This window comes from Halteromyces radiatus, assembly GCF_025201355.1.
Source record: "Halteromyces radiatus strain CBS 162.75 chromosome Unknown BX664scaffold_1, whole genome shotgun sequence".
Taxonomy (NCBI): Eukaryota; Fungi; Mucoromycota; class Mucoromycetes; order Mucorales; family Cunninghamellaceae; genus Halteromyces; species Halteromyces radiatus.
In genome coordinates, this window is record NW_026251687.1 from 1 (window position 1) to 492,458 (window position 492,458).

Consider the following 492,458-nt stretch of genomic DNA (forward strand, 5'->3'; position numbering starts at 1 on the left):
GGAAAAAAAAAGTAGATAGAGAACCAAAATGAAATTTTTATTTCCCAGATAGGCGATCATCAAAAAAAAAAAAAAATTGCTACACTATCAATTTCCTATTATGATGATATTTTAATCGTCAGTGAGAACACGAAGCACAGTTCCTTTCCCTTTTGTTCTTCCTTCACGGAATATCTATAGATATAAAAAGGTTAGGAATTCAAAAAAAAAAGATACGTTTTCTTTATTATAATTCATCTTTACCAGTTTTGAACCTTCACATAAATATTCAGGATGGCGAACAAATTCGAATTGCTAAGAGTAAATAAAAAAAGGTTAAAAGAATGATACCCCTTTTTTTTTATTAATTTTATATTGTTTATTACCACAACTGCTTTATCACCGGTTCGAAGTACTCTGTTTTCCAAATTGATAATACTTGCTGTTTGTCGTACAGAACCACAATGGACCATGGCTTGATATTTTTGCTTAATAGTTGTTGAATGATATAATATACGTATTTCCGCTTCAAATCGTCTAGACACTTTGGGTATGGGTTTATCCTTGTCGTACGCCAATAAGACCATACCTTTTCGAATCATTTTCCTTCGTACATTTTTTAATGCAAATGTCACACTTTGTCCTGCCTTGGCCACTGGTACTGCTACTCGTTTTCGATGTATTCCTTTGATCGTTGTCACCATAAATTGTCCAGAATGATCCGGCCCAAATAATACCTTATCCCCAACATGAATGATGCCAGTCTTGATAATACCACTGACCACTGTTCCAACAAAAGGGACTGAATATGTTTCGTTGACTTCATAATGAAATGATTCTGTAGTATCGTATTTCGTCATGGATGGTAGAATGTTAAGGTAATTTCGTAATAAATCCAAACCTTCACCTGTCACATTACTGATTTGAAATATAGGACATAAACGAGCACTAACAAAATGTTGCTATATATAAATGAAAATAAATAAAAACGATCAATTCTATTTAATCTATCTTTTTTTTTTTTTTTTGATCTTACCGCACTATTGACCACATCATCATTTGTTTTCACCAGTAAAGGGAATTTTTGACAAGATTTTGATTTCAATATAGATCGTAGATTCTTGATAGTATCAGCCAATATATTAGGAGGAGTGCGATCAATTTTGGTGACTACGACAAATAAAGGTATACCAAGAGACAAAGCCAATCCCAAATGTTCTTTTGCCATTCCGATCACACCTGCATTACCACCAACCATCAACATGACAAAATCTGGAAAATTGCCTGTCATACCAAACACCGTTGTCTTTATCACCCAAAGTAAAAAAAAAAGTCTATTAGTATTCAATCTCTTTAGTATGATCTTTTTTTTTATTACCTTCAAATATTTTTCATGTCCTGCAAGATCAACAAAACTAAGTAATTTTGAGGCTTTTGTGCAAACTTCTTCCCAAGTCAATTTCCGTCCAGTATTTCCAGGATGTACAATTGTATTTGATTTCGAATCGAATCCCAAGATCTCACCACCAACACTTGATGTTCGCCCTGATTCTATTTCATGTGGATGTCTATTTTTCCAGAAATAAGAAAAAAAAAAAAAGAAAAAAAAAAGTCATCATCACACTGTCATGACAAGCTCTATCTTCTTCTTTTTTTTTTTTTTTTTTTTTTTTTTTTTTTTTTTTTTTTTTACCTAAACAAATTCACACGTGCCTTCCCTCGTCCATCATCCAAGATTCCTTTGGTCAAAACACCTAATAAAGTTGATTTACCAGCATCCTAAACAAATAAATAAATAAAAAAAAAGGGATCATTTTAATATCATGGTCTAATCAAACCCGTCTTTTTTTTTTTTAATTTATTTACCACATTCCCAACCACAGCAACACGAATTTCAAGGAGATCTTCCACTGATGTTGGCTTTTTTCGAATCATCAGGTGGCCACATTTATTATCTTTCTTTTTATCGTTTTGCTTGTCATCCGTGGTCACCAAAGTGTCGATATCTATATAATCAGCCTGTAATTCTTTCGCTATACTATCCATTGTCCGTAAACATGTATCATATTCTTCTTTCGTCAACTGCATAGGAGTACCATCGTCTGTCAATAATATATTTATATATAAGTATAGATAAAAGAAATCCATTTTCAATTTTATTTACCTTCGTGACCTAGTTCAAATAGAGTTTCTCCACCACCATCAGTGATTCGTTTTGCCAAAGTCTGTCGCAAGAATGCAAAGTCATCTGCTGTACTCTCCAGTAAACGAGTCTTCAAAAAAAAAAATCAATGTATATAATATTATAATGTAAACTTATATTAATCTTTTTTTTTTTTATGGATCTTACTTTAAGAGAACGTTGTTTAACAAAGTCAAAATCTTCATCGTCAGAAATGTCGTTTTGGTCGGGACTATTTTGTGTTGGCGATAAGGAAACAGAGGCAAGACGATCTTCAAGTTTGCTAGTAACTTCCAAGTTTTGTTCGTCTTTTACCGTCATTTATTTAATGTATTTAAGTATAAGAAGAAGAAAAAGAAGAATATGAAATAGATTAAAAAGTGAGTTGAAAAAAAAAAAAGAGGAAAAAGTGGGATAAAGAGAGAAAAAAAAAACGATTTCTTATGTCTTATGCCATTTGCTGAGATTGAAAATAGAAGCTCACGTTGATAGATTATTACTGCGAAATATGATCCAATGGTGAGTCATCCATGATGACTTTTATTGACATTCAAGAGGTAGTATTAGGGGTAATATAAAGGGGTTGGGGTAATATATACAGATATGAATACTGCGGTAGTTTAAGAAATTGAATTAAAAAAAAAAAAGACAGGGTCCAGTTGAACATTCAATCATGCGAAATAGAATGTAAGCATAAAACTCTTTCTTTTTTTTTTTTGTAGGTGTAGAATCGATTTCTTTTTATTTTTATTTTTTTATTTTTTTATTTTTTTACAGAAATCTTGATTCTGTATTAGATTTCTATTTTTAAAAAATGCTGCATGTAAGAAAGTATCTTTTACAAAAGAGAGTAGTATTATCGTGGGAAAGACGATGTTCTTTTGTGTAACTAGTAGTTAGAAGAGCCTCTTTAATGAATAATAATAATAGAAATTTAGTATAGAAAAACACTGAATTTTAACTGTATCTGGTAAAAATAAATGATCAAGATGATTTCTATCAGCGACAGGGTCCATATAAGAAAAATAAAAGCACCGATGTACACAAAAATGAATGAATTGTTAGTATGTTGATATATACAAGTATACATATAATCTTGTTTATATATTCAATTAAACCAAGATGAATCATTATTAAGAATGAATGAATCTTTCTTTATATGATTGATATAACATAATAACTCTTTGATTCTTTAGAATATTAAACTATGTAAAGGAAATTTTTATATAGTCACAGACATCTCCGAAAAAGTTTAAAAAAGAAAAGTTTTTTCCTTTTTCTATTCTTTCTTTCCTTTTTCTTATTCTTTTTTTTTTTTTTTGTAACATGGTCCTTCCTCAATTGAATATTATTGATACCAAGAATAACTTGACTGAAGTGTTGAATATCAATACAACCAACTATGATAGTTTAGTCATTCTCTTTTCCGAAAAGTCTAAGCTCCCCAAAGTGATACCTAGTCTTCAACATTATTTAGAACTTGATCAATCCTTTGGTAAAACTATTCAAGTCATTTGTCCTCAAGATCAAAAACCATTCTCTCGTTTACTTCTTGTTCCTACTGGTTCTATTTCTTCTGATATTGATGATGCTCGTCGTTTCAAAGGTAAAAACCAAATATATATATATATTATATTTATTCATCGCCTTTTTTTTTTTTTTTTTTTTTTTTTTTTTTTTTTTTTTATACATAAAACTAATAGATGCTGCCTTTGAAGGTGGTAAACGTGCATTGGAAGCTGGTTTTGTCAAGCCTTTAATCTGTTTTGCTGATCCTCCTACACCAGAATCTCAACCTTCTTTAAATTGGACTTTTGATGAACAAACCAATGATTATCAACATTATTTAGAAGTCACTATGCTTGGTTTCTTGGAAGCCGCTTATGAACCTATCGATGTCCGTGATTATCATGCAAAGAAAAACACGTCTATCAAGAACTTTGAACAATTAGGTTTTGTTGTCGATTCTTTACAACAAGATACCATTACTTTGATTCAAAAGGTAGAAGCTATTGAACAAGGTCGCCGTGTTGCCAAAGGTAAAGTACCAATCATCTACATACATAGATATAGATATATATATAGATATAATGGGACTCATAATATGATGATGTATTAGATATTGGTTCTCCTGATCCTGAACAAATGTCACCCATTCAAATTGTCAAGTACTTGGAATCTACTTTCAAAAATGCCAATAATATCAAGATGACTGTGATTGATGATATCGATACTATTAAAAAGGAATATCCTTTGGCACATGCTGTCTCTCGTGCCAGTTTAGTAGGTAATCATTAAATTATACAAGAAGTTGAACATTATATACAAATGTGAACTAATTCTTTTCTTTTAATAGTACCAAGACACCATCCTCGCTTTGTACACTTTGAATACAAGTCCTCTGATCAATCAAATGTCAAGGAAAAGTAAGTCTTTATAAAAATATATATTTTTTAGAAAAAAAAAAAAAGCCAATCATTTTTTTTATGACTTTCATAGTCTTTACTTTGTGGGAAAGGGAGTGACTTATGATACCGGAGGCGCTGATATCAAGTGCAGTGGACATATGAGAGGTAAATCATGAAGAAAGAATCAGGTGTATGACAACGTATTCAATGATAATGATGATATTTTTATTCTTAAATAGGCATGTCCCGTGACAAATGTGGTGCTGCTGCTGTGGCTGGTTTATTCAAGACGATTGAACTCTTGCAACCTAAAGGAGTAAATGTTACTGCTGGTTTAGCTCTCGTTCGTAATTCCATTGGCCCTGATGCTTATGTGAGTGATGAAATCATTTGCTCCCGAAATGGAAACCGAGGTATTAAAAATAAAAAAAAAAAAAAGAGAGAGAGGAAGGGACAATGTTCATTTTTTTTCTTATTTTTATTTTTATTTTATTTTATATTTCTTTACTAGTTTTGGTTGGCAACACTGATGCTGAAGGTCGTATGGTGATGACGGATTTATTATGTGAATTCAAAGAAAAGGCTATTGCTCATGCTAAATCTCAAGAACCTTCTGGCAATAAACCATCTCTTTTATTCACTGTGGCGACATTGACTGGTCATGCTTTGCGCGCTTATGGTGGTTATGGTATTACTATGGATAATGGTTATGCACGAAAGAATCGAGTCAGTCGACGTATCTATGATGCTGGACATATTTTGGCAGATCCTTTTGAAATCTCTACTTTACGACGTGAGGACGTGGATGTAGTACAACCTGGACGATCAAGTGAAGATGTTGTGCAAGCCAATGACAAAGCAAGTACTATGACAGATCGTGGCCATCAGTACCCTGCCGGTTTCATGCTTATTGCTTCTGGACTTGAAGATCATGGCCTTCGTTCTGATTTACCTATTGGATATTCTCACTTGGATGTAGCTGGTTCTGCAGAAACTATGTCATCTGTTGGTTGGAGTTTGACACGTGTTACTGGTTCTCCTGTTGCTGCTCTGACGGGTGCTTTCCTTTTGTAAACCTTTTTTCCTTCACTTTGTAGCTAGTATGTATATCTCTCTCTCTCTCTCTATCTTGTGATCAATAAATTTGTCAATTTTTTATGCTCGCACTGTATGGATGTGATGAATGCGATGGATGAGATGAATGGATGAATGGATGATATGTGATGGATGGATAGTTTGTTTATTGTGATAAGATGTGTCTTTTTTTTTATATATATTTCATGAACATTCAATATAGGGCTGTCATTAACATTACATCTTATTCAATCATGGTCTTAAAATATCTAACATAGTAATACTTTTTCGCACGTGCTACTGAATAGTTGTACATTTATTCATAAAATCACACCATCTATGAACCTCGTGCACGTACTACTCCGTAAAAAAAAAAAAAAAAAAAAAAAAAAATAGATGATTTTCTTGTACGATGGCCGATCTTTTAAATGGAGGAAAATCCCGAAAGCTGTTTCCCTTTTGTAGTATCCCCTTTTATAAGACATTCATCTCCGCTTTCCCACGCCTTTTTTTTTCACTTTCCTTGGTTACAAAGGTTAGTAAAAAGACATCCTTTGTTTTTAGACTTGAATAGAGATGATAATGAATGAAATGAAAACCAATTGATATTCACCATAGTAAACTAAAAAATAGGATTGATTATCTGTATATTATAGTTCTTCTTGCATTCTCTTTTAATAGTAAATAAATAAAAAAAAGAAAGGTTTCTGGAAAATTCTTGTTTTCGTATTAGTTATTTTTATAGAAAAAGGGGAGGGGAGACATCCTGATTAATTTTGAATCGCCGATTGCATTGGCCAATGTGAAGCTTTCAAAAGGGTGAATGCCAAAATTTTTTTCTTCTTTTTTTTTTTTTTTTTTTTTTTTTTTTTTCTCTTTCGATTTTTTTTTTCTTTTTCTTTTTAAAAGTTCATTGAATTCAATGCCTGTCCCTTTTTTCTCTGGTGGTCGTCAACTATCCATTGAACTTGCAGAACCAGTGGTTATTTTGCGTGGTCATGCAACCGATCCTACTACTGCTGTTGTACGAGGTGAAGTGGAATTGTTGTTATCAAAACCTATATTGGCATCTTCTGTAGTGGTGAAACTAGTTGGTAAATCTCACATGTTATGGCCTGAAGGTACTATTCATATATGATAATAAAAAAAAAATAAAAATAAAAAAATAAAAATAGAAAAATAAAATGGAACTAAATTTTCATTTTATTTATTTATTCAGGACTTGGACCTCGTAACAACAAACTATATCATGAAAAGACTATTCATGAACAAAACATTATATTACAATCCTTCCCTGAAGATAGTGATCGTACATTACCAGCAGGTTTACATCGTTGGCCTTTTGAATTCCTTTTACCTAATCGACTTGTTGAAACTATTGAAGATGAACTTGCCAAAGTATATTATTATGTATCTAGTACTGTTACTCGTATTGGTATGGGTACAGTCAATCTTCGATGTAGGAGACAAATCCTGTTACTACGTGCTCTTTCTTGGTCAGATCAAGCATTGACTTCTCATTCTTTATCCAATCCTTCCATCTTGGTAGAAAGGCGTTTCCCTCAATATGATGCTACTATTTTTATTGAAAAATCAATGGCTTCTTCTGGTACACAGTTTCCTATCACACTTATTTTATCTCCTCACCGAAAACATGTCCACTTGGAAAGTGTTTCTGTCCTCTTGACTGAAAGAAGAGTGTATCAACTTCCTGAATTCGATGCTAGACGTGGTGAAATGCATGATTACAAGCTTCCTCTCAACAGTGCTCAAAACATGGCTGATACCTCTATATCATCTTTTGCTCCTCCCAATGATATTGATTCTGTTAACCTTCGACGTGCTCTTACTACCAAAAACGCCCATATCCCTTTGACTGCCACTCCATTCCAGTATCGATTTGTCTTCACTTTACCCAACTGTATCAATCTCAATCATACAACTACTTACAACGAAATGCATTTTTCTCATTTTTTGAAAATCAACATTGAACTTACTTTTCCTCAAGAACGTGAACAAGATCAAGATAATGACAACACTACGATAACTGTGGAAGATAGTTCTAAAGGTATTTTGCGTACATCGGTTCATCTGGATACACCCATCACCATATTAGATTGTCGACTTAAGGATGATCATGCTACTTTACCTTCCTATGAAGCTGCAAGACATGATTCGACTGTGGATAGTGATGATTTGGATGATCCTACCAAAAGACCTACTGGATTCTTTTTATGCCCCTGCTATTTGGAATACAAAAAGGAATGCAAGCAACTCCCTCGACCTGAATGGATGATGGTTCGACAAAATATCACTACTCCTCCTCCTCCCTATTCAAGTAAATGTTAGTTCCCATTGGTTATATACGTATTTACTTTATACCGTTTATCATTCTTGTTTTATTTGCATACAATTCATTTCATTTTTTTTTCATTACCTTTCCTTCATTATCATCCCAACTTTGTTTTTTTTTTTCCTTTTTTACATTCTCATTATCTTCAATTCATACATCTTTACACTCCTACATACATATTATATTTACTTGATAATAAACACTCTGGCACTGTACTGGAACTTTTTTTAATCAAATATTTGTATCGATGTTATCACTGCCCTATCTTTTATATATATATATATATATATCTTGATAGTTATTGACTGAAGAATAAGGAAGAAAAATGCCACCACTGAAAATTTTGCCATCATCGATGGATGTAAAAAAAAAAAAAGAAACCCTCCAAGCATAAGAGCGATACTGTGGATCAGCGACGGCTTTATGATATATATTCTGCACATCATTTGAGTCATTTATTTTAAGTCATCATTATCATCGTTCACAAAATACTCTTTCATCCGACAACCAAGCATCTACGTCAACACAAAAGGAAAACGCAACATAGATGAATGAATGGTCTTTGGAAAAATCACTTCTCAGTAATATGAATCTCACCAAGAGATCATCAGGATTACCATCAAAGGAAAGATATCGCCATATTATGGTGTTGGTACATGTGACAATCCTGATTGTAAATACATACTCTTTATATATATTATAGTGATCACTCGTCAATTCTTTTTTAAAACGCCGTCCAGTCATATTCATTTTTCATGACGTCCCACATACACGCACATTCAAAATCATTCACTTTTTTTTTTTTTTTTTTTTTGTTATTTGGTAGCCAGTTCAAAGTGGCGGGGGGTCCCTTACGCTTTTTTGTTTTTCCCTCCATTCAAAGTGGGGTCAATTTTTCTTTTTTTCTTTTCTTTTTAACTCTTTCATTTTTAAACTACACTCTCCCCACTCTTCCTTCTTTTTTTTTTAATCATGTTGGCAACTCGTTCCATTCTCAAGACTGTAGCTCAAAGTAAAATATCATCCATTATCAAGATCAAATATTATTTTTTATAATTGTGAATAGTAACATTATTCTTTTCTCTTTGAAATAGATCACACTGCTTCCAAGGTTGTTTTCAAGAACATTGCTGCTGCTCCTATGGGTGTGAGGTTAGAATTAAATAAAGTAGTATGAAAAGATAAGGGAAAAAGAAAAAACTAATTCTTCATTTCTATATAATAGACACTTCAACGTTTCACCTATCAGCAAAGCTCAATCACCTGATGCCGAATCTGAACTCTTACGCCAACAACGTAAAGTACGACCTGTTTCTCCTCACTTGACGATCTATCAACCCCAACTTACCTGGTATATGTCTGGTTTACACAGAGTCACTGGTGCCGCTGTGGGTGGTGGTAAGTTTTTAATAAGAATGAATAGAACAAATGGATAACAATCTTTTTTTTTTATTTCTAATGTTCTTTAATATATATGGGATAGCTTTCTACTTGGCTGCTATGGGTTACCTTGCCGCTCCTTCTCTTGGTATTACTGTTGATACTGCTAGTATGGTCTCTGCTGCTGCCGCTGCCCCTGTTGCTGCTAAGGTCCTCGCTAAGGTTACCGTTGCCACTCCTTTTGTTTTCCACTGCTTGAATGGCATTAGACATTTGGTAAGAAATAATAATAATCATAATAATAATAAACGCTAATACATTTTATGTAATAATAAAATAGGCATGGGATGCCACCAAGTTTCTCAATATCAAGGATGTATACAAGACTGGTTACGCTGTTATCGGTGGAACTGTTGTTGGTACTTTGTATTTAGCTAGTTTATAATCATAGCTTTATGATTCTTTTTATTTTATGTTTGTTACTGAAGAATAAATAAATATATATATATATATATATATATCTATGTTTTTGGAAATATAGATAATCTTTTTTGCGTGTGGTTGTACAAGAACATTGTTTTGAGTGATAAGATGATAAGAAGTGGGGTGATCAATATACAATCAGTTATTAGAAAAAGCAAGTAAGAAAAAGAGAATACTTCCTTACTATAGTGTCTTTTTAGATGATGATGATGATCAATACGACTTCATTAGTATAGATGACCCTGATCACACTGCAGAGAATCGCAATATAATAGCGGAGATTTCATAATGCCTAAAAACAAATATGGACAGAACTGTTTTTTTTCTTTTTTTCTTTTCTTTTTTTTTTTTTTTTTTTGTTGTTGTTGCTCTTTCTCCTTTACTTTTTATTTTATATATACATATAATAATATAGAACAAAAATGTCTTCTTCCTTTCTTCAAATATACCAAACTGCCGATGACCAAGCTCATGATGCAGCAGCTCAAGATCCCTTTCCAGCATATGTTGAAGGTATCGAAGACAACAATTTGGCACCGTTTTGCCCAACATCAGCCACGCGAGTCCTTAAAGCATTATCCATGGGAAAGGTATCAAGTCAAGATCGGTTAGTAGATCTTGGATCAGGTGATGGACGATTTGTAACAGCAGCCGCTTCAGAGTATAGGTGTCAAGCTTTAGGAATAGAAACGGATGAAGAACTGATTTCACAATCAAGACGTTTAGCTGATCAAGTATTTGGTGGAGATCATACTCAACATGGAGTCAAGTTTGAACATGGCGATCTATTGACAACGCTCAAAAAAGCAACTAGTGACACCAAAGAAAAAGAACTACCATGGACAGTGATTGTCCTGTTTTTATTACCTGATCATTCAGATCGATTTGCAGATGATCTCGTGGCTCTTCATAATCGTGGCGCAAGAATTATTAGTTTAGTATTCAATTTGAATGAAATCAAAGGTCTTACTCTTCAACAGGCGGATGATCAAGATGGTATTTACGTATATGGAAAGAACTCATTGTTATAGAATAGATTGATATTATTTTTTTTTCTCTTTTTATTTATTTCTTTACTTAGTTATAAACATTTGTATATTATTCATCATCAATAAATATCTTTTTATATATATATATATATTATATATTCGATATCATAGTAATACTGTAGTATGATTATTATTATTATTTTTTTATTTTTATTTTTATTTTTTGATCTTTGATTGTATGCATCAACGTTATTCTCATATGTTCTACTCGTGGTACACTATCTCAAGAAGGAAAAAAAATAAGCACTTTTATTAAGGCACGCACTCTGAGTTGGGATTTCTTTTTTCTCACTCTTTTTTATCTTTTTCCTTTTTCTTTCCCTTTTTTTTCATTTTTTTTTTTCCTTTTTTTTTTATTATTGTTAACTCTTTTGACTTCTATATACCTGTTTTTATACATAAACTATAAAATATGGTGCATAAAGCTTCAGTAAAAAAGCTTGTAAAACCTTTACGAAAACTCTCCTTTCTATCCACCAATTCGAAAGTGTATGTCAGTAAAGGGTTACCTTTTAAACTCGACTCGGTTATTTACCTTTTCTTTTTTTAATAGGAATCTATCACTAGTCCCGGAAGAAGACGAAGAACAACAACAATATGAATATCAAGAACAAAATGATATTCTTACAAGGTTGCCTTATGAACTTGCGCTTTATATATTTTCTCTTCTTTGCTTTGAAGATCTTGTACGAGTTCAACTGGTAAGAACGAAGAAAAGAAAAAAGAAAAAAAAAAAGGATAGAATAGGAGGCGATTGAATAGATATGGTAGTACAAAGGGAAAAAAAAAAAGGGTAATCAACACTAACTAAACCTCTTCTTCTTATTATTTCTTTTTAGACTTGTAGACTATGGTGTAGAATAGCTCATGATTCTTCTCTCTGGAAAGCACGCTGTTTGGCTATTACTCAACAACATACTGATCTTTCATTTGACGACTTTCAATGTAATGATGAACAAAATGATATTCAACAACGAATACGACAAAGACGAACACGTCTATCTTGGCCAACTAGATATTGTCAACTACAGACTAAACTGAATTGGAAACTGGGCGCTGTACAACAAGTACACTTGATCAACCAACATTGTGGTAGAATATTATCTGTGAAACTCAAAGAAAATATGCTGGCGGCATTATCGGAGGTAAGTACATATATATATTCTATAATAATAATCATCATCGTAATGAATAAAAATTCTAATCTTTATTATGTTTGATAGGATAATATGGTACGACTTTATGAAAATAAACAACATGGTTTCAAATTACGACATACATGGCAATTTGGTGATCCACAACAACAACAGACAAAAGTAGAATGTATTGATCTTTTACCGGAAATCAATATTATGGCGGTGGCGTTGCACGGATCGTAAGTCAATTTTATCTATTATTTGATGATCGTCAAGTGACTGACTATCAATTTATTAAAATGATAGAAAATGCATGTTCTACGATATCTCCAAGAATTCTACCGAACCAATTCAAGTTCTCAAAGGTGGTACACATGCATGGTTTGTACCAGATTCTATCTCCCTTAGTCGTGATTATTTTGCAGTCTCGGGACGAAAACCTTCTGCCGTTTTTGTGTGGAAATGGAGAAAAGGAGTACGATTATCTAATAAGGTATGATAATAAAATTACAGATAAAAAAAAAAATGATTGATCTTTTTTTTTCTATTTATTTATTTAATAGGCATTCGACAATCAACCTCATAGTGTACACATATCTGGCGATCATTTGATTACAGCAAGTGTTGATGGTACTATTCAAGTATTTGATATTTTGGATGAAAAGAACGTCAGAACATTCCGAATTCCTCCTTGTAGTATCCCAAGTCTCGATTACGATGGTGGACTGTGTCTTTCAGTGGCTCCTTTTACAGCAAGAAGTTTATATCAATATGCATGGCAACCTCATCACAAACAAAAAATCACTACTGAGACAATTGATGAACAAACAACAACACCATCACCTTCTTCCTCATCATCCAACTCTTCTTCCTATAACAACAGATTAGAGGAAACAGATGAAGGCAATCCTACACCACAACCATCAACATCAGCACCTCATCCATCACAACAACAACAACAACAACAACAGCATGGTATTAAAAGACGTCTTTCATCACCCTTTGGATTTTTGTCATCAACGAAAAACAAAAGATATAATACTGCTGTTACCATAGCGACAAACGGTGGTATGTTCCAAGAAACGTCTTCATCTCTACCGAGGTTAACAAGAATACGGCGTCATTCTTCTTATAATGATTATGGTTATGCATGTCAAGCGCGGACGGAACAATATATAAAACAAAAAATGGAACAAGGTCTTTTATCGAAAACGCCACCAACACAGCAACCTGATTTCAACCAACCATTGATATTGCAACGGACCATTCGGACAACGCCTTTAGGTTTCACATCCTTGGAAATTGTGAATGTGGCTAGTTACCAAGATCGCATCGGTACAGTGAATCGACACGGAGATATTGCCATTTACAAAAAGGATGGGACAATGGCAGCGAGAGTTCAATATCATGGTGATCACGCATGGATGGAAGATGTTCAATCGGAATTCACAAGGGATGATGATGATTACAGTGATGGATATAATTTTATGAAGTCAAGATTGGCCATTGGTTCTACAGGATTGGTCTATGGTGGACGGAATGGTTCTTTATGGTGGTTGGATTTTGCTGTCAAGCCCAATGTGTAATTTTTTTTTTTTTTTTTACCATTTCATTAGTTAGTTACCCCTTCCTTTTAGAATAGTATTCTTCATTCATTTAATATATCATTTAGTTATACCAATGCTCTTTATCTCACATTATGATACAATAAAGCGTAACATTTTGGAAATCATTTTGGAACACTACTTGAAAAATGTGATACCTTTTTTTTTTGCCGGGAACGATGATAAAAAAAAAAAAAAAAAGAACCAAGTCAATATAGGAAAGTAAATATTGAATGACAGATGATGAGGATGATCTTCTTATCATATAATATTATCGTCTTTGCAAAGATTGTCGTGAATGATGAAGGTGATCATGTGAAGGGTGATAAAGATATCATCCATGCTGAACCAAAATATGGACCTGCCAAAAAAGGAAAGACATTATAAGCAGGAAAAAAAAAAAAAGCAAACTGATAGTGTAGTACATATGTTAACAGGTCCATCTTGAATGATTATTTGTACATGGAACCTTTGCTAGCTGCTGTTTCCGACTTCAAAAAAAAAGGGGTTAAAACCTTATTGGAGTTATGACGCTGTATCAATTGCTGGTGTCAGTACTGTATCATAATCCATCAAAAGAGCAAATCTGACGTTTGATGCAGTAATCTTTCTCTTACTGTATGATGATATTCAAATGTTTTACTGGAGAGGTCTTTTTTTTTTCCTTTGATCAGAATATGATGTTCCATAAGTTTTGTTTATTTGGGTATCCAATAAAGTTCAAAAAAAAAAGTGTAAACTTGGAGCATATAAAATAGATGTAAAAAAGATATGAAGGGCAGACAAAATGAAGAGGGGGGACCTATGACTATTGATGTATACATAAAAAATATTTTTGTTTTGTAAGAATAATGATAATATGTGAGGAATAATAATAATAAAAACAAAGAACAATAACTAAAAAAAAAAAAAAATGTAATTGACGACAACAAGATGAAGGTATCTGACTTCTTGACTGATTCATTCAAATTCTTGAAGATCGGGCATATTACAAGTCAGTACTTCCAAAGCTTTCCAATTATCCACAATGCGTCGAGAGTATTGAAGTTTTTCATGGACATAGTTTTGATAAAGAACAGATACAAAGGCTTGTTGTTTATGTACAAACGTTAGTTCACTAGCCAGACAGAATCGAAGGAATAAAGCTCGGCGTTGTTGGAACGTCAATCGTTCTTGATCCTATAAAAAAAAGGATTATATATATTTTACTTGGATTGTATGTCAACTTACAGTATGGATTGCTTCATCTAATCTTGCAACATCCGCTTCCAGTCCAGGTACTCCACGATGTTGATTGACTTTGGCCTTGTTAGATGCAATTCGATCGGAAAGAGTATCAATTTGGTTCACAGCTAATTTGTTTCGTCTCTCCAGTACATCCTATCAAAAAAAAAAAAAAAAAAAAAAAAGAGAGAGAGAGAAAATAATGAGAAATGAGTGTCCACTCATTCCAACTCACTTGTTTTTTTTTTTTTTTTTTTTTTTTCACCTTGAAAGCCAATAAAGTGTCATGATGTCGTTTCAAATGAACCATGATCCCAGATATAATATCATCAGCTTCTTGATTCAAAATAGATCCAGCTTGTCGCATATACTTGGCCACAGCATCATATCCTCTAGTCATATGTCCACACGCTTGACAACCGGGTATATAACATTGTTTTTCCACCAAACCCATGGCACTAGTAATCAATAATAATAATAATTATTGATCAGAAAATAAACAATAATAATAATAATAATTATTGATCAGAAATGTATACAAATGTTTTATACTTACTTTAAAGTAGAACTATAACGTTCTAATTCCATTGTTTGAGATTGACCAAGTTGAGCCATCTTATTCATCCCATCATATAAACATTGATAATAATCCAGTAATTGAGGAAGGGTTTTTTCAATTTGCTCCAATCGATTGTCCAAATCACGAGGAATGCATGTAGAAATTTCATCAGGATTCAATTGATCGTTAATACGAATAAATTCTTCATCCACCACAGGAGGATTACCACGACGCCACGCAAGGAATTCCTTATTCATCATAAAAAAATGAGTAACAATAACGCATTTATAATAGTTTTACTTACAGATGGTTCGGCGATGAAAGTATTGAAAATAATATCTTTTTTTAAAACAGGATGTCTTGCAATAGAATTGATAAAAATCGAGAGACCTTGTCGTCTTGCTTCCAAAAAGACATCGTCACCTAGATAAGCATAAAATAATAATAGTTATAATCAGTAAATTTCTCTTTTTTTTTTTTTTTTTGTTTTATTCTTGATATTGTTTTTTTCTTTTTTCACTGTACGTCCACTGATTTTCTTGGGTGGCAAATGAGGTACCAATCGACAAGGATATCGCTTCAATAACACTTCCCATAACCAAAAAAAATCACTGTATCGTCGAAGTACCAAGCTTGATCGTTGTTGACTTTCCACAATATAATTCACATGCTTGAAAATAAATCCTTCTTTTTCAGGGGCTACCATGATTTTGATATTATCGAGATTATTAAACCAGTCCGAAGTATCCATCTTGGTAATTGTTTTGGATTCCGTGAATGAATTGGGTGATGTTTCTATGCCTGTGTTGATATTGTTTGTGGTAGTGTTTGTTACTAAGGATTCGAGTGTATCCGCCTTTGATGAAGGATGTATATTGGATGAATCAATGGTAGTAGAGCCGTTGACTTGTATCATTGGTTTGCCATTGGTAGCTGTAGATGGATTTGTTGATTGTATAACAGTTGAGGAAATGCGCCATGGATCATCCACCACAGCATTATTGGTATTGTTGCTGTTGTTGGTGTTTTTATTATTATTTTTGTTATTGTTATTGGTATTGATGTTGTGAATACTGTTTTTTGTTGGTATATCGCCAGAAGATGATCTGTTTCTTTGAATAGTCAATACATCGAGATTTGTTAGTGTAGGAATCGGTAAATCTATTGACATGTGCAAAAACAACAGTAAATCAATATGATGTCATAGTAGTCAAAATATTTTTTTTTTCTTACCATTTCTATGCTGGTAAACGTTCAATAAGGAGAGTTCTAGAATAAAAGTATATGAATAAAATGTAATTTTCTAATTAACCAAAGTACTTACCCATATTCTTCTGAGCACAAGCAGTTAAAGCCAAAGCTGTATTGAATTCGTTACGTGTAACATACAAAGCGTTTGAAGGCACTACCAATGATATGATCTAAAATCGGACAAGTAAGCTATTTTGTAACATGTCTATTTTTTCATTCTACGCCTTGTCACTTACTTCTTCAATGGTCCGGGGGGTCAAACTAGACAAACGTATGATTTTCTCCAAAGAATCCAAAGTAACTCGATCTCCTATAGGATTTGCTCGAATATAAGCTGTATCAAAGATTTCTGCCAAGTCTACACCCACTATTAAAAAAAAAAAAAAATTAAACCAATTCATATCCTTAATTCTTTTCTTTTTTTTTTTTTCTTACCTAAAACACTAGCAGCAGTGATACCTTCTTCGAGAATATCTTCATCCACCGCAGCTGTCGATTGGTTTACTTGAAGATGTTGTCGAATATCGGCCACAGGGTCAAATGTTGCAATACTCCCCCAAGGGTCTTCTTCTTCTTCTACTCCATATTGTGTAGCATAAAGTGGTGATGAAAACTGCATTGAAGTATCCATGAGATATCTTGAAGACGAAGAACTAGGATCTAAGAAACCACTAGAATTCAATACTTCATCTTCGTTTATCATTGTCAAAAGTAGGATATATATGTATGTATATATAAAGGAAGGAATGATATAAAAAAAAGAAAGGAAAAAGGAAAAGAAAAGAAAAGAAAAGGGGAAATGCGGAATCTCGACTTTTTTTTTTTTTTTTTTTTGGTTTCTTGGTCCTTTCGAGCGGAGGTGTTTCTTTTTTGTTATATCTATATGTGTGTGTGTGACGCGGAGACTGCTTCAATGTTCTTAAGCCCAATAAAGTAGACTGTCATCATCATCAATATCTTTATATACAATTACATTCAATAATAGACCCTGATCTTCCATCTATTCGAATCCTCGAAGAATCATCTCCGGTCCCTGATTTTATATGTTCATATCAGGTGTCGGCTAGTGAAATTGCATAACAATCTATGCTAAATACAACAATAGAATGTAATAATAATAATAATAATAAAAAGGAATACTAATAAATCATTGGACTTTTATTTTGATTATATAAAAAAAAAAGAATCATCTACAAAAGATTGACTATCTAATCAAAAAGACCAAAGCCCATGTCCTATAACAAAATATATTATTAGTGATTATAAACAAATTTATATTTTTCATTATTATGACTTACATCATCAGATTCTTCCTTTTCTTCTTCCTTGACTTCTTCAGCAGCTTCAGCGGAAGCACCAGCACCAGCAGCACCAGAAGAGGCAACAGCACCAGCACCACCAGTAGGAACAGAAGCAAGCTTTTCCTTTCCTTCTTCGATGAGTTGAGCAACATCCTTTTCAGAAAGAGCAGCAATCAAGCTGGTAATACGTTCTTCATCGTTTTCAATACCGACAGTGTTCAAAAGGTTTTTGATATCGTCAGCAGAAGGAGAGGTCTTTCCACCAGCATTCAAAAGGAGGTAAGCAGCGAGGAATTTCATGTTGGGTGATCTAAAATAATAATAAATAAGAGTCAGTTTTTTTTTCATCCATCCATCCATCCATCCATCCATCCGTTTCATCATCCATTCATTTTATATATAATTCTAACCTTTGTTTTTTATCGCTTTGCGCAAGTGACGATTTAACTCTTCAAGAGAACAAGACGCTTTTAGCGAAAGAAAAGAAGGTAAAGAAAAAAAAAAAGAAAGAAAAATCCCAAAAACGCCCTCAATGTATAGTTTGCCTTTTTTTTTTGCGGTGGTTGAATGTTGATCGTTGAGATATCAGCCAATGAAAATATCTGCCACGCAAGATAGAAATGATATGGTTCATATTTTTTTCTTCTTCTTTTTCAATACTTTGTATTCTTTCTGTAACTTTCAATAAGGGCTGATGACAGATATACTTGATAATTTGGAACCTAATCAAAAGAATGTATTGGATAAATTTCAAGTAAGAAAGAATATTGAACTTGAAGAACATTTTTTTTTTTTATTAAGTTTCTTTTTTTCTTCCAAAAAAAAAAAAAATGAAATATGGTAGGTGATTACTCAATCCAATGACTTGACGACATCTATTGCTCTACTTGAAAAACAACAGTGGGATCTGGAAGTAAGTTAATCCTTATCATATTCATCTTTTTTTTTTTTTTTTTTTGAGATGTTATGCTCATATTCTTTCCATTCTTCTTCTTTTTTTTTTTTTTTTTTTTTTTAAAAAAAAAAAAATGGTAGAAATCGATACAAATGTTTTATGAATCCACACCAACAAGTGATACCTCACAAGAAGAATCTAAAAGATCATCTTCGACACCTCCTCCTCGACCAAACCAACCATCTATTACTACTTCAGCTACCAGTTCTACTACTGCTTCTATTCCCAATTCTACAAATGCAGCATCATCCTATAGAGGTATTTCTACGACTTCAAGAAGAACCACTCGATCTAGTCTATTGGCTTTATTGATGTGGCCATTTGGTCTTGCTTGGAATCTCACTTGGACAGTATTATCCTTTGCAAGTAAGTAAAAAAAAAAAAAAAAAATAAAAAAAAAATATTTTTTATATATCTTTATAGTTGAACTAACTCTCTCTCTCTCTCCTTAGACAAATTACTATCTAGACGTTCAATCACAGCTAATCAACAATCATCCAACAACACTTCGCGACAGCGCCAAGACCCTCGGTCATTAGCTCATCGATTTTTACGAGAATTTGAAAAGAACTATGGGGAAACTCATGTGGAATTCAGTCAAGAAGGTTATACTCAAACATTGGAACAGGCTCGACGAGAATTGAAATTTTTTTTAGTCATATTACAAAGTGATGAACATGATGATACTGATCATTTTTGTCGGAATACATTGACCAATCAAGATCTCATTCATTTTTTACAATCTAAAGATATTCTTGTATGGGGTGGAAATGTAGGTCAAGTGGAAGGATATCAAGGTAAACTTAATTAAATAGAAAGAAATAATTCTTATCTTTTTTTTTTTTTTTTTAATCTATAGTCAGTTGCACATTACAAGCTACTACCTTCCCATTTATGGCGGTCATTGCATTACATTCTGGTTCCTCTAGCTCAACTCCAAAAATGTCAGTAGTTGATCGTATGGAAGGTCCCATGCCTCCTGCTACTCTTATTCAACGTCTTGAAGCAACCATCCGGCGTCATGGTTCTATTCTAAATCGAATGAAAATGGAACGTGATCAAAGAGATATGGAACGTCGACTACGAGAAGAACAAGATCAAGCTTATCTGGAAAGTTTGAAGGCGGATCAAGAAAAGGTAAAAAAAAAAAAAAAAAAAAAAAAAAAAAAAAAAAAAAAAAAAAAAAAAAATGAAGAAAGATGAAGAAAAAAAAAAGAAAAAAAGAAATTATAATAATGGTAAATAAATGTCATTGAATTAATTTTTTTTTTTTAAAAAAAAAAAAAAAAACTAATAGGAACGTAAAGCACAAGAAGAACGTCAAGCTCAAGCACTTGAAGAAGAAAAACGAAATCAAGCACGTCAAGAACATGAACTATATATCAAGAAGCGTGAACAATATATCCAATCTCTCTGCCATACCATCTCTGAAGAGCCTGGACCAGATTATCAAGGAAAAGTCACCAAATTGAATTTTCGACTTGCTAATGGTGACCGTGTGATACGTCAATTCAAGGAAACAGACACCATCGAGGTAAAAAATCATAAATTGTATATTCACTCCTTTTATTCTCATACTTTTTTTTTCTTCTTCTTTTATTTTTTTTTTTAGACATTATATCAATTCGTAGAAGCCTATCCATTCATTAAAAGCGGTCAAACGAGTCCTGTATCTCCACCTACGGAATATCAACATAAGTATCGTTTTACTATTCATTCACCCTTCCCACGTACTGTATATGATATGGAAAAGGATCGAACTTTATTGAATGTGCCTAGTTTGTGGCCTAGTGCGACCTTGATTGTGGATGCATACGAAGAAGATGATGATGAAGAATAGACCTTTTTATTTTTTTTTAGTATAGTTGGATGGTTTATTTATAGGATAGTTCTTCTTCATCTCATTCTTTCCATTCATTTGGATACTTTTTATTGAATAAAGGAACTATATATATTTTTACAGTGATATCTAAATATGAATGGTTATGAAATTACAAAAGAGATCATGCGCACATGAGATAATGAAAGAAAAAAAAAGTGTTCGACATATATATATATATATCAGCAAAATGTTTTGTTTTCAAAAATATATTTTAGGATTATTTAAAAGTCATATGTATATTTACATTCGAATGAATCATAAAAAGTAAATAAACATGTTTATTGTGATAATATTCAATCAAAAAAATGGATGATACATATAAAACATACGACATAATATATATTAAAACTATACTAAAACAAATCAAATCTACGATATCAACGGGGAATTCACATGAGAATGTTCATCATAATAAGATGATGCACTAAGGATACGATTTTCTATGATTTCAGCAGCATAATCTAACGAAGATGAGGATGGCGGTGGTGGTGATGGACAATGATATTGTTGAGCATTAATAGGATGATGATAATATTGGTGTGGTTGATGAGTAAAGAAGGACGAGGTTGAATAATACGATTGTGAAGGAGACATGAGAGAAAAAGAAGTCTGATGATCAGGAATTCCTGCGATGGAAGAAGAAGAAAATGAGGTCGAAAGAGAAGTCCGAGTAGATGAGCATGAGATACAATTTCCAGCCGCAGTAGTAGAAGCAGTAGTATTGTAAATAGAGTCCATAGCCATGTTATGTCTTGGTAGGAAAGGGAAGTAATCAGCAGCAAACCAATAATTTCCAGAGGTCGATTGAACCACTTTAGTGATATATTGAGCAAGTCGATAGAATTTTGCAAAGTTGATCAGTTTGTCTTCGTCGTCTTCATTTTTGTCAGATTCATCAATAGAAGGATGACATTGGCCATAAGTAGTCGGGTTTCCATCCATCAAGAAAGTCAAATCCTTTAGTACCATGGGAAAGAATAACAAAGTTGGTAAGGAGGTATTGGAGGCAATTGATAAAGGCGAAGATCCAGTAAAGAGATGATGATCTTTTATTGATGATGATGATGATGATGAAAGTCCGCCTGTATCGGTTTGATTAGAAGCTGCTGTATTTCGTCGTTTGTTGTTGAATAAACCAGGATGTAGACCTTCTTTCAAAGCCTGACGATATTGAGCCATGTTATGACTAACATCCATTAACTTTTCTAACGTATTGAATGTAGCTTGATCCCGACTAGGAAGAGATTGCCAAGTTTCTTCCATCTTTTGAACCGGTTGCGATAAAAGACCCATTGTTAATACCATGGATGTATGAAAGTTGTTCCATTCGAGACAAAGCTAATGAAAAAGGAGAGATATATTAAAATCTATTAAATATCATTATTTGTATTCATTACCTTGGAAGTTTCTATCAGTTTTCGTAATATGATTCGTCTTTGTTTGGATGATTTTGCTGATGTCAATTCATGAATAACCCAATGATTCATCTAAAAGAGAAATGAAAAATATATATTTATAGATCAGTCGGATGAAAAAAGAGAATAAAAGATCTTTTTTTTTTTTTTTTTTTTTTACCATATTTGTCCTTTTGGTGGAGATACCAATATAATCGCCTCTGGCCTCCAAAGTAGCAAAAGATAAATCGTCATATTGAGTATCACGCCAGTGTTTGTCTAAATATTGGTGTGGTTTGATCTGTTTCATAATGTGATGATCAGCCAAGGTCAAATATTTTGCAATATCCTTTGCATCTAGTGATAAGAATGGGCTGATGGTAGTATGTTGAAGTTGTCGATAACGAGAAGGATAAGCCAGAATAACAGGTGATCCAGGAGGAGTTGTTCCACCCACATTCGAAAATAAGTTTGTCATGGATGATCCGGCAAGGTTCTGACCTGATGGTACATGGACTGAACAATGAGGACCACGTTCATCACTAAAGCTTGAATTACGATTTGCACAAGCCTTTTTTTTTTTTTTAAAAAAAAAATAATAATAACAATCAATATAGTGCCCTTTCTGTTGACATATAGAATGATTTTTTTTCTTTTTTTTCTTTTTTTTTTTTTTTTTTTTTTTTTTTTTTTTACCTGCGTATACAGAGTTTCCTTGATCATAGCTGATTCGGTCACAAAGTTCGCTTCATGCAGATCGTTATCACAAAAATCTTCAAGCTGTAAAAGTAAGGATTCATCTTGGAGAAAATCGGAATACTGTAACTTGATCCAGCGAAATAATATGTTCAGTGTCCTAATTATCAAAAGAAGAACAAGAATAGATGATTTAGAACGCAAAAGATTCTTTTTTTTTTTTAATACATACTTGATTTGAATTCGACGTTGCCATTGGTCAAAGTAATCCTCGTTACCAGGACTAGGTTCCAAATGAAAGCGTGCCATAATATTATCAAAGAATTCTTTCGAAGTAGAGAAACTCTTATAATTCAATAAATATGCATCCACATAATCAAAGTCTAAAATAAAATAAATAAAAAGAAAAAAAAAGATTAACAATCCATTTTTTTTTATAATATATTTTTACCTTGAGGAGATTCATCTGCTAGTTTCAAAAAGAGTTGTTCTTTGGTTGCTGCTACAACTTGGGGTTTCCCAGCGAATATCTGTAATACCATGATTTTACGTCCCGAGGCATCAAATACGTGATATAGAAGGGATCCATCCTTTTCACGCGATTTTTTGGGCTGGCCGGGTTGATGTAAAGGAGGAGGACCTGACAATTGTTGTATTGCCTTATTCTTCTTATTCGTTGTTATCTTTGAAGTTGCTGTTGTCGTAATGATTGGTGAAGGCGGTGGTTTGTTGTCTTCTACATGATCATTATTATCTAAACTCATTAGTGCTAGAGCTTCCAGTTGGTCATCTTCGAAATCAGAATGTAGTTGTTCTTGTATAGTAGAAGAATTGTCAGAAGAGTATGCAAGATCCAATACAGAGTGAATAGAAGATGATTTTGCTGAAAAATAAGAAGAGTCTGTTGAACAGATAGTAGCCGGTTTGCTGCAAGCTGTTGTACAAGTTGGAACTGATTCTTGTTCTTCTGTTGTAGTGGTATCGCTAAAAAAGTAAGGATCGTCATAGTAATGTTGACAAGGAAACGAAGAAGGAGGAAGAGGAGGAGAAAACGAGGAAGGAGTGGAAGGAGGAGGAGGCGAATCTGTCCTGGTTGCAAAGGGTAAAAAGAGGGACGACTTTTCCCGCTGAATCATGTTGGCTGGCGGTGAAGATATCGCTGAAGTGGAGTGTCGACCTTTTATTTCTCTTTTCTCGTGAGAATCATTTTGTGAGGAGTTTTTATAAAAGGAGTCATTCAAGTTGTCAGGCAGTAATGTCTATAAGGAGAAAAAAAAAAAAAAGAAAAAAAGAATTTATCGCATTCATTAACTTTTGTATGAGTTTGAAATGTTATATCTCCCTGATGATGGGTGGCGATATTTTTTTTTTTTTCTGTATCCTACCTCAGAACCATTATTACGACCAATCATAACAGGGGTATCACGTTTCTTTTGAGAATTGAATAGATCACGTAAACTTGATCTACTAGATTTTTTGGAAATGAAAAGGTTCTTGAGACCAGATTTATTTGTTCGTCCTGAATTAGAGTTGTCATTGTTGGTGAAACCATGCCAAGCATTGAATTGCCGTCGATCTTTACTGCTATTATAATAGGATGATTGATTTCGAAAGGGTGATAATGTCCTTTTAAGTCTTCGTCCCACTAATATTGTGAACGAAAAAAAAAAAAAAGATTTAGATAGATTATCATAATATATTGAGAAACTATGATGATCCTTTTTTTTTCTTTACTTGTATCAAATTGGCTACTAAATGAAAAGTCTTCTTGATTACCCCTAAATAAGAAATCATCATTCATCGTAAGGTTAATCAATAATATATCCATGATCTTTAATGTCTCATCATATATTGATATACTTGAGTGAATGGTTTTGTGTGGGAATATTACCTTTTCATATTTTGATATCCATCCAATTGCCATGCGATATCTACATACATCATCCATAAAAGTTCTATTAAATACGATACGATGTATTTAATATATTTATACTGTTTTACCTCCAACATCATATGCCATTAATGCATCGACCAATCTATCAGCATGATTAGTCAAGGTTATCTAATGTAAAAAAAAAAAAAAAAAAAAAGAGAAACAAAATAAGAAAGAGAAAAAGAAAAAGAAAAAAATAACGAGTTAAAGGGGTGATACAAAAGGGGAAGGGGGACAAAAAAAAAAAAAAAAGAAAAGAGAAAAGAATAGATATTGGGTAGGAGCCAAAAAGGAGCGGTTAACAGAGAAATATATATATATATATAAAAGGAGTAATACTAACCAATTGAGTTTGATAAGCTGGATGATGATGTAGAGCCAATTTTTGAACATGATGAACAGATTCGAGTAAAACATCCATTTCACGATGAATCAAATAACTTGTCTGTTTTTTTATATTCATAGATTGTAATCGAGTATCAATCATTGTTCTAAGTGTCAATGAAACTGTTTCAAGAGTAGTATGTTGATCTGGATTTATCATTAAATTAGATGCCACCGACAATATTGTAGTTAACGTAGATAATAATGTATCCCACCACTATATGGTTACACACCATCAAAAAAAAAAAAAAAAAAACGATGATTAGAATTTATTTCTTCTAATTTTTTAAAACAGTTATGAACTTACCGTATCATCATCAAGTGATTTTTTGGTTTGAACAGCTTTATATAAATTCATCATCTAATCTTTTTTTTTAAAAAAAAAATCGCGATCTAATGAGTTCAATAAATACAAACTAATTTAGAAAGAGAGAAAGAAAAAAAAAAAAGAAAAGGAAAAAAAAAAAAAAGACAAGTAGTAATTTTTTTGTTCATTACTATCAGCAACTCCATTGAGGTTTGGAGGGGGTGGATGAAAATAGTACTGCTATCTTATAGTCCCTGAGATAAATCTTGCTTTTTTTTTTGATCTATAATTTTCTCAAGGAGTAAAAAGAAAAGGGGGTTTTCTAACCCATGAGATGATGTGTTGAGATCTTTTTTTTTTTTTTTTTTGTAACTCTATTTATTTTCATACCCCTGAAACACGCAAATCTATTCAAAAAATAATCATTCAATGGAATTATTACTATTATTGTTTTTTATTATTATTATATTTTGATGGATGATCGTTCTGATGATGGAAGTTCTTGTTGATCATCATCATAAAATTATAATAATGTAAATTCTCTTTAATACTGTTAGCCAATAAGAACCCGTCTTTTTTGAATGGGTTATAGCAAAAGAGAAAAAAATTGGCTGGCTGGCTGAGTGTGAATTGGAAAAAAAGTTGAATAAACTGTACAATGCAACCTTTTTTTTTTTTTTTTTTTTTCTCTCTCTCTTTTCCACTGCAACAACGCCAAGACACACTCATTATGGCATTAAGAGTAAATTATCTTTCATTTTTTAAGAATAAAATAATGATACATTATTCTAACTATCTAATTTGTTTTTTTCTCATTTTATTAAATAGTTTTTATCCCAAAAGGTGGCTCAAGCTGTCGATGAAGAGCTCATGTCAGTACAAGGTGGTTTCTCTATTGATCAACTCATGGAACTAGGCAAGTCTATTTTTTAATAGTTGATACCTTTCCACAAACTCGACTACATCAATATTCTCATCTCTTCTTCTTCTTTTTTTTTTTTTTTTTTTTTTTTTTTTTTTTAGCTGGTCTCAGTGTAGCTCAAGCTGTTCAAAAATCTTTTGACGTGTCAAGTCACCAACGGATTCTTGTATGTGTTGGTCCAGGTGAGACAATAAATCATAAAAGAATAGGAAAAAGAACATGTATGAGATATATGCTCACCTGTTTTTATTATTATTATTATTATTATTATTATTATTGATGTCAGGAAACAATGGTGGTGATGGTAAGAGTGAATTAAAGCAAAAAAAAAAAAAAAAAAAAAAAAAAAAAAAAAAAAAAAAAAAAAAAAAAAAAAAAAAAAAAAAAAAAACGAAAGACTAGAGAAATATAAGTTTTTGGATGTTAATAAATAAATAAATAATAATAACAATAAAAAGAAGCTTATATCTCTCATATGTATAGGACTGGTGGCTGCTCGACATCTTTCACATTTTGGATATAAGCCAGCATTATATTATCCCAAGCAACCTAACAAGGATTTATATCGACGACTGTTACGGCAATGTGAAAACCTTGGCACAACCATGGTGGAGAACGACCAATTGGAGCAACACATGGATCAAACAGATGTGATTGTGGATGCGATCTTTGGGTTTAGTTTCCATGGTGATGTGCGTGATCCCTTCAAACAAGTGATTCGCGCCTTTCAATATACAAAAAAACCTATTGTCTCGGTGGATATTCCTTCTGGATGGGATGTGATGATGGGACCTACAGAACAAGCCGCTTTTCAACCTCATGTCTTGGTGTCTCTAACTGCTCCCAAGGAATGTGCTTCTCATTTCAGAGGTCAACATCATTTTCTCGGTGGTCGTTTTGTATCTCCTGCTTTGGCTGAAAAATTCCAATTTGATATTCCAAACTATCATCAAGCTGATCAAGTCGTAGAAATCTAGTCTAGATTTTTTTTTTTGGTGTTTTATTTTAGTATATTCTTTTCTTTTCATTTGTTATTAATAAATAAACAATCTAGCGCTTCACTATTATTATTATTATTATTTGAAGTCGATGATGATATGTGAATGGTTAATTTTGTTTTGTGATAATGGAAAATTTGGTTTTTGTTTGTCATGGGTAAAAGGAGAGGGATGATTACTTAGAATTTTTTTTTTTTATTCTATATAGATCTGAAAACTGAATATAAATGATAGATGAGGGATAATATGGATGATAATGGATGACGGGATGATTGGAGGATGGCGAATAATGATAATGAAAACGACAGGTTATAACAATGATGATGGAATTATTGTAGATACATGATTTTATTAAAGAAGAACAGAATGGCAGGTATAATATAACTAATAAGTGATCTATGAACGAATCAGCGGAAGGAAAGGTAGATATGAGTGAGTGAGAGAAGCTAGGAAGATTGATTGATTTGGCGAGCATTCAATCATCCATCATCCATAGCAATCCATTCATCCCTCGTTGCACTAAAATCCCAATGACAAGTTTATAGCATGACAAGAAAAGTAAAGAGGGGGGAAGATTCTAATTTTTATTATTATTATTATTATTATTTTCTGGTCATACATATATATATATATATATATATCTAATAGGAATGTGAAGAAGGGGGGTGTCTACTGTTGTTCCAAATATTCCTTGACACTAGGAGCCACACTCTTGGTTTTTAATAAAGTTTCTTTCCATTCTTGTTCAGGATCTGATAAAAAGGTAATAGCACCACCACCACCTACTGATAATTCAACTAGCATAAAAAAAAAAAAAGATGGTTAAATAGGATGAATGGATATACCTCTTTTTTTTTTCTTTTTTTTCTTTACCTTGACCAGATGATGTTGATGTTGCCACAGCTGTTCGAATCACTACACTGAAATCAGCGCTTCCATTTAAAGACAAATAACCTAGACATCCAGAATAAACACCTCGACGTTTATAATGTTCCAATTCATCTAAAAGCTGAACAGATCGTAGTTTGGGTGCGCCAGTCATTGAACCTAACAAAAGTAAATAATCCTATTAATCCTAACATCATCTCATTATTATTTATTTATTTTACCTGGTGGGAAACATTTTTTCAATGCATCCACACAATTAACATTAGGTTGCAAAGTACCACGGACTGTAGATACTAAATGATGTACTTTTTCATAAGTTTCTACATGCATCAATTTAGGGACTTGGACAGTATTGGGATCACATACTTGAGCAAGATCATTTCGAATCAAATCCACAATCTAAAAAAAAAAAAAAAAAAAAAAAAAAAAGATAATCATTCGTCATTAGAAACATCAAGATATCATATACTTTTTATTATTATTATTATTATTATTATTGTACCATCAGATTTTCGGCTCTCTCTTTGACATCTTCCCATAACTTTTGTTTCCGTCGATGATCTTCTTCTAATTTGACTTGTTCACATCTGGGACCAAAATCACATTCATGAGGATCACACACACAATGAAGAGCGCGTGCCATGGTACCTTTGATAGGTTTCATTTCTGCCACACCGTTTTCCACCTTTAAGAAACGTTCGGGACTTGATCCAAGTAGACCAAATGCCGGAAGAACTTGATCACCAGGGAAATGGATGAGTGCTGAGAAAGGTGCAGGATTGTTTTTTCGTAAATGATGTGTATATAATTTCCATAACTTGTGAATCTTTGTGTTAGCATCTATCATATCATTATCATCATCATCATCATCCAAGTCGTTGGGAAGAGTCAATCGAAACCTGGTTGTCAAACATATTTCATAAGATTCACCTTCCTTGATTTGTTGAACACATTGTTGAATAGACTGTAAATAGGCATCATGCTGGACGTTGGCGGTAAAAAGATCAGATCCCATAGGAGCTGCTTGATCCAATATCATGGATTTGGGAATAGGTGTCGTACATGTTGAAGATGAAGGTGTTAAATTGGTAAAGTCATTTGTCATTTGTCGACGTCGAATATTTTCCATAGTATGAAGTATCATGCGTTCAGTTGTTTGTATCCATCCCATCAAATCATCCATTCCTGCAAATCCAGGCACCCATTTCTGATCATTCGTAAATATGTTATATTGCTGATTTTTCACTAGACCACATGCATATAGTTGTCGTTGTTCGTGATCAAATAGCCAAAAGCGATCGATAAAATGAAACGCGGCGTCTGGTTCTTCCATACAATTACAACAGTTCATATTTTTCGAGATAGGTTGTTCATCATGATGAGTACAATGACATTGTTGCTCCAAGGGTGTTTCGTATCCATCCAAGCTTTCTCTTTTCATCTCATAGCCAAAATATCCTGTCAATCCACCAAGAAAAGTTTGTAAAGGTGCTTGAGATAGATCATCATCGTCATTGATATCTTGAAGTTTATCAGAAATCTGTCGAGCAGACACTTTTCCAATACTTTCCAACCATCTTGATATATAATCGAAAAAGGTATCCTTGTTGTGCAAGAATTCCACAGTATGTTTATCATGGCGATCTTGAATATTGATTTGTCGATGTAATGTTGAATAACGAACTGTCAATGCTGGATCCACAGAAAGAATGGATATTTGCGAATATGGTGACGATTTCTATGATGACAATAATAAACAAAAAAAAACAAAACAAACATAAATATACATATTCTTTGACAATCTAATTTTTTTTTTTTTGACTTACTCTACTACTGTCAAGCCAACTAATCGATTTCACTTTTAAGCCTTCCACAGTATCTCCATTCAATAAATCTTCTACCAAATACTCTGGGTCCACCCAATGAGGAAAACAGCGCTTGGTATGAAGTGTAAAGGCAGATGTTGCATCAGCAGTATTTGTTGGTGGGCAAGGAAGAATTTTTGATGTTGATGTTACGGAACAGGATTGAATTGTCGAATCCAAGGGCTTTGTCATGAGAGGTCGTCCAGTCTATCAATAAGAAAGTCAACAAGTGAGTGGAAAATGGTTTTATAAGTATTTTGACCACTATTTTTACCTTTTTCATCCATTCATAAGTTTGCATAATAAAATTGTCCATCATTATTTGACCATGTTCAGTAGAAACAGATTCAGGATGAAATTGTACACCCCATAATGGCAAGGTTTTATGTTGAAATCCCATCACAGTGAGAGCATGGTGTTTTAATTGTGTTGATGGTGATGATGGTAGATGATCTAAAAAATGATTTCGATGGTTCATTGATTTGTCGTCATGTTTGTCATCGGATAAAAACACTGAGTTTTTCAATGCATTCATATCAGCGTCATTTTCTTGGCAATAAGCTGTAAGTATCAAACAAGAAGGTAAACCTATTAAAAAAAAAGTAGATAAAATTAATAACTATATATATATATATATTTTATATATTATCTTACTTGATGGATCGATCACAAGAGAATGATATCGTACAGCCCAAAAAGGTATAGAACAATGATGAAATATATTCCCATACACCATATCATCATTATGTTTTATGGCATGAATTTCTGACATTCGTCCATGCATAATCCTTGGAGCATAATCTACCTAACGAAAATAAGAAATAAAAGGAATCAGTGATACATTAAAAAAAGACCTTCCAAATTTATATATATATATATATATATTACCTTTCCCCCTAGTAAATAACCAATCCCTTGATGTCCTAAACAGATACCAAATATAGGTCGATGATGTTGAGATTGTTCTTGATCTAACTGTGCTTTCAAAAGTGGAGTACAAATACCAAAATCCTAGATAAATGATATGTATGAATTTTTTGTTTGTTATTAATTTCTAAAAAAAGAAAAAAGAAAAAAATTGGGACTTACTGCTTCCCTTTCAGGTCTACCAGGTCCTGGAGATATAATAACACTATCAAAGTGAGGTAAAATATTGGTAGAAAACTCTTGCCTAATATAAAAAAAAAAAGAGTCAATAAACCAATTCAAAAAGAAAAAAAGTCAAAAGTTATACCAGGTATATTGGTCGTTTCGAATAACTACTACTTCACATTGAATAAGTTGTAGCATATTGAAGGTATATGAATCATAATTGTCAATAATTAAGATCTTGACATGTTTAAGGTCTTTTGTAAGTGAACTATACATCCTCCAAGACTATATATATAAAAAACAAAAAAATGAAGTAAAAAAAAAAAAAAAAATGAAAGGAAAAAGAAATTTAAAAAAAAATTCCATTTCCGGAGACCAATCAAGCTTAAAGTAGATCCAAAGTCACATCTGATTTGTCTATTCTGATCCAACTTTTTTTTTTTTTTAAAAAAAAAAAAAGTGTTGCATGAATTTTTGGATGATAACTCAGGGGTTAAGATGATGATGATGATGGTAACTATCTTTTAGATATGATATCCCATTCTTTTAACATATGAAATAATGAGGATAACATGATACATAGTCAGAAATGAATGTACAGTTTCACTTGATAGAACTGGTCTCACTTCTCTGATAGTGATCCTTGTTAACTCCCAGATCCGGGTTCAAGTTAAGACTAGTGCCAAACAATGGTATATATTCAAATGGATTGGGAAAAAAAAAGTATAAAGAGAAATAATAGACTTATTTGCTCATCTATACAAAATCATCATATAGCATAATTTCAAAATTGTAATATGGTAGATAATCATATATCAAATAAGAAACTAGGAATAAGATGGAGAATGGTCAAATTTTTATTAACAAAAAAAAAAAAAAAAATAGAAGTGTACACAAGATGTTCCCAAAAGAATAAAGAGAGTATTCTTATAAATTTAAAAGAAATCATAGATAATAAAAAAAAAAAATATCATAACTAAAGTAAGAAGATAAGGAATAATGGAATAATATATGGAGAGAGATAATAACTAAACTAATTAATCATAACACCGTACAACGTAAAAAGATATAAAAAAGAAAAAATTTCTTTTTTTTATGCATTAACAGGTTCAAAGCTCCAGATTCTTGCACGATTATCGCCAGATCCAGTAGCAAACAAAGGTCTTCGTCCAGGACTAGCAGCTACAGAAATGACTAATAATCAAAAAATAGTTAGTATATCAAATCAATAAAGGACTTTTAAAAGCTTTTACCTGAATTTTTATGACCTTGAAGCATGAATTGAGTTTGCCCAGTACGAGGATCCCAGAATTGAACACCACGATCTTTTGAACCAGAAACAATCCAATTACCATCAGGAGTAGTAGCCACAGATAATACAAAATCTTTGTGACCAGTAAAAACTTGACGGAAAGCATTGTTGTTTGTACCTAATTGCCATAAACGTAAGGTTTTATCCAAACTACCACTGACCAAAGTCTTTCCATCTGGCATGAAAGCAACTGAATAAACGCTATCCTTGTGTCCTTCCAACCGTTCCAATTGTTGTCCAGTAGTTGCATCCCATACACGTACAATTTTATCCAAACTACCAGCTGCTACAAATCTTCCATCAGGAGATATGGCCACACTAGTCACACCAGGATCTCTTTGATCTTGTTCCTTGATACGTAAAGTATGTAAACATCGACCATCTGCCCAATCCCAAATCTTGACTGTACGATCTCCAGAACCTGAGACAAGAATACTACCATCTCGACTAAATTCCAAAGAATAAATATCCTGTTCATGTCCTTGTAAGATACGTCGAATACGTTTCTTTCCAATATCCCAAATCTATTCAAATATATAATTGTTAGATGATATCACTCTTCTTCTTTTTATATATATTTTTTTTGTAATTTATTTTACCCTGATTTGTTTATCTTCGGCACCTGTAGCTAAATGTTTTCCATCAGGACTAAAGCTAACTGATCGAATATATAAATCTGTATCACGTCCTGTACTTTCATCTTGAAGAACACTAAATCATAAATATATACATATATATAGATAATTTGTTAATGTTGATGACCTTTTTTTTTTGAAAAAAAAAAAAAAAAAAACTTACGCCACACGAGCAGCATTTGTAGTATCGTAGATATAAGTAGCTTGATTACAACCAGCAGCAAGATATCGACCATCAGCACTAAATTTGACACAACATACCACACTACCATGATCAAAAGTATGTAAAAGATCGACCTTTAAATAACGTTGAACTTTTGGATTGAATCTAACCAAAAAAAAAAAAAAAAAAATAGTGAGTTTAGTTTTGATTCCAAGAGAATGGATAAATTTTCCTTACAAAGCAAACCAATCAGGACCTTCTACTTTCATATTAGCAGGAATTGTTTCAGGATCCATTTCTGAAAAACCAGTAGTAGTAGTGGTAGTAGTAGTAGAAGTAGTAGAAGTAGAAGGAAGGTCACCATGTTGCATTGGAGGACCAGCTCCTGTCTTGACAACAGCATTGGAAGGTGTTCCTATATATATATATATAATCAAAGAATGAATAATTCAATAAATATATAAATAAATAAATAAAAAAACTTACTTTGTACTGGAGTAGGAGGAGCAACAACAGTTTGAGGAGATGTATTTGAAGGACTACCATTAGCATAAGGAGAACCAGTCAAAGGATGAGGAGGAGGACCGTGCGAGGCAGATGGTGGTGGAGGAGGAGGACCATTTGAATACATAGTATGAGGAGGAGGATTTGAATCTAACATTGGTGGAGGTGGTTGTACATATCCATTTGTAGCTATCATAAATAAATATTAAAAAAATCAATTTTTTTTTATTTTTTTTTCTTTTTTTTTTTTTATATGATTTTATTTTTATTTTACCTCCAGTATTGTTGTAACTAGGACTACCAGTTGATATATGTTGACCATGCTAAAAGAATAATAATAATAATAATGATTTAGATTTATTAAAATTACTTTTATTAAATTACCTGTTCCAATTGTTGACGTAATCGAGTAATTTCTTCTTCATATCTATAATAAAAAGAATTGATGATGATTTATATAATAATAAAAAATAAATAAATAAATTTAACTTACTGTTTTTTCATAAGTTGTTGTGCATGTTCCAAATCCAATAAACTTTGTTGAATATGACCCATTTCTTGTATTTGACTATTCACTATAATAAATATATAATAAATATTTTTTTATTTTTTTTTTATTTTATTTTTATTTTTTTATTTCTTACTTTTCATTTCAAATTCGTCACGTTGACTTTTACATACAATAGCATCTTGAGTTAATTGTTCAAATTCTGTCCGAACATTATCAAGGAGTTCTAATAGTCTGTTTTGAGTAGTCGGTACCATAGGTCGATGATTATAAACTGACATGATCTATTTTATATATTATATATTAATATAATAATAACATCATTATTTACATATTGCTTACCAAAGCAAAGGGTCCTTTTTACTTTATGGATGAAAGTAAAAAAAAAAAAAAAAAAAAAAAAAAAAAAAAGAGTGAGAAAAAAAAAAAAGGAGAAAAGTAGAAAAGATAAAAAAAAAAAAAAAAATAAAAAAATAAAAAAAGAAAAAAAAAGAGAGAGAGAAAAGACTGGAAATGAAAAAAAAAAAAAAGGTTGTTTTCTTTTTGGTCTTAGTACTTTTTTCTTTTGGGGGGTGAAAACTGTAAATAAAAAAAAAAGGGGGGAGAGACAGAAAAGTCAACAAGGGGTGGAAAAACCATAAGAGAGAGAGAGAGACACACATACAAAATATATAAAATAATAGTTTTTTTTTTTATTATTATTATTTATTTATTTACAAAAAGGTATCTATATATATATAATCTATTCTAATTTATCTAAATGATCTAATCTTGTCAAAACTATATTTTTACTTGTTTCTTCTACTTCTCCAGCTAAAAAGACTTCATCCAATATAGCATATACCTTATTAATATATATAAAATAAGTTGAGTGAGTTTTAATATATATTATTATTATTATTATTATTATTTTTACCTTATAAAAATTGAAAACTAAATCTAATTCACATACATTTCCAAAGAAAGCATCCAATACTTCTACAAAAAAATGAATAGCTTCCAAATAGGATAATTCATTATCATTGGCATCCACACATACACAAAAGAATAACCCAGCATATCGACGATAAACTATCTTGTAATTACGAAACTATTATAATAATAATAATATTATTATTATTATTTCATCTCTTTTTTATTTTATTTTTTTATTTCTTACCTCCACAAAATTACTTTGATGTTTTTGATCTCTTGGTGCGATCAATCGATGGACTTCACCTTTAAGTTTCACTTTTTCTTCATCTTCATATGGAACGTACCATTTCGCCAATCGTGTCTTTCCTTGTCGATTTTGTACCAAAATAAACCTAAGCTAAAATAAATAAATATAATGATAATATTGTCAATATATAATCCTTTGTAATAAAAAAAATAAATAAATCATTGTTCAATACAATTACCATTGTAATATATATATAGATGGTATTAAAAAAAAAAGAGAGAGAGAAAGAGAAATAGTGGAAAAAAACCGAATTCATCTCCAAAAATCATTTCAGCTGGGCTTGAAATAAAGTCGTGCAACGAAAAGAAATCATCCAACCAGAGTAGGTCTTTTTCTTGTTCATATTGATGTTGATATCACTCTTATCATAAATTTTTATATATTATAACTATTTTAAATGGAATAATTGTATCGATGATGATGATAAAGGGAATAAATGTATTATGGTATAAATGATGATGGATACATAGTATAATGACTATTGGATCAACTGTAATAACGATCATAGTAGTGATCCAGCCAATCAACTACCATTTTGCTTCTTATCCTAAAATCAAGTATGTCATATAAAGAAAGTTTTGATATCAAAAAAAAAAAAAAAAAAAAAAAAAAAAAAAAAATTCAAACATCAAAACCCGTTTTATTAATATATGAAAAAAAAAAATAAATACTAATCTAAATAACATTAATCTATGGGATAAAATTTGCATTTCCTTGACTTTCCATAAACATATTTTCCCATGATCCTATCATATAAAAAGACAAGATCAATCTATTGTTCTCTATCATAAAAAAAAAAAAAATTCCTTACCTTGAAAATCAGATCCACCGGTTGCATTGTTACTAAAAGGTGTGCCAGCAGATGAGAATAAATATTGCCAAGTAGCTTGAGTCATCATTGGGTTGGATTCATTGCCTAAAAGTGAATCTTGAGTCAATGCCAAAGTAATTAAATCCACAGGATTAGAACCAGAAGTTTGATTTGCTCCATTATTATTCACTGGTGCTGATTGTGTTGATGGTGGTCTTCCCGTTGTTGTATTGGACGTTTGTTCTATACCGGATACAATTTGATGCACACTCATTGGGGATGTCGAAGTATTATAAGTTGTATCATTGGTCATTCCACCAAAATTAGAAGAAGATGTTGAATAAGACGTTGATGATGTAGGATGTTGCATTGAAGGTACTTGTTGCTGACTATAACCCGTTGTTGCCGATGTTGTTGGTATTGTTGAAGAAGAAAAAGTTGGTTGCGTAGATGATGATCCATCACCATTGGAAGATGAACGATAAACAGATGGATCCGCTTTCATCAAATATAACAAATTTTCTAAAAATTGTACCACTGGAGGTCCATAGGGAATATCATTTGTCATTGGCACTATACATTCATCAATACTGATCCGAATATAATCACGAGACATTTGAGCAACAACAGGATCATTACTTGTACAATTGTAAACATGAATCAAAGCTGCTTGAAATATAGAATAAGCTAAAAAAAAAAAAAAAAATCATTGAATCAGTTTAGTTTTTCTTTCGCTGTTCCATCTTTTTATTTATTTATTTTATTTTATTTTATTTTATTTTTTTTACCTGCAAAATTCCATCCGTATCGTACAATTTCTATACCAGGAGTATGTCGAGCCACATCAATAGAATTTTTAGCAGCATCCATACATCGTTTAGGAGCTTCATTGAAAAGTCTACTGCCATGATGATTGTTGCATTCAAAGACAATAAAAGGTCGGAATAAAAGCACTACCACAGCATAATAACATACTGTCAAAGGTCCACCAGATCTAAATTTGTCACGTTGTGTATGTTCCATTCCTTTCATTTCCCGTAATTGATCTTGTGTAATACGACATTCAGCAGGCACTTGATCAAACCATTCCTTTAGCATTTTATCAAGACTCCATACTGTTTGTTCCATAATTGATGTACCGTATCCCATGGCCTTTCCTTTAGGTGAATAGATCCGTCGTAGCACCTCACCCAAAATACCAGACAGCTTGACCAAATTGACAAACATGGTATACCGTCCAGGTTCATCCGCACAATCTGCTTGAGGTAAATCTACATCACAATCTGAATCCGCAATAGCCAGAGGTCGTCCCATCACTGAACAACACCATCTGTCTGTCAAATACACAGAATACCAAAGTCGTCGTCGTTTTTCAATCAATTCAGTAGCCGCGTTCGTGTTTGATACTGATCGATGTAGCCCGAGATCTTGAGCCATACGAACCGCCATACCTGCTAGAATCCAATTACGATAAGACCCAGATGAATAGGTTGGATGAGCACATAGAAGAATCAGAGCTTGAATGGTTTGTATCCGAGGTGTCAAGTATTCCGTACGAATCAAAAGTCCAGCACGATCCACTAAAGTATGAAAGATTTGATTTCTTTCCAAACCAGACCGAGTAAAAATAGGATGATTGGAAGGCACCAAGAAACAAGAATAGGAACAAATAGCATAGGTCAATAGAGGTGAGGGAGGTGGACTTGTTTTGCCTTCGAATGCATTGACAAATTCTTCTTCATCCAAGATGGGTAAAGTGGGACAATGAGCTTCAAAATAAACCTTGATCAGACTAGCAAGCATACTACGGGGTATAATTGAGTCCATCGTTTCTTGTTCGTCTGCTGCTGCTGCCTGTATTCTACTTTCATCTTCTGTTTCATCTCGTACCATCACCAAATCATCATCATATCTGTTCATCCGCCGTAAACGATAAGTACCTTGTTTTGTTTCTAGTGATGTAAAATTGTCATCTTCCTTTGTTGTTGATGGTGATGTGGTGTTGTTATTGTTCGCTTGGAGTGATGTAGTCGAATGAAGATGAGATTGTTGTTGTTGTTGTTGTCGTTGTTGTTGTTGTTGATACCATGATGTTAAATCAGTTCCATTTGTTTTTCCAATAGATGTGCCATTACTATTCGTTGTTTCACTGTTTCTGTTGTCCTTGTTTTTCAAAATGTCATTCACAAGATATAAACCAGAAGAACTTCCTAAGAACCTTACAACCTTACCTTTGGGTGGTAAGTTTGAATTAGTTACTGGTTCACTTTCTACTGATGCATGAGGAGACTGAGGACTATTTGCACCTGAAGGACTTTGTGATGATGTTGAAGAAGTGGGTAATGATTCAATTGTAGAAGTTGTTGTCATATTAGTGTCATAGCCATGATGTGTTGTACTTTTGTCATCGTCATTCTGTATTTGACCTAATAACTGTTCCATTCGAAGTAATCTCGCTTCCAAACTTTCAATATATCTAATACAAATTAAAAAAAAAAAAAAAGCAAGTTATAATATATATATTGTATATATAGTATTATATTCACTTATATTTTCCTTACCCTTTTGGAGGTCCTCGTTTTCGAGCTGTCTACAAGTGATAAAAATAGATATATATCAATTACCAAAAATATATCACAAATATATATATATTTATATATAAAAAGAAGAACTTACATCATTAAAAGTACATTCCCAATCATATTGTTTACAAGTTGTACATGGGTGACAATTATCGACATCACATCTATAACATAAAAAGAATAATAAACCAATAAGTACGTTTATAGTAAAAATAAATAAAATAAACTTACTTTATTTTCTTTTTTCGACAAGTATCACCTATAAAAGAATGTTGTTGTAAGTATACTATTTAATATTAAAAAAGAATGACTTACATGCTCTTGAGATTCGAGTTCGTTTAGATGGATGCGCTGGAGGAATAACAGAAGTTTCAGGAGAAGGATAAAGTTGTGTAGATGGTAACCGTTGTTGTTGTTGAGGTTGTTGTTGTTGTTGTTGCTGTTGTTGTTGAGATTGATGTGATGACTGTGAATTTCCTGCTGCTGAAGCTGATGAAGTTTGGGGTATCCATGCCATATTGTTAGACTTGTATTTTGATATGGGATCCATTCTTCAAAAAAAATAAAATAAAATAAAATAAAATAAAATAAAATAAAAAATGTGAGAGAGAAAATAAAAACTAACAAAAAAAAAAAAAAAGAGAAACGAAAGGTATGGAAAAATAAAAACACCGAGATTAATATCCAGCTACACACAATGCACTCCCTTGAGATATTCCGAAAAGTTTTAAAGTTTAACTATAAAAACTATATTTTGTTTATTGTTTGTTAGATCGACAAACACCCTTTTTTTTTACATGTCAAATAGATGATAATAATGATGATGATGATGATTTTTTTTTAAACGGATGAAACACCTATACCAGCAACAGTGTCTCCCCACGTATTGGAACCATTGATAGGTACACCAGGCCTATTCGCGGTAGATGAAGCGGATGAAGTATCAGCAGATGTATTACTTGAAAGTAATCCAAATGTCGTAGGTTGAAATATCATCAAAATGGCAGCAACTACAATGCAGGTAGTTAAGAATAGTGTAGCAGCTATTCGACATCGTTTTCTCCATTGATCAGCTGCTATGATTTGTTTTTGAATAATAATGAATCCATCATCATTATCCTTATTGGCATTATCTTTATTTTGATTTGTCCATTTTGAATCATCATTATCATCATAATATCGAGTAATATAACAACAACAACAACACGATCGTTCAGTACTTCCTATGAACCACGCTAATGGAAATATAAATCCAATAAAAAAAAGATATTGTTCAATCGTTCCTTTCATACTAAGTGCGGATATTCAAATATTAAAAAAATTTCTAATGACAAATGTTAAATTTTTTTTTTTTTTCGTAGCTTATATATTTGATTCCCATGCAAAGTGATGAATGATTGATTTGATGGATGATCAGAATATCAAATATGGGTATCTCCTTTTTAGATATTATTATCATCATCATTATCATCATCATCAATATGTTTGATCAAAAGAACTATTATTCTCTATCAACTCTTTTTTTTTTTTTGTTTTTCTTTGATTAGTAAAAAGAATCATAACAAGAAGCATGTATTACTAATCGAAGGGTTTAACTAGTCAAATGGTTTGGTGATTTATTCATATTATTCATAATTATCATCAAAGATTTAGTATAAATATATATTTAGTTAGATGAATAGATTAGTAGAATGAAGAGATATGATGATCTTATCATAAAATAAAATAAAATAAAAATAAACAAGACGGCAATGATCTAGTTCAATAAGCAAAAGACGGCATTAAATGTGTTACTTTTATCATCAGCTTCCCGGGGTTTGAATCTTCAATATAACTATAAAAGAAACACGACCTTTCCAATTTTTTTTTTTTTTTTTTTTTGCATTTCTTCTTTGTATTATTAATATTTTTTCTCTTTATAAATCAAAATGGTTACCAATACTCAAGTTATTTTTTCCAAGGTTCCTACTACCTATCCTGTTGTAGGTGAACATGTCACTGTCAAAAAATCTGAATTCGATCTTGATGCTCCTCTTGCCGAAGGTGAATTCATTTTGAAAACTTTGGTTCTCAGGTAACCCATTATGACATGAAAACTGATGATTTTTTATTCATTTCTTTTTTTTTTTTTTTTATTTCTCAGTGTTGACCCTTATATGCGTGGTCGTATGCGTGATGCTTCTACCAAGAGCTACTCTCCTCCTTTCCTTATTGATCAACCTATGAATGGTCATACCATGAAACAAGTGGTTAAATCCAACAATGCTGACTTTAAAGTGGGTGATCTTGTCTATGGCATGGGTAACTTTGAAGAGTATTCAAAGGTCAATGCTGCTATTGCCAAGGCTCTTGGATTAAAAGTGCGTAACGATCCCAAGACAAATGGTATTCCCATCTCAAATTATATTGGTATTCTTGGCATGCCTGGTATGACTGCGTAAGTAAACAGAATCTCTTTTTGATGCATATGGAAAAAAAAAAAGAAGGATGATCAACGATCGATTTGTGTAAGTAAATCATTGACATATTTCTTTTTTTTTTTTTTTTGATTTACTAGTTACGTTGGTTTGTACAAGATCGGTGAAATCAAGAAAGGTGAAACTATTTACATTTCTGCTGGTAATAATAATAATAAAATAATAATAATAATAATAAAAAAGGAAATATTCATCATCTTAGAATATAAATTGATCTTTTATACTTATTACTATTATTATTATTTCAAATAGCCTCCGGTGCTGTTGGTCAGGTGGCAGGTCAAATTGCCAAGGCTCAAGGTTTGCGTGTGGTTGGATCTGCAGGTTCTGACGAAAAAGTTGCCTATCTCAAGGAAATTGGTTTTGATGCTGCATTCAACTACAAGACTGAAGATATTGATGCCAAGCTCTCTGAATACTGTCCTAATGGTATTGATGTGTACTTTGAAGTAAGGGAGATTCACATCTGCATATACATACAAAGCAAACAAACTCATATTGATTCTTTTTTTTTTTTTTTTTTTTTTTTTTTTTTACAGAACGTTGGTGGCAAGATGTTGGAAATTGTATTGACCAAGTTGAATCCTTTCTCAAGGTAAGAATGATAAAACAATAATGGGATGATGACAAGGAACTAATCAATATATATGTATATAAATATCATAGAATCATCGCTTGTGGTATGATTAGTCAATATAACTTGGAAAAGCCTGAACCTGTACATAATCTGGTGAACATTGTCGCTAAGCGTATCAAGTTCCAGGGTTTCATTGTCTCTGATTATCCCGAAGTTGAACCTGAATTCTTCAAGACTGTCACTCAATTAATTCTCGACAATAAGATCAGATATCAAGAATCTTTTGCTGAAGGTATTGAAAAAACTCCTGAAGCTTTATTGGATGTGTTGAAAGGCAATAACTTTGGTAAGCAAGTCGTCAATGTTGCCTCATTATAAGTAAAAAAAAATATGTTTGTATGTTAGTTTAGTCTTTTTTTATATTTATCTTTGAAATAAAAAAATGAATTTTGTATATTTTTTTTTTATGTTGGTGATATTTTGTTTGAAATGAAAACCTGATTTATTTATTGTTTATGATGGATGATATATGCCAACGAGCAAAAAGTCAAGCTGTGAAAAGATTACAATACAACTTCAATTCAGTACGCCCTCGACATAGGAAAATAGATAAAGATAATATCAATCACAAAAATATTAAAGAAAAGGAATAAAACCATGTATTTTTTTTTATTTACAACAATAGACTTCATATAAAAAGAAGGAAAAGCAACAAAAAAAGAGGGAGTATAAGATAAATCATCTAACTAACTATACAAACTAACTAGCACAAAAAAAAAAGGGGGACCAAAAAAGCATAATGTTGTTTGATGTATTCATTGAGTTCCCATCTTTTGTCTATATTGTCGTAATTCCTCCACTTCGCTTTCCAAGGCAGCACATCCAATTTCCACTTGAAGATTTTGACTAATCAGATCCGACCATTTGTTTTCCAATGCTTGTAACGTTTCTGCAGCTTTCATCTAAAAAAAAAAAAAGAAAGAAAGAAAAAGAATAACAAAATATTTAGATGATCATCCATACCAAACAAGAAGTATAAATAAGTTATAGTTGATTTTTTTTTCTTTTCTTTTTTTTTTTACCTGGTCAGCTTTTCGTTCTCTATTGATTTGATTGATTTGATTACGATAGTCTTCGGTTTCTTGTTGAATTTGTTTTAAATCAGCTTCCAATTGGTAGTTATGTACACGCCAGGCATTGGCACCATATTTTTGAAGTAATTCCAAATTAAACATACTATATTTAAAAAGAAAAGTCAATATAAATACCATTGTTTTTTTGTTTTTCTAGTTTTACCTTCCAGCTTGAGATTCTAATTGTGCTTTAGTGTTATCAACTGCTTTTTTCCATGCTTCTACATCATCCGAATCAGGTCCTTGGAGCTCATATCGTGTTTCGTCTAATGCTACCAAATTTTCCTTCTTCCCAACACGATGCCATTCCTGTGATAATATATCATTATTTTGGAAAAGATCAACGGATAATGGTAGTTCGGATCGTTCTTTTCGTTTCATACGTCGCATTTCTTGTTCAATAAGTCGATCTACTGAAGCCTTCATATCTATATTAAGAGTATATGATCAGAAGGAGCCTAACTTGAAATAATATGTATATAAATATATTACCTGCATCATCGATTTCACGGTCAACATCTAAAAAAAAAATAATCCAAAATAAATATAAACTCTGTTAGTTATTATACAGAGTTTTTTTTTTTTAAAAAAAAAAAAAAAAAAAAAAAGACTTGATATGGTATAGAACTTACAAGGAAGTGCGTCAATATCGATATCCGATCGTCCGAGAGCCTTTGTTGAAGAAGATTCTATCAAGGTATCTGACATGGTTTTTATATATTCGTCAGCAATGGGGAGTAAGACAAAAAGAGACAAAAAAAAAAAAAAAAAAAAAAAAAACAAGAACACTTTATTTTGCGAGCGGAGGATGAAACTAAGTCACCCACCACAAAGGTTTAATACAAAAGGTCTATCACTGCTTCAAATCTATAACTACATTAGTCTACTCGTTTGTCTTGAGCTTTTTGTTGCGATCGTCATCATCGTCGCCATCTTGGTTTGCTGTATTATGAGATCTTTTGTCTCCTGCCACTGGTATATTTGTCGTAGCTGCTTCTGTTTCTGTCAAAGTCATTGCTGCTTCTTGACGTGATTTTTGTTTTTCCATTGCTTGTTGATAGTAGGGTAATAAATCAAAGAGTTCACTAGATAATCATCATCATTATCAAACATTAATCAGTCATACAATGATTCCTTTTCTCTCTTTTTTTTTTTTTTAATACTTACCACATGGCCTCAGTTGATTTAGTACGCTGCATTTTCTGATAGAATTCAGACTTTGTATGTTTCGGATTAGTATTCATGCACAACAGTACATACTTGGTGTTGACAAATACGTTGTTTACATCCACACACTATTAAAAGAAGATATCATTTTTAGTAACATAAAGATCGTTTCGAATAATAATAATAATAATTACTGTTTTCAAATATTCTTTGGCTACTTCATCAAAAGGTACCAGACCCTCTTTTCTAAAAGCTGATGGATTATCTTGAGCACCTCTTGCAATCATCACCGAACTTGCACCTAAATATATATATATATTCTCTTCAGTATACCAAACTACATATCCTTTTTTTTTCTCTTTTTCTTTTTCTTTACCTGTCACTTCTTTTGCTTTTGCAATATCATTCCAACACATCACATCCCCATTCACTACAACAGGAATCTTGGTCAAAGTCTTGGTTACTTGTTTCATGGCTTCCCAACGAGCTGGTGTAGTTGATCGTTGATTTCTTGTTCTAACAATATACATATATATAGTCAATGACTGATGCAAAAAATTTAGAAAGAAGAAATATAACCTTACCTGCAATGTATAGTAAGAGCCTTGACACCTGTAGATTCAATCATTTTTGCCAATTTCAAAGTTTCTTCTTCACTCTCCAGAATCCTATATATATATAATTGTGGTAAGAAAAACCATATTTTATAATTCATTAACATTATCTTCCTCACTTGCCTTATTTTACATGTAACAGGTATATCCAAATTTTCCACCAGTTTTGTAAGAATTGCCTTTAATCGATCAGGATTCGTCAATAATGCAGCACCCATTCCACCTTGTACTGAGAACTTTTTGGGACATCCACAGTTGAGATCTACACCAGCAATTTCATCCTTTCTATTATATATATACATATATATATAAAGTATTAGAATGTTTGAACAAAAGAAAAAAAAAAGTTATTACTCACAAGGTAAGTGCAGCTTGAAGAGCCAAATCAGGATCAGCAGTTCCGAGTTGTAAAATGACCTTGCCCTTTTCGTCCGGATGAGTAGCAAAACACATGGCCTGACCTTTCCAATATTCAGTCACACCAGTAGCAACTATCATGAGATCAATATCATTAATATATTCGATCCTTTTTCCAATCGTTATGTGTTTTACCATTGTATTTCCGTACTGAACCTATAATGCGTTTATCAACAAGTTCTTCTGTCCATACAAGATCTATAAAAATAAAAGGAATGAATAAACAGTAAAAAAAGAAAAAAAAAACCAAATTGAATCAAGGGATCTATTTTTTTTTTTTTTTTGCCTTACCAGCTCCATATCTGAGAGCTAACAATCGCATAGGAAGAGTACCTACTCTTACCTAACCAGTTCAACATTGGTTAATTCATTGTTATTTCTCCAACTTTTTGTATATCTTACCATAGGAGCTAGAAATGTTTTATTAGCATAGTCAATGGCCATATCCAAACAAATAAAATAGAATACTAAAGAGAGAAAAAAAAAAAGGTAATAATAAAAATGAGGACAGTCGTCTTTTTTTTTTTTTTTTTTTTACCCAATCAAAACATCATCATTTTCACTTACCGACTTTTCCAAATAAGTCAATCTTTACATCAATGTAATATTATTTCATCCATCTCTTTGTTGCATGCATGACATAGATTCGATCAATTTTGTTAAAAAGGTGAAAATAATTTATTTTTAACCAAAGAAATTGAAAATAGGATGTTTCATTCCCTTGGTAAGATATATTTTTAATACGTCACTCTATCTCACAATTATGTATGAAGGAGGGGAAGAACTGTACAATCATCTCCCGTAATCATCCATCTCTCCCTCACATATAAAATCATCATCATTGTTTGAAGAGAAGATTCGGAAAAGTTTACGAAATAAATAAACTTCAAAAGAGAAGGAGGTTGACAGACGAGAAAAATAAAAAGGAGCCTGAGAAGTACAGTAATTTAAGCATGTTGTCGTTATAAGGGGAATCGACATAAAATAATTAGGTTCAAAATGATCCTGCAAAATAAAACCTACCTTGCATGATGATTTGCAAAATAGGAAGTGATTTTGTTGACATATAATGAAAAAATCATTCATCATAAGAAAAAAAAAAGAGATTTTTTATTGTTCTAGGTAGACAATCACTTTTACAAATAAAACAAGTAATGGCGAATAAGAAACTAAGAGAGAAATAATAGTATATAAAAGAAGTAAAACTATATAATATGATGACAAGAAGAAGAAGAAAAAAAAAGTATAGTACTAATAAAAATAAGAAATGATAGGGGAGGAAAGGAGGATGAGAGAAAGAAAAAAAAAAAAAAGAGAGAAAAAAAAAGGAGGGATCATATTCAAAGAATAAAGGTACCAACCAACATCATGATGATGGAGCCAAGGAACAAGGATGATGAACTAGTCAAGGAGATAGCACCACTGGTAGAACCATTGCCACCGTTGCCATTGCCAGAAGAGCCACCAGGAGACACACTGCTACCATCATTGGGAACCACGTTACCCTTGCTATCTAAACGAGATCCTTCTTTGTAAGGACCAAGAGCAGGAAGATCATCAGCATCGGTGAATTGAAGTTGTTGAGTCAAAGACTTGGAACGGTTGGTGACCCATTCATTGATGCCTTCCATACCGCTATCAGTGGTCTTGAGATTGTTCAAAAAGTTTTGAACTGTAAAAGTAACTTTAGTACCAGGAGAATGACCAGGAATAGAATAATCCCATTCAATATCTTCCTTCAAAAGAGTGGCCCAGGCATCAAGACGAGGTTGAATCACACGAGGATTGAAGAATCGCTTGACAAGAGTCTTGAGAATGGTTTCGAATTGAGATTTATAGTAAGGAGAACTAAGGAAGAGATCTACCAAAGGACGAGTAGATCCAGGACGACTATAATTTCCATAAGGGACACTGTCACGACCTTGTTGAGCACCGTTACCAAAAGTTTCATCAAAATCATAAGAAATAATAACCCATTGGTTGGTCTTCAAATCCTGATTCAAATAATAATTACTAGCTTGGTACCATACTAAATAAATAAAAAAAATAAATAATAAAAAAAAATGAGTGGATTCGTTATTATTATCAACCAATTCTATACATACACCCATCCCATGAATCAGTCAAATAATTCATAGCCAAAGCAACCATAGTATTTTGAGGATCAAGTAAAGCAGGTACATCTTTGTTGTTACCATCAGTAATTTGAGAAGGGTTGATTTGAGAAAGACGTTTGGTAAAATCAATCAAAGGAGCAAAAGTATTATTCTTCTTGGTAACTGTATTTTGTTCACCACCATCGACTAACTTGTACAGATCAGCAGAGTATTTGGTTTGATCATCACCAAGATATGCAAGGTTGCCTTCTTCAGTAGGAGAGAGAGCGTTACCCTTATAAGTAACACCTAATTGACAACAACAACAACAACAACAACAAAAAAAATCAAATGAGTTTTCATGATAGAGATTTCTAACAGACAATTTTTTTTTTTTTTTACCAGTAGATTCATATTTCCAGTTTCCACTATGAACAGTATTGTCGATCAAATGAGTAGAAGCATCATCCATCAAAGTATAAAGACCATAGGGTTCGTTGTTAACAAAAACACGGACAAAACTACCAGATAAAGTAGTGGCACCAGCAGCAGCAAGACAATCCAAGTATAACTTTTCACGACTATCATTTTTTTTTTTAAAAAAAAAAAGAAAAGGTGAGTACATGAATGATCAATATAGAATGAAAAGTAAATAACTTACACTTGAGTAGGGTCAGTAGCTTCAGCTCGTAACTTGACCTCAGTACGACCCAAAAACAAAGACTTTTGAGAACCCTTGGGAGCAAAGTCATTAAAGTCAATTGAATAAGATTGTTTGGCAAAGTCCTTTGTAGATTGACCAGAAGTTTGGATACTAGGAGTATTGGCAAAGGTGTAAACTTCTTGGTTGCTGATATATGCGAAAGAGTTAACTTGAGCTTTAAGTTTTTGTTGAGGAGCCTTGATTAAAGCATCAAACGCACTAGAATTAACTTGAAGAATAATGGTGGCAACTTCATTGGATTTGTTAAAAGTAGTGAAAAGAGCTGAGGTAAAATATAAATATAGAATGTAAAAAAAAAAAAAAGGAAAAAAAAAAAAGAGAAAACGCCAAATTAGTACACTGAAACATTCGGAGATGATTTTATATGAGGTTGGATCTTACGAGGATAAACAGGATTAAAAGCTTGAGGTAAAGCAGGGACATCAACAATAGTATGGGTACGATTGAAAAATTCATTACCAGTAGAAGTAGCACCTTGAGCCAAAGTACGTTTGGGCACTTCAGGACTATTGTTTTGACCATTGGTGATAACATATTGATAACTATCGCCACTGGGAGCTGAACCCTTGAAAAGATTGGGTACTTGAGAATCGGCAGTAAGAGCGTGATTTTGTCCACCGACAGATACAGCAACACCTGCACCATTAGGAGGGAAAGCAACAACAGCATACTGAACATCAGCTTGTACAGCAGCTGTTGCCATAGCGACCAAGGAGCTAATGGTCAACCACTTCATATTGAAATTAAAGTAAAAAAAAAAAAAAAAAGAAGTAAAAGTAAAAGTAAAAAAAAAAAAAAAAAAAAGGAAAGAAAGAAAAAGAAAAGAAAAAAAAAAGATTTAAATAATTGGAAATGGAAAATGTGTTATTATATTTTTGGAGTGTCAAGATATCAAATGAGGCGTAATAAAAGGGGAGATTTCATCGGGGGCCGAATGATGAGGTGATCAATACCTTTTGGCCCTGAGAGAATGCAAAAGAGGGGAAAAAAAAAACTTTTTCAATTCGGGGTGGAGACATTGGGGAGTACTCTTTTTTTTTTTTTTTTTTTAAGCAAGACATCGTGTGATGTCTGGTGTTGCCTTTTTCGTTGATCAAAAGAGTAACTCACAAGGGTTGATAATTACAAAGCTAATCCATTTACATTACATTATTAGAAGAAGGATTGCTCCTTTTTTTTTATTTTTATTTTTATTATTATTCGATATATAATAGTCAATTGATGGTTGACCTGTTTTATCCTGCGTTATTATATCTGGTTATTTCCGATATAGTATCACCATCATCATTGTCATTGCTTATCAATCATTATCGTTGTCATCAATCATCAATGCATTTAATATTCATGATTAATTTATCATATAATGATTATCAATTCATTCTTGAGCATTATTTATTATCATTCTTCTTCATCATCATGTTACAATGAAACAGGATTTGTTTTACCGGGTGATAATTAACCTGAGCTTAAACTTAAAAAGGAAGGAGACACAAGAAAGTCAAATATATACAAAAAGATACAGTCCCTGGTTCACACCCCAAAATATTTACCTTATTTTTGGATATGCTTATTGATGATTGGAGGGGAAATTCATTTCAATGTTCTACATAATCCCATCCGAAAATCAATAAACTTTTGTGTATCAATTCATAGAGATTCGGCGATGGAATGCTTGGCTTAGCAAAACTTTCACTTCCTCCTTTTTTTTTTTTAACATGGATTGAGTCAGCGTTATTAAAAAATACATATGAATGACAATTATTTTTTATATAAAATCAATCAATCATGTAAATCATAATAAACTCTTTTTTTTTTGTATGATGAATTTGATTATTTTGATAAACAATAAAGGAAAGAAAAACATCTAAACATGGTAATTTTTTTTCCTTTTGCTTACATTACTATCTATGTTTAGAGTCTTTTTTTTTGCTTTTCTTTTTTTTTTTCTATTTGGAATTAGTTAGTTTTAATGATAAAACTAATTTGTTAATATTTATATATATATAATAAGGATGTTAAAATAATAAGCAGACATCTTTTGAATACTTCTTTGAAATGAATGGAAAGAATGGAAAAATCATCGTTTATCCATATACAGCATTCTCCAGTCGATAAAAATAAAAATAAAAAATAAAAAAAAAAAAAGTGTACGTGCGTGGTATATAAATAGTTACTAAAGGATCATCCAAATTTAAACTTTTTGGTTGAGAGACAACTTTGAGTATTAAATAACCGCTGATCTATTATTTACGTTTTGTAAAGAATACCTAAATCAGTAACTTGATCAACCGTTTATCATTGATCGAAAGGTTTCACTTTTTTTTTTTTATTTCTTCTTTTCCCATGTTTCTTTTATAATGATGTTGATTGTCCGATGTTGATGATTTCCTTAACAAATATGAACGCCAAAAACGCGTCAAACGTCGTGGTCTCATCACTGCGAGCGGTAAATGAAACCGATTTTTTTTTTTTTTTTGTAATCATCTCCCCCTTTTCTCATTGTCTTTATTCTTCCTCTTTCTTTCTTTTTTTTTTACATAAACTTCCATTATATATCCAAAATGCCATCTATTCAACTTCCAAAAGGAAAATCACTTTATGATATTCTTGAACTTGAAAAAAGTGTAGTAGATAAGGACGACAGCGTGATTAAAAAAGCATATCGAAAACTGGCATTACAATATCATCCTGATAAACAATCTCCCAAAGCAAAAGCGGAAGATTTGGAACACGCGACTCAACAATTTCAATTGATTGGTTATGCTTATTCTATTCTTAACGATAAATCAAAACGCTCACATTATGACCTTACTGGAAGTCTTGATGGGGAAGATTCTTTTTTGACTGGTGATAAGGATTGGACTGATTATTTTAAGGAACTCTGGCAAGGTGTCGTCAGTGCTGAAACTATTGAAGCTCATGCTTTGAAATACAAACGTAAGATTTAATATTTTTTTTTTTTATTTGTTGATTGATTATTTCTTTTTTTTATATTAGATTCAAAAGAAGAAGAAGAAGATGTATTGAAATACTATACGAAATTTAATGGAGATATGGATAAAATATTAGCACATGTGGAACATAGTATGGCTGCAGATGTACCTAGGTTTATGGATCTAATTCAACAAGGAATTCAAGACAAAAAAGTGGAAAAGTATTCTTTGTATGAAAAGACAACCACCCGATCAGCTCAAACAAGACGTATCAAGCAAGAACAAAAGGAAGCGCGTAACAGTGAAAAGGAACAGCAAAAAAAGAAAAAATCGGATACAAAGACAGATGAACCCAATGTGGATGATATACAATCACTTGAAGCAATCATCAAAAATAGGCAAAAAGATCGGCGGTCTCAACTGGACTCGATGTTGGACTCTATTATGGAAAACACAACAAAGAAACAGCAACCTAAGAAAAAGGAACCTTCAACAAAAACAACGACAAAAAAGACGACTACCAAACGCAAATCAAACACAAAAGATGACGATAATGAAGTGGCGACACCAGATAACAACGATGAAAGTGTAAAGAAAAGAAAAACGGTAGCCACCAAAGCATCGACAAGTACGCCATCGAAAAAGACAAACAAGAACAAAACAAAATCTACCAAATAGGTCCCGTTTTTTTTTCTCTTCTTCTTCTTTACCAAATTAGTGTCTAGGTGTTTCCCTTCTCCTTTTTCTTTTTAGGTTATACCTTTATTTTTTTTTTTTTAATTTCATCACTTTTAGTTGTTACTATTGTCTTCATTTATCTTCTTCATTTGTAAATAAACAAAATCCAAAAAATATTTTTTTTTATTATCTATTCCATTCATGATGAATGAAAAGAATCGAAATGAAAATTCTTTGTACACACTTTTTTAATAAAATATGAACATTGTCTTTGTTTTTTCGTAATAAAATATGAATATTGTCTTACACTTTTTTTTTTAATAAAATATCAATGGTGTCACACAGTGGAAAACGTGGTAGATCGAGCATGATGATCTACATTGTATCAACTCCTATTAAAATGAGATCTGGGCTATCTAGATACATTGGTTTAGCAAGTCAAATTAGGATATATCAAGATGTGATCAATGAAAGGAGTATCTAACGATTACTTTTTAATAAATACAGATGGAACTACACAAGCTTACATATATATATATATCAAGGGAGTGAAAAAAAAGTGTCATCATTTATTTATAAGGAAGAAGGAGTCAAACTATTCTAAAAAAAAAAAAAAAAAAAAAAAATAGGTACCGAAATGTTTACTATCTATCTATAACTTAAGTTGTCGTTTCAATTCTAAATACCATCCAACAGCTTCTACCCGGCGCATATCGGAAATACCAGACCCGCTGACGGTTTCATACACTATCTTTAGAGTAGATTGTTGCATTCCCTTTGTTTCTTGTTGTTTGATCAATTTTTCCACCAAAAAAAGTGCTTTACCAAAAAAGGGGCCCAATGACAAGGGTTTCAATAGATCAATCAAAAGTACAACATATTCAGATCGTAATGATGCATCTTTTTCATTTGAAAGTTGATTGATCTTCTCCAATACATGTTGCACAGTCAACCACGCTACTGCATCGTCCAATTCACATAATGATTGTACCATAGTCACATATGCAAGTCGAATTTGATGATGAGTTAATGGTGTAGGGAAGCTCTAGATAAATAAATAAACAAATAAATAAATATGAATATTGTTTATATATATATTGAAATAAAGATAAACTTACATTGATCAAAATCGTAGCATAACCACCAGCAAGTTCACGAGACACTGCCTTTTGAGAGGAAAAGATACCAAGAGTAGCAGCATGAGCACTTTCAAATAGATCCTTGTCAATGATGGTTTTCCATCTCAGAATAGGGTAGATGACAGGTAATATATCTTTTTCAATTACTTCATCCTCCAGTTCAGTCATGACTTGTTCTGCCAAATTCATAAAGAACAACAATCGAGTTCGTTGTACAGGTGATAATATAGAAGTGGATGGTGTTTGATCACTTGTATACAATGATGACCCTATGTATAAAAAAAATATCTATTAAAAAAAAAACAAACAATAACATCATTACAATTCTTTGCTGATGTACTTGCCATATTCTCGAAATGCTAAAGAAACAAGTTTGTTCAATTGACATTTATTTTCATCATGTTTCAAATAGGCCACAGAGTTTGTCATGGTTTCTTGATAGGCTTGGAATCCATTGGCAGAACCAAGTTTGTCATTGATAAAATGAAGATTTCCGTAAATAGATAATATGCCTTGTGCTATAGATTAGAGAAAGATTTATAAAATGACCAATGAAATATTTCAATTTTGTTCGACTACTTACCAGCATGTGGAACATCAATGAGTCCTTGTCCATCCAATACATCTACTGCCACAGCCTTCAATATGGCGGTGTAAGCAAATACCATGGTCTTGAAAATAGTCCATAAATTTGATTCTATCTTCTTGTATCGTTTACTTTCATCTAAAAGATTAAATGTTAGTCCTACTTGTTTTTTCCACTAATCATCCTAATTTACCAATCGTCATCATAGATTCATCATTTTGACTTGTATATCGATCCCAATCAATGAATATGTTGTATGATAAAGCTTCCAATCTGCAATAATAAAAAAAAAAAGGAAAAAAAAAAGATAGAGAGTCATAATCAATAAAACATGATCTAGTTCATTCTTTTTCTTCTTCTTCTTTTTTTTCTTTTCTTTCTACCTGTCAATGGCTAGTTGAATTGTTTCTGTTCCACCTTCCACGCGTTGTTCTAATAAAACTTGAATTGTCTTGCCAATAGATCGAGATATTCTTCCAATTTCTTTGAATAAAGGATCTTTTTGTAAATCCACCAAAATAGTTTCATCTTTCATTGGTCGTATGATTTGTCCATTCTTCCACAAATGATCACTTGTCGAATAACTTGATATTAACACTTGTAATAATGTCTAAAAAAAAAAGGAGGGGGATGAGTTATCTTAATATCAGAATCGTTTTCTTTGATATATCATCTTGTTCTTGATTACCTTTAAATTCAATGTTTTCATTGTATCTGATGTCAGATTGGGAAGACATTGGCCGCTAAAGTATGCAATAATATCTTGATTCACTGAGAATGACATACTTTCTTCAGGTGTCATGATTCTTGATAGTAATCGATCGAAATGTTGAATAAATAGCACTTGTGCTTTCTGAAGTATTCCTTGGACTTTTTTGGTTTTTTCCCCTTGGTTGAATTGCAACATCCGCCTATGAAAACAGTGATCGTAAAAAAAAAAAGGGAAGAAAAATAAAAAAGTTGTGAATAAATCAGGCTCAATTTCAATTCATATCCTATTTTTTTTTTTTTTTTTTTTTTTTTTTTACTTACACAATGCCAACAAGAATTGCCATAGTAGCGAAATAAACAGGTAAGGAAGATGAATCATTTTGCTCTTCTAACAAAGTTTCAGCCAGAGTATAGAGGGTATCAAGATCAGCGTCAGCACGACTAGTAGGCTTCAACTGAGAACGAATATCAACGGCATGTTCCAATAATGTGACAATAGACCATACACCATGAGGACGATGAGTTTCCAAAGATATCAAGGCTTCTAGTAAATCTTGACAGTATTCCATTTCAAATACATTCAATGTTGTCGATTTGGCCAAAGCATGAGCTACACCTGCTTCTAAAACTTCCACCATGGATGCTTCTTCCTCAGAAAGTTGTTGTTCAGAATAATATCGAATCACTTTGGTCATTGTAGTCAAAAGTTGCTCTTCATTAAAAGAAATTGGTGTACATCCTACTAAAGCGACAAGTCCCATCCATGCTTGCTTTCGAACGTTTAAAGTGGTTGTATCGTTAGGACCATAGGTCAACAGGGTATTAGAATAAAGAGAAAGTACATTGACCAATAAAGGTTCCTTATTGATCACGTCAGAAGTGGTACCAGATAATCGTCGAGTCCAAACTGATAAGAGACTATAGATAGCATTCCAACCTTTTGGTTCGTTGATAAGTTGAGTCTCCAACTGTAATAATGTACGAATAAGAGCTTGAGTGAACCAACTAAGAGGAAGGTGATTGCTATAGGTAGAGAGTAAATCAAGGTGATGCAGTATCTAAAAACCAAAAAAAAAAAAAGAAAAAAAAGTTGGTAAATAATATATTTGAATAAATAAACGTTTTTTTTTTTATTATTATTACCTGGTTATTATCAAGAGACTCATACTGTAAAAGTGTAGAATAACTATTGGATAGTGTATTACTAAGAGCCTTCAAGTCAACCTCTTCTGTGGACATATGAAAAAGAAAAAAGTAAGGGAAAGAGAAAAGAGAAAAATTAGAATTTGTGGGGCAGATTTTCTTTTTTGTCATCCAAATCCATACCCATTCGAATGTTCATACTCCGAATTCTTCTTTTTTTTTTTTTTTCTTTTTTCTAGGATTTGACAAGTAAGAATAACAAGCAAAAAGGGCTCTGATTTATTTTATATAGAATCATCTATTATTATTATTATTATTATTATTATTATTATTTAATATTAATATTGATAATATTTACCTATTTGATATTATTTGTATGAATAGAATTGGGCTTGGCTAAGAAAAGACTACCCAATTTTTTCTTTTTTTATTTTATTTCAGTTCCCGGGAATTTGGCGTTGATGAACCTTTTTTTTTTTTTCTCCTTTTTTAATTCTTTTTTTCTCTCTTTCTCTCTTTCTTTCTTTTTTTCTTTTTTTTTCTTTCTTTCTTTTTTATTCTTTATTCGTGTCTGTGTATTTGTCACTCTTTTACATAGACATACAAAGAATGAAACCATCTTTGATAACCTTGAACGATGCTATTACAGATTCCCCTGTTTACCGAGCTGACGTCCATCACTTTGACGAACAACTAGAACTTCTTGAAAAATGGTTGGATGCTTTGTCGAAACACTTGAAACTTTATTGTGACAAACTGAACAGTAAGTATATAAAGTCATTAATATGTACCTGACTTTTTCTTTTTATAATAGAATTCAATTTGGAAACTAACCTTGTGTGCAAGAAAGCTATGCCTATTGGTATTGACAATGCTCTAATTGGTAATATATATATTATGATACTTTTAAGAGAACCAATATTAATGATATGAATTTATTTTTATTGTTTTTTTTCTTTTTAGACCCTCACTTTACTGGTGCTGTTATAAAAAGTTTCTCGGATGCTTTACAGACAAGTCTTGCTTTCAAAACCAAACTCGTACGTTTTTTTTTTTTTTAAGGAGAGAGGAAGACAGGAATGGAAAAGAAGAATGAAACTCATAAATGACATATTCTTTTTATTTAGGTATCAGATTTGGAAGATAATTTTATTCAACCACTTCAACAATTTGTCAAAGTACAATTGAAGGAATTCAAGGTAAATAAAATAAATAGATAATATTAAAAAAAAAGATCATAGATGGAAATGTCAAAAAAAAAACTAACTTATTTTAATTTATTAGGATTTTCGAAAACAACATGAAAAGGCACTTGAACGATATGAAACTCAACTTTCCAAATATTCAGCACAAAGTAAATCCAAAGAAGTATCAGCATTACGTGAAGAAGCATTTCGATTACATGAAGCTCGTAAATATTACGTACATATGTCTGGTCAACACGTTGTACGTATTCTTCAATTTCGATCAAGTCTTGAACATACTCTTGTTGAACAATTCTCAGCTGCAACTCTGGCTCATTTGAATGATTTTGATGGTGGTATGCATGTTTGGCAGAAATTGGATACTCATTTGGCATCTTGGAAACAATGGCTAGTAGATGTAAAAAAAAATCATTTTTTTTATTATTAGTAGTGATTCTTTTACTCATTTTTAGTTTTATTTTATTTATAGGACAAAAGTACTTGCAATTATCAGTTACACAAACTTCAAAACACGCGAAAAGAACTTGAAAATGAATATATTAACCAAACCCAACCACCTCGTGATCTTGAAAAGTACGCTCCATCAGCTTTCAATACTGTCCTTCAATCACCAATGACCAATCGATTTTCAATGGATTTATTAGAAACTACTCCTGATCAAAAAGCACATCACAAATGGGGTTACTTATTTACTCGTGGTTCTCGTGGTTATTGGACTCGTCGATGGTTCTTTTTGTATGATGGTTATTTTGGTTCTTGTTTGGTGAATGCTTCTTTAAAATTGAAAGGTGCTATTAGTTTGGATGAACGTGTATCAGTACTCTTATCTGAAATCAAGCCTATTTTGGACATCGATCGACGTTATTGTTTTGAAGTAGTTTGTGTTCAAAAGTAATTTATCATCATCATGATATTGGTTTATACTCATCTTTTCCTTTCTCTCGTTTTAGATCTCCTATTGTTGTACAAGCAGAAACTGAAGATGAAATGAAGGATTGGATAACAGCATTCGATAAAGCAAAACGATTAGCCATTCAAAATGAACAACTACCTTCTCATCCAATTCAAACAGATGAAAACAACAATAACGATCATATGGACTCACATGATATCAACAACAACAACAATAATAATAATAATAAACGATCCGTCGGTCACGCAGATGTCTCAAAATCTTTTATTACTGACCTTTCTCATACCACATCTTTATCATCCACGCCAACTAATGGAGATACAACAAATGAAAATAAAAGCAACAGTAATCAACCTACTATTGTCCTTTTATCAACTTCTGCTGATAATGATCGTGTCTCTCTCGCCAATTCAACTTCATTGACACCATTATTAGTTTGGGAGGCTGCCCGTGCTCAAACATCATCTCAAGCAAGCTCTTCACCTTTCTCACCTACTCTGGATCATTATTCAAAAGACAATATTACATCTAGTATTGATAATGGTGGTACGAAATCTCATGAAGTCACTAATGGGCATCGCAACAATGGAGATAATGTCAGCAAAACTACTGTCACCACTACAACTGCTGATGTTACTGCCTCAGCTACTACTACAACGACAACAACAACGACAACTACGACAACATCATCATCTACCAAACGACCTCCTCACCTTAATCTACACTCTGAAAAGTCAAATACATCTTCTGCTAATACCAGTTGGGGTATTCCATGGACTTTGGTACCAAGTATGTTCCAATCCTCTGGTGATAGCAATGATCCTCCTCCAACACCTGCCAATGCCCCACCTAGTCCCATGTTTAGTGATCTTGATGGTCATCAGGTAATTTGGCCTGCCAATCTTGATGATGGAAATGTGCCCAAAGTAGAATTGACGGATTATTCTGCCGAACTGGAACAAAGGAACAAGGAATTAAGAAATTTATTCGGTGGCGTATCAAAACATGAAGTGGTTTTAGATGGTAAGCAAAAAAAAAAAAAAAAAATTGGCAGATAGATGTATACATTGACTCCTTGTTTTTTTATTTATTTATTTTACTCTTAGCTTTTATATGCTCACTGAAAAAACCACCCAATGCAGCTAGTAATGATATGGACAATACAAAAAACGATGATGATCTCGATTGGCCAACTTCACCCATTGGATCTGGTAGTCCCTTGGAACAAATGGAACAAGATTTACAAATGCAATTAACTCAAAATGTCAAGCCTCCCACTTCCGAATTTGGATATTCTTATACTGGTCGTGCCTTTGTAACTCAGGAGACATTCTGGTTATACAGTTGTGTGGTCATGACATGTGTCCATACTGTGGCAGTACGACTACGAGATATTACTAATATTCGACTTGTACGTGATCCATCCATTACCAATGTTGGCAAGCAATCTAATATCGCTCTCGCAATTGATCTCAAGCAAGATGATGTTTCTCCTCGTCGTGAACCCTTGATCTTAGCAACCTTGATGGATGATATTGAAGTAGTGGCTGAAAAATTAAGAATCGCAGTAGATAATGCAAAAAGCAATGATGTAAGTCTCAAAAGTAAATTGAAAAGAAAAAAAGAAAAGAAAAAGATATTGAACTACTATTTTTTTTTTTTTTTAGCCTAGCCCATTACAAACAATGTACGATATTTTACATCACATGTCTGCAGCCATGTCGAAAAAGAAGAATGCACCTATCACTACCATTATTCGATCAGAACCAGTCAAAGCACAATCTTCACCTGATCTTCTTCGTCGTCCAAGGTCAAACAGTAGTAACGACATACATGGTTTGGAACCAGCAGCATCACCTATCCCATCATCATCCACTTCTTCAAGACTGGAACGTATTCGAAAAAAGAAAGGTGGAAAAACATCTAATAGCAATAATGACAATCATAGCAACAAACATCAACCCAAATCAGGTGCTTTAGCTGCGGCAATGATGGCTGCTACAGTGGCTGGTGGTGGAAGTTTCTTTGATGTTAGTAAGATGGGCAAAATGGATGATGATTTGGATTTGAATACAAAGAACAGTACTCGCAAATTAGAGGATACTTCTGGCAAAATGAACAAAGATGATACTACAGCATCAACAAAAACAACAGATGAGGAGCAACTCAAAAAAGGTGATCCAGGTAAGCAACAGAAAACAAAAGATAAACATACAAATTTTTTAATATTTTTTTGTTTTTTTTTTTTATTTTTACTTTATTGAAGATGCACTTCCCGCTCATATATCCGCTCCTCAGGGTCCTATTACATGTGGTTGTAATGATCATCTTGAAAAAATGGAATACCAAGTCGATGTTCCACTTTCAGCAAAACGATTGTACGATCTATTATTTTCCGAAGAGAAAACTGGTGCAGTGGCTAAAGGTGGTATTTGGGAACAGAAAACAGCAGCCAGTGGAAGTCGAGGTAAGCAAGGGGAAATTCAAAAGAAATTCAAAAAAAAAAAAAAATTCAATGATAACATTTACCGTCCTTTAATAACTAGACCTCAACGTTGGTGCCTGGTCTGATGTGGATGGAAAACAACAACGTCTTTTGAAATATGTAATGCCTGTTAGCAATCCAATGGGTAAGTCCTTTTTTCTTTTTTCTATCAATATATATATATCTTGACCATACTAACCGACAATTATCTTTTATATCTCTATCAGTTAAAGTCAAAGAAGCTGATGTAGTTGAAACACAAGTACTGTTGAACAAGGATGATTACTTGTAAGTAATGATTTAATCGTGATGACACCCAAGAATGATGAATGACGATGATCTTACTAATATATATATATATATTAATTTATTTCTCTTAATGATAGACGATACGTTATACAGATCTCAACCAAAAGTGCTCAATTACCTTATGCTGATGCATTTATTCCATCTATTCGATATTGTATAAGTTGGATTGATGCCTCACATTCGCATCTCTCTATTTGTATAGGGGTCAAATTTGTCAAGAATATCCTCGTCAAAAGTAATATATATATATATATATATATGTAAAAGGAACTGTGGAAAACTAATCATTGAACTTTGAATTTAGGTATGGTGATGAAAGCTGCTTTGAAGGGAATGAGTGAAAGCATTGTTCAATTTGCACCGATGATTATGGAACATGCCAACAAATTGAATGGAGGAGAATCAAGAAAAGAAGGAACTGACAACAAATCTGGTCAAAATAACAATGACAACAACCTCAACAATGCAAACAACGGTAATAACACAAACAATACCAATTCAACACTCGGAACACAACCATCGAGCACTGGAAAACAACAAGTGAGTGGATGGTATGGACAATTGATTGAAATCTGGGAAATGATTCAAGATATAGTACCTTTCCCGGTTGGAAGTGTGATCATTGGATTATTGATACTCTGGGTGATATGGGCTTGGGTCCGATCTGGTCGACAACAACAAGGATTACACCATTCGCATTATGCAGGTCATCAAGTCACTTCAAGAGCTATTTATCTACGTGATGTTGAAGAAGGTCTGCTCAACAATACCCTTCCATCTTCTTATACGGACCACAATTGGTAAAGAAATTAGTAAAAAAAGAAAGATATAAAGATACTCATTTTTTTTTTTTTTACCATAGTTATCAATTCTACTTGCAATCCAAGATTAATCATGTAGGCAATAATAATTCAACAAGTACTTTGGATCAATGGTTTAGCGACAAACATTATGCATTTTCGATAGATCTCCTCTTTAGCCGTGAAAGACTTGCTATCTTACGACATGATACCCTGGTGATTTTCCGACTTTTGAATCAACTGGATGCACAACTTTCGGAAAATGAATATGTCAATTGGTTGTTGGATGCAAGACTCGAATGCCATGCTGGTGTCACCATGAACAATGCAGTCAAATGTGAAGCCGTCCATCGACAGTTACAATCCCTTATTACATCCCAGTAGACTCTATATTGTTATTATTAGTAGTAGCTGCGAGGTAATAATTAGTGCTATTGTTAGTATTAGGTTACAGTTGTTTTAGTGTACAATCAAATAAATCTTTTTCCAAGTATAGTGCAAATTTGTCAGAAAAAAAAAAAAGAAAAAAAAACTTTTATAGTCCATTATCATATAAACCATTGTTATCGAGCCATCATCAGACGAATCATTGTGCCTGGAATATCAAAAAAAAAGAGTTCCTTATAAAATAATATTATAATCAACTTCATTGGGTTCCATTGTCATAGTCATTAACTGTAGAGCTCAATCATGTTAAGCTCTTGGATATTATCAAATCATCATCTCAGTCTCGTTACAAGAATCAATCCATCTTTGTTCCAGTTGATCCGGGTGAAAAAAATTATATAACATCCTTTGATTTCAAAATAAAATAAAATGAAATGAAATAAAATGTTTATTCAGTAAAATAATAATAATAATAAAAAAAATACTACATGAACAGTATCTATATGTTTGTCTGATAGTCCATCATTGATAGTTGTTGTTAGTTCCTTATACAGGTCCAGTGCCTCCAGGAATAAGCTATCAAAAAAAAAAAAAAAAAAAAAAAAAAAAAAAAAAAAAAAAAAAAAAAAAAAAAACTGTCAGTACCATGATTCTCGATCTTCCTCAGATTACAAAGTAATAACGTACCGCACAAATGTTATTGCCATTCAATAGAATTTGATCCAGTTTGTGAATCTTATATCCATCTTGAGTATTTTCACTATTATCATTTAGAAAGAAAAGAGAAAAAAAAAAACGCGTTGAGTCGCATACTCTTTTTTTTTTTCATTTGGTTGACAAATTACTTACTATTCTGTTACATCTTCTAATACCATATCTAAAACACAAAAAAATAAATAAATAAATAAATAAATAACGAATCAATTAAAAAAACAAGATCTTTTGTTATGGACTTACTAACATAATCGTCAAAACCTAATAATTTGCCTGTGAATTCCTTTTCATTTTTCATAACCACCCAGATTTTGGATCCAATACATTTATCGATAAGTTCTATTTCAAAAAAAAAAACATAATAAGTATATGGTTCTAATCATTACAAAAGTATAAAAAGAAACTTACCTAAAGGTAAGAGTTGTGAAGTGGCCATTGAAGATGTGTATGAAATATTTATTCAAAAGAAAAAAAAAGAAAAAAAAAAAAAGAGGACAAAAAAATCAAAAAAGTGGAAGGCGGAGAGTCAAAAACATACTGTCAAGAAACCTTGACTTACAATGGGTCTTGATCAACTAGATGACCTAATTGACCCATTTGATCCATAACAGATCCTAATATAAGTAAATTAGACTTGGTATCAAGAGGATAGTTATTTTGACTAGTTTCACTAGTATCCACCATTGGATTTTCTACTACCATCGTTTTAGTATCGAACATGACATCTGAATTATTATCAACAGGTGGGACGCTAGATATCCGATCGTCATCCGTCTGTAAAGGATAATCAACTGGGAAATAGGATAACAAATTCATAAACTTCTGATAATCATCATCATCATCACTAATATAATCTGTATTATCAAGGTCAAGCTCGTTGTAGATATAGTCGTCATTTGGAATAGATGCTGTATAGATAGCCATTATTTTATTGAAAGTCATCAACATAAAAAAGAATAAACATTTGTTCTGCATGATGATGGAAAAAAAATAATAATCTATGATTGATTCGTAATTCTTCTTTTTTTTTTTTTTTTTTTGCTTTATTTATAGTTTCCAGGAGATTTGACAGAAGTTTGCAAAAAAAAAAAAAAAAAGAGCATACCATCCTATTTGTATTTATGCATATTATCATTCAAACATCCTCAATGAAAAGAATTGAGAAAAAAAAAGTGATCATCCTGGATACATAATCATTTGTCGCAAAAATTAAATTATTTAATAATATAACGAGGATTGATTAAAATCCCAATATCTGATGATTCTTTCTCCCTTGTTTGCCTTATCATCAAGAGGATGATTTCAAAATAGGTCTTAGTTTTCTTTTATTTTGTTAAGGATACCTCCTTTTTTTTTAAAAATTCTCTATATACTATGTTTAAACAGCCTTTCGCTGGTGGATTGTTCAATAATAATAATAGTAATGATAATAGTAATAAAGATGTTGATGTCATAGCTTATAGACCCCTCGGATATTCTATATTCCTTAAATTTTCTCTTATTTCTTCATTCTTAATATCTGGTATATGAAAAAAAAAAAAAATAGATGATGCCACGTTGCTTATGATCCCCTCAATACATGCATCTTTTTTTTTTTTTGTTTTGCTTTTAATATCATCCGCCAAAAGCTTATTATACAAAGCTCATTAATTCTAACCAATTTAAAGTTGGTAAGGGCGGTGAATGAAACAGGCCTAGTCAAAAAGAGCTGTTTTATTTGACCCTTCCCATTTTTTTTTTTTTGTTATAAAAAAGTGTAACTCATCTTCTCTTTACTCCTTCTCTCCTTATCTGTTTGCATTCATTGTTAAGGATGGTTTTTATTTTTTTTATCTTTTTATTATCTTGTTGGATATCATTATGTTTGGCTAAAATCAATAACATTGTGGTCTTTGGTGACTCTTATTCCGGTATAGTTAAAAAAGAAAAAAAATTTAGGTGATATTGCTTAACTCTTTTTTCTCTCTCTTTTTTTTTTTTTTTTTTGTCCTGTTTCTCTTTTAGACTTGGGCAATCGACAATTATCGAGTAATGGTCCTTTATGGAGTCAACATTTAGCTATAGGATGGAATGCATCATTATATAGTTTTGCATTTAGTGGAGCCACTTGTGATCAGTCATTATACCAACAAAGTAATAATACCACTGCACCATCCTCACCAAGTATAGTAGATCAATTGGAAATTTATTATCAACAGCAATTAAATTTGAAGCCTGAAGATACCATCTATGCATTCTGGGTTGGATATAACGATATTTATAATATGCTACAAACAAACGATCAAAGTATGTCAAACATTCTTTCATCAATGACTCAACTAACTCATTTTTGTTTTCTCTTCTCTATCCTTCGCTACTTTATATAGATTATGACCAACTCACCGATTGTATTATTCAACAAATGGTAAGTGATATAAGTAAAAAAAAAAAGAAAAAAAAAGAAAAAAAAAGGAATATTGCCATTCTAACGAATATACTATAATAGCATAATGTTCGCAAAGTATTTGGAACGAATAGATTTCTTATGTTTACTTTGGTTCCCATGGACAAGATGCCTTACTTTAATAAGGATAATGATAAGATTGCATTACAACGACAGAAACAGGCCATCGATAATTTCAACCAACTTCTTCATGAAAAAGTATCCAACTTGGTCAAGCATCATCAATCTCTTGAATTGGATCTAGTAGATGCTCATGATTTACTGAAAGATATGGTGAACAATCCTGATGAATTTGGATTCAAGGATGGACAACACTCATTTTGGGATACTTGTCAAGGTCAATGTCATGAATCGGTGGATGATTATATCTGGTGGGACAAGACTCATTTGACAGGTGGTGCACATCGAATCATAGCGAACAGCATCTTGGTCTCAGGCTCTATGGAACCTTCCGTCACCTTACCTTCTCCAGAGGTTGTAGATGATATGATACAAACACCTGGATCACGGTTCCAATCTCCTCATTACAAAGCAAAGTTTAATACCGGCATTATCGACAAACTTGTCAAAGAAATCAATACGGCAAAGCAAGACGATAAAAACCCATTAACACAAGATGATGATGATCTTGATGAATTGGATGAAGATGATTGGATGCTTCGACCTTTATATATTGGCGCTTTATGTACCGTGATGTTATGTATTGGGTTTGTGCTTTACAATAAACAACAATCAAAACGACGAACTAGTGATGGTGGAAGCTTGGCAGCATTATCTGGTTTAGTCAATAGAAATCGAGATAATGGTCGTGGTCGATTTACTCCTTTACGCAATATGGAATCTTCTTCAACCGTAGTATAGTACTTCCCTTTGATTATATATATATATATATATATTTATCGTATTATTTATTGTCATTCATTTCATTTGTAAATAAACCATCTTGTGTTATAAGTAAATATTATGATTGTTGTCAGTGTCAATTGGAACTTTTTTTTTTTTTTTTTTGATATTCAGATGAGGGGGGAAATGTGGTCAAGTTTTGACTGAGAGTGTGATATAAAAAGAGAATAAGATGATTCAGTGCGCATATGATAAAAATTAAAAAAAAAGGACAATTGTGCTGCTTTTGTATATCTCTGTGTGTGTTAACGTGGATTTACTTCTTTTTTTTTTTTTTTTTTTTTTTTTGTCTGTAACAGATATGAATAAAAAAAAGAACAACACACAGCAATCAACGGTTTTAAAGAAACAATCACTTTTACCATTCCCTGTGACTGGACCAGTCGATTATACTCTCTGTGGATTTGCCTTTGAAAATGAAACATCATCTACAGTCTGGCCATTATATCGACTTTCCCATCCAACCAAGGACATATCTTCGTCCTATCTTATAGATAAAAGTGCTCAATGGTATCAACGGCCATCCTTCTATATGTTGAAATCATCATCATCATCATCATCATTACGTGTACGTAAACCATATTGCTCTAAACATCGATCTATTTTCACTCCCAAAGTGAATAGGTATCTCCAAGAAATGTTTTTCTCCACTATAGGCCGCAATCAAAAACTCACCAAGGCACTTCGACAAAAAATCATGCGTGAAACAGGCATCAGTTCTCGAAGTTTGACCTATTGGATGTCCAATCACAAACGACGATCACCTTTATTGTTACAACAATTTCAACAGGCCGTCGATCAAAGTGGTGGTCAAGTCCAAACTTTGGAAGATTTTGAATTATGGATGACTCTATCAAAACAAAACATGACCGAGTAGTTATATCTTTTTTTTTTTTTCTTTATGATCAATAAAACAATTGTTGATTAACCCCTCCCCTTTTTTTCTATCATTTTCTTTTTAAATATAATAAAATAAAAATCGAGAGATTTGTGATGATGATAATGATGATCAAAACGCCACAGAAAAAATATACATATACATGTATGATGATTGCATAAGATAATTTGTTGAGGAGGGATGAACATTTTTTTTTTTTTAACAGTGATCATTTATTTCATCCTCCGCGTTAAGAACTCCATTTGGAAATGTGTCACGCTTATCTGTGCTTTCCATGGAAAAAGTAATGTAAAAAAAAAAAGTATAAACATATAGGCATATATATAAATTATAAATAATTGAAATTGTATATATATATCTTCTCTCTCTCTGATTTTAATAGTGAAAATATAATAAAAAAAAAATCCAAATGCAGAAAAATGAAAAAAAAAAAATTCAAAAAGTATAATCTCAACTCGGCGGTGTCAAAATAGTAAAAAGGGGAGGTTTTTTCTTTTTTTTTTTTTTTTTTTTTTTTTCTTTTGTCTCTCTCTCTTTTTTTTTTTACATTCTCTCACTTTCTTACTCTCTTTTTACACGCTAGTGTGTGTGTGTGTATGTGTGTTTACTTCACCCTTTTACACCCTGACTTCTTTCTTTCTTCTATCATCTTCTAAGCCTTTGTCTCTCCTTTTTTTTATTTTATTTTATTTTTATTTTACAACCATTATTTCGTGACCATCATCCAGTTTTATTCACTTTTTTATTAGTCTATTTTTTTTTTATTTTATTTTATTTTACCCTTCGTTTTAATTCTTCTTCTTCTGAATTCAGTATCTTTTTATTAGTTTACATCATGAACGGTAGTCCTATTCCTTCATCTGTTACTAGTTCTCCAAAACCCAATGATATTATTACCGTGGAGGGTAAACGCATTTTATGTACAGCTGATATCAAAGGTAAAAACTTAATTTATTATTCTTTAATAACTACACTTTTAACATTGACTCATTTTTTTTAATATTAGGTTGCATCTCTCAACTTAACCAATTAGCACGCGACGCCAATGCCCATTGTATTATTCATACTGGTGATTTTGGTTTTTATGGTAAATACGGTATTCAACATCATGATGTTATTAATTCTTTTTTTTTTTATTCCAAACTCTTTTTTTTTTTATTATAGAACGCTCAAGTTTAGAACGTATCGATGACAGGTATTTAGAAAATGAAATAATAAAAAAATCATCATATGACTGATATTTTTTTTTAATATATATTCTTCATGAAGAACATTAAAACACTTGATCCAATACAGTACTTTGATCCCTCCATATATGCGTGGTCGATTCAATAATTCACCTATTGATCAAGTCCGACGTACGATTGAAACCGCTCCTCAACAAGCTTACTTATCTGAATTCCCTGATTTCCTTTCTGGTGAGAAACAATTGGATGTACCTGTTTATACTGTATGGGGTGTTTGCGAAGATGTGGCTATTCTGGAAAAGTTACGATCTGGTGAATATTCAGTGCATAATCTTCATATCTTGGATGAAGCTACTACTTATTTATTGGATATTGGTGGTGTCAAATTACGTTTATTTGGTTTGGGAGGTGCCGTTATTCAACATAAATTATTTGATAATGGAGAAGGTAACAATAATAATAATAATAATATTTTTTTTATCAATATGACTAAAATGACAAACAAAATATTTTTTTTTGATAGGCACGGATACTATTGCTGGTGGATCTGGAATGATGTGGACTACTGCCTTACAAATTGGTGAATTGGTGGAAACTGCACAAAAAGTAAGATAAAAAAAAATTAAACAATAAGAGATTAATTCTAGAAATGAATTTATTAGGTATATGATTCTTCTGAAACAAGAATCTTGGTTACTCATGCAAGTCCGGGACGTGAAGGTTTATTGGCTCAGCTGTCACTTTATTTAAAGGTATAAAAAATTTTAAGGGATGAAGGAATTGTTAAATTGACATTTTCTTTTTTTTTTTTTTTCTTTTTAGGCTGATTTCACTATCTCTGCTGGTCTTCATTTTCGATATGGTATTGCTTATAATGAATTCGCTTGTCAATCTCATCAAGATCATTATAGAGAACGATTACTTCAATCTCAACAAAACTTTTTACAACTTTGGGAAACTATCAAGGATCAAGTGGAAAGTTATGTTGAGTAAGTGAAATAGGTATAAATAAAAGGATTATTTATTGATCTTTGTTTTTTTTTATATATAGTAATCATCAAGCTCTATTACTTCAAAATACATTGGAAGTAGTGAATCGATTACCTCCTTCCTTACATGATTCTGGTGATGAAGGATCTGAACATAGTCAAAACAATCGAGATGAAATAGCATTCAAGAATCTATGGAATTTCAATTTACCCGATGCCGCTTTAGGATGGATTGTACTTGATGTCAACAATGGTCATGTTGGTGCTGAAATGAAATCTCAAGGATTCAACTTTGCTTATCGTCGTACAAATTCATCATCCAATAGTCTCAACCATACCCCTTATGCTGGTTCTTCTCCTGCTTTATCTACTGCCACTTTCCCACCAAGACCTTATGCCTCTTCTGATAAATACAAACCTGATTATCAACAAGGAATATCTCGCAATAATAGTATCAATAGTGGAAATGATAATATCAGTAGTAACAATTCTGAAATGAATGATTCTTCCAGTAATAATAAGGATGATCAAAATTCTTATCGTCAATCGAAACGACAAAGTAGTATGGTAAGATGATGATGATTGATCTTTTTTTTTTTTCATTCTTTCATTTTTTTTTTTTTTTTTTTTTTTTTTTTTTTTTTTTTTAGCAACGAAGCCCTTATGCTATCTTTGTTGGTGGTCTTAATAATGGACAAGTAACAGAAAATGATATTCGAGAATTCTTTGATCCCAAATCGGTATGATTAAAAAAAAAAAAAAATAAACAAAACAAAAAAAAAAGATGATGATCTGATATAATTTTTGAATTAGGTGACTGATGTACGAATCCCTATTGATCAAGAAACCAAATTACACAAATCACATTGTTATGTTGACTTGGTGGATCCTATTTCATTGGAAGCTGCTTTAGCAAAGAATGGACAAATCTTGAAAGATAACAAACTTATCATCAATCGTTCAGCACCACCACAATATGGGGATAATCGTCGTGGACGTAATGGAAGAGGTCGTAGTTTTCGACCACCTCCAAAATAATCATGATTACACTCTTTGATATTTTTTTTTTAGTTTCAGTTTTTTTTATTCCCCCATCTTTTTTTTTTTTTATTTTATTTTTATATTTTTATATATTCGTATATATATATATATTTTACATATACACAACTCTTTCTTTATATATCTTCTTTTATTGTAAATGCTGTGTCTACCTTTTTTGAAATTAAATAAAAGAAAGCTTATTGTTTATTCTTCTTTATGAAGTTACTTTGAGAAACCGCATGAAAAAAAAAAAAAAGAAATTTCAGGAGTAGTTCCCGATTTATTTTGGTCAACTGACATTCTTATTTTATATATAAAATGAACTAATTTTCATCATTTTTTTTCTTTTTTTTCTTTTTTTTCTTTTTTTTTTTCTCTTTTATTCTTTTTTTTTTTTTTTTTTAACAAACATGAAACTTTTTAGTTTAACGACAATAGTGGCTACATTTATTACTATAGAAGCTGCTTTTACAAGGTAAAACTCATATGAAACACTTATCTCCGCATTCGTTTGATATATTTTTTGTTGTTAGGATTCCTATCAAAAAAGCAGATGAAACTCCTTTTGAAAAAATGCAGCGTTATGCTCATACAAGTGAATACTTGAGTCAAAAGTATTTTGGTAGTCGATTGCCTCAAACTAACATGATGGATGCTTACAAGATGCATTGTCAAGGTAATGTTAATCATGGTGTTCCATTGTCAAACTATATGAATGCTCAGGTAAGAAAATTATATAAAAAAAAAAAAAAAAAGAGGAACAAAAATTTTTTTTTATATTTTTATTATTCACTTAGCTTTATGGGGGAAGTATTGTTCTCACGTTTTTTTTCTTTTTTTCTTTTTTTTTTTTTTATATATATATCTAATTATAGTACTATGGTACCATTGAAATTGGCACACCACCTCAACCATTTACAGTGGTATTTGATACAGGATCATCCAATCTCTGGGTGCCTTCCAAACATTGTACTTCTATTGCTTGTTTCTTACATAAACGATACGATTCTAGCAGTTCGAACAGCTTTGTGGAAAATGGGACAGAATTCTCTATTCAATATGGGTCAGGCTCTCTTGAAGGGTTTATCAGTCAAGATACGGTCCGTGTGGGTGGTATTGCTTTACCTCATCAAGGATTTGCAGAATCGACCAAGGAACCAGGTTTCACGTTTGCTATGGCACGATTTGATGGTATTTTGGGATTGGGGTATGATACCATTGCTGTACAACATGTCGTACCTCCGTTTTTCAACATGGTGCATCGTGATTTGTTGGATAGTCCTGTCTTCTCCTTTTGGCTCAACAACAATGGCGGTGAAGACGATGGTGGTGAATTGGTGTTTGGTGGTATGGATCCTGCTCATTATCAAGGCGACATCACTTGGGTACCTGTCACCCGTCGAGGCTACTGGGAAATTGAATTGCAAAACATAAAGTTCAATGGTGATTACGTTGATCTCGATCCTATTGGTGCTGCTATCGATACTGGCTCTTCTCTTTTGATTGCGCCTAATACCCTAGCCGAGTTGATCAACAGCGAACTTGGGGCCGAGAAGAATTGGGCTGGTCAATATACGATTGATTGTGATAAAATCCCTGATTTGCCGGAATTCTGCTTTGTGTTTGGTGGAAAGGACTTTTGTTTGGATGGTACTGATTATATCTTACAAGTTCAAAATCAATGTATCTCTGGTTTCATGGGGTAAAAAAAAAAAATGATAAATTAAGATCAAATGATTGATTCTTTTTTTTTTTTTTTCTCATAGAATGGATATCCCTAGCCCTGCTGGTCCTCTTTGGATTGGTAAATAGATATATAATAATAAAAAAAAAAGATAACCATGTGATTAATTTTTTTTTTTCATAATAGTGGGTGATGTCTTCCTTCGAAAATACTACAGTGTTTATGATCTTGGAACGAATCAAGTTGGTTTTGCAAAGGCAACTTAGTCTTTATTTGTCTATATTTTTGTTAGTTTAGCTTACTTTAGTGTGTCATATCTCTGTTTTATATCTTTTTTTTTTTTTTGTCAATAAAGCTGGTTTTGTATTACCTTTCTTTTGGATGCTGCGGTCAAGATAAAGGTACTTTTTTTTTTTTTTTTTTTTTTTTTACATTCATGAACTGGCTTATCGACGAGAATAATGATAAAAAAAAAGAGAACGGTTATCTTGGGAAATAAGTCATTGAAACTCCAGATCCAAAAGTAAAAGGAAGTTGCAGATTTTTTTTTTTTTATTATTCAGAATCTAAACAAAAAATATCCCATGATTTATCTCAGAGTGATAGCATATGTAGACAAATGTAAATAAATGTAAAGTATATAATAGTGACAGCCGATACACTTTATTCAATAAAAAATGACGGAATTCAAAGAAGAAGATGTCGCAAAAATAGGAAATAAAATATCGTAAGGATAGAAAATAAATGACGGTGTAGAAAAGAGAGAGTTGTCGCATAATCAAATAGAGAATATAAGAAGATAAAGAACATAAAGAAAAGGAGTGATAGTAGTTCCATTGAGTATTTTGAATAACAGAAAATAAAATATTATTTAGTCAACATATCCATTTTTTTATATTTATTTCAAATTACCTGTAGAAAAGCATTAAATGCGTCCTCCGAAGAGGCGATAACATATTTTTATATGTTGCTGTTACAGTTAGATATTCACTTTGAACACCAAGAGAGATTTCAAAAAGAAAAAGAAAAAAAAAAAAAAGAGAAAAAAGAAACAGAAAAAAAAATAAAATAAAATAAAATATCACTTTTTTATATCTCTCACTTGATCAAGGAATAAAATAAACCTGGCAAAAATATCTCAGAAAAAAAAAATAAAAGAACTATTATGCAAATTTACATTTGTCATCGATCGATCGAATGTCTCAGTTAATGAAAATAAACAAAGAAGACCCCAGTAAATGATTTTTTTTTTTTTAAAAAAAAAGAAAGGAACTATTATGCAAATTCACATCAACATCACAAGATATGAATATTACATTAGTATATCCCTGTCTTATATGATACAATATAAAAAATATAGTTCTTTTTTTTCCAAATATGTCCTGTTGAAAAGAATCAGCTAACAATCAGTCATCAATCATCAATCATCAATCAATGACATACTCTACCCACATCTCTGGAGCGATATCTGAAAAAGTGGTAATGCGACATCCATTTTGGGAAAGTACGATTTTTTATTTTATAACATCAGCATTTTCTTGTGACCCGACAAAAAACTTTGAAAACACTGTATTTATTAATTTCTCCAATAATAACAATAATAAAATAGATAAGGTCAATGATGTTATGAAAAATACAAAAGAAGAGAAAATGATATACTAAAATAGTAATCGATCTATCACACAGGGGTTGATTGTGCTTTGGCAACTTCCATCTGTAGAGAGGTGGTATATTCGGTAAGCATGTCCAGCTGTTCTTGGTATTTGGATTCGGTAGTAGACAGTGATTCCTAAAATAGGAGAATGATTGAATGAATAAAGTAACTTATATATCATCTATCGTACCTTTCCTTTGATAACTTCATCTTTCAATCTTTGGATTTCATTGTGTAATGATCGTTTTTCTTCATCTTGTTTGGTCAGTTTATCTTTCAAAGATTCCACAAGGTTTGCAAATCGACATGCTTTGCTATCGGCAGTTTGCAACTAAATAAAATAAAAAAAAAAAAAAACAAAAATCTATCAAGTTCATCCAAATACTTTTAATTTTTTTTTTTTTTACCTTTTCAGTTAATTGATTCAACTTTGATTCATAATATTGCTTCATCTTGTCCTCCCGTTCTTGGATCATAGCCGCTACTTTTGATTCATCCTAAGAAATAATAATAATAATCAGCAATAAGAAAAAAAATAAAAATGGATAATAGTAATTCATTTATCCCTTGATTTGAACTCACATAATTGTTGTCATTGTTGTCATCACGGTCACCATTGTTATCTTCATTGGAAGATATGCCAATCTGAGACGCTTGTTGTTTGGATTCGTCGCTAATGTTGCTTGTTGGATCAACAGAACGTTCATCATTATTGTTGGATTGAGTACCATCTTTTTCTGCTGCTCCTATGTCTTTTGGTACTGGGTAAACAAATGGTTGATCATCGTCTTCTTCTTCTTCTTCTTCTTCCTCATCTTCTTCAACGATATTGTTGTGGATATCACTTTGTCGTTGGTTGATACGATCATTCGCTTTTTCTTTTAATTGCTGTTGTTCTTCAAGAGATTTTTCGTAAGACACCACTTGTACACGAAGATCCGATAATTGTTGTTGCTAATAAATAATAATATTAATAATTAAATATGGTAATCATCATCATCATAATACCTTTTTTTTTCCTTTTTTTTTTTATTACCTGTTCTTCCAATTGAGTTTCCAAATGGGCAATTTTTTCTTCCATCGTATTCAAAACTTGTTCCTTTTGTTGCACTTCTCCAGTAAGTTTCTCCACTGTAGCTGAAGTATCTATCCGTAATGTAGCATTATCCTTAACAAGAGCATTCTTTTGAAATTCCAAATCAGTGTTTGCTTGCTTCAAAAGAGAATTCGCTTGTTGTAAATCTTTTATTTCGTTCTCCAGTTTCTGAATTTGTTGTTCTGTAGACGTCGATTGATCAGTGTGTTGTGTTCTAAGCTGATTGGCAGTAGATTCAGCTGCCTCGATATCATGTTCCAATTGTTTAATGCGTTGTTCTGCTGCTGATTCTTTATCGGCTTGACTAGATTTAAGTTGTGTTATGGTGTCTTGCAAATCTTTGATTCTTATTTCCAGTTTTTCGATTTGATCATTCGTGCTTGATGAGAGATCTGCGAGCTGTGTCCTCAAGTCTGTAATAGTCTGTTCATATTCCAAGTTCTTGTCTTCTTGATTATCTTGTTGTTGATACTCATCCAATAACTTTGTTTTCCTATAATCGATCACATAAAAAAAAAAAAAAAAAAAAAAAGAATATATGAGATATCTTACCTTTTTAACCCATTCTCAGAGATCAGTAACAAATATACTTACGTTGATAATTCTTCTTGCAAGCGTACGATTTCACTTTCCAAGTTTGCCCTTTCCTTAACCAACGAGGATGATTGACTAGATGTTTCAGACTGCAATAAAGCGCGTTCATCTTGTAATTCTTCAATTCGTTTCTGTAGATTGTCGATTTGAGCGCAAAGTCTATTGAGATTGTCAGTATAAATATGATGGATGTCGGATAATTCGGATCGTAGTTCCTCTATATAGAAAAATGTTGACAATTATTATGCAAATGATGAGTGCCAATCCTTATGTTTTGATTTCTTACCGTTTTCTTCGATTTTCTTCGCAAGGTCCAAATTGGCAGCCTCTAAAGCCTGAGTACTTTTTTCTAGTTCTTTCTTGATGGCACCACCTAATAATGAAAAGTGTGATCCTTTCTAAGCAGTCGATAAAACAGTTAAAAGGAAATATATGAGTCAAAAGAGAGAAGATAATATATAGTGATTTTTCTTTCGTCCTACTTACGGTATCAAGTTCTTGTACAGCTTCTATTCGTTTTGAAAGTCGTTCATTGTGAAATGCCAAAAGATCTAATTGTCCTTGTAACTAATATATACATATATACAAAAGGGGGGGACGTGGAATAAGTTTTTTTATTTCTTTAAAAAAAACACTAGAATAAGAATACATTTACCTTTCGTAATTCCTTTTCCTTTTCCTTGGCATCTCCTTGTAAAGAGGCGTTTTCAGTTCTTTCCTATTCAATATAAAAGCAAAGTTGTTGTTGTTGTTTTAATCAGGTTATTGATGACAAATAAGCACAATGAATCTTGTACCTTTTTGACAGCCCTTTTGAGTACTGTATGCTGAGCCTTGAGTCTTTTATGTTAAAAAAAAAAGGAGATATCAGTATGCAGGTGAAAGGGAGGATCCAAATAAGAAGACTTTACCGAGAATATTCCTGAAAAAGAGTTTGATGTTTTTGTGCAAGTTCTTCGGCAGATGCTGGCATGACACCTATTATGAAATAGATGAATGGTTAATGGTTAGTTCAATAAATAGAATAATAGTTTCCATCTATATCATTTGGTCTCAACACCTTTTTTTTTTTTTAAAAAAAAAAAAAAATAATATTCAATTTATAGATCATCAATTTTTAACTTGCCTGCATTGAGTTGGGCATGTTTGGTCAAGATATTATCAGTCATGGCCTCTAAAAAAAAAAAAAAAAGAAAAGAAAAGAAAAGAAAAAGAAAAGGAAAAAGAAAAGGTAAAAAGGAAAGGAGAAAATAAAATAGATACAATGGAGTGAGTCCAAAAAGTCCATTCCGGAGTTTAAACTAAACAATTGTATGTACTCCATATAGAAGAGCATGATCATAGAATCAAACAAAAAATAATAATAATAATAATAAGATATGTTTATTAATATATATATATATATATATATTTGACAATAGGTGATATGTTAGAGATAGGGTATGAGAAGAAAAGAATGTAAATATATATAAAAAAAGGGAAATTCTAATAAAAGGTAACAAAAAAAAAAAAAGAGAGAGAATAAACTAATGTATAAAAGTATTACGATTTCTGAGCATCCAACAATTGTCGACGAATCACTTCATATTCACTTTCCCTTTCAGCAAAATTCATTTTCAGTCCAATCAATACACTTTCCATATCTGCAATTTGGTCCTGCAAGGAGGCATTGTGTTTGATCAATTGAGCATTACTTTTGTAAATATCTTCCAGTCGAGCTTGATGTTCCATTTCCTTTTGTCGTTCTGAATGTTCAAATTGAGCCTTGAGTTGTTTTAATTGATGTGTTAATTGTTCATTATCTGCATCCATTTTTGCCATGGCCATCTTCGTTTCCACTGCCTGTCGTGTCATTTCTTGATGTTCCATTTCTAATACTCGATATTTTTCTTGAAGTGCATGGATATGTGCTGTTAATTGTTCGTTCGCCAGTCGTATTTCATCATCCTCTGTTCTTCGTTTGATTTTTCTTGCTATTTCATTATTATATTGTTTTGCAAGTCGTGTATAAAGTTTTGGTGAGATTTCTATTTGATACATATCTACTACAAATTCATTTCGTCGACCCTATTTTTTTTTTTAAAAAAAAAAAAAAAGGTATTGTTAAATGTGCATGAATAAAATCAATATCTTATTTATTTTTTTTTTTTTTACCTTGTAAACTTCAAATATATCTACTTGGAAAAACTTCATTAAAGCTTCAAAACCAAGATCCATGATGACTGATTGATTTTTCTTCAAAAGAGCCAAAATAAAACGTTGCATAACATAAGCACCTTCCACGAGAATGATATCCAATACACGTACCACCAAAGAAGGAGAACAATCATAAGCAAAACAAGTAGCAAACCATCGAGAAGCATACATTTCTGGTCTAATTCCTAATGCGTCTATGTGTCGATAAAGTTCAGGTAAAACCAATTGTAGCAAATGGTCAAATTGATAAAGATGTAATTGCAATGTATCCATAGATTCTGTCAAGTATCCTCGTATACCAAAAGGTCCCATCAATTGAATCAATAAACAAAATACAGATAATTCATTAGGTATCTATACAAAAAAAAAAAAAAAAAAAAAAAAAAAAAAGAGTAAATCAAAGAGTTGTGTCACTTAATTTCATTATTACCTGCTTGAGTAATACTGCCACAATAAAAGATAAACTTTGAGAATAGCCAATGTCTTGATCAAAAAGACTATATGCCTTCAATACATTAAACAATGATTGATATTGTTGTGAATGCTCGTTGCTTGTGTCCACCATCTCTGTTGGAAAAGGGAAAAACTTGGCCATAGGAAATGAAGTATCCAAATCATGATGAATTAGTTTTTCATGAGGACTTGTTCGTTTCAATAGTTCTCCAAAGACAGCTTCCATATCACCAGGTTGATTTCTTGATTTTGCTAACAATTGCCAAAGCGATCCACGTAATCTATCTGGTATTCCCATTGATAAATGATGTCTGAGTGCCAATCCTTGTGTTGTGATTACTTTGTCGACATCCAAAACCATTTCCTTCCAGAAATCTATAATCATTACCATAGATAAAAAGTTCAGTGAATAATTTATTATTATTATTATTATTATTATCATTCATTCCTTTTTTTTCTTACCCCAGTCGTATTCTCCAGGTTGAGCTTTCCGTTCCTGTTCTAGTAATTTCAAAGTATCTTGTAAAAGTTTTATTTGATTTGGTGTTTCACGTTCATTGTCGTCTGATTCCTGGGAAGACCGTTTAAATTTCGCTTTGAGCATTCCATAATAACTGTTACTAGTTGTACCTACAGTGACTGTTGAAGCTGAAGAAAGTCGTTTTGAGGTAGTGGAAGTTCTTGGTGGTGAGCTTACATTTGGAATAGAACGAATAGGAGACATGGTATAGTTGAGTTCTGACATACGTTTGCTTTGTCGTTCTCGGAATGCTTGTGAAGGACGTTGAACTGGTGTAGTAGATATAATAGAAGGTGCAGTATGTTTGGTTCGAGAGGTTGTTGTGGTATTTGGATAATGTTGTGTAAACTGACCCATGCTTGACTGAGAAAAGTTGCTGTTTTGGCTTGTTCGAGGTATTGAACTATGATCTGTGGTATCTTGACAATATTTTGAATCCCATTTATCGGTGTCGATATGTGTTGTTGTAAAAGATGAACCTTGATTGAAACCATTGTTGAGTTTAGAATGTGATTCCATAGAAGACGTAGATATTCGTTGAGGTTTATGCGTTGTAGGAGTGGTCAAAGCGGTATCGATAGAGTATTCATCTTCGTCACTTGCTGCTACTGAAGAAGACGAAGAAGTAGAAGAAGTGGATTTTGGATTGAGAGACGTTGGGTTGGAATAACGGCGCTGTTGTTGTTGTTGTTGTGTATTTTTACTATTTTCGTTATCGTCGTCGTTTGTATCTTCGTCGTCGCTTGTATCTTCAGAGTCTTCATCATCAGTCTTGACTTCAATCTTAAAACCAAAGTGATCATAATACTCGTTTTGGTGAGGATTATTGAGAACTGAGTCAACTACGTCCAAATCATATTCGTGAAGATCAAATTCATGGTTATCGTGTTCTTTTTCACTATCTTGTGAATGTTCAGTTGATTGAGAAGGAGTTGGTTTATTGTCCATTCAAGCAATATAAGATTTTTTTATTCAAAGAAAAAGGAGACAAAGAAAAGTGAGAGAAAAAAAAAATAATTAAAAAATGAAAAAAATAAAAAGAAAAGAATGAACAAGCGGAAGTGAAATTGAATATCACCCAAATTGGTGTTACACCACTGTCCACTGCAGGAAACGTAAATGACATATATATAAACCTGATTTACTAACAAATTACTATATTGGAGGAGTGGTTTTTTTTATTTATTGCTAATTAACAAAACAAAAACAAATTAAAACTACACTATAAAGTAAAACTAAATATCTATATAAATACACACTATATGTTACAACTATTACTAGATTTATTTCTATATATCCCAGGAGAATCACGATCATCAATAAAGTCCCATAAACCACAATCGACACAGTCTCGTTCAGGAAGACATCTTGGTAATGGAAATTCTTCAGGTTTGTTCAGAATTTTTTCAATGACATCACCAATCCTGTGAGATCTAATATCTACTTTCCATCCATGTTCATTAACTGTATCCCAAACACATGCCTTTCATTTAGAATAAAAAAAAAATTGTTAGTATAACAGTTAATATCTTATCTGTTTTTTTTTTTTTACCTTTCCTGTATGACATCGTGTTTCCATTGCAAACCCACCATACCTATATATATATAAAAAAAATAAAGTAAAACACCAACAAAAATTCCTAATTTTCCTTCTCTTACCAACAAGAACTTGAAATACCGGTACATAAACCAATAAATATAGGATCAGCAGTATGACCAAAATGAAAAATAGGTGTACGAGAACCAGGAGCTTGAGGTAAATGTAATCGTCTTGCAGCTAAACGATCTCCAGGAGATTCAAATGATACAGCAGGAACTCCATATGTTTGACCCACTAATGCAGCCAAAGCACCACCAAGAGAATGACCTGTCATAAATATAGTAGCTTCCGGATATTGATCACTAATATCTCTGTACACTGCCTATGTGTATATATTTCAAAAAAAAAAAAAAAAAAAAAAGGGATGAGATATATATATATATATATATATATATTTACTGTCATCCACTTACTAGAGCATGATCATAATATAATTCTTCATTCAAAATGGCTTTTTCAATACAAGAATTTTCACAACGATATTCATTTCCTTGGTAACAATCACAAACAGGAGTCCATAAACGACTAATTCTTGCACAACAGCAAGAGAAGAGCATATTATCCTATATGAAGTTAAAAAAAGAAATCAATCCAGTCCTGATTTAAAAATGAGAAACAAAAAAATTTTTTTTTCATTGATTACTTACATTCAGTTTATCTTTTTCACCAGTAGGATCATTCGTAAATAAACCAGCCGTTGTTCCCTTGATAACGATCACCATCAAAGAATTATCCGTATTTCCAAAGACGTGACCCTTCAATCCATCTTCATTCCATCCAAAGGTATCATTCTAACGAATAAAAAATAAACAAAATAAATAAATAGAAATAATTCTTGGCAGAGTAAGCAGTTTTTTTTTTTATATATGTTGAATATCTTAAAAAAAAAAGAAATTCTTACCACTACCCATTGGTTATCCAAGTCATACCAGTCTGACCCACCTACTACCGAATAAGCATCATAAGACATTTTTGCCATGGAAAGTACTGTAGCATGATCGGTCACGTCAGGTACAAATCCCCAAGTAGATTCCATTGTTATATGAGTTGAAGGAACAACCTGCCACCGAGAGATACGACGTTGTAAAAAGTAGTTCAATGATTCTTTCGAGGGTTTTGAATAATAGTCCAAGGTTTGTTTCATTGTATAAAAAGTGTCGTTGATATTTTGTTGCAGTACTTTTGAAGGTCGACGTCGGTATCGATGAAGAGAATTGGAATGATAGTGGTATAATCTTTTCAAAGATAGAGTTTGAATAAATGAAGTGGTAACGACTGTCTGGTCAGCTAATATCAACTTGTCATATATTGAAATTAATGATAATAATAATAAGAAAATGAACGGTAGTAGAGGAAGATAGAAAAAAGAGGAGAAGGACATGAGGGAATGATATAATGAGAAATACCAAGAAGAAAAGAAGAAGAAGAAAGAAAAAAAGTGCAGAAATTGGAAAATTTCCCTTTTGAATGAAAAAGAAAAAAAAAACCGGAGGATCGGGCTGAGCATGAAAATGATTAAAGCTTAAACTTCACTCTTATTACTACCTAATCCAGGAACATGATTCCTTTTCCTGTTCTCTCTCTCTCTCTCTCTCTCTTTTTTTTTTTTTTTTTGATTACAATGATTCTATATAATACTTTCTTTCTTTCTTGAAAACATCAATATGTCTATAAACCTGCTATTATAAAGAGTCAAAGGCATGAAAATATCATTAACTATATCTGGTAAATGATACAAACAACGTTCAGTCGTCACGTAAATAGAAAGGACCAAGCATCTGGTGTTTTATAGTATTTGGATAGAAACAAACAAACCCAAAAAAAAAAAGATAGTAACAAATCATTCATTAGACACAAATGGCGAATGATGATGAGAAGAAGGGTTTTTCCGATTTGTTGCGTTCAAAAGTGGGGTAGCATTTGATTGATTTAGGAAAAAATCCAAAAGTAGCAAACCTGTTGTAATAGTACTTTAAATTTTATTTGTGTATGTATTCAACCTTTCAATTCATTTTCGATTTCCTGGTTTTATCTTTTTTTTTCTCTCTCTCTCTCTTTCTTTTTTTTTCTCGTGACATCTCTTTCTTTTTCTCTATTTCTTAAAGTCACTCATCATCATCATTATTATTATTATTTTTATCATCATCAATATCGATCAATGTACGAATCACAACATCCTTCGGAACATACAATGACCAATCATCCATTGACAGAATTAGATTATCAATTGATGTTAGATCCCAATGTGTTTACCAAATGTGAACCTGGTCTAGTTGAATTTAATCATGCAGATTATTTGAATTTAATGCAAACACACGCTTCTTTGGATTCTCAAATACATCATCAAGATGAACAACCCATTGGATCTGATACAAGTAGTAGTAATGAACAACTTTATTATCAACAACAACAACAACAACAACAACAACAACAACAACAACGAATCATGCCATCATCATCCTCTTCCACTGTGCCATCACTTCAAATGACCTATTCCAATTCATCCCTTTCTATATCTTCACCACAACAACATCCTATGTACGTGGCTACTTCTGCTCCTGTGACATCTATGTCTAACAATCCTCATCTTTATCAACAGGAAGATCATATGCAAATGCCATCTTCATCATCAACATCATCATCATCATCATCAGCACCTATTAGTTACTACTATCATCAACAACAACAAAAACAACAACAACAACAACAGCAAATAAATCATCATCATCCATATGCTCCACAATATGGAAATGGCTCTGATCCATCAATGTATTCATCCTCTTTGGATGATTACGTGCCCAACCATCCTTCATTTTATAATAATCATACATTGGATGAGATGGAAGCCACACAATTCCATCATTTGGAGCAATTTTATGGTCAAACATTGGATGAACAACAACAATTTTTCCTTATGCAACAACAACAACAACAGTTATGGGCCCAACAACAACATATGCGCCATCATAGTAATCATTATGCTCATCCTATCTCATCATCACCCACAACATATACAACTGATACAGATTCTCGACCTCAGATCTATGTGAGAAAGGCATGTGTGGCTTGCAAACAATCCCATGTAGCTTGTGATGTCCAACGACCCTGTTCTAGATGTGTACGACTCAATAAGGCCGAAAGTTGTGTGGATGCTGAGCGGAAAAAGAGAGGTCGTCCATGTGGATCTGGAAAAAAGAAAAAGGATGATGAAAAGGAATTGAGGAGAAGAGAACAACAACAATTGAATCATTTACTAAGATAGTTTTTTTTTTTTTTTTAATTTACTTTTTTTTATTATTATTATAATGTTCATTTCTTATCTATTTTTTTTTCTATAATAAACTAATACGCCATGTTTTTTTCTTTTACATTTTTGTCTATTACATTCAAACATGTCTTGACATCATCACATATCATATCTTAACATCATATCATCAAAGACATCACATATCATCCCATTATCCATCGGAATAAATCAATCAAGTCCATAAACCAAGAAAAGAAAGGAAAATCAAATAAAAAAAAAAGATGTATCTGTTTATTAGAATGCATTGAGTGAGAAAAAAAAATAAAAAAAAAATAAAAAAAGAGGAGATCAAATAAATAAGAGAAGGGTATTTTATATAATATATATATATATATATAACTAGAAGAAAGAAAGAAAAAAACATAAAAAAAAAAAAGTGATATGAGAATAAAAAAAAAAGCCATGGTTTGAATCATGACTAGGGCCCAAAAAAGAAAAAAAAAGGAGATCATGATGGAGTAAGGATGAAGATGCATGAAGAGAAAATATATAACTATACATAAACCAGAAAAAAAGAAACCAAATGGAAGAATTCATAAATCACTACGTCATAGATGTCAAATAAAGAAGTAAATAAATAAACAAAGATGTCATAAGGCGCAAGAAGGAAAGAATGGAGGTAAACTAGTCAAATAATAAAATAAAAAAAAAAGGAATGTACACAAGAAATCGACTATGAGTAACCAAAAGAAGGAATGAATGTTGAGTTTGAGATTGATGCATAGATATCCATGGCATTTATCGAATCAGAAGGAGAATAATAAAAAAGAGAATCCGAAGAAGGTGGTTGGAAGTAGTCTTTATTGTTGTTGTCGCCATCAGCACCAGGCATGATGTGAAAGGATGATGATGATGATGATAACTGAGTTGTTACGTCCATATTATTGGAATCGGATGATAATGTAGGTGATTGTGTTGGTGAGATCGAAGAAGAAGGTGAATGGAGCGTTTCAGTACTTGATGGTGTCATGATATACGATTGTTGTGATTGTATAGATAATGAACATGGTGGTGATAATGGCCAACTTGCAAAGTATTGTGATGATGGGGATGATAATGTCGTTGGAGGCGTCATCAAGGTGGTCGATGAAGATTCGGGGAATAAATCGAGAATAGAGCTTGTTTCATCTAGCCATGTTGGATCTAGACCATGATGATGTGATAGCGATGTTGGTGGAGACTGTTGATGATTAGTATAACTCGTGTCGTCTGTTGTTGTTGTTGAATAAGATGAATGATTGTTTGTATTCAGTAAACTGTGTAATCGTGTATCCAATAAATCATCTTTATCATTACTATCCCATGTCATGATAGGTGAAGTTGATAAAGAAGAAGGTGAAGACAAAAGCGCTGATGGGGAGCTTAAAGGTGTCGTATCGGTTGAAGTAGTCGCTGCTTTTGCCAAAAGACGTGGTGTATTTCTATTTTTCCTTTGAACGCGCCGTTTTCGTTGAGCATCTGTCGTTTCGTCTTCATAACTAGTAGATCCATCGTTTGTTGAATCATCATCCATTGTTCTTTTCATGTTGGAAGTGAACCGACGTGGCGATCCTTGTTGTTGAATTTGTTGTTTCTTATCATTCAAACGAATACCGTAATGATCCAATAAAAATCGGTCCAATAGTTTCCCAAGATCAGAGGATGCCAAAATACTACTATTACAGCTCTTCAGCATAAAGAAGCTTTTGTCGAGATTGAGAAGTGATGACACTTGGTGTTTTCGATCCAGATTCAAAGCAGTGTCCAAATGTATAGATGCTGCCAAGGTCAAGGATGACATGAATGTGTTGTGTAAATACGTTTGCTGCTTGTGCTTGATCATTTGCTCTGCGATATGAATGATTGTATTTGCTGCATTAGTACATATTGTCTGCGCCATATTTACATGGCTACTGTTAGGTATTTTGGATACATTGTCGAGGTTGGATGAGAAGCTTGCTGAAGATATTGAAGATGCTGTAGATGATAAAGATGATAATGATAATGATATTGACGATGCTGTTGCACCTTGTTCTTGTTGCTGTTGTTGTACAAATGGTTGATGAAGCATAATCTGGACCGTGTAATAGAGCATGTGATACATCCGAGCAATAGGAGATGGTGGAGAATCATCTTTTGGTTTGTCATATTCCAGATAAGGAGGAAGTCGAAGTAACCAATCAGTAAGACGGGAAACAATGATCGGCTGATGGCAATCGCGCGTTGTTGAGGAAAATGATGAAGATGTTGACGATGAATAAAGACTATGCATATCACCAACAATGCAAGCTAGTTTGATCATTTCGGAGAAAGCAGTGATTTGTAGAGCGTATTCGGCAGAGAGATCCGGCATAAAGCAAGAAGAAGAAGAAGAAGAAGAAGAAGAGTCTGTCGTCGGTTGTTGATTCTGATGATGACCATTTTGTTGATAAATTTGATCGTGATTGTTATCGGTACAATGATGATGAGTAGTTGATAGTTTCCAAATCTTACTATCGATCACCATAAGTTGACTATCTTCTAATTGGGGCCATTGACATGTCCATCCATCTTGTATCACCCAAAGTCTTTCACCAGTACAACAAGAAAGCCATTGATCGGTAACAAAAATGACCCAGAACGCACGCCGACGCATTTCGATATCTACAATGCCCAATGATGATCCGGGGTCTCGGCAGAGTTGAAGGTCATTAGCAGATTGAAGTAGACGGTGGCGTAAGTCACAGCAAGTTTGCATATTGCCCAATAGATAGGAATACCAACATAATATCACCAATGCCTAAGTACCAACAATAATAATAATAATAATAATAATAATAATAATAATAAAAAGATGATGATGATGATGTTAATAAACAAACAAGGGTTATTTTAATTAAATTTCTTGATTTGGAACAATCTTTTTTTTTTTTTTTTTTTTTTTACCTGCACAGTGGACAGTGTAATAGGATCACGAGACATATTCAAAATGCACTGGCAACGTTCATAATAAAAAGTACTTGTTTCTTGATCATTTTCAGAATATTTTGCACCAATAGCACAAACAGCATAAAGTAATAAGGGATCAACTGTTTGTTCAGAGAGTTGACGCATAAAATGAGGTTGAGACAAGACTGGGAAAAATATATTGAAATAACCAAAATAACAAGTAGCCCATTTTTGATATTGATTGACCATTGGGTCATCTTTCATAAAAAAATCGTTCTTGAGGTAGTGGCTGCCCTAGAGAGATATCAAAAGAAATGGAACTTATCAGTGGACTGAATTCATCAAAATAAATCAATAAATAATAATAAAAGAATACGAATAACGTACAGGCGAGTCTTGATGAGTAAGAGACCATTTATTGTTTGATTGAATAGCATCCACAGCACCAGATATAAGATGTAAAATTGTATTATTTTCCAATGAAAATAATTTTTTGTTGATATTTTCATCCTTGTTGTCAAGAGAACCAGATAAATCATTATTCTCACTAACCATATCCATCATCACAAGAGGAGATACTAAAAACACCAAAAACAAAATATATTAATAAAAATAAAAAAAGGTTGTACGATTTTTCTTTTTTTTTTTTTTTGTTTTACCTGAGGGAGATATCTTGTGATCATGCTCAGTGTTATTATTATTATTCTGAGAAATACCAGTACCAGCCACCCGTAAAGATTCAATTCGATGAGCACGACTTTCAATAATTTCTACTTGACCTTTAGGAGGACCACGTTTCTTGGGAGGATCAGAATAATGACAAGAAAAACCCATGAGATTACACCTAGAGCATGTAGGTTGAATACCATCACATTTTACTTTTTTTTTACGACAAACAACACAAGCTAAAGTGACCTTGACTCTTTTATTGTTAGGAGAAGTGGTTATAGGTAACACTACTGTTTGCTGAGTTTGTTGAGACATGAGGGTTCGACAAGATAAAACTGAGTTCGACATAATGACGAGTTCATATAGTATAATATATTGTAAATAAAAAAGTTATATAATAAAAATAATAGAGTATAAAGAAAATAAGTAATAGAAAAAGATAAAAAAAAAAAAGAAAAAGAAAGAAAGAAAAAGTTGGGGTAAAAAAAGAAAAAAAAAGAGAGAAAGAGGGAAAAAAAAGGGTAAAAGTCCGACTTATATATCATCTCGTAAAAATTAGGGGGGAAGCTTCATTCTCATTGGTTTATTCTGCTTGGCCCATGAAAAAAGTTAATGCAGCCTTTTCCCATTCTTTTTTTTTTTTCATGGTATACCAACTTTTATAAAATAAATTCATATTATTCACTATAATATACAGTAAGGAGTGAAAAAAAAATACTTGGTCAAAGACAAAATATCATTTGACTTTTTATCAGAACGGATACCTATACCGCCTGTTCCGAGGTTAAAAAAAAATCAAAAAAAGAAATACCAGGGGGTTCCACACAACTGTCTATATAAAATAAAGCGGGTCATCCCCCCACTCTTCCTTCTCCTCTTTTTTTTTTTTTTTTTATACTATATGTAATCAACTTTTCATGCATAACCATCATTCCAAAAAAAAAAAAAAAATTAGATAAGACCAAAATCTTTATTGAAGAATAATTATATATATATTTATCATATTACTATTCTAAATATACTCTATATATCTTTCTTACAGAATTAAAACATACAATAATATCATTATTCTAATAATAATAAAATAAAAGATGTAAGTTATATATATAGGAGATGGGATAGGGGCAAGATAAAAATAAAAATAAAAATAAAATAAAAAAATTATATAATAAATAATGATAGTTAAAAAAAAAGGGGGGGGAAGATTGTTTACCTGTTGTGCCTTGATAAGATCATCAATTGTTATCTTTCCCTCTACCATTTCATCTTGATCTAATAAATGTTGCCTGAAAACCCCAGATAACAAACCTATAAAGAAAAAAAAAGGGTAGCCAATCATCATCATGTATTCTTCCCATCTAATTTATCTTTTTTACCACAATCTAATATTGGTGTTTTCCATGCATACCCATGCTGGTCCTTCATCTTTGTACCCACAGCAATGTTTGCAATACTTGTTTCGGTAATTTGCTTGTCTATATTCCATAATATCACATCAAATATATCATTCGAACCTACATGTACTCTTTCTCGAGCCGCTGTATATATTGATCGTTCTGTCGTCTTATTTCGAATGAATTGTTGATGGATGTTTGTATCTGTAGGTTGTATATCCAAAGTTACCTTGAGTGTTGGTAATTCATTCAAAATTTTTGTATCCTCTAGCATTTTCAAACTATCCACTGTCTTATTGACACTTTCCCATGATAGTGGTGTATGTTCCAAAGTAGTATGACCTTGTTTATCATAGAGTAATCGTACCTATTACAAGAGACAATAGAAAAAAGAAAAAGGTTATTAAATAATATATATATATATATATATATATATATATATATGTGTGTGTGTGTGTGTGTAAGAACGTACACGTTGTGGACCATTAGAAGGTATATTTGATAATAATAAATTAGATATGTGTTGTTTATTGGGTTTAACAAAGTCAAGTTCTTTTGCTGATTGTATAAGTCGTTTCAAATGTAAATCTAACAAGTAAAACCCTATTTAAAAAAAAAATAATTATAATGAATAATACTTTTTTTTTCTTTTTTTGTATTATATTATACCTTCTTTTGGAGTAAAAAGAATGGTTTCTAATAGATTAAAAGGTTGTTCCATTCTAATAAAAGAAAAAGAAAGACAACAGAAGAAGTCTTACGGAGAATGAAATGAATGGCGAAAATTGTCTTTTCATTTCATCATCTTAACTGACTTTAATTTGTCAGCTTTCTGCGCCTTTTTTTTCCCCCATTGCCTTTTTTTAGTTATTCTTTCCTTTCTTTTTTTTTTTTTTTTTTATCTTTTCCTTTGTATAATATATCCAACTTGATTGTAATATATAGAATATGAATTCTTTAACAATATATTCCGGAAATACCTGGCCTGTTATTTCGAACATTATAGGTTGGGTAAGTGATCGTTTTTATATATTATATATTATATATATATGCAAAACTATGCGTCAAAACAGGGCCCTTACTAAATAGTTTTGACCTATTCTATATAGGGTTATTTTTTATCTTGGTCTGCTAGTTTTTATCCTCAAGCTATATTGAACTTTAGAAGAAAAAGGTAAAAAAGACAATTCACATTGACTATTAAACTCATGTATTTTTTTTTTCTTATTGTTCTTTAATAAGTGTACAAGGTCTTTCTTTAGACTTTTTGTACTACAATCTCTTTGGTTTTATATGTTATTCGGTAAGATTATTACTTAACAAATTTTTATATATTTACTAATATTTCAAAAAAAAAAAGGTCTTCAATTTGGCCTTTTTCTTTAGTGATGAAATTCAGGATGAATGTAAGTAGTTTTTATTCACTGGTCAGGTCGACATCATGATTCAAATAACTCTTTTTTTTTATATATTAGATCGACGACGGCATCAAAATAGTGATAATCTTGTTAGGGCAAACGATGTATTATTTGCTGTTCATGCTCTTTTAATATCCTCCATCACTTTAGCTCAAACTTTTATATACAAAGTAAGTTGTTTTTTAACTTTTAAATGAAAGTAATCTAAAAAACTTTCTATTATCCAGTCAAATCAAAAGTTATCCATTACTGCAAGTTACCTGTTACTAGCATTCTTGGTCTCTTCTTTGGTGGCTGTTGGGTGTGCCCTGTTGAACTCTATACTCTGGATTGATGTACTTTACTATTTAAGTTATATCAAGCTTTTTATTACTTTCATCAAATATCTTCCTCAGGTAAATCAAAACAAAGCAAAAACAAATAATTTTCTAATATATATATATACTTTCCTTAGGTATGGTTAAATTATTCAAGAAGATCAACAGTGGGATGGAGCATTTACAATATATTGTTGGTAAGATTTAATAATAATAAAAAAAAAGGACCTGATGATCAATTCGGGTGGGATGATTTAACCAGATGATAATATCTTTTTTATTTATTTAAAAAAGGATTTGAATGGTGGTATACTCTCTGTAGCTCAATTGGTTTTGGATGCTGCCATCTCTGGTGACTGGTCTGGTATCACTGGTGTAAGTTACAAAAAAAAAAAAAAAAAAAAAAAAAAAAGGAAGAGAAATGATAATGTTAGACTTATTTTTTATTTATTTTTACACATCATTATAAATTCTGTCTACTTTATATATATATATATATATATATATATATAGGATCCTGTCAAATTGTAAGTAGTTTTTATTTGCATATCCTATCAATATATCTTTTGAGCTAATTCTTTTTTTTAATATATTGGATGATAGTGGACTTGGATTTGTTGCGATTGCCTTTGACTTGATATTCATTGTTCAGCATTACGTACTATATCGCGAAAGATATGATATCTATTTGGATGCATATGATGAAGAGCGCCAACAATTGATCCCAGCTACAAGTATCTAAGATGAAACTCTCTATAGAACAATCATTAGAATCATCAGTACAAAACAGTTGTAGAATATATCATATTTTTATTATTATTATTGTTGTTATTGATGTGATACGAAAATCTATACTAAAACCACAATAAAGAAAAAAAAAAAAGAAACAGTGGACTGACCCTATGATGATCACAATGTTTTTTTTTTTTTGTTCTTTTTGATTCGGATATCAGTTGGGATTATGTAAGTCACCTGTCCTTTTATTATTATTATTGTCAATCACGTTAGTGTCGGTTCCGATTTTCTGTCATAATGTTCAATGGCATGATGGGCTATGTCATTTACCCCTTTCCTTTATCAAAACAATGAACATGTGACCCTTGCAAATCACCAAAACAGCTGTTGTTTTCTTAAGATAATGAATAATTATAGGAAGAAAGAAAAACAAACAAGAATGATCTTTCTTTTATACTTGTCCTTCATATCGTTAACTATCTATGTTATAAATCATAAAAGAAAGATGACAACATTAGCTTCTTTTAACATGGGTACATGAATCCCTTTTTTTTTTTTTTAAAAAAAAAAAAAAAAAAGCTACATGCATCATGATTGGTACCCTTCCTATTCTGATTAGCCAAATGAGATATGATTGGATGAAAAATAAAGAACATCGAGCATACTGTTGTCATGCTTCATGTTCGGATAAATCTGACATTGGTTCATTTCAATTCATCAACCAACAGAGGGGTTACCTTCTCAAAACTGTAATATGCTCAATAGCTCCCCCTCCACCTGGCCCCTAAAAGGAAACATAATGACACTAAGTTTTTTTTTTTTTTTTTTTTTTTTTTTTTTTTTTTTTTTAAAATATTGCCCTGTCAGTATAACGATGATTTGTAATCTAGAACATTCCCATTCTCATTATTCAACTATAACATCATCAATATGTATAATAAACTTTATTCTGGAACATCTATGTATATATATATATAAAATAAACAATATAACTAAGTTTATCTATAACTTTCTAAATTTGCCTTGAAGCCAAACCCGATACATCTTGAGTTTTCTACTTCGATTGACTAATAATCGACGATCCACAGCATTTTGTTCAGTTTTAAATAAAGGAGATTGACCATCTAGTTGAGGTTGAGAGAATAAGGTATCTAATTCTTGAGGAGTAAAAAAGTAAACACGAGTACCATCACCTCTAATATAGAAGTTTTCTTTCAACAATCGCTTTTCTTTGAATCGTAATTGAGCCAAATCATGCCGTCCATAATCACGGAATAAAACTAATCCACCAGGTTTGAGCATACGATGGATATTGTTGATAGCTTGTTTCCATTGTTCCGGTGCCAGAGCTGAAAATACAAAAATCATCACAATGATATCCAAAGATCCTTCTTCAATTGTTTCTGGTAAATCTTCACTAGCCAAATCCCAAACAAAAGCCTTGGATCGTGATGTATCGTAATCAGGATTGCTTTGCACCACCTGCACTGCTGTTGATGAAAAATCCGCCGCATAGACAAACAGATCAGGATTTTGACTCTGCTCCAATAATGGAAACATGGTGTTGCCAGCGCCACATCCTACTTCGAATACCCGTTTCTTGCCTGCCTATATATTGAAAGAAAGAAAAAAAAAATAAACATTTCCCCAATACAAAAAAAAAAAAAAAAAAAAAAAAAGAAAGGAAATCAGTTTCGTCATTATGAATGATCATCATAAGATCAATATATTAATTTACCTCAGCAGTAGCAGCTTCGAAGAGTTCTGGAAACTCTAATTTCAACCAATGACGATCCTTAAAAAATCTATTTTCATTCTTGGTATAAAATGTATTCCAATATTCAGCAGGATTTGCATAATATTTCTCTAGTTAAAAATAAATAAATAAATAAATATAAAACAGTTAAAGAAATAGAATGGTTACTTACCTTGTTCTTCTTCAGGTACAGGGCTATTCAAGTGTTTTTGGATTTGTCCTTGAGCGTATTCTTCTTGTTCTTTATCCCATTCAACATGATCCCTATGACAATATATATAATGTAATCTGACGATCTTGAGTATAAAGTTTTCCCAGTTTTTGAGATTGGTTTTTGGTAGCTATGGAAACTAACAATAACCTCTTTTTTTTTTTTTTTTTCTTACCAAGCATTGTGATTAAATACAGAGTCTTCACTTTCTAATAGTCGAGATCCAAAAGTTGTGCTATTTTCGACATCTTTGACATCAATCGCTGATGAAGTGGTTTTCTTATCCATAATATTGAATATTGGACTGATCTAGCAAAATGAATGAAATAAGAAAAAACAACAAAAATGGGAACTCAAGCGAACGAATGGAAAAAAAAAAAAAAAAAAAATTGAAAGCCAGCGATTTTTTTTTTTCTATGTATCAAAAGGGGAAAACATGGTTTTAAGTATGCAGCGATAAGTTATTATCAGTGAAATGACAAAGATATAGAAGAATATATTGATTATTTATTGTAGCATATTTAAAACAGCAATAAAGAATTCTATATGGAAAGCCAATGATATTAGATGTCATATGGCTTGACAGGACAGCTTGACATCTTTGATTAGCCTTGGCATTGCTGGGGGCCAAATATTCTATGTTTTTTTTTTGGTCAGTGCCTTGTGAATCCATAATTTATTTCTCTTTCTATTTTTTTTCTTCCTTTTTATTGACTCTTACTTATTTTGGTACCAACTCTTTTTTCTTTTTTTCTTTTTTTTATTTTCATTCCCTTTTTCTTATATATATATATATCATATATTTTCTATAATATCATTTATTATTAAACAACTACAATGACAAGTAGGTATGCCAAACCTACTGTGAAAAAGGACCTTCCATATGAAAGTCCATCATCTGTAGCTGCTAGTTCACCACCTGCCTCTATTCCAAGTCCATCCATACAACATATGAGTTCGACTTCTTCAATTAATTCGCATTCGCCCTCACTTCCTCCTCCTCCTTATACGGACCACATTCTCTCCATACCAGCATCGGATACTTCTTCTCCTTATTCGTCTTTTGCCTCAGCCACGGCAGGCCGATCTGATACGCATCGTCGACGACAAAAAAAATGGAATGGCCAACAATATGATTATGATGACGACTCGATGTTTTTACCTCATGACAAATTATACAAGGCTGAACAACAAAAAGTACAAGCTAAACAATATTCAAGAAAACGCGATTGGCGAATATCCATTGCACTTTTCATCTGGGCTCTATATATTCGTTGTTGGCATATTTGGGAACCAAGTTCTGTAGTGTAAGCAAAGAAAAAAAAAGAGACCAAAGGGTGTTCTATATATATATATATATATATATGCCCTATTGTTGGCCTCAAAAAAAAAAAAAAATCAATACTGACATTTGATTTCTTTCCTTTGATTGTTTATTCTTTATATTAAGGTTTGATGAAGTACACTTCGGTGGATTTGCAAGTAAATATATCAAGACACGATTCTTTATGGATGTTCATCCTCCTGTAAGTTTTTTTTTTTTTTATCGATTATATATGTGTTTGGACAGAACCTCTAAATTAACCTATATTTCCCTTTTTAGTTGGCTAAAATGATGATTGCTCTGGTGGCAAAACTAGCTGGTTTTGATGGTAGTTTCGGCTTTAAACAAATTGGAGAGTAAGTAGGATCAATATATCACAATCAATGATCATACTTAACGATTATTTATTATCCTGTAGTGAATATATAGAAGCTGGTGTCCCTTATATCACCATGCGTGTATTTTGTGCTTTGAATGGAGTGTTGGTAGTTCCTATTGCTTATTGGACTATGCGTGGATGTGGTCATTCAATCTCTGCTGCTGTAGTTGCCTCATTGATGGTGTGCTATGGTAAGAATCACATAAATATGTATATAAACTACTAATCAAATATTTCATTAGAAAATGGATTAATTGCCAACAATCGACTTATTCTTTTGGATCCTCCGTTATTATTCTTTACCGCTGCTACTACTCTGATGTGGGTCAATTTTCATAATCAAGATCAAAGGTAATAATAATAATAATAATAATAATAATAATGAGAAAAAAAAAAGAAAGTGAACAATGCATGAATATCTAACCGTTATCCATATTTTATCATATTGACCATGTTGATGATAGGCCATTTCAATTTTGGTGGTGGACTTGGTTGGCTATGACAGGATTGGGATTAGGTCTTACTGTTAGTTGTAAATGGGTGGGATTATTTACAATTGCTACTATTGGTGTCTCTACAGTGAATAGTCTATGGCAGATTTGGGGTGATACCCGTGTTCCTATGGTAAATTATGATTCTTTCGTATCAAACCTTCAAAATCTAATTTTTTTTCTCTTTTTTTTTTTTTTTTTTTTTTCTCCATAGCATCGATTCCTTCGTCATTTTGGTGCTCGTGCTCTTTGTTTGATTATCATCCCAATTACTATCTACATGTTAATGTTTGGTATTCATTTTGTGTCATTGCCAAATACTGGTGAAGGTGATGGATTTATGTCCCCTGAATTTCAACAAACATTGGATGGACGAACAATGGAAGATTCTCCCATTGGTAAGAATATATATATATATATATGACAATACGAATTCAACTTGCCTTGTTTTTTTGGTCTATAGATGTCGCCTATGGTTCAAAAGTTTATATTCGTCATGAAGCAACTCATGGTGGTTATTTACATTCTCATCCTCATGATTATCCTTCTGGAAGCAAACGTAAATGAAACAGAAAAATAGAGATATACCTTATATACTAATGATCTTTTTTTTTTTTTAAAAAAAATATACATAGAGCAACAGGTTACTTTATACCCTCATCGAGATGATAATAATTGGTGGGTGATTCACAAACAAAACTCTGAACAAGTAGAAGGTGTTGAATATGTCAAGAATGGTGATATTATTCGATTGAAACATAATGATTCTGCCAAGCGACTTCATAGTCATAATCATCGACCACCAATGACAGATGTTGATTATCATAATGAAGTTAGGTAATAATGACCGGATATATATATATATATATGAATTTCTTTGTGATTGATATCATTTTCATGTAAATTATAGTGTATATGGGTTCCCTGATTTTGATGGTGATGCAAATGATCTCTGGCGAGTAGAAATTATAGGTCATGATAAGAAGGATCCAATTTCCAAAGAACGACTTCGTACAATCCATACAAGATTCCGGTTAATCCATGTTATGGAAAGATGTGCTTTGTTCTCTCATAATGTAAAATTGCCTGATTGGGGTTGGGGTCAACAAGAAGTAACATGTATCAAGAATGGCAAGATTCCAAAATCTGTTTGGTATATTGAATCTAATACAAATCAACTTTGTGAGTATATCTGGGAAGGATAATGAAGATGTACTGACTTTTTTTTTTTTTTACAGTACCACCTGACACAAAAAGGGTTAGCTATCGAACACCTGGATTTATTGGCAAGTTTTTGGAATTGAACAAAGTGATGTGGGAAACCAATAAAGGATTGGTTCAGTCTCATCCTTTCGATTCACGCCCTCAGGTGAGTTTATATAAAATGGTTACAGAAAATATAGCAAGAATTGGAAATTAAAAAAAGGAGTGAAGGATCATCCAATGTGTAACATCGGATAATGAAAAAAAGATTATTAACCAAACGAATTTTAATTTCATTAGGACTGGCCATTCCTTCGACGAGGTATTAACTTTTGGGGCAAGAACTTCAAACATATCTATCTACTTGGAAATCCATTTGTTTATTGGGCATCAACTGGAGCTGTGATTAGTTATATTGTGTTGAAATTGATTATTTTATTATTGGATAAAAGAGGATTCAAAACTGACTTTAGAGGTACAAAAGAAAAAGGAAAGATGAAGATAAGATCCAGATTTTTTGATTTAATTTTATTTCACTATAGGGTTGCGACAATTTTATGAAAATTCAGCAGGATTCTTTGTGATTGGTTGGTTTTTCCATTACTTTCCTTTCTTTTTGATGGGAAGACAATTATTTCTACATCATTATATGCCTGCATTGTATTTTTCAATTTTAACATTTTCAGTTGGATTTGATCTTTTGACAATACGATTGATTCAACGCAAACGATTGATGGCTGCTTGTGGATGGTTATTAGTGGTGATTTACGTTTATAGATGTTTTGTTCCATTGACATATGGTGAACCTTGGACTAAAACATTATGTGAGAAAGCAAAATGGCGAACCACGTGGGACTTTGATTGCGGAGCGTAAGTAAAAAAAAAAAAAAAAAAAAAAATGAATGAATGAATGAATGAAACAAAATGGGGCTTTCTTTTTAAAAAAATAGGAGTTAGGAATTTTAGTTAGTATAATTAACCTGTTTTTTTTTTTTCTGTATAGTTTTCATGACAAGATATCTGATTATGCTGATCATACACCTATTGAAATAGCTGGAGCTTTTAATAAAATTCAAAATGCCTTCAAAAGTTATATGGCAAAAGATGAAAACCGGGAATTAGCTCCTGAAGTAGCGGATATGGTAAACAAGATATCAGACGCAATGATTGAAATGAAACAAGAAACCTCCACATTACCCACTGGTATAGATGATTTGAATTAGTATTTTTTTTTTTTTTATGTTTAGTTAGTTACTGAAATTAGAATTATTGTGTGGAAAAATCAAGTGTGAAACTATTACTTCAACCTTTTAGAAATCGAAAATAAACTTTTTGTATGACCATACTTTTTTTGAACCTTAAACCATGGATTTCTAGTCCCGAACAAATCACTTTTTTTTTCTCTTTTTGTCTTTTCACAATCTTGACTCTTTTTTCTCACTCTCTTTCTTTCTTTCTCTTTTTCCCCACTTTTCCTTTTTTTTTTCTTGTTCTTATTTTTTTTTTCCCTTTTATTATTATTATTATTATTATTATTTAATACTCCCTTACCTTTCCTTTTTCTTCTTATTTCTTTATTTTGAATGTTGAATAAATTTACAAAGGGTTTAGCTTTATTCTCTAGTTTTGCCCTTGTCGCTTCTCGTACGTGATGAAAAAAAAAATAAGATCGACAATATAAACAACAAACAAACAAAAAAAAAACTCGCACAGACGAATGTACCTTCATCAATTTACTCATGTGACCTCTTTATTTATATTGTCTGATTAGAAAATACTTCTCAATGTCTTCAATATCCTAGTTCTGGTATTTGTGCTGTAAGTCCTTTACCTAAAAATAAAAATAAAGAAATTCCGCCAAATGAGCATACTAATTGATTATCTTCATTATTATTATTATTATTATCATATTAAACATTTATCATCGTTCGACCCCATCAACATTATATATATATAGCAATACATCGACTATCCAGTTTATACGAAAATTGGTATCAATGCTACTGAACAACAAGCATTAGCTACTTTACCAGTATTGAAACAACAAATGGGAGCTATTGATCCAGGATGTGTTGATACTTATTATCGTTATGCTTGCTCTGCAGCCTATCCCAAATGTACAGCCACCGCAAGTATGTTCAAAAGTATATATATTATTTAATTATCAAAATAAATTAATCTTATTTTTCAATAGATCAAACAACAATTCTTGCAGGTTGTTTATCAACTTGTAATGAAATACAACGAAGCTGTGGTTTAATCTTTGAACTCACTAATCAAACAAGTCTTCTTCCCAACTGTAATCAACAACCAGGCATTCCACTTCAATCTGATGATAGTTGTAATTTGATCAAACCTCAAGGTAATTTATTTTTTTTTATTTATTTTTTTTTGGTAACCTCCTACTCAATTATTATTATTATTATTTTATAGTGGATAATCAACATAGTGGACTCAATTTATCTGCTATTCCAGCTGATTTCAAACTTTCAACATGCCCAGCCCCATTCCTTATCGATCCTATTGCTCAACAAGATCCAACCAAATCCTCTAATCCTATTAGTTGTCGATTTGGTTGTTGTATTCCTTGTCCATATCAAAACTATGTAAGTAATAAAATAAATATAAAAAAAATGACTAATACATGCTATGTTTCATATAGTTATATAATGAAGGTTGGATTGAACATGCCTTTTTTGCTACTGATATTGTTCGGTCCGTTTCAGCCGTTGGTGCGTTCTTTATTATGGTTAGTTACTTTGTCTTACCTGACAAACGAAGGTAAAAAAAATTATCTATTCTTGAAACTCTTTAATATGAGAGGAAGGGGGATCAACCCGGTCCTCTTTTTTTTTTTTTTTCTCTCACTGTATATAAGGAACTCCGCGTGCTCATCTTAATTCTCCTTTTTTTTAGACATCCTTCTCTTTTGATTTTGAACTTCTCCGTTGCAGTTTTCCTTTTCAGTTTTGTGGCATTCTTTTCAGTGGGCAATCCAAAGAAACTACAATGTGCAGATGCTATCACTGCAAGTACACAAGGAAACAATAGTTTATGTGCTGCTCAAGGTGCTATATTAATGTTTTCATCCCTTGCTACTGTTCTTTGGTGTTGTGCTTTGATTGTTAATGTAAAGTGAAAAACTTCATATTTCTATTTTTTTTACTCATATTATTATTTAATAGTTACACCTTCACACTGTATGGTCCTCCAACTTCTTTACCAACCGATACTTCTTGTTACATTTGATATGTTGGGGTATTCCTGCTGCTTTTATGGCAGCTGCTCTTGGTTTGAAACAAATCCAATATGAATTTGCTAATCTTTGTCTTGTATCTTTGGATGAAATATTCAACTTATTCTTCTATCCAATGGCAGCCATTGTTATTCCAAGTTTTGTACTTCATATGGGAACATTTTTATATATTGCCAGAGTAAGACATACATATATATATATATATATATATGTATCTTGAATAATGGACTCATCTTTTTTTTTCGTATATATAGATTGCTGTGAGGGAAGGTATTGACTCAGATCTATCACAATCGGCCTCCAATGGATCTATAGGACGTGCTCATCGTGCTGTTCGACATAAACATGTCATTCAAGCTGTTCATATTCAATGGCGTGCTCTTCTTTTGGCAGTGATTGCATGCACCACTGTATTATTTTACTGGGTACGTTATAAAAAAATAGTGATATACACAAACTCACTTTACCTCTTATTTTTTTTTTTTATTATAGATCTTCTATTTCACTCAACTTCGACATGCTTCTGATTTCTCATCCGATTCTTCCATCATTGATAGTTGGCTCCAATGTATGATTACACCTGGAAATACTCAAGATTCTTGTGTTAGTATTGTAAGTTCACATTTACCTCCCTTTGGTCTAATGGTGGCTGCTGAAGCTTTAGTGAGTGTCATTGGTATTTGGATCTTGTAAGTAGTAATAATATTTACTACTTTTGGGATTTATATTCATTTTTTTTTCTTTTATTATTTAGCCTCATCTTTGCCAAACGATCTATATTCATTGAATGGAATGATTTGATTTATAATGTACGAGTCTATCTTGGTGGTCGTGGAAGAGCTGAAAAACATGGTGAACAATTCTTCCAACTTTGATGATGATTCATTATTCCCCCTTCACCTTCCTTCTATGCTCCATTCACACACACGTATACATTTCTATCTATCACAACTATTGTATCTTTTATTTCTCATGATAATTTTCCTGTTAGTTTAGTGATATGCACAAAGGTACCACTTGTTTTTATTTTATTTTTTTATTACTCTTTATTATTTAGTCTTTGATCTATCACTCTAGTTTATTTTAGTTATTCCTTTTACATTTTTTTTTTTTGCATACTATTTCTATCTCTTATTTCTATCCATCTATTTATTTATTCGTTTTTTTTTTTTTTTTGTTACCCTCTGGCCATTGAATAAAGTTTCAAAAAATTGTTTTTCAACTGTCTTCGTGCATCATTCCACTTTTATTGGTTCTTTATGCGTCAACTGTAACACACGAAAATCCGTTCTTATTATCATGTATACTTACAAGCATGGACAAGCCTTGTGTCTCTTTCTATACCCGTTTCGAACGGATGACAAGATGTGGCTATTTTGATGATCATTCTTTCTTATTATTCATACTATTATTATCATTTTTTTTTTTTTCGTTGGGGTTGCAAATACTGCGGATTTTTGCACCAACAACAGGATTTTTTTTAAGAGCAAATAACAGATTCAAAAATGATATAAATTAAAAGCTTCGAACAAAAAAAAAAAAAAGAAAGAAAGACAAGGTAAACAGGTTATTCTATTCTCTATAAAGTTGTTTATTTCTACAGGTAGTAACATATAGATTTCTAGGATGAAGATAAATAATAATAAGACTTTGGAAGGGGGGATGGTATAATCATATCATAAAAAACTATATATACACGTTACACTAATGCTGATCACTAAAAAAAAAAAAGTTCACTAGATCATGATGAATGTTGATGGGAGGCAGTAGGTACCGAAAGCTTTAGTTTCAACGAATGGCCAATCAAAACACAGGAGATCAGAAGAATAATGAGTTCCATTACTACAGCATAGACACATCCATAGGCTATAGTAGTTGAAGTGTTCATCAATGTCTAAATAAGTTAAAAAAAAGAAGATATATAAATGAATAACAAAATCGCTTTTTGAACACGATAGATATTTACAGCATATGAAGCACCAAAATGGGAAAGAATCACCCAAGCAACTTTGCCATAACCTGACCAAGATCTTTTTGAATATCCATCAAAAGCCACTGTCATCCAAGCCATATGTAGTAATGAAAATAATGTGGTTGTAACAGCTATATATATATAAAAGAGGATAGATGAATGTTCTATTCATTTCCTTTTTTTTTTTGGATTACCAGAAATCAAGAACAAACTTGCATTTGGACAAGAAGGACACATTATTACACCAGGACCAATGGATTCTACCAAAATTGATATATAACTTATTAAACTTGTTGCCAATGCATATCCATACCCCGCCACTGAATCAAAAAAAAAAAAAAATGTAAGTTATTCCTATTTATTATCATTATTATTATTATTATTCTTTGGATTTTTTTTTTAATTACCAAAACCAAATTCAAGTTTGTTATAAGGTGAAGTTGGATGTCGAGTAATCATATTCAAACCAGCTTCTGACCGTTGTAGTAATAAAAAATAACACCATCGAAAGATTTCTTGAATGGCAACACTATAAACAATACTAATTGTCAATGTGGACTGTACTGTTTTGGCCAAATACCATATCACACTAGAAAATAATAAAGCAATCAAACAAAAAAACGCACTATCTCGATACCGTAAGTATATATATATATATATAAAACTGATTTATTTATATTTTTTTTTTCTATTTACCTAGCTACAGTCACTAGGACATGTTGAGCTGACTGTGCAATGTAAAGAAAAAAGATGGATAAAATGGGACCATAAGCTATAAGAAGACATCCAAAAAAAGTATAAAGTGACATTGAGAAAGAAAGAGAAAAAAAGGCCAAAAAAAAAAAAAAAAAAAAGAATGGGATAGAAAAAATATATATATATATATAGATCAACCTGAGTGTTCAAACCCCGTTCTCATTCCCAAAAAATGGTTGATATCTTTTTTTTTCTTTTTATCGTCCTAAAAAGAGAAACCAGTATTGATATAACATACCTTTTGAAGAAATCTATCCTATAATCTAGCATTCAGGCTTTTGAGTTTCCAATTTTTTTTTTCATTTAAAAATTCATCATCATCGCATCAAATTCGTATTGATCATTCCCTTGATAACACATTGTATCTTATCTCCCACTTTATAGAGTAAATTAAAAAAAAAAAAAAAGAAAACAAAAACAGTATCTATTCTCTTCTTGGTATTTGGTTAGATTTATCTGTTTATCGATCAGGGATAACATTTCTGACACTGCATATGTGGTAGTTCATCCTCTTTTTTTTTTTTTTCTTGAAGATCACGCATGTTGCCTTTTTAGGAAAGGCCTTTGAGTGTAATCAGACAAGTTCCCATTAGTTTTTCTACATACATCGGAAAAATTTACTATGACGTCTAGGGGACTCCTATACAATTTCTAGCCTAGATATGCATTCTAGGACCTCTAGGACCCCCCCCCCCCTAAATAGATAGGATAGAAATTATAAAAATATTTTGACTTCAATAAATCTATGACAAAAATATACTAAATCTAGGTAGGACATATTAAGGCTGAAATATAGGTTTGGTCGACCTCCAGAACAAGGAATTTCATTTGATCAGTACAAATATACTATTGAAATCATAATTTTATTTCATCACTACAAATATTCTATACTACATAACTATACTACATAACTATAATAATAAGTAACTACACTATAATCGACAATATCCATGAACACACGACCAGAATCACAACTAATGCCATCACCAGGACAACGATCATGACTTGCACTTTGGGTAGGACTATTTTATTTGATACAGACACTTCAATTGGATGTCTAACAGGGTCATTCCAACTAGAAGGCATTCGATCTTGGCTTGATTGTATAGTTTGCAACCTACAGATAAAATTAACAACAGTAATCCATCATAATCCATCAGCATCACTCTCTTTTCTTTTTTTTTTTTCTACATAAATGTTACCTTGGCTATATCATTGAATGTTTGCATCACCTTTATTGTATAGACGATAATCTAGCAAGCTACAAATAAAATCAATAAAATGAGTAGTAATCCATCAATGTTTATTTCTTTTTCTTTTCTTTTTTCTATATAAATGTTACCTTGGCTATATCATTGGATGCTTGTATCACCATTATTATATAGACGATAATCTAGCAAGCTACAAATAAAATCACCAAAATGAGTACTAATCCATCAATGTTTATTTCTTTTTCTTTTTCTTTTTTCTATGTACAAGTTACCTTGGCTGCACCATCGAATGTTTTGTACCACCAGTAAACCCAATGTCATCATAACAGTTGGCTCGGAGAGAAATAAAGGCTTGCCAAATGCAGATATCAGACAATTTCAGATCATCAAGAAAGATAGTTGTATCGTCTTACGTATAGCGCTCCACTATCAGTCATTGATATGATCCTCAATAATCTTTCCAAACCAAATACCGCAAATGTCAGGACTTAACAAGGACTCCAGCATGAAACAACACGATCAACAGACAATAACTGAATTTCCTACGTGTTGCATTTTGCCCTCCACCTACTTGAGCACAAAATTCAGTCACTAGATTCATAAACGACTCTAGAGACTGGTCATCCTCGACCAAGTCCATTGCCCGTAAACAAACAAAGATCAATACACCATGATCTTCGTCTGACCAAAAGCTAAGTATAAAGTAATGATGACCATCCGACATTTGACTGTATAGACCACTATTCTGATACCTAACAGATAACAAAGAATCAACAAAATGAGTAGTAATCCATCGATGTTATTCATTTTTTCTTCTTCTTTTACATATACACATTACCTTGGATCATGCGCTAGTGTCAATGTATCAATCACAATACAATAAAAAGAAGGATCTAAAAAAAAAAAAAAAGAAAGAAACAAGTGATTGTATGTAATATCGATTGTTCCTTTTTCTTCTTTTTGTACAACTTACTAGTTCGGCTCTACAGACGGCAATCTTAATATCTACAGATACAAAAAACAACAGAGAGAAAGAGTTCAACCAAATAGCAAATGTATATTGAAGAGAACATCACCACAATGAGCGACAGATGGGAGACAAAGAGTCCAAACAAGTAGAAAAGAAATTTTGAAATATCATAAGGAAGACTAACCAAGCAGTAAAGAGGACTTTCAAAAGTACTTGTGCATAAATGAATTGCATTGGCTGTGCAATGGAATCCGAAGAAAGAGAGAGTCCAACCAAAAAGAGGTCTTGAAATTGTAGACACTAGAATGAATTAACTATAAAACAAGTAACTAATTGTATTTTATACTATTTTTTATTTTATTATTATTATTTTATTTATTTTTTTAAATTGACAATAATAAAATAAGAATCCATTACTTGTCATTGTATTTTATATGTTACCTATCATGAGCCAATATGGAGACACGAACAAAGTGCGCAGGAGTAAAAAAAAAAAAAAAAAAAAAAAAAGTGTAGAGAAAAGGAAAGAGAAGGTAGAAAAAGAAAATTGTTAGGAAACGAAATAAATAAAAATGCAACGAAAAGTCCGACTAAGTAAAGGCAATGTGCCAAAGTAATATATAATAGAGAGAAAGAATATGTTGTAATGTACTAATGAGAATAAAGTATTTACAAAGAAGTAAGCTTAGTTTTTAATATTAAAGAAAAAGTGATAAAAAATATATGAAAAAGAGAACGACTTTATAATATATTTCTTTTTTTCATATCATTTAATTTATTTAAGGAACACAGGCACACAAACAGTTGTTTGAAAGGAAATGATAGATAACATTAAAAAAAAAGTGATGATTGTAAATAGTGACAATAAATATAATTTTATTAAACAAAAAGAATGTAAATGTGTATAATTGTATACTAAGTGTGATAGTAAAAAGAATCACTAACGCTTTAAGCCAGAATAAGATAAAAAGACCAAGAAGATATCTCTAATTGATTGTAAGTCGAATCCAATTGAATCCTATAATACATCCTGTTCATCCATTTCGCTGATCCAGACGGATAGCCACTTCTCGTAGTATCCTATTGACATGAAACGGTAATGATCAATCTTCGTGTATCTAGATTTCTTTCTTTCTGTCAGACGTATATTCAGTAATAGTCATTATCCAGGATACCAAGTAAGAAGGATGAGAAGAAGAAAGAACGATAATCCTATATGGACAGATGTTGTAGTAAAAACATCAAGGTCGAAAGAACGCGTATAAAAGAAAAAAAGAAGAAAAGTAAAGTTAGAAATAAGAAGAGGAAAAGAACTTGTTTTTGAAACTTACAATTAATAAGAGTGAGTGTCTGTAAAAGCACATAGAGAAAAGGATATAGCAAAGAGGTTGGAATGATTCATGTATAAAAAGAAGAAAAGGTTATAAAACAACAGTATCATTATCTTTTTTTTGTTTGTCTTACTTTAATCGTCATATTTGTATTTAGAGTATAGATTCAAATAAAAAAAAAAAAAGAGATCAGTGTCATATAACGTTGGTGGCATAATGAAATGGATTTACCTTATTAAACATGAGTAATACAGCATATAACAGGTTAAAAGTACTTGTGTTCACTTGTTTTAACTAAAAGGTATAAACACACACAGCAAACAAGAATGATTCAGTCAGTTCATGAATACAATGAATATAAGTATAAACAATCTTTTATTATTATTATTTCCATACCTTACTTTGATTTGTCTTAAAAGGTAAACGTATAACAGAAAGAAAAAAAAAAGAACAATAATGTGATAAAAATAAAAATAAGAAGAAGAAGAAGAAGAAGAAGAAGAAGAAGAAGAAGAAGAGTAAAAATAAACAAACGTCCTTTTTTTTTATTTAGCAATGCATAATTTTCGCTCAGCGAGCCTGTGGGCAAAATATGCTCCTTCCAAATTAGGACTGGAATATCCAATTTCTATTCAACTCTACATAGAAACCCTAAATTCTACCTAGAAAACCAATTTTTATTCAACTCTATATAGAAGTCCTAAATTCTACCTATTTGACCTGATAACTATGTTTATTACAAAAAAAAAGGTAAATCTACCTATTATATGCTTTCTAGCCTAGATACGAAAAAAGCGATTTCCGATGTACATTCATTAAGAAAGTCTAATTATAAATATGTAATGTGAATGAAGCTTTATTCATATTTTTTTTTAAGGATATAATACAAAGCTAAACTATTGAAAAGCAAGTGAAGAGAGGTGTAATGTGAATGAGAATAAATAAAAAAAAAAAGACTACCCAATAATAATAATAAAAATAATAATAATAAAATACAAATAACAGATAAAAAAAAAAAAAAAAAGATAAAAATAAAATGAGAACCAGTCTCATTCTATCAGTTTGTTTCTAAAACTAAAAAGTATACGTTATAAGTATTCACTATAAACTAAATCCTTCTTGAGGGAGAATGGGTTGACCATATTGTTGTTGTTGTTGATGAACAGTCATCATAGGTTGATTGATCATATTAGGAGCCACCATAGGAAGAGTATTATTTGTGACAGGAGGTTGTGGTTGAGAAGAAGTTGGTTGTATTTGAGCCACATTTTGGAAAGCCAATGGATCAAACAACAAGTGGGATGGATCAAGTAAAGCTGCATCCACAGAAGAAGTAGCGGCATTGGATTGTAATAATGCCATTTGATCTTGAAATGGATATTGTGGAGGTATAGGTGGTTGATTTGATGATGGTGAAACATTAAATTGTGGTGGTAGGTTGACAGCCATGTTTGTATTCATTTCCCTGGTAGATCCTTCTTGTGTGTTGTTGGTTTTTTCATCCTCGTGTAACTTGAGATGTTTCTTCAATGATCGCGCGTGATAATAAGCTTTTTCGCATCCAGGAATATGACACACAAAGGATCTGACCGTGCAATGGGTTTTGACATGACTACAGGAAAGTATAAAAAAAAGAAGTTAGCTTCCTCAAAGAATAATTTGATATATCTTTTTAATTCAACTTACGTTGTAAGAGAATCCAATCGAGAAAATCGTTTTTCACATCCTTTTGATAAAAACAAAAAAAAAAATAATCAATATAAAAAGATAGATCCTTTTAAATAATAATAATAATAGTATCTTACCTGGTTTGTCACATACAAAAGGTCGTTCACCAGTATGAGTTCGAAGGTGATTACAAAATTTGTGTCGTTTGGTAAATGGTTTATGACTTCGTCGACAACTTTCCCATTCGCATCTATAAGTAGGCTATATAGAAAATAAAACCAAGCCAAAGTATGAATCATCTATTTTTTTTTTCTTTCTGAATTCCTTACCTTTCCACTTCCAACATGTTCATTGACCATATGATCAGTAAGATTCCGTATACCAATATAGATTTCACCACAGCCTTTCCATAAGCATTGTAATTCAGATTTGTCGCTACTGGTATTGTCATTACCACTTGCAACGCTCGAAATTTCTTCGTCATCATCATCATCGTCGTCATTATTGCTGTTCTCCTTGTTATGAGATTCATGGTCCCCAGTAAGATGATTGTTTGTTGATTTGTTTTGGTTTCTGTCATTTGATGATTTTTGTTCGTCTTGTTGTTGTTGTTGTAATAAACGTTCGTTTTCCAGAAATATTAATCGTTCTATCAGTTGTTCTCTTGTCATTCCTTCAAAAGATTTTTCTGTAAAAAGAGGACGACTGGGTGTCTCCTTTTCACCAGAATGAGATTGCTGTTGAGATGTCGTACTATGATTGGCCTTTTTTATTGATCGATCCTTTTCCAAGTCTTGATCTGAATTTGCACGTTTTGTACTCTGTTGACTTTCATGAGTAATGGGAGATATTGATCGATTTGTGTCATGATCAGCAGGTTGAATAGTTTTTTCTTGTTGTTGCTGTGGAGATGACAGATCTAGATGTTGAGGTTCACTTTGATGAGATGCCACAATCCCAGTTCCTTCCACGTTCATTGGTTGACCATCTTGTTTCCATTCAGAAGTATTAGATTCACGTTGTTGAAATGACTGTTGAAGTTGATGAAATTGTTGTTGATTGTGATTGTTGTCAAGCGGTGAGCCCACGATGCCCAGGCCAGTTGATAAATAGATTGTGTCATGCTTATGATTGTTGTTTGCAATGGCTTCTACAAGGGTGGACGATGCCATCTTCATTTTTTTTTTTTTAAAAAAAAAGAAGAAAACCAAGTTAGCATACATATAAGAAACCATGATTATTTTATTTCAACTTACATTTTGATCCTTATGGCGTATATCCGTAGATGAATGTATCCTAGTATCCGATAATTGCTGAGCTGAACTTGGTGATCCTTGAGGACTGATGGCTCCTTGAGATAATACTGGCGTTGAATTGGCTGAAGTCGCTGCTGTAGGAGTTGCCCCTAAAGAAAGAGGTGAATGCTGTCGAACGCTATTGGAAGTTAATGGTGAAGACGATGATGGAGAACCCATGGATGCAGCAATGGCCATATCATAATGATGCTGAATCATGTTCAAAGTATGTTGTGCATGGCTATTTGCTTGACCAGTTGATTGATTGATTCCATTTGATTGTTGTTGTTGTTGTTGTTGTTGTTGCTGCTGCTGCTGCTGCTGCTGCTGCTGTTGTTGTTGTTGTGGTTGTGGTTGTTGCTGTTTCGGTGGTTGATACCAACTTTGACCATTGGTAGGTGAGATAAAATTAGAGTTGATGTGTGTCATATAGTCAGTTGAGGGAGTTGTGAGGAATTGAAAGGTATCTTCAGGAGCTAAGGAAAACGTAGAAGACAAAGTATCATTGCTGCGGGTGTCATTGTTGGAAGGATGATGTTGTATGACACCAGGTTGAGAATGTGCATTCATGTTGGTTCCAAAAAAAAAAAAAGAGCTTCTATACAAGATGAGATAAAAGTATGAGGCAAATCCCTATAGCCAGCACACTTTATCTTCCTTTTATTTTCTTTTTCTTTTTTTTTTCTTTTTTAAAAAAATGAAGGAAAAAAAGAAAAAAAAGGGAAAAAAAAAGGTACGATATCAGTCAATAAAAAAAACACACAGAGCCAAAAAAAAAAAAAAAAAAGATCGGCATTTCAAAACAATATCATCCATTTGTACTAGATCATTGGCTGATTCCTTTCAAATTATCCATCATTGATCAAGTTTCGAGTTTTCCTTTAACCAATAATAATTATTTGTTCAAACTATTTTTTTTTTTTATTTGACTTGTATAATAAAATCACAAAGATAACCAACTAACTAACTAACAAAAAATAATCTAACACTTTTCCTAAAATTTCCAATCATCAGGAATGTTTTGTGCCCATCTAAATTTTTCCACTAATGTCTTGCTATAAACCTTTTCCATAGGAACATCATACTTTCGACACCATGCCACAATAATACGAGGATCAATATAATTCATCTTGGAAGTACCTAATGAGATTTCCTTATTTTCTTCCTTGTCAGTTGCTTGAATCTTGGTGGCATTGATACGTTCATCCAATTTTTCAATCTTGGCCAATAATTTTTCCACTGTCATGCTTGGTGCTACATCCACTTTCCCAGACTTGCGTTCCTTGGTTAATTGAGCTTCTAATTCATCTACCTTTTTCAATTTCGCTTCCAGTTCAGATTTGGGTTGTGGTGCTTGATTTTCCGCCTTGAGTTTTTCATTTTGCTTTTCGAATCGATTCTTGACCTTTTCTCGTTCCTTTTTGATAAATTCAACTTCATATTCCTTGATCCAGTCCTCTTCAAGGTCAGATTCATCCATGGCCAGTTCGGGTTTCTTCTTTTTAAGTGACTTGTCCAATGCAAATAATTGTTTTCGACATTTCATACGTTGGTATTTAATAGCACGAATCTATTTATTTATATATAAAAAAAATTAGTTATCCAATGGATATTTTTCATCATTTTTATATTTACCTTGTCCCCAATTTTCATCATTTGTTGAGCATGTGATTTGGATGCTGCCCTTTGATGGTTACAAAGAACGGCTACTTCCCGATTTGCTCGATTGAAAGAAAGAATCTTGTCATGTATAATATCATCAGGATTGGTGAGTTTGTCCAATTGTTGTTGACATGTAAATGAAGCATTATATGTACGGAACACTTTGGCTGATAGTCCTGGCATATGACTGTTCAAATGCTTATTCAATCCACTCGTCTAATCAATATAAAGAATATAAATTATCAGTTCCAAAAAAAAGCATTCTTTTTCTAAACTTACTGTCAATCGATCAAAAATAGAAAAACCAGTTCCCACTTGTTTCTTGAAAAGTTTGAGATTTTTGAAAACCTGAGGATCCACCTGAACAGAGTTTTCATATCGAATTGAATCTTTACCAAGGAAATCAAAATGGACAGTATTTGGAGGTTCTAGTGTAATATGTTCATACCGCAAAGAACAACAACCAACAGTATCAGCTTCTTCATCACCTTTTTCATTACCAGCTCTAAGAGCCAATCGATCGATCAAATACATAGCTGTTGCCCTTTGTCTAGTTTCCGTAAGTTTATCCTTCAAATCAGCTGTATAACTTGCACGAATACGATCAACATGATGCTATAAAAGGAATTTATAAGTTTCTTGATTCATTTCTTTGTCTTTTTTTATTATTATTTATCTATTTACCTTGAGTTCCCGAGCTTTATCGAATTTCTTCATATCACTTTGTCCTTTCCAAGAAGAGTTGGCGGCCAAAAACACATATTTTGAAGTATCATTGATGTTTTCCTTCCAAGTAGCTAACCAAGTTGCTTGTTGATCATGTACAATCTTTCCCCACTTGTGACCAGGAAGAGTAGGTGGAATAGGACTATCTTTGGAAAGATTGAGAGTCACTTGTTCAGGATAGACACGTAACTATTAATATGATTATCAACAATAATAAAATGAGATCAATATTCTCTATTTTTTTTTTTTGAAATATATATATATATATATATACCTTTAAACGACCAGTTTTGGGATGATCACCACGACCACGGAATAAACCTGGAGGTTCAATACGGAAATTACCAATCTTCTCCTTTCGTCCATCGATAGTTGCGTACAAATAAGGTTCTTCCATCTTGGTACGTTCATCCTTGATTTTCTACAAATCAAAAAAAAAAAAAAAGTTAATAAAATAATCCAATATATATACATAGTGCATATATACTTACCAATTTTTCTTCCTTTGTCATTTGTTTCTTTCTTTCCTTGTCCAATTCAAACTTTTGCCAGATGGGTCGGAAATCACATTTTTCAAAGCTTTCTATTTTGGGATTCTATCAAAAAAGGAGAAGATAAGTATTGATATAATGAATTTATATTTTTTTTTTTTTTCATTACCTTGGGACTTTTAGCCAATACTTTTTTGAAGTCGCTAAAAAAGTTTTTCTGGAAAGTTGGATTTTTCCCATGATCGGATTCTAATAAGGCAGCAAAGAAACTAGCCACTTCTTCAGCCTCGGGAGTCAAACTAACAGGTTTACCATCATATTTCATTTGGATACCATGAGGGACATATTCAGGGGGAAATAGTACACCATAATGACTAAGGGTCGTCCATCGAATACCACCTTCATCTTCTTCATTATCAATACTTCGATCAGGAGTTTCTTCTTCCCACCATTTATAGACTTCTACTTCTTCTTTGATTTCCTTTTTGATCTTTTTGTTGGCTACATTGGATTCAATTTTGACGGATGATGATCGTTTCAAAGTTTTGGACTGGGAGACCTAAATCAAAAACAAAAAAAGAAAAGGAAAAAGTATGCAATCAGTCTTCATATATATATATATATATATATAATATGGCGATCATAACATATTTGAATGATCGGGAGTTTTTTTTTCTATTTTCTGTACCTTGGTTGGTTTAGATACTTTCTTTTGTTTCTTGGACTAGGAGAAAGGGAGTATTCAAATTATATAAGTTAGTCCTTTGTGACACATCTATAATCTTGAGAATGTAAAAAAAGTTTCTCATCACTTACCAAAGGAATATCATCGTCACTACTTTCTTCCTTTACAACGCGCTTGGTAGTAGATGTTGTTCTTTTGGCCAAAGGAATATCATCGTCACTATCTGATTCTTGCATCTTTCCATTGTTCTTGGTAAGATTCTTGCGTTGGGTCAAAGGAATATCATCGTCGCTGTCCTCATCTTCGATAGTAGCTGCTGTTCGAGCTTGAGAAGGATCCGGTGTACTATCGTCAATAGGAGCTGGTACAGAAAGGTGAGGAGGTACCGCTATAGAAATGATTAAAAAAAAATAAATAAATTAAAATTTCATAATTGTCACTACATGGATCAAAATTATCAAACACTAAACTTGAATCAACTTACTTTGTTGTTTCACACGAGATTCGGTTCGTCGTGAAAGGGGAATGTCATCTTCTGAATCGGACATGGTGAAAATAATATTTTGACAAAGAAAAAAAAAAAAAAAAAAGAAAAAAAAGAAAAAGGAGAGAAATAAACAAAACAAAACAATATATACGCAGAAAAAATGTTAGCTCTTTGGTGGGAGACGTGTGACGGAGTTGGAATTGGCCACGTTGACCCACTTCTTCCGAAAAGAGCTACCACTTCTTCGGCTTCCAAATGGAGTAGATAGTCGATCAAAACAATGTTCATTGTTGTATGTCAACACTTCATTAAGTTTATACCATTTAAAATAAAAACAAACAAACATAAAAGATGATACTATATAATAATCCAGCTTACTGTGATATTGAGTGCCTTTTACTTTCATGTTTGACAAATGAAATAATGTGATCAGTTTATATGTTTAATGTGTTGAACACATATGATGATGGTTGTTTTTGATTTGATTTCTAATTTAATGATGATTGATTCATGATGATATCATATATAAACATTCAAATGATGTGATTAATGATACCTGATTCATAATGACTTCCACAATGAAAAATGCTGGAGTGGTACAAATACAATGAAAATCAGGTATGGTAGAATGTAGACAAAGAAACTTTATGGATTAATTAAATGATTGGTTCTATGCCATCCTATCGATAGAATTCTCCCATTTTAATTTCTTTTTTTTTTTTTTTAAAAAAAAAAAAAAAATGAAATAGTATGTAAGTGGGAACTAGAAAAAGATATAAAAATGTTCGACTATTTTATTAAAAATTGGTATTTGTACAACTTGACGAATCATATCACATGAGATAACAAAAAAAAAAAAAAAAAACCAATAAAAATATAACTTTATACAAAAAAAGGAAAAAAGACGGTAAGTATCAATAAAATCAAATATGTACTAATCTACATCCAACCAGACGGCCATGTTTGTTGTTGTTGTTCTTGTTGCTGTATTTGTATATTGTCAGTACCAAGATTATTTCCATTTACACTTTGATTTGGAAGTAAATAGGCAGTCCAATCATCCAGTTCTATACTACTAGGAACAGACCAGAAAGGATTGTCGGGACGGTTTCTAAAGAGTGAGTGATCTACCATTGGTACTTGGTTTGATATTGTTTCATTGTTAGTCGTTGATGATGATTGAAATGACATATCTATTGGGATCATGTAATTGTTGCAAACTGTAGCATTGGTTCCAGATTGTTGTTGTTGCGATGATTCTGGATAGAGACTCGATGGGTTTTGTTGTAAATTGGAATGAACGGATGGTTGTTGTTGCATAGAACCAGCAGTGAATCCAATGTTTGATAATCCAAAAAGAAAATTTTGTGATAATCCATTAGTCGAGTAGTTGTTACCTTGTTGTGAATTTTCCATTGACAGGGCATTTGGGGAGTTGTTTGTGATACTCATTTGATCGATAGGTGTAAACATTTGTTCCATATTCAACCCAAATCGTCGTAATGAATGAGGATCAGATTCTTGTTGCATATTTCCATTACCGATGGATGCTACAAAGAAAATGTTAAAAGATACAATACTATAGTTTTAATTTTTTTTTTTTTTTTGTTTTTTGTTTACCTTGATTTTCACCTTGTTGTATTGATGAGTAAAGACCATTAATCCAATCACCATTGATAAGTGATGTTGGTGTCGAGCTTGCACTGTTGATACGTTCTTCATTTGGTTGGAGAGTATTTGCCATAAATTGAGGATCAGTACTTGGACTACTTGATGCTCTGGTTGGAAGTTGACCACGACCTACATCTGACACACGAGGTGACATACCGGCTTTGAGATGATCAACACCTGTACATTCTTCGTATTCAACGTTACTGTTTTTGTTGAGACTATTCTGCAAAGAGGTGGTCACTGGTGATGAAAGTGATGATGATGATGCTGATGTTGATGATGCTGATGATGTTGATGCTACTGTTGCCACTGATGTTGTAGTTTTCTTCTTTTTTGTTGATTCCTTACTGATCCTTTGTACTTTTTGGTCTTGCATTTCATCATCGGAAGAAGGATCATCATAAGAGATATTTCCCATTTTCATTAAACGTAAAAGTACTTGATGGATTTGACAAGCTGCTGCAGACATGTTTGATAAGCGTTTTACCACACGAACTGACTTGATAAGATCACTTTTTGCTACATCAGAGACTACACTACCAGCATGAGAAGCTGTATGAATATGAATCAACGAGGCAGTAAACACGTGATAAATGGCGAAGTTCCATGACACAAGTAAGAAATCCCGGAAATGCATAGAATCTGCCACATCTACACATCGAGTTGCTGCAGAGATGCAAATGGAGAGAGAGGACACGGATGATTTGGTTTTTTCACCACCTTCTTTTTCGATAAATGGTCGATGTAACAAAATAAGTAAAGTACAGTAAGAAAGATACATCAAGCCTATGATAACAAAAAAAAAAAATTTGGTGATAAATATTATTAAAAGAGATAAAAAAAAAAAAGAGAGAGAATCATTCTTTACCAGACATGGAAAGTAAAGGAGTTCTTCCTCGAGAATCCAGTTTTCGTAAGTTTGTTCCAGAAATTTGTAATGTTGGTGGTAAAGCCGCACGCCAATCAGATAATGCTTTATCAAGATAAGATACAATAGCATCACTTCCATGTTCAGCACTATATTTCTTGGCCCTTGGAGTATAAAGACCTTGTAAAACATGACCCAAAATTTCGGAGAGCTTGATCAATTGTACAAAGGGTTGATAAATTGGAATTCGTTCGCCTTTTGCTTTTTGAGCCACTGATTTTTCCAAAGAAGGGAATCGGGGTTGATGATCATCCACATTTGAAGCCGTATCCATCACTTCTTCCCAAGAAGCACTTTCGTTAGGATAACTTTCATCACAATCCTAAACATGGTAATAAAAGTAAGAAGAAGAAAAAAGTTAGAAATGCTTTAAGAAAAAAAAATCATGTACTTACTTCATCAAAAATCGTCTGTGGTCTACCAGTAGATGCTGCTGACCATTTGTCCATAATATATACAGCCCACCAAACACGTCGTCGAGTTTCTTTTTCACCTTCAGTAATTTGCCAAGTTTCAGTTGATCTATGTAATCCTAGATCTTGAGCCTTCATTTTTTTTTTTTAAAAAAAAAAGAGTAATTATAAGCTTGTTTGTTATTATTATTTTTTTTTAAAAAAAAGAAAGAAACTTACCATTCGAATCGCAGCACCGTTAATGAGCCAACTTCCAGTCATCTTCGCATCTAAACTTGCACGATGGTTTTGAGCAATGATCAAAGCTTGAATGACAGCAATACTTGGAGAATATCGACCTCGAACATATGTGATCAAATTGTCAAAGAATCTTTCAGAACCACCTTCAGGGATTTGCCAATCCGATACGTCTTCATCAAATGCATCAGTAACGGCTTTTAGGTCTCCAAAAAGTTGACATGTTTCAATATAACGAGTTGCAGCACCATACATAGCATTCAATAAAGGTGCAGAAGGAAAATCATCAGCCAGATCACGGTATTGATTCAAAAATAAGGTTTTGTTGACAACAGGTAAACCAGGATGAATATAGGCAAAATATCTATCAAATGGATCAAAAGTCAGTTATAATATTAATAAATTAAATATAAAATAAATACTTACACTTTCATAAGTCGATCGCTTGTTGTTTTTGTAATATTAGCTACTTTAAAAATCCATTCATCTACATCACGTACAGGTTCACCAGGTTTCAATATACCCAACTTTTCCACGACTATTTGATTTGGTGTCCGACCATTCAGATTATCACCTTGTTCGTATATAACTAAACTTTGACCAAATCGTCGAATCTTAATCCCATCTGGTAAAGCAAATCGACTATCTTCAAAATTGAATTTCTGAGCAAGGAATGGAAGTGTACTCATATCTCCAATATATCTAGGATGAAGTTCAGTTTGTTCTGTCGATCGATGTCTATTTTGGATGATTGTTTCGGACGAGGTGCCGTACGGAGTAGTTGATTTTACCATTGCCGATGAATCGGGATTCTTAATAGATGTTATATCATTGGATTGCGTTGGAGAAGTATTTATTGATGTTGTAGGTTGTTCATTATCGTCATGATCATCATTATCCAATGTCAAAGTTCTATTTTTGTTTTCTGCCATTCCGCCAAGAAGTTTTTCCATTCGTTTTAATCGGTTTTCCAAGATTTCAATATACCTGTGTAACAAAAGTCAAAAGACAAAAAGAATTAGATAAAAATGGTATATATAATATATATATATCAAATATTTACTTACCCTTTTGGAGGTCCACGTTTCTTTGCACTAGATTTTTTTTTTTTTTTTGTATAATAAAAGATTATTTATTCGTATTTTGATATTTATGTATTTTTTTTTTTTTTTTTTTTACCTGTCTTTGAAGGTACAAACTGTGTTGGCCAATCTACAACTTTTGCATGTACTTCCCAATCCGTCATTATCACATTTAATTTTTTTCCGTCTACAACCATCACTAAAAAAAAAAAAAAAAAAAAGAGTAATAATAATATAAATAAATAAGTAAATAAATAATCAAATCAAATCAAATCAGTATAATAAAAATCTTCTTTTTTTTTTTATCTTATTATTTATATCATTTGCTTACCATGCTCTACTAACTCGTATTCGCTTACTGTCATGCTCAATATCAGATACGTTTACTTCACTAGATTGTTGAAATGGATGAGGTTGTATAGGTTGTGGAAATGTGGATCGAGGATATATATAAGAATCATGTATTCGATGATTAGAAGATAGTGGGGTATATGGTTGTGGTTGTAAAGGTCGTAATGAAGGTTGTGTATCCTGCGGTATTGTTGTTCGTTGTTGTATAGGTTGTGTTTGATATCCATTGTGTTGATCTGAAGATAAAGAAGGAGAGGTAGAAGATAGATTAGATGAAGGAGGCCATTGTAAAGGTGAAGACATATCAACGATATATTTCAAATGCTGAGTAAAATTATCAATGATATGAAAATAAGTGGAGAAAAATGGAAACCCGGGAAGAAAAAGCGAAACGTAAAAAAATCTTTTTTTTTTTTTTTGAGACTAGGTACCAAAAGCGTTCAATTCCCCCTACACCATTTGGAATACCGCGTAGAATCTTATTGGTCGCGACGCATTTTTACATTGGAACAATGAAAACATCTTTTTTTTTTAAAAAAAGTTCTTCGTTCATAGTATGACGATATTATATGAACCTGAACATCAACAACCTCTCTCTTTTTTTTTTATTAGCTTTTACTTTTATTTTCTATATATATATAATAAAATCGATATGAATGATCATTCTAAGTAGAAAAATGACAAGCTTGGCGGTAATTAAAACATCGTTGTTGTTGCTACTGGATGAATTTTTCTCATTTTTTTTTTCTTCTTCTTTAGTTCTTTTTGCTTTACTCGTTTGTTTTTTTACTTTTTTGTCGAATTTTGTCATGTCGGCTGAAGAGATTGTTTTACAACTCAAACGGAAAGGAACTTTTGATGAATTACGAAAACGGTTATTAGCAGATTTTCAAACTGAGGTAGTGTATATCTATTTAATATTTATTTATTTTGTTTGACTAACTGTATTATAGCCTGCTGGTCAACAATTTATGAAAAAGATACAAGACTTTATGGAAGATATGATAACTAAGGATCCCTCATTATTAGATAAGGACAAATCAGCTTTTCATTCTTTAATGTTGAATGAAATAGAAAAGTAAATTTTATTTTAAAATAATAATAATAATATAATTAAGTCTTTTATTTATCTTATATTATTAGAACTGGAATGTATCAAACTATTCAAAAAGAAATTGTGACAACTCTTATGCAAGCGGACGATTTTCAAAAACGTGTAGAAGACGAAATGAATACTGTTTTGAACAATTTGTGATACCCCCCCTCCTTCTTTCCTTCTCTTAGTCATATCTTTTATTATGTTTATATATATATATTATATTTTAGACTATTATTCGTATTATTTTTATTTATATTAGTATTTTTTTTTTTTACTTTTCATTTTGTATACATCAATAAAATAGTGTTTCTTCTATGTTGATTTGACTACAAATGGGATAGTTACAAAAAGACTGGTGGCTGTAGGATTGAAAACTCCGCGTATTATTTTTTTTTTATCTCTTTTGTTTTCGTGTATATATACTCATTCATCCATCATAAAAACTTTTATGGATTATAATACTGTTGTCCTTGATATAGAAGGTACTATTACACCTATTACCTTTGTAAAGGACGTATTGGTAAATATATATATATATATAAAATATCATGTCTTTTTTTTTTTTATTCTCTCCTTTCTTTTCTCTTTTTTGATTTTTACTTTTTTTTCTTTTTCTAGTTCCCTTACGTTACCAATGGTCTTGATGCTTTTTTGGATAGATCTTGGGGAACTTCAGATTTAGATCAATACATTCAATTATTACGTGAACAGGTAAAATAAAACTTAAAATACAATACTAGATAACAGAACGTCTTTTTTTATTTTTTTTTATTATAGGCTGAAAAAGATGTCAAAGCTGGTATACCCGAAGCTGTTGTGATTCCTCCTACTGGGTAATTGATTATACTACAATTATATAATCTAGTTACTTATAGAATATTTTTTTTTCTTTGTCTTCTTTATATATGTATATGATCAAGATCATCCTCCGTTGAAGATATTAAAGCCGCAATCAAACAAAATATTCATTGGCAAATGGCATCAGATAGAAAAATTGGTGCATTGAAAGCATTTCAAGGATATATGTGGAAAGAAGGTTATGCATCAGGTGAAATTGTTGGCATGTAAGTGAAAAAAAAAACTAATTTGAAATGTTATATGATCATTCAACACTGTTCTTTTTTTTTAAAAAAAAAATCAAATGGGATAGTGTATATGATGATGTTGTACCTGCACTTGATCGATGGAAAAAGGAAGGCAAGAATATTTATATTTATTCTTCTGGTAGTGTTCCAGCTCAAAAACTATTAGTTGGACATACAAAACAAGGTGATTTATCCAAGGTAAAAAAAAAAAAAAAAAAAAGAAAGAAATCTTTAGTATTTTGAAGCTTATATTTATATTGATAACATGTAGTATTTTTCTGGTTATTTTGATACATCCATTGGTCTCAAAGTGGAAGAACAATCTTATTTGAATATCTCCAAAGAATTAAAGATTGATAATAAAAATACCATACTCTTTGTAACGGATAATATCAATGAAGTTTATGCAGCAGAAAAGGCAGGAATTCAAGTAGTAATAGCTAATCGACCTGGAAATGCTCCTCTTCCTTCTTTAGATTCATCTTATAGAATAGTAACTACATTTGATTCTCTTTAATAATAATGATAAACAATTCTATTTAATTAACTATTTAATCTCTTGTCTTTTTTTTTTTTTTTTTTTTTATCTATTTTTATCAATTGGATACTTTGGTAGAGTATTTTGTGTGACGATAAAATTGGGGATGAGGTAGGGTGGATGCAACTCAAAAAAGTAAAAATTTCCAGTGAGCTGTGCCTTAAATCCTTTTTGTCACTTTTTTTTTTTTTTTTTTTTTGGCATGCGACATTGATTTCTCTCTTTTTCTTTTCTTTCTTTTTTTTTCACCATCTAACCCAGTTTTATATACATCTATAAATAATATATTTTTCCTTTATTTCATACCATGTTCTCATCATCAGGGCTTGACCTCCCTACTCATGCAGACTCAGCAGAGATGGGATACGGAAAAAGTCTTGCTTTTGATGCTGCAACTACATCTACCATTGGTTTTTTAAAACATTCACTTAGTATCATCCTCGATAATCAAGACTCCAAACAAATATTTTATTTTTTACTACTCAATCTTACATATATGTTTGTTCAATTGGCTTATGGTGTTTGGACAAATTCTCTAGGACTTATATCTGATGGTAAGAAGAAAATAGATATATTTATAAGCTTGAAACTAATTCACATTTTTGTTTTATAATAGCTATTCATATGTTTTTTGATTGTTTGGCATTGGGAATTGGTTTATTTGCTTCTGTTATGAGTAAATGGCCTTCAAATACAAAATATTCTTATGGGTAAGTATAATAATAATAATAATAATAAAATTTTATCAAAAAAAAAAAAACAAATGAAAATGAATAATTAATATTGTTATTTTTCATAGATACAATCGAATCGAAACTATTTCAGCTTATTTCAATGGTATCTTTTTGGTGTTGATATCAATTTCTATTGTTATGGAAGCTATTCAACGATTACTTGATCCTCCAGAAATGAACACTAAACGATTATTACTTGTCAGTTTTGTTGGACTTGTCGTTAATTTGGTGGGAATATTTGCTTTCAATCACGGACACGCGCATGGGCATGGTGGACATGATCATGGTCATCATCATCATCATCATGGACACGATCATGGTCATAGTGCAAATATGGAAGGTAAATACAACATATATATTTATCTTATATATCTGTTCTATATTCGTATATAACTAATATGATACTTTTTTTTTAAATATATATGTATATATATATAATCAGGTGTCTTTTTACATATCATGGCAGATACATTAGGTTCAGTTGGTGTGATTGTCTCAACATTATTAATTAAATGGTTTGGATGGACTGGATTTGATCCTATTGCTTCGCTCTTTATTGCTATATTGATTGTCATGTCAGTGATACCATTGATCAAGCATTCCTCAAGTGTACTGATGCTCGAATTGGATGATAATGTAGTTAGTCAAGTGGAAGGAACTTTGGAAGAAATCAAAGCGATGGATCAAGTATCTTCGATAGCTATGCCTAGGTTTTGGCCAAATGAAGCAAGTTCTTTAGTTGGATCTCTTCATGTTTATGCAAAAGATAATGTTTCCACTCAAGAATTAAGACAACGTGTAACAGAAATCCTGGTTAGTCATATTGATGGTCTCAAAGAAGTCTGTGTTCAAGTTGAATTACAAAACTCTCCTCGCCTACAAAGACAACAAACACCTACATCGAAAGGATTTTTCCATACTCCTCCTCCATTCAATTATATTCAACAAGAACAACAACAACAACAACCTATGTCATCACCTTATGGTATTGCCTCTTCAGCCGTCAATGCACCTCTCAATTATCGATCATCTGCTGTTCCATTACCCGCGTTCCCTACTGATACCACCAATAGCAGCACTCTTCATTCAAGCAACAATAATATGGTTCCACCCATTCTTGGTCAACATCCTGCTTCTACTTTGGCTTCTCCTTCACCACTTGCTCGTCAAACGCCACCACCTACTATAGTTCCAAGTGTTATTTCAGGTGCAATGAAAAAGCAAACAAAGAAAGAATAGATTAGATAGATATGTTATATTATATTCGCAGTATATCGGTCACATTTGTTTTTATATTTTTTTATTTTATTATTATTATAATAAATATTGGAAATTCAAAAAAAAAATACTCTTTTTTTTTTTTTTTTTTTTTGTATGACATCTTTGACAGATCTATACAATTTTTATTCCGCCCAACAAAAAACTTGCGGAGATTGATTAATAAAGTAAGAGGGATTCAAGGACCATAGTTGAAATCTTCCTTTCACTTTTACATATCCAATATGGTAATACTATACTTTATATAAATAAAGGAAGAGAGAGAGATCTGAAGGGACAGAGATGAACGGAACGAATATCAACTACTCGATGATTATAAAGATTGAAAATTGAATGAATGGAATAAACGGATGGATAGACGGATGGATGGATGGATGGATGGATGATATATAAAGATGGAGAGGACTGAAAATGACATTGAATTGAATTTGGTTCACTAACTATATTCTTTTTTTTTTTTTTTAATTATGAATTTATTCTTTTATATATATTATTGTTTACTGTCACCGTTATTATCGTTGTCGACATTATAGACTAAGGGTACCTCTTCGTTTGGTAAACGCCACACCAAGTCTCACACCTTGTGCCGTCGTTGTGGAAACCGTTCTTTCCACAAGCAAAAGAAGACTTGTGCTCAATGTGGTTACCCCGCTGCCAAGATTCGATCCTGTAAGAAAACGATATATTATATGTCCATTTTTTTAAAAAAAAAAATAGTTTATTCATTTCCTTTTTTTTTTTTTTTTTTTAATAGTCAACTGGTCCGAAAAGGGCAAGAGAAGAAAGACTACCGGTACCGGTCGTATGCGATACTTGAAGGTTGTCCACCGTCGTTTCAAGAATGGTTTCCGTGAAGGTAAAAAAAAGATTATAATTATTTTTTTTTTTGAAATATCATTAACAATATTTATGTGGAATCTTTTTAGGTACTCAAGCCAAGGCTGCCACTGCTTAAACGGTCAAACACCAAAAATCAAGAACGATATTATATTCTATTTAGTTTTTTATACTGTGTTCTTATTTCATGTTATTCTGAAAAACAAAATAAAACAGTAGTTACAGAAATCACGTCTTCCTTTTTTTTTTTTTTTTTTTTGATTTACTGATGGATACATCTGCATGTGACATTTACCATATATAAATGCATTATTTTTGCTTTATTTTATTTTGTTTTTTTTTTTTTTTTTTTTTTTTTTACGTTTTTATCTATTCTATCTTTATACATATATAATATCTTTTTTTTTATCTATTCTTATGGTGATTGATTTGATTTTATAACTAACTATTAATTTTTATGTTGATCAGTATATATGACTAGCAACTATTTTTTTTTTTTTTTTTTTTTTTTTTTTTGGAGAGCGGAATGTCCGCACTTTAACGGATATGCTCGATGCTCCTTTCCCTTTTCTATCCTTTTTCTTTTTCTTTTTCTTTTTTTTTTTTTTTTTTTTTTTTTCTATTTCCTTCAAAAATATTATTATTATTGACGCCTTGATTATACTTACAATATTGTCTAGTTCTCAATTGATATTGTATATAGGTAAGCAACAAAACAAGTTAGAATCTATTCTCCATTGTCGTTTAGATGACAGTGGACTTTTTTTACAGCGCGTCTTTTTAAGCCACTTCCGTGTTTCTCCCACTTTTTTTTTTCCTAACTTGATTACTTATTCTTTTCTTTCTTGTTTATCTCATTTGGTTCCATTTCTTCTTTTATAGATGCCTCTCTTGAAAAGAAAACAATTTCATTTATTAGATCCACCACCACTTGATCTAAAAGTCAAAGCATCTAAATCTCTTCCTGTCTGGTATTCGAATCTTACGAACGAAATCTTTGATGACTATCCGTATCCTTTTTTTTTTTTTTATCATTATCATTATTGTTATTAATATTACTTATTATATAATATTGTATTTTCCTTGACTTGATCTTTTTTAATCATCTTTCTTTTGAAAATAGAACTTATTTAGAGCGAACCACCCTTTACAAACGTCCCGTTTGGCAATGTGAATCTACTGGACGGTCTAATCTTACTTACGCAGAAGCCTTAGAAAGTGAACGTATCGAAAAGGAAAAAGTACAAAACAAACTATCAGTAGAACTTCAAAAGGCTGTATTGGAACGCGCTCAGTTTCGTAAGTAACAACTCTTGTTTGCATAAATACTTGTATATTAACTAATCTTTTGTTGAGTAGAAACGACTCGCTTAGATGCTGTAGTGGATTATGTTTACAATTACTTTGTTGATCGATATGTGGCTGGTGAACAATTAGAATGCTTGTGGGACGATGGGATTTTGTAAGTTTACATTACTACTACTATTGTTCTATGGCTAAATTCCTTTCTTATAGATATACTGCCAAAGTTCTTGAAGCTCCTCCTCTAGATGAACAAATAAATGATGAAGTGGAATATAAAATGCAACTGTTAGATGAAGACTTTGAAGGGATTGATGATTATATACAATCTGTACCTCGAAAAGATATCAAGTAAGTAGATCAATGGATGATTTACAATTAAATCATTGATCTTTAGTAGACGATATCTCATCCTTACTTTTTTCTTTTTTCTTTTTTTTTTCCTCGTACTCCTTCTACTTTCTAGGCGAGATCGACTAGCATTTTCCAAAAACTTGCTCAAGAAATTCTTACGTGAAGCGACTACTAAGGAAACATATATGGGTGCTCCATGGATAGTCAATGTAAGGAAGACATTAATATTACATTCTAGAGAAAGAAAGAAAATAAATACTTACATTTTTTCTTTTTTTTGATTTACACAGGATCAATTCGCAAAACGCTTCGACATTGATACAACATTACCGTCAGATCTAGATGCTGCAAAAACGTTAGCCTATAGCAAGTCACGGAAGATGCGATCATTATTAGCAGCTGAAAAACAAAAGGAAATCGATCAAGCGAAATTGGCAAGCAAGACAAAAGGCGTGCCAACATCTATAATAAAACTGACAACTGTACTTACAGAAAAAGATCGACTGGAAGAAGCAAGAAAATTAGAATCACTATTGAAATTTCCTATGGAAGATCTAGACTTGCCAGTTTACCGAAGAAATCCTCACACTATCATTACACCTGTTTTCCTTGACATGTCTCTTGGTAAATGTAGTGAATCTGAACCTGTTCCAAACCCAACTGGTGATTTCCCTCTTCGACCTCATCCTACCTATGAAACCGTAGCATCTGATTGTTTTGGATCCTTCTTGATGGTATGGAGTTTCCTCAATGTATTTTCTCGTCCTCTCTGTCTTTCACCTTTCAACTTGGACGATTTTGAATCTTCTTTACGCTACACGTCAACAGATTACAAATGCGAAATGGTATATGAAGTGATTGTGGCGTTATTGAATTGTATTATCCGACATCGACAGAAGACTCGTTATCGACCATCTATCTCTTCAATAACTATTGGTGATTCGACTGGATATCCTCGTACTCCTCTATTAGCATCCTGCAGCTTTCGACCAGGACAACTTCAACAAAGTGAAGTGAACGATCAAGAACAACGTACAAACGGTATAACTGCCAGCGATGATGACGGTGATAGTCATGATGATGAAAATGATGATAATAATGAAGGACGGTCACAAAATGGACAAAAGAAAAATGGGCTTCTAAATAACAACAATATCAAGACGATCAAGGAAGAAACAACAAAACTCAAATCAGAAAGCAATCATGAATGTTTAGAACGGGGTTGTGGAAGCACAGAAGTGGTGACCATTGGTAAAGATTGGGATATCCGACCCATTGCTATTGGAAATGATCGCGAAGGATGGGAAGATGTAATGATTGGATGCATCAATGACGTAAGTATTATATGATATTTAATCAAGAAAAAGATGAATTTAACTTTTTACTTTTCTCGTCGATATACTTTATAGTTGGCGATTGAATTGGATGAAGATTTGGCTTCATTTGACAGTATTCTTTGTAGTTTGGTACCTCGAATGAATTCTACAAACAGAGAAAGAGAAAAAGCATATATAAATCTTTCTTTAAAGGATAAATTGAAGATATTACAACTGTTGGTACATGCTGTCAATGAAACTGTGGATATCAAGTAAGTTGGAATAAAAAAAAAAAAAAAAAAAAAAACGAAAGTAGAGTGACAGGAATAAATCTGATCGTCTTCCCTTTTTTTTTTTTTTTTTGTTGATCGTTAGGGAATACATGGAAGAATGTCAAGAACAACTTACTGAACTACGAAGACAGAAAATTGATATCAATCGTGAAAAGAAACGAATGTAAGTTACTGTATATAAAAGGGAAAAAAATATTAATAGATATGTACAATTTTAATTTAAATCATAGCCAAGTCGAACGAAACGAATTGGAAAAACAATCTGAAGATACTACCAATGTGGAAGCTAGTGCTGAAGAGAGTGACTCTGGTGATTCTGATAATGAAAGCAATGTTGAAGAAAACATGTAAGCAAACTATTTTATCTTAAGTATAATATATTGAACTTTTGTTATGATGGAATAGTGATCGTGTACAAAAAGAAGCTGCTCATATATCAAGGCATGAATCTCGTCAAGCAATATTGAAACGGAAACAAATGGAACGAGAAGAATATGAAGCCAAGCGTAGAAAACTTTATCATCAACAACGACAAGAAGCACGTGAAAGAAATCAAGAATTGAAAGCCAAAGCCATCATTCGCAAAAAATTGGAAAACGATGAACGTCAAGTACAGAGAAAGGTAAAAGAAAAAAAAAATCAACTGTGACTGATATGATGAAATTTTTTTATTAGCGCGAACAAGTGGAACGGGATATGCGCAAATATAGTACATTACGATTCAAACCATTGGGAAGGGATAAATTCTACAATCGATACTATTATTTGGATAATATTGGTAGTGGATTCACTCATGGATCAGGAAAACTATTTGTACAAAGCCCAAGCGTAACCGATTTACTGATGATGCAAGAAAGAGGCAAGGAAAACATGATCAAAGATGAAGACAACAAGGACTCAACATCAACTAGCTCTTTATCATGCGGGCATGGAGGAGGATTACCATTTATCTGTCAGTTGATGGATCATCAAGGTTTATCAGACAAGGCATCCATGTTGAAACTAGACTTTGATAAAATGGTGGGTCCTGATCATTTGGAATGGTGGGAATCTTTTGATGATCCTGACAAGGTAAATTTATTTTATTATATTTTGCTAAAAGAATGAACTCATTTTTATTTATATTTTATTTTATATATATATATATTTATTTTTATTATTATTATTATTATTATTAGCTGAATGCTCTTCTAGATTGGCTGAATCCAAAAGGTGTACGGGAATACTTGTTGAAGAGAGAATTACAGAAACATTTACCTGGATTATTGGCTGGTATGAAGAAACACTCATTTGTAAGTAATACCGAAATGGAAAAAAAAAAAGAGACAGAGAGAAATAAAGCATGTGACATTGATGATCGCTTTCACTTTCTCTATTAAGGAACGACCGGTAGTGGAAGTGATCCGACGCAGCACAAGAAATAAACCTGGCTCACAGCATCAACCTCCTGCAGGATCTTGGCAATCATACACCAACAAATTAGCAAAGTAGCAGTATAGAAAATAATCCCTCTCCTTTTAGTATAGCTTTTATTAGTTGAAGTCATGTGTATTTTGACTCATTCTACTTGTTTATCATAATAAATACATTATATATATATAAGAAAGGACTTTTGTTACTAAAAGACATGGAATCTTGTATTATAAATTTGTGTAATGAGAATGGGACTAGTGATGGTATGGAGTATCCTATAAGAGTGAATATTGATCCATTAGTTATTGTCCGTCTCCAGTTTATTCTCAATCATCATATAATCATCGCTTACCTTTCATCATCGACCTTCAATAAAAACAAATCTTCCTCAGTATCGCTAACCAACAAAATCCAATTTTCCATCTTAACTAAGAAAAATCTTTCACAATGGAAAAAAAAAAACAATACTAAACTTTCATCGGAGCGCTAGAAGGTTTAGTATTTGTGATCTTCCTAAAACAATTGCCGGATGAACCTGATTCAAAGCGTAAATGTACCTAAAAAGGGGTCTGGATTTGAAATAAGTAACCAATGTTTAGGTAAAAAGGACCCTTGATCGTGAACGACTTTAGTAAGATGTAAATGATTTTCTTTTATTAGTATATTGTGTATTGGTTCGAAAAATATCTAATTGGATAACCATAAATAATAAGAGACTGGGTGTTAATAAAAGCAAAAAGAAAAAAAAAATGGATGTCATAGAATTCCCACGGGTAGAAAAACGTTCGTTTTTAAGTTGCGGGGGAGAAACAAGTGTGGGGTGATACAGCGCTTGAGGGAAAAAAAAAAAAGAGGTAAAGCTTGCTTTTTTTTTTTCTTCTTTTTTTTTTTCTTTTTCTCTTTTATTCTTTTCCTTCTTTTATTAGTTGTTTTTTTTTTTCTTTTCTTTGCACCCCTCTCTTTATATCATTCAATTACTATAGAATGGCAGCAGCAGCTTCTCGATCCAAAGTTGTTAATCTTTTGGGACTTTTACAAGCAGGTGCCAATAGTTGTCCCTGTCATTCACACGCTCATTCTCACTTTACTCCTACTGCCGCTTCTTTTGGCAATATGTTGAAATATGGTCGTAACTATGCTAGTGCTCAAGATAATAATACTGACTATGCTTTTGAAATGGCTGCTAGTAATATTCGTTTTGGTCCTGGTGTTACTGGGTAAAAAAAAGAAGTCTTCACTTATATATACATTATATATATCATCTCACCTTCTTTTTTTTTCAATAGTGAAATTGGTCAAGATCTCAATAACATCAAAGCAAAGAAAGTGGCTGTTTATACTGATGCAAATGTAAGTTGTTATATATATGATGGGTTATAATAAAAAAAAAAAAACTTGATGAAAGAAAGGAATAATAACATTTCTTTTATATAGATTGCCAAGTTACATCCTCTCAAGGCCGTGATTCAATCTTTGGAAAAGAACAATGTCAATTATGTTTTGTACGATACTGTCCGAGTGGAACCTACTGATACTAGTTTCAAGAGTGCCATTGATTTTGCTCGTACTCATAGTCCTGATGCTTTTGTTGCTGTGGGTGGTGGTTCAGTGATGGATACAGCTAAGGCAGCTAGTTTGTATAGTTCTCATCCTGAAGCTGACTTTTTGGATTTTGTCAATGCTCCTATTGGTAAAGGTTTACCCATTCGTCGTTCTCTCAAGCCTTTGATTGCTGTTCCCACTACTGCTGGTACTGGTTCAGAAACAACTGGTACTGCCATCTTTGATTATGAACCTTTGAAAACCAAGACTGGTATTGCCCATCGTGCTTTGAAACCCTTGTTAGGTATAGTTGATCCTTTGAATACCCGTTCCATGCCTTCTCAAGTTCATGCTTCTTCTGGTTTGGACGTACTGTGTCACTCTTTGGAATCATATACCGCTTTACCTTTCAATCAACGCTCTCCTCGTCCTAAGGATCCCATTGAACGTCCTGCTTATCAAGGTTCTAACCCCATCAGTGATGTCTGGTCTCTTCATGCCTTGCGTATGGTTGTCAAGTATCTTCCTCGTGCTGTCAAGGATCCTAGTGATTTTGAAGCTCAAAGTCAAATGTTGTTAGCTGCTACTTTTGCTGGTATTGGTTTTGGTAACGCCGGTAAGTTTCTTTTTTTTTTTAATATATATATATATATATATATATATATATTATTACGGAGAGCAATGAAGTACTCAATTTATCAAAATATATGTAGGTGTCCATCTTTGTCATGGATTGAGTTATCCTATTTCTGGTTTGAACAAGACTTATAAGCACCCTGGTTACAATGTTGATCATGCCATCGTGGTAAGTATAAAATAAATAATAAATATAGAAGGTTATATATTGGGCGATTAATTTTTTTTCTTTTTTTGGTGCATACATCATTAGCCTCATGGTGTCTCAGTTGCATTGACTGCTCCTTCAGTCTTCCGATTCACAGCTGCAGCTTGTCCTGATCGTCATATCGATGCTGCAGCCGCATTTGGTGCTGATCCTGCCCACGTCAAGGAATCCATGGCTGGTGAAGTATTGGCTGAAAAGTTGACTCGATTCTTGGAAGATTTGGGCGTTCCTAATGGTTTGGGTGCTCTTGGTTATGACTCTTCTTATATTCCTGCTTTGGTGGAAGGTGCTTTACCTCAACATCGTGTGACCAAGTTAGCTCCTGCTGGTGAACCTGCTAGTGAACAATTGGCTTCTATCTTTGAAAACTCAATGTCCAATTATTAGTTATAGGATGAATCAATTTAGTGGTATGGGGGGATTGATTTTTTTTTTATGCATTCATTGAATAAAAGGTTCTATCTTTTATTTTTATTGTTTTATTATATTCTGTATATCAAAGATGATCTTTTTTTTTTGTGACAAAGAAGGAAATAATTTTTTTTTATTGACATGGTATCCTGGAAAAGGCAATAGACCAGATAATTCATGGGTTTTATCATTGAGAAATGTTGCATGATTCTTCGAGAAAGATTAATGACAGATATACTGTATGTAAAAAAGTGGGAAGCATGCTGTGTGTTAATTTGGAAAACAAAAACAAAAAGATATCGGTATTGACATTTTTATGTGTGAGAGCAGAACTAGAACCCAAATAAACAAATAAAAAAAAAGGGGGGCATGATTCTTATCGTAAAGGCTGATTATGATGATGATTATTATTATTTTTCCAGACTCACTAGGTTGATTAGGTTTCTTCTCCTTACTTACCATAAAGTGAAGATTTCTTTTTGTTGTCAGACCTGATTAAGGTACATAGGAAACCATTCAACTCCGGTTACGAAAGAGATGGCGGATTCATGCATTTAGTTCCCAACATTCCACATTATTATCATCATTGATTGATTTTATTTTCTTTTTTTTTTTAATGCATCTCCTTATTACCTCAAAAGGAGGGTCAATCATATAAAAATTCAATCTATAAGAAACTATAATATGAATAAGCATGACTGGGTTTATTATAAAGTTAGTTCGGATTAGTGATTGATAAAGCAATTCACCTACATTAAAAGATGACATCGACAAAACACAGACAGAGATCAAAATCGCATATATAACAACCTCTTTTTTTTTGTTTTTTTTTTTTTTGTTCTCCCCTTTTTCTTTTGATCATCTTTTATTCTTTTATTTTTATTATATTAGTTTTTTTTTTTTTAAAAAAAAAAGATGAAGATTGTTCTTGATTATCATTATCCTACCTTTCAAGATCAATTAGAAGCGTTTAGATCCACTTGGTTACAATCAACCATTTCTTATCTTATTAACTTTTTTCCCATATTACGTTGGATTCATCGATATAATTTATCAGTAAGTAATAATATTCATCTTTTGGATATTGTAGAGTACTTATTCCTTCTTTTTTTTTTAAAAAAAAAAAAAAAAAGTGGTTATTTCAAGATGTAATTGCAGGAATCACGGTAGGTTTATTACTTGTACCTCAAGGTATTGCTTATGCTAAAGTTGCAAACTTGGATCCTCAATATGGTTTATAGTAAGTGATGTTGTCTTCCCCTCTCCTCTCTTCGTTTGGCTCCTTTTTAACATGGAGCATCGTTACTTTTAGCAGAAAAACTTATATATTCTACTCCTATTGGATTTTTTTTTAATAGTACTTCCTTTGTGGGTGTCACCATCTATTGTCTATTTGGTACAAGTAAAGATATTAGCATTGGGCCAATCAGTAAGTTTCATCTTTTTCGCATTCCGCATGTATGTCCAAAATGGCCCAAATTAAAACTAATTTTCTTTTTTCCTCTTTCTCTTCCTTTTTTTCTTTATCTAGCTGTTGTTTCATTACTTGTGGGTGAAGCTATTACCAAAGTTACAGAAGCCCATCCTGATATTACTGGTCCAGAAGTAGCAGTATGTTTGTCCCTTGTTTGTGGTGTGATCACTTTATTAATGGGTATGATCCGATTAGGTATCCTTGTTGACTTTATTTCTGGTAAACTCTTCACATAATCTATGCTTTCTAAATATATCGATATTTTATCTTACCTTCTTTTTTTTTTAATTACCATTATTATCCTTTAGGTCCTGCCATTGCTGGTTATATGAGTGGATCTGCTATTACTATTGGATTAGGACAATGGCCAAAGGTATTCGGCATCACTGGAGTGGATACACGTCAACCTCCTTACATTGTCTTTATACAATTTTTCAAACAATTTGCAACGACACATATTGATGCTGCTTTCGGTATTACCTCACTTATTATCCTTTACGTTATCAAATTCGGTACTGGACGTTTAGCAGCACGATTACCTCGACTCAAGAAACCTCTTTTTTTCATGGGTATCATGCGAAATGGTTTGATAGTGATCGCTGGCACTCTTCTTTCTTTTCTTATCAATCTGGGCAGAAGCTCTAGTCCTTTCAAGATCATCAAGGAAGTACCAGCTGGATTCGATGCTATGGGTGTTCCTCATATACGGTTAGAGATCATCACTGAATCTATGAGTGTCTTACCATCTATTATCCTGATCCTTGTTTTGGAACATGTATCTGTGGCTAAATCTTTTGGTCGTCTTAGTGATTATGAAATTCAACCGAATCAAGAAATATTAGCTATTGGTGCAAGTAATATCATTGGTGCTTTCTTCGGGTAAGAAATGAACAAAAACTTACAATTGTTCATTCTAATATATATACATATATTTTTATTTATTAATAGGGCCTATCCAGCTACTGGTGCGTTTAGTCGAACTGCTGTTATGGCAAGATCTGGAGCAAAAACACCGTTGGCAGGATTATTTACTGGATGTATCGTTGTGCTTGCCTTATATGTATTGACACCTGCTTTTTACTTTATTCCTGAAGCTGTTCTTGCCGCTGTCGTAATACATTCTGTCATTGATCTGGTATCTGGTCCCGCTTATGTATTGGAACTCTATCGCACTAGCTATTTGGAACTCGTTGTCTTTTTACTTGGTGTAGGAATCACCTGTTTTGTGGATGTGGAAACTGGAATTTATGCATCTGTGGGTCTTTCACTGGTGATTATGCTTCTTCGATTAGCACGTCCTCCTGTCCAAGCTCTTGGTCGATGCCCTTTACGGTCACAACATTATCCAACAATGCAAACCGATACCTTTGCAAATGATCAACACTATATCTATGTGGATGAAACTGATCCTCACTTTGCCAATGTTTTGGAGCCTTTACCACCTGGTATACTTGTGATTCGACTGACTGATTCAATTCTCTATCCAAATGCCGGTTACGTGGCTGAGAAACTCACTCATTTTGGAAAAACAAGAACGCGGAATGGAAATCGGAACATGGATATCAAATCATTACCTTGGAATGAATCCACAGATACAAGTCAAAATCATCATCGTCAACCTTTACTTGGAGCAATTGTATTAGACATGACGGCAGTACGCTCAATGGATACGACAGGATTACAAGCTTTGGGATGTGTAAGAACAACTTTGGAACGTCATGCTGGACAAACTGTGGAATGGCATTTTGCTGGATTACAAGATGCTAGGATTCGACAAGATTTACTTACATTTGGATTTGGTACTTTGGGTGATGAACAAGACCTGATGAAAATCACGTCTCCTTCCAATATCTCTCCACAACAACAACAACAATATCCGACAACGTATGGATTGACTTTAACGCAATCATCACCTTTACCTTGTAACAACAACGGCATGTTAGTCCCACCACGAGCACCTTTCCATCGTGCTTCTATAATGCAAAGACGAGGAAAAGATGAAAAGGCAATTGTGGAATCATGGAAATCAGCATCATTTACGGAATTGGACATTAATCGGTTCTCAATACGCAACAGTCTTTTTGATCCTATGGAAATGGATATTGATCCTTATTACGCCAGCATCAATATGTCAACCGATCCTCATGATCAATTACCAGAAGAACGTTACCCTTGTTTCCATTGGGATGTAGATATGGCTGTACGAACAATCAGTGAAAGATGGCACAGCAAGAAGTCGATTCAACCTTATTTTTCTTCTTCAGATTCTTTAGCATAGATTTGTGTGTGTGTGTATGAATATTCCTTTTTTTTTTTTTTTTTTGTATTTAGTGCTGTGCATCATCAAACCGTTTATATAAACTCAATAAAAGCGTTTCTTTGTGTATTTCTTTTGAATGGATAAGAATTGTGTGTGGCTGGTTTTATTCTAATTTTATTCTAAAAAAGGAATCGTCTAAATAAATTTAATTTGAGAAAGAACGCTAGTGTCCATTTTCAATTTTTTGGTGCAACATTACTGGTCGATCTCAAAAAAAAAGTCCTTTCTATGGTCGTTGCTATGGAAATTGGATTCAATGTGATGACAGTTTCTTTTTAAACAAAGTAAACAAAAAATAAAAATTGAATCATGATGATAATGATGATGATGATGAGGATAAGAGTTTCATTTGTTCAGAAAATGGAGGAGGTCATCCTTTTTTTTTTTTTTTTGTTCCAGATCAATTTTTTTTTTTTGGTAGAATTGGGTGATTCACCTTTTCAATTACCTTTTATATTCATTGATGAAGGTTGATTTGTACATGCTAACCCACAAATAGGGCTACACAGCCATTATTTATATAAAGTAGCCAACTTGTGTCACCTCTGTATTTAAACAACCCCTCTTGATTTGATTTTATTTTTTCTTCTTTCTTTCTTGATTTTCATCTTTTTTTATTTTTTTATTTTTATTTTATTTTACTTCATCATCATGGTCAAATCAACTGCTGCTATTGTTGCCCTTGTTGCTATGTCTGCTCATAATGTGATGGGTCAAGGTACTAATGAATAAAATAGAAAAACAATTGAATTGACTTTATTTTTTTTTTTTTTATTGATTGATTGAATAGCCATCCCAAGTGGTATTCCTACTGATCCTGCCGTTTATAGCTCCATCCTTAGTCAAGTAAATAAAAGTTTGAAAAATAAATACTTGTTTTTTTTAAAAAAAAAAAAATATACTAACGATATAATCGTTTCATTTTTTTTTTTTAATAGGCTGAAGCTTCTTTGTCTGCTTTGGCCACTAATCCTTCCTTTTCTAGTTTGTTGGCTAACCCTACTCTCTCTAGCATTTTGAATCAAGCTTCTAGTGCTGGTAATGCTGCTACTGGTACTGGTGGTGCCTCTGCTGCTCCTACTTCTGGTACTAAGAGTGGTGCATCCACCTTGAAACCTATTGGTGCTGCTGCTCTTGCCATCTCTGCTGCGGTCGCTGTGGGCATGTTATAGATCACTTTTTTTTTTTTTTACCTCTTATAATATATATATTTTTATTTTCACTTGTCTATTATATAATAAAGATTTCTTAATCATCAAATGATAGATTGATTATCTGCTTGGTTCAATCGTTGACGACACAAAAAAAAAAAAAAAAAAAAAACTTCACCAATCATATGCATTGATAAGGTTTCATCAATGTGCCAAGCAACTTTGTGCGTGTGTGTCTTTTTAAGATCTCTTTGTCTTTATTTTTTTTTTGTTTTCTTTCCTAGCACAAATTCCGATTTCCTCCTCAGCTTTGAGGCTTTCGTATTTGAGCCTCATTTTTTTTTTTTATACTTCCCCTTTTTCTTTTCTTCTTTGTTTCCATTTCTTTCTTACTTTTTTTTTTTTTTTTTTAAAAAAAAAAAGGAAAACTTGATTCAAAAATATGGATAACAAAGGTCAACATTCGTATCCTCCTCCACCTTCTTATCAACCTCCACCTCAAAACCAAAGTTATCAACCTCCTCAAAACCAGAGTTATTATCAACAACAATCATACTCACAGCAACCTCAACAATATCAAACATATCAACAACCTTATCAACAACCTTATCAACAACAACAGTATTATTCTCCTCAAGCACCTCCACAAACTATCTATGCTCCTAATCAACAACAAAAAGGAAATAGTGATGCATTATGTTTGGGTTGGTAAGTTTTATTATTCTCCTTCCTTTTTAGATTCTCCTCCTGAGAAACTGACTCTTTCTTTTCTTTTTTATATAGTCTTGCTGCTCTATGTTTCTGTTGTGCCATGGATGCTTTATTCTAAATGAATATATAGTAATAGCTTAGTATTTTGATGTCTCGATTTATACTTTATTCTTATGCCATTACTTCTTTTTTTTTTTTACTCCGTTTGTAAATGATCCGTTTCCCTACAAGTTATTTTCTAGTCTTCATTATTAAAAAATAAAGAACACTCATGATGGATGAAGTGGGGGGATTTTTTTTTTATTATTTCATATTGATTTTATACAATCTTTCTTTACTTTATGTCGACTTTTGTTACAGCATCGTATCTTAGGGTAATTGAGTTTCCGAATAGTTTCTTCTTCTTGCCTAAGAATAAAAAAAAATAAGTCCCGTCCGAAATTTCTTTCTTTGTCTCCTTTCCTTTTTTTTTTTTTTGAAACGCGCAGATACTTTTCTTTATTTTATATATATATATATATATTGTTTATAGATTATTATTAATAGTTTTTCTTCTTTTTTAAACAAATATGGATACACAACACATTGGACAGAAAAGAGGTTATCAAGATGATGATCAACCAACATTCAACAAAGCTCCAAAGTATAAAAAAGATAGTGTCATCAGTGCACAATTGGTGGCTCAACATTATAATCAACGACCAGAAGTAGGTGTGGCTCGAAGAAAGGAATCAAGGATTATACGAATGCGTAGTTTCAACAATTGGGTGAAAAGTGTCTTGATCCAACGACATACACGGCCTCGACAATGTGTCCTTGATATGGGTTGTGGTAAAGGTGGCGACTTGCTTAAATGGGCCAAAGCAAAGATTGGTTATTTGATTGCTGCTGGTAATATATATATATATATATATATATATATATATATATATATATATCTAGTTATATTCACTCTTTTTTTTCTTTATCTTATTTCATTAGATATTGCGGCGGTATCTTTAACACAAATGCAAGATCGTTATAATGGATTACGAAATCGATCATTTGGTGCGGAATTCCATGCCTTGGATTGTTATAGTGAATCTATTGAACCTCATCTGGAAACACAACGACCGGTGGATGTAGTGTCTATGCAATTCTGTCTCCATTATGCGTTTGAATCCGAAGAAAAGGCACGAATGATGCTTCACAATGTCAGTCGTCATTTACGGTCTGGTGGTCAGTTCATTGGTACGATTCCTGATGCTAATTTGATTGTCAAACGAGTACGTCAAGAACCTCCCGATGTTCTTGGTTTTGGTAATGAATTCTATTGGATTGAATTTGATCCCCTACCGTATCCAAAATCATCTGGTGCTGCTTTTACTCCTTTTGGGTGCAAATATATGTTTCATTTAGAAGATGCTGTAGATTGTCCGGAATATTTGGTACATTGGGGAACTTTTGAACGGTAAAAATAATCATTTTTATTCGATGAAACTTTTTAATATATAACCTTTTTTTTTTTTTTGATTAGTTTGGCTAATGAATATGGATTAGAATTGAACTATAAAGAAAACTTTCATCCTTTTTATCAAAGAGCCAAAACTGATAAAGATCATGCAAGATTACTTCAACGAATAGGTGTAGTGGGTGGACAAGAACCTGAAATGTCAGTGGAAGAATGGGAAGCAGCTGGGATTTATTTAGCTTTTGCTTTTACCAAACGATAGAATAGTATATTAGTTTATTTATTTATTTTTAGTTATAAAGAAGATGTTTGATCGATCCAACGTGTTCATGTAGGGAAATGGAATGATTTGCTCCGATAGAAATAGGAAGATGTTTATTATAAAAATAGGACCCTTTTTTCCTAAATCAGATTCACTATCGGATGTTCTTTATGCACCTGATGATTTTCTTTATTTGTGAATGGGCATTGGCCATAAAGTGTAATAATTTGAAAACACTTTGTAAAAAACTGATTATCTTCGGGGATTAAAACACTCCTTTATTTTTTTTTTTATATAGTGTTCTTCGGCTTTGAACTCTTTTCTTTTTTCGTTCTCTCTCTCTTTTATTTTTTCTTTTCTTTTATATATATATATATATCTACTTCTTTTCTTTCTTTAATTTTTTATTTATTTATTTATTTATATTAGCAGATAAATATGGCAAGTCGTTTAAAGAATCGTCCTGGGCTCCGTCTTGACTTGAATATGAAACCCAACTTACCACCTGTGGATTTATTGAAACCATCGTCTTCTACAGGCACTTCCTCATCTACAACCAACTGGCGCGCCGATCTAGCAAGAATTGTCAGCAAGAACAAAAGTATGACGGATATCAGTGATACTCCTTTGGATCCATCCTTTGCCAATAACAATACAAAACACGATGTCTCTGAAGAGGAAGACTTGAAACCTGAAGATTTTGAAAATATTCATAAACTTGGTGAAGGTGCTGCTGGTACTGTATGGAAAGTCAAACATAAACCTACTGGAAAGATTATGGCAAAAAAGGTATAGATTAAAAAAAAAAAAAAAAGTACATTAACTTATCTATTCATTAATGTATAGACAATCACAGTTGACCCTGATCCACAACTTCAACGACAAATTTTACGAGAACTTTCTTTTCTTCGTACTTGTGGTTCTCCTCATATTGTTGCTTTTTATGGTGCATTTTTGGATGACGGTGATACTACTATTGCTATTTGTATGGAATATTGTGAAGGTGGAAGTTTGGAAGATATCTATAAAAGGGCAAAAGCGATGCAAGCCGTCATTGGTGAAACGATCCTGGCAAAATTAGCTGAAGCGGTAAGATAAAAAAAAAAAAAAAAAGGATGATGATTTTTTTTTGTTTTTTGTGTTTTGGAACTAATATATTATTATATCATGATTTCCAAGGTATGTTTGGGTTTGATTCATTTACATTCTCATAACGTCATCCATAGAGGTAATTTTTTTTTCTTAAAAAAAAAGAGAGATTTTCAAGAAAAAACTTATTTGTTCTATTATGTAGATATTAAACCTTCAAATATTTTGATGACAAGACAAGGTGAATTTAAGTTATGTGATTTGGGTGTTTCTGGAGAATTGATCAATTCAATGGCAGTAACATTTACTGGTACTCAATATTATATGGCTGTAAGTGGGTTTGAAAGGAAATTTAAACAAGTCAAATTAAAAAAATAATATTATTCATTTCAATAGCCTGAACGTATCAAAGGTGGAACTTACTCTGTACGATCTGATATTTGGTCTTTGGGATTATCCATCATTGAAGTGGCTCAAAATCAACCAGCATTACCTCCTCCTGATAATCCACACCTTTCCATCTTTGAACTTTTGGACTTTATTGTACATCAACCCATGCCTAACCTTGGTCCTGATCGATCAGCTGAATGTCGAGATTTCATTGCCCAATGGTAATATACTTATATAGATAAATATGTCAATGATTTATATTTTTTTTTTTTTTTTTTTTTTTTTTTAGTTTGATCAAGGAACCTTCGGATCGACCAGGACCAGATATCATGTTACAACATCCTTTTATCAAGAATTGGGCTCATTTGACAGATGATATTACTCCTTGGCTCAACCAGGTATGGGGATGGTCGTAGATTTATACAACATATACCTAGTTTATTCCAATCTCTCGATTCTTTCTTATATATTTACATACCCTTTGTGTTTATACTATATAAACTGATCTTTTTTTTTTTTATCTTGGATTCATCAATAAACTCATATCAAAAAAGTGATTCTTACAAAAGATAAGAGTCAGGTTTTGGATAAAATTTTCTATTTGCAGAACACAGCGAAAATACTGGGAATCTATCTTAATGAGGAGTATTGGCAATAATACCTATCGGGACAGTTTAAGAGCCCTAGAAAATACTATTGATATTTTTTTTTTAAAAAAAAAAAAAAAAAAAAAGGTGTATATTTCATAGAGTTCATGATAATGATCCATGACTTTTATTATTATTATATAATTATTATTATTATTATTATTATTATTAAATTCGGATGATATGTACGAGAAAATCTTTATTTAAAAGTTGTTCAAAAAAATATGGATGCGATTCTAACTAAGTATTCACAATGTTGGATCTAAGAATAATGTAAATCATAGAATAAAATAAGGTCAAATGATGGGATATCATTTACAAAAAAAAACAAGGAGGATACGCCTATTGCATTGATTTGTAATATCTTTATGTCTTCTTATTTTTTTTTTTTTCAGTGTTCTTTTCGTCGTCGCTTTGTCTCCTTCGTATCACCTAATCACAAAAAAAAAAAAAAAAAAAAAAAAAAAAAAAGAGGAGGGGTCAATTTTTTGTTTATTTGAAACGTTTTTTATAACCTACGGTTGTCATAAGATGGATGTCGTAAATCAACGGGATTCATCAGCGGCGATTCTTTTCCAAGGCCCATGTACGGAGATAATCTTGTTTCTAGTAAAATAAAGGAATGAGACAATGCGAGAGAAGACTTTTGTTTTTGGTATTTACCAGTGATTGATTCTGTGGATGGACCAATAGGACGTAATTCAGTAGCTTCCAATAAAGATCGAATGGGTTGTAATGATTGAAAAGGTTGTAAACTATGGCCAGCCCTCATCGGTGGGGATGTTGTTGTTGGATATTGCGGATAATGATGTGAAGATGCTGAAGAAAAAGGACCTGTATGTGAGAGATCGATAGAGGGTAATCGATTGTCATTGCTGCTGGTACCTTCCATAGATGTCTGTATGTGTTCTGGAGAAGGAGATAGATTCGATGATAGAATGGATGAGATCGGCATAGGTAAGAAGGGTTCGCTCTTTCGATATACGATGCTACTATTACTACTGTTGTTGTTGTTGTCAGTATCATGATCATCACTCTTCATGAATGTCGTTGTCATTCCGTCATTTCGATAAGTACTAGTGACATTGATGTAATTGTTGTAGGTATTGAGATTTGGATTGTCATTATTGCCAACCCGAGCGGATGATAGTGGAGGTGGCGCGTTGGTACTGTCTTCCGTGAACGAAAAAGTCGATGTTGTTGTTGCCGTTTGAGGAGATTTTCGTTTCAAGGATGAATCTAGTTGGCATTCCGATTCCGAGAGATTTCGCTTACCATCGTCCATTGCTTCGCGTAACGTCTTGATGTGTTGCCTGATCTTTTCAACTAAAAATAAATATGTGATCATAAACAAAAGAAACTTCTAATTATCTTTTTTTTTTTTTTTTTTTTTACCTTTTTCATAATGCACATTATTACTGTCATATTTTGATATATTCAACAACACATCAGCAATATCTTGCATAGCCTATGAATGATTACATAAATCAATAAATAAAATATAAGCACGACTATAAATGTTTCACTTACATCTTGTTGTCTTAATAGAATAGATTTCAAACGTTCAGTTTCATTCTTAAGCGAAGTATGTGAATGAGAAACAAGTCGAACACGATCTTCCAGGCGTAAAATATGATGATATATTGGATTGGATTGGTCTACCCTGTTGATAGGATCTAGACTATATTTGTCGTCATATAGATTATGTTCACCATGGTTTCCTCCAAACTGTTGATTTGATTGCTGTTGTTGCTGATCTTGTGTCGATTGTTGATGACTACTGGTATTGAGAAGGAGACGACCAACAGAGGAGGTAGATACTGGTGAACTAGTCGGTGACAAGTATTGATGATGGGATTTGGCACTTTTTCTTTTAATATTTTGTAATTCGTTTATGGCTCCTCGTCGAAAATGTTGATGTCGGAATTCCCACTTTTGGCTTTCGCTAGTCAAGTTGGAGTGAATCATATCGTTGACTTTGTGGAATCCGTACACTAAAAAGGGAAAAGAGATAAGCCTTAAATAAAAAGTAATACTAATATTATTATATCAATATTAATATTGATAACTTACTGTTGAGTTGTCGAACGAAACTTTGCCAGTTATTATGTTTAAAGTATTGAGGTAAAACCAACTTTGAGAATGCAGTAGGACTAGATACGCTGAATAGATCACCATTAGGAGACCAGTTGATCAAATGTTGTATCGAATCATCTTCCAACATTCTATGTCAAAAAAAAAAAAATTCTGGAACATCGTATTTAATTCAATTCTTATTCAATCTTACTTGTATAATTTGTTGATAAAGGCGGCTTGAGGTCTATTGGTTGAGGATTCATTGCTGTCATTCGCTTTTGCTTTGCCTTTGTTGTTGCTAAAAAAAGACATTTTTTTAATTCCTTTTATATATTTCCTTCATTTTTTTTTTTTTTTTGTTTACCTGGTATTTGGGGTTTCTGATTTCCAATGAGAAGTGGGGAGAATAATTGAGGATGATGCACCTTGATTAGTATTGGATGATGTTGGAGAGAGTGGTGGTTCTTCTTTTGACGAGTCGATGGTATGATTGATTGTGGAAAAGGAGGATTCATTGGTGATACTATCATTATTATTACTGTTGTTTTGGATAATGTTGGCTTGAGCGCTGTGTAAATTGTTTCCATTGTCGTCGCTAATTGTAATATTGCCTTGGGTCATGATTTTAGCAAACCGGCCATACTTGAGTGTCTTGATACACTAAAATTATATATAGAGAGAGATAAGAGAGAGTGAATTAAACTATAATTATGCAAAATAACTGTACCTTTGTTGATTGCAAAATGGTTATTGGTTTGTTTGTTTGTTGTTGTTTTTTGACAGTGAGAAAATAATTGAACGGGATAATAGAGATAAACAGTAAGTATGAGTATAGAGATCAGAAGAATGTAAATAGGAAGAATAAAAGAATGACAAAAGAGAAATTGACCCAACAAACAAAACACACTCGCACACAAGAACACACACACGTACACACACGCACGCACTAACAAGATACCAAAAGAGATGAAATGATAATGTGTTTTGTAATGTGTATTAAGTGAATAATGGTTGAAGAGTATAGTTCAACTATAAAAATAAATGTAATGAGAAAATATAATATAACGCGTCGTAGTTATCTAATCAATTTTTTTTTTTTTTTACCTTTAGTAAAGCCAGTACGGAGTATGTATATATATATATGTATGTATGTATGTGAGTATATACAAAAAAAGAACAAAGGTATACCAAGTATGGTTACTGGAAGGGGAAACAAAACAAAAAAAAAAAGAATTTAAGAAGGGAGAGAAGAAACAAATAGAAAAAGTAAAGAAGAAAAAAAAAATTCTAATGGAGGACTTTCAAAATGTTTTTTTTTTTTTTTTTTAGGAAAAAGTAACAAAAACTTTTGAAAAAGATTTCAATAGTGACGCATGTTATGATAGAAATATTACTAAGTTCTTGCAAATCTTTAATGAAATGACATCACTTATTTTTTTTTATAATAATATGTCGGAAGATACTAACTCTATTTGATATGAATTCCATTCGATTCCATTCCGATTGATCTGTGTGGATCCATTTTCCTGACATAAGAAAATATTGGTCCCTGATTTGGTTACCACTTTTGGCAAACAAGTAAGATAAACTAGTTTTTTTTTTTTTTTCCTTTTAATTTCAAGATATTATACAATGTTTTTTCTTGGATGAGATACTATGACTAACATGGGTATTTGTACTACTAACACTAGGACTTGTTCGATTAATATTATCTTGTTGATGCTGTTGTAAAGAAAGGGCAATGGCATAACTAAAATATATAGAATGAATAAATATATACATTCTCCTCCTTTTTTTTTTTTTAAGAAAAACTTACTCCAAATCAGCTGTTTCACGATTTTCTTGTTCTTGTCGGGCACTTGATGAAGGTCTTGTTGACAAAGGTTGGATAAATTGACTATTCACAAATTCAGATGTTCCTTGATCTACATCACCTAGAGTTTCCCATATCACTTGAGATTCAGATACTAAACCAGAATCAGTCACTAAAGTATATAATCGATTGGTAATGGGATGTTTATATAAAGTTGAAAACTATATTAGAGATTAAAAAAAAAAAAAATTGTCAGTTAGGAGTAAATGAGCTATTTATAATATATATGATTACGTGGTTATTCCTAAATAGGACACATAAAGTATTCTGAGGTAGTGTATCCATCAACAATTCAATTCCATAATATGTAAGTTGTGTTGCAGTATCTTGTAAATAAGTAGATGCCACTAGTCCTAAAAGGAAAAAAAAAACAGGATAGTTTCAATTTATAGTGTTACACAATTTCGTTCTTTTACCATCATGTATTCTGGTTTCTGCTTGATCCTTTTTCTTTCGTTGTTCAACATTATCTAACAAAGAACTAGTTTCCAAATTTACTTCATTCCCCCGTACTACGCATTCCACTAATCCATTGTATGATTTGCATTCATGTACTACGCGATATGTTTCTTCATCCTATGAAAGGGTTAGTTATTCTCCTATTTTTTTTATTATTATTATTATTCCTCTTCCTTTACCTGAGGATCGGGAATCCATCCATGTACCAAATTCACATCAAATAAATCAAAAAGTGCCAATTCTGCAGTAGCTTCAAAATCATATATAGAGGAGAATTGAACATTGATATCTATAATAATAATAATAGTTAAAAAAATGAATCAATCCTTCATAAAATAAATATCGATGTGTATTACCTAATCCTGCTTGAAGTCTTGGAAGAATAGTTAGAGCTGATTCCAAATTATGGCGATAGGTAAGGACATATTCCATAGTAGATTGCCGACTAGAAGTTGATTTCATTGGTATTTCATGAGATTCATCAATAGGAGAAGATGATAGTGGCTCTTGTATTGTTGATGATTCTACAGTCTTTATATATAAAAAGTAGTACATGAATGATATGTTGTCTCGAATATATATATATATTTACCTTTTCATCGGAAGGAGCATGATTTAAAAGATAATCACCAAGACATTCCATCAAATATTCAAATGTCACAGTTTCCCTCTCAAAAGGTCGAACACTGATATCACCACGAATAAAGAGAACATTACAAATAGACACCAAAGGACATGGACCATTTTCTATCGATATTGCATAAAAAAAAAAGATAAATAAATAAATGCTGTCGTTTTTTTTTTTTTCTCATGTTATCTTCCTTACTATTTTGAGTAATGATTCTAACTGGTCGTTCGGTCTTTGTTTTCGGATCGGTCCAGGCAATAGTCTTCACAAGGTATTCCTGATCTAATGTCTGTTGATGTTCTTGAGAACGTTGATCATCTGTGTTTTCAAAGTCGTTGTCATGACAAGTTAATGATTGTACTGTTTGTTTCGAAGAGTTTTCCTTGTTGTCTGTTGATACCATTGTTGGTTGTTCTTGAGAGCTCTTCTTATTATCATCGTCAGTAATTGTAGTATTCGGGATTACATCACTATCATGTTGTTGTGGTGTTGATGACAAACTGGTCTCTTCCAAATGTATTTGTATTTCATCAGTTGTTCTATCAGTGTTTGCCGTTGTTACTTTGTTGTCCACTTGTATAGTTGAGGTTTCATTATGTTCCCCGGTGATGTCATCCAGGTCTATTTTTTATTTGCGTAGACAAAGAAAAAAAAATCAGTTTAATCGACGCTTAAATAATTCCTTTTTTTTCTTTTCTTTATTTATTACCTTGTTTTATGGAAGAGGAACTATTTAACATATTCTAGTTTTTGCTACGACCTTGTATGAGAAAAAAAAAAAAGAAAAGAAGAAAAGAAGGTTGTAAGAGAGACCTTCGTCAAAAGTCTATTTTCGGAGAACGAATCATTTCAAGAAGCATAAGCCCAATTGAAATGATCATATCGTGCTAACATAGTATAATACAATATCCATAGATCAGTTCTTTATCGAAAACCTATAGAAGGAATAATATACAAGGATTAACTTCATGATTTCATCATTATTAATCATTCCATCCATTCTCTGACCTTATCTATATAATGGAACCAATACATTGGACTACTTGAAAGCAATCTACTCGAATGCTTGCCTTCACAAAATGAAAAAAAAAAAATTATCCTAAGAACCCATTTATAACCATATTAAAAAAAGAAGAGTCATTGAAGAGTGTATTTTATTGAGTGTATATATATAAAAAAGATTCAATCTAGAAATGAGGGAAAGTTGTTGACTGCGTGTAAGATGGATAAAGAGTTTTCGTCGATTACATGGATGAATAACTTAAAGATGACAGAGGAGTGACAGTTGTAAAGAGTAAGTAAGTAAGTAATAATATCAATGTCTCTCTCTAAATTAAGAGGATTTCGATTTGGTGTCGTTAACAGAAACATAATGGTAGACAACAATAAGAATCATAGTCATCACTCCAAGGGAGTTTGCAATAAAGGAAAGTTGAGTATCGTTAATCATGGTATATAAAACTAATATTAACCAAAAAAAAAAAAAAAAAAAAAAAAAAAGTCAATATATAATATATATTTTTAGAAAAAAAAAAGTGGCAATCTTACTTTCAATGCGTGCAGAGTCTTTTGGAAAGAAAAGAAAAGTGGAAGAAAAAAAAAGCAGCTAGACAACGAACCCAAAGATGACACGGTCATATTTTAGCTCCGATTTTTTTTTTTTCTTTCTTTCTCTTCCCAACATCAAAACTAAATAGATTTCTGTTTAGATTAGTTTAGTTATTTATATATAGAATTCTTTTTTTTTAATAAAATCATATTCATGGCATCATTACTGTTACTTATCATTATCATATTTATCAATAATTTCAATCATCATCAACTATTATGAAAATACAGCAATATGGATTAAAATACACGGCTTGTAGTATATAAAGTGAAACATCAATGTCAAAAAGGGTTTTATTTATTTACAATCAAAGTACAGGAAATGGTATTGAAGGAAACATAGAAGGTACTGGAGAAGAGGATGAAGAGAAAGAAGGTCTTCGATGTTTAAAATGACCATGTTGAATATGATATTTCAAACCATTGAGATTTTTATATCGTTTTCTACAACGACCTAAGGAACATAGATAAGGTTTTTGTAATGTTTCTTCTATATTTTCATTTTGTTTATCATGACCATGTGCTTTGTGATATTTTAATCCATTTGCATTTTTATATGCTTTATCACATCCTGGTACTCGACAACGATAAGGTCGATGAGATTCATCCTCTATAAATGGAAATTAAAAAAAAAGTCAGCGTTTTTTTTTTTTTTTTTTTTTTTTTTTTTTTTGAAATACCTTGTTCTTCTACCCCAGGTAATGATTGAGCTTGTTGCATCCATTCTTTGATTTTTTCATACCCATATTCTTCTTGTGTTTCACAAGGTCGCATCAATGATGATTGGTGTTGAGAATTTTCTAATGCACTTAGGTTGGTGAGATGTTGTGATAATAATGGTGAATCTGAAACAACAGGTGAGAGTGGTGTCAAAAGTTCATCATCATCATCTTCATCTTCATCATCATCATCATCATCATCATCATGTTCGGGTACATCATATAAAGTAGTACGATCATCATAATTATTCATCATCATCATAATATCTCGATTAGCATGACAATCTTCACAATGTTGTAATAAACTATGTAAATCAGTCCAATATTGATTACAACAAATGAAATCATTACAAAACACTTGTTCTAATTGTTGACGATGAATCAATGTGGACATCAAATCTGTATCATCTTTACATGATCTACTATATAGATTAATAAACTTGATGATTTTGTTCTTCTTTTTAAACTTACAATCGCGTACCAAAATCGGAACAAGTAGACCAAGTGTTTTTATCAAGCATAATTTATAAAAAGAAATGATAGAAGAAAAAAAGGGAAACAATGAATACCAAAAAAGTGTACATTTTTATCCAAGTAATAAATCCCGTTTGAATCCAAAAGCAACATCATTGGCTCATTAATCGTTTCCCGAGATAAAACCCAAAGCCTTTTGGTTTCAATCATCATCCATGGAAGTGGGTTTCAAATCAAAAATCCCTTTTTTTTTATTTTTTTTTTCCCTTTTTGGGTTCCCACGGGAAAAAAAAAAATGCTTGTATGCTTACATCGGTCACTGAATTTTTTTTTTTTTATCTTCTTCTCTCTATCTTTTTTTTTTTTTTTTTGTATTGATAATATAGTGACATTAATGAATCGTTTGACGGTGACTAGTCTTCAAAGGGCATTTCTTCGTTCACAACGATCGGGTATCACTCGACTTTATTCTACACATAAAGAAATCAAGTTTGGTATCGATGGACGCGCTGCTTTACTTCGAGGTGTGGATTTGTTGGCCAAGTCTGTCGCTGTGACATTAGGTCCCAAAGGTCGTAATGTATTGATTGACCAACCTTATGGTTCTCCCAAAATGACAAAGGATGGTGTTACTGTAGCAAAATCTATTACTTTGGAAGATAAATTTGAAAACTTGGGTGCAAGGTAATAAGAATAAATAAAAAAAAACATTGAATCTTATGTATATTTTTTTTTTTTAAAAAAAAAAATAGACTTGTTCAAGATGTTGCTAACAAGACAAATGAAACGGCAGGAGATGGTACTACTACTGCTACTGTTTTGGCTCGTTGGATTTTTGCTGAAGGAGTGAAGAATGTGGCAGCTGGATGTAATCCTATGGATCTTCGTCGTGGAGTGACTTTAGCTGTAGATGCAGTCATTGATTATCTTATGGCCAATACAAAAATGATCACGACTTCTGCCGAAATAGCTCAGGTAAAAAAAAAAAAAAAAAAAAAAATGTTTCCTCGTTTTTCACACTTTTTTTTTTTTTTTTTTAAAAAAAAAGGTAGCGACCATTTCAGCCAATGGAGATCAACATGTGGGTAATATGATTGCTCAAGCTATGGAACGTGTTGGCAAGGAAGGAGTGATTACAATCAAAGCCGGCAAAACAATGGATGACACATTGGAAGTGACAGAAGGCATGCGATTTGATCGTGGATTCACATCACCTTATTTTATTACGGATACCAAGACACAAAAAGTGGAATTCGAAAAACCATTGGTGTTACTCTCGGAAAAGAAAATCTCTCTCTTATCAGACGTGATGCCAGCCATGGAAGCAGCAGCGACACAACGACGACCTCTCTTGGTGATTGCTGAAGATGTGGATGGTGAAGCGCTTGCGGCATGTATTCTGAATAAGCTCCGTGGGCAACTACAAGTAGCATGTGTCAAGGCCCCTGGGTTTGGCGACAACCGTAAATCGATCTTGGGAGATATTGGTGTGCTAACAAACAGTGTGGTCTTCAGTGATGATCTAGATATCAAGTTGGAAAAGGCGACCCCGGATTTGTTTGGTACGACTGGATCTGTCACTATCACCAAGGAAGATACCGTGATGCTCAATGGAGCTGGGTCCAAGGAAGATATTGCTCAACGCTGTGAACAAATTCGAAGTGCTATGGCAGGTGCAACAGACTATGAAACTGACAAATTGAAAGAACGATTAGCCAAGTTATCTGGTGGCGTTGCTGTGATCAAGGTTGGTGGAGGATCCGAAGTGGAAGTAGGTGAAAAGAAGGATCGATTTGATGATGCACTCTGTGCTACGAGGGCGGCGGTGGAAATGGGCTTTACATGTGGTGGTGGATCTACTTTGGTCAAGGCGGCTAAGGCATTGGATGGATTGAAAGGTGTTAACTTTGATCAACAATTGGGTATCAACATCATCCGTGAAGCGATTCAACGTCCATGTCGTATTATTGTTGACAATGCTGGTGGTGAAGGTTCCGTGGTTGCTGGCAAATTGATGGATGAATATTACGATAAACCAAATTGGGGTTACGATGCTGCTACAAATGAATATGCTGATATGATTGAACGGGGCATCATTGATCCTACTAAAGTTGTCCGTACTGCGCTTGTCGATGCTGCTGGTGTGGCTAGTCTTCTCAGTACATCTGAAGCTTTTATTGTCGATGCCAAAGAACCAGAAACGTCTCCTCCAATGACTGGTGGTGGTATGGGAATGATGTAGATCTCATCACTATTTTTTTTATTTATTTATTATTTTATTATTATTTATCTGTAGTATTTTTTTTTTTTTGTCATTATTACCTCCCCTCTCTTTTTCCTTTTTCCTTTTTTATATATCTATTTATCTCACTATCTTGTCTTATCGAAGTACCAATAAAAATCATCTTATTGTTTATACTCCCTAGAAAAAAAAAGCACATGTTGGATTATTTAATTAAAAGTAAAAAGTCTTCTCTCCTAGTAGTAGCATGTGACATTTTTTAAGGGTGTCTCAATCAATGCAGAATGAATCCACCTGTTCTCATTCAAAAAAAAAAAAAAAAGGAATCCTTATTCTTAATTCAAATTTTGACACTTTATGACAATGGTATTAAAAGAAAAACAGATTTTATGTTGAAGGATGTTTAAACTGCCTGTTGGCTTCATGACAGTTTACAGCCAAAAAATTTGGCGGAGGCATTAGAAACTTTTGGCCGTAAAATTTTCAAAAGAAAAATGGTAGGTTATTCTAAATGATCAAGTGCATGTAGAAAAATACTGGTCTTATATAATCAACTGTTTTATTCCATTCAAAAAAAAAAAAAATCAATCAAGTGTTAACTGTAAAATTTATATATACAAGAATAGAAAACTGTATTGTACAAATAAACAAACAAAAATAACATTTAGAAAGAGAGTAAAAAAAATAAATAAATAAATATATGCAGGGAATAAATAAATAAATGCATACATAAAGACTAATAATAATATATATATATATATAAAACAAAGACAGATACAGGTATCAATACTAAGAAAAAAAAACAGGGATGGAGGAAATAAAATAGAAACTAATATACAATAACTACTATGGAGGATAAAGGATGTCGTAATAATAATGATAATAATTATAGAAAGAAGAGCTTGTTCACTGGCGATCTTCCACTTGAATGGAAATGGCATCACTGGGTGTTGATTTGCATTGTTGATTTCGATGATCCAAGGCAGCATAGGCGGCTTCATGCAAGGAAAGATAAAAGTAAGGATATCTATCACGGATAACACGAATGTTGGTACCAACGGGTTGTTGATCATTGTATCGATTAGAAGCATCATCCCTTTCATCATCATCATCATCATCATCGTCGTCGTCTTCATCATCGCTTTGACAGTGACACCAGGAAGGAAGAACATCTAATGCATCGGAGGAGACAGTCGAAAAAGATACGTTGTTTTGATTGTAGATAGATAAATAATCCCCATCAGCTGTTATAGATGGTGCTGTAGTTATTGGTGAACCAGGTTGTACTTCTTTATCGATTTGGTGATGACGATGATGATGTCGCCCGGTCACATCTTCAATGGTCATAGTTGCTACTTGATCTTCTTTCTTTTCTTCATCAAGTACCAGACCCGATTCCTGTTGTCTTCGACAGTTCGGCTTTCCACAAGGCAAAGATGATGATTTTGTCATTTGATCCTTATTTTTCTCCTTCTTATTGTTGTTATGATTACTGTTGTTGTGTTTCTTCTTGATATCGTTGTGGAACGTAAAAATACCATTGACAATCTTTTTCCTTTGTTGACGTCCAAAACCAGCATACAATAATGAATGTCGTACACTATCCGAGCTACCCACTACAATGAACCACGGAATGGGTCGGTTACTGTAATGATCCACCATACGAGAGAGTTCCACCAAGCTTTCCATGGCTGTATAATCCATCGTATGTACACCAGAGACATCAAAGATAATAGAGGATAAAACAGGTCGTTCTTCAGTTTGATCGGCATCAACAGGATCATTCCAAGGCCGAGCACCCGCTGCATTTGAAAGTAGTTTACCACGTCGAGTTTGTAATTTGATCTGATCCAATAGTTTTCCAAACAAGTAATTCGTATTTTCAAACACTAGATTTTCACGAGGTTGAAAACACACAATACTAGGATCAATGGGACGGATCCATCCACGGAAGTTAGTGTCAGAGAAAGAGAAGAACATGGATTTATCAAGATCATTTTCATTGGTATCACTTTTGTTGTCATTTAGATAATCTTGATCGGCCAAGTCCACACGACCAAGGAAGGCATATTTAGGTCGAGCCACACGATAAAGTTGAACAACAATGGAAATAGCAACTGGTACATAGACACTGATATCAATGGTTGTAAATAGTGAGATCACATAGGCAGAAGCGAAGATCAGTAGTTCGGATGGATGAGTATTCCAGAATTTGACCCAGACCTTAGGACCAGTAATCAGATCAGTAACAGCATGACAGACAATAGCACCAACAGCAGCATCAGGTATATATTGAAGAGCAGGAGTAAAAAAGTAAATAGTAAGCACGACAATAGTACCCACAAAAACATTGGTCAATGGAGTTCTACAACCGGATTTTGACATGACAGCCGTGCGTGAAAAAGCACCAGTCATTGGATAAGCGCTAAAAAAGGAGCCAAAAACATTTGCTATTCCGATGGATGTAATTTCTTGATTCACTTGAACTAAACCAAAAAAAAAAAAAAAAAAAAAAAAAATTGAATAAAAAAAAATATATAATGAATCATTTAACTTACTTTTGTAATCCGTGATTTTGCCGAGACTTGTAGCAATAGAACAATGTTCCATAATTTGCAAAACAACCACACCGACCAAATTTGGTAGAACTTTAGATAACAGTGATGAATCGACAGTTGGTACGCCCATGTTTTGAAAACCAGCTGGTACAACACCAAGGATTTTGAAAGGACTTGAAGTAAAATGACCAAAATGGTTGATCAAGAAAGATAATAAAGTACTGAAGACAACAACGATGATATTTCGAGAGATGTTCAAGAAAAAGAAATATTTCGAATATTTTGGGTATTGATGAATGAATTTTGTTGTAAAATAGCGTACACCATAGAGAAAGACCAAAGCCGGTAAACCCAAAGCGACATCCCAATGAGAATGAGGAAGATTCTTCAATGTATTGCCAAAAATAAGATAAGTTGGTTGAGTTGTATTGATATTTGGAATGCCAAAAATTTTATTGAGCTAAAAAAGATTTGACAGAATTAAAAAATAATGATTAATCCAAAACGTCAAAAAAAAAAAAAAAGTGGCTGATATTATTTTACCTGATTAATGACAATCGTAAGTCCAGAGCCAGCCATGAATCCAGCAATAGCAGGTTGACAAATGAAATCAAATAAGATTCCTAACCGTAAAATACCCACTACCAAACATATTAGACCGGATACCAGTGTCAAATTGGAAGTAATATGGGAGATAGTCCAAGCACCAGATTGAAATTCAGGTGAAGATGTAAGAATCAATGTGATTTGTCCAACAAGTAAAGAGTTGATAGCACTGGTACCTATGAGCAAAAAAAGAACGAATCAATATGTAACCACCTAATCACGTTCTAATATGTTACTTACCTATACTAATATCCTTTGATGTACCAATCCAAGGGTATATAAAAACACCAATAACACTTGAATATAAACCAAATTGAGGAGGAAGTCCAGCCATTTTTGCTATAGTGATAAAAAGAATAAAAGAAGAGGTTAAATCATAAATAAGTAACCAAAGATCTGTCATTACCATAAGCCATTGATTGAGGAATGACAATAATACCAACAGTGATAGCACAAATGAGATCACCATAAAACCATTGTCGATTATATTTTGGTAACCATCGTAAAACAGGAAAGGTATCTTTTAACCAAGTTGCAGAAGGTGAAAGCGTGGCTTTGACTTGATCACGAATACTTGATTTCGGAGGACCATCTAAATATAGTGTAGTAGACATTTGGTTGACAGTAATAAATATATATATCTATATCTATATATAAAAAAAAAGAAAGAGAGAGAGAGAGAAAACCAATACTGTCTAGATATATATATATATATATATGTATGTATGTGTACGTATGTATAAAAACAAACAGTCAAAAAAAAATAAAAGGAGAAGATAAGAAAGAAAAAAAAAAGAAGAAAAACAGACAATAAGCATTAGACCGTTTTTATGGTCGCGCATCCAAAAAAGAGAAAAAAGTTTTGATTAACCGCCCAATAGCAGTTTATAGTAATCTAATTGATTATTAAAGCAGAAAATCAAAGCAAAGCAAAAAAGAGATTATACCTTTAAAACCCCGTTTCATTTTAGGCATTTATGATTCGTCTCTCCTTTGAAAGAAGTTCCATTGTATATAGTCATTTGATGAATCTAAAAAAAAAAAAAAAAATTCCCAGGTCAATTTGAAAATATATTATATTCATCTTAAGGATAAGACTTTGTTTTGATTCTTTCCTTACTATTTCTTGTTTTAAATAGATTATCTCTTTAGTTTATTAAATGATACTACTCGGAAATCACTTTATTTGGTCTATTTTTTAATATAATAATCATCATTATCGTCTTCTACTCTATTTTGCTTTTTGAAACTCGTGTGTAACTTGATCTAAATATCTTTCAGAAGTAGTCAGGTAAAGTTTTCAATGATATCATCGATTTCCTGTTCTGAATTTTACCTACTTTGCCTCTTCTCTCTCTCTCTCTTTTTTTTTAATTACCATTATAGATGAAACTAGGATCAAACGTGATCGGTGACAACATGATCATGAAAAGAGAATCAAAGTTACCGGATAAATACCCAAAGTAATCATTATTATATACTATATATTTTAAAACATCAGTGTTTTTTTTTTATTTTATAACAAAGTGATGGAAAAGACAACTAATGACTAAAACTAAAATGGCTATAATGGAATATAATCTACTCTTGAGTTTCTTCAGGTTTCTTGTCAGACTTGTCATTTTCTAATATTGATAAATAAATAAATAAAAAGATATTGAATAATCAATTTTCAAGATGTAATATATACATATATATATATATATATATATATTTAATCTATCGCTTCCTTTTTTTTTTTTTTTTTTTTTTTTTTTTTTACCTTCTTGAAGATCAGAGGTCCAAAGAGTCAAATTATCTCTCAACAATTGCATGATGAGAGTAGAATCCTTGTAAGATTCTTCACTAAGAGTATCCAATTCAGCAATGGCGTCATCGAAGGCTTGTTTGGCCAAATGGCAAGCACGGTCAGGTGAGTTCAAGATTTCATAATAGAACACAGAGAAGTTCAAAGCAAGACCCAAACGAATGGGGTGAGTGGTAGCCAATTCAATTTGAGCAACATCAGTAGCAGCCTTGTAAGCTTCATGAGCAGCAGTAGCAGCGTCCTTGCGAGCTTCACCAGTAGCATATTCAGCAACATAACGATGATAATCACCCTTCCTATAAATATCAAATGAATGAAAAATAAATAAATAAATTAATATATTATATTTTATTTTATTTTTTTCTTTTCTTACATCTTATGATAGAAGACCTTAGCTTCACCATCATTGGCTTGAGGAATCAAATGGTCAGTCAAAAGACCCAAAATATCTTCACAAACTTCATAAAGTTCTTTTTCAATCTTGTTTCGGTATTCCTTAATCTTAGTGACTTGAGCTTCATGACCTTTGCTTTCTTCTTTTTGTTCAATAGAAGACACAATACGCCAAGAAGCGCGACGAGCACCAATCACGTTCTTGTAGGCCACAGACAAAAGATTACGTTCTTCCACAGTCAAATCTACACCCAACTAGATAGAAAAAAAAAAAAGTAAAAAGTAATATATATATATTTATCAGTATCTATTTTTCTCTTTTCTATTTGTATTATCAAAGTTATCTTTTTTTTTTCTTTTTTTTATTTTTTTTTTTTTTTTTTTTTTACCTTGGCAACATCCTTCATATACTTCACCATTTCTAAAAGATAATAAAATAAATGAGTAAGTAATATCTTTTCCAAAAATATAAAGAAAAAAAAATAATACTTACCATCATAGCGTTCAGCTTGTTCGGCAATCTTAGCCATAAAAACCTAACATTAAAAAAAAAAAGTTGGTAAATACGTTTCAGCAATGAACTTTTTAAATGTTTGATTCGTGTTTTTCGTAGGTTTCTATTTCTTTTTTTTCTTGTATTACTTTATCTTCGCGTTCCTATAAAAAAGTAACCATTCATCAGATAAGAAAAGAAAAAGTAAAAAAAAAAAAAAAAAAAAAAAAGATGAGTATCAAGAAATTTTTTTTCATCATCTTTTATACTAAAATGATGACAAAAAGTAATATAATTCATCTTTTCCTTTTTTTATTATTATTATTATTTTTACTTACAGTGGACATGACGTTTAGTTGCGGTTAATTGCTTTAATGTATATAAAAAAAATAGAGAGGTAAAAAAAGAAAAGAGAAAAAAAAGGAATAAAAGAAAAAAAAAAAGAGGGAGTAAGAAAAAGGAAAAAGGCAAAAAAAAAAAAAAGGTGATGGAAACATCACACACACACGGACGGAGCCTGAAAAATAGGGGGGCTGTTGATGAGAAAAAAAAATCACGCCCTAAGCATTATCAACCAATCAGAACAAAGTCTACGGTAACTCCTTTTTTTGACGATAGACCCATACACATATACCCACATACATTCAATTGTCAAACAAACAATGACAAAACAAAAAGAGAGACAAAAAAAAAAAAAGAAAAGTGATACAAGGAAAAAAAAAATATAACATATAATGTTTATTGTATAAAAGAAATCAGTCAATACACTACACTAAATAGAATAAAAAGAATGATAATAATAATAAAAAAAAAAAAATAAAAGAATAATAATAATAATAATAATAATAATAATAATAATGGTAATAATAATAAAAATGGTAAAACCAAAGTACAAGAGAAAACTAAACCTATTTGCATATCATATCAACCTTGGTGCATTTACTGTTGATATAGGAGCTGGTCTATTTCCATAAAAGATAGGTTGATCCATAGAATCCATTTTCACTTGAACATCATCATGAGGTCGAGATATACCATTCTGAGATAAAGATGATAAGGTATTGTTGTTACTATTGGTGGAGTTGAGAGGATGAACTGGATTTAGAAGATGACCTATTTGAGGATTGGAAGCAGATGAATAAGGTTGTTGTTCATGTTGTTGTGGATAATGATGTTGTTGACGATCATAGGCATGATGATTTGAAGGTATACTATCATACCTAGGATTATTATTTGGTGAAGGAGTAGAAGCTGGCATGGTTGAATAAACGGATGTTAGGGTGTGTGATGTAGGAGATATCTGTTGTTGTTGTTGTTGTTGTTGTTGTTGTTGTTGAGGTTGTTGTTGAGGTTGGATATAAAGAGAATACATTCGAGTTGATTTTGTGTCATCAGTATTATAATCTCCTGATGGTACCTCTTGATATTGACGATAGGATGACATATGTTGAAGAGAATGATTGTTGCCATATAGTAATGATTCTTGTCGTAAAGAATTTAATGATCCAACAGACATACTTCGTAATGAACCAATAGGTGGAGGAGTTGCTGTCGATGTCAATCCATTATCAAGGTCATTGTTTCCTGCCAATGCAATATGATGTTGTTGTTGTTGTTCTTGTTGTTCTCTTTGAGTAAGAAGATGTTTCACTAAACCAGAAGTAGCACTTGCTTCAGAAGCTTCAATAAATGGAGGAATACGAAAATTTTGTTTGACCAATAATTCAGGAGAAATTTCCAAACTTGCTAATTCAGGAACAGAAGAAGGTCTTCGTAATCTGTTTTCAATAATATCTTGTGGATGATAATAAGAGATCAAATGTTGCGTACTACCATTCACCACAATAGACATTGTTTTCTTGATAAGTCCATCAGGTCGAAAATTGTAAACATCCGATAAACTACCAACAAGTTTCTTTTCTTTGGCCCGATCTGACAAAAACCCACCACCAGCTGCTTGTACAGTAGATGAAGCATCCATACTATAACTCCGTAGACGAGGATCCACATTAGGTATACGTTTTTCTCCATTTCTTTTTTCCAATTCACGATAAATCAAAAAATTGCCAAGGATACGAGAAGGACTCCATACTAAACCATCAGTCCATCGTTTCACCCCTATTGATTGATAATAATAATAATAATAAAAAAAAAAGTTCAAGATGGTTAGTTCATATAGATATGGAGGGAAAAAAAAAATCCACACACTCGGAATCTCCTCTTGTCCAACCTCCTCTTTTCCCGTCCCTCCCTCCTTTGACACTGCCACCTTTTTTTCTAACTATATCCAATTGTTTTACTCCTTCTCTTTGTTCACATCCCCTGAAATGATCAAAACAATAAAAATAATTATACCTGATTCCCTTTCACAAAAGACAAATACAGAGCCTGATTGAATCAATTTTCTTTCTTTTTCTTGTAGCCTACGACTGACTCTTGGAAGAAGACCTCGACGACAACCTTCGAATACCAATAGTACATCTTGTGTAGTATCAATATAGCCATGGAATGTTTCGGTCATGTTCTTAAATATGGTAACGTCTGCCTAAGAAAACAAATAATAAACATATATATATATGTTTGTGTGTGTGTGTGTGTGTGTGTGTGTGAGTGCCAGTATAAAAAAAAAAGTTGAAAGAGAGAATGTTAATGGAATACCTGTATTGTTTAAATATGTTGAATGGCTCTGTCGTGAGAGAGAGAGAGAGAGAGAGAGAGAGAGACAAAGAGAAGAAAAAGAAAAAAAAGAGAGAGAGTATATATGTCTGTATGTATGTGTTGATATTTATATATATATATCTATATATATATTATTTCCGGGTGAATAATATGCGTATGTAGATATTGTGTGTGTGTGTGTGTTTTTGCGTTTGTAAGTATATTGTGATATTTTCCTCTAGAATGAATAAAAAAAATAAAAATATATATAAAACGAGAGGGTAGGGGATTTAATAATAAGATAGATAAAATGATCAAATATATATATATATATATAAAATGATTTTAGTTGAAAGAAAGAAAGAGAAGAAGAAAAAAGGGGGGGAAAGAACAAAGAGAAGGAAATAAAAATGAGGTTCCGCCATTGAATCCAGTGTAACATACTTCCTTTTTTAGATAAAAATTGGGCAAAAAGAACCTCCAATTTGACGCGAATTAGTATAATAAAAGAAAAAAAAAATAAACAAAAACAAAAACAAACCACAACAAAACAAAACGTTCTATAAACATTATATTATAATTTCCCCTGTCATTAGCATATATGATGAAATCCTATTTTTCCCAAAGAGATTCATATTCCGATCACTTTTCAACTTTTTATTTGTTTTTCTCTTTTTTTTTTTTTTTTTTTTTTTTTTTTTTCTTGTTCCAAATTGATTCATGACACTTCTAACTCATTTTACCCTTCTTTCTTTTCGATCTATACCGAAGGTAAATATTAAGAAAGAAAGAATACATAAAATTAATTCCTTCTTATGATAACTAGTTTACTTGTACTCGTTATTATTCTTCTACAACAACACGACCTCTACGTATTTTATTTTTTGGTACCGATGATTTTGCCTCTACTCACTTGAAAGCTTTGATCAAAGAAAAAAGTAATTAAAAAAAGAAAAAAGAAAAAAGAAAAAAAGAATGATATATATATATATATATATATATTAACTCTCTCTCTCTTTTTTTTAATTTAGATCATAAGAATAGTTGTATTGCTTCTTTAGATCTTGTTTGTCCTCCTGATAGTCGAACTGGTAGAAAATTAAATACATTGACTCCAAGTAAAGTGATTAAATATATATATATATATAGAACTTCAACTCAATTCTCACCTTTTTTTTTTTTTTTTGTTATTGTTAGGTGCCACTAAAGGTTTAGCAGAACTTTATAATATTCCTGTACAGCATACACCTGCCAAAGCAGAATCACTTGACAATTGGAATATAGAAAACAAGAATAATATTCCTTATGATTTAGGTGTAGTCGTTTCTTTTGGTTATTTTATTCCTCCTCATATCATTGACTCATTTCGTTATGGTGCTATCAATGTACATCCTTCATTATTACCTAAATTTAGAGGTGCTGCTCCTATTCAACATACCATTTTACAAGGTGAAAATGAAACTGGTGTTACAGTACAAGAATTAGATGACAAGGAATTTGATGCTGGTCGTATTTTGGCTCAAACCAAAGTTGATCTTTCTACTGATCATGCTCCAACTTATAAGGATCTTTCCCTATTTTTGGCCAATGTGGGTAGTGATTTGTTATTGGATACTCTTCGGAATTTTGAAGATCGAAAGGTAATATATTTTTCTATGTTATTCAATTTATCTTTTTCTCATTCTTTTACTTTTATATTTATATATATATATTTAGAAAAATGCAAAAACTCAAGATATCTCTCAAGCAACCAAGGCACCCAAAATAAAGAAAGAATGGGCAAATATTGATTTTGATTTAATGGCTTCATGGCAAATTGAACAATTACATCGTGCTATTGGTGAACAGGTATATATATAAATTATTAATCTCATTTCTATGATACTCATCCTTTTTTTTTTTGTTTTCTTTTTCTATTTAGTATCCTCTTCGTGTTACATTTACATTCTCAAGAATTAAACGATCACTTAAAGTCAAGCAAAATATTACTACATTACAATTATCTCATATTCATCTTCCATTAGATTCTCCCTTCTACGATGATCATCATTCCACTTTTCCCCCAGGTACGTTCATGCTGGACAAACGAACAAAGACACTTCATATTATGTGTGCTGATGGACAGGTCATTGGTGTCACTCATCTCAAAGCTGAAAACAAAAATGCTATTACTGCCAAAGATTTTATCAATGGATATGAAATTCGACATACAGGACAATTCAACATCAATGTCGATCCATCCACTGTGAAACCAGGTCAAAGTGGGGTTAGAATCACCAAGAGACGCGAATTTTACGAAAAGACTATTCGAAAACGATTGGGTATACGTAAGGAAGTCTACAACAAAATTTACAAGGCATAGGGATTATCGTTGGTTACATATACATATATTGTACATAAATACATAGATAGATAGATCGTATAGTTTAGTATATTTGATCATGATGGTATCAATAAAAATCGGCATTTTTTTTTTTTTTTGGTTGGTAGGCGTTCTCCTATGTTTATGTCTAAAGATGATCCCCTGATTTTCTAAACAATAGATGACGCCCGGCATGTGGTATCCTTGCTTTTTTTTTTGGGTACAAATCTAGGTTGCCGAAATTCAAATATTGGTTTTGTTTTGTTTTGTTTTTTTTGTTTTTTTTGACATCTTCCTTGATCCGAAGTTCTACTACAAATAAAGTTTGGACAAATCCAGAAAAAAAAAAGATATCAAATTCCTTAGATGAAAGATGAAATGTGATGGATTTTTTTTTTTGTAAATATTATTTTATTTTCATAAAGAATATATCATATCATATAAAAAAAAAAAAAAATAGAAAATAAACATAATCTAGGTATAATAAAATATCATGAGTAAGATAACACTAATCAAATAACTAATCAAAGGGGTTACTAAAAATAAAACATATAATATATACAAAATAATTATCAGTAATATAACACATTAATGAACCACACATCGAACAGACACTTTGGATAGTTGAGTCCATTGAGACAGGGCATTCATGAGATCATCTTGTGTTCCAATAATAGCTCTTGCATCCAGATCTGCATAGGTCGAATACGCCGCCGACAAAGATAGTAATGAGTCCTTTCTACCCCCAATCGAATTAAATACAAGTTTGAAATCTACTGGTAAATCCATCGCAATGTCTTCAAATTTGTGAAGGATCCTTGCACGTAGTTCTGGAAGTCTGATATTCCGTGGTACCTGAAGCATAATAATATTATCCAAATCATATACTACTTTGAGTTTTAGAGGTGATGATGAGGTTGCTGTCGATGCTAAGGTCATACTGGAGAAAAAAGAATGTTCTGTTGGTATACTTGTTGTTGTTGTTGTTGTAAAGTTACTATTCATCAATTCAATATCACTGTTGTTGTTGTTGTTGTTGTCATTTTTATCATTATGATCATCATCATCATCATTTGTACCTGTCTTGTCGGATGATTGTAACGAGTCCCCAGATCGGTTGTTGAATCCATAGTATGGTTGGAATGCTTCGTACACTGTTTCACCGGTGTTACCAAAGGTTGATGAGCCATGTGTCGGGGCACCAGGGGAAACAATTTTGTTGTTGTTGTTGATGGGACCCAATGGTGATGGTGGAGGTGTATTTTCAGGCGAGAGAGGAGTAAGCCATATTGTTGATGATGATGAATAAAATGGATATGGAGATGATCTGCAGTTGATATCATCATATGCTACTAAGAGTGATGGCAATGTTGGTGGTGAAGGTGGAAGTAAAGATGATGGACGAAAGTTGGGTTGAGACTTTGCCTTTTTGACTGATCGGTGTAAGGCATCGTCGTCCTGAACAATAGATCGTGCACGTCGTGATACAATAAGAGTCGGGGATGAAGGGTTCGATGATTCTGTTGAATGATTTTGTATTGGCGTTGTTGGACGGGTGAATGATGATGATGATACATGTGATAATCTAGATGCTGATAGACATGCCATAGAAGAATACACAATCCTTTCTGTGTCCGCCTTGTGAAGCCCAAAGAATTCCAACATCAATAAGGAATGAGTTATATATGGAGGAAGTTTCAATAATTCTTGACAATATCGATGTAATTCACATTGCCGTTCGCTATGAATACTTTTGTTGGGAAGAATTTTTCTTTGTAATTTGAGTTTGGGTATATCGTAAGTATCCACACTATTTGATGTAGATGATTTTGATACATGAGTAGAAGTTGGATGAGTCAATCGTCGTAAACGGATGGAAGAGAAAATGGATGTTGAGAAACAAGAGTGAAGCTGCTGATCCAATGTACAAAATTGATCGAAACGGCGAGCAATAAGGTAAGATTTTCGTTTCAAAGAATGCCTTCTGGTGTCATTATTTGATGGTTGTGATGATTGTAATAAGCTATCAGTTTGTTGCGGTGTCACCTTAATAATATACCATAGTTTTTGATCAGCATGCTTTTCATAAGATAGTACAGATAATTGTCTGATGGGTGGTGCGAGCTTGATACCATCCTTTTGAAGGTTTTTGGTAAGCAGTGGCATTGGTATAAATAAAAAGTGATAATAATAATAATAAGAATAAGGAATTAATCGTAAATATATATATATAAAATAAAAAAAAATAAAGAAAGAAATAAAATAAAAAAATAAAAGAATATAATAAAGAAATAAAGAAAAAGAAAAAGTAAAGAAAGAAAGAGAAAGAAAGAAAGAAAGAAAGAAAGAAAGAAAGAAATAAAAAGAGTGGACATCTACCTTTTTCAGCTTACCCGTTACTGGATTTGAAAATCCGCCCAAGCTACAAAATGGTTATTGATCATACTTTCAAGCATACGTTTGTGATCAATCATGCTTTATCTCTCTCCTTTTTTTTTCTCATCGTTTTTAATGTTAAATGATTGTGTGAAAGAAAGATCAAAAACTGTGTAGTAAATGAACTTGGAAAATAAGATAAAGTTTTTCATCATTCATACCATGCGACCTTGCATATGGTGAATATTGCTAGTAAGTAGGACGAGCCAATGATTTTTGTTTTCGGAATACTAAAAAAGGGATATTTAAATGGGTTTTCTTTGAGAATATCACTCCATGAATGTCATCATGCACTTTTTTTGATTTTTTTTTTTTGGATAGATCTAATTGTAATTCTATGATGATGAGTTTTATAAAATGATACTTATGGCTAAAAGGTGATCATCTTTTTTTATTAGTAAATGCAACTTTTGGATTTGTCTAATCATCGTGTGCCATACTGCAGTGGATGGACGGGATTTGAAACATTTTCTTTTCTTTTTCGAGTGAAGGGTCTGACAACAACTGGTCCTTTTCTTTTCTACTTTTTTAAATAATCTTCTATCAGATCATCATCATGCTTGATAAAGAAATGCTAGGTGGTATCCATCTAGAAGAAGATATTTGGGCTAATTGTATAGCTATTATACTGGGTCTTATTGGTAATAAAATAGAAACACGTATATTATTAAAAAAAAAAGATATATATTGATTCTTTTTTTATTGATACTAGAGGACAGCTTAATTGACGACGAAACCAACTATTCAAAAAAGACAAAGCATTCACGCAAGAAAAATGACAAGGGAAAGATGGGATCTTCTGCATGTAAGTTTAAAAATAAATAAAATAAAGAAATAAATAAAAAAAGTTCTTTATGTCTAGGATACTTACTTTTATTTTTTTTTCTCGAATAGTACAACCTATGCTCACTCCTCAACCATCCTTAGATTCATTGAAAAGGAAACGAAGCTTCACAGAAGATATAAGGGATAGGAAACTCATGCGAATGTCAGAAAACTTAGCTAACGATATGGCTCGTAGTCTTTCGGTAATAGACTCTTCTATGGACTATATGGATTCTTCAGCTTCAGCATCCACTCCAGTATCAATCTCAACATCAACACCAGGACCGGCAACATCTTCTATAAAACCTCCCATACATTTAAAACCAACCACTTTGGGTAACTCATATCAACATACGCCTTCAAGTTCATCGCTGCTGTCTACATATCAGGACGCGACCACTAGCAGGGATAATCATCAACTTGATCATGTACTTTTTACTTCAACTACTAAAGTGGCTCCAGTACCATCAACTATAGCAAAATTCGATCAATGGATCCAACAACAAGCGCAACTACGGGGAATGACGGAAAATGATTACAGGCTATACTTTGACAAACAACGATACGAATTTCAGTATTATATGACTCAACTTCAAACGATGATACACCATCAGACTGTAACTTTTGAACAGATCAAGACATGTCTACAAACTATATTGGGATTGGCAGAAGAAATGATAGGCAATCAATCTGACGTTTTGATGGTAAGAATTAAGCGAGAGGCAAGATAACTTTAATATCAAATTTCTTACTGGAAATTTTGCTCTTTGTTTTTCTTATTATCATACTTTTAGAATATGTTTCCAGAATGGCGTTCTTGGGAAGGTCTTGTACAAAAGTTGACGACTTATGTGAAGGTAAGAAATAGTAACAATAATAATGATAACAAAAAGGAAAAGTTGGTGATATACAGCAAAAGGAAAGAAATTTGATCTGATGAAGTTTTTTTTTTCTTATATTAATGTTATTATATGTCACATAGTGTGTTGATGATATGAATCAACTGATAAAACAAGAAATACTACCAGCAAGTGATTTGAGAGAATACATCAAGGATCTTCATCAATTGATAGAGACGCGAACAACACTTTATGGTGATTTCCTTATTCATAATGGATTGGAATGGAAAGCAATGGGTTTGCCAGTGAAAAGGGAGCTACTAGATACGACCAAACATTGGTTTCTTAATGTGTGCTCATGTTTATTGCTTGATCTGGAAAATGCATGTTCAGATCTTCAAGAAGTGACTATGGATGAAGAAGAATGGAACCCTCAATCCGAACATACAGAGCAAGTAAGTGACAAGTTGAATACAAAAGATATGATGATTTATCATTGATTGTTTTTTTTTATTAGGTAATGGACTGTTTATTACAAGGTTTGGAAGTGATTGGAAGTATTCTATCTTTTATTGGTACAACAGACAGAGATATTAATGCACGATGTCATATACTCGCAACAGTGTATGGACAATGGATATCTGAAAGTTTGGAACACTTGAATCAAGAACAAACTGGCAGTCGGATTAGTATTGGCAAGAAATCACGAAACAATCACAATAGTAATACAAAGACATCTTCAGGAAGGACTGATTTACGATTGATGCAAAGAATGGAATCCATGATACGACTTCTTTCTACTTTACAATTGATGCAAGATTTTGATGACAACCGTGGTAAACATACTCATCAACAACCTGATAGCGAAAAGGAAGAAAAAGAAGAAGAAGAAGAGGACGAAATCGGTGATGCTGGGACAATTTTGGAAACAGTTACAGATACGTTAGTTGAGGTAAAGTAGTTTATATAAATTAGTTGGGTAGATAGAAACGGAATGGATGATTATTTTATATATATATATATCATCTAGGTTACTGTACGTGCAATTGCTGTGATTGAAACACATCGAAGTCTTGGTAAAGAAATCAAACAAGGTGTTACTAATATTATGACACGACCTCTCCAATCTGGATTTATCTATATGGAAGAATCTTTACTGTCTTTTGCTGACAAGGTGGTAGAATTATCTGGCCGAGAATGGATAGATGGAACTAAACTACAGGTAATCCATTTTGAAATATGTGTTTTTTATTTTTATCTACTTATACTGAACTCATTGGATTATGATGATTTGTTTATTTTTTTAGCGTCTACATCTATACTTGGAAGAATTGGAATTATCGATAGCTGAGGACAGTTAGATGATACAAGATCGGAACCCTTGTTCCGGAATTTGAAATGGCCTCAAATCCAAACCCAAGTAGTTACAATGTAAATATTTTTTTTTGTGGTTGCAGACAAAAATAGACTATTTTTTTTTTCTTACTAATTCTCTATTTTTTTTTCTCTCTCTACTTGTTTTATAGCTAGACTTTATCAAATATGTCGACTGATCCCTCAAAATATATCTTCAACCACACAATGATCCGTATTAAGGATCCCAAGGCTTCTCTTGACTTTTATGAAAAAGTGCTAGGCATGAAGTAAGAAGATATACATATTCTAAAGTTAGTTGCTTGATTACTTACGCGTTTTTTTTTTATTTCCAATAGACAAATCAACCGAATGGATATGGAAAGTGGCAAGTTTACTTTATATTTCTTAGCCTACGTAGATTCTGTCCCTGAATCTCAAGAAGAAAAAAAGAAATTGGCCTTTACCACTCCTGGTGTTCTTGAATTGACTCAGTAAGTAGATGAATATCAAAAGTAGAAAAATCAAAATTTAACCGTCTTTTTTTTTTTATATATACACACACGTGTAGTAATTGGGGAACTGAAAATGAAGCCGATTTTAGTTATGCAAATGGAAATAAAGAACCTGGTCGTGGTTTTGGTCATATTGCCATTGTAGTGGATGATATTCAAGCTGCATGTGAACGATTTGAAAAACTCAATGTCAATTTTGTCAAGCGTTTGACGGATGGAAATATGAAGAATATTGCATTTATCACTGATCCTGATGGTTATTGGGTAGAGGTATGTATACAATATATATATAATAAAAAAAAAGAGGATCATATGGTTAATGTTACAAATGAACATTTACTTTTTATAGATCATCCAAAATGCTACTCTCTCTGGTCAAGTTCCAGTTTAGTTTTAGTTTCTTGGATTCTTCTTTATTTATTGTTATGATCATTTGTATAATTAAAAAAAAAAATTCTTCCCCATCAAATTGCCTTGAGTATTATTTATTTGACTTTTTTATATTGTATCCAAGCATCCTATGTGTAACTGTGTGTACGCGTGAGAGAGAGAGAGAGAGAAAGAGATAAACAGAAGTTCTCATCAACTGTTTCAAGCTCCACTTGCTACCTGTAACTAGAACCATTTTTGAGTTTCACCCTGCACCTTCTTGGCATTTTGAATTTCTGGGAAAACATTTTCGAATTTACAACAAACAAATATATGTAGCACATATATTAGGTATAGCTAAATCCGGAATATGAAGCGAAAAGAATGATAAACTTCTAATAATATGCAGATGAACCTTACTTATTTTATAATCATCATCCTATTACTGATGAAATTGATTTCTTATTGGCTCACACGCTAATAAAAAAAAAATAAAAAAAAAAAAGCAAAATGATTTCATTTAGGGAAACAACACCGAAGGTATCAGTTACACAAAACTATACAATTGTTGGCAATAAATTTACAGCCACTCCCCATTCTTTTATTTTTGAGCCACACAACTGTTACAATAACTATAAACAAGTTCAACAAAATGACGGAAAAAGGTTTTTTTTTTATATATTTATAATTGAAACAAACTATCGGAATAGAATATGTTAGTCGTTTTATTATATATATATATATATATATTTATATCAATGATATCAACCTTTTTTTTTTTTTTTTTTGATTCTAGACGTCAAAAAAAAATCTTCCATCTAAGGTAAATTTATTCACCTCCTTTAAAAGCTGGGACCGAACCCGTATACATTCGTGAAGCTAACGTTATTTGGCTTACCTTCCTAATTAGGAACAGTGCGACCCTTTTCTTCTTTTCAGTATAAAAATCTATTCTTTTTCTTTTTTGTCATTTCTTTTTTTCATTTCCTTTTTTTTTTTTATATAAAGAAACAAAGAAAAACTTCAAACTTTATTTGCTACTACTATGGTCTTTTTATCAAACGCTGTCTCTGAAGGTAAACTAAATATTATACCTACTCATTCTTATATAACACGTCATTTTTTTTTATTATTATCTTATAGCTCGTATTAAAGAAACTAACAGCAATGGTGTTCATCATGCTGACACTGTTACTACCTCTGTTTATGGTTCTCGTTGGGCTGCTGAAGACATTCCTCGGTAAGTATCTTTTTATTATTAATATTATTATTATCGGCTCATTCTTCTTTTTTTTTATGTTTTCTCTCTTTCGCTTAGTTACCAAATGCCTGAAGTAAGTCATGGGATGAATAGATTCTTAAAACATAAACTTATCGAATTTATCTTCTTTCTTCTTTCCTTACCCATGTTCTAGGATGAAATGCCCTCTAGTAAGTATCATGTTATCTATAAAACGTAGGAAATCATTCTAATCAACCTTATCTTCTTTAGATACTGCTTATCGTTTGGTGAGAGATGAACTTCAATTGGATGGTAACCCTGCTTTAAATTTGGCTACCTTTGTTACTACCTATATGGAAGACGAAGCAGAAAAGTTGATGGCTGGTAAGGAAAAAAAAAAAAAAAGAAGACAAGAAAAACTCTTGTGCCTAAACCTTTTCCTACTGATTATCTATAGAAAACATTGCCAAGAATTTTATTGATCATGATGAATATGCAAGCAGTGCCGAACTTTGTGTAAGAAAGATAAAATAAAATAATAAAATGATGTTTAGTAATGGATGATATCTTTTTTTTTTAGAACCGTTGTGTCAATATGATTGCTCGCCTCTACCACGCTCCTATGCATGATTCTACTACCGAAGCTTTGGGTTGTAGTACTGTTGGTTCCAGTGAAGCTATTATTCTTTCTACTTTGGCTATGAAGCGTCGATGGCAACTTGCTCGCAAAGCAAAGGGTTTACCTACTGATAATCCAAATTTGATCTTGGGTAGCAACCAACAAGTCGCATGGCATAAGGCTACTAGGTAAAAGATGCATGTATTCACGTGATATAATGAATGATGAAAAACCTGATCCATATTTTCTTTTTTTATTATTAGATATCTTGAAGTGGAATCTCGTGAAGTTGATTGTTCTGAAGGTTTCTTATGCTTGGATCCTGTGAAGGCTGTTGAATTAGCTGATGAAAACACTATTGGTGTAAGTTGTTCATGGTTATTTTTTTTTTTTTGATCGAAAATACTTACTTTCTTTTATTCTATACCATATTAGATTGTTGTCATTCTGGGTTCTACAGTAAGTATATTGATTTTTATTTCTCTCCTATTTTATTTTTTTTTTTTTTTGTCTCATGTTCTTCCAATTTATTTTTATAGTATACTGGTCACTATGAAGATGCTAAGAAGGTGAATGAACTCCTTGAAAAGAAGTGTGCTGAAACTGGATGGGATATTGGTATTCATGTTGATGCTGCTAGGTAATTAATAGAGAAGAAGGTTATATTTTGATCGTATGATTAATTTCACTTTTTATTTTGTAGCGGTGGTTTCGTTGCTCCTTTTGTCAACCCTGATCTCGAATGGTAAGAATATAGATATTAATATGTTAATAACAAAATGATTGAGATACTAATCTCTTTTTATTTTACTTTAGGGATTTCCGTCTTCCTCGTGTTGTTTCCATCAATGTGTCTGGTCACAAATATGGATTGACGTACCCTGGTGTAGGTTGGAATGTATGGAGATCTAGTGAATACCTTCCCAAGGATCTCATCTTCAACATCAACTATTTGGGTAGTGATCAGGTAAACCATCTTTAAAGATATATATATATATATATATTATTATTATTATTATTACAGTTGTACTTGTAACATTTACTTTACTTTCACTTAGGCCTCTTTTACTCTCAACTTTAGTAAAGGTGCAGCACATGTTATTGCACAATACTATGTTCTGATTCGTTTAGGCAAAGCTGGTTTCACCAAGATTATGACCAACCTGACCCAAACTGCTGATCATCTCTCTGACTGTCTTCGTGCTACTGGACGCTTTGAAATTCTTAGTGAAGGAAATGGAAATGGTTTGCCTTTGGTGGCTTTCAGTCTTAAGGGTGATCAACACTTTGATGAAGTAAGTCTTTTTTTTAAGAAGAAAAAAAAAAATAGGGGAGGATACGAATATTTAAAACAAACAATCCTAACATTATCTTTTATTCACTTTTCTATTTTATAGTTTGACCTTTCTGCCAAATTACGTGAACGTGGATGGATTGTACCTGCTTATACCATGGCACCCAAATTGGAACACAAGAAACTCTTACGTGTTGTTGTACGTGAAGACTTCTCACGATCTCGTTGTGAAATCTTGATTCGTGACATTGTTGCCGCTATGAAATCTCTGGATCTTATTGATCAAAAGACTATCGAAGCTTATCGGTAATATCAAAAAAAAAAAATCAAGTGATGATCCTTCATTTTGCCTTTGACATATAATTTTCTTTCTTTCTTTTTTTTTTTTTTTTAATATATAGCGCTATCAAGGACGAACATTCGCATTTTGCTTTGCAAAAGAACATTGCTCAATTCAAGATCAAGGACGATGAACCTGTTCAAGATGCCAATGGCGAAGTGCATAGTTTAGAAATCAAGCAAGCTCCTGGTATCTGTTAGTTTTATTTTTATATTGTTGTACTATTTAAATAAAAACTTTTTGTTTGTATCAATATAAATCTAATATTATGAGGATGTATTTATAGAATGATGTTGTCTGACAGCGCTAAAAAGAATGACTTTAATTGAATTGAAAGTTCGCATGAAGGATGATCATATAAGACGAATGAATGAATGAATGAATGAATGAATGAATGGTGATGACATACATTTTTATTGAATCAAATAAACATCTACACAAAATAATCCTATCTAATCATTAACTACTATAAATTGGCCATAGTATTGGTATTATCTATACATCACTGGAGCAAGTCGGCAAAATAATCTTCAAATTCCTCTTCTTTCGTTTTTTCATCCTTGGTATCCACAGTCGAGCTCCAAATCGATGATGTTTTGTGATCTATCGCATAAACATGATAAAGAAAAAAAAAATCAAATAGAATGAGGTTATTTTCTTTCTTTTTTTTTTTTTATATCCTTTTTTTTTTTAATTTTTTCTAAACTTACCGTCATTTTCAGGAGACCCATCATCCTTTGTCTTTTTCCTCTTGATCAAACCTTTGTGATTTCCAATGTCTTGATCAGAATTATCAGAGGTATGTTCATCAAGTTTCCGTTTCTTTTTATTCTTTTCCTTCTGTTTCACTTTTCGTTTTTGTGTCTTGTAGTTAAGTTTGTAAGAGCAATCTTCACATAGACGTACCTTGACCAATTCGTTCTTCTTGATACCATCTTCCATATACCCAAAGTTGACTTCCCAGCTTGTGAGATGAGTAGTCTGATCACAACGAGTCGATGCACATATGAATTGCCCTTTCCCCATCACCACCTCACTTTCAGTTCGCCATCTTAGTGCAATCTTGCCTTGTTTGTAATAACTGAGTTCACATAATGCATATTCTTTGAATAATTGTTCATAATACTTTTGTGCCAATCGTTGTTCCCATGTCATTTCCTTATCATCTATCTGTGGTTGAACAAACCTAATCCCCACATAAAAACAAAAAAAAAATGAATTTCAGTATCTTTATCTATCTATCTATCTATCTATTCAAATGGTGCACTACTTCTATATGTTTTACCGGTGGTGCTTCCGAAGAATATCATATTCAGGATTATGAGTTTCTTTGTTGCTGGATTCTTTTGGTCGTTTCTTGTTATAATAAGTAGCGTAACTTTGGATCAGCTTCTTGTGTCTAGTATACTGTGTTTAACAAAAAGAAGTCAACAATAAATCTTTTATGCATATGTGTGTAACAAAATACTATATCGTCAACTTACAGCATCAATACCTTTAAGTTCTTTACGGAATACAAACTGGCTCATTATATTGTATTTCAAGCAAAAAAAAAAAAAAAAGAAAAGTAAGAGCAAGAAAAAAAAAAAACTGCTGGACTCCAAAAAAAATCTTTGATTCGCTTTGTATCCAAACGCGGCTTTCACTCTCTCAGTCTTTTTTCTTTTTTTTTTTTTTTCTCTTTTTTAGTTTTTTTTTTATTATTGCGCATGTCAATTTAACGTATATCAATTACTTATATATAATGACATCTTCTTTACGAGATCAAGTCAATGACCTATTAACAGAATATACACAAGTGACACAAAAATACTTTCAATCATTAATATCAGTAGCAGAAAACAATGATCACAACCTTGGACCAGAAACATATATTCAAGAAATGATCAATGTGGATGAACGATTACAAAAGGCATTGGATCAAAGTAAAAACTTGGATTATTCAAGATTTATGATATTAATAACTGTTTTTCTTTTGGTAATAGTTGGGGAACATCAGGCACGACAACAACAAATCAAACAAGTTCAAGATGAAATTCAACAACATCAAACAGTACTTCTTTCGATGGTAGAAAAACTCAACACAGCAAGCCAGGAATTGGATAATTGCCTTAGTATGGCAAAGAAAGAACTTAAGGCTACTGAGTATGCACAAAAAGGTAAAAAAAAAAAAAAAAAAAAAAAAAAAAAAAGAGAGAGAGAGAAATAAAGAAAATAGTAGAAATTTCTTATATTTCATTTGAATGATTCTTATTATTATTATTATTCTTTCTATTCTTAGCAAACATTCAATTTACTGATGTCTTATCTTATGCATCTAAACTCTCAAAATATACCTCTGCACCACCTAATTTTGATCTTATGAATCGTGATATCAAGGTGGATTTCGAAAAACCATACCCAGATGAAGAACGAATGAGACGTGGATTACTTTATTGGCAACATTCTACACAACCTATTCCTGAAGATAAGTGTAAGTAAAAAAAAAAAAAAAAAAAAAATCAATTGGAGTATAGAACTAAAAATATTATTATTACTTTTATTGACAACAATAGTTGAAAGCTCGGATAATGAAAGTGCATCAGACGAAGATGATGGGAAAAAGGAAGAACCAACCAAGAAACCGGAAGAAGATGGACCTGCACCTTTTTGGATTTTGGATTTGAATCCAAATATGTCAACGTGAAATAGATGATAAAGTAGTGATAGATGATTAGTGTAGATAGTTAATTATTATATCAAATAATAAATAAAAAAAAACAGATGATAAAAGATGCGAAATGATTAAATACTAGTGTTTATTTTTTATTTTTTATTTTTTATTTTTTTTTGGGATGTTGTATTTGTAAATGAAATAGGAGAAAGGAAATCATCAAGATTTGTCGATAATAGGGGATGTATAATTAAGATGATAATGCCATTTTTAGATATCAAGTATTTTAGAGAACAAGGGCAACAGCAGCCATAGTGATGAAACCAAAAGCACCAACCTTCAAATGATCACCAGCGTTGGAAGATTTGGCAGCAGATCCAGAGCCAGAAGAGCTAGCACCGTTGGAAGAAGCAGAACCTGATGCACCAGTGCTGGTAGGAAGATGATTGAAATCAATGGAAGTAGCGTTAAGACCACCTTGACCAGGAGCAACACCAACAATAGTGAAGTAAGGGGAATAGCTGGATCCCAATTTGGTTTTGAAGACGAGGGCATCTATTTTAAAAAAAAAAAAATTTATGATGAGTTAAAAGCCAGATGATCAAAAAATTATTTATATTACAAGAAGGTAAGGTTTGAACGTTCTTGGGGATATTCCATGTATATTGACCACCATTCACAGGAACATTAGTATCAACAAGAAGATAAGTTTGCAAGTTACTTTGATCACCACCCATCAAGACAATAGCATCAATAGTAGTAATGGAAGCATCAGTCACAGTGAATTTAACATTTTCAGTGGTACCAGCGTTCAATACATCCTAATCAAAAAAAAAAAAATTTTTTTTTAGGGATCAATTGACATTTTATCATGATCATCCACTTACACCTCTAGCAGGGATATTGATAGCAACACCAGTGTTAGTGACATTTTGAGCGAAAACGGTGGAGATAGCAAGAGCAAAAAGTGTAGTAATAGCAGTGAACTTCATATTGAAATAGAGAAATAAAAAAAAAAAATGGGAAGAAAAGCAAAAAAAAAGTTGATATAAAAAAAAAAAAAAATAGAAACACGTTTTGTACCTATTTATGTCCCCGGGGTAGGTGTAGGAGAAGGGCCCATATTCGAAAAAGGAAAAGAATGTGTGTAGTGTAACACTGATTTCTCAATTGACAATCAACTCAGCTAGCTACCTGTTTCTATGGAAAAGTAGGTCTTGTAACCTCTTTTATTATTATTATTATTATTACTATTATCCTTTTTTTTCTTTTTGTCATATTATATCATCATCATCATTATCATCATCATCACCATCATCATCATCATCATCATCATCATTATCATCATCATCATCATTATCATCATCATCATCATTATCATCCACCATTACCATCATCATTATCAACATCATTCATAATACAAGATGACGATAATAAATGATGATTATTATATTGGTATCTATCATGGATCCATATGTGTAACGATTTGCACGTTTTTTTTTCTCATTATGATGATGTACCGACATGCACAGATTTTTTAGAATTGATGTTCCGAACAAAGGTTTTTTGTTCGATTTGATTTGTTAGTAGAACTTGCAGACTAATACTAAAAAAGAGTCAATAAATGAATCAAAAGGATCATACAAAAAAGTTTAATAATTGAGGAATTAAAATCATGTTTTTTTTTTTTTGTTGTTGTATTCATATGATGATGGTTGTTTGTATCAGTTGAACCCCCCCCCCGATATACTGACGGTTACAAAAAAAAAAAAAAAAAAACAGGGGAAGAGGAAATTTATCCTTTTATGCATTCTTCGATTTGGACGATAATGAAGAATGTTGATCCAATTTTGATAGTTGATACTAAACGATTCATCATCATCAAAAGATTGTATCTCTTTTCATGATACAAGAAAGAAAGAAAAAAAAAACGAGAATGTAATATCATGAAATCTCACCAACAATAGAAATAGAAAAAAACGCGAAAAAAAAGTCAACTATTGGAGAATGTCTTGTTTATATGAATGGTATTGATTTTTCCCCCTTGCATTTATAAAGATAGATGAAATTCTTTTTCTGTTTATCTTCTTTTTTTTTTTCTCGCTCTCTCACTTGTTGTTCTTTTTCTTTTTCTTTCTTTTATTTATATATCTTTTTTTTTTGTATATAAAGATTGAATAAGAAAAGGAGAGAGGGAGGTAAATCTCGATCTATTCCTGCATTTTTATATTTCACCAGAGACCAAATATAGCAATGAATAACCATCCTTCATCCTTCCTAGAAAATTCGTAAGTTATATTTTCATAATAATATCATAAACAAACCTGTTTTTTTTTTTCTTATTTTATTTTATCAATATAGTTTTGAGGATTTGCCTTTTGAATTGAATCATCCAGATATATTATCTAATCACTCTGTATTAGGTATTTAAAAAAAAAAGGTCATTTTCATGCTTCCAGCGGAATTTTGATTTATTTATTGTTCTCATTCTTTTTTTTTCCTCTTTTCCCTTTTCCTTTATTCTTTTTTTTTTTTTTTTTTTTCGTTCACATCATCTCTACTAACCACAATGTTATCATTATTTAAAAGGTAAATGAAATAATATAAATAAAGATGTAATGACTCATTCTTTATTTTATAATTAGCAACCAAGTCACCAACTTCTCGTCGAACAAAAGCCTCTTCAAACTCTTCAAATTCTTTTCAACAATATCCCTATTGGAACATTCATGATGCACCTTTATCAATATCTGAAATTGAACGAATATTTATCAAGTTTGAACATTATTTTGGATTTCAACATGATAGTGTTCTCAACATGTACGATCATCTTTTGACTTTATTGGATTCACGTGCGGCTCGTATGACTCCTCAACAAGCTCTTTTATCTTTACACGCTGATTATATTGGTGGGGAACACGCTAACTATCGTATTTGGTACTTTGCAGCTCAACTGGATTTGGATATGCCATCACAACAAAAAACAAAACAACCTCCATTATCATCAGCTTCTGGACAATACCTTCAACAAATGAAACGCGAATGGCACGATGCTATGGTGACTATGACTGATCACGATCGCATGTCGCAATTGGTCTTATATTTATTGATCTGGGGGGAAGCAAGTACTCTTCGTTATATGCCTGAATTACTCTGTTTTCTTTTCAAACTAGCTGAGGATCATCGAAAACAAATGGATAACAATTCAACTTCAACAGAATCTTCTCATCACTTTTTGAACGATATCGTCGCTCCTCTTTATCGTTTTCTTCGGGATCAATCTTATATTATTGTCAATGGTCAATGCTTACGACGGGAAAAGGATCACAATGATATTATTGGATATGACGATGTAAATCAATTTTTTTGGGATCGACGTGCTATGGCCAGGTTATTACTGAAGGATGGTGTCACTTTACTCAAGGATATACCTCAAGCCCAACGATATGAAGCTCTTCCTTTTATTGATTGGTCCTCTGCATTTAGGAAAACGTTTTATGAATCAAGATCATGGTTGCACCTCTTCACCAATTTTTCTCGCTTTTGGGTTCTACATATTGCCACTTTCTGGTATTACATGACAGCCAATATGGGATTCCTTCTCTCTGATTACAAGCATTATACTCTACCTGTCAAGTTATCTGTGGTCGGTCTTGGTGGTTTAGTAGCTGTCGCATTGGTCATGGCAGCAACAATCAGTGAATTCCATTATCTACCGGCTTATTCACATATTACAAAGATCTTAATAACGAGACTGTTATGTCTGATTCTCCTTGCTGCTGGTCATACGGGTGCTTTTTTTTATGTATATTATATGGACAGTAATAGTATGATTGCTCTTATTGTATCCTCCTGTCAATTGGGTCTTGGTGTCATTGTCACTATTATTCTCGCTATTGTACCGTCCTCCAGGCTCTTCCGATTACGAAATCAACTCCATCTTGCTACTCAGGCTTTTACCGCACATTTTCCTACCATGTCAAGTGACGATAGGTTTCTCTCTATTCTGATGTGGTTATGTATCTTTACCTGCAAATTTCTGGAAACTTATTTTTTTCAAGCCTTGTCTTTCCGGGATGCTATTACTGCCATGGCGACTTTGAAATTCGATATCTGTCGTCGTGATCCTCTGCTTGGAAATTGGATTTGTACTTTGATACATGTGGTTGCAAGTATACTCATGTTTGCCGTTGAATTGATTCTCTTCTTTTTGGATACTTATCTATGGTACGTTATTTGGAACACAGTGTTTTCGGTATCACAGGCAATGCGGTTGGGGATTTCCATCATGACGTCTTGGAGAACTATGTTTGCAAGGTTACCAGGAAATATGTATTCGAAAATCACAGCTACTCGGGAATTCTCTGCTTCTCATTTACGAAAAATGGCTTGCTCTCAAATGTGGAATGCTATTGTGATATCTATGTATCGGGAACATTTATTGTCTATCAATAATCTGCATTGGCTCATGTACAAAATATACAACAAAACTACAAATGATGATGACGATGATGGTGATGATGCAATGGGTACTCGTGGACTTGCTCTGCCAGCTATATTTGATCTCGATAATAATGTGAACAAAGATGATTGCTTTCCGGCTTACTCTGAAGCTGAACGACGACTCTCCTTTTTTGCTCAAAGTCTATCAGCTGATATCCCGCCTCCATGTTCGGTACAACAAATGCCTATCTTCACTGTCTTTACACCACACTATGCAGAAAAAATATTACTCTCTTTACGCGAAATCATCCGGGAAGAAGATACGACAACTCGTGTGACCTTATTGGAATATTTGAAGAGATTACATCGTGCTGAATGGCATCATTTTGTGAAGGATACCAAATTCATTGCAGAAGAGGATGATGTTGACATATCTGGAACACATTCAGTCAAGGATAAGGATGATTTACCATTTTACTGTATTGGATTCAAATCATCAGCACCTGAATATACTTTACGCACTCGTGTATGGGCATCTCTTCGTGCACAGACTCTCTATCGAACTGTCTCTGGTTTTATGAATTATGCAAGAGCTCTCAAGATTTTACATCGGATAGAACGTCCTGAATTATCTGATATCAACAACAACAAGAATACATCTAATAATCTGGCTGATACGGAAACACATCTGGATCAACTTGCGCAACACAAATTCAGGTTTCTAGTGGCGATGCAACGGTACGACAAATTCAATGATGAAGAAAATGAAAACTGTGAATATTTGCTGACGGAATTCCCACACCTGCAAATAGCATATATTGAAGAACAAATGCCAACACCTTCAAATACTGATGATCATGACAATGATGATGACTACAAGGATAGACAACCGAACGAACCAACTTATTACTCTTGTTTGATTGATGGATTTTGTCCGAAGTTACCCAATAACAGACGAAAACCACGATGCCGAATTCAACTTCCTGGAAATCCTATTCTTGGTGATGGAAAATCAGATAATCAGAACCATGCTATTATTTTCTCAAGAGGTGAATATCTTCAACTGGTGGATGCCAATCAGGATAATTATTTAGAAGAATGTCTCAAGATCCGAAGTATCTTTCGTGAATTTGAACAAGATGGAACTCCAACACAAGATGTTTATGCCTATGATGATGATGATGATGATGACAACAAGAATACAAGTACCACTTCTTCTTCTTCTTCCTCAACATTATCTACAACAACAACGACAACAACGACAACAGCAGCAGCAGCAACAACAACAACAACAACAACAACAACGAAAAAAAGAAAGCCACCTGTTGCTATTGTTGGTGCTAGGGAATATATCTTTAGTGAAAATGTGGGTGTATTAGGGGATATTGCTGCAGGAAAGGAACAAACATTTGGAACATTGACTCAACGGATTATGGCCAAGACAGGAGGTCGACTTCATTATGGACATCCTGACTTTTTGAATGCTGTATTTATGACAACACGTGGTGGGGTTAGCAAGGCACAACGTGGATTACATTTGAATGAAGATATTTATGCTGGAATGAATGCGTTATCACGAGGTGGTCGAATTAAACATACTGAATATCTCCAATGTGGCAAAGGACGTGATCTTGGATTCTGCTCTATTCTCAACTTTACTACCAAAATTGGCACTGGAATGGGTGAACAACTTTTATCAAGAGAATATTATTATTTGGGCACACAACTACCTCTGGATCGGTTTCTTACATTCTATTATGCACATCCTGGATTTCATATGAACAACATTATGATCATCTTTGCTATTCAAATCTTCTTATTCTGTATGATGGTGATCGGTACCATGGCGGTTTCATTACCTCATTGTCCCTCTCAACAAGTAACTAGGTTTACAGGATGTTTGGATGCAACCCCTATTTATGATTGGCTACGACGTTGTATTTTATCGATTTTTATGGTGTTCTTTATTGCCTTTTTACCTTTGTTTCTTCAAGAATTGACGGAAAAGGGAACTTCAAGAAGTCTGGCTCGTCTATTGAAGCAATTAGTCTCTTTATCACCCTTCTTTGAAGTATTCGTGACGCAAATTTACGCCAATGCTGTTTTGTCCAATCTTAGTTTTGGTGGAGCACGGTATATAGCCACGGGTCGAGGATTTGCAACATCACGTCTTCCATTCTCGGTTCTTTATTCTCGGTTTGCCAATCCTAGTATTTATTTTGGAGCAAGAACCATGTTTATGCTTCTATTTATCTCTTTGGCAGTATGGATTCCTCACTTGATCTATTTTTGGGCAACAGTTTCAGCTTTGATCTTTTCACCATTTATCTTCAATCCTCATCAATTTGTATGGACGGAATTCATCAATGATTATCGGCACTTTTTGTCATGGTTTATTCGGGGGAATGCAAGACATTATCATGGAGATGCTTGGATCACTTATTGTCGTCAATCTCGAACACGTGTTATTGGCACACGACATCATCGCAAACAACACAAGAAAAAAAAGAAGAAGAAAATGCAAGAAAAGGAATTGGCTGAACATACAACAACAACATCTGTACCCATGTCTCCAAAAGCACGTCTTGCAAGTATATTTGTATCTGAAATATTTATGCCAATGGTACAAGCTGGTTTATGTCTTGTCATGTATTCTTTTTGTAAAAGTCGTGATGGATTACCTATGGGACCTGGTGGTGGAATTGCGCGTATTGGATTGATTACTCTATCGCCTATGATTGGACATGCCATTCTACTTGCTTGTGTTCAAATCATTACTTTAGTGCTTGCTTGTCTTGGTTGTGGTATGGGACGTTGGATGGCGGCAATCACTCATAGTTTAGGTATTCTCTTGTCAATTGGTGCGTTAGAATTCTTTTGGTGGATGGAAAACTATGCGACACAACCTACTTTACTTGGTCTCCTTGCAGTTTTTGCCATGCAACGGTTTATCTTCAAGACAATTGTGGCCATCTTTCTAACTCGAGAATTACCCGATGATGCAACGAATCGTGCCTGGTGGAATGGTAATTGGCGTCGAACAAAGGTAATTTTTTTTATTACAAAAAAAAAAAAAAAAAAAAAAAGGAAAACTAACAAATTTGATTTTGATGATAGCTTGGCAAATATGCATTACGTGAATACATATGCAAGATTGTGGAAATGTCTGTGTTTACAACTGATTTCATCCTTGGCCATTTGATCTTGTTTGTCTTGTTTCCAGTGTGCTGTATTCCTTACATCGATCGATTACATTCCTTAATGCTCTTTTGGTTACGTCCTTCACATCAGATTCGACCCTCTGTCCTTTCTACTAAGCAACGACAACGGCGGAATCAAGTCATCCTGTGGTATGGACCTTTGTTTATCTTGATATTTATTCTCTTTGTTTCTCTTCTGGTCGTTCCTCTCTTGTTTTGGCAGCCAAGGCTACCTAGAGCCACATCCACTATTGTTACCTTGATCTTTTAGTTTACCTAGTCATCTTTATTTATATTTTTTGTATGGTACAATAAACATTTTGATTTAATAGAAAGAAAATCATACACATAGTTGAATAGAATCACAAGCATGAAATAGAATAAATATCCTAACGACCTTTGTTTTGTTCTATTCATGACTTTTTTTTCTTTTGTTATTTCCTTTAATGAAAGGAACAACTCATATCTTCCTTCATCCATCTCTTAAGTACATCATCATCATCACTATTATTATTATTAAATGGAATACGTTGGATGGGAAGAATCCTGTTTTATGGAAGGGTATCCAATCACTGATCGTTTTGACATTCAAAGTCCTCTACAAATCCATCCATGCATATCAAAAAAAAAAGAAAAAAAAATACCATTTCAATCAATAAGAGTATTATAAAAGACAACATAAAGAATAACATTTTTATTTCTATAATGCATAACTAGCAGTACTAAAGGAATAATCTTCATCATCCTGATACAAACTACTTTGTGTGGAAGGAGACGGTGAAGTGCCATCAGCAGGTATCAAGGTCCATAATTGATTTTCATTATCAGAAAGTTTTCGTTCATATAATAATACTACTGTACCAGGTTTAGACCAATTCCCCTTTTTAAAATAAAAATAAATCAGTCATGATATCTGACATAAACGTGATTTGTACAACTTACACGAATATCTAATACAAGGTTGGGTTCAATTTGTGGGTAAATGAATCCATCTTCTCTATAAAACCATCGTTGATTATGTGCGTCTTCTGTCATTTTCCTTTTGTATTGAATGATAGGTTTATCACTTTCCAAAATACCTAAATAAAAAAAAAAATTAAATGTATATTTCTACTTCTTTTTTCAAATAGATAATCTCTTACCTCCTTGTACATCCAATACTATTTTAAAGAAAATACAAAAAAAAAAAAAGATCAAGTTCCATGTTTAATCTTTCTTTCTTTTTTTTTTTAATCTAGTTATTACCTAACCCTGAATTCTTGTTAATAATATAACCATGATCATATGTCCATAACTGATTATCCGAACCTTTTCCATTCTTTTTTGGCCAAACCACAATTTTGGCAGCTTGCTATAGAATATCATCTAAAGTGAATAATGACGAGAATAAACTTTGTTATTTATTATTTTTACCTTGAGTGAATCCCAAGAAACATCTAAAACCATACCATGTTTAGCTTTGGATTGAATATAAAACCATCCTGAAGGGAAATTCATTTTTGTAAAGGAAAAAAAAAGAGTACCAAAATAAACAAAAAAAAAAAAGAGAGAGAAAGGGAATAGAAGTTTTTTCTTTTTTCTCTCTTTTTGGCTTCATTCCCAATTTGGAAGTACAGGCAATTCAGTATCCGAATGTCATATTTACAAAAAAAAAAAAAAAATCATCATATCTTATATAATTTGCCCCATTGATTATATAGATGAGTGATATTTTCTTCAATTAACTAGTTATTTGAATTAAAAGAAATAATACTTCTTTTTGTAAGTATGTAAAAGTGACCCTTGTATCACCACAACTGTGGCGCTCTTTTTTACGTAGTATGGAAACTTCTTTTTGGTAAACTAAGAAATAAAATTTAGAAAGAATATGCTTAGCCAAACTTATCCTTTTCATCCGTAGCTTATAGTAGTAATGTATTCATTCTTTTTACTTAACAAACTATCCCCCAGCCACTATTCATATCAAAACTTTGATTTCTCTCTAGGCACATTATTTCTAATCCCGCAGTAAAAAGGAGGGTGGTATAAAAGATTTCTTTTCTCTTTCCTTCTTTTCTATCAATTCTTTTTTTTTTTCTTTTTTATTGGTACACATGCGCATTTATTTAATATCCTTTCTACTTTTACTATTATATACTCTCAACGTTTTAGCCAAAGGCGGAGGAGGTGGTGGTGGAGGTGGAAGAGGTGGTGGTGGTGGTGGAGGCAGTAGTAGTGGTGGAAGTCGTGGAGGAGGTAGTAGTAGTGGTGGAAGTCGTGGAGGAGGTACTAGTGGTAGTGGTGGTGGTAGTAGTGGTAGTGGGACTGGTAGAGGTTCTACTCCTGCTGGTGCTCGTTCACCTGGTGGTGGCATTACTGCTGGTGGTGGCTCTGGTTCCTTCTCTTCCAAACCTAGTTACAGTTCTTCCACTTCAAGACGTAAGATGCCCAAAAACAAAAAAAAAAAAATCTAAAGCTAATCTCTTTTTTTTTTTTTTTTTATGAAATAATTAGAAACCTACAATAGTTACAGTCCCACTTATTCTGGAACTTATGGTAATGGATATCATTCTGGTTATGTTGGTCGATACACTCCTGGTTTTCCTTACTTTTTCATTGTTCCTTCGTTTATGTTTATGGGTTACTATGGAGCTTATCATCGATTCAACAGTCAAGGCGCTTACTATGCACCGGAAATCAACTCTCAAGGTACTGGCAGTACAAATTTATTGATCAATGGAACAGCTTATCCTGATGACAACGACAATTATCATTACACTATTAATGCTACAGCTCGCAGTGACCAATTCCCAACCATTGATATGGGATTTTTTGATTCATCCGATTTGAACGCACATCCTGCTGACTTTATTTACCGTTTGACTATGGCTCATGTATTGGAATACGATGATGTTAATAATAATGGATTTTATGATGCTCAAGAACCTATACTAGCCATCAGCTCCTTACAGAAAATCAATTGGCAACCTATGATATTGAATAACCGAACAGTACCTACGAATACGCAACAAACCTATTTGGAAACAGTGACAGCTGCCAATATTACTTACAATAATACGAATACTTCACCAACAACAGCAACTCAACCAACCTTTGGTATCAGTATGACTCTTCGGTTCAGTAATCTTCAATTAAATGGTACAGCATCCATTCCTATCCAACCCAACTCTGTACAATACGATGTCCAACTTCAAAATTATCCTGCTGTGGCAACTGGAACCAATGGCGCTGTTCATCCTCGTGTGGCTCTTGCTCAAGTAGTGACAACCAAACCTTTTACTAATGTAGTAATGGATGTAAATACAACTACACCTGTGAATGTAGCTCAACAAATCAAGACAAATGTGACATATGGTGCATCTATCGGTAATTATTCGGAAGGACGTTTGGAATATCAACCATCGGTAACCATTACAAACATGGCCGGTATCAGTACATCCACATGGACAAACCTCATGGATCCTGCTCAAGTCAACCGTTTGAATGATCCTGGTTCCTGGGCTTGGGGTGATAATTTGGGTGTTGATCAACGCAACAGTATTATGTCTCTAGTTACTTTCAACAATCAGTCATCACAATCTTATCAACTCTCTGGATTAGCTTATTTGGATACCGATATTATCAGTTCTGCTATCAATGGTGGATCATCTTCTACGTTTATTTCTTCAAGTTCAAGATTATTGGTACAAGGAACAAGTATTTGTACTCTATTAGTACTTTTATTCTTTTCCTTTTAGATTGATTTAGTTTATATAATTATTATGTATTTTTATTATTAAAAAAAAACTTTTTATTACTTTTTTTGATTTACCGGGGATTGGCTGGGGGGATATGAAATCGTTTGGCTGAGCTGCAATAACATAAAGCTTAAATTTCTTTTTTGATTGTAATCTTTTTTTTCTTTTTTCATTTTTCATTTCTTCTTTTTTTCTTTCTCATCTTTCTTTTTATATACAGATAAATATATTTAGATATTTAGTATATCCTTAGTTATTATCACGTCAACACCATTTATCAGTGATCAATAGTCTTATCTGTCATGTTCCCTCAAGGTCTTTTTTATATACTCTCACGAAAAAATGGGTTTGCCCTGGATGTATACGATGGTCAAACAAAGGTAAGAGAAATAAGCATATTACTGAAATAAACTTCATTGACTCATGAAAACTCGTATCCTTGTTTTTTTTTTATAGGAAGACGCTAATATCATTGTATGGCCTCAAAAGTTTGAAGATAGTGACAACCAGTAAGCTTGAAACAGTATAAATGTTACTGGTAGGCCATTGCTCAACTTCTTTTTTTTTTCTTCTTTCTTTTAGGCTTTGGACTTATGAAGAAGGTCGTTTAGTCAACAAAAAGTCTGGTCATGGTAAGTGAAGAAAATAGGTGAAGAAAAATAGTATACTAATGTTCTCTGTTTTTTTATTATTATTAATATCAGTTTTGGATATTAGATCAAGTAAGTATTTATAGACGGAAAATGCAGGGACGGCAAAAAGAAATTTTTGTTGTAATGAATGTATATCCATATTTTATTTTATCTTTTTAGGTGCATTCAAGAAGGATAAGGCGATTGTACAAAACAAGCGCAAGGACAAGAATCAATCACAATTTGTAAATCAATTAAAAGAATGGAAAATGAATTATGTGAAATCTAATATGTTTATCTTTACTTTTATGATGAAATAGTGGATCTTTGACCAAGGTTTTCTTTGTTCCCAAGAATATCCTAGTATGGTATTTGATATCAAGGTATAATTCAAATAATATAGATAAAAGAAAAAGATTAATACCAACTTTTCTTTTTTATTTTATTTTATGTTAGGGGGATAGTGACAAGGGTGGTGCGCAAGTGTTACTTTATAAGCGTAAAGATACTGACAACTTGAATCAGCAATGGTACCTGGAACCCTATCACAATATTGAATCATCATTGAATATGGCTACAAAGAGTATTCCTCTACATAAGAAGGAAGGTTTTGGTCAACCTCGTCTTGGTTATGGCGCTGAAATAGGTGTTCCTCCTGAATTGAAACATCTTCCTGCTAATATCAAGGTAGCTGGTGTTAGCAACAACGGTCCTACTGCATCCAAACCTTTACCCAATCCTGCTGACCAACATTCACCTCATCCTGAAGCGTTGAATATGAATCATCAAGCTCCCATTTCGACACACTCTGCACCACAAGCTGAACCGGGTTATATTGCTCCTCCTCCTAGGACATCTGCTTATCCTCCTCCTCCTCAAGCACATTATCAACAAGAATCTTCATCATCATCTAACCGCCATCAGGATCAACCTCATTATCAACAACAAGGCTCAAATTACCCTCATCCTCCTCCTCCTTCTTCTTCAGGTTATCCTGGTCCTCCATCTTCAGGTTATCCTGCATCTTCCACTCCTCAAGGTATGTCCTCTCCTGGTGTCGGCGGATTTTATGTACCTCAACCCAATAGCCCTCCACCCCCTTCTCAAATGAATATGCCCTCTTATCCTTCTCCTCCTCCTCCATCTAGTAATGATTATACTTACCCATCTCAATAAAATATTTGGTTGTCTTTTTTTTTGTATCTTTATTTGAATATACCTTTCTCATTTATTTTATACTGTTGTACGGGACTGATAGTTGTACTCCAACATAATCTTTATAGTCATCGTCATTCATATTCATCATCACCATTTTCAAAGTTAACCCATCCTTTTTTTTTTTTTTTGTTTCAAGGAATAAAATTGGTCAAAAACTTTTATTTCAAATCAATGGAATCAAGCTAAACTATACTACTAGAGGAATATCGATCCATGGATATCATCAGTCGCTAGAAGGTCGTATATATATAAAAAAAAAAAAAAGAGAGAGAGAATTGATTTATGTCATCATAGTGAGGTGATGTTGCTGAAGATAGGACGAACAAGTCGATTTGGTCCAACTTCCCTTACTGGTCTGAGTGTGCATTTTCATCCAGATCATCATTATCACCGTTGAGACAGAAGGAGCTGGACGGAGATACCGAGTATTTGTCATCATCATATGTAAAAGGTGCTTGACATGGTGACGCAGGAACTTGTAAAAATATAGGCAAATTATTGGTGGATACGGCATGCTGCAGTTGGGTGGTATGTTGACCAGTGGATGGAGGTATAGGCACTTTTTCCTTTTCACGTAGGATTGTTTTTGGACGAGGCGCAGTGATAATAGTGATGGGTATAAAAAGTGGCGTGGCTGACGTTGGGATGGAAGATGAAGCATGATTGTCGCCCTTGTTATAGAATGATGTCAAAGATGAGAGAAGACGAGTTGTTGTAAAGGAAGAGAAGGACGGTTGATCAGATATTGTATGTTTGTGGCGTTGCTGCAATGGTGACAAACTGATGATGATAGTGTGTTCCAGATGAAATTTAATCCCATGGCAATCGTAACGGAAAGATGGAAGACAATGTCGTGCAATTGGAAGAGATATCATTTCCATATGATCGGTTGCGTGCCTTGGGATTGAAACTGAAACGGATTGATGATAGAGAACTTGTTCGAGCTGTTGGCGATCAGTAATGAGTTGGGTGACAAATGTAACATATACTTGACTAATGTTTTGATCCGTCTTGTTGGTGATTTTCAATTGGATGGTACATTCATCACCTAGTTTCTCAGTCCCCCACAAAAAAAAAAAAAAAAAAAAAAAAGAATCAGTATCTGCTGTATCTATTTACCTCTCTTTATCCATTTCTACGCAAGACTCTTCCTTGTTTATGTCTATTTACCTGGGCAATAAGTAGGTTGCATCGTATAAGCTTCCATTTCAACAATAGAAGAATCGTTGGTTGTTGATGCAGATTGGTGTTCGATATTATTTGTTAAAACAGCTGTCTCACTAGTAGTAGCTTCCACAAGAGGTAAATACATGATAGGTGTAACGGGAGAGAAGATAGTAGGTTCACCTGGTCTTTCTAATAGAGCCTGAATTGTATAGTTGATAGTGTAGTGATCACCATGAAAGGAAGTATCAGTAATAGTAGGAGGGTAATTCACCAAAGGAAGTTGGATGGCAAACAAGTTCATATGGCTTCCTGCTGGTAACATTATTGTCGTATTGTCATGAACTAAAATAAAAAGAAAACACATTGAATATTATTCATTCTTTCCACGGCTTTCTTTATTTTACTTGTATCAGTATTGTCGAATGAGACATATTCCTTGACAGAGAAAAGTGTAGTTGTAGTAGGCATTTGGTGGTGTTGTTGCTGATGTTCTTTTCGAATGACTTGACATTGAAATAAAATCACTAGTTGTTGTATTTGAATTGGTCCCTCTGTTTTCAAATAAACAGATCCTATAAGAATGTTCGAATTGTAAGATACTGTTATCTCAGTTGACTCTATATATGCCTTTTTTTTTTTTTTTGGTTCTTACCATTGATAATAGATCCAGGACCAAAAGCTACCGAGTTATCTTGTCCAAGAGAACTAATGGAAAGACGAAGACTGATGTCGTTGGGGTTTGAGTTGAAAAAAAGCATTGAAGAGAAAGAGAAAAGCGTATAAAAATGCAAAAATACATTTTAAGCTTAAGCGGAATATAAAAAAAAGAAAGAGTACGAGAGCGCATCCATTACCAAAAAAAAAAAAAAAAAAAAAAAAAAAGAGTTTGGTATTATCAATCATTTGTCCAAACCACCAAAAATCTAGCTCTTTTAGCATATTTATGCATTACATTCAAAGGAAGCGTTGAATATACATCATCAGGTATAGAATTGCTCGAGAATACGAATAAAAACGAACTGCTTGGCACGTTCTTTCATACGTGATAGTACATAAGGCTCACCCATTCATAGGCAATATCTTCCAATTCTTTCAATCAACTTATAATCGATCATCATCATATCTTATACATGAGTAAATCACTTTCTTATGTCATCATCATCCTTACGAAAGTGACTGATTTTGAATCAGCTAGCGACGATCACTTGTTTTCTCTTCTTTTCCTTTTTAAATGGTGGTACGAAGAAAAGACCCTGTTTTCCTTTTTGTTAGCTCTCCGTCTTAAAAGTGCGGGAAGACGTGGAAAAGTGGATAACACGAAACATTACTTTTAAATAATTATTATTTTATTATCAAAGGCGATTACACCATTTAAAGTGATGATGAATGAATGAAGAAAGATAAAAGGAAACAATTGTCCAACAACTTAAAAATAATTAGGTTACTTTGCTCTATTAGTCATAGAGTAATTCCGAGGAACGATGAAGCAGGTAGGATAAAAAAAAAAAAAAAAAAAGGGACACAACCAATCGTATGGTAGCACTGAGTGTTCCTGACTCATCTTTCATTTCCCGAAGAACAAGAGTAAATTTTTTTTTCCTGTTTGAAACCACGTTTTCCCATTTCGTATAAATAGTTGACGAAGTCTTCTTTTTTTTTTTTTTCTACATCATTCATTCTAATACAATTATATCAATCATCATGCTCCCTCGTATCATCACTCGTTTGTCAAATATTTCTTCTGTTCCTGGTAAAAAGTTGGCTATGGCCTCTGCTGGTGCCTCTATTGCTTATATCTATGCACAACAATGCAAGAATGATGTTTTCTATATCACCATGGCTTAAACGTGTCTTTCCACTTCATATTGAATTATAATTTCATACTATCTTTTTTTTTTTATTTATTTATTTTGCATACTATCATTCTTTTTCTATAGAATCATTTCATCTTACTTAATAAAATACTTATAATACGTATTGATGATCATATCATCAATGATTACCCTCCATCAAATTGTTTATTTTTATTTTATTATTATTTTTTTATTTTTTGTTTTGTTATCAATTAACTACCTAATCAAGATTTTCCCGAGAAATCTTTTATTTCCCTTTTTTAGATTTCTGACTTTTTTTTTTTTTTGTTGGGGATGAAACAATTATTCCACTCTTATTGGCATTTCTATTTTCATTTCTTAGTCACACATTTTCACTCAGATTAGAAAATCTATATATATTTCTTTTAATATTAATCACCAATCACTTGTTACCAATCTTTCAAAACATGCTTAAAAAAAAATGAAATCTGCAAGGTCGCACGCACATGGCACTAAGTTTGAATTCAACGAGGTCATCATGGCAACCCACGGGAAATCAGCTGAAAAAGAGCATGAAAAAGAAAAAAAAAAAAGTAGGCAGGAGTATATAAAAAAAAAGGAGAATATAGTAAAGGAGATCTTATCCATTTTATTTTTTTTTTATATGATACAGGGTTACTTTATTTATTTGTTATCATGTAAGATTAAAAAAAAAAAAAGAGAGAAAGAGGGTCGGATACATCATCGGGAATCTTACTATATCATATTATCAAAAACGATCATCTGAAAAAAAAAAAAAAGATGATTACGGCAATAATGGACGGCCTTCCTTTTCCCAAATAAAGAAGAAGATTCCTTTCTATATTTTATACTATTTTTTTTTAATACAAAAAGGAGAGAGATAAAAAAAAAAAAGAAAAGGAGGAATGGAAAGGTGATCGGTATTCTATGGATGTTAATTCTTATGATTTTTATGATGATATTCTATAATGATGACCGGTTTGAAAAAGACGATTATAAAAGTCTTATGATGATGAATTTCTATGATGACTGATGATGATGGTAATATAGGATCGACATTGACTAGAAATGCAAATGAAATGAAAGATCCTGTAATACTGTCAAAATAAAGCGTATTCCTTGTTACACGACATAGAGCTCCTATCCATCAAGCATGTAGTATGTCCATTTTCCCCCACTCTTGCCACTGTAATGCAACCATATTATGATTAATTTGAGAACCTGATTCAATACTAGCCGATTGTTCATAAATGATGATGATCCCTATGATGAATCACGTGGATGATCCCGAACAAAAAGAAGAAGAGAAAGTATTTTCTTTTTACTGACTTGCTATTTGAAAGACAAAAAAAAAAAAGATTCAGATTGTAAACCGGACTATTTCCTTAGAAACCATAAAAAGAATACATTTTGTTTAGTTAGCTTATAGGATTAAAAAAAAAAAGATAGAAAGATAGTCAAGGGACAGGGATGATGAATATAATGCTGATCGATATTTAGTATCCAATCTCACCTTAAGATTTGACAGATAATTTAAGGTTAAAAGCCATGCTGTGGATCAAAAGAAAGCGGCATGAGAGTGGCTGAGATTGAAAACAATATATATGCAAGGAAGCAGGGGGATGAAAAGAAGAAAAAAGATCCTTTTTAAAAAAAGAATGGAGAATATCTAACCCGAGAGAAAAAGATCATTCCATTTTTATGAAATCAAGAAAAAAGAAAAACAAACTTATTTTAATATCGACTTGAATCAAGAGACATTAGACAAAAAAAAAAAGTTCATTTTTAATCATCATCATCATCTTTCGTCATAACAATGATTGTTAAGAAAAAAAAAAAAAAAAGAAGACACGCGCCTTTATCCCTTGAGTAGTCTATCAATATACGGATCAATTGAAGGAGAGATATTATTGTATATGAGAGTTTGTGTTTATTGTATTATCTATAGACCTTCTAAACTATTTATCCTTTCTGTTTATGAAAAAAAAAAGGAGAAACTCAAAATTTACCTAGTGTGTTCCTCTCTTTTTTTTTTTCTTATATAATATCTATTTCCCTCTATTCTTATCATCCAATTTCTTTTTTTCCCTTTAACCCCTTTATCCTTTTTTTTTTTTTGTGTGTGTGTGTTAGGAGTTTATAAAAGTGTGCTATAAAAGTTGCGTTACAGCTGACCTTGCATTTACGACGACGCTTTACACATTACATGTTGAATCCCTTTTATTTGATTTGCATTTGAAAGGTAGGAACTTTTATTGACAATATATCATCTTTACTAATGAAAATAATATTGGGTATTGATACAAAGAAAAAAATAAAATAAAATAAGAAAGGTTAGGATCTAGATGATTGGCAAAAAAAAAAAAGGGTGAAATAGAGGATAGAATAGGAAAAAAAAAAAAAAAAAAGGAAAGAGTCCCTTAGTACAAAAAAAAAGTGTCGTTCATCCCTTTTTTTTTTTTTATTCCTTTGATCTTCATTGGTTGTTGTTTATATAATATTTATGTTTATATATAAATATATTATATATATATATATATGTGTGTGTGTGTGTCTGTCTATGTGATGTTTGCGTGTATATATGTGTGTGTGAGAGTATGTGTAAATAGATTGAATGGATTATGTTAAAAAAGAAAAAAAATAGGGTTCTTTCCTTTTTTTTTTTAATCCTATTTTCTTACTTTCTTTCCTTTTTACTTTAGTTCCTTTTTCTTTCGCTTATTGAACACTTTTTCTTTCAAGGTAAGGCTCACATTTTGAATCTCCCCAGTCTTCTTTTATCTCTATACTTATTTCTTTTTTTTTTCTCTTTTCTTTCTTTCTTTATTTTTTTATTATTTATGAATATATGTTTCAAACATGATATTTTATAGTTACTGGACTTTCCCTTTTGACTTTATTGACGTACAAACTTTTTGGTAAATTCACCATAATAAAACTACAAAAAAAGAAAAGAAAACTTATTAAAAAAAAAGGTACTTTTGTTTTCACTCTTATTTAGTCCTTAATGTATTCGTCATCGCCACAATCGTGTCAATATTATAGCAACACTAGCGACAACAATAATACCAATGTCAAACACGAACATCACGGAAAATACAATAGCGATAATAACAATGTTGTGAATTCAGATACTGGATCTACTCCATCTTGGCACCAATATGATAATGACTATAGTCTTGGTTCACCTACTCCTTCAACCTCACCTTCTTTTCCTTTACAACACTATTCTTCCATGTTGACACCTACCTCTACTCCCTATGTCTTGTCTCATTCGACTAGTGCTTTACCTCCTACTCATCACTTTGAATCAACACCAAACAACAACAACAACATTAATAGTACTGGTTTAGGAACTCCGTTAAATTCACATTTACCTTCTTATGGTTATGGATTATCTCATCGAGGCTTTTTTCCAAGACCAAAACTTACTACGACTTTATGGGAAGATGAAAGGACAATATGTTTTCAAGTAGATGCCAATGGTATTTGTGTAGCAAGACGCGAAGGTAATCAGTATTGATGAAAGCCAATAGCCATTATTTATTTATTTATTTATTTTCTTGTAGACAATGATATGATTAATGGAACCAAGTTATTAAATGTAGCTGGTATGTCAAGAGGTAAACGTGATGGAATACTCAAGAATGAAAAAGGTCGTGTTGTGGTTAAAGTAGGAGCTATGCATTTAAAAGGTGTTTGGTAAGTAAAAGAATAATAAAACTGTAACACAATCGAAAACCTAATCAAGATTACTCTTTTTTGTGTAGGATCACATTTGATCGTGCAAAAATACTTTCAGCTCAATTCAAAATTCAAGATATCCTTTATCCTCTTTTTGTCGACAATCCTCAAACTTTCTTATATAGTCATCCTATCACAAGTCCAATCTCTCGCCTTGGTCCTTTCCGTCCTTATTTTTCTTCTTCTTGGGATCGTACATTGTCTTCTCCAACTACTCCAACTACTCCAACAAATTCCAATGCTTCTAGTACTACTACTACTACTACTTCATCTTTATTACAACCACAACACGGTCTTGATTCTTCAGATACGAATATAGCTGCACCTCTAGGTAAATATTTGATATGAATTTTGATTGAATTCAACTTTTTAATTTTTTTTTTTTTTTTTTTTTTTTTTTTTTTTTTTTTTTTTTTTTTTTTTTTTTTTTTTTTTTACATGGAACTCACCTCCTTCTCCTCTTCTCCTCACCCCTCACTCCTACTCTTCTTTTTTATTCTTCTTTTTTTCCCCCTCCTCACTCCTATTCATTATTATTATTATCATGATCATCATTATCATCGTCATTGTTATTATTATATCATCATGATATCATTTACTTTTTTATTGTAGGTTACCGAACGTCTGGAAGTCTTCCACCTCATTCTTCTGCTTCTTCATTTGGTAGTAGTGGCAATCATGATCTTCTACCCATGGATTATCGTTCGGGTGGATCTACCTCGGATGGACTAACGGACCAACTCAATTCTACTTCCTCTACGTCACATGGTTCAGCTTCTTCCTATTACAATGATTTATTGGATACAAACCATCGTGCAAATGATTTGGCTATTTATGATACATCCAACAACAATAGTGGTCGTGGTAATTTTTTTTTTTTACTATTATACAATCCATACTCCTACATACATAAATAATAGGTATTTATTCTATTTATAGAACCTAACAAGATGATGACATGCACAAGTTCTTCACCGAGACCGACTAGTCACTCTTTGTTAGCCAATAGTGAATCTTCTATATTGTTAGACACGTCAAAACGATCGAATTCTGGATTACAATCTCCTTCTGCCTTTCAAGCATTGGACACTACCAACACTACCACGACTTTTCATCATCCTCAACCTATTTATATGGATCCTGCTAACACTTCTTCTTCTTCCAGAGATCATTATCATCAACAGTTCCATTTATCAAGTTCACATATCAATCCCAATAATAACAATAGTAACAGTATTTTAAATGACCTATCATCACCCAATATCACATCATCGTCAACAAATGAACTTGGAACACGACGGGATAATTTAGTAATGAATCATCATTTAAGGAATGGTACTCAAAGACATCATCCCTATGCCAATTGTACGACATCACCACCGCCACTCCCGAAATTGTCAAGTACACAAGAACATTCAGGATCTCTTCAACTCAAGAAACCTTCCATCTCAAGGCATCATCATCCTCCTCCTCCACTTAATTTCACATCATCAACAAGAAATTTAGCAAAGGATACTACAGAAGACATATCACTCAAGACAAATTCGGATCATACTACTCGACCTTGGTAATTGATAACTAAATGATTGAATATTTATGTTAGTACTAGGATAGTATAGTAAAATAGTTTTCCCTCCTTTTTTTTTTTTTTCTTTATCATTATTCTAGTTGATTTCAACTTTTTTTTTTCTTCTCATTATCATCATTTCTTTTTATTATCATTCTTATTATTATATCATTTATTATTACCGTCATTCTATTTTTTTTTTTTTTTTGTTTATTATTTGTTTTATTTTTGGTTTGTTTGTTTATATTGATTGGACAATCGTTCATGATGACGGGTGATAATAATAAAAAAAAATATGTTCTTATTATTACCAATGTGGTTAGGGAAACCTTAAAAGAGGGGGATGTGCATTCAGATGGTTGTTAGGAAATGCTAGGTACTTTTTTTCTGCATATAGACGGGATATGAAAATGTGAGATGAACCTCACCTTTTTTTTTTTTTTTTTTTTTTTTTTTTTTGTTTGTTTCATTTGTGTGGGAATCTCTTTTCTCTTTCTTCTCTCTTTTTTTTTTTTTTTTCCTCCTTCTTTTGTTTATCTCAGTATATATATATCACTGTTATTACTACTACAACAACGATTAAAAATTCAATCTCATTATATTCACTTGTGTATAACTTTTCACCATGACAACTTCACATCATTATAGGCCTGGCTCTCCTGCTGGTCGACCTGGTTCAAGACCTGGTTCTCCACGTCCCTACACACCACATACCAAGGTAGAAGAAGATCTTCACAATATGGCTGGTATTGATTATGACAAGGTATATACATTTATTATCTCCCTCCGTTCTTCTTCTTATTAGTTTAATCTGTCCATAGGTGACCATCAAACATAATCCATCGGTTCCTGTCTTATATGAGGAAGCCTTGACTCATGAAATAGGTACTGTTATCTCATCTACTGGAGCACTATGTTCTTATTCTGGCAAGAAAACTGGTCGTAGTCCTCAAGACAAACGTATTGTAGAAGAAGAAACTTCCAAAAATGATATTTGGGTAAAAATAAATAAAATAAAAGGTCAATGTGCTCAACTAATTTGTCTTCTTTATATATATATAATAGTGGGGTCCAGTGAATACTCAAATGAGTGAACGCGTCTTCTTAATCAACAGGGAACGAGCCATTGACTATTTGAACACACATCCTCGTCTTTACGTGTTTGATGGATTTGCAGGTTGGGATCCTAAACATCGTATCAAGGTACGTGTGATTGCATCTCGTGCATACCATATTCTTTTTATGAGGAATATGTTGATTCGACCTACGGATGAAGAATTGGAAAACTTTGGTACACCAGATTTCACCATCTTTAACGCTGGCGAATTTCCTGCTAATCGATATACCACAGGTATGACTTCTACTACTTCAGTTTCTATCAACTTCAAACGTCGCGAATTTGTTATTTTGGGAACAGAATATGCTGGTGAAATGAAAAAAGGAGTAAGTCCATTCTTGAAATGATTTTTTTTTTTTTGGAAACTCATTTTTTTTTTTTTTTTGATAAGATCTTTACAGTGATGCATTACTTGATGCCCAAGGCAGGAGTCTTGTCCCTTCATAGTTCTGCCAATGAGGGTGAAGATGGTGATGTATCATTATTCTTTGGTCTCTCTGGTACTGGTAAAACGACTCTTTCTGCTGATCCTAAACGTCATTTGATTGGTGATGATGAACACTGTTGGTCTGATAATGGTATCTTCAATATTGAAGGTGGTTGTTATGCCAAATGTATCGATTTGTCTAGTGAAAAGGAACCCGAAATATTCAATGCTATTCGATTTGGCTCTGTTTTGGAAAACGTCGTACTCAATGAAGAATCACGCGAAGTGGATTATGCTGATGACTTTTTGACTGAAAATACACGATGTGCTTATCCTATTGGTACTATTCTTCTTTTTCTTTCTTCTTCATCTTTGATATTGACCCCTCTTTTATTTTCTTTATAGATTTTATTCCAAATGCCAAAATTCCTTGTATGGGTGGTCATCCCAAGAACTTGATTTTATTGACATGTGATGCTTTCGGTGTCATTCCTCCTGTATCCAAGTTGACGCCCAATCAAGTCATGTATCATTTCATTTCTGGTTATACAACAAAGGTAGCTGGTACAGAAGATGGTATTGTTGAGGTAAGGAAAAAAAAATTTTTTTTATTGTATATTTCCTTTTTAGTATTATTCATCAACTGAATATTTTTATTATTATGTAGCCTACCCCGACATTCAGTGCATGTTTTGGTTCACCATTCCTTGTACTTCATCCTCAAAAGTATGCATCCATGTTGGCGGAAAAGATGGCACACCACGCGGCGGATGCATGGTTGATCAATACAGGCTGGGTAGGCGGAAGTGCATCTTCAGGTGCAAAACGATGTCCTTTGAAGTACACACGGACCATTTTGGATGCTATTCACGATGGATCGTTAGCCAAGGGTACATTTGAAACTTATGAAGTGTTTGGACTAAAGATTCCTACTCAAGTGGCTGGTGTTCCTGATTCTTTACTTCATCCTCGTAAGGCTTGGCAAGGATCTGATGATTCTTTCACCACTTCGCTTCAACAAGTAGCTGGTATGTTCAAGGAAAACTTTGAAAAATTCAAGGATCAAGCTGCTCCCGAAACTTTGGCCGCTGGTCCTTTACTTATTGATTAGTACCTATTCACACTTTTTCCTTTTCGTTTTTTTTTTTTTTTTATCAATAAAATAAATGTCTTCTCTTTATATGTATATATCGGTGATGATGATAACAATGCAACGTATCTGCTTGTTTAATATGATATCTTCTTGATGTGATACTATATTGATATGATGGGAAAAAGGATGACGTGAGTTGTATTGAATTCTTCAATATCCTCAATGTCTCTACTTTTGAATACATGAAATATATCATATAATTAAACATCACACATTTTATTTCTTTATACTAAACATTGTCATAGTAATCAAGCTACAGTAACTAATCATTCGTGATGATGCCTTTGTAAAACCTATTTAAGTCTTTCCTTTTTTTTTTTTTTCCAACCGCCTTGTGAGATGATAATGAAAGATAGAGCGGATATTTAGGAATTTGTCCTCATCTATCTATTGTCAAGATGATTGTTTGAATTTACCCGAAATTTGTAATAAACGTAGAAAAGGGCAAATTCCCCGTATTCAAAGGGTACCCTTTTTTTTTTGGAAAACTTACTTTTACAGTTTCCCTCCCTTCCTGGGTTAACTGTATCAGACAAAAGGCACAATCATCTATCAATGTTATAACAGTATCATAAAAAAATATATATTGATCTATAGATTGGAGATGAAAAGAAAAAAAGGAAAAGGGGATACCGCATTTGAAAACTGACACCTGCATTCAACCAAAAAAAAAAAAAAAAAAAAAAAAAAAAAAAAAAAAAAGCTCCTTTCTTCTCTTTACTATAGTAGATCTATGTGATGTACTCCTTTAACGTTGTTGTATTGATATTCAACGACTGATAAAATATAATATGGACGATCATATTGGTTTACGATGACAAAAGAGAAATAGTAACATGATATTAAAAAAAAAAAAAAAAGAGAGAGAGAGAACAAAACAATAATAGTCTTTATTAAAAAGGAATATGGGAAAGTGAGTATAAGACGATCAATAAAGTAATAAGGATATATTTATGCATATACATGTATATAATAAGGAGGAGAACGGATTAAACCAGACCTTGTCCATTTACCTTGGAAGGCGTCTAAAGTGCATAAGAATATATTCATGGTGAATTCATACTGTTGATCATCTCCCTTTTTTTTTTTTTTTTTTTACCATGACTTTGAGGAATTCTTCATAGTTGATCATACCATCACCGTCAACATCAGCTGATAAAATCATTTCTTTTAATTCATCTGGGGTTACAGTTTCACCTATAACAAATATATTGAATAAAATAGATAATTATTTTTTTTTTGTTCAACTTACCAAATTCCACTATGGCACGTTCCAAATCTTGAGAAGTAATCAAACCATCATTATCAGTATCCAACATGTGGAACACTTTAGAAGCACCTTCTTCAGCATTAGTTTCATATTGCTAAAATCAAAACAATCAGTGTAAAAACAAATCACTTTTTTTTTTGTATACTTACACGACTCATTACAGTCAAGAAATCATCAAAATCTAATTTTCCATTTCCCTTTGAACTTGAAGCGGCAATCTATATATAAAAAGGAATAAATAATTTAATAATAATAAAAAGAAAAGGATGATTCTTTACCTGACGATCCAATTCTTCTTGAGTTACAGGTACTTTGGCTTTACGATAAATTTCAGCCAATGTAGAAGCATTCATCCCATGACCGTGAGTATAAGAATCATAACACTCACGGAGTTGTTCAATTTCCACATCAGTCATAGTACCAGTCTATCATATATATAAAAAAAAAAGAAAAAGAATTTAATATCATCAATATTATCTTTTGTTTTATTTACCATTTTGAAATAATACTAACAAAAAGAAGAAGAAAAAAGAAAAAAAAAAGAAGAGTGGGAAAAAAAGAAAGAAAAAGGAATAAAAAGAAAGAGAAAATTGGGGGAACACCGATTCTTTATTTCTTTCCCGCGTTGAGTTTCCAACTTTACCCTTTCTCCTTTTTTTTTTTTTTTTAAGTGGCCAAATATGAATAAAAAGTCGTGATCTTCCTCTTTTTCCATAAACTCCTAAATATAGTCAAGCCTAAAGGTTCCCCCTTTTTTTTTTATTCTTCTTCATCTTCTTCTTCATATATAAGTAAACGGAAAAAGTAATATCAACTAACTAACAAAATTTTTATTAATGTATTGGATTCAAGTAAGACGATTCCCACACACACATACACACATAATACACACGCACAAATATATATATATATATATATATATATATAACGAGAAGGACCCATAATCAATAATGGACACAAAGATCAGTATTAAAAAAAAAGTGGTTGCATTGTTTATTTTGAAACGCCGTCTGTACCACCAATCCAATCATCTAAAACAACTAGTCATCCATATTAAACCTAATAATCATACTTGACATATTGATCCTTCACTTGTGTCAACCATACTAGAGAAGTGACTATATATATATATATGTTAGTTTATTCATCATTTTATCGTTTCCAATCATTATTACCAGCAACACATAAAGGTGATAAGTAAGGTCCATTGAATTTACAACCTCGAAAAACGAGTAATTCCCCAGCATAATGTGTCAAAGCAATAACATAAGTCCAAATCCCAAGTTCATACATACTAAAAGATAAGAAAAGAGTTTATATGTCATAGTAAGAAATTTTTTTATCACTTACAAACGATGTTGAAGGTGGAAAGCAGCATAGATTCGAATCATACTAACAGACCAGGTCCAGGTGGCAAATAAACGTGCACTTAATGGTGTCACTATTTAAAAAAAAAAAAAAAAAAGAGTAACACATATCAACATCAATTTCTAACCAGTCTAATAATATATATATTTGTACTTACCTTGTTCAGGTTTACCAGCGTAAAGGCGTTTGGTAAGGGAATCAGTACAAAAGTTTTGAATAGTGTTGAAAATACCCAAAGCAGAAGTAAACAATAACCATTTAGGAAGATAACCTTCAGGTAATGTAGAAAAATATCCGTGACGCGTTCAATCATAGAATCCATCTCTACTATAATTAATTGTTCAGATGAAAGAACAAGAGAGAAAGAAAAAAAAAAGTTTTTGTTTGTGCCTTTGGGGCTATGACTACATTTGATTTCCGATCATTGCTCTTAGCCAATCATACTTTTTTTTCTTTTTTTTTTTTTTTTCCTTTTCCTTTTGTTTTCTTTTTCTTTTTCTTTTTTTTTTTTTTTTATCTCTCATGGCATCATTCGGTTTATTAAAGACTAGACTAAGGTCTATACCATCAAAACAACAATGTCAGTTTTCAACCTTACTTGCACAAACAACACCTACGACTTTGTTTATGAAAAAAATTCCTCACCAACGAGTCATGACCATACCTTCTTCTTTCCACTTGTCACCACGACCCAAACTCTCTTCTTATACAAGACCAACAATGATACCTTGGATACAACAACATTGGATAACCAGCCATTCACAACAAGATCAAGTATTGGACGATAAAAATACAACCACCACTCGTATACGATACAATAATTTTATTGATCACCTACCAGCTTCTTGGGCTCCTTATGCTTTTCTCACTAGGATAGATAAACCCATTGGTACCTGGCTTCTCTATTGGCCTTGTGGTAAAACTATTTAAAAAATTAATACAAGTGAACTAGAACCTAATCGTTTTTTTTTTTTTTATATTTGTCAAGCTTGGAGTATTAGTATGGCAGCTACACAACAACATGCTCCTTTATCAACAACTATTGCCATGTTGACATTATTTGGTGTAGGTGCTATTACCATGCGAGGTGCTGGATGTACTATTAATGATTTGTGGGATCGCGATATTGATGATAAGGTGGAACGAACAAAGGTTAGACCTATTGCTGCTGGTCAAGTCACTCCTCGTCAAGCCATTACTTTTCTTGGTGCTCAATTAACCGTTGGTCTTGCTATTTTGACCCAATTGAACAATTACAGGTATCATGATTATTTTCTTGTTTTTTTTTTTTTTAAAAAAAAAAAAAAGAGATCGTGCAATGATTTCATACTAACATTCCTTTTTTTTTATTAGTATTTTACTTGGAGCATCATCATTATCACTTGTTGTCACATATCCTTTGATGAAACGAATCACATATTGGCCTCAAGTGGTGTTAGGACTTGCTTTCAATTTTGGTGCTTTATTAGGATGGTCGGCTATGACAGGTGGATTGGATCTCAGTGTTGCAGGACCTTTATATGCTGGTGGTGTGGCATGGACTCTAGTATATGATACTATTTATGCTCATCAAGATAAGAAGGACGATATCAAGATTGGTGTCAAGTCCACAGCATTAAGATTTGGTGAAAATACTCCTCAATGGTTGACTGGATTTGCCACTACGTTTGTTTCCATGACTGCTTTGGCGGGTTATATGAATGATCAAGGTGCTCCTTTCTATTTGATCAGTGTACTTGGTAGTGCAGCTCATTTGGCATGGCAATTACGTACAGTCGATTATGATTCTCCTGTGGATTGTTGGGCAAAATTCAAGAGTAATACTTGGACAGGTGGTATTTTTTGGTCTGGTATTGTTGCTGATGCTCTGGTCAAGGCTTCTCCTTTTATGAATTAATATTGTAGTATATGTAGATTAATATTATTATTATTATTATGTTTATAGATGATTACTTTTAGAAGAATGAAAAATAAAGTTACTGATATATTAGATTCAAATTTTTTTTGATGTGGCACGTGATGGTCAATTTACTTGTCATCATTTTGATAGGATTACTTTCAACAACAGAATATATATAGAATGCCAAGTATTTGATGAAACAGATAATAGATGGATAAGAACATAGATATGCATAAAAAGAAACATTCTCTATTTTCGGAAAAACAGGCTCAAAAGGAAAAAGAAGTATGTTAGACTTTATCTTTTTTTAGAGAAAGAGGGCATCAACAAGAACTGAACCTATCAAAAAATAAACTGTTTTTTTTTTTTTATTTATTTCTATTTATATTTTCTTGTTTCCTTTCTTTTTTTAATCGAACAAACTTTCTCTTTTTCATTTCCCTTTTCGTTTTTTTAAAAGTAAACAAGAAATATATCATTGATGATTTCATTTCCGCCACAAAGGGAGAACTTTTTTCATTCCCACTCTTTTTTGTAAGCACGTCCTTTTTGTTGGATAAGTGATACAAAAAAAAAAAAAAAGAGTAAAGGGAACACAAGTAACAATTTTGTATTTGACTTTGTTCTACTTTGTTATTTTATATGCAGCTAACATCATCCTATTTCTTCCATTATATCAAAAAGGCGTAACCTTGGATTGAAACCTCTTCCCATTGGTTTATACTTGAATAAAAAAAAAAAAAAAAGAAATAAGGAACATGACGGACATTCAAAAGTTAAAAGGTCTTTAGTTTAAAAGAGGTATTAAAAAAAACAAACTTTTTTTTCCATTTCTTTCCTTTTCTTTCTTTTCTTTTCTTTTTCTTTTTTTTCTTATCTTCACATAATCATCATGAAATCCATTCTTTTAGCTATTGCTACTTTGGGTGTCTCCATCATTTCTGCTCAACAAAATATTGTTAGTGTCACTTCACCTCTTCAAGGAACTACTTATACTGCTGGCCAATCTGCCATCATTGCTTGGTAAAAAAAAAAATAAAGTTAAATAAATATTGCAAAGAAAAAGACTTAACGTCTTTTTTTTTTATAGGACAAATCCTCAAGTAGATACTATCTCTCAAATTGTTTTGGCTCACGGTAATCCTTCTGCTCTTCAACCTCTTTCTACTATTGCTACCAATGTTGATGCCTCTGCCATGAAATACACTTGGAATATCCCTGCCGATCTTGCTGCTGGAGTGGATTGTAAGTATCATATGATAAGGATGAAATAATAGGATGAAATAATAATAAAAAAAATCAATATACTGATTTCCCTTTTTGTTTTTTTTCGGGGATTGTGTGTGACATTAGATGCTCTTGAATTTGGTACTTCTCCCAACCTTTCTTACGCTGGACCTTTTACTATCAAAGCTGCTGATGGTTCTCTTCCTTCATCTAGTGGTAAATTTATCATATATATATATATGGAATATAATACTGATCTCTTTTTTAATATATATATATAGCATCATCATCCAGTGTTGTTGCCACTTCAAGTGCTTTGCCTAGTTCCTCTGTAGTAGCTAGCAGCAGCATCAGCAGTGCCGCTCCCTCCTCTTCTTCTTCTTCTTCCTCCTCCGTAGTTTCCTCCGCTTCTGCCAGTTCCTCCACATCTCCTTCTGCTTCTCCTTCTCACAACGCTGCCAATAAGAAAACATCTACCTTGGCCGGTGTTATGATGGGTGCTGGTGTTGCTGCTTTGTTATTGGTCTGATCTGATCTGGGATGATAGTTACTGCTTTTTTTTTTTCTCCTCCCACCAGCGGCAAATTTTTTACCCCCTCTTCCTTTAATGTACTATTTAGTTATTATTATTTTACTTTTTCTTTTTTATTGATTATTTTAATAAAAAGTCTTACTTTTTTTTCAAAAAAAAAAAAAGGAACAGTGTTGCATAAATCTGAATAAACAGGGAGTTGAGATTCTTTTCATTTAACCTACTCCCCCCTAGACGATGGATGACATGTGATAATGGGATGATAGGATGATGGATGATGAATGATGGATGATAATGAACAATCTGTGATATGATGGATGTTGAATGATAAGATGATAGGATTACATGGGATGATAGGAGATCTTTGCGATTCGTTTGAATTGATTTTTTTTTTTTTTTTTTTTTGGTAAAAGTAGTGATCAATGCTGTTTATTTTGTACTATTTATATAAAAGGTTGGTTTCAATTGAGCCTGCATGAATTTTGAACTAGTCATATAAGACGTTCACCCGGGACTATTTCACCATTAAAAAAAAAAAAAAAAAGAAAGCCGGTGTTTTGGAAAAAAAGAATTGATGATAGTTAGTCATTTACAGTAATATATGTAATACATCAAAGTATATGTACTTACAATATAAGTTTCCATCTAGCTCAAGGATACTGATAACCAAATCAACCAATTCAGGATATACGATGCCGTAGTACTAGTGGCTCATGACAAGACAGAACTGACCACAAATGGAAAATATACGGATGGATCAAGCAAAGAGAAAAACGCCAATAAAAAGTAGCAGTCAGAAATGGCGCTATATGATTTTTTTTTCTTTTTGTGGAAGGAAGAAAAACAAAGCAAAGACTTTTATAAAAATAGTTTCTCCGGTTACATTCATACCCTCAAACCTCGTGATCATTGTATCAGATCAAGTATTTCAGGTTTATTGATCAAATCAGTCCTTCATCATCCAATCATTATATGCCATAAAATAGGATATAGAATGCATTTCTCATAAAATAAAACATAACTTCGAAAGAGATTACGTATAGTGTTTATTAAGAGCATAAGGATCACGGCTAAATTATCAAGGGGTAGTCGGTGACTTAAAAAAAAAAAAACTGTTCTTGGGACTTTGACTTTTTCCTCCTTTTTCTTTTCTCTTTGTCTTTCTTTGTCCTGTGAATGCTATACAAACTACCTCGATGAATGAAAAAAATGCTGACGCTATCGAAGTGAAATGTAGAAACTTTCTTTTGGAACATAATATCATTGAAAATCATGCTGATATAAAAAAACGGTAAGTATCATGAACAGCGTTCTTTTTTTTTTTTTTTTTTTTTTTTTAACATTTGACTCCTTTTTATATTATATTAGAGAAAATGTCCTGAACTTATTACGATCATTACTCTCTTCCTTTGTACGTCTGACTGCTAAAGAAAATGGCATCAAACGCGATGACTTTGAATGTCAACTTTTACCCTTTGGTTCATATGGGTTAGGTGGTTATTTAAAAGACGCGGATATTGACGTTGTTTTATTAGCACCTATTTCCATTCGTCGGCGCAACTTTTCCAATCACTTTTCAAAACTATTAAAAGGCCATCCAAGTATCCGTGAAATCGAGGTAAATTCTATTTTTTTTTTTTATAGAAACTAAAATAATGAAACTTATGATTATTTGATTTGTAGGTTATTGAACGAACCAATGTTCCAATTATAAAATGTGTCATAGATTCAATTAGTGTAAGTTCATCTATATCCATTCATTATGTATATGTACTAATCAATTTACGTTATTGATGATAGATTGATATATCTTTTGTCCGATTACGATTAGCCACTGTTTCTCCTGATATCAACCTATTGGATGATTCTTTGTTAAATGGATTGGAACAAACATGTTTACTTAGTACTGATGGTAAAAAAAAAAAAAAAAAAAAAAAAAAAAATCATATAAAAAGAAATATTTTTATTATATGTATCATTCAATCGAATAATTTATTCTACAGGACCACGTGTGAGCCAATTTATCCTCAAACATATCTATCCAAACGATTTACCGACGTTCCGTTTAGCTTTACAATGCATCAAATATTGGGCAAATCAACGTTATATCTACAACAAACCAATTGGCTATTTGAACGGAGGCTCTTGGACATTATTACTCCTTCAAGTCTATTTTACAAAAAGAGCTCAATTCGATTCATCATCACCAAATATGACTATGGAATTTCCACCACAACAGCAACGTCAGTCACCATTTCATTATTCATCGCCTCCATCTTCTCCAACTTCCATCTTGTCATCATCATCTCTATCAGCATCATCATCATCATCTCAAGAAACAAGTTCTATTATCTCTCCTTCTCGAACTGTCTCCTTTATATCACTATTGGAAAGTTTCTTTGAGATTTGGTCGACTTGGCCCTGGCCTGCTCCTGTTATTCTTACAAAATCCATACCCAATGTTCCGGGACAACCAACTACTGAAATAAGTTCGATTACCACTATGGTTAGTATCCAAAAAAAAAAAAAAAAAATAGGATTCCTATTAATTCTTCTTCTTTTTTTTTCATATGTATATATAGTCAGAATTCAAAGAATCTTTGTTACCCATTGTCACTCCATGTTACCCTGTCAGTAGTGCAGCTCCATGTGTTACAAAATCAACCTTACGTATCTTGACAAGAGAACTCCAACGAGCCAACCAGATTATCCATCATCCCTTTCATTCTTTAGAAGACATGTTGATCAAGTTATTCAAGCCTTACAATTTTATCAAGGAGTATAGGCATTTCCTCAAGGTTACTGTCAGTTCTGACGTTATGAAAAGTCATGAAATTTGGTAAACGAAAATTTGTACCATCTGAAAGTATGGATGGTTGACTTTTTATTTATTTATTTATTTAGGGGTAGAAGAATGACACATTATCTCTATCGATTGGTGAAACTTGTCGAACAAGCACCTGAAATCAAGACTGTTCATCCTTTGACCAAGGTATATAATGAATCCGTTTCCTATCGTACAAAATATGAGGAGGACTTATTGAGACAAGGTTATACCGTGTATGATACCGATACTACTCTACCGTTATTCCCTGGGATCTTACATATGCAATACTTTTTGATTGGTTTGGAAATTGATGAAAGTGAGTAAAAAAAAAAAAAAAAAAAGTTTAAACTTGTTTGATACTAATTTTTATTATCCTATAGATTACGATTTAGAAGATGCAACAATAGATTTGACAAATGAAATATATATGTTTGGTCGAGAAGTAGAATCCAAGAAGAATAGTAAGGATTCAGATGTGAGTGTTGCCGTATCTGCCATTAAAAGGTAAAATGTAGTTTTATACTTAATGAAATCAATATTGTTTCTAATTTTTATTATTATTATTATTATATGATATAGACGTGACCTAGCAAATTTGATCCAACGCTGTGAAACCATTTAGTTTAATGTAATCTAACATAGTATGTTTTAGTATAGTCTTTATTTTTTAGTATAATAACGTATTTAACTGGTGTGTATATATGAGGTCCAAATAAAAAAAAAAGGTAATTGTCCGTGCGCACTGCTTCCAACTCATGATAATGAAAAAAAAAAAAATATGGAAATATCTCCGACTCTATCTCTCTCTCTCTCTTTCTTTTAAACTTCATTTTCTTTTCTTTTTTCATTTTTTATTTGTGTTTTAGTACCATGCGATTGAGAAGTTCAGGATCGTTTTCTTCTTTTGAACGACCTGTTGATCTCACTAGCACTGGAAACAACAACAACAACAACAACAACAACTTACATTTTAATTCTACCTATCGGTTTGATCGACTTTTTTTACAACGGTTTTATCGTCTTCTTCGTCTTTTATTCCAGTCATCACCAGGAACACCATGGTTTGCAATGGGCAAAGATGCACGACAACATAGTGTATTTTGGCTTTACATGACCTTTTTATTTCTAGCCTGTGGTTCAGAATGGCTTGTTTATTATGTTGGCTTGATCCCTAGTCGGTTTTATACTATTTTGACGGCCAAAGATCGTACTGGTTTTCTTACTTTTATATTTCCTTGTCTTTTACTTATCTTGGGTATTGCTGCTGTAATTCAAAATGAAATAGTATACTTTTTTTTTTATTATTATATTGACTAGTGTTTTTTTTTTCTTCTTTTTATCATTGTTCTTATTAGGGCAAAGCATTGATGAATTATACAGGAGGCTTATTGGCACTCAAGATTCGAAGACTTCTGACCAATCACCTGCACGACCGTTACATTCAATCCAAAATTATGTACACATTGATACTAGATCACAATCACGTGGTGGATAACCCGGACCAACGTATCACTCAAGATATTGATAAACTTGCTGAAACAATGCATCTCATCTTGGAAAAATTGGTGCTCTCTCCTATGTTGGTGGTACTTTATACTTGGCAATGTTGGTCAGTCGCTGGTCTTTTAGGTCCCATGTTGATCTATTCTTACTTTATTCTGGGTTCTTTGATTAGTCGACGCTTTATTCAACCTATTGTTACCACCGTATTTTACAAGGAACTTCAAGAAGGCAATTTTCGGTAAAGATTAATAGGGAACGGGCAAATAGGACTTCTTTTAATTTTTTTTTTTTATTTATTTAGGTTTTTACATGTCCGTTTACGTCAGTTTGCTGAGTCTATTGCTTTTTCCAAAGGTGAATGGGAAGAAAAACAAAGGGCAAATGCTAGTCTGGATACTTTATTGACATATCAACGCTCTATTGTCAACAAACAACTACCATTACAATGTAAGTGAACAAAGAATAGATGAACGACAAATGGATCTAAGGTTTTTCTTCTTCTTCTTTTTTTGGGTAGTGGCAAATCAAACTTTTTCGTATTTTGGCTCGATTCTCAGTTATTTAATTGTGGCCATCCCTATCTTTTCTGGTGCATTTGATGACAAGGACTCTGGAGAACTCAGTGGCATCATCAGCAAGAATTCATTTGTGTCCATGTACTTGATCTATCTTTTCAGCACAATCATTGATCAATCTGACAAGATCTCAGTATTGGCAGGTTATGTCGCTCGTATTGGGGAACTATTAGAAGTGGTGGATGACATTGACAATACATTGGATTCAGTGCAACTAGATTCTGTGTCGCAAGATTCAAGGTAAATTTTATACTAGTGAAAGGAATGTTGATCAAGATGCGAAAAGTATTCATATTGTCTTATTTATATAGTGATGTTATTCTTTTTGACAAAGTGACTCTTGTATCACCTCGTGGAAAACCTATTGTGACAGACTTGAGTTTGGAAATTACTGATGGGCAACATCTTGTACTTATGGGACCTAATGGTAAGAGTATAAAGATGGATTAGATTTGGAAGATATCACCCCGTCGCTTTTTCTTATATGATCATATCAATGATGATGGTTTGATTTTTTTTATAGGATCAGGGAAATCATCGATCTTGCGTGCCTTAGCTGGTCTTTGGTCATGTTCAAAAGGTAACAAAAATGGCTATTATTGAAACGATTCCTTACCTTTTTTTTTTTTTTTTTTTTTTTTTTTGTGATCCAAGGTCGTATACATGTTCCTCATTTGAAACATGGAAAAGATCTCATTTTTCTTCCTCAAGCACCATATTTGATTCAAGGCTCTTTACGTGATCAACTCACTTACCCAAGTCTCTCCTCAAGTACGACAGGTAATATATATATATATATATATATATATATATAAACTGACCTATGCGACTCTTTCTTTTTTTTTAGTGACGGATGCAGATGTTCGAATGTTATTATCTCAAGTACGATTGACACATCTAGAACACATGATTGATTCATTTGATACCTCCTATGGTATTGAATGGGATAAAATGCTTTCACCTGGGGAACAACAACGTTTAGTTTTTGCTCGATTACTTTATTGGAAGCCTAGATTCGCAGGTAAAAAAAAAAATAGCATCATTTTTATTTCGACATTTGACTCCTTTTTTTATTATTAGTTTTGGATGAAGCTACGAGTGCCATGGATATCGATACCGAATCACGACTATACCAATTGGCCAAGGACGCAAACATCACTTTAATCAGTGTTAGTCATCATCCCGGCATTGTTCATTATCATCATCGAAAACTCGTACTGGATGGAGATGGTCATTTCACCCTACAAGACATATAGTATTCCTATTTTTGTACTTTTAGTTTACAGTTTAGACTTTTTTTTGGATGGATTTACTAGCATGATGATGGCAATTTTGTTTGATCTATTTATATAGGCAATAAACTTTGAAGGATTTATTTATTTATTTATTTTTTTTTTGGTTGTGGAAGTGATGACGGATGATTGTAAATCTGTGGATATCATTGAATGCTTTCTATATAAAATAGTTTTTAATGTACACCTATCCGGCGAGAAGCTTGGAGGAATAAAAAAAAAAGTGAGATCTACTTTTTGTTTTTACAGCCAAAATTTCAAACTCCTCAGCCAAATTTTAGCTGTGAAAATCGATCGTCGAGGGGTTATCAGGGCAATTTTTCAAAAAATGGATGAAATGTTGTAGTGATCATTGCAGATTAGGTGGAAGGGTAAGCGATAAAATGGGATTAGATGATATTAAACTACTTTTTTGAAAGGAATCTAATGGTGGTAGTTTTATCGGATGATGACCATTATTGGATGAGGGATGGTGATATTGACACTTCATCTTTAATTTTACTCTATAAATCGGGAGGCAAAGTATAAATTATTATTAAGGCAAGTCAAAGAGAATGACTTTGTACATGTTCAATCCAAATTTGGTACGATGATGATGATTTTTGATTCAGTTGCAATAGTATAAAGAGGTACAAGCCCTCTACATTTGATGTTACAGTGCACAGACAATGGAGTGCATTGGAATAAATACCAACACAATATCATCCATCACATACCATCCATCACATATCATCATCCATCACATATCATCATCCATCACATATCATCATCCATCACATATCATCATCCATCACATATCATCATCCATCACATATCATCATCCGTCACATATCATCCAATTCATGACCCAAAAAAAAAAAAAATAGAATCCTGCATTTGACGGTGCTTTATTTTGTTCAAAGTAAAAAAAAAAAAAGAAAGCGAATATAATATAAAACTAATGTAACCATAACTATACTAAAGAGTCTTGCTATAACGTAAAACGCAAATTGTCGAATATTCAAAAAGAAAAAAAAAACAAAATAAATATTACATATATATACTTTGATGTATTTCCATCTTCTTATTTTTTATGCTTTCCAGACTTTTAGGTGAAATTGAAATCATTAATTTTGTACCTGAAAAAAAAAAAGGCAACGGAATATTAAACTTTTCTGTCAAATTTTTAGCTCAGCCAAATTTAACATATAATTATTGGATGGATTTAGACTTTTGAGTTTGTCAGTCAGCGTGGATGCATAAAATATATATGCACTTCCGACATTGAAACATAAATATAATTTTGAAAAAGTATCAAAAAGTATTACTATTATAACTTGTCCATCTTGATAGTAAAAAGAATATAAAATAAACATAAGGATGATTTTACTATAGAGTTTGAAGAAACCAGCCAATGAAAATGTCCTTAAAAGGTGACTAGAAAAAAAAAAGTAAACAAAAAAAATTTTTTTTTTGTCCTTTTGTTTACTTTCTTTCTTTCTTTCTTTGTTTCTAATGTAAAACATTTATTACTACCATATTATGTTTTTTTCTTTATTACTTTTATTTGGAAATGTTAAACCTGTCTCTTTTCCAGGTGATACTTTTATTCTCCCACCTTTCTACCATCATGAAATCTCATTGATCGAAACTCAAGCCATTGACTACACTCCCTCCTATATTGATACTACCTTGGATATTCCTGTTTTGAATGATGTTGCCTTGGATACACCTATTTCAAATGCTATTGCCTTTCACCCATACCAAGTCTTTGCACTCCACGTTTACCTGATCGTTTTCCTTGTCGGGATGTTGTCTGGTGTATATCTCCTCCTTGCTTTACCTGTCCTGTCACGTCTACTGCGTAAACCCTCTGTCTCTACCTTCCGAAAAAATATCGCGTCATACAACAACATGGTAGTTCACCCGATATTAATGTTGATCTCTACCTGGTTACGTTACTTCTGTTCCTTCTGTCTTCGGGTACTTTGGCCTTTGAACTGTCTTCTTGTTTCTCGTTGCCTTCGGGCTTTATGGTCTTTCCTTTGTTACGTGGATTCATTCATAGTACGTAACTTGTTTGCTCTCCTCCATCGTAAGTAATAATAATAAAAAAAAAAAAAAAGAGAGAGAGTAAAAGATGTTCACGTATCTTCCTGTTCTATATAGGTCCCCCTGTTTCTCCTATGTCCGCAGATCAACTTGTAAGAGCTATCTCTCAACTTGGTATGCCATAATAACAAATAAAAAAGATGAAACAACACATATTAAAATAGTTTGTTTTGATCTTTTCTTTTTGACTGACTCATTTTTATGTATATATAGATGACATCTCTGGTTTAGCTCTTCTATATTGGGTATACTTCTTTTATCACCATGCTGATAAAAAACCTCTAGTATCACGACCTCAACCCAATATAGAAGCTCTCTCATTTCCACCCGTCCCTACCACCGGTAAGATAAAAAAAAAAAAAAAAAAAGAAAAGAGCTACTTGTACTCACCTCTTGCTACTTAGAAACCATTGATGATGACGATGAAGATGTTGCTTGCTTGCCCTCTTTCCCTGCAGCTGCTTCAGTCCCTACAGCTCTCATCGGTAAGAAAGAAAAGAAAAAAAAAAGCTACTTCTCTTACTCACTGCTTATTATTCAGAAACCATTGATGATGACGATGAAGATGTTGCTTGTTTGCCCTCTTTCCCTGCAGCTGGTCCTGTCCCCTCCAATACCCTTAGTAAGAAATGAAAAATGAAAAATCATACAACCCGATTTCTTATCCACTGATCTTTTTTTGATGTTTTAGATGATGATCAAGACAATATGATCCATCATTCTTCTTCATCCATCGCTGTTGTCTCCCTCTCATGTCCCGGTAAGAAATAACGGAATCAATAACATTACTTTCTTGCGCTCACCTTTTTATATTTTAGTCGAACCCGAAGATGATGGCCCATCTCATCTTTCTCCTTCATCCGTCATCCCTTCATCCTCCACAGTCCTTCGTTCACCATCACCCACCGGTATGAGTAAGAAAAGAAAAGAAAGATTTAACAGAATTGACTTTTTTTTTTGTGCTCACCGTTTTGTATTTTAGTTACAAAGGATGAAGATGTCTCCTCTCCACGGCTTCCTCCTACTCCTGTCCCTCAATCTGGTATTGGTAAGAAACATCAAAATCAAAATAAAAGTACGCTACTTTTTTTGTACTTACCTCTTTTTTTTTTTTATGTTTTACGTTTTAGATGGTGTACAAGATGATGTCTCTTCTCCTTCTTCTCCTTTGGTGGCTCCTCCCACTCTATCTCCTCCTCTCACTGTCGCCATCCTGACAGATGCCTTGTCAGAAGGTAAGTACTACAGACACAAAAAAAAAAAAAAAAGAAAGAGGAGAAGGATGACTATTTGATCGTTTTATTAACTATTTTACTCTTTATACATTATATAGATGAAGACATGGCTTCATCCGATAGATTCGATTTTGTCATCGAATCAGAAGGTAAATAATAAAAAAAAAAACAAAAGGATGCTTATGAGACGATTTTATTAACTCTTACGCTCTTTATAGATGAAGTCATGGCCTCTCCTCCTGCTACCTCCCCATCACCTGAGCCTCTCAATGTCCCGTCCTTTGATGTATCAGTTCGTGAGTAGATACAAAATTAGATGATTTGATGAGTATTTTATTAACTATTATTCTGTGATATAGTCGAAAGTGTTGTCCCTCCTCCTTCATTTTCCTTCCTTCCTCCTGTCCCATTGGCTGCTCCGACTCCATTGGTTATTCCTACCTTTGCCGCTTCTCCCTTTACCTTCTTATTCGACAACAGTAAGTAATAGCAAAAAGATGTCGAAACAGGAAATAGTTTATTTGACTTTGACTCTCTTTTTTTTTTTTTTTTTTTTTTTGCTTCTTAGCATCCCATCAAGCTGCTCCTTCTCCCTCTTCATCTGTCCCTACTGTTAGTTCTCGTAAGTTGAAACAAATATACGATAGCATATAAAATAGCATATACTCATTTACTTCTAATTTATGAAGATACAACTACAGTAGATCCTCAACTTCTTTGTCCTCTCCCTGCTGCTCCTCTTCCTTTTGCTCCTCTTCCTTTTGCTCCTCTTCCTTTTGCTCCTCTTCCTTTTGCTCCTCTTCCTTGTAAGTAGTAAAATACATCCTATAGTCCATATATTTAAGATTTACTCAATTTTACTATACTATTATTTAGCATCACTCCCAGTCATCAGTCAGGATTTACCCTACATGCCTGACTGTTCCGATCAAAACACCCCCAAGGAGGAGCGCAAAATAATCCAGCCTCGTCGCTTGCGTAAGTACATGGAACTCATAGACGTTTACCAAAGGTTATTTGCTAACTTTTACTTTAACATTTAGGCCCTGTGGAAGAAGCCTCCTCTTCATCACCCGCTCCTCCTCTTCTTTCACCCACCCCATCATCAGTCCCTCGTCTTCGCATCATCCCCCCAAGAAGACCTCCAACCCCAACACCATCCGTCATCCCACCAACAAGACCTCCAACCCCAAGACCGTCATCATCCATTCCCGCCATCCCACAACCATCATCAAGGTTCAAACCTGACATGCCGCCTCCTCCACCAAGACCTCGACGGTCTAAAAATCCTCCTTCAACGTAAAAAAAAAAAAAAAAAAAAAAAAAAAAAAATACCTATATTATATATTTTTTTATTTCAGTTTTTATATTCTTTTTTTTTCTCAATAAACGTATTTTTATTTACTTCATTACATTATATTACCGGATGATGATTGTGATATTGGTATGGATAGTGATAAAATAATAAATAAAAAATAATGAAGACGAGAGCAAGTCTGTGAGATTTCTTTTTATTGAAAAAAAAAAAAAAGATCGGGTTGAGACTCATAGGCATACTTGTGTCCTACTATGGATGTAGATAGATATTTAAAATAAAATAGACAGTGAGATTCCCTTTATAGTCCTATTTTGGAATAAAAAATTAAAAAGATCTACACTTGAACAGACATGGACTTTTTGGCTGGGACAAGAAAAAGCAAAAAAAAAAAAAAAAAAAAAAATCGATGTTCAAATTGTTATCAGTGGACGGGCTTCAAAAACTAATCACCCCTTTACGCGCATTTTGCTCTTTTTTCATTTTTTTTCTTTCTTTTTCTTTTCTCCATCCACTTTTTTTTCCACATTAGGTGTCCTCTTTGTCTGTGCGATCTTGTCAAGGTAGATTTTATTGGATTTGGAGCGTTTTGATAAAGGGATTTACAAAATACATGGGGAAACCCTTTCATTTTGGATGTAGGATTTAGTACAGGTAAAAATATTTTATATAGTCTTGTTTTTTTCATATGAATTGCTTGATCTAGATTTATTTCATTGGTGATGGGAACGAAAAACTGACTGGATAGGAAACTTCGTTTGGTTAGGACGAACGTTTCTGGTGTAATCGATACAGTAGAATGGATAGTAGTGATATGTACTAGTTAGTATATGGATTATATTTTTTTTTTTGTTTGAAATAAAAATTATATTGCTTTTTATGGTAGATGTTGATTTTTAGTCAATACCAGTATGATTTTTTCTTAATGTTGGAATGCCGATGATATTGACTTATCGTACTGAAAGGTTGACAGTAGGGTTGATTTTTCAATATATTATTTTTACAAAGTTTTGTAATCGATACTGGAGGTCAGGGGATTATTTTTTTTTATGGCTTTTGATCAGCTATACCCAGATTTATTGGGTCAGTAGATCTTGGTTACTGTCGTCGCCATCTCCAAAGTGACTAATAATCATTATCCTTCAATCACCACACATTATCCATCACCACGCATTATCCATCATTCAGTCATCATCTTTCACCACGAATCACAAATCACATATCATCATTTCATCCATTCATCTAACTAACCCAAGTACTTTAAAAAAATGGAATTACTCATGGTGTTTTATTTATTCAAAGTAGTAAAAAAAAAAAAAAAAGGAACAGCAGGTACAATTTATCATCCATGTTCCCCTTAATTAAAATCACTATTGTAATCCTATATCCTTTCCATAAAAATAGAAAACGTCCTCTTTAATTTCGAAAAAAGAAAAGATGCCAGATTGTTTATTATACATTAAATATGATGATGAATAAAAAAAATGGAATGAAACTAAATAAATAAATAAATAAAAATGGTATAAACTAAACTAAATCCATCTATAGAAATAGAATATAAATAATATATATATATATACAACAGCTAAATAAAACTAAAATAAATAAATTAAAAAGGAGGAGAAGATAGTAAACTAAGAGTAAACATCGACACCAGCCCAATTTGCTGTTGCCAAAGGACATTGATCAATTGAATCCGGATTGTTGCCCCACCAAGTAGGAAAGTTGATGTTTGAATAATGGAAGGCAAAGAAGATAACAATAGCAGATACAGCGACACCTGAATCTAAAGCGGCAGAGAGGACATAATTGTACTTGCGCCACCAACCATTGTAACGACGCTTGATAAAGAAGTTGAAGACAAATCCGACAGCAGCCCAAGTAGTAGCAGCATTCGTAGGAGCTGGAGGATAAGGCAATGGTCCAAGGCACACCATAGGGATAGAAATATGACGTACCCAAGACTTGGGATAACGACGAGCCAACAACCAAAAAGGTACAGGTAAAAGGAAACCAATCAATAAAAAGTAAGGCAGGAAGGCATATAATGAATTGGAAGCAAAGAATTTGCCAGGACCAATCAAACCCCAGATGACAGATGAAGCACCAAATAAGTTCATGTTGGGACATGTCCAAGGATACGCAGATTTTGTACAAATACCTTTGATGGAGTTCATCAAGTAATTGGTAGTTCCAAGAGATACAAAGGAGGCAATGATGGTACCAACCACTTGGAAACTAAACATTTCACGAGGAGGGATTTTCATATAATGACCTAGTTTTAAATCTTGAGCAAATAAAAGTGCTTGACGAACTGTGATATAACCATAAGTCTTGAAGATCATATTACCAATAGGATGACCAGGAGCGATGGCACCATATACCCATTCAGTAATCATAGAAATAGTAGGAGCTTGAGATGTGATGGCTGTAATAATACCAACGGGTAATAACCAGATAAATGCCAAGATGACAGCAATAATCAAAGACCACCAGGGCATATCAGATGGGTAAACAACAATAGTAGCAAAACCAGCACCAAGAGAACACACAAAGAGAACAGCATACCACCAATCTGGCACTTCCTTATAGTTATCCATCAATCGAGCATGAATATCATCTGAATCCTGACGAGCACTCTTGAATCGATTCCAAATATCTTTTCCGTTGTACAAGATAGTATGTGTAACGATAGCTCCCAATGCCACTAATCCTTGACCATAACAAATAGCGAAGAATGATGTAATACGAATAGGTGAATAGTCTTCATAAGCAGTGTCATTTAAAAGTTGATTAGGAGTCAAAACACGTTGTCGATCGAATTTGTTGCCCCAGATATCGTATTGATTTGTGTTGTAAAAAGGGAATTTCTTTGCTTCCCAAGTATTGGTGTAATAAACAATAGGAACCAAGATATAGATAAAGAAGATGAATCCCGCCAACATATTTGCTTCTACTACCCAAGGAATAGCCAAAGCACTAGGATACCATGCAGATAAAGTAGACCAATCCAAAGTAAAACTACCTAAACCAAGGCCATTGATACCACTACCAAGTTGAGATACAAGTACAGAATCTTTTTTAATCCAACAAATCCAAGAAATCGAAGTCAATACAGGGATAATATAACCAGGGAAGAAATACCATACAAACGAAGCGATAAAGGCAATTAAGAAGAATTTGTTTCTTGACATGGATAATCCAGAAACAGTAGCTTCAGCATCTTTCACATCCTTGGGAACTTGTTGATGAAGAGTATGGAAAAGAGTTGCATTCACTAAATTGATAGGCCATACCATAGAAGCAGGTCGCACAAGATAACGTCGTAAAATACCAGCAAAACCAAAACCAATCAAACTAGTTGTAAGCACCAAAAGAATACCACCACCAAAACCCCAGTCTTGATTATAATAGATTTTTTGAACTACAATAATATCAATAGCATCAAAAGAAGTGGCAGCAGCATTTGCCATGACAGTAATGAGGACATGTTCTTTGACACCAAATGGACCAGGATTCAAGTTGAAACCAAATCTACCTAACTTGAATTCATAATTAGGAAGGATTTTTTCCGTCAATTTGCCAGCAGGAAAAGCGAGTAGTTGTACAACAATCACTTTTATAGTCAAAGGATTAGCACGAAACCAAAAGAACTATAAAGAGAAAGAATGAGAAAATTTTAATTCTATTAGAGTTTTTTTTTTTTTTTCCCAGAAGTCATTCTTTTTTTTTTTTTTTTTTTTTACCTGATTTGTAAAAGAGATAGCACAAGAAAAGATAATTCCCCATAACCAAGCACGAAGAGTAGCTGTAGGTAAATCAGTATTGTCAGTAGGTGGAACAGCAGCTCTCACTTCTTCAATAGGTGAGTCTTCAATAGATTCCACAAAAGAAGGTGAAACTGCTTTTTCATTAATGGACGATTCAGAGAATGTTTCCTTCAAACGCGGTACTTGTTCAGTTTCCAGTTTTTCGGACATATTTTGTTGAATATATGAATGTATATATTACAATGGTTGAAGTGGTATACTTTTGAAAGTGTATTATATTTATAAATAAAAATAAAAATAAAAAAAATGAATGAAAATAAAGTATAATATACAAAATAATATATCTATAAAGAAAGGAAAGAAAAGGAAAAGAAGGAGTGTAGAAAAAAAAAAAAGAATTGCCTTTTAAATAAAAAAATATTTCTCTCCCAGCCTCTTGATCTGACAAATACATAAGAGAGACAGCGGGATTATAATACCTTAAAGCATTTAGCATGTTCCCTCCAATCACCCATCATAAAAGGTTCAAGCACGCGATTTGTAGCAAATGAAATTGTACCTTTTTTTATCAACAGTATTTAAAACTCATTGTCAAATTTTTTTTTTCTTCTTTTTGTTGAACAATGATCATTGTAAAACTTAATCTGATTGATGGATTATTGCATCATTTCCCTACCAATGATGTTTGTCCCTTCCCCTTTTTCTTCCATATGAATAAACCGTACACGTCCAACGATAAATCACACCATACCCTGGCCGAGATGACTAACTAACCTTATTTTTTTTTAAAAGGGTTCTCTTCATTTAAAATATGATGCCATCATCTTCTATCATTAGTTGAATAATCCTTCACATTAATTAATAGTATAATCTTAATCACTTTCTCATCATGATGAAATACACTCGTACAATAAAAAAAAAATAAAAATAAAAATAAAAAAAAAAAATATTTTCAAATGAAATTAAGAGGAGCAAAAGATTTTTCTTTATTCATTGATCTGCCGTTGAGAATAATAAATTAACATACGAGAAACACAAAGCACCTAACAGATTACTTATTCGCATTCATTTTTTTTCTCATTTCATTTGAAAAGCATAAAATACAGTATATAAATGATATTACCTTCTATAATAATAGATTGATGGATGACTGGATGATGATTCTCATCCAATGATGATCATGATGACGATGATCGAGTGATGATGTTTAGGGAATGACGATTGATGGCTGGCGTTTAATTGATGATACTTTGATTGGAAGATGAAAGATAAAGGATGATACCGCAGTACTCCTGGTACAGTATTGCTTACCTGTTGTAGATCTTCTAAGATCAGGTAGCTCTTATGTTTCAATCGACAAAAAAAGAAAAAAAAAATCCCAATGTTGACCTGAAGTATTCAAATGTCCAATTCAGAAGATACTGTACATAAACTGCATCTGTCTACATGATTAATGATACTACGATAATATAACGTCAATCCCATTATCACTGTTATTTCCCATTAGTTATCTTTTGGTGATGTGTTGCCAGGGTACCGTTGGACCAAATAAAAATAGTACCCTTGGTAGAAATAGACGTAGATCGCCTTTAATATACGCAGTGATGCTTTCCTAAAAAGGCAACAACTGATCTTCTTTTTTTTCCTTTAGGTGGATTGAACATTGTAGTTTTAGTGTAATCGTGCCTCAGAAGAGATGTTTGTCCTGTATGTTTAAAAAAAAAAAAAGAAAACAAGAATGCTGCAGATGTTATGTACGTTTTGATCATCCTTTCCAACTTTGTGTATATTACAATATAAATTCATTTCTAGATATATTAATGACTGATAAATGCGTTATGAAATACATCAGACAGGATAGTTTCTTCATATGCTATTAGCTTTTAAGTGATAATAATTCATTTCCCTCAATAATAATAAAAAGAAATTTTTCATATATTCATCGGAAGAATTTTCCGCGAACCATGCAGTTTCTTTCATCCACGCCTTTTGATTTTCAATATCAGTTTTGGTTTGGTAAGCGGAATTCCTTTTTTCTTTTTTTCTTTTTCTTTTTTTTCTTTTTTCTTTTTTTGTTTTTTCTTTTCTTTCTATCTTCTTTTTATATACTAACAACATTTTATACCTCAAATAATGACCAATGTACAATTGATTCATCACCAAGAAACAGTCAAGGTACCACTAGATAAATCAACCTCTGTGTCTCTTTTAGATTTCATCCAAAGGAATTGTCCTCACTTATATGGTCCTGAAGCTACTTATCACCCAACACCTTATCTCTTCAATGGTCACTTACAAACGGCATATGCTGCTTATTACAAAGGTACACTTAGTATGGATGATATCAAATATGAACGAGACTATCTTCCTATGAGTGATGGTGGTCAGATCGCTTTGGATTGGTTCCCTGCTTTACCTAAAACAAATGATCAACCTCTTTTGGTGGATACACCTACATTGGTTTGTTTACATGGTCTTACTGGAGGAAGTCATGAATCTTATATTCGAGGTTTATTAGAAGTGGTAAGTCGAAAAAAAAAATAAAGGGTAGAAATGTGTCTAATCTCAATTCTCTTTCTTTTTTTTTTTTTTTTTTTTTTTTTTTTTTTTTTTGTTTATCAACATGATAGGTTACAGCTGCTCCCTTCAATTATCAAAGCGTAGTGATTAACAATCGTGGTTGTGGCAAAAGTGAATTGAAAACTCCTCATTTATTTTGTGGTGCGTATACTGAAGATATACGGGTGGCAATGAAACGAATTCGATCACAATTGAAACCTGGCACTCCTATGATAGCTATTGGCTTTTCTTTAGGTGCAAATATTTTAGTCAAGTATCTTGGTGAAGAAGGTGATAAGGTTCCTTTGACAGCTGCTATTTCAGTTGCTAATCCTTTTGATTTTGTCAAGTAAGATCATATATATATATAATATTCTTTCTTTAATTTATGTCATCTAACTGAATAACTTTCTTTTTTTTTTTCTGTTAGTTCCGGTGATCTTTTGGATAAAACTGCTTTTAGTCGACGTGTATACTCAGGAAGCATGGCTGGCAATTTACAAAGACTTGTTAGATTGTAAGTTTTACCCAAGAAAAAGAAAATGTCAAGGTGATGGATAATGATGATTTATCTGTCTTTTTTTTTTTTTTCTTCTTCTTCTTAGACATGAAACTGTTTTGGAGAAACATGACAAATACGACAGGGAAAAGGTGATGAATGCAACTACTTTACGGGAATTTGATGAACATTTCACCAGCAAATTCTTTGGTTATTCTTCAGCAAGTGCTTACTATCATGATGCCAGCTCTTATCGAAAAATTGAAAATGTGCAGATCCCACTATTATGTCTCAATGCTCTGGATGACCCAATTGCTAATGGTGCATGCTTACCCATCGAACAAGTGAAAGCTAATCCAAATGTTATTCTTGCTGTCACCGCTCAAGGAGGTATGTATATGAATTCAATATTAGAAATACTCCCTTTTAATGATCACTTTATTTATATTTATTTTTCTCTTGATAGGTCATATTGGATGGTTCGAACATATCAGACAACCTTCACGCTGGATGAATAAACCTTTGGCTGAATTCATCACTGCTATGTTCCAAGTTCATGATCAACGATCCTCACATCATATCGATCCCGCTGATGTAGCTACGGAGGTGGAAGCCATTGAACACGAAAAAGGATTAGCTTAATATAGGAATCATTTATTTACTTAGTCATAGAATAGAAATTAGCATAGTAGAACTTTATATTAAAATAAATCTTTTTTTTTTATTGTTTTTGCATTTTGATGAATATCTAGATTGGACAATAGTGCTTGATGCTTGATGATGGATGGATGATTGGATCAATCCGATGGATATAATAGATGATGATAATTGAATATGACAATAAAAAATACGAATAAAAATTTTATTAAAGAAGATGGCGAAAGAATTGATATAATAAGACGAAACTATCAATAATAACAAAAAGATCCAGATGGGAGGGAGATTCAAAATTCACATCACCAATGAAATAAATCTAGGTCAAGCAATTCATATGAAAAAAAACAAGACTATATGAAATATTTTTTGTTATTACCTGTATTAAATCCTACATCCAAAATGAAAGGGTTTCCCCATGTATTTTGTAAATCCCTTTTTCAAAACGCTCCAAATCCAATAAAATCTACCTTGACAAGATCGCACAGACAAAGAGGACACCTAATGTGGAAAAAAAAAGTGGATGGAGAAAAGAAAAAGAAAGAAAAAAAAATGAAAAAAGAGCAAAATGCGCGTAAAGGGGTGATTAGTTTTTGAAGCCCGTCCACTGATAACAATTTGAACATTGATTTTTTTTTTTTTTTTTTTTTTTTGCTTTTTCTTGTCCCAGCCAAAAAGTCCATGTCTGTTCAAGTGTAGATCTTTTTAATTTTTTATTCCAAAATAGGACTATAAAGGGAATCTCACTGTCTATTTTATTTTAAATACCTATCTACATCCATAGTAGGACACAAGTATGCCTATGAGTCTCGACCCGATCCTTTTTTTTTTTTCAATAAAAAGAAATCTCACAGACTTGCTCTCGTCTTCATTATTTTTTATTTATTATTTTATCACTATCCATACCAATATCACAATCATCATCCGGTAATATAATGTAATGAAGTAAATAAAAAATACGTTTATTGAGAAAAAAAAGAATATAAAAACTGAAATAAAAGAAAGAAATAAAAAAATATATAATATAGGTAATTTTTTTTTTTTTTTATGATGAAGGAGGATTTTTAGACCGTCGAGGTCTTGGTGGAGGAGGCGGCATGTCAGGTTTGAACCTTGATGATGGTTGTGGGATGGCGGGAATGGATGATGACGGTCTTGGGGTTGGGGGTCTTGTTGGTGGAATGACGGATGGGGTTGGGGTTGGAGGTCTTCTTGGGGGGATGATGCGAAGACGAGGGACAGATGATGGGGTGGGTGAAAGAAGAGGAGGAGCAGGTGATGAAGAGGAAGCTTCTTTCACAGGGCCTAAATATTAAAGTAAAGGTTAGCAATTAACCTTTGGTAAACATCTATGAGTTCCATGTACTTACGCAAGCGACGAGGCTGGATTATTTTGCGCTCTTCCTTGGGGGTGTTTTGATCGGAACAGTCAGGCATGTAGGGTAAATCCTGACTGATGACTGGGAGTGATGCTAAATAACAGTATAGTAAAATTGAGTAAATCTTAAATATATGGACTATAGGATGTATTTTACTACTTACAAGGAAGAGGAGCAAAAGGAAGAGGAGCAGCAGGGAGAGGACAAGGAAGTCGAGGATCTACTGTAGCTGTATCTTCATAAATTAGAAGTAAATGAGTATATGCTATTTTATATGCTGTCGTATATTTGTTTCAACTTACGAGAACTAACAGTAGGGACAGATGAAGAGGGAGAAGGAGCAGCTTGATGGGATGATAAGAAGAAAAAAAAAAAAAAGAGAGAGTCAAAGTCAAATAAACTATTTCCTGTTTCGACATCTTTTTTTGCTACTACTTACTGTTGTCGAATAAAAAGGTAAAGGGAGAAGCGGAGAAGGTAGGAATAACCAATGGAGTCGGAGCAGCCAATGGGACAGGAGGAAGGAAGGAAAATGAAGGAGGAGGGACAACACTTTCGGCTATATCACAGAGTAATAGTTAATAAAATACTCATCAAATCATCTAATTTTGTATCTACTCACGAACTGATGCATCAAAGGACGGGACATTGAGAGGCTCAGGTGATGGGGAGCTAGCAGGAGGAGGAGAGGCCATGACTTCATCTATAAAGAGCGTAAGAGTTAATAAAATCGTCTCATAAGCATCGTTGTGTTTTTTTTCTATTATTTACCTTCTGATTCGATGACAAAATCGAACCTATCGGATGAAGCCATTTCTTCATCTATATAATGTATAAAAAGTAAAATAGTTAATAAAACGATCAAATAGTCATCCTTCTCCTCTTTCTTTTTTTTTTTTTTTTTTGTGTCTGTAGTACTTACCTTCTGACAAGGCATCTGTCAGGATGGCGACAGTGAGAGGAGGAGATAGAGTGGGAGGAGCCACCAAAGGAGAAGAAGGAGAAGAGACATCATCTTGTACACCATCTAAAACGTAAAACATAAAAAAAAAAAGAGGTAAGTACAAAAAAGTAGCGTATTTTTATTTTGATTTTGACGTTTCTTACCAATACCAGATTGAGGGACAGGAGTAGGAGGAAGCTGTGGAGAGGAGACATCTTCATCCTTTGTAACTAAAATACAAAACGATGAGCACAGAAAAAAAAAAAAACAGTCAATTCTGTTAAATCTTTCTTTTCTTTTCTTACTCATACCGGTGGGTGATGGTGAACGAAGGACTGTGGAGGATGAAGGGATGACGGATGAAGGAGAAAGATGAGATGGGCCATCATCTTTGGGTTCGACTAAAATATAAAAAGGTGAGCGCAAGAAAGTAATGTTATTGATTCCGTTATTTCTTACCGGGACATGAGAGGGAGACAACAGCGATGGATGAAGAAGAATGATGGATCATATTGTCTTGATCATCATCTAAAACATCAAAAAAAGATCAGTGGATAAGAAATCGGGTTATATGATTTTTCATTTTTCATTTCTTACTAAGGGTATTCGAGGGGACAGGACCAGCTGCAGGGAAAGAGGGCAAACAAGCAACATCTTCATCGTCATCATCAATGGTTTCTGAATAATAAGCAGTGAGTAAGAGAAGTACCTTTTTTATTTCTTTTCTTTCTTACCGATGAGAGCTGTAGGGACTGAAGTAGCTGCAGGGAAAGAGGGCAAACAAGCAACATCTTCATCTTCATCATCAATGGTTTCTAAGTACCAAGAGGTGAGTACAAGTAGCTCTTTTCTTTTCTTTTTTTTTTTTTTTATCTTACCGGTAGTAGGGACAGGTGGAAATGAGACAGCTTCTATATTGGGTTGAGGTCGTGATACTAGAGGTTTTTTATCAGCATGGTGATAAAAGAAGTATACCCAATATAGAAGAGCTAAACCAGAGATGTCATCTATATATACATAAAAATGAGTCAGTCAAAAAGAAAAGATCAAAACAAACTATTTTAATATGTGTTGTTTCATCTTTTTTATTTGTTATTATGACATACCAAGTTGAGAGATAGCTCTTACAAGATGATCTGCGGACATAGGAGAAACAGCGGGACCTATATAGAACAGGAAGATACGTGAACATCTTTTACTCTCTCTCTTTTTTTTTTTTTTTTATTATTATTACTTACGATGAAGGAGAGCAAACAAGTTACGTACTATGAATGAATCCACGTAACAAAGGAAAGACCATAAAGCCCGAAGGCAACGAGAAACAAGAAGACAGTTCAAAGGCCAAAGTACCCGAAGACAGAAGGAACAGAAGTAACGTAACCAGGTAGAGATCAACATTAATATCGGGTGAACTACCATGTTGTTGTATGACGCGATATTTTTTCGGAAGGTAGAGACAGAGGGTTTACGCAGTAGACGTGACAGGACAGGTAAAGCAAGGAGGAGATATACACCAGACAACATCCCGACAAGGAAAACGATCAGGTAAACGTGGAGAGCAAAGACTTGGTATGGATGAAAGGCAATAGCATTTGAAATAGGTGTATCCAAGGCAACATCATTCAAAACAGGAATATCCAAGGTAATATCAATATAGGAGGGAGTGTAGTCAATGGCTTGAGTTTCGATCAATGAGATTTCATGGTGGTAGAAAGGTGGGAGAATAAAAGTATCACCTGGAAAAGAGACAGGTTTAACATTTCCAAATAAAAGTAATAAAGAAAAAAACATAATATGGTAGTAATAAATGTTTTACATTAGAAACAAAGAAAGAAAGAAAGAAAGTAAACAAAAGGACAAAAAAAATTTTTTTTTGTTTACTTTTTTTTTCTAGTCACCTTTTAAGGACATTTTCATTGGCTGGTTTCTTCAAACTCTATAGTAAAATCATCCTTATGTTTATTTTATATTCTTTTTACTATCAAGACGAACAAGTTATAATAGTAATACTTTTTGATACTTTTTCAAAATTATATTTATGTTTCAATGTCGGAAGTGCATATATATTTTATGCATCCACGCTGACTGACAAACTCAAAAGTCTAAATCCATCCAATAATTATATGCTAAATTTGGCTGAGCTAAAAATTTGACAGAAAAGTTTAATATTCCGTTGCCCTTTTTTTTTTCAGGTACAAAAAACGTAGATATTAATGATTTCAATTTCACCCAAAAGTCTGGAAAGCATAAAAAATAAGAATGATGGAAATACATCAAAGTATATATATATATGTAATATTTATTTTGTTTTTTTTTTTTGAATATCTACATGTAAAGAAAGAATTTTTTTTTGAAAAAAAAAGACAAGACAAAATAATAATAAAAGGAAACGGAAAAAAAATTATATTGAATGAATATATGATGAAAAATAAAATGATGAATGATAAAATTATATAAAAAAGGAAAGAGGGGTAAGAAAAAAAAAAGGATAACATATCAAGTATAAATGAATACTAATAAAGTGAAGGGGGGAAGGTCATTATTCTCTAACGATCAGTAATCTTGTTTCATTATCAATCTTTTGCCATACGTTGAGATCACAGTAAATCCGAAGAGTTTCATTTAATTGATATTCGCTAAAACCTCTGGCAATGATACTATCCTTGATTGTATTCATATCCAAAGTATCACCATGAGCCATTCGTAATTCGTTCACCGTGTTGTAAATCATTGTCAAAAATGTATAGTCACGTCCACGTTGGTTTCGACCACTGTCATCCATCAAGGATGCTTTGGAAACATCAATTAGTCGTAAAGCTTCATCCACATCAGAAGTCTTGACCACATCAGACATTCGAATACGTGCCACTGCTTGAGCTAGACGAATAATTCCCAATAATGTACGTGCAGATGCATAGGAGTATTGTTGTTCTCTTTCTTCTTGTTCCTTATATTGTCGTCGAAGTCTTACATATGCACTGGTCACATAACCAGATACTTCAGCACTTAGTACCGGTCGTTTGGCACGAGCTTGAGCAACATAATGTCTAATAATAAAAATATAAAAAAAAAGTATTAATAATATCATTTCCATTTTCTATTTTTTTTTTTTTTTTTACAACATTACCGAATGACTTCAGGTTCCAAAACATCAAAGTCCAAAGTAGGATGTTGGTTGTGTGTATGTACATAAGTAACATGTTCAGCTAACATTCGATCCATTTCATCCGAAGGTTTATCCAAGATCAAATAAAGAATATCAAACCGAGATAACAATGCAGCTGGTAAGTTGATGTTTTGTGTAGGTGAGATGCGAGTATTATAACGACCATACAAAGGATTGGCGGCAGCTAGAATAGATGTACGTGCGTTTAAAGTCGTATTGATCCCTGCCTTGGAAATACTAATTGTTTGTTGTTCCATTACTTCATGAATGGCTGTTCGATCCGATTCGTCCATTTTGTCAAATTCATCAATACAGCAAATCCCATTGTCTGCAAGTACAAGTGCACCACCCTCTACAAAATAATAATAATAATAAGTATAAAGTATTCCATTTGACTAAAAAACTTACCAAGCATCATTTCATCAGTCACTGGATCACGCATCACAGCAGCAGTAAGACCCACGCCTGAACTACCACGACCAGTAGTATAAACACCACGAGGAGCTACTTTGCCAACAAACTTGAGTAATTGAGATTTAGCCACACCAGGATCACCCATCAAACAAACATTGATATCCCCACGAATCTTCATACCATCACCCACTGTTTTGGATACACCACCAACAAGAAGCAACAAAAGGACTTTTTTGACATCATCATGACCATAGATTTCAGGAGCAATACTACGAGCCAAATTAGAGTAGATATTAGGATCTTGTTGTAATTGTTCCACCTTTTGAGAATCTTCTTCTGAAAGTTCAATTTGATCGTATTGTTTCTTGAGACGATAGACATGTTGAGCTTCCAAATAAGTATCAGTTAATAAACCTGCTTTCAAAGCACGGAAACCGGTATATGGCATGGGTAAGAAGATACCAGACACATTACAAACATCACCAGGAGTCAATTGACGACACATTGCACCATACATATGTACAGTCATGGTACGAGGAATATGACCTACAGGGACTTGATCCGTCTATATTAATAATAAAAAAGAAACAGATCAGTGTTATTTCATACAAGTCTTTTCTATTCTAATACTTTACCAATTCTTGAACTTTGACTTCTTGGAATGCCAAAAACTTGGATGCACGTGTTTGCATGTAAAGTTTGCCACGGATATTGTTGCTTGCACATTCTTCAGAGGGACATTCAGTTAAAGGCGTAAATTGACGAGATTTGATTTCTTGAAAGATTTCATGACCACAAGCATCACAACTGTAAGTATTGACTTGTAAAAATGGTTTGACATCAGTCACACGAGTAACAATACCACGTAAAACCACCAAATGACCCAATTGACCACCATTGATATGACGTACTGCCAAGGCTTTATCTGATGACATAGGTTTGATGAAAACTTCACTATAAACAGAGATAAAAAAAAATTTTTTTTTAGTCAATTTTCGATTAAAAAAAAAAAAAAAGAGATAGACTTACTATCGTCGAGTCAAAGAGGGAGGGAAGAGTTCTTCAGCATCATCACCAGCACGGTTTTCATCACGAATACGACGTTGACTGATAATAACATCTAAAACACTGTCCTTATAGCTAAGTTCAGGATTAGAAGGTGTCATTGTTTTGAAGAGTTCGTCAATAACTTCACAAAGTAGTTGAATATAGTGTTTCGTGTTCTTTTTGATATGTTGCACAGTACGATATCGAGAATCTTCAAACTGTGGATATAACGAAAAAGAGAAAAAAAAAAACATTGATCAGTATCGATGAAAAAAGAATAAAGTAAATATGAATTACCTGAGCAAGATCATCTAATTCTACTGTAATCACAGTTTCCTCCCTGTCCAAAACTTTTTGCTAAAAGAATATATGTTAGTTTTACCAAGATATTGTTAATGTGAAATTATAGTCAAGTTACCAGAATATCCATATACTTGGGCCTTTCAACATCTATTTCCATATCATCAAGACTTGACGTAGTAGACTTGAAGTTTGTAAAGAAAGTGGTCAAGGCATCTATATATAAAAAAAGAAAGTTCAAACAAAGAATCAATACCGTGACCTTACACTCTTCTTATATTGCCGTTTTTTTTTTTCTTTCTTTCTTTTTACTCTTGTCTTCTTCATAGTTGACACCAATGGTGATGGGTAAAAGAGCAGCCATGATGAATACAGAATAAGTAAGAGAACAAAGAGTGAAATAAAGACAAACACGTCCATTTAAGAAAAAAAAAAATAATTATCGTGTTTTTTTCCACTGTCACAAGGAACTCCGCCCTCCAAATGTGGTATGAAAGGGAAAATCTACTTTTTATTATCATAGGGGTATAAAAGTTATATATATATATCAAAATAAAGTGTAATACTAGTCTACCAAATACGATGCCCAAATTGCATTTGAAGGAGGTGAAGGAGATACCATAGAAGGGGGTATTTTCAAGCCATTATTTGATCCAAGAGAACCATCATCCACTTCAGATACTACATATTGATCCCATTGTTGTCGTATATACCGTAATTTCTCGACATCTTGCCAACCTTGAAGCCAATAATTATATGCATCCATATCTAATGGTTGATCTTTCCATGTATCCTCTGGATGTGGTTTTATTGTCTGTTGTTCATTCATGTTGTGTTCAATCCAATCTTGTTCTTCTTTTTCTTTTTCTTCTTCTTCTTCTGCTGCTGCTTTGATTGTATTATAAAAAGTATCGCCAGTTTCTGGAAAAAAGTGACCTTTAGTTTCCAATTTCTTTCGTCGAAGATCCCGTAATCGTAGTAATTTATCCACCACAATAGTTAATTGTTGAACGCGTTGTTGTTGATCCGATACATTCTTTGGTCGCGTTAATTTTGGTGGCTGTTGACCTATTTCCTAATAATCAACAAATATTAGTTGTTACAATAATGAATTTATTTTCCTCTATTACCTTTGTCTTTGATGATTGTTCTATCTCCTTCTTCTTTTCTTCCATCGTATCTCTTGTCATATTCAATACGGGCTCCTGACTCTTATTTTCCGATTGTTGAGATTTTAATCGTTCTTTTCGTCGTTTTCGCCAGGCCTATCGTCAAATGTATATATATAGGTCAGTTCACTCATATATTATATGTAAACAATTTGTCTTGCCTTGTGTTTGTTGATTTTAAGTTGTTTTCTTCGAGCACGTTGAAGGTAGTCATTCGTAATACCATCCAAATTATTATTCAAGGTAGTCTAAAGAAAAAAAATGAAAAAAGAACCGAGTTACTATTTTGACAAAAAGACGTCAGTGACATTGCTTTTTTTTTTTTTTTTTTCCTCTTTACCAAAGCATGTTGTATAGCTTCACATTGGTTTTGATTGGACTCATCAAGAGTATTTAGTTCATGTTGTAAACGATCTTGTTCCAATACAGCTTGAGCAATTTGTAATTTCAATCGGGACAATGAGACATTAAGTGAATTCATAAAGAAGAAAGCAAAAAAAAAAAAAAAAAAAAAAAAAAAAAAAATGAAATGCAAAGCTTATACATTTTTTTTTTTTTTTTTTGGTGTGTGACTGAAATCCATATTCCGATTGAGAGGATCAAATTTTTGAGTTCCACTGTTCTTTGTTTTGTTTTTTTTTGTTTTTTTCATCCACTCTTACTTTTTTTTTTTTTTTTCATTAAAATCATACCAATATGGCCACATCAACAACAGTCCCTTCAGCGGCACGATTAGCTCAATTAGCACAACTTTCCAGCAAAATATTCCAAACTGTTTATAATCCAACAGCAGCAAGAACTGGCAACAAAATCTTACGACAACGATTATTGGGTCCTACCATGACTCAATATCACCCTACCCCCTTGATCCATTTCCGTGATATCAAAGCTGCTTATCCTGAACTTGGTTTAGTGAATATGGATGAACAAGCTCGTTTAGATGAAATTGCTCGACGAAAGAGACGTGGAAAGGGTGCTCCAAAGAAAGGTAAGAAGAATATATATATATATATATAATTACAACAAGACCCCTAACTCTAATTTTTTTATTTTATAGGTCAAGGCAAACGTGCTTCCAACAAGAAGAAATAGATTATTCAACATTAGATTTTTGTACAGTTTTAGTTATTATTATTATTATCATTATATATATATGGAAAAGAATAAAACAATACAACACATGCTTTATCATCATTTTGAATTAAAAAAAAAAAAAGAAAAAGACAATGGTTTAAATATGGAAATCGATTCTATTTTTTATTGTATTGATACAATCAAATAATAATAATAATAATAGTAGTAATAATAATAATAATAATAGTAATAGTAGTATAGGAACTAACTAGTTAATCGTCAAAGACAATGAGAAAGATATATATATGTTTATTTAAGAAGAATAAAAAAAAGTAAAAAGTAGTGACTAAAATGCTATGTGTGTGTATAAAAATATATACATTGAAAAATTGTATGTGTGTATATATATAGGTAATCGATTGACTATACTACCTATCTAGTAACTACGGCCAAACAACATATAATGCTTAGCATCTTGACCACAAGCAACACACTTGGTGATACCAGGAACGATAGGTTTGTCAGTAGGTTGTTCGAAAGGATTGCATAGAGATTTGGCACCCATAGAAGGAGCTCTTTCATCTTCTTCTTCACCTTCATTGGCACTAACCAAAAAAAAAAAAAAAAGGATAGATATTTAATGATTCTGTTTTCCTTTTTTATTTTTATAAAACTTACGTTCTTGCAGATCTTTCCTTGATATCATCTTCACAAGCCATACGATCACACCAAGGCATCAAGATCAATTTCTTGTCATTCAAAGCAGGAACAAATTCTTCCCATTTTTCAACACGGATAATAGATTCATCACGCTTGGCCTTGGCACGGTTGAACATATCATGATGCATAGTTTCCAAAGTTTCCTTTACACCATTTTCCACATCATCCAAAGGAATGGTAAATCGAACACCGTTATCACGGCGAACACAAGTGACTTGATTCATTTGAATATCCTTGGGACCTAATTCCACACGGAGAGGAGTACCACGGATTTCCCAATGATTGAACTTGAAACCAGGAGTATAATTTTCACGGAGATCACTCTTTACCTTGATACCACACTTCTTCAAACGTTTGGTTAAATCGGCACAGGCATCATAGATCTTGTTAGCATCGGCTTTGGATGTCTTGACAGTTAAACCACAAGGAATCACCACTACTTGAGTAAGAGCAACACGAGGAGGAAGCACAAGACCCTTATCATCACCATGGACCATTACCATCACACCAATAGTACGGGTTGAGAGACCCCAAGAGTTTTGCCAAACATGAATCTTTTTAGCTTCTTCATTATCAATAGTAGCAGGGTCTTCCACCACAATGTCGAACATTTTACTGAAGTTTTGACCCAAGCAATGAGAAGTACCACCTTGAATAGCACGACCAGTAGTAGGGATATAGCCTTCCACAGTGGTAGTAAAGTAACCACCAGCAAATCGTTCCTTTTCAGACTTGACACCTTTGACTACAGGCAAAGCCAATAAATCAGTGTAAACCTTTTCATATAAATCCAAGATTTGATAAACTTCATCGGTAGCATCCTTCAAAGTTAAATGAGCAGTATGGCCTTCTTGCCATAAGAATTCACGAGTACGAAGGAAAGGCTCTATTATATAATAATATAGGTCAGTAAAAAAAATAATTGATGATCATTCTTTTTTTAGCTTACGAGGATTCTTAAATTCCCAGCGGACAACAGAACACCATTGATTAATACGGAAAGGAAGATCACGATGAGAACGAATCCATTTGGCAAAGTAAGGATACATAACAGTTTCAGAGGTAGGACGAATAGCAATAGGTTCTTCAAGATCACTAGAACCAGCTTTGGTAACCCAGGCAACTTCAGGAGCAAACCCTTCAATATGATCCTTTTCACGTTCAAGTACACGATTAGATACAAACATAGGGAAATAAGTATCTTCAACACCCATTTCAGTGATAGCAGCATCAAAGAAATCTAAAAAAAAAAAAAAATTAATTCCTATTATTATTATTATTCTTATTTTATATATATTACTACTTACTAGTAATTTCTTTCCAAACATTGTAAGCAAGAGGACGGAGAATGTAACAACCAGACACATCATAGTAATCTAACATTTCACTTTTGGTCAAGACTTGTTGATACCATTTAGGGAAATCGACATCCTTTTTGTATTCAATACCCATTTGATGAGCATCTTCCACAATAGCAGCTATTTTTGTTCCATAAATATATAAATAAATCATAATGAGTCATTACCTCTTTTTTTTTTTTTTTATTTTCAAATAGACTTTACCTTCTTTCTTTGTTTCCTTTTTGGGTTTGGGTTTAGAAGTAGCAGCAGCAGGAGGTTTCGCAGCAGCCAAAGCCTTGAAGTCAATATCGATATATTCCTTATTAATGGAGGTAAAGTATTGTTTCAATTCGTCTACAGTAATAAAGATAGTCTTTTCGGAGGTAGCAGGATGGAAAGCCAACTTGTCAGAAGCAGGAAGAGACAAAATAGAAGCATCCACAACCAAGTGTACCAAAGTAAGATCAGTAACATTAGACAAAGCAAAAGGAGATACTAATACAATAAAGTTAATAAGTTGAAGTTTATCCTTTTCTTTTCTTGGCATTTACCAGCATCTTTGGTAGTAGCAAAAGTATCCTTCAAAAGATCTTCGTTTGCAAATCGACAATCCTTCAAACTGAGTTTCTTGCCCAAAGCGGTAGCATTAGTTTCAGTGGTATCCAAAGCAATGACAACAACAGGAGTAGGGGCAGCTGACTTGGCAGTCTTTGGCTTGAGAATCAATGTTTTGGTGACATGGTAAGGTTGATCGAAAGAAAGGTTGTCTAAGGTCGCGATCCAAGCTTTATTATCAGCCACAGGTTCATGTGACAGACTAGTAGGCTTGATAGAGAGTTTTTCAAGAGAAGCAAGAACAGAGTCAAAAGTGGTCATCCTACAAAAGAAAAAAAACACTACTTTATTTGATACAATGGAAGAGGTCCAAGAAGAAAAAAAAAAACAAGAGGAGAGGAGAAAAAAAAAAAAGTAGAGAGAGCGGCCAACAAACAAAAGAGAAAAAAAAAAAAAAAACAAAAAAAAAAAAAGGGGATCTGAGGCAAAAAAAAAAAAAAAAAAAAAAAAAAAAATTCGACGGCATTTCAAAAAAAAAGTCCCAATATGGATATGTCAAAATCTTGAACGTTTGGTTGGTTCCCATAGATTAACGCCTTGATTCAACTTTATTGTTTCCCATTCTTGAAGCTTGACGTAGTTGTTGTTTTGACATGAGTCTAGAATACCGCAGTCCACAAGCATTGCATAATCTATAATAAAGAAATATATCGCTATAGTTAATTTTTTTATTATACTTATTCAATTTTACGTTTTATGTCCAGTTGGTCCTCGACGCCATTCAGGACTATTGATTGTTCCACATCGTACACATCTTTTCTTTTGTTTTTCTTGTCGTTGAGTTGAAGATGATGAATTTTGAGTAGGATGACATTGGATGGTCATTGCTGATGAGACCAAATTGTTTCTATGAGTAGAGGGTATAGGTGTTTTTTGAAGAGATGAACTTGGTACTACCGCTTGTCTATCCCTTCTCTCCCAAAAAAGGTATATGCATTTCATTAGTAAATTGATGAAGGTAACTAAATGATCTTTTTTTTTTTTTTTTTTACTTGTCTTTTTTATACAAATGATACTGGTTCAATTGTTTTTCTACAATCATTCCTGTTGCCACAGTTGTAGATATAGATGATGTTGATGCTGCTGTTATTGTTGACGATGATGATGGTTCTGAAAAGTCGATTTGAAAGGAACAAAAAAGAATAGATCCATACGAAATGACAATACGTTCTAGTCGACAATCAGAAGAAGTATGCGAGTTGAATGATGAAGTTGAATGAAGTAAACGAGAATGACTATGGGTAAGTTGCATACATGATGAAGTATTGATATGTTCTTTTTCTTGTTGTAGTTGTGATGGTTTTGTAGTAGTTAGTGTTGTTGATTCTGATGCTGCCGATAAATAAGGATCATCCACGTTGAAATGCACATCAGAAGGAGGCCAGGATAATAAACGTTGTTTAGTTGCTTGATCATAAATTTGAAAGACCCTTTCCTTTGTTACATCTACACTGGATCCGTTGTTCAAATCATTTGTTGATATTGTAATAGTAGACAATGTACTTTGAGGTTGATGATTTTCTAAAGTAGACAATAAGAGAGCAATATCCTAAAGAAAGAATAAAATAAGATAATGTTCTTGCATTAACCTTATTTTTCAATTACCTTTGAATAATAAAAAGATTCACCACATGTGACACGTTTTTGATAATTTACTAATGCATTTGCAGGAGAAGGATCTACAAAGAAGAAAAAAAAAGATGTAGGGTAATGATAAAGAAGGGTAAAAGTTTAATAGTCTATTGAAATTAATATTTTGTTATTATTATTTTTTTTTTTTTTTTTTACCTTGATGAAAAAAGGTTAATACCATGTGTTCAGTCACAATATACATCACAACATCCACAATATTCCAAGTAGTTGCTTGATCAACCTAATTCAACATAAAGAAAAAAGAATTTTTTTTTTAATTTCAGGTACCATTCATGCAGTTTTCATTTATCTATGTTACTTACATTTTCATCTTCAAATTCATAAGGATATAGATTTTTAGCAATAGAAGGAAAAGATCTTAACTGACATCTATTAAATAAAAAAAAAAAAGGAGAAAACAACAAATAAAGTGAGTTAAAAATCAAACTCGAATATAAACATTTGTTTACCTTGTAATCGCACCAGCCAATGGTTTTCTCCTTAAAAATGCAGATAAGTCATGTTTAGCCATAGTGAATTCTTCGGGATGAATAAAGTCATAAAAAGAACGATGAAGAATAAGATCTTTAATAGTTGTATCATGATTATCAAATACCACAAGTGAACCAACCGAGGGAGGAACATATACCACTTCCAGTTGTTGTATTGATAGTAAGAACCAAAAGCAATTAACCATTGCCATTCATACCCAATACTGAATTTGGGAGATTATATAATAAGAAGTTATATAATAAAAGAAAGGAAGAAAAAAAGAAGAAAAAAAAAAAAAAGAAAGAAAGAAAAAAAAAAAAAAGAAAAGATAAATAACAAACAAAAAGAAAACCTTTTTTTTTTCCTGCAATTTGTTGAATCCCCGACCGCGTGTGTGTGAGAGAGAGAGAGAGAGAGAGAAAAAGAGGGGAAAGGGAGTGCGCACAACAAAGTTAAAAAGGAAGTTAGAGTGAGACAAAAGGAGAAAAATAGAAAGGGTTTTTATTGTGTATCGGAAAAGAGAGAAGAGAAGGGGATCAGTGCACAAATATCTTTTTAGTTTAATTTTACATTTTTATCATAAAAACTAACTAAGGGTTTTTGACATATAATAATATAGTTTATTTATCAATTCTAAAATACAAAACATAAAAATGAGGAGTAAAATAAAGATAAAATAAGAATAGACTACAATTCTAAGAACAATAATAATAAATAATAATAATAATAATAATAATGATCAGGATAAAATCATCTATTTCAATAACCAAAAATCATCCAATCGTCTTTCTTGTATCACCATGTTTTTTCCCCGCTTGTCAGCTCCCGTTCGTTGAGGTAATCTTGAATGTCTTGATTGTCCAAATGTATCGACCAAAAATTCAAGAGAACATCCATTAGACCGATTCTGATCTTCTTCTTCTTCTTCATCATCATCATCTTCATCTTCATCTTGATTCACTTGTTGTTCATTATCTTCATCATATGATTGAGTCACATAATCTGGAAGTCGTTCACCATCACGAGCTACACTTCGATAGGATGGAAGAACATCTGGTAATTCATTGGACATATCAATTCTTTCTGTAATATAAATAGGTAACCCAAGACAAATAGGTGGTGATTTTCTATCCTGATTATCATGATGATTGGTATATCGGGTATAAATCATGATACGTATGAAATGTCGTACGTTGAGAAAAGGTGAATCCAAAGAGTAATTGAGAACATCGCGTTTGACTAAAGTGTTATTTTTGTCTTGTACACTTGATCGTAGAGTACCTTTATCGATTATCGATAACGGGAATTGGAATTCAATAGTACAACTTAATGGTGGATGAAGGTAAGTTGAAGGTATATTGGGACAAATAGTAAGATGTCTACGTCCTTGATCACTAGTATTAAAAAAAAAAAGAACGATTAGTTAAAAAAAAAAAAGGAACGATTAGTTAAAAAAAAAAAAAAGGAAAAAAAAAAAAAAAAAACTTGATGTTTTTAATTATTATTATTTTTTACCTTCCATCATCATGGTATAATTCTTCTTGTACTACATCCACTTGAATCATATCCACCAAAAGTTGATCATGTAAAGATTTCAAAACGCCTTCAAATTCAATATCATTACCCATACACACCCATTTTGGTACTTTGAATTCCCAAGAGAGACAACCATTACGTTTTCCATGCATACTAGTTCGAGGAACTTTATAACCAGTGACCATTCCATAAGCAATATCTTTTGGCATCAATGTTTTGCGTATATCAATCGTTTTTTCTACTTCAATATCTTTAGCAAATTTGGCTACAGGTATGATTTTGGCAGATATAATATAATTCACATTCATATAATCAGCTTGATAAGTTGGACATACATAACCAGGTATAGTAATTTCGAAACCTATTCAAAAAAAAAAAGAATTATTATTATATATATATATATCAATAATATTCACCTCCCTATCTTATCCTTTTTTTTTTTTAATACCTAAATCAGTCACACCAGTTGGAATAGTTCCGTCTTGTAATAGAATATGTTTTGATTTTCGAATAGTTTTCCAAGCATGCATTCTATTAGCTAATAAAGAATGAGTAAGAGGATCTCGCCAATATAATTGACTTGAACCTTTAAAACGAACTTCAATAATAGAAAGTCGAGTAGGTTGAGAAGTAACAAGTCGTAATTTTCCTCGTAATTTTTGTCTTTTTGGAAAAGTAGAATGTTTATCATTGGGTCTAGGTCCATAAAATTCTACTTGTTTTGGAAAATCAAGATCAACTGCAATAATCTTTTTGGTCATAGATATAAAAAAGGGTATCGTTAATTACTCCAGGTATGAAAAAAAAAAGAAAAGAAAAAGAAAAAGAAAAAGAGAAAATCAGAAAATGAAGAAAAAAAAAAAAGGGTCATTTTTTCACTTGGTCTGTTTGCTTCATATTCCGACAGGTAGTACGATATAAAAGACATTTTTTTTTTATTTTCTCCTTTCTTTTGTTTTTTCTTTCTTCTACAAAACACACAAAAAAAAAAAAAATCAAAAACCAAAAAATCAAAAAAAAATTATTTGCTTCTTTTTGGCAACTTCCTTGTTGGTATCTTCTTCTTTCCGTTCGCCTGGTTAACGCAACAGAACACTCTCATTCTTGTTTGTGATTCTTTTTTCCCCCGTTTTCCTTGTCGTTCTTTTGGTTTTGTCGTGCCTTTGATTTTCTGTCTTTTGCGTCTCTCTGTCTTTCTTCCTTGCTGTTTGGATCTTTTTTTTTTTGTTGGTAAGTGGACATAGACAAATAATATTTAGTTGATCATCACACTAACCATTTTTCCATTTCTTCTTTTCAACCACCGAAATGGGGGGAGGGCAAATACGTAGATCCTATAGCACAATGTCAAATCCTTTGAGTATCGTTTCCTTTTCTTTTCCTTCATAAGATTAAGTTCAACGCTATGATCACCTTATTCTCTCTCCCTTCTTCTTTTCTATTAATAATATAATATGAATAAAAACAATAGAATGAATAATAAAATTAAAAAAAGCACTTTTTAATTTTCAGGCACCAAAGCAGTGATTAGAGATTTACAATTTTGATAGCATAATCATTTATGCTCCGCCTTTTATCTTGTTTTTTTTTAATTTCTCTTTTTATAATTTTTCTTTTTTCTTTTTTCTTTTTCTTTCTTTTTTCTTTCTTTTTTTTTTATTCTTACATTGCCATACAATTATATGTATATACATATATAAACATTTTCTTTTTTCTTTTTTTTCTTATCATGGATATGGGAACTGATGAACATGAACAACAAACAACAACGGAAACTACTGGACATGGTCATAGTCATAATCTAGATCCTACTTTGTTTGAAGAGTTTGCTGCTACTTCTGAACCTCTAGGTACCATTATGATTTTACATATATTTAGTATGGTTTTGGGTAATAAAAACAATCTTTTTTTTTTTAATAAAACAAAGAAATATACTAATTTATATATAAATAGCTTTTGGTATTCTTTATCCTTTAGGTATGGTTTTGGGATTGGCCAAAAACAGGTGGCATGTTCCAGTACAAATATTAGCCACTTCGATATTTATCGTCGGTTATTTTTTGGCTCATGCTCATGATGGACGAAACTATGTAAGACAAATAAAGGAATGAAAGTATATAACTCATTATGATAATATATATATATTTTAGGAACCACATATCGCTCATAGGTGGTTTGCAGATATTGTTATATGGGTAGTTTGTCTTCAATTTGGTGCTGGTGTTTACCTAAAATTACATCTGGAACGTGGTATTCATGGTCGAATTAGGAAATGGTTTGTTCAACTTCATAAAACATTGGGTGCTTCTATACCTGTGGTTGGTTATGTACAAATTGTTTTAGGTGTTATTGCTACACTTGGGTTTTGTTATGCAGGTAAATACTATTACGATCATTAATAAATTCAATATTTATGTTTATATGTTGATAGATCATACTGGGCAATGTTTAGCACATTTTATTATGGGATCTTCTTTCGTTGCTTATGGTATTTTATTATTACTCTCATTACGTGTTGGTGGACCATGGTTGTTACGACAAGGTAAAAGTCCTGAATGGTATGATAGTTGGGTTATCATGTTATGGGGAATTGTCAACACTTTTACGGAACATAGGTAAAAAAAAAAAAAAAAAAAAAAAAAGGAAAAAGGAAATATCAAATATTATTTATTTATATATTTGATGGATAATGATTTTGAATTTTCTTTTTCTTTTTTTTTGTTGTAGATGGGGAACTTCTTGGACTCATGGTGATTATCAACATACATCGATGGGAATCATTTGGTGGGTAGCCGGTTTACTTGGTATCCTTCTAAGTCGAAAAGGTAAGCGCACAGTCATTCCTTCTATCCTTATCATCTTGACTGCAGTGGCTTTCCAAGGTCATGCTCAACATGTACCAAACAGTGGACAAATTCATTCTTATTTTGGTTATATGCTTATGGCTGGTGGCCTTTCTCGTATTATTGAAATCTGTTTTGTTTGGAAAGAAGGTGATTTTTCCATCAATCCTTGGCAATATATTCCACCATTGGTAAGATACAATTTTTTCTTTGCAAATATATATATGTATATATTAAAAGAAATAAAACACTCATATAACTTTCATTTTTGGGGATAATAGACATTGACATTGGCTGGTTTCTTATTCATGGGAGCCACAGAAGAACAACTACAACTTTTATCTACCATGATGATTGATATTAGCTCTTACAGCAATGTTTTACTTTCATTTGGATTTGTGATGTTTATGTTTGCCTTTTTACTAATCACGCTCTGGGAACACCTGACTGGTTATGATGAAACACGCAATCAATATTCTGAAGTACCGACGGAAAATCAACGTACCAACAGCAGTAGTCATGATGATGATGAAGATGATGATGATAGTGATGACAGACATTTATTGGAAAATGATTTTTTACATGATCAAGATGCCGAAATTTTGGAACTCAAGCCAACACATAGAGTGGAAAATGTATAGATAGAATTTATCTTATTTTTCATTTGACTATGTCTCTTTCTATTTTTATTTATTCATTTATTATTATCATTATTATCATTATTTTAGTATAGTTACCCAAAAAAAAAAATAATAATCATTCATGAAATAAAACAAAAATCAAATACAAACAAAAGTTTCTACTAAATGAAATAGAATGGATTTACAAAAGAAATGTCTAAGAACGGTTTTATCTTCCCTTGCTGTTACCCCAAATGGCAGTTGCTATCAGGCTAAACGATGATAATAGCAAGTGATGTTTTCTTTTTAAAACAAAAGAAAGTGTATTTAAAACAGCCCAACAGCCAGCATGACTTGCATGAAAAGAAGAGACGCATATGATTGGCTGAATAGTGGCAGCATCATCCATGATTCCATAATTTATAATGAAACGACCATCATTCATCATATCAATTATAATCATTCCACAAATGAATCCTATACAATAAAATTTTGACTTCAGGAAAAGCACGAGCATCAGAAAATCAATATTTTTTTTTTCTTTTATTAATAACAAATAACTAACAACAAAATAGGGTAACTACACTAAATAAAATAAAATAAAATAAAAAAAACATCATACATCCTCATCTAAACCTAGATTTCTATCGGTGAATACAAAGACCATATCTTCACTTGTACGACTTCCAATGACAGTGGATATAGGAGAAGATGATGATGACACCATGCCGTCTCTTGAGTCCAAACCACGATCACCATGTTGTTGTTGTTGTTGTTGTTGTTGTTGTTGCTGCGACGATAAGAATCCATCAGCATGTTCCAATATGACTTGAGTGCCTGATGCCAATCTTGCGCTAAGTTTGATCAATTCCATTGCTGTGGTTCTTGCAAAAGATTGAGTACCCTTTTGAATCCCTTTAATGACTCGTCCATCCTTTCGATATTGTTGTATGGGTAAAAGAACCAAATCAGCGATGCCACTACCTAGACTCACCATCGATCGGATAGGTGAAACACCAGATACCATGTGAGGAACTTGTGTATTTTTGATATGGGGTAGCCATTCTTGCCCTAATCGTTCCATTAATTTCGGGATCCCTTTTATACCAGTCAATTTGACAGCACTGAGATTCAGCTTGGCACCTTCGAGTTGGAATAAATTCACCAGTTCAGCAAATTGTCCTTCTTTGATATTGTCATAGTTGATGTATTTTGGTTTATAATCAATCTTCAAATCAATGGGATATATTTCCACATGTTCTACCAAAAAAAAAAAAAAATAAATTAGTTCATCCAACTTTTTTTTTTTTTTTTTTTTTTTTACTTACGGAAGAAAATAGCATTCTCTTTGGAATCATCACGTTGCTGTTGATCATTCTGGTATTGGAATTGATTACCATGTTGGAAGGGAAGAGAAGAAGAAGAAGGGATGGATCCAGGGTCATGTGAGATGCCATTAGTAGTTGAAGAAGAAGGAATCATCGCAGCTTGTGATCCAGGAGTTGACCGGAGTATCGATGGATTGAAGGCAAAGAATTGGACCAGGAAATTCAATGCATCTTGATCAATAAACAGTCGAAGAGGTAATGTTTGAATACCAAGTCGATATTCCACAGTCATATCTTGCACTACCGGTCGAACACCTATGATATCCACCACTACCATGTAAGAACCAGTCTCACGAGGGAGAGAAGAAGGAGATTCAGGTCGCATACATCCAAAGAAAGTATCCCATGAAGACGTCTTGATATTATCCACTATTTCCACATCACGAATTTCTAGATGACCATGTAGACGCGTTTGTTCTTCAGGTACCATCATATCTAATTCAAAAATAATACCTTCAATTCGTAGTTCCATATCTGCTGACCCGGTAGCACGCCCATTGTTCCGTTGAGATCGTCGTCGGCGACTACTGCTATTACTTGTTTGCGGAGACTGTGATGTTGATTTTCGACTATCCACACTTCCAATAGGAGAACATCGACTGTCTTCATAACTGCTACTAATATCTACAGGATGGTATGCTGTGCTTCTGTCGAATGAAGTAGCATAAGGCGGTGATTGTCCACTCATCATTGATCGATCCGAAAGTGGAGGAGACCTATTACTGATGTTCCGTAATTCTGATGTGCTAGTATTTCGAGAAATAGTTTCATTGCCTATGGTGTTGGAGGATGGTAGATTGGAATAAGTTGCAGAATAACGATGACTTGACATACTAGAAGAAGGTCGACTGCCAGATCGTCTTGATGCTGATGTGCTTGCATTTCCCATTGTTGTTGTCGAGGTTGCTATAGAGGATGTTGATGTTGATGCCGATGTATTGCCACCACCTTGAGATCCCATAGATGAGCGTATATAATCCCAATCATTCCCACTATAAAGTTTCCATATAATGTCCACATCACGTACACGAACAGATAAGGCCGACCTTCGAGTGTCCACCAACTTTTGTTTGCGTGGTGCCTTGTTTGTGTTGTCAATACTGTAAAAATTTTCCACAATGTCAAATTCTTGCAATTCAGTGGATAGGATTCGGATGATGTCTTCTGGTGATTTTTGAATTCGATTATGCTTTCGTCTGGGTTTTCTGGGCCGTAGTGAGGATTGAGTCATGATCGATGATGATTCCGCTTTCGAGTAATATTCTTCAATCAGCATCAGATTGTCTTCTATTGGCGTTTGGTGACGAGAAGGTGTTGTCGACGGTGGTACGTGTCGATGTTTGAAAGCTTCTTCATCCAGACTAGATAGCATATCTTCCTTTGTCTTCACTAGAGTTGTATGGGATCGCTTTACAGGTTTCTTTGTTGATTTATATGGAGTTTTGGTTGTAGTATATTGTTGCTGTTGTTGTGAAGTGAAAATCCGATCGCCATCGTTTGTTGCATAGGTAATAAAGTTGACAAGTGATTGGAAGGAATCCGCACAGCTTTCGAGAGTGAGTATATCGTTCATAATAGTAACTTCAATATCGGGAATAGGAAGAATATCATCTAGCTTGAGTTTGACTTGAGATTCTAAATTTCTAGAGTGAAGTACATTAGCCATTCCAATCATTGACCAAAATCGTCTTGCGTCCCAGTTTCTTGTTGTTTGTTGTGCATGTGTTTCGTCCAAATCATTGACATCATCCACAAGAAACATATCAACATTTTGAATATATGTTTTGACATCTATCAAGGGTTGGCCAGCGAGAATATCAGTTACTACCTATATTCAGAAAAAAAAATAAAATAAAAATTGTTAGATTAAAAGAAAGAAGATGAGGATTCTATCAACGAGAACAATGACGATTACCTGAAGATTATCAACTACAACAACGGCACGAGAAGGGATAGATTTGGGTTTGTAATCCACTGAAGTATCGAGGACATGTGCATAAACCTTGATATATTGAGTAGGTGGATCAATGAATACCATCTAAAACAAGTGAAAAAAAAAATAGTAAGTATCCAGAGAAAATCAGTGTTTGATATATTCATTTACATCATCAGGTGTTTTCTGAAAGTCAATCAAGTTGTCTATAAAGTCAATATTCGGACTAAAACGCCAACATATATTGCATACGACGATACTGGTAATCTTATTCTGCTTGTTCAATTCAGGTATTGTTGTCAATCGAGAAAACAGGGATACCATTGATGTATTCCTTCTTGGCTATAAAATAGAATACCAATCCATCAGTGTTGATTTACAAAATAATTATGGTTTGATAACACAATCTTACCGTCAATGATTTTGGTAGCGTTCGATAAAAGAGAGGGACCTTTCTAGCATCGTCACTAATATCATCTAATGTCAGATCTTCAATGTCGAGCGTTGTAATATTCTCGTTCTATTCCAATTTTTTTTTTTAAAAAAAAAATAGAAGTTACTAAACCATACATATCTCAATATCAATATATTCTGTCTTTATGTCTTACCAGTCCCAAGTGTTTGATAACAGCAAAATATCGAAAATCGGTGAACTGTAGACGGTAGGCCGATGACGATTGATTCTTATTTGTGTGCAAATCCCATACACCTAAAAAGAAAAAAAAAAGAATAAATCCATTAGTTCAATTATAGATATAATTATTGCACTTTTCCCCACTTTTTTTTTCTCTTATTATTATTTTTATTCTTGCTGCCAATGAACTAAACTTACCTTCACCCATGACGGCAACCACAGAGAATAGACTTGAATTTTGAGTATCAGAAAGGCGACCTAATCGTTCGTGACTTTGACTAAGAACACTTGTATGACTTGATTCCATATCAGAGTGTCGTCTATAAGATGCCGTTCTAAACATTTCACTACTACTTGATACTGTTGTGCTTGAATCTGTTCGGTTTTGATCTTTTCCCAAATAGGTCATGATTCTTGGTTGCCATAAGATAAGATCATTTTGAAGAATTTGGATCTTGGCCCATGTTTGATTGGACAATGTCAAATAAGTGATAGGAAAATGACAGTTGAGAACAATCATCTATAAAAAGTAAAAATCAATGGTGATAATCAGAATGGAGCTAGAGAATAAAATGTTTTCTTTTTCTTTCTTTCTTTCTTTTCTTTTTCTTTCTTTCTTTTTCCTTACAGAGGTTTCTACAGTTCGCTGCTTGAACATCATGGATGATTCCGCTTGGTCTTCAACTGGTACATACATCTTTTGTTCAGAATGAAGGGTTTCATTTCGACTAAGATGTTCAAACAAATTGTTTGGAATATCTGATCCTGTTCCGAAATAACCTGATCTTGCTGATGGTGGAGGATGGAAAGTTTCAGAAGATGAAGAGCGTATAGTGATTTCCATACTTGGCGAAAGGGAAACCGAGGATAATGAACCTTGTTTTCCTTGACTTTTTGCAGTAAACCAGCATCGTGCCAATGGATCTAAATGTAATAAATAAATATGTAAATAAAACTGTAACTCTAATATGTATACAGATAAGACTAATCAAAAGATATTCCTTACCTTGACTTTGTTTTAAAAACACATTGATTGAATCCAAGTCCACTGTAATCCTTTGAGGTTGATGTTTTGATAAATCTGAAGATGTATATAAATAAAGTAATAAAATGGTGCATTAGTTTATTTTGGAACAGTTCTTATCCATTTATTACTATTACTATTCTTATTACCTGTCATCCAACCAGCATTGATTTTGTGGACATCCACGCTAAGAGTATCATCATGTAAATGGTCATTGAATTCATCCCTTGTACTACATTGGCTCATATCTGGTATAGATAATTGGGTCCGTATAAAGGCAATACGCACTTTTGCTTGGATACCTTGTTGATATTCTTTTGCTGCATTATCCAAATCTTCATAAATTTTTTGACCAAAAGATTGTTCAGACGTACTAGAGAGATAAAATAATAAAATATAAAAGGTAAATAACTACCAAAAAAAAAAAATTGATAAGGTAATTTCTTTTTCTTTCTACTTGCCCCATATTTTCACTTGTATCAGATCTTGTTCGACTGTCTTTTGTATGTTTTAAAATAGCGTAAGCGTAATTTTCCAGCCTATCAGCTATTCTGACATCCACGTTCAATTTCAAAGCTTGAATGTCAGTATTAAGGTCTTGCTCATATGAAGTGGCTTCTAAAAGGAAAAAATAAAGTTCCAGTTCAATAAGAAATGCTTATACAATCTTTTTTTTTTTTTTTTTTTTTTTTTTGGATTACCATCATAAATTGAATTGACTTTTGAAGTGTTTCGCTTTTCCAATCGAATTCGAATTACATCTTTCTTCGGCCTGCTTTGCTGATTATCGCTAGTCTGACCTTGATTCAAAGTCGTCAATGGTTGAGGAATATAACTGGGAAATTTCTGGTTACTATCATAGTCGGAGCAGATAGCGTCATTGAATTCCAAAATTGGCAAATAACAATAATATTTCATCTTTGTTCCTGATGTTGCTGCTGAAGTTGGTGGTTTCAGTGTCGTAGTAGAATCAAATACAGACAAACCAGTTGACATGTATTCGGTAGGAGGTACCACCCATTCTTCAATGCCCATACGCTGTATTCGTGTATCCAATATTGACGATAAATACGTTGTTTTAGCTGATGTTTCTGATGATTGTGTTGAATCTGTATCACTTCGTGATAATAATGACTCTCGCATTCCACTCATTGATTTGATCCTATTATTAACTGTAGACTTGTTGAGATGATGAGATGGGAATTTTTGTAATCGTATGATAAGCTGGCGAATCCAGACCTTTAAATGACTCGTGTTGCGTGTAGGAGGACTTGCTGATGATGTCCAAGTAGATGATGATTCCAATGATTCGTCGTTGTACAAGAAGAAGTGTTCCATCAATGGGACCTGTAGCTTGATTTTAATCTCGGGAGATGATGATTGTTGTTTCGAGGAAGAAGTTTGATGATTTTTACGCCGAGAAAGATCTTGATAAGGATCCAATTGGTTCATGGTAGGTTTTGAGTGCTGATCAGAATGAGACATATGCCGCTGATTATAAATAATATTTTCCAAATTCGAAGATCGTCTAGTTTGTGAAAAAGGTCCGGTTGATGCTGAAGGAGACGTTGATGTACTTGTTACTGGAGGAGAATCTGTCAAAGGAGTCGTTGTTGCTGCTGATAATAAATCCAATAAAAATCCCAATTGATTTGGCGTAATCATAGTTCGAATATGGCTGATATAAAAATCGATGTTTTTCGCTGCACCTGTTGACGGAGGAGGAGATGTCGCTTCTGCATTGAAAGGAGAGAGGTATCGAGCTTTGAATCGTATCCAATTTTCCTTATCCATTGTGGTAAACAAGAGAGCTTCATATGGTTTATCGATGGACTCGTTATGTACCGATGGAAATGCTCGAGGTGTAATAGAGCCACTCATCATTGATGAAAATGATTGTTCATGTTGAAATAAATCAGAGTCAAGACCTTCACTTGCTTCATAGAATTCGGTGTCAGTCAAATCGTTTGCGTCGTCAGAGGAAGTACTTGCATCCAAAGTAGTTTCGCTTTTTGATGGTTGTGAATATATTGGAGAGCCACATGATCGTATCCATATCTTTGGTGATGCAATGGTGACAATTTTGATCAATTCATCGCCGGAGTTGGGTATTAGGATACTTGATTCTATCATATTGGATGTTGGCACGGTTGTGGGATTATTAATATTTCCAGAGAATCCAGGAGTTTCATCAAAATAAGAAATCTTGGGTATTTCAATGTCCAATGAATATTCTTTGTTATAACCAGCAGATCTTGAAGAATCACCTGCCAAAGAAACAGCTGATGGGTGTACAATATGAATAGCAGTATCAATAATATCTACTTTGAGCATTGCCGCCAACTTTTCAATAACAAGAGTTAAAGCTTGTAAGCCTGCATCACCTATGTCAGTACTAGGTTGTTCTTGTAGTTGTTGAATAGATTCATAAAGTTCTTGACTTTGATCAGTTTCCATTTCCGTTTTTAAAAAGTCATCCGCAAAATGTAGAGACGAGGACATGACAGGTGAGTCATCTTCTTCCTTTTCATTTTCTATATAAATACAAGACTTATCAGTAAACAAAAAGTTATTCCTTTCACATTTCTTTCTTTTTTTTTTTTTTTTTTTTAAAATTACGTTTTCGTGTTCGTTTTTCCTTCGATGGTTTCAGTATTAAATCTAGTCCCTGGATCTTGAAAGAGATTTCACCAGACCAATTTGACCATGGCATTTTTCCTTTGATAATAGAAGCTCGTCCTTGAGTCAATACAAATGGGGTATCAATAAGTTTATCGTTAAGAGTCTATTGAAAGAAAGAAATACACACACACACAAAAAAAAAAAAAAGGTTAATTATTGTTGGATGATATTATTATTACTATTATTATTAAACAGTTACTTACGTCAAGATTCAAGTCAACATCACGTAGTTCAAAAGAACCATTTACAAGTTCAAAGTCAAAGTTATCTTGATTCAATTCAGTGGCAAGATATGAACCAATTGTTTTCCATAGTAAGTATTTGTGTAATCGTTTTTGAATATTGAATGGTATTGAGAAGTTCGTAAATCCCGAAGATAGATAATCCCAAGCAAGTTTCATGATGCTGACTTGCTATAGTAATAGGGTATACTGGGATGGTCAATAATAAATAATAAACAATATATAAAAGAAGAAGAATAAGGAAAAAAGAATGAGCTGCGAAAAAAAAGGTAAAAGAGGATTTTTTTTTTTTATGTGGGTCAGCTGAACTTATTAAGTAAAAAATATGAGTTATGCGTATTTGTGAATTTGGATTATTTCAAACACCGTTGAAGCCAATGGCTTCTTAATAATTTAACCGTGATCATTACACTTTTAATGAAAACTATACACTTATGATCTCTTCCAAGTAGCCTTTTATTTTATTAGATATGAATTCTATATACTATTTTATGACATATGATGATTGGAAGATGATTATTTGATTTGATTTAATAGAATAACCATGATTATTTAATAACTTCGATGTGATTGGTGGAAAAGAAAAACAATATAAAAGACATTTTTTTTTATTTTCGCCCTTTCTTTTGTTTTTCTTTCTTCTAAAAAACACAAAAAAAAAAAAAAATTCAAAAACCAAAAAATCAAAAAAAAAAATTATTTGCTTCTTTTTGGCAACTTCCTTGTTGGTGTCTTCTTCTTTCTGTTCGCCCGGTTTGTCTCCCCGTTTTCCTTGTCGTTTTTTTGGTTTTGTCGTGCCTCTGGTTTTCTGTCTTTTGCGTCTTCTGTCTTTCTTCCTTGTTGTTTGGATCTTTTTTTTTTTCGGTAAGTGCACATATATAGATAATATTTAGTTGATCATAACACTAACCGTTTTTCCATTTCTTCTTTTCAACCACCGTAGATCCCCAGTGGCGTGCATCAGTCTGTCATCATTAATAATAGGAGATCATTTTTCATTACAGTTTATTCATTAATAAATTATCAATGCTTTATATTGGTCTTATACCTGTATGCGAGAAAAATCATCCAATACGTTAACGTCATGAAAAGAGCTTTCTTGATATGAAAGAATGACTTTTAGATTACCTTTTTTTTTAAAAAAAAACATCATACTTACATTTTATCTACACACATATATATATATATATATAATTTACTCATCAATGAAACCACTTTTTTATTATTTTTATTATTACAAATGATTTTCTGCATGAACTGGGTCGATGATCTTCAGTGTGACTGGATTGATAAACAGTAAGGCGGGACCTTAATTGTTTTTTTTTTCCCTTCTAGTTCCAGATTCTGCTTTTCCTTTTTTTTTTTTTTTTCTCTAATGTCTCTTTTCATTATTTAAACATATGCAACTTTCGACAGATCACTCTTCACCATCAAGTCCATCTTCTACCACCAAAAGTCATGAAAACCTTGATCCTAATTCAACGGATAGCAACAAAAGATCTGTGGAAACCCCTGATACATCAGTAGCTTCTAAACGCGCAAAGATAATAGATCAACGACCAGTTATCCCAATTATTCCTAGTACTATGAAGCTTGCACCAAGGCCAATCGCTTTACCACAACTCAAATCAACGGCAGAAATAGATACGGAACCAAAATCTAATGTTTCTACTATCAACACAGAAAGAAAACCTTTAACGACTGTCTCCTGTAGAAGTGATACCTTCACTGTACTTCCAACCTTACTACCAGCATCTCAACAACCTCTTACACCTTCACCAGCAAAAGAAACTTTGGATAATGTCAATAGCAAGCGAGAGGCAACACCAATCAACATGAACAATATTCCACTAGCAACAGTGTCTGCATTATCAGAGTTTGATCTTACACAAGCGCAGCAAGCATTGACACAAGCTGCTTTAACCTCCTCGACAATACACACTCCTCCTCAAAAACAATCTACTACAGAGAACTCCAACGTACATACGGACACTCAAAATATACTGAAAGACATGGCTCAGAAATATGCATCCGGAGGAACGACGTTGGAACAATTGCAACAACACTCTTTTTTGACGGCTGATCTCCTTCGACGTGAATTGATGAATCAAAAGGTAAAAGATTAAAAAAAAAAGAAAGTTTATTATTTTCAATAGTTGATTGAATTTACTTGTATTTCTTTTATAGGTTAGAGCTGATAACCGGGAAAGAAAGAAAAGATGGCGAGAACAAAATGAAGAAAGAAGTAAGTAGAAAGAAAGAGAAATGATGTACAAGAACTTATATTTAATATGATCATCTTCTTCTTTAACTAGACAAGGATAATGATTTACGATGTAGAGTGAACAAACGGGCACATAAACTATATGGCAAGGAAGACAGCGAACAAAAACGCCAATGGATAGAAGAGGAATTTGCGAAAAGACAACATAGACGTAAAGAAAAAGAACAACGTAGGATAGCAACTGACAGCAGTATGAAATCAGCATCAAATTCATCAAGTGTGACATCCCATCCTGTGACGAACAATGGTTCTTTTGGCTTAAACATAGAATCTCCTGGTGTCAATCTACCACTTTTGCAAGAAGCGTATTTATCCATGATGTACAACAAGGATGAATCATCCACTCAATCGGCAGTACAAAAACTTGCTGAGGGACTACGACTCATGGGAACAGCTATCAAGGCAGACGGGCGCAGCGAAGATCCAACTCTACCTCAGCAACTGGCGTCATCACTTCAACAACTTTATCAATTATTGCATCAGTCTTCAACAGAATCATCACCAAAGAAATCACAAGATTCAGTATCTGTAAAATCATCCACTGCTACATCTTCAGCAGCAAAAGTGACAGTAGGAGCGTCCACTGTGAAATCGCCTATGAATATATCATCAACAGAGGACTCAGCAAAAGAAACATCATTAGAAAAAACCAACACGCTTGGAACGACAGTAGTATCATCAACTGTGTCATTACCTTATACATCTCCTTCCGTCAATACTGCATCGACAATTAAACCAGTAATATCAACAGAGTGTCATGAAATGGATACAATGATAACCAATGGAGCCGAAATATTAATCAAAGAAGAAGACATATCGACAACAATGACAGCAGGATGCGAATTGAAAACAAAGAAACCATCATCGCCTTTATTATCGTCATCATCATCAACAACAACGACACCAGCACCAACACCAACAGGATGCCAGCAAGAGACTCAGGTTACAAATGATGAATTGTCTGCTCTATTGATACAAACTCTTCAACAGACCGCTTTTGTATCTCAAGAAAAACAAGATAACATGACAACACCCTCCTCTCCAGCAACGGCAGATCTCCTTTTGAATGATATTCCACAAGATCCAAGCCAATTATACCCCATGGAAGCTATTAGAACTCTCTTGAAATTGAACACAGGTACAGATATTTTGTATCATTATCCAACGAAAGATTTGTTTTCTAACAACATTTTTATATATATTTATATTTTTTTTTTGTTTTAGAATGGATAAAACAGTAGTTGAAACCGGTGATTAGATAGATAGATGATACGTTATTTTGTCTTGTTGACAAATCATTTGTATTCTATTATGATAATAATAAAAGATGAATAATTAAAAAAAAAAAAAAGAAAAAAAGAAAAAAAAAAAAAAAAACTCCTAGGTCTATTCCAACATTCTTAATCTTGTTTTTTTTATTCCGTACAATCTTTTTTTTTGTCCATATCTTCCCGTTGCGTATATTATATATATATATATATATATAAATATATATATATGTGTGTGTGTGTATTTACAATAATAGTGTACGATGTCCATCCACTTGTGTAGTTTGGAAATTCTGATCTGTATCACGGAGTATTTGGATGTGAAAGACGTGCTAGCTTTGTCCAGTTGCAATCGAGCACTGAGCCAATTGAAAAACATTGATAGTCTTTGGAAACAGTGGTGTCATACTCATTTTAGATTATTATATAATCATCCAGATCAGTTATATAAAACTCTTTATCAAAACTCATATCGACGTGTTTTTGCAGGAAGACGTCCTTGTTGTCATCTTTCTTCCTTATTTATCATGCCGCATGTCACTGAATGGAAATGTTGTCGCACCGACGGACATTCAAACCGGTATATCTGTCTCCATTGTCATAAAACAGGTATATTATTATAGGGGGGAGACAATGTTTTAATTTTCTTTTCTTTTCTTTTCTTCTTCTTCTTTTTTTTTTTTTTTTTTTCTCTCTCTACTATTGGTGAATAACAATCGATCCAGTATGTGACCGACATGCTCGTTCCCATGCAAAACAACATGAACACAACATCTTTTTTAATCCTGTCCTGATGGAACTCTTTTGTCAATCGTGTGTTGACTGGGTAATGAACTCAATAAAACAAAATTTCAAAGGAGCCCTCTAACTTTTTTTTTTTTTTGGTTTAGCTTGGTGGTACGGAAAGTGATCCTGCTGAACAATATCAAACACACTTGATTATAAATCAGTGGTTGCCAATGATACATGAAACGTCTGGTCAACAACAGCAAGCATTGATTTTACAACAACAACGACGGTATGAAAGGTATCTCCGCTGGCGAGATACACCTCAACAGATCATGAAGGATCCTCTTGGATATGTATTCATCACAGCATCATGGGTGGCTCAATGGGAACGCTTTGTAGAAGGCTGGAGCATCCACCCACCTTCCATCACTATCGACAATCATCTCTGGCGACGCTTGATCAAGGACTGTGATAAACCATCTATCAGCTTCAGTCCGCCTTCTTCCTTCTCACCTACTGATCTAGTCATCCTCTCTCATCATACTTGGTCCTATCTAGCTCACACTTATTCGATCATTGGCCCATGTATTACAGAAAACGACTTGCAAGGTCTCGATCTGGACAAGAAATGGCAGTATTACAAGTCTCGTTTATGTAATTAGGCAATTCTATCATTTATTATCATTTTTAGTTTAGTTAGTATAGGTTTTTTTTTCTTTCTCTCTATTCAATATGAATTGATGTATCAAATAAAAAAAAAAAATGAAATAACAATTGTTGGTTTTTGTTGTCAAAATAAAGTATTTATTTTACATTGTTGGTTCAAAAAGGATTCCGTCTAAATCAAGTAAAATGTGATTATGCTTACAAAAAAAAATGCAAAGGACAAACTATGTTTCTATCATTTTGTCTAAAGATCAATGCATAGAACTCGCGCGCTTCTTATCAGGACGAACTGTACCAACAAATATAGGAGCCTTTTCAATGTTCATAGCTTTCATCCGAAGAATGGCTAAAAAAAAAGTAATCGTAAGTATATATGAGTATTCTTTTGCTCGTTTTGTTTAGTATACTATACCTTCATCAAGTGCAAGTTCAATCATACATCGAGTCCGAATCAATGATAACAATGGCCATGTAGATCGTTCACCATGTAGTATCCTAACATCAAAACTCATCAGTGCCTTCGATTATCTTTTTTTTTTTTGTCTTACCAATATGCGAGGGATTCATGTGTTGGATTTGAAAATAACATATTGAAATCCTAAAAAAAAATATCAAAAGTATCAGTCAGTAACACATCATATCATCGTTTTTTTCTTTCTTTCTGACTTCCTACCGATAATGCCAATTCTGGTACAATGTTGACATTTCCTGACATTTTTTGTACAATAAGACCACGTAAGGAATATGGAAGCAACTGAAGTTGATCAAGCTATATAATATATTACATTAGTCTTAAAAAAAAAGATGATCATGTCTAACGATAACTCATCTTTTTCTTACCTGATAGAGTCTATGTCTGAATTCTGATGCCATCATATAAACCAACTTATTCCAAAGAGAATCGCGTTGCATCTTGTGACCTGGAGCAATAAATGGAATGGCATAAGAGCTAGCTTGAGATACAATAAAGTGATTCACGTTGAATAATTCGGACAAACGTTGCAATGGTGCTTCACTATTTGAATGAATAACAAAAGAGACTGATTAGTATAATTATCCAAATTCATTTGCTTTTTTTTTTTATTTTCTTCTGTTTTACCTATCCGAAGATGTTGTTTCCGTCCAAGGATTCCATTTCACATCTACTCAAAAAAAAAAAAAAAAAGTCATTAAAACATTCCCAAATCATCAACCCATATATATATTCTTTCTTTCTCTTATTACCTGAAGGATTCCATTTCACAATATCACCATTTTTATCTTTGGCTAATAGGTCACATCCTGAAAACAATCCGGCAGAAGCAGTTGAACAGCAAGCAGCACTCCAAATCAACTATAGAATAAAGGACCATAAATTGAGATACTTTCAAACAGAATCAAATCAAAGGATAGATCACTTACCACATTCGGAGCTGTCATATAATTCAAATGTTGAGGTACTTCTTGTGTTCTCCTTGATGATACTGAAATATTCAAAACACGATTACTTCGAGCATATGCTTCCTACAAAAAAAAAAAAAATGTTAATCATATCACATGAAAATCATAAAAAAAAAACACCTTTGTTTATTGTTTAAAGTTTTACCTCAAACGTCAAATCACCAACATTTTCCCGTACACATCGTTGTAGTACCTTCATGTCCATCAAATAACCTATAGAGTGCAAATATTATAACGATTTAAATGAATATATATAATACATAGTTTCCATCTTTTTACTTACCATATTTAAGTAAACGAGTAACCCGACGTTTGAAGTGGCTAAAAGAAAAAGACGATCAATCAACAAAAAAAAAAATGCGTGTGCGCCGCAGATTGATGATAAAACAAATAAACAAGTAATAAAAAGTTAATCTTACCCCTTATCTGTCTTTTTGTAAAACGCTGACAAGTTGATTCCATCAGGTTGAAGAACACGCTGCAAAAAAAAAAAGAAGAAGAAGATTGTATAAGTACATTGATCATATTCATTCAGAAAAAGACAAAAATGTCATTACTGGTAATTCTTCATCGGTATGAATACATATCAAAGCAGCTACCATAGAACTGATCGCCGTACTACTAATAATTCTTGGTAAGAGTCCTTGTTCGTTCAACGCCTTGACAACGCCTATATGATATAAAGCTTTTTTTTTTTTTTTTTTTTGAAAAAAAAGTTGAGTTTTTTTTTTTTTCCTTTCAATTCATGTGAAAAAGTTTGAAACTTTACCAAAAGTCGAAGCACCTTGTAATACCAAAGCAGAACGACCAAATCCTTGACGTGTATCTGTGAAAAATTTCATTTTGAATTGAGGCTCCAAAGCTGGAGTAGATTCAATATATTCAATTTGAGTAACGACTTCATCCATATAATCTTCAATGGTTTGTTTTGTTCTATGGAATAAAAAAAAAAGTTAATAATAAATGGTTACGGAATCAAACTTTTTCTAAAAACGTACCCAAGATAAGAATGAGTAAAAAGTTTTCGATCACTGATACCTCCAAAGTTTCGTAAAAGACTGCCTCGTAATAAATAGATCATAGAATCAGCATCATTGGCTTGTCTAGCTTTGCATAAATGATCCAATCTTGAAGTGATGACTTTGTAATCATATAGTTTAGATTTGGGTTGTTGTTTCCACCGATCATTATCTATTCAAATAATAAATAAATAAAAATCAGTATCATTATATTTAAATATATATATATATATATAATATTTAACTTACGCAAAAGTCTATCAACCAAAGAAAGAAGAAGAAGAAGTGTTACTTTCGTTCGTTCAAAATAAGTATTGATAAATTTTTTTTTTACCTATCTAATTCATATGCTTTGTCACACCAATCATCATAATTGGTAGCATTGGACAACTGTCGCGAGAGTTTACTTTCTGGAATATTGTCATTAATTTTATGCCAAGTTCTCTATAAAAAAAAAAGAAAGAACAGTAAGATAAAAATAAATAATTTTTTTTTTTTTTTTTTACCATCCATGGTAGCAAAAGGTATGTAGCCAATATGCTTATAAATCGATATATATAGTCAAGAAGTGGTACAATAATATAATGAACAGGATCTTTTGTCATGTTGACCAAGTAAGAACCCATGTTATTCTAATAATGGTGAGAATGGTTGAATTCCGTAACCAAGTCTTAAAAACCAAAAAAAAAAAAGAAGGTTTGACAAGAAAGAAAGAAAAGAAAAGAAACAAAAAAAAATAGGATTTTATATATAAGTATAAAAAAAAATTGAAAATTTCACATGGCTTGCCCGGTTTGTTATTGGTGCATTTTATCCGTCGGTGTCCTAATGCATAGAGAAATCAACTATGGAGCACGCATAATCCCATCATCAACCCCCCCTTTGTTTGTGGTCAGTCATCATAGGATTTACATTGAATTATATATATAAAACAATCATTTTTAAACTGTATCAATTACCTTTGTAATAAGAATCACAACAAAATATAATATGATTTCATGTTCTATTTTATTTGAAGAAAATAGAAAAAAAAAGAGAGAGAAAGAGAATATGAAAGTAATGCAGGAATAATAATAATAATAAATGAGTGTAATAAAAAAAAATAATGAAATAAAAGAGTGGAATGATATATAAATATATGTAAAATTAACTAAATAACAAACTAATCTAATGACCAAAAGTTTCCAAATCATAAGATTGAGCAGTATCCGTTGCAAGGGGTTGATAAGATGCTTGTATACGTTGTCCAATAAAAGGTACAGGAGAAAGAAGTCGAGACCATAAAGAAGAAGAAGAAGATTTACTTGTTGTTTGTTGATTCAATAAAGAAGGTCGGCGCCAGAACCATTTCAACATCAGACTACTAACCACCACACTTGTAGAACTTGCTGCCATGGCCAAACCTGCCATCATAGGATGAAGATGATATCCCCAAGGCATAAAGATACCCATTGCCAATGGAATGCCAATAAGATTGTATATACATGCCCATCCAAGATTGATCTTGATTCTTCGAAAGATGGACCTTGATAGATCTAAAGCTGTCACCACGTCCGCCAAGTCATTTCGCATCAATACAACATCTGCCGCTTCCATAGCAATATCTGTTCCACTACACAAAGCAATTCCAAAATCTGATTGTACCAATGCAGGAGAGTCATTGATTCCATCTCCAACCATTGCCACCACTGTTGATATATCCGATTTCCTTATTTGATGAATACCCCTAAGAATCATTGTACATAAAGAACAAATCCGCCATGATTGTTGTTGCCATTTCGATTCTTGTTGTAAAGGCATCCAAGCTTCTCGTTGCATCCGTTGTACCAATTGAGTTTTTCCATTGGGTGACACACCAGCATGTACTTCCTCTATTCCTAGTTGTCTAGCGATCGTCTTTGCTGCCAATTCATTGTCACCAGTCACCATTGCAGTATGAATCCCCATACGATGAAGTGTCGCAATCACATGTTTAGCTTCCGGTTTGACCACATCAGAAATCGAAATATAACCAGTCGCCATACCATTCATTCCAATCAAAATACATGTATAACCTTGACGTTCTTGATCTTGTAAGGATTGTACTTGTTGTTCCGAGAGATGAATATCATGATGTTGTTCTAGCCATCGTTGATTACCCACCACCACAATATATTGTTGCATCTGTTGTGAAATAGCATCCATCACCTTTTGATTGAAATCGTTCCCTGTTAAAGCAGTATTGGCCAAATCAATATGACATTCAACACCAAATCCCGTTTCACTCTTGAAGTGAGATACAGAAGCTAGATCATCCGTCACCTGTACATTAGCCAAAGCCTTGAACTTGTTGACTACAGCACGACCTAATAAATGTTCACTATGAGCTTCCGCCATGGCAGCCAAAAAAAACATCAATGCACGTGTAGTTTCGATATTGTCCCAAGAGTTGTATTCTACCACTTCCATCTTGCCAATCGTCAATGTACCAGTCTTGTCAAATGCTACCTTGTTCACTTTTTGTCCCTTTTCCAATACCAAACCACCTTTAAAGAGAACACCATTTTCAGCACCAAGTCCAGTTCCTACCATCACGGCTGTTGGCGTCGCCAATCCCAAAGCACAAGGACAAGCTACGATAATCACACTGATACACATCTTGAGACATACAAAGAACCAATCACCATTGCCTTCTTGAGTGATTTCCATACGTAACATTGGAGGCATACGATCCACACCAAGAAAGGTTACCAAGAGTGTCCAAACCATCAGAGTACCAAACCCAAGAGCAATCACACAAGGAACAAAATAACCAGCAACCACATCAGTAAAACCTTGAATTGGAGCCTTGCTAACTTGAGCATCTTCTACAAGTCTTACGATTTGACTCAATGCCGTATCTGATCCCACACGAGTTGCTTCCATTGTAAAGGTTCCTAATCCATTGACAGTACCACCAATCACAGTATCACCAGGTTTCTTGTTGACAGCATCCACTTCACCCGTCACCATACTTTCATCCACAGAAGACATCCCGTTGATCACCAAGCCATCCGTAGGAATCTTGTCACCAGGCACAATTTTGAGTAGATCACCTTGTTGAATCAATTCAGAAGGAATTCTTTTTTCACCCACTACAACTTTGGTCACTGGATCTAGTTTGAGCATGCAGGCAGTAGATGGAGTGAGAGACATCAGTTTGGATAATGCAGTTGAAGATTGTCCTTTTGCTTTGTTTTCGAGATAACGACCCATCAAAATAAAAGAAATCAACATACTGGAAGTATCAAAGAATACAGAAGGTCTTGATGATGCTTGAGTAAGAATAGCACGTAACATAGAGATGATTGAAAAAGTAAAAGCAGCCAGAGTAGACAAAGAGACAAGTACATCCATAGTTGGAGATTTGTGACACAACGAGCGGTAAGCAGATATCAAAAATCGACGACCAATGATGAATTGAGCTGGGATGGTGAGGATCAGTTGTACAATATCCATAAGGTATAAACCTGGAGCCAGGGTAACACCAACCAGAGAACGACCCCATGCAAATTGTGGCAGTATCATGGCAATGAAGAATACTGGTATTGAGAAGAAGAGACTATGGATAAGAGCTTTTCGCCATTCCTTGATTTCACGCACCTTGGATAAACTTTCAAGTTGAGCATTCTTGGTTGAATTGGCTACAAGTGCATTGAATCCTAAATTTTCGATAGTTTCCACAATAGTTCGAAGTCCAATTTGTTTTTCGTTGTATTCCACCTTTGCAGTTTCCGTCATCAGATTCACAGAGATTGAAAGTATACCATCCAACTTTGATACCGCCCGTTCGATGCTATGTACACATGATGCGCACGTCATACCAAATACTTGAAGCTGCACCATATCGTTTTGAGAAGATTCCAATGCCATAGCTTCAAAACCACATTCTTCAATCGCATGAGCTATTTGAGCAGCAGTGATCGTCAATGCATCATGTTCCACAGTTGCACGTTCCGCCAATAAGGATACTTTGATTGTTTTCACACCTTTGAGGCCTTGAATACTTTTTTCTATACTATTGACACAAGAAGCACACGTCATACCTCGTACTTCAAACTGACTTGTATCATATTGATCATTGTTTTCTTTGAGCATTGCCGTTGTTTCGATATCATCAGGATCGTCCATAGGAAGAATGGCTATAGGTTCTGTTGACTGGGTTGTTGAAGAAGTTTTGGTATAAGGTACATCGAATCCACAATCTTCAATGGTGTTGATCAAGAGTGATACTATATCAGATTGAGAATTGTCGTATACAATGGTGGCGTTTTCTTTTTCCAAACTAACAATAACAGACTTGACTTGGGATAATGTTGATATAGCACCAGTAATAGATTTCACACATGATTGACAAGTCATACCAAGTACAGGTAAAACAATAGTAGCGTTTGTATTGGTAGATAAAGGAACATCAAAACCACAATCTTCAATAGTATTGATAATAACAGAAGCTTCCAATAGTCCATCAGTTATCACAGTTGCTTGATTATCTTCTAGACTGACCACAACAGAAACAATACCAGGAAGTTCTTGTAAAGCATTTGTAATAGACTTGACACAAGATTGACAAGTCATACCAATCACAGGTAATGTGAACTGAGAAGGAGCTTCCGTCATCGGTAATGAAACATAAATAATAATAATAATAATAAAAAAAAAAAAAAAAAAAAAAAAAAGGAAAGAAAGAGAAAGAGGAAAAAAAAAAGGGGGTATGTGTATATGTAAGAGAACAAAAAAAAAAAATAACAAAGATGGAAAAAAAAGAAGCCGCGCTGAGTCAGAAAAAAAAAAAAAACTGAATATCAATTGAATGTGTGTTACCCTTCAAGATCTGATAACAGTTTAAATACAATCATATAATTGATATATTCATGTTGGAATGATCAAATATGAAAGAAGTATAAGATCAAGCTTAAAAAAAAAAAAAAAAACGTCATTCATAAGTTTAAAACAAAAAAAAAAAAGTGAACGAGGAATTAAAAACAGAACTACGCGAGAAATAAAAAGAACCCTGGAACTCCCCGGAAAAAAAATTCTTTTTTTTTTCTACACAACAACATGGTTAAATTTCAATTAGTCACTTGTAGTCTCCTTTGTCTTTGATATATATTTTTCACTTAAAAATACTAAACGGGAATTAGGGTTTGATTCGATCATCTAAATGATATCTCTCCTACACTCATAAATATATCATAAATATATATCATCATTATATTCTTTCCTCCCGAGAAAAATATATAAATATATATATGGGCGTAGCGAAAATAACTCAACCAATGAAAATCTTTCTTTTTTTTTCGTGAACATAAAAAAAAAATTCACTTTTTTCGGTCTATTGTTATTGTTGTTACTCTTTCTTTTTAAAGAAACTTTACTTTTTTTTTTTTTTCTGACAATATGTTCCCGGTAGAAAAAGGTAAACCAAAAAGACATATATTTTTGACTATTTCCGTTTTATTTTTTTTTTTATTCTTTTCTTTCTCTCCTTTTTACTTAAATTTTTTCTTTTTTTTTTTTTTTTTTTTACTTTTTTTTTTTTCCTTCTTTGCTATGACTATATATAACGATAGACAAACTCCCAAAGTGACTTTGGACTATATTGACTGGATAATAGAACAACGACAACAAGGATTACAAGATCATAAATGGCAACAACAAAGGTTACGAGATATATATAGGTTGGTCAAACGACGACAAAAAGAACTTCGTATCTTCTTCTTAACAGTGGACGCATTACAATCACAATATAGACGATATCATCATAGTCAATATCAACTTTTGGACCGACTGACGGAAGAAATCAATCAACATGATTGGAAACAACACAATGACCGACGACAGCAAAAACAAGACGAAGCACAGTGGACCCATTTGGAAAAGCAATTGCAGCACCTACGTACGTATGCAGCACAACGACGAGATAAGAAGGCAAAACGAGAACGACAATATCATGATGTTTATTTCGTACCGGTGGTTAATAAGCAATACAAAAAGAAATATATGCGTGCGCGTGACAAGAACAATGCTGTAGAACAACAATTGTCAGATTTACATAGAGACATGGATGTGATCAAGGATCGACTCAAGCAACAACGTAATGCATGGTCATCAGGATTGGCATTTCGACAACAACTCATGGAACAACAAGATCAAATACAAAAAGAACTCGATCATCAGCAAGCTCTTTTGGTGAAAATGAAACAAGCTCAATCATTTTGGTGTCAATTTGATACTCATCATGTACAACCTTACCTTGACTGGCTCCAACGCAGTGATGATGACGATGATGATGATGATGATGACAATGATTGGACTCGATTACGATTGATGACTGTGGATTATGAAGAAGCTGAACAACATGGTCGACATACTTGGGATCATGAATCTTGGGAGGTGACTTTTGAATGCTCACATTGTCATATGACGACTGATGGTTGGCCCTATTTGAACAAGGTACGTACAACTCAATTGATGTGTGTTTCCTGTTATCAAGATAATCGGACATCTATGATTATGGAGAAGAAACTATCGTCCATCTTTTCTGGATCTCAACAACATGCTTACAAACAACCTGATGTACTTTTATTCTCTCGTTCATCATCTATTCCATCCTTGATCTCCTCAACCTCCAAATCAACACAATCTATCATCAATGACTGCAAGCCTTTTGTCAAGAAAATGAAATCCGCTCTTTCTCTCAATCACAAGGTCGATGCTTTGATCCATAATCCATTATTGATCTCAAAACAAACCCAACGAGCTTTATTAGCATAGAAAAAATTATATAGTTTTTTTATTTATTTATTTATTTTTACTTCTTGAATAATTCTAAATTGAAAAATAAAATAAAAAAAATGTAATAATTATATAATATATGGTATGATGATGAAAACTTTCTTATGATAATACTTTGTGATGATGATTCATATAATGATCCCTATAAAAATGATGATATTTCCTATAAAGATTGTAATGATTCGTTCATACAATAGTTGATGATGATGATGATGATAATTGATTCTTTTTGATTTGTTTATTGTTCGAATATTGAATATGAAGAAAAAAAAAATGTATTTTGGGGGGATTCTAAAAATATGTATGAATACAAAAAAAGAAGAAAGGAGAAAAAAAAAGGCGATATATAACTTTGAAAACAGGCAAACAAGGAGATCAAATGAAAATGTTTTTCTTTTTTCAAAGAGGGTTGTGAGGAGGATGCGGGAGGAGAGAGGGGAAAGCATCTAATCTACGTCTATCTACAAATCACCTAAACTATCCTTGATAGCCTTATAATAATCTGGCGAAAGATAATTGACTAATTCATCCTTGGTTAACCATGCAAAATCTGACACATCCTTGGTAGGTTTGACTTGACCAGCATATACACGTGCCTTCATAAAGAAAATCTAATAATAAATAAATAAAAGGTTAAATATCCATTCATTTCTTATTTACTTTTGATTTTTTACCTTCAATCCTTCAGTATCTTCCTTTCTAGAGGGACTTTGCTTGTAATGACTAACAGGTTGTCGCCCCACAAACCAAACATCCATATCCTTACCACAAGATTCTTTTAAATAACGTTCAGCAGCCTACACAAAAAAAAAATATATATAAATAAGATAATTGATCACTTGTTTATAATATAAACTTACTTCATGAAGATATTCATTTGCTTGTAAGTCAGTTTGAGGGAATTGCCATTGGTTTTGTTGTTTAACAATCAAATAAAGGTTACGAGTCAAAGCTCGATCGAGTTTCTTGATATCGTTGGTCTTGTCAGCTTGAGTGATTCTATCGTTGATTTGAATGGGTGGTGTTGAAGAAGATTGGTCAATATGTTGTTGTTGTATAGCTTCAGTTAATGAGAGGGCTTGGTCCTTCATAGCAGCGTCTCTTGCTTGAACATCTTCCTTCCATCGTCGTTCAGCCACCGATCCCTTTTTAAAATAAAAATCTTGAGGAAACACAGCGGATGCCTGTCGTTCTTGTTTTTCCTTATAATCGAAATAAGCTCGTTCAAAAGGAGTAGCGTCCCGGGTGATTTGAGGTCCACGAGTCAAGATTACTGATGCTGCAATACGACTGTTTTTGATCATTAACGGTTGTTGTTGTTGTTGTGCAACTCGGCTACTTGCAGAGAAGAATCGTTGACTGATCTTCAACATGGCAATGGATAATATTTACTAGTAGTGGTGATAGTGATAGAGATAGAACGAAGAATGAAGGACACTAAAAGAGATTTACAAGGAAAAACAAGTAAAACTGTCAAAAAAAAAAAAAAAAAAAAAAAAAAAAAAAAAAAGAGGGGATTTGGTGAAGGCGCAAGAAAAAAAAATCTACAGGTGGAAAAGAAAAAAAAAAGTGTGACGTTCGTGAGTTGGGAAGCCAGGATATGGCGTTGAAATACCGATCTCACTTCCAAAGGCGGGATTGCCAACTACTACTACTTTCCTCGTCTTTTTTTTTTTTTCTCTTTCTCTTTTTCTTTATCAACTTTGTCATGAAACACCTTTCATTAACTCTCGCCTTGGGTGTATTATCTTCCTCTATGAGTGTCATGGGTAACAATGAACAAAATAACACGTTAAATAAATATGATTTTTATACTGAACAACTTCTTCCTTTTATTATTTTAATACATAGCACGCTCATCTGTTTATTTTACACCAATGATACAACCAATGGATTCCATTCCTGAAGTATCATTGAATACTTTCTCTACTTGGATGGCACATATGACGGGGTCTAGTGAAATACATTCTGTCTTTCATTGGAAAGATAAACATCGACAAGAAGCTTTGGAAGGTATACAAACTTTATGGTCTCATCCTACTTTTAGAGAAATGGTTTCTGGTGATATTTTCGAACCTTTGACAAACTCAAAAAAGTCCATGGTTATTATTGATGGAGTCGCTCATTCTAAAGGTATAGTAAAAAAAAAAAAAAAAAAAAAAAAATAGGTTAGTTATTGTTTGTGACAAAAGAAACGTGGATAGAGAAGGGCTGAAACAATACATCTAACTCCTTGATTCTCGGAAACCGAAATAGTAATATATTAATTGTGTTTTTTTTTTTTTTTTTTTTTTTTTTTTATTCTGGTAATAGATATTTTACCTAATCGGCAACCTTCTCTTTATGTTGATGATAATGATGCCCAAGATTTTATGGATGTGGCTCTGGATACCATGGCTTTATACGCTGACAAAAATGCTGAAACTCAAAAGGTATCCAAAAAAAAAAAAGATGGAATCGAGTGTACATTTGCTAACCTCCTTTTTTTTTTCATTTCAATAAAATAGATTGAAAATGTGGACGACACTGTGGATACCAATCTTAACGAAATTATCGATTCTTTCAAAACTCATTATGAATCTTTGGTAGATACCACTGTATTTGATTCTAACAACAAGGTAAAATAGAAGATAATAAATCGTGATGATTTCTTTACTGACATTGCACAATGTATAGGCAGATCGAACATTTATGATCGAAATGGAAAAGATCCGAGGGATGACGAACAAGGATTTTAACGTGGTTCGATTGACAGGATTGAAACAACTTGGACAAGAACATGGTATTAATTCAAACGTATACAGAGAGGCACAACAAGTGGTACAACAATTGATCAACAACGATATTGAACAACAACAAAAAGAAACAATGACATTGATTATGACACCTTGGACGAATACAATGGAAAAACGTGCAGTACCTGAAAAGATCAACGCTGTCAGTGATTTTCAACTACTCTTCTGGACTGGTGTTTTCTTGGTATTAGTGACTTCAGGTGTATTGACGTTTGTCTATAGATTGGGTAGTGTGGATACTGGTAATGTGGTCATGACTTCTACTCTCCCCAAACAAGATTAGTTTTAGTTTTAGTTTAGCCTTTTTTTTTTATTATTATTATTATTATTACTGTTATCTTTGTGATGAATAAATGGAAACTTGTTGTCAATGATTTATTTCAATTACATATGTGTTATTTTATATCGTATTCAATGAAAGGAATGGATGGAATGATCAAATGAATATGTGAAACAGTAATGCTTTTTTCTTTGTTTTATTGATGAGTAAGGAGTGAAAATAAAAATGCTGTTTTTTTTAAAAAAAAAAAAATATCAATATATATATATATATAAAAAGGAATAAGAAAAGAGATTTGTGCTTGGTATGGCATAGAAGGTATAATAAATAAATAAAAAAAAATGTTAAGATACAAGAGACATGATCATAAGGAGGGAAATAGAAAGAAACCAGATTGATTGATATGCGAAAAAAGTAAAAGGGGGAAAATAAGAACATTGAAATAAATAAATAAAAAAAAGAGAAAACTATATATAAGCTATATACAACATATTGATTTTGGATCTACCATAATCAATATAACACACCAGTATGAGTAATAAAAGAGCGGTGGGAGCAAATGAAAAAAAAAAAAAGAATGTGTTGAAGCATGATTGAACTTGATGATAAAGAAAGAAAGTGGACCAAAAAAGGCAATGACGGTCTTCATAACAAGTAATGATGATGATGAGAAGAAGAAGAAGAAGTAGAAGAAGAAGTAGAAGAAGAGGAAGTAGAAGTAGAGGAAGAGGAAGAAATAGATCGATCATGATGATGATATCGATGATGAGTTTGTTGTTGAGGATAGTAAATGGGAGGTAATGTACGATCTTTAGAAGGAATGGAAAGACGACGGACTAAAGGATCATCATTAGCATAGATTGGGTAAGGTGATAAATACAAATCAGAAGGAGGAGTGGTTGGTATCCAAGAGGGTGACATGACAGGAGTGACCACTGTAGGTGAATGAGGTGAACAGGGAGAAAAAGAAGAAGATACCGATGATGATGATGATGTAGAATATTTCTTTTCCATCGTATGAACTGAATTGTTCCTATTATTGTTGGATGGAACACGTTTTCTAGATTTACGAATGCCTTGAAGAGTACGATATCGATTGAAGCAAGTGGCTCGTTTGCGATGAGGTAATTGGCTGGAAATTTGACCCCAAGTCAAACCATTGGCAACACCATCACAAATAATAGCATCCTCCAAGTTGGAAAATCGACTACGAGGTTTACCATGAGATGATGTATCCAAATGATTATCTGATGATGATTGTTTGGGTGGCAACATATCAATACCAGAGGTAGGGTTAAGCAGATCAGAGACTATAAAAGGAAAATAAAAGAGTTTAGATGATGATGGAAAATAATAAAATCAATCACCATTATTAACTTACTGTTCATCATGTTTATAAAAGACTACGGTAGAATAATATATATAAAAAAAAAGAAAAGTAGAGGAAGATGGAAAATAATAATGTAAAAATAAAAAAAAAAGATTTTCGATCAAAGTTGCTCTCTTTTATAGGTTTTTCTGGTTCTTTTTTGGGGGTAAAAGGAAAAAGTGTGGTCGAGAAAAAAAAAAAAAAAGGGTGAGAGATAAAAAAAAAAAAAAAAAAAAGGATCCTCGTTCCCCCCAAAAAATTTAATAAGAGAGGATTTGTTATCTATTTGAAAAAAAAAATCTTACTATCCATCCCATAGATATGCACAATAAATCAATTTCTCGAAGAATATGTTGATTGACAACTCTTTATTGTTTTTCAATTCTAAAACAACAATAACAACAACAGCTATAACAACAATAACAACAATAATAACAACAACGTAACAACAACTTGAGAATAAAATATATATTGACATATCCTTTCCTTTTTTAGATGATCTGTACCCTTCGATCATACAAGCTCCTAAATCATGCTACGTACCATCATCAATTAGAGGATCATGATTAGGTAACCAAGGTAACAATCAACTTTTTTTTTTCCGTAATGAACACGGACAATGACCCTCTGCTTTTTTTTTTTTTTTTGGAGGTTTTAGAAATGCGGTTATTTCTCCTTGTTTCTCTCTTTTTTTTTTTTTTTTTTTTTTTTTTTTTTAGTAAATCGGTTGATGATTATATTGGAAAGGGGATGAAGGGATAGAGGAGTTAGGGTGATGATCCGATTGAAAGGCTGGCCTCGGAAAGGGGGGGGGGAAGTTTACCTGCCACATCTGTTTGTCATCATCATCATCCACCATCCATTATTATTACCATCATCGTCATAACAACCACCGCAAGAATAACGAAAAAGGAGAAGGGTCTTTAAAAAGAACGAGCCAAGAGAGTTTAAAAAAAAAAAAAAAGAGGTAGACAGAAAAAGCTCATCACGATCTTTTATAAAATGAATAGGGGCTATAAGCTTATGAAAAGAATGGCAAATTCATTACTCTTATTAAATAGATAACTATGATTGAAACGGTTGATTAAGTCGAGATGATTATAGTTGTTACAATGATCTTTTTTTTTTTTATTTTGATTAAGACAAATAATGATGATTTTTTTTTCTTTCTTACTATTGGCCTATTCTGCCCTCCCTGCACGGACTTTACTCTTTTCGTTGGAAAATGAGAATGACTTCAAAAAAAAAGGAGGATGTAGTTGTAACAAATAAGATCAAGGCTCCGTTTCTTTCTATGTTTTGTTACATCCAGGGTCTCTGTGTACCTGATTCCACTTTCTTTTTTTGGTATTCACCCGTCAAAACACCCCATCTCGAGATTTTTTTTTTTCATGAGGTTCATATGATGATTCGTATGCTGATTCATACGATGATTCCTATGCTTGCTTCGTATGACGATGGATGATGATGGATATTTCGCATAATGGATGGTTTGTATAATGAATAATTTATATGAAGTATGAATTGTATGATCCATGGTGAATGATCTATGACTGGTGAATGAATAGTAATCGTAGTGATGATGATGATGACGATGATGATTACTGTAACGATAAGGATTATGCTCATAATAATGATCATTAGTGCCCTTCCTATGCTAATTCCTATATGATGACGCAGGGTGATTTTCTTTAAGAAACAATCGCTATAAGACCTCCACCTCCTTTTTTTCGTTCCCTTTGTACCTTTTTTTTATATCTCTCTCTCCCGATCGATCATCAGCATCATTCTGTTAGCATTGATAATCTATGGATGATGTAATCATAGTAATAGCAGTAGTACGAATAAAGATGAGGTTAAATAGAAGACAACATCCGTCAAAGCAACATCATAGTAATCAAATAGATGTTCATGGATCATTGCATTTTTTTTTTTTTTTTTGAACAATCATCCCCGTCAAATAGACTCGGACTTTTCCCGAATAAATAGAATATGAATCCGTACTATCATCTATCCGATTTTTGGGCGGGCTATGATAATATGGAAAGGTGCAAGTATTTGCACACGGACGTGGCACATGCCTTGATTCCCTTTCTTGAACCCAATACCGCCTTAAATGATAAAAAAAAAAAAAAAAAAAAAAAAACTTTATGTTACCTCACTTTTCCTAAATGAGTAATCCATTTGTGCTCGTGCTCAAACATCTTATAAACCCTTTTTGCTATTAAGACTATAATTCATAAACTTGAAAGAATTATGATGCAAGAAGGTTCATCCGCTTGTTTAAACCGGTTTTTTTTTTTTTTTTTTTGGTGTTGGTTTTGCGTGGAAAATTTTTTTCCTATTTCATTTCAAAATATTAATCCACGTTATTATTAAAAAAAAAAAAGGGAAAAGGGAACAGTGCTCAAGTTGGAAGGATGACTAAAAAGAAAGAAATAAGTTAATGCAGAAAAAAATATCCGATTTGGCTGTAAGGATGACAAGTTGTTGTTTATTGTTTTCTTTGTCAAGTGAATAGAATTTAACAACGATCAAACTTTGTCAATATAGTTTTTATTGTTTTAGAGTAAAAATAGATGTTTCAAATTAGAAAATATTTAGATGATATACATTTATACATAAATTTTTTATTAGTTTATGTGATTTAGATCTACATTGAGAATCATTTGGGTAAAGGCCAACAAAGAGATCTCAGGGGTAAAAAAAAAAAAAAAGTGGGGATGGGAAGAAAGGGAGATTGAACTTTGACCCCCCGCCTTGCATGAATAGATTGTCTTTTTTTTTCCCTCTGTGTCTTTCTCACTTACTCCCATTATATTACTAGTTGCACTAGTTAGTGAGTATAATACAGTAATCATCTTGTTAGTTATCTTTAACCTTCCGATCATATTAATAAGAATTTTTTCAAAAAAAAAAAAGAAAAAAGATGAAACGAAGGAGATCATCCCAATGACCTGTGTGTCACTTGGCATTGATGCCTGTTAAACTCTCCCTGAAACGCTCGGATATCATCCACAGAGTACACGTCCTTTTGAGCACATACATTTTGTGGAATAAACAGGTTGTATGCCTCATCACCCTCTTTTGCTTCTTCCCTCTTTTTTTTTTTTTTTTTTTTTTTTTTTTGTGAATCTGCATGTCATCATAATACTATCCTCATTATCCAACCACCACCATTATTATTATTATTATTATTATTATTATTCAGTTAACACCGCCATTCAATCATCATCATCATCATCATCATCATCTTCATCATCATCATCATCACCATAATAATAATAATAATAATAATAATAATAAATATCATCATCATAACCATCATAATTATGATCATCGTTACTCAATTAGAATCGCTCAATGATATCGTCATTAAAAAATCAACATCGCTTACAGAGTTAGGAGCTCGCTTCTTAGAATAAATGGGCGGTTAAAAAGCACGGTCCAGCATTATAAAAAAGCTTGTGCCATCCTTGTGCTCCTAAGCATCCATCTCTAAATTACCTTTTCAATATGATATGATCCTTTTTTTCTTCTTATGAATGAAGGTACCATTATTATTTTTTTTTTGGACTCCATTACCAAAAGAAGAATTAGGGGAAGATATCAATATTATAAGTTAAAAAGCAGATCCATACTTAGAAAAAGGAGAACATCACTATAAATAAAAAAAATCAAGGGATTTACTTTTTTTTTTTTTTTAGCACTTTAACGTATCTGATTCATTCTCCCCCAGTTTCTATGTCTCTCTTTCTTTTTTTTTTTTCTCTTACCTCGTTCAAGCCCCTATTATTTTCTTTTATCCTTTCTACAGACCTTTTTTTTTTTTCTCATTATCACACATTTATTCCATTCGACTCACGCCTACGTACATACGTACGCACACACGAACAATCCACACATCCATACATACAGTTCACACGTCCAGACACAAGTTCCGTTCATACGAATAACACATACATATAGCACGCACAATTCACACATATATTCGATCACATTCTTTTTTCCATTTTTTCCCCTTTCTATCTATTATGCATCATCCATCATATAAACATAAACCAGTATACCACTTTGATGGTTTGTCTTTATTATTACTTTTTACATATGCATAAATCAAAAAAAAAAAAAAAACTAAATTACATGACAATGACACCAAGCTAATCTAATAAGCTTATACAAATGGAGGAGAAAAAGGGTATAATATGATAACTTTGTTCAATCTTTTAAGGAATGTTGTTGCCATACTATTTTCTTTGGTTTCTTCTTGATTTCAAGTTCGAGATCTTCAGCACTAGTATCCTTCCATGCTTCTGGAACTATCACAGGTTCTTCAGGAAGTTTGTTGGCGACCCAATCAATGGCTACCACCGGTAAATCTGATTTTTCCCAATGAATATAATTGTAAGTACTGTCCATGTTGTTTGAGTAAAGAAAAAAGTGTTCATGTATGAAGAAATAAAAAAAAAAAGAAAGAGGAAAAGAAAAAAGAAAAAAATAGGAGGAAAAAGGAGGGAAACCTAAGGTTTCCGGACGAAGCGGTATTTCAAACTCACAAAATCCGGTCCAGTGTGATACCTTAAATTTTTGGTGGAGAATAAAGCTCATTGTTCACAAAGCAACCTCTTGCTACGTTCTCTTTTTTTCTGTCTTTGCTAAAGGTGTGTATACTATTACAATATCTTTGTAAGAACAATCAACATTATATAGTTACAAATAGTTCAGTGGATAATCATATGGATGGATGGATGAATGAATGGATGGATGGATACGTATACACATACATAAACATATATATAGATGCGGACTGATGGATAGATACTTATATCACTCAAACGGCTGAATGACCAATCAACTACAACAGATCGATCATTACATATATATATGCACCTTATATCTACTTTATCTTGTATCTCGACCACATCAAATAGTAGATACATCACCTACGACAATGGATGGATGAATGAATGAACATATAGATAGATGGATGGATGGATAAAGAAATCTGATAGAAGAATGACAATTACTCTTTTTTTTTTTTTACGCCAATTCACTTTATACAATGAAACACAACATGAATCTTAAATAACCATCACTATTCGACGATCGACATGTCTTACCCAGCAACATCGTATAATTATTTCTACAACTGTATTATGTATCTTTTTTTTTTCTGTACATATGTTATCTATGTGTGTGTGTATATGTATGGTGGATAGAATTCATATTCCTCATATGTATTATTCGCTGGACAAACTGCAACTTGGATTGTATTTAAAGGTAGAAACGGCTTACTGATTCTTTTTTTTTTTTTTTTTTGATATAGCAACAATGGCTAACGCACCCAGAAACTCCATCCTTGTTCCCGGCGTCTCTCGTTACAGCCGTTCGGTCATCTACTCCAAGAAGGCTTTGTACAAGCGCAACAAGTACAACACTCCCGCTGCTGTGAAGGAAGTTGCTGCTGATAAGACTGTTGAAGTCAAGGGTGCCAAGAATGGTGGTAAGCGTACCATCCCTGCCAACAAGGCCAGCAAGTTCTATCCTGCTGAAGATGTTCCTCAACCCAAGAAGTCTCGCAAGACTGTCAAGGTCGCTGGTCTCCGTCAATCCATCACCCCTGGTACTGTTGTCATTCTTTTGGCTGGTCGTCACCGTGGAAAGCGTGTTGTTGTCTTGAAGCAATTGGACTCTGGTCTTCTTCTTGTCACTGGTCCTTTCCGTGTCAATGGTGTCCCCTTACGTCGTGTTGATCAAGCTTACGTTATTGCCACCTCCACCAAGATCGATATTGGTGCTGTCGATGCCAAGTTCAACGATGCTTACTTCAAGAAGTCTTCTGCTACCAAGTCTCAAGAATTCCTTGCTTCTCAACAAGAAGGTGCCAAGGCTGTTCCTGCTTCCAAGGCTGCTGACCAAAAGGCCGTCGACAAGGCTATCCTCGAAGCTGTTGTCAAGACTCCTTTCCTCCGTCAATACTTGTCTGCCAAGTTTGGTTTGTCCAAGGGTCAATTCCCCCACAACATGAAGTTCTAGATTAGATACAGTTAGTTATTAGAGCTTTTTTTGGTGATTTTGTTGTGTGTATGTTTTTTTTTATGACATCTTTTTATTCAAATAAAAAATAAAAAAGGGTTGATTTATTACTATTATTGATGAATGCATGGATGATGGCATTGTTGAATTACATTTTTGATTTTAGTAGTTTGAATTGTGGCGCTTTAAAAATCCATTCTTTTTTTTTTCTTTTTCTTTTTCTTTTTCTTTTTTTTTTTTTTTTCTTTTTCTTTTTTTTTTTTTTTTTTTTTGTCTTCATTGTATTTTATACCCCTTGTTCTTCCTCCTTTATGATTCAAATACATTATGCTCCTTTCCTCATTTTGTCGATATCCCCCCTCTAGACGTTTGATGGCCACCTTCAGCTCAAAATCTAAATATGTGAAATGGGAACCTTGGGAAGATACCTTATTGAAAGATTATGTCGCCAATAATGGAAAAAGATGGTCAGATCTAGTTCGACATTGCCTACCTCACCGAACGGGAAATAGCTGCTTATATCGTTACAAACATATATCTGATTCAACATTAAAAAAGGGTCCGTTAACACCTTCTGAAAGGGATAAATTACGACAGGGTGTTAATGAACTTGGTCTTGGAAACTGGACAATGATCTCTAAACTGTATTTACCGCACCGTACACCAGCACAACTTTACAATGTATGGACTAGTACCTGTGATCCTCAACTGGTTAAACAACAACGATGGAGTACTGAAGAGGACAATTTACTTTTGGATGGGATTAAGCAACATGGAATGAATCAATGGACCAAGATCAAGAATTCGCATTTGCCTCACCGAAGCCGCCAGCAGATTCAATACCGTTACAACAATCACTTGGATCCTCGTATTCGACATACTCCTTGGACAACTGAAGAAGCAGATATCTTACTACGGCGCACCATTCTATTTGGTACTGATGATTGGAATAAGGTATCCGAAGGTTTGGAAGGTCGAACACCAGAACAATGCAGATTATACTATATCAGGCACGTCGACCCATCACGCACCAAACGTAATACTCCGTGGACAGAAAACGATACTCTTTTGTTTTGGGAACTGGTAGAAATCTATGATGGCAAATGGAAAATCATCAGCAAGCAATTAGGCCGCACCGAAGAAGAATGCATTGCTTTATTTAAGGCTGCTCAACAACGGGAACTCAAACTTCTTCACTCGAAACATGACACGGAACAGCATCCAGAAGAAACAAGATCTCAGTGGAAACGACGTATAGGTGCTTTGATGTCCCAGTATTACCAACAATATTATTATACCGCTCAGCCGTCCATGGATGTCAACAGGATGAATAACAGCAATAACGATAGTAACAACATGGATAAACTTTTGGATAAAAACTCTGATGCACAAACAAAACAACACAACACAACTGAAAAAGCCAGCAATAAAAAAACCAACAATGGTAGCAAAGGAAGAACATGGACGAAGGAAGAGTCGAATTTACTGGATCAATTGGTGGAAAAATATGGAATGGATTGGACTACGATCGCACAACATCATCCAACAAAATCGACCTCTCAATGTAGATCACGATATTACAATGTACTACGCTATCGACAGGATCCGACCTACTTGCATGATCAACCTCTGTCAAAAATCGAAAAAGAACTTGTCTTGCATGGTGTTGATTTGTTTGGACATGACTGGGTGGCAATTACCAAGACGTTTCTTCCTAGACGAAAACCTCACCAATGCATGCGATGGTATTTCGCCAACTTTGAAGGAACCAATACTGGTGGTGATGATGATAAAGGAACAACACCTATGGATTCAACACTGATGGATCACAGACCAATCAGGAAAGGGAGATGGACAGATGAGGAAAACAAACAGCTTGAATTTATCATGGAACACTATTACAACAACAACGACGATAAAAACAACATCAGATACGACTGGCGCAAAATAGCAAGATTCATCAATACTGGACGAACGCCAAGTCAATGCAAGTTACACTGGTTTTCAGTTCTACGATATGATGATAGCAAGAAAGGTTCTTGGACATGGGATGAGAGGCTACGCTTGGTGGAATTGGTTCAAAAACATCAAATGGCTGACTACTCGAAGGAAGAGATGTGGAAAAGGGTGGCAACCGATTTGAAAACTGGACGATCACCTTTCTCTTGTCGCTCGAAATACAATTACATGGAAAAAACAAATAGTCTCTTCAGGTCATAGTTGATTTTTTTTTTTTTTTTTTTTTGTATATCTAATAGTCAAATAGAACTGCTATATTTTACCAATAAAATATTTATCTCTTTTTTTTTTTTTTTTTTTTTTTTTTTTTTCCTGGAAAAATCTTTGTTATGATATCATTCATGTTCTTTTTTTTATGATGATTACTTTACTGATCTCAACTTTGTCTTATTGATCAAAATTTTGAATCATTCTCTTTTTTAACATCACTTGGAATGGACAGTAATTCATTCATTGCACCATATTTGAACACAATATACATAAAGATATTCTCGTTGGTATTAATAATAATTTATATCTTGCTTCCCAATTTATAGAGTAAAAGGAAATGTCCATATCGTCATTCTTCATCCAATAATGATCATCATTCAATAAGGATTTCGTCAAAAAAAAAAAAAAAAATAGTTCTAATATCATCTAATACCATTTCATCAGTCATTTTTGCCAAGATGACCAATGAAATGCATCGATTTCTCTAAAAATTGCCTGATGATCCCCTGACGATTTGATTTTTAGAGCCAAAAGTTGGCTGAGGAATATGAAAATCTTAGCTGTAAAATTCAAAAGCTCATCCCTTTTTTTCCACCCTACATACAAGATGATGAAAACACTCTCTTTGAAGAGGTTAACCATTCGACAAAAAAAAAAAAAAAAAAATGGGTGATTAGTTATAAAAAGAAGGGTTTCTATATAGATTACATTTCATTTCATTTCCGGTTTTCATTCAATCATTTGGTATCTGCTTTATTTCTATTATTGGCTTTTAAATTAAATAAAAAAAAAAAAAGTGGAGACTAGGCTAAAAAGTGCATAAATAAATAAATATATATTCATCTATCTATATAAATCAGGATATCGTCAAAAATCGTCAGTTCGTAATAGTCACCGTAGGTATACTGTTCCTTTCTGCTGTTTGATCTTTAGCATGATCTTCCTGATTGTTGTCTTCGTCCTGGTATGCTGTGCCGCAGATTTCTTGTATTGGTGGTAATTCTGCAGATGGATCCAACGGAGTCATCATTGCCAATGTTTGAGTATATGTATGTATTGCTGCTTCCAATTCTTCTTTTCTGACGGGTTTGCTGACGTACGCATTCATACCTAAATTCACAGTAATCATCATATAACCTGTTATCAGCTTTTTTTTTTTTTTCTTTTTTTTTTTTTTTTTTTTTTTTTTTTTGTAACAAACTTACCGGCTTTCATACACTTTTCACGATCACCAGGCATCACACAGGCAGTCATGGCAATGATATAAGGATGCAACTGTGAGTGAGCTAAATCCTTGCGAATTGCCGTTGATGCCTCCAAACCATTCATTTTGGGCATCCAGATATCCATAAACACCAAATCGATCGGTTTGTCAATTCCATCACTATCATTTGCTTCCTTGATCGCATCATATGCTTCTTGTCCATTCTGTGCCGTCTTGAAAGTCAGTCCCATTCGTTTCAGCATGCGAGATAGTACCTTCAGATTCACCGGATTGTCATCCACAAGTAAAGCTTTGATCCTTCCCGATGTATCATCTATAGTGCTTCCATGTTTGTTTTCGGTGCCGCTATTTGCAGATGAAGGTGTGCTGATGCCTGAAGTCGTCATTGTTGTTGAATTTGATGCCAGAGATGCGTTGGAGGACGAGATGGAAGGATGTCGCTGAGATTCGTCCCTAGTCGTTTCTTCGTTGTCAAGTGAAAGACTCCTGGAGTGGCTGATGTTTTTATTGCCATTTGTCAAAGAATGCTGGGGACTGGATTCTCTATTTACAAAGGACTGGAGATGGTGCTGATGTTGTTGCTGATAGTGATGATCATCATTCGGTGGGGAAACGGCTAAAGGTATACTATCGAGTTGTCCGTCCGTAGTAGCTGTGTCAATAGCAGTAGGTGTGATAATGCTGAGTGGAGATATCAATTGATGTAATGTTGAGAAGAGGACAGAGTTTTTGAATGGTTTGAGAATAGTCATCGTTGGTGTTTGGTCCAAAGGAAGTAGTTTCGTTTCATTTGAGCTGGGTGATGCATTCATACCTGCAGTTAATTCTTTATAACTGGCCATCAATGCCTTTTCCGATGTATCTAGTAATAGCTGATTTTCGTCGACTGATTTCATCGATTGTCGCTTGGATTTAATGTCGCCAACGCACAGAGTAGGAATATGATTGAGTTGAGGATAGTGATCTCGGAAATATGAGATTGTGTTTTCACTTGAAACTGGTTTTGGTTCTGATTGTTCCATGTCCAAAGAATCCATATCCACTATCAACAAAGGAGGTAACGAATCAACAAGTTGGTGAGAAAAATACCGTTCAGCTTGATCAAAAGTAAGAGTTTGGACAAACTTGATTCCAGCATTCCCAAGAAGGTTTTTCCATGCTTCATGATCTTGAGGTTTTCCACAGATCACAACCGTGCCACTAACAGTTTTGGTGAGCTCTGCCAATTTGTGATATTCACCATAGGTACATGTATTTGACTGTTTCTTGAGTGATACCTGGAAAGTGAAGGTAGTTCCTTTGCCATACTCTGAAGAGAGCCACTAAAAAAAAGAAAAAAAATAAATAAATAAAACAGTTAACATCACCGTATGTTCATATACACGAGTAATAACAAATATAGAATATATTTTTCTTACCATATCACCGTCCATCATACGACAAAGTTGACGTGAAATAGCCAGACCAAGTCCCGTGCCACCATATGTTCTTGTTGTTGACGCATCCACTTGTGAGAAAGATTGAAAAAGAGTATTGACTTTGTTTGCAGGAATACCAATACCAGTGTCGCTGACAGATACTTGAATAGGTACATAATCTGTTTCCATATATGGGGAGACAGTAGATTCATCGATTTCTTCAGATAATAAAGGTCGTATTTCCAATGGTTGATCTTGTTTGTCTTTTTGGGAATCCATTGTATAATGTCTATCCTTTGCAATTTCGACATGTACATGTACACAACCACCTGAAGGTGTAAACTTGAATGCATTGGAAAGCCTTTTGAATAAATTAAAAAAAAAAAAAAAAGATAAAGAAGGAAAATTAGTTATAAGGACCTGGTTTAATGATGGACTGACTGATGATCAAAAACTAAAATAAAGTAAAATAAAATAAAATAAAATAGAAAGATGAACTTACAAATTCAATATAATTTGACGTAAACGGACCAAATCACCCATAATTTTAACAGGTACTTTTGGATCAACTTCACACCACAAAGCAATGTTCTTTTGCAAAAAGTTGGGAGCCACCAGTTTGATAGCGCTTTCAATCACGTAGGTCTATAAAAAGAAAATAATAGAAATTAGCATATATGGCATACTCATTATTTTTTTCTTCTTCTTTTGAGTTTACCAGGTTCAAAGCTTTTTGTTCCAATAAAAGTTTGCCGGATTCAATCTTCGAATAATCCAATATATCATCAATGATGGCCATCAAGTGGTTTCCAGAAGTTTCAATAGTTTCAGCACAGTCGTATAATTCAGGAGGTAGATCGCTTTCCATCAAAATACGAGACATTCCAATAACAGCATTCATGGGTGTACGAATTTCTAGCATATATATATATAAAAATTATTATTCCAGTTGTATGATTACCGTTTATTCTTACCATGTGACATATTGGCTAAAAAGTTCTGTTTGGTTGCTGCTGCTGCTTCAGCTACTTCCTTTGCGGCCTTGAGATCTAATTATTGTACATGAGTTAGAAATTGACAATATAACTATATCATTCTCTTTACCTTTCAATAAAGTTTGTGTCCTGCCTCGTTCTTCTTCCAACTCCAAAGTACGTTGCTGAAGATTTGCAGTTCTATTGTATACCAAGTTTTCCATATCATTTGCATACTTTTCAAGCTTGAAATTCAAAAAGAAAAAAAAAAAGAATAGAAATCAGTATAACGCATCCTTTTCCATAAAAGTTATCAAAACTTACAAGAGCAGCAAGTATATCCACTACATTTTCCGAGCTGGCTAATGAAGGATCTATTGTTTTCATATGATTCTACAAAGAAGAATACTAAGTCTCATCTATTTTCTAACTTTATATATGTCAACTTACTTTCAGATCATAAATCAAAGGTCGATCATCAGGATCAGTAGCCCAACACTTGATAATAAGCTGATTGACTTGATTCACTTTGTGATAGTTTTCATCTTGTGTGTTGTTGGAAAGAGTAGGTGTAATATGGTCGCGAGTAATTTGTTGAAAGATATCCCTTGAAACAGTGCGTTCTATTTTTCGATCACTGTATGGAAGAGTTCGAGTCAAGATTTCATTCATAACAATACCAACGCTAAGGGAAAAGAGAAAGAAAAAAAAAAAGAGATCATAAGTAAATTTTAACAAAAAGTAAGTATATAGATACCTGTAAACATCCGCTGCTTTTGTAGGAAAAGTGATGTATAAATCCGGTGAGACTTCAATAATAGATTCAGGTGCTAACCATAACAAATTATTTGCAGAAGGAACCACCATAGGGCAGCCTGGATATCGTTTATGAATAGAGGAGATGATATTTCGATCATATTGAGTTTGGCGCATTTTGTATAATCCATAATCCGTGATTTTCAGTTCCCATCGACCAGTGATAATACAAGAAGCTGAAGTGAGTAATCCATGAATTTCAATATTTGATCTATGTATAAAGCGCATTCCTTGCAATAAATCATTGATAAGAGAGAATCGAAATATCCAAGTTAAATCAATATCGGGATTAGCCAAGATCTTATCTAATGGTCCTTTGCTACAGTATTCTAAATGAAAGTATTGTATTAGTTTATACACAGAGGTGACATGTCAATTTGATTCAATAAAAAAAAAGTTACCTTCTACTATATATGTTCCATGAGATTCGATGCAAACCCCAATAAATTCCACCAGATTTTGATATCGTCCATGTTTCAAAAGTCCAATTTCTTTTTTCATGTCATCATCAATACGTAGCTGCTTGAAACCAATTTGTTTGATGTATACCCGGAGATTTCGACTACATTGGAATAAATGATATGTCATGTTAGATGATCCCGATATCATATCCATTCATTTTCACTTACTGTCGACCAATCGAGTTGTGTAAAACGTTATGCTGTGGTTGCCTAGGTAGATATGGGAGATCCAGTAAAAAAAAAAAAAAAAAAAAAAAAAAAAAAAAAAAAAAATTGGATTAGCCGTCTAGCCTTTCCCGACTATTCTTTGTCTCAGTTCAATCGCTTGATGATTTACCTTTTTGACTTTTTCGGTTCATGACCATCGTAGTGTTTTCCTTCTAATCCTCTTGGTGACATTGAGTCTCTGGTACCAGCTGATTTTTCTTTGGTGGGCTGTACTACGTAACCTGGTGCAAGTTGATTCATTTCATCATAGTTGCTGGTACTACTGCTACTACTACCACTGCTATTGGTAGCATCCGTATGAGATAAAAGCGCCATTGCAGAATGAGGAGTAACTGCTGTATCTGGAGAAGACACGTTGGGAAAATCTGAACGTAATTCTTTGTCATTTGACATATCATTTGTTGTAGATAAGTGTCGTAAGCATGGTGTCATCAGAGCCTTGTACGATAAAAGCCAAGAATCATCATCAGCCAACTCTATTGATTTCCGTTCTCTTCGTCGCTTCAGACAATAGTAAAGCCACCAACCAAGTAGTGCAAGAAGGATGACCAGGACAATAGGTAGAATAATGGCCAAGATCAGTCGAATCTTTCTTTGTTTTTCTTGGTAAATATATGTTGAACAGTAACTGTCGTTTGATGCAGTAGAGTCGTGACAAGAAATGCACATTGTCGAATTGCCATTTGGAACGGTACCTTCTGGACATTTTGTACACTCGCTCTGATCTGGATGAGGATTGTAATAATATGCTGGACATGGACTGCATTGAATGGAAGACTTTGCATTGTTTGATTCGTCTAGACAGAAGGGATCACGAGCCAAAACAATATAGAATGTACCAGGTGGACAGATGTAAGGGACATGAGAAGGATGTATCATTGTATTTTTCCAGGGAAGGTTAGTCAATTTTTGAGAAATCAAGAGATCAAGTGCAGCCAAATATCCAATAGAGTAAGTCTTCAAGGCCCTATAATACGCAAAAAAAAAAAAAAAAAAAAAAAAAAAAAAAAAAGGTAAGAAAATAAAGAGATATTGATATCTATCTACTTACCAAGATGTATTCAAACGCAAGTCCAGCAAAGCATTCAATTCATCAAAACGATCTGCTCCACTATACAACATAACGTCGCCAGGTGTATAGTTTTGTAAAAAGCGCTACAATAAAAAAAAATGATAATAAGGATTAGTAAATTGTATGAGATCCAACATCAATAATATATATTCTTTCTTTCTTTTTTTTTTTTTTCTTTTTTTCTTCATTTTTTTTTTTTTTTACCATGTTGAATGTGTTGAAGATGCTTTCCGAGAAAGTAATAATGGCGTCCTCAATGTAGTTTTCCCTGTGTAGTTTGTCCAAAATTATTGATACTTGACTATCCACGTTGCTTTGACTACCAATATTCAATAAATACACCACTTGATCTTCGGAAGGCGGAACGAAGTTTGCAATGGATTTGAATTGGTAGTAAAATGCTGAACAAAAGTAACTATATTCGGCAAGCTGTCGTTCAGAGAAGCAGAGAGGTCTTTCGATTCCATGTTCCACTGCGTCGGCAGCCACCCATTGAGCTAATAATTCTGCATCAAGTGATATATTGGAAACAGATCTATATAGATAGTTTTAGTTTGTTTGTTTTTTTTTTTTTTAAAAAAAAAAATCAATCGATAAGATAATGCATAGAAAGAATATTATGTGATTTGACTTACGGAGGAAGCTTGAGTTTATCATTCTCCAGAAATGATCCAACCACAGTCAATGGAACATTATTGGTAGCGCTTGCATTCACGACATATTTCATAATAGCATCATTGCTAGTCATCATCACCAATCCAGTAATATTTTCACGGAGTAAATTATCTACTTTTGGTAGTAGCACTTCAGGTAATCCTATCAAGAAAGTAATCAAGATAAAAGTAAATACATGTATCTTGTTTTAGAAAGATATCTTATGATGTACCAATAGCTTCATTCTATTCAAATAATAAAAATGGAACAAGTTAGTCAATGAATTTTTCAACAATTATTTCCATTGGATTAACTAGATTTTAAACTATAGATGATTATCCCCCTTTTTTTTTTTTACATATATACCTTAACAGCATCATCAATGGACCAACCCACTTTGTGTGCTAACTGAGACATTCCTGCAACCATATTTCTTCCATAAGTATCACCTTGAGCATTTGGAATAAGTGCCCCAATAGTAGATTTCTTAGTCTGTACGGCAAAAGGTTTATTATCCAAATCATCCAAGTAAGAGTTAACGGTGTCATTTGTAAGAAGTGTTGGTCCAGTAGGTACAGTTTGATTGCCAAAGACAGTATATCCTGTTTGAAACTATGAATAACAATGTGAGAAAGAAAATAAAAAAAGAATTGTCATTATATACCTCCAAATATAAATAAAATACAGGCAAAGCAGTTTGATAATATGGTAATTGACTAATAACGTAGGTTGTATTGGGTCGTCGTTCAAGAAGATTTGTCAAATTTTTATCAGCAAGATCCATCAAGATAGTTTCAAATTGTCGCTGTGGTTGAATATCCAAGATTTCCAAAGCTGTTTGCACAACAAGATTAGCAGAATCCTACGTATTAAAAGAAAAAAAAAGTTTTAGATGAAATCAGTATTGAATACATATATATATATATATATTATATCAACATACCATATCACCCAAGGAGATAATTGAATCAAATTGACCAGCCAAAAAGTAATCGCGTAGCTGTTGTATAGTCTCATTTGAAGAATTACTACGACGAAAGAGGACGGGGTATGAAGGATTGTTCAAATTGGTAGCAATAGCATTGAGTCGAGCGTCTGTATCTATCAGGTCATTTTCTATTCGAGACACAGCCAGAGGTTTATTGAATCCATCTTTCCGTAATTGTCTAGCAACCATCTTGCCAGCTTCGTCATTGGGTTGAAGAACGCGTGTCAGTCCAAGTAATGCAGCATAGGATTCACCAGTATTGAAAACAACGACAGGAATCCCAGAGTCACGAGCATATTTGACAGCTTGATAGACATTATCATCAGGAATAGGTGTAATGATCCCATCAACACCCTAAAAATAATCAAAAAAAAAAAAAAAAAAAAAAGAGAGAAAAGAAAAAGAAGGTTAATGCGAAAGTTTATACCAAAAGTCAATCGGGATTTGAATATATATGTACGTCCTTTACCTCTTTTATCGCTTCATAGATTTCGTTAGTCATATTCCTTTGACCAGCATCAGTAGTTCGTAAATTCCATTTCACATTAACATCCTAAAGAAAAAATAAAATAAACAAATAAATTGAATATATATATATATATATTGCTTACGAGAAGAGCAGCAGCATCCATGGCACCAACAGCAGAATTTTCATAAAATTTGTTGGTAGTTGGATCATGAGTAATCATAGCAAAAGTCGGTTTTGAAAAGTTGTAATGAGAGGAATCACATTTCGGTAAATAATTAGTAGGATCTTCTGCTGATACTGTGATGATCATCCATAATAAGATATAGAACCATATATCTTTTATGATGATCATTATACGATTACCAAGGTTGTATTGTTGTTGTTGTTATTATTATTATTTGTTTGATGGAAAAGAAAGTAAACATGAATATTATTAAGAGTAAAATATATTCTAACGATGATGTACAAAATAGAAAAATAGAAAAAATAAAAAAAAAAAGGAAAAAAAATTAAGATGAAAACCCGGAATATGAATTAATGTGAAACCACTTATGCAAGGGACACCGACGGAGAAGTTCAAATTGAAAGAAATCAAAATCAAAAGGTATTTATTAATTGGAGGAAGGAAAAGAAGAACAGTAATTGATGAAGCATAGTAAATGTGTTTGTACATGATGATAACGGTAACATAAAACAACATAAAAATAAATAAATAAAAAGAAGTGAAGAAAAGGGGGATATCATAAAATTAAGGGAAAAAGAAAAGGTGGAATTAAATAATGTGAGGTGAAAGAAGGATGCTAACTAAATAATCAAATGCTTATAAAGATGTAAAATAAATAATAAAAAGTAATAAAATAAAAATTAGATAAAAAAGGGTATGATGATGATGATGATGATGATGAAAATAATAACCAAGTGAATATGTAAATAAATAAATAAAAAGGTAAAAAAAAAAAAAAAAAAATGGGATATCCGTTCAACAGTTTCACCATTTTGATAATAGTAATATCTTGGTTTCAAATGGAAGAAGTATGTTGATGATGACGAAGATGTTGAAGATGTTGAGGATGTTGTCGTTTTCGAACCATATTACCCAATTTGAAAGATCGGATTTCACATTCACGCCAAGTTCGTTGACCCATATCATCTGCTACTGATTTCCAAGCATGTTTGAATAACTTTGCATGTTTCTTGACCGCCAATAACAGTAATCGATCTTCAGGATCTGACCATTCACGTTGTTCCAAGGCCTTAGCCTGCAAGGTCTTGAATCGTCCCCAACAACAACCACGAGATCGATGAGGTAAATAGGTAGATGAAATCATAGCCCATGATAATCCTTGACTATATCCTTTCTGTAGTAAAAAATCTTCTTCTGATGACCATGGTGTCCGAGTCTGAGTAGTAACGCGACGTTGTTGTCTTTGTTGTTTCATAGAAGGTGAATTGGGAGGTGAAGCTAGTATGGGTAATGGTGATGCATAACTTGATGATGGACTTGAAGATAAGGATGACGGTGAAGAATAACACGAGTTATAAAGGTAATTATTTTTTTCAAGCATTACTTGATCAGTGACATGAGGACAAAGTAAGTTTTTGATATCCATTGTAAGTAATTGTAGTAGTAACTAGTAATAATAACAGTAGTAATAGTATAAAGGCAGTAATAGTATGGTATCAACAGTAATAATAAAAAGATATGATAAAACAACAGTAGAAAAAAGAAAAGAGAAAAGAAAAAAGGAAAAAGTAAAGAAATAGAAATAGAAAAAAAAAGTTAAGGCTTTAAATACGTTTTGACTTTTCAACCCAGACTGAGCCTAAACTCCCTTGAAGAAGAAAAAGAAAAAAGCGTGTTTTGGTTATTCGTAAGAAAAAAAAAAAAAAAAAGGGGGCGAGGAATAGTATGAGGAGATAAAATAACAAATCATCAATGAAGGAGGAAGAAACAAATAGAGAATCTATCTTAAATAAATGACAACAATGTTCATTTCAATATATCATCATTATAACATTTCAATAAGGTGACATATAGATAAACTATTCTATTAAATGGTGATGATAATCAATATATAAAGTTATATTACCTTTAATAATCCATTGTCCGTTCCTCCACTTTTTTTTTCTTAAATGCATGAGTGAAAAAAAAAGGGGGGAGGTCTATAGATGATCTAAGAAAAAAAATAATATATATATGTATATATATTTATATATAAAGGAGGACAAAGGAGAAAGTTCAAAAGGGAGGACCTCTTTGGTCTTTTTATCATTGGGAGGGTTTTCTTTTTTTTTTTTAAATGTACTTGTTATTTGCCGATGATTAACTATTTTGAGCGACATTTGTAGTTTGGATTGCTGATCGTTAATCCTCCAACTAAAATAGGTAAATCAGATTAACAGATACTTTTTTTTTATTATTTGACAAGATAATAAACCTTATACTATTTTTTTTTTTTTTTGACACAAAAATAAACTAACACTCTATAACATTTTTTTTTTCAATCATCCTTTTCTTTTTTTTTTTTTTTTTTTTTTTTTTTTTTGTGCGCCTTTCAGGATTCAATCCCTTTTTTTTTCATATAGTCATTATGAAAACGTGGTATAAAAGGATGCAGGTGATGACTTTTTATTTTTTCATAACGTGTCGAGCTCAGGGAATAGGGATTTCACACGTTACGTGGCTAAATTAATGGGAAAACTGGACTATAACTATACTAGATTTTCCCAATCATCATCAGTATAAAAAAAAAAAGGAGGAGTAAGAGAAACTGAAAATGATATAATATAAAAGGAGTTATATCTTCGGCAGTCTATATATGACAAAAAAAGGATATCTGATTGACATGACAGATCTAACTGATTTCCCTTGTTTTCCTTTTTTGGATGATGCAAAGTAGTTATAGTAGTAGTAGTATGACCATTTACTGTTTTTATCTCCGTATCTTAAATTCATTTTCCTTACTTTTTTTTTTTTTTAAATCTTTGATACTATCCAAAGAAAGGAGTGCTAACGTGCTTTTCATTATGTCAACTTGTTTCAAAAGAAAAAAAAAAAAGGAAAACGTGGCTTCTATTTGTTCGTCTTGATCATGGGAAAGGAGACATGATTGTGAAAAAAATAAAATGATAAAAACAAAAGGAGTGAATCCATTGTTCTCTCCCTTCCCCTTTCTCCTTTACTTTTTTTTTTATCAACACGTTTTATTCAGGGACTCTTCCCAGAAACAAAAACCAAGTTTCATTGTTTTGTTCGCACAGACAAAAAAAAAATCTTTCAACAGAAAGTATGATATCTATATATTACGTACTTGATTACATGTTATATTAATGAACAATTAAAAACTATCAATAGCCAATTACCTCATATATGTGATTTATTCATCAAATATAATATAAAAGAGATTGTTATGTTTATTGTTTGATTTCAAAAAAAAAAAAAAAATAAAAGTATAATAATAATGATAATGTCTATCGAAAATAATAAAAAGAAATGAAATGATGCTTTGATAAGAATGTAAAGAAAAAAAAATATACAATAAAATGAATAAATAAATAAAATAAACTAATCTAATTGAATCGTACACGTTTGTTTGCTGATTTCCTCATGTTCCGGGCCATCTTGCGTTTGGCAGCAAGTTCAGGATTGGTCACAGCTTCAATCGCTCGCTTGGCTTTTCGTTCTTCCTTGCGTTCAGTAGAATGTTGTCGAATGTTTTGATAGATAGCAAAGTATGCTGTTGGTCCTGCCTTTTTTTGTATCATATTCAATACTTCATTTCCAAGGGTTTTCAAATCATCTAAAATATATATATATATATATATATAACCAAAAGTTATAATCTTTTTTTTCCTTTCTTTTGATCATTCTTTTGATTACTTACCAAAACCAGGTTCCCGACTGAATTGACCATTTACAGTATGATAGATGGGAGCAATCATAGAAAAGAGGTAAGGTGGTAGTTCCTTAGAATCAATCACATTACACATAGCAGCAAACCATTTGAAGATCGATGATCGCTATAAAAAAAAAAGTCAATTACCTCTATCCTTCATACCCATCATTACTTACCAATAAAAGATTTTTGCCTTGATTTCGACCAGCGCCTCTAGCAGTATAAGAAGCCTTGTGAAGTAACCATAATAATGAAGGATGTACTAATTCTTGATTCACAGAAATATTTTGTTCCGCTAATAATATTGTTGAAGTAGCGTCATCTTCTGCACTATCTTTCTTATCTTCATCATTATCTTCATTGTCACCAATAGTTTCAATATCTTCTGATACAGGCAAATAGTATAAACATCGTCCAATAAAGAATAAATTTTTCACCAATTGATTCGCCTGTTCTTCTGAAAGATATGTACTTTTGAGTTGTTCCACAAATGAATAAGCCAACCCACGAAGTTCTTGCCGAGTAAGATAGTCATTTCTTGTAACAGGATCTACACCAGCAAAATAAACACCAAATAGACGTGCTGATGATGATCGAATCCAAGCATGAGGATGTAAAAGAAGTGATGCTACACCACGCCAAATAGATATTGTGTTGTCCGTATATACTAATTTTGGGAAAGTTGCTGTAATCTTGGTGAAAGTATTTAAACTATAATATCCTACTTCCCAAGGTACATCCACATCCATGCCTTCATTTTCGTCACTGTCTTCCAGGGTATCTTCATCACCATGTTCTTCTAAAGCTTCTTTCCATTGTTCATGACTCTTTTGAATCATAATTGCCAATCGATTGATTAATTGTGGTGCCAACTATAATAATAATAACAATAAAAAAAAAAAAAAAGAAAGAGGTTAACATAACTATTCCCTTAGTTTTTTTTCATTTATATATATGTTAACCTACCTTGAATTCCTTGCCATAGGCATCAATCACTAATCCATACATTTGACAACCTGCACGTTGTAATGTCACTTGCTTGCTTTCCATCCATTTGTCCAAAAGTCGATATACTGTGTCCATATCATCTTCCATCCGTAAGAGCAATGCTTTGCAGAGTTCAGCAGTCATTTCACGACATTTGGCGGATTCATCATTGATCAAACGCATCACCAAGGCTAACAAGATAGATTGAGAAAATTCAGCCAAGATTTCGTCACCAAATTTGTTGATGATATGGTGAAGCAGTTCCATCACAGATTCTCGACCACTTTCATGTACATATTCCAAGTTCTTGATAAGGAATGCCATTTGCTTCTTTAATCTTCCACGACCTTGAGGATAATCCATCATAAACATAAAGTAAATCGAACGTGCTTGTTCCCGTAATTCAGGCGTTTGATTCGTCACTGCAATATTGGCCACTGTGTCCATCAAATCGTACATTTCAGGTGCTAAGAATTTGCGAGAGATAATACTACGTACCAAGCCAAAAGCAGTACCTTGTCGTGTCGGTTCTTCAAGATCAGGTCGGATGATGTTGATGAGATATGTCAATTGATGTTCGGTTAAATTGGATTTCTTGAAAGAGATACAGACAGTCAGTAACTTGAATGATGATTGGATCATTGAGCTATTGGTGTTCGGTGATTTTTTCAGAATTTGGAAAATACGTTTGATTGCAACAGGTACTGCATCGTTTGTTGAAGGAAGTGGTAATCGGAATAAAATACAGAGATCCTTGGCTGCTAAGGTGATATTTGCTGATTGTGTCGAGAATAAAATATTACCCACCGTCATTAACAATTTATCTAATCGTGTAGAATAGGCATCATCATTGAGATCGAATTTGTTGCGTTTCAAAGCTGTATGAAGTATAGATAATCCAAAGTACACAAATCGATGAGAGTTGACATGAAGATAATCCACTGGTTCCGTCACCACACGTTTTGTTTGCACTTCAAAGTTCAATTCTTGTTGAGTCTTCACTTTCTTGACCTTCTTTTCAGCCTTGTATACATCCACATTTTCAGAGATCAAATCATTAGCAAAATCCAGTAATTCAGTCGATTCAAATCCAGGGTTATGTACCAATCCATTTGCAGTTCGTTTAAGTACATCATCTACTTTTTGTAAGATCTTCAAACTTTGGGTGTTTGTCATCACTTCCTTCAATGGCATTAACATGATACCAACGTTGGAGAACTTGATCAATTTGGCAAGGAGTTCAAATGCAGCGGGACTTCTTCGACTTTTTCCTTCTTTGGTCTTGGCAACCATTTCTTCAGTATCTTTTTCTTGTCCAGTCTTCCCAAAGATATCACTAATCAATACCTGTATAATGTCTTCCAAACAGTAATCCAAATCACCAATATTCATACGAGGTGCCATATCGTGCAAAAGAGAATTGACTGTGTAACCAAGTACATGGAGTTCATAACCACGAACCAAAGCACCTTGGAGTTCTTTGATGATAAATTTGAAGTAATCTGTACCCAAGAATTCATTAATCTTCAACAATGTATCCCCAGTAACATCACGCACATCTTGAGCACGACTACGAATAGTTTGACATACAATTGTCAAAAGACCAGGAAGATTGAGACGTAGAGATTTTTCCGGAAGTTGGCGTAGTAATTTGACAATTCCAAGAGCAACAGGCATACGAGAGATCACAGATTTACGGCTTTTGTTTTTCGAAATGAATGAATTCAATTCTGGTAGTACCTTGGTAATTAAAATGTCGTGAATCTTTTGAGCTTGTTCTGATGATAATGTATCACTTGATGTTGTTGTTTCTTCTGCAGTAGTAATTTCGTCTGTTTCGTCTTTCTCATCATCATCATCATCTTCTTCTTCTTCATTGTTGTCGTCCAGATTGTCGGTATTCACTTGTTGTTCACTAACTTCTTGAGAAGTATCATCGATGTCCATTTCATTAGCATTATCACCGGTAGCTTCCTTATCAAGATCAGCCGCAATATCCTTCTGTGTTTCATCATCCTTCTTTTCATTGTTTTGAGCTTGTTGATCCTTGGCGTTGCTGACAATTTCTCGATGGCTGAGATAATCGATCCTCACTTTTTGTTTTCCCATGATCTTCGCTGCTGTCTCATCACTGATTTCAACATGAGAAATGTCGAAATGGAAGGCTTCTAATACATTGGTCGTCAATCGTATGTAGATCTTTTCCATATCTTCTTGTCGTGAAACCATAGTCAAATAACGTGAAAGAAGTTGATAATAATGTCTCCAAGGAAGGCATTTTGCAAGAGCACCAATCGTTGTAGAAGCTTGATGAATCAAATTGTGGTCCACTTTTCGATCACTTTCATAAATAAAACCAGACACCAAAGGAATGAATACATTGACAATAGCAGGGACAGTTAGTTGACCTTGATTTGCAAATTCAGATAAACGTGCCATAGATCGCATACGTCGATGAAGTTGAATATGATAAATATTATCGAAAAAGTTGGTTTCATCATTTTCACTACCAAGTAAGGGTACCAAAGGAGCAAATATAGGTAATTCAGGGAAGATCTTGATACCAGTATTCAATAATCCAACAAATTCCATACGAATGATTTCAATACGATTCAATAAACCACGTTTGATATTGGGATAAATCAAATGAGTTACATACTCCATAAGCTTTTCTTTTTCGACAGCATCCTCTTGTTCCTTGGCAGCTTTCAGGAAGCGAGATACACAATGAGTAGCCGTTCCACGAACAGCAATTTCTTCTACATCTTGCATACTGTAAAACATTTGATTGAGGATAGGAAGCCATTGATGATGATCCAAAGTTGAATACAAGTCTTCACCAATAGTGCCAAGAGCATCCAATATACGATCATAATCAGGTTCATCGATTCGCTTTCTTGAGACAGAATTGAGATCTTGAAGTAAGCTGCCAACTTGAGTCAATTCAGGGTTGACATCAACAAATCGTTGGAAAAGAGAAATCAAGACGGATCTACTTTCACGAGGTTTGATCACCGAGAACATATCAGAGGCCAACTTGTAATAATTGTAATAAGTTTGAGATCCACGTTCAAATCCAGGAACAACAGGCATAAAGTTGGACCAAATGGTGAGAATATTGCGCTTGGTCATTTCAGGAATCAATCTAGTCGGTTTCTTCAAATTAGGGATCAATATTTCCAAAATTCTTTCAGTATGAGTTCCATCCTTGGTATATGGTGCAATACGAGCAACAATGGCAATTTCCCGTACAGAATATCGTCCACTACCAAATCGTTTGTCATCCTTGGATTGAGTCAATCGGTATTTCATATGGTTCAATAAAATATCCACGTGTTTCACAATAAGATTTTCCTTGAAGTAATCCAAATCGATTTCCATACCATTTTTGTTGGTCATCTTATCGTCTTCACAATAATCCAATAAACATTCTAAAATATCCAACGTTGTGCTGAGAACTTTTTCATTGATCTTGCGTTCTGACAAAAGGGCGTAAAGTTGAGGTAAAAGGGAAGAATCATAATCTATCAAGAAAGGTACATAGGATGGGTTTTCGGACCAAACGGCAAACATCTTCAAAAGACTTGACACTTGTTGAGAATTTTCGCTAGCGAAGTTGATCAATCGAGGCGAGATGAAAGAGGAAAACATGGCAGTCATATATGGTATAAAGTCGAATCCACCTTTAATCATGAAGATTTCTGTGAGACGTCGTAAGGTTGTCGTTCGTACTTGTTTTGATCGATTGCTAATACGAGTTAATCCTTCTTCTTCGTCTTCATTTTCATCGTCTTCTTCTTCGTCTTCAATGGCATCATTATGACCTTCTTCTTGAGTAATATCCAAGTCCATTTTGTCATTGTTCTGGGCAGAATGTAAAATATATAATACAACCTTAAGAATATTTGGCATAAATGGTAACAAGTCGGATCCAAGTTGTTTTATCATATCTTCCAATACATTGACCAAACCTAATTGTTGACGCCAACGAATACGTCGGATGATTTCAGAGCCTTGAGCAACAAATTCAAATGAAGTAATATGTCCTTCTTCATCATAAGTTTCTCCAGGAACATCCAAAAGAGCTTGTGTCGATTCCAAAGCCAAATCAATAAATGTTTTCATTTCCTTCTGTTCACAACAAGATACAGCACTGAGAATAGCCTTGCGTCGCAATTTCTTCAAATGTCTACTACCTTTGGATTGACGTTCCACTAATCGACCATAAAGTATACGCATCACAATCGGCATGAGTTCTTCACGATGAACAGGATCAATCAAATTTTGTTCACTGTTTTGAATGAAAGTTGATAATTCGTCCCGGAATTTGATATCATCCAGCAAGTTGCGAAGATTGTCTTGATAAGGCTTGATATTCTTGTCTTTCCATGCAAACAAGGCTTCCAAAGCTGAGGTTTGTAAACGATTATCACCTTTGGCAATCAAACGAAGAATGACAACATAGAGATCCTGAGACTTGTATGCACCACGAATATTTGTAAAACAGGAGAATAACTTTAGCCAAGAACTCATCTTGTTTTTGATGTTACGAGAAGATCGAGGAATCAAACCAATCTTGCGTTGTTGCGTTTCATCATCTACAGTAGTATCATTATCTATCATATCATCATCAGCTACAGTATCGAATTCGTCTTGTAAAAACTTGAAGAACAGTGGAATCAAGTGACGAGCGCGCTGCTCAACAATTGCAGGAGTTTCCATCAACGTTTTGAGAATCATATTGTAATAATGCCAGAAGTCCATATGAGGGTTTTCCAATCCACAAGTCTAAGAATGAAAAGAAGAAAAAAAAAAAGAAGTAAGTATAACGAAATAGCATAAGATCATAAAAGGTTATGGATCATCATCATACTTTGACAAAGAGTAATGCTCCGTTGACTGAGAATTGATCACCCAATATCGTCATTGCGTGATCTTGAATAGCCGTATACTTTGTAAAGGAAGGACATTCAAAAGAGATATTTCCAGTCTTCGTTGCTTGACCAGTTTGAATAGTGATTGGAGACATAGCTTTCTCAACAACAGCAGAAGCAAAAGTATCACATACAAGGAGTCGTTCATCTTCAAATTTGGCAATTTCATTAAAGCATAATGTCCAATAAAGTTCTCGGTTGGTAGTAGCAAAAGTTTTGAGAGCCTTGCATGCATCTTCCCATAATGGCTTGAAGTTGATTGTTAATATACCTACAATATAAAAATGAATCAATAGATGAGTAAACACTTTACTATCTCTTGATCATCATTACTTACCGAGAGCTACCAAGGGAACAAAGTCAGTGTATAAATCCGGAACACGATTTGTTGAGGAAATCAGATTGAGTTTTTGAATAAGGATCAATTTATCACGGAAATCGTTCATAGTTGGAGCAATTTCTTCCATATTTAAAGCCACTTCCACAAGTTCACATCTTTCATCCCTTCGATGATCCAAATCCTTCTTCATCAATGGTTGATCGAAAAGAGCCAATATCTTCATGGTGTAAAGACGACAGTTAGGTAGATAAGATCGTAGATTGGATTTCAAAAGTGGATAAAGTTGTTCTAAATGTTGTAAATCAAAATGATCGTTCTTGAAGGCACTAATATTTTGAAGTGATTGAATATATATATATATATGTTAGTATCAAGGTCATCACATTAGATTACAAACTGTGTATTATTAAAAGTATTACCTTGAATGTAAAAGATTTAAGTACCCATATACACCTTTGAGAATAGATTCATTTTGTCCATGCTTTTCAAGTAATCCAGTCAAAATGTTGTGATTATTGTATAGTTTTTTCAAGTATGTTGATTGTTTCTTCTTCACAAGGGCCACTAGGGTTTGAACAGTGATACCAAGTAAAGATTCCAAAACAAAAGTTTCATGACCCATAATGAAGCTGGTTGTCACCACATCAGATTTGTCAGAATTTGATAAATAATTCGATAATGAGTCAAAGAAAGAGGAAACAGATTCAAAAGGTAGATCATCCGATATGTCCAAGATAGGTAAAATCGTCAAAATAGAAGAAGAAATAGCAATACTCGAGACTGGAGTAATATGGATCTATCATCAAAAATATATATATATATATATAAGTAACCAAGAAAAAAAAATCATATGGAATGAATAAATGATATTCTTACCGTTTCAATTTCAGTGTTATTCAATATATCTTGTTCTTTCTTCCAATCATATGGAGTATTCAATATCTTAAGGAGTTCTTGTACCAAAGATGTATTATTTCTCGTTTGTGGGAATCGAAGAAGACCATCAGCATTAACAGCAGACGTCAGAGTACCAGGAGGGACAGAAAGAGAACCAGTAGACATAAGTTCAGAGAGGAATAGTATAGATTGTTCAGGATAACGAATAAACTGTTGTGATACATATTTGGTGATATATGGTAAAGTGACTTGAGTATAATTTGGCCATTCTAATTGTGACAATCCAACAAAGAATCCATAAACAACATTAGGGTCTTGGAAAGAGGTAACAGATTCCAGAATAAGACGACCACCACCCACAACTACATCCAAGTTGCCAAAGCATAAGATTCCAGTTACTGTACGTAGTGTCTCTTTGTACAAGTCGTATGTGAATACTCGTCGAGTGGAAGTAAATACTAGTTTGGCGACTTGCTGTACACGACTAAGAATGGGTTTGAAGTCTATAATGAATAAATAAATAATTATAAGTATCATTCCAACAAAGTATTTCTTTTTTTTTAATCATACCATCAATACGACTAGCTTTTCTAACTGTAACCATTATGGCTAAGGTTGACATATCGATGAGTAAGTGCTTTTCGTCAGATTTCTTTTCTTGTAATTGTAAATCAATATCTTTGAGGATGATATCAATAATGGGAGTAAAATGTTGTCGATAAGTATGATGGAGTAATAGTAAAGTTGTTTTGTTGAATAATTGAAAGTTCATGTCAGATTCTATATGGTAGTACAAAGTAAAAAAAGAGAAAGTATTAATTGCATTGATATCAAGTAACTTTTTTTTTTGATGGCTTACCAAGTTCATCTATAGGTCCAGTTGTAGTGCAAACTTGAGTAAACAATTCTGAATAAATGGATACAGCGCGAGAATGAAGACGATTGTCCACTTGCTAAAAAAAGAAAGAAAACAAAAAAATAAGATATATGACGAATTTGATGTCATGATCAAATATGTTTTTTTTTTACCTTCATGCTTTCAAAAAATAACATAGCTAATCCTTCAGTATATTGATTAGAAGGTTCTCGTTTCAAAGAATCCAAAATATGTTGTATTAAATCAGTCAAAGCTTGTCCACGTACTTTCTTCATCAAAAAGGCAAATGCTTCGGCAGAAAAGTGACGAATGTATGGTTTGGTTGTAATATCTTCACCAAGTAATTTAGATAATAAGTCGAAAGTATCGCATATGTCAGGTAAGATTTGACGAGAAAGGAACTTGAAAAGATATGCAATACTGTTGAATAAGCACTATAGGATGATTATAAAAAGATAATATTGAGGATCTCCATCTACAGAATTCTTTTTTTTTTCTTTCCTTATACCTCCAAAAGTTTGATATCTTGATGATATACCAAAGGTAACATACACTTGAGCATTCTGGTATAATAAGGATAGAATTCACCTTCGAGATCTTTAGCCAATTTCGTAACAAGACTAACATTAGAAAAAAAAAATAAAGTTATTCACAGATCAAATAATATAACTTATATTGTACTTACTCTAATAAACCGTCAAGAGCCAAACTATTAGGAACCATCATATATTTTTCCATAATATCCATGATCTTTTCCTTGTGGTGAATAATTGAAGCCAATGTCTTCACATAAGGTTGAATTTCGCGATAGAAGAGTGTAAACTGTTTGGACAAGTTCAGTTCTTTCCAAGACTGTAATGATTCATAAAAGAAAGATCCATTTTCTTCAATTTCATCTTCTACCAGACGAGAACGATGAACAACATTGACCTTGATCTGTTCTACCCGAGCACTAAAAGGTTGAAACTAAAAAGAAAGAAAGAAAAAAAAGATTTCAGTTAGATCAAAATCAAAAATAATAATAAAAAAAAGAAGTTTTATTTAAATTACCCTGAATCGATTAGTACCCGTCCCTGTATTCAATTGAGGGACATCTTTATTATCTAACATGACAAGTAGAGAATAAAAAGATGTGGCCTATGCAGGTTGATCTGTCAGTAAAAAAAAAAAAGGAAAAGAAAAGAGAGAAAGAAAAAAAAAATTGTTCAAGCGAGAAAGACACCAGCCACTTTTGGAAATTTCAAGGACCGCATAATGAGGGCGTGAAGCAAAAAGCGGGCGCTCTTACCATTTCTTTCCTTAGATTCTGTCTTTCTTTTACACGTTTTTCAATTATATATTTTTTTTCCTTTCCTTTTTCTATATTGTTAGAGGTAATATTTAAACCACCATATAATGATACAAATTAAAAAAAAAAAGTTACTTATATTTATATATGTTTTATTATAGTCCTCTCTATCTATCTCCTTCTCCCTGTCCCTGTCTCCTTCTATCTCCTTCTATCGCTCTCTCTCTCTTTTTCTCTCTTTTGCCACCACCCTTTCTCTGTCTCTCTTTCTCCCATTCATAAACACGACAAAAAAAACATATCAAGAAAGTAACTATGCTTTCTCATCAGGACAACAATGTAGACCACCTACAATCTGGTATGAATGACCTTCGAATAGACAATGAACAATATTATCAACAACATCAGCAGCAGCAATATCAGTCACCCAAAGAAGACTCTGATGACGAAGTACCTCTCGTCATGAACCATCATCAAATACCTGTTAGTGTTCAAAATATCGCCAATCATCTCAATTCTTCAAGACCAAGTCATTATATCAAACCTGCTTCACAAACTACACAGACCGTTCTTCAAGATTTACCAGCTGATATTCAAACTACTCAACTCATGTACAACTACTATACCGAAAAAACATACCTGGAAGGATACTTGTTAAAGATGAATGATTTGACTGTGGATGGATCTTCTTGTGGTGATTCACGATGGACGCGATGGTATGTGGAACTTTGTGGACCTGTATTGACTTTATGGGATGCTGAAACCAATGATGATACTAGTCATGCAGTGATACCTCAATATATCAACTTGGCGGATGCTTCTGTATTTATCAGTGATCAAGAACATGGTGTAATTTCTCTCAACTCGGCTGGATCCAATCGATTCCTTCTTCAACCTGTGGATGACAACCCTGCATATCAGGCCCCGCTTTGGGTATGTGCAATGCGACTCTCCTGCTTTGAATGGTCTCGAATTCACGAAATATATACCATGAAGTTTATCTCTCGTTACAACGCTGATGTCATGGCTGCTACCAAAGCTACACCAAAAATGGAAGGTTTTGTTCAAGTTCGATTGACTGGCGCAACCGAATGGCAAAAATATTGGACGGTGGTTTCTGATCGACGTGATGAAAAATCGTTTTTTGGTAAGAAAAAGGTACCTTCTCGTGGTCAACTCTCGTTTTATGAATCCAAGAAGCAAAAGCATCCTAATTTCATCATGATGAACGTGGTACATGCCTACACTTTGTATCCAGAATCTCCACAGCTTATCGACATGGCAACTATACTCAAGGTAGAAGGTTCTATGGCCTCAATCAAAGCGAACGGTGAACAGGAACCCAGCAAAGATACTTCTAGTGCTCTGATTATGGCTTCTTCTCGTAAAGAATTGATCCAATGGCTTGTTGCTGTGTTTGATTCCTTTAAACTTTATGGACGACCTACCAAAATTTATGATGATCCTTTGAATCTCAATTCACTCAATTTTGGTGAACTAGCGGCTTCAAATCCTCGTTTATTTTTGGAAATACCTGAAGTTCAACATGTTGATATTTATCAAGATACCTATATCGATAATGTAGCTTCTTTCGCCGGTGTTTTACTGAACAAGATGACAAACCCAGCCTCTCGTGCAAATCAACAATGGAATATTGGACAGAATAATGACGATCATAGAAGAAGCTTACCACTTGAACAATCATTCAATCATCCTTTGGCTGCCAACCGTCTCTCTGATCAACGGCAACAACAACAACAACAACAACAAGGAATGACTCCAAGCTCATCTAGCCGTGGTGGTAAACTTATTTATGCTAGCGACAGTGATGATGATGATGATGATGACGATGATGAAGAAGAAGAAGAAAGCGATGACGATTCCCTCGATCAACCTCGTAGATCTGCCATTAAAACATCCCAAATTTCAACTTCAATGAACAAAGCACACCAACAAAAAAAAGTAGATGAAGAGGATACTGACGACACACAATCAACTACCTCTGATGTATCAGACTCTTCTGCACCACAACAAAAATCAGAACCGACATCATCTCGACAACGACCTCGCCGACGTATTGTGCGCCCTCAAGCTAGCATTAGTGGATCAGGAACAGATAGTGATGAAGATGATGATCATAACAACACTAGAGGTGGAAATACAACCGATGATGATGATGATGATAATTCTGCATTGGCACCTGGTGGTCATCAAACCACTTCAACACCTTCACCAATGATGGCCATGAACAACAATCCATCTGGACAATTTTATGATCAACAACAACAACAACAATATCATGATGGAACGATGTATGATCCTGTTACTGGTATGTATTACGATGATCGACAATTCGAAGGACCTGCTGGTATGGAAATGGGTGAAGATGGACCTGTGATTCCTGAACTTGGTTCACGTTTTGCAACACAAAATAGTCTTTTGGATACATATCGACCGGATCAACCATCTGCTAAGGATCAAATCGAATATGCAAAACAAACTGGACATACCTTACTGAGTGTTCCTAACAAGCCTCCTGAACCTCGTACTGGCTTAGTTGGTATGATCTCTCAAATTGAAGTGGATAAGAAGGAACAAAAACTGAACAAAGGAAGAATGTTACAAATGGAAAAGAATCAACTTTTAGAACGTGAACGTGAAAGATACTTATGGGAACAACGTCAACAAATGATGCCTCAGGTAAGAATAAAAATAAAAAGTAGAAATGTAGTTACTGACATGATGATGATCATCATCTTTTTTTTTTTTTTTATTCTTTTATTTTATTTTTATTAGATGGGAATGAACCAAGCCAACATGACACCTATGGCGATGAATCCACCTATGGGGATGAATCAATATGGAATGGGACATTATGGAATGGGTCAGATGCCAATGATGGATCCTAGAATGTCAATGATGCCACCTATGATGGATCCAAGAATGTCGATGATGCCACCTATGATGGATCCAAGAATGTCGATGATGTCTCCAAGTATGATGAATTTATCAAGTCTCAGTAACAACAATTTAGATCCTCGTATGTCAATGAACCCTTCTACCAATGATACAGTGGATCCACGTATGTCTATGATACCTCCCATGATGGGTCAAATGCCAATGATGATGGATCCTCGAATGTCCATGATGAATATGCAAATGATGATGTCAATGTATCAAAATGGAATGTGGAATCAACAGCAAAGATTTGGTGGTGGTCCTAATATGGATGATGATGATGAAGATGATGATGTCCCTCTTGGTGGTGGTACTGGTCATGTCAATGAAGCTACTAGTACAAACAAACGTTAGATCATTTTATTGCCTTCCTCTCTCCTTTTTTTTTTTTTTATTTTTATTATCTTCCTTTTTTATTTATACATTATATAAATATATCTTTATTTTAGTTTACTCTATTTATTTTTATTTTATTTATCACACAAAAAAAAAAAAAAAAACAAAACAATCTAATAATCAATAAAAAAAAAATTAGCCTTCTCTTTTATCAAATTCATATCAAACAATTCATCATACGACATAAATAGACTATTCCTTTTTTTTATTATTTTTTATTATTATCTGGTAAAAATGTTGTACAAGACATATACATCTAAAACAAAAAACATTCTAAAACTAAATCTAAATAATAAATTAGAATATAACACCTTCAGCCTTCAATTCCTTTTCAATCACGTCCATCACAAGTTGAGGATTGGCATGATCCACGTGTACCACTGATCGTTCTTTATCCAATAAACCAATGAATTCCTTGGGTAAAACTTGAGCTTGGAAATCAAAACCTTGTTCATCCTTGAGGGCCATTTCAACTGCTTCTGAGAATTTGGCAGGATGAGCAGTAGCCAAACAGATCATGACTTCATTGCCTTGAGGTAATAATGAAAGATGATCACGTTCAGTGAGACGATCGGCTGCCACCACACCAACAGATGTATGAGGATCCAAAATATATTGATGCTTTTGTTGATAGTTACGAATGCCTTCTACAGTTTCCTTGTCAGTAACCATAGCCGCGTCAAAGATTTCACGAGCGTGTAACACGGCCTTGTCGGATACACGGAAAACACCCTTGGTCTTGAGTTCATTCATCCATTGCGCAACCGTTTGACCAGCTTGATCGCTCAGAGTTTCGTTCAATACAGTATCATGAGTTGCCACTTCAGTTCGACCATTATCTGCTTCACTATCACGAGCCAAATACCATAACAGACGTTCAAAATTGGATGATACCAAGATATCCATGGCAGGTGATAAAGTTTCCTTGGCATTACCATCTACAGTTTGTTTTTCATAGGCATTGGTGTTGAAGAATCGATACAAAATATCATTTTCGTTGGTGGCCACAATCAATTTGTTTGTAGGAAGACCCATACGGTAAGCATAATAACCAGCAAGGATATCACCAAAGTTTCCAGTGGGAACAGAAAAGTCAAACTTGATCTTGTCAGCTTCAGCAGAGGCGGGATCGATATTCAATGATCGCAATAACAAAAAGTAAGCTTGGAAGTAATATACAGTTTGAGCTAGAATACGAGCCCAGTTGATGGAATTAACAGCACCAAGGTGATGCTTATCATTGAATTCACGATTGCTGAACAAGTTCTTCAAAATATCTTGACAATCATCGAAGGTACCTTTGACACAGAGATTGTGTACATTCTTATCCAAAACAGTGGTCATTTGAGCTTCTTGAATAGGACTGACTCGGCCATTAGGATGAAGGATAAAAACAGATACATTCTTCTTGTTGCGAAGACCATAGATTGCAGCACTAGAAAAAAAAAAAAAGAGTTCCTATTAGTATAATGATTTTTTTTTTTTTTTTGTATTTATATTTATTACCTTCCAGTATCACCAGAAGTAGCACCAACCACAGTCAAACGATGAGTTTTTCCACCTTCAGTTTCAGCTTTGTTACGACGTTCCAAGAAGTATTCAAACAAGTTACCAACAAATTGAAGAGCGACATCCTTGAAAGCAAAAGTAGGACCATGGAAGAGTTCCAAAACATATAATCCATCCTTAACTTTGGCGAGAGGAGTGACTTGTTCATGACGGAAAGTTGAATAGGATCGTTGGATCAAATCTTCAAGATCAGGCCGAGGGATCTGTGAATCTTCAATATATAAGGAAAGAATTTCGACGGCCAATTGTTGGAAAGTCAATGAAGACCAAGCTTGTCTCCAATTATCAGGTAAAGAAGGAATGTGATGAGGGATGAAAAGACCTCCATCAGGTGACAAACCTGCCATGACGGCTTCTTCAAAAGTATAATCTTTAACTTGACCACGAGTGGATCGATATTTCATAGTATATGTATACAGAAAAAAAAAAAAGAGAGAGACAGAAAAAAAAAAGAAAAGAAAAGATAAAGAAATCATCAGTGAGTCATTTTTATCAACAAAAATATGCGGAGATGAAAAATTTTATTTCAATAGTCTTTTTTTTTTTTTATAGGGAAAAGGAATTGTTCTACCATAAATCAAAGAAAGAAGTTAGTAACAGAATCATCATTATTCTTTAAAGAAAAAAAAAAGTTACTTACTTGAATAGGACAAGGAAATGTAGATTGTGAATTGATGGTAGGATGAACAGAGACAAAGAGTACCCTGGCAGTAACTTGAATTGTATAAGATATCGTCAAATCGCGAGGTTTTTCACCTGTTAATCCACATTTATCTGCTAAATCATTGAGAATAACTTGATTGGGATCTGTCATAGGATCATAGGCAATAGAAAAAGGGAATATAAAACTAAAATCACTATATTTTGGAAGTTCCATATAATCTAAATAGCCACCACCAACTGGAGTTGTATTGCCACTTCCTAATGGATCAGGATAAAAGGCCTAAACCAGAACCAAAAATGAAAAAGAACACCATAAAAGGAAATCAGTAACCATCCCTTTTTCTTTTCATATCATTGTTACACTTACTGTTGCATTCATGTCAGAAATATAGATAGGTAGTAAATTGGGATTCTTGGCTGTGACATTCAATCCAAAATTGATTTGTATCTTGTCCCCATTGAAGGATAAAGGTGATGATCCATTGCCTGTACTATTGGTGACACCTCCAACATCGACTGTAGGCATAACAAACTTGCTCATGATGGCTCCAATGATAATAACAACAATAATGATGGAGATGATGATAAACCATAAAATATAAGTGGCCCATTTTGGTAAGCAGCAAGCACAACATAAACATCGTAGACAACAATTGCGACCTTCCATTCGTCTTTTTTTTCTTTTTTTACTTTGAAAAGATCCTTCTTCTATTGTTTCGTCTATTGGTGTGGTATTGTTCCTGTCTAAAAAAAAAAAAAAGGTATCATAAACGCCAGTACAAATAGACTGAATGACCACATTTTTTTTTTTTAAAAAAAAAAGAAAGATCCAATCTTCGTAAAGACTACTTAGCTACCGGAACTTACCATCATGTTTACCAGCCACGTGGTGCCCGGATAAAGTGATATCTGTGGTATTGTCATTAAGTGTATGAGATAAGGTGACTGATGAATTTTCGTTTATTGTTGTCGACTTCATTATGAATTGATAGGTACAATGGTATATATATACATATATGCAAATAAAAGGATGATGATAATGCTGATAATACAAATATGAAGTACAATATGTAAAAACCAAAAAAAAAAAAAAAAAAAAAAAAAAAAAAAAATTAAAAAAAGAAAAAAGAGAAAACCTATTTTTTTTTTTTTTTTGAGCCAAGAAACTTATATATTTGGATATTTCATACTCCGTAAGGAAAACTCGCAATCTGATACTATTTTAGATCGTATTCATTGTAATGCACCATCTTTTTCGTAGCCAAACTTTGTACTTGTTCCGAAATCTATTTATCGCTATACAGGCGGAAACTCAAAAGAGAATCTTTTTGACTGCTGATTGACAAACTGACTTGTATGTTGGTCAAGTGCGATGTGACACATTCATTATATTAAACATCTGCCATTGTTCACTAAACTTTTACTCAATATCTCTTACTGCATAACATCTACGTCATAAATAAATAGTGATCATCATCATCATCATGCTTTATGATTACTTTTAAAGCAAAATAAAAAAAAATTTACTGCATTGTTGAACTCAGTTCGCATTGATACACGCATTATGAATTCAATTGAGGAAGTAAACTCGTTTCTATATCATAATCATTACGAATATGTTAATCTAAGCAAAGACGATTACTCGAAAACTGACCATGTCCATATTTGGAACTCACAAATTGGCATGAACCTGTCAAAAAAAAAGAAGAGTATTGATTGAATTCCGATGGGGCTTAGTGGCTTAGACCATTGGTCCTTTCTCAAAAAAATTCTCTTCTTTTTTTTTTTTTTCTTCTTTCTACCACTTCATTTTTTTTTATATATATAACCATGGCTGACGAATCGGTTATCAAACCTACTGCAGTGACTCCTGCTATCAACACTTCCAACTGGCCTCTTTTATTGAAGGTAATTTATAATTCATTTTTATATATTAAGAATATTTAAATTAATTCAATATATATATATATTTTGTTAGAACTACGATCAACTTAACGTCCGTACCGGTCATTATACTCCTATTCCTCATGGTTGTTCTCCTTTGAAACGTCCTCTTAATGAATACATTCGTTATGGTGTTATTAACTTGGATAAGGTGTGTATATTGATAAAATATAAAAGAACATGTGCTAAGAAAGCATTATTGACTCAATTATTATTATAATAGCCTGCCAATCCTTCATCACACGAAGTTGTTGCCTGGGTTCGTCGTATCTTACGAGTTGAAAAAACTGGTCATAGTGGTACTCTTGATCCCAAGGTGACTGGTTGTTTAATCGTATGTATTGATCGTGCTACTCGTCTTGTCAAATCTCAACAAGGTGCTGGTAAAGAATACGTGTGTATTTTACGTCTTCATGATGCTCTTGAAAGTGAAAAGAAACTCTCTCAGGTAAATATCATTTATTAACAAAGAGCATTTTTTTTTTAAAAAAAAAAGCAACACTGGATTGATCATTTCTATTTTATATATATTTTTAGGCTATCGAAACTTTGACTGGTGCTTTATTCCAACGTCCTCCTCTTATTTCTGCCGTCAAGCGTCAATTACGTGTTCGTACCATTCATGAAAGCAAATTGTATGAATTCGACAATGATCGTCATTTGGCTGTTTTCTGGGCAAGTTGTGAAGCTGGTACTTATATGCGTACTCTCTGTGTTCATTTGGGTCTTTTATTGGGTGTGGGTGGTCATATGCAAGAACTTCGTCGTGTTCGATCTGGTGCCATGTCTGAAAACGATGATATTGTCACTATGCATGATGTGATGGATGCTCAATGGGTATTTGATAACAATAAGGATGAATCTTACTTGCGTCGTGTGGTACGTCCTTTGGAAACTTTGTTGACAGGATACAAGCGTGTGGTTGTCAAGGATAGTGCAGTGAATGCTGTATGTTATGGTGCCAAGTTGATGATTCCTGGTCTTTTGCGTTATGAAAGCGGTATTGAAGTCAATGAAGAAGTTGTGCTTATGACTACCAAGGGTGAAGCCATTGCTTTGGCTTATGCTCAAATGACCACTGCTGTCATGGCTACTTGTGATCATGGTGTGGTGGCCAAGGTCAAGCGTGTTATTATGGAACGTGATACTTATCCTCGTCGATGGGGTATGGGTCCTATTGCTCTCGCTAAGAAGAAGCTTAAGACTGAAGGCAAGTTGGACAAGTTTGGTCGTGTCACAGAAGAAACTCCTGAAATCTGGAAATCTACCTATGTCGACTTTTGTAATAACACCACTGGTACTGAACCTGAACCTGTATTTGGCAAACCTGTCAGTTCTGTTGTCGCTGCTGCTGGTATCAATCCCAAGATCACTGCTGTTGGTGTAGCTACCAAGGATGCTATGGATGCTGCTGATGATTCCTCAAACAAGAAACGTCCTGCTGATGATGAAGTGACCAAGTCCGAAACCAAGAAGGTCAAGAAAGAAAAGAAGGAAAAGAAGGAAAAGAAGAAGAAGAGCAAGGATTAGAAAATTTAGATGTCAAGTTACTTTGATCCCTTTTTTTTTTATGATCATTTATTTCATTGTTACTCATTCTCTCTCTCTCCACTCCATTCCTATCTCACTTCTTTTTTTTTTCAACACAAATACTCACTCATATTTAGTACACTTTGTTAAATCACATATATAGTTCATTCCCCCCTTTTTTGTCATTTTTTTTCTTTTACTTACATGCAAACATCTTTTTTTTTATTATTTTTTCAGATTCAATTGTTTTATATATTTTGTCTCTCGGATCATCTATCCAATTCTTTATTTTTACCTCTCTCATCTTTATTTTGTAATCAATAAAAATTGAAATGTTTTATTTATCAATATATTGTCTCCTTCATACTTTTGAATCATCATTATCGTTATTATCAAGGGATCATCATCAACCTATCATCATTAACATATCGTCATTATCAACTATCATGACTGGTATCATAGAAGAAAAAAAAAATAAGGAATGGAAGGATCGGCAATGTGTGAATAAAGGAGAGGGATATGGTCGATCAATCATGTCAATCACTTCAGGGTCTAATAATAATAAAAAAAAAAGACTTGCCTTATTGTTGTTTAGAATGTACATCAATTAGTTTATCGTCGATCAAAAAGGAATCATTTCAAACTCGTTGTTTTTTTATTGTTGAAGTAAAAAAAAAAAAAAAAAAAAAAAAGGGGGAGGCGAAGATCAAGATAATAAGGTACCAATAAACAAACTACATTTTTTTTTTCGGGGGAAAGAAGAGAAGAAGATTGCATACACTGTTTAATCTGGATAGATTGTTTCCAAAAGCATAGGTACGATCACATCAATGTTTCCATCATGTGTCATTAGAAGTTCCACAGCCAAGTCATCACAATAAGTAATTCCCTTAAAAGATATAAAATAGAATAGATCAGTTCAATGCACTTTCTTTTTTTTTTTTTATTTACCATTTCATGAAGTTGAGCCAGCTTGGATGCATATTTAAAGTGATTACCTTTGTCTGTCTTCGTTGATTGCTTTTCGCTGACCCATTCGTAATCATCCGTATTGACACTATCATAAGGACTACCGGGGACTGGCGACTTTTCATTTGGTACTGAGACTATAGTATTAGAAGTTTGTTGTACGTGTTGCTGATCATCACCGTAGGCTGATTTACTGATGAGAATATAATTTGTGGATGATGATTCAGTTGACCTGTTGTTGTTGTTGTTGTTATTGTTGTCACTAGTTTGAGATCCAACGCTACGAGTCATGGCCATTTGGCCTTTGTTTGACGGGTGTAATTGATAAGTATCTTTGAAAGGATCTTCGGTAGAACCAGTATCATCATCATCATCATCGTAGTATTCGTAATCAGTGTTATCATTGTCTCGAGTGGTTACTGTGCAAACTGAAGGTGCTGTTGGCGTTGTGATGGTGCTTGAACTAGTTGATCCATGATAAGTAGTATCTTCCATTTTGTTGTTGCTTGGTTGAGGGTAGATCATAGTGGAAGTATCGGCTATTACCGAACCAGTAGATATAGTGTTTGGAGTGGATGGACGTCTTGTTGATGATACAGTACAAGGACTTTGCGAACGAATATCTGTTACAACCTTGATGTCACACCAAAGACGATCACCAAACCGAATTCCTTCAGGTGAGGCGAGGCGGAAATAACTAACATGACGTCCAGGAGTATCAGGAGCACAGAGTTCAACGGAAATACAAGCTTCTTCGCCAGGAAGGATAGTAGGAATGACGGTGTTTTGCTGATATTGAGGAGGATACGGACGAAGGATATCACCACCACTAAAAATCAAAGTAGATCCAGCGGGCCAACGGATACGACCATTGTTTTTGATCTTCCACATTTTGAGAAAACGTTGAGAAGATTGCATATCAGTTCCATCAGGTATATTCACATCATTCACAAATTCTGCAGACAAAAGACCATCAGGTGATCCAAGTGGGGAGTGACGTGTTTCTGATGGTGATAATGATGTTGTTTTTACAGTAGAATGATTATGGCTGATGATGATAGGCTGTGATTCGTTTCCTGGAATAGCTTCAGGTTTTTCATGAGTAGTTGATTCTGTTGGTTTGAAGGCATAATCAAAGGGTGGTAAAAACGTGTTGACCATGCTTCGAGCACGTGATAGAGGGCGACGGATCTTGAGGAAAACATGCCGTTGATCATGAATAAGCAATGGTTCACAAGATTCACACAAGTCGTAATCAGGACAATGACCACACTATGGATAAAATAAATAAAAAAAATAAGAGTAAGAAAAATCTGATAAATTTAATGATTTTTTTTTTTTTTTTTTTTTTACTTTGTATCTGATTCCCACAATGTTTGTTCCACAGTGATCACAGACAACGTTGTCATGATTAGCGTTACCGTTAGATTTGGTGTTGGATGGTTGAGGCGTAGTATCTTGTACACTAGAAATCATTTCAGCAGGTTGAACGTAGCGGAATACATGCAAAGGATTATGGAAAACACCACCACGTGCTCGACATGAAAGACAAGCATGATATGAAGGACACTGACAACAAGCCCAATGATTCCTATGTGTTTCACAAGAAAAGTTCAATATTAATTATGAGACATGAATAGTATAGATATACTTTTTTTTTTTTTGGTTTACCCAGTAAGAGGAGCATAGCAGGAATCACAATACATAGTCGGAATAGCAGAACGAGGAGAAGCAGTAGAAGGCGGAGGAGTAGCTTGTTGATGAGTATTAGGCATATCTTGTCCAAAAGAAGAGTAAGATGTTGGATAAAACGGATGACGTTGCAGTAAAGGAGACACAGTTTGATGTACATGTTTTGCAGCCTCAGCGGTATTGCGAAGAGCACTATCTAAAGCAGCCAAAGTAGCACCAGATGCTTGACGAAGATGATCTTGAGATTTCTGACTGGTGGTTTGTTGGAATGACATGATATCTTTACTAACTTGATCGAGAGCACCTTGGAGGCAGCTTGCAAAAGATTTGAATCCATCAACAGCAGCAGGACGGGGAGGAGGAGGTGGTAATGATGATGACGCTGGTGTTGTAGTTTCCGAGCTCGTTTGCGTACTTTGAGAACCAGAGGGTACTGCGGTGGAAGAAGAGGATGATATGGTTTCCAAAAGTTGCTCCCCTTTCACTGGAGTCTTGGCATTCTTTTGAGGTGGTTTCAAAGTATCATTTTTGTTGTTATATTTAGAGTTATTCTTTTCCGGTTTGGAGGGTCGTATGAGCAAACGCTGTTTTTTTTGAGAAAGTGATATGAACTGATCGAATTCTAGAGGTGAACCCATACTGATAATATCATTTTCTTGATCGTTGAAGAAGATAGAAAAGTCGTCATTGTCCAATTTGAATACTTCTTTGACCTGTCAAAAAAGGAAGAAGTACAGATATTGAGTAGGTTAGTTTCCAATAAAAATAAAACATCTTTCATACTTGTTCACGGAGTTTTGTATAACAGGTCATAGATAGACTCTTTAATGTTTTCAAACGTCCATCCTCATCATATGGCTCAAGTTCACCCGTAGTAACTATATCAATCATACGATATTCCAAAGCATCTTCGAGTTTGACCTTGACAAACATTGTGAAGTAAAAGAGAGAAAGAAAAAAAAAAAAAAAAAAAAAGAGAACAAAGAAAGGGAAAAAAGGAAAAAGCTTGGCAGCCCAGTGTTAGTAAAAAATAGTTCTGAGATTGTAAATGAACCCCCGATTTGCATACACATATACAAACAGACGTATATATATTTACATAAAGTGGACAAGACAAGGAGTATCAAATATATAATATATTAATGAACGATCAGGAAATCAAATAAAAAAAAAAATAAAAAAAAAGAGAGAGAATGTACAATTAAGAGGGAAGCATCTATATAGTAAAATTAAGAAGGGAAAAAAAATGAGAGATGGAGAGAGAAGAAGAGGAAAAAATAATAATAATCCTATCTTCAAAAGCTTGTTTTGGAATGGAAAAGAGCATTTGGGAAACTTGGGGCAGATCCAGCAGAGTTTGTTGTTTGAGAGACCACAGTGTTGCGTCGTCGAAAAGCTTGTTCTTCAATTTCACGCTCTTCTAATTGATCCGAGGGTAACATAACAGCACGATCAATGGAAGCAGGCAAACCACGGTGTCGTCCTTTATACATTAGGAAGATAAGTACGAGTTTACTGATAGTTCGATATTCTCCGGCTTGAGAGACTGATGCGTCCGGGTATCCTATTTATTATTATGATGATGATAAATGATGATTAGAATTCACATTGTTGTCACATATATAATTTCAATCCTCTTTTTTTTTTTTTTTATGTTTTTACCTTGACTAGCACCAACATTACCAAATCCAGATACAGATTCATAAATGATTGTCCAGACAGTAATAGGCGAAGGGTCCATGATTCTTTGAGCTTCAGCCACAATGATAATAAATAATCCAACAAGTAACCAAGAGATATCACTTGAAAGTTGCCTTTGTACTTGAGTGACAACAAAAAAATCGGGTCGTCGTAATACTTTTCTTCCAGTTGTCATGACACTATTAACAGTTGGATGTCGTTTTAATTTCAATAATAGTGCTGGTCCTGTTGTTGGTTGTTCATATCCACCTTCTTCATCATCATTCAATCCACGATAAATTCCAAGTGCACGTTCCTAATTCATAATAATAAGAAGAAAAAAATGAATAACATGAAATGAGAAAAAAAATAAGGTCCAATTTTATTATTTTTCTTATTATTGTTATTATTTGATTTTACCTGATAAACATTACTGTTTCGCATTGATATAGCAACAGGATAGACACTAATATACATGGCAACAATATAAACCAATTGAGTTCCAGGATTCAAGTCCATCAAATTGATAACAGCAAAGCCAGCTAATTTGTATATAAAGAAAAGACAATTGAGTATTATCCAATTAGTTAATTTTTTTTTTTTTTTTTTTGGAGAACTTACCATTTCTTGTGGAAATAGATTGAAAGAGACCATCAATAAAACGGGAACCCCAATTTAAACCATCTAATACAGGTAACCAATAATTGAGTGCCAAAAAACATACTAATTCGACAACGGTAATCACTACCAGAGTGAGGAGAAGCCAATAGGTTTGCGTCGAAGGGAACAAGGTGGTATAACAACGACGAGGATGATCAAGCATATAACGTAAAGTTTCACGAAGCATAGGACGAGAATGTGGAGTAAGCTTGTAAGTACACCAGATAATAAACCGAAGAAGAATTGCATACGCCGTATTGCCAAATAAAATCAATAACATGGTGAAGATCAATGGGGCAGGTGCATTCTGAAAGGGAACCATACTTGCATCACATAACATAATACCCAAATTGTTGAAGGCAGATAGTGCTTGAAAAAAGGAAAAGAACCAAGGATCAATGGGGCCAGTAGAGTTGGTTGTCCGTAAAACATCTTGAGCATAAGTGGAGCAGGCGATATAGATCCTGAAGAAGAAAGCAAAAAGAATAACAATACCCAAGTAGTATGCAGGTACCAGTTTCACCAAAATATCCAAAGCTCGATATTCCGCACCACCGATACGATAGCGTTGTTCACGTGTCAGTTGACTTTTGTCAATAGGTTCGCGCATAATACGATCAATTTCTTCTTCTGCCACCATTTCGTCTGCGATACGTTGTTCTTCATTGTTGCGAGGTTCTTGATTGTGGGCGAGTTTGTCTAATACTTCCTTAAAACGTCGATCTTGTTCTAAGCGTTGACGAGCCATTTCACGTTGTCGTTCAATGTTATCTGCAAAAGCAATACCAGTTGTTTCCGATTCAATATTATCATCCAGTGGAGTGTTTTCATCATCTTGTTCCAAGGCGGTTGTAGGACGAGAATCTGAACCTGAAGTTTCTTTAATTGTATCTTTAGGAGAAACTGATGATGGACATGTTTGAACTTGTCGTAAGCCTAGATCACCCTCTTCGTCCGTTGGATAAAAAGTCGTTGCTGCATCATCATTTGCCCACATGTCGACTTTGGTATGATCGTGAGTCGTAGAGGATTTCACTGAGCTATGTCTTGATAGATTGTCATCGTATAATGGTTCAGAGGTATCAGAATATGGATGTCGTGGTGAATGGCTGTCAGATGTATGAGAGGATCTTCGAAGTTTTCGTAAATGAGTTGGAGCTGATGGTCTAGCAGAAGTAAAACTTTTGTGACTATGCTGTTTTCGTCGATGTTCTTCACGCATACGTCGAGCTTTATTGAAAAGTAGTACATCTTCAAATCTTTTTGAGAAATAATGGCGACGAATGAGGACAACAACAAGAGAAATACCAATATGAGAACCAACAAAAGAGGAAAAGAATAAGAGAATAAGTTGATATGTACTAAAAGTTGAGATGGCGACAGTGTTGAGACCAGTATTTGTACTTCCAGTAGTTGCCATGAAGAGAGCGTCAATATAGTTCCAATTGGTACCAGGTTCACAATAATATAAAGCGGAGAATAGGAAGATGATAAAACCAATATAAAAGTAATGGAGTTGAAGAAAATGAACATGATTGGTCCAATAGCGTTCCAACCATGCCCAAGTTGGTGCTATATATCGACGTAGCATGAGAATGCCACTTTCGATATATTTTGAAGGGAAGTAAAAGAAGTAAAAAAAAAGAAAAAGAAAAAAAAAAGGGAGAGAGAAAGAGAAAAGAAAAAAAAAAAAAGAAAACAGAAAAAACCGAACTTTCTAATATGGGAAGAAAAGAGTGAAAACAAAAAAATTTTCTGGATCCGAAGACATATCAAACAAAAAAAAAAAAAAAAAAAAAAAAAAAAAGAAATGGGAAACTTTATTAGAAATGATTTGATATAAAAATTCATTGTCAGCTTGTCCAATTTGTTACAAATGGAAGGTTTTCTTTTTTTTTTTTATAGAAAAGAATAAGTTTAAAGAAACGACATTACAATGATGGATTCAAACAACTCACGTGGTTGACAATGATTAACCTCTTCCAATACTGAAGTTACTGTATCATACTAGCAAAAAAAAAAAAAATACTATTTGTGGGGTACACGCCGAGTGCTACTCCGATCCGATCATTCATTGCATTTAAAAAAAAGAGGTGTACCATCCATCGCTCTGCACTAACATTGATTTTGAATAAATAAGCTGCCTACAACTTCCAGAAAAGGAAACCGTATCTAGTATCACTTAAATAACGTGATGATGTTTTTTGTCATAGAGACCATCATGTCATAAAAGCATCAAAAACTATGTGTATTACCATCTAACAACCAACACCGCTTTCCCGAAAGGCCTAGAATGATGATTTTTAACCCACCAGCTATTTTATCCTTTTTTTTTTTTTTTGTATCCCCAACAACTGAATGAACATCTAAGCGTAGTTTTAAATGAGCAAACCTGCATTGAGAAAAGACAATTGTTAACATCTCATATTTGTATGTAGTTACTGTATAGGTTGTTAACACATATCATCACATCATCATATATCATTATATATCTATTACATCATCACATACCATCACAACACCACATATCATCATTCAACCAATGATTAATCAAAAAGAACGTTTTTCTTTTTATTTTATTATTTCAACAACATGATGTTTCATTAGAATAACAAGCATGTTCAACTATTTATCTTAGCGACCTATATTATCATTACCGCTCATTCTATTTCCAGTTTGATCATTGCCCATACCAGTGTCGCTTTGTTGCTGTTGCTGCTGTTGCTGCTGTTGACCACTTCCCTGTTTATTCGATATATGAAGAATATTTTCTAACTTTGCTTCTCCTTCTTGTAATTTGTTACGTATAGTGTTGGGAAGCTCTTTACTATTAAAAAAAAAAAGATTTAAATATCAAAACGTAACATATTACAATATTCTAGGGATGAACTTACGCAAATTTCTCAATGCCACTGAAGGGTCCAGAATTAGGATTGTTATTTTGTGCCATGATTGAAATAACAAATAATGATGATTATAATTATTTTTTGAAATAATTTACATTTGTATTTATATAGTAAAAAAAAAAAAAAAAGATTAAGTATGAAACAAAGCGCGGTGAATATTATTTCTCATTTTTACTAGTGTCATTCAGTAAGCTAAAAAGGAAAAGACTTGTGATTGGCTGTATGAATCACTTTCATTTTTGTCTACCCTGTTTGAAACGCACACACACACATATATAAAATATTTTAAGCTTGGTGCATCAAAAATAAGTCTATTCAGAGTGAGTAGCGGATTGGCAGTACACTTGTTTTTTTTTATTTATTTTTTTAAACCCCCCCTTTTTTCAGTCTTTTTCTTCTCACTCTTTACCTTTTTTTTTTTTTCTTTTCTTTTCTACTTTCCCCTTTTCTTTTTGTTATCAATCTATTTTTCCCTCAATCATATATTCTACATTTATTTGTTAAACCAGTATTTGATGATGAATATGGGTAAAATAGTCAACTAGTGAAGTTTTACCTAATAATTAATCTCTTTTTATTTCATTTGACTTTTTTGTTTACCATAGATGACGATCATAAAGAAAAATATACAAAGTTGAAGAAGCGTATTCGGGACATTGAAAGGGTAATATTAGAAAAAAAAAAAAAAAAAGAGAGAAACAAACAAAAGTATAATTTAACTTTCATTCTATATTATTATGACCCTTTTTTATACTTTTTATATTTATTAGGAAAACGACTTTCTTCATGTTCGAATTCATAAAGCACGAAAAAGTGTAAGACGACTACGATTGGAACGAACGTAAGTAGATGAACCTTTGAAAATAATAAATAAAATAAAATAAAAGATAGGGGCTGTACTTGTATTGGATAGTATATTAATATTATCAAGATTGGTCTAACCTTAGTTTTATCACCAATTTTTAGATTTTTATTAGACCGGATTGAAAAAATCAATCATCATTATTCAGTGGATGAATCTGAAGACGAAGTTCATTCTGACCAAGAACATACCATCATACCGGTAAGTAAACCAAAAAAAAAAAAAAAAAAAATCTTTTCTTACTTTTCTTCATTTTTTTTTTTTTTTTTTTGATTATAGGTTACCAGTAGCAACCATAGTAGTAAAACAATCAAACCCAAGAAAAAGAAGGATCCCAATGCACCCAAAGGTCCTGGTAATGTCTTCTTTTTGTTTTGTCGTCTACAACGGGATAAGATCAAGGATGAACATCCTGAAGAACGAAGTCTAGGTGAAGTGACAAAGTTATTAAGTGCCAAATGGAAAGGTCTTGATAAAGAAGAAAAGAAGGTAAGAATCATTCTATATATATATCTCGATCTAATCTCTCTTTTGACTGTCTGTAGGTATATCAGGATATGTATCAAAAGGAACTGGAAGAATACGAAGTAGCAATGAAATCTTATAATAGTAGCAATAATCCTCATGCTATGGATGAAGATGTTATATCAAGTAGCGCTGCTCCTTCTCCTGCACCTTGAATCCCATCATCCTCCTCATCATTATCAACAATATTAACAAACGACAAAACATCGGTCTTCCTCTTAGTTTATTTGACAATCATGTTATCAACTCTACCATCCCACTCCTAGTTATCGTTTACCTTATTATTTTATTATACTTCCCCTCTTTTTTTTTTTTCTCCACAATTCTTTATTTCCTATTATCTTTTTTTTTTAATGTAGATTTCTCTATTTATTATGGCACTATATATATATTCTTCTTTGTTTACTTGAAATCACTTTCCATACCTAGTAGTAGTACTCGCTTATTATTTTTATTGTATGAATACTCTCCCCCCCCCTTCTCACCACCTTCCTTCCTTTCTCTTGATCTTTGTATAAAAACTCCCATATCTCATCAAACAAAATGAATAATAATAAAAAAAAATATATTCTTTTCTCTTCTATATTCCATTTGATTTTTATTTATAATATAGTGTGTAACGACATTGGACTACTGACTGATTGATGAAGTATTAACTAACTAACTAACTAAATATATATATATATATATATATATATCACTATGATGATTCAAATATGATCGATTTTTCCAATTCAGTCTGCTTTTTCCATTCCAAAAGTAAATCCAATTTTTGTCGCTTGCTACCTTGAATGAATTGTAGTACTTCCAATAATCGAGTCTTGGCTTTCCACAGATTTGGCTACAATATAAACAAAATAGGAGGGATTTAGTTTCGATTTAACATAAATATTATCAAAGTTACCTGAAAGATATGCACTCCATACATCGTGGTCACCAATAATTCATCCAAACCATCACAATTCAAATCGAAATGTACAATCCGATAGATAGGATATGCAAATTGTCGACGCCATAGTACATTATAATCTTGTGTTCCCGCCACTACGACAAAAAGAAGAAAAGAAAAAAAAAAGAATGAATCATTTTAAACATTGATTTTCATGCATCTTTTTTTTTTTTAAAAAAAAAATACCTTGTTTATAAATAATGACTTGTCGACCATAGGTACCAATCATTATTTCTCTTTCTCCGTCCCAATCAACATCCATAGCATGTGAGCAAAGCACGCTATCATAGAGTGTGGATTGTGGTAGAACTCGATGTTGAGAAAGTCCTTCTGTTTGTATGGACCTAGTATAAATAAAATAGATAAAAAAAAACAGATATTTGAATAATGTAAAAATCACTATTGCATTATCCTCTTTTCTTTTTTTTTAATAAATATTTACCTGTAAACTGATGCTTGTTCAATGGGACTAGTCACCACCAGACATAATTCTTCATCGCGACCTAAGAAGATATATAAGAATAAATAAATGCATTTTCTTCCTCCCCTCTTATAATCTATTTCCATTTGTTTTTCCTTACTTGTTTTCGTCGTTCGTGGTTGAAATATTAAAACAGAAGAGATTGGACTAAAAGTTCGTATACAATGAGATCGTGTTTCACGGCCATCTATTGATCAAATAAACCCATCCAAAAAAAAACAAAAGTTAGTTCTCTTATCATCTCCTCTTTTCTTTCATACTTTTATCATAAAAAGCAAGAAAAAGTTCACCATGTTGACCACCGGCACAAACAACTTGAATACCATTGGGATGGCTGAAGAAATGCATAAACAAAATATTGATATGACGTTCTGATATATTATTGATCATAGGATAGAGCCCATAGGTAGATATTTCTTGAAACTGTCTTGAAATATCACCCTAACAAAAGAAAAATATATAAGTTTAGTAACGAAGTTTTTTTTTTTTTTTTCTAAAAAGAAACATTGTCTTTTCCTCTTTACCTGTTGATAAAGACGAATATTACCATCCATGGAACTTGCAAAAAAGCCAATCTTCTTTTGACCTTGACAGTGAACACTTGATAAATAGTGAAGAGAATGACTTGTTAAGAAACGACGATCATAAACAAAAAGAGGTACTTACTAAGAGTGAGTTACTTGCATAGGTGGACTATCTAAAGGAATGATTTGTGAAGATTCTACAAATAGATAACGGAAAAAATTAGGTGAAGGAAAGGTGATATACAGTTTTCTTACTTGAAATATTTGTCAATGTCTGTTCGAGATACTGTTGAGCAGGTGTATCAAATCCATATATACGTAAACTATATGTTATTCCAGCGTATTCATTGTCAGTATCCACTTTCTATTTCACATAAAAAATAATGAATAAATAAATAAAAAAGAAAAAAAAAGAGTTCTATAATTATTCTTACTTCAGCAATAGCAATCGCTACAGCTATTCGAATATCATCCTTTCCATTTCCTAATTCTACGGTATCAACAGCAATGACCTCTGACTTGCCTATAATCATATATTTAAAACAATTTGAATACAAATAGTTAATAATAAAAAAAAAAAGGTTATTTCGTTACCTGCTTCGAGGTCTAAATCAAGAGAAATACAATTCCAATAACCATCGTTAGCAATAAAAGCAGTAAGTTCTGAAGCAGAAGCTGTGATCAAATGTCGTCTTGGTTTTGATAATAGAGCTTAATATAAAAAAACCAATGAATATCGATGTTTTTGCTTTTCTTTTATTGTTTTATTTTACTTACGTTTTGGTTGTTCCGGCATTGGGGTATCGGGAAGTTGATCATGTCGGCCAGAAGGGAAATCTTGAGCTCTAGCAAGATAAGTAGGTAAACGCGTTTCTAAAAGAGCCATACCATAGATATTACTAGTAATAGGAAGTATGAGTAAAAAGATTCGATAAGAAAAAAATGAATGACTTACGTTCTTTCGTAACCATATCTTGCATAATGTGTTTCTTTAAATAAAAAGTCATCGTCACTATTGGTGGAATCACCTTCCATGACTTATATATAATAGTATAAAAAGAAAGAAAAAGGAAAAAAAAAATGTCTCGAACTGGGATTAAATTCTCTCCATACATGATCAATCACTTCCATATATCATAGAGAGTTTTCTATGATCATGACGATCTTTTTTTAATACCTATTCATTTTTAGTTACATTGTTTACCAATCTTTGAAGTATCATCATACATTATCCATTATTAGAATATTCATTTTTTTTTGTAGTACTATAGAAGATGATACGGTTAAATCACAACAAACGTTAAACTTCTCATTGTGATAATGATAATCATGATAACAACGACTGGGGGAGATAGAATCATAAATATTCGAAAGTTTTTTTTTTTTTTTTTTGTCATGTGGGTTAAGTAATTGTTAGTAAAAAGGATTGCAGTAGTACCAAATCATCAGAGTTCTTTTTAATTGTAAAAGTCCGGAACATGAAGTATTTCCTAAAGCAGTTCCTTCTATGATTCATTGAAAATTTTTTGATAAGAGGATTGAGGGGTTTCATCTTTTTTTTTATTATTATTATTTCCCACATCAAAAAAAGAAAACATTTTCGCCGATATTGGAAAGAGAAAAAGTTAACCAATAAAAAATGATAATTTGACCAAGACATTTACCAAACAGATCAAATTGGTGATAAAAAAAAAAAAAAAAGGTACGAAAAATGATGATCTTATTGTATGGGTATTTATTTATTTTTTTTTTAAGTCATGATATTTACATATGATTTCCAATCAAAGTGAAGAAACACTTCAACGTTTAAAAAATCAAGATAATGATTTCTTGATCCAAGATATCCTTTTTTTTTATAAGGTAAAGTTTGGGTTGCTCCAAAATTTTAATTACAAGTCCGAACACTATGTTTTGCTGCCAAAGGGTCCGACACTATATAAATCATAATACTTGTCAATTTGTATTTTTCTTTTTCTTTTCTTTCTCTTTTCTTTTATATATTTTAATATAAAGTCAAACAACATATAAAACAATCAATAACTAAAAAAGGGACTCTGCTCACTTTTTTTTTCTTCTTCTTCTTCAACTTTTTCTTTTATATATCGTTCTCTCATTCGTTTTTTTTTTTTTACCCTACTCCTTTATAAATACTATGGAAACCAATTCACAACAACGTCGTCACTCTCAATCAGTTGCTGTTACTACTGTTAGTGATTCTACTACTCATATGACAGTACCTTTACATCGAACTCGTTCTCACTCTACTTCTTCTCCACCACCACCACCACCACCAACCAACGGCACAACTCCGGTATGTCCTCCTCCTTTGGCCGCTCATATCCTTCAATCAGCCAAATTGAAAATCAAGGAAATTGAAGATAAAGATAGTACTGGTTTCTTACATTATATGGACGATCAAGTTCATGATACTTGGAATGGTGCGAAATCAGCTGTAGCAGATGCTCATCGACGTTTATTATATCTTCACGAATTACCTATTGAATGGCAAGAAAATGAATATGTTTTATCAGGGTAAGCATTTATCAAATGTTTTGAGGGATTTACTTGTTCTTTATAATCCTGTCTTTTTTTTTTTTTTTTTACTCCTTGATTTGGATCTTCATACATTCTCCTTTGATGATCATTATTATTAATATACTTCTTCTTTTTTCGGGCTGTTGTTTTTTTTAAGGTACCGCTTTTATCATCATCATCATGATTGTTTGAAATCTATTTTCATGCTTCACAATGAAACAATGAATATTCATAGTCATTTGATTGGATTTATCTTTTTTTTGATTTTATCTATTTATATGGTTAACGTAAGTAAAAAAAAAAAAAAAAAAAAAAAAAAAAAAAAAAAGAATCATGATCATTATTATATTCATTTTGATAACTTCTTTTATAGTATCAATTCCCTGAAGCCAGTGCCTTGGATCGAGCAGTATTTGTGACATTTTGTGTAGCTGCTTTAAATTGTTTGTTTTGTTCATCTATCTATCATACATTTATTTGCCATTCTCGACATACTATCAAGTCTTTCACAGCAACTTTGGATTATATTGGGATTGCATTTTTGATCACGGCTAGTGTCTTGGTGACGGAACATTTTGGATTCTATTGTCAACCTGAAGCCGCTCGTCGTTACATGGTGTTCACCGGCTTGATGGGAAGTGTCGGTACTATTTCACCTTTCTTCAAATGTTGGGATACAAAGAAATATCGTCCTCTTCGCATTGCCGTTTTTGTTGCTATGGCTGTCTCTAGTGCTGTTCCTGTTATTCATTTGATTCGTTTGAATGGTTTATCTGCTTCAATTGAATTCTTCCAAATGGCCACTATCAGTGTCTTGATGTATTCTATGGGCGTATTTATTTGTAAGTGTACCATTCCACAATTTTTTTTACATATCTATTTATAACTCAGAAAAACTCCTTTTTCATATAGATGCCAAACGATTCCCTGAAAAGATGTATCCTGGTAGATTTGATTTTGCTGGCATGACTAGTCATGCTATCTGGCACGTCTTTGTTTGTTTTGGTATTTACGTAAGTCTTAATCCTATTACATATATCCTTTACTTACTTTTTATTTGTATATATATCTTTTAGTTCCATTACTTGGCATCTCTTCAATTTTATCAAAGCCGATATACTTATAGTTGTGGAATGACCTATTGATCGCTATTTTTGGAAGGTTGAACAAAAAATCAAAATCGAATTGGCATTATATCTCCACTCAATATGAATATCCTTATCTCAGATCAAGTTAGAGGAACAAAAAAAAAAAAGATGGATTGGCTGAGCCGGGCTCATTCTTCATTATTATTATTTTTTTTTTATATCTTCATTTCTTTATTCCCTTACTAGTTAGACTTTGTTACAACTATACACACCGCACTCACAACTTTTATATATATACAACGCTTCATCATCATTACTCTTACTATTATTATTTTATTCTTATTTTATTCTTATTTATCATCGTCATCTATCATCAAAATACGCAAACACACATATATTTATGGGTAAGAAATGTTTTAGATATCATTTATGACACTACTTCATCCCAATTTTTTTTATACCAATAAACTTTCTGGCCCTCTGGAGCATTTTGAAATTAAAGATAGATATCAATTGTAAATTTTGTTTAATATGGAATGTTAGTTTTTTTATTTTATTTTATTTTATTTTATTTTACTTTTTTTTTGGTTTCTTATGTGGATGATGATTTAATGGATTTTATGTGGAAGATGGGGATTTTCGTTGGACATTATACGATGAATTTTGATACTATGAAAAAGAATAACGACAATCATGGGTAATAAATATATATATAAAGATAAATATATTAAAGAGGAATGTAGGATACTATGGGACTTTATCAAACTATGGATAAAAGGAATTACCACAAATAACAATCCAGATATCAGCCAAGCAAATCATATTAAAACTGTGATACCATTTTACCTTTCTTGTCCAGTCGATCCTGCAATCCATCCATCCAATCGAATCATGTTGTTGGACCCATTCAGTTGTTTCATCCATCCACATGTTCCATTGGTTATACGTTCATCAACTAAGTTCTATAAATATAAATAAAACGGTCATTGAAAAGAGAAAGAGAATGGATGATAATAATAAGAAGAAGAAGAAAAATAATAATCATAATAAAGTCAGACAAGCAGAAGGATGACTTGCCAAATATAGAAGAAGAAACAAGACTTGTGCCTTTTTCAACAAAAGAGAGATCATCATAAAACCACCTTATCTGAATTTTGCTTTTTTATTCTAGTCAAACATTTTTGGACAAAGAAGTAGAGCAAATGTCTCTTTTTTTTTTTTTTTTTTTTTTTGGGAAGTATCAACCTGAGGAAAAGAGTAAAAGTGATTGATGCAACCAATGTTCCTCAATGTAGATCCTTATTTGGAGAGGGGGCATCCGGCGGATGACAGACTCGAGTCTGATGACACATTGTACAAATTCATTTTGAAAAAAAAAAGTCCTGATCATATATCAGTCATAAAAAAAAAGGGGCGGATTTATTCATATAACATATAACAAATAAAATAGATACAATAAAGGATAAGATAAATAGAAACTAAAGAATGGGGAGAGAGAAAAAAAAAAAAAAAAAAAAAAAGAGAAAGAAGAATAAGGAGGGGAAAGAATGAAATCAAGTACCATCAACGAAACCAAATTTGGTAAAGCCAGGTCCATTTTCCACCAGTTCATCGATATGAGTCAAAAACAAATGTATACCTTGGAAGTAATCGGGTCCCACCGGAAGTAAAGGTTCTTGTATTAAAACCGTTTCTTCTTCTAGCTGCCAATCAGGGCAACCGCCATATTCCATGATCAATTTGTGCTTGAATTCATCCAACCATACCAAAGCTTGCTGTCGAGTCGTTGCTGTAGGGAAATACAACCGTAGATGACTGTCATTTATCAATTCCACTTGATACCCTTTGTCGATCCATGGATGCAACCATTGTAGTAACTGCTCGTAATGCTTCTGTTGTTGTTCTTTCCATGCTACCAAGAACGGCCACGTTTCCTTTGTCCATGGTTTTCTTCCAGATTTCATCATGTCATTGCCTGTCATACATACAAGATCTAGTGTGATGAAAAAACAAGTATATGTAGAAGATACCATTGTTGAGCGTACCATCATATCATCATCTTTGCATAATTGCGCTGTTGTTGTGATCGCCCGTTCAGTTTCCACTACTGCTGCTGTTGCTGCTGTTGCTGCTGTTACGGAATCTTTTGTTGAAGTTGTAGGCGTTGTTATAGAAACTATCATAGAGTGAGATACGTTGCCTTGTGTTGGTTCCATGTGCAGAGTGTTGTTACTGTCGAAATGAATTGACGATGAGCTTTTGTTGCATGGTTGTTGTTGTTGTTGTTGTTGTGAAACAATAGGTTGCGTATGCTTGATAATACCTTTGTTGCCAGTGATATTTTGTTGAAAAGAAGCAAACATCCCTGGGGAAAGATGAGAAAACACACCTCCATTGGAAGAAGCTGAATAGGCTTGAAAGACGGGACTAATAGTAGAGCTTGAATAAGAACGATAAAGTCCAATACCATGATAATTAGCCTTAATGTGGGATAGTCCAACACGATGAAATCCGGATGAAAGTGGCGAAGTAGACCAGAAACCAAAAGAACGTACAGTTGGAGAACAATACGCTTTGCTGACCAAAGGGAATTGACGTTGAAGACCTTTGACCAATGGTTTCTTGGGAGGTTGATAAACAAAATGAGAAGTGGTGGTCAACGTATTGGTCGTTGTAGAACTAGGAAGTAAGAATGGTGGAGGAGGATGTTGTACCACCAACTCGGTCACTTTGGTTTGAACATAGTGCCTCAGTTGATGGAAGGAATGAAATAGTTTTGCAGGTCTTAACATGGACCTTTTCGTTTTTCCTTGAAATAAAATAAAAAGAATAGATGCACAAATATATAAATAAAAAAAAAGAGAAGGGTTTAAACAAAGAAAAAAAAATATGGAAGAGAAAGGAAGGCAAAAAAAAAAAAATTGGAAATGCACTTTTTGCAACAGGCATTTACATTCCGCCAATACACTGAGGAAAGGGAGAACCATTCAAAAATGGTAACTAAAATAATAGGATAAAGCAAATGACTTTTCTTTTGTTTTTTTTATTTATTACTATTATTTCTATACAATCGCATCAAGCGAATAAATACTAATGATGATCATTATTAAGAAACATTCAACAAAAAAAAAAAAAATAGAAAATAGAAATGAATGGAATGGAATGGAATGACTATATACAATATCTCTCTAATCTATGTATGTATGTGTATGTGTTGAGTGATTGTATATAATATCAACGATAATTAATTTATAGACCAAGTGACAGGAATCCGACCTTGACTTAATGATCCTAACTTTTTAAAAGCACTTGGACTAAGATCGATATCAGTAGCACCACAACCAGGGCAAGTATCAACCACTTTGACGGTAACAGAGCCTTTTGATGACTTGATATTCACTGATTTTCCACATTTACTTTTACTCATAATATCTGCACTTAACGCAGCCACCATTTCACTGTCAGAATTAGTTTTACCACAAGATCCAAGTCCAACTTCATAAAAGGTAGCACTTCCAGATGTACGTTTGTTAAGAATAGGAGCACCTTGAATCAACAAGGAACCAAAGGATAAAATAGCAAATAAAGTAAACTTCATGATGATGATGAATGTGATTTGTTAACGTCCAGCGTTAAGATGATAAGAATGAAAGAAAAGGATGAAAAGATATGTTTTTTTTTTTTTACTCTTTCATTGGTATTTATACTCTTGTCATAACGATGGTCAGGGCACCTGCCTATCTTATATCCAATGCCGGCGGTGAACGAAATTCAGTTTCATAATAAAAATAAAGCTAGTCTAGAAACGATAATCAAAAAAAAAAATAATCACCATAAGAGGATCATTATCTTGATTACTTTTTTTTTTATTATTATTTCTTTGTAAGGTAAAGAAATGCGCCCCATATTAATTAACTCGATGATGGACTGTCGTACAAACATAAATCATCATACTCGTTACATATGAGAGTCCACGCGTTGGTTAGAAAGACAGTAAAAAGATGATGTCGATCCTTTTTTTTTTTTTTTTTTTTTTTTTTTTTGAAACAGTACCCTCATCAATCATTTTCTTCTTTTACCGAAAAAGAAAGAAGAAAGGTACCTTTTTTTAGAAGTATCGTATTTAAAAGGAAAGTAAAGAATAAGATGATGACCCTTGTAAGGCTGCGAATTTTTTTTGTTTTTCATTCTCAACTTCATCATTGAGCGGATCAAATCTTCATTGGATAACAAACAGTGATGATTTTTTTCCAATCATCCGAGTTTTTACTTTTGAAGTAAGCATCATTCTCACTACCATACCATATCTAGTACATTTATTTAGTTAAAAAAAAAAAAAAGAGAAGGAAAATATATCAGATAAGGAACCTTGGATTATTCAATCCTATCGTTATCAATATAATCTTCATCATCAACTATCCTCCCTAATACCATCATCATCCACAACAGTCATCACAGCCAAAAGAAAAAAAAAAGTCAAACTAAACCAAACTTAGTATGAAAAGAAGACAAGATTTTATTTGTTATACAAAAAGGAACGGGGCCATCGGGATGTTGTCAAAAAAAGGAGTAATGTGCAAATATTGGAATAATAATAATAATAAGGTACCTATCCACTATATACTATAAAGGATGTCGAGGACGTAAAGCTTCACATTGTTTGCAAGATAGTCGCTGATGAAAGTTGTAATAGTCGCAATGAGGACAGATCCAGTCTCCCTGAATGCCATGTCGTAGACGAGGATCGATTTTGTGAGAGCATTCACTACAGCTAGAACGATGAGCATAGTTGTGGAATTGACAATCAGGACAGATCCAGTCTCCTTTTCGAAACCTAGGTTTGATCTTCTTTGTTTCCCTTGTTGATTTGTATTCACGATGCTGTGATTGATCCGGAAACGGTGATGATACTTGGTGATACCATCTTGATAATGACAAAATAGATCTTGACTAAATTCAGTACAACCACAAAAAAAAAAAAGCTTAGTGGCAATTTTGTTATTTGATCAAATATAATGGTAACGAAAACTTACTTTAATGTTGGAGAAGAATGGAATGGCTGTGTATTGTAAAGATCGGTATATCTTTGTACTGAGGTATATTGACATTATGAGTATGGACGAAAATGGAAGAGCGAAAAAAAAAATGGGAAGACAAAAACGACATAAAAGTAGCGGAGTCACATATCACATAAAAAAAAATATTAATTAGCCAATCACGTTTCCAATTCAATTTTTTGATGACTTACCAAAAAGTCCCTACATATCAATGTATGTTTGCACATCATCCATCAAACTAGAATAGGTTGAGCGTGAAGTTGATAAAACTTGAGTGCAGTGACCGGAGGATATTTTTTTTGTTTGGATGATTGGACAAAAGCAGGAGGAGAAGTTCCACAGACCATGTACGTGATACCGACCATCATCATGTTCACGCTTAGTATTGGCATCCCGAGACATTGCATCTTTCTTTCTTACCAGACAAGATGGATTTTGACAAATGACCGTGCATAGATTGTTGATCGTTTGCCATTCTTCTTAATCTTCTTTGGATGAATCAGTGGTTCATGACAAAAGCAGCATAGTTTTGATGTGCGAAATTCAGGTGCAACATATGATCTTTGACGAATTTCTTTCAGACCACCCCTCGAAGATAGTCCTTGATACGAGAATTAGTTCCACGACCAGCATCACCATAGAAATACACCATCTTGCTGTTTTTGTTCAACGAGACGCCTTGATGATATGTCTTCACCGCTTCCGCATGGTCTCGATAGATATTCTTGCCTCGTTTTTGTTTTTTTGTGGCTCTTGATGTAAAATTATGTCAGTGTACCAAATGCTTTCCTTATGAGCCTTTCAAAAAAAAAAAAAAACATCAGTATCATCTTCCTCCCCTTTTTAAATATCCCTCTTTTTTCTTTTCATACCTTGAATGAGGTAAGAACACCTTCTTTGCTTGGCATAGTATGAGACCCTTTGATCATCTTTCCTAGAACTTTTTCATAAACCCGGACAGATGTCTTTAGTGTTTAACACTGTTAAATATAAATAATAACAAAAAAAAATATAATTAGTACAGCATCGTATCTCCAATTTTAAGGATGACTTACAACTGCTCGATGGTCTTGTCTTTTGCGATACGCCAGATCCTTCAAGTATTGCTTGGTTCCGGCATGATTGTTGATCATAATCTAAGAATAACAAAAAGATACGCATTAGAAAGTGAAATCATCCATTCCAATGGCATATCAGCTTTACCTGTATTGAATTTTGTTGCATACAAATCATATAGTCCTCGTAATGTTTTAGCTTTATTGATTTTGCTGATATAATCGTTAATAATCCTTTGCTTTAACTTTATCAAGTGGTAAAGGATGTTTTCGGTTGACCAGAGGTTTGATACGAGAGTGCAGATCCCTGTTCAAAATATATCCAAAAGCTTGCCGCTTGTTGATTGTTTTCTGTTGACACTAGTACGATGTACAGCTACATTCCGGTGATTCATAACGCGTCATGTATAAAATAAAAAAGAGTGTTCGAGATGGAATGTACTTTTGAGTTGTAATAAAAAGATAATAAATAAAAAAGTAAAAGTGTGAATCAAAATAATAATAATAATAAAAAAGACGAAAAAAAACAAAGGAGGTACTATAAAATTGACACTTGAAACAGAGGGGAAAGAGAGAGAGAGAGAGAGAGAGAGCTATGCGCATCAATAAAAATTGTGTTACTCCGAAAATAGGCCTGGTATAAAAAATTAGCCAATAAAATTATCTGTTGTCAATAATGCTCATCAGAAGTATTTAACATTTCATCATCACATTATCATCATATATTGTATCATACAAATCATCACATCATTTTTTAAAAAAATAAAAGTATATTATAATCACTACCTTTTTCAATTTCTATAAAGTGTTTAATTTCATTTGAATAAAAATAGAAACGTACTGTGTATTTAAAGGAAAAACAAGAAGGAATATATGTACATCAGGATATATTTATAAAGCATAATTAGAATGTACTTAAAAAGGAGAAATCATCGGATATACTGAAATAATGTTAACTGTTTTAGATGTTTATCGAAAGATGAGTTACTTGTCATGGAGTACGATACTTAAGGGAAAGAGACGTAGGAGAATTGTTTTATGGATTATGCAATTTCTAGTGTACCTGAAGAAACGGAACATCAATTTTCATGTGATTAGATACTTCACCAAAACACAGTTTATTCATCCAAGCACACACGCATTTGTACAAATAGCATTTTATTTTCTTTTATTAGTATACAATAAAAATGATAACTAAACTATAATCGAGAAGAGATAGGAGTGACGACATAATAAGCCATGGGGAAATGGATATAGACATAGCCAGTACGATCGTCATGAGTACGGATGATGACTCGTTGAGAAGTCAAAGAAACTAATTCGCCTACTGCAGGAGTTCTAGCAGTATCCAGGGGTGTGACCGAAACCTGTTCACCTATGGTAAAGAGAGAAGAGCTTGAGGATGATCCTTGAGGAGGGATGGATTGTTGTTGCTTGGCGATTTCGAGAGCTTCTTCTGCTGTCAAATCCAGAGGAGTCGGTTGCGAGGAAATTAATGCATTGACGCGTTTGTAATGAGCTGCCAACAATGGGTAATGTTCCTTTGTCCAATCCTGTCCAAGTACTGCATATAAAAAGAATGTGATCATGGCCAAACTAAAGTCGCTGTCAGAGGGTTGGGCTGTATCCAATATCCATTGATCATTTACGAGTCCTTCCACCAGTTGGTCCAATTGTGCTTGTAGTTCAAGCTTGAGGAAAGGTTGCATTTGCTTTTGCTTGGCAATATCGATGGGTACACCTTTGAACTTGGATCGACTATCTATAAATGCTTGAGGGAATTTGGACCAGTCGAATTGAGTTGGAATCGCGCTAAACACTGAAGTATTCAACAAATGGGTCACACCGTATGCTAAAGTCTTGCTAGATTGTCCATTTCGTGTCAAAGGATAAAGGCTTGGTTCAGGATATCTCTTTTCCAACTCATCAATGATAAGTTTTGTATCACAGAATACTTGGTTACCGATTTGTAAGATGGGAGTGCGTTCATAATTTGAGTCAAGAGGTCTTCTAAGAGGACGAGGTTCCATGACACTTATCTCTACAGTCTTAAAATCAATCTTTTTGTACTTGAGAACAAAAAAGATCTTTTGTGCAAATGGTGATTGAGGATACCAATGCTGTGTCATTTTAAAAAAAAAAAAAAAAAAAAAGGATTGATTAGTCATGAACATGTTCCAATACCATTCTCGTCATGTATAAAGAATTTATTGCATTGACTTACGAGAATGACTTGTTGATCGTTAACCATGACGAGGATGTAGTTACAATATCAGAGAAAGAAACAAAGAAAGAAGAGAAAGAGAGAAAAGAGTAAAAGAAAAAGGAAAAAAAAAAGGTTCACTTCCTTTTTTATATGACCCCGCTGACCACCAAAAATGGAATCGAAGGAATTATCTGATTGACGGGATATCCACTTACTAACGTGAAATGCGTCAAATATATATTATTAGTTTATTGAGTAAATAGAAAAAAAAAAGATGTATGTACAATGTAAAAGTATATCTAATCTAAAAAAAAAAAAGAAGCTCTATACTGAGGAGAAGACACGAATAATCAAATACAAAAAAGAACCAAAAAACCGGAATATATTCAATCCAGCATTGACCCATAATAATATCATCATATAAGTAGTACCTGTAGATGATTGGAATAAGGATGAGTAATCAGTTGAAGTAACTACCTCCACTAATACAACATTGCAAGTGATCCATAATAAAAGTAAATAGGTGCGAAATGACCGGTAATAATCCTCCATTGATCGACCATGGTTCTTTTGTATGTCAAAAAAAAAAGAAGGGAAAAAGAAGGATAGTTAAATAAAACAAGGATGGTACATGATTTACTCACTTTTTTTTTTTCTTTACCCTTTGTTTGATTGGGAGCCCAGACATAATATCATTTAGTGCTGCTTCATAGTCCAAATTAATGTCACCTTCATCGGCTGGTAATACAAGTTCCACTGTATGATCTGTTTCCGTCTTTTTGACCACACCAAGATCACTAGACATACCATTATCACCTTTTGTTCCCCAACTATATAAATACAAAAGCAGTTAGTTTTAATCAACATCTATATCTCGTATCACTTACCTAACATCATGAGTGTTACAAAACGAGTAGATCGTAAGTATATTTACATACAAAGGTAATAAAAGCAAATATTGGAAAAAGCTTGTGACCATAGGCATTGGATCAAAATAAAGAATACTTGCCACAAAATAAATACCATAGGTAACTATCAAAGATATCAACACATTCTTTTGTTGTTCCCCGAATCCAATTCCATTTGTCGTTTTGCCTAAACTTTGATAGATTTGCCATATAGTACCGAAGATCATATAAGCCATAATGATTGTAAATCCAAAGACACACATGTAGAATAACCCTCTTGCCCTATCACATAATCAACAATTCATGGAATCATTACAAAAAAAAAAAAAAATGATTAGTAATACACCTCATTTTCATATTTCTTATTTACCCTTGCGGTCGATTGCCAATGGATGAGATGAATAACACCGTGATTAAAAAGAGATAAAAGAATTGAAAGAAATCGAAAAACTTCAAACCCCAACCGTGACCAAAAGGGTCTATTGATGGATCAGCTAATCCTTTAGTAATAAAGTAAAACGAGATATAAAAGTTTCCCTAATAGAGGATCAAAAAAAAAAAAAAAAAGACATGAATATACCTAAAATATACATGTACAGCTCTGTTTCTTTTTTTTTTATTATGATTATTATTATTTACCATAGCCAACCAATTGAAAATAATATTGATGATGTTGTAAATAGCTTGTAATGAGAGTAAGAATATTCTTGACCAAGAATGCCGACTTTGACAAGGAATCAAATAAAAATGCCATAGACTATAAATTGCGGCAAAGAAACTCCCATTGACCCATCGTCGTCTTTGTGATAACAATTCATCCAGTCGATTGGGTACATCGGTTTCAGCAAAAGCTGTTTTGACATAATGTAGAAGCCAGCGTTGTTGTCGTTTCGCCACTAATTCAAAACAAAGAATACGATCTTCCGCCAAATACATGTTGCGTTCAAATAAACCAGGACCTTGGGTACAAAAATAACTTGCCAATGGACCACGTTGATTCATATCATTCTGAAGTGCTTGATATCGGTAAGCTGAAAATGCACCAGGTAATACTGAGATCATACCGAACACGCTTTCCATTGGTTTTTCCAAAATATTGGACATCTAACAAAAAACAAAAAGAAAGAAGAAATTGAATAAAGAGTAATCGCGTTAGTATTTCTACTTACTTTATATTCAAAGTTTTGAGCAGCTATCAACGGATGAAAAATTTGATGGTTCAGAGTACCAAGAGAAGCTCGAATTTCACCACACGCACCAGCAACATGAGCATAACGATCAAATACTTTCCATAGCTCATAAATGGACGTATAACCTGGTCTATACAAATTCATTCAAATAGTTTTTTGTTAGTTGTCTTCCAAGTTTTTTTTTTCTTTATTATTATTTACCTTGTTCCCACGTCGAGTAAAACACAAACATTAGGTTGAAGTACATTACCAAAAGCATTGAAACACCATCGATGAGAATCTATCTTCTTTTTATTCTTTTCCTTGATACATAACAAGATTTGTACTGGTACAATCCCCTATGATGTTATAATGAAGTAAGTATATGAAATAATAATAATAATAATAATAATAATAATTAGATTGGAAAAATATTATTACCTTATCAACCCCCTTGATATTCATGTCACCATCAATAGATATTTGTGTAGTATATTCATAAAGATGTGCTTGAACAGGTACTTGATCCACTTGATTCTTGGCCACACCAGGATGAAACACGCCTAAAGTAGACAAAATACTAATCACTCGAGGATGTATCACCTTTCTACCATCAGCTACAATCGTCACCACCACCTTTTTCCAAGCATCAGTACCCCACGTGGATGATTGTTTGAGATTACATAGATGTGAGATATTTTTCATCACTCCATATAATGTTCGTGCAAATAAGATATGATCTTCCTACAATCAAAAAAAAAAAAAAATAAAGATTTTTTTTTTTAGTATTATTATGTTTAGTATGATATACTGATAAACTTACATTGTACATGGTAATGACGATCATTAATTCCGTTTTCCGTTGATTCAATTGCTGTCGTAAAGTATATCCATTAGTAGCAAACTGATCAGCATCACAACATATCGCAGTATATCGCATAGTCCTGAATTCAGGCTCGGCTTGATATGGAATGGCCTCCAGTAATCGATCAGCTATTCTGCATTCAAGTACAAGGTGACCACGTCGTGTCAATTGGATCCTTCTAGTCACTTGTCGTCGTAGTGAAGGGTGAAGTAGGTCAGATTCTTCTTCCTTTTTGTCATTTTCTATTGTTGATGAAGTTGAATGATTGAATAAAAACTGAGAGAACCAGGAAGTCCAAGAGGTATCGTTATTATTGGTTTGACGAATAGGTTGTTCTCGCGTTGTCATATCAAATATGGTATGTTATGATAAAAAAGGCAAAAAAAAAAAAAAGAAATAAATATAATTCAAAATGTAGAATATTTCATTGTTTTTTTTTTTTTTGTAAAAGTACAAGGAGAAAGAAACTTTTTATTTTTCCAAAAAAAAAAAAAAAAAAAAAGTTCCTATAAACTAAGCTATTACCATTTTTGGAAGATGTTTTGCATTGAGAGAGGGCCATAAAAGGAACCAAATGAGATAAAGACGATTATTGGACTTGTTCCAAAACCAAATTGATTTTCTGTATAAAACGAACCAAAGTTGGATTGGATACGTAAGAAAGTGGTGAACATTGTTTTTTCAAGGTGTCATATACATCATTGTTGTTCACTAGTGGAATGACAAAAAGTAAGGATCAAGTAGTCAATATATCAATTCTTTTATTATTATTATTTTGATCCGACTTACCGGCAAGGGACACTTTGATGGCATTTTCCAATAGAATACAAGCATTGCATTGAATTTCAATAGGTAATTCTGTTTCACTAATATCATCCACTATCACAGCCAAGAAGGATCTTGTTTCTTCTTCTGAAGGAGCTACATTTTCTTTGTCTTCTTCATTTGGTTCCACAGGTATAGGGTGTGAGGCTGCAATTAAAGGCAAGGCTATCATCCAAAAAAAAAAAAAAAAAATATCAATCTGTCAATCATCATCTATAATTTAAAGTACATAGATCTATTTTTTTTTTTCATATCAAACTTACTATCTGCTAACATATCTTTGGATAAAGTTGAATCATGATCAGCTAACATCACCGTCAAAGCAATAATACCATCATTTTTCAAGACTGGAAATTTAGAAGTACGAATCAATTCAATAATAGCATTGAGAATTGGTTTTTGTAACAATCGTTGTCGTAAGTCATATTGATCAGCTATTATCCAAAAAAAAAAAAAAAAAAAAAAGATCAACTTTTAAATATTTTCCAAGCATATTATTTCCTATATGTTAACTTACGTTGAGACCATACTGATTTCACAAGTTGAGTAAACACACGAGTCGTTTCACTTTTGGCAGCGATATCGTCCACTCGATCCAGAAAAGCAATGAGATCATCCAAAATAGTCGGTTTGTCTTGTCCAGTGCCTTCCAAAAGTCGTTTTGTGTTTGAAAAATGGTTGGTACATAGTAACTTTAAAATGACAATGGCCAAGAACTGATTGCGTTTCACCATATCTTTGCTTGGGTCCAATAATGGCGCCACCAATTCGATCACACCAGCTTCACCAATAACAGTCCTATTACCAATGGGAACACATATATGTTTCAAACATCCTAAAATTGTGCATTGGAAGATGGCATTTTCTGTTTGTTTGTATAGGTTTACAAGTAAGGTTTCCAAATGATGTGTTTGAACCAAATCGAGGCAATTTCCATCTAACCATGAAAAGGAAATGTCAAATAAATAAATAACAAGAAAAAAGAACATAATGCTCATCTACTGGCTCATCATCTCCTCTTCCTTTTTACCTGTTCTTGCGAGATTGCCAATGATATTCACCGCTGTCATTTGAGGTAATTCTGAATTACTTGCTATCATATTCATGAGATTTGTCATAAAACTGGAATCTTGATAAATTTCCCCAATTAGCGCATCTATGTAAGAAGAAGAAAAGAAAAAGAAAAAAAAAAGATGATTAAAAAGAAAAAGTGTTTGTCAAATAAAATATAAAATAGACAGGAAAGTATTTACCTGGTGAAGTGGCATAAACTACAATCTTGCTGATGGCTTGCTTGAGATCCATGACTTTATCCAATTCTTCCTTATCTTCCTCATCCAAATCCAACTTGGTCTCTATAGTCAAATTGGTCTCTAAAAACGATATTAAATCAGGAATTGCACCACTGTTAAACACACGTATTTGTGCCTGATCATCATCCATGATCACTTGTAATATGATATCAGCCAAATGTCCACCATGTTCCAGATCCATATCAGGATCTGATTTCCATATGCGAGTAAGTAAAGTCAACATGTTGTCCAAATAAATGGGATTTGATGTAAAAGCCGCTCTTGCTGATTCCTGATCCATCAGATTATCCAGTGCCTTGAGGGCCATGGCTTGAGTGTTACCTAGATCCAAATTGCCAACAATATCACATAATGCCTGCACTCCTCCCTTTTCAATAATTGCCAACTTCATAGGTTCTAGTTCAAATAAATAGTGAAATTTAGTCTCAACAACGTGTTGTATATAATACATGAGATAAAAAAAAATCGACATACCGTAATCCATAGCAGTGTTTATGCAGAATCCACCTAGCATCATGTTCAACATGTTATCATTTCCACCAAATAGTGCCATCACTGTATCAATCACTCCAGAATCTAGCACGCGTTTACGATTTTCATCTAGTTTAGTAGTAAAAGTAATAAAAGTATATGAGAAGAAGAACCCTTTTTTTTTATTACTATATCTTACCACGATCAATAGAAAGATTGCCTAAAATACGTAGAGCTTGTATGTCAAATTCTATGGGATGAGGTATCTTTTTCAATAGGGCAGTAGTTGCTTCAATAATACCAGCTTCACCCAAAGGAATCCGTACCGAAGCTAATTCATCCAACAAAACGAATTAAAAATAAGTTTTAGATAATCGATCCTTATTATTCTCATTATTATTATTATTATTCTTACGGTTACGTGCGCAGTTTCCCAGAAACTTGGCCAGATCATGACAAAGAGTCCAAGCATCTTCCATATTCGAAAGTTGATACATAAGGTCAGTGATAGAATTGGCTATCTGAAGTACCTTGCTGTCATCTAATCAGGGCGTAGTTTCACAAAGAAAAGTGAGTCCGTCAATAAAGCTAAAAAGTAGAGTCATCCTTTTCTTTATTTCTACCTTCAATAATAATAATATCATTGACTTGCTGTTGCAAATCTTCTTTGGTAATACAGTTGACCATGATTTGATGTGGCAAGAATCAGAAAGAAAAGAAAAGAAAAAAGAAAGAACGAAAAATTCAACAGCGCAGACCTTTTTTTTTTTTAAAAAAAAAAAAAAAAATAAAAGGTTTCGGGCAAATGCTACCCAAAAGCCGTGGCACTTTGAAATGCGCTGTGTGCGGAACTCGTGCTACGATTATTTCCACTGCGATTATTTCTTTTTTTTTTTCTACTTTCTTTTTTTTTTTCTACTTTCTTTCTTTTTTCTTTTTTTTTTTTTCTTTTTTTTTTTTACTTTTTGACGCGACATTACAACTTTAAAGAAGACAGTCAAATCGGATTCTGTCATTCATGAATACTATAAACCAATGCGATATGTATTCAAGCGTGATAGGAAAGGTGATTATCAACAGGAGAAAACAGATATATGATCTGATTCCTTTAATTATTTAGGTACATATATACTGCCCTTCTTCTTCTTCTTCTTCTTGATCTATATGAATAGGTTTACAACTGGATCAATTGAATGGCTTACAGTAGAATCAATTGGATGATTTACAGCAGAATCAATTGGATGGTTTTACAACAGGATCAATCGGCTGGACTGGATGAATTGAACGGAGTTTATACATGTTATATTAGTTGTTCAAATAATTGGATGGACTAGAAATCAATGCTACAAAATTATCTTTTGATTGGGTTTTCCTTCTCATCTTTTGCTGCTATTGTGTTTTTTAATCATTAGTTATTATTGTCGGTGTTAGCTAGTATTTTTATAACGTAGGGGAATATCTTCTTCGTTTTTTTTTTTTTTTTATTTTTATTTTTTATTTTAATAAAGTCATATTCATTTTTATTCATTGTTTTTATTATCGTTTATCATCATCACCCTCCATGATTCATTCTATATACATAGAAATGCCATCCCATTTATCGCGGATATTACTTTATCGTACTTCATTCTCCATTGATTAGTATTTAGACTAGTATTGAATAACATCGGATGAAATGATATTTGAGATATGTTCGGACAATTTATATTCAAAAGATTTTATTAGAGAAAAATAAGAAATGGGAAAAGCAAAAAAGATAGGAATTATAAAAAAAAAACAAGTGGAATAATACTACTTTTTAAACAACATAACAAAAAAGAAATAACCGATTGACGTTAGATTATTATTATTCAATGATCTATAGAATATATACTTTTTATATATTTACCTGGATTTTTTTTTTCTGTTGTTCTTGATGGTTCTTGACAGAATTTAGTCATCATCTTCATCATCATCATCATCATCGTCGTCGTCATCATCATCGTCGTCATGATGCTTGCCCTTCTTCCAGTGATGATCCTTTTCATATACGACACGAGTGGCATAAGGGCTAATTAAAAAAAAAAAAAGGGAATGAGCCAGAAGAATTCATAGATGACGATCATTCAAAAACTTACATAGCAGTTTGTCGAACAGTTTCAGTATGAGTGGCGGTCTGAGTGACATAGACGCGTACTTCTTCATTTTCTTCCTTTTCTTCCTTTTCTTCCTTCTTTTCCTTCTTCTTTTCCTTCTTTTCCATCTTCCATTCCTTCATCATTTTTTTCTTTTCTTCCTTTTCCTTCTTGAGAGCTTCCTTCTTTTTCTTCTTCATTTCCTTTTCCTTTTCCTTTTGCTTCTTCTTGGCTTCCTTATATTCTTCCTTGAGTTCCTTCCAGTCTTTTTCTTCTTCTTCTTCTTCCTTATGCTTCTTGTCATGATCATAGTATTCATGATGGCCTACATCTTCAGCATGCTTGTAATCCTTGTATTCACGTTCATCCTCATCATCCTTCTTAGGATCCTTTTCATCATCTTCCTTCTTTTCTTTCTTTTCTTTCTTTTCCTTCTTTTCCTTCTTCTTCATATATTGTTTTTGCCATTCACCGCTACCGTATTCAATATCGGCTTGTTCAACAGGATTAGCATCAACTTCAGAGGCATCAATATCGACATCGACATCATTTTCTTGTTGTTCATCCTTGGCGAACATCAAGTTGGTACGTTGGATCAAACGGATGGCGGCACTTCCGACTTCATAAGGACCATGAGCCTTGATGGTGATGTTGTGTCTACCAGCTTCCAAATTAAAAGCACCTTTACTAAAGTGATCATCCAATAAAGCTTCTTGAGGAGTGGCAGCATAGGTTTCTACATCTTCATTGTAGGCAACTTGAGAAGAACTACCGAGAAGGTTACCGTTGTCATACACTTCAAACATATCTCCGTGATGCTTGAAATCAACCACTTGGAGACGAGTGGGTTCAGTCAATTCAAATTCAAAGTTTTCCTTGGCAAATGAATTGTTGGCATCCCATCGGAAAATGGCGAAATTTTCCATCAAATCTTGAGCCATCTTGTTACCAACAGTAACGGAGGCATCGACAGGGGCAACACCAGCAGGTGATTCATTAATTCCAGGGATAGGTTCGGATGGTGCTGCTGTCACCGTTTGTAAAACCAAAGCAATGGCAAAGGCAAGAGAGGTTTTCATTATTTTTTTTTGTTGTATATATAAAGAAATAACTGATTAAAAAAGAAAAAAGAAAAAAGAAGAGAAAAAAAAAACCGTGATGACATGACCATTAAATACACTTCCTTTTTATACCTTTTCATCATGTCAAAATATGTTGATAATATTCCTTTCAGGTTCAAATTGAAACGTAGAAATACTCATCACACTTTGAAAAACGATATTCTAAATCAAACTTGAAGAAGTAAAGTGCTGTAGGGGATTTTTATATGAGGATGAATTATGTATCTATGTAATCCCATTTCCTTTTTTGGTTCTCGGAGATGATACTTTGTGGGTTTTTGCCCATCACATAATTCTTTTGGCTCATGATCTATACCCATGGTCCCGGAGTATGAAATTCCTCATCTGTTTGTGTCTCCCAATGAAAAAGCAAGTCCACCCAACCAAAAAGAAAACTGGAAAAAAAACATTACCCTATCATCTTCTTTCCATTATTTTCTTTTACGACAAACTATTGGTTGGCCATTTTGCCCGTTTTCGAATAAAGCAACCAAATACTTTGTCTCCCCTTTACTTTTTTTTTTGACAGCTTATATTAAATCTACAAAACATCTTTTTTTTTTCTTTCTTTCTTTTTTTTTTTTTTCCAACGGTAAACTACATGATAACAAACAATCATTTTCATTTTATTTATCCTTTTTTTTTTCTCTTTGTTTATTATAGATATTAAATGAACAACTACCCAAGTACTGGTAGTATGGAACAAGCTCCATCCTCTATGGTAAATATACTTGTTTTATTGAACTTATTTGTAACCACTTTTTTTTTATATATATACTAGTCGGATAGCAATCGGTCACCTATTAGTTATGATCCTAATCGTCATCTCAACTATTCTCATTCTATGGTAAACAAACAAAGAAAAGAGTTTTTTTTTTATTTTATGAATGAACAAGATGATATTCACTCAACAAACAATCTAGTCTTCTAGTATGATTGCTGCTCCTCAAGTAGTAGATACTTCTTTATATCGTGGACCTAATGGTGAAATAGTGACTGGACCTACACCACCTCAACAAGAAGAGGAACCTTTATATGTCAACGCGAAACAATACCATCGGATCTTGAAACGACGCGCAGCACGATTCAAATTGGAAGAAATGAACAAGGCAGCTAAAGCAAGAAAACCTTATCTTCATGAAAGTCGACATCGACATGCTATGCGACGTCCAAGAGGTCCAGGTGGAAGATTCCTAAGTAAAGTATTTGATGAAACGATATAGGAGTTTGACTGATCTCTTTTTTTTTTTTTTTAATATAATAATAGCTGCCTCGGAAATCGCTGAATTGGAGAAAAATGGAAAATTGAATTTGGATGATGATGAAAGAAAACAAGAACAAAAAGAAGAACATCATACTTCTATGACTGTTCATTCTACAAACTCAAGTAATCATAGTACACCATCTGAAGAAATTCAATCTATCAAGGAGGACAATCATGGAAATCAAAATCATTTAGTCAATCTACAATCATAGTTTATAGTTATATTGGGATTATATACGTTTCCCCTAGTTTATTTTTCTTTTTGTTATTCTTATTCTTATTATTCTTTTTTTTATCAATCAACATCCATTCTCTCTCTCTTTTTTTTTTATTTTTTTTTTATCATATTTGTATTATATATTATAGTTATCTCTTTTTTTTTTTTCTGTCAGTGCAAACAAAAATAAAGCAGACATATATTCTGTCCAATAAAATACCATCCCTTGATATATTCATACTCAGTCTGCAACCTTTTTATCATCTCCTTTTTTTTTTTGGAGTTCTCACACTTTTTTTTTCTCTTTTTCTTTTAGTTTCTTGTCGATTATTTATATATATATATATATTATATATCTGTAGCCATTCATCTATTCATCATCATCATCATCATTAATATTATCGTCATCGGATAAACGTTTTTCTTCTTCTTTTGAACTTTTTTTTTTTTTTTTTGTGAATGACCACCACATGGTAGTGACTTGATTCTCATTATCATCCTGCGATTCATACTATACTATCGGTACTCGAATTCTATCATCATCATCATCAAGGCAACAAAATGGTTAATGATCGCGTGTTATTATGTATTGAAATTATCTATTTATTTATCATTCAACCATGGATATACCTGCAGCAACAACTTCATCAATGGTTACGACACCCTTTTTGGTCCACTGTAGTGTTTTTAGTACTCTTACCTCTTTTTATTATGGCAACCTTGATATCCACTCTACTTGGATTGTTTATCAATCACATGATACAACACAGGGCCACTTCCTCATCATCCACCGATTCCGATTCTTTCTTTCGGCTCTCTTCTCTTTCTTCCACTATTCCAAATTCCAAAAGAAAACAAACCATGGATTCTTCTTCTTCTTCTTCTTCTTCTTCTTCTTCTGCTTCTTCTTCTCCTCAAGATGATTTATCTTATTGGATTGAACGATGTTCTATTTGTTTTGATGCTCGATTAGATTTATGTTTGGATTATTGTCGTGATCAATTTTGTATTGATTGTTTTCAAAGGTAATGAATAGATAGAGATATAAAAATTATATATTCATTGATTGTTGTATAGATACGTTACAGAAGTAGTGACTTCCTCCTGGGGTTTATCGGTCAAGAAAATCAAATGTCCAGTATGTCAAATTCATATTCCTCAAAGTGAATGGAGTAAATATGTCCCTGATCAAATTGTTGAACTTTACAACAAATTCAATCGACCTTTTCGAAGTTTTACAAGATGTTGTCCTCGTTGTGAAACTGAAGTGGCTGCTTGTGAATATCCAAAAACTAAATCTATTTTTCATCATAGGTAATTTCGTTTTATTATTATTATTTTATCTTATATATTTATTTATAGGGATAATCATCGATCCAATCTAATTCATGAAATCATCATGGATCTTGTTTTATCATGCAAGCATCAAGATCATTCTCATACAGAAATGCACCAATTACTTAAAGTATATGAACTACACGAATGGAGGAATTCTACTTTATTAGCTCTTCATCAACGTACCATCACCACCTTGCTTTCCTTTGTGAACCATCATGATCCTTCCTTGGTCCCTAAAGTCTTCGCAGTTTCAAGGCAAATCTTATTATTGGAAATGAAAACGGATATCTTTAAGAAACTTCAATTCTCTCACATTTCATTCTTTCCTAATGTGGAATGGTAAGCGGTCCCAAAAAAAAAAAACCAAGAAAAATTTATCCATATATCCTTTTTTTTTTCAATGAGTAGTACCAAGTCGTCTTGTCGAGTCAAGTTTTGTTTACAATGCGGATATGAAGCTCATGATGATCGAACATGTGAAGAAAATATGCAACATCTGATTCAAGATAAAAAGTCAACCGACTTGGAATCGATCAGGTGGAAATTGGAACACAGGTAAAAAAATTTTTTTTTAAAGATTCACTTCATCTTACACTTTTATATATATATCTAGTAAACTATGTCCAAGTTGTTCTATATTGATTACAAGGGATGAAGGTTGTAATAAAGTGGATTGTTCTTTTTGTGGGTATTGTTTTTGTTGGGCTTGTCGATCATCATGGTCAGAGGTAAATCATAGAACTTGTGATGATGATTTAGGTAACATCTTTTTTTTTTCTTTCTTAGAAATGCGGATTTTATAGATGTGCTATTACAGGTTTGACGGAAAAACGAAGCAAGTCATCGGATATAAAGGTATTTTTCCCTTGCAAATCCTTCACAGAAATACTTATCGGTCTTTTTTTTTTTTTTTTTTTTTTTTTTTTTTTTTTTTTTTTTTTTTTTTTTTTTTTTTTTTTAGACGGAATTGGGAGTTCCTGATATGACCTTTATTCAAGCAAGATTTTCTCCTCATGTGAACTAGATTTTGTTTATAATCTAATTGTGTCTATTGCTATTTTTGGTATTTTTTTTTTTTTGTGTATTCCAATAAAGATATTCTTCTATTTTTTTTCTATGATACTCCTTTTTTTCTTTTTTTATTGGCCATTGTCTCTCTATAGTATTCAATGAAAAATGATAGACAATGATATTTAATAAAAAATATAGCTTGATGTTCTTGAGGATTTTCAAATTCATTCTTTATTGATTTCATCAAAAAAAAAAAAAAAAAAGGTTATCATCTAAATCAAAGGGGGGTAAATCTAAAACTATTGTAATCATTGTATCGTCTAAGATTCAGCCACTGTTTCTTCAGGTGAAGCAAGAATGTAGTCCGTAGCCACCTGTGCGAAATCGGTCATCACACCATGAATCGTCTTCCGGAAACTTGCCGAATCTGTTTCAGTTGCTTGACGACATGATGAGACGCTGAGACGTACCATTTCCTTGTCAATGGCATAATTGATTCCATAACCATCGGTTACCACTGGTCCAAACGCTCCCCATGCTTGAGTTCCTGGTGATGTGTTAGAGGTGGACAGTTTCCAATATTGTGATGCACGGTAAATAGGATCTCTAAATATACCTGCTTGTTCAGATTGTGCTTCTTCAGGAGTCATTTGATAATAAAGTCCAAACAGATGACGATCTACGCCTTGTCCTATCAAGAAAGAAAATGTGTTAGCATTTATCACCTATACCATAATCTCATATTACCATTGCTTGCTGCACGCATGTATTCACTATGACTAGCTATTGCTTTTTCCAAAGAGGCAAGTTTTTCAACCATCTGTAAGAGATAATAATAATAAAAAAAAAAGAATAAGTTAAGTGATGATGCGTATAATATGTAACTTACGGTAGTGTCCTTATCTTCCCAAGTTTTCGTAAATGCCACAGATTCTTCACTACAAGAACGCACTGTTTCTGTACGACCAGTTAAGAATTTACGAGTAGATGCTGATTCATAAGTAGGGCAAGGTTGACCATAATGACGATAGTAAGCCAATTGGAACACCATCTGCATCCAACTATCGGGACTGATCTTGGCTCGTTTCATAAAGTCTGATCCGTAATCTCTGTTATGTAACATGACACAATCCAAATCATCAATTGATTTCTTTGAATTGGCTTCAGCTGCTTGAAGAGCTTGCTTGATACTATCGCTATTGTTGTTATCAATGGACCATGTCAGATGACGAGGAGGTGCCAAATTCACAGATGATAATCCAGTATCTTGAATAGGTTCCCTGAGAAAGAAACAAACAGTAAGTATATATGAAAAAAAAAGAGAGAAGATTCATTTACTTTGATAAAACATCGTCAACTACACGAAGAGGAACCACCGCATCCACAGGAGAATGTTCACCATTGATACCAGCAGCTCCATTTGTTTCCACAATCACTTGCATACCTTTGTCAAACCAACGATTAAATGCATAACGACCATGAGACATGTTACGGTGTGCCTCATCCAATTCTTGAGAAGAACTATAATCATCCAAGCAGAGAGCAAACAAAGAAGTTTCAATATCTTTGAATATCTTTGCATTTTCAGGATTAGATTCCAAAGTTTGTCGAATCTATGGTTTTCCAAAAAAAAAGTGTAAGTTAACTTTTTTTATTTCATCTATATTATTTTACATTTGCCCAAGTATCACGTTGTTCTGATGTAAAGAGACCGATAGGTAATTGACGTTGTTCGACTGGAGTTGCATCCACTTGATTCACCACTTGCTGCAATTGCCTTTATAATGTGAGAAATACAAGTCAGTTCAATACATAAAATGCAATTTGTACACATGATCTACTTTACTTTTCAATCCCTTGTACAGATACAGATTCACCATGTTGTCCAATGACATCCACCGAGAAGATTTGATCCTTATAAATGACTGTGATATGTTTTGCAGTAGCAGGATACTGAGATACTACTCTATCTCTAGGCATGGCAGCAATTCGAGTTGTACTAAATACGCCTTTTAATTGATGCATACAGAAAGGACCAGATCGAGATACATCAGGAGGAATTTGTTCACTATCATTCAAAAAGAAGTAAAAAAAAAAAAAAAAAAAGTAAGTACCTCCTTTTTCTATAACCATCATTTGTAGTTTACTTATTCAAACGGTTAGAATAATCCACCAAACCAACAACAAAGCCAGCAGCACGGTTCAATTGGAAAAGGGTAGCAACACCTTGAGAAGAAGGTTCAACCAAACCTAAGGGAGAGTTTTTGACTTGCATCCACCAATTGACATTGATCATCGTAGGCGCTCTATATTCAAGATAACCTTTGTTCAGCCATAATTGGTCCAACCATGAATACCCCTTCTTTGTTTCTTGTTCATCTAGACGCAATAGTCTTTGTTGTAATTCTTTGCCGAGATCCCCCTGAATAAATTGATCCACTTTGGCACAGGCATGTTGGTAATCAGTGGCGCTAAGAAGAGGTATTAAACTTTTCTTGTAACGTTGCCCTGTGGCTTCTAGTTCTGGAATAGGTAGTTTGGGAAGAATGGCCTGATTGGAGAACGTCTTGGCTGAATAACTTCGTCGACTAGAATAAAGAGTGAAGTTAAATAACTATTGGTTTTGACATTCGATTTTTTTTTTCATGTTGTTTACCTTGGTATAAAACTTTTGGACTTGACTAGTTGTCTCGTGACAAAGGTAACCTGGGAGGAAAGCATCTTGTAAAAAAAAAAAGGAAAAAAGAAGAAAAGAAGTGTGAGAAATGAAAAAGTATTGGTTTTTATCAGCAAGATTCGCGATTTCATGTGATTAAAAAACTCTTAAGGGGATTTGTCTCTCCGCTCTAGTTGCCATAATTGACATGCATATAAGATCTAAAGGATAATACAATGATATTCAAAAACTTGAAAAGTTGAACGCTTGTCAAAATAAAAAGTTAAGGAAACTATACATAGTACAACAGATCTGTCAAAATCCAACAATGTTTTTTTTTTTTTTGAGTAACAAAGACACACGCATTTTGATTTGAATATGAAAAGCACATGAAAATGGATTCTTTCTATTTATTTCCATTTTTTTTTTCTTTTACAGTAATTGATCCAAGCATAGACATATAAATAATAATCCAGACATATATTTATTCAAATTCACATAGTACACAGAATCATATATTAACTAAAGACTAAGACTAAAAAGTAAGACTAGATATGCAAAAGAAATACTAAACAATGAATGACGTCTAATAAGGTGGATAACCAGGCTGTCGAGGTGGTTGTTGAGGATACGGTGGTCTTGATGGGTATGATTGTGTATGTTGAAAATGAGGTGGAGGTGGTTGATGTGGGCGAGGAGCTGGAAATGATTGTGGACGTTGTGATGAAGGAGGATAAGGATGTGGTTGAGAAGGAGGATTCCCGTTGTAAATATGTTGCTGAGGATGTTGAGGAGGATAAGCCGGCCTTGGTGGATATGCGTTTGCTGGTAGAGGAGTTGATTGAGGAGGATGACTATAAGGTACTGTCCTCATTGGAGGTTGACCGGCTGGTAAAGATGTGTAATGATGACCATGTTGAGAGACAGGAGTAGGAGGAAGAGGTCTAGGCGAAGGATGATGATGATGATGTGTTGATGAAGTACGTACATGTAATGGTTGTGCAGCAACATAAGGTCGAGGATGAGGCATGGGTTGTCCTGGATATCCTATTGGGGGTTGAGGTGCTGTTATTGGTGGAGGAGGACGATTCACATATTGTCTAATAGGAGGAGGTTGCTTATGCATTTGTACAGGACCCTTAAAAAAAAGATAAGCAACGGTGATTCAATACTATCTTTTACTTCAACTTACTGCATAAAATGTCAATTCCAAATATATCTTTCCTGCTCGTTTGCCATTCAATACTAATGGAAAAAACCCTATCAATAAATAAAAGGAGTCATCCAATATAAGTCAGTCCACATGATGCATTAACAAGTTCTTTCTTTACCATCATGTTCTCCCTTTCGAAGTACTTCATGAAGATCCACGTGGCCCTCTGATATAAGATTTTCCTGACTTGCTTGTCTGTTGAATACTTGAATAAAGAGTCGTGTCACGCCCGCAGGCATGGGTAAATTAATCTAATATAATGATTAATCTATGTTAATATTCCTTAAAAATATTAGTCCTTATTAGTATACCTGATCATCCCATATTGGATTTTGTCCACCACGTTGATCCGTTTTCGTTTTCTTTGCCACTGAACCGAGTTTGAATATGCAAAAAGGATCCTGTTGTCCGTTGCCCTATGATAAAAATAATAGTAATAAAATAGAAAAAAAAAAGATGAATCATTCTGTTCAAAAAGAGTAAGAAGATTTATGTTTATATTCTTTCTAGTTTTTCCTTACCGTACGATCAGGTAAGTTTTCCTATTATGCAAGTCAAAAAAAATAAAGTGATAGGCATAAGTATAAACCTTGATCATAAATAAAGGATAGAATGAGAAGAAGAAAAAAATAACGTTACTTACAGCTTTTAAAGCAATGACCACCAGTTCCCCAATGTTAACAGGTTGAGCCATACAGATAAATAATATATGAGTACCGAACTATAAAAAAGGAAGAAAGAAAAAGAGAGAGAGAGAGAAAAAAAAAAGGAAAGAGAAAAAGGTAAATAACAACAACAACAACAACAAAAAAAAGAAGACGAAGAAAAGCTTGAAGCTGCGTTTAAATTCGGATTACCGGCGAAGAGACCTTTTACAATGAAACTTTTGTTGTGTGCTAACATATCTTGATTTTATTGAATGAACAAGAAGTATGCTAAGCCAAGTTGAAAATAGTTTCTATATATGTATATAAAAAAAGAAAAAAAAAAGATGAAAAATAAAAAAAAATTGAATTTGGGTAGATATATGAAATATGTGTACCTTGTCCCACATTGTAAACATCAACAAAGAGTAAGTAACCCCGAGGTAAGCCCAGAGTCCAATCAAAAATTAAAAGATATTTCTTTTTCTTTTCTTTTGTAAACATGAACGACAATTGTCTTTATTATAAAGGATCAAATAATTACGATTAAATTCAATAATAAATAAATAAATAATAATAATACTAATAATATAATTCATGATAATTCAATGTATTCTAATCAATTGGAAAAGTATGTTGATCAATAGGGTCAAATGTCAACATCTGTTTCAAAACATCCAATCAAACGATTTATCCAAAGTATTCCCAGGCCAAGAATATAAGTAGACTTGGCATCTATTAAAAAAATAAAGGAATGATTAGGTCAAATACGTTTTCTATCTTTATAGATTACCAAATATAATCCGTCTGTCTAGTTCATTCTTCGAATGATTGGATCATCAATGATGATTACATTCTAGTTCTTGTGATTTGTCACAGTTCCTTTTTTTTTTTTTTGTCGAGTTGTATTGATATGATATACTACATATTCCAAGAAAAAAAAATCATCATGATTTAGACTAGATCTATGAGAGACAAGAAGAGAAGACAACCGAAAACCAGAAGGACAAAAGAAAAAAAAAGATACCTTTTATCATGCTTTTCTTATCCAGTCGACCTTATCGTATTACCCGTCCAGTTTGAGCTAACTATTGTATATTCAGCCATAGGGGATACCTAGCCACTTGTTGTTCATATAATAAAAAAAAATAAGCTAAGGTTAATGTATAATAAAAAGAATGAAAAAGAAGAAGCCAAGAAAGTGAAAAATAAAAGGGGGAAGAAACTATACAAAAAACGGGGCAACTTACTTTAGAGACAATGTATAAAATAGATTAGTCATTCCTGAGTGAGTGAATGAGAAAAAGTATTTGTATAAATGTATATAATATGCAAAAGAGAGAGACTATCCACACTCATAGCTCAATTTTTTTTTCTTTTTTTCGCATTCTACAGCCAAAAATTTCCAACTCCTCAGCCAAACTTTAGCTGTAAAAAATAATTTCCAGGGTATCATCAGGCAATTTTTGGAAAAATCATTGACATTTTTTTTTCTTTTTTTTTTTTTTTTTTTTTTTTGTGTCTATTGCGCACTAGATGATATTAGACTATTTTGGAAAGGAATCAAACAGTGGCAGTTTTATTGGGTGATGGTTATTATTGGATGAGGATATTAACCATTATTTTTTAATTTACTCTATAAATTGGAAGGTAAGATACAGATTATTATTAATATAAGTGAAAGAGAATATCTTCATGTATGTTTGTTCCAAATTTGGTGCAATGATGGTTACTTTTGAATGAATTACAAAAATATAAAGAAGGACTTGTCTACCACATGTGATGTTACAGCATAAAAAAGATTACGCATCGAATTTCTCTCTATGGAGCAAGCTGACCAATGAAAAGCTATTAATCTGCTGTTAGTCTACTTTTATGAAGGAATCCAATGATGATAATATTATTAGATAATGTTCAATATTGGGTGAGATATGATGATATTGATACTTCTTTTTTTTTTTTTTTTTTTTGCTCTATAGATTAGGATGTATGTGATGATGGATGGTGATCGTTGTTCCTAGCGTGTTTTCTTATTGTAGGAAACATGTGATTTTGACCGATGAAACTAACCAATTCTAGATAGTAACCATTTTTATTACTATTCGAGAAAATGAAGGGAGGGCAGGGTTGCTTGGTCATTTTCATACAAGTTTCAATAGTACCACCATGAAAAAGATGATTTAAAAAAGGAATCATCTATGATTCGCTGTGTGTTGAAAAAAAAAAATGGATGGATTTTTATTTTCGATGCCGAAAACTTTATATAACAAATTTTGATTTTCCAATATAGGAAGAGAGAAGTTTGTGGGACATCATCATCCTCTCTCTTTTTTTTTTCCCTTTTTCTTTTCTTTTTTTTTTTAATTATTAATATACAAGAAGAATAAAAAAAAATCATTATAACAAAGTTGATTATTAGGTTTATCTGTGTAGCATAAAATCTTTATGACATGCTTAACGATCCATCCTTCTATTTTTTTTTCCTGAGTTATTTTGACAGCAATAGACTTTAAAAACCGCAAGCGCGGAATGTACGCTAATCATCTCTTTGATCTTCAGGTTCAAGGTTTTACATTTTCATAAGCCGTCTGCCATTTCTATTTTCGGTTGGATTGGGTCATATGCTTTTTTTTTTTTTTTTTTTTTTTTTGATGATGATCATAGTTCTCTTCCGATCAACCTTTGAATTCTCTAGGGTTTTTTTTGGTGGTCTATCGGAATGACCACTAAGTATCTCTTTTTTAAAACAATGAGGATGGTTACACCGGCAGAACAGGTTTCAATAAAAAGATGAAGTGACGCGTTGTTACGATTACTATTTGCTTTATTTGGTTTTCAAACACCCAAGTCTGTTTTTTTTTTTTTTTTTTTTGATCTAGGAAAAGAACAATAATAACAAGATCAAAGTAGATAGGAAAGATATTTCATAAAAGTAATCTCCTTTTTTTCCCCCATATGATTACAATCTCATATTATCTTTGATCATCACGAGATTTTACTTCAATCAGCTTTTTGGAAAGAGAGTGGGAGAGAATGATTATCTTGGTGCAGAATCTGTTCATTTTAGGAAATCAAACAATTGTAGGATCAGGTGAAAAATGAATCAAACTTGGCGATGATGGCGATGATAATGATGATGATGATGATTCCTATAATGATAATGATAATGATAATGAATGATGATAATGAATGATGAATGATGTGATGATGATGATACTTTTTTTTCTTTTTTTATACTTGAATGGATGATGTATGATGATGGGATGATTTTTTTTTTTTGCACTTGAATGGATGATGGATAATGGATGATGACTTCATAATGATGATAATGATGATAGTGATGATGATGATTGAAGGATGGTGATACTGAAGAGGACGGAATGGTTTACATAATGAAATAGAATTAGAGTTGTAAGCAACTATAGATCCTACTTGATCACTATTCTTTATAGATTATACTCTCCCGCAAGTGCCGTCAGTGTCACTTTCACAATCCAAAGTTGAAGCATCATCCAGCGTGTAACAATCATTCATAATGTGAATATGGATGACTGAACAAAAAAAGTGGGAACCAGGAAAGGAGGGGTGTTTGCGGGATAAAGGCAATACAATCAGTTTAGCGGGGAAATCATTTATAGGCTGATCAATTACTATTCTTGGCATTTGGTGAAATAATAAGGGAGGCGTATTGTTTAAAGTTCCAAGTTTTCTGATTAGGTAGGAGGGGAGATCATTTTGGACAAAAGTTCTCTTTTTATATATTCACACGGATACTTTTTTTTTTTTGTGATGCAATGAAAAAAAAAGTATGGCGCAGATATCAAGTGTAATCCAGTGCCAATTCTTTCATCCAGTAAAAAATGTATTAGGCATGTTAGTGAAAATTGAGTCGCATGATAAAAGTTGCTTCATTTTGGATCGATAAAAAAAAAAATTACATGGGTATAGTTATTTTATTTTACTTATTTTTAATTGGCTGATTCTTAGTTTAGTCTTAGTACATTTCTTTATTTTCAGCGATCAATGCTTTCCTGGAAACAAGGATTTCTCAAAGTATGACTGACTCTTAATAAAAGTGATGAAAATAGAATATGAATATGAATAGTTTATTGTTGTTACATTTCCAAGAATTAAAGTTCTCTCCTCCATGTATTATCCAAATATGGCTGTACAAGAGTAAAAAAAAAAAAAAAAAAAAAAAAAAAAAAAAAAAAAAAAAAGAAACTGGATTGTAACTTTAAGTGGAGGTGGGAAAGATTCATCCAACTTTTCCGTTTGAGGATCCATGACCTGTTTCTTTCCCGATCATGTAATTCTTATAGGCAGTGTTTCATTTTCCGTCTGTGCCTGAAATATAAAAAAAAAAAAATACATCAGCCAGTTCAAATTTCCTTTTTCTTTTCTTCCCCTTCACCTTTTTTTTCTTTTTTTTTTTTTTTTTTTTTACATATATAGATATATATATATATAAATTCATATTTTAACATAATAATGCCTAGTGTGGCTGAAGCTCAACGACGACAAGCATCTATAATGAATTCATCCATTGGCATCTCACCTTTGTCAATGGGGTTTCCTGTGGACGTAGAAACAACAGAACGACGACGTCAACGTAAACAACAAGAAGAACAAAAGAAACGAATATCTCCTGACGATGTCTCATCTTATCGACCTTCATCAACTGGAATTCATAGTCATATTATTTGGCAACATGCAACAATGAAAGGTTATTTGACTAAACACATTCCACCGGTGTTTTCTTTTACCAAAAATAAGAAACGACGTTATGTGATATTGGCGGATCGCTTTTTATATTGTTTCAAGACCGACGTACCCACGAACAAGTACCGTGAATTCATGGAATTGGGACCCGATACGCAAGCTTTTGTTACCGATCATCTATCTGGGGTACTTTACTGTATTGAAATCCGAAAACCTGGCATCGACGCAACATCTTGGTTTTTACAAGCAGAGGATGCAGATGGAATGAAAATATGGTTGGAAAGATTGAAAAAGACGATTCAATATTTGGCAGACAACAAAGATGACAAGGGACCTATCACCAAAGAAAAATTACATTTTGTACATTCACCCGAAGATCTATTCTTTCTCAATGGTGGTATTTATCATCCTCATGCTAACGATTCCAACAGTCTTCATGGCACCAGTTCATCAGGCGATAGTAGTAGCATCAACATGACACCAAGATCAAGTCAACATGAAATCGATACTTCAACTTGGCGACATAGTGGTTCCACCAACTGGACTGATCCTCATTCTCCTTCAACAACAAGTGGTAGCAACTATGCCTGTAGTCCTCCAATGTCTCCCTCTACTGCAACAATGAACGGTAGTTTTTCTTCCTCTTCTGTATCTACACCCACTTCATTTAATCAATACCAACAACTTCATCACATCAACACTTGTAATACCAACGGCGGAAGGATACAACGAAACGACAGTATGCGTTCAAGTTTATCTCAAGAAGATTATCATCATACATCAAGAATCAACTCTTTAAGGTCTCTTCCTTCTCCTCGTCTACCAGATTCATTGCCTCCTGCTTTACCACCACCCACTAGTTCTTTACCCCCACCGCCTACCCATATATAGTTTTCTTGTTCTTTTATGTCCTAGTTCCATTTTGTACAATTCCTTAATTTGATTTTTTTTATATACATATAAGCCTGCTTATCTAACACTCCTTCCCATCCTTTTGTATTCATTCTGTTTTATTCAATAAAAAATATATTTGTATTATACCATCTTTATTCAATTGCTTTTTTTTTTTTTTATTTTTATAAAACCATAGTATTTAATATCTATCTATACATTCTATAGGTTCTATTTCAAAGGTCGATTCCCGCAACCAATCAAATTGTTGTCCCTGACCAATCATCAACTGTATGTACTGTATCACATGCTGTCCGGTGAGAGTTTTGTAGTTACACAAAGTGTGGTCATCCAGTATTCTTTGTTGAAAAAAACGTGGAGAAGCCATCATCATATCGGGTGTCACATTCATTGGTATCATCTTTTTGAGATTCTTCGACCCCTAACTTATAATTCAAATATCAAATATTCAAATAAAAAAGAATGTGTAGGATACAAATAGTATACCTATATGGGAAAAAATGAAAATAAAAAAGAAGGTGAGTACAATCTATAAAGTAGAATGGGAGTTCTACTAATTTTTTTTTTTTTTTGGCTGAGCCTTGCCTATCTTACATTGATCAACTAATGACGATTACTTGTGTAATTCACATGATGTTATGGATCCAACAATATATGCGTCATCATCATTCCAAAATGATTCATTACCTTCTTGATTCGGGTCCTTTTCTTCTTTCTGTTGTTGTAACTAGAATTTAAAAATATCAGCTTTTTCTTTTCCATATTGTCCAACCTCTTTCTTTTTTTTTTTTATCTATACCTTTTGTTTATCATGGTTTTTCCAGTATAGATTCATTTAATAGGACAGGATAAGATTGCTTATACGTTCATAACATAACACTATAACTACTGTTGTATTAGCCATTCATGTATTGTAGACACTGGATACAAAGCCTTGGTATTGATAGTGTGAGTGCATTGCTGTTGTTTCTGTATTTGACATTTATGATTAATAACACATTATCTACCATAAAAGATATATAGTTTTAGATTGTTCTATTTGTATGTTCTTGATGACGAGTCAGTAACAGATAAAATAGATTGTAAGAAAGAGGAAAGGAAAAAAAAAAAAGAAAAAGAAAAAGAAAAAAAAGGACAAAAAGAATGGATTCGTAGACCAGCCAATCAAAATTCATTATTTGGAATACCGCAAAAAAGTAGTGAACACTGTATACGCATATCTTCCATAGAATAAACATTCCCTTCGATAGAATAGTATATACTATCATCATGATAAAAGTAATCGTTTGATTTATATGTGACAATTGATTGTTTAAAATAATGAATCAAAATTCGTTCGCATGAACAGATAGCCCAATTCGAAAGACAAACTAAAGAAACAAGCGTGTTTCAACGTCCGCTGCGCATGACTCGAAAGAGTCATTTGACAATCTCCCTTTTTATTCCATTTCTTTTTCATCCCTTTTTTTTTTTTTTTTTGGTGCGTGTGTCTATCTATTTTGTGTGTGAGTATTTCTAGTGTGTGTTTGTGCACTCTTTGATCGACCCATTATATCAAGTTGAGTCTTCACCATTGTTCTCAATTATTGCAACGAGCAATTTCACCACATACTAAAAATTATTCACATGGAGTCAAGCTATATGGATACTTTGGACGCCAGCGATCCTCTTTGCAAAGGTAAAAAAAAAATAAAATAAAATAAAAACCAGTAGATATCAAGATAAAAAAAAAAATAGGTCTTTTTTATTCACATTATTATTATTATTCATTCTTCTATATCTATAGCTGTAATGTGGTCAAGAACAAACGAAGCTATTGAAGAGCAACAACGATGGCAAGAAGAGAATGAAGAACCAGACTCACCACTTCCTTCTTCATCACCAACAACACCAGCAGAATGGGATGACTTTTTATTATCCAACATGACGACAATCTCACCTACTCAGTTTCATGTTTTGTATGCAGGTCATGGTGCTCCTTTAGCAAAACCCAAAGTACGGCAATCCTTAGCTCTTGCTCTAGCAAAATACTTCACCACTTTTCAACAGCAACAACAACGAACTCTCAGATTAAAACGACAGCAACAAGAACATTTGATACCAAGTTTACCTCAACAAAAGTACAATGTAGTGACTTCTGAAACATTACACACCGATACTTACGAAGATAATGGATTGGTTATCTATGAAACTGATGCTACGTGGACGTTGCCCTCATTATCACTCTTATTTCCTTTGGATGGTACATCTGATACTTCTGCTGCTGGCGGCGATGATGATTTTACACCTTTTCTTCCTCAAACTCTCTATACTCAATTGATGCCTCAACTTATTGCTAATCATGGCAAATTATCTCCTCCTATCGACCTTGTGATATATTTTTGTAATCAACAACATGGACCTTTGGAAAAGGATTTCATTGCTCTTCAACAGTTACAACTTCCAGTATTACCACTTCTTATCGATTCTCCAGCACATAATATATCTTCAGCTATTCCTGCTCCTTCTTCGGATCCTGACTATCCACCATCACTCTCATCATCTTGTTCATCAACTTCATCCTCACGACTGGTAACCATTCCAACTACAATACCAACATCTATATCTTCTTCATCATCAGTAATATCAACATCATCATCATCATCATCGTCAATGGCTCAATCAACGTTTACATCAACAAAAGTAAACATCAAAGATTCACAATTACTTCGTAGTATGTTGGCTCATTATTTACATCAATATCATATTCACTGTCTCAATGTGACAGATATTCATCCCGAGTTGCCTGGGTTCATGTCAAGTCCCTTATCAAGATGTCCTAATGGAAACCCCTCAAGTCTTTGTCATGTCATGTCACCCGAAGAAGTGATGCATGTGAACCAACTCAATGGACTAGGTACTGAAGATGTATTTCGACTCTTGATCAATGTTCGAAAATATCATCAACAAATGGCAGAAATAGAACAACAGCGAAAGCAGGATAAAATAGGACGATTTGGATATTGGTGGCGACGACTTTTGATATTATGGTTCATCATTATATTAAGTGGATGGATAATGACTTCATTTGTTGGAAATCAAGAAGAACGCGTGACCGATCAAAAGGCAGAAGAGCATGACCCATTGACCCCTCTATCGGTAAGGTTCAAGATGAAGGCTGGATATGAATACCCTGATACAGCGATGTATCATCATTTAACCCTTATCCAACAAGAAGGGGAACGGACTGATGGTGGAAATGAAGGAGAAAGTAGGGTGATAGAACAAGCTCGATTGGATTGGAAAAAAGGGGGTGCAACCTGGACTTTGGCTAAAACCGATTGGACAGCTCATGTACCATCTCCTTGTATGATGGATTGGGACACGGACATGAAATTAGTACTTTCGATCTACATGAATGGACACTGGGAAGAATCACTTTGGCTTACCCTTGCATGGACGCCTTGCCAACCACCACCAGAAAAAGAAGAAGAGGATGATCGTGATGATAGTAGCAACAATGAGACAAGTCTTATCAAGTCTGACTTTGCTTTGGCTCCTTACCATCAAGATCTTTTGCGGCAAGCTGGATTACGACTCTTTCATTGGACAATGCAAGGCACACACCATCTCAACCGGATTAAACAGATATTAGTTGAAGGAACACAAAAGATGATGAAGATGATCAAATTTAGTTTATCTAGTTATATGAATCAATAAAAAAAAATCACTTTTTTTACTCTTTTTTTTTTTTTTTTTTTGATATACTATAGGTTAGAAGGGAGTAGATAGAATGATTGTAGTTGAGGAGGTTTAGAAGATCATTTTGAAAGATATATATATATATCGGTGAGTTCGGAAGATCCATTTCGGTGGCCAGAATTGGAAGCATGGAACGTGGTATTAAGTTTGTGGAGATTGAAGTGATGACCCAAGTTCTATTGTTTCCCTTTTTTTTTTTTTTAACACCCCTTGTCAAGTTGCAACCCCGTACTTTTGACTTGACACAAAAATTAGCAAGCAAAGCACTGCATTAGGTAAGAAAAAGTGAGGAGATTATAAAAATAATGTGTATATATAAGAGGAGAAAGGAAATGACAAGGTTGAACAAGATTCGGAATATGAGAAAGGGGAGATGAGAGGGGGGGGCGGTGGAACAGAGGGAGGTAGACAAGTTGAAAAAAGTCAAAGGGAGAAAAGGATCGAAATTATCATCTGACGTTTTTTTTTTTTTCTTTTCTTTTTTTTTTTTTTTAAGACATAAAAGGCACTCCTCTTTTATTCCCTTTTTTTTTTCTATTTTCTTCCTGATTTCCTTATTTTGTGATCCCCTTTCCCGATATCCCTTACATTTATCTTCCTTTTTTACAATATAAAAGAACCCTCTTTATCTTTTTTTTTCATTTCTATTTTTCTTTTTTTTAAACAACCATTTTTATTATCTTCAATATCATGACAATCGCCAATAACAACAATACCATTAAAGAAGAACCGATTCGAAAACGGACAAGAGCAACAGCAGAACAACTTGCAGTTCTCGAAGATACATTTGCAGTGAATGTCAGTCCTAACGGTAAATTACGCAAACAATTGGCTGAACAATTGAAGATGACGGATCGATCTATTCAAATTTGGTTTCAAAATCGTCGAGCCAAGGTCAAGCATATGCAGAAACGTGCTCAATTACAGATGCATCAAGCCAACATGCGAGCCCAATTATATCACTATCAGCAACAACATTATTATTTGCAGCAGCATTATGCTCCTCATCAACGTGCTCACAGTCTGGATTCTTATAATCATCATCATCAACGTTCCAATACCATTGCCACTTCATCTGTCACTGATCCTTCTCCTTCTTTGATGGATCATCATCGACAAAGTGTTCCTCCTTCTTTACCTTATGCAGACTTACTCATGGATTTCAACCCCGACCCATGGACCTTCCCTGGTATGTTTTTTTAAAAAAAAAAAGCTTTGCCATCTAATTTTTCTTTTTTTTTCTTTCTTTCTTTAGTTTCTCAACAACAGCAACAACAACAACAACAGCAGCAGCAGCAACAACAACATGAAGTCACCATTGATCCTACTCATTTGACTATGAATTCACCTGACTTGGGACTCAGTATTTCGTCATTAACAATTGGTCGCTGGCACCGTTTAAAGATGCAACCTAAAGATTTGACATGTAGATATCAACCTAAACAACGTGTATTATGCTGGAATATTGTAGATGGACAACACCGATTCAAGATGGAAATGCCAGTAAGTAGTATTCAACAACTTGTTTACACATCACCTGCACCAACAACAACACCAACAACGACACCAACTTCAGAAGTATCGATGACAGGAGAACTTCATTTGGATCTCCATCACCCACCTCTTTTCTATATGAAACATCAACATGAATGGATTGCATGTAGCGACTTTACAGAACATCAACAAGCTTCTCAGGTATTACATCATACATTGAAAGGAATTGATTTGACTTTATGGCAGGAACTTTCAACTATCATGGCCACTTGTCCTGAAACACAACAATGGATCCAATTTGTACCATCATCTTCCCCACCATCCACCTGTAATAGTAGTGTCAGCAGTTCCTCTTCTTTATCCACCAATGCATTCTCAGAAAACAACAATAATCCATTCTTCAATACTATCAACTCGATGTCTATCAATGAAGATTGTGCCTTATCTCCATCAAAATGTGAAACACTTTTACCAATGACAGATGATTTCTTGATCGATCCTTCCTTATTAGATCCATCCTTATGGTCCTCTACTTCTGGTTTTTTGGTCTCTTGATTATTATTGTTATTATTAATTATTTGTCTATGTTTTTATTATTTTGTATTCATTTATCATCATCTTATACCTTGGCATCCTTCTCTCTCTCTTTCTCTTTTTTTTTTTTTCTCCATATCCTTGTTTCATGATTCCCCTTTCCTTTTTTTTTTTTTTTTTCTTCTCCTCACTTATCTTTTTCTACATTGATTCTAGTCAATCTTCCTCCTCATTTTACAACCGTCATCGTTTTTCTTTTTTTTTTTTTTTACTCCTGATTCTACTTTGTGTATATACTTCCTCCTTTTTTTTATAAAAAAAAAAAAAATACTAAAAATAAGAAAACTGAAATCTTCTTTTTTTTTTTTTTTTTTGTGACATTTGATTTTTTCTATCTTAATGATTGTGTCATCTATCCTAGAATGGAAGAATAAAACAAATCCAGTATATTGGGGACAAAATTCCATATATATATATATATATGTGTGTGTGTGTACGAGTGATGATCAAAAAAAGAAAAGAGTCTATTTTATTGTAAAACTTGTGATACACTATTTTCACTGTAACATATCGTTTAAAAAAATAAATCATATCGCCAATATCGAAATAGGATGTCTTGAAGTTAGAAAAATGATAATAAAATGAAAGTAATAAAATGTTATACCAGAAGTAATAGAATTGTCGCAACCAAAATGAAGTAGAAAAGAAAAAAGAATAAAATGAGTAAATATATCATCAAAAATATGTGCTTCATCATCTTTACCAAAAGATATGTATATAAAGAAATATATAATCCAGGCCAAGCCAAGAGAGGAAAGGAGATCATATAAAATAAAATAAAATAGTAATAATCAGCATCTATCCAAAAAAAAAAAAAAAAAAAAGAAAAAAAAACTTACATCGAAGCTGTTTTCACCACAGAATGGGGACCGTCATCTCGCACCACATGGCATGAGTTTTGTTCGTAACTTGAAGAAGCACCAATCATAGCAAATCTTGTCCAGTAACAGCGTAACGCAGGTAGATGATAAGGCATCAAGCGAATTCTTACATAGTCGATATGATTCACAGTTCGAATTGACGCAACAAGAGGTACCATTATTCATTAAAGTTTTAAAAGTGAACATGAGACAAGAGAAACTAACAAGGCCGTTTTTTTCGAAGTACGCCATCATTTTATTGAAAGCAAGGATATGATTTTCTAGAAACATGATAACTAAATCTAAATATACTGTACATTTTTTTTTAAAATCTAAATCTAAGTCTAGGCGATTTTTGCTTGTTGTTCCCGAGCCAACTCATATTCCACACGTTTTCTTGCTTTCAATGCTTCTTGGACACAGGTCATTTGTTCGTATTGTCGAGCATGTTGAATAGATTGTTGATACATTTGAATTGCCTTTTCACGATCTTGCATTTGCTACAAAAGAATAAAAAAAAAAAGTAGATAATCATGATATTAGTTTTTGTTTTTTATATACTTTTCTTTTCTTTTCTTTTCTTTTTTTTTTTCTCTATACCTCGAAGATCATGCCTAGATTAAAAAGCAATATACCACAAGATTCATCACAGATAGATTGATCCTTGTTTACTTTGCCAGTATTTGGATTTTGAGCCAATGCAATCCCTTTTTCTGCCCAGATCTTGGCTTCCTTGAATTCATTGAGAGCTACATAAGATTCCGCAAGATTGTTCATCAGTACCGTAGATTCACAATTATCCATTCCACCTAATGATAATGCACGAAGATAGAGATGAATTGCATAACTACAAAATCAACCAAAAGAGTTAAAAAGAAAAAAAAGAAAAAATCAATACGAGTTCATCTGTTTCCTTTTGAAAAAAAAAAAAAAAAATAAAAAATTGCAATTTATCCTTTTTACCTGTATTTCTTTCTTGATGCATAAAATTGTCCTAGAGTAGCCAAGGCCACACCTACATCAGTAGAAGTCAACCAATCGGGCAAATGTTCTTGATCAAATAGACGAGTATGTTGATCTTGATGAGTCTTATCACCATATGTGTTTTCAGAAGATGGTGTTGATGAACTTGCCAATAAATGTTCTACAGCCGCCACATAGCATTTTTCTGCCTCATCATCACGATGAAGTGTTGCATTCACATCACCTAATTTCAAACATAATCCCACTATCTTTTTCTGTTCCATTACTGGTAAACGAGTCCAATCCAAGGTGAATATAGCATGATCTGGAAGTTTCATTGTTGTTGTCTCCGTTGCTGCCTCTGATGATGATGATTGCGAACTTGTCGTGTTTGATGATGATACATTCTCCATACCTAGTAAATGTCGTAGAGCCATGATCAATGTCTGTCGAGCTTCAGATAACCTTCCAAGTCGCTCCAACAAAGTGCCCCATTGAATCAAAATCCCAGTCAAAGGTGCACCATCCAATGCCAATCCACTGTCAGGTTTTAATGCCTCTTCAAATGCTTGTTGGAAATAAGGTAAAGCCAACATGGGATCCTTGCGTTCATAGTACAATGCTTTACGAAGCGCGGTGCGAACAGGTGTAGGGTATTTTTGAACATCTGATGTGAAATGTTCGTACAGTCCAACTCCAAGACATGCCAAGCCAAGTCCAATCAATGCTAACGGTACAGGTGGAATACGAATAGTACGGGTTGGTGTTCTTCTATTGGCAGCTGACGAAGCATATCCCATACGATGTTGTGATTGCAGGAATGATCGTGATAATACTGTTGACTTTCTACTTGATGAATCTAATGTTCGCGTCACATTCATAGTGTATCTTGTCATACCTTGGTTGGCAATAGATCCAAGTCGTTGAGTGGTACGTAAAAGCATGATCGATACGTAGATAGAGATATATATATAAAAGATGATAAGAAAAAAAAAAAAAAAAAGGTGGAAAGAAAAAGCGAACAGGGGATCCTGCACTTTTTTTTTTTTTTTTTGACATGAACCTGGCTGATAGTGACTTGGATAACAGGCGCGGTTTAAAAAATCAAGCTTCATTGATTGGAAATGAAGGTAAAAGAATTGATGATCACCATTATTACACTATGATCAATTATGAAACATAGTAATCACCATCACAGCAATTATCATAGAAAACTATCGATCGTTGTTCGACATTGATTATGGTTATAGTGAAAAAAAAAAACTAGGAATCAGCTGTGATCCAACGTCTATAAAAATGTATTCTGCAGATTTGATTATCAGATCATCCATCCTCATCCACATATCATCCTTTCATCACACATCAGTCATTCATCACGTATTATCCATTTATCATCGCACTTAAAAAACGTAACTAGAACAACGGAGAGAATGGATCTCCAGATTTCCTTTCTGTTTTACTCCCTCTGTCTGTGTGTCTCCATACCTCTTTTTGCCTTCTAATCCATGTAATATAAATACGCGATACTTTTTCTTTGTAATCTTTTTTTTTTTTTTTTTTGTGATGTGAATATCATTATGATGATAACATATTAGCAATGATGTTTCCTAATTTAACATATCGGTATGCTGTAGTTTGATCGGTCCTTCTATTCCAAATTGGTTTTTTTTTTTGTCTCAATTCAAAATAAATAAGCAATATAGATCGACATCCTTAGGTATTTGTTTTTTTTTTTTTTTTTTTTTTTTTGGTTGATTACTTTTTTCGAGAATCGAAACAATGTCGTTTCTATGGAAGGTACTTTCTCTTTTTGGGATGATTCAAACCCAGCATGCATAAAATGATATAAGCTTTTCTAGTCACATGTAACCAATGAATAAATTGAAAATGATAATAATACAAAAGTGTTTCAGGATGAAAGCCATATTTTTATTGACGACTAAATAAAAAAAAACAAGTATATGTATAAGTATAATAATAGGACAATGATGAGAATAAACAACAAAGGGGAAACCTAAAATTAAGATAGAATCCAAATCAAGACCGAATAGGTGGACGAGCAGTAGCAGAAGGTCGATTGGTTTTTTGATGATGTTGTGTGAGTAATGAACCATCCATGTCTTGAATTCGAATAGTAGGTAATGAGTCATGATCAAAAGAGAGTTGTAAAGTAGGTGTTTCCAATCGAGGAGAAGATGATGTAGAAGACAAAGGTGAAGATACTACTTGCATGGCCGGAATGTCATCCGTATCGGTATCAGTCGAAGGCATTTTTGTTATTGGACCATCATCCAGTTGAAAATCATCCAACATATCCAAATCATCTTCATCACCTTGTTCGTCCACTGTCGTCAATGCTCGTAATAAATCAGATGCCAAAATCGCCTTGTTGGGTGGTGATTCTGCTCGTTGTTCCCATTGATTGCAAGGATCACCTGGTGGTGAGATAAGTAGGTTTCTTCCAAGGTCGGGAACTTGTAATGAAAATGATGCTGGGTCAGGATTGATAGGATTGTGCTATAATATATATATATATATATAAAGATGAGTCCATATTCTTCGTTGTAATTGATATTGTTTTTTTTTTTTCCTTACTTGGCCAAAGTATACCCGAGCTTCCATTTCATATAAAGGTAAATCATTTGATATGTCCTTGTCACTTGTAGTTTCCAATCCAACAATGTGCATTGTATTGTCAATCTCTTGCCAATAAAGAATACGATGATCCATATAATTCTTGGCAGCTATAGCATGTTGGGTATCGAGATAAATGACCATCAAACGTCTAAATCCTTTCATTGGAATCATTTGATGAAGTTCACCAAAGTCTTCCCACATGGATCGAATGGTATCTATGGCATCTTGGCTAGTAAAGAAGAGTTTAGGAATATTTGGAATGACTAGTGTATTGGTTGCGATGGAATTTGCCATGTTTAGATAATGTATGATATTTCAATAAATACAAGATATATATATGGAGTGTTTCTGAGAGAGACAAAGAATACAAAAAAAAAAAAAAGGAAAAGAAAGAATGGAAAGAAAATGAAACTTTTCAATTTGAGAGGTGTTTTTTTAATGAATTTTTGAATTCCGAACCCCCTTATGAAACTATTACGAGGAGTCAAATTGTAAGATGAGATCAAGTAGATACAAAAGGATAACAATTTTTATTAAATAAGAATATAAATAATATAAATATATATATATAAAAAAAGAGGGAGATAAAACAAAAACTAAGTGAAAGAGAGGGGTATCAAGTTGTTGAGGAGAAGGATGAATCGTATTCAATAGTACTTAGTAGATGTGCTCTTTTACCCACTTTTTTCATCAAAGTACCTTCAGCTTCCAATTCCTTCTTTAATAATAATTCGCTAGCCAATCGTCGTTGAATTTCATCATCATCTTCTTTCCAATTATCGGTATTTTCTTGTTCTTGTTCTTCTTGTGATGGTTGGACAATGTTACTGCAATGTGGCCATTCAGGTCGACGCATACGTTGTCGAAAAGTATCCGCTATTAATAAGGCATCTGTTGAAGTCAATGGTGGATCAGATCGACTGGATAGATTGCTCATACTTTGTAACGTTGGTGGAGGTGGTGTCACAGATGAGAGATCCGGATAGGATGATGAAACTGTAGTGTGTTGATCATTATCTTGATGCTTAAATATTGTACCGGATGATGGTGGAGGTTGTGTAGGATAAACTGTACTGTTTTTAGAACTGATTTGATCTGTTGTTTTTTTTTATTTATTTATTTATTTTTTTTTAAAAAAAAAAAAAAATGAATAAACTACTCAAGTAAATATAATTTTTCAACTTACCTAAATGACTTTTTTCACCATATACTAATTTTCGTCGTCGAACAAGTCGCATCATCCAGAATGCTGCAATACAACCAATCACGAGTAAAATACATCCTATTACAATAAGAGGTGTTACCCAAGGTGGAGTTCCCATAGAAGTAGAAATAGGTGATTGTGAATTAGTTGAACTAGAAGCATGTGGATCGGAAGAAGATTCTGAAAGGAAAAAAAAAAAAATAAAAGTTAGAAGAAAAGAAAAGAAAGAAAAAAAAGATTCCTGTTACCTAAAACTGAGAAATGCACAGGTTGTGGCCAGGCGGAATTCAAATTGTTCATTTCTGTAATAGGATTCATGCCAGAAGCTAGCAAATAGAGTCTAGCATCATGATTAGGAAAATCTTTTAATCCTAAATTTGAATTAAACCACGTATTGTTGATCAAGATAGGATATTCACCGATATTACTGATATTATGAAAACTGATGATGTTGATTTTTTCGTAATGCTCAACATAATATATATATATGGATAGTGATGCCTAAAATATAAGGAGGTTACAGGTTAGGTGAATAATTTATCTCTTTTTTTTTTTTTAATAATTACTTACAGCAGATACATAAGTTGGATAAGTAGGATTCCAAGTTACTAAGTAATAAGTACCATTTTGTTGCCATGTATCACCAGTCAATGGAGAACAAATAGTATCAGTATTTCCATTTTGTCCACAATTGGCTAAAGTAATGAAATAAATAAAAAGAAGATCAATCAAACAGGTTATGCGGTTTTTGAAATCAAATTGCTTCTTACTTTGTCTTGATCCCCATGACAATCTTGGAAAACTCAATAGAAGCATCAAAAAACAATGTATTGATTTTCTTTGCTTCATTGAATACATATACAAACGGATTATTGTCTTATTTTTTTTTTTTTTGTCGTTGAAATATATCTATTGATATCGTTGATTTTGTTATTTAAATATTATTAAACAAGGGGGAAGGATAACACTCCTGTTAGAAAAAAAAAAAGAGAGAGGAAGGGAAATATTAATAGTGATAAAATGAAAGTAAATGGTTAAAAACCAAATATCAAGAAAAAAGAAGTAAAGAAAACGAATGGAAAGACAAAGAAAAAAAAAAAGAGAAAGGAATATGGATAATAATAATAAAAAAAAATGAATTGAGATAGTAAAATAAAAGTAGTAAGCTGATGATTTAAGGAGTCATTAAAAATCTTGAATTATAAAGATGTGGGAACTTTGTATACTTTACGAACTCTCTCTCTATATAGGAGGATATGATCTTTTTTTTTCTTTCTTCTTGTTGTTGTTGTTACCTCTCCTTTGAAAAGGGAGACAAAAGCTGATTCGTGTTTTTTTTTTTTTTATGGTGCACCTTGTATTAGCAACCTTTCTCCTGCGCCCCTCCTTCTGCTCCACTCCCTCTTCAATCTATTGTATAATAATCATTTAGAAATAAAAAAAAAAAAAACACTTGGTTAAAGATAATCAAAATGATAATATCTTGAATCGCCATGGCTTTTTTCTTTCTTTGACATGTTTCCATTTTAGGCATGTATTTGACTTCCGACCATCTTCTTTGTGACGTTGAGGGTCATTGAAAAGAAAAAAACAGACCCTGCTAACTTCTTTCCCTCTTTTTTTTTTTTTTTTTTTTTTGTCTTACCAAAACCATGTTTTCACCTGTATTGAAAAGATCGGTAAGGACCTAAGAAATATAAAACAAGAAAAGTCAATGTTCATCTTCTAAAGTATTTCATTATCATATTTCATTAGCTTGTCACTGCTGCAGCTGGAGCTGTTGCTCTTCAATCTGTATCTACTGTTCATGCCGAAGAAAACACAACCACAACTCGCAAGAGCAAGGTAATAATAAGAATTGATAACACCATCTTCTAGAAGCGGCTCCATATAGAAAACTTGACACTTTTTTTTTATTTTTATTTTTATTTTTATTTTTTCAAATTGTAGCTTAGTATCTACGATGAACCTGAACCAAAGCGAATTGTTATTGAATCACCTACCAAATTGGAAGAACACGTTGCTTATGCTCAAAAGTACGCCAATGATGCTTTGGATGAAGGAAAGGTACTTAAAGTTGAATATAATAAATGAATTGGCAGATATGACTTGAAACAAGCTTTTGATCGATACATCTTTTTTTTTGGATAGGCACATGTTGATACTTTTCACAATCACGTCCAATCTATTGAAAACGATATTCGAGGTAAGGATACAAGAAGAATAGAGGAGAGAAAGTTTGGAGGATGATTTAGAGTGAAATTGACTTGAATTGAATATGTTATATACCATTTTAGGCACCATCAACGAAATTATTGCTAAAGATGAAGATATTCTTCCTAATGCTATGTATATTGGTGTAGCAGCATTGGCAGGAACTATTATTGCTCGCAACCGTAAAATATGAAAAAAAAAAAGATAAGATCAAAACAATTTATCATGACGCTTACTCTTTTATATATATATATATAGGTAATATTGTACTTCGATTCTTGACCTCTACAGCATTGGCTACTGGTGCTTCCTTCTATTTACTTCCCAAGACAACTCATAACCTCGGCGTGCAACTCGAAAAATTGGAACGTAAATACCCTGAACTCGGCAAGGTTCATACTTCCATCAATGAAGCCATTGGTGATGTACGCAAACAAGTGGATGATACTTTGCTTAGTTTACGTGGACAATTGGATCAAGGAAAAGAATTAGTCAAGCAACAAGTCAATGAAACAGATTCTTTTGCTGCCACCAAAAAGAAGGTTGAATCCATGTATTCTACTCGATCTAGTGTAAGTCAATATAACATCTCGAATAATACCATGTAATCATACTGATTCTGTCTTTTTTCTTTTTTTTCTTTTGTTTTTTTTTTTTAAAAAAAAACAACTCTATAGCCTGCTGTGGAAGAAACTTTGAAGAAAGATTAGATATATTATCCCATTATTATTATTATTATTATTATTTGATCCCCCATATTATTTTCCACACTTTTGTTTCCATCATATAAATTCTTTTTCACATCCATCACCTCTTTTTCTTCTTCATAGATCTTTGTTATTTTGTCAAAGTAAATAAAGTATTGTTTTTTTTTATTGGTACTTATTGGAATTGGACTATGTGTAATCAAGAAATATATAAACTATTTTCTATATAGTATGTTCTTTTGCTACAATTGAAGATAATTTTGTGGGGGACCTTGGAAGTAAAATGGCCAAATTTCTAGAAATATATATATATAGATTAGTAAGATATAAAAATATTGTTTTCTATATTGACATACTTTGATAAATTTCTTTATCTGTGATACTGTATAAACAGAAAATAAACTGTTTAATCTACATGCGAATGATATGAAATGAAAATCCAAAATGAGTCTTTTTTTTTTTAAGAAAAAAAAATAATTGTTTCTTATATTTTTTCTTTTACCTGATCGTTTGCATCACTGGCAATATAATTGCGAACTGTGGATAATGCGATATGAGCAGCCCTTTCTTGATCAAATCCTTGAACACCTGTACCCATACAAGGAAACGCGATGGATTCTTTTCTTTGTCCTTCCAGTTGTTCCAAACATCGACGATAACAAGATCGTAAAGTTTCTTCACCTTGAGTAACATGAGGGACAGCAGTATGAATCACATCTAATGAAAAAATATGATAAGTATCTTTAATGCATGATTGACAACTTACAATTGCATGGTAATAGGTAACTTGGCGTAGTAATGGCGTCCTATGATTAAAATAGTAAATAAGGTTTAAAGTGCAGTTGTATTTTTTTTTGTTTACCCCAAATACAAGAGTTGGACGTTTTAGTAAATCTTGTTCCAATGCATCGCCTGCTTCTTTCAAAATTGCTGCGGAGGCAGTACCACGACCACCATTGGTAAGATTTGGATTTGTAGGGTTAACTATAGAATAAAATTTTAATAAATTTAAAAAGAATTTATATATAGATATTACCTATAGCATCCACCTTTAATTCAGTGATATCACCAACACTAAAATATAAAATAATAAAAAAAAAGAGATAGTTATATAACGTAATAGTCAAATAAAATATCAACTTACTAAATAAACACTTTTTGAGATGGTAATAATTGATTTTGTTGGAAAGTAGCAGGTAAATAACCCATAATGTAATTTAATGAAAGTTAAAAAACTGATGTAAATAAGAAGAAGAAGAAGAAAGTGAACTTTTTTTTTGCCTAGATTTTTAGTTTTTTTTTTTTTTAAAAAAGTCTTGGGCGGAGTTCCTTGTGTCACCATTTCAGGACTCGAAAAGAAATGAAATGTTGAAAAGGATTGCACGGTTTTCTCTTCTTCTTTTGTTCTTTTATTTTATTTATTATACATTCTAAAATATATTTATTATTTTATATTACTTTATCATATATTCTATGGATGAATTGAATAAACTTTCCAAAAATAAGGTAAGAAACTATTTTCAATAAAATAATAATAATAATAATAAAAATAAAACTATTTCTTTTCTATTAGAGACAAAGTCGACGACCCATGTGGCGTTCCCTCAAGATGGCTAATAATGTTAGTATGTAAATAATATATTATTCTATTATAACTAATAATGTTATTTATTATTTAATATAGGTAGGTGGTATTACTGAACCTAATAACTTGAATGTTACAACTACTACTACTGCAATGGAACATAATATGAACACTGATAACACTTCAATATCAACTATTGACTGTAAAAAATCACGCTTGTCTACCTGGCTCAGTCAACAATGCTATGAACATGAAAACCAATCTCATTACTCACCATCATGGACAGAAGAAACAAACCCAGCAGCTATATCCAACCTCTCTTTAGTATCACATGTCTCTTCTATCAATAACAATATTATGAAAAGAACACGATCATCAAGTGTGCCCACAACACCTACTTCACCTATTACTCCTCGAACACTAATGACATCAGTCACTCCACCACCAATGAAAGCTACCGTTTCCAACAGGAGGCCATCTTTATCAATACCAACTTCACGTACGATAAATATAACGACTATGATTCCACCTACTTCTCCAACTGTATCCATTGTATCTGAAAAATCATCTGTTCCCATACCAACTGTAATAGAAGATCATCCACACAACCAATCTTTCGATACACTTCCTTTACCATCAACAACATCCATTCATCAAAATTATACTTTTGGAAATGATAAATACGATAGTATCAATAATAGCAACTTGGATAACAAAGATAACATAAGCAACGATGACGAAGAGGATGATGATGATGATGCATATGAAACAGCCAGTGGACCAAGTGATTATTCTCTTGACATGTGTGACAGATTGGATGAAATTAATGACAACTCTGATGACAGTATTTATTATATCAACCATCAAAACAACAACATTATCAAGAACAACAACGACGTTAATAACATTGGAAATATCTTATTGACACGTATGGATAATGAAAAATATGATAGACCAACTTCTCCTTCTAGACCATTAGGACGGAGTAGTAGTACGAAAGGGATATATGTCAATTCCATTTTTGATTCAATGGATCCTGAAGTGGCTCAAGCATTACTAGAATGGCGACGACAATCCTTATTGAAAATTGATTGGTCTAATATGTTTGCTGTCAAATCAGAACTATGGCGATCCTCCAATCTTTTCCACTTTCTTTCAATCGAACAACAACAACAACAATCACCAGAACATTGTCATCAACATCAACTTCTTCAACCACAACAACAACATCATCTTGATCTACCATCATCACAGTCATCGATAGCCACAAGTCTTATCAGTTTGGATTTCAAAGGTGTCTCATTGGACAAGGCCTTCAGGTTAGTAAGAGAACTTTAAACAAACAAACAAACAAAAAAAAAAAAAAAAAAAAAAAAAAAACTGATTAGATCATTTTATTCTTATCTGACTTCTTTTTTTTTTAAAAAAAAATTAGATCTTATAGTACTAGAATCGATTATGCCAAAGCTAGTGTACTAGAAATTGATCAGGCTTTACAAGTGTTCGCTCAATTATACTGGGAATGCAATCCAACAAAGTTATTTAGATGTGCCGGTAAAATAACGAATATAGTGATATTAGTTAACTTATATATTTATCCCTAATTCTTTTTTTTTTTTTTTTTTTTTTTTTTTTTGGTTAGAGCTGGTATATATCGTGATTCATTCTCTTATGCAACTCAATACAGATATTCATGCCGGAAAAGAGCACATTGCCATGGATAGTTTTTGTGATCAAACTATTCAAACGATACTTAGTCATCAAGCTTCTATTCCTATCATGCTTTTCGATTCTGATGGCGAAACTACATGGCAACAACAAATGACTGATTGTTTGAAGGTAAAATATAAAAAAAAAAAAGATTTGGCGGAGTGGATTCCAATACCGATAATAGAGTCTATTTAACAATTTTTTTTTTATATATTTATATAGTTACTGTATAAATCAATCCAAAGATCAAGTTTACTTCCAAAGGAACAGGTTCAACCAACCAGTACTGTTATTGAAAAGGAATTTGATGATCAACCAAATGATGAACAATGTTTAACAGAAAATCAACTTGATGTAAGCTATTACTAAAAGATATATGCGATAAAAAAAAATAAGAAGGTGGGAAAAATTGGAATAGATAGATAGGTAATAACTTGATCATATAGACTGCATTCGACAATTTATTCATTAGTGTACCAGAAACTTCAAACAACAACAATGTGATATCTAATCCAACTATGTCAACAACCATTCTTCAAAAACAACAACAACAACATCGCCGACGTCGATCAAACTCATTATATTCAACACCATCATGGACATTATTACGACGAAGAGATACTTATCGCACTAAAATTGGACCTTATAAGGAAGGACCTCTCTCATGTCAAGTCAACGACGAAAAATGGAGAATCTGCTGGGTCATTTTGCAACAAGGGCATCTTCATATATACCATCAACATGAAAAGACTGAATTCCCTATTCATACAACTACCACATCAACAAGTTCACTTACTTCTGATATCAACAACAAAAATAAGATCAAGAAAAAATTTATGCATCATATAGCACCATCGAGTACCAGCAGCAATAACTCAGGTGCTAATGCAAGTCATGGTAACATTCACAACAATGGTCAGCTGAAGAAAACGGTAACACCAAAAAAAAAATCGAATAGATTATCAGTGTTAAAAAGGAAACTGTTCATCAATCTGTTAGATCCTTATATGGGATTTTTAATGCATTTTCATTTTTATACTTTTTTTTTTAGGAACCATATCAAGAGGTAGATATTCATCTTGGGAATACATTTTGTGAAAAGGCTGGAGCACATGTTTTTATACTGAAATTAGCTAATGGCAGTATATATATCTTTGATTGTGGATCAGAATCTCAAGTTAATTTATGGATAAGAGATTGTAATTATTGGGCAGCCATAGAAACGAAAATTGTACCATCACGGGGTATATCATCTCATTCCTCTCTTTTGGAATCATCATCCTTATCAATATCATCATGGAAACGACCACCACCACCAGCTGGAGCCAGTGTTTTGGATAAGATTGGACAACAAAAAGCGATTGATGCACAACTGGATTATCTTCAAAATGAACTCAAATTACATCTTCAACAACCTGGATGGTCAAATAGTACTTGGCAAGATAAGAAGATGTATTTGGAATTAGAAATTAGAAAATATCAATGTTATCAAAATGTCATCTACCAATAATAAAAACGTAATTTTTTTTTTTTTTTGTCTTTTGTTCTTCTTTTTTTTTTTCACACGTATCTTTATTAGGAAATCAAATCGTTTAAAAAAAATGAACGTGACGAAAAAAATCAATAGTACCAAATCAAAAAATGTCAAAATTCCGTGCCCTTCAATGATTATGATTGGCTGAAAATGGTTAATCAATACCATCTTTTCTTTTTTTCCTGGTGAATCATTGATCAATGTGTGGGAATAGATGGTGAGAAAGTTCAGGGTACTCCGCTGGAACACACATGCTGTAAAAAAAAAGAAAAAAAAGGTTTTTTTAAAATGCCGCATACATTTTTTTTTTCTGAAGACTCCTTTTTTTTTCTTTTTACTTTTTTTGTCTCCTCTTTTTCACTTTCCCGTCACTTTTTTTTTATTTATTTATTATTTTTCATTATATTATGGATTCACCACCACATTCTTCTTCAACTTCAGCTGTTATATCACAACAAGTTTATGGTTCTAGTAAAAAGTTACAGTTCATTGGTATTAATCCTATGAATTCTTTACTAAAGGCTATTGATCAACAAACTCAACAAGCTACGAAATCAACTCAACAGACAATGTCTATAGAATCACTTTTAGATTCAAACGGTGAAACACCAAACAAACGTCGATATGTACAAGATAGTCCTTCTTTGAAAACCTCACGTCGAAAACCAAACCCGGAAACTATCACAACACCTTCCTCAGCAAATTGTCTCAAAACTTCTCAAATGACCACCATCACTTGTTATCACGCTGCTGTTGCCCAGAAATCTTACGGTTCCGAAAAACGTTTTTTATGTCCTCCTCCAGTGGTTCGAATTCAATCTCCCAACGCCAACATCACCTCTCCTTCTTCTTCTCCTTTTCAATTGACCATGGCTGTCGTCAATGATAATGATGATAAACCTTTGGAACAACATGCTATTTTGGATGATGACCAATGTACTTTCAAATATCTTCATGTCACTGGTACTGCAAAAGCAAAACAATTTTCTCTTCGTGTCAATATTACAAGCAATACATCCGATCTACCTAGTCCAGCTCCTTCTAGTAACTCATCATCATCATCATCGCCTTCTCTATTACCTTCATCATCCATTCAATCTTATGCCACCTTTTTATCCAATCCAATCTCCATCATTTCCAAACCATCCAAGAAAACTGCAAAAGCTAGAAATGTATCGACCTGTATATTGACTCATCAACCTGTCTCATTATTCAATCGTATCAATTCTCAAACTGTACGCACCAAATATATGACATCCGAGAATAATCAACTTTGTGCCAAGAATTCAACATGGTCACCTTTTGAAATCATTGTACTCAGTCAACCATCACAATATCAATCAACACAACGACCTACTTCCACCAACAGCAGCAATAACAACAACAATAACAATGCCAAGCCTTTAATATATGGGTCGGAATTGATTCTCCGGGATACTCGTACTGGTGTTCGTTCACAACCTCTATTGATTCGCAAAGTGGACAAGGGTCGAATTGTACCTGGTGCTTATGGTCCTGTTAGTCAAATGCAAAAGGTCGCTTTTCAACTTGTGTCATCATCGAAACCACCACGAAATCGTACTTTGTATCTTAGCGCTATTGGTGCCACTGAAGCTAGTGAATCTGGCGTGACTCCTGCTCATTCTCCTCATGTCTCCTTATTGGATTATTCACCCTCTCGTATGATTCCTGAAGGTTTGGATGCTTATGAAAAAGTGGATGATTATATATGTTGGACCATTGTGGGAATCGCTACTTTTGAATATAGTTTCTATGACAACAAAGCATCACAACAGCAAGAAGAAGAAATACAATCAACAAAATCAATCTCTTCTCTTTCAAGTCCAATATCAAGTCCATCACCTTCTCTATCAAATTGTCAGCAAACAACAGAAGAAACAAATGATTCATTAACGACAACACCTATTTCATTACCACCACCAGCGTCACCATCATCATCATCATCATCATTAAATTCAAGATGCATCACTCCATTTCCAGTACTGACATCCATTCAATACAAACCATTGACACATACTTTGGATATTGTCGGACAACATCTGATGCAAGCAGTACCATCACCGAAACTATTACAATTTTGGTTGGGTTCTCATCATGGTCCTTTACGTACAACGGTACAACCTCAACCATCTATCCCTCATCGAACTCATCTCTTACTGGATATCCCATCAACACAAGATTTAGTAGTGGCTAATCATGATCGTTTGATTAATGACAATTCAAGTCGTACTTTGGAACTGCCTTTATTTTTGGTTCGTGAAGATGGTGTGGTATATCATTCTGGCAAGGCACTTGTATGTGAAATGTTGATCAATAGTGATGTTGGACGATATTCAATAGTAGATGTTAGGCAATGAACTTGTCATCTCCCCTTTTTTTTTTTAGTAGTTTTTTTTTTTTTATCATTATCATTATATTGGTTTTCACTCCTTATATTCTGTTCATTGTAAATAAAGCTTTTTTTTTTTGGGAAGAATTCATAGGGAAAACAACTGGATGAAAATCATTGTGAATCATGCCGATTCCAAAGTTTTGATTGGCGGCGGAGAGGAGATAATGTTGAGTAAAATTTTTTAGTACACATGATTTTTAGACTCATTATTGAATAAAAAGTAAAAAAAAAAAAAAAAATGATAGGGAGGTATAAGATCAGAAAAGGAGATTTGCCTCCCCTCGTGAGAAAACCATGATGATTGTTTGTGTGTCTTGTTATTTTCCCACGTTATCTTATTCCATCCTTTTTTCATTTGATTATCTAAATCCAATGACCATTAATGATAGAAAAAATAATCGTGCCACTTTTTTTTTCTATTTCCTCCTTTTATTGATAATTCATCCTTGATTTCCTTTTTTTTTTTAAAAAAAAAAATCTTTTTATATAATTTATTCTTTCGAGAGTGCTTTTAGAAAAAACGGACGAGGTTGCCGTAAAAGGCAGGTGATACGATCTGGTCCGTGCGCAATTTCCTCACTCTTTTTTTTTTTTTTTCTGTTCACAAGATCGTATTGCTTTCATTCTTCCTGTTCCTGTTTTTTTTTTATAGCAACCATCGTGATATTCACTTTCCCACACATGATCATGCATTTCTTTTTTTTTTGGTTTTCTATTTTTCTTTTGCATATGTGTCAGATCTCCTTACATAGCAAGAGCAGTTCATCTTATCAACATACATTGATTTAGCAGGGTAAGGATATTTTACGGTATGAGGATTGCTTGGTACATTTCATGTCTTATGCTTGGAGAATGAACTTTAATGATCATGCGACGCTTGGATGGGTGGACGATGATGGTGATGATTTTCTTTTTTATGATGAAAGGTGATTCCATTATGTCATTTTACAATGCTTTTACTTTAATAATGCTTATGCTCCTTTGATGATCTCTGTAATAATGATGATGGATGATACCATTAGTGAGGATGATGATCACGTTTTTTTTTAATGACGCAGGTGATGACCAAAAAAAAAAAAAATGCTGCCTACATAATGATGAAAGGTTTTATTCTGATGACTGTATATGGTGATGGATGTCATATAAAACACCAGATGCTATGATGAGTAATGGATGATGAAAAGTATGCACTGTAGAATACGCGACGCTGGCTGATAGATGATAACTATTTCCGATTTATATATTCAATCATGTTATTGTTTAACTATGATATTGTTGGTGATGATCGAGAATATTGGAGATTGATGATGATGACAATTTCATAGATTATCTTGTCATTTAACAATGTATGTACAGTGAACACCAAAAAAAAAAAAAAAAGGTCATTGATTTCTTTTTTTTTTAAAAAAAAAAAATCGCATGGCAGGACAATCTATTTGTACAGCTAATTTGTTAAAATGTAGCCTAAAGCATGACTAGTCGCTTTTCATTGGTCAGCTTGCTTCGTAGCAAGCAATATCTGATCGTGTAGTAGACGTGCAACTTTTTATACTTTTATAATTCACTCAAAAATCATCATCCTTGGACTGAACATAGATGAAATTATTCTCTTTCGTTTTCTTGATAATGATTTATCTCATAGAGTAAACTAAAAAATAAAAATCAATTCAATCTTCCTTCACCAAAAAAGCTACCACCGTTTTTTTTTCTCAAGAAAGGAGTCTAACATCATCAAATGACATTTTATCCATTACCTCTAATGAGTGATATATATATTTAATGATTAGATGAATGGATGATGATCATTGTACGTTGGAAGTTGACGCAGCGAATGTATGAACAGGATGATCAAGATGATAATCATGAAAAAAAAAGTGATGATGTTTCTGAAAATGATAACCTACGAATCGACTTTAATGAGGATTGTTTTTGATGATACCATCATGACAGAGAAAAGTGGGTTTATACTAAAATTCTTACCAAGTAACAAATAATACCAATAGCTATCTTTCTTTTTGAAGAACATCATGAAAATACTTAACTAGAATTCATTTCATCAATGATGACTACTTCTACTCCTGTTATAAAGTAACACTACCCATTTCAATCAATATCAGTTCAACATCGTTGTGTACTTCAATCATTGGTTTTGTTCACACTTTTTTTTTATTGTCATATATATAGTAAATCAGCCGGTAACAATAAAACAAGAGAAATAAAAAAAAATGAGAGGTGGTAATAGATAAATGACAAGAAATTGTCTTGCGTGTAAAAAAAAAAAAAAATTGGATGAATGGATAAGTTGGAGATAAACTATTTCAAAGAATAAGAATCGCAAAAGATGAAGAAGTAAAGGGGAAAAGAGAGTAGTGAGATCTATATCTAATTGTCGTTTGCTACAGCTTGAATTAGAGTGATATTATCGCCTCGTAACATGATTCGACCTATTAAGAAATCATACCAAAAAAAAAAAGAAAAACGCCATTAGTATTATCCATTCTATACTCTTCCAATAGCCAACATACCAATAGGACGTCTTGTTTTTTCCTTTGTTAACACTTCTTCAGCTTGATCCAGTACCAAATTCATGAATTCGTCAAAACCCTAAAAGGAAGGAAAAAAAAAAGAAAGAAAAAACACGCGTCAGTCCATATCCCTTTTATCCTGTGAATTCCCTCTTAGAAATTAAATAACATAATAGTATAATGAATGTGGTCCCTAAGATTGTTCAATATACTTTTCCTAACTTTCTTTCATACTTACAATGATTTGTCCTTCAATTCTCATATCCGACTTTTCAAATAACCAGATTTGTACTCGTGATTTCTATATACATAAAGAAAGTAAAATAAACAAATAGAGTAAAAAAAAATAAAAAGTTGGAGTTATATATGCATATAGAAAGATTGAATCATTGATAGTTGTAACTTACATTTTGCAAGTATCTGAAGATAAGATTCTATATAATAGAAAAATAAAAATAAAGAATGAAGACGTATGAATATAGATAAGTATATATATATATATATATATATAAAAGAAAAAAAGAAGTTTTCACCAATACTTACAATGGGTTGAACCATAATCTTTTGAACTTTACTCGACATTGTTGATAGCTGTATGTATTTTTTTTTCGGAAAGGATGAAGTAAAAAGAGAAGAAAAGAATAATAAAAAAAAGCAAAAAACACTCTACCACCATCTTTACTCCTGGGACTCCGCTGCTCAACTTCCATTTACAATTTGCAGTTTGTCAAAAGTGACGTGGCTTATATTATTGTATTCAGATTGACACGGACCATTTTGATCATCTTAAAAAAGAGTTTTTTTTTTCTTTTGTCTTTAAAAAAAAAAAAAAAGAGGGTGGATCTTTCAATAAATTATAAATCTTTATTACTTATATTTCTTCATAAAAAGAATAGTTACTATAATATCAGAAAATCGGTCGTTTAAAAGGCTACAAATTACATTGGATAACAAACAAATGTAAATGAATGGAATTTGTGTTGGTTCGGAATAGTTTTTTTATTATATCTAAAATATGATTTGATCATTTCATATTATATGATTTAATACTCAAATATGTGAAATCTCATACAAAACATATCAAAATTTTTTTTTTACTTTAGGGGAGTTTGATTAACCCAAAGATATCCAATGACATTGTCGCATGAATTTGATGAGCCGCTACCAACCAAGAAAAAAGACAAAACCGTCACCCTAAAAATTTTTTCTTTTTAAAATAGTCGTCAAAATTGAGAAATCCATTGCTCTTTCCTTTTTTCCCCCTTCTTTCTTAAAGTTTTTACGTTCTATCAATCATGTCTGTCGAATACGAAGGTGCTATTGGTATCGATTTGGGTACTACGTAAAGTATTATGTTCCAAACAACTATTATTTTTTTCCTTCTTTCTTTTTTTTTATTTTTTTATATATATATTTTTTTAACCATCCCCTTTTTTTTTTATTATTATAGCTACTCCTGTGTTGGTGTTTGGGAATCCGAACGTGTTGAAATTATTGCCAACGAACAAGGTAACCGTACTACTCCCTCTTACGTTGCTTTCTCTGACAGTGAACGTTTGATTGGTGATGCTGCCAAGAACCAAGCCGCCATGAACCCCAAGTAAGTAATTTTTATATTTTTTTTCCCTGAATAGTCAGGTATTTATCATCATATTTTTTTTTAAAAAAAAAATAGGAACACTGTTTTCGATGCCAAGCGTCTTATTGGTCGTCGTTTCGATGATCCCGAAGTTAAGGCTGACATGAAGAACTGGCCCTTCACCGTTGTTGACCAAAACGATAACCCTTTCATTCAAGTTGACTTTGAAGGTGAAACCAAGACTTACTCCCCTCAAGGTAAATTATTGATGATGATGATGAAGAGAAAAAAAATAGAATAGAGTGATAGGATATATTATGGATGGATGATTAATAATTTTTATTTATAATAATATAGAAATCTCTTCTATGGTGTTGATCAAGATGAAGGAAATTGCTGAAGCCAAGCTCGGCAAGAAGGTTACCAAGGCCGTTGTCACTGTTCCTGCCTACTTCAATGACAGTAAGTTATCTTTTTATGTTTTGTTTTTTCAAAACAAAAAAAAACAGGACAAAAATTTTTTTGTTTACCGACACTGAAAATTTTTTTTTCTTTTTTTTTTTTCTTTTTATTTTCTGATAGGTCAACGTCAAGCTACCAAGGATGCTGGTACCATTGCTGGTCTCGAAGTTCTCCGTATTATCAACGAACCTACTGCTGCTGGTAAGTTTTTTTTTTTAATGGATAATAAATGATTTGATCTGAATTATGTATATTTTTTTTTTATTTGATAGCCATTGCTTACGGTTTGGATGCTAATGACAAGAAGGAACGTAACGTCCTCATTTTCGATTTGGGTGGTGGTACTTTCGATGTGTCTCTCTTGACTATCTCTGGTGGTGTCTTCGCTGTCAAGGCTACTGCTGGTAACACTCACTTGGGTGGTGAAGATTTCGATTCTACTCTCGTCAATCACTTTGTCCAAGAAATCAAGCGTAAGCACAAGAAGGATATCTCTGGTGATGCTCGTGCTCTTCGTCGTCTCCGATCTGCTTCCGAACGTGCCAAGCGTACCTTGTCTTCTTTGACTCAAACCACTGTTGAAGTTGACTCTCTCTTTGAAGGTATTGATTTCCAATCCAACATCACTCGTGCCAAGTTTGAAGAAATCAACTCTGCCTCTTTCAACAACACCATTGAACCTGTTGAACGTGTCTTGAAGGATGCTAAGGTTGACAAGAAGGATGTTGATGAAGTTGTCCTTGTTGGTGGTTCTACCCGTATCCCCAAGATTCAATCTCTTCTCCAAGATCTTTTCAACGGCAAGGAATTGAACAAGTCTATCAACCCTGATGAAGCTGTTGCCTATGGTGCTGCTGTCCAAGCTGCTGTCCTTACTAACCAAGCTGGTAACGAAAAGACCCAAGATCTCTTGTTGTTGGATGTCGTTCCTCTCTCTCTCGGTGTTGAAATGCAAGGTGGTATCATGGCTGTTGTTGTTCCCCGTAACTCTCCCATCCCTTGTCAAAAGTCCAAGGTGTTCACCACTGCCTCTGATAACCAAACCACTGTCACTTTCCCTGTATACGAAGGTGAACGTCTCTTGACCAAGGAAAACAACATGTTGGGTGAATTCTCTTTGTCTGGTCTCGTCCCTGCTCCCCGTGGTACTCCTGAATTGTTGTGTACTTTCGATCTTGATGCCAACGGTATCTTGAAGGTTACTGCTCAAGATAAGACTACTGGTCGCAAGGCTGATGTCACCATCTCCAACTCTACTCGTTTGTCTGCTGCTGATATCGAACGTATGGTCCAAGATGCTGAAAAGAATGCTGATACCGACAAGAAGCGTGAAGCCGTTGTTCAAGCCAAGCAAGATCTTGAAGCCTACGTCTACCAAGTCGAAAACAACGTGTCTGATCCTAACGTCAACATGAAGCTTCGTCGTGGTGACCGTGAAGCCATTGAAACTGCTCTTGCTGAAGCTATGGAATTCATGGAAATCTCTGAAGAAACCACTGTCGATGATATCAAGGGTGCTCAATCCAAGTTGAAGCGTGCTGCCACCCGTGCCTTTGCTCATGTTTACTCTCAACGTCGTTAAGTCTTTTTCTTTTTTTGAATAAAAGGGAAATTTCTTATTATTGTATAGCCTTCTCCACTTTCATCACCATATCATCATTATTTTTTTTGAAAATTCATTAGTTTATTGTTTTAGTTACTGGATTTTGTTTAGTGTTTATTTTTTTATAGAGAACTTTTTTCTTATCCCTTTGAAAAATAAAAATGAATCTACTTTAGGAAAGAATATCATCCACTGATTTTATTTGAAACACCGTGTTTTTTTTTATAAAAAAAAAAAAAAGAAAAGTTGCATTTTTTTTTCTTTCTTTTTTTTTTTTTTTTTTCATTCAATATCACAACAATGTTACTTGGATTTCGACGTATAGTACCCATCAATGTAAGAAAATATCAAAGATACCTTCATAGTAGTACAGTGACCTTTCGACCCATCAAGGATCAGTTGGATAATACGGCAAAAGGGAAACCTTCATCGGATTACTTTGTCAATTTATTCGACCGTGGACCCAATGTGGGCATAGAAGTGATCACCAAACATGGTTTTGTATTATCCAACAATGTCCAGATCGAACATCCTTTGATCCTGGTCAATGGATCCCCATTCTTGTGGAAAGTGCCTTTAGATTGTATGCGAACTTCTACTTGGGATATGGCTTCTCTTTCTATCTTTGATCTTGTTTCTCCAAAACCTGGTAATAATAGGATGGATATAAAAAAACATAATGTATTCATGTATTTTATTTTCAATTAGAATTGATTGTCTTTGGTACAGGTTCTGAATTCTCTCCTCTTCCTGCTGATGTTCGAAAACATTTTTATCAAATGGGTGTACAAGTTGATATCATGTCAACGGTAAAAAAAAAAAAAAATCATAGTTTTTTCATTCAATGGAATTCATCCTTTTTTTTTTTTTATTTTATAGAAACATGCAGCTGCCACATACAATGTATTAGCAGAAGAAGGTCGAAGGGTGGCAGCGGCTTTATTACCCAATAGTGATCATCCTTAGTATAGTTTAGATTTTATCCTCTTCAAGGTTGAATAAAAAAAATAATTCACAATTGAGATTGATAAATAGTTTGTTATATTGTTAGTTTATTTGAATTTAATTATTGGGAAATATATATGTTTGTTAGTAATATAGATTGTCTTAAAAATCAAAACAATCAGCATCTTCCATTGCTTTTGAATGTATAAATGAGTGTTCTTTTATTATTATTATTATTTTGTTCATTAAATGCTAGTTGAGTGAGAGTATAAATAATAAAGAAATAGATATAAAAAAAAAACCGAAGGAGGAAATATGCTAAAGTGGAAAATAAAATAAAAAAGTGATATACATAAAAAAAAAAAAAAGAAAAAAATAGGAATCAAAAAAATGGATATAAAAATGCTACACTAAAGAGAGAATCATCAAGTTTGTACAATGTTCTGTTTCTTTTTCTTCATTTCACGTTTCCTTTTCAAGATGACACCTTCAATCAACACCCGTAAGAACCGTTGTTCATCGATCAGTTTAAGGTTAGATTCTAGTTGTTTTTGACTAAGGACATGAACGAATTCTTGTAGATTCCAAGCCGAAATAGTGAACAGTCGTTTAGTGCTAAGTTTGTTGTCTTTCATTTGTCGATAGATACTTTTTCGTACTTCCTTTCCTAATTGTCCACATGCCTCTGCCCATAATCGATCATTTTCTGCTTCGGTGAGTTGATGATCGGATGTTGGCATCACAGTTGTCCTTGTCAATGGGTTCGATGAGTCCAAAGGAGGGATGGATTCTTGTTGATTACGTAATTTCCTCATCTTGGCATCAATGGCTTGATCGGCTTTGTTTCGTACTATCAAAACTGGAATTTGGCAATGTTGAGCCTGTTTGGCAATCTTAATATCAGTTTCCATTAATCTTTAAAAAAAAAAAATGAAAATGTCAGTTATATGTTTATATTTATTTATTTTTATTTTACCTTTCCGCAGTGACAATGATGAGAGAATCAAAAGCACATAAAAATTTGTCTTCAAAATAAGTACTTGCAGGATGATTCATTGTATTGGCACCAGGCATATCCCATAATACCATGGATCGTAAATCAGGATGTCGATAAGCTCTTGGCTTCTTGGTAGTTTCACTTTCTCCTGTAGCAGCAGCATCCTTGTCATGATCCCTATAACCCATAATCCCATTCACTACTGAGCTCTAAATAAATAAAATATAAATATATATATATATATATATATATAGATTATATTGATGAATTACCTTTCCAGTGCCTGAGACACCAACAACTGCCACATTATAGAATTGTTCACAATTTAAACCAATGGATCTTTTGGCAGCTTCTTTGACATGTTGAGGAATAGGTAATGGTTCTGAAGGTCCTTCATTGAATAATACTTGAAAAACACCATAACATGCTAGAAAAGGAGCCAAAGGCCAACCGATAACTCCAAGTAGTCCACCTATCGCACCATCCATAAATTTAAAACCAGTCAGTTCTTCTTCAGTAAACGTATAAGCATTGAGTAGAGGGAAGGCTATAATCACCATAGGCACTGCCAAAGTAGAAAGTGTTGCCTTAGTGAACTTGTTGTTTAAATCTTCATAATCATAAAGTGCATCAGGTCGTACGGATTTCGATGTTGCTTGACCCATTGCAAAATAGTAATGGAAGAAGAAAGGAAAAAGAAGAAGAAAAAAAAAAAAGAAAAAAGAAAAAAAAAGGAAGAAAACCTTTATGTCGGAATGGCAAAAAGGGGTATTTCCCTTTTTGTACAAGCATGTGCAACCTTCAACATAGAAGAAGGAAAAAAAATAGTGAAAACGACCACCTAGAATCAAAAGGAAAAAAAAAAAAAAAAGAACTACCTTTATATCATGTGGTATTTCATCACCCCCTTTTTTTTGGTCGGAACGACCTTTAAAGCATATGAAAACTGAATGGGTGTTAACTGGGTTACCTGTATTTGGATGTCCCCATGAGCAACACAAAAAGAAATCAAAGTTTATCGATTGTCTACTATTTTTTTTTTGTTACTCACATGATGATTAAGTCTTTTGTTGCTTAGATATTAAAGCCTTAACAGATGATGATCATGATAGATGAATTTATTTCATGAAAATAGTATGAAAACCATGTTATTGTGTTCAATTTCTCTCATTGTCATTCATTAATATCATCATTTTGAAATCATTATTTATAAAATTGTGTTCAGAATGTGATCATCCCTTTTCTCTCTTTCTTTCTTTTTTTTTTTTTTCCTCCTTTTCGAACGCACTGATCTTTTTTTTTTCTTGCTTGTTTGGATTACTGTTTATGGTAGACTCCCCCTTTTTTTTTTTTTTTTTTTTTTTTTTTTTCTCTCTGCCAATAGAACTGGGTGCTACCCACAGCGAGCGGGGGTTCAATATTCAATGTGGGTCATCCATATCCTAAAAAACACCCTTATTCTCATCTCTTGTTCTCGTTTTCGTACATTACAGATACCTATTCGACTATAATGGCTGATACTGAAGAAAAGAAAATTGTCCAAGAAGAAAAGGTAACGATACGAATGATTTAGGTACAACAACGATTGAATGGATGGATGGATGGATGGATAGTTTTATTTTTTTACTACAATCCTATTGAATATCATGATGACGCGGCCATTGTAACTCTTAGATGACAACTCATGCTTTTTATTTCATATAGGAAGAAGTTGAACAATCTCCCGATGTTCATTTTGAACCTGTTATTCAATTGAGTGAAGTAGAAGTCAAGACAATGGAAGAAGAAGAAGAAGTTTTATTCAAAATGTAAGTAAAAAAAAAAGAGATAAACGTTTGATTAATATATAATTATTAGGCGCGCAAAGTTATTCCGTTACGATAAACAATTGAAAGAATGGAAGGAACGAGGAACTGGTGATGTCAAGTTTTTACAACACAAGGAATCCAAAAAGGTGCGTTTAGTGATGCGACGTGATAAAACTTTGAAGGTATGTGCCAACCATTACGTGAACAAAGATATGAAATTATCTCCCAATGTTGGATCTGACCGTTCCTGGGTGTGGAATGTTGCTGCTGATGTTTCTGATGGTGAAGCCAAACCTGAAACTTTAGCCATTCGTTTCGCCAACTCTGAAAACGCCAATTTATTCAAGGAAAAATTCGAAGAATGCCAAAAGATCAACGAAGCACTCAAGAAGACTGATACCGAACCTAAGAAGGACGAAGCTGAAAAGAAGGATGAAGAAAAGAAGGATTAATTTTATCTCTTTAGTTTAGTTTCACCTTTTTCTCACCCCCCTCATCTATCAACTTTTTTTTTTCTCTTATCTTTTTATTGTTAGTGATAGGTAGTGTTCATAGCTTTTTAGTATATTAAAATAATAAAAGAATAGTACAATCATCTTCTTTTGTTCTCATTGGTGAATATCTGCTGTGCAACTGACTGCGGTTAGGTGATGCAATTCCGTGGAGTATCAATACACTTCTTTTTTTTTTTTGTACGACCCCTTAATACCCCGTTGATTTCACAAAATTCTTCTTGTTCAATTGGGAATTTTTTTTTTTCTGTTCATGCAATTCCCCCTGGTGACAACCTGAACCAGCTTGTTACCCCTTATCCAATAAAAATCAATACTGTGTTTTAAATATCCAAGTTTGCTCTTATGACAGGTTTGTTTCTTGTTATTCATCAAAAGAACATCATGATGTATTGATGATTCTTTCCTTTTGATGATTGAAAATATCAAGTAATAAAAAAAAAAAGGTCGAATCCATGTATGATTGTAAGGTGACGATGATTGTATGGTGCTATTTATGTTAAAACTTGAGATAATGAAAAGCAAATTCAATTGATATTTCCAAGACAAATAACTACAGTATGTGATGTAATATAGTTTTTTTTTTTTTTTTATTTGATATAAAGTAATGATGATTAAAATTAAAACTATCCTAGAAAAATGGTTGCCATCCCACCCATGTCCTGCCAAGTATATTAGGATCTGTTGCCAAATTGATCAGACATTGTACTTGTTCCAAAGTATCTTGACATTGTTCACCCACATCAGCTCTGATATCAATTCCTGGGACTCCCTTGACAACTTGTTGTAATCCTTGTAAATAGGATTTTCCTCGATGTCCGCGTTCAAGTTCTTCTGATACAATGACTATCCAATAAATAATAATAATAATAATAATAATTAAGCATATACGTACAGACATCAAAAATAAAAATAAAAATCGTCAAGTTCATTTTTCCTACTTGATGTTTCTTTCCATTCACTTCTTCTTACCTGATGGATTGATGCTATTCAACTTTTTTCTTGCTGTTTCTAATTTTTGTTGAGGATACCATTGATATTCATTTGATGACCCTGTCGATGAAGCCGAGCCCGCCATAAAATCAGAAGAGTTAGATGACTTATTGTCACCATCTCGTTCTAAAACATAAAAAATAGATTTGATTTGTCAATGTTCTGTTTTGCACGACATGTCAGTCACTTACTTTGCGCTTTTGCTTGTTTTGCGGCCGCTTTCTTCCAATCCAATAAAGGTTCCTTGACAAAGACATCCATGACGTTAAGTAAGACTTGTTTTTCCATTTGAATTGCTACGAAATATTGACCGATAATTGTAAGTTTATCTTTCAAATTATATTCTATCAATCATTTTTCTTACCATCAAGAGCATGTACCATAGCAACTTCAAGGATTCCTTTAATACCCAATGGTTCCAAGGCACCAACAAGTTGTCTAGTCAAACGGAAAGGTACCATTTCTGGAACAGGTAAAAGTTCGGTAGCAGAACCAAATGCATGCCCAAAATCGATAGCGAGCAAAGTTCCTCTTTTCTTGTCCACCATAATATTTTCTAAATGTCGATCCCCAATACCAAGTAGATAACCTGCAATACAAATAGCAGCAAGACTATGTGCAAAATTGTTGCGCATGAAGATGAAGCTTTCAGGGGTAGCAGCCAGTCGCATAAGATATTGTTTGAGAATGTCATCGGAGAAGGACCCGGTCAATTGTTCAAAGTTTTTGACCACAGAGTCTCTTGATGCCTTAAATAGATTGTGATAGCCTGGAAAGAATGGAAAATAAAAAATGAGTAAGAGTAGTGAAAACAATATACATATTGCATCATTTTTTTTTTTTTACCCATGACTTCACCCTTATGTCTTGAGACAAACAAACGATAGTTTTCTTGCACACGAACAGTCAATCCTTTGTTGTTCAATTGTTCATCAATACAGTTTCGGAGTGGCACAGTATCTTGTACCCATTCGATCATACCAAGATTGGTTGACATAGGAATCACATTGTAGGTTGTAAGATGAACATCATGTCGAATACAATAAGATTCTTTTTGTATCAATTCATTCATCACTGCAAACAATTGTTGTACACGCTGATCTAACCGTAAATCTTCACCACCCTAAAAGATCAACCATAAATCCAACAGAATAACATAATGATTAATCATCATTGACTTCTTTTCCGCTATCTTTTTTTTTTTATATATTTACCTTGACTAAAAACATCGAGTCCTTTCCGTCAGTGCCATAAATTCGTATTCTTTTCGGTTTGCGCAAAGAGCCCATTACTAGTAATCGATCATCAAAATTTGCTATCTTCACATGGGATTCAGGATCAGGTATACTTCTTCCATGATATTGCCCTGGAATTTCAATCTGTTCTTTATAGTTTGTACTTTGGAAGTTGGCTAACCATGGAGAGTAAGAACGGAGAAGATCAGAAGCACCGGGGATCTTTTGGTTTTGAATGTTTGTTTGATAATACTTGAGTAGTTTGCTTTTTTGTTTGTCAGACATACTTCGAATACTAGATCCATCTTTGCCTATTAAAAAAAAAAAATCGATATCGGAATCCTCTTTCAATGACTTTTTTCATTATATTACCTAAGATTTCACGGAGCTGGCTGGCATGCTTCACAGCAAATGCTTTTGGAATGGTTCCGAATCGAGAATCAGTAGGATTCAATAGCAAATCACTGAATTGTTGATAAGCATCATCCAAAAAGGTATTATTAACATCTACCCTTTGGCCCATAGACTAACAAAGTGAATCATAAATTGTCAGTATATGAAGAAAGATTTCAATTTTTTTTTTTTTTTTTTTTGCTTACCATGATAAAGTCGATAAAATCTTTGACGATATGTTCCGGATTTGTAAGACGTCGTAATTCATTTGTAAAAGTTTCCATGAGAGGTGATCTGATAATTTCCTTGATACGTGCAATCATGTTCCTATTGGTTGGATCCAGTTGTTCTTTGTAACATTCGTAATGTTCGTTACTAAGTTGGAAAGGATAGTATAAAGCAGAAGGATACTCTTGCGCAAGCTTCAGGATAATGGGATAGATGTATTTCGCAGTTGGCTTATCCAATATAGCAACAAGTTGAGGAATCCATCGAATATAACGCCAGACGACAGAATCTTTTTCAGCCTGAGAATAATAAAGAAATATAAGTAAACCCATTTAATTTCCTATCATTTTATGTTGTATGAGTTACTTACGTTGGCCTTGAAATCAGTACCTGTTTCAGGATATCTTTCAATCAATTCTAATAATCGAGGGAACCGTTCAGCAGCTTGTCGATGTCCAAGATGAATAGCACGGAAAAAGTTGTTGATCACTGTTTGACAATATTGTGCGGTATTGATCATTACCTAACAAACAAAAGAAGGATATAAGTATATTATTCCACAGATTCATTCATTTACTAACTTACTTGTGTTTCATTAGACTGAGTTTCGTTTGATAGAAGAACATTATCGCAATAATCACCAAATTTCCATAAGCATTCAGCCTCCAATGTTGACTATGTATATATAAATAAGTATAAAATTTAAATTGTACAATTGGTAAGATTTCTTTTTCTTTTTTTTTTTTTTTTTTTTTATTTTGATTCGTTTACCATATCATCCGAGATCATAGTATATGCAGTACGAAGATGATTGTATCCTTGTAGAGTCAAATAACTAATGAATTCACTTTTATCCTTGAATTGCTTCTTGTGCATTTGTTTGGTAATAGCTTTGTTGGCCTGGAATTCTTGGTAAGCAGATGTATTCGTTTGAAGTTGATTTCGTGCTACCTCCATCACTTGGCCAGCCGTCATATGAAATTCAATGGCGAAGTTATTGCTCACCCCCAACTTGTCATCAGGTAACTATATAAAATAATAATAAATATAATAATAAAAAAAAAGATGCGATCAGGTAATTGTATACATTTCTCGCATTCTCCTATTCTTATAACGTCTATTTTATTCGTACCTTATAGTTCAGAACCAAGCCAAGAGTACGTGCTGCCATTTGTACTTGTTTGGAGTGATCATCGGTAGCTAGTGATCGTTGAAGTTCAATGGTGATGTAAGCATAGTTTCGTTGGTACTGTTCGACATTTCCCAATTGAAGCAATCGTTGCCATCGATCAATTGCTACGTTGAAGTTATTTTGTTGCCGTGCTGCTGAGATCATTTCCAACAAGAACGTTTTCCTCATCTCACTGAGCTGTGGTTTCAGTGTGTAGTTTGTCTATATCCAAATCATCATCGAGTTAGCCCTTTTGTTCTTTTTTTTTTTTTTTTAATATAAATATACCTTATGTTTCTTCAATAGTTCGATTAAAGTTTCCAAAAACACAGTACGAGAGTCAATGATATCATCCCAAAGTTCCATTCCATCCAATTGAGGATCAGGATACCACCGTTCAAGCGTTCGCGTATAACGATTGAGTTTTTCATCTATAACCTCTGCCCGTTGGATTTCTCCCACTACTTCCAAAAAATCTTCCAATTCCACAGTCTATTAATAGGGGGGGGGAGTAAAATATTAGTGATCATATATTTTCCATTCATTCTATCCTTTTTCTATCAAAATATAAATTACCTTCTGTAGCAAGGATAATGCCTTCATGCGTGTTGGTTTCGATAAAGGGTGCAAGTTAACCCAGGTGATATGAAGTGGATCATAAGATTGACGTATATAGTGACGTGCCCGATCGAAGTCATCTTCATAGATAGCAGCCAATGAGATTTCTATGACAGTCGAGAATAAGGAAGAAAAAGAAATGAGACGAATATTAGTTAGAAAAGGAATATATGATGATATAATTCTTATTTTCTTACCAGTAGCATGGTTATCGATCAAATATGTTAACTTATCATTGGATTGGATGGCGTCCTTCATAAATGGGATAAGCGGATTGGGATTGTCGGATGTCCATGGTATCAAATTATTGTTTTCATCGAGTATACCTTTCCTCAACTTGACATTACTTCGTAAAAAGTAATGCATATAAGGGACCTAAAGTATTTTTTTTAAAAAAAAATAAGATTAGTTGTTCGTACATTTAGTTTTTGTACATTTAGTTTTGTTCCAATTCTTTTTTCTTTTTTTATTTCTTACCATGTATTCCTTATTCCAGAGTTGTCCAAAGTTGCCAGATAAATCATTCGTCACATTGTATGAAACATCATCCCATTGAGTTAATTGTTCAAAGCATCGTAATCCTTCTTTTGCCCATAGATCGTACTATTCATATAATAATCAATGATTCAGTTAATTCCCTTCAATCTTCTGACATTTTCCTTTCACTTGGTTATATATGTATATATGTAATTACCTCTTTCGGATCAGTATCTTCATGGTGAAGGTCCATTGCTTCTTGGAATAAGTTACATGATAAGGCAATATCACCACTGAGTTTGGCATTCACCGCTCCTATAAATATGATTCATATATAAGTTTTTTTTAATAGTACATTTACTGATCATTAGACATGATTCTTACGTTTGGGAAGTTCCTTTGATGCCACATGAGTTCGATATAGTCCTTCGAACATTTCTGGTTCATCAATGTCTTGATAAAATGAGGCCAACCCAATCCATTCTTGTAAGCTTGCACGTAATTTTTGATTTGTGGTAAGTCTGGCACGTTTTGAAGCTAAATAAAGAAGTCAGATATATCATTTATTCAGTTTCATCATGATAAAAAAATATAATACCACTCATATATATATATATATATATATATATCATACATACCACTTTCAACACCAAGTGATGTTCCTTGTCCAATTTGACGTTCCAATAAAGCAATTCCCAAGTAATGATTAGAACTTCGTTCACTAACAGACTTGATCAATTCACTATCCAAAGCATGGGTTCCAAATTCAAACACAATACGAAGAAAAGATCCAATAGTTGTGGGGAAGAATAGTTTACTTGAAGCCAAATGATCTGCTACCACTGCCACCATATCAGACTTGTAATTCTCTTTTGAAGCATTTCTTTCTGCATTAGTTCCAATGGCTACTATCAATTGAGAATAGAGTAAACGAGCGATACCTAGATCATACCTTCCAAGAGCTTGCAATGGTTCTATCAATTCTCTGTACTTGATTTGAATATCTGGGAGTTCGCCTTTGGATTCATCCCCCCACGACGAGAGAAAAAAAAAAAAGAAGTATAATGTTAATTCATTCCTAAAGTATTTCCAATTGTTATGCACATACCAACACGATACTGTCGATACATTGTCACTTTTTTTTCTCGCATTTGTTTCTGTAAAAACATGTACTTTTGAAGATCTTTCTTTAATCTTTCTTGACGTCTGATAAAAAAGGATGAAGTTGATTCTGGTGTAGATCGAACATATCGGCGTCGAAGCTTGGCATATTGTTGTTGTCTATAGAATATATCCAGGATCATCATATAAAGAATAGTAATAAAATGGTCATCAGTCGAACCCTGTAAAAAAAAAAAAAAAAAAAAAGGATCTTTCTTTATTATCACAATCTTTTCTGATTACCTTTTTCGATTGTCATCATCACGTTGAGATGTTGGTCCAAGAGATTGAGTTACACCAGTATCTATCGAGGGAGTTATAGAAGGAGATATAGATGATCCACCATACATTGACATCAACGAGGCTCCTCCACCTAAGTAAAAATAAATTTATATCATGAACAAAAGAAATTAGTTCCTCCATTTTCTGTATTATGCTTTCATGACTCACCAGCTTGGGTTTGGCTGAATTCTAAAGTTTGTTGCGTTTGACGAAGTTGATTTTCTAAACGATGAGTAGACTGGGATATCTGATCTTGTGAGGCAACAAAAAGGGGTGTCATCGACATATTGCGTCTCCATGAAGTATTGAGATCTTGAATATGGTCATCAAAATGTGCGTTTGGCAAAGGATTTTCAAATATGGGTTTGTCATATTCATAGCTGTCAATTGTTGTTTGTAGTAACATCTGGATTGCATAATTGATATAAATATCTTCAACTTCAGGTGAATACAGTTCCTTGAGAATAATCTTGGCCCGTTCGTAAATATCGTTAGTCATATTCGTTTTGTTCTGCAAGTACAGTCCCATACTGCTGCGAATGTAGTCATCATTGTCGATGAGCCCACGTAACAGTTGTATCTTGAGTTGGTCTTTCAATTGGGTAGTTCCACTCAATTTATCATAAAACGTTTGTAGAATTTTGTAGTAATAATCCTAAATGATATGATAGTATATTAATAACCAACCTTTTTTTTTTTTTTTTTTTTGTTGTACAGTGAAACCTACCCTGCATTCTCGATTGCTATGATTTCCAAAGGCCATAACCAAATCATTGAGGATATATACGGCTTGATCAGAGGTCAGTTTCGCTGATATTTTGTATAATAATTTCAAAATAGCTATCTGTGTTGCATCATCTCTGTGGAATAAGAAAGATGGTGAGTACGTAACTGATACATTTAAAAAATGGTTGCTTATAGCATCCATTGTATTTACCTGAGATTAATGATTTTCAATAAACCTTTCGCTTGTAATTCATGAAAGACATCACCTGCTGTTTCATCCACACATCCCTTGATAACTTCAAGAGCATAAACCAGTGCTTTATCTTTCAATTGCGGCAACAAATAATAGACCTTGGGAATAGAGGGTCGACAAAGATCATCATCGTGGAGGTGTAAACGGTATAATACAGTAACAAATGGAGAAGGATCACTCATATTTGTAGAGGTAGGATCCAATTTTGATACCTAAATATAATGTAAGTTACATCTATGAGCATATCATGTTGACAAAGCACCCTCAGTAAGTGTGATTTACCATTCGTAAAAAGTAGTCCTTCAAATCAATCGCTATTGTGTCCTTTCGTCCTTGTTTTTTCATTGTCGTCAATGCCCAAGCAGCTACCTATTTCATGAACGAAGCAAAAAAAAAAAAAAAAAATTCAAATAAGATTCCACTTTTTCAAATATTTATTTCCATTCCCAAATGGATATTACCTCAGCTGTAGCAGCACGAACTTCTGTATAATGATTAGTGAAATTGGCAAGTAGGGCGTTGTAAAATTCGGTTTCTGTCAATCCATCCAAATCTACTTCTGGTCCAGAATGATATAAATCAAGTCCGTTGGCCAAAACGATCCCAGCTATTTGTAGTCCTACTTGATTTCGTTTGCTTTTCTTGTCAGTTGATGAAGATAATTCTTGATATATGGCTCTCTACAGAATATACATATCAATAAACTAACATCTAATGACATTTTTATTTCTTTTTCTAAACTACTTACTGTCGGTACAATAATCCACTTTTTCCAGTTTTCAAATACTCCTTTCAAAACTTGAATATTGTTTCGAAGTACACCATTATTTTCATGATAGGAATATCGGCATAGATACCTCTAAAAAGAAAACATAACGTTATCTAATTACCATCATTATCATTCAAATCAAATATCTAAGTTAATTTACCACAAATTTGAATAAAAGGTAACGGTCATCTTGAGTATCATTGAACAACACCATTTTCCCCCATATGACAATAATCACACAAAGACCCTATGATCATACAAAAAAAAAAAAAGTAGATAAGCTTGAGAAAAACTCGTCATTATGTTTTTTTTTTTTTTTCAGTACTTGGACAAAATAATTGAGAGGTTGACCATATTCATCTCCACGGATAGCCAATTCTATCAAAGGCCGAATCCAAAATTTTGCATAAGGTTCAAATACATCAGGACAGTTGATGATCAGTTTTGCCAAAAATAATCGTTGCATCAAACTTGCATCTAAAACAAAGAATAAGAATTGTAAGTGCAAAGATATCTTTTTTTTTTTTTTTTGAATTTACTTTCAGCAGTAAATGCTCGATTAATTTCTAACATCCATAATGGCATTTGAGTCACATTTTCATCGGGAGGAGTGATTGATGTATGTAATCTGTTGATAACCGCTGTCAATAATTTCATACAAGGATTAGAGTTGAATATGTCCAATTCCAATTCAGAAGCATCACTAAATAAAAAAAAAAAAAATAGATCAAAGTTAACATATTTATGTAGGATCTTGATCATGTCAATATAAGTCTATATTCACAATAACATACCGAGTTGTTTCACCTTCTTCCGCTTCAAGTTCCTCCATTTCTGCTTGATCGATCGTCGTAGTTTCTTGAGTAATGGGTTTTGTTCGACCAAGAGACTCCAGTGCTAACTAGAAATAGAAGAGAATATAGTTATTTTTCTAAAAACAATGATTATCATCAAATATCAAAAAAAAAGACATACTTCGGATAATGATGCTTGGCTTACACTATTCAATATAAATAATATTAGCTTCTTCTTTTTTCTCTATCATTTGGGTTTCCCTATCCCTGATTCTCTATCCATACCTGCTGCCAGCCAAATTCACAGAAGCCATATAACCCACATTTGAGGAAGAATCACTGTTATTGACGTTTTTCTGACCGAATTTTGTACGGAATTCCTTGATACGTGTTTTCATAAGAGGTTGTTTCAGTTCTACCGTCAATGCCAATGTAGCAGTTGGATCCAACAAGTTTTCCCATAAAGGTTCAGAAGGCTTTTCTTGAAATAGGAATCCAACAAAGAACTTTTCACTTTTTTGTGTACGTAGGATAGACGAAGCAGCCGAATTGTAAGCAGCTTGTTGGTACTCCAATCTTGTTTTTGCCAAGGACTCATTTTCAGAAAGATGCTATGTTCCCATCAATAGGTATTATATACAATAACAAAAGTATTAGTTCATTACTTGATATTTCTTTCTATTGTTACCTTTTTGCTTTTTGCTTGATGTGCTTGACTAACAAGATCAATGGTCATTTTGCGCCCCTGGCTAGGTTTGTTTTCAGATTGTTCCCATATGGTACTGATTTTGCTTTGAGGACTATGTACAAGTCTAACTGGCAACAGTTCATACAAGACGTAAAAACGATAGAATAAAAAAAATCAGAATAAAAGGTTAAGGATAATAGTAATAATAAAAATAAAAAAAGGGGGTGATTTTGATAGACGCTGAACGCAATAATATATAGATGTAAAAAAAGGATATTTCCAACAACTTGAAGCAACAAGTCTTTTCACGTAGATCCATTATAATTTCGTCATCCGAGCCACGTCGTAATTCTTCTTGTTTGAGTGTTTCCATAATATAGATAATGTTTGTTTCGTAAAAAGCAATAACATGGTCCCATGGCACCAGCATAAGAATAGATATCACCAAATCAATAGCCTTCATTCGATGTTCACTGTAGAGATTTTTATCCTTGAAATAACTATAATGATAGACAGAAGGCGTACAAGTTAAAAAAAAAAAAAGGAAAACAAGAGCAGAGCATGATGATACTAAATTGAAAGCAGACGTTTTTTTTTTTTGTACTTACTCGAAGCAGGTTTGAGATACTTCCTTGAAACTTGACAATTCTAATCCATGAGCAAAATCACTAATCTTTGGAGCAATCATATCATCATAAAGTTGACCATTATCTTGCATAAATGTTGGTACTAAAGCATTGAATATAACTACCGAATGGAATGTAGACATTATAGTGAGTAGTTTGTCTAGTGCAAGAATAGCTTCGCTGTATCTACATTTAACCGAAAATAAAATGATGAGTCATATGCTATATTCTCTGTGTTCAACATGTTAGTAACTTACGAAGCAGAACCAGGAGTCATTCCTGAAAAGCAGATAGGCATTTGAGAGTTTACGATGGTTCTGATTTGTTTGGAAATTCGAGTAGCATAAGGGTCATCCAATTGTAAGAAAAATGGTAGTAGATCAAAAGCCTCGCTCTTGACAGACAATGAATATGATCCATCTAATAAATGTTCCATAATCGTGATAAGTGTTTCGTATACGGATGTTGACTGTCTGGCTTGCAGTAAAATGGCAGGATTTGCACCGAAAATCCCTTTCATCACTTGCACCAACGAAGTATAGTTTTCCAAGTTACTCCATTGCCGATATCTAATGCAAAAAAAAAAAAAAAATGAGATCATAAATAAACGTATTCACCTTTTGATATTTATATCTATTTTGTTTTCATTTTCTTTCTCACATTTCCGTCAAAAACGTTGGATCAGATAACAACTAAGAATAAAATCAAAAAAAAAAGTGAGAAAGGATGTATTTTATCTTTCAAGTACTCAAGTTTTTTTTTTTTTTTTTTTTTTTTTTTTTTTTTTTTTTTTTTTTTGCATACATCTTTAGTTAGTTGTTTGTTCTCCATTGCATGACGATTCTTATCCAATTTCAGATAATCAAATAGACCAATGATGGTTTGTTTGATATATTGGCTATGGAGGTGTTTCACAATATAAGGCGCAAAGGATAAAAAGTTCATTGAAATGCAGTTGTTGATCTACCAAGAAAGATGAAAAAAGATTAGTCAAAAATAAGAAACCATTTATTCAGAATCTCCGTAGTCATATTGATTTACTTACAGTGCTAGAGTGGCGGTTGTATATAGTGAGCAGTTCCTTGTCTGATTTTCTATTCGAATCATCCGCACATCCCTAGAATCCATATAAAGAAAACACATATATTAGCCAGACAAAAAAAAAATTTTTTTTCTTTTTTCATTTCCATCATGTTCTAGTTCCTTACCAAAAGTTCAAGGGCATGGTATTTGACAAAATAAGGTTGATTGAATGCAATTTGGACCATATTACCCAATAGATCCACCAGTGTAGGATCATCCATTTGTTGATAATCAAGAAATTTGTCAAAAAGAGATTGGCAAAAGGCATCGGATGAAGTGGGCCCACTAGCTCGATCGATTTCATTCCATTTTTTGCATGTTAAATCCAACAGTCCCATTCCTTGTAATTGTTTGATACCTTGTAACATTTCCATTGTGTCTCTCAATGACGCTATATTGTCAAAAATTTGACAACAAAATAATAAAAAAAGATTAGTTTCTTCTCAAAATCAAATTCTTCTTCCTCGTCCTTTTTTTTTTATTCTCTCTTACCTTGATGACTATCCAAAGTCAACGAATTGATATTTTCAGAGGACATCAATCCTCCAAGTGCAGAACAGCAATGTTGTAGAATAGAATCGGGTAAATACTTTTGAACCAAATCAAGGAAACGAACCGCAACAGAACGCACACCAGATACGGTGACCCATGTTGAGAAGGATATTTGACCAGATTGAATAGTATCAACCAGTTGATGAGGTAGCAGCAACATGCATGCCAACCATTTTGAGAATTCTGGAAGAGTCACTAAACCAGTATTTTCCACCATTTGTACCTTTTTGTCAAGATCAGAACTATCATTTGAATTTGTATTTTCCAAGAGACGAACTAATAAACATACAGTGCGATACAAGTCGTATGTCCTGAGAGCATTGATCCTCAGCATACCATTCAGTGTCAGCTTGTCGTTACCACCTTTCAATTGAAAACAGGAAGAGCAGGCATCCGATAAAGAGAAGTCATTTTCATTCTTTTGAAGAATAAAACACATAGAGGGCGTCAAGATATCACGTTCCAGTAACCAAATATAACCATCTAGAGAGGAGGCAAGACCATTCAACCAACCTTCATTGAACATGCCTTCTGATGATTTATCTCGAGAGAGGAATGATGATAATGGTGAAGGAGGGCTATAGATTTCCATTAAATAATTGTTATTATTGGATATACGTTTCATCAGCCAACCTCTGCCATTCTTGGAATCTAATTCATAAAAGAGAGAAGGAAGTTGAATGAGCCGTTTATTTTTGCTCTTTTTTTTTTGCATTCCTTACCAGGTAGTACCAATACAAATTCACTAAAGATATCCATGCATGCCTTTGCATATTCACGTTGAGATTTTCCAGTTTGTTGAAAGCACCATTCTACCAAAGAAGGAATATCAGCATGTTCGATACCAGGGAATGAACGACGAATAGGAGATTCAGACATAAAAAGATTTGATTTGACACGAAGTATTCTCTTAATATGAGATATAGATTCCTTAGTTTGTTGTTGTGTGCCTAATCAATCAAATAAATATATGTTAGACCTTTACAGATCCTTTTTTTTTTTTTTTTTTTGTTTTTACCTGTTGATGGATGATCATTTTCAGCCAATCGTAAACTGAACAAAAAGTGATATAGTAGTTCAAGAGTAAATTCATCAACCAAAGGTTGTTCTTCACGGAATAAACGGTAAATACGGTTGAATATCATAGAGGCTCCAAGACGTTTTGAAGTACTAGGATGTGTTGTAAGATGATAAAGTCGTTTCAGTAGTGATTTCATATTCATTGGACTTTGAGTAGCTTGTGCACTTGTTTGCTTGATAGACCACTTGACAAATTCATATAAACAAGTTGCACCATAATCACGAAGAGCAGCGTTAGTACCACAGGCAGCCTCAAGACAAGTTTGAAGAAGTATCATTGTTTCAGGGTTTTCGTATTGAGCATTATTTGTCAACCAATGAATCAATTGAGCCACCAGAGCACGAAACATATCTCGAGTTACTTGATCCAAATCAATAGCCAAACGGATCAACACAGGAAATACACGTTCATAAGTCTTATGGTATCTTGAAGCAACAGCACCTTTTCTGTCACGAGCTTGAAAAGCGCTATTTCCAATCATCACCAAGACAAGGCCATGAAGAAATTCACAGGATACCACTTTGACTTTTCTATTAGGAGAAGATTCCGCAAGTTCACAGATACGAGGTAAAAGTTCCTCTAAAAAGATGATAATGATGAGATCATAAATTCGCTTTTTCTTTTTTTTTCCTTTTTTTTTTTTTTTTCCTTTTTTTTTTTTTTTTTCTTTTACCAATAGATAGTTCAATTCCTGCATTAGGGAATGGTACATGGATTGCTAGTTGTCTTTCAGGATCCCATGCTACAAGTCGATTTCTTTCTTTGTGACTGATTGCTTCCGATTGATTGTCATCTTCTAATGTTGAATCCCCATTTGCAGAATGCAATATATACTTGTTGGCACCACCCAGACGTCCCAAGAATCTCATCATATCAAGTTGAATTTCACGTAATCCAATGTCAGCATCTTCGTCCTCTACTGCACCCAATTGGTCATTGGTCAAATGGTCATGAATCATTCCACGTTTCCGAGACGCTGCAGTTGCCATTCTATGTTTCATTTTCTCCAGTACTTGTGCATCCGATTTGCTGTTATACTTTGAGCCGAGATCCATCATAAGATATTCATTGAATAAGGGAAGTACTGATTGAAAAAAGGTCGGATGAGACTGTATTGCCGTATGTGTTGGTGAATCCACATCCACAAGTATTTCCAAAGTCTTCAGAGCCAACGTCGCCATTGGATAATATGTCAAACCAAATCGTAATGCTGCTTGTAATGGTAATACCAGTTCATGAATGTCAAAAAAATCCAATGGGGAAGCCAGAATTAATCGAAGGCAAGATACCAATAATTCATCCTTGAATTGTTTCATTCTGTGCCATACTTGATGTACATAATCATAAAATATCTCGTATACTTCGAGCAAAGGTGTCTATAAATAGGAACAATGATCGATTAGATTATCTTATTCACCGTTGTAGCTTATTTTCGAAGATATTACTTTCATAATTTGTTTCTGATGCCGATTTTCCCGAGACTTTAAGATATCGTGGAAGAGTCCAAGTTCATTGGTGATTGTTAAAATAGTAGCCAACATTCGATAAAATCCACTAACAAGAGGTTTTTGTAAACTGGATTGAATAAGAGATGCCCCAGCAATTTGAATCCATTCTTGCATACGTTGATTGTCAAGTTGAGGAAGAAGAGTACACCAAAATTCCACTAAATTCTGATATAATATGAAATCCTTCTGGTTGACGGGAGCTAGATTCATTGATATGGTGTGGATATAATCGATTGAGCTTTGATCCTGTTGCTGTTGTTGTTGTTGATTTGATACTGTTGTCAAAGTATCATCCGCCATATCATCTTCCACTTTTTCAACATTGAGATTAAGCACCCTGATCATTCGAAATATGGCTGATAAAAATTCATCATACACAGCTGAATGTATTTGTTTTCCGATATCTTTCATTTGGCCTTTGTGTGAGTATTCATTATTGAGGATCGATTTCCAAAAATAGAGCATTTCTTTGTAAACAGGCCGATCATCATCAATGATTGTATTGGTATAAAAGTTGCTACTGTTGCAAGTATATATAAGAGCATTGTAAACTAATAATTAAAAAAAATGTGTGAGAAAGAACTTTTACATATAATAAGTTTTACTTACAAAAATTGGACAAAAAGTGACGTAACATTCCTTCTCCTTTGGAGTAAAGAGTCCTGATGACTGATTCAATAGCAAAAATCCCAGGTTGTCGAGTATAAGCAGATAGTCGATAATAATTCAAAACAAAAGCATCTGCCATTCTGTGGAGAACAGATAATAAAACTGGTTGAATATCGTCATAGTATCGGATGAATTGGGTATAGGCTTGTATAAACGATGGTAGATGAGTCGTCAATAATTCTTGATTTGTATTGGCCCTAACAAAAAAAAAATCGTAACTTAGAAAATCAACTTCATTTTTTTTTTCTATTATTTTCTTCGTATATAATATTTACTCAGAACATATCCAGGTGCCCCGTTTAATAAGTAGATCTTGTAATGTTGTCACTTGATCAGGTTGTAGTTGTTGTTTACTTGCCTTTGCAAAATAGCCAATACCACGAACGGAAATTGAGAATTGTTGAAAATCAAGTTCGGCGTTTTCTTGTTGTAAGTAATTGATAAATTTACCCATGAAGAACTACAAAGATAAATTATATAAATAAATGCTTCAAATATTATTGATCATCATCTTTTTTTTTTTTTTTTTTTTTTTTTTTTTTTTTTTTTACCTTGAATACAGCTGTTTCTTCTGTGTCATGTTTTTGAGCAACTGTGGTTCCCAGCTGAAAAAAAAAAAATAAAATCATGTTAGTATGTTTATTGTATCGATTAAAAGGGCTTCAAATAAATTTACCTGCTTGAAGAAACTTTCCAAGGCACGAAAAGCCATTTTGCTAACATCCCGATTTTTGAGTTCGCATAATTTTTGAAGAAGAGTATATATTTCAGCATAATCATTCACAATAAAAGAGCCAAAGAGTGACATATGTTCAGTGAAGAGATTGAGTCCAGCTATATTTATATATATAATAGATCAATTTCGTTGATTTCGTTCCTTTTCTCCTAATACTATTTGAACTTACCAATTGGAACAGCATATCTTGCCAAATCATCAGGAATAGCGAGCACTGTCTTGAGCATAGAATATATAGTTTTGATATCTATTGACACTATTTCGTTTTTAATAAAAGGAAGAAATGATAAGTCTAATCAATATTTATTTATTCTATTTTTTTTTTTTTTTTTTTTTTTTACATGTATTAGCGTCATATCGTTCACATAATAATAATGCAGTAAGACCATTGAGACCACCAACAATGATTGCATTGTCACTGTTTTGTTTTTGATATAGTTCATTTGAGACCATATTGATACAGTTTCTTGCTAATAAACTAGCTTCCAAGGAATCCACTTTATCAGGACAATATTGTACAATCGTTCCTAATAATGTCAAAATAGAGCCTTTCACCGAATTTGGTACGGTTGTTGTTGGAAGTCGTAGTTCGTATGAAAACCTGAAAATAATTAGTAAGTTTCTGTTTGAATTTATTCTTACTGAGTACTTACTTTTCGTATAAACCTTTGCTATCAAGTACAGAAGTATCCAAAGAAGTAGCACTTTTGACGAGTCCAGTTAAAACTTCAAGAGCTGCGCATCGCACCTTAACTGATCCAGTACGTGTCAAGGTAATACAATATTGCTATAATAGAAAGAAAGACAAGAGAGTAAATTAGATCAATAGAAAAAAAAAAGTAGTACAATGAATAAAAGAATATTTTACCTCTAGTAACTTGATATATGGTTGTATAACAGATTGACCCTTGTGAATAATAGAGAGTATAAGTTCTAAGATAATGACTTGCCCAATTCTGATAGAAGGGTCACTTGTAGATACATTCGCGCGTAGGAAGTTCAAGACACCTTGTTCCCGGTGGAATAGTAATGAATATACATAATCTATTCGTAGGTAGTGAGTTATTAAACTAGTCACAAACATTATTACATTCAATGAGTCATATGCTTACCATAATCTGATTCTGGAATATCTGTCAACACGGTTGTCGCGATACCATTGGCTAAGGATTTCACATCAAGAGCGGTACCATTATTGGAAGATCCTTCAGAAGCTTTTTGTTGAGGTGTATATTTGTTTAGATCTTTCAGTGATGTTTCAAACTGTGATAAAATAGACATTGTATCTTTATAAAAAAGCAAATACCCAAATGATACACGACTTGAGAAGAGAAAGAAATAAAAAAAAAAAAATATGCTTTATTCTCGAAGTTCAATGTCCGAAGTAATCTTATTTTATATAAAATTCTCCCTTGTCTCTTTTTTCTTTCTCTTTTCAAAATAAAACAATGTTTCTCCCAAAACTTCAACAAAAGGTATCTGATGTATTAAAGATTCATATTGAAGGTCAAGTGAACCGAATTACGAAACGTATGGCGTCTTCATCCAATAGACGCAAGCGTACTCTGGATGACATTACCAATACGTCTGTTCTACCTCTTGAAGCATCTTCTGTCTCTATTGTCTCTACTGATAGTATCAATAATGGACAACTCGATGATTCTTTTATAATCGAAGAAATCAATCAACTATTGTCATATACTCATATTTGTAAGTTGTTAAATCACGTGTTGAAAAGATAAGATCAGTTAACTGCATTTTCATATAGTGAAACAATGGTATCTCGGCATTCTCCAAAAAAGGTAAAAAAAAAAAAAAAAAGAGGTGGACAAAATGATGACCTCATTTATCAAAATTTGACTGGTGAAGTGATGATTTAAGTCAAGCCAAAGAAGATTACTTACATTGCAAGGTGGTTCAAAAAGGTGTACATGATGCAGAGTCTCAAGCAATACGTATCCTGGATTATATACAATCACATCATATTCAATTACAAGCCTTATCATCATCATCAAAGTCATCGAACTCAAGTCAACACAAAAATGATACTCATGATCAAACAAACATGTACAATTTGAGTTTTTTTTTGACAAGGGGATAAGTGTGAATTCTTAAAAAAGATAAGCTCACCTTTTTTTTTTTTAATAGAACACTCAACATTCTCAATGCGATCTACAATGTCAAAACGAAGCACATGGTCAATGAAATACTGAATACATGTAAATATAAGATCTCTCTATCTTCCATTCTGCATGAATCTGATGTTAAACCGTCACCTTTTTTTTGTTAGATGTAACATTTTTGGATATTGCTCTGAAACTCTATGATTCCCAAAAAGAAGATTGATCAAAAATAAAAATATAGCGACTTTTTTTTTTTTAGTATATACAAGATTATCTCTTTTATTCATATAATAAAACCATATTCAAATCATCACTATTTTGACACTTCCGATAAAAAAAAATATTAGATAATACAAAAAGCTCACCAGTAACGTCCACTTCTAGCATATGCTGTTTGTCCTTGATCATCCCCTCCATAAGTATTGGCTTGTCCAAACATAGCAGTTGGTGGCGTATATTGTTTCAATTCCAAAGCACTACGTCCACTGGGTATCATCCTTTGTAAATCCTGACGAGAAGGTACTTCTTCATAGGCAGCCTAATAATACCATGACAGTCAGTCTCATCATCCTTTTTTTTTTATAATCTTCTTTTTTTTTTTTTTTTTACCGTATCGTTGATCATTGTGAACCGTTGTAAAAGCTCATTCACATTTTCTTCTTCTTTCATTGCCCTTGCTGCCACCGCAGTTGATTTTCGAATATGAGGTTTAGTTAAACTTGAATGTTGTACAGATCGTAAATCAGCTTTGCAGTCTCGTAAAAATCCAACGGCAACCCCAGTTTTGCTACAAAAGGACATAGAAAAGATGAAATTTCTTTCCTACTATATTTTTTATTTTTTTCATTTTGAACACTTACTGATTATCCATTGCATCCAATGCCAAATACTTTTTCGCCATTCCCTAATTATTTTTTTTTTAAAAAAAAAGGAATCATAAACATGATGAATGATAATTTATTTTTCTCTTTATGACCTTTTCCTTTATTTACCTTATAAAAAAGAATACCATCTGAGAGATACTTTTTCAATTCTGATGAAATTTCTTGACCACTTTTCCTAGCAGATAATAGCCCATAAGCCATTTCATATTGACCAGCTACTCCAATATATAATTTTGCTGCCAAAGATTTTGATAACTTTCCATGAATCAATGCTTTACTAATAGCCACCGATTGCGCATCCGCTAGAGCCATCCTATATAGATTCGAATATAAAACAAATCATTTCATCTTTTTAGTATGTATTAATGTAGTTTATGGGATGATACTTGCTTTGATAATGCTACTGAAGTTTCACGAATAGTTTCTACTGGTCGAGTATCAGAAGGAGTCCATTTTGGTATCACTTGGTCAGCCACAAATAAAAAGACACTAGCAGCAGTATTTAATGCATCGGCCGTCTTGTTATATACATTCGACATATCGGCCCCATTGGATTGAAGTGCTTGTAGATATTCATTTCCCTGTAACGACCGAGTGTAAGCATATGTCATTAGAACAAAAATAAGTTCATAATGAATATCAGTTCCCACTATCCTTGGTGCGTTACTTCCTGTATGTATGATATGATCGCTAAGGGTTGATCGCCATGATGTTTCTATAAGCAGATAATAATAACAATAATAATATTTTAATATTAGAGAAGCGTATTAAACACCTTGTTGTATATTCTTTTGTCTTTTTTACCGTCTCACCTATATTCTTTCGTAATGTCAGTTCCCCATTTTCCAAACAATTGACGAGACTGAGCAAATATGGTAAATAGTCTTCAATCGCCTAAAGTCATTAAGAAAACAAAATAGGAATAGTTAGTTCACTTCTTGAGATATTAATTATATAATGATATATACGTTAATAATAGCGGCCAAGTCGCGAGATTCTTGAGATTCCTTCTTGTGACCTTTCAAAACAGTCCTAAGCCTTCCTCGTTGAGCAGTAGCATCTGATATTCCAGAAGAATAGTTTCCAGTGGATTCCAAATAGTCGGTAAAGGAGACAGCACCTGTGGTAGGTAAAGAATAGTTATAGCTCATTGAAAAAAAAAATTATAGGGGAAAAATAAAAAAGGAAGAAAAAAAAGAGAGTAGAAGAGAGAGAGACGAATAAAAAAAAATAATGGAGAACAGAATTAAATAGGAATAAAATACCGCTTCCAGCAAAAATTCTAGATAACGATTAAAAAAAAAAAGAATGCTTTATTAAACTAGATTTGGATAATACTAATATACAACAAAAGATCTACAATAACTAAAATTAGAGTGGGAGTTCTACAATGCTGTGTTCATAAAGATGCTTGGCGACTTGGCAAAATTGGTTGGTGGTCAAATCTTCAGGGCGTGCTTTGAAGTCCAGGATGTCTTCCAGCTCAGCAAGTACTGATTTGGATTCAGGCATCTCTTTCATCAACCGTCTAATACAAAAAATAACAAAATGGAAGTGAGAAAATTTTTATATATTTGTAAGATATATCCTAATTGCATTTCTTACCTAGTGATATGTCCAACAGTTTTTCGTCGTTTTGTAAAGTAATATCGAAGAATATTTTCCAATATCAAATAAGCATCTATGAAATAAAAAAAAAGATCAATAAATGTACTTACCACTATAAAATCCTGCTTTTTTTTTTACCTTGTTGTCCATCAAACATGTTCATTTTAGGCATTAATTGGATCACACTTGCATCCACCTAATAAAACGTAATTTAGATTTGTAATAAGATGATTTGTATATTACTTTTATTATTACCTTTGGTTTAGGAACAAAAACAGAAGCAGGAACGTGATATACTTCTTGAACGTCACACAAACTTTGAGCCATGATTGCCAATCTTCCCCTATGATTTGTAGATTCTTTTGCTATCAATCGCTAAAGAGAGAGAAAAAAAAAAGGTAGGTTATAAGGTCATTATCTAATAAAAAGGTTGAATTTTACTTACATCGCCAACTTCCTTTTGAAACATCAGTGTCATACGAGCACCTTGAGAAGAAACACCAAAAATCCCCTGTCGGCCAGCAAGCAGGTGAAGCCATTGTAATAAAAGTGGTGTGGCGATATTAAATGGTAGATTTCCCATAATATGTAGTGGTGATATTGTTCCTATTGATGAGGTATCTAGTTGTGCTTTGTCGAGAATTGTTTGATGTGATAATTCCAACATATTGCCCTGAATCACTTTTAATCGATCTTCGGAAGCTTCTGCCAATTGCTACAGTGATAAATAAAGTCAGCAATAATAATAATAATACTAAAAATGAATCTATTTCAACATTACCTTTAATGTCGGTTGAAAACGATCATCCTTTTCCACAGCTACCAAGTTTTTGATACCAGCATCTAGTATAGATCGTGTAAGTAAACCAGGACCTAATGACATTGAACAGTTTTAAAGTAAGATCTTATTAGAGAAGGTAGATCACACATGACTTGCTTGAATCGTAACAATAACAGTAATGTTGGTGTTATTACCTGGTCCAACTTCAACCACCAATGGAGTACTCTCAGATAAAGAAGCACATCGTACGATTTTATCTATAAGACGAAGAATAAGAATGACTGATAAGTTTTGATCAAAAGGGAGAAAAAAAAAAGGTTTATCATACCAGTGATATTTTTGTCTAAAATAAAGTTCTGACTTAATTGTGATCTCGCAGACAATCCATAAAGTTTAATAAGTTCTCTAATAGATGGTAGGCGTGGTATCGACATAAGTAAAAAAGGTACGAAAAAAAAAAAAGAAAAGAAGAAAGAATGTAATCGAAAAAGTGGTAAACAAGTGAGTGAAATTTTCTACAGCCATGACATTCAAATCCCCGCTCCTTCTATCTTCAGGATGCAATAACATACGTTATTTATCATAGTAATCATATAGTTAGGAGAAAAGAATAAATAGTTTGCATGGGATAAAAAAAGTTATTTGCATTGTGTAAAGGAGAAGTTTGCGTGTAAGGAAATGAAGAACAGGACAAAGAATGGCAGTTTCAATGGATCACAGAGGGGAATGTCGCACAACAGAAACAGATATTGACAGGAAAAAAAAAAAAAGAAAGAAAAAAGAAGAAAAAAGGAAAAAAAAAAAAAGAAAAAAGAAAAAAAAACAATCATCATCGTGCAATATCTTTTTTTTTCTCTGTAAGTACCTGTAAGAAGATGATACATAGTTCAGACAGTGGGAACAGAAAGTTAGGACCTGCGATGTCCAATATCGTCATAGCTCACCTAATATCCAACACTAACCAATGAAATGACTACCAGTAGATAGTTAATTAGATTAGAAAATAGACGCATACCCAAGTCAGTGAGATTCCTTTGTATACTTATTTATTTAATAGAAGAAAAGTTGGAGAAGATATCGACATTTGAAAAAAAAAATATTAGCTATTACAGATTCATCAACGTGAAAAAGAAATTGTTTATCACTATATATTAAATTATGTATTTCTTATTGATTTACTCCATTTCCATTTTTAATATCATGTATGATACGTTAGGAGACATTCCTTGTTAAGCATGTTGCCGTCACAACAGTAAGACTATGGTTATGATTTTCGATGTCCATTTTCTTTCTTTATCTTTTGCAGTAATCTTTCTTTTCTTTTCATTTCTTTTCTGTCTATTAATTTTTTGGTTTTAGTATGTCAATTAATAGTCGTTAGTGATTATAATTTTTATTTAATAAAGTTTTTTATTTTAATTAAACTACTTTGTCAATGGAATTGGCTTTATTTTCAGACGTATTTTTTTAGTTTTGTATTTGAAAGCGTTTTTTTATAATTTATTTTCATAATCCCATGATCTACTGCATGATATCAACAAAAAAAAAAAAAAAAAAAAAAAGTAAATAATGATCTCTGTTATTGGCTACATGGAAGAAAGGAAATTGCTTTTTATATGGTTACAATCATTCATAATCAATTGTTTTAAATGATGTGATGCCAAGTAACAATAAAAGCATGATATCCAATCATAATCATTTTAATCTGCAATGTTGCACAGTCTTTCTTTTTTTATTATTCCTATGCTTTGGGCGCAAAAATAAATCATCTATCGTCAATTGAAAAAAAAAAAGTAGAAAGTTTCTTTTTTTTTTTTTTTTTTTCTAAAAACCTTCTTTCTTTTCTTTTTCCCTTTTTGTTTTTTCCTCATATAGTTAAACAGAATAACATGGATTATCAAAAACAGCTCATGGAGTTATTAAACCAATGTCAATCGACTTGGGTACAACTACAATCAAAAGACGATAGTACAAATATCACTTATAGAAAAGAACTTCGGGTGGCTATTAAGCAATTGGTTCAACTTCAAGATGATTATGATGAATTGGAAAGCCAGGACAGTAAATTAGCCTGGGAAGAACGAGCTCAACAATTACTAGATCAAATATATGATCGATTGGAACCTATATTGAAAGGTAATCAATAAGAATGTTGCAACTGGACTTGACCGAAATTTATTGTGTTTTCTTTTTTTTTTTTTCTTCTTCTTCTTTTTCTATTTCTTCTAATTTGTTTTGACCTTTTCAGTTGAACAGGACAATAAACAACGACAGACAGAATTCACAAGTGACAACAATGACTTAGTTTCGAAATCGACAACATTAAAGGATTATCACCATGGGAAAGAATTATCATCTGTAATGAATAGAGAAGACGACAAAATGGAACAGAAACAAGTTGCGAATAAACAACAACGTCCACCAGAGATTAGTATTTTCAATAGTCCATTCAGCCAATCTCGTTTTACTGCTAGACCTTCACCATCTTCATCTACACCTTGGACATCCACTATCCATCAAGAATCAACCATTCGAGAATTTCAAGCATTGTCAATAGGTGAAGCTCCAAGTCCTCCAGAAGATCCTCTTAGTTCATCCAACGAATACGGTGCTGCTCGACTTTCGAAATCCAATAGTAGTCTCAGTATGTATTCTCTACCATCCAATGTGATTGATGCGCCTAGTCCTCATCAAACAAGAATGGAATTGACACGACAAAAACAACCTCAGACGGTAAAGAATAGTAAATAATATAAAAACATGTACAATTGATATCTGATTATTATTATTATTATAAGGTGGAAGAAATACCAGAAATTCGGAATGAACGACGATCCAAATTGAACATCCCATTGTTTAAAAACATCAGCTCATCTTATTCATCGCCTGTTCCTGGTGCTTTGGCTCAAATCAACTTTTACAAGAACGACAATGATACGGATGACAATAAAATTTTTGCTTCAGATGCTGTTGTGAGTCATCCTTTACGAATTGGGGTGGGATATGGAAGTTATATATGTTATAGTTGTACTGTATTCAGCAATAAGGTATGTATAATGAAATTATATCTTATTTTACTTATTCCATTTCATGATGACTATGTATTAGGGTGCACCAATTACGATACGAAAACGATACTCTGATTTTGTGGATATACGACAACAATTGATAAAACGATACCCTAATATGAAATCAATACCAAAGTTACCACCCAAAAAACTGGTCAAGAAGTTTGATCCCACATTTATTGAACAACGACGACGTGATCTAGAATACTTTTTCAAGTATATTGTATTACATCCCAATTTAGGTTCAAGTAGTATTGTCAAGCAATGGATTGCTCCTTAGTTTAGATTTTTTTTTTTTATGTTTTATGGCATATATATACAATATTTTCTTTTCTGTATTTTTTTTTTTTTTTTTTTTTTTTTTTTTGGACAATATCCAATAAATGATGAATTTTTTCTGAAATGAAACTTTTTCTTTTTCCGCCGGAAGTCAATTTTTTTTTTTTATTTTTTTTTTTTTCTTTCGTTTTTTAGACTTTTTTTTATTATTATTATTTTCTTATTTTTCACAACTTTTGTATATCCTCATCATTTTAAAAATGTCTTCTGCCATGGATTTAGATGCTTCTCTTGATGATATCATCAAGAAAAAACGACCTCAACAGCAAAAAAAGATTAATAAGCCTCAACTTAAAAACAATAATAAACAGAACAAAAACACCAACAATAACAACAAGAACAAAAAGAAAAATACTGGTAAACAAGCCCAAGTTCAACAAAAAACTACCAAAAATACAGGTATCCTTAGTCGTTTGGGACGTATTGGAGTTCAACAACAATCAAAGACCACTATGAAACAAGGCAACCGACCTGCTCTCACTACACCATTGGTAAAACTATCATATGATTAATGAAGGCAAAAAACGAAAATCTCATATGCTTCTCTATTTATAGCGAACAAATAAAGGACGAAACACAATCTTAGCAAAGGCACTAAGTAAAACGGCAACAAAGGCCTCAACACCTTCTGCAGACCCATCCAGTATTGTGATTACCAAACAGATCTCGTCAAGTCGGAATTCATCAGATGAACTACAACGATCTTCTGGCTCTTTTGCTTTCCAACAAAGATACCAATCCCCATTCTCTATTGCACAACAACAACCATCTTTTCGACAGGAACCTAGTTTTTCGATTCGTGGCGTGTCAAGATCACCTTCTTCATCTTCTTCTGGTATTTCGATTCGTGGCGAGTCTGGTCCTGCAAGTGTTTTAATCAGCAACTTGGATAGAGAAGCAAATGCAGATGATATCAAGGTAAGAGGAATACGACTGGATAAAGAAATATATATGGATATTAACCTCTTTTTTTTTTTTTTGTTTATAGACGGCTTGTTCACAATTTGGTGAAGTGATTGGATGTGAAGTATTTTATGACAGAAATGGACGATCGGTAGGTGAAGCCGAGGTGGAATTTGCAAGCAAGGCATCTGCATTGGATTGTATTGCAAAGTTAGATAATGAAGAGGCTGATGGTAAGTGATTAGAACAGTAAATATAGTTTGTTAATCAACTCATTCTTTCTGTTGAAATTAGGTCAAATCATTAGGGTAACATTAAGGGAACGACCTAATAAGTACCTTCGACAAAGCGATACACGACCTATTATTGCAAGCACAGTTGCTTATCCTTCAACGTAAGTACTCATTATTATTATTATTATTATTATTATTATTATTATTATTATTATTATTATTATTTGTAATTTTAGATAACATGAAATAATAACGTTTTGTTTTTTTATAGTGGTAAAATGTATGCAGATCAAATGAACACCACGTCAAGATATGGTGTACAAAATGGAAGAAGATATTGACAAGGGAAATAATAATTCAGTTAGTTAGTAGTGATAGCGGTGCTTCAATAAACAAAATAAAAAGTAAAAAACTAGTTTGTTCATTTTTTTTTTTTTTGTCTTTTGTCTTTATTCTTTCTTTTGTTTAAAAAAAAAAACTTTTGGAAAACAGAACTTTTTGATGTCTTCTTTACAACAGTTCGCCAACAATGTTGCTTCAGCCTATCAAACACAAAACTCTCTAGCTTTTGAACAATTATTTACCTTAGATCCCAATGCTTCTAACATAACCTTATTACAACAAGCACTCTCTATGGTATAGATATAACGCGTAGACAACAAACAAAAAAAAATATTCACCTATTAACAAAAAAAAATTATGTTCAAGTAGTATCAAGATGAAACGGCCTTTGAACAAGACATTGAAGCTATTTTAGAAGACTCATCAGTAGCTCTCGCGAACTTTACCAATAAATATTTGCATTTGATCTATTATATTCAAGATAATGACTTGCTCTTGGTATTTGATCTTTTTGAAAACTTTTACAGGTAATTCATTGAAAAAAAAAAAAGTTGGATACTGAAATGTTTTTTTTTTTGTTTTAATATAGTGCTCTTATACCTGTCTTTAATGGATCTGATAGTGCGTTTCAAGTACCTTTAGTTAAAAACCTTTCTTCAGCATTAGTAGATTCGGCATTTTTGGTAGACAAGACACTCCAGTTACGAGGAAAATCTCAAAAAGCTAATGTAGCTGCTCGGCTATTATCCAAAATCTTCAATATTATGCTTGCCGATAGGTAAAACTAAAAAGTTTTGTATGTTGATGATATATAAATAATGTCTTCTTTCGTTTTACAGGTCTGGTGTAGAGACAAACAGCATATCCAAACGTGCTGGTATTTTTCATATCACCAATCTTGCCTTCAAAGTGTATTTTAAAGTAAGTGATACAAAAAAAAAAGGGCAAGGATGATTAGGAAATTGATTTTTATGGACTTTTTTAGTTGAATACAGTTAGGATGTGTCAAACATTCATTGCTAATCTTCAAACTGGTGGTGTAGAACTCAACCAATACCCGATCTCACAACAGGTCACATATCAATACTATCTAGGAAGGTATAGCTTATTCCAAAATCGACTACGACTGGCAGAAAAATATCTTTTATTTGCATTTGAAAAGTGTACTTCACATCATTGGCACAACAAAAGGTAATAATAATAAAAAAAAAAAAAGTGATATGAGACTAAAAGATAGTTATCAAAATACTCAAACATATGTTTTCCTTTATGTATTTATTAGATTGATCTTAAAATACCTCGTACCAACACGACTTTTACTTGGCAAGTCAGCAAAACCTCAATTACTTATCAAATACAATTTACTCGAACCCTATGGACTACTAATATTGACATTGAAGAGGGGCGACTATTATGGATTTCAGCAACATTTGGAAAAATATTTTGATTACTTTTATGGAACATTTACTTATGTATTACTGCGTGAACGAGGAAAAGTATTACTTTGGCGATGCTTATTGAAAAAAGCGTAAGAAATAAATTAAAAAAAAAAAAAGAAGAAAATCATTCGATAACCTCTTTTTCTTTTATAAATATAGATATCATTATCTGTGTATAATAGATGAAAAAACTGGAAATACTATGCCATTACAAAAGTGTCTTGAAGCCTTACAGTTTGCTATGCATAATAAAGATTTAGATTTGGCGGATGCAGAATCGATTGTAGTATCTTTGGTTAGTCAGGTAAATATATATATATATATATATATATATATTACATAATAATATGAAACTAAAAAAAACCGATTCTTTCTTTTTTTTTTTTTTTTTTGTTTATTATTTGAACTAGGGTTACATCAAAGGATATATTCATCATCAAATGAAAGTATTAGTACTCTCCAAAGTGAATCCCTTTCCACGTTTGGCCGATGTCCTGATATATACGGAAGTCTATGATGAAATGGCGGAAAAGAAACATCAAGCTCTAAAGGAACAAGCAACTACCAATGGAATGTTTGATTAGTATATAGATTCAATGCAAATAAAAAAAAATCTCACACACATATTTCAAATCGATGATGTTGATTGGTTCAGAATTTATGTCTTTGACTGGTGCATGACTATGTGATTTTTTTTTTTCGTCATCAAAGTATTTTTTTAGAAATAAACAATCCTTTTTTTTTGTTTCTCTTTCGCTTTTTGATTACTTTTTTTTTTTTTATCTATTTCAAACTATGGCTCGTACAAAACAAACAGCTCGTAAATCAACTGGTGGCAAAGCACCTCGTAAACAATTAGCAACCAAAGCTGCTCGCAAATCAGCACCTACTACAGGTGGCGTTAAGAAACCTCATCGTTACAGACCCGGTACCGTTGCTCTTCGAGAAATCCGCCGATATCAAAAATCAACTGAACTCTTGATCCGCAAATTACCTTTCCAACGTCTTGTTCGTGAAATTGCTCAAGATTTCAAGACTGATTTACGTTTCCAATCATCTGCTATTGGTGCATTGCAAGAAGCATCTGAAGCCTACCTTGTTTCTTTGTTTGAAGATACCAATTTGGCTGCCATCCATGCTAAGCGCGTCACCATTCAACCCAAGGATATTCAATTGGCTCGTCGTCTTCGTGGTGAACGTTCTTAAATATTGATATATAGTGTTTCTCCTTTTTTTCTCCCTACTTTACATGTCTTTACATATATGGATATATATATTCTTACTTTTTTTATTTTCATTTTTTTTGTTTATGCTTCCTCCCATTTTCCCTCTCTTCTGTGCTCAACTTTTTATAACATTATCAAATAAAATGAATGATCTATTATCAATGATTCTATAGTTGAACTACATTTTATTAATGGTAGATGAATGAATTTTATATTCCTTTCTTATCGTCATCTCCTTTTTCTATTTACTTTTTTGATGAATAAATGGTTTTTATTAAAAACATTGGATGTGATCATTTATATTATAGTAGTCCTTGTATTTTTTTTTTCTAATCATCTTCCGGCGTAGATAACGGAAAAAGGACAATAACAAGCCGCAATTAACTTGATGCTCACCTCGCTTTTTCATATAGACCCCACTGGTAATAGACACACAAAAAAATCACTTTTCATCCGTACTCAATCAAGGAAATGATCTTATTATCTGGATGATGAATGATATGTAGGATGTTGTTGATAAAATATTGTTGGTTCAAATAAAAATGTATTACTGCTCTCAAGCATCAACATCCAACCGGAATGGTGACATATTTAAAAATATTAGATGATAACCTCTTTTCTTTTTTCTCTATCCAGAGGATGATCCATAATGGAAATTGACCATTTCGAACAACAAAAATATAGTTTGTGGCAAAGTCGACAAAACTCTATCTTAAAATGTGTCAAAGTTGTATCATACAGGAAATTTCCAGATGCGGTCTTTGAAAGCCCTTTTTTTTTTCTTCGCCTTTCTGGTGCTTTCTTTTTTTTTTCAACTTTTTCTTTCACCTTTTTTTTTTTTTTTCTCAAAGTACCCCTCCCTCTTTTCTTTTTTTTTATATACAATGCCATTGGACTATAGCAAATGGGATAATCTTGAATTATCAGATGATTCTGATATCGAAGTACATCCTAATGTTGATAAACGGTCAATGATTCGTTGGAAACAACAAGCAATTCATCAAGAACGGGCTGAACGAAGAGCCAAGATGGATCACCTGGAGCAGCTTATCCCTCAACAACAACGCACCATGGAACAAATCCGTCATCTGATGACAGTTTTGACAACGCAAGGCGTACAAGCAGTATTAGCCGCCATTGGTGAACAACAGCAAAAGGCACGAGAACAAGGCATCTCTCAACAACAAGCAAAGGATGGTATGTCTTTGGATCAAGTCTTTGACACCATGGTGCAACAAATTCAAACAGGCTTACAACAGTCTTCTGAAGATACCATCAAGCAATCTCTTTTGGACCGTTTACAACAAACTCTAGCCGCAACTAAAAAGGTGTGTGATGATGCCCAAGCCGAATTGGCCAAACTGACAAAGGAAGCGAATAAGAAAATGACAAGTGAAAATATGTTCCACGAAACTTCAAATCGAACGGTAAGTATGACTATATATATATATCTAAAGAATAGAAGTACTGATAATATTATATATATTTCATTAGGTGATGAATAAATCTACTTCCTCTAAACCAAAGAAACTTACCAAGAAGAAAGAAACTGTGACGGAAACTTTGAATCCACATGCAAAAATGAAGGAATTGGTATGAAAAAAAAAAAAGAAGAAGAAGATTCTTATTAATATGTTTAATTTGATCTAGTCACTTGATGATGCACCCAAGAAAGAACAATCAACGACCATGGATACCACTGTGGATGATGAAGAAGATGAATCTGATACTGATATTGAATTATCACCCAAAGCAGCAGCATTTGCCAAACTCGAAGGCTTTGGACCCAGCTTAACATATATTCAAAAGAACAGTGAGATTGTGAAGGAAGCAATTGCTGATCAAATCATGGCAGAGGCATTCTCAGCTCAACTTCGTGGGGAAGCTCGATTTGCAAAGAATTGTGTGATTCAATCATTGACATTACAATACTGCGGACAACTTGGCTCTGATGGTGTGAACGTGTTTTTCCAACGAATGCAAGGCTCAAATGAACAAGCACGACGTATGTTTGCCGATGATGTGACCAAAACGTATGAACGAATTGAACAACGATGTCAAGAATTAGCACAAGAACAAGAACAAAATGCTGAAGTTGAAACCATTCAATTACAACCACTCTCAGAAGGATCTCAATTGACTGTTCGTATTCCCAAAGAAGATGATCCTGAACTCAAATCATCAGAAGAAGGTGCTCGTATTTTGGAAGTCTATCGTTCGTTACCTCCTTCATTCCGTACCGCTTTGGAAACAGGTAGTCTGGAGAAGATCAACAAAGCTCTGGAAAAGATGAAATTACAAGATGCTGAATTTGTCGTGGAAGTATGTTCGAACTATGGATTTTTGGATTTGGATGGACAAGTGATCGATCAGACGGATCAAGGTGTACAAAAGAATTAAGTTATAGCATAGTATATTGTTTTTTATTATTATTATTATTCTGGATTCAATAAAGATATATTGGGGGTATGTTTTATTTCATGATGATAGATCGGGCTCCTTTTATATATATATATATATATATATATATATATATATATTCTAATATAGCATACCTATGATAGGGGATATTCTTTTTTTTTTTAAAAAAAAAAAAAAGCAGGAGATGCTACCAGCTTGGACCAAAAAAGGAAATAGCGTATCACTCCACAAGTATGATTGGAATTGTGTATTAATAAAACAGAAAAAATGTATCATTTGATCCATTTACCAATCCATTTTACAAAAATGAAAACTCTTTTTATCTTCTTTTTACTTTTTTTTTTTTTTTGTGGTAAATAAATAGATGATGACTCGATCATCCTTACCAACGACTTGTCTTCATCCACCTTCATTACAAGATGTTTTCTTTCATCCTCGTCGACCTGATACATGGCCATCTTATTTCACACATGCCGCCATTCAACTGGTGACCAAGTTTTCCAAAAAGCCCACCTTACCATTATTTCTTCAACAAGATACATGGAGTCTCTCATCATTAAGTGAAGAAGAGGATATGTCCAGAAAATCATCTCATCATCCAGATCCCAACCTTCTTTTTTTCCAACCTTGTCAACATCATCATCATCATCATTATCATTACCATTATCATTTCCAAAAAACATTCCATACACAATCTCTTTTATTCTTATTTGGCTTTCTCTTCTTTCCTTGTTGGTGGTATGGTTGGTATCTCAGTGTACATATGCCATTATCCGATGATGATCCTACTAGTTTATTCCATGATGTGGATTGTTATGCTCGCTTTAATCGTTTCCTTAGCTTCATTTCCTTTTTTTTTCTTCTTTTCATTGTAGCATTATTGATTTGGTTACATTGGGGTTCCATCCATCATTGGTGGGCTTCAGTATAATAAATTTTTTTTTTTTTTTTACAAAGCATGTGATTCTTTTTTATTCAAATGGACATGACAGATCAAAAAAAAAAATCTTTTTTTTCTTTTTAAAAGGGAGCGGCTTTCTTGTCATTTTTTTTCTTTTTTTTTTTACCGCTTCCGTGATTCCGATGCGGATAAACTATACCCATGAATTAACAATCAAAAAAATAATAACGATCATGTTACACAGTCGGTATCGATTCCATGGGGGGGGGATATGTCATTGTCATTCATGAGTAAAAGGACGATTTTTTTTTTAAAAATAACTTCTAGAAGGCTCCCAACAATGAAGATGTTGATGACGAATCTTATCCTTTTTACATAGACAACTTCTCCAAAGACTTTTTTTTTTTGGGATGACAACGTCTGTGTGACCCTGCTTGCAGACGGAGAGAAAGAAAAATTGATAAACATAATTCATTTTAGTTCATTGTTATGAGATGATCATCCCTATCTTAAAAGGAAAACATAATGTCATCCGGAAAGGAGGTCCATGCACCCATTTCATAATTGAAAAAAAAAATATCCTTTGATCATCACTTAAGTCAACCATCATTTTTGAGTCATCATTAACAAAATCAAATTGTACATTCCATAACAAGTACCAAAAAAAAATAAATAAACAAAAAGGAAGGGTTTGTAATTTTTTTTTATTTCCCAAAGAAGATATCATAACAAAAAAAAAAAAATAATAATAACAAAAACTATGTAACAAAAAGAACAAAAGAGAAAAAACAAAAAAAAAATCATACAAAATATAAAAACAAAGAGAAGTAAAAGAAGAAGAAAAAAAAAAAGATGTTACATGAGAGTGAGGGAAGGGAGAAACTACGTACAAGATCATAAATATATATAAAAGAGGATGATTATGATGTATACTTGGCCAGGAAATCTGATTCACAAGGTGTATTGTCCATCATCAATTGTGACACAAAAGTGGAAGAAGTGGTTGAAGTCATGATAGGTTGTGTAGAAGAAGGCGAAGAAGCATATACAGAGGTGTATGAAGTGGTGGCATTGGATGGGATGATGGTCATAGGTTGTTCCGAGAGATAAGGTGGTGATGATGATGGTGAAGCCACAGTATAGGAGGAAGAGGATGTTGAAGACGAAGTAGAATATGGTGGCGTATATGAAATTGACATCCTTGAGCGAACACCAGGTTCTTGTTGATACCCATAAGTCATTGTGGTTGGATTATAATATAATGGCTGTTGTTTGATAGGTTGATGAATAAATTGATCATGTTCTGTGACAGGAGGAGTGGCGAGTGTTGCTGATGATGGCGAAGAAGGTGAGGTTGTTGATGTTGTTGCTATAGAAGTTGTTGAAGATGATGTGGATGGCATTAATAATGAATGATGATAACTGTGTTGGGGTGATGTATTGCTTTGAGTAACCAAATGAGATGAATAGAGACCAGAAGCTGTATCAGAGGTAGAGGAGGTAACAGAATATTTCATGATGATCTTTTTGAGAGCATAAGGTAGAATTTTCCAAGTGAATGCCTTGATATCCTTTTCAATATTTCTTGGTTTTGGATGAGGGAAACCCATGACACGTTTGAAGAATTCAGCACTGATAGGTTTGCATTTGGCCACTGTCAATGGACGAAAACCTTCCAAATTACGACGGATCCTATTCTTTTCTTCCACACCAAAATGAGTTTTCATCAAACTTTCCAAAAGGTAGATGCAGTCCACAGAGGTGATAAAATAATCATTGTGTTCAGGCCAATAGATACAGGATACTACTGTATTGTTGGTATCAGTTGCTGCAGAATCGTTTTGAGAGACGGATTCGAAACAACATTGGATAAGATCATGTGGCTTGTCTTCACGCCAGAAACGCACCAAACGTCGACCTTGTTGTTGCTCCAGTGCATTCCAATTTTGAGTCATGGTATGTAAATCATCGATTAGTTCGAAATTGCATTGACTGACAAGACCAGGGTAAGGTTGATAATTATCAACAGAAGTGGATGGTTGATGTGATGTTGATTTCAAACTTTGCACGTTAGGACGTTGATATGATTTTCTTCGTTGTGATACTGATGGTGAATACAAAGTAGGTGATGAATGATTAGATGATCCACCGTAAGATGATTGATAAGATTGCATATGTACAGGAGATTCCATGATCATTGGTAATTGGTTTGGATGATAGCGTTCAGGTAACGAAGAATAAGTATTGGTACCTAAATATATAAAGTAAATGTAAGTATCCAGGAAAAAGCAGGAACGGACAAACTATTTTGCCCTAGTAGCATCTTTCACCCGGGTGACTGATTCGACCGGAAATAGGGTAAAATGTCTTTTTTTTTTTTTTTTTTTTTTTTTTTAGATTGCATAATTTTGTTTGAATTTACCTCGTTGTTGTTGATATTGATAATAGGATGAGTAAGGTGGAATTTGACTATAGGGAGATGAAGTAACAGATGTATCGTAAGGATATTGTACGTCTAAAAATGGATAAAAATTATTATCAGCACCAATATTCCAAAGTAGAAAAAAAGAAGAAAAAAAAATTCAAGATGAGTAACACAATATCTTTTTTTTTTTTTTGACAGTAATCAATATAAGTATTTACCTTGATGCACACGCTTGTTTGTAGAAGAAGAATAATCATCATCAGATAGAGAAGCAAAAGACCTTTTTCGATCATGTTGATAATGTGGTGAGTAATCATTATTGGATTGTCGATAAGTAAAGTTTGCCAAATAAAAAGTATCTTCCACAATATCTTTTTCATTCAAAAAACAAACTGAGGTTGGAACAATATTTGAGGTAGATAAAGTCATATCAAAGTTGGGGATAGTAGCCATCAATGTTGTAGTTTGTTGAGAACGAATTAGTTTTGTATCGACCACTAGACTATTGAAGGCAAGTTTGACAGGTTGAATAGGTAAGCCTTCCAATACGATGGTGATTAATGTTCCTTCTTGACCATGATTTGGAGTAAAACTTAATAGTTTTGGCATAGATGGTTTTTCTTGATGATGATAAGTTGTTGAAGGTGACCATTTGTTAATATCATAAGAATTATGTTCATAATTTTGAAGTTCTATTCATAATATATATATATATATATAAGAATAATGATATATATAAAAAAAAGATATTTTACTTACGAATCATATTGTTTTCCATACTTGATAAATAAAGAGGGAATCAAAAGAATGATATGATGGATCAAAGTATTGAGCTTCCTGAAGAACAAATAACAAGTTAGTTTAGTGAGAAACGCTTAGCAAAAAAAAAAAAAAAAAAAAAAAAAAAAAAAAAAAAAGAAAAGTGGTTTACGTTTTTCTTTTTTCCTTTGTGTAGTAAAATTACCTTTCTACCAAAAAGGTACTAAAATAAAAATAATAATAATAATAAATAAATAAAATTGAAGGTAAAAAAAAAATGAAATCAAAAAAAAGGGAAAAAAAGAAAAAGAAAAAAGGTGTAAAAAGTGAAACTGCGAAAAAAAAAATCAGTTTGATCCTTTTATAGCAACCGATCCTTGGGGAAGTTTTTTTTTTTTTTTGGGCCTCTCTCCCCCCATTGATTTCAGTTTCCGAACGCTTAATCTCCTTTTCCTTTTGTTCAAAGATTGCATGCTGTCATTTCTTTTTTTTCCAAGAACGACGGTGTTTGCGGGATGATACGGCTTTCTCTTCTTCTTTATTCTAGTGCATTGACAATTTTTTTGATTGACTAGGTTTCACGGCTACTTTTTTCATTTTAACAATTTTTTTTGATTTCATATCACGCCATTGTTGGCTATAGCGTTTTCGGTTGATATATTCATCTATATATGTATTTATCATTAGTGATGACCTTTTTTTTTTATTTTTATTTTTATTATTATATTTAAATTTGAATCTCCAATGTTTATTATGAAAAAAATTTATTCATGTTGTTTTATCTCATGATGATGTAAGAAGAAGAATCATCATTATATTATTATTATTTTTAATATCTGAAAATGGTGAGAGAAAAACAAATTTCTCACTTGACAGATGACTGGCCAATCAAACTCAAAAGAACAATCTTACAGATTCAAATTACCTTTTTTGGATCCATTCGTAAAGAAAAGGGAGAATGAGTATCTCTCTTTTGATAATTCCTTTGACAAAATTAAATAATAAATGATGATAATAATAGGATGATGAATAAATAAATAAATGATGATTTTGAATTATTCAATCTTTTCATATAAAAGAAAGATAATCGATTGAGAAAAAAGAGGGAAAGGGCGGAGCGGAGATGAAGCATGAACCAATTAAATGATTTATATTTCCCGGATTACCACGGTTATCAATAGCCATTGATACATCTTTTTTTTTTTTTTTTTTTTTTACACACAGATATAACTCAATAAAAAAAAAAAAAGAAGTTCAGTAGTAAGTAGAAGGATGGTCATAAAACAATAAATAAATAACATATATGATAAATAAAATGATATTCAATTTGAACATAATAAAAAAAAAGAAGTATTTATTGTATATTATAGAAAAAGACTGGGAGATTTAGCCTGGTGACGTTTAAGGGGAGAGAGGATAGACATATTCCGACGGACGTTATTTTTTTTTTTTTTATTTACACTACTTTCTTTCTTTCTTTTTTTTTATATTGTATTGTATAGTATTTGTTTATAGTCATCTATCATGTCAGCCTCTAATCAAGCCAAAGCAAGAAGAATTGCTGTTCTCGGGTCAACTGCTGTTGGTAAGTAAATAATAATAATAATAATAATAATAATAATAATAATAATAATATTGGATTAAACATTGACATTATCCCCACTGTTTTTATATTGTATTATAATTGAATAGGTAAATCTTCTCTTGTCATTCAATTCTGTGAAAATCATTTCGTCGATAGTTATTATCCTACTATTGAAAATACATTTACAAAGACTATCAAATATAGAGGCCATGGTAAATAAATAAATGGAAAAAAAAAGATCCTTTTGACACTAATTCATTATCTTTTTTTTTTTTTTTTTTTTTAGAATACACTGTAGAGATTATGGATACAGCTGGACAGGTAAATAAGTAAATAAGAAAAGAAAGAAAGGTTATATTAACTTAATTTGATATTATAGGACGAATATTCTATTTTATCATCTCATCATGCTTCAAGCGTTCATGGATATGTATTAGTATATTCGATATCATCAAGATCTAGCTTTGATATGTTAAAAATCATTCGTGATAAGATCTTGGATTTTACAGGATTGGAAAGTGTACCATGTGTGATTGTAGGAAATAAATCTGATTTAAATATCCAGCGACAGATATCCCAAGAAGAAGGTCAAGCTTTAGCACAACAATGGAATTGTCCTATGGTAGAAACTTCAGCGAAACACAATGAAAATGTTGGTAAGTATATATATATTTATATATTTGTATATTATTCGTTAATATCTTTTTTTTTTTTTTCGTAGCCAAAATCTTTGACGTTTTGATTGCCACTATTGAAAAAGCCCACAATCCTCCACCTGAAGAAAAGAACGCTTGTACCATATCTTAAGTTTAGTCTCAAATAGATAATTGATGATCATGATGAAATAAATTACGTTTTATATTTGATGTTGATTATGCATAGTTATTTGATCTACTACAAAGATGATTTACCTTTTTTTTTTTTTTTTTGATTGCCAAGACTTATGATTCCACAATTTCTGTTCTATCCCAGTGATTTGTTAATGCATTGAACTATTTTTCCTTTATAATCCTCACCAAACAGGGTGGGAACAAAGATAAAAATAAACTTGTACCCATTTTGGGAGATAAATCCGTCAGAGTGGTACCATTCTTTTTCTGTTTAGAGAGCCGCTTATCACAGTGCTCGGCATTGATCCATGCCATATGTCCCCTTCGTACACCACATAAATGAGATGTAACCTATACATCCTCACTGTCCTTCCTTCACTTAACATGAACCAAATATGATCCTTGCTTGATTAAAAAAAAAAAAAAAAAAAAAAGGTGGTTTCTAACAAGGTTCTCTAAATGAATCCATCGATCATAATAGATTGAAAAATCTTGGTAAGCGGTGATTATTTTATACAACTTTATGTAATGATGGGTGCTTCGGAAATATAGTTCAGCTACCGCCTCCCAATTTTTTTAGTTTTTTTTTTGGGGGGAGAAGAGAAGTGAGAGAGAGAGAGAGAGAGCGCGCGTGCTCGCCTTGTTACCATAAAAAGTAAAGGCAAGGCCATATGTCTCGCAGAATATTATCCATAAAAAGTAATTTCTGTGATCATAAAGTTTTTTCTTTCTCAATTTTCCATTTCCTTTACACAACATAGTTAAAGTGATGATGAACCTATCACATTAATAGAATTGGTAAGAATCATTCGTTTTTTCTACCTTTTTTCTTCTTTTTTAAAATTAGAAGTTTTCTCACATGTGTTGACATGATCAAAAAAATCAAACCAAAAAGGAGTGTCATTTTTTTTATTTTATTTGTAAACTAAAAACCATAGGTAACCATAAAAGGATGACAACTATGTTACCAATTTTTTTTGCTTCCATTGACAAATGATAAGTTAATCGTGAGACAAATAAAAACAACAAAAAAAAAAATCAAAAAAAAAACTGTTTTACTCTTTTAATATATAAAAAATCATTGTTGCACAAATAAGACTATGCAAAAGGATGGGTGATAATAATAATAGTATTTTAAGGGAGTAAAAAAAAAAAAAAGGTGCGGTAAATAAAAACAATGAAACAATAATGATATATAAGTATATATATAATATATAAAAAAGAAGGGTCCAAATGATAATAACTAATCCTATGCCTTCAAAGGTGCTTCCGCTCCAACCGGTAATCCAAATTCATCCAATTCGTCCTAATAATAAAGAAAATATTTAATTTCATCAATTGAATACAAACAAACTATTCTTACGTGTTTATTAGGATCAGTTTCAGCCGCCTTTGGTAAGTCAACAGGTTGTTCTTCTTGTAAATAAGATGGTATTTCTTCATCTTCAAAATTCAATTCATCACCAAGAGCATCCAATTCTATTATTTAAAAAAAAAAAAGTTTGTGTGTTCATCTCAGTTTCTTTTTATGGTAATCCATTCTCTTACCTGCTTCCAAATCCTCTTCATCAACGTCATCTGGTAGATTATATGATCTTCCAAGAGTTTCTTGTACTTCACTTGCTTGTGCTAATAAGTCTTCCATTTCATCTTGTAATGACTATAATGAAACAAAAAAAATATAAGATATAATTCATTCATTCATTATTTATTTTCACTTACATCAATTTTATCCAAGTTCACGTTCTTGTATTGTCGTTTCATTTCTTTGTTTGCTGTTTGCATCGCGTCCACAGTAGCCATTACACTTCGTAAATTCTCTGTTGTCATTTGTGCTTGTTCCATATTAAAAGATTGTTGTTGCAGGTTCTCTCTTTGTGCTTCATACCTACATTATATAATAATATATGTATTGAGTTCTCTTTCCTTCTTCTTTTTTTTTTTTACTCTTTACTTACAATTTTCGTTGTTTTAGAACACGTAATGCTTTTTGTTGTACCGATTTCTGGAAAAAAGAAAAATAGTTTTTTTAAGAAAAGTCATATTTATATTTTTGTATTTCTTTTTATATTTACCTTTGCTGGACCTTCTCTCATTTTTTTCATTTGATCTCTATACCTTGTCAGTTCTGCATCTAACTTTCTGATTTTGACTTCAACAGCATCAGCACGTACATCAGCCTAGACAAATATATGGTCAGATATTATATATAAATCTTATACTTTTTACCGATGAGATAGCGTCATTTAACGTCGGTTTGGGTGCTTTCTTTGTAGTGCCAAATATTCGATTCATGTTTTTTTTTTTTTTTTTTTTTTTGGTGAAGAAAGAAAAAGACTTGGCAAACAGGATAGGTAAAACTTCACTTTATTTTTTTTTACATCTCCGACTTGCTTTCAAAACGAAATGGCTGCGACTTCTTGCTTTTTCTTTTTTCTTCTCGCTCGCTTTTATTTGACAGATTATCTAGTATTAGATAAAGGAAATCTATCTTACCTCTATTATCTTTTATCCAAAAAAACTCTTTTTTATTTTTCTCCCTTCCCCCTTTTCATGTCTCTTGATTCTCATACTGAAACCAACGAATTGATTACTACTGATATTGAACAAACAAAAACGACTGATAGTACATTACCAAACTTAAAACAATCAACTCAACATGAACCAACATATATTCACCAACTCTCTATTGAACTGGTCGCTCATATATTCGCCAGATTGGATCCTACCAGCTTAACTACTGTGGCAAAAACATGTCGATATTGGAGACATATAGTTATGGACGATGTTTGTTGTAAGTTTACTATTTCTGTTTGTCAATAATATAAGAATAACTCACACTTTTTTTTTTTTTTTTGATAATCTTTTATAGGGAAGAATGCGTTCTTGTCTTATTTCGGTCAGTTACCTTATAAAAGAATACGAACAGATAGTTGGAAATCAGAATATATTCTTCGAACTCATTTGCTCAGGTAAAAAAAAAAATAGATAAATAAATTGAAGTATCTGCTTTTTATTTACAAACTCATCCTTCTTTCTCTCTCTCTCTCTCTCTCTCTCTCTCTCTCTTTTTTTTTTTTTTTTTTTTTTTTTTTTTGTTATGAAGAAAATGGGAAAAGGGACGTGGGACATTGATGACATTCAACCCAAAAATTGGATCCATTGATCGTATTTTCGTTGATTTTGAAAACAGTTTTATGATGGCTGCAAGCAAGGAACAAGGTAAAAGAAAAAGATATCAAAACAGAGAAAAAGGGGGATTCATTTTGTGTATGTGGTGTGTTTTTAGGTGTGGCTGTCAAATGTAATCCTTCTACTGGAAAATTAGACCGCCATTTACTCTATAGTACTGATGAAGGCATGCCAACTCAAGTGAGTGCAATAAAAATGGACAGGTAAAATAATAATAATAGTAATAATAATCATTCTTCATGAATTATCGCTGATTGTCTTCTTTAAATATATATGATGCAGTAATCGCGTCTTATGGGGGTTTTCACCTGGTTACATCACTATGACAACAAGGGCAAAAACATTGGTTCGAAGACAACTCAAGGTATTTTCCGACTTTCATCAAGGTGCTGTGCGTGTATTATGTATGCCACCTTTTGCTCCTGATATTGTATTGAGTGGAGGTGATGATGGTATGGTGAAGATTTGGAATGTAAATACTGGATTATCGATATCTGATCTTTATGGTACGTATGAAAGATGGGAATTTATTTATGATCTTCATTGTAAACTCATCATCTATGATCTTCATAGGATCAACAAGCTCACCTACTGCTCTTGAAGCTACTTCGGATCATCATGTTATTGCTGGATATACCAATGGAACCATTGTGATTTGGGACATACAACTAGGAAAGTTAATTAATCAGCATCGTCAACAACAACATAGTGATGATGATGATGATGAAATGACAACTACTAGACGACTCATTCATGCTCCACTGATCGATAAAGAAATTTCTGTTCAATCCATTCATTATGATACAGTGACTCAATCTTTCTTGGTCGCTTACAACGAATTGAGCAAACTCTATCAATATAATGTCAACAATGGTCAACTTGTAGCAATATTTGGCGGAGGAGATCAATTAGTGGAAGGACATAGTCTAGGTACCATTTGTGCAGTGACTTTGGATATTGAATCATCTTTAGGTTTTACGGATGAGACTACATTGGACTCTCGAATGACGTCAAACAAGAATAGCCAACGTCAAGGATACAAGAAACAATACAGCTCTTTGTATAGTCCTGCTTCTTTGGGATCTGGTACGACCTCTCCTACAACAACATCATCATCATATGAACGATTGGTAGCCACAGGTGATACTTTTGGAACCATTTGTTTATGGTGTTTAGATAGAGAGATTGAATGTGACAAGTTGAAAGTGGTGCGACCTTTACGACAATTCCATGGTCATCAATCTCCTATTAGTGTGATTCACTTGGATGCATTCAAAATTGTCAGTGGTGCAGATGATGGTTGGATTCGGGTGTGGGATCCTTTGACTGGTGAACTACTTCAAGTTATTGGCAACAAAATTCCTCGTCATGCTCCTGTAGATAGGTCAGATGTATCTGTGATGCGTGTCAAGAATCTGGTATGTGATGAATATAGAGGAGTGGCTACCATTGGACATCAAATCAAATCATGGGATTTCTCAAGTCAATATTTACTTAGTAAGTAACATAAATTGTTCATCAAAAAAAAAAAAAAAAAAAAAAAAAAAAACCGGACTGATGAATTTTCTTTTTTTTTTATTGTTGTAATAGATCGACGAACTCTTCGAGGTAAAGCCAAGGCACCATCACCAGCGATCCGTGATGAATTACATTATGAAATCAAACAAGAGGTCAAGGCTTCTCAACTAGTTTTAGCTCAGGAAAAGAAACAACAAGAATTGGCAGCAAAGGAAATGGAAAAATGGACTATGGGTGGATTATCGGATGAAGAAATAATGGCTTATGCAATGATGATCTCTCAAGAACCAAACAACATTACAACAGCTTCATCACCATCACCATCTTATCTGGAAAATGGTCATACAAATGATAATTATGATGAAGATGAAGCTTTATTACAAGCAGTGATGGCAAGTTTGGAAATGTCAGATCCTCCTTCTTCTTTATGTGATCAAGCCTCTTCTATTACTACTACTACTTCTACCACCACTACTACTACTATGGGGATACCTCAACTAGACGCTGATATGGAATGGCCAACCATCGAAGAAAGTCATAGTACTACTGCAACGACGCATAATGGCAACGGATCAACTTGGAATGATGAAGACGATGAAGAACTCCAATATGTACTCAAATTAAGCCGTGGTGAAATATAGATTATTAGTGTAGAAATTTTTTTATTTTTATTTTTGTTCTTTGACATGAAAGGAAGGGGATATATTTACAATCAATAATAAAAAAAAAAAGTTTGGACTGTCAAGTATGTTTAAAGAGGGAAGAATATGAAGAAAGACAAATAATAATAAAATGGGATGTATGCTGAGATCAGTATAGAGTTCAATATGAAAGTGAGAATAAGACGTCAATCCTTTGAATCAACAAACTATATAAAAAGAAAAATGTGAAAGACATAATTTATCGAGCTTCGAATTGAACCACTATCATAAAAAAAAAAAAGAGATCAACATCAAATAATTTATTTCATTCACCCACTTACTTCTCTTGGTACGTTTCTTGTACATGATTCTGTGACCACAATCTTGACAACGGATAGGTTCTCTAGGCTTAAGTTGGTTTTCTGCGCCACAGTCTATATCAAATCATATGTTGAGTGATCCTATTTTATTGTTTTTATATTTTCTTTACCAGCACAAATATAACTCATAGATACAATAGGTTGACGAATAGGAGCACCTTGATAACCGTCCATTTTTTTTTTTTGATAAAGGAAAAAGATCTAAACAAAAAAAAAAAAAGAAAAAAAAAAAAGAAAAAAAAAAAGAAATAAAGACACCGCCTTTTGATGATGAAAGGAGGAGATTTTCTAAGTCACGGGTGAAAAAAAGTACGGCAAAAAGACTCCAAAAAAAAAAAAAAAAATTGGGCGGCACCAACTTTTTCTTTTCTTCTTCTCCCAATTATAGACATGTTAAACCAACAACTGGAGGCTTCAGTAGAAAACTTTATATCAAGACTTAAAAGACGGTAAGTATACAATTTTTTTCTTATTTTGTCGAGTATGTTTATTTATTCTCTCTTTTAGTCAAGTGATTGGGTCTTATGAAGTAGCCAAAGAAACCGCTGTTCTTTTACGTCAAGCTGTATCGACTACTCGTTGGCGGGATGTCGATACCCTTTTGGATCTTATCACAGAACTAGGTGGACGATTGGCAGCAGCACAACCTAAGGAACTTGCGGTAGGTAATATTGTTCGACGTGTACTCAAAGTGATTCGAGAAGTAGCTCGTGGTGAATTGGAAACCGATGCACTTGATATGGATATGGAAGACGATATGGAAGACGACAATGATGATACAACAAGTACCAATAATAGTGTTACTGGTGAATTATTTCAAGATAATAATTTGCAACCCAAATTACCTTCCAATACAAGCAGCAATGTAGGTTCTGTCGCTGGCAATGACCGTCCTTCTTTTACACAATCTTCCATGTTTCATTTATTATCTGATGCTTCCAGGCTCCGTGGTAACCATAGCTCTTCCGATATTGAACCTCAACCTCAGAAAAGTGTCTATAACCTTAAACCTTTGATTATTCAAGAAATCAATGAAGAAATCATCGCCGATTTGGAAAGTGTTTATAAAGGAATTGCTGATCAAGCTATTGACTATATTCATGCAAAGTAAGTAAAAAAAAAAAAATTATGGGAAAGGTTAATCTAAAGTTCTCTTCTCTCTCTTTTTTTTTTTTTTTTTTTTTTTTTTTTTGATACATAGTGAAGTGATTATGACCATTGGAAAATCTCGTACTGTAGAAGATTTTTTGATTCGCGCTGCCAAAACTCGTAAATTCCAGGTCATTGTGGCCGAAACGTCTCCTACGTAAGTTTTTTTTTTTTTTTAATAATAACATCCATGTTTTAATTATAATTTTCATTTTTTAAATTAGATATCAAGGTCATGATATGGCTGCTGCTTTGTCAGCTGCTGGTATTGATACAACTGTGATGGTAGACTCTGCTATATTTGCAGCTATGCCTCGTGTGAATAAAGTGGTTGTAGGTGCTCATGCTGGTAAGGAAATAAAATAATTCATTTGTATACAGTATGACTCATTATATAATATTGTTATTAGTCCTTGCTAATGGTGGATTAGTAGCCGTGACTGGAACTCATCTGATTGCTGCCGCAGCTAAACATCATTCTACTCCTGTTCTTGTGTGTACTGCCTTGTACAAATTATCACCTCTATTTGCTTATGATGTCGATACATTCAACATTACTGTGGCTCCCAATGGTATCTTGGACTTTCAAGAAGGTGCCATTATTGATAAAGTCGGCTTATCCAATCCTTATTATGATTATGTTGCTCCTGAATTAGTCAGTTTGTTTGTCCACAATTTGTAAGTGTTTTACTTATTAGAATAATATATGATTCATTTTCTGAACATTGGTTTTTTTTCATATATTATATAGAGGATCTGCACCACCCACTTATGTTTATAGGTAATATCCAACTTGAATTATTTTTGTTTTCGTATTCATCTTTTCTTTTTTCTTTTCTTTTCTTTTATAGATTAATCAACGACAACTATGACCCAGAAGATACTACCTTATAAACTCTCATTTTTTTTTCCAACTTTTACATGCATGCCCTCCTTTGTTCCAATGTCATTTTATAGTTAGTTTGTTTTAGATGTTATGTATTTCTCTCATTCACTGTTTTATTTTGCACCTATTTTTTTTTTTTTTTTTTTTTTTGTCATCTCGATTTTTTATCCCAAATAAATGCTTGGATCATTTTTTTTTAAAGTTAAAGATGCTCGTATCTGTGCGGATGTTACTTTTTATTTCATGGATTACGATAGATAGTTATACTATGTTATGTACATGATGAAAAGAAAGAAAAAATGCTCACCACTAAATATGTTCGAATCCTTACATATATAGTTTTTCTAATTACAGTACAAAAAGAAACACAATCTAGTGTATCGGTGTTCAAATGAAAATAAAGAGAAAATCAAAGAAAGCCTGGTCAATTTGTTTTTTTTTTTTTTTTTTTTTTTTTTGCATTGACCAGCCTTTTTCTACTTGTTGGAAAATTTTTTTCATTTTTTTGTGCTACTCTTTTTTTCTTATATATCTCCTTTGACTCTTTTTTTTTTTTTCTTATCTCTTTTCTTATTATTATTATTATTATTTCTATACTCCTCATGTACTCTACTTTATAATGCTTTTATCCCCTTTACGATCTGTTACTACTACTACTCGTACCCTGGCAAGGTCACTTGTTTACACGAGAGCATCCATTTATTCGTCTAATATTACCCTGAATAGATTCACAACTCAAAACATTATTCGACAATTCAATCAATATACCCGTGATAATCGACCCGATGAATATGAACTTCGTATTGGTTATGGTAAAAGTATATCAAGAAGTTTGTTTCCTAACAATACATATTTATTATTATTATTATTATTATTATTATTATTATTATTATTATTATTATTATTATTATTATTATCTAGCCATTACTGTACTTCAAGACGAATTACCTCGGTTCTTTGATCAAGGATTACAAGTCCAAGATATTTATTCACAACAAGTAGTTCTTTCGGATCCTCATTACACTCGTCTTTCCATCAAGGGTAAAACAGCTTATATTGGTATTGCGGAAATGTTACGATGGAGTTTAGGCTGTTACTTTGATTCTATGAATTTGGAAATTATTCGTATGCGTGTCTTACCAGATAGACCCAATGGCGACGATATCACTTCATCATCATCACCTCCATCATCACCATCATCATCCTCGTCCTGTTCATATATCACATCCTTCCGTCATCAACAAATATCCTCCAATCCTTGGTCTTTACATCTTTTGTCCAAACCCATGGAGGATGGATCCTATCAGCGACATCATCATTCTCGTCCATACGCTTCTGTTGCAAACAACATAATGTCATCGCATATTAGATCATTAGAAGATGGCTTATCATTGTCTTCTTCAGTGTTACCAACGTCATCATCATTATTATCATCTTCTGTATCTACTAACCGACCTTCCTCCAACGTCCGATCCTTAGAAATTCGGTGGCAACTTCAAGCAAAACCTCATTCTTTCTTTTTTCAAAGGCAAGCTGCTAGCAAAATCCATCAAGTAGAAGGTGTCTTTATTTATACGTTTGATCAACAAGGCTATATATGTGAACATAAAATCCAACGTAAGTCAACATTTAAAACCCTATATTTGTTATAGAAAAAAAAAAGAATAGTGCGACTTATCTATTATCATTATAGGGATTGAACCATCACCAAGTAGACGGATATTATTGATGCATTCTTATGGTGGAAGATTACGGGCCTTTTTGGAAGCATTGAAACGACGAAGTGAACCTGAATTACGACCTGGCCTGGGATGATCCTATTTTTCTTTTAGTGTTTAGTTTTGTCATTCTGATCCATTCATCATCTCCTCACTATTCTTTTTTTTTTTTTGTCAATAAAGTCTTGTTATATATATATATATATATATATATATATATTTCTCCTCAATGATTGTTTATAAAAATATTGGTACGTTTATTAGGTTGATTAGATCGAGTATTGCAGGATAAAAAGTAAATTGTAAATAGAAAAAAAGAAGTAGCATTAATGTAACTATAAATATATATGTATGTGTATGTGTATAAATAGAGAACAATAATAACAATGATATATGCGTATAAAAAAAAAAAAAGAGGAGGAGGGGTGAAAAACTATATGTCAATATATACCCAAATCTATTATTGTACCTTTTTCATTTTCTTTTCTATAGCTTGACGTTGACGATAGGCTCTGTACTTCTTGTCAGTTCCAAAAATATAATCCCACCAACGGAAAGAGGAGGCATAGTTACCAACAAAAGCTTGATGATGATAATCATGATGATCAGCGCCAGCCCAGAAAGGAATAAAGTGACAGAGTGACCAAGGGAAATCATAACCAGAATGAGCATCCACTGCTTGAACAAGACGAACAACAATCCAGACTAACATAGTAAACAGATGAAGATGCCAATCCTTGGAAGTTTGCAAGTAATAGTAAGTGATCGCATGATAAAACAAGGGACCACCAATGGTGCCAAGACCAAGAAGCGATGTTTCCAAAGGATGAGCATATTCGGCTGCAATGCCAATCGGTGCTGCATATTCATGATGAACTTTGTGAATCTTCTTATAAAGTGGTGGCCAATGCATCAGGCGATGAACCCAATAATGATATGCATCTTCAATCACAAAAAAGATAGCCAATTGAGGAAGAATGTATTTCCTATATAAATAAATAAATAAATAAATAAATTATTTTACCACCTTTTTTATATTTACCATTCAGGAAAGGGTGCTGCCACGTTCATACCCAAAATGGATGCCATGGGATGGAAAAGGAAAATTAAAGGACCTTCATATAAAAAGTGTTGATAGAGTACATGTTTGGTACATTTCCAATAATCATCACCAGTATTGACATGTTTCTATATTATCATCCATCAAGGAAGTACAGTGATTAGAAAAAGAAAAGTTCAAAATAGTTTTTTTTTTTTTTTTTTTTTTTTTTACTTACAGGTTGTAATTTGTATTGTTGAAAGTAAGGAATAAAATCACATAATAAAAAGGGTAAGAATCGACCAAAATAAACCAGTTCATGCATAGTAAAAGCAAAGAGACCTGTCACCAATAAAGGGTTTTGACCTTCATACATTTGTTCCCACTTGGTTTCCATCCAAGACATGGTTGTATCAGTAGTATTCATCTTATCCTATCAAAAAGATAAACTAATCAAAAAAAAAAGAACAGGGGATGATTTTTTTTTTTGGATATGATAAGTAACGGAAAGAGAAGCAGAAAAAAAGAAAAGATCTGGTACCTTGTACAAAAAAAAAAAAGAGTTCTTTTTGTGGCCTGACAAGCAAATTTTAAAAGAGCGATGATTAATCCTTTGTAGGCTGTCAGATATTCCGGTGGATGGGAGAAAAGAAAAAAAAAAAAAGCCACCATACCAGACCCAATTTTTTTTTTTTTTTTGACTGAGATTAGTTTTTTTTTTTTATTTTGAACTAACTTTTTTGTACACCACCCCTCCTCCTATTTCATTAACAGCTTCATTTTTTTTTTCTTTTTCTTTTTTTTTTTTTGTAATAACAATGTCTTATATTCAACGGTTCAAAACAGTATCAACAACTTGTCGTCAAATCGAATGGAAACAACGATGTTTCTCCACTTGTACTTTACAAAAACAACAACAATATGGTGAAGGATTTGCACCACCTCAAGGTAGCCGTGACACTATCAAACCAGTACATCGACGACGACGTATTGCTACATCGATCCCTTCTCACCTTGGCAATCCTTCCAAAGCTACTTCTGATACCACCAAGTTGAGTCCTAAGAAACAATACCGGGAAGAATTACGATCAACTCGTCATCAATACGCACGGGAATTATTACAATTACAAGGACAACGAGATGCTGCTGCTGCCACAAAGCGTATGGAAAACGAAGATCGACTTCAATCTTTGAAACATCAATTGGAACAGGAAAAATTGGAACATTTACAACATGAAAAGGAAGTCGTGGCCATGTTAACTAACACGAATAATGTCATTGCTAGTGATCAAGAACTCAAACAAGAAAACGTACGTCAACAAAACCGTCTCGATCACGAACAACGTATTCGATCCACTCGTTTACGCCATTTGATCAAAATGTACCATGCCACCGAAAACTTTGTCACCTTGGAAAACTTGGATAGTCGTATTGATATGTTGCTGGCTCACAAGGATCATCCTCCCATGTATACCTTGGCTGAATTGATGGTGACCCCTGCTGCCGAAGCTGATGAAATCAAGAACAGAAAAGAATTATTAAATGAAGCTATGGGTTTATAGATTAGATATCCTATTTTTTGTTATTTTTTATTATTTAGTTAATTTGTTTAGATATATTATTTCATAAAAAAAAATAAAAACTTTGTATATTTAAATATCTATCATCATCTATTATTCTCAGTACATAGTATCCATGAAATAAATCACTAACAAGAAAAAAAAACACTATAAATCATACAACCATCATTGTCTACTTTTTATTATAATAAACAAATCTAACTAAATCTAGCAACGGAATCTATTTGATCTAAACGAATTCTTTGCAGATTTCATGACCACCAGAATGCCAGTATGCCATGGCTTTCATTACACCAAAGTAGTGACTAATCAATGCAATCACTACACACACGTGAAAGATTTGATGAGAGGCACCCTATAACAAGGAAATAAATGAATAGTCTGATTTCTCATTTTTTATTTTGTTAACTTTACCCAAATATTAAAAGAACCAGGAGACCACCTTTCAGGAATTCTATCATCAAAAAGAGAGAGAGACAGAGAGAGAGAGAGAGAGATTAGGTCAGGTATATGAGATCATCCTATTTCATCGTCTCGATTACCTTGCACCATAAATCAAAGCACCTGCTACATAGCTACCACCCATCACTAACATATTGATCAAAGAGATAGTATCGAAAGATCTAGCAAACTAGAATGATCACTATTTAGTATCATGGAAATAAATACTTATTTTGATTTACTTACTCCATATACATATATACCATGTAATGCAGGTACTACGCCAAATAATCCAAGAGCCAAGAATGCACTTGTTCGCATCCATCGATAAGCAGGTGTACGGAAATGTTGTAATAACACAACGGCAGCCTATTTTTTTTTTTTAATCCATAAATAAAAAATGGGAATATCAAAATCACATGTCAAATAATAATACTGAATAGATTTACCGTGCACGCGCCAAGGACAGAAATGGTTACCAAATAGACCACTATAGAAAAAAAAAAAGTGGGTGTATGAATAAAATATAAATAATGATATATATATATATATATATACATTTTACCTTGGAAGAGTTGATGACAATGAAATCCATAATAAATAACAGGAAAGAAGGAACCACTATGGATAGAAAAATGAGATTAAAAGTTTTATATATTATTTCTTTAATGATTTACACAATTAAAGTGGTGATCCCAGCATAATCACATCGATTCCATGCAGCTGCAACAGGTTCCGAGTGACAAGAAAAACAATGAAACAAACTACTGAAACCTAGACAAGTCAGGGCACCAACAATAAATATAAAAAAGTAAATATAATCAAACCAAGTCAAACGATCAGGAAAAGGTTGTGTCCAAAGAAAGTGAATCCCAAGTCCAACAAATAATAAAAAACCAAGTAAATGAGACCAAATATTAACTTACAAAAAAAAAAGGAAGAATGAGATAATAATAATAAATAATAATAAAAGTATATTTTACCATATTCGTTATGTAAGTAAAAGAGAGTTTTAATACATTCAAGATAACTATTGGTTGGTCTTCGGTATCCTTCGGTAATAAAGTGATTATCTTGCATCCAAGACGGTAATTCTTCCCAACGCAGGATCTTATTGTTTGTTGGTTTATTAAGTAAAGTAGTAGTAATAGTAGTATCAGAGTCACGTTTTCTTATAGTATGTCGTTGGTGAGGAGTCATTATAATCAAGTAAGGATAAGAAAGACAAAAATAAAAAATAAAAAAAAAGGGACAAGTTTTTTTTTTATATAATTAAAAAGAAGAGACTTTCTCAACGATTGGGGGTTGTTGATTCTCCGTCAGCATGATATGGAAAGATGAATGTGAAAGTGCAGATTGTAGACACCACATCCAAATTTGGCAAATAGGACACTCCGCACTTGTCAATTTGCCCTTTTTCACACACTCTTCCTTTTTTTTTTTTCCTTTTCTTCTTTTTTATCTATTTTAACTCAATTGACAAGAACATCCTTTTTTTTTTATTGTTTTCAATGTTACTAACTTTCCTTTCAAACTTATAAACTTTATAACTTTTATGACGACAATTACGACAAATTCATATTCTCCAAAGGTATTTATATATATATAAAAAAAAAAAAACTTAAAAGGATGTTTTTTTTAGCTTACATATTTATTAGGCGGCGCGGGTATTTGAACCTGTCATATTATTTCATGATCATACTTATTTTAAAGATGGGTCACAACGTTTAGAACATATCCGTATATCATCTAATGATCCCCATAATTTGTCACTTATTGAACAACATAAACGAAAAATACTAAATATGTTGGATATCAATGGTAAATTATGGACTCAACGTAAGATCAACTTTTTTTTTTGGAACCTTATTTTGATGATGACTGAAAAGGTAGTATACTGATGAATCGAAATTGATTTTTTTTATTAGAACCATCAACTATATCACCCATTCCTTCACCTATTCCCACTGCCGTCATGTCAACTCCTTTACCGACTACACCTTATTCACCTCCACACACACCTACCAATAATCATTATATAAGAAGACGATCATCTACTTCTCATCCAAATACGACAAAGAAACGACGTGGAAATTTACCTCGAGCTGTCACTTCTGTATTACGTAGTTGGTTATATGAACATAAAGAACATCCTTATCCTACAGATGAAGAAAAGTTGACTTTATCTAGACAAACAAATCTTACTCTTAGTCAAGTTAGTAATTGGTTTATCAATGCCCGAAGGCGAATTTTGATCCCAATGTTAGAAGAAGATGCCGCTCGTCGTCAACCAATGACCTTTTACTATGAACATCAAGGTAAAATAATTCTATATTTAAAAAATAGTATACTAACAACATACATTTTTTTTTTTTTGATTAATATATAGATATATAGGATTTTTTTTATTGATCATTTCCTTTTATATATATATATATAATATTATTACTATTTGAAAATAAAAACTTCATCATTCTCTGCAAAAGATAACCATATTCTCTAATTTGATTGGCTCAAACAATATGGGGTTGAAATTTTCTACTTCCTCCTCTTTTTTTTTTTATCCTTTGATTCTCCTTTTTTTTTTCTTTTTCTTTTGGTATGCATCATTCTTTCTTAGTTGAAAAACGACAACAACCTACGTGTCCTCCTTGTTTTAATTGTCAATTACAATCTAATCCATGTACAAATGGTGGTTCATGTGATCCCAGTGGTATATGTTCCTGTCCTGCTGGCTGGGGTAAAATATATAGTATAAAAAGAAAAGTGATATTCACCATTCAACTATTTATTTCTTTATATATATATATATATAGGTGACGTCGACTGTAGTACTCCTTTATGCGGTTCTCTTTATGATGACAATCGACCCCAAAGACCATCATTAGATCAGTCTTGTTCTTGTGACGATGGGTAAGTTCTTACCAAAAAAAAAAAAAGGTACCTATATTGAACAAGATTCTCACGATACTAGGTGGGCTGGTGTTAATTGTAATGTATGTCAACATGATCTTGCCTGTCAGTCTGGTAAAAGCGGAAACGCGACATGTATCAAATCGGCTATTGGACTCAAATCAATGCATGCTTGGTGTGCTACTACAAGTAATGATGAAAACAAACAAAGCCTTCATTGATTCATATATATATATATTTCTTGTGAATAGATATTCCTTGGATTGATAATACCAAAGTATCTTTACAATGTGATTGGGGAACAAATCAATGTGTTTTTCAATTTTGGAAAGATCAAGAAGAACAATTTTACTGTGAAATGTCGGAATGTACTCAACATAGTAAGTAGATCAAACATACAAAAAAAAAAAGAGTGGTGGAATTCATCATTCTATGCTGTATAGTTTTATCATCAGGAGATTATGATGTTCATGGTCAATGCGCAAAATCAAAATGTGGATGTATGAAGGATGCCTTTATGTGTGGTAGGGAAGTCGATATGTCAGAATTAGTCAAGAATGTCAAAGGACCTTCTGAATGGTACTGTAAAGATGGACAAGATTGCTGGTACAATGGTAAGAGAGTAAACAAGTAGAATACTGTTCATCCTAACTCTTTTTATATATATATTTATTTTGATAGAATACTCCACTCTGGTCAGTGTATTTCCCGATAATATCAACTTGGCATGCGATGTTGGTGAGTGTGTTAATGAACAAGATTATTTGGATGTTCAACCTGTGGTACGTTTCTGGTCAATGAACCAAGAATATATATATATATCTTATATTTTTTTTTTTTTTTTTTGATTGGAGGTAGGATCGATCATTTTCACGTTATACAGAATCAATGATTGCTCTGGCCATTTTATTAGCCTGTGTAATTATCTATGTGGTGACAAGATTGACAGCAAAACGACAAAAACAACTCTTTGGAACTCAAATTGAACTGACAGATGATAACGATGATGATGTCAACATGTATCTGATGGATCAACAACCAGTACAATTGACTTTTGAAAATATCTGTTATAATATTGGTAAATATATATTATTTATTTTGATACGTGGTTGATCTATTTGTATGAATTAGGAGGTGAACAAGTGTTATCCAATGTGACTGGATATACAGAACCTGGACATTTAATGGCGGTGATGGGACCTTCTGGTGCTGGCAAATCGACATTATTGGATATTTTGGCACGCAAGCATAAGCGTGGAGTAACGAGTGGACGTGTATTGGTGAATGGAACTTTACCTGATCGCAAACTCTTCAAAAGGATGACGGGATACGTGGATCAAGATGATACATTGATGGGCACTTTAACAGTTAGGGAAACACTGATGTATTCAGCTTTACTTCGACTTCCTCGAAAAATGCCCATGCGTGCAAAGTATCGACGGGTGCAAGATGTCATGAAGGAATTGGGAATCGATGGTATTGCAGATCATATGATTGGTATTCCAGGACAACAACGAGGGATTAGTGGTGGAGAAAAACGACGTGTCAGCATTGGGAAGGCCTTGGTAACAAATCCACAACTACTCTTTTTGGATGAACCTACAAGTGGATTGGATGCTTATAATGCAAGTATGGTGATGTCTTGTCTGAAACGCCTTTGTCGACAAGGATCTCGTACCATCATTTTGACTATTCATCAACCTAGGTCCAATATCTTTAAACTATTTGATTCTCTTTTGTTACTTGCTACTGGGAAATTGGTCAGTCTATATATATATATAATGGAATGATTTGCTAATTGATTTTTTTTTTTTTGGATACTATAGGTGTACTTTGGTCCTGCCAATGCAACCTCTCGTTACTTCAACAGTATTGGCTATTCTGTTCCATCTGATTATAACATTGCTGATTACTTTAGTAAGTTAACCTAATATATAGAGTAGATGAAGAATTAGAAACTTATATTTTATTTATTATTATATAGTCGACTTGACAATGAAACGACCTGATGACACAGTACAACCAGTACGATCATCATCAAGCAGTATATATCTTCATGAAACAGATGAGCAACTAGACGATTTACAACTGACTACATCTACTACATTACCATCCTCTTCTTCAGCAACCGTATTATTGGACGGGGATACATCACAAGGGGAGGAATATGATTTATTGAAAGATGCCAATCATACACACCATCTTTTTGAATCCTATAAAAGTTCGACTGTATGTAAACGAACTTTAGCTTATGTGCAAAAGGCAAATGGTTCTCGAGACTCATCTTATTCTGTCTGGGTAAATTCCAATCATCAACATACGAATTCATTTTCTCTGATACAATTTTGGCATGAATTGGTAAAAAAAAAAAAAAAAAAAAAAAAAAAAAAAGGCATCTCAATTTTTTTTTCTTCTTCTTCTCTTGATCTAGTCGTTATTGTCATCTCGTACGTTTATCAACCTATATAGAAACCCATTTTTATTCTTTGCACATTTTGTGTGTTCTCTTGCATTGGGTGTTCTTTTGGGTAGTTTATTTTGGCAAGTGGAAGTCGATTTGACGGGTGTACAGAATCGATTGGGGGTACTCTTCTTTATGTGTGCTCTACTTGGGTTTGCATCGACCAGTGCATTGGACATGTTCAGCAAGGAAAGACTTTTATTTATGCGTGAAAGGGAAAATGGATACTATAGTCCGGCCAGTTACTTTGTTGCCAAGGTAGTGTTTGATGTGATTCCTTTGCGTGTACTGCCTCCCTTGGTGATGGGTGCGATATCTTACTTTATGATTGGACTTAATCCTACCTTGTCAGTATTTCTCAAATTCCTTCTTGTATTGGTTCTATTCAATTTGGCTGCTGCTGGGCTTTGTCTTTGTTTTGCTACCGCCTTCAAAAATCTTTCTGCCGCTAATCTTTTGGCCAATCTCGTGATGCTTTTCTCCATGTTATTCGGTGGATTTTTATTGAATAAAGGCAAGCCTCTTTTTATTATTTATTATTCAGAAAATTGATTTTTTTTTTTTTTTGCACTTTCTTTATTAGAACATATTCCCGGTTTTCTTAGGTAAAAAAAAAAAAAAAAGAAAAAAAAAATAAAGGGATGGAAAATCATGCATCTCATACTCATTTTCTTTTTATATGTGATCCACGTGTGATATTAGTTGGCTACAATACCTTAGTTTTTTCAATTATGGATATGAAGCATTGATTGTAAATGAACTTAAAGATATTACGTTAAGGGACAAGACAATTGCCGACATACAAATTCCTGGACCTATCATTCTTGCTAGATTTGGATTCAATGGTCAAGCGTTCTGGCGTGATGTTGCTCGATTGGTCCTGTTTGTTCTGGTGACAATGACAAGTGCTTTTTGCTTCTTGAAATATATGGTCAAGGAAAAACGATGATATCCCACTATAGATCGATGATGATTTTGAACCTTTTTGATTTTGAATCAATAAATACTTTACTTGTTTGATGTACCTTTTTGATCATCTCTTTTTTTTTTTTTTTTTTTTTTTTTTTGAGCTAGATAGAATGATGATATCATTGGAATATTCTTTGTAATAATGGTTTTTATATATGTGAATGCCAATGATACTCTAGAATCGTCCATAAAGTGAAGACATGGAAAAGAAAATAAAAATAAAAAATAGAATGGATGTTTGCTTTTGTTATTTTTTTTATTAGTGTGTATATAATGTATATTTTCAATATTGATTACTATCTAACTAACAAAGTCTAACCTATCTCTTAAAAAGTGCTTTGATCCCTTGAGTGAACGAGGAATGTTTACTATGATCATTTGTTGTTGTTGGTATAGAAGCCGATGTAGGTGCTGGTAAGGATGTTGCTGGTGCTGTTGCTGGTGCTGTTTGTTGTAAATGAAATGTTGGTTGTGATATAAGGGTGGTAACATGAGGTACAGAATTGGATGGATTGAGACTTGATAACGTGATAGCATCCTTCATATATTGTCCCTTTACCACCAATAAAGCTTCTTCAAAAGTATACTATCATAAAATATAAAGATAATGAGTCCTCTATTTCTGTCCTTCAGGAACAACCGTTTTTTTTTTCTTGGCAATTTTGATTTCCTTACCCATCGACGTTCTCGTTTTTTCTTTTCGGGAAACTTTTTGCATACTTCATCAATTTCCAGTTCAAAGATCCAATGATGAGCCTTGATTTGTTTCTTTGTTGCTTCTTCAAAAACACCGAGTTGTCTTGTAATTCTTCCCTTGATCCCAGCTTCTTCCCAGGTTTCACGTAGAGCTGCTTGAGCTTGGGTTTCATCCTCTTCCCAACCACCTTTTGGCTACAAATAGAATATATATATATTAATATACAATTATATAGTCTAGTCATATTTTTTTTTTTTTACTTACTAATACCCAGTTATCATTATTCTTATTGGATGAGGTGATCAAAAGGAATTTTTTATTGATAGGATCAATAGGTAAACATCCTGCGACTTGTCTAATATTGTTATCATCTACTACATCTTGAGCATGTCCATGTCTTGCTTTTTTGGTGTATTCTATTGAAGGTTGTTCCATCATGTATGAACAGTAATAATAATAATAATAAGAAGAAGAAGAAGAAGAAGAAAAGAAATGGAAAATTATGGGGAAAATTTATTATAAAAATACCATTTTCAAGTACCGTACTTTTTTTTTTGGCTCTTCTGCTCAGCAATATGAGCCAATGGTAATCCAGGCATTGAAAAAGAGACATTTTAAAAAAAAAAAAAAAAAAACAAGACAAATGAATAAAGTCAATAGTTTAGACTCCCTCTCTATAAAAAAATAATCTTCCTTTATTTGCATTACAAAGAAAGATGAAAAAAAAAAAAAACTTAATCATGAATTATCAAGCATGATGATTGGTCGAGAGTCTCAAAATTCTTCCTTTGTAGGTTCTTTGCAAAAATGATGCAATCCTAGTAGTACCTTTTAATATTGTATTTCTGTATTTTCCCCATCTTTTTCTTTTCTTGTTTCTTTTTTTTTTTTTTTTCTATATTTTTCTATTGATTCCATTTTCATACCTTTTTGCTTCCATGATTGAGTTGATCATAGCTGCTATTCAGGTAAAAAAAAGGAAAACACTTATTATACCAGTTGGGTAGAAAATAAAAGCACTCCGACAATCACTCCTTTTTTTTTTTCTTACTTTTTTTTTCTTTTCTCTATTCTTTTGTCTCAATACAATGGATTAGGCCATCTTACAAGTCATAGTTATCGCTGGGTTTGGTGTTCTTTTAACAAAAGCAGGTTATTTCGACCAGTCAAAACAAAAGGTAAAAAAAAAAAAAAATAGCCCTACTTGTCTTGTCACTGACCTTAATATATATATATATAGTGGTTATCCAAAGTCAATATGACCTTTTTCACTCCTTGTCTACTTTTCACCAACATCGCTTCTACCATCTCCTTGGAAAAACTCATCACATTATGGCCAATTCCCATGTTTTTTATATTATTCCTACTGATCTCTTGGACGACTAGTCAAGTCATTCTTCGTATTATGGGTGTTCAACATAACTATCAAAGGTTTGTGATTGCTTGTTCCATGTTTTGTAATACCAACTCTTTACCGGTGGCTATTATCAGCAGCTTGGCCTTTTCAGAAGCTGGTCATCTTCTCTATTGGAATAGTGGCGATACACCTCAAGATGTGGCTGCTCGTGGGGTGGCCTACTGTCTGTTCTTTGCCATGTTTTGTAACGTTATCCGGTGGTCCTACGGTTATCATCTGCTTCAACCTGATGATGATTTGGAAGAACATACGACGATGAAACCTTTTTTTGAAAACACGATCGATGTCTCTTATACTAACAAGCAACCACCTTCATCTTATTCGATTCAGTGCCCTCCTGAAAATGATACTCCTAACGAATCATCACCTCTTTTACCTATACAATTCAATGATCAACAACCATTCTATCGTCGTCTAACACTTGTTGTCAAGCAATGTCATCGTTTCATGTCGCCTCCATTGTATGCCGCCTTTCTAGCCTTAATGGTCGGCCTCAGTCCTTTGCAGCCTTACTTGTTTGACAAGGATGCGTTTCTCTATCCATCGGTGACAAAAGCGATCCAAAGCTGTGGCAAGGCGGCGGTGCCTTTGATTTTAGTGTGTCTTGGATCGCAGTTGACTTTGATTGCTCAAGAAGGTTCTATTTTTTTATTCACTCAAGGATCCCGTGCTATTCTGGCCTCCCTTGTGAACCGCATGATCATGGCTCCGATGGTCGTCATTGGTATCGTATTTGTTTTACTCAGATATACCCAAATCAAGTTGATGCAAGATCCTATGTTCGTAGTCACCATCCTCATCTTGGGTTGTACACCTACGGCTATCAATCTATCACAAATCACTCAAGTCAGTGGTGTTTTTGAACAAGAAATGATGCAAGTCTTATTTTGGAGTTATGGTGTGATGTGTGTTCCAATCATGACTCTTGTGGTTTTGATTGCTCTGACCATGGTTGATCTTTGGATGTAGATACCCCCCTCTATCACTTATATCTATTTTTTTCATATATATATATACATACCCACTATAAAAATAATAATAAAAAAAACTGATTTTTCTTTTTTTGTCTTCTATATAAATAAATCATCTTTATTATAAAAAAAAAATTAAATCTAACTAGTCCATCATATCAAAATAACTAGGTACCCAATATTGTTTTGTATCGCCTTGATCATCCACCCAGACAAGTCCATCTTGAATCAACTGATCCTATATAACATGTTATCAGAACATTTCCCATCTATTTATTTCATTTTTCTTACCAATCCATGTTCAATCCGAGGATCATCCCAAGCTAATTCTTTTTGAATCATGCGATAGTCTACGTATCCCAATCTCTAAAAAAAAAAAAAGCATAAAAAATCATCATCATCATTGTCAATTTATCTTACCTGAGCCAATAGTAACAATCCAGCTTGATCTTTATCCAATTCATTAGGAACAGAACGAACCATTTTTTTGGCACCTAATGTAATGACTTGAAATCCACCATTTAAAGGTTTTAAAGTTTTGATGGCTCGAATAATATCATCCCTGAAAAACAAGAAGAGATGAATGATCCTTTTGTTTCTATTCTATAACTTACTCTATGATTTCTTGATGTTTTCGACCTTCCTTGCTTCGCATTCGATCTAATCGTTTAGTCAAATCTTGTAAAGCCGTCAATCCACCATCTCTTGATCTTGTTTGCATACATGCTTCAATGATTTGAATCCCAAGTTCATAATAAAAGTCCCCTACCCCAAGCATATCAGCCCAAAACCCCTTGTTCGCTTAAAAAAAAAAAAAAAAAAAAAAAAAAAAAAAAAAAAAAAAAAAGAGAATGAGATATCCCATTTACTTATTATATAAACTTACATGCCAAAGGATCCACTCCTATATTTGCACACATTCGTTGGAAATGAGACCGAAACATGGGATCCTTCTTGATATCCTTTTGATGCTTCCATGCAAATTCTTCCAAGTTTTGTTTGAATGTTTCGAGTTGTCGTTGAAGCTATATCAATGAAAATAAAGTTTAACCCCAAGATTGTCCTTTTTTTTGAAAAAAAAAATTTACCTGTTCTAGTTCCTTGGCAGCTATGGAATCCCCAATTTGTTGAAAATCACGCTACAAAAAAAAAAAAGTTGAATACCGCCCACATTCATTCTATTATAACTTACGCCAAGTCTGTCCTTTTGTTGTGTATGACCCACACCTGCTTGCCTTCGTCGCATGCTTATTTGATATAGTTATATTATATAAACAGATGAAAGTTAAATGGAGGGTATAAGAAATAAGGAAAAAAAAAAAAAAAAAAAAAGAGTGAGAACTATCATTTTTCAAGACGACGGCGTTTGAAAAAATGGACCATTGGTTAGCATGATGTTCAATGAGATAACATCTGTCTATGTATACTTATCATATCATCGTTTCTAACAACAGACTGGTATCAAACAATCCAGAATGACAGAAAAAAAAAATGAATATCTAAATAAAAAAGTCAATGCTTTATTGATAAATAAAAAAAAAAAAAATCATGTATCACCAACTACACTGGTTCTACTGGCAAAGATCAAGATCCATTTCATATTGGTCAGCATATACTTGAGAGCTCTTGTCCATAATTCATCTTGATTGAATTGTAGCCTAATGGACAGTTCACCAATTTTTTCTTTGTTGATTCTATAAGGAAGTCGAATACTACGATCCTTTTGTTCTGCATAATCCGAAAGTTGTTTGAGACAGTTAAGCATAGCTACCATGGCTAGATCAAATCGTCGATTGACAAAAAGCATTCGATTCAGTCCATAATCACTAGATCCATACCTTATATAAAAACCAAATAGTTTAGTTATTCGTCATCATCCCATTATATAAACTTACAATTCATAGGCTACAACTACATCACCATCCACCTTTTCCACTTTCGAGAAGGATCCCATTGGTACAAGACGGTATCTAAAAAAAAAAAAAGGAGTAAGGTCATTCATATTCACTTTAGTATTATTTTTTTTTTTTTAAAAAAAAAAAAAAAAAAAAAAAGAAACAATGATCGATAACTTACGATTGAAATTGAAACTTGAGTTTATTGGCCACTGTATATAACAAGAGTAAAGCTTGACCCCAGGCAGCATTGATTTCGTTCCATTCCACCTAATCAAAAAAAAAAAAAAAATGTGAGACTTAATGGTATGGATATCAATTAAACTTACAGGATGAGATGGCAATCTTCCTAATCGATACCCATTGATTGTACCAAAAGGTCCATCTTGCATAATACAGAAAGCATCATTGTATACCACTGTTTTTTGTAATCGTTCCAGTTGTCGAGCATCATGATCATATTTCAGATTGATAGCATCACGTTCGTTTTGGAAATGCTGATATTGAATTTGATAGGCATTACATTCATCCCAAAAGTCCTGTTCCTCTTTTTCCAGTTCCTTCTCTTCTTGTTGTAAATCTTGATATTGTTTGTCCAATAGCTGTTGTTCTTTTTTCATCTGTGCCAGTGTAGATAAAGCTTCTTGTTCCTTCTTGATCAATAGATCCACCTGCTTAGTCAATTGTTCTTCATCTTCCGCCATTGTTGGTATTGTTATTGTTGTATTAGTATCTTCGGTTTTTTCACCTTGTTGTTTCACCTGCTTCAAAAAATCCAAATAACAATCCCGTTCACGTCCTACATCATCCAATTGTCGTTCCAAACTTTCCAACATCATATCAGTACATTCTTGACACATAGGATGATCCACACTGGATTTGGAGGACATGACATCAAATAATCGTGTGGCTACCTTGAGTCGATGCGAGAGACTATTGTTGCGATCAGGTGATGCGTTTGAAATAGCAGGGTCAGAAGGGAATTTGCTGATACTATCGGCCTTCCATCTTGTTGCATCTTTAGTATTATCGATACCGTTGGTCTGAGATAATGTGGAACGAGCATGCTCGTTGCTTGTACGTTGAATCTGGTTTTGTTGGTTCAAGAGACGAACACTTGCTGCAGGAGATAAGGATGAACCTATTGGTAAGTGAACTTGGGAATTAGAAAGCATGACAAACGAATCTGAAACTGGTGGCATTGGTCGTTGTGATGGACGAAGAATATGTTTTTTGGAAGCAAGTGAGGTATCTAATGTCGTTGTTGAAAAGGTTTCGTGGGTATCATTATGTAAGGAATGTGTTTTTCTTTTGCTTTGTTCTTCAGAAGTTAACGGTGCTTGATAATAAAAAATAAAAAAAGTCAATGATATGAGATATATATAAAAAAAAACAATAGACTCTTACCTAGTAACAAATCTACAGACGATTCATCTAAATCAACAAGAGAATCATCAATACGTAATGGTTGTTTGCAACGTTGGCATACAAAAGATGGCATGACGGTATATATATATATTTATAAAGTTGAAAAAGAAATAGAAAAATAGCCGGAGTAGAACCAAAAAAAAAAAAAAAAAAAAAGAAATCATCACCCACAGGAAGCGGAATCCAATTTTCAAACTGAAAAGGGAATTCTATGCATCTTCAAAAAAGATTATCTTAAAGTAGAATGATCTCCTTTATATCAAAACCTTATTTAATTGTCTTAGCTTTTCCTTTCATTAGATCTGTCATCTTATGACGTATAATGACTTGTCAAATATCACTAAGAATCATCCATATAGATAAACGAGATTTTCTTTATTGCAATATAAAAAAAAACGAATTTTGTTTTGTTTTAGGTGAAGTAAGAAATGAGTGCATAAAAGGAAATGAAAAGATGATCAATGAATATAAAAAAAAAAAAAACTAGAATTAAAAATACAAACAGGAACGTAGACAATATAAAACTAAGTGTGTGTGTAAGAATGTTGTGTGAGTAAGTGAGAAGGAAAAAAAAAAAAAAGAAATCACCAACATAGTACAGGTATACAAAAAAACTGGAATCATAATAATAATAATAATAATAAAAGGAACTAAGCGAGCCATTCCACTGTTCTTTCTGTCGATCGATGAATCATCATATCCATTGCACCATCCATTTGTAATTCCTGTTGATGATCCATGATTTCCCCCATTTTCTTTGTTTGAGCCAAATCGAATCCACCAGCAGCAGCAGCAGGGAATAAACAAACATGATGAAGTGAAGGACAAGTATCAAATAAAGCCATGACATGTTCTGTAGACCAAGTTCGACGAGTAGCCAGAGTCAAACGTTGTAAATGAAGTGGTGGTTTTGTTGTTTTTGATTTGGTGAATAAAGAAAGATTATGTTTTTTAGAAGATTTATAAGGTAATTGTTGTTTATTTAATTCCATCAATAAAGTTTGAGCATGAATATGAACTTGACAACCAAGAGAAAGTTCTTTGAGAGGACATTGCATCAATAAATGAGCCAAAGTGGTAGCATCCATAGCTGTATAATTTGGTTGTTCTTGAGCACCTACCAACATGAGACGATGTAATTTCAATTCAGGATGAAGATGTTTGAATGCATGATCCGATAATGTCGCCCACCCACATAAAGTCAGATCAGTCAAGTTGACACAGTGTGATAAAATATACCGTACAATGTTGTCACGCACTCCCCAAATTTGGATAGATTCAATGATTCTTCGGTGTGGCCCGATCAAACGCTGCAGGTCCTTCAAACTCCATAATTTGAGTGAACTTGACGAGAAGGAGACGACTTTTTGTTCTTCTTCATATTGTTGAGGTGGTGCCAAATGAAGGTGTCGCCAATGAGAAGGATGGTCAGCAAATAAAGCTAGCTTTTTACTTACTAACCGTATACAAGAAAGATCGTGAACTGTAAGATAAGATAATACCTGCCATAATGTTTCTGATGGTAAAATAGAAAGTCGATCCATATTATTATTATAGAAAAAAAAAAAAAGAAGAAAAAAAAAATAAAGAAAAAAAAAAAGGAGAAAAAAGAAAATAAATAATTATGTAAAAGAAAAAGGAGGAAAAGAAAAAAAAAAGATTATTTTTTTTTTCTTATTTGATATTTTAAAAAATCTCTCTTCGGGGTAGTCCCCGCTCATCTTTTATATTCACACTCTTTTTTATACGTCATGATGCACTTGATCCAATCATCACTCCCCCCTTTCATTTTTCAACTCTTTTTTTTTTCTTTCTTTTTTTTTTTTATTTAAATAAAAGGAATGTAAAAACCGAATATTTTATTTTAAATCGTCATGACTCAAATGATATTTTAGTAATTAATTTAGTAGTAAAAAAAAAAAAAAAGAAAACTTTTTATTTTTTAATGATAATGATCCCATTTTATTATATATTGATTTCTTTCCCGAGATTAATGACTTTAGCGGTTCTCTCATCGGTGATAAAATGCAAAAACAAATCATCATTTCTCTACCCCCCCTCAAGAGTAACAAATAATCATTATTTATATATATATATAAGCATCATGACTCGTATTATTCAAAACACTTCATTCATTGGATCTGAACAAAAGTTAAATCCTCTCCCCCCCCCTTTTTTTTTAAGTTACCCCGCTATACCGCGCGTGGAAATATTGACTGATGGCCAAGACATTATCCATTTTTGGTCACTTCTTTTTCAAAATGCTTCAGTTTCATCAAATATCGCCACTTTTATTCAATTTTTTCTTTTTTCTATCCTTTTTTATTAAAAAAAAATCAATCCATCAAGAAAAGAAATAACAAAAAAAAATACTTTTTTGTATATGATGATTGAATAATAATAATATGATAATAATAATAAAAGTGTATAGGTGCGGAAGAGCGGTCAAAGAAGAAGGGGGACATGTCATGATACCATGGTCACTACTTAAAAAAACTTATTTTCTTCTTATTTCTACTTAATAAGGCGCGGCACCCACCGTTTGGTTATTTGACGACAAAATGACGTGGTTGGGGGATAGGCTTTTTTTTTTTTTTTTTACATGTCACTGAATTATCCTCACTATTCGATGCAAGATGGATCGGTTGGTTGGCTAGTCAATTCATCAAAACAACCGTGCTTATTTTTTTTATTTATTTATTTTTTATTTACAGTATTAGGTTTGTTACTCGATGTTAAGTAGTGATGAATGTTAGATAGAATATGAATTTAAAAACCAATAAAAAAGTTCAATATGTATATTATTCATGATCGATATGTAACTCTTTCTTTATATGCCAACCAATCTTTCTTTCCATATTAAGCTTGTATTTCAATGCCCCCTCATTATATAGAAAGTACACTTCTTTTATTATTATTATTATTATGAATGGATATAGAATGATGATGATATTGACATCTAATAAAACAAATAAAAAATATAGATGATATTGATGGTTCAAATATAAAATATAATAAAAAAAAAAAGAATTGATTTTTTCTGCATGAACTAGTGAATAAAAACGATCATCCTAACTATTTTTAGTAGGATACTGTTGATCATTTTTAAGAACCAAATGCATGTTTGATAAAGAAAAATAATGTATCCATAATGTTTACAAACTTCCATCTTCATAGCAATCCATTTCTTGGTAGATTTTTCTTTTGCTTGATTTCAACTCAGATTTACTCATTTCTGACAAATTCAATTTTTGCTTTTTTTTTTTTTTTTTTATCTTCTCTTAAAATACTTTGTAATTATATTTAACTATGTTTACAGGATTAGTGGAAATTATAGGAACAGTAACTTCTGTCATTGAACAAGACAAGTCTGAAAGTGGTGGCAATGGTTGGACTATTACAATAGGTGGAGCTGCCAATATTCTTGGTGATTGTCATATTGGTGACAGTATTGCTATCAACGGTAATGGAAACAGTAAAAAAAAGTAGTTTTATATTTATATCTTTTTTTTTTTTTTTTTTATTTGAAGGTACTTGTTTGACAGTCACTGAATTTGATCAAGATAGTTTTAAAGTGGGTGTTGCACCTGAAAGTTTACGACGTACTAATCTAGGCAAGTGAGAAAGGAAAAAAAAAAAAAAGACCATTATTAAACTATTTTTTTTGTTTAGGTCAATTACAAGTGGGTAGTAAAGTCAATTTGGAACGTGCCATGGATGCACAAAAACGATTTGGAGGACATATGGTACAGGGACATGTAGATGCAACAGTAGAAATCATTGCTATTAAACCTGAAGGCAACTCACTCTGGTTTACATTCAAGGTGGCGGATCAAGACAAGGATATCATGCGTTATATTATTCCCAAGGGCTTTATCACATTAGATGGCACCTCTCTTACTGTATGTGATGTGGATGACGATCTGTTTACCTTCTCTATCATGATGATTGCTCATACTCAAGAACACGTCATCATGCCTACCAAATCTATTGGAGACCGTGTCAATGTGGAAGTCGATATGTTGGCCAAATATGCTCTCAAGTCCTTGGAAGGTGCTATCAAAGAAAATAATGGATTGGAAGCTTTAGTTAAACGTGTCATCAAACAATAGATTCTATCGTATATTATACATTCAAATAAAATGCAAATATAGTTTATTGTTATATATATAAGAATAAAAAATGGAACTGTACAAAATCACAAACAAAAGAAGCGTATGGATGGATGATAAGAAGTAAATGGAAGGGGATAGGATGATAGATATAGTTGTTATGATAAAATGTGTATGATGTTAATCTATGACAGAAGGAGGATGATCTTCTTCTCCTTCTTGTTGTTGTTGTTGTTGCTGCTGTTCATGAGCATTTAAATCATTGTTATTTTCATACAAGTCAGGAAAGGATTTGGCAAATTCATCAGATAATAAGGATCGGAAATTCTAAAAGAAAAGAATATATGATCAGTCAATAAGATAATATCCACAATTTGACACTCTTCATACTTACTTCTACAGCCTTGATTTTACCATGAGTAAATTGATTTTCACTTGCTGTTCGACTTGTGAAGGCTTGAGTAAACAGATCTGGATTTTTACCATTCTCAACATAACTAAACAACAACATCATATCAATGAGCTATCCTTTTTCCAACTATATATATGTGCGTGTGTGTAGTGAATATTCTTTTACCTAATAACTTCCTCTGGTATAAATTCGTTCAATCCATTCTTAAGTTGATCGATAGTTTTGTAATGGTCAAGAACAGAATTGCTATATTTATATCAAAAAGAGAAAAGTTAATATATATTGTTTATCATTATATTCCACATTTACATTTTGTTCCAAACAAGTTTATTGCCATCAGGTTGAAAATCATATACCATGACACTTAATTCAAATAAGACTTGAAGCAAATCGTGTAGTTGTTCTTCTACTTCTTGTCGAGTATCATCTGTTGTTTCTTCTTCACGTTCGTCGTTTCTATCATTCACTGTGTTAGGTAAAGTTTGAGAAGGTGATTGGGTATCATGATGTTGCTGCTGCTCTTGCATGACACTGGAAAGAAAGAATAAAAATAAAAAAAAAGTAAAAAAGAACTAAGAAGAAAATATATATAGGGCAACTGGAAAAATAACAAAAAAGAACATTGAAGCGGGAGGTGAAAAATCCTATTATTTGGTTTTTTGTCCAAAAAAAAAAAAAAAAAAAAAATCAATGAATGTAATTTTCATTCAATATACAAAAAAACGAAATATGAAAAACTAATGATTACCAAATAACTTTTTGCCTATTTTTGGTCTCTATGCTACCTATCAACCTTCCACTCTTAAAAAATCTGTTTCCAAAAAAAAAAATCTATAGACTACTACTGTCCACATCATGTCAATGAAAATAATCATCCACGCGAGAAGAGTGCATCTATCCCTTTCCATCAAATCTATAATCCTCATTTGATATTTGAAAAGCTCCAACAGAACGCCAGTGCATTTATTTACCAAAAAAAAAAAAATGTGTATAATATAATAACTATACTAAGATTCCTTTGAAATAACTAGAGCTTGTACGACGGCACCAGCGCGTAACTTGACAGTATTCTTTTCCAAAGGAGAAGTAGTGGTGAGAGTAAAATCGCCAATGATAGAAGTATGATCATCAAGAATCTTGCCAAGATAAATGAGTCGCAAATGATGGGTATCAGGAGTCAGGTGAGCATTTGGATCAGCAAAGATACGAGATTTTAATAATGGCACAGTTTCTTGAGTAGCACTAATCTTCAACGGGATATCTTTGCCAGTTGATAATCGAATAATAATAGGATGATCACCAGCATCTTGTTGTGTTGGGAGTTGACTGTCATTATGATGTAATGATTCTTTTGTTGATGATGAATCAATCATGGATGAAACACTACTAATTGTTTTTTGAAGTTTTGTTGATGTTGCTATTGGTGATGAATGTTGAATCATAGATGATACATCATGTTGTTCTTCTTCTTCTTCTTCTTCTTCATCAGGTAAAAGATTAGTAGGATCTACTAAACAATATAATGGAATATCATAACGAGTACCAAGTTCTATATTATAATAATAATAATAATAATTAAAATGGAGAACGAGTTAAAAAAAAAAAAAAGAAGGATTCTTGACCCTTGAAATATGTAATTTTTTTTTTCTTATTACCATCATAACAACCATCTGCAGGATTTCCAGTAGGTAGCTTAATATTTGCAGCATCTAAAATGGACTGTGCAAGAATAATATCATCACAAGTAATAGCTGCTTGAATAGCTTGCCATATTTCAGGTCGACCCTATATAAAGAAAAGAATTAATTTTTGTCAAAATATATAAAATAGAACTTACTTCATAAAACGGAGCCGTTTCCCAAAAAGTAGATCTTTGTTCTAATAGTCGTGTATGTGTTATAGGAATGTCTGAAGTCCATTGTATATTATTACGTCGAAAAGGTTTCCCTATAAATAAAGAAAGAAAGGGGGGTGAGAAAAAAAATATGTTCTATGAGAATCAACTTTTGACATTACCACCAGTGACAGTAGTTCGATTTGAGTTAGATTGACTAGATAAACAGCATCCCATGAGTAACTATATATATATATATTTTTATATTTATATAAGAACGAGAGAGAAATATGTAAAAGAAAGAAAGAAAAAAAGAGAAATAAAAAAAAAAAAAAAAAAAGAAAAAAAAAAGAAAAAAAAAAAAAGAGAGAGAGCCATAATCCGATTTGGTGATACAAAAAACCCAATGTTTTTTTTTTGAGTTTCCTCCTCCCCACTATTCGACTTTCCTTTTCGGGATTTGGTCATTTGCGCTCAGTCACAACTTATCTATTTACAGCATCTTCATATTATTGGTAATGTTTAGATATATAAACAAGGAGAATATAAACAAAAAAAACTAAAGATTCACCATAATGGGTATAAATCATTTATTTTTTTTTTATTAATACATAAAACTAAACTAAGGAGGATAATAAACTACATAAATCCATTCTTGTAAATATATTTTTTGGATGTTTTTCGTCAAACTTTTCACCCAATTCCAATGTTGTATGTCCGAGTGCCACGAGATGATTGTCCAATGGGGACTTTGCATTTGAAGATCCATAACAAATCGTACTGATGGACTGAGAATCTAAATATCCTAAATAAATGCACCAATGATTTTTCTTTTCTTTTGTCTTGAGTTCCAATGTTGTTCTTCTTTTTTGAGTTCCCCCTACATCCACACGTGAGGTAACCTGTTGGATACAAAAATCATTCAAATCTAACCCTAGTCCTTTGCCGATCGCTTTAATATAACTTTCTTTTACTCCCCAGATCTGGTAAAATGTCAATAAACGATCTTGTTCATTTTCAATTTGTCGTAAAAGGTCTTGTTCTTCTATCATTAACTATAAAAAAAGGAAATGAGTTTTATTAAAAGTACGATAATAATAATAATAATGCATATTAAGTGGCAATCCCTCCCCCCCTTTTTTTTTTTTTTTTTTTTTTTTTACCTGATCACTGAAACTAAAGATAAAATCATTGATAGATCCAAAAGTAGTTTGATTCATCCATACAACATCTACACCAATACACATATCTTGTTCTTCTGTAGCTCCAAAAATCACCCAATCTCCATCATGAGAAATATTAAAATCTGTCCATTTTCCTTGAGGATGTATCTATTAACAAATTAAAAAAAAAAGTGAGTAAATAAAAAGTTTTTTTATCAATCACTTTTATTATTATTACCAATGCTGGTTTCCCATGTTTTTGGAGATAAAACTTGAGACTGTCCCATGGTATATTGAGTTTTCTTGAATAATAATATCGTCGTAAGAGCCGACCTACTAATGCATGTCGACGATCACTTTCAAATTTGTATCGTAACACTTGTTCATGTTCATCTTTTGGCAATCTTTCAAGAGCTTGGTCAAACTATAATAATAATAAAAGACAAAATCTTGCTTCATTGTTCAGACTTCTTTTTATTTAAAAACTGTTTTTTTAGTTATATATAGATAGTACCTGATCACCTATATCATTAATGTTGAAAGACAATAATGTAACTGGAGAATTCATGGAAGAAACAGAGGTTGAAAAAAAAAAAAAAAAAAAAAGACAAGAAATATAAAAAAAAAAAAGTTCGAAGTTTTATTCAAAGTCAGAAATCTAGCATACAGAAGGACCACATCGATATACAAATTGAAGATGTTCTGAATTAGGTATGCAGGCCACTTGTAAGGAAGCTACTTGATCATCAGGTAAATGAGAAGCGGAATAAAAACAGATTTGACGTTTTGGAATCACTAGAATAGGGAGTTGTCCATGACGAATATGAGTATCAAATAATTCAATCCCTTCATCATTTTCACAGTGTTGAGAGAGCATCAATTGGTTTTCGTAATCAAATCCAGTCCATATAGTCGAGATCCCTGAATCTTCTTGTTGATTTTGACTTGTTGTTATACATCGAAATACCCAAATATGATCCAGTTCTGCTACTTTGGTTGCGTTGTCGTGAGGTGTAGGTAGATCAATTCCTTCTTGTTCAATACCACTTGATTTATTGAATTTCTTTTTACTGAAAGGTGAGTTTGATGACCGTGATAACATATCCATAACCTCTTGCTGTTGTTGCTGATCCATCACATCGCCTACTGGTGCTGTTACCCACATTGTTTGAATCTTTCGTTTACGTTGACCATTTTTATCTTGTTGTTTTCTTGATCTCAGTTTCCGAAAAAATGATATCAATACCCTAAATGCTTTATCATGTCGTTTTTTTGTCGGTTTTCCTGTTACTACTGTTGCTTCCTTTCTTGTTGTTGTTGTTGCTGTTGTAGATTCCATTGTTGAGGTGAGATCTATGTTTCTCAAATTGGACGACACAAGGTCATTCATATTATTCTTCCATAAAGTTCCATTGTTGGACGAATGTTGTTCAGATATTGTATTCACTTTGACCACCTTGTTAAGTTCAGCATTACGTAAAGCTTCTTGTTCCTGAGGAGTAACCTCTTCTTCTTCTTCTTCTTCTTCTTCTGTAGAATCTTCATGGCCATTGTGTTTTATTTCTTCGTTTTCATTGAATTGTTGGTTTGAAGAGTAGGCATTATTATAGTTGACTTGGTAATAGCTGGCCTTACCATCAAAGTAGCGAGGTTCTTGGGCAGATGTATGGAGCTGTTATAAAACCAAAAAAAAAAAAAAAAAAAAAAAAAAAAAAAAAAAAAGACAAAGAAAAAGAAGGTTAAAGAGCCGACTTGCAACAACAATAACATATCCTTTTTTGGAACAAAAAGAAAATTCAATCCTTACTTCACTTTGTTCATAATATTCTATATCATCATTCTGAATATGATGATACCTTGGTCGTTTGGAGGGAACAACATAAAGTTTTCTTGATGAGGAGGATTGTCGAGGTGAATGATGATAGCTTGGTGTCTGTGGCCAGTGAGAAGAATTGATACGATGGTGTCGGGAAGAATAGTCATAATATGGATCCAGTGATGGGGGCAAAGCTCCTCCTTCATGTTGACGACGTCTACGTAACTCATTCATCATAAAAATATCTATTAATTAGATCTAATACGTTAAAAAAAGAAAAGAAAGGGTAAAGAAAAAAAAAAGAAAACGAAAAAGAAAAGCAAGAAGATGAAAAAAAAAAAACGTTGGTTTATTTTAATATATGATCCGATGGAAATAGCAAAAAAAAAAAAAGAGATAAAAAAAAATAAAATAAAAACAATTCACCATATCAAGCTTTGAGTCGGTCCTACATGATGATACAACAAGTTTCACTATAATCTTTAGACACCATGTCAGGATTTCTTGGATTTACAAATGACATCTCAGGTGCATACATACGACGTCCTCCTCTTGGTTGGAACACTGCCTTCATAAACCCGGATGCATCTTGAACATTATCGAATTTGACATTGAGTGATGCTAAAAATATACAAAGCGAAGATCAGTAGAGATGAAGATGATCATCTGATATATTCCCAATCTTGTTTTTATTATTATTATTACTTACTATGCTGTCCATGATGTTGATCGGCAATAGCTGGAACCACAGGATGCTTCAAATTAAGTGCTGTTTTGTAATCATACCATGTATCTTCGTGGAGCATATCTAGTTAAATGACTTGAATATATAAACTATATAAGAAAAAAAAAGGGATTTACAACTTCCTTTTTTTCTTATCCTTTTTATACATTTGTCTACTTCAAGTTGATGTTTTTATTATCTTCATTTCCTTTTTAAGGTATAATATATTAGACAATGAACCATTTTTACTGCATTTGTAGAGCTTCGTCGCAATAATACCATCTATCATCATTATAATCATCATCAGTATCATTTTGTTCCATATCAACATGTTGTCTGTCATCCAATGAATCATTCTCACGTACATGCTGTATAGTTAGCTGAATATGATATTGCATAAAACAAAAAACGTAAATAATAAAAAAAAAAAAAAGAATGGACAATAAAAATCACAATCAAAATCATTTGATTTTTTTATTTCATACCATATTCAAAAACAATAACAACAAATTAATTTTCTAAAACAATACGATATCTAGGCTTGCCATTACGGAAGTCTTGAACAGCAGTAGGAGCATCGGTCATCTTGTATCTATCAAAAATCAAACATATTAATATCTTTCAACTTTTTTTTTTTTTTTTTTTTTTTTTTTTTTTGCAATCCGTTCATATTTTGATAGAACTTACTTGTTAATCCAAGGCTTGACATTGTGTTTTTCAGCAAATTCCAACATTTCTTCAATTTCAGCGGGAGAACCAATGGCTGATCCAGACAATTGAATTTGCTAGTTAAGTTTAAAAAAAAAAGGGGGGGGAAGAAGAGAGAAAGAATTTAGTATTCTATATTATAATTACTGATGCTTTTCATTCATTACCTTAAAAATGAGACTGAAAGGAGGGATACCACTCAAAGCAGTTTCAGGTGCAGCCACCAGAATAAAAGTACCATTGTGTTTGAGCAAATCCAAATACTTGGGCCAATCAAAATCTTGTTGATAACTTGTACACAGAATATGAGTCAAAGAACTTCTGTGTTTGGCATATTCTTCATCAGTGGCAGCAAATTCATTGCAACCGAGATCAAAAGCATCTTGTTTCTTACGTGAAGAATGAGAAAGGACGACTACTTCAGCACCAAGTGCTTTTGCCCAGAGTACACCAAAGTGACCTAATCCACCAAGACCAACTACACCCACTCTATCACCTTTCTTGACATTGTATCGTTTGAGAGGAGCATAAGTAGTAACACCAGCACAGAAGAAAGTAGCAGCGATTTCATTTGTCATATGATCAGGTACTTTGAAAACAAAGTGTTGATGACCACGCCATTTGTCAGCATATCCACCAAAAGTTTTATCTCCATTAGGCCATTTACCATTGTAAGTACCAATCTAAAAGTGATTGGAGAAAAAAAAAAAAAAGAAAGAAAAAGTTGAGTTGGAGGAAAAGAAAGAGAAAGAAAAAAAAAAGTGGAGTTGGAAAAAAAAAGATGACTTACCAAACCATTTTCGCAAAGATTTTCATAACCATCCTTACAATTATTACAATTTAAACAAGAAAAGGATTGAGCACCCACACCAATACGATCACCAACCTTGAATTTCTTAACATTTTCACCTACACGAGTAGCTACACCAACAATTTCATGACCAACTACACAAGGATAGTTTGTAGGACTATATATATAAAAATCATGGGGATTGAGTTTTAAAACAATTGTCTTAGTTTTTGATACGCATTGTGATACGAAGATCTGTCAAACATCATCACTTACCCCCAACCACTATCCATTGTATGAATATCAGAACCACAAATACCTAATCATAAAACGATGTTAAGAAAAAAAAAAAGAATAGGATTAAAAAATATGACTTACCACAATGAGAAATCTTCATTTCAACAGAATCAGCATCAAATGCCTTCAAAGGTAATTCGGTCCATTCAAGTGGTGCATCTAATATTATTAAAATGAATAAGTAAAATCATCATCATCCTATATAAATATTACCTTTGCCTTTGCAGGCCCATCCATGGAAAGAATCAGAAGCGCTCATATTTGTTTTTATTTATGGTTTAAAATAAGAGAAATTAAAGTAGAGAAACAAAATGCAATGGCATTCAGTCAGCTCTCTTTTATATTTTTTTTTCTCATTGACATTAATTACTAATACCATCCTTCCTTAGAAACAAGGAGCATCAAATAATAAAATCCAGCGGCATAAGAAACATCCGCTAGCGTTTCTTTTCGGAAACCCAATAAAAAAAAAGCATTCAACGTTTACTATTGCTTATTCCAAAACCAGAAAGACGACGCAAGCGATTACCAACTATGGAAGGAGTTTGACGTTAACGAGAGTAGCAATTGAGTCTGAGCTTTTCTTCCCTCTCTCCGTTCCCTTTTTTTTTTTTTTTATCGTGCTCTCTGATCCAAAGGATCTGATCACGAGTTAGTCCATTACTTTATAGTATATCGTATAAATAAAATAAAAAAAAGAGTGAGAAGAAAAAAAAAACCGCTGTTCCTTTCACTTCTGATGCGTTACGCGTATCTTTCATAAACACATCCAATGATTAAAAAAAAGAAAAGGAGATGATCAAAGTGAACTCTAACTAAAAATATCCCCTGTGTTGCCAATACTGTAAATGGTTTATTAATATATGAAAAAAAAAATATGAAAAACTAACGATTAGCAAATAACTTTTTGCCTATTTTTATATATATGCAAATAACTTTTTGCCTATTTTTGGTCTTCTATGCTACCTATCAACCTTCCACTCCACCCAATAAAAAATCTGTCTTTTTACTCTTTCCAAAAAAAAAAAAAAAAAAAAAAAATCTGTAGTCTACACCTTCATGTCGAATCTATCGTCCACATCTTTTCAGCAAACACAATCATCCACACGAAAAGAGTGCTTTGTATAGGCGATGATGGTTGACGAAGCAATGAGATGTATAATTACAACGGTAATAATAATATTAAGGTGACGATTAATAGCGTATTGTATACAACGAAATATGATAATGATAATAAAAATATGAATATTAACTTTATTGAAGAAAAATATAAAAAGGCGTTAGTATAACGAGACTAAACTACAGCGCAATGAAAGGATCAGACGTTCGTGTATATGCGTGTGAGAGAGAAATACAAGAATAACATCCATTTGTTCACAAACTGATTTCTCTTTCCAATACATCCCTTCTGTCCGTCGTATATCGACTATCAGTTGATCCTAGTTAATAGAGTTGTTTCCCATTGCATCTTTTTGTTGTGTCCGTTCCGTTTGGTTCTATGGTCCATATATATTCAGGATGATGCTGTTGATAATGATGCGCCAGAAAAATAATAACAAAGAGAAAAAGAAAAAGAAAACGAGAATCATATTGTAAATATTTTTTTTTTATGTTTCGTATCTTACTCTAACTAGTCACTCTTGCAAATGACCGTGATAATTGAATAATAGTACATAATGAGATCGATGGAGGACGTACCATGACTACCTATCTATTTAATAAATAATGTTAATGGTTGACGTTTAATGGATGATACTGAAGTTGGTACCTATACAAATAATAATTGATGGATGATGATGATAGTAATGGTGATGCGACATGAGATCATAATGATGTAGTTATCTATTCCACGAGGATGACGGTCATGATGATGATGATGATGATTCAAACTATAGCCTTGAGTAAAAAGGACAACTTGAGAATGAATAGGGAAACACACAAGTAACCCAACTTGTATTTGTGATACTACTTATCAAAGAGTATGTATGTATATTAGCTGAAAAGTCCTTCATTATCATATTATAGATCCTACCTTTAAATATAATATCCTTGATCGTTTTCCACTTTTGCTTATAAGCATGATTGATAGATGTGTTCAATAACCTTTCCCTTGGCAATATACTGGAAAAACACTAGGAAAAAAGAAAAGAAAAGAATCAGAATCATAACCCTAATCATACCTAAATCACTTACTATTTCTCTGTTTTGGAATGTGTTCTAGTACCTTTGATAATGATACTGTAGTTCCATTGTTATAGCTTTGCGATCCATTGAATACATGTTGAAGATCTAGTTTGCAATAAGGGTCAAGAGAGATGGAGTGATAGTATTTCTATAGCAAGATAAAAAAAGAGAAAGGTCTAGTTAATATACAGTGAATATATAAGGTTTCCATTTTATTGTATATGTATTCACTTACTTTTTATACAAAATAAAAAAAAAGATGTTTACGAAAAAATAGTGATAAGAAAAGAAGAAGAAGAAAGTGTGAGAAAATAAAATAAAGTTGCTGTCATTTTACATAACCCTGAGCCTTTCCTTTTTTGGATGTTCAAATACCGCGTATAAGCAGTTTATATTCAGGTAATCAAATTGTTTGTTCAAACGTTGATTTAATCTAGAATAATGTGATTGTTAATTCCATCATATAACAAAGTTGCCAAACTATTAATGCATAAGATAATAATAAAAATAGTAAAGTTGTTAAATTAGTCTAACCTAGATTATTCTCAATTGATAATCCTTTTTTTTTTAACCTTTCTTTACTACTATATAATATTATATGAATACAAAGAATATAATAAAGAAAATTCAAGATGTTCATTCATTATCATCAGCATCATATTAATCAACAAAGAAATTCAAGAATATATATATTATAAAAAAGGAACTAAATCTATGTGATTCCTTATGATTGGCTGGTGTGATTTGCAGGATTTTTTAAACAGGCTCCGATCAGGTAGACATATAAAATATATATTTTCTTTTTTTCTTTCTTTCTCTTTTCTTTCTTTCTTTCTTTCTTCACCTTTTTTTTTATTCTTTATTAATTAAACAAACATCATGGCTCAAGCATACAACAGAGATTTGACTCAACTTATTATGCGTCCCAATGTTGGTAAAGTTGGTAAATTAGTACGTGTAAGCAATTTCTTTGAAATGACAAGTCTTCCAGCTCAAAATATACAACACTTGAATATTCAAATATTACCTGATGGTACTCCTCCTGTTATTCTCAGAAAGGTGTGGCAATCTTTTGAGGATAGTCTTAAAGGTCAAGCTTTTCTTAACAAGGTCAAACCTATCTTTGATGGTCGTGCAAATCTCTTTTCTCCAAAACCACTCAAATGTGGTGATGATAATCTTGGTATTTCTTTTGAAGTAAGTAAATAGAAAAAAAATGACGTATATTTTATCATATACCTATTACTTCATCCCCAACATTATTATGTTTTTTTTTATCACTCTTTTTTTTCTATTGGTTCATTTATATTCATCATTTTTATTCTTGTTTATAGGTCAATCTTCCTTGGATAAGACTTACAAACCTCCTTTCACCTTTGTGGTTTTTCAAAAACGTCATCATGCTCGATTCTTCCCTGTTGAACCTCATGATGCTGATCGAACTGGTAACTGTCAACCTGGTACCGTCGTGGATACTGATATCGTACATCCCTTCGAATTTGATTTCTGTAAGTATTCAAATGATTATATGTATTAGGATGATATATTGATTTATATATGCATATATCTATTTTTTTTTCTTAGATTTGCAATCACATGCTGGTATCCATGGAACCTCTCGCCCTGCTCACTACCACGTACTTTATGATGACAATTATTTTTCTGCTGATGCTCTCCAAGAACTCACTTACAATTTGTGTTATACATGCGGCATAACGACCAATGCAGTTTCCATCTGTGCACCACTTTATTACGCTCAATTGGTAGCAAAAAGAGCAACATTCTACCAATTGGGAAAACAATGGGACGGTATTACTGGCAGTACGAAGGAAACTGAACTTGCATCTTTTGGCTATGTGAAAAATGAATTGAAAAATGTCATGTACTCTATGATGACAATCATTTTTCTTCTGATGCTCTCCAAGAACTCACATACAATTTGTGTTATACGTGCGGCATAACGACCAATGCAGTTTCCATCTGTGCACCCTTATACTCTCCAAGAGCTCAGTTACAATTTGTGTTATACGTGCGGCATAATGACCAATGCAGTTTCCATCTGTGCACCACTTTATTACGCTCAATTATTAGCAAAAAGAGCAACGTATCATCAACTGGGAAAACAATGGGACAGTATCACTAGCAGTACGAAAGAAACTGAAGTCACATCTTTTAGCTATGTCAAAAATGAATTGGAAAACGTAATGTACTTCGTATAAGTGATGTTTTTTTTTTTTTTTTTTTTTTTTTTTTTTTTTTTTTTTTTTTGTATATATTCAACAAATTAGTAGTTAGTTATTTTTTATTCTTTTTTGTACATATGTTTCTTTACACTATGGGAAAAGATCTGAAATAAATTTTATTTTTCCTGAATACGTTTATTTTTTTTCCTGACTCGATTTAGTACAGACGTTCTTGATTTCTGATTTTTCTTAAATACATTACGTCGCTTTCAAAGTAAATTAAATGCGAATTTCGGAAAAAAACGAAATGAATGTCGGATTTCCGAAATTCATTCAGTATTTTCATAATCAAACTTCATTTCTGATACAATATACAATCATCGATCATTATAGACAAGAAAGGGACTTTATTTCATTAATATAACTATACTACATAACTATACTACATAACTATACTACATAACTATACTACATAACTATACTACATAACTATACTACATAGCTATACTACATAACTATACTACAAGGATAACGTTCACCAGTATGACTAAGACCAACTAATGCCACCTCCAAGATAATGATCATGACTTTCACTTTGGGTATAACTATTGTATTTGATATGGATACTTCAGTTGGCAGTCTAACAGAGTCATTCCAGCGAAGAAGGGAGTCGATCTTGGCTTGATTGTATAGTTTGCAACCTACAGATAAAATTAACAAATAGCAATCCATCAACATCACTCTCTTTTCTTTTTTTTTTTTTTTCCATGCACATGTTACCTTGGCTATATCATTGAATGTTTGCATCACCATTATTGTATAGACGATAATCTAGCAAACTACAGATAAAATCACCAAAATGAGTAGTAATCCATCAGTGTTTATTTCTTTTTCTTTTTCTTTTTTCTATGTACAAGTTACCTTGGCTGCACCATCGAATGTTTTGTACCACCAGTAAACCCAATGTCATCATAACAGTTGGCTCGGAGAGAAATAAAGGCTTGCCACATGCAGATATCAGACAATTTCAGATCATCAAGAAAGATAGTTGTATCGTCTTACGTATAGCGCTCCACTATCAGTCATTGATATGATCCTCAATAATCTTCCCAAACCAAATACCGCAAATGTCAGGACTTAACAAGGACTCCAGCATGAAACAACACGATCAACAGACAATAACTGAATTTCCTACGTGTTGCATTTTGCCCTCCATCTACTTGAGCACAAAATTCAGTCACTAGATTCATAAATGATTCTAGAGACTGATCATCCTCGACCAAGTCCATTGCCCGTAGACAAACAAAGATCAATACACCATGATCTTCGTCTGACCAAAAGCTAAGTATAAAGTAATGATGACCATCCGACATTTGACTGTATAGACCACTATTCTGATACCTATCAGATAACAAAGAATCAGTAAAATGAGCAGTAATCCATCGATGTTATCCACTTTTTTTTTTCTTATATATATATATATTACCTTAGCTACATCAGGTGCCGATATTGATGTACCAATCATAAAAACCAATACCAAAGAGATAACCAAAAGCACTTTACGTATAGTATACTTTGTTGACTTTTTGTCAAAGAGAATGGAGATAACCAAAAGAACAGGAGCAGTAGCCTAAGACCATGAGAAAGAATGATAATAGGGAAATGCCATATCAAGTGGGAAAAAACAAAGGGCAAAGACCAACAATGCAGGAAAAAGATCTTGAAGAAATCACCAACCACAGTAGAGACAGACAAGAGTAATAGAGAGTTCAACCACCTGTGAAAGAAATATTGATGAAAACATCATTACAATAAGAGGCAGATGAGAGAAAGGAAAAAAAGACTAACCAAGTATGAAAACAGATATTGAGGAAGACACCACCAGAATGAGAGAGATCAGTGCAAGAGAGTCCAACCAAGAGAAAAAAAAAAAGGATAGAGAAGAAAGTACCATGTTGGAAGAGAGATGAAGTAGAGAGAAAGACCAATTACGTAGATAAGAGATTTGATGAAAATACCATTACAATGAGAGACAAATGAGAGAAAGAGAGTCTAACTAAATAGAAAAAAAAAATAAAATAAGATGAGCCACCTCTTGTACTTTTTGTTTCAAGATATTTTTGTGAATTTTACCACTTCTGCGCTAATTCTTTTAATTCATTACTAAACGGTAATGGTATCCAAAGTGTTCTTCAACCAATATTTGGCTTGATAATGCTTGTGGGAATATGGAGGGCACAGAATGAGCTACAGCTTGTCATGTTAAAAAAAAAAGTGAATTAAACAAGAAAGAAAAGCGAAGAAAAAGGAAGTAAGTGGATTTTCCCTTTATGCTAATGACTGACTTTGAATCGACAACCATTTTTTTTTTCTCTTTGATTTTGTACCTGAAATGCATTTCATTTTTACGAAATCTAATTCGATTCAAAATTACATTAATTTTAGATCTTTTTCCCATAGTGAAAGGATTTGCGAAAAGGATACGGGTCTCAAAAACATAGGTTTAGTTTAGGATTTTTTATTTTTAGTCTTTTTTATTACAATAAACTTGTTTCTTTTTTTTTTTAAAAAAAAAAGTTGACTTTGGACGATATTCATTTCGTATTAACGAGATCCATTTAATTTCAAAATGAAATCAATTTAGGAAATGCGACATTGGTTTCATTTTGGAACGAAATGTTTCCGGAATCAGTTTAGAAAAAAATTGGAAAACGAAATTAAACGAAATTCATTTAAGAAGAATACTAAATTAATTTAGGAAATACGAAAAGGATTCCGTAAAATGTCGGAAATCTGATATTTATTTCGGAAATCTGATATTGCTTTTCCCATAATATATTATTTACTCTGTTTATCTTCTTTGCATATGTATATATTTCTTTATCCAATAAACCAAAAATTCGTTTCTTTTTAATAATGATGCCTCTTTTATAATTACGAGATAATGGAATGAAAGTGATAATGGTAATAATGGACGATGGATGATTGAAGGAAGGTTAGTATATAGAGAGTTTAGACTTCTAATTATGAAAAATTAGTTGTTCAATTTATTTCAATTTATCCATCAACATGTTTCTTCCCTATGTCAAATCCATCAAGCACCATTTCCTTAATCACATGTCCTGCTATCAAACACCAAATTTCAATTGTTCTATGTAAGCCATTACCATGAACAACATCAGCCTCCTGAGGGCTTATCGGTCCAAATTCAATGAATAAAAATGATGACTTTTAAGTGAATTACAACAGTTTAAAGAGGTTCCTTGTGACTCCATTTCGCGTTATAGTGTAAAAGACAATGGTTTAAAATTTTCAAATGGCTTTTTCTCCCTATCGAGCAAGCTAACCAATGAGAAGCTATAATCTATGCTGTAAGGGCAGGTAATTCTATCATAAATTCAACCAAAGATTGCGTGTAAAGCAGACCAGAAATCGTTTAGGAAGATCATCCAACGTGGTTTATGCTGATATTTGTTCCTGAATCCATATGATGATAACATTACGATGCAGGGTAAAAAAAAAAAAAAAAAAAAAACCTGAATCTATTGATCAATGCACAACCAGTAGTAAACAATAGAGAGAGTACAAAAGTAATAATAATAATAAAAAAAAAAGGGAAGATTTTTATTTTCAAAAAGTATACAAAGATTCTATGTCAACTAATCTAGAAATGACATCCAAAATAAAAAACACATATAGAATATAAATATAAATAAAAAAAAAGGATAAATAAATACTCTATGTATAGAATTTCCTAGCGCATTCTAATCCATGATAATAATTGTGAGGAATATGATCACGAAGAACAGGTGGGTAAAAGCATTCCAGTAGTTGAAGGGGATTTCTAATTGTTTTTGTTGGGTATTCATCAGAGGAAGCGGGTATCCAGCTACGGTAAAAAGTATGCCAAGAGTGTATCACTTGCATCCATTTGGGTAAGCCATTGATATCAGAAGGAGGAGTTGGTGTAAGGGCATAAGGTCTATATAATGTCGAATTGACTTGGTCATCATCATCATCATTGTCATCATCATCAATAAAACAGACAGTCTCATCAGAAGTGGAAGAGGAAGAGACAGTACTGGAATAGGAAGATGGAAGAGAAATACAGAGATCCTTCAATATCTTGTCGTAAGATGGTAAGATAGCATCTTGCTGTTGTTGTTGTTGTTGTTGTTTGATTACGAAATCACCTGTATATCCACTTGCAATAATTTGCATTGATCCAGGAGATTGGTAACTTGATGGTTTGAGAGTAAGAGGCCGTTCAGGGTTGTGAGGAATCAAAACTCCATGACCAACATGTGCATAATTGAAGAAATCCCATTTGGAGACAAAACGACCAAAAATACGATTATCATAACCGACTGGTAATCTACAAACCGCATCAAGTTTGTTGACCACGCGCCACAGAGTAGACCGACGTTTCACAGGAGTATTACTATGACTAGCAAATAAAGAGGCAAAATCATCATCACCAACAGCAGGAGTGCCAATCACGTAGCAATCACGCAGATGAAGCGATTCTTGTAAATCTTCAGGACATTTTAACCAACGAGAAAACAAGAGACAGCTCATAGCAGCACCCAAAGAATGACCTGTTACCCAGACTTGTGCCTTTTTTCCAGGATAAAGTAATTTCGCCTTTTCGTGTAACGCATCTAATATAGCTTGGTAAGGATCCCGCTTGTCATCATCGCCAAAATCAGTTGTAGGAAACACTGAATCATAAAATCCTTGATGAGCAGCTCCAAATAGATAAGGTCTTGCATCAGCACGTTGAATAGAACAATCAACAAGGAATTCTATTGACAAAAAAAGCAGTAATAGGATCAATGTCCATTCTTTTCCTTTTTTTTTTTTTTTTTTTTTTACCTTCATAATTGGTTGGTGTAGTGCCTTTGAAACAAACAATAAAACAGGGATAATCTTCAGCCCAAAAAAGACCACAAAATGGACCTCCCAATGATTTCAATTCTGAAATGCCTGTGATCAAAAAAAAAAAAAAATCAATATAAACAAAATATTAGAAATAAATAAAATTTGTTGACGCTTACCTTCAAACTGTAATCCCATAGGCTTAGCGAATTCACGAATTCGTTTTTCAGATTCCCACAAAAGATGGCGTACAGTTCTTTCGGTCATAGTCTCTATTCCATCTGATGCATCAATATCATCTGGATAATCCGTCATCACATCATAAGCTTGCTTGACTAAATCATCATTTCGTTCATAGACCAAGGCAGAAAGTATTGTCATTGTTTGAGCAATAGAAATATCGAATACATGGTCCATATGTTCAATCTTTGAAGTATCAATGCCAAGTACTGGTAACGCCATTCTAACACGATTACGACTTTCATCAGACATCAATAAAGAAGGATCACCTATTTTTTTTTTTTTGTAGCAAAAGGTTAGTATCAACTAATATATATATATATATATATATATATTCTTGTTATTGTATCACTGACCCCAATTGATAATGCTAAGCCCTACATATATATATAAAAAAAAGGATAAAGTGAACCAATAAGTTACTAATCAATTGGTCATTTACCTTTTCCATATCGTGAAGAGAGATATAAAATCAATTGATGACCACCCATTCCTTCCAAAAAGAGTTTCAAAAAGAGTTCAACAAAAAGAAGAGCAACCATAAAAGTAGGATAGACAATAACGGTAGCCAAAGCACTGAGAGGAGCAGAAAAAATCATTGTCCAGTTAAAATAAAGAGTAAGTATGAGGTTCTTTGCCATTGTCATAGCATATTGAGAATAAGGTTGAGAAAAAGTACGTACAGGTCGTAGTTTTGAATTCTTGTCCTTGGTCCATCGCCGTATAGTGGATCGTCTTGGTTGAAAATAACTTTCATCTTGATCAGTAGGATGAAGTGACCTCAAAGCCTCCTTCCCAAGAGCCTTTATTTCTTCAAAGTGGTGTCGTCCATATCCTTTGGATCTATGTAAGCGTGTCATAAAAATTTAAAAAGATAAAGAAAGAAAGAAAAGAACGAAAAAAAAAAGGGGAAAAAGCAAGCTTAAAATACACGATTTTGAGTCTCCGCACACACGTTTCTCATGTGAAGAAATCAACATTTAATCGATAGCATGACATTCATTTGATGGAACAGATGTTAAACCATTAAAAGAGAAGATAATATTCTTTTCCGATCTTAATAGAGGACCCTGAATCATTGCGGCGTCCAGAACCAAAAAGGAAAAAAAAGATTCATACTTATGCCTGAGATGACAATAGATCAATTATGATATTTTATTTATAAACACGATTCAACAGAATAGTAATCTTTCATTTAAAAAAAAAGAGAGAGACATGTACGATGCAGTATTTACCAAAGTCAATGAAGAAAGTTAACATTCTCTTTTTTGGCTGCTGAGATTGAAGATCCCTATACATACGCACACGATATTTACCATTTGTGTATTTTCTTTTTTTTTTTTTTTTTGTTATTTTTTCGCCTTTTTTTTTTTTCTCCTATTTCATGTCCCTCTCTCCTTTTTAACTCCTTCCTTTCATACTTCTTTTTTATTCTTTTTTTTTTTTCCTTTGATAGTATGTCCTATTCAAGAAGGGATCGCGATAGTAGAAGACGTGATGGTGGTTGTAGGCTATATGTTGGTAAGATTCAACTCAATATATACTTTTAACATCTATTTCTTTTTCTAATTCTCCTTCTTGTGTTGGTTTGTATTGATGATTCACTCACAGGGAAGATTAATCGTTATGTTCGTCAACGTGACTTGAAGGATCTTTTTAATCGTTATGGTCATATCAAGGATTTAGCACTTATGGTATGCTGCCTAAACAAGACAAAAGTTGTTGTAAACTGACTCCCATCTTTTCTTTTTTTTTTTTCTTGCTTTTAGGACAATTATGGATTTGTTGAATTTGATGTAAGTATGAAGAACTTATTTTTGAAACATCTTGTAAGCTCAAACTAATGTTATTTCTCTTTTTTTTTAAAAAAAAAAATAAAAAATAAAAAATAAAAAGGATCCTCGTGGTAAGATTGCAAAATAAATATCATAATTGTCAAGTACGATCTAATTGTTTCTGGATATAATATTTATATATAGATGCTGATGATGCGATACGTGGATTGGATGGCTATAGACTAGAAGGTGATCGCATACAAGTGGAATTTGCGAAAAAGTCAAGGTATTCTGATCGTGGTGATCGTGGTGACCGTGGTGACCGTAGTGAACGCGGCCGTGATCGTGATCGTGAACGCTGTTGTTATAACTGTGGGGAAATTGGTAAATTGAAAAGAACTATACTTTTGGACGAGAAGATGAAGGTTGGACGCTGAAATAGGTTATTCATACCCTGTTCTTCTCTTTTTTTTTTTTCTATATAGGGCATTTGTAAGTTGATTGACATGAAACATTTCCTTAGGATGAACCTATCTTACTAATGAAATGATATTTCTTTTTTTTTTTATTGATATACAAAATAATAGTGCTAGAGAATGGTAAGTGGTTCAATAAATTTTTTTCTCGTATGTATGAAAATACCATAAATTCATTCTTCCTTTTTTTTTTTTTGGAAATATAGTTCTTTGCCAAAGGGTAGTGGTGAACGTGCTCAAAGATTCTCAGAAAATCGTTGCTTGTAAGTTACTCTATCTCTCTTTTTTTTTTTCTTTTTTGTTTGAAATGGATGACAAGTGGACTTTAACCTTATATGTATTTGTTATTGATAGTGAATGTGGTGAACCTGGTCACAGAGCTCAAGATTGCCCGTAAGTTAGGTACTTGATTGGATACAAGTAAGCTGATTTTATTTTTATTTTATTTTTTTATGCTTAGTACTCGTCGCAATGGTGGTGATATGAGTGGTCGTTCCAAGAGATATAGATCTCGATCTCGGTCTCCTCGTCATGATCGTCGCCATGAACGTAGTCGCCGTCATCGATCATACTCACGCTCTCCATCTCCTCGTCGATCTCGATCTCCTTCACAACCACGTCGCCATCGGTCTCCTACACCGCCCTCACGACAACGGGAAGAACGTGAAGATTCACCAGAAAGAAGCAACGGTATTAGTCCTCGACGCTCACTTAGTAGAAGCCCTTTAGTAGAAAGAGAATGATTTAGTTATGGTTAGATGTTGATATTTCATTTTTATTATTACATATTATCTTTTTTTATACTGTGTTGTCAATAAAATTTATTTTTTGATGTCTACATTTTATGCATGGGATGATGGAGCTGCCCCCAACAACTTTGATAGATGAAAGAACTCCGAATCTTGTTTTTTTTTTTATCAGCGCGTTTTCATCTTTTTCAATTCTTTTGTTTCTTTACTTTTTTACGTTATTATATATATATATATTTTAATACTATGTCTCCTACAGTTTATTCATTCCCTACCACGTCAGATTTATCCAATGGTTTGAACTCATTTGTTGAAAAAGTATCCCGTGAAGCTATCGAAGATCATGGTAGTCTTTCCGTGGCTATTTCTGGTGGATCGTTACCCAAGTTGTTATCAAAGGAATTGATACATAACAAGCAAGTGGATTTCAGCAAGTGGCACATCTTTTGGGCAGATGAACGATGTGTTGGTTATGATAGTGATGATTCAAACTATAAGGAAGTAAAGAAAACATTATTGGATCATGTTCCCATTCCTGCGAACCATATTTATCGTATCCATGAAACATATGGTATCAACAAACAAACCGAACTTGCCGCTAAGGATTATCAAGAACAATTGGTATCATACTTTGGCAAGGATGGATTCCCTCGATTTGATTTGATTCTTTTAGGTATGGGTCCTGATGGTCATTGTTGTTCTCTGTTTCCAGGTCATCCTTTATTGCAAGAACGTACACTCTGGGTGGCACCCATTGATGATTCTCCCAAGCCTCCTCCAGAACGAATTACTTTGACATTACCAGTGGTGAATCATGCTCAAACAGTGGTATTTGTGACAGCTGGTGAAGGAAAACGAGAGATGGTACAAAAGATTATTGAACAACCTCAATTGGAATTACCTTGTCAACGCGTACAACCTGAAAATGGACAAGTTTATTGGTTTGTGGATGAACCAGCAGCTGGATCATTGAACAAGTCATCCTATGCATCTTACAAGTTGTGATTATATATATATATATATATATATACTAGTATAGTAGATTTTATAGTATAGTTGAGGATGATTTTTAGGTGATGTCAAATAAAGTATATTTATATATAAAAAATAATTAAAAAAATAAAATAAAAAAAGACTTTGTGTATTTGCCTTTTTTGAAAGGTGGCTCAAATGATCATATTTTTGGTTATATATTCAAAAAAAAAAAAAAAAAAAAAAAAAAAAGGGTTGAACTATTCTATTTGTAGCAATTGTTAGAATTTGAAAGTAAATTGCCTAAGCATTAACTATGTGTGATACAAAGTCTTTGGTAATTGGTAAATTTATTTTTAACCTTCTAAAAAAATATGATGATTATATTTCATCAATCAACAATCATAGTTATCATCCTTTTTTGGTATCTCTCACTCATAAGATAATATATGTACTATACTATCCCTTTTATTTCCTAAATACAGTAAAATAAGCATGCAAAAAAAAGGGACCTTTTTCAATGTCCTATACAAAAGTGGAATCAGCATGGGGGAGTGTTCTTTTTCTCTTCTATTATTATTATTATTATTACTCTTTTTTGCCCTTTAGTTTTTTCGACCAATCAGAGACCGTGTTTCCATTCACAGTTCGTGTTACATTGAAATATTTTAAAGTTTGCTCAAATAAATTAAGTATTCCTTTTATTTCATTTTTTTTTTCTTTTCTCGTTCCTTTGTTTCTTTCTTTCTTTCTTACTTTTTATATCAATATCATTTTGATCTGAATAAGATATACTATAATTATTGAAAGGTAATAAATAAATAAATAAATAAATAAATAAATAAATAAAAAACTTAAATAAAAAAAAAACTAACAAGTCATTTTTATAGTTGACAATAATGGCGTATCATGATCAATATCATCATGATCGGTATGGAAATAATTCTCCAAGACCTCCACCAGTAACAAGATTCAATGATCATCCATTACAATCCTATGATTCTGGTTATCAAGATCATCGTGAAGGAATGAATCAGCCTTTATTAGCTAGTGGTATGTCTCCTGCACCTACTCCTCCTATGAATCGACCTAATCATATTCAATTCAACAATTCTTCAACTATGATGAGTGGAGGTGCTCAACCATCTGGTGGTTATATGCCTTTTCCTTCTGCTGGTGGTGTACCTTATGTAGGTGAAGCTCCTCGTAGACAAGCTAGACGTTACAAGACTGTTCGAAAAGTGAAATTGACAGGTGGAAACTTGGTGTTGGAAAATCCTGTACCTACCAAATATTTACAATATGTCCAACGACGTGATGCTCATGAATTTACTCATATGCGCTATACTGCTGCTACTTGTGATCCTGCTAAATTTGTTGCTGAAAAGTATCAATTACGTCAACAATTAATGAATCGTCAAACTGAACTATTTATTGTCCTTACCATGTACAACGTAAGTATATATATATATATTATTATTATTTTTTACTCATGATATCTTTCTTTTATTTATTTATTTATTTTAAAAAAAAATAATAATAATAGGAAGATGAAGTTTTATTTGCTCGTACTATGCATGGTGTAATGAAAAATATCGCTCATTTATGTTCAAGAGATAAATCCAAAACTTGGGGAAAAGGAGGCTGGGAAAAGATTGTTGTATGTATTGTATCTGATGGTCGAACCAAGATTCATCCTCGAACCCTTTCTTTATTGGCTGCTTTGGGTGTCTATCAAGATGGTATTTAAAAAAAAAAATAGGAGTATAGTGATCTGTATGTTAATTTCCCTTTTTATTATCATGATCATCATTCTAGGTCTTGCCAAAAATATCGTGGGTGACAAACCAGTGACAGCACATATTTATGAAGTAAGTCATAAATCATCTCCAAAATAAGTACTTATCCATGTCCTTATTCTATTTTTATTTTATTTTTTTATTTTTTATTTTTTACAAGCACACTACACAACTATCCATTGACCCTGAAATGAAATTCAAAGGTGCAGATAAAGGGATGGTACCTTGCCAAGTATTATTCTGTCTCAAGGAAAATAATCAAAAAAAGATCAATTCTCATCGATGGTTCTTTCAAGCCTTTGGTCCATGTTTGAGACCTAATGTATGTGTACTTTTGGATGTCGGAACAAGACCTGGTCATACATCTATTTATCATTTATGGAAATCCTTTGACATCAATACCAACGTGGCTGGCGCATGTGGGGAAATTAGAGCCATGGTAGGTCCTGGTGGTGCTTATCTTTTAAATCCATTGGTGGCTGCTCAAAACTTTGAATACAAGGTCCGTACCTTTCTTTTTATTAAAAAATCATCACTCATTTTTTTTTTTTTTTTTTTTAGATGTCGAATATTTTGGATAAACCATTGGAATCAGTATTTGGATATATTTCAGTCTTACCAGGTGCGTTCTCTGCTTATCGTTATGAAGCATTACAAAATGATATTAATGGTCATGGTCCTTTGGAAAAATACTTTTTGGGTGAACAAATGCATGGTGCTGATGCTGATATTTTTACAGCTAATATGTATCTTGCTGAAGATCGGATCTTGTGTTACGAACTGGTTGCTAAAAAGGATGCATCTTGGATTTTACATTATGTATCAAGTGCTTTTGGGGAAACAGATGTGCCTGATAATGTAACGTATAAATAAAGGGGGAGGGAATATTTTTTTTTGAATAGCCGCGACTTATACTTTTCTTTTCTTTTTCTTTTTTTTTTTTTTTTTTATTCTCAATAGGTACCTGAATTTATTTCACAACGTCGTCGATGGCTCAATGGTTCCTTCTTTGCTGGTATCTATTCTATGGTTCATTGGAGAAAAGTATGGTCATCTGATCATAATATTATTCGAAAACTCTTATTCATGGTAGAAGACTTATATCAATTGGTCAATCTATTCTTCTCTTGGTTTGCATTGGTAAGTTCAATTAAAGATTATCAGATCATATACCTTTTTTTTTATTTATTTATTTATTTCATTTCTCTTAATATAATAGGGTAATTATTATCTGGTCTTCTATATCATGAGTACGGCTATTTATGATCCTCACTTGACCAAGAAACCGTTCTCTGATACCGTTGGTCAAATCATTCATATTATTCTTAATTATATCTATCTCTTTTTGTTGGTGGTTCAATTTGTAAGTTTATTCTTTACATAATATTTTTCTTCTCTTTCTTATATTGATATATGTTATGAATAGGTATTAGCTTTGGGTAATCGTCCTCAAGGGTTTAAACTTGCTTATACTGTCATCATGGTGTGTCTTAGTGTGATTATGGCATACGTAAGTGTTTATTATTTATAAAGTCAACATCATTACTAACATTATTATCTACTAGTTATTATTCTGTACAGGTTGGATTACATATGTCAGTATCACCACAGTAGTGACGCAGTGGCATGACGCTGAAGGGACCTTCCTTACTCTGCTCAAAGAATCAACTTTCCGAAATATCTTGGTATCCGTATGTTCAACCTATGTGATGTACTTTGTTGCTAGTGTTTTATTTTTGGATCCATGGCATATGTTCACTAGTTTGATTCAATATGTCCTTATGTCTGCCAGTTTTGTCAACATCCTCAACATTTATGCTTTCTGCAATACTCACGATGTGTCTTGGGGTACCAAAGGGGATAATGGTGTAGCTACAGATCTTGGTGTGGTTAAGACGAAAAAAGACAAGGATGGTACACATACAGTAGAAGTGGAAGCACCAACGGAACAAAAGGATTTGAACGAACAATACGAAGAGGCTATCTTGGATTTGAGGAAAGTCGTCAAGGCTGAAGAATCTCATCGGGATGCTAAAACCAAGCAAGAAGATTACTACAAGGCTTTCCGTACCCGTTTGGTGTTGGGCTGGATCCTCTCCAACATGATCTTAGTAGTGGCTATCACAAATACTTCAAATCTTTGGAGTGATAGTCTCAAAAACTCTCGCGCTGATTATTATATGGTAAACCAAAAAAAAAAAAAATGGATGATGGATAATTGACGCTTTATTTCTCTTTTTTCTTTTTTTTTTTTTTTTTTTTTTTTTTGGTTTAGGGTGCATTATTATGGAGTGTTGCTGGTTTGGCTGCGATTCGTTTTGTGGGCTCTTGTATCTATTTGGTTTTCAAGATTTTCACTGGATGACGATCTTTTTTTCCTATGATACATCCCCTTTCTTTTTTTTATTATTATTATTATTTTATCATTTTACCATATGCATACAAATATTATTATTCGTTTATCATAGTTTTATTGTATTTACTTTTGATAGTACACAGATCATATTTTACCCTTCTATTTACTATTATCATTGTTTGTTTCTTCAATACAGTACATACTACTTTTTTTTTGGGTCTCATTTCTGATTGTCAAGTTTCATACATCTTATATGTACGATAATTCTTTTTTTTTATTTTATTATTTCGTTCTCATGATATTTTGTAAACGATAGCTTTCTCAAATAAATTATTATTTTATTATACCATACAGTATTCCTTATATGCTGGATGGATGCCAGTGGTGATGATGGTATGATGCTATACTATATGATACAGTAAGGATATGGTTTGATGACAATGATACAGCATGAAAGACCTTCATCAAGCATGCCACTCTCCTCTGCTTTTTTTTTACATCATACCATCGATAATTGTTATATGTTGTATAATCAAGAATAATCAATAAAGATGATGCACATAGTTAATGCAAGTTGATTATCATACTCAATTTTACTATTGTTTTTTTTTTTTTTTTTTTTTTTTTTTTTTTTTTTTTTTTATATATAATCTGCCTGTTATCCATAAAAGGAAGGTCATGCCGGGCGATCGGCGAATGAAATCGATGGGTAGGATTGAAGAGGGTTGAAGGATGTCTCTGGATCATCGCTATAGGGCAATCTTTCTCTTTCTTTGACTCTTAACTATATCAACCATGGTGGTAAAGCTCAACACATGATAAAATATAAAAAAAGGACGAAATCGGATGATCTTTAGGAAGACGATAATATCGAATCGTTATATAAAATGAATGAATGGATGGATGGATGGATGGATGGATATGTCTTCAGTCATGTAACGAATGAACTTTTTTAAGATTCAGTTACAGTGAATGGATGAAAGAGTGGATGGGTCATCATGGAAGGAAATGATAATGACATTCTTACTAACTGGTTCATTCTTTCTTTTTTTTTTTCTTTTTTCTTATATAGCAAGGTGCATTCAAACGTGAAGTCCAAGTTGGTCGTATTGTTCTCCTTAACTCTGGTGCCGATGCCGGTAAATTGGCTGTCATTATCGATATCGTCGATCACAACCGTGTAAGTGATGGATAATTAATGTTGTACTTGGAGAAGAATAAGAGGAGGAAATGATGACATACATGAACGATATATGGAACAAACAATAGACAAATCAACTGAATCCTTTCTATTATTATTATTATTATTAGGCTCTCATCGATGGTCCTACCACCGGTGTTGCTCGTCAAGCTTTCTCCTACAACCATTTGACTTTGACTCCTTTGGTCGTCAAGGAACTTCCTCGTGGTGCTGGTGAAAAGGTTGTCAAGAAGTACTTGGCCAAGTCTGATGCTATTGCCAACTGGGAAAAGTCTGCCTGGGCTCAAAAGATCGCTACTCGCAAGACCCGTGCCTCTTTGTCTGACTTTGACCGTTTCAAGGTTCAAAAGTTCAAGGCTCAAGTAAGTAGAAGCATAAAGCTATCATGAAACCCATTCACTTATTCTTTCTTTTCTTTTTTTTTTTTTTCTAGCGTCGCTTTGCTGTCGGTTCTGCCATCCATCAAGCCAAGAAGCAAGCTGCTTAAATTTAGTTTAGTATGCTTATCCCATTTTTATATGATTCATTATTTGTTTTATCCTTTGGTTATTTCATAGTCTTATAATAAACAAGCTGTTGTATTTCAAAGAAAAGAAAAGAATGATCGTCGTATATGTATATTGTCAAGGATTACAATTGGGCCCTTTTTTTTTTTTTTCTGCTTGAGATGACTGTGTTTGAAAAAATGACTTTGGTTGGCTCACTGTTTTTAATTTTTTTTTTCTTGTATTTACAAAATAAACGCGCTACTTCAACTAATTTCGTACCTCTTTCCTGTTTCTTATTTCTTTATACTGATTGTTCAGTTTCACACTTCACACCCTTTACTCAATGCCTGAAAGACAGCGGCAAACAGTAAGGGCTACGACGCTTGCACATCAACGTGCTTTGATACCTTCATCCTTTATGGATTTCCCTCTTCAAAGATTGGTGGCAACTATTATATTTGGAACTTTACAAACAATCAAGATCTTTTACGCATTTCGAACCTACACAGCTACTTACCCTGAACAATACAACGGCATCTTATTATGGTGGTGGTTTTTGGATGCAACCTTTATTTTTGTATTATATGTATTCCGGATTCCTTGGTTACAGTTCTCTTCTTTGAAATCCATTCTTTTAGTGATCTTTCTGTCAACCATTGATGTTTTGATCTTTGTTGGACCACAGGTAAAGTATAAAAACCTAGATCAAGTTTTGAATTATGATTATCATGACTGACATTTTCTTTTATAAAAGTTTCTCTTCGGTGGTGGACTCATCAAGCTATTATTAGGTAATTGAAAACAAAATCAACTTATAATTTACTTTTTTTTTTTTAATATGTATTATATTCCTTTTTTTTTTTTTTTTTGAATTTATAGGTGAATCCTTGGGCAAACAACTCAGTGTATCGCGCGCCAAAATGATTGATATCAAGGATGTTATTTTCGACCCTACGCATATTTTGGGAAAGCATACTGTACATATTTTACCATATGGGTAAGTTTCTATGAAAGAATATCAAACTATAATAAAATTCTTACTTCATTTTTGTTATTATTAGTACTGCAAAATTAAATCCTAATGATGAATATTTCTGCTTATCGTCTAACGAAGTGGGGAAAACTGATATATATATTCCTATTGTGCTGAACAACACGATCCCAAAATCAATCTCGGTATCACGATACGACTTTGACTCTCAAAGAACCAACAAACACAGCTACTCTGAAGATAAGATTCAACGAGCAACAGAAATTGGTCAGGGAAGACAAGGTCTTGAATACTACTATATACGTGTCAACAAACCTGGTGCTTACTCATTAGATAAAATTATCAGCAAGGATGGTGCTCATGTTCGACTTTACTCTAGAAATGCCTTTGTATTCACTTGTCCTATGGCTCGTCTTCAAGCTTCTGGCTATTCGGATTATTGCAAAGGTGATAAAGACTCGGTACAATTGGATGTAACAGGTGTGCCACCTCTCAAGGTTGAATATACTCGTCGCATTGGTAGTTCTGTCTCGGATTTGAAATTGGATCATATTCAACCTACTGCTCCTTCCTTTGACTCTCCATTGACTCGTTTCACTGCTGGTTTACAAGATGCTGATCCTTCATTCTTTACTCCTTCTTATCATACAAATTATGATTGGGCATCTCGTCAACTTCTTTCTATTCAACTCAACTTAACATTCGATCAAACACAACAGTACGAATATCAACTTAAACGTGTAGTGGATGGTGCAGGTAATGTGGTTGATCTTTCATCCCTTCCTAAGCAAGTGTTCACAGTCCATGGTCCTCCTTCTATCCAATTCACTTGTAATGTAAAAGATCCAGTCAAGTTACTCATCGGGCAAGATTCTGTTGGTGCACCTATACAACTTAAAGGATCTGGTCCTTACTCTGTGTCCTATGAATATGTCAGTGATGATGCAACAATGGATACCAAGAAAGTGGAAACAAAGCAAATCACAATCAAGAATGATGGTACCTCTACATTAGAAGTGAAATCTCCTGGTGAATATAGACTTATTTCTATCAGTGATCAATTCTGCAAAGGTGATGTACTCTTCCCTTCTACTTGTCAAGTGATTCAACCTCCTTTACCTTCTGTCAAGTTACAACATACTCCTATTCCTTCTGAATGTTCCAGTGGTAGTGAAATTGGAATGCGTTTTGTTGCTGATTTCCAAGGTGCTCCTCCTTACACATTGAAATACTCTGTGATCAAGAATCATGGTCGACGTAAACAAACTGTGGATCGACAAATCTCAACTGATCGTTCTCGTCATATTTTCACTTATTTGCCAACATCCAGTGGGTAAGTATCAAAAAAAAAAAAAAAGATGTGGAACTGACTTTTTTAAATTAAAAAAAAAATGATATAACTATAGTGATTATACATATGAATTCAAGACATTGATTGATGGTCATTACACTAAGGATCCAAAGATTCCACCTATCAAACAAACTGTTCATCCCCAACCTGATGCCAAATTTGATGAAAAATTAACTAGTAAACGTACTTGTTTAGGTGAAGAAATGAATTTGTCAGTCAACTTGGCAGGTGCTGCTCCATTTACTTTGGTCTGGGCCTACGATAAGCAAGAACATTCTGAAGTTGTCACAGGTGATCATTATGATATTTCACTTCCTCCATTTGAAACTGCTGGTCGTCACATTGTCTCATTGATCAAGGTATGTAATATATATATATATAATTAATCAATTGTTTAATTATTCATTTTTTTATATATACTTCTTATATTATAATAGATTGAAGATGCAAATGGATGTAGCAAGGAGTTAGATTCTAGAGATGTTGTGATTGATGTTCGTCGTGATCGCCCCATGGCTTTCTTCTACTCAGAAAACAAACAGGACAAAACGGTGTATATCGCGGAAGGAGAAACTACCAACTTACCTTTACGTCTGACTGGTGAAGGACCATGGGAAATTACCTATCGTCATATTAATGGCAAGAATGACAATACTTACACCAAATCATTTGTTGATCCAAACTCTGATCTCACTGTCAACAAGGTTGGCCGATATGAACTATTGACGGTAACTGATTCTATCTGTAAAGGTGATGCCTTACGACCTGATTATATTGTACAATGGATGGAAAGACCAGCATTGATTATTCCTGAAGATCAAGCCACTCTCCTTGCCAACGATGTTTATGAACGTCCTGCTATCTGTCAACATGTGGATGATACCATCAATGTCAAGTTTACTGGCCATGGACCCTTTACCTGTGCATACGATACTTTCCGTCGCGATCTCACTGTTTCTTCAAGTATGTTTAGCCGTCGTGATAATGGCATCAAGCTGGATCCTCAAGAAATGACCACTGGTCTGACCAGTACTCGTATTCCTCTTCGTACAGATGTTGCTGGCAAATACAAATATGTCTTCAATAAGTTATCTGATCAACGATATCAACATCCCTTCACACCTTCTCCATTAGTGCAATTGGAACAAACTGTTCATGCATCACCTACTGTCAAATTCTCTGGTAAGCCTGCCACAGTATCGTCCCCTCGTATGATGTGTGTTGGTGAAACGTTGACGTCGGCTGAAGATCCTATTTGGGTGGAAGCCACAGGTCAAGCGCCTTTTACAGTCTCTGTTCGAGTGAGCCAGCAAGATAGCAAGGATTATATTGTATTGAAAGATATTGAAAACTCTCGGTTTGCCTTGGATTTACCTGGTGTTTTGGAAGTCTCAGGAAAATATTATGTGGAGTTGATCCGAATTCAAGATGCGAATGGATGTTCTTCTGATGTGGATGGTCTTCCCAATACTATGATGGTGATTGATGCTCTTGGCATTGCAACTATTACTCCTCTTGATGCTTGTGGTGAAGTTTGTGTGGGTGATCAACTAGAATATAGTTTATCAGGCGAAGGACCATTTACCATTGGTAAATTTTTATTATTATTATTTATGATTTGTGAGAAAAATAGCCTAATTTTTTTTTTTTGTAGCGTACGAATTTAATGGTCGACAAGAAAAAGTGAAATCACCTACTACCAAATTATCGATGATTGCAGATAAACCTGGTAACTTGACGATTCTTTCTGTTGGTAATCAACGTAACAAATGTCAATCGTTCCCCAAACAATTAAGAAGTGAAATCCATCAAGTGCCTTCATCTCTTGTCAGTGGTGGTCATGATATCATTGAAAGTATCCAAGATGGTGATATGGTTCAGGCTGTGGTTGATCTTGTCGGTACTCCTCCTTTTGATTTTGAATGGCAACGTAGTGAATTGGTTTGGGATCATGCAAGAAAACATCATTATAAGGGTAGGGTGCTGGAAAGTCATGTTGTTCATGGTGTCAATGAATATCAATATCATATCAATACTTCCATTGAAGGTGTTATAGAGGTAAATTATATTTCAAAGGATGATAGGAAAAAAATATTAACTTGATGTTTATATATATATATATAGGTGGTTAGTATCAAGGATCGTTATTGTCAATATCCCCGTGCATAAACTTTTTTTTTATTTGTCATTTTTTTTTTTTATTTTTTTTTAGTTTTATTATTCTTCTCCTTTATATATTTATACATTTTTATATACACATGTTTTTTTTTTTTTTTTTTTTCCTCCCATACACAATTTGTCATCATCAAACTATCGAACATCAATAAAAACTCCCCAGAAAAAAAGAAACGATTGGTTTTTTTTTCTTTTTTTTATAAATGTAGCTGTTAGTTTGTTTTATTTGACTATAGAAGATTTTTTTTTTTTCGCTTGTGATTCTACTTAACACAAATGGAGGAAAATTGAGAGAGAGAGAGAGGTAGACTAACTGATAACTAAAAAAAAAAAAAGTATATAAGGTAATATGATGGAATGAAAGCAAGGTTAAGAAAGATGAGGGTATGGATATCGATATTGAGAAGGAGGAGGAGGAGAATGATAAGAAGGATGTGAGTGATTCAATGGAGGTTGCTGCGGTCGTGGAGTGGAAGGAATAACATGAGGATCGACATTATGTTTTAAGAAGGCAGTCAAAGGTGGATGTTGTTGCATGGTGTGTTCAGTATGCTGCTTTATAGGAGGATTGGCATGCGGATAAGATATAGATCTCTATATTAAAAAAAAAAGTAAGTGACATGATGATGATTATTTATTTATTTATTTATTTATTTATTTGTTACATTTGATTTCTGACGTGCCATATCTGAATAGGTCATGTAGCTGATGAATGCATGAAGCATATTGCGTCGAATTTTGGGATTGTTTTTCTATCAACAAAGAAATAAGAAGAAAAATACAAGGTGATTGTTTATATCAGATGTTCCCTCCTTTTTTTTTTTTTCTTTTACCATAGATTGAAATGATTGTTGAGAATAAGAAGGAGGTTGATTATATTGATGATGTTGTTGTTGTTGATGATGATATTGCTGTTGATGATATTGATGTTGATGTTGATGACTTTGATACTGCTGTTGACATTGTAGATGATGTTGTTGATGATGTCGTTGCTCCTGTTGCTGTGTATAATGAGTATGCGCAGGAGACCGTTGTTGCCAAGTAGAACTAATGCATAAAAAAAAAAAAAAAAGAGGGAAGAAAGAGTATGAGAAAGGGGAAGATTATGTAATTTGACTGCATATAATAAAAAAAAATTTTTACCTTTCTAGAGATGTCTGTCCACTAAAGTTCCTGGCAAGAGAATCCGATTTAATGCGTGTAGATGCGATGGGGAGAGAATATGATGCTGCATGCATATCCTCAATACCGGATTGTGATTTTTCAGGATATGCTGGTGGTACTTTTTTCGAAATAAGAATAAAGGGTGAGTTTACCTGTAATGTATGTCAATGAAAGGCATATATTCTCTTTTTTTTTTTTTTTTTTTTTTACTTACTTTGTTTGGTTGTTTCAGGGTACCGATGCATATCTTTAAAGGAAAATAAAGTTTAGTACATCTCGAACAAGCCATCTCCTTCTTTTCATACATTGTACCTTCCGTTGGTGTAATGATGGTTCGAACTGTTGGTATGAAGGAATAAGTTAAAATCGATGCATTTCCTTTTTTTTATTATTTTATTTTATTACCATCCATTTTTAGCTATAGAATATAAAACTTGTTAATAACAAGATAAAAAAAAAAGGTTATTATGTATTTTTTTTTTTTATTATTTACCTGAGTACGATTGGAAGTTTCTACTTTTTCGTCGTCGTTGTTGCCTGCATAAAAGGGGAAGGGGAAAGTGAGTGATTCCTTCTTTTTCTCTTTTTTTTTTATTATTTTATATTATACCTAATAAGTTACTAATAGACATAGTATTAGTTATAGTAGTTTGTTGAGTATGTTGTTTATGTTGAGACAAAGACATTAGAATAGAACCAGCTTCAACTTCGTCGGGATTGATATCCATATAGTCGGGATCTTCATGCTGTTCGTTTTTAATAGTTGATGAAGTATATACTGAATTGGTCATGATGACCATATAAAAAGAAAAAGCAAAAGTGAAAAAAAGAAAGAAGAAAAAAGAGAACGAAAGAAAGTGTATAGGAGGTGAAAAAAAAAACTTTTTACAACTTTTTTCACCTTAAAGAGTGGAAATAGCGGTTTGTGAAATTTTCCAATCCACCCATATTTGTTCATGGACACACTCACACTGTCTTTTTTTTTTCTTTGTTGTCACACAAATAAGGTATTCTTGTATACCTTGATTACCTTATACTATTCAATTCCTAGATCATTTTTCTCTTTTTATGTTATATATATATTATGATTATGATTATTGATCTTTTTATATTTAGATGCCATTTTTGAGGGTAATAAAACTTATAGACTCACCATTTTGTACTACATAAATGCAGGAGTAAAAGAAGAAAAAAAAAAAGTTAAGGCACATGGTGTGTGTGTGTGTATGTATATAAAAACTATCACTTCACATGTCTTGATATGATCCATATGGTAAACTGCACGGCCACATGCCAAAAAGCGTCTATTAAAATCTCGGATTCTTGAATAAAGACATTATAAAGGCGAGTTTTACTTTTTGATATACACATCAAATGTCCTTTATGCATAAACAGAAAAAAAACATTGTATTTTTTTTTTATTGAGATAACAAATAGAGGTAAATATATAATATGTATATAGATATAAACAAAAAAGATATATATAAAAAGAGAAAAAAAGAGGTGATCAAGGATGATCCCCTTAATCAGATCCACGACTTGTTGGATGACAATAGAAGGCTAAAGCAACAATAGCATAGGATGACTATATTTATAAAAAAAAAAAAGACCATTAATGGATTGCTTCCCCCCTCCTTTTTTTCCTTTTTCTGTCATTTACCAAAAGTAGAACACCTTCCAACCAATTGGATCGACCATCTTGAATAAGATAATTCACAATCAATACACTAGAGAAAAGAATCACGGTTTCAAAGTCATCAAAGAATAAAGTCATGGGTTGTCCAATAGCCCATCCAGCAATCACTAATACTGGTGTGACCAATAATCCAATTTGAAGAGAGGATGATACTGCAATACCAACTGATAAGTTCATCTTGTTTTTCATAGCAAATGTCACTGAACTAACATGTTCTGCAGCACTATAATAATATAATCATTATTTATCATTAGTATTATACTTATTATTAAAAACAAAAAAGGAAAAAACTTACTTTCCGACAATAGGTAAAAGAATAATACCAACAAATGTTTCATCTAATTATATGAACGTTAGCTACTTTGCATGATTTCTTTGACGATCGTCATTCTATATATTTACCTATACCCCAACTTGATACAACACCTTCAATACTAAAGAAAAGAAAAGAGGAAAAAAAAAATGAGCCAGATGAATCTGAAAGAAAAAAAAGAGACAAACTTACGCTCCTACTAGAAATTCTGCATGAATGGAAACAACAGCAGCGATCACGATTAATCTATAGTCACAAAAAAAAATAATTAGAACAAATATATCTATTTTTTTCATTGGATAGTTTAACTTACGCGAAAACAGAAAAAGACAAAGATGTAGTTGGTTGTTCTTCTTCATCTTCTTCATCTTCGTACTAAGAAAGAAAAAGAATAGGTTGAGTAAATAGATACAAAAAAAAAAAAAAAAAAAAAACTCAAGGTAATTCTTACCAAATGAGAGTGAGTTTTGAGCTAAAATGATGATAAACAAAAAAAAAAAAAAAAGATGAAACGTCAATATATATTATTCATTCCTCACTTTCCCCTTTCTCGTTTCATCTTCTTACCTGGAATATCAAAAACAAGACATAAACTACTAATAAAATCAAAGCCGTACCATGACTTAGATTCAACACGCCCACTTCAGCATCTTCTTCAGTTTCAGCTGTAGCACTAAAAGCAGCAGGGACCAATAATGACAACGTAGTTAAAGCAAGAAGAGAAGAAGAAGTTTGCGCAGCTGATTGACATCAAAAAAAAAAAAAAAGAATAATGTAAGTAAAAAAAAAAAAAAAAAAAAAAAATCATCCTACTTACCAGTGATATTGAAACTTTGTTCACTACGACCAGCTCCTCCAAGTAAAAAGCAAAAACCAAGTACCTATTAATATATATGTAAATGTCATCATCATTCAGTCAGTTTCCTTTTTTAGACTCTTTGGTGCGTCTTTTTTTTTTCTTGCCATACCAATAGAATGTTCGATAAGATGGAGCCAAGAACAGATGCTAAGTATAAAGTAAGAAAACAAAATTTTTAAGTATTTTTTTTTTTTTACGCCTATCCAATCTAAAGGGAGTATTATTATTTTTTTTTTTTTGCCCTACCTTGAACCACACGAATCAAACCTTTATCTAAAGCAACTACACCAAGAATCAACTCCACTGCGTTACCGAATGTTGCGTTCAATAACTAAACCAAATAAAGAAGGAAAAAGGGACTCCGATCAATGCCTGATGTTCTTTGATTCTTTTTTTTTTTTTTTTTTTTTTTTACCGATCCAACAGTACTACCACAACGTAATGCAATTTCTTCCGTTGCTAATAATAATAATAATAATAATATGAGTATGATAATGATGATCCTTATTGAATATATGACGTACCAAAACCTAATAATTTAGCCAAAGGAATGATGGCCATAAAATTTAAAGAGAATACCACAGGAGCTGATGATCCCATAAATGACACAAAAAGGGCAATAGGAACAAAGACCAATAATATATTAAACTTGGATGATAAAGTGGTGACTTTTAATGAAGTCCAAAAATCCAATTTCTTTGTTCTTTCATTTCCTCCAAGTAATGGTTGAGTTTCGGTAATCATGTTAAAATATAAAGTTTGAAAGAAAGAAAAGATTTTTTTTTTTTTGATCTTTATTTATACTCATATTGTGTCATCGGATATTGAAAAAGATTAGACTACTTCATCCATCTTTTTGTTTTGATTAAGTGTTACCGAATCTGACGATCACTTCGATAAAAGATTGTTCTAATAGAAAACATCAACAATAAACATATAACAACCCTTTAGCCATCCGGAAAGGAGTCACACGTGTTACTTTCATCAAAAATCACTCTTTTATCTTAATGATGAAACAAGGAAAACGCATGATCTTGAATATTCTATAGAAGACTTTTATCACTATGCTTAATTGTTTCGTTTCATACTAAATGGACGATCATCTTTAGTTTTATTTTATGTTATATCTTTCTTTACAACACTTGGCATCAACTCTGCTGACATTCAATCTTTACTATCACTCCACATTTTTTTTTTTTTATGGAACTCCTTGATTTTTTTATTTTGCTTTGTCATTTGCACTGGACTATCTTTATTTTTCAAAATTACACAAAAAAAAAAAATAGAGGAAAAGTTTAAATTAAAAAAAAAATTGCTTTACTGTTTTTTTTCACTTTCAATTGGGACGGATTACAACTTTTTTTTTTTAGTGGACGAATTGAATTTCGAATTTAGACATCTCAACTAATCAAAGGAAGTCATATTTGGAAAAATTCAGTGTTAATATATCATCATACTAAAAAAAAAAAAAGAGAGATTTACGAACAACAAAGGAGAAGTCAAATAACGTCTATGCTGATATGGATTACTTCCGTTGATTATTTTCATCATCATCATCATGTTAACTTATATTTATCAATCTATCCTATTTGGCTACAGTAGTAATTATTGAAACTCTTTTTTTCCTTTTTTATTCTTTTCTACATTCATAAATATTCGTTGGGGAACTTTTTTTTTTATAGATGACACCTTATTTATTTATTTATCTTTTTCTGTCTTTCTTTTTTAGACGACATTGATAAGTCTTTGTTGGGGTATTTTTTTTTTTTTTTTTACTTGTTCCTGGGCACCTGCGCGGAGTCTTCAAATTTGCATAATAACTTTTTTTTTCTTGGTGTAATCCCAATTCTTTGATTGGTTCTCTTTTCTCTCTCTTCTTTTCTTTTTTTCTCTATCTCTTTGTTTACCCTTTTTTTTTTTGTCTTTATACTGTTAGTTTTCTCTGAATCATTCTCGAATCATGGAAGCAGAAGAACTAGTTATCGCAACCGGTCTAATGCAGATCATGGGACTCATCGATCAAGATGTGATTCAACCAAAGTCTGACTACGAAGGAATGTCCGTGAATGCTATCATTATGTACAAAAAAAAAAAAAAAAAGACGATGGAAACAGCAGCACATACGGTTACGCCATGGTAAGTGCTGTATATTTTGGGAAATAAAGAACGTAAGTATTTTGCTGACCTTTTTTTTTTATTTTTATTTATAAAGCTGAGCAAGAATTTCGACGTAGACTATTAGTTGGTGATGATGAAGCTTCTTCCGTGTCAACCCGTTCATCCTCTTCAAGACAATTAGCTGGAAGCAAACGAAAACAAAAGCGGCGAAACGATGCTTTGGAAAGGAAAGAAAGAATCTGGCGTAAAAAAAAAAGTCTTTGATACCATGCAAAGCCTGTTTGGCAAATAATCGTCTTGATATCCACCAAAAACTGATGAACTTCCTCCTCCATCAAAGGAAAAGTAAGTTTAAAATAATAATGCTATTATGATGGATGATTGGAAAACTGGTGCTGATTTTTTTTTTGTGATATTTATGATTAATAGCAAATGGCGAAAATCAAGTACAGATAACGATCCAGCGAATGTTCCTGTAGTAGTTTATGGTGCCGCTAGTTTTGGTCGGAAAGTGTTCAAAGGGAAACCAGGAGAATTGGCTGAAAAGTGTGAAACGCGCTGATACTTTGGGTCAACTCGTTTTTATCAACATGGATGAATTTAACACATCGAAAGTCTGCTCACGGGGTGGTGTCAAATCATTGGAAGGTCTAGAATTACAGGATCATCAACGTATGTATGAAATATTAGCTTGTTCTAGCTGTAATACTCTGTGGCAACGTGACATAGATGCTTCAAGAAATATCCGTGGTATCTTCACAAGTATTATTCGACATGGACAATAACTTCTCTCCTCAACAATAACTTCTCTCCTCAACTCTCCGCATGACAAAAGTGCATGATGTTTACAGTTTATATAAGAAAAAACAATCTTTTTTTATTTATACCCATCATTATTTTTTTGTTATTTATATCTTTTTCACTATACTTTTGTTGTCATAATCATCATCTATCCATCCCAATTTTATTTTTGCCTCCTTCACAATTTTATCTTTTCCTTCTTCCCATTTTATTTACATTCCGACTCAATTTCTAGTGGAAAAACTGGGAATCTTTTTCAGAATCTTCTATGCTTATTTTTTTTATTTTATTTTATTTTATTTTTCTTTTTTATTTTTCTTCTCATTCTTTACCTTATTTTATTCTATTCTAATAAAATATGACGGATAAGAAAGATCCACAAATAGAATCTTCTTCTACTTCTTCCTCTTCAAAGCGAAAACATATGGATATATTGGATGGATTGAATAATTTGGAAAACACGGATGATCTTGACGGAATGGACTTTGACATGGCTACTTTGGGTATGGACGAAGAGTTTGAAGACTTTGAAGACTTTGAAGAAGAAGGCGAAGAAGACAACGATAATGAAGAAAATTATATTGATGACGATGAATTAAAGTAAAAATAAAAGAAGAAGAAGAACTAGTTCCGTTATTCATTTTTTTTTTTTTTGAATATATAATTAGATCCATGTTGGACACAGCCAAAGATTCGCGTCAACGATTGAAAACCGGTACGTTGGAAGAAGTGACTCAAGACTTTGCGGATTTCGAAGATAATTTATTAGCATCGGCAAGTATTGGGAAAGGACGACATCGAGCATTGAAAAAAGTAGCACCTGGCGAACAACGATTACCAGATGCTGTCAAAGATCTTTTAGGACAAGCCAATAGTTATTATGTTGATCAAGATTATGGAAAAGCTATCGATCTACTTCAAGAAACTATTACTCGTTTTCCTAATTATCACCAACCTTGGAATACTCTTGGTTTGATTCATGAAGAAATTGGAAATACTACAAAAGCTTTGGAAGTACGAATGGTTGCTGCACATATGAGTGGCAAGGATGCATCTTTATGGAAAGAACTTGGTCTCAAATCAATGTAAGAAATAAAAAAAAAAAAGATTTGACAATTCATTTTATTAACACCTTTATATATATATATGTAGAGAAAACAATGCTAATCGACAAGCTATTTATTGTTTTGATAAGGCTTTGGCTTTGGATCCTTTGGATGTGGATGCTTTATGGGATCGGGCGTTTTTACAAAAAAGTATGGGATCAAATGATGCTGCTATTGATGGATTTCTTCAAATCTTGGATATTTTACCTTATCATTTCAAGGTCATCAACGAACTAGCTCAACTCTACCTAGTCAGAGGTGATGCAAAAGAAGCCATTCAACTCTATGAAGCTGCTATGGAACATCATATCAAAGAAGCAAAAAATAACCCTGAACACATGGAAGACAACAATGCAGATGACGACAATCCTTTCAGTGAAAAGTTGGGTTATTCTGAAATCAATATGCTTAGTGAACTCTATTTGACCCTCAACGATTATCGGCATGCTCTCGATTGTATCAAGACTGGTATACGACACGTACAAAATCGGCAACATGAAACTTTGTGGTTGGATAGACCCAATGATGACGATGAATATTTACCACATCAATCACGATCTAATCATAAACGAAGGAACAATAAGGATGACAGCGATGCAAGTGATTCTGATTATGTACCTGAAAGTGATGATGAAAATGAAGATAATGATGATAATGAAGAAGATCCTTACCCAGATACTGTTTTGGAACGACAAAATATACCTTTGGAACTTCGTGTGCGAATGGGAGTATGTCGGATCTATCTCGGTCAAGCGAATATTGCAGCCAAACATTTTGAATATTTATACCAACAACATCCTTCCAATTATTCCGATCTTTATCAAGATGTAGCTTATGCGTATATGGACCGTCGGTTTTATGACTTGGCTTTAGTTATATTCCAAAAGATCATCAACACTATAGAAGAAGTGGAAGTGAACCTATTGATCAGAACGGCTGATTGTTATCGAGAAGTGGGTGATCTGGAAACGGCTGTGGTATTTTATGTGAATGTATTGGATGAACAACCGGAAAACTTGGAAGTCATGACCTCTTTAGCAATGGTGTACGAAGAACAAGGAAAGGAAGATGAAGCTTTGGAATTGGTGGACTTTGTGATGAAGAAAACAAGGGAATTAAGAAGGCGTGCGAAAGCAGAAGCGAATGACAAGA

At 33.0% G+C, this 492,458-nt stretch overlaps 190 protein-coding genes across 190 annotated transcripts in view; 91 read left to right on the forward strand and 99 right to left on the reverse strand.

Annotated features, from left to right (window-relative positions):
• Positions 1 to 5: 5 nt before the first annotated feature.
• On the reverse strand, positions 6 to 2,223 carry BX664DRAFT_10 (P-loop containing nucleoside triphosphate hydrolase protein). Its single transcript, XM_051539660.1, has 8 exons — positions 2,144 to 2,223; positions 1,846 to 2,081; positions 1,673 to 1,758; positions 1,358 to 1,547; positions 1,016 to 1,285; positions 366 to 941; positions 244 to 294; positions 6 to 174 (listed from the first exon to the last, which is right to left on the reverse strand). The coding sequence occupies exons 2-8, from the start codon at positions 2,065 to 2,067 to the stop codon at positions 112 to 114; spliced, it is 1,458 nt and encodes a 485-aa protein (XP_051404025.1). The 5' UTR covers positions 2,068 to 2,081; positions 2,144 to 2,223; the 3' UTR covers positions 6 to 111.
• Positions 2,224 to 3,482: 1,259 nt separating this feature from the next.
• BX664DRAFT_287936 (uncharacterized protein) lies at positions 3,483 to 5,735 on the forward strand. The gene is made up of 7 exons (XM_051541774.1): positions 3,483 to 3,767; positions 3,865 to 4,200; positions 4,281 to 4,448; positions 4,518 to 4,587; positions 4,661 to 4,734; positions 4,809 to 4,982; positions 5,081 to 5,735. Exons 1-7 carry the CDS (start codon positions 3,488 to 3,490, stop codon positions 5,641 to 5,643), a joined length of 1,665 nt encoding a protein of 554 aa, XP_051404026.1. The 5' UTR covers positions 3,483 to 3,487; the 3' UTR covers positions 5,644 to 5,735.
• A 772-nt stretch (positions 5,736 to 6,507) lies between these two features.
• BX664DRAFT_318740 (uncharacterized protein) lies at positions 6,508 to 8,232 on the forward strand. Its single transcript, XM_051542809.1, has 2 exons — positions 6,508 to 6,764; positions 6,863 to 8,232. The coding sequence occupies exons 1-2, from the start codon at positions 6,566 to 6,568 to the stop codon at positions 7,990 to 7,992; spliced, it is 1,329 nt and encodes a 442-aa protein (XP_051404027.1). The 5' UTR covers positions 6,508 to 6,565; the 3' UTR covers positions 7,993 to 8,232.
• Positions 8,233 to 8,801: 569 nt separating this feature from the next.
• BX664DRAFT_318743 (succinate dehydrogenase cytochrome b560 subunit) lies at positions 8,802 to 9,895 on the forward strand. The gene is made up of 5 exons (XM_051542810.1): positions 8,802 to 9,008; positions 9,091 to 9,148; positions 9,222 to 9,394; positions 9,480 to 9,652; positions 9,717 to 9,895. The coding sequence occupies exons 1-5, from the start codon at positions 8,969 to 8,971 to the stop codon at positions 9,819 to 9,821; spliced, it is 549 nt and encodes a 182-aa protein (XP_051404028.1). The 5' UTR covers positions 8,802 to 8,968; the 3' UTR covers positions 9,822 to 9,895.
• A 325-nt stretch (positions 9,896 to 10,220) lies between these two features.
• On the forward strand, positions 10,221 to 10,953 carry BX664DRAFT_318745 (uncharacterized protein). The gene has a single exon (XM_051542811.1). It carries the CDS (start codon positions 10,282 to 10,284, stop codon positions 10,888 to 10,890), a length of 609 nt encoding a protein of 202 aa, XP_051404029.1. The 5' UTR covers positions 10,221 to 10,281; the 3' UTR covers positions 10,891 to 10,953.
• A 149-nt stretch (positions 10,954 to 11,102) lies between these two features.
• BX664DRAFT_109 (uncharacterized protein) lies at positions 11,103 to 12,433 on the forward strand. The gene is made up of 3 exons (XM_051539692.1): positions 11,103 to 11,609; positions 11,748 to 12,283; positions 12,351 to 12,433. Exons 1-2 carry the CDS (start codon positions 11,400 to 11,402, stop codon positions 12,126 to 12,128), a joined length of 591 nt encoding a protein of 196 aa, XP_051404030.1. The 5' UTR covers positions 11,103 to 11,399; the 3' UTR covers positions 12,129 to 12,283; positions 12,351 to 12,433.
• BX664DRAFT_254845 (uncharacterized protein) lies at positions 12,138 to 12,543 on the forward strand (the record flags this gene model as incomplete). Its single annotated transcript, XM_051540387.1, has 2 exons — positions 12,138 to 12,283; positions 12,351 to 12,543. 2 exons carry the CDS (start codon positions 12,138 to 12,140, stop codon positions 12,541 to 12,543), a joined length of 339 nt encoding a protein of 112 aa, XP_051404031.1.
• Positions 12,544 to 14,254: 1,711 nt separating this feature from the next.
• BX664DRAFT_287943 (uncharacterized protein) lies at positions 14,255 to 17,465 on the reverse strand. Its single transcript, XM_051541775.1, has 10 exons — positions 17,118 to 17,465; positions 16,919 to 17,049; positions 16,756 to 16,852; positions 16,665 to 16,700; positions 15,957 to 16,592; positions 15,736 to 15,854; positions 15,429 to 15,679; positions 15,138 to 15,330; positions 14,879 to 15,028; positions 14,255 to 14,827 (listed from the first exon to the last, which is right to left on the reverse strand). The coding sequence occupies exons 1-10, from the start codon at positions 17,383 to 17,385 to the stop codon at positions 14,609 to 14,611; spliced, it is 2,100 nt and encodes a 699-aa protein (XP_051404032.1). The 5' UTR covers positions 17,386 to 17,465; the 3' UTR covers positions 14,255 to 14,608.
• A 339-nt stretch (positions 17,466 to 17,804) lies between these two features.
• BX664DRAFT_376922 (ribosomal protein, large P2) lies at positions 17,805 to 18,477 on the reverse strand. Its single transcript, XM_051548742.1, has 2 exons — positions 17,981 to 18,477; positions 17,805 to 17,917 (listed from the first exon to the last, which is right to left on the reverse strand). Exons 1-2 carry the CDS (start codon positions 18,365 to 18,367, stop codon positions 17,891 to 17,893), a joined length of 414 nt encoding a protein of 137 aa, XP_051404033.1. The 5' UTR covers positions 18,368 to 18,477; the 3' UTR covers positions 17,805 to 17,890.
• Positions 18,478 to 19,662: 1,185 nt separating this feature from the next.
• On the forward strand, positions 19,663 to 20,778 carry BX664DRAFT_254298 (uncharacterized protein; the record flags this gene model as incomplete). Its single annotated transcript, XM_051540361.1, has 4 exons — positions 19,663 to 19,735; positions 19,798 to 20,075; positions 20,236 to 20,472; positions 20,551 to 20,778. Coding segments are annotated over 4 exons (816 nt in total), but the record flags the coding sequence as incomplete, so codon positions are not given.
• A 411-nt stretch (positions 20,779 to 21,189) lies between these two features.
• Positions 21,190 to 25,387, reverse strand: BX664DRAFT_344612 (ras guanine nucleotide exchange factor domain-containing protein; the record flags this gene model as incomplete). Its single annotated transcript, XM_051547482.1, has 11 exons — positions 21,190 to 22,158; positions 22,218 to 22,307; positions 22,396 to 22,785; positions 22,911 to 23,070; positions 23,143 to 23,293; positions 23,362 to 24,169; positions 24,296 to 24,555; positions 24,645 to 24,688; positions 24,802 to 24,841; positions 24,912 to 24,972; positions 25,187 to 25,387. The coding sequence occupies 11 exons, from the start codon at positions 25,385 to 25,387 to the stop codon at positions 21,190 to 21,192; spliced, it is 3,174 nt and encodes a 1,057-aa protein (XP_051404035.1).
• Positions 25,388 to 26,237: 850 nt separating this feature from the next.
• BX664DRAFT_318764 (YjeF N-terminal domain-containing protein) lies at positions 26,238 to 27,523 on the forward strand. Its single transcript, XM_051542812.1, has 5 exons — positions 26,238 to 26,276; positions 26,363 to 26,450; positions 26,558 to 26,638; positions 26,743 to 26,760; positions 26,940 to 27,523. Exons 1-5 carry the CDS (start codon positions 26,265 to 26,267, stop codon positions 27,431 to 27,433), a joined length of 693 nt encoding a protein of 230 aa, XP_051404036.1. The 5' UTR covers positions 26,238 to 26,264; the 3' UTR covers positions 27,434 to 27,523.
• Positions 27,524 to 27,644: 121 nt separating this feature from the next.
• On the reverse strand, positions 27,645 to 31,614 carry BX664DRAFT_271073 (ADC synthase). The gene is made up of 10 exons (XM_051541128.1): positions 31,442 to 31,614; positions 31,297 to 31,378; positions 31,096 to 31,218; positions 30,862 to 31,012; positions 30,482 to 30,795; positions 30,169 to 30,414; positions 28,845 to 30,080; positions 28,564 to 28,741; positions 28,328 to 28,501; positions 27,645 to 28,251 (listed from the first exon to the last, which is right to left on the reverse strand). Exons 1-10 carry the CDS (start codon positions 31,573 to 31,575, stop codon positions 28,124 to 28,126), a joined length of 2,766 nt encoding a protein of 921 aa, XP_051404037.1. The 5' UTR covers positions 31,576 to 31,614; the 3' UTR covers positions 27,645 to 28,123.
• Positions 31,615 to 32,164: 550 nt separating this feature from the next.
• Positions 32,165 to 34,809, reverse strand: BX664DRAFT_271075 (WD40-repeat-containing domain protein). Its single transcript, XM_051541129.1, has 11 exons — positions 34,764 to 34,809; positions 34,558 to 34,705; positions 34,407 to 34,488; positions 34,298 to 34,340; positions 34,188 to 34,236; positions 33,896 to 34,102; positions 33,647 to 33,824; positions 33,410 to 33,574; positions 33,211 to 33,322; positions 32,553 to 33,135; positions 32,165 to 32,493 (listed from the first exon to the last, which is right to left on the reverse strand). The coding sequence occupies exons 2-11, from the start codon at positions 34,700 to 34,702 to the stop codon at positions 32,393 to 32,395; spliced, it is 1,665 nt and encodes a 554-aa protein (XP_051404038.1). The 5' UTR covers positions 34,703 to 34,705; positions 34,764 to 34,809; the 3' UTR covers positions 32,165 to 32,392.
• A 298-nt stretch (positions 34,810 to 35,107) lies between these two features.
• On the reverse strand, positions 35,108 to 35,824 carry BX664DRAFT_354014 (AP complex, mu/sigma subunit; the record flags this gene model as incomplete). The annotated part of the gene is made up of 4 exons (XM_051547725.1): positions 35,108 to 35,265; positions 35,338 to 35,511; positions 35,581 to 35,733; positions 35,816 to 35,824. The coding sequence occupies 4 exons, from the start codon at positions 35,822 to 35,824 to the stop codon at positions 35,164 to 35,166; spliced, it is 438 nt and encodes a 145-aa protein (XP_051404039.1). The 3' UTR covers positions 35,108 to 35,163.
• A 441-nt stretch (positions 35,825 to 36,265) lies between these two features.
• On the reverse strand, positions 36,266 to 39,587 carry BX664DRAFT_318771 (fungal-specific transcription factor domain-containing protein; the record flags this gene model as incomplete). Its single annotated transcript, XM_051542813.1, has 7 exons — positions 36,266 to 36,389; positions 36,455 to 37,141; positions 37,243 to 38,930; positions 39,016 to 39,044; positions 39,131 to 39,200; positions 39,268 to 39,295; positions 39,352 to 39,587. Coding segments are annotated over 7 exons (2,794 nt in total), but the record flags the coding sequence as incomplete, so codon positions are not given.
• Positions 39,588 to 39,876: 289 nt separating this feature from the next.
• BX664DRAFT_367440 (uncharacterized protein) lies at positions 39,877 to 40,344 on the reverse strand (the record flags this gene model as incomplete). Its single annotated transcript, XM_051548569.1, has 1 exon — positions 39,877 to 40,344. Exon 1 carries the CDS (start codon positions 40,324 to 40,326, stop codon positions 39,877 to 39,879), a length of 450 nt encoding a protein of 149 aa, XP_051404041.1. The 5' UTR covers positions 40,327 to 40,344.
• Positions 40,345 to 40,934: 590 nt separating this feature from the next.
• On the forward strand, positions 40,935 to 42,551 carry BX664DRAFT_318774 (uncharacterized protein). Its single transcript, XM_051542814.1, has 6 exons — positions 40,935 to 41,110; positions 41,180 to 41,473; positions 41,594 to 41,655; positions 41,766 to 41,962; positions 42,053 to 42,108; positions 42,180 to 42,551. The coding sequence occupies exons 1-6, from the start codon at positions 40,965 to 40,967 to the stop codon at positions 42,466 to 42,468; spliced, it is 1,044 nt and encodes a 347-aa protein (XP_051404042.1). The 5' UTR covers positions 40,935 to 40,964; the 3' UTR covers positions 42,469 to 42,551.
• A 180-nt stretch (positions 42,552 to 42,731) lies between these two features.
• On the reverse strand, positions 42,732 to 43,961 carry BX664DRAFT_287964 (Pre-mRNA-splicing factor SPF27). The gene is made up of 5 exons (XM_051541776.1): positions 43,856 to 43,961; positions 43,716 to 43,742; positions 43,387 to 43,651; positions 43,173 to 43,326; positions 42,732 to 43,052 (listed from the first exon to the last, which is right to left on the reverse strand). Exons 1-5 carry the CDS (start codon positions 43,929 to 43,931, stop codon positions 42,906 to 42,908), a joined length of 669 nt encoding a protein of 222 aa, XP_051404043.1. The 5' UTR covers positions 43,932 to 43,961; the 3' UTR covers positions 42,732 to 42,905.
• Positions 43,962 to 43,989: 28 nt separating this feature from the next.
• BX664DRAFT_318778 (uncharacterized protein) lies at positions 43,990 to 45,899 on the reverse strand. The gene is made up of 10 exons (XM_051542815.1): positions 45,824 to 45,899; positions 45,713 to 45,764; positions 45,557 to 45,619; positions 45,363 to 45,495; positions 45,128 to 45,289; positions 44,975 to 45,058; positions 44,767 to 44,906; positions 44,585 to 44,691; positions 44,391 to 44,518; positions 43,990 to 44,308 (listed from the first exon to the last, which is right to left on the reverse strand). Exons 1-10 carry the CDS (start codon positions 45,863 to 45,865, stop codon positions 44,107 to 44,109), a joined length of 1,113 nt encoding a protein of 370 aa, XP_051404044.1. The 5' UTR covers positions 45,866 to 45,899; the 3' UTR covers positions 43,990 to 44,106.
• Positions 45,900 to 46,509: 610 nt separating this feature from the next.
• On the reverse strand, positions 46,510 to 49,033 carry BX664DRAFT_318780 (coth protein-domain-containing protein). The gene is made up of 5 exons (XM_051542816.1): positions 48,623 to 49,033; positions 48,179 to 48,503; positions 47,920 to 48,098; positions 47,527 to 47,826; positions 46,510 to 47,450 (listed from the first exon to the last, which is right to left on the reverse strand). The coding sequence occupies exons 1-5, from the start codon at positions 48,975 to 48,977 to the stop codon at positions 46,762 to 46,764; spliced, it is 1,848 nt and encodes a 615-aa protein (XP_051404045.1). The 5' UTR covers positions 48,978 to 49,033; the 3' UTR covers positions 46,510 to 46,761.
• Positions 49,034 to 50,692: 1,659 nt separating this feature from the next.
• Positions 50,693 to 52,131, forward strand: BX664DRAFT_318782 (DnaJ domain-containing protein). Its single transcript, XM_051542817.1, has 2 exons — positions 50,693 to 51,178; positions 51,239 to 52,131. The coding sequence occupies exons 1-2, from the start codon at positions 50,803 to 50,805 to the stop codon at positions 51,850 to 51,852; spliced, it is 990 nt and encodes a 329-aa protein (XP_051404046.1). The 5' UTR covers positions 50,693 to 50,802; the 3' UTR covers positions 51,853 to 52,131.
• A 373-nt stretch (positions 52,132 to 52,504) lies between these two features.
• BX664DRAFT_309539 (uncharacterized protein) lies at positions 52,505 to 55,527 on the reverse strand (the record flags this gene model as incomplete). Its single annotated transcript, XM_051542523.1, has 9 exons — positions 52,505 to 52,897; positions 52,971 to 53,260; positions 53,378 to 53,509; positions 53,575 to 53,715; positions 53,771 to 53,850; positions 53,961 to 54,187; positions 54,266 to 54,488; positions 54,610 to 55,346; positions 55,432 to 55,527. 9 exons carry the CDS (start codon positions 55,525 to 55,527, stop codon positions 52,505 to 52,507), a joined length of 2,319 nt encoding a protein of 772 aa, XP_051404047.1.
• Positions 55,528 to 55,924: 397 nt separating this feature from the next.
• On the forward strand, positions 55,925 to 61,735 carry BX664DRAFT_318785 (uncharacterized protein). The gene is made up of 15 exons (XM_051542818.1): positions 55,925 to 56,194; positions 56,246 to 56,314; positions 56,395 to 56,471; positions 56,559 to 56,630; positions 56,716 to 57,033; positions 57,106 to 57,527; positions 57,587 to 58,572; positions 58,656 to 59,140; positions 59,217 to 59,733; positions 59,816 to 60,016; positions 60,096 to 60,179; positions 60,262 to 60,322; positions 60,421 to 60,578; positions 60,648 to 61,143; positions 61,206 to 61,735. The coding sequence occupies exons 1-15, from the start codon at positions 56,041 to 56,043 to the stop codon at positions 61,525 to 61,527; spliced, it is 4,422 nt and encodes a 1,473-aa protein (XP_051404048.1). The 5' UTR covers positions 55,925 to 56,040; the 3' UTR covers positions 61,528 to 61,735.
• A 226-nt stretch (positions 61,736 to 61,961) lies between these two features.
• Positions 61,962 to 62,692, reverse strand: BX664DRAFT_354023 (LSM domain-containing protein). Its single transcript, XM_051547726.1, has 5 exons — positions 62,653 to 62,692; positions 62,488 to 62,583; positions 62,380 to 62,407; positions 62,218 to 62,290; positions 61,962 to 62,106 (listed from the first exon to the last, which is right to left on the reverse strand). The coding sequence occupies exons 1-5, from the start codon at positions 62,678 to 62,680 to the stop codon at positions 62,077 to 62,079; spliced, it is 255 nt and encodes an 84-aa protein (XP_051404049.1). The 5' UTR covers positions 62,681 to 62,692; the 3' UTR covers positions 61,962 to 62,076.
• Positions 62,693 to 64,004: 1,312 nt separating this feature from the next.
• On the forward strand, positions 64,005 to 65,626 carry BX664DRAFT_318790 (GDSL-like Lipase/Acylhydrolase-domain-containing protein). Its single transcript, XM_051542819.1, has 4 exons — positions 64,005 to 64,154; positions 64,249 to 64,530; positions 64,611 to 64,648; positions 64,730 to 65,626. Exons 1-4 carry the CDS (start codon positions 64,058 to 64,060, stop codon positions 65,546 to 65,548), a joined length of 1,236 nt encoding a protein of 411 aa, XP_051404050.1. The 5' UTR covers positions 64,005 to 64,057; the 3' UTR covers positions 65,549 to 65,626.
• A 250-nt stretch (positions 65,627 to 65,876) lies between these two features.
• On the forward strand, positions 65,877 to 66,467 carry BX664DRAFT_367442 (uncharacterized protein; the record flags this gene model as incomplete). The annotated part of the gene is made up of 1 exon (XM_051548570.1): positions 65,877 to 66,467. The coding sequence occupies exon 1, from the start codon at positions 65,892 to 65,894 to the stop codon at positions 66,465 to 66,467; it is 576 nt and encodes a 191-aa protein (XP_051404051.1). The 5' UTR covers positions 65,877 to 65,891.
• A 566-nt stretch (positions 66,468 to 67,033) lies between these two features.
• Positions 67,034 to 69,872, forward strand: BX664DRAFT_287979 (uncharacterized protein). Its single transcript, XM_051541777.1, has 10 exons — positions 67,034 to 67,426; positions 67,495 to 67,575; positions 67,653 to 67,683; positions 67,758 to 68,122; positions 68,199 to 68,281; positions 68,338 to 68,427; positions 68,498 to 68,664; positions 68,727 to 69,231; positions 69,315 to 69,404; positions 69,478 to 69,872. Exons 1-10 carry the CDS (start codon positions 67,324 to 67,326, stop codon positions 69,700 to 69,702), a joined length of 1,740 nt encoding a protein of 579 aa, XP_051404052.1. The 5' UTR covers positions 67,034 to 67,323; the 3' UTR covers positions 69,703 to 69,872.
• A 222-nt stretch (positions 69,873 to 70,094) lies between these two features.
• On the forward strand, positions 70,095 to 71,791 carry BX664DRAFT_318792 (endopeptidase). The gene is made up of 5 exons (XM_051542820.1): positions 70,095 to 70,180; positions 70,239 to 70,428; positions 70,581 to 71,407; positions 71,472 to 71,509; positions 71,576 to 71,791. The coding sequence occupies exons 1-5, from the start codon at positions 70,116 to 70,118 to the stop codon at positions 71,653 to 71,655; spliced, it is 1,200 nt and encodes a 399-aa protein (XP_051404053.1). The 5' UTR covers positions 70,095 to 70,115; the 3' UTR covers positions 71,656 to 71,791.
• Positions 71,792 to 72,076: 285 nt separating this feature from the next.
• BX664DRAFT_318795 (uncharacterized protein) lies at positions 72,077 to 72,226 on the reverse strand (the record flags this gene model as incomplete). The annotated part of the gene is made up of 1 exon (XM_051542821.1): positions 72,077 to 72,226. The coding sequence occupies one exon, from the start codon at positions 72,224 to 72,226 to the stop codon at positions 72,077 to 72,079; it is 150 nt and encodes a 49-aa protein (XP_051404054.1).
• A 663-nt stretch (positions 72,227 to 72,889) lies between these two features.
• BX664DRAFT_318797 (uncharacterized protein) lies at positions 72,890 to 75,918 on the reverse strand. Its single transcript, XM_051542822.1, has 12 exons — positions 75,860 to 75,918; positions 75,645 to 75,711; positions 75,531 to 75,573; positions 75,389 to 75,451; positions 75,220 to 75,300; positions 75,020 to 75,131; positions 74,734 to 74,950; positions 74,080 to 74,632; positions 73,626 to 73,997; positions 73,451 to 73,540; positions 73,234 to 73,374; positions 72,890 to 73,178 (listed from the first exon to the last, which is right to left on the reverse strand). The coding sequence occupies exons 1-12, from the start codon at positions 75,900 to 75,902 to the stop codon at positions 73,068 to 73,070; spliced, it is 1,893 nt and encodes a 630-aa protein (XP_051404055.1). The 5' UTR covers positions 75,903 to 75,918; the 3' UTR covers positions 72,890 to 73,067.
• A 234-nt stretch (positions 75,919 to 76,152) lies between these two features.
• BX664DRAFT_318801 (rab-GTPase-TBC domain-containing protein) lies at positions 76,153 to 78,910 on the reverse strand. Its single transcript, XM_051542823.1, has 5 exons — positions 78,017 to 78,910; positions 77,845 to 77,953; positions 77,360 to 77,757; positions 76,888 to 77,283; positions 76,153 to 76,800 (listed from the first exon to the last, which is right to left on the reverse strand). Exons 1-5 carry the CDS (start codon positions 78,848 to 78,850, stop codon positions 76,276 to 76,278), a joined length of 2,262 nt encoding a protein of 753 aa, XP_051404056.1. The 5' UTR covers positions 78,851 to 78,910; the 3' UTR covers positions 76,153 to 76,275.
• Positions 78,911 to 79,064: 154 nt separating this feature from the next.
• Positions 79,065 to 80,980, reverse strand: BX664DRAFT_318805 (alpha/beta-hydrolase). Its single transcript, XM_051542824.1, has 6 exons — positions 80,404 to 80,980; positions 80,150 to 80,293; positions 79,916 to 80,065; positions 79,562 to 79,824; positions 79,455 to 79,497; positions 79,065 to 79,385 (listed from the first exon to the last, which is right to left on the reverse strand). The coding sequence occupies exons 1-6, from the start codon at positions 80,881 to 80,883 to the stop codon at positions 79,161 to 79,163; spliced, it is 1,305 nt and encodes a 434-aa protein (XP_051404057.1). The 5' UTR covers positions 80,884 to 80,980; the 3' UTR covers positions 79,065 to 79,160.
• A 680-nt stretch (positions 80,981 to 81,660) lies between these two features.
• On the forward strand, positions 81,661 to 82,949 carry BX664DRAFT_367445 (uncharacterized protein; the record flags this gene model as incomplete). The annotated part of the gene is made up of 1 exon (XM_051548571.1): positions 81,661 to 82,949. The coding sequence occupies one exon, from the start codon at positions 81,661 to 81,663 to the stop codon at positions 82,762 to 82,764; it is 1,104 nt and encodes a 367-aa protein (XP_051404058.1). The 3' UTR covers positions 82,765 to 82,949.
• Positions 82,950 to 85,399: 2,450 nt separating this feature from the next.
• Positions 85,400 to 85,965, reverse strand: BX664DRAFT_253682 (transcription factor domain-containing protein; the record flags this gene model as incomplete). The annotated part of the gene is made up of 2 exons (XM_051540321.1): positions 85,400 to 85,567; positions 85,714 to 85,965. Coding segments are annotated over 2 exons (420 nt in total), but the record flags the coding sequence as incomplete, so codon positions are not given.
• Positions 85,966 to 87,331: 1,366 nt separating this feature from the next.
• On the reverse strand, positions 87,332 to 88,534 carry BX664DRAFT_287991 (aminotransferase). Its single transcript, XM_051541778.1, has 5 exons — positions 88,449 to 88,534; positions 88,252 to 88,382; positions 87,762 to 88,146; positions 87,599 to 87,693; positions 87,332 to 87,455 (listed from the first exon to the last, which is right to left on the reverse strand). Exons 1-5 carry the CDS (start codon positions 88,498 to 88,500, stop codon positions 87,393 to 87,395), a joined length of 726 nt encoding a protein of 241 aa, XP_051404060.1. The 5' UTR covers positions 88,501 to 88,534; the 3' UTR covers positions 87,332 to 87,392.
• Positions 88,535 to 88,670: 136 nt separating this feature from the next.
• BX664DRAFT_318814 (PQ-loop-domain-containing protein) lies at positions 88,671 to 90,395 on the forward strand. The gene is made up of 10 exons (XM_051542825.1): positions 88,671 to 88,790; positions 88,889 to 88,953; positions 89,022 to 89,082; positions 89,140 to 89,185; positions 89,255 to 89,367; positions 89,425 to 89,592; positions 89,652 to 89,711; positions 89,809 to 89,889; positions 90,028 to 90,041; positions 90,118 to 90,395. The coding sequence occupies exons 1-10, from the start codon at positions 88,728 to 88,730 to the stop codon at positions 90,254 to 90,256; spliced, it is 810 nt and encodes a 269-aa protein (XP_051404061.1). The 5' UTR covers positions 88,671 to 88,727; the 3' UTR covers positions 90,257 to 90,395.
• A 778-nt stretch (positions 90,396 to 91,173) lies between these two features.
• Positions 91,174 to 92,563, reverse strand: BX664DRAFT_318816 (S-adenosyl-L-methionine-dependent methyltransferase). The gene is made up of 4 exons (XM_051542826.1): positions 92,392 to 92,563; positions 92,178 to 92,269; positions 91,988 to 92,115; positions 91,174 to 91,857 (listed from the first exon to the last, which is right to left on the reverse strand). Exons 1-4 carry the CDS (start codon positions 92,502 to 92,504, stop codon positions 91,252 to 91,254), a joined length of 939 nt encoding a protein of 312 aa, XP_051404062.1. The 5' UTR covers positions 92,505 to 92,563; the 3' UTR covers positions 91,174 to 91,251.
• A 357-nt stretch (positions 92,564 to 92,920) lies between these two features.
• BX664DRAFT_318818 (Dolichyl-phosphate-mannose-protein mannosyltransferase-domain-containing protein) lies at positions 92,921 to 97,054 on the forward strand. The gene is made up of 14 exons (XM_051542827.1): positions 92,921 to 93,523; positions 93,667 to 93,742; positions 93,820 to 93,896; positions 93,959 to 94,110; positions 94,162 to 94,270; positions 94,384 to 94,543; positions 94,625 to 94,808; positions 94,874 to 94,969; positions 95,046 to 95,247; positions 95,321 to 95,592; positions 95,649 to 95,779; positions 95,914 to 96,088; positions 96,156 to 96,483; positions 96,617 to 97,054. The coding sequence occupies exons 1-14, from the start codon at positions 93,054 to 93,056 to the stop codon at positions 96,834 to 96,836; spliced, it is 2,652 nt and encodes an 883-aa protein (XP_051404063.1). The 5' UTR covers positions 92,921 to 93,053; the 3' UTR covers positions 96,837 to 97,054.
• A 36-nt stretch (positions 97,055 to 97,090) lies between these two features.
• BX664DRAFT_318823 (uncharacterized protein) lies at positions 97,091 to 100,057 on the forward strand. The gene is made up of 11 exons (XM_051542828.1): positions 97,091 to 97,257; positions 97,385 to 97,431; positions 97,571 to 97,745; positions 97,808 to 97,975; positions 98,047 to 98,219; positions 98,276 to 98,394; positions 98,530 to 98,743; positions 98,799 to 99,047; positions 99,124 to 99,294; positions 99,362 to 99,558; positions 99,624 to 100,057. Exons 1-11 carry the CDS (start codon positions 97,197 to 97,199, stop codon positions 99,742 to 99,744), a joined length of 1,695 nt encoding a protein of 564 aa, XP_051404064.1. The 5' UTR covers positions 97,091 to 97,196; the 3' UTR covers positions 99,745 to 100,057.
• Positions 100,058 to 100,426: 369 nt separating this feature from the next.
• Positions 100,427 to 101,712, reverse strand: BX664DRAFT_318824 (gamma-secretase subunit Aph-1). The gene is made up of 5 exons (XM_051542829.1): positions 101,538 to 101,712; positions 101,249 to 101,466; positions 101,036 to 101,161; positions 100,836 to 100,972; positions 100,427 to 100,763 (listed from the first exon to the last, which is right to left on the reverse strand). The coding sequence occupies exons 1-5, from the start codon at positions 101,648 to 101,650 to the stop codon at positions 100,611 to 100,613; spliced, it is 747 nt and encodes a 248-aa protein (XP_051404065.1). The 5' UTR covers positions 101,651 to 101,712; the 3' UTR covers positions 100,427 to 100,610.
• A 730-nt stretch (positions 101,713 to 102,442) lies between these two features.
• BX664DRAFT_381201 (uncharacterized protein) lies at positions 102,443 to 104,279 on the reverse strand. The gene is made up of 7 exons (XM_051548939.1): positions 104,220 to 104,279; positions 103,992 to 104,123; positions 103,782 to 103,791; positions 103,647 to 103,701; positions 103,355 to 103,560; positions 103,081 to 103,159; positions 102,443 to 102,714 (listed from the first exon to the last, which is right to left on the reverse strand). Exons 2-7 carry the CDS (start codon positions 104,010 to 104,012, stop codon positions 102,525 to 102,527), a joined length of 561 nt encoding a protein of 186 aa, XP_051404066.1. The 5' UTR covers positions 104,013 to 104,123; positions 104,220 to 104,279; the 3' UTR covers positions 102,443 to 102,524.
• Positions 104,280 to 106,155: 1,876 nt separating this feature from the next.
• Positions 106,156 to 108,804, reverse strand: BX664DRAFT_318848 (uncharacterized protein). The gene is made up of 5 exons (XM_051542830.1): positions 108,034 to 108,804; positions 107,107 to 107,949; positions 106,915 to 107,038; positions 106,796 to 106,835; positions 106,156 to 106,721 (listed from the first exon to the last, which is right to left on the reverse strand). The coding sequence occupies exons 1-5, from the start codon at positions 108,640 to 108,642 to the stop codon at positions 106,211 to 106,213; spliced, it is 2,127 nt and encodes a 708-aa protein (XP_051404067.1). The 5' UTR covers positions 108,643 to 108,804; the 3' UTR covers positions 106,156 to 106,210.
• A 163-nt stretch (positions 108,805 to 108,967) lies between these two features.
• Positions 108,968 to 112,219, reverse strand: BX664DRAFT_1002 (uncharacterized protein). The gene is made up of 10 exons (XM_051539661.1): positions 112,121 to 112,219; positions 111,768 to 112,024; positions 111,640 to 111,675; positions 111,121 to 111,501; positions 110,952 to 111,056; positions 110,735 to 110,881; positions 110,419 to 110,649; positions 110,014 to 110,349; positions 109,708 to 109,950; positions 108,968 to 109,642 (listed from the first exon to the last, which is right to left on the reverse strand). Exons 1-10 carry the CDS (start codon positions 112,182 to 112,184, stop codon positions 109,067 to 109,069), a joined length of 2,376 nt encoding a protein of 791 aa, XP_051404068.1. The 5' UTR covers positions 112,185 to 112,219; the 3' UTR covers positions 108,968 to 109,066.
• A 1,996-nt stretch (positions 112,220 to 114,215) lies between these two features.
• On the reverse strand, positions 114,216 to 116,166 carry BX664DRAFT_255978 (fungal-specific transcription factor domain-containing protein; the record flags this gene model as incomplete). The annotated part of the gene is made up of 5 exons (XM_051540443.1): positions 114,216 to 114,580; positions 114,663 to 115,044; positions 115,118 to 115,267; positions 115,355 to 115,736; positions 115,799 to 116,166. Coding segments are annotated over 5 exons (1,647 nt in total), but the record flags the coding sequence as incomplete, so codon positions are not given.
• A 1,389-nt stretch (positions 116,167 to 117,555) lies between these two features.
• On the forward strand, positions 117,556 to 118,309 carry BX664DRAFT_271131 (complex proteins associated with Set1p component shg1-domain-containing protein). Its single transcript, XM_051541130.1, has 3 exons — positions 117,556 to 117,704; positions 117,759 to 117,883; positions 117,949 to 118,309. The coding sequence occupies exons 1-3, from the start codon at positions 117,615 to 117,617 to the stop codon at positions 118,058 to 118,060; spliced, it is 327 nt and encodes a 108-aa protein (XP_051404070.1). The 5' UTR covers positions 117,556 to 117,614; the 3' UTR covers positions 118,061 to 118,309.
• On the forward strand, positions 118,295 to 119,539 carry BX664DRAFT_318858 (2,3-diketo-5-methylthio-1-phosphopentane phosphatase). The gene is made up of 6 exons (XM_051542831.1): positions 118,295 to 118,424; positions 118,523 to 118,615; positions 118,682 to 118,737; positions 118,825 to 118,968; positions 119,055 to 119,187; positions 119,261 to 119,539. Exons 1-6 carry the CDS (start codon positions 118,353 to 118,355, stop codon positions 119,504 to 119,506), a joined length of 744 nt encoding a protein of 247 aa, XP_051404071.1. The 5' UTR covers positions 118,295 to 118,352; the 3' UTR covers positions 119,507 to 119,539.
• Positions 119,540 to 119,885: 346 nt separating this feature from the next.
• On the forward strand, positions 119,886 to 121,500 carry BX664DRAFT_256187 (cation efflux family-domain-containing protein; the record flags this gene model as incomplete). The annotated part of the gene is made up of 4 exons (XM_051540452.1): positions 119,886 to 120,081; positions 120,144 to 120,237; positions 120,327 to 120,601; positions 120,704 to 121,500. 4 exons carry the CDS (start codon positions 119,886 to 119,888, stop codon positions 121,498 to 121,500), a joined length of 1,362 nt encoding a protein of 453 aa, XP_051404072.1.
• Positions 121,501 to 121,678: 178 nt separating this feature from the next.
• BX664DRAFT_318860 (60S ribosomal protein L37) lies at positions 121,679 to 122,607 on the forward strand. The gene is made up of 4 exons (XM_051542832.1): positions 121,679 to 121,766; positions 122,073 to 122,208; positions 122,294 to 122,395; positions 122,466 to 122,607. Exons 1-4 carry the CDS (start codon positions 121,764 to 121,766, stop codon positions 122,492 to 122,494), a joined length of 270 nt encoding a protein of 89 aa, XP_051404073.1. The 5' UTR covers positions 121,679 to 121,763; the 3' UTR covers positions 122,495 to 122,607.
• Positions 122,608 to 123,213: 606 nt separating this feature from the next.
• On the forward strand, positions 123,214 to 127,227 carry BX664DRAFT_318861 (ATP-utilizing chromatin assembly and remodelling N-terminal-domain-containing protein). Its single transcript, XM_051542833.1, has 13 exons — positions 123,214 to 123,386; positions 123,500 to 123,675; positions 123,736 to 123,838; positions 123,892 to 124,029; positions 124,145 to 124,241; positions 124,323 to 125,366; positions 125,442 to 125,620; positions 125,724 to 125,804; positions 125,872 to 125,988; positions 126,047 to 126,263; positions 126,317 to 126,712; positions 126,820 to 126,933; positions 127,022 to 127,227. Exons 1-13 carry the CDS (start codon positions 123,259 to 123,261, stop codon positions 127,130 to 127,132), a joined length of 2,901 nt encoding a protein of 966 aa, XP_051404074.1. The 5' UTR covers positions 123,214 to 123,258; the 3' UTR covers positions 127,133 to 127,227.
• Positions 127,228 to 127,978: 751 nt separating this feature from the next.
• On the forward strand, positions 127,979 to 129,914 carry BX664DRAFT_318866 (alcohol dehydrogenase). Its single transcript, XM_051542834.1, has 5 exons — positions 127,979 to 128,271; positions 128,341 to 128,404; positions 128,489 to 129,212; positions 129,310 to 129,401; positions 129,486 to 129,914. The coding sequence occupies exons 1-5, from the start codon at positions 128,039 to 128,041 to the stop codon at positions 129,825 to 129,827; spliced, it is 1,455 nt and encodes a 484-aa protein (XP_051404075.1). The 5' UTR covers positions 127,979 to 128,038; the 3' UTR covers positions 129,828 to 129,914.
• An 827-nt stretch (positions 129,915 to 130,741) lies between these two features.
• BX664DRAFT_376940 (sulfate transporter family-domain-containing protein) lies at positions 130,742 to 133,603 on the forward strand (the record flags this gene model as incomplete). Its single annotated transcript, XM_051548743.1, has 7 exons — positions 130,742 to 130,907; positions 130,985 to 131,091; positions 131,210 to 131,280; positions 131,383 to 131,544; positions 131,634 to 132,204; positions 132,274 to 133,124; positions 133,356 to 133,603. Exons 1-7 carry the CDS (start codon positions 130,767 to 130,769, stop codon positions 133,601 to 133,603), a joined length of 2,151 nt encoding a protein of 716 aa, XP_051404076.1. The 5' UTR covers positions 130,742 to 130,766.
• Positions 133,604 to 134,255: 652 nt separating this feature from the next.
• BX664DRAFT_318869 (uncharacterized protein) lies at positions 134,256 to 134,905 on the forward strand. Its single transcript, XM_051542835.1, has 3 exons — positions 134,256 to 134,363; positions 134,436 to 134,491; positions 134,584 to 134,905. The coding sequence occupies exons 1-3, from the start codon at positions 134,297 to 134,299 to the stop codon at positions 134,815 to 134,817; spliced, it is 357 nt and encodes a 118-aa protein (XP_051404077.1). The 5' UTR covers positions 134,256 to 134,296; the 3' UTR covers positions 134,818 to 134,905.
• Positions 134,906 to 135,238: 333 nt separating this feature from the next.
• On the forward strand, positions 135,239 to 135,625 carry BX664DRAFT_344649 (uncharacterized protein; the record flags this gene model as incomplete). Its single annotated transcript, XM_051547483.1, has 2 exons — positions 135,239 to 135,504; positions 135,580 to 135,625. 2 exons carry the CDS (start codon positions 135,239 to 135,241, stop codon positions 135,623 to 135,625), a joined length of 312 nt encoding a protein of 103 aa, XP_051404078.1.
• A 316-nt stretch (positions 135,626 to 135,941) lies between these two features.
• BX664DRAFT_1185 (guanine-N(7)-methyltransferase domain-containing protein) lies at positions 135,942 to 137,392 on the forward strand. The gene is made up of 3 exons (XM_051539747.1): positions 135,942 to 136,398; positions 136,489 to 136,957; positions 137,024 to 137,392. The coding sequence occupies exons 1-3, from the start codon at positions 136,077 to 136,079 to the stop codon at positions 137,217 to 137,219; spliced, it is 987 nt and encodes a 328-aa protein (XP_051404079.1). The 5' UTR covers positions 135,942 to 136,076; the 3' UTR covers positions 137,220 to 137,392.
• A 265-nt stretch (positions 137,393 to 137,657) lies between these two features.
• On the forward strand, positions 137,658 to 139,314 carry BX664DRAFT_354047 (kinase-like domain-containing protein; the record flags this gene model as incomplete). The annotated part of the gene is made up of 6 exons (XM_051547727.1): positions 137,658 to 138,008; positions 138,066 to 138,308; positions 138,399 to 138,447; positions 138,514 to 138,638; positions 138,705 to 138,919; positions 138,988 to 139,314. The coding sequence occupies 6 exons, from the start codon at positions 137,658 to 137,660 to the stop codon at positions 139,112 to 139,114; spliced, it is 1,110 nt and encodes a 369-aa protein (XP_051404080.1). The 3' UTR covers positions 139,115 to 139,314.
• A 207-nt stretch (positions 139,315 to 139,521) lies between these two features.
• On the reverse strand, positions 139,522 to 142,268 carry BX664DRAFT_1245 (HSF-type DNA-binding-domain-containing protein). Its single transcript, XM_051539772.1, has 9 exons — positions 142,149 to 142,268; positions 141,786 to 142,081; positions 141,633 to 141,719; positions 141,419 to 141,570; positions 140,876 to 141,339; positions 140,741 to 140,813; positions 140,009 to 140,671; positions 139,865 to 139,951; positions 139,522 to 139,777 (listed from the first exon to the last, which is right to left on the reverse strand). The coding sequence occupies exons 2-9, from the start codon at positions 142,040 to 142,042 to the stop codon at positions 139,737 to 139,739; spliced, it is 1,824 nt and encodes a 607-aa protein (XP_051404081.1). The 5' UTR covers positions 142,043 to 142,081; positions 142,149 to 142,268; the 3' UTR covers positions 139,522 to 139,736.
• A 523-nt stretch (positions 142,269 to 142,791) lies between these two features.
• BX664DRAFT_318881 (uncharacterized protein) lies at positions 142,792 to 145,162 on the reverse strand. The gene is made up of 9 exons (XM_051542836.1): positions 145,091 to 145,162; positions 144,580 to 145,002; positions 144,346 to 144,500; positions 144,110 to 144,284; positions 143,933 to 144,042; positions 143,711 to 143,870; positions 143,529 to 143,647; positions 143,238 to 143,455; positions 142,792 to 143,171 (listed from the first exon to the last, which is right to left on the reverse strand). Exons 1-9 carry the CDS (start codon positions 145,119 to 145,121, stop codon positions 143,039 to 143,041), a joined length of 1,524 nt encoding a protein of 507 aa, XP_051404082.1. The 5' UTR covers positions 145,122 to 145,162; the 3' UTR covers positions 142,792 to 143,038.
• Positions 145,163 to 146,245: 1,083 nt separating this feature from the next.
• BX664DRAFT_1351 (uncharacterized protein) lies at positions 146,246 to 147,353 on the reverse strand. The gene is made up of 3 exons (XM_051539826.1): positions 147,180 to 147,353; positions 146,670 to 147,130; positions 146,246 to 146,599 (listed from the first exon to the last, which is right to left on the reverse strand). The coding sequence occupies exons 1-3, from the start codon at positions 147,227 to 147,229 to the stop codon at positions 146,298 to 146,300; spliced, it is 813 nt and encodes a 270-aa protein (XP_051404083.1). The 5' UTR covers positions 147,230 to 147,353; the 3' UTR covers positions 146,246 to 146,297.
• Positions 147,354 to 147,536: 183 nt separating this feature from the next.
• Positions 147,537 to 149,595, forward strand: BX664DRAFT_271154 (hsp60-like protein). The gene is made up of 3 exons (XM_051541131.1): positions 147,537 to 147,866; positions 147,935 to 148,157; positions 148,231 to 149,595. Exons 1-3 carry the CDS (start codon positions 147,577 to 147,579, stop codon positions 149,422 to 149,424), a joined length of 1,707 nt encoding a protein of 568 aa, XP_051404084.1. The 5' UTR covers positions 147,537 to 147,576; the 3' UTR covers positions 149,425 to 149,595.
• A 735-nt stretch (positions 149,596 to 150,330) lies between these two features.
• BX664DRAFT_288034 (sulfate transporter family-domain-containing protein) lies at positions 150,331 to 153,343 on the reverse strand (the record flags this gene model as incomplete). The annotated part of the gene is made up of 6 exons (XM_051541780.1): positions 152,995 to 153,343; positions 152,829 to 152,927; positions 152,526 to 152,764; positions 151,983 to 152,442; positions 150,837 to 151,910; positions 150,331 to 150,596 (listed from the first exon to the last, which is right to left on the reverse strand). The coding sequence occupies exons 1-6, from the start codon at positions 153,200 to 153,202 to the stop codon at positions 150,331 to 150,333; spliced, it is 2,346 nt and encodes a 781-aa protein (XP_051404085.1). The 5' UTR covers positions 153,203 to 153,343.
• Positions 153,344 to 154,073: 730 nt separating this feature from the next.
• On the reverse strand, positions 154,074 to 155,680 carry BX664DRAFT_271159 (14-3-3 family protein epsilon). Its single transcript, XM_051541132.1, has 7 exons — positions 155,620 to 155,680; positions 155,431 to 155,445; positions 155,282 to 155,324; positions 155,178 to 155,209; positions 154,769 to 155,043; positions 154,351 to 154,691; positions 154,074 to 154,213 (listed from the first exon to the last, which is right to left on the reverse strand). The coding sequence occupies exons 1-7, from the start codon at positions 155,626 to 155,628 to the stop codon at positions 154,170 to 154,172; spliced, it is 759 nt and encodes a 252-aa protein (XP_051404086.1). The 5' UTR covers positions 155,629 to 155,680; the 3' UTR covers positions 154,074 to 154,169.
• A 1,270-nt stretch (positions 155,681 to 156,950) lies between these two features.
• On the reverse strand, positions 156,951 to 157,802 carry BX664DRAFT_235880 (Gti1/Pac2 family-domain-containing protein; the record flags this gene model as incomplete). Its single annotated transcript, XM_051540179.1, has 2 exons — positions 156,951 to 157,399; positions 157,637 to 157,802. Coding segments are annotated over 2 exons (615 nt in total), but the record flags the coding sequence as incomplete, so codon positions are not given.
• An 828-nt stretch (positions 157,803 to 158,630) lies between these two features.
• Positions 158,631 to 160,404, forward strand: BX664DRAFT_318895 (formyl transferase). The gene is made up of 6 exons (XM_051542837.1): positions 158,631 to 158,710; positions 158,766 to 158,877; positions 158,971 to 159,057; positions 159,137 to 159,579; positions 159,656 to 159,787; positions 159,861 to 160,404. Exons 1-6 carry the CDS (start codon positions 158,660 to 158,662, stop codon positions 160,299 to 160,301), a joined length of 1,266 nt encoding a protein of 421 aa, XP_051404088.1. The 5' UTR covers positions 158,631 to 158,659; the 3' UTR covers positions 160,302 to 160,404.
• A 339-nt stretch (positions 160,405 to 160,743) lies between these two features.
• Positions 160,744 to 161,295, reverse strand: BX664DRAFT_318896 (uncharacterized protein). Its single transcript, XM_051542838.1, has one exon. The coding sequence runs from the start codon at positions 161,238 to 161,240 to the stop codon at positions 160,890 to 160,892; it is 351 nt and encodes a 116-aa protein (XP_051404089.1). The 5' UTR covers positions 161,241 to 161,295; the 3' UTR covers positions 160,744 to 160,889.
• Positions 161,296 to 163,293: 1,998 nt separating this feature from the next.
• BX664DRAFT_344659 (uncharacterized protein) lies at positions 163,294 to 165,762 on the forward strand (the record flags this gene model as incomplete). Its single annotated transcript, XM_051547484.1, has 8 exons — positions 163,294 to 163,378; positions 163,450 to 163,542; positions 163,632 to 164,266; positions 164,357 to 164,419; positions 164,545 to 164,856; positions 164,919 to 165,353; positions 165,432 to 165,623; positions 165,709 to 165,762. The coding sequence occupies 8 exons, from the start codon at positions 163,294 to 163,296 to the stop codon at positions 165,760 to 165,762; spliced, it is 1,869 nt and encodes a 622-aa protein (XP_051404090.1).
• A 110-nt stretch (positions 165,763 to 165,872) lies between these two features.
• Positions 165,873 to 166,738, forward strand: BX664DRAFT_318902 (lactoylglutathione lyase). The gene is made up of 4 exons (XM_051542839.1): positions 165,873 to 166,044; positions 166,114 to 166,248; positions 166,326 to 166,539; positions 166,619 to 166,738. Exons 1-4 carry the CDS (start codon positions 165,944 to 165,946, stop codon positions 166,658 to 166,660), a joined length of 492 nt encoding a protein of 163 aa, XP_051404091.1. The 5' UTR covers positions 165,873 to 165,943; the 3' UTR covers positions 166,661 to 166,738.
• A 903-nt stretch (positions 166,739 to 167,641) lies between these two features.
• BX664DRAFT_318913 (glutamate decarboxylase) lies at positions 167,642 to 170,372 on the forward strand. The gene is made up of 15 exons (XM_051542840.1): positions 167,642 to 167,714; positions 167,782 to 167,878; positions 167,957 to 167,972; positions 168,054 to 168,069; positions 168,131 to 168,244; positions 168,318 to 168,376; positions 168,441 to 168,667; positions 168,743 to 168,842; positions 168,915 to 168,938; positions 169,019 to 169,119; positions 169,183 to 169,224; positions 169,296 to 169,446; positions 169,538 to 169,774; positions 169,877 to 170,079; positions 170,175 to 170,372. The coding sequence occupies exons 1-15, from the start codon at positions 167,684 to 167,686 to the stop codon at positions 170,311 to 170,313; spliced, it is 1,557 nt and encodes a 518-aa protein (XP_051404092.1). The 5' UTR covers positions 167,642 to 167,683; the 3' UTR covers positions 170,314 to 170,372.
• A 120-nt stretch (positions 170,373 to 170,492) lies between these two features.
• On the reverse strand, positions 170,493 to 171,669 carry BX664DRAFT_318915 (FRA10AC1-like protein). Its single transcript, XM_051542841.1, has 4 exons — positions 171,598 to 171,669; positions 171,399 to 171,520; positions 170,824 to 171,299; positions 170,493 to 170,716 (listed from the first exon to the last, which is right to left on the reverse strand). Exons 1-4 carry the CDS (start codon positions 171,640 to 171,642, stop codon positions 170,616 to 170,618), a joined length of 744 nt encoding a protein of 247 aa, XP_051404093.1. The 5' UTR covers positions 171,643 to 171,669; the 3' UTR covers positions 170,493 to 170,615.
• A 114-nt stretch (positions 171,670 to 171,783) lies between these two features.
• Positions 171,784 to 172,997, forward strand: BX664DRAFT_318917 (vitamin-D-receptor interacting mediator subunit 4-domain-containing protein). Its single transcript, XM_051542842.1, has 4 exons — positions 171,784 to 172,038; positions 172,099 to 172,272; positions 172,395 to 172,586; positions 172,669 to 172,997. The coding sequence occupies exons 1-4, from the start codon at positions 171,858 to 171,860 to the stop codon at positions 172,797 to 172,799; spliced, it is 678 nt and encodes a 225-aa protein (XP_051404094.1). The 5' UTR covers positions 171,784 to 171,857; the 3' UTR covers positions 172,800 to 172,997.
• BX664DRAFT_318924 (uncharacterized protein) lies at positions 172,854 to 173,837 on the reverse strand. Its single transcript, XM_051542843.1, has 3 exons — positions 173,654 to 173,837; positions 173,389 to 173,587; positions 172,854 to 173,321 (listed from the first exon to the last, which is right to left on the reverse strand). The coding sequence occupies exons 1-3, from the start codon at positions 173,756 to 173,758 to the stop codon at positions 173,053 to 173,055; spliced, it is 573 nt and encodes a 190-aa protein (XP_051404095.1). The 5' UTR covers positions 173,759 to 173,837; the 3' UTR covers positions 172,854 to 173,052.
• A 1,468-nt stretch (positions 173,838 to 175,305) lies between these two features.
• BX664DRAFT_1599 (glycosyltransferase family 48 protein) lies at positions 175,306 to 180,772 on the forward strand. Its single transcript, XM_051539935.1, has 3 exons — positions 175,306 to 175,355; positions 175,412 to 180,255; positions 180,327 to 180,772. Exons 2-3 carry the CDS (start codon positions 175,585 to 175,587, stop codon positions 180,678 to 180,680), a joined length of 5,025 nt encoding a protein of 1,674 aa, XP_051404096.1. The 5' UTR covers positions 175,306 to 175,355; positions 175,412 to 175,584; the 3' UTR covers positions 180,681 to 180,772.
• Positions 180,773 to 181,066: 294 nt separating this feature from the next.
• Positions 181,067 to 181,957, reverse strand: BX664DRAFT_318927 (ricin B lectin domain-containing protein). The gene is made up of 5 exons (XM_051542844.1): positions 181,823 to 181,957; positions 181,655 to 181,760; positions 181,552 to 181,569; positions 181,352 to 181,488; positions 181,067 to 181,289 (listed from the first exon to the last, which is right to left on the reverse strand). The coding sequence occupies exons 1-5, from the start codon at positions 181,904 to 181,906 to the stop codon at positions 181,110 to 181,112; spliced, it is 525 nt and encodes a 174-aa protein (XP_051404097.1). The 5' UTR covers positions 181,907 to 181,957; the 3' UTR covers positions 181,067 to 181,109.
• A 186-nt stretch (positions 181,958 to 182,143) lies between these two features.
• BX664DRAFT_271175 (uncharacterized protein) lies at positions 182,144 to 184,210 on the forward strand. The gene is made up of 3 exons (XM_051541133.1): positions 182,144 to 182,246; positions 182,310 to 182,827; positions 182,903 to 184,210. The coding sequence occupies exons 2-3, from the start codon at positions 182,503 to 182,505 to the stop codon at positions 184,144 to 184,146; spliced, it is 1,569 nt and encodes a 522-aa protein (XP_051404098.1). The 5' UTR covers positions 182,144 to 182,246; positions 182,310 to 182,502; the 3' UTR covers positions 184,147 to 184,210.
• A 50-nt stretch (positions 184,211 to 184,260) lies between these two features.
• BX664DRAFT_318933 (ricin B lectin domain-containing protein) lies at positions 184,261 to 186,103 on the forward strand. Its single transcript, XM_051542845.1, has 7 exons — positions 184,261 to 184,526; positions 184,603 to 184,655; positions 184,729 to 184,778; positions 184,851 to 184,868; positions 184,959 to 185,023; positions 185,099 to 185,161; positions 185,235 to 186,103. The coding sequence occupies exons 1-7, from the start codon at positions 184,449 to 184,451 to the stop codon at positions 185,952 to 185,954; spliced, it is 1,047 nt and encodes a 348-aa protein (XP_051404099.1). The 5' UTR covers positions 184,261 to 184,448; the 3' UTR covers positions 185,955 to 186,103.
• A 25-nt stretch (positions 186,104 to 186,128) lies between these two features.
• BX664DRAFT_318937 (uncharacterized protein) lies at positions 186,129 to 188,024 on the reverse strand. Its single transcript, XM_051542846.1, has 4 exons — positions 187,816 to 188,024; positions 187,568 to 187,735; positions 187,167 to 187,505; positions 186,129 to 187,044 (listed from the first exon to the last, which is right to left on the reverse strand). The coding sequence occupies exons 1-4, from the start codon at positions 187,919 to 187,921 to the stop codon at positions 186,344 to 186,346; spliced, it is 1,314 nt and encodes a 437-aa protein (XP_051404100.1). The 5' UTR covers positions 187,922 to 188,024; the 3' UTR covers positions 186,129 to 186,343.
• A 3,649-nt stretch (positions 188,025 to 191,673) lies between these two features.
• BX664DRAFT_318939 (uncharacterized protein) lies at positions 191,674 to 194,378 on the forward strand. The gene is made up of 7 exons (XM_051542847.1): positions 191,674 to 191,740; positions 191,872 to 191,916; positions 192,000 to 192,507; positions 192,568 to 192,700; positions 192,769 to 193,073; positions 193,355 to 193,606; positions 193,682 to 194,378. Exons 3-7 carry the CDS (start codon positions 192,006 to 192,008, stop codon positions 194,311 to 194,313), a joined length of 1,824 nt encoding a protein of 607 aa, XP_051404101.1. The 5' UTR covers positions 191,674 to 191,740; positions 191,872 to 191,916; positions 192,000 to 192,005; the 3' UTR covers positions 194,314 to 194,378.
• Positions 194,379 to 194,790: 412 nt separating this feature from the next.
• On the forward strand, positions 194,791 to 197,039 carry BX664DRAFT_318943 (phosphoenolpyruvate carboxykinase [ATP]). The gene is made up of 6 exons (XM_051542848.1): positions 194,791 to 195,072; positions 195,131 to 195,307; positions 195,375 to 195,752; positions 195,818 to 196,193; positions 196,259 to 196,440; positions 196,521 to 197,039. Exons 1-6 carry the CDS (start codon positions 194,935 to 194,937, stop codon positions 196,962 to 196,964), a joined length of 1,695 nt encoding a protein of 564 aa, XP_051404102.1. The 5' UTR covers positions 194,791 to 194,934; the 3' UTR covers positions 196,965 to 197,039.
• Positions 197,040 to 197,534: 495 nt separating this feature from the next.
• BX664DRAFT_367489 (uncharacterized protein) lies at positions 197,535 to 199,140 on the reverse strand (the record flags this gene model as incomplete). Its single annotated transcript, XM_051548572.1, has 7 exons — positions 198,770 to 199,140; positions 198,555 to 198,701; positions 198,426 to 198,494; positions 198,259 to 198,370; positions 198,106 to 198,203; positions 198,020 to 198,031; positions 197,535 to 197,555 (listed from the first exon to the last, which is right to left on the reverse strand). Exons 1-7 carry the CDS (start codon positions 198,770 to 198,772, stop codon positions 197,535 to 197,537), a joined length of 462 nt encoding a protein of 153 aa, XP_051404103.1. The 5' UTR covers positions 198,773 to 199,140.
• BX664DRAFT_318946 (uncharacterized protein) lies at positions 199,132 to 199,913 on the reverse strand (the record flags this gene model as incomplete). The annotated part of the gene is made up of 4 exons (XM_051542849.1): positions 199,132 to 199,394; positions 199,452 to 199,570; positions 199,627 to 199,717; positions 199,802 to 199,913. Coding segments are annotated over 4 exons (381 nt in total), but the record flags the coding sequence as incomplete, so codon positions are not given.
• Positions 199,914 to 200,149: 236 nt separating this feature from the next.
• Positions 200,150 to 201,631, forward strand: BX664DRAFT_318947 (prenyltransferase). Its single transcript, XM_051542850.1, has 4 exons — positions 200,150 to 200,560; positions 200,633 to 200,903; positions 200,998 to 201,526; positions 201,597 to 201,631. Exons 1-4 carry the CDS (start codon positions 200,167 to 200,169, stop codon positions 201,609 to 201,611), a joined length of 1,209 nt encoding a protein of 402 aa, XP_051404105.1. The 5' UTR covers positions 200,150 to 200,166; the 3' UTR covers positions 201,612 to 201,631.
• Positions 201,632 to 202,364: 733 nt separating this feature from the next.
• Positions 202,365 to 203,209, forward strand: BX664DRAFT_1859 (uncharacterized protein). Its single transcript, XM_051540036.1, has 4 exons — positions 202,365 to 202,567; positions 202,635 to 202,789; positions 202,898 to 202,987; positions 203,066 to 203,209. The coding sequence occupies exons 1-4, from the start codon at positions 202,437 to 202,439 to the stop codon at positions 203,104 to 203,106; spliced, it is 417 nt and encodes a 138-aa protein (XP_051404106.1). The 5' UTR covers positions 202,365 to 202,436; the 3' UTR covers positions 203,107 to 203,209.
• A 1,242-nt stretch (positions 203,210 to 204,451) lies between these two features.
• Positions 204,452 to 206,879, forward strand: BX664DRAFT_318953 (uncharacterized protein). The gene is made up of 9 exons (XM_051542851.1): positions 204,452 to 204,594; positions 204,672 to 204,921; positions 204,987 to 205,040; positions 205,104 to 205,215; positions 205,307 to 205,809; positions 205,886 to 206,142; positions 206,208 to 206,446; positions 206,511 to 206,634; positions 206,710 to 206,879. The coding sequence occupies exons 1-9, from the start codon at positions 204,500 to 204,502 to the stop codon at positions 206,750 to 206,752; spliced, it is 1,677 nt and encodes a 558-aa protein (XP_051404107.1). The 5' UTR covers positions 204,452 to 204,499; the 3' UTR covers positions 206,753 to 206,879.
• An 82-nt stretch (positions 206,880 to 206,961) lies between these two features.
• BX664DRAFT_318955 (ATP-binding cassette sub-family D member 4) lies at positions 206,962 to 209,591 on the forward strand. The gene is made up of 9 exons (XM_051542852.1): positions 206,962 to 207,396; positions 207,486 to 207,871; positions 207,935 to 208,080; positions 208,151 to 208,448; positions 208,520 to 208,635; positions 208,732 to 208,788; positions 208,863 to 208,988; positions 209,056 to 209,229; positions 209,289 to 209,591. Exons 1-9 carry the CDS (start codon positions 207,001 to 207,003, stop codon positions 209,462 to 209,464), a joined length of 1,875 nt encoding a protein of 624 aa, XP_051404108.1. The 5' UTR covers positions 206,962 to 207,000; the 3' UTR covers positions 209,465 to 209,591.
• A 1,381-nt stretch (positions 209,592 to 210,972) lies between these two features.
• On the forward strand, positions 210,973 to 213,822 carry BX664DRAFT_1960 (uncharacterized protein). Its single transcript, XM_051540092.1, has 15 exons — positions 210,973 to 211,574; positions 211,649 to 211,705; positions 211,805 to 211,933; positions 211,996 to 212,076; positions 212,133 to 212,213; positions 212,283 to 212,351; positions 212,410 to 212,499; positions 212,574 to 212,639; positions 212,722 to 212,826; positions 212,925 to 212,975; positions 213,045 to 213,122; positions 213,186 to 213,305; positions 213,395 to 213,448; positions 213,516 to 213,589; positions 213,703 to 213,822. Exons 1-15 carry the CDS (start codon positions 211,022 to 211,024, stop codon positions 213,784 to 213,786), a joined length of 1,692 nt encoding a protein of 563 aa, XP_051404109.1. The 5' UTR covers positions 210,973 to 211,021; the 3' UTR covers positions 213,787 to 213,822.
• A 1,773-nt stretch (positions 213,823 to 215,595) lies between these two features.
• Positions 215,596 to 218,251, reverse strand: BX664DRAFT_271192 (OPT family small oligopeptide transporter). Its single transcript, XM_051541134.1, has 2 exons — positions 217,888 to 218,251; positions 215,596 to 217,794 (listed from the first exon to the last, which is right to left on the reverse strand). Exons 1-2 carry the CDS (start codon positions 218,119 to 218,121, stop codon positions 215,776 to 215,778), a joined length of 2,253 nt encoding a protein of 750 aa, XP_051404110.1. The 5' UTR covers positions 218,122 to 218,251; the 3' UTR covers positions 215,596 to 215,775.
• Positions 218,252 to 219,953: 1,702 nt separating this feature from the next.
• Positions 219,954 to 221,664, forward strand: BX664DRAFT_318971 (Alpha/Beta hydrolase protein). The gene is made up of 5 exons (XM_051542853.1): positions 219,954 to 220,434; positions 220,542 to 220,819; positions 220,901 to 220,987; positions 221,076 to 221,359; positions 221,436 to 221,664. The coding sequence occupies exons 1-5, from the start codon at positions 220,045 to 220,047 to the stop codon at positions 221,609 to 221,611; spliced, it is 1,215 nt and encodes a 404-aa protein (XP_051404111.1). The 5' UTR covers positions 219,954 to 220,044; the 3' UTR covers positions 221,612 to 221,664.
• Positions 221,665 to 222,493: 829 nt separating this feature from the next.
• Positions 222,494 to 225,782, reverse strand: BX664DRAFT_381240 (uncharacterized protein). Its single transcript, XM_051548940.1, has 15 exons — positions 225,184 to 225,782; positions 225,052 to 225,108; positions 224,680 to 224,952; positions 224,543 to 224,623; positions 224,405 to 224,473; positions 224,251 to 224,346; positions 224,110 to 224,175; positions 223,925 to 224,029; positions 223,774 to 223,824; positions 223,625 to 223,705; positions 223,442 to 223,561; positions 223,305 to 223,346; positions 223,166 to 223,237; positions 222,994 to 223,095; positions 222,494 to 222,928 (listed from the first exon to the last, which is right to left on the reverse strand). The coding sequence occupies exons 1-15, from the start codon at positions 225,734 to 225,736 to the stop codon at positions 222,669 to 222,671; spliced, it is 2,028 nt and encodes a 675-aa protein (XP_051404112.1). The 5' UTR covers positions 225,737 to 225,782; the 3' UTR covers positions 222,494 to 222,668.
• A 494-nt stretch (positions 225,783 to 226,276) lies between these two features.
• BX664DRAFT_376952 (DNA replication licensing factor MCM7) lies at positions 226,277 to 229,266 on the reverse strand. The gene is made up of 8 exons (XM_051548744.1): positions 229,185 to 229,266; positions 228,991 to 229,088; positions 228,870 to 228,929; positions 228,555 to 228,790; positions 228,161 to 228,479; positions 227,520 to 228,090; positions 227,073 to 227,463; positions 226,277 to 226,992 (listed from the first exon to the last, which is right to left on the reverse strand). Exons 1-8 carry the CDS (start codon positions 229,234 to 229,236, stop codon positions 226,485 to 226,487), a joined length of 2,235 nt encoding a protein of 744 aa, XP_051404113.1. The 5' UTR covers positions 229,237 to 229,266; the 3' UTR covers positions 226,277 to 226,484.
• A 52-nt stretch (positions 229,267 to 229,318) lies between these two features.
• BX664DRAFT_381242 (uncharacterized protein) lies at positions 229,319 to 230,522 on the reverse strand (the record flags this gene model as incomplete). The annotated part of the gene is made up of 4 exons (XM_051548941.1): positions 229,319 to 229,947; positions 230,003 to 230,137; positions 230,203 to 230,289; positions 230,382 to 230,522. 4 exons carry the CDS (start codon positions 230,520 to 230,522, stop codon positions 229,438 to 229,440), a joined length of 873 nt encoding a protein of 290 aa, XP_051404114.1. The 3' UTR covers positions 229,319 to 229,437.
• Positions 230,523 to 230,703: 181 nt separating this feature from the next.
• Positions 230,704 to 231,253, forward strand: BX664DRAFT_271202 (mitochondrial ribosomal subunit S27-domain-containing protein). Its single transcript, XM_051541135.1, has 2 exons — positions 230,704 to 231,029; positions 231,099 to 231,253. The coding sequence occupies exons 1-2, from the start codon at positions 230,738 to 230,740 to the stop codon at positions 231,131 to 231,133; spliced, it is 327 nt and encodes a 108-aa protein (XP_051404115.1). The 5' UTR covers positions 230,704 to 230,737; the 3' UTR covers positions 231,134 to 231,253.
• Positions 231,254 to 231,404: 151 nt separating this feature from the next.
• BX664DRAFT_288080 (uncharacterized protein) lies at positions 231,405 to 234,152 on the reverse strand. The gene is made up of 6 exons (XM_051541781.1): positions 233,727 to 234,152; positions 233,398 to 233,670; positions 233,143 to 233,313; positions 232,785 to 233,075; positions 231,794 to 232,721; positions 231,405 to 231,720 (listed from the first exon to the last, which is right to left on the reverse strand). The coding sequence occupies exons 1-6, from the start codon at positions 234,049 to 234,051 to the stop codon at positions 231,552 to 231,554; spliced, it is 2,157 nt and encodes a 718-aa protein (XP_051404116.1). The 5' UTR covers positions 234,052 to 234,152; the 3' UTR covers positions 231,405 to 231,551.
• Positions 234,153 to 234,247: 95 nt separating this feature from the next.
• Positions 234,248 to 236,160, reverse strand: BX664DRAFT_318994 (uncharacterized protein). Its single transcript, XM_051542854.1, has 6 exons — positions 235,893 to 236,160; positions 235,746 to 235,812; positions 235,579 to 235,663; positions 235,396 to 235,469; positions 234,783 to 235,339; positions 234,248 to 234,700 (listed from the first exon to the last, which is right to left on the reverse strand). Exons 1-6 carry the CDS (start codon positions 236,123 to 236,125, stop codon positions 234,478 to 234,480), a joined length of 1,239 nt encoding a protein of 412 aa, XP_051404117.1. The 5' UTR covers positions 236,126 to 236,160; the 3' UTR covers positions 234,248 to 234,477.
• Positions 236,161 to 236,628: 468 nt separating this feature from the next.
• On the reverse strand, positions 236,629 to 238,259 carry BX664DRAFT_381244 (uncharacterized protein). Its single transcript, XM_051548942.1, has 3 exons — positions 237,899 to 238,259; positions 237,430 to 237,811; positions 236,629 to 237,308 (listed from the first exon to the last, which is right to left on the reverse strand). The coding sequence occupies exons 1-3, from the start codon at positions 238,209 to 238,211 to the stop codon at positions 236,669 to 236,671; spliced, it is 1,335 nt and encodes a 444-aa protein (XP_051404118.1). The 5' UTR covers positions 238,212 to 238,259; the 3' UTR covers positions 236,629 to 236,668.
• An 839-nt stretch (positions 238,260 to 239,098) lies between these two features.
• BX664DRAFT_288082 (uncharacterized protein) lies at positions 239,099 to 241,084 on the forward strand. The gene is made up of 6 exons (XM_051541782.1): positions 239,099 to 239,339; positions 239,404 to 239,540; positions 239,601 to 239,826; positions 239,882 to 240,065; positions 240,178 to 240,484; positions 240,575 to 241,084. Exons 1-6 carry the CDS (start codon positions 239,180 to 239,182, stop codon positions 240,932 to 240,934), a joined length of 1,374 nt encoding a protein of 457 aa, XP_051404119.1. The 5' UTR covers positions 239,099 to 239,179; the 3' UTR covers positions 240,935 to 241,084.
• A 445-nt stretch (positions 241,085 to 241,529) lies between these two features.
• Positions 241,530 to 248,975, reverse strand: BX664DRAFT_255802 (uncharacterized protein; the record flags this gene model as incomplete). Its single annotated transcript, XM_051540433.1, has 17 exons — positions 241,530 to 242,173; positions 242,311 to 242,778; positions 243,151 to 244,129; positions 244,217 to 244,339; positions 244,406 to 244,576; positions 244,647 to 244,754; positions 244,843 to 244,943; positions 245,142 to 245,388; positions 245,497 to 245,831; positions 245,875 to 245,949; positions 246,030 to 246,212; positions 246,594 to 246,827; positions 247,011 to 247,359; positions 247,477 to 247,820; positions 247,935 to 248,408; positions 248,512 to 248,677; positions 248,778 to 248,975. The coding sequence occupies 17 exons, from the start codon at positions 248,973 to 248,975 to the stop codon at positions 241,530 to 241,532; spliced, it is 5,199 nt and encodes a 1,732-aa protein (XP_051404120.1).
• Positions 248,976 to 250,194: 1,219 nt separating this feature from the next.
• Positions 250,195 to 252,455, forward strand: BX664DRAFT_381247 (uncharacterized protein). Its single transcript, XM_051548943.1, has 4 exons — positions 250,195 to 250,930; positions 251,004 to 251,061; positions 251,132 to 252,238; positions 252,325 to 252,455. Exons 1-4 carry the CDS (start codon positions 250,217 to 250,219, stop codon positions 252,339 to 252,341), a joined length of 1,896 nt encoding a protein of 631 aa, XP_051404121.1. The 5' UTR covers positions 250,195 to 250,216; the 3' UTR covers positions 252,342 to 252,455.
• Positions 252,456 to 253,062: 607 nt separating this feature from the next.
• Positions 253,063 to 253,884, forward strand: BX664DRAFT_354085 (uncharacterized protein). Its single transcript, XM_051547728.1, has 2 exons — positions 253,063 to 253,194; positions 253,259 to 253,884. Exons 1-2 carry the CDS (start codon positions 253,162 to 253,164, stop codon positions 253,757 to 253,759), a joined length of 534 nt encoding a protein of 177 aa, XP_051404122.1. The 5' UTR covers positions 253,063 to 253,161; the 3' UTR covers positions 253,760 to 253,884.
• On the reverse strand, positions 253,840 to 256,379 carry BX664DRAFT_2239 (acyl transferase/acyl hydrolase/lysophospholipase). The gene is made up of 14 exons (XM_051540161.1): positions 256,202 to 256,379; positions 255,973 to 256,136; positions 255,761 to 255,888; positions 255,623 to 255,681; positions 255,487 to 255,524; positions 255,349 to 255,416; positions 255,165 to 255,266; positions 254,988 to 255,096; positions 254,863 to 254,905; positions 254,604 to 254,778; positions 254,437 to 254,532; positions 254,312 to 254,361; positions 254,176 to 254,258; positions 253,840 to 254,109 (listed from the first exon to the last, which is right to left on the reverse strand). The coding sequence occupies exons 1-14, from the start codon at positions 256,282 to 256,284 to the stop codon at positions 254,015 to 254,017; spliced, it is 1,293 nt and encodes a 430-aa protein (XP_051404123.1). The 5' UTR covers positions 256,285 to 256,379; the 3' UTR covers positions 253,840 to 254,014.
• Positions 256,380 to 257,211: 832 nt separating this feature from the next.
• Positions 257,212 to 260,901, reverse strand: BX664DRAFT_319008 (uncharacterized protein). The gene has a single exon (XM_051542855.1). It carries the CDS (start codon positions 260,858 to 260,860, stop codon positions 257,390 to 257,392), a length of 3,471 nt encoding a protein of 1,156 aa, XP_051404124.1. The 5' UTR covers positions 260,861 to 260,901; the 3' UTR covers positions 257,212 to 257,389.
• An 871-nt stretch (positions 260,902 to 261,772) lies between these two features.
• Positions 261,773 to 263,064, forward strand: BX664DRAFT_319010 (uncharacterized protein). Its single transcript, XM_051542856.1, has one exon. The coding sequence runs from the start codon at positions 261,794 to 261,796 to the stop codon at positions 263,015 to 263,017; it is 1,224 nt and encodes a 407-aa protein (XP_051404125.1). The 5' UTR covers positions 261,773 to 261,793; the 3' UTR covers positions 263,018 to 263,064.
• Positions 263,065 to 263,248: 184 nt separating this feature from the next.
• BX664DRAFT_319012 (39S mitochondrial ribosomal protein L46-domain-containing protein) lies at positions 263,249 to 264,536 on the reverse strand. Its single transcript, XM_051542857.1, has 3 exons — positions 263,899 to 264,536; positions 263,713 to 263,835; positions 263,249 to 263,649 (listed from the first exon to the last, which is right to left on the reverse strand). Exons 1-3 carry the CDS (start codon positions 264,409 to 264,411, stop codon positions 263,500 to 263,502), a joined length of 786 nt encoding a protein of 261 aa, XP_051404126.1. The 5' UTR covers positions 264,412 to 264,536; the 3' UTR covers positions 263,249 to 263,499.
• A 167-nt stretch (positions 264,537 to 264,703) lies between these two features.
• Positions 264,704 to 266,207, forward strand: BX664DRAFT_319014 (uncharacterized protein). The gene is made up of 5 exons (XM_051542858.1): positions 264,704 to 264,807; positions 264,890 to 265,171; positions 265,352 to 265,470; positions 265,546 to 265,656; positions 265,715 to 266,207. Exons 1-5 carry the CDS (start codon positions 264,747 to 264,749, stop codon positions 266,114 to 266,116), a joined length of 975 nt encoding a protein of 324 aa, XP_051404127.1. The 5' UTR covers positions 264,704 to 264,746; the 3' UTR covers positions 266,117 to 266,207.
• Positions 266,208 to 267,166: 959 nt separating this feature from the next.
• BX664DRAFT_243974 (uncharacterized protein) lies at positions 267,167 to 267,424 on the reverse strand (the record flags this gene model as incomplete). Its single annotated transcript, XM_051540240.1, has 1 exon — positions 267,167 to 267,424. A coding segment is annotated over one exon (258 nt), but the record flags the coding sequence as incomplete, so codon positions are not given.
• Positions 267,425 to 268,707: 1,283 nt separating this feature from the next.
• BX664DRAFT_309612 (uncharacterized protein) lies at positions 268,708 to 270,907 on the forward strand (the record flags this gene model as incomplete). The annotated part of the gene is made up of 4 exons (XM_051542524.1): positions 268,708 to 268,931; positions 269,310 to 269,337; positions 270,134 to 270,182; positions 270,837 to 270,907. 4 exons carry the CDS (start codon positions 268,708 to 268,710, stop codon positions 270,905 to 270,907), a joined length of 372 nt encoding a protein of 123 aa, XP_051404129.1.
• Positions 270,908 to 271,621: 714 nt separating this feature from the next.
• BX664DRAFT_344696 (uncharacterized protein) lies at positions 271,622 to 271,901 on the reverse strand (the record flags this gene model as incomplete). Its single annotated transcript, XM_051547485.1, has 2 exons — positions 271,622 to 271,642; positions 271,731 to 271,901. 2 exons carry the CDS (start codon positions 271,899 to 271,901, stop codon positions 271,622 to 271,624), a joined length of 192 nt encoding a protein of 63 aa, XP_051404130.1.
• An 885-nt stretch (positions 271,902 to 272,786) lies between these two features.
• On the forward strand, positions 272,787 to 273,634 carry BX664DRAFT_319017 (ribosomal protein L6e-domain-containing protein). The gene has a single exon (XM_051542859.1). It carries the CDS (start codon positions 272,814 to 272,816, stop codon positions 273,516 to 273,518), a length of 705 nt encoding a protein of 234 aa, XP_051404131.1. The 5' UTR covers positions 272,787 to 272,813; the 3' UTR covers positions 273,519 to 273,634.
• Positions 273,635 to 273,782: 148 nt separating this feature from the next.
• BX664DRAFT_319019 (uncharacterized protein) lies at positions 273,783 to 275,761 on the forward strand. The gene has a single exon (XM_051542860.1). The coding sequence runs from the start codon at positions 273,846 to 273,848 to the stop codon at positions 275,736 to 275,738; it is 1,893 nt and encodes a 630-aa protein (XP_051404132.1). The 5' UTR covers positions 273,783 to 273,845; the 3' UTR covers positions 275,739 to 275,761.
• Positions 275,762 to 276,469: 708 nt separating this feature from the next.
• On the reverse strand, positions 276,470 to 280,882 carry BX664DRAFT_319021 (uncharacterized protein). The gene is made up of 12 exons (XM_051542861.1): positions 280,810 to 280,882; positions 280,582 to 280,742; positions 280,122 to 280,509; positions 279,815 to 280,049; positions 279,689 to 279,757; positions 279,495 to 279,609; positions 279,365 to 279,439; positions 279,109 to 279,305; positions 278,893 to 279,035; positions 278,391 to 278,751; positions 276,953 to 278,294; positions 276,470 to 276,857 (listed from the first exon to the last, which is right to left on the reverse strand). Exons 2-12 carry the CDS (start codon positions 280,679 to 280,681, stop codon positions 276,625 to 276,627), a joined length of 3,258 nt encoding a protein of 1,085 aa, XP_051404133.1. The 5' UTR covers positions 280,682 to 280,742; positions 280,810 to 280,882; the 3' UTR covers positions 276,470 to 276,624.
• A 4,138-nt stretch (positions 280,883 to 285,020) lies between these two features.
• Positions 285,021 to 285,935, reverse strand: BX664DRAFT_319023 (uncharacterized protein). Its single transcript, XM_051542862.1, has one exon. The coding sequence runs from the start codon at positions 285,660 to 285,662 to the stop codon at positions 285,072 to 285,074; it is 591 nt and encodes a 196-aa protein (XP_051404134.1). The 5' UTR covers positions 285,663 to 285,935; the 3' UTR covers positions 285,021 to 285,071.
• A 2,162-nt stretch (positions 285,936 to 288,097) lies between these two features.
• Positions 288,098 to 297,093, reverse strand: BX664DRAFT_254120 (uncharacterized protein; the record flags this gene model as incomplete). The annotated part of the gene is made up of 14 exons (XM_051540352.1): positions 288,098 to 288,820; positions 288,915 to 290,746; positions 290,900 to 292,699; positions 292,760 to 293,723; positions 293,809 to 294,140; positions 294,207 to 294,535; positions 294,629 to 295,005; positions 295,086 to 295,609; positions 295,677 to 295,886; positions 295,966 to 296,059; positions 296,136 to 296,417; positions 296,492 to 296,603; positions 296,669 to 296,949; positions 297,034 to 297,093. 14 exons carry the CDS (start codon positions 297,091 to 297,093, stop codon positions 288,098 to 288,100), a joined length of 7,920 nt encoding a protein of 2,639 aa, XP_051404135.1.
• A 156-nt stretch (positions 297,094 to 297,249) lies between these two features.
• Positions 297,250 to 300,594, forward strand: BX664DRAFT_319025 (uncharacterized protein). The gene is made up of 3 exons (XM_051542863.1): positions 297,250 to 297,356; positions 297,433 to 299,971; positions 300,068 to 300,594. The coding sequence occupies exons 2-3, from the start codon at positions 297,587 to 297,589 to the stop codon at positions 300,581 to 300,583; spliced, it is 2,901 nt and encodes a 966-aa protein (XP_051404136.1). The 5' UTR covers positions 297,250 to 297,356; positions 297,433 to 297,586; the 3' UTR covers positions 300,584 to 300,594.
• Positions 300,595 to 300,768: 174 nt separating this feature from the next.
• BX664DRAFT_271237 (threonine synthase) lies at positions 300,769 to 302,624 on the reverse strand. The gene is made up of 2 exons (XM_051541136.1): positions 302,132 to 302,624; positions 300,769 to 302,060 (listed from the first exon to the last, which is right to left on the reverse strand). The coding sequence occupies exons 1-2, from the start codon at positions 302,596 to 302,598 to the stop codon at positions 300,923 to 300,925; spliced, it is 1,605 nt and encodes a 534-aa protein (XP_051404137.1). The 5' UTR covers positions 302,599 to 302,624; the 3' UTR covers positions 300,769 to 300,922.
• A 116-nt stretch (positions 302,625 to 302,740) lies between these two features.
• BX664DRAFT_362981 (uncharacterized protein) lies at positions 302,741 to 303,383 on the reverse strand (the record flags this gene model as incomplete). The annotated part of the gene is made up of 3 exons (XM_051548349.1): positions 302,741 to 302,761; positions 302,835 to 303,137; positions 303,225 to 303,383. The coding sequence occupies 3 exons, from the start codon at positions 303,381 to 303,383 to the stop codon at positions 302,741 to 302,743; spliced, it is 483 nt and encodes a 160-aa protein (XP_051404138.1).
• Positions 303,384 to 304,667: 1,284 nt separating this feature from the next.
• BX664DRAFT_354100 (H/ACA ribonucleoprotein complex subunit 4) lies at positions 304,668 to 306,677 on the forward strand. Its single transcript, XM_051547729.1, has 4 exons — positions 304,668 to 304,765; positions 304,836 to 304,952; positions 305,025 to 305,249; positions 305,339 to 306,677. Exons 1-4 carry the CDS (start codon positions 304,688 to 304,690, stop codon positions 306,329 to 306,331), a joined length of 1,413 nt encoding a protein of 470 aa, XP_051404139.1. The 5' UTR covers positions 304,668 to 304,687; the 3' UTR covers positions 306,332 to 306,677.
• A 322-nt stretch (positions 306,678 to 306,999) lies between these two features.
• On the reverse strand, positions 307,000 to 307,634 carry BX664DRAFT_319031 (uncharacterized protein). Its single transcript, XM_051542864.1, has 2 exons — positions 307,283 to 307,634; positions 307,000 to 307,220 (listed from the first exon to the last, which is right to left on the reverse strand). Exons 1-2 carry the CDS (start codon positions 307,595 to 307,597, stop codon positions 307,116 to 307,118), a joined length of 420 nt encoding a protein of 139 aa, XP_051404140.1. The 5' UTR covers positions 307,598 to 307,634; the 3' UTR covers positions 307,000 to 307,115.
• A 293-nt stretch (positions 307,635 to 307,927) lies between these two features.
• BX664DRAFT_249998 (uncharacterized protein) lies at positions 307,928 to 308,254 on the reverse strand (the record flags this gene model as incomplete). The annotated part of the gene is made up of 1 exon (XM_051540286.1): positions 307,928 to 308,254. A coding segment is annotated over one exon (327 nt), but the record flags the coding sequence as incomplete, so codon positions are not given.
• Positions 308,255 to 310,287: 2,033 nt separating this feature from the next.
• BX664DRAFT_254559 (cation transport protein-domain-containing protein) lies at positions 310,288 to 312,329 on the reverse strand (the record flags this gene model as incomplete). Its single annotated transcript, XM_051540374.1, has 5 exons — positions 310,288 to 310,475; positions 310,509 to 310,556; positions 310,655 to 310,988; positions 311,093 to 311,214; positions 311,294 to 312,329. 5 exons carry the CDS (start codon positions 312,327 to 312,329, stop codon positions 310,288 to 310,290), a joined length of 1,728 nt encoding a protein of 575 aa, XP_051404142.1.
• Positions 312,330 to 314,651: 2,322 nt separating this feature from the next.
• On the forward strand, positions 314,652 to 316,165 carry BX664DRAFT_319040 (high mobility group box domain-containing protein). Its single transcript, XM_051542865.1, has 6 exons — positions 314,652 to 314,766; positions 314,844 to 314,902; positions 315,009 to 315,079; positions 315,205 to 315,301; positions 315,380 to 315,589; positions 315,646 to 316,165. Exons 1-6 carry the CDS (start codon positions 314,754 to 314,756, stop codon positions 315,778 to 315,780), a joined length of 585 nt encoding a protein of 194 aa, XP_051404143.1. The 5' UTR covers positions 314,652 to 314,753; the 3' UTR covers positions 315,781 to 316,165.
• Positions 316,166 to 316,314: 149 nt separating this feature from the next.
• BX664DRAFT_319042 (uncharacterized protein) lies at positions 316,315 to 318,702 on the reverse strand. The gene is made up of 13 exons (XM_051542866.1): positions 318,535 to 318,702; positions 318,357 to 318,478; positions 318,174 to 318,290; positions 318,014 to 318,102; positions 317,835 to 317,943; positions 317,722 to 317,776; positions 317,580 to 317,655; positions 317,316 to 317,496; positions 317,156 to 317,242; positions 317,017 to 317,077; positions 316,761 to 316,918; positions 316,530 to 316,669; positions 316,315 to 316,466 (listed from the first exon to the last, which is right to left on the reverse strand). The coding sequence occupies exons 1-13, from the start codon at positions 318,612 to 318,614 to the stop codon at positions 316,326 to 316,328; spliced, it is 1,416 nt and encodes a 471-aa protein (XP_051404144.1). The 5' UTR covers positions 318,615 to 318,702; the 3' UTR covers positions 316,315 to 316,325.
• A 971-nt stretch (positions 318,703 to 319,673) lies between these two features.
• Positions 319,674 to 321,689, forward strand: BX664DRAFT_319044 (hemolysin-III related-domain-containing protein). The gene is made up of 5 exons (XM_051542867.1): positions 319,674 to 320,111; positions 320,272 to 320,401; positions 320,488 to 320,956; positions 321,027 to 321,127; positions 321,191 to 321,689. The coding sequence occupies exons 1-5, from the start codon at positions 319,732 to 319,734 to the stop codon at positions 321,257 to 321,259; spliced, it is 1,149 nt and encodes a 382-aa protein (XP_051404145.1). The 5' UTR covers positions 319,674 to 319,731; the 3' UTR covers positions 321,260 to 321,689.
• Positions 321,690 to 322,723: 1,034 nt separating this feature from the next.
• On the reverse strand, positions 322,724 to 323,557 carry BX664DRAFT_319048 (uncharacterized protein). Its single transcript, XM_051542868.1, has one exon. It carries the CDS (start codon positions 323,416 to 323,418, stop codon positions 322,756 to 322,758), a length of 663 nt encoding a protein of 220 aa, XP_051404146.1. The 5' UTR covers positions 323,419 to 323,557; the 3' UTR covers positions 322,724 to 322,755.
• Positions 323,558 to 324,183: 626 nt separating this feature from the next.
• BX664DRAFT_288132 (RlpA-like double-psi beta-barrel-protein domain-containing protein-containing protein) lies at positions 324,184 to 324,855 on the reverse strand. Its single transcript, XM_051541783.1, has one exon. The coding sequence runs from the start codon at positions 324,798 to 324,800 to the stop codon at positions 324,447 to 324,449; it is 354 nt and encodes a 117-aa protein (XP_051404147.1). The 5' UTR covers positions 324,801 to 324,855; the 3' UTR covers positions 324,184 to 324,446.
• A 970-nt stretch (positions 324,856 to 325,825) lies between these two features.
• On the reverse strand, positions 325,826 to 327,492 carry BX664DRAFT_309628 (uncharacterized protein; the record flags this gene model as incomplete). Its single annotated transcript, XM_051542525.1, has 8 exons — positions 325,826 to 326,152; positions 326,236 to 326,286; positions 326,451 to 326,460; positions 326,680 to 326,847; positions 326,957 to 327,057; positions 327,132 to 327,224; positions 327,315 to 327,395; positions 327,463 to 327,492. 8 exons carry the CDS (start codon positions 327,490 to 327,492, stop codon positions 325,826 to 325,828), a joined length of 861 nt encoding a protein of 286 aa, XP_051404148.1.
• A 966-nt stretch (positions 327,493 to 328,458) lies between these two features.
• Positions 328,459 to 329,611, reverse strand: BX664DRAFT_376966 (uncharacterized protein). The gene is made up of 2 exons (XM_051548745.1): positions 329,539 to 329,611; positions 328,459 to 329,434 (listed from the first exon to the last, which is right to left on the reverse strand). Exons 1-2 carry the CDS (start codon positions 329,563 to 329,565, stop codon positions 328,514 to 328,516), a joined length of 948 nt encoding a protein of 315 aa, XP_051404149.1. The 5' UTR covers positions 329,566 to 329,611; the 3' UTR covers positions 328,459 to 328,513.
• Positions 329,612 to 329,776: 165 nt separating this feature from the next.
• Positions 329,777 to 332,849, reverse strand: BX664DRAFT_319058 (chitin synthase 1). Its single transcript, XM_051542869.1, has 9 exons — positions 332,421 to 332,849; positions 332,039 to 332,341; positions 331,820 to 331,956; positions 331,598 to 331,748; positions 331,068 to 331,532; positions 330,799 to 330,965; positions 330,408 to 330,710; positions 330,182 to 330,350; positions 329,777 to 330,087 (listed from the first exon to the last, which is right to left on the reverse strand). Exons 1-9 carry the CDS (start codon positions 332,808 to 332,810, stop codon positions 329,845 to 329,847), a joined length of 2,328 nt encoding a protein of 775 aa, XP_051404150.1. The 5' UTR covers positions 332,811 to 332,849; the 3' UTR covers positions 329,777 to 329,844.
• A 115-nt stretch (positions 332,850 to 332,964) lies between these two features.
• BX664DRAFT_319060 (armadillo-type protein) lies at positions 332,965 to 335,789 on the reverse strand. Its single transcript, XM_051542870.1, has 10 exons — positions 335,695 to 335,789; positions 335,487 to 335,612; positions 335,271 to 335,402; positions 335,075 to 335,200; positions 334,541 to 334,996; positions 334,318 to 334,443; positions 333,805 to 334,224; positions 333,551 to 333,721; positions 333,252 to 333,452; positions 332,965 to 333,173 (listed from the first exon to the last, which is right to left on the reverse strand). Exons 1-10 carry the CDS (start codon positions 335,756 to 335,758, stop codon positions 333,052 to 333,054), a joined length of 1,944 nt encoding a protein of 647 aa, XP_051404151.1. The 5' UTR covers positions 335,759 to 335,789; the 3' UTR covers positions 332,965 to 333,051.
• A 1,395-nt stretch (positions 335,790 to 337,184) lies between these two features.
• BX664DRAFT_367522 (uncharacterized protein) lies at positions 337,185 to 338,264 on the reverse strand (the record flags this gene model as incomplete). Its single annotated transcript, XM_051548573.1, has 1 exon — positions 337,185 to 338,264. The coding sequence occupies one exon, from the start codon at positions 338,262 to 338,264 to the stop codon at positions 337,185 to 337,187; it is 1,080 nt and encodes a 359-aa protein (XP_051404152.1).
• A 974-nt stretch (positions 338,265 to 339,238) lies between these two features.
• BX664DRAFT_255496 (CCAAT-binding transcription factor (CBF-B/NF-YA) subunit B-domain-containing protein) lies at positions 339,239 to 339,782 on the forward strand (the record flags this gene model as incomplete). The annotated part of the gene is made up of 2 exons (XM_051540416.1): positions 339,239 to 339,503; positions 339,574 to 339,782. The coding sequence occupies 2 exons, from the start codon at positions 339,239 to 339,241 to the stop codon at positions 339,780 to 339,782; spliced, it is 474 nt and encodes a 157-aa protein (XP_051404153.1).
• A 445-nt stretch (positions 339,783 to 340,227) lies between these two features.
• Positions 340,228 to 342,219, forward strand: BX664DRAFT_319063 (uncharacterized protein). Its single transcript, XM_051542871.1, has 7 exons — positions 340,228 to 340,812; positions 340,865 to 341,101; positions 341,150 to 341,464; positions 341,534 to 341,680; positions 341,739 to 341,853; positions 341,912 to 341,980; positions 342,087 to 342,219. The coding sequence occupies exons 1-7, from the start codon at positions 340,349 to 340,351 to the stop codon at positions 342,147 to 342,149; spliced, it is 1,410 nt and encodes a 469-aa protein (XP_051404154.1). The 5' UTR covers positions 340,228 to 340,348; the 3' UTR covers positions 342,150 to 342,219.
• Positions 342,220 to 342,400: 181 nt separating this feature from the next.
• On the reverse strand, positions 342,401 to 344,857 carry BX664DRAFT_376971 (acyltransferase ChoActase/COT/CPT; the record flags this gene model as incomplete). The annotated part of the gene is made up of 8 exons (XM_051548746.1): positions 342,401 to 342,827; positions 342,884 to 342,956; positions 343,026 to 343,416; positions 343,475 to 343,749; positions 343,811 to 343,913; positions 343,983 to 344,204; positions 344,284 to 344,724; positions 344,793 to 344,857. The coding sequence occupies 8 exons, from the start codon at positions 344,855 to 344,857 to the stop codon at positions 342,457 to 342,459; spliced, it is 1,941 nt and encodes a 646-aa protein (XP_051404155.1). The 3' UTR covers positions 342,401 to 342,456.
• A 438-nt stretch (positions 344,858 to 345,295) lies between these two features.
• BX664DRAFT_2717 (uncharacterized protein) lies at positions 345,296 to 346,311 on the reverse strand. Its single transcript, XM_051541161.1, has one exon. The coding sequence runs from the start codon at positions 345,916 to 345,918 to the stop codon at positions 345,379 to 345,381; it is 540 nt and encodes a 179-aa protein (XP_051404156.1). The 5' UTR covers positions 345,919 to 346,311; the 3' UTR covers positions 345,296 to 345,378.
• On the reverse strand, positions 345,976 to 346,699 carry BX664DRAFT_255353 (C2 domain-containing protein; the record flags this gene model as incomplete). Its single annotated transcript, XM_051540408.1, has 4 exons — positions 345,976 to 346,052; positions 346,124 to 346,256; positions 346,317 to 346,421; positions 346,649 to 346,699. The coding sequence occupies 4 exons, from the start codon at positions 346,697 to 346,699 to the stop codon at positions 345,976 to 345,978; spliced, it is 366 nt and encodes a 121-aa protein (XP_051404157.1).
• A 4,383-nt stretch (positions 346,700 to 351,082) lies between these two features.
• BX664DRAFT_319068 (uncharacterized protein) lies at positions 351,083 to 352,523 on the forward strand. The gene has a single exon (XM_051542872.1). The coding sequence runs from the start codon at positions 351,141 to 351,143 to the stop codon at positions 352,260 to 352,262; it is 1,122 nt and encodes a 373-aa protein (XP_051404158.1). The 5' UTR covers positions 351,083 to 351,140; the 3' UTR covers positions 352,263 to 352,523.
• Positions 352,524 to 353,762: 1,239 nt separating this feature from the next.
• On the forward strand, positions 353,763 to 356,004 carry BX664DRAFT_354117 (uncharacterized protein). Its single transcript, XM_051547730.1, has 2 exons — positions 353,763 to 353,961; positions 354,070 to 356,004. Exons 1-2 carry the CDS (start codon positions 353,910 to 353,912, stop codon positions 355,980 to 355,982), a joined length of 1,965 nt encoding a protein of 654 aa, XP_051404159.1. The 5' UTR covers positions 353,763 to 353,909; the 3' UTR covers positions 355,983 to 356,004.
• Positions 356,005 to 356,577: 573 nt separating this feature from the next.
• Positions 356,578 to 358,183, forward strand: BX664DRAFT_319072 (homeobox domain-containing protein). The gene is made up of 2 exons (XM_051542873.1): positions 356,578 to 357,213; positions 357,280 to 358,183. Exons 1-2 carry the CDS (start codon positions 356,715 to 356,717, stop codon positions 358,071 to 358,073), a joined length of 1,293 nt encoding a protein of 430 aa, XP_051404160.1. The 5' UTR covers positions 356,578 to 356,714; the 3' UTR covers positions 358,074 to 358,183.
• Positions 358,184 to 359,203: 1,020 nt separating this feature from the next.
• On the reverse strand, positions 359,204 to 360,932 carry BX664DRAFT_319075 (uncharacterized protein). Its single transcript, XM_051542874.1, has 3 exons — positions 359,936 to 360,932; positions 359,573 to 359,819; positions 359,204 to 359,472 (listed from the first exon to the last, which is right to left on the reverse strand). The coding sequence occupies exons 1-3, from the start codon at positions 360,877 to 360,879 to the stop codon at positions 359,317 to 359,319; spliced, it is 1,347 nt and encodes a 448-aa protein (XP_051404161.1). The 5' UTR covers positions 360,880 to 360,932; the 3' UTR covers positions 359,204 to 359,316.
• Positions 360,933 to 361,832: 900 nt separating this feature from the next.
• Positions 361,833 to 362,940, reverse strand: BX664DRAFT_381281 (Calcipressin-domain-containing protein). The gene is made up of 2 exons (XM_051548945.1): positions 362,531 to 362,940; positions 361,833 to 362,452 (listed from the first exon to the last, which is right to left on the reverse strand). The coding sequence occupies exons 1-2, from the start codon at positions 362,864 to 362,866 to the stop codon at positions 361,973 to 361,975; spliced, it is 816 nt and encodes a 271-aa protein (XP_051404162.1). The 5' UTR covers positions 362,867 to 362,940; the 3' UTR covers positions 361,833 to 361,972.
• Positions 362,941 to 363,151: 211 nt separating this feature from the next.
• BX664DRAFT_381282 (uncharacterized protein) lies at positions 363,152 to 364,861 on the reverse strand. The gene is made up of 5 exons (XM_051548946.1): positions 364,547 to 364,861; positions 364,347 to 364,471; positions 364,025 to 364,277; positions 363,759 to 363,956; positions 363,152 to 363,667 (listed from the first exon to the last, which is right to left on the reverse strand). The coding sequence occupies exons 1-5, from the start codon at positions 364,632 to 364,634 to the stop codon at positions 363,189 to 363,191; spliced, it is 1,143 nt and encodes a 380-aa protein (XP_051404163.1). The 5' UTR covers positions 364,635 to 364,861; the 3' UTR covers positions 363,152 to 363,188.
• A 558-nt stretch (positions 364,862 to 365,419) lies between these two features.
• BX664DRAFT_319078 (apolipo protein O-domain-containing protein) lies at positions 365,420 to 366,798 on the forward strand. Its single transcript, XM_051542875.1, has 7 exons — positions 365,420 to 365,455; positions 365,532 to 365,621; positions 365,727 to 365,843; positions 365,928 to 365,982; positions 366,074 to 366,172; positions 366,249 to 366,562; positions 366,668 to 366,798. The coding sequence occupies exons 1-7, from the start codon at positions 365,429 to 365,431 to the stop codon at positions 366,698 to 366,700; spliced, it is 735 nt and encodes a 244-aa protein (XP_051404164.1). The 5' UTR covers positions 365,420 to 365,428; the 3' UTR covers positions 366,701 to 366,798.
• On the reverse strand, positions 366,668 to 367,954 carry BX664DRAFT_319081 (uncharacterized protein). The gene is made up of 7 exons (XM_051542876.1): positions 367,842 to 367,954; positions 367,734 to 367,771; positions 367,560 to 367,681; positions 367,464 to 367,503; positions 367,200 to 367,414; positions 367,054 to 367,108; positions 366,668 to 366,992 (listed from the first exon to the last, which is right to left on the reverse strand). Exons 1-7 carry the CDS (start codon positions 367,904 to 367,906, stop codon positions 366,940 to 366,942), a joined length of 588 nt encoding a protein of 195 aa, XP_051404165.1. The 5' UTR covers positions 367,907 to 367,954; the 3' UTR covers positions 366,668 to 366,939.
• A 1,072-nt stretch (positions 367,955 to 369,026) lies between these two features.
• BX664DRAFT_319086 (uncharacterized protein) lies at positions 369,027 to 371,521 on the forward strand. The gene is made up of 6 exons (XM_051542877.1): positions 369,027 to 369,601; positions 369,718 to 369,836; positions 369,925 to 370,121; positions 370,215 to 370,346; positions 370,439 to 370,924; positions 371,044 to 371,521. The coding sequence occupies exons 1-6, from the start codon at positions 369,084 to 369,086 to the stop codon at positions 371,500 to 371,502; spliced, it is 1,911 nt and encodes a 636-aa protein (XP_051404166.1). The 5' UTR covers positions 369,027 to 369,083; the 3' UTR covers positions 371,503 to 371,521.
• A 374-nt stretch (positions 371,522 to 371,895) lies between these two features.
• Positions 371,896 to 373,835, forward strand: BX664DRAFT_271283 (beta-trefoil DNA-binding domain-containing protein; the record flags this gene model as incomplete). The annotated part of the gene is made up of 2 exons (XM_051541137.1): positions 371,896 to 373,293; positions 373,471 to 373,835. Coding segments are annotated over exons 1-2 (1,725 nt in total), but the record flags the coding sequence as incomplete, so codon positions are not given.
• A 2,247-nt stretch (positions 373,836 to 376,082) lies between these two features.
• Positions 376,083 to 377,118, reverse strand: BX664DRAFT_319090 (small nuclear ribonucleoprotein-like protein E). Its single transcript, XM_051542878.1, has 5 exons — positions 377,008 to 377,118; positions 376,872 to 376,898; positions 376,703 to 376,765; positions 376,465 to 376,543; positions 376,083 to 376,383 (listed from the first exon to the last, which is right to left on the reverse strand). Exons 1-5 carry the CDS (start codon positions 377,044 to 377,046, stop codon positions 376,322 to 376,324), a joined length of 270 nt encoding a protein of 89 aa, XP_051404168.1. The 5' UTR covers positions 377,047 to 377,118; the 3' UTR covers positions 376,083 to 376,321.
• A 241-nt stretch (positions 377,119 to 377,359) lies between these two features.
• On the forward strand, positions 377,360 to 380,289 carry BX664DRAFT_354127 (heat shock 70 kDa protein 2). Its single transcript, XM_051547731.1, has 7 exons — positions 377,360 to 377,424; positions 377,568 to 377,806; positions 377,915 to 378,064; positions 378,140 to 378,300; positions 378,401 to 378,505; positions 378,626 to 378,706; positions 378,778 to 380,289. Exons 2-7 carry the CDS (start codon positions 377,760 to 377,762, stop codon positions 380,085 to 380,087), a joined length of 1,854 nt encoding a protein of 617 aa, XP_051404169.1. The 5' UTR covers positions 377,360 to 377,424; positions 377,568 to 377,759; the 3' UTR covers positions 380,088 to 380,289.
• A 106-nt stretch (positions 380,290 to 380,395) lies between these two features.
• Positions 380,396 to 381,132, forward strand: BX664DRAFT_271289 (NADH dehydrogenase 1 alpha subcomplex assembly factor 3). Its single transcript, XM_051541138.1, has 3 exons — positions 380,396 to 380,757; positions 380,817 to 380,917; positions 380,988 to 381,132. The coding sequence occupies exons 1-3, from the start codon at positions 380,409 to 380,411 to the stop codon at positions 381,072 to 381,074; spliced, it is 537 nt and encodes a 178-aa protein (XP_051404170.1). The 5' UTR covers positions 380,396 to 380,408; the 3' UTR covers positions 381,075 to 381,132.
• Positions 381,133 to 382,025: 893 nt separating this feature from the next.
• Positions 382,026 to 382,610, reverse strand: BX664DRAFT_362993 (interferon-inducible GTPase-domain-containing protein; the record flags this gene model as incomplete). The annotated part of the gene is made up of 2 exons (XM_051548350.1): positions 382,026 to 382,259; positions 382,323 to 382,610. The coding sequence occupies 2 exons, from the start codon at positions 382,608 to 382,610 to the stop codon at positions 382,026 to 382,028; spliced, it is 522 nt and encodes a 173-aa protein (XP_051404171.1).
• Positions 382,611 to 383,425: 815 nt separating this feature from the next.
• BX664DRAFT_319098 (uncharacterized protein) lies at positions 383,426 to 384,452 on the forward strand. Its single transcript, XM_051542879.1, has 3 exons — positions 383,426 to 383,602; positions 383,755 to 383,858; positions 383,908 to 384,452. The coding sequence occupies exons 1-3, from the start codon at positions 383,561 to 383,563 to the stop codon at positions 384,308 to 384,310; spliced, it is 549 nt and encodes a 182-aa protein (XP_051404172.1). The 5' UTR covers positions 383,426 to 383,560; the 3' UTR covers positions 384,311 to 384,452.
• A 287-nt stretch (positions 384,453 to 384,739) lies between these two features.
• On the reverse strand, positions 384,740 to 401,737 carry BX664DRAFT_288171 (uncharacterized protein). The gene is made up of 56 exons (XM_051541784.1): positions 401,526 to 401,737; positions 401,282 to 401,457; positions 401,067 to 401,200; positions 400,755 to 401,014; positions 400,583 to 400,669; positions 400,354 to 400,511; positions 400,229 to 400,282; positions 399,953 to 400,137; positions 399,618 to 399,874; positions 398,946 to 399,559; positions 398,174 to 398,876; positions 397,438 to 398,079; positions 397,142 to 397,369; positions 396,360 to 397,070; positions 395,993 to 396,258; positions 395,830 to 395,901; positions 395,589 to 395,747; positions 395,445 to 395,476; positions 395,042 to 395,353; positions 394,767 to 394,970; positions 394,436 to 394,658; positions 394,159 to 394,308; positions 393,756 to 394,081; positions 393,652 to 393,676; positions 393,471 to 393,577; positions 393,216 to 393,379; positions 393,002 to 393,153; positions 392,837 to 392,923; positions 392,656 to 392,766; positions 392,369 to 392,587; positions 392,190 to 392,276; positions 391,866 to 392,119; positions 391,656 to 391,788; positions 391,097 to 391,583; positions 390,890 to 391,019; positions 390,594 to 390,766; positions 390,124 to 390,501; positions 389,870 to 390,022; positions 389,703 to 389,800; positions 389,486 to 389,611; positions 389,206 to 389,383; positions 388,967 to 389,115; positions 388,679 to 388,882; positions 388,352 to 388,612; positions 387,991 to 388,245; positions 387,805 to 387,894; positions 387,590 to 387,742; positions 387,198 to 387,518; positions 386,971 to 387,124; positions 386,578 to 386,909; positions 386,210 to 386,486; positions 385,728 to 386,132; positions 385,555 to 385,659; positions 385,343 to 385,489; positions 385,006 to 385,216; positions 384,740 to 384,928 (listed from the first exon to the last, which is right to left on the reverse strand). The coding sequence occupies exons 1-56, from the start codon at positions 401,692 to 401,694 to the stop codon at positions 384,898 to 384,900; spliced, it is 12,279 nt and encodes a 4,092-aa protein (XP_051404173.1). The 5' UTR covers positions 401,695 to 401,737; the 3' UTR covers positions 384,740 to 384,897.
• Positions 401,738 to 402,809: 1,072 nt separating this feature from the next.
• Positions 402,810 to 403,550, reverse strand: BX664DRAFT_319101 (uncharacterized protein). The gene is made up of 3 exons (XM_051542880.1): positions 403,397 to 403,550; positions 403,146 to 403,323; positions 402,810 to 403,074 (listed from the first exon to the last, which is right to left on the reverse strand). Exons 1-3 carry the CDS (start codon positions 403,435 to 403,437, stop codon positions 402,898 to 402,900), a joined length of 396 nt encoding a protein of 131 aa, XP_051404174.1. The 5' UTR covers positions 403,438 to 403,550; the 3' UTR covers positions 402,810 to 402,897.
• A 232-nt stretch (positions 403,551 to 403,782) lies between these two features.
• BX664DRAFT_255273 (uncharacterized protein) lies at positions 403,783 to 404,571 on the reverse strand (the record flags this gene model as incomplete). The annotated part of the gene is made up of 3 exons (XM_051540404.1): positions 403,783 to 404,135; positions 404,233 to 404,314; positions 404,389 to 404,571. 3 exons carry the CDS (start codon positions 404,569 to 404,571, stop codon positions 403,783 to 403,785), a joined length of 618 nt encoding a protein of 205 aa, XP_051404175.1.
• A 220-nt stretch (positions 404,572 to 404,791) lies between these two features.
• On the reverse strand, positions 404,792 to 406,243 carry BX664DRAFT_254475 (S-adenosyl-L-methionine-dependent methyltransferase; the record flags this gene model as incomplete). The annotated part of the gene is made up of 8 exons (XM_051540370.1): positions 404,792 to 404,948; positions 405,026 to 405,101; positions 405,167 to 405,224; positions 405,284 to 405,403; positions 405,474 to 405,743; positions 405,846 to 405,901; positions 406,004 to 406,066; positions 406,138 to 406,243. 8 exons carry the CDS (start codon positions 406,241 to 406,243, stop codon positions 404,792 to 404,794), a joined length of 906 nt encoding a protein of 301 aa, XP_051404176.1.
• Positions 406,244 to 407,922: 1,679 nt separating this feature from the next.
• Positions 407,923 to 409,213, forward strand: BX664DRAFT_319128 (Phox homologous domain-containing protein). The gene is made up of 3 exons (XM_051542881.1): positions 407,923 to 408,542; positions 408,608 to 408,856; positions 408,918 to 409,213. Exons 1-3 carry the CDS (start codon positions 408,171 to 408,173, stop codon positions 409,155 to 409,157), a joined length of 861 nt encoding a protein of 286 aa, XP_051404177.1. The 5' UTR covers positions 407,923 to 408,170; the 3' UTR covers positions 409,158 to 409,213.
• A 116-nt stretch (positions 409,214 to 409,329) lies between these two features.
• Positions 409,330 to 410,779, forward strand: BX664DRAFT_3263 (uncharacterized protein). The gene is made up of 5 exons (XM_051544198.1): positions 409,330 to 409,707; positions 409,772 to 410,134; positions 410,205 to 410,352; positions 410,414 to 410,513; positions 410,624 to 410,779. Exons 1-5 carry the CDS (start codon positions 409,417 to 409,419, stop codon positions 410,691 to 410,693), a joined length of 972 nt encoding a protein of 323 aa, XP_051404178.1. The 5' UTR covers positions 409,330 to 409,416; the 3' UTR covers positions 410,694 to 410,779.
• Positions 410,780 to 410,803: 24 nt separating this feature from the next.
• On the forward strand, positions 410,804 to 412,804 carry BX664DRAFT_3273 (uncharacterized protein). The gene is made up of 8 exons (XM_051544387.1): positions 410,804 to 410,988; positions 411,064 to 411,221; positions 411,284 to 411,472; positions 411,534 to 411,615; positions 411,680 to 411,885; positions 411,977 to 412,222; positions 412,293 to 412,437; positions 412,544 to 412,804. Exons 1-8 carry the CDS (start codon positions 410,854 to 410,856, stop codon positions 412,715 to 412,717), a joined length of 1,335 nt encoding a protein of 444 aa, XP_051404179.1. The 5' UTR covers positions 410,804 to 410,853; the 3' UTR covers positions 412,718 to 412,804.
• Positions 412,805 to 412,914: 110 nt separating this feature from the next.
• BX664DRAFT_271303 (histone H3) lies at positions 412,915 to 415,837 on the forward strand. Its single transcript, XM_051541139.1, has 5 exons — positions 412,915 to 413,331; positions 413,671 to 413,675; positions 414,211 to 414,786; positions 414,854 to 414,952; positions 415,010 to 415,837. The coding sequence occupies exons 1-5, from the start codon at positions 412,929 to 412,931 to the stop codon at positions 415,757 to 415,759; spliced, it is 1,833 nt and encodes a 610-aa protein (XP_051404180.1). The 5' UTR covers positions 412,915 to 412,928; the 3' UTR covers positions 415,760 to 415,837.
• Positions 415,838 to 417,448: 1,611 nt separating this feature from the next.
• Positions 417,449 to 420,182, reverse strand: BX664DRAFT_319138 (uncharacterized protein). Its single transcript, XM_051542882.1, has 4 exons — positions 420,071 to 420,182; positions 419,325 to 419,943; positions 419,104 to 419,196; positions 417,449 to 418,932 (listed from the first exon to the last, which is right to left on the reverse strand). The coding sequence occupies exons 2-4, from the start codon at positions 419,713 to 419,715 to the stop codon at positions 417,602 to 417,604; spliced, it is 1,815 nt and encodes a 604-aa protein (XP_051404181.1). The 5' UTR covers positions 419,716 to 419,943; positions 420,071 to 420,182; the 3' UTR covers positions 417,449 to 417,601.
• A 1,094-nt stretch (positions 420,183 to 421,276) lies between these two features.
• BX664DRAFT_319139 (ferrous iron transporter B) lies at positions 421,277 to 422,379 on the forward strand. The gene is made up of 5 exons (XM_051542883.1): positions 421,277 to 421,450; positions 421,558 to 421,662; positions 421,737 to 421,771; positions 421,830 to 422,106; positions 422,172 to 422,379. The coding sequence occupies exons 1-5, from the start codon at positions 421,390 to 421,392 to the stop codon at positions 422,255 to 422,257; spliced, it is 564 nt and encodes a 187-aa protein (XP_051404182.1). The 5' UTR covers positions 421,277 to 421,389; the 3' UTR covers positions 422,258 to 422,379.
• A 912-nt stretch (positions 422,380 to 423,291) lies between these two features.
• BX664DRAFT_319147 (Snf7 family) lies at positions 423,292 to 424,597 on the reverse strand. Its single transcript, XM_051542884.1, has 7 exons — positions 424,510 to 424,597; positions 424,356 to 424,460; positions 424,239 to 424,285; positions 424,003 to 424,168; positions 423,829 to 423,940; positions 423,644 to 423,759; positions 423,292 to 423,586 (listed from the first exon to the last, which is right to left on the reverse strand). Exons 1-7 carry the CDS (start codon positions 424,573 to 424,575, stop codon positions 423,530 to 423,532), a joined length of 669 nt encoding a protein of 222 aa, XP_051404183.1. The 5' UTR covers positions 424,576 to 424,597; the 3' UTR covers positions 423,292 to 423,529.
• A 29-nt stretch (positions 424,598 to 424,626) lies between these two features.
• On the forward strand, positions 424,627 to 427,689 carry BX664DRAFT_319152 (WD40-repeat-containing domain protein). The gene is made up of 7 exons (XM_051542885.1): positions 424,627 to 425,074; positions 425,153 to 425,252; positions 425,387 to 425,502; positions 425,570 to 425,675; positions 425,755 to 425,978; positions 426,046 to 426,969; positions 427,063 to 427,689. Exons 1-7 carry the CDS (start codon positions 424,687 to 424,689, stop codon positions 427,629 to 427,631), a joined length of 2,427 nt encoding a protein of 808 aa, XP_051404184.1. The 5' UTR covers positions 424,627 to 424,686; the 3' UTR covers positions 427,632 to 427,689.
• On the reverse strand, positions 427,690 to 428,196 carry BX664DRAFT_319155 (DNA directed RNA polymerase). The gene is made up of 3 exons (XM_051542886.1): positions 428,122 to 428,196; positions 427,973 to 428,065; positions 427,690 to 427,913 (listed from the first exon to the last, which is right to left on the reverse strand). Exons 1-3 carry the CDS (start codon positions 428,183 to 428,185, stop codon positions 427,891 to 427,893), a joined length of 180 nt encoding a protein of 59 aa, XP_051404185.1. The 5' UTR covers positions 428,186 to 428,196; the 3' UTR covers positions 427,690 to 427,890.
• A 171-nt stretch (positions 428,197 to 428,367) lies between these two features.
• BX664DRAFT_319157 (uncharacterized protein) lies at positions 428,368 to 430,170 on the forward strand. The gene is made up of 7 exons (XM_051542887.1): positions 428,368 to 428,460; positions 428,519 to 429,118; positions 429,213 to 429,317; positions 429,385 to 429,509; positions 429,571 to 429,838; positions 429,912 to 429,941; positions 430,012 to 430,170. Exons 1-7 carry the CDS (start codon positions 428,402 to 428,404, stop codon positions 430,052 to 430,054), a joined length of 1,230 nt encoding a protein of 409 aa, XP_051404186.1. The 5' UTR covers positions 428,368 to 428,401; the 3' UTR covers positions 430,055 to 430,170.
• Positions 430,171 to 430,592: 422 nt separating this feature from the next.
• Positions 430,593 to 431,960, forward strand: BX664DRAFT_319158 (uncharacterized protein). The gene is made up of 3 exons (XM_051542888.1): positions 430,593 to 430,858; positions 430,968 to 431,663; positions 431,740 to 431,960. The coding sequence occupies exons 1-3, from the start codon at positions 430,666 to 430,668 to the stop codon at positions 431,859 to 431,861; spliced, it is 1,011 nt and encodes a 336-aa protein (XP_051404187.1). The 5' UTR covers positions 430,593 to 430,665; the 3' UTR covers positions 431,862 to 431,960.
• A 37-nt stretch (positions 431,961 to 431,997) lies between these two features.
• BX664DRAFT_319161 (uncharacterized protein) lies at positions 431,998 to 433,330 on the reverse strand. Its single transcript, XM_051542889.1, has 3 exons — positions 433,042 to 433,330; positions 432,807 to 432,952; positions 431,998 to 432,750 (listed from the first exon to the last, which is right to left on the reverse strand). The coding sequence occupies exons 1-3, from the start codon at positions 433,228 to 433,230 to the stop codon at positions 432,225 to 432,227; spliced, it is 861 nt and encodes a 286-aa protein (XP_051404188.1). The 5' UTR covers positions 433,231 to 433,330; the 3' UTR covers positions 431,998 to 432,224.
• Positions 433,331 to 433,592: 262 nt separating this feature from the next.
• BX664DRAFT_319163 (uncharacterized protein) lies at positions 433,593 to 434,512 on the forward strand. The gene has a single exon (XM_051542890.1). It carries the CDS (start codon positions 433,622 to 433,624, stop codon positions 434,363 to 434,365), a length of 744 nt encoding a protein of 247 aa, XP_051404189.1. The 5' UTR covers positions 433,593 to 433,621; the 3' UTR covers positions 434,366 to 434,512.
• A 21-nt stretch (positions 434,513 to 434,533) lies between these two features.
• Positions 434,534 to 436,072, reverse strand: BX664DRAFT_319167 (putative hemolysin-III channel protein Izh2). Its single transcript, XM_051542891.1, has 8 exons — positions 435,808 to 436,072; positions 435,502 to 435,745; positions 435,390 to 435,445; positions 435,274 to 435,314; positions 435,071 to 435,193; positions 434,926 to 435,014; positions 434,798 to 434,837; positions 434,534 to 434,738 (listed from the first exon to the last, which is right to left on the reverse strand). Exons 1-8 carry the CDS (start codon positions 436,022 to 436,024, stop codon positions 434,613 to 434,615), a joined length of 936 nt encoding a protein of 311 aa, XP_051404190.1. The 5' UTR covers positions 436,025 to 436,072; the 3' UTR covers positions 434,534 to 434,612.
• Positions 436,073 to 436,289: 217 nt separating this feature from the next.
• On the forward strand, positions 436,290 to 437,315 carry BX664DRAFT_319171 (Homeodomain-like protein). Its single transcript, XM_051542892.1, has 4 exons — positions 436,290 to 436,415; positions 436,483 to 436,663; positions 436,753 to 437,142; positions 437,214 to 437,315. The coding sequence occupies exons 1-4, from the start codon at positions 436,380 to 436,382 to the stop codon at positions 437,219 to 437,221; spliced, it is 615 nt and encodes a 204-aa protein (XP_051404191.1). The 5' UTR covers positions 436,290 to 436,379; the 3' UTR covers positions 437,222 to 437,315.
• Positions 437,316 to 437,386: 71 nt separating this feature from the next.
• BX664DRAFT_271326 (uncharacterized protein) lies at positions 437,387 to 441,237 on the forward strand. The gene is made up of 13 exons (XM_051541140.1): positions 437,387 to 437,564; positions 437,641 to 437,737; positions 437,799 to 437,926; positions 437,989 to 438,117; positions 438,181 to 438,351; positions 438,419 to 438,519; positions 438,596 to 438,815; positions 438,869 to 439,497; positions 439,564 to 439,654; positions 439,722 to 440,095; positions 440,169 to 440,712; positions 440,782 to 440,803; positions 440,901 to 441,237. Exons 1-13 carry the CDS (start codon positions 437,426 to 437,428, stop codon positions 441,145 to 441,147), a joined length of 2,892 nt encoding a protein of 963 aa, XP_051404192.1. The 5' UTR covers positions 437,387 to 437,425; the 3' UTR covers positions 441,148 to 441,237.
• Positions 441,238 to 441,305: 68 nt separating this feature from the next.
• BX664DRAFT_319176 (NUDIX hydrolase domain-like protein) lies at positions 441,306 to 442,363 on the reverse strand. The gene is made up of 3 exons (XM_051542893.1): positions 442,129 to 442,363; positions 441,843 to 442,058; positions 441,306 to 441,753 (listed from the first exon to the last, which is right to left on the reverse strand). The coding sequence occupies exons 1-3, from the start codon at positions 442,300 to 442,302 to the stop codon at positions 441,487 to 441,489; spliced, it is 657 nt and encodes a 218-aa protein (XP_051404193.1). The 5' UTR covers positions 442,303 to 442,363; the 3' UTR covers positions 441,306 to 441,486.
• Positions 442,364 to 442,802: 439 nt separating this feature from the next.
• Positions 442,803 to 444,330, forward strand: BX664DRAFT_376985 (dynein light chain 1, cytoplasmic; the record flags this gene model as incomplete). The annotated part of the gene is made up of 3 exons (XM_051548747.1): positions 442,803 to 442,832; positions 442,962 to 443,042; positions 443,105 to 444,330. 3 exons carry the CDS (start codon positions 442,803 to 442,805, stop codon positions 444,248 to 444,250), a joined length of 1,257 nt encoding a protein of 418 aa, XP_051404194.1. The 3' UTR covers positions 444,251 to 444,330.
• Positions 444,331 to 444,340: 10 nt separating this feature from the next.
• Positions 444,341 to 445,548, reverse strand: BX664DRAFT_319182 (EAP30/Vps36 family-domain-containing protein). Its single transcript, XM_051542894.1, has 7 exons — positions 445,445 to 445,548; positions 445,341 to 445,391; positions 445,139 to 445,277; positions 444,867 to 445,053; positions 444,673 to 444,814; positions 444,544 to 444,618; positions 444,341 to 444,490 (listed from the first exon to the last, which is right to left on the reverse strand). The coding sequence occupies exons 1-7, from the start codon at positions 445,496 to 445,498 to the stop codon at positions 444,398 to 444,400; spliced, it is 741 nt and encodes a 246-aa protein (XP_051404195.1). The 5' UTR covers positions 445,499 to 445,548; the 3' UTR covers positions 444,341 to 444,397.
• A 250-nt stretch (positions 445,549 to 445,798) lies between these two features.
• BX664DRAFT_344763 (autophagy protein Apg6-domain-containing protein) lies at positions 445,799 to 447,648 on the reverse strand (the record flags this gene model as incomplete). Its single annotated transcript, XM_051547486.1, has 5 exons — positions 445,799 to 446,090; positions 446,148 to 446,222; positions 446,329 to 446,417; positions 446,477 to 447,486; positions 447,555 to 447,648. 5 exons carry the CDS (start codon positions 447,646 to 447,648, stop codon positions 445,799 to 445,801), a joined length of 1,560 nt encoding a protein of 519 aa, XP_051404196.1.
• Positions 447,649 to 448,141: 493 nt separating this feature from the next.
• On the reverse strand, positions 448,142 to 449,143 carry BX664DRAFT_319185 (uncharacterized protein). Its single transcript, XM_051542895.1, has one exon. It carries the CDS (start codon positions 449,117 to 449,119, stop codon positions 448,226 to 448,228), a length of 894 nt encoding a protein of 297 aa, XP_051404197.1. The 5' UTR covers positions 449,120 to 449,143; the 3' UTR covers positions 448,142 to 448,225.
• Positions 449,144 to 450,848: 1,705 nt separating this feature from the next.
• BX664DRAFT_376987 (alpha subunit of riboflavin synthase) lies at positions 450,849 to 451,759 on the forward strand. The gene is made up of 3 exons (XM_051548748.1): positions 450,849 to 451,038; positions 451,106 to 451,189; positions 451,248 to 451,759. Exons 1-3 carry the CDS (start codon positions 450,885 to 450,887, stop codon positions 451,685 to 451,687), a joined length of 678 nt encoding a protein of 225 aa, XP_051404198.1. The 5' UTR covers positions 450,849 to 450,884; the 3' UTR covers positions 451,688 to 451,759.
• Positions 451,760 to 451,777: 18 nt separating this feature from the next.
• On the reverse strand, positions 451,778 to 452,707 carry BX664DRAFT_3637 (transcription factor subunit Med10 of mediator complex-domain-containing protein). Its single transcript, XM_051548388.1, has 4 exons — positions 452,409 to 452,707; positions 452,265 to 452,345; positions 452,082 to 452,184; positions 451,778 to 452,014 (listed from the first exon to the last, which is right to left on the reverse strand). The coding sequence occupies exons 1-4, from the start codon at positions 452,624 to 452,626 to the stop codon at positions 451,868 to 451,870; spliced, it is 549 nt and encodes a 182-aa protein (XP_051404199.1). The 5' UTR covers positions 452,627 to 452,707; the 3' UTR covers positions 451,778 to 451,867.
• Positions 452,708 to 453,029: 322 nt separating this feature from the next.
• BX664DRAFT_319188 (uncharacterized protein) lies at positions 453,030 to 454,297 on the reverse strand. The gene is made up of 4 exons (XM_051542896.1): positions 454,116 to 454,297; positions 453,937 to 454,046; positions 453,755 to 453,884; positions 453,030 to 453,648 (listed from the first exon to the last, which is right to left on the reverse strand). Exons 1-4 carry the CDS (start codon positions 454,168 to 454,170, stop codon positions 453,107 to 453,109), a joined length of 837 nt encoding a protein of 278 aa, XP_051404200.1. The 5' UTR covers positions 454,171 to 454,297; the 3' UTR covers positions 453,030 to 453,106.
• Positions 454,298 to 454,506: 209 nt separating this feature from the next.
• On the reverse strand, positions 454,507 to 455,681 carry BX664DRAFT_381313 (uncharacterized protein). Its single transcript, XM_051548947.1, has 4 exons — positions 455,611 to 455,681; positions 455,335 to 455,520; positions 455,097 to 455,264; positions 454,507 to 454,988 (listed from the first exon to the last, which is right to left on the reverse strand). Exons 1-4 carry the CDS (start codon positions 455,662 to 455,664, stop codon positions 454,551 to 454,553), a joined length of 846 nt encoding a protein of 281 aa, XP_051404201.1. The 5' UTR covers positions 455,665 to 455,681; the 3' UTR covers positions 454,507 to 454,550.
• Positions 455,682 to 455,715: 34 nt separating this feature from the next.
• BX664DRAFT_381314 (uncharacterized protein) lies at positions 455,716 to 457,730 on the reverse strand. The gene is made up of 4 exons (XM_051548948.1): positions 457,622 to 457,730; positions 457,387 to 457,533; positions 456,904 to 457,157; positions 455,716 to 456,768 (listed from the first exon to the last, which is right to left on the reverse strand). The coding sequence occupies exons 1-4, from the start codon at positions 457,716 to 457,718 to the stop codon at positions 455,755 to 455,757; spliced, it is 1,512 nt and encodes a 503-aa protein (XP_051404202.1). The 5' UTR covers positions 457,719 to 457,730; the 3' UTR covers positions 455,716 to 455,754.
• A 356-nt stretch (positions 457,731 to 458,086) lies between these two features.
• On the reverse strand, positions 458,087 to 459,690 carry BX664DRAFT_288214 (chaperonin 10-like protein; the record flags this gene model as incomplete). The annotated part of the gene is made up of 7 exons (XM_051541785.1): positions 458,087 to 458,228; positions 458,324 to 458,421; positions 458,512 to 459,027; positions 459,135 to 459,312; positions 459,411 to 459,453; positions 459,513 to 459,590; positions 459,645 to 459,690. The coding sequence occupies 7 exons, from the start codon at positions 459,688 to 459,690 to the stop codon at positions 458,147 to 458,149; spliced, it is 1,041 nt and encodes a 346-aa protein (XP_051404203.1). The 3' UTR covers positions 458,087 to 458,146.
• Positions 459,691 to 462,494: 2,804 nt separating this feature from the next.
• BX664DRAFT_344769 (Piwi domain-containing protein) lies at positions 462,495 to 463,576 on the forward strand (the record flags this gene model as incomplete). Its single annotated transcript, XM_051547487.1, has 3 exons — positions 462,495 to 462,816; positions 462,950 to 463,123; positions 463,200 to 463,576. The coding sequence occupies 3 exons, from the start codon at positions 462,495 to 462,497 to the stop codon at positions 463,574 to 463,576; spliced, it is 873 nt and encodes a 290-aa protein (XP_051404204.1).
• A 729-nt stretch (positions 463,577 to 464,305) lies between these two features.
• BX664DRAFT_344770 (uncharacterized protein) lies at positions 464,306 to 466,201 on the reverse strand (the record flags this gene model as incomplete). Its single annotated transcript, XM_051547488.1, has 7 exons — positions 464,306 to 464,499; positions 464,609 to 464,637; positions 464,720 to 464,780; positions 464,994 to 465,192; positions 465,285 to 465,428; positions 465,963 to 466,051; positions 466,186 to 466,201. 7 exons carry the CDS (start codon positions 466,199 to 466,201, stop codon positions 464,306 to 464,308), a joined length of 732 nt encoding a protein of 243 aa, XP_051404205.1.
• A 1,335-nt stretch (positions 466,202 to 467,536) lies between these two features.
• On the reverse strand, positions 467,537 to 469,789 carry BX664DRAFT_288217 (Alpha/Beta hydrolase protein; the record flags this gene model as incomplete). Its single annotated transcript, XM_051541786.1, has 6 exons — positions 469,359 to 469,789; positions 469,273 to 469,293; positions 468,856 to 469,185; positions 468,674 to 468,784; positions 468,004 to 468,603; positions 467,537 to 467,799 (listed from the first exon to the last, which is right to left on the reverse strand). The coding sequence occupies exons 1-6, from the start codon at positions 469,774 to 469,776 to the stop codon at positions 467,537 to 467,539; spliced, it is 1,743 nt and encodes a 580-aa protein (XP_051404206.1). The 5' UTR covers positions 469,777 to 469,789.
• Positions 469,790 to 470,301: 512 nt separating this feature from the next.
• BX664DRAFT_354163 (uncharacterized protein) lies at positions 470,302 to 472,007 on the forward strand. The gene is made up of 9 exons (XM_051547732.1): positions 470,302 to 470,437; positions 470,528 to 470,610; positions 470,686 to 470,712; positions 470,813 to 470,822; positions 470,896 to 471,082; positions 471,279 to 471,290; positions 471,374 to 471,430; positions 471,522 to 471,560; positions 471,628 to 472,007. The coding sequence occupies exons 1-9, from the start codon at positions 470,374 to 470,376 to the stop codon at positions 471,908 to 471,910; spliced, it is 762 nt and encodes a 253-aa protein (XP_051404207.1). The 5' UTR covers positions 470,302 to 470,373; the 3' UTR covers positions 471,911 to 472,007.
• BX664DRAFT_319220 (6-phosphogluconolactonase) lies at positions 472,008 to 473,045 on the forward strand. The gene has a single exon (XM_051542897.1). It carries the CDS (start codon positions 472,163 to 472,165, stop codon positions 472,919 to 472,921), a length of 759 nt encoding a protein of 252 aa, XP_051404208.1. The 5' UTR covers positions 472,008 to 472,162; the 3' UTR covers positions 472,922 to 473,045.
• A 586-nt stretch (positions 473,046 to 473,631) lies between these two features.
• On the forward strand, positions 473,632 to 477,393 carry BX664DRAFT_271349 (chitin synthase 1). The gene is made up of 11 exons (XM_051541141.1): positions 473,632 to 473,698; positions 473,779 to 474,342; positions 474,435 to 474,630; positions 474,707 to 474,759; positions 474,848 to 475,189; positions 475,249 to 475,545; positions 475,648 to 475,827; positions 475,907 to 476,050; positions 476,114 to 476,197; positions 476,253 to 476,870; positions 476,963 to 477,393. Exons 2-11 carry the CDS (start codon positions 473,788 to 473,790, stop codon positions 477,050 to 477,052), a joined length of 2,559 nt encoding a protein of 852 aa, XP_051404209.1. The 5' UTR covers positions 473,632 to 473,698; positions 473,779 to 473,787; the 3' UTR covers positions 477,053 to 477,393.
• A 335-nt stretch (positions 477,394 to 477,728) lies between these two features.
• BX664DRAFT_319224 (ribosomal protein L14-domain-containing protein) lies at positions 477,729 to 478,845 on the forward strand. The gene is made up of 4 exons (XM_051542898.1): positions 477,729 to 477,844; positions 478,116 to 478,223; positions 478,355 to 478,606; positions 478,678 to 478,845. The coding sequence occupies exons 1-4, from the start codon at positions 477,839 to 477,841 to the stop codon at positions 478,729 to 478,731; spliced, it is 420 nt and encodes a 139-aa protein (XP_051404210.1). The 5' UTR covers positions 477,729 to 477,838; the 3' UTR covers positions 478,732 to 478,845.
• A 186-nt stretch (positions 478,846 to 479,031) lies between these two features.
• On the forward strand, positions 479,032 to 483,325 carry BX664DRAFT_319225 (uncharacterized protein). Its single transcript, XM_051542899.1, has 8 exons — positions 479,032 to 479,417; positions 479,487 to 479,523; positions 479,612 to 479,729; positions 479,794 to 481,056; positions 481,130 to 481,433; positions 481,512 to 482,664; positions 482,729 to 483,132; positions 483,199 to 483,325. The coding sequence occupies exons 1-8, from the start codon at positions 479,076 to 479,078 to the stop codon at positions 483,241 to 483,243; spliced, it is 3,666 nt and encodes a 1,221-aa protein (XP_051404211.1). The 5' UTR covers positions 479,032 to 479,075; the 3' UTR covers positions 483,244 to 483,325.
• A 20-nt stretch (positions 483,326 to 483,345) lies between these two features.
• On the reverse strand, positions 483,346 to 485,311 carry BX664DRAFT_319232 (uncharacterized protein). Its single transcript, XM_051542900.1, has 8 exons — positions 485,024 to 485,311; positions 484,907 to 484,950; positions 484,819 to 484,831; positions 484,628 to 484,752; positions 484,393 to 484,565; positions 484,083 to 484,296; positions 483,915 to 484,001; positions 483,346 to 483,843 (listed from the first exon to the last, which is right to left on the reverse strand). The coding sequence occupies exons 1-8, from the start codon at positions 485,211 to 485,213 to the stop codon at positions 483,619 to 483,621; spliced, it is 1,071 nt and encodes a 356-aa protein (XP_051404212.1). The 5' UTR covers positions 485,214 to 485,311; the 3' UTR covers positions 483,346 to 483,618.
• A 424-nt stretch (positions 485,312 to 485,735) lies between these two features.
• On the reverse strand, positions 485,736 to 488,031 carry BX664DRAFT_271357 (calcium/proton exchanger). The gene is made up of 13 exons (XM_051541142.1): positions 487,806 to 488,031; positions 487,697 to 487,740; positions 487,528 to 487,612; positions 487,391 to 487,428; positions 487,240 to 487,303; positions 486,990 to 487,162; positions 486,874 to 486,894; positions 486,736 to 486,797; positions 486,615 to 486,668; positions 486,512 to 486,543; positions 486,405 to 486,447; positions 486,074 to 486,332; positions 485,736 to 485,998 (listed from the first exon to the last, which is right to left on the reverse strand). The coding sequence occupies exons 1-13, from the start codon at positions 488,023 to 488,025 to the stop codon at positions 485,936 to 485,938; spliced, it is 1,158 nt and encodes a 385-aa protein (XP_051404213.1). The 5' UTR covers positions 488,026 to 488,031; the 3' UTR covers positions 485,736 to 485,935.
• Positions 488,032 to 490,558: 2,527 nt separating this feature from the next.
• BX664DRAFT_309690 (uncharacterized protein) overlaps positions 490,559 to 492,458 on the forward strand; it is a gene marked incomplete at both ends in the record, with an annotated part of 4,065 nt that continues 2,165 nt past the window's right edge. The window contains 3 exons of the mRNA XM_051542526.1: positions 490,559 to 490,800; positions 490,869 to 491,285; positions 491,353 to 492,458. The exon at positions 491,353 to 492,458 is cut by the window's right edge and continues 338 nt beyond it. Of these exons, the coding sequence (XP_051404214.1) occupies positions 490,559 to 490,800; positions 490,869 to 491,285; positions 491,353 to 492,458 (1,765 nt within the window). The remainder of the gene's footprint in view (positions 490,801 to 490,868; positions 491,286 to 491,352) is intronic.

Bases quoted from the DNA above. Each gene is read 5' to 3' on its own strand.
- BX664DRAFT_10 (XM_051539660.1), bottom strand. From the start codon at position 2,067: ATGCAGTTGACGAAAGAAGAATATGATACATGTTTACGGACAATGGAT. The intron at 1,548-1,672 runs GTAAAAAAAAAA...CTGGAAAAATAG, and splicing joins GCACGTGTGAATTTGTTTAG to ACATCCACATGAAATAGAAT. The intron at 175-243 runs GTAAAGATGAAT...TTATATCTATAG, and splicing joins TATGTGAAGGTTCAAAACTG to ATATTCCGTGAAGGAAGAAC.
- BX664DRAFT_287936 (XM_051541774.1), top strand. From the start codon at position 3,488: ATGGTCCTTCCTCAATTGAATATTATTGATACCAAGAATAACTTGACT. The intron at 4,449-4,517 runs GTAATCATTAAA...TTCTTTTAATAG, and splicing joins CTCTCGTGCCAGTTTAGTAG to TACCAAGACACCATCCTCGC. The intron at 4,588-4,660 runs GTAAGTCTTTAT...TGACTTTCATAG, and splicing joins CAATCAAATGTCAAGGAAAA to TCTTTACTTTGTGGGAAAGG.
- BX664DRAFT_318740 (XM_051542809.1), top strand. From the start codon at position 6,566: ATGCCTGTCCCTTTTTTCTCTGGTGGTCGTCAACTATCCATTGAACTT. The intron at 6,765-6,862 runs GTACTATTCATA...TTATTTATTCAG, and splicing joins TCACATGTTATGGCCTGAAG to GACTTGGACCTCGTAACAAC.
- BX664DRAFT_318743 (XM_051542810.1), top strand. From the start codon at position 8,969: ATGTTGGCAACTCGTTCCATTCTCAAGACTGTAGCTCAAA. The intron at 9,009-9,090 runs GTAAAATATCAT...TCTTTGAAATAG, and splicing joins TCTCAAGACTGTAGCTCAAA to ATCACACTGCTTCCAAGGTT. The intron at 9,149-9,221 runs GTTAGAATTAAA...TCTATATAATAG, and splicing joins GCTGCTCCTATGGGTGTGAG to ACACTTCAACGTTTCACCTA.
- BX664DRAFT_318745 (XM_051542811.1), top strand. From the start codon at position 10,282: ATGTCTTCTTCCTTTCTTCAAATATACCAAACTGCCGATGACCAAGCT.
- BX664DRAFT_109 (XM_051539692.1), top strand. From the start codon at position 11,400: ATGTCAGTAAAGGGTTACCTTTTAAACTCGACTCGGTTATTTACCTTT. The intron at 11,610-11,747 runs GTAAGAACGAAG...ATTTCTTTTTAG, and splicing joins ATCTTGTACGAGTTCAACTG to ACTTGTAGACTATGGTGTAG.
- BX664DRAFT_287943 (XM_051541775.1), bottom strand. From the start codon at position 17,385: ATGATAAACGAAGATGAAGTATTGAATTCTAGTGGTTTCTTAGATCCT. The intron at 15,855-15,956 runs GTACAGTGAAAA...ATGCTTATCTAG, and splicing joins ACCCAAGAAAATCAGTGGAC to GTGACGATGTCTTTTTGGAA. The intron at 15,680-15,735 runs GTAAGTAAAACT...ATGATGAATAAG, and splicing joins CTTTCATCGCCGAACCATCT to GAATTCCTTGCGTGGCGTCG.
- BX664DRAFT_376922 (XM_051548742.1), bottom strand. From the start codon at position 18,367: ATGATGAAACGGATGGATGGATGGATGGATGGATGGATGAAAAAAAAA. The intron at 17,918-17,980 runs GTAAGTCATAAT...ATTTTGTTATAG, and splicing joins AAAAGGAAGAATCTGATGAT to GACATGGGCTTTGGTCTTTT.
- BX664DRAFT_318764 (XM_051542812.1), top strand. The intron at 26,451-26,557 runs GCAAGTCTATTT...TTTTTTTTTTAG, and splicing joins TGATCAACTCATGGAACTAG to CTGGTCTCAGTGTAGCTCAA.
- BX664DRAFT_271073 (XM_051541128.1), bottom strand. From the start codon at position 31,575: ATGTATAGTTCACTTACAAAAGACCTTAAACATGTCAAGATCTTAATT. The intron at 31,379-31,441 runs GTATAACTTTTG...TTTTTATATTAG, and splicing joins CGAAACGACCAATATACCTG to GCAAGAGTTTTCTACCAATA. The intron at 28,252-28,327 runs GTAAAGAAAAAA...TTTTTATGCTAG, and splicing joins ATCAACATCATCTGGTCAAG to TTGAATTATCAGTAGGTGGT.
- BX664DRAFT_271075 (XM_051541129.1), bottom strand. From the start codon at position 34,702: ATGTCAGTTTATAATCATCGACCTATGGTACCGACTACTCAAAACAGA. The intron at 34,237-34,297 runs GTAATTTAATAA...TTATTCTTTTAG, and splicing joins TACGTCAACAATTGGAACAG to CATGGTCAACATATATCAAC. The intron at 33,323-33,409 runs GTAAGTTTTTTT...TTTATGATTTAG, and splicing joins ACAAATGCTGCTCGTGTGGC to TGTTCTTCAAGATGAAAGTA.
- BX664DRAFT_318774 (XM_051542814.1), top strand. From the start codon at position 40,965: ATGGTTACCAATACTCAAGTTATTTTTTCCAAGGTTCCTACTACCTAT. The intron at 41,111-41,179 runs GTAACCCATTAT...TTTATTTCTCAG, and splicing joins TTGAAAACTTTGGTTCTCAG to TGTTGACCCTTATATGCGTG. The intron at 41,656-41,765 runs GTAATAATAATA...TATTTCAAATAG, and splicing joins AACTATTTACATTTCTGCTG to CCTCCGGTGCTGTTGGTCAG.
- BX664DRAFT_287964 (XM_051541776.1), bottom strand. From the start codon at position 43,931: ATGTCAGATACCTTGATAGAATCTTCTTCAACAAAGGCTCTCGGACGA. The intron at 43,652-43,715 runs GTAATATATTTA...CTCTTAATATAG, and splicing joins CCGTGAAATCGATGATGCAG to ATATGAAGGCTTCAGTAGAT. The intron at 43,053-43,172 runs GTAAAAAAAAAA...TTTTTTTTTTAG, and splicing joins GAGAACGAAAAGCTGACCAG to ATGAAAGCTGCAGAAACGTT.
- BX664DRAFT_318778 (XM_051542815.1), bottom strand. From the start codon at position 45,865: ATGGCCATTGACTATGCTAATAAAACATTTCTAGCTCCTATG. The intron at 45,059-45,127 runs GCAAGTGAGGAA...ATATATATATAG, and splicing joins CCTGTTACATGTAAAATAAG to GATTCTGGAGAGTGAAGAAG. The intron at 44,309-44,390 runs GTAAGTATTAAA...ATGATTATCTAG, and splicing joins AAATCAACTGAGGCCATGTG to TGAACTCTTTGATTTATTAC.
- BX664DRAFT_318780 (XM_051542816.1), bottom strand. From the start codon at position 48,977: ATGAAGTGGTTGACCATTAGCTCCTTGGTCGCTATGGCAACAGCTGCT. The intron at 48,504-48,622 runs GTAAGATCCAAC...ATTTTACCTCAG, and splicing joins TTTTAATCCTGTTTATCCTC to CTCTTTTCACTACTTTTAAC. The intron at 48,099-48,178 runs GTAAGTTATTTA...AAAAAATGATAG, and splicing joins GCTACTGACCCTACTCAAGT to TCGTGAAAAGTTATACTTGG.
- BX664DRAFT_318782 (XM_051542817.1), top strand. From the start codon at position 50,803: ATGCCATCTATTCAACTTCCAAAAGGAAAATCACTTTATGATATTCTT. The intron at 51,179-51,238 runs GTAAGATTTAAT...TTTTTATATTAG, and splicing joins TCATGCTTTGAAATACAAAC to ATTCAAAAGAAGAAGAAGAA.
- BX664DRAFT_318785 (XM_051542818.1), top strand. From the start codon at position 56,041: ATGAAACCATCTTTGATAACCTTGAACGATGCTATTACAGATTCCCCT. The intron at 58,573-58,655 runs GTAAGCAAAAAA...TTTTACTCTTAG, and splicing joins ACATGAAGTGGTTTTAGATG to CTTTTATATGCTCACTGAAA. The intron at 60,180-60,261 runs GTAAGTCCTTTT...TATCTCTATCAG, and splicing joins GCCTGTTAGCAATCCAATGG to TTAAAGTCAAAGAAGCTGAT.
- BX664DRAFT_354023 (XM_051547726.1), bottom strand. From the start codon at position 62,680: ATGGCCACTTCACAACTCTTACCTTTAG. The intron at 62,584-62,652 runs GTAAGTTTCTTT...TTTTTGAAATAG, and splicing joins TTCACAACTCTTACCTTTAG to AACTTATCGATAAATGTATT. The intron at 62,107-62,217 runs GTACGTTATTAC...TTTTTTTGATAG, and splicing joins ATGGCAATAACATTTGTGCG to CTTATTCCTGGAGGCACTGG.
- BX664DRAFT_318790 (XM_051542819.1), top strand. From the start codon at position 64,058: ATGGTTTTTATTTTTTTTATCTTTTTATTATCTTGTTGGATATCATTA. The intron at 64,155-64,248 runs GTATAGTTAAAA...TTTCTCTTTTAG, and splicing joins CTTTGGTGACTCTTATTCCG to ACTTGGGCAATCGACAATTA. The intron at 64,649-64,729 runs GTAAGTGATATA...ATACTATAATAG, and splicing joins ATTGTATTATTCAACAAATG to CATAATGTTCGCAAAGTATT.
- BX664DRAFT_287979 (XM_051541777.1), top strand. From the start codon at position 67,324: ATGAACGGTAGTCCTATTCCTTCATCTGTTACTAGTTCTCCAAAACCC. The intron at 67,684-67,757 runs GTATTTAGAAAA...TTCTTCATGAAG, and splicing joins TTAGAACGTATCGATGACAG to AACATTAAAACACTTGATCC. The intron at 69,232-69,314 runs GTAAGATGATGA...TTTTTTTTTTAG, and splicing joins CGAAACGACAAAGTAGTATG to CAACGAAGCCCTTATGCTAT.
- BX664DRAFT_318792 (XM_051542820.1), top strand. From the start codon at position 70,116: ATGAAACTTTTTAGTTTAACGACAATAGTGGCTACATTTATTACTATA. The intron at 70,181-70,238 runs GTAAAACTCATA...TTTTGTTGTTAG, and splicing joins ATAGAAGCTGCTTTTACAAG to GATTCCTATCAAAAAAGCAG. The intron at 71,408-71,471 runs GTAAAAAAAAAA...TTTTTCTCATAG, and splicing joins TGTATCTCTGGTTTCATGGG to AATGGATATCCCTAGCCCTG.
- BX664DRAFT_318797 (XM_051542822.1), bottom strand. From the start codon at position 75,902: ATGACTGATAATATCTTGACCAAACATGCCCAACTCAATGCAG. The intron at 75,712-75,859 runs GCAAGTTAAAAA...ATTTCATAATAG, and splicing joins ACATGCCCAACTCAATGCAG to GTGTCATGCCAGCATCTGCC. The intron at 73,541-73,625 runs GTGAGTTCAAAT...ATTATTTCTTAG, and splicing joins ACAACAATGACAACAATTAT to GATGAATCAAAAGTAGCGGC.
- BX664DRAFT_318801 (XM_051542823.1), bottom strand. From the start codon at position 78,850: ATGGACAATAAACCAACTCCTTCTCAATCAACTGAACATTCACAAGAT. The intron at 77,758-77,844 runs GTAAGAAAAAAA...TAATGATTATAG, and splicing joins ACCTGGAGAATACGACTGGG to ATTTCTGGAAGGAAATGGTT. The intron at 76,801-76,887 runs GTAAAAAAAAAA...AAAAAAAAATAG, and splicing joins ATATATTTGAAGTTTACAAG to GGTCGACGAAATGAATTTGT.
- BX664DRAFT_318805 (XM_051542824.1), bottom strand. From the start codon at position 80,883: ATGTCCTTCTCCTCTTTTTTCTATCTTCCTCTACTACCGTTCATTTTC. The intron at 80,294-80,403 runs GTAAGAATTTCT...TTTATTCGTTAG, and splicing joins TGGATAACCAATGGGTAGTG to AATGATACCTTTGGATGGAA. The intron at 79,498-79,561 runs GTAAGAGAAGGA...ATATATATATAG, and splicing joins GGTATTTCAAGTTCTTGTTG to GTATGGTGGGTTTGCAATGG.
- BX664DRAFT_287991 (XM_051541778.1), bottom strand. From the start codon at position 88,500: ATGGAACAACCTTTTAATCTATTAGAAACCATTCTTTTTACTCCAAAA. The intron at 88,383-88,448 runs GTATAATATAAT...TTTTTTAAATAG, and splicing joins TCTTTTTACTCCAAAAGAAG to GGTTTTACTTGTTAGATTTA. The intron at 87,694-87,761 runs GTAAAAAAGATA...TTTTCTTTATAG, and splicing joins AACACCAATATTAGATTGTG to GTTTGTTATCTGGGGTTTTC.
- BX664DRAFT_318814 (XM_051542825.1), top strand. From the start codon at position 88,728: ATGAATTCTTTAACAATATATTCCGGAAATACCTGGCCTGTTATTTCG. The intron at 89,186-89,254 runs GTAAGTAGTTTT...TTTATATATTAG, and splicing joins TGATGAAATTCAGGATGAAT to ATCGACGACGGCATCAAAAT. The intron at 89,593-89,651 runs GTAAATCAAAAC...TACTTTCCTTAG, and splicing joins TCATCAAATATCTTCCTCAG to GTATGGTTAAATTATTCAAG.
- BX664DRAFT_318816 (XM_051542826.1), bottom strand. From the start codon at position 92,504: ATGGATAAGAAAACCACTTCATCAGCGATTGATGTCAAAGATGTCGAA. The intron at 92,116-92,177 runs GTAAGTAACCAT...ATTTTTAACTAG, and splicing joins TGTACCTGAAGAAGAACAAG to AGAAATATTATGCAAATCCT. The intron at 91,858-91,987 runs GTAAATTAATAT...TTCAATATATAG, and splicing joins TCGAAGCTGCTACTGCTGAG to GCAGGCAAGAAACGGGTATT.
- BX664DRAFT_318818 (XM_051542827.1), top strand. From the start codon at position 93,054: ATGACAAGTAGGTATGCCAAACCTACTGTGAAAAAGGACCTTCCATAT. The intron at 94,271-94,383 runs GTAATAATAATA...TGTTGATGATAG, and splicing joins TTTCATAATCAAGATCAAAG to GCCATTTCAATTTTGGTGGT. The intron at 96,089-96,155 runs GTACAAAAGAAA...ATTTCACTATAG, and splicing joins ATTCAAAACTGACTTTAGAG to GGTTGCGACAATTTTATGAA.
- BX664DRAFT_318823 (XM_051542828.1), top strand. From the start codon at position 97,197: ATGTTGAATAAATTTACAAAGGGTTTAGCTTTATTCTCTAGTTTTGCC. The intron at 99,295-99,361 runs GTACGTTATAAA...TTTTTATTATAG, and splicing joins CCACTGTATTATTTTACTGG to ATCTTCTATTTCACTCAACT. The intron at 99,559-99,623 runs GTAAGTAGTAAT...TTTATTATTTAG, and splicing joins GTCATTGGTATTTGGATCTT to CCTCATCTTTGCCAAACGAT.
- BX664DRAFT_318824 (XM_051542829.1), bottom strand. From the start codon at position 101,650: ATGTCACTTTATACTTTTTTTGGATGTCTTCTTATAGCTTATGGTCCC. The intron at 100,973-101,035 runs GTAATCCAAAAA...ATATATATATAG, and splicing joins AAGTTTGTTCTTGATTTCTG to CTGTTACAACCACATTATTT. The intron at 100,764-100,835 runs GTAAATATCTAT...TAACTTATTTAG, and splicing joins ATTTTGGTGCTTCATATGCT to ACATTGATGAACACTTCAAC.
- BX664DRAFT_381201 (XM_051548939.1), bottom strand. From the start codon at position 104,012: ATGCAATTCATTTATGCACAA. The intron at 103,561-103,646 runs GTAATGTGTATA...GTTATCTGTTAG, and splicing joins ACACTAGCGCATGATCCAAG to GTATCAGAATAGTGGTCTAT. The intron at 102,715-103,080 runs GTAACTTGTACA...TTTTATCTGTAG, and splicing joins CATTCGATGGTGCAGCCAAG to GTTGCAAACTATACAATCAA.
- BX664DRAFT_318848 (XM_051542830.1), bottom strand. From the start codon at position 108,642: ATGAATGCACATTCTCAACCTGGTGTCATACAACATCATCCTTCCAAC. The intron at 107,039-107,106 runs GTAAGGAATTCA...TTTTCTATATAG, and splicing joins AACATGTTGGAAGTGGAAAG to CCTACTTATAGATGCGAATG. The intron at 106,836-106,914 runs GTAAGATACTAT...TTTTATCAAAAG, and splicing joins TTTTGTATGTGACAAACCAG to GATGTGAAAAACGATTTTCT.
- BX664DRAFT_1002 (XM_051539661.1), bottom strand. From the start codon at position 112,184: ATGTCCGATTCAGAAGATGACATTCCCCTTTCACGACGAACCGAATCT. The intron at 110,650-110,734 runs GTATATATATAT...TCATATTAATAG, and splicing joins CCAAAACTGGTCGTTTAAAG to TTACGTGTCTATCCTGAACA. The intron at 109,951-110,013 runs GTAAGTTTAGAA...TATATTGATTAG, and splicing joins CTATTTTTGATCGATTGACA to ACGAGTGGATTGAATAAGCA.
- BX664DRAFT_271131 (XM_051541130.1), top strand. From the start codon at position 117,615: ATGTCGGCTGAAGAGATTGTTTTACAACTCAAACGGAAAGGAACTTTT. The intron at 117,705-117,758 runs GTAGTGTATATC...ACTGTATTATAG, and splicing joins TAGCAGATTTTCAAACTGAG to CCTGCTGGTCAACAATTTAT. The intron at 117,884-117,948 runs GTAAATTTTATT...TTATATTATTAG, and splicing joins ATGTTGAATGAAATAGAAAA to AACTGGAATGTATCAAACTA.
- BX664DRAFT_318858 (XM_051542831.1), top strand. From the start codon at position 118,353: ATGGATTATAATACTGTTGTCCTTGATATAGAAGGTACTATTACACCT. The intron at 118,425-118,522 runs GTAAATATATAT...TTCTTTTTCTAG, and splicing joins CCTTTGTAAAGGACGTATTG to TTCCCTTACGTTACCAATGG. The intron at 118,969-119,054 runs GTAAGTGAAAAA...CAAATGGGATAG, and splicing joins TCAGGTGAAATTGTTGGCAT to TGTATATGATGATGTTGTAC.
- BX664DRAFT_318860 (XM_051542832.1), top strand. The intron at 122,209-122,293 runs GTAAGAAAACGA...TTTTTTTAATAG, and splicing joins CGCTGCCAAGATTCGATCCT to TCAACTGGTCCGAAAAGGGC. The intron at 122,396-122,465 runs GTAAAAAAAAGA...GAATCTTTTTAG, and splicing joins CAAGAATGGTTTCCGTGAAG to GTACTCAAGCCAAGGCTGCC.
- BX664DRAFT_318861 (XM_051542833.1), top strand. From the start codon at position 123,259: ATGCCTCTCTTGAAAAGAAAACAATTTCATTTATTAGATCCACCACCA. The intron at 124,030-124,144 runs GTAAGTAGATCA...TCTACTTTCTAG, and splicing joins GTACCTCGAAAAGATATCAA to GCGAGATCGACTAGCATTTT. The intron at 125,367-125,441 runs GTAAGTATTATA...TATACTTTATAG, and splicing joins TGATTGGATGCATCAATGAC to TTGGCGATTGAATTGGATGA.
- BX664DRAFT_318866 (XM_051542834.1), top strand. From the start codon at position 128,039: ATGGCAGCAGCAGCTTCTCGATCCAAAGTTGTTAATCTTTTGGGACTT. The intron at 128,405-128,488 runs GTAAGTTGTTAT...TCTTTTATATAG, and splicing joins CTGTTTATACTGATGCAAAT to ATTGCCAAGTTACATCCTCT. The intron at 129,213-129,309 runs GTAAGTTTCTTT...AAATATATGTAG, and splicing joins TATTGGTTTTGGTAACGCCG to GTGTCCATCTTTGTCATGGA.
- BX664DRAFT_318869 (XM_051542835.1), top strand. From the start codon at position 134,297: ATGGTCAAATCAACTGCTGCTATTGTTGCCCTTGTTGCTATGTCTGCT. The intron at 134,364-134,435 runs GTACTAATGAAT...TTGATTGAATAG, and splicing joins TCATAATGTGATGGGTCAAG to CCATCCCAAGTGGTATTCCT. The intron at 134,492-134,583 runs GTAAATAAAAGT...TTTTTTTAATAG, and splicing joins ATAGCTCCATCCTTAGTCAA to GCTGAAGCTTCTTTGTCTGC.
- BX664DRAFT_1185 (XM_051539747.1), top strand. From the start codon at position 136,077: ATGGATACACAACACATTGGACAGAAAAGAGGTTATCAAGATGATGAT. The intron at 136,399-136,488 runs GTAATATATATA...TTATTTCATTAG, and splicing joins TGGTTATTTGATTGCTGCTG to ATATTGCGGCGGTATCTTTA. The intron at 136,958-137,023 runs GTAAAAATAATC...TTTTTTGATTAG, and splicing joins CATTGGGGAACTTTTGAACG to TTTGGCTAATGAATATGGAT.
- BX664DRAFT_1245 (XM_051539772.1), bottom strand. From the start codon at position 142,042: ATGACCCAAGGCAATATTACAATTAGCGACGACAATGGAAACAATTTA. The intron at 140,814-140,875 runs GTAAGTGAAACA...AATCATTCATAG, and splicing joins TTCTATTAAGACAACAAGAT to GCTATGCAAGATATTGCTGA. The intron at 140,672-140,740 runs GTAAAAAAAAAA...ATTTATTTTTAG, and splicing joins TAATGTGCATTATGAAAAAG to TTGAAAAGATCAGGCAACAC.
- BX664DRAFT_318881 (XM_051542836.1), bottom strand. From the start codon at position 145,121: ATGTTAAATAGTTCCTCTTCCATAAAACAAG. The intron at 144,285-144,345 runs GTAAATATATAT...TTATATATAAAG, and splicing joins ATGCTCCTTCCGATGAAAAG to ACTGTAGAATCATCAACAAT. The intron at 144,043-144,109 runs GTAATACACATC...TTATTATTATAG, and splicing joins AAGACTTCAAGCAGGATTAG to ATATCAATGTTCAATTCTCC.
- BX664DRAFT_1351 (XM_051539826.1), bottom strand. From the start codon at position 147,229: ATGCTTGATAAAAACACTTGGTCTACTTGTTCCGATTTTGGTACGCGA. The intron at 147,131-147,179 runs GTAAGTTTAAAA...TAATCTATATAG, and splicing joins TCCGATTTTGGTACGCGATT to TAGATCATGTAAAGATGATA. The intron at 146,600-146,669 runs GTATTTCAAAAA...TTCCATTTATAG, and splicing joins ACCTGGGGTAGAAGAACAAG to AGGATGAATCTCATCGACCT.
- BX664DRAFT_271154 (XM_051541131.1), top strand. From the start codon at position 147,577: ATGAATCGTTTGACGGTGACTAGTCTTCAAAGGGCATTTCTTCGTTCA. The intron at 147,867-147,934 runs GTAATAAGAATA...AAAAAAAAATAG, and splicing joins TTTGAAAACTTGGGTGCAAG to ACTTGTTCAAGATGTTGCTA. The intron at 148,158-148,230 runs GTAAAAAAAAAA...TTAAAAAAAAAG, and splicing joins CTTCTGCCGAAATAGCTCAG to GTAGCGACCATTTCAGCCAA.
- BX664DRAFT_271159 (XM_051541132.1), bottom strand. The intron at 154,692-154,768 runs GTAAGAAAAGAA...TGATATTTATAG, and splicing joins AAGGTCTTCTATCATAAGAT to GAAGGGTGATTATCATCGTT. The intron at 154,214-154,350 runs GTAAAAAAAAAA...TATCAATATTAG, and splicing joins GACCTCTGATCTTCAAGAAG to AAAATGACAAGTCTGACAAG.
- BX664DRAFT_318895 (XM_051542837.1), top strand. From the start codon at position 158,660: ATGACACTTCTAACTCATTTTACCCTTCTTTCTTTTCGATCTATACCG. The intron at 158,711-158,765 runs GTAAATATTAAG...TATGATAACTAG, and splicing joins CTTTTCGATCTATACCGAAG to TTTACTTGTACTCGTTATTA. The intron at 158,878-158,970 runs GTAATTAAAAAA...TTTTTAATTTAG, and splicing joins AGCTTTGATCAAAGAAAAAA to ATCATAAGAATAGTTGTATT.
- BX664DRAFT_318896 (XM_051542838.1), bottom strand. From the start codon at position 161,240: ATGACCTTAGCATCGACAGCAACCTCATCATCACCTCTAAAACTCAAA.
- BX664DRAFT_318902 (XM_051542839.1), top strand. From the start codon at position 165,944: ATGTCGACTGATCCCTCAAAATATATCTTCAACCACACAATGATCCGT. The intron at 166,249-166,325 runs GTAAGTAGATGA...ACACACGTGTAG, and splicing joins GGTGTTCTTGAATTGACTCA to TAATTGGGGAACTGAAAATG. The intron at 166,540-166,618 runs GTATGTATACAA...TACTTTTTATAG, and splicing joins CTGATGGTTATTGGGTAGAG to ATCATCCAAAATGCTACTCT.
- BX664DRAFT_318913 (XM_051542840.1), top strand. From the start codon at position 167,684: ATGGTCTTTTTATCAAACGCTGTCTCTGAAG. The intron at 168,245-168,317 runs GTAAGGAAAAAA...GATTATCTATAG, and splicing joins AGCAGAAAAGTTGATGGCTG to AAAACATTGCCAAGAATTTT. The intron at 168,939-169,018 runs GTAAGTATATTG...TTATTTTTATAG, and splicing joins TTGTCATTCTGGGTTCTACA to TATACTGGTCACTATGAAGA.
- BX664DRAFT_318915 (XM_051542841.1), bottom strand. From the start codon at position 171,642: ATGAGCCAGTTTGTATTCCGTAAAGAACTTAAAGGTATTGATGCT. The intron at 171,300-171,398 runs GTAAAACATATA...TGTGGGGATTAG, and splicing joins ATTCTTCGGAAGCACCACCG to GTTTGTTCAACCACAGATAG. The intron at 170,717-170,823 runs GTAAGTTTAGAA...TTTATGCGATAG, and splicing joins TGGGTCTCCTGAAAATGACG to ATCACAAAACATCATCGATT.
- BX664DRAFT_318917 (XM_051542842.1), top strand. From the start codon at position 171,858: ATGACATCTTCTTTACGAGATCAAGTCAATGACCTATTAACAGAATAT. The intron at 172,039-172,098 runs GTAAAAACTTGG...TTTTGGTAATAG, and splicing joins ACAAAAGGCATTGGATCAAA to TTGGGGAACATCAGGCACGA. The intron at 172,587-172,668 runs GTAAGTAAAAAA...TGACAACAATAG, and splicing joins ACCTATTCCTGAAGATAAGT to TTGAAAGCTCGGATAATGAA.
- BX664DRAFT_318924 (XM_051542843.1), bottom strand. From the start codon at position 173,758: ATGAAGTTCACTGCTATTACTACACTTTTTGCTCTTGCTATCTCCACC. The intron at 173,588-173,653 runs GTAAGTGGATGA...TTTTTTGATTAG, and splicing joins TCAATATCCCTGCTAGAGGT to GATGTATTGAACGCTGGTAC. The intron at 173,322-173,388 runs GTAATATAAATA...TTTTTAAAATAG, and splicing joins CGTTCAAACCTTACCTTCTT to ATGCCCTCGTCTTCAAAACC.
- BX664DRAFT_1599 (XM_051539935.1), top strand. From the start codon at position 175,585: ATGTACGATCATCTTTTGACTTTATTGGATTCACGTGCGGCTCGTATG. The intron at 180,256-180,326 runs GTAATTTTTTTT...TTTTGATGATAG, and splicing joins GTAATTGGCGTCGAACAAAG to CTTGGCAAATATGCATTACG.
- BX664DRAFT_318927 (XM_051542844.1), bottom strand. From the start codon at position 181,906: ATGAATTTCCCTTCAGGATGGTTTTATATTCAATCCAAAGCTAAACAT. The intron at 181,761-181,822 runs GTAAAAATAATA...GATATTCTATAG, and splicing joins TTTCTTGGGATTCACTCAAG to CAAGCTGCCAAAATTGTGGT. The intron at 181,290-181,351 runs GTAAGTTGTACA...TATTTTAAAAAG, and splicing joins ACCTTGTATTAGATATTCGT to GGGAATTGGTCTAAACCTGG.
- BX664DRAFT_271175 (XM_051541133.1), top strand. From the start codon at position 182,503: ATGCGCATTTATTTAATATCCTTTCTACTTTTACTATTATATACTCTC. The intron at 182,828-182,902 runs GTAAGATGCCCA...TGAAATAATTAG, and splicing joins CAGTTCTTCCACTTCAAGAC to AAACCTACAATAGTTACAGT.
- BX664DRAFT_318933 (XM_051542845.1), top strand. From the start codon at position 184,449: ATGTTCCCTCAAGGTCTTTTTTATATACTCTCACGAAAAAATGGGTTT. The intron at 184,527-184,602 runs GTAAGAGAAATA...TTTTTTTTATAG, and splicing joins TATACGATGGTCAAACAAAG to GAAGACGCTAATATCATTGT. The intron at 185,162-185,234 runs GTATAATTCAAA...ATTTTATGTTAG, and splicing joins GTATGGTATTTGATATCAAG to GGGGATAGTGACAAGGGTGG.
- BX664DRAFT_318937 (XM_051542846.1), bottom strand. From the start codon at position 187,921: ATGCTTTTTTTCAACTCAAACCCCAACGACATCAGTCTTCGTCTTTCC. The intron at 187,736-187,815 runs GTAAGAACCAAA...ACATTCTTATAG, and splicing joins TCCTGGATCTATTATCAATG to GATCTGTTTATTTGAAAACA. The intron at 187,506-187,567 runs GTAAAATAAAGA...TTTTTATTTTAG, and splicing joins ATTCGACAATACTGATACAA to TTCATGACAATACGACAATA.
- BX664DRAFT_318939 (XM_051542847.1), top strand. From the start codon at position 192,006: ATGTATTCGTCATCGCCACAATCGTGTCAATATTATAGCAACACTAGC. The intron at 192,508-192,567 runs GTAATCAGTATT...ATTTTCTTGTAG, and splicing joins TTGTGTAGCAAGACGCGAAG to ACAATGATATGATTAATGGA. The intron at 193,074-193,354 runs GTAAATATTTGA...TTTTTATTGTAG, and splicing joins GAATATAGCTGCACCTCTAG to GTTACCGAACGTCTGGAAGT.
- BX664DRAFT_318943 (XM_051542848.1), top strand. From the start codon at position 194,935: ATGACAACTTCACATCATTATAGGCCTGGCTCTCCTGCTGGTCGACCT. The intron at 195,308-195,374 runs GTAAAAATAAAT...TATATATAATAG, and splicing joins CTTCCAAAAATGATATTTGG to TGGGGTCCAGTGAATACTCA. The intron at 196,194-196,258 runs GTACTATTCTTC...TTTTCTTTATAG, and splicing joins ACGATGTGCTTATCCTATTG to ATTTTATTCCAAATGCCAAA.
- BX664DRAFT_318947 (XM_051542850.1), top strand. From the start codon at position 200,167: ATGGCATCATTCGGTTTATTAAAGACTAGACTAAGGTCTATACCATCA. The intron at 200,561-200,632 runs GTAAAACTATTT...ATATTTGTCAAG, and splicing joins GCTTCTCTATTGGCCTTGTG to CTTGGAGTATTAGTATGGCA. The intron at 200,904-200,997 runs GTATCATGATTA...TTTTTTTATTAG, and splicing joins ACCCAATTGAACAATTACAG to TATTTTACTTGGAGCATCAT.
- BX664DRAFT_1859 (XM_051540036.1), top strand. From the start codon at position 202,437: ATGAAATCCATTCTTTTAGCTATTGCTACTTTGGGTGTCTCCATCATT. The intron at 202,790-202,897 runs GTAAGTATCATA...GTGTGACATTAG, and splicing joins TCTTGCTGCTGGAGTGGATT to ATGCTCTTGAATTTGGTACT. The intron at 202,988-203,065 runs GTAAATTTATCA...ATCATCATCCAG, and splicing joins TTCTCTTCCTTCATCTAGTG to TGTTGTTGCCACTTCAAGTG.
- BX664DRAFT_318953 (XM_051542851.1), top strand. From the start codon at position 204,500: ATGAATGAAAAAAATGCTGACGCTATCGAAGTGAAATGTAGAAACTTT. The intron at 204,922-204,986 runs GTAAATTCTATT...TTTGATTTGTAG, and splicing joins CAAGTATCCGTGAAATCGAG to GTTATTGAACGAACCAATGT. The intron at 205,216-205,306 runs GTAAAAAAAAAA...TTTATTCTACAG, and splicing joins ATGTTTACTTAGTACTGATG to GACCACGTGTGAGCCAATTT.
- BX664DRAFT_318955 (XM_051542852.1), top strand. From the start codon at position 207,001: ATGCGATTGAGAAGTTCAGGATCGTTTTCTTCTTTTGAACGACCTGTT. The intron at 207,872-207,934 runs GTAAAGATTAAT...TTATTTATTTAG, and splicing joins CTTCAAGAAGGCAATTTTCG to GTTTTTACATGTCCGTTTAC. The intron at 208,789-208,862 runs GTAACAAAAATG...TTGTGATCCAAG, and splicing joins TCTTTGGTCATGTTCAAAAG to GTCGTATACATGTTCCTCAT.
- BX664DRAFT_1960 (XM_051540092.1), top strand. From the start codon at position 211,022: ATGTTTTTTTCTTTATTACTTTTATTTGGAAATGTTAAACCTGTCTCT. The intron at 211,934-211,995 runs GTAAGATAAAAA...CTTGCTACTTAG, and splicing joins TCCACCCGTCCCTACCACCG to AAACCATTGATGATGACGAT. The intron at 212,827-212,924 runs GTAAGTACTACA...TACATTATATAG, and splicing joins GACAGATGCCTTGTCAGAAG to ATGAAGACATGGCTTCATCC.
- BX664DRAFT_271192 (XM_051541134.1), bottom strand. From the start codon at position 218,121: ATGTCCGAAAAACTGGAAACTGAACAAGTACCGCGTTTGAAGGAAACA. The intron at 217,795-217,887 runs GTAAAAAAAAAA...TTCTCTTTATAG, and splicing joins CTATCTCTTTTACAAATCAG to TTCTTTTGGTTTCGTGCTAA.
- BX664DRAFT_318971 (XM_051542853.1), top strand. From the start codon at position 220,045: ATGACCAATGTACAATTGATTCATCACCAAGAAACAGTCAAGGTACCA. The intron at 220,820-220,900 runs GTAAGATCATAT...TTTTTCTGTTAG, and splicing joins AATCCTTTTGATTTTGTCAA to TTCCGGTGATCTTTTGGATA. The intron at 221,360-221,435 runs GTATGTATATGA...TTCTCTTGATAG, and splicing joins TGCTGTCACCGCTCAAGGAG to GTCATATTGGATGGTTCGAA.
- BX664DRAFT_381240 (XM_051548940.1), bottom strand. From the start codon at position 225,736: ATGTTTTTTTCTTTATTACTTTTATTTGGAAATGTTAAACCTGTCTCT. The intron at 224,030-224,109 runs GTAAGAAACGTC...TTTACGTTTTAG, and splicing joins TGTCCCTCAATCTGGTATTG to ATGGTGTACAAGATGATGTC. The intron at 223,347-223,441 runs GTAAGTAGTAGC...CATCCCATCAAG, and splicing joins TACCTTTTTATTCGACAACA to CTGCTCCTTCTCCCTCTTCA.
- BX664DRAFT_376952 (XM_051548744.1), bottom strand. From the start codon at position 229,236: ATGGCTGCTCTTTTACCCATCACCATTGGTGTCAACTATGAAGAAGAC. The intron at 229,089-229,184 runs GTAAAAAGAAAG...TTTTATATATAG, and splicing joins CAACTATGAAGAAGACAAGA to ATGCCTTGACCACTTTCTTT. The intron at 226,993-227,072 runs GTAATGTTGTAA...TTTTATTATTAG, and splicing joins TTGGAACCTGAAGTCATTCG to ACATTATGTTGCTCAAGCTC.
- BX664DRAFT_271202 (XM_051541135.1), top strand. From the start codon at position 230,738: ATGGCCACATCAACAACAGTCCCTTCAGCGGCACGATTAGCTCAATTA. The intron at 231,030-231,098 runs GTAAGAAGAATA...TTTATTTTATAG, and splicing joins AAAGGGTGCTCCAAAGAAAG to GTCAAGGCAAACGTGCTTCC.
- BX664DRAFT_288080 (XM_051541781.1), bottom strand. From the start codon at position 234,051: ATGACCACTTTTGACTCTGTTCTTGCTTCTCTTGAAAAACTCTCTATC. The intron at 233,314-233,397 runs GTAAAGTCTATT...GAACAAAAATAG, and splicing joins AAAGGAAACAAAGAAAGAAG to CTGCTATTGTGGAAGATGCT. The intron at 233,076-233,142 runs GTAAGTAGTAAT...TTTTTTTTTTAG, and splicing joins TGTTTGGAAAGAAATTACTA to ATTTCTTTGATGCTGCTATC.
- BX664DRAFT_318994 (XM_051542854.1), bottom strand. From the start codon at position 236,125: ATGGCAATGGTTAATTGCTTTTGGTTCTTACTATCAATACAACAACTG. The intron at 235,340-235,395 runs GTAATTGAAAAA...TTCTTTCTTTAG, and splicing joins AATCTTTTTATTATTCAAAG to GATATTGCTCTCTTATTGTC. The intron at 234,701-234,782 runs GTAAAAAAAAAA...TTGGGAGAGAAG, and splicing joins CATTTGTATAAAAAAGACAA to GGATAGACAAGCGGTAGTAC.
- BX664DRAFT_381244 (XM_051548942.1), bottom strand. From the start codon at position 238,211: ATGACCAAAAAGATTATTGCAGTTGATCTTGATTTTCCAAAACAAGTA. The intron at 237,812-237,898 runs GTATTAAAAAAA...TTTTTTGAATAG, and splicing joins AACTGGTGTGACTGATTTAG to GTTTCGAAATTACTATACCT. The intron at 237,309-237,429 runs GTAAAAAATAAT...TTTTAATACTAG, and splicing joins TTATACCATGATGATGGAAG to TGATCAAGGACGTAGACATC.
- BX664DRAFT_288082 (XM_051541782.1), top strand. From the start codon at position 239,180: ATGGATATGGGAACTGATGAACATGAACAACAAACAACAACGGAAACT. The intron at 239,541-239,600 runs GTAAGACAAATA...TATATATTTTAG, and splicing joins CTCATGATGGACGAAACTAT to GAACCACATATCGCTCATAG. The intron at 240,066-240,177 runs GTAAAAAAAAAA...TTTTTGTTGTAG, and splicing joins AACACTTTTACGGAACATAG to ATGGGGAACTTCTTGGACTC.
- BX664DRAFT_381247 (XM_051548943.1), top strand. From the start codon at position 250,217: ATGCAACTTTCGACAGATCACTCTTCACCATCAAGTCCATCTTCTACC. The intron at 250,931-251,003 runs GTAAAAGATTAA...TTTCTTTTATAG, and splicing joins GTGAATTGATGAATCAAAAG to GTTAGAGCTGATAACCGGGA. The intron at 251,062-251,131 runs GTAAGTAGAAAG...TTCTTTAACTAG, and splicing joins AGAACAAAATGAAGAAAGAA to ACAAGGATAATGATTTACGA.
- BX664DRAFT_354085 (XM_051547728.1), top strand. From the start codon at position 253,162: ATGGAACTCTTTTGTCAATCGTGTGTTGACTGG. The intron at 253,195-253,258 runs GTAATGAACTCA...TTTTTGGTTTAG, and splicing joins GTCAATCGTGTGTTGACTGG to CTTGGTGGTACGGAAAGTGA.
- BX664DRAFT_2239 (XM_051540161.1), bottom strand. From the start codon at position 256,284: ATGATCTATTTATTACGAGGCAGTCTTTTACGAAACTTTGGAGGTATC. The intron at 254,533-254,603 runs GTAAGAAAAAGA...TATATTATATAG, and splicing joins TCAGACATAGACTCTATCAG to CTTGATCAACTTCAGTTGCT. The intron at 254,362-254,436 runs GTAGGAAGTCAG...ATTTTTTTTTAG, and splicing joins TACCAGAATTGGCATTATCG to GATTTCAATATGTTATTTTC.
- BX664DRAFT_319008 (XM_051542855.1), bottom strand. From the start codon at position 260,860: ATGACGGAAGCTCCTTCTCAGTTCACATTACCTGTGATTGGTATGACT.
- BX664DRAFT_319010 (XM_051542856.1), top strand. From the start codon at position 261,794: ATGACTATATATAACGATAGACAAACTCCCAAAGTGACTTTGGACTAT.
- BX664DRAFT_319012 (XM_051542857.1), bottom strand. From the start codon at position 264,411: ATGTTGAAGATCAGTCAACGATTCTTCTCTGCAAGTAGCCGAGTTGCA. The intron at 263,836-263,898 runs GTAAGTTTATAT...TTTTTTGTGTAG, and splicing joins CAAATGAATATCTTCATGAA to GCTGCTGAACGTTATTTAAA. The intron at 263,650-263,712 runs GTAAAAAATCAA...ATTTATTATTAG, and splicing joins AAGATACTGAAGGATTGAAG to ATTTTCTTTATGAAGGCACG.
- BX664DRAFT_319014 (XM_051542858.1), top strand. From the start codon at position 264,747: ATGAAACACCTTTCATTAACTCTCGCCTTGGGTGTATTATCTTCCTCT. The intron at 264,808-264,889 runs GTAACAATGAAC...TTTAATACATAG, and splicing joins TTCCTCTATGAGTGTCATGG to CACGCTCATCTGTTTATTTT. The intron at 265,471-265,545 runs GTATCCAAAAAA...TCAATAAAATAG, and splicing joins AAAATGCTGAAACTCAAAAG to ATTGAAAATGTGGACGACAC.
- BX664DRAFT_319017 (XM_051542859.1), top strand. From the start codon at position 272,814: ATGGCTAACGCACCCAGAAACTCCATCCTTGTTCCCGGCGTCTCTCGT.
- BX664DRAFT_319019 (XM_051542860.1), top strand. From the start codon at position 273,846: ATGCTCCTTTCCTCATTTTGTCGATATCCCCCCTCTAGACGTTTGATG.
- BX664DRAFT_319021 (XM_051542861.1), bottom strand. From the start codon at position 280,681: ATGAAAAAAGAAATTGGACTTTTGAAACATGGACGATATCAAAATCTG. The intron at 279,036-279,108 runs GTAAACTCAAAA...TTCTTTTTATAG, and splicing joins AACAAAAAGCTTTGAACCTG to ACCTACGTGATTGAAAGCGC. The intron at 278,295-278,390 runs GTAAGAAAAATA...TCTTTTTTTTAG, and splicing joins GTATGATGGACGGTGATATG to TGGCTCTCTTCAGAGTATGG.
- BX664DRAFT_319023 (XM_051542862.1), bottom strand. From the start codon at position 285,662: ATGGATATCAAAAACTTACTTTGTCCTCATGTCACTGATCAAGTAATG.
- BX664DRAFT_319025 (XM_051542863.1), top strand. From the start codon at position 297,587: ATGCTTTCTCATCAGGACAACAATGTAGACCACCTACAATCTGGTATG. The intron at 299,972-300,067 runs GTAAGAATAAAA...TATTTTTATTAG, and splicing joins GTCAACAAATGATGCCTCAG to ATGGGAATGAACCAAGCCAA.
- BX664DRAFT_271237 (XM_051541136.1), bottom strand. From the start codon at position 302,598: ATGAAATATCGATCCACTCGTGGTCAAGTTAAAGATTATACTTTTGAA. The intron at 302,061-302,131 runs GTAATAAATATA...TTTTTTTTCTAG, and splicing joins ACTTCTGGTGATACTGGAAG to TGCTGCAATCTATGGTCTTC.
- BX664DRAFT_354100 (XM_051547729.1), top strand. From the start codon at position 304,688: ATGGCTGACGAATCGGTTATCAAACCTACTGCAGTGACTCCTGCTATC. The intron at 304,953-305,024 runs GTGTGTATATTG...TTATTATAATAG, and splicing joins GTGTTATTAACTTGGATAAG to CCTGCCAATCCTTCATCACA. The intron at 305,250-305,338 runs GTAAATATCATT...ATATATTTTTAG, and splicing joins GTGAAAAGAAACTCTCTCAG to GCTATCGAAACTTTGACTGG.
- BX664DRAFT_319031 (XM_051542864.1), bottom strand. From the start codon at position 307,597: ATGGCCATGACTCGTAGCGTTGGATCTCAAACTAGTGACAACAATAAC. The intron at 307,221-307,282 runs GTAAATAAAAAA...ATATCTTTTAAG, and splicing joins TGGCTCAACTTCATGAAATG to GGAATTACTTATTGTGATGA.
- BX664DRAFT_319040 (XM_051542865.1), top strand. The intron at 314,903-315,008 runs GTAATATTAGAA...TATATTTATTAG, and splicing joins GTATTCGGGACATTGAAAGG to GAAAACGACTTTCTTCATGT. The intron at 315,590-315,645 runs GTAAGAATCATT...GACTGTCTGTAG, and splicing joins TTGATAAAGAAGAAAAGAAG to GTATATCAGGATATGTATCA.
- BX664DRAFT_319042 (XM_051542866.1), bottom strand. From the start codon at position 318,614: ATGGAAGGTGATTCCACCAATAGTGACGATGACTTTTTATTTAAAGAA. The intron at 318,291-318,356 runs GTAAGTAAAATA...TTTTATATTAAG, and splicing joins AATGCCGGAACAACCAAAAC to CTCTATTATCAAAACCAAGA. The intron at 316,670-316,760 runs GTATTTTTTTTT...TTTTTGTCGTAG, and splicing joins AGTCATTATTTATAAACAAG to TGGCGGGAACACAAGATTAT.
- BX664DRAFT_319044 (XM_051542867.1), top strand. From the start codon at position 319,732: ATGGAAACCAATTCACAACAACGTCGTCACTCTCAATCAGTTGCTGTT. The intron at 320,112-320,271 runs GTAAGCATTTAT...GTTTTTTTTAAG, and splicing joins AATGAATATGTTTTATCAGG to GTACCGCTTTTATCATCATC. The intron at 320,402-320,487 runs GTAAGTAAAAAA...CTTCTTTTATAG, and splicing joins TATCTATTTATATGGTTAAC to TATCAATTCCCTGAAGCCAG.
- BX664DRAFT_319048 (XM_051542868.1), bottom strand. From the start codon at position 323,418: ATGGAACCAACACAAGGCAACGTATCTCACTCTATGATAGTTTCTATA.
- BX664DRAFT_288132 (XM_051541783.1), bottom strand. From the start codon at position 324,800: ATGAAGTTTACTTTATTTGCTATTTTATCCTTTGGTTCCTTGTTGATT.
- BX664DRAFT_376966 (XM_051548745.1), bottom strand. From the start codon at position 329,565: ATGGTTAACGATCAACAAGTCATTCTC. The intron at 329,435-329,538 runs GTAAGTCAATGC...AAAATGACACAG, and splicing joins ACGATCAACAAGTCATTCTC to CATTGGTATCCTCAATCACC.
- BX664DRAFT_319058 (XM_051542869.1), bottom strand. From the start codon at position 332,810: ATGACAACGCGAGAACAACCTATTCGTCAAACCAATAATAACGATACC. The intron at 331,957-332,038 runs GTAATAATATTT...ATAACATCATAG, and splicing joins ATATCAAGGGGGTTGATAAG to GGGATTGTACCAGTACAAAT. The intron at 330,351-330,407 runs GTAAGTGATACG...GTATTTATATAG, and splicing joins TGTAACACTCATGATGTTAG to TTGGGGAACAAAAGGTGATA.
- BX664DRAFT_319060 (XM_051542870.1), bottom strand. From the start codon at position 335,758: ATGGTCAACTGTATTACCAAAGAAGATTTGCAACAGCAAGTCAATGAT. The intron at 335,201-335,270 runs GTAAGATATAGT...CTACTAAACTAG, and splicing joins CAATCTTTCTATTGATCGTG to ATGAAAATCGTAAACGCGTG. The intron at 334,997-335,074 runs GTATGTCGATTT...TATTTGAACTAG, and splicing joins AAACACTGCTATGGATTACG to AACCTATGAAGTTGGCAATT.
- BX664DRAFT_319063 (XM_051542871.1), top strand. From the start codon at position 340,349: ATGGTTAATGATCGCGTGTTATTATGTATTGAAATTATCTATTTATTT. The intron at 341,465-341,533 runs GTAAGCGGTCCC...TTCAATGAGTAG, and splicing joins TTCTTTCCTAATGTGGAATG to TACCAAGTCGTCTTGTCGAG. The intron at 341,854-341,911 runs GTAAATCATAGA...TTTCTTTCTTAG, and splicing joins GTCGATCATCATGGTCAGAG to AAATGCGGATTTTATAGATG.
- BX664DRAFT_2717 (XM_051541161.1), bottom strand. From the start codon at position 345,918: ATGCATAAGCAACCTCCTCCTATTAGACAATATGTGAATCGTCCTCCT.
- BX664DRAFT_319068 (XM_051542872.1), top strand. From the start codon at position 351,141: ATGCCTAGTGTGGCTGAAGCTCAACGACGACAAGCATCTATAATGAAT.
- BX664DRAFT_354117 (XM_051547730.1), top strand. From the start codon at position 353,910: ATGGAGTCAAGCTATATGGATACTTTGGACGCCAGCGATCCTCTTTGC. The intron at 353,962-354,069 runs GTAAAAAAAAAA...CTATATCTATAG, and splicing joins CAGCGATCCTCTTTGCAAAG to CTGTAATGTGGTCAAGAACA.
- BX664DRAFT_319072 (XM_051542873.1), top strand. From the start codon at position 356,715: ATGACAATCGCCAATAACAACAATACCATTAAAGAAGAACCGATTCGA. The intron at 357,214-357,279 runs GTATGTTTTTTT...TTCTTTCTTTAG, and splicing joins CGACCCATGGACCTTCCCTG to TTTCTCAACAACAGCAACAA.
- BX664DRAFT_319075 (XM_051542874.1), bottom strand. From the start codon at position 360,879: ATGCTTTTACGTACCACTCAACGACTTGGATCTATTGCCAACCAAGGT. The intron at 359,820-359,935 runs GTAAAAAGGATA...TTGATTTTGTAG, and splicing joins GCATCAAGAAAGAAATACAG to TTATGCAATTCATCTCTATC. The intron at 359,473-359,572 runs GTATAGAGAAAA...ATTCTTTTGTAG, and splicing joins ATCTAGGCATGATCTTCGAG to CAAATGCAAGATCGTGAAAA.
- BX664DRAFT_381281 (XM_051548945.1), bottom strand. From the start codon at position 362,866: ATGGCAAATTCCATCGCAACCAATACACTAGTCATTCCAAATATTCCT. The intron at 362,453-362,530 runs GTAAGGAAAAAA...TATATATTATAG, and splicing joins CTCGGGTATACTTTGGCCAA to CACAATCCTATCAATCCTGA.
- BX664DRAFT_381282 (XM_051548946.1), bottom strand. From the start codon at position 364,634: ATGTATTCAATGAAGCAAAGAAAATCAATACATTGTTTTTTGATGCTT. The intron at 364,472-364,546 runs GTAAGAAGCAAT...TCATTACTTTAG, and splicing joins GTCATGGGGATCAAGACAAA to CCAATTGTGGACAAAATGGA. The intron at 363,957-364,024 runs GTAACAGGAATC...TTTTCCTTTCAG, and splicing joins TGTGCATTTCTCAGTTTTAG to AATCTTCTTCCGATCCACAT.
- BX664DRAFT_319078 (XM_051542875.1), top strand. From the start codon at position 365,429: ATGTTTTCACCTGTATTGAAAAGATCG. The intron at 365,844-365,927 runs GTACTTAAAGTT...TTTTTTGGATAG, and splicing joins ATGCTTTGGATGAAGGAAAG to GCACATGTTGATACTTTTCA. The intron at 366,563-366,667 runs GTAAGTCAATAT...ACAACTCTATAG, and splicing joins TGTATTCTACTCGATCTAGT to CCTGCTGTGGAAGAAACTTT.
- BX664DRAFT_319081 (XM_051542876.1), bottom strand. From the start codon at position 367,906: ATGGGTTATTTACCTGCTACTTTCCAACAAAATCAATTATTACCATCT. The intron at 367,109-367,199 runs GTAAAAGAAAAA...ATTCGCATGTAG, and splicing joins CCAGTGATGCAAACGATCAG to ATTAAACAGTTTATTTTCTG. The intron at 366,993-367,053 runs GTATGTCAATAT...ATATATTTCTAG, and splicing joins AGATAAAGAAATTTATCAAA to AAATTTGGCCATTTTACTTC.
- BX664DRAFT_319086 (XM_051542877.1), top strand. From the start codon at position 369,084: ATGTGTGACAGATTGGATGAAATTAATGACAACTCTGATGACAGTATT. The intron at 369,837-369,924 runs GTAAAATAACGA...TTTTTTGGTTAG, and splicing joins AAAGTTATTTAGATGTGCCG to AGCTGGTATATATCGTGATT. The intron at 370,122-370,214 runs GTAAAATATAAA...ATATTTATATAG, and splicing joins AAATGACTGATTGTTTGAAG to TTACTGTATAAATCAATCCA.
- BX664DRAFT_319090 (XM_051542878.1), bottom strand. From the start codon at position 377,046: ATGTCGAGTAAAGTTCAAAAGATTATGGTTCAACCCATT. The intron at 376,899-377,007 runs GTAAGTATTGGT...TCTATTATATAG, and splicing joins AGATTATGGTTCAACCCATT to AATCTTATCTTCAGATACTT. The intron at 376,384-376,464 runs GTATGTTGGCTA...ATTTCTTAATAG, and splicing joins AAAAACAAGACGTCCTATTG to GTCGAATCATGTTACGAGGC.
- BX664DRAFT_354127 (XM_051547731.1), top strand. From the start codon at position 377,760: ATGTCTGTCGAATACGAAGGTGCTATTGGTATCGATTTGGGTACTAC. The intron at 378,506-378,625 runs GTAAGTTATCTT...ATTTTCTGATAG, and splicing joins TCCTGCCTACTTCAATGACA to GTCAACGTCAAGCTACCAAG. The intron at 378,707-378,777 runs GTAAGTTTTTTT...TTTATTTGATAG, and splicing joins CAACGAACCTACTGCTGCTG to CCATTGCTTACGGTTTGGAT.
- BX664DRAFT_271289 (XM_051541138.1), top strand. From the start codon at position 380,409: ATGTTACTTGGATTTCGACGTATAGTACCCATCAATGTAAGAAAATAT. The intron at 380,758-380,816 runs GTAATAATAGGA...ATTTTCAATTAG, and splicing joins TCTTGTTTCTCCAAAACCTG to AATTGATTGTCTTTGGTACA. The intron at 380,918-380,987 runs GTAAAAAAAAAA...TTTATTTTATAG, and splicing joins AAGTTGATATCATGTCAACG to AAACATGCAGCTGCCACATA.
- BX664DRAFT_319098 (XM_051542879.1), top strand. From the start codon at position 383,561: ATGGCTGATACTGAAGAAAAGAAAATTGTCCAAGAAGAAAAG. The intron at 383,603-383,754 runs GTAACGATACGA...TATTTCATATAG, and splicing joins AAATTGTCCAAGAAGAAAAG to GAAGAAGTTGAACAATCTCC. The intron at 383,859-383,907 runs GTAAGTAAAAAA...TATAATTATTAG, and splicing joins GAAGAAGTTTTATTCAAAAT to GCGCGCAAAGTTATTCCGTT.
- BX664DRAFT_288171 (XM_051541784.1), bottom strand. From the start codon at position 401,694: ATGTCTATTTTATCACAGTTTGAAACATCACTGAAAGATCTAAACAAA. The intron at 400,512-400,582 runs GTAAGTTCAAAT...ATATAAATATAG, and splicing joins AAGATATGCTGTTCCAATTG to CTGGACTCAATCTCTTCACT. The intron at 394,659-394,766 runs GTAAGTACAAAA...CTATCATTATAG, and splicing joins GTATCTCAAACCTGCTTCGA to TTATTTCAAGGATAAAAATC.
- BX664DRAFT_319101 (XM_051542880.1), bottom strand. From the start codon at position 403,437: ATGGCGAAAAAGTATTTGGCATTGGATGCAATGGATAATCA. The intron at 403,324-403,396 runs GTAAGTGTTCAA...GTCCTTTTGTAG, and splicing joins TTGGATGCAATGGATAATCA to CAAAACTGGGGTTGCCGTTG. The intron at 403,075-403,145 runs GTAAAAAAAAAA...TGGTATTATTAG, and splicing joins TCACAATGATCAACGATACG to GCTGCCTATGAAGAAGTACC.
- BX664DRAFT_319128 (XM_051542881.1), top strand. From the start codon at position 408,171: ATGAATAGAGAAGACGACAAAATGGAACAGAAACAAGTTGCGAATAAA. The intron at 408,543-408,607 runs GTAAAGAATAGT...TATTATTATAAG, and splicing joins GACAAAAACAACCTCAGACG to GTGGAAGAAATACCAGAAAT. The intron at 408,857-408,917 runs GTATGTATAATG...ACTATGTATTAG, and splicing joins GTACTGTATTCAGCAATAAG to GGTGCACCAATTACGATACG.
- BX664DRAFT_3263 (XM_051544198.1), top strand. From the start codon at position 409,417: ATGTCTTCTGCCATGGATTTAGATGCTTCTCTTGATGATATCATCAAG. The intron at 409,708-409,771 runs GTAAAACTATCA...CTCTATTTATAG, and splicing joins CTGCTCTCACTACACCATTG to CGAACAAATAAAGGACGAAA. The intron at 410,514-410,623 runs GTAAGTACTCAT...GTTTTTTTATAG, and splicing joins ACAGTTGCTTATCCTTCAAC to TGGTAAAATGTATGCAGATC.
- BX664DRAFT_3273 (XM_051544387.1), top strand. From the start codon at position 410,854: ATGTCTTCTTTACAACAGTTCGCCAACAATGTTGCTTCAGCCTATCAA. The intron at 410,989-411,063 runs GTATAGATATAA...ATGTTCAAGTAG, and splicing joins TACAACAAGCACTCTCTATG to TATCAAGATGAAACGGCCTT. The intron at 411,616-411,679 runs GTAAGTGATACA...GGACTTTTTTAG, and splicing joins CCTTCAAAGTGTATTTTAAA to TTGAATACAGTTAGGATGTG.
- BX664DRAFT_271303 (XM_051541139.1), top strand. From the start codon at position 412,929: ATGGCTCGTACAAAACAAACAGCTCGTAAATCAACTGGTGGCAAAGCA. The intron at 414,787-414,853 runs GTAAGTATGACT...ATATTTCATTAG, and splicing joins ACGAAACTTCAAATCGAACG to GTGATGAATAAATCTACTTC. The intron at 414,953-415,009 runs GTATGAAAAAAA...AATTTGATCTAG, and splicing joins ATGCAAAAATGAAGGAATTG to TCACTTGATGATGCACCCAA.
- BX664DRAFT_319138 (XM_051542882.1), bottom strand. From the start codon at position 419,715: ATGCCAAAACTATTAAGTTTTACTCCAAATCATGGTCAAGAAGGAACA. The intron at 419,197-419,324 runs GTAAATACTTAT...ATCCATTTTTAG, and splicing joins AAACAAGCGTGTGCATCAAG to ACGTACAATATCCTTACGAT. The intron at 418,933-419,103 runs GTAAATTCAAAC...TTATATATTTAG, and splicing joins TCAATATCAACAACAACGAG to GTACCAATACTTATTCTTCG.
- BX664DRAFT_319139 (XM_051542883.1), top strand. From the start codon at position 421,390: ATGTCAGCCTCTAATCAAGCCAAAGCAAGAAGAATTGCTGTTCTCGGG. The intron at 421,772-421,829 runs GTAAATAAGTAA...TTGATATTATAG, and splicing joins TTATGGATACAGCTGGACAG to GACGAATATTCTATTTTATC. The intron at 422,107-422,171 runs GTAAGTATATAT...TTTTTTTCGTAG, and splicing joins GAAACACAATGAAAATGTTG to CCAAAATCTTTGACGTTTTG.
- BX664DRAFT_319147 (XM_051542884.1), bottom strand. From the start codon at position 424,575: ATGAATCGAATATTTGGCACTACAAAGAAAGCACCCAAACCGACGTTA. The intron at 424,461-424,509 runs GTAAAAAGTATA...ATATTTGTCTAG, and splicing joins TAAATGACGCTATCTCATCG to GCTGATGTACGTGCTGATGC. The intron at 424,286-424,355 runs GTAAATATAAAA...TCTTTTTTCCAG, and splicing joins TGAGAGAAGGTCCAGCAAAG to AAATCGGTACAACAAAAAGC.
- BX664DRAFT_319152 (XM_051542885.1), top strand. From the start codon at position 424,687: ATGGCTGCGACTTCTTGCTTTTTCTTTTTTCTTCTCGCTCGCTTTTAT. The intron at 425,075-425,152 runs GTAAGTTTACTA...AATCTTTTATAG, and splicing joins AGTTATGGACGATGTTTGTT to GGAAGAATGCGTTCTTGTCT. The intron at 425,979-426,045 runs GTACGTATGAAA...TGATCTTCATAG, and splicing joins ATCGATATCTGATCTTTATG to GATCAACAAGCTCACCTACT.
- BX664DRAFT_319155 (XM_051542886.1), bottom strand. From the start codon at position 428,185: ATGGACGGTTATCAAGGTGCTCCTATTCGTCAACCTATTGTATCTATG. The intron at 428,066-428,121 runs GTAAAGAAAATA...GATTTGATATAG, and splicing joins TATGAGTTATATTTGTGCTG to ACTGTGGCGCAGAAAACCAA. The intron at 427,914-427,972 runs GTAAGTGGGTGA...TTTTTATGATAG, and splicing joins CAAGAAACGTACCAAGAGAA to TGGTTCAATTCGAAGCTCGA.
- BX664DRAFT_319157 (XM_051542887.1), top strand. From the start codon at position 428,402: ATGTTAAACCAACAACTGGAGGCTTCAGTAGAAAACTTTATATCAAGA. The intron at 429,119-429,212 runs GTAAGTAAAAAA...TTTGATACATAG, and splicing joins ATTGACTATATTCATGCAAA to TGAAGTGATTATGACCATTG. The intron at 429,318-429,384 runs GTAAGTTTTTTT...TTTTTAAATTAG, and splicing joins GTGGCCGAAACGTCTCCTAC to ATATCAAGGTCATGATATGG.
- BX664DRAFT_319158 (XM_051542888.1), top strand. From the start codon at position 430,666: ATGCTTTTATCCCCTTTACGATCTGTTACTACTACTACTCGTACCCTG. The intron at 430,859-430,967 runs GTAAAAGTATAT...ATTATTATCTAG, and splicing joins TGAACTTCGTATTGGTTATG to CCATTACTGTACTTCAAGAC. The intron at 431,664-431,739 runs GTAAGTCAACAT...TTATCATTATAG, and splicing joins ATGTGAACATAAAATCCAAC to GGATTGAACCATCACCAAGT.
- BX664DRAFT_319161 (XM_051542889.1), bottom strand. From the start codon at position 433,230: ATGAATACTACTGATACAACCATGTCTTGGATGGAAACCAAGTGGGAA. The intron at 432,953-433,041 runs GTAAGTAAAAAA...ATGATAATATAG, and splicing joins AACAATACAAATTACAACCT to AAACATGTCAATACTGGTGA. The intron at 432,751-432,806 runs GTAAATATAAAA...TTATTTATATAG, and splicing joins GCAGCACCCTTTCCTGAATG to GAAATACATTCTTCCTCAAT.
- BX664DRAFT_319163 (XM_051542890.1), top strand. From the start codon at position 433,622: ATGTCTTATATTCAACGGTTCAAAACAGTATCAACAACTTGTCGTCAA.
- BX664DRAFT_319167 (XM_051542891.1), bottom strand. From the start codon at position 436,024: ATGACTCCTCACCAACGACATACTATAAGAAAACGTGACTCTGATACT. The intron at 435,446-435,501 runs GTAAATCATTAA...TTCTATCCATAG, and splicing joins GGGATCACCACTTTAATTGT to TGGTTCCTTCTTTCCTGTTA. The intron at 434,838-434,925 runs GTAATCGAGACG...TTTTGATGATAG, and splicing joins GCTTTGATTTATGGTGCAAG to AATTCCTGAAAGGTGGTCTC.
- BX664DRAFT_319171 (XM_051542892.1), top strand. From the start codon at position 436,380: ATGACGACAATTACGACAAATTCATATTCTCCAAAG. The intron at 436,416-436,482 runs GTATTTATATAT...CATATTTATTAG, and splicing joins CAAATTCATATTCTCCAAAG to GCGGCGCGGGTATTTGAACC. The intron at 436,664-436,752 runs GTAAGATCAACT...TTTTTTTATTAG, and splicing joins TGGTAAATTATGGACTCAAC to AACCATCAACTATATCACCC.
- BX664DRAFT_271326 (XM_051541140.1), top strand. From the start codon at position 437,426: ATGCATCATTCTTTCTTAGTTGAAAAACGACAACAACCTACGTGTCCT. The intron at 438,520-438,595 runs GTACGTTTCTGG...GATTGGAGGTAG, and splicing joins ATTTGGATGTTCAACCTGTG to GATCGATCATTTTCACGTTA. The intron at 439,498-439,563 runs GTCAGTCTATAT...TGGATACTATAG, and splicing joins TACTTGCTACTGGGAAATTG to GTGTACTTTGGTCCTGCCAA.
- BX664DRAFT_319176 (XM_051542893.1), bottom strand. From the start codon at position 442,302: ATGATGGAACAACCTTCAATAGAATACACCAAAAAAGCAAGACATGGA. The intron at 442,059-442,128 runs GTAAGTAAAAAA...TTCTATTTGTAG, and splicing joins ATAATGATAACTGGGTATTA to CCAAAAGGTGGTTGGGAAGA. The intron at 441,754-441,842 runs GTAAGGAAATCA...ATTTTATGATAG, and splicing joins AAAAACGAGAACGTCGATGG to TATACTTTTGAAGAAGCTTT.
- BX664DRAFT_319182 (XM_051542894.1), bottom strand. From the start codon at position 445,498: ATGCGACGAAGGCAAGCAGGTGTGGGTCATACACAACAAAAGGACAGA. The intron at 445,392-445,444 runs GTAAGTTATAAT...TTTTTTTTGTAG, and splicing joins AACAAAAGGACAGACTTGGC to CGTGATTTTCAACAAATTGG. The intron at 444,491-444,543 runs GTAAGAAAAATG...CATGTTATATAG, and splicing joins CTCGGATTGAACATGGATTG to GATCAGTTGATTCAAGATGG.
- BX664DRAFT_319185 (XM_051542895.1), bottom strand. From the start codon at position 449,119: ATGGATCGACTTTCTATTTTACCATCAGAAACATTATGGCAGGTATTA.
- BX664DRAFT_376987 (XM_051548748.1), top strand. From the start codon at position 450,885: ATGTTTACAGGATTAGTGGAAATTATAGGAACAGTAACTTCTGTCATT. The intron at 451,039-451,105 runs GTAATGGAAACA...TTTTATTTGAAG, and splicing joins TGACAGTATTGCTATCAACG to GTACTTGTTTGACAGTCACT. The intron at 451,190-451,247 runs GCAAGTGAGAAA...TTTTTTGTTTAG, and splicing joins TTTACGACGTACTAATCTAG to GTCAATTACAAGTGGGTAGT.
- BX664DRAFT_3637 (XM_051548388.1), bottom strand. From the start codon at position 452,626: ATGCAAGAGCAGCAGCAACATCATGATACCCAATCACCTTCTCAAACT. The intron at 452,346-452,408 runs GTAAATGTGGAA...ATATAAATATAG, and splicing joins AAACTTGTTTGGAACAAAAT to CAATTCTGTTCTTGACCATT. The intron at 452,015-452,081 runs GTAAGTATGAAG...CTTTTCTTTTAG, and splicing joins GTAAAATCAAGGCTGTAGAA to AATTTCCGATCCTTATTATC.
- BX664DRAFT_319188 (XM_051542896.1), bottom strand. From the start codon at position 454,170: ATGGGATGCTGTTTATCTAGTCAATCTAACTCAAATCGAACTACTGTC. The intron at 454,047-454,115 runs GTAATGTCAAAA...CTTTATTTATAG, and splicing joins TCGAACTACTGTCACTGGTG to GGAAACCTTTTCGACGTAAT. The intron at 453,885-453,936 runs GTAAGTTCTATT...TTCTTTATATAG, and splicing joins AAACGGCTCCGTTTTATGAA to GGTCGACCTGAAATATGGCA.
- BX664DRAFT_381313 (XM_051548947.1), bottom strand. From the start codon at position 455,664: ATGAATTCTCCAGTTACATTATTGTCTTTCAACATTAATGATATAGGT. The intron at 455,521-455,610 runs GTACTATCTATA...TTATTATTATAG, and splicing joins TTAATGATATAGGTGATCAG to TTTGACCAAGCTCTTGAAAG. The intron at 455,265-455,334 runs GTAATAATAATA...ATTTGTTAATAG, and splicing joins AACATGGGAAACCAGCATTG to ATACATCCTCAAGGAAAATG.
- BX664DRAFT_381314 (XM_051548948.1), bottom strand. From the start codon at position 457,718: ATGCTCCACGAAGATACATGGTATGATTACAAAACAGCACTTAATTTG. The intron at 457,534-457,621 runs GTAAGTAATAAT...GTATATTTTTAG, and splicing joins TCAACATCATGGACAGCATA to CATCACTCAATGTCAAATTC. The intron at 457,158-457,386 runs GTGAAACTTGTT...TCTAATTAATAG, and splicing joins CATGGTGTCTAAAGATTATA to ATATTTTTATGATGAATGAG.
- BX664DRAFT_354163 (XM_051547732.1), top strand. From the start codon at position 470,374: ATGTCCTATTCAAGAAGGGATCGCGATAGTAGAAGACGTGATGGTGGT. The intron at 471,431-471,521 runs GTAAGTTACTCT...TGTTATTGATAG, and splicing joins TTCTCAGAAAATCGTTGCTT to TGAATGTGGTGAACCTGGTC. The intron at 471,561-471,627 runs GTAAGTTAGGTA...TTTTATGCTTAG, and splicing joins CACAGAGCTCAAGATTGCCC to TACTCGTCGCAATGGTGGTG.
- BX664DRAFT_319220 (XM_051542897.1), top strand. From the start codon at position 472,163: ATGTCTCCTACAGTTTATTCATTCCCTACCACGTCAGATTTATCCAAT.
- BX664DRAFT_271349 (XM_051541141.1), top strand. From the start codon at position 473,788: ATGGCGTATCATGATCAATATCATCATGATCGGTATGGAAATAATTCT. The intron at 476,198-476,252 runs GTAAGTGTTTAT...ATTATCTACTAG, and splicing joins TTAGTGTGATTATGGCATAC to TTATTATTCTGTACAGGTTG. The intron at 476,871-476,962 runs GTAAACCAAAAA...TTTTTGGTTTAG, and splicing joins CTCGCGCTGATTATTATATG to GGTGCATTATTATGGAGTGT.
- BX664DRAFT_319224 (XM_051542898.1), top strand. The intron at 478,224-478,354 runs GTAAGTGATGGA...TATTATTATTAG, and splicing joins ATATCGTCGATCACAACCGT to GCTCTCATCGATGGTCCTAC. The intron at 478,607-478,677 runs GTAAGTAGAAGC...TTTTTTTTCTAG, and splicing joins TTCAAAAGTTCAAGGCTCAA to CGTCGCTTTGCTGTCGGTTC.
- BX664DRAFT_319225 (XM_051542899.1), top strand. From the start codon at position 479,076: ATGCCTGAAAGACAGCGGCAAACAGTAAGGGCTACGACGCTTGCACAT. The intron at 479,418-479,486 runs GTAAAGTATAAA...CTTTTATAAAAG, and splicing joins TGATCTTTGTTGGACCACAG to TTTCTCTTCGGTGGTGGACT. The intron at 479,524-479,611 runs GTAATTGAAAAC...TTGAATTTATAG, and splicing joins ACTCATCAAGCTATTATTAG to GTGAATCCTTGGGCAAACAA.
- BX664DRAFT_319232 (XM_051542900.1), bottom strand. From the start codon at position 485,213: ATGGTCATCATGACCAATTCAGTATATACTTCATCAACTATTAAAAAC. The intron at 484,951-485,023 runs GTATAATATAAA...CCTTTTATGCAG, and splicing joins GTCTATTAGTAACTTATTAG to GCAACAACGACGACGAAAAA. The intron at 483,844-483,914 runs GTAACAAATAAA...TTTTTAATATAG, and splicing joins TGGCACGTCAGAAATCAAAT to AGATCTATATCTTATCCGCA.
- BX664DRAFT_271357 (XM_051541142.1), bottom strand. From the start codon at position 488,025: ATGATTACCGAAACTCAACCATTACTTGGAGGAAATGAAAGAACAAAG. The intron at 487,304-487,390 runs GTATGGCAAGAA...ATATATTAATAG, and splicing joins TCTTATCGAACATTCTATTG to GTACTTGGTTTTTGCTTTTT. The intron at 486,333-486,404 runs GTAAGTTTTTTC...ATATTATTATAG, and splicing joins CTTTTACCTATTGTCGGAAA to TGCTGCAGAACATGTTAGTT.